The sequence below is a fragment of the Mauremys mutica genome, chromosome 1 (assembly GCF_020497125.1).
Source record: "Mauremys mutica isolate MM-2020 ecotype Southern chromosome 1, ASM2049712v1, whole genome shotgun sequence".
In the NCBI taxonomy this organism is placed as follows: Eukaryota; Metazoa; Chordata; order Testudines; family Geoemydidae; genus Mauremys; species Mauremys mutica.
Window position 1 is genome coordinate 263,265,366 of NC_059072.1, and position 473,885 is coordinate 263,739,250.

General features: G+C 41.7%; 2 protein-coding genes across 6 annotated transcripts; one reads left to right on the forward strand and one right to left on the reverse strand.

The window, feature by feature from the left end:
• The first annotated feature begins 24,873 nt into the window (after positions 1-24,873).
• FGF14 (fibroblast growth factor 14) lies at positions 24,874-264,069 on the forward strand. The gene is made up of 7 exons (XM_045008672.1): positions 24,874-25,066; positions 70,845-70,955; positions 81,585-81,688; positions 227,621-227,819; positions 232,105-232,227; positions 235,182-235,234; positions 264,012-264,069. Exons 1-7 carry the CDS (start codon positions 24,874-24,876, stop codon positions 264,015-264,017), a joined length of 789 nt encoding a protein of 262 aa, XP_044864607.1. The 3' UTR covers positions 264,018-264,069.
• ITGBL1 (integrin subunit beta like 1) lies at positions 239,288-460,125 on the reverse strand. Of its 5 annotated transcripts, XM_045008631.1 has the most exons (13): positions 459,316-459,640; positions 458,349-458,377; positions 456,423-456,736; positions 454,699-454,910; positions 343,259-343,405; positions 338,666-338,788; positions 332,178-332,318; positions 330,495-330,635; positions 325,412-325,558; positions 263,382-263,498; positions 247,995-248,141; positions 241,503-241,616; positions 239,288-239,957 (listed from the first exon to the last, which is right to left on the reverse strand). In XM_045008631.1, the coding sequence occupies exons 3-13, from the start codon at positions 456,518-456,520 to the stop codon at positions 239,866-239,868; spliced, it is 1,479 nt and encodes a 492-aa protein (XP_044864566.1). In that variant the 5' UTR covers positions 456,521-456,736; positions 458,349-458,377; positions 459,316-459,640; the 3' UTR covers positions 239,288-239,865. The 5 variants fall into 5 exon arrangements, with proteins under 5 accessions (XP_044864566.1, XP_044864574.1, XP_044864583.1 ...); XM_045008639.1 differs by lacking the exons at positions 458,349-458,377; positions 459,316-459,640 and adding an exon at positions 459,973-460,125; XM_045008648.1 differs by lacking the exon at positions 458,349-458,377.
• Between the last annotated feature and the right edge of the window lie 13,760 nt (positions 460,126-473,885).

The following is a 473,885-nucleotide window of genomic DNA, read 5'->3' on the forward strand; positions in this document are numbered from 1 at the left end:
TGTACATGTGCAGGATAGAGCCCAGTAGTTCACTTCATCAAATGTAACGAACATTTTTATAAAAGCAATACAAAGTAAGAATTACAGCTTCCCTAGCTACCCATGCTTCTTTAAGGGGGCCTTTCACTTTGTGCCACACAGCAAGTATTGAACTCATATGTGTTATGATTTAAAATGAAAATAATGAAGGAATATTTCTATCAGAACAAGACAGTATATAATAAAAAAACAAGCTCACATTGTCTGATAATGTACAAATTTAAAAAAACATCAGAATCTCTCCAAGGTTTTGTTTAGCACAAGTAATCCAGGCTGGAAGTAAAAGCAGAAATTTGCCAATTTACCTGGCAGACTTTCTCGCAATGTCTTAGTTGATAACTAGTGAAACAGTGTCCACTGCTGGCAAATCAGATAATTGCACTATAAATTATGGAGCAGTGTTACTCATCACAAACAGTTGTGATGAGTAACAATTGATCTTTACGTCCAAACACTTTCTAATTTAGATTTGTTGGATGATGGTAAGAAATCAGGTCACTGAGCTAAAATTATTCATGCTATTATCACTGGTAATAGTAAATATTATAAAGGTTAGTAACCAGTAACCAATGTGTCAGTGTAAAACACATCCCCTGCTCTTAGTACTCTTTACTTTTACAAAACACAGGGCTGATTTTTAACACTTTAAATATGCTTATATTGGTCAGGACTTTTATACTGTTACATCTTCAAGACTGAAGCCTGGTCTACACTACGCGTTTAAACCGGTTTTAGGAGTGTAAAACCGATTTAACGCCACACCCGTCCACACTAAGAGGCCCTTTATATCGGTATAAAGGGCTCTTTAAACCGGTTTCTGTACTCCTCCCTAACGAGAGGAGTAGCGTTAATATCGGTATTAACATATCGGATTGGGGTTAGTGTGGCCGCAGATCGACGGTATTGGCCTCCGGGCGGTATCCCACAGTGCACCACTGACCGCTCTGGACAGCAATCTGAACTCGGATGCAGTGGCCAGGTAGACAGGAAAAGCCCCGCGAACTTTTGAATATTTCCTGTTTGCCCAGCGTGGAGCTCCGATCAGCACGGGTGGTGATGCAGTTAAAAATCAAAATAAAGAAAGATCTCCAGCATGGACGATGTGGATGTGATTGCTGTAAGGGCAGGCAAATCTGTTCTATCAGCGCTCCGTTACAGAAGACGAAATTCAAAATCATTTTTTAAATATCTCCAGACAGATGCCATAGCAGGGACTCAGCGGGCCGGCCCGGTTTGTTTATCCACCGCGTCGGCAACTTCGGCCGATCGCGGCTCCCACTGGCCGCGGTTCGTGGTCCCAGACCAATGCGGGAGGCAGGAAGCGGCGCGAGCCGAGGGATGTTCTGGCCGCGGCTTCCTGCCTCCCGCATTGGCCTGGGACCGCGAACCGCGGCCAGTGGGAGCCGCGATCGGCCGAAGTTGCTGACGCGGTGGATAAACAAACTGGGCCGGCCCGCCAGGGTGCTTACCCTCGCGAGCCGGGAGCCGCAGGTTGCCGACCCCTGTTCTAGAGGAATCCCTAGTTACCCTGTTAAGAGAGTTTCCTGGCCTTTTTGTACCAGCATATTGTCACTTTGGCTGCATAATTCTAATTAATGCCAGGGTAACCCACAATAGCACATCAATTAATGACCATGGGACAGATTCTAATCTGTTCCACCAGTGTAAATCTACTGACTTGGAGATATATTGATTAGAATCTGCCCCAATGCTCCTAAAAGCTTTAAAAATAAGCAAAGCTTTGAAAGTGTCAGCAAATGAAAAGTGCCTGTTGCATCCAACAAACAACTGCCCATTACATGTTGTGATGGACTTTCTGGCTTTCTGAGCTTTCCTTTTACACTGTGCTCAGATTGTAATTACAATTTCACTTCATCACCTTGAAGTTAGCACACATATTTCCAACTCCTTCTCAACCATTCATTTTATTCTTACCTGGGAATTCAGAATCTTGCAGGATCAGTCCATCACTAAAGACCAGCTCTAGTTTTCCTTCAGTGAACAAGACAGAGTATTTGAAAACTTAACCAAATATACAGTCACCGCAGTGTTTAAATATTAGCTGCACTGCTATATGAGAAGATTTTGAAGGGCCAGATTGAGGACTATAAGGAGCCATAAGGCACCCCTTTACTCCCCTGCCCTCTTGCGTTATTGTTCGAAGCATGAGGGGAAGGAAACAAGCTTTGCAGAATAGCTATTTCCCCTTCCATCCAAGTGAATAGAGACTTGGCTTCACCCCCTTTCACCAATGCATATCAATGTAACTGTGCTGGTGTGCAAGAATGTTTGCAGTGTTGTAGCCGTATTAGTCCCAAGATGAGGTAATATCTTGTATTGGATCAACTTCTGGTGAGAGAGACAAGCTTTTGAGCTTATACTGAGCTCCTCTTCTGATCTTGTTGTGCAAAAGGCACATACATTGCCCCAAATATTGAGCTGTGTCCCTGTAGTGGGTGAGGGCAGGGGAGGGTGACTGTGTAACTGAGCCAGATTTGTAAAGGTATTTAGGTTCCTAAAGATGCAGATAATAGGCATTTAGTGGGATTTTTAACAGTGTCTAGGCACCTAGGTGTTTTAGTAAACCCTACTCATTGCCTAGTAGCTGCATATTTAGCCACCTACATAGCCTTAAAAATCTGGCCCCCAGACACAATCTGCCCTCTGGTATGTTTCTGGGATGATGCAGCTATACACTGCACTATACACGGGGCTAGTGGAAAGCGCTTTACTGTTGTTAATTAAAGGCCGGATCCTGCATTACGGCAGTCAAGAGTTTAGACATTGACTTACTGGGAGCACGGCTGTGAAGTAGGTAAATATTCTGTGTTATCATCTATGTGACAGAGATGGCATTTTCCTGCAGTATCTTTGGGAGATCTTACACCGTTATGTTTATGTATCATGTGGGCCAGGGATCGTATGTAATTTCATGGGGAAGGGTAACTACGATTCCTCCAGAAATTAAGAACAGTGGGGGGTGATTTCTGATTCATCAACCTGACAGGACCTTCTGTCTAAGGGGGTCCCAGTCTTTTCTGGGAAGGGTTATTAGGACTTTGGCCTGCTGAGGGCCCACAAGCCTGCTGGGTGACCTCTGGTAAGCTTTTTAGCATGTCGATAGGAATTTTTATTGTTTTTATGTTTTTTTCTGTAATGTTTTCACTTTAGAATAAATGTGCTGGCTTATAAAGAGCTGTGTGGTAACTTGCCTGTTCCTAGCCTTTAGAAAGAAAGCAAAGCACAGACACACGTGCATTTAGGCAGTCTGGCTTGGTGGTATTATTACAGTGTAGGCAGGGAACTATGCAGCCTGGACAAATCCCAATCAGGGGAGAGAGAAATGCTGGATCCAAGAGAGGTGATGGCTGAGGAGCCAGAAGCCTAGAGTAAGAAGCATGGTGGACCATGGAGGGGAAATACAGGTGCAGTTGCCTTGAACTGGGCCAGGCTACGGGGCCACATCTCTTTGTTGTTCCTCCTTCATCTCTCAGCATTTCCCCCATATCTCTCAATGTCACCCTGCCATTGTCATTTGCAACACTGCTGGGAGAGGGTCCCTCATTCCTTGCCCTTGAAGAGCAGATGGCCTAGGTTCTGGAACTATTCCCCTTGCTGGCCGCTCCAAGCAAGGAGTGTAGGTGCTTTCCTCCTTCAGAAAAGGAAGGATATTGTGGATATTCGAAACATAGACCCACATGACTTGTAAAACAAAGTTTATTTGAAAATAGAAAGAGATGGATTTTAACACATATAAATGATTGTCTAAATAAACATATCTAGATTCACTTTTCCAAAGTTAGAACGCAGTCTTACCCAATTGCTTTCTCTTCTATTATTTCCCTGCTTGATTCACAGAAAAGTGTTCTGACCCTTTTGTCAGCTGCACAGCATCCTGCCCTTTTGTCCTGTCAGACAGTGTTTTGTCTGTGTCTGTTCCTTTAAATAAATTGTTCTTCCTGCTCACCCTGTGATGTTCAGGTGAGAATCAATTAACATACCTACAAAGACCCTCAGACTGGAACTTTGTGTGCTTATTTGCTCTTAAAGGCATGATGAGCCACTGTGTTGTAAATGCTCCTAGTGGCCCTATTCTGTGTTCCAGGAGAAGGTATTTGCCACTTTGGGACTATGTGATAACCAAAAAGCCTTGCCTTCTCTTTTCCTGATAGTCTTAAATATAGTGGATAAACTGAGAGCATCAGATAATATCCCACCACCTCTGTAAAATATAATGGATAATTTGTCACTCATCCTACATTCTCATTTTACATATGGGGAAAATAAGATAAATTAGAGCAATTAAGGAGGTGACAATTTACAATACATAAAACTAAAAAGATTTTAAATGTTTAACTCCAGTACTATGTTATATTGATATATTGTATTTCCTGCTGGCTGAAATATTGAGTTACAAATAAGCTAGAAAAATAACAACACATTTATATTACTTTTTACAGTACCCGCTGACACATTCAGCTCTCTATCTTGATCACACTTTTCTCCTCAAGAACAAGGACTACGTTAAGCAGAATGTCTATGTTCTCAAGCAAGCAGGACTGTTAACTTCAGAAATTTGTCTACACACAGAAGTTGTGCCGGTTTAAGTAAAATCAGTTTAAAAATCAATTTAGGTAACCACTGAGAACATCTTTGTGGGGATGTATCAGTTTAAACTTGGTTTACACCAATATAGTATATTGCAGCAAAGCCTCATCTATGTGCAAAAGTTCTTCTTCTTCCTCTTATTCACTCCCAGTGGAGCATAAGGCGTCAACCATTCTCCTCCATTCATTTCGTTCTTGAGCGAGGCAGCAAATTTCATCTCACTTCATTCCCATGCCTTTCATTTCCTCTTCAATGGTCCTTCGCCACATCCCCAATGGTCTACCTCTCCTCCTTCTTCCTTGTGGTGTCCATCGAAGGGCAATATCAGCACCCATTCTCAACACATGCCCCAACCATCTCCATCTTCGTTGTTTGGCTTCATCCACTATGTTGTTAATGCCCGTTAATCGGCTCACTTCAACATTGGTGATACGCTGCGGCCAGTGTATGTTAAGAATTCGCCTAAGACACCTTCCTTCAAAACCCCGAAGCCGACTTTCTATCTTCTTGTTGGTCCTCCATGTTTCCGCTGCATAAAGCAACACAGAGCAGACGTTCGACCTGTAGATCTCTACCTTGGTTTTCATTTGCAAGATGGCCGACCTCCAAATGTTCTGAAGTCTATAGAATGCAGTTGCTGCAAGACCGATTCTGGTAGATATCTCCTTCTGAATAATACCATCAGCCGATATGTAACTACCAAGATATTTAAAATTGTTCACCTCCTCCAATTCTACATTACATACTACTGTCGTCGTCGAGCTGGCTGTTTTTACTTTCATTGTTTTGCTCTTACCGGCGTGGATATTAAGTCCCACGCACCTTGCTGCTCTGCCTACTCTATCAGTCTTCTCTTGGAGGTCCATCTGAGAGCTTGAAATCAGGGCGATGTCATCCGCAAAGTCACAATCTTCAATATGACCAGAGGGTCCCCATGCGATCCCTCTTGGCCTGATTTTGATGGGCGACTTCAACGCTAAAGTCGGTTCCAATAACGACGGGTATGAAGCATGTATGGGGCGGGAAGGAGTTGGAGAGAGAAATGTGCAAAAGTTGCACCCGCATAATTTATAGCTATGTAAATAAACTGATAAAACTAAACAAAGTAAGATTATACACTGTGCTGTGCATGCACTAGTTTCAGCCGCTTCACATTTGAAACCCACTCGTCTACATGGGGAAATTTACTGGCATTACTACGGCTTTGGCTACACTTGCATTTCAAAGCGCTGCCGCGGCAGCGCTGCCGCGGCAGCGCTTTGAAGCGCTAAGTGTAATCAAAGCACCAGCGCTGGGAGAAAACTCTCCCAGCGCTGTCCGTACTCCACTTCCCTGTGGGGAATAACGGACAGCGCTGGGAGCGCGGCTCCCAGCGCTGGGGCTTTGACTACACTGGCGCTTTGTAGCGCCGCAATTTGCAGCGCTGCAGAGGGTGTGTTTTCACACCCTGCTGCAGCGCTGCAAATTTGTAAGTGTAGCCAAGCCCTACATCAATATAATTATAGTGCTATAGCTATACCGGTATAACTTCTCATGTGTACACTCTGAATTGTGATAACAGTGGCCATTTAGAAGTAACATAAGCCAACCCAAAAAGGGCCACTGTTATTTATTATGAATGAGAGTGTTCACATGGGGAGTTATACCAGTATAGCAGCATAATTATACCGGTATGTTAATGCCAGGAAGTTTCCCAGTGTGGACAAACCCCAAGTCTCTACACAGTGCTGTGCTGTGTTGATTAAAATGTGTTTAATTTATTAATGCCCTGATTAATTCCACATGTAGATAAGCTGTAAATCAGTTTTAAAATATGCTTTTAGTTAAACTAGTGCAACTTTGTGTGTAGACAAGACCTTAGGTTAAGACTACCAGATACATTTAGTAAAGGTATCTTCTCTTTTGTTTGCAGCTGACACAGTTACAAAGAGTGCAATTTCCTTGGCCTTATATCTATCTATTTATCTATCTATATATATATATAGATACATATATCTCACATTTGTTTTTATTATAGAAAAATGTAGCCTCCATGGAAAACTCATTTTAAAATGTCCTTTTCAAACACAGGCTTTTGATCTTGTCAGTTATGTACTGAGTGTACTTTCTAAGGTCATGTCTATACGTTCAGCACTGCAGCAGCACAGCTGTACATGCTAAAATAAATTTGTTAGTCTTTAAGGTGCAACAAATACTCCTGTTCTTTTTGCGGATACAGACTAACAGGGCTGCTACTCTGAAAGCTGTACTGATGTAATTGTGCCGCTGCAGCACATCTGGTGAAGATGCTCTGTGCTGATAAGAGAGAGCTCTCCAGTTGGCATAAAAAAGCCACCTTCGCGAACGGCAGAATCTATGTCGGCGAGAGAAGCTCTCCCACTGACATAGCGCTATGCACATGAACACTTACGTCAGTGTAACTTATGTCACTCAAGGGGGTGGTTTATAAATTATGCTGACATAGACTGTAATGTAGACATAGCCTTAGTGATTTGTTTTCTCACCCTGGCTAGGAAATTGGATTTTTCCCACTTTCTTTTGAGCTAAAATGGGTGGCTATGACTCTCTCAGACATAATTAATTAGTATGCATATGTTGGAATGTAGAAGAGTTAACACCTCTGGCTTTGTGTGACCTGGATTCCTTAAGCATCTAAAGTAGGCTGATCTTCCATTCTCAGTGAATTAAGCTAACATTACAGAAAAGAATTACAAATGTAAAACTCTAGCTGGAAATGTATGAATATTATGACATGCAGACAAACTACTTGTTTTTATTCAGTGATATAGTCTGGTTTCTACTTCCGTAGAATCTCCCTGGATTTTATCATTTCTTAGTAACATACATACAATTCATATATTTACACATTAATTGTTTTAAATGGTATGAAGAATTAAAGGAGTCTACATATATGATAAAACAATATGCCTATGAATGTAAAATGGAGACTTTGAGTACATAGTAAGTATTCTCTCCTATTGTCCCAAAAAGAACAATTCCTTACAGATATATTGGCAAATATTTCCCTTATCTCCTTTATTGCAGAGGTTGACATTTTGTGGGCATCTCTTTGTGTAGTTTAGGAATCGATACTTCAGCAAGGCTTGCTACCACTGCTGAGATGAGGCTATCTTTTTTCTCTCACATCAATTATTATTTTGGGAATCTTTATGTCACCATTCCAGTGGTCAGTACAGTGCTGCTTTACTAGTATTTATGAATTATAAAGCAACATGTATCACTCCAAAAGAATCTTCCTTTTATTAGCCCTTCTCTCAGATTTGTGATGAATCTGAGCAAGAGAATGCAAATACATTCATTACAATTTCTCCTATCTTTTTGTCTATTTCATGGTGACTAGAAAAACCTTCCCTTGAGAATACTAGTCAATCTATGTACAAGAGTTTATATATTTTCATGCTCTGCCAATTGTTCTGACTCCCTAGAGGAAGCTCATTGTAGGATTAAGACCAGATTTCTGCTCTGAGGCAAGGCATCCTTATTGTTGCTTGTAAAAATAAATTTGACACTCGAGCAATAGTCCATTTTAGAGTGATTTTCAATCACTTGGAAAAATAACAAAAATTATTGTCACCAGTTGTAAAACTGAGGTGAAATCCAAGAAGGTAGATATGCAGAAGAGATTATGGAGTAAATCCTGCCCCGGCTAGATTAGTAAGCGGGGGAACGAAGACTGACTTCATTGTAGTTTTGGATTTGCTTTCTTTTCTGTTCACTTTCTTTTACAGGTACCTAATCTTTAAGCTTTTCTTTGCATGATATGTATGCATAGGCGCCAACTCTGTGGGTGCTCCATGGCTGGAATACCTACGGGGGAAAAATGGTGGGTGCTGAGCACCCACTGGCAGCCCTTTTATCAGCTTCCCCCAGTGCCTCCCACCCGCCAGCAGCACCGCGGATCAGCACCTCCTCCTCTCTCCCCGCACCTCCCACCCACTGCAAACAGCTGTTTCACAGCATGCAGGATGCTGGGAGGGAGAGGGGAGGAGCAAGGATGCAGCATGCTTGGGAGAGGGGGCAGAACTGAGCAGGAAGAAGTGGAGTGGGGGTGGAGCAGGGATGGGAAGAGGCAGGGCGGGGGTGGAGCAGGGATGGGAAGAGGCAGGGCGAGGGTGGAGTGGGTCAGACCCTGGGGTTGAGCACCCCCTAGCACTTTGGAAAGTCGGTGCCTGTGTGTGGATGAACTAGAAATAGCATGTTTTTTAAATGAAAGTTTAGGTTCTGATTTCATCGTGGGACTTCAGGAGCATGGAACAAAGCACTGGCATGAAGGCCCTGATCTTGTGCCATTAAAATCGAAAGGAAGTTTTGCTTTAACTTTACTGGGAGCATAAGATGATCTATATTGTCTCTGCCTTACCATTGTCCAGCCTTGTCTCCAATAGGACTACTCAAAGTGTGTAAAGTTAAACCTGTGTATAAGGTTTGCAGAAGACAAATCTGGGACTGACCTGGCATTTTCACAGCTTTTTAGTTACTTTTAATTCATTTGTTTTAAAGCTGATCAACATTTTTGAAATCTTAATGAAAAACAACCAAAAACTTTACATATTTTTCCATTTATTAGCCAGCTCTAATTTGTTCTGTGCTGTTTGTTTAATCTTCACTTGAATTACCAGCCTTTACAGTAATTTAACAAATTTTCTGCTAAATTATTTTATGATTCTTTGTTTTTATTAAAATACCAGGCTTCTACTGTGCATCATGAAAGAAAAGCTCTGTGGACTGTTTGGTGTAAGCCTGAGTGATGGTTAAGGTCTGCATTCTCATCCTGGAAGGCACAATCCCCTCAGAAAGGAGATTCAGGGGATTCGTGACCACTCTCCTTTTCTACATGGGAGTGGGGGCTTGAAACTTTTTTCTGTTGTAAAAAGTATGGAACAGGATGAAAGCTAGTGGGTTAGATTTGTCTTTAACAGACATGCAAAGATTTTTCCAGGACCACCTCTGATTGTTTGTTTTACCCACTTCCTGCCCAGGCCGGCTCCCCAGAGTTTCAGGCAGTCTCTAGCTAATAATAGGAGATATACCAATCTCCTAGAACTGGAAGGGACCTTAGAAGGTCATTGAGTCCAGCCCCCTGCCTTCACTAGCAGGACCAATTTTTGCCCCAGATCTCTAAGTGGCCTCCTCAAGGATTGAACTCACAACCCTGGGTTTAGCAGCCCAATGCTCAAACCAGTGAGCTATCCCTCCCTCTGGTTCTTCAGATGTTCTTCACTGCCTGTCTCCATTCTCCAGCGAATCCATGTTTTCTAGCACCATCTCCACTCTGCAGCCAACTCTACTCCTTGGCTGTCTTTGTGTTTCTCCAGTCCACTTGACTTCCTCAAGTGAAGTCTGTCATGAGGGAAGCCCTACTCCATCCAACCATAACAGATATACATTTGCTGAAAGAGCATGTATACCTGAGCTCAATGACTCCCCTTTTCTCTCCCTACTCCTCCAGATTCTTTGGGTTCAGTGCCCCACAACTCACCCAGTTCTGTCAACCCCCTCCAGAATCCTGGCAATTTCAGATAAGTCCTTGACACTTCAGCAAGTCATTGTGGATAGCTGGCGTCCAGGAGCAGAGAACCTGCAAGGGGTCTACACCTCTGCCCACATGAAAGCTGGACAGTGCTAGGGCTAGCCTATTTAACCTTTTTAGGGTGAAGCCTTCCTTGAAGTCTCCCATAGACCTTGGTGGGGTGAATAGGTAACAAAGCAGAGGTGGGGGCAACTGTGGTTTTTTAGAATGGGCAAGTGGGGATCAGGATTGTTTGAAGGAGTGATTGTGGGTGAAACATTTTGTTGGTGGCAAGAAATTGGTGGAGCGTTGCATGAGAGTGGTGTAGAAAGAGCATTGCAGGGGATGTGGAGAGAGCCCAGGGGTGTTAAAAGGCATTTGGTTGGGGGAATATTGTGGGAGGTGGGTGGGATGGAACTTGGATAGCTGGCATTTTCTGGAGACCTCTCCTACAGACTTAGGAGTCTTAGTTGGCTTATTAGCCCCTGACTTGACTACTTAGGCTCATTGAGGAGTAACTAGACCATTTAGGCTTCCTGAAGGAGTAGATCCCAGCAAGGAGCTTCAAAACCAGGCCATTTGTAGAGAGGAGAGGTGAGATATTGTGAATAGATGGCCATGGAAGGGAGAAGGGAGAAGTGAGCAATGAATGAAAGGAGTCAGGGAGAATTTAACTGTGGTGGGGAAAAGGGGATGGAAGTAAGTGATGGAGGAGTTCTGGGGAGTTTGAGGGGACCACTGAGTCATCACACAAGACAGCTTACAAAAATGCTAACTTGAGTGTGTACATTTGCGTAAAGGCTCCCATGAAAGGGATCTATTTAAAACCTATGATTTTATTATTGTTTTCTGTTTTGTTTTGTTTTAAAAACCTCTGTTTTTCCCTGTGTTTGAACAAGCAGATCAAACAACACATGTGCCAATTCGTGAATGTAAAGTGTATCATGTTCTGAAAAAACAAAAAACACTTCAGCAAAAAAATTTTAAGTGCTAATTTGTGATTAAAATTTTAACTATAATTCTGAGGGGAAAAACTATGTGAAGAGTGGATAATGTCAGTTACACTTTAGTTATTATGAGTGTTTTGTTAGGGGGCAGAGCTCAGGTGGTTTGGTGCTGGCTTTTCATTGTGTTCAATGATCTCTCTGTGAATTGGGAGTTAAGGTTGGGTCAGAAAGCCTTTATGGAAATCATTATTTTAGGTAACAATATACCGATGTTCCAATCTGGTCTCATCATCTCAAAAAGTTATAGCAGAAATAGAGAGGGTAAAGTGACAAATGTTGAGGGTGATTACAAGCTTGGAAAAACTCTTATATGAAGAAAGATTGAAAAGATTGGGGCTATTTATTTTAGAGAGAAGTGAATAAAAGGTAACATGATAAAGATATGCAAAATTAATGAATGGCATAGAGAATCTACTTTGGGAGCTTCTTAGTCATTTATCATAATATAAGAACAAGGGGACATTGAATGAACTTGAGAGTGCAATTTAAAACCAATAAAAGGAAATGCTTTTCCAGACAAAACACAATTAGTCTGTGGAACTAATTGCCACAATATATAGTTGAGGCAAATAGTTTAGCAGGATTTTTAAAAGGATTAGATGTTAATATGGGTAACATGATTATCCAGAATTATAGTAAGAAATGAAAAGTAACCAAGAGTTTCAGAAGTGATATAAATTTTCATGCTCCAGGTCATAAGCCAACCTCTAAATAATAGAGGTTTGGAAAACTTTCCTTCTGTAGAGGTTATCTCATAGTTGTGTTTCGTAGACTTTCTTTCACCTTCTCCTGAAGCAGATGATACCGGCCACTTCAGGAGACAGGATACTGGACTAAATGGATCTGTGGTATGATAATTCTTAGGTTTCTGTGTTTTTGTATCTTAGCTTCTGATTTCCATAGTTTCAAGGACAGACACCAAAGAGAAGGACTTGCTTCTAAAGGTGAACTAACATATAACTGCAAAGGCCTGGCTCCTGCAAATACATATGCACTTTGATTAGTTCTGTTGACCTCAGTGGGACTATTCACAGTAAGTAATGTTAAGCATGCCTGTATGCCCATGCAAGACTGGGCTAAAGTATGTGCAATCATTTAAAAGTATATTAGGCCATGTCTACACTCCAGAGTCAAGTTGACTTAAGTTATGTTGACGATCATAAACCACTGTAATTACATCGCTTGTGCATGTTCCTTGTGTTGGCAGGATGCGTCCACAGTTGGTGCTCTGGCACTCACAGATAGAGCAGTGCACCATGGGTAGCTATCCCATTGTGCAGATAACCACATTCCTCTGCTAGGAGTTTTGGGAGTGAATCGTAGTGTATCATAGGGGAGGGATGCACATAATGCAGTTTTCTCCATCCCATAATCCCTAGGGCTTGCGACTACATTTTGTGCCATTTTTCAACTGCTTCTGTAAACTTTGTGCGCGGTTCATCCTGCAGTATTTCATGAGCTGTAAACCTGAACAGGAATCCATGCCTCCTGTCCTGCTGTGTGGCATGGAAAGAAACAATTCTAGATTGATATTGGCATTCATGGAGCAGCTGCACATGGTGGACCGTTGCTATTGGGCTCAGGAAACAAACAGTGAGAGGTGAGATCTGATTGTGATGTAGGTCTGGGATGCTGAGCAGCGGCTGCAGAACTTTCATATGAGCAAAGCTGCTTTTCTTGAACTCTCTGTGGAGCTTGCCCCCACCCTGTGGCACAATGACACCAAAATGAGAGCTGCCGTAACAGTGGATGTGTGGCGATTGCTGTGTGGAAGCTGGCAACTCCAGATTGCTACTGGTCAGTTGCGAATCAGTTTGGAGTTGGAAAGTCCACTATGGGGGTTGAGGTGATGCAAGTGTGCAGGACCATTAATCGCCTCCTACTATGAAGGACTGTGACTATGGTCAATGTGCAGGACATAGTCGATGGCTTTGCAGCAATGGGATTCCCTAACAGTAGTAGATGGCACGCATATTCCAATTTTGGCCCCAGACCATCTTATGGTGGAGTACATCAATAGAAAGGGCTACTTCTCTATGGTACTGCAGGCACTAGTGGATCACCGGGGTCATTTCATTGACATCACCGTGGGGAGGTCAGGGAAGGTGCATGACTCACACATCTTCAGGAACACTGTCTTGTATAGAAAGCTGCATGCAGGGACTTTCTTTCCAGACCAGAAGATTCCAGTAGGAGATGTGGAAATGCACATAGTGATGCTGGGAGACCCACCCTACCCCTTACTCCCATGGCTCATGAAGCCATACACTTGAAACCTTGACAGCAGCAAGGAGCTCTTCAGCAACAGGCTCAGCAGGTGCAGAATGACCATAGAATGTGCGTTTGGCAGATTAAAGGGTCACTGGTGCTGCCTTTTTGGGAGGTTCGACCTCAATGAGGAAAATATTCCCATGGTCATAGCAGCCTGCTATGCTCTGCACAACATTTGTGAAGCCAAGGGCGAACACTTCCCTAAGGGTGGAGCACTGAAGTGGATTACCTGGCAGCTGATTTTCAGCAGCCAGACACCAGCACTATTAGAGGGGCTCATTGGGGGCTATTTGAATCAGGAAGGCTTTGAAGCAGCCTTTCAAGGGGACGTGGGGGATAACTCAGTGGTTTGAGCATTGGCTTGCTAAACCCAGGGTTTTGAGTTCAATCCTTGAGGCGACCATTTAGGGATCTGGGGCAAAAATCTCTCTGGAGATTGGTCCTGCTCTGAGCAGGGGGTTGGACTAGATGACCTCCTGATATCCCTTCTAACCCTTATATTGTATGATTCAACAATGAGCCTCAGTAATGTGTCTGTCCATAATGAAATGAGCCAGACAGTGTTTACTTAGCACATTGAATGACCCTTGTAATGATTCCTGCCTGAGCATTAATTGTAGTCTGCAAATGTGCTGATTGCCACCATGTATAAATTTCTGTTGCAACCACCTTGTGTAGGTCACAAATATAGAATCTTGGTCTTTGTAAGCCAATTTTTTTATTAAACATCAGTACAGACATTAACATTTCTTACAAGATACATGACAGTGAGCAGCACACTCTGAAGTGAGGATCTCACAGCTGTGTGTAAGTCTAGCTGTTTTTATGGAAAATGTCCCTAGGGGTGCAGTTCAAGGGGTACTGCAATGGGCCAGGAACGTGAGAGGAATGTGTCGGAGGAGCTTGGAAAAGGCAAGGAAGGCAGTTCTGTATGGGCTGCAGGGGGAGTTGAGCATGCATGTGTTCTGCCTGCAGTGCAATCAGGGACCTCAGCATCTCTCTTTGGTCCTCCATGAGCTTTATTTTCCACTCCTGACCCAGTATTATCCGCTCCTGGCCCTGTCTCTTCTCCTGGCTATCCATTTCTAGTTTTTTGTTTATTGTCTGTCTCCACACTCTGTGCTCACTATCACCCTCATCTGATGATTGCAATACTTCGCCAAACATGTTGTCCTTACTCCTCCTCGTTCACCTCCTTATCTGATGGAGGTGTTCTGCCAGTGAGTAGGAGCTGGCCCTCAAGGGCACATCTGCATAATCAAAAGAAACAATACAGAGTCAGTATTGTGTGTGCACTCACGGCCTTGAATCATAAAAGTTACATACACCTCTTTCTCACTTTCCCTTGGCAAGCACGGTGAGAGCACTAAACACGGCGTGTTCAGCCTGGGGATACAAGACAGGACAGAGGGTCTGGGTGGTTTCAGAAGGGGATCAGTACAGGTGCCTATGAACACTATTCTAAATACTGGCACCGTTTTCCACAGGCAAAGGCAATTGAAGCTGAAATCACACTACTGAGGGTAACCGAAGATGTAAGGGTGCATCTCCTGCATGCATGCGGCTTCTGACTGGGTCTATATGCTGCTCACCGTGTGCTGCTTTGGTTCCTTCAGAAGTAATTGCTGATTGGCATGGCAAAGTTTCCTACAATGGGGGAAGAAACAAAGCAGCTCTGCCAAGAAATTTTAAGCGGAGGATTGCAGTGTATCTGCAGGAAAATTTCCTAGAGATCTCTATGGAGGAATCCTGGGAGATCTCAGTGTGATTAACAAACTTTTCTGCAGGGCCCCCACTGTGTAGCTACACAGGGGAATGTGAAGCAGATGCAAACAATATCTAGTGTTGTTAATTTCGATCCCTTCTCCCATGTGCACTATATAACAAAATAAAGGACACTCAACCTTATGTAACTTCACTATCAAAGCAAAATGAGTGCTCCCCTCTCCTGCTACAGGCACGCCAGATCTGGATTGCTGGGATTGGCTAGACCCCTATGGAGCCAAAAAGAGGTCCTGGCTCACCACACCACTGATGAGCCTGTCGCCTATCCCACATCCTCCTCCAACTCGACCTCTTTGTCCACCACTTCATCCTCAGGGTTGACTCTGCTGGCTGCTGCCTCCTGTCCCTCCGAAGTATCCACAGGACTCTTGGCAGTGGAGGTAGGGTCACTGCTGAGGATGGCATGCAGCTCCTTGTAGAAGTGGCGTGTTTTTGGCACCACTTCAGAGCGACGGTTGGCCTCCTTCGCCTTCTGATATGCCTGCTTCAACTCCTTGATCTTAGCCCAGCACTGCTGCGTGTCCCTTTCATGCCCCTTCTCATTCATACCATGAGCAATTTGCTTGTAGGTGTCAAAGTTCCTACGGCTGGATCAGAGTTGCAACTGTACAGCCTCCTCTCCCTACAGACCCAGCAGATCCAGCAACTCCAGTGTACTCTAGGTGGGCATGTTATGCTATACAAAGCACAAGGGATCTTTTCAGTGAGAAAAGGCAAATACGCCACATTTATTGAAAATACAACAGTTAGCATATGCTTTTCCATCACACACTCACACACACACACACACACACCTGCCAGTTGATGTTTATACTTACTAGTCTGTTGTAGCTCGAGTCAATCTAATGGCCAGTTAGACTGAGGACAAGTGAGGAGCTGGCTTCAGTCGGTTGCTATCCGATGCTCCGAGGCTTTGCAGGACTGAACCCAGAGTTCCATGGCAAAACACCCCAGCTTTATAGTTGTAAATTCCCATTTGAGTCCATGCATTTTTCAATGTTATCCTGTAATCATTAGTTCTTAAGTGGTGTTAATCTTGGGGTTTTCTGCTGTTATCATTTGATGGTTATTGTTGGAGTTCCCATTGTTATCTCCTATTTGTTGTCTTGCCTTCAGGGGTGTCTGCCTCACCTCTGAGGTCATCGATGCTGCTAACATGTTTAGCATCGGATACAATGGATGTTTTTTGATTGTCTCCTGCTTTTTCCAAGTCTCTTACTTTTTCTTGACCATCTGGACATTTGTGATGGCTTTCATACCTTATCTTTTCCTAATGCATGCATTCCTCATTCACACAAACAATCTCTTACAGAAACCTTCAGAGGTATACAGACAACAGTACTTTATATTCAGCAGAATACATTGTAAATCAAGCCTTGCCTAATCTAACTAAAACAATTCACACTGGGGCTTCAGGCCCTCAACATTCCTCTAACCTTAACATAGATACAATACAAAATCCTGTCTCTTACTTACTAAAACCTTAAAACAAAGAAATGTATATTTAACTAGAGTGCCTAACTTGTAATACATATAGGAAACCATCATAGACATTATAACTTATCTTAAAACAAAAGGGTGACCATAATCAGTCATAAGGATTGTTCTGGTCTGTCATTCCTATCTGCTGTTCAAAAGGGGTGGCTGGCAGGATGAAATCAAATCATACATTAATTCTCATAATACAGTTTTAAAATCCTGCTCCAACAGGAGCGTGTTTATTGTGGAAAGCCGGCATGGTCAGCTGGGAAGATGTGATGTGAGCTGTCCATGCTGAGCAAACAGAAAGTGGAATTTCAAAAATTCCCAGGGCTTCATCGGAGAAAAACTCAGTTCTCACTTTTTGGTTGGGTGAGGCAAAGTCAGATACTTTATTTCTCAAGCAATTGCATAGAGGGAGAGTGTGCTAGGACACAGAGCTTCCCCCTCCTAGGCAGGTCTCTCTCCAGGTAAACAATTACAGCAAGCATTTATACTTTTTGTTACATACAATAATAAGCAACAGCTGCATTTTGTTTATACATAAGTCATCTTGATATCTTATTTTTCTCACTTCTATTTAGACTACAGTCTACATTCCATATCTAACACAAGGTCGCAACAACTTCTCACACAGTTCTTTCCCCTTCGCCTCACACAATCTTGTGTTATTAGGGTAACAGCTAGCCTGACTGTTGCTCACAGAGGTGACTGTTTGCATTGAAATCCCCTTCAAATCTCTGCCAGTTCTTGCTCTACTTCCACAGCTTTAAAGGGGGAGTGGTGCATGCCTGTGTACCTGGCTGCAAGGCAGAAAAGTAGAAACTGCTTACCAGAGCAGTGTGGGACGCCTACCAGAGGCCAGTTCGGGTGACACAAGTAAGTGCAGTGTCTATGCTGATCCTACGTCTCCCTAGCTTTGTCGCAAAAAGCTCTATGATGTTCATCAAGGTAGTTTTATGATGTCAGCATAGCAGGAGAGTTAAATTGGCTGGAGGAGTACTGTTGTGTGTATACATCCACTGTTTTGTCAACCAAACCTGACTTTGTGTAGTGTAGACAAGGCCTTAGAAAACAGCTTGGAGAAATAGAGTAAAGTTGCAGACCTTTGCCACCTCAATATGTGTTCCAAAGCTTCTATGTCTTATTTCAGAGACTCACTTGTCAATTTAAATGTGTATACCTAAACTCTCAAGTAATTGGTTACAATAGACCCATTCCCAAACTTCACTTAGCTAAAACTCTTATTGACTCCAGTTCCTGAATGAGGACTGCAGGGTCAGTCTCACAGTGAAGAACATTTTACAAAATAAGGAACAAATTAACTACTTCTTGACTTTATTTTCAGTAATGCACTTTACAGTTACCCACTCTAATATCCCTGGCTGTAGGTCTGAGTTAAATTTCAGAAATATAGCTAGGATGTTCATGTTCTGCATTCAAAGCCCATTGCAGTCAATGTTTATTAACTTCAGTGGACTTTGCATCAGGCCCTATCACAGTAACAAATATAGAAAATGTAAATGAAGCTCTGAGGAAATGAGAAAAGCCACACTCAATATTCTGTAAGTGGTCTCTGTAAAATAAAGTGTTTGTGCTATTTTACACATTCTTTACTATAGTAACAGTAAAGGACTGATAAAGAATCTGGGCACCCAACTCTTATAGAATTTCAGCCCACCCTAAAGACCTTCTAGAATACCTGTTTTTTATCCTTGAGAATTTTATCTTTAATGAAGTTTATGATTCTTGTACACTAGTGTATGATGGATGAACCTGTTGTAGAATTGTTTTCTTCTTTGGGTATGTTCACACTGCATTATAAATCCGGGTCCGTGGAACCCAGGCTGTGGGCTTGCATTTCCAAACCTTCCCCTTGATCATCCACACTGAATTGTAAACCTGGATTTACAGTTGCTGGACCTGGGTCTCAGAGCTGTGCTTGTGCATACATACTGCACAGCACAGACCTTCTGACTTAGGTTTTCAGCTTGAGCTGCATCCACACTGCAAAATGGCAGGGCTTGGATCTGCATCACAGTGACTTGGGTTCTGACTCGCGTTCTGACTCAACCCCCTAGAAGAGTCCTAGAACCTGGTCCCCAAGTGCTTTTTGACCTGAGTCAGGCTGATTTATGTTTGGATGGAAGGGGGGGCTTGGGCTTACAGCAGGGTCAGAGCCCAGGCTTAGAGTGCAGTGTAGACATGCCCTTCTTTTAAATTTTATCAATTTATTTTTTGGACTTTATTTTAAGGTAGGTGTTTTTAATGTGTAAACTGAATTTACAAACTATCAGTGAGAGAAGTGGGGGAGGGAGAAAGAGAATGTGAAATCAACATTACCTGTCATTCAACAGGGCCGATCCAAAGCCCACTGAAGACTTGAAGACTGTTGTGACTTAGATGGCCTTTGGATCAGGCCCTCTTGACTAATGTGTATTGTTTTCGTGTTCTTCTTCCCCTTCTCTCATTGATAGCAAGTATTAATTTTGAAAAATAATTAATTTTGAAAAAATATAAAGATATAAAACTAAAATGTCTATAAAACTACTTAAAATGTCAATCATTCCTTTTATTAATATTTCCTTTACTGTGTAAACAGTAACGTGTATCACGGTTTGGTGTTCATACTGAACATCCAAACATCTTGGACCAAATTCATCCGTGCGGTAAATGCATTAAAGTCAGTGGAGTTCAAGAAGTATGAATTTGGCTCCTTGATTGTATTGTGGGTCTCTTCAACATACACACAACGTGAGTAATGTATAGTTACACATGCTGAAATGTCTGCGCTTATTATGATTCTAATCCACTGATTTCTGCGTTGGTGAATTTAGGTTTTTAAAATTGTAATATTTCCTAATATTGTCATTTTCACTTTCTGTGTTACACTGGAAATGTCTGAGTGAAGAAAATAATTTGTTTCTTATCTCTGATACTTTCATTCTTCTGTCATAGTACACAAACAAAACATAGAATTAAAATGCTCAGCAGCATAAATCATCATCTTCTGATAAGTAACAGTAATTCATAAGGAGACTGATTTCCAGGTGAGCAGTCATGAATGCCTGCAACACTAGTAATTTCAAATGTATTTAAACCTTATTGCACAACCAGATTTTTATTTTTATTCTCACCGCAGGGTGCACATAGTCTGTCTGCAAAGGGATTTCTAATCTTCAGCTTCATATGTTCATACAGGTATATTCATATGAAATATTACTTTTTTAATGTTGATAAACCTTCTGGGTGGTATGCATAAAACCCTGCAGAGTATAAGCATTGGACCAGATTCTCTTAAGCGTATTCTTTGACATGTGTAAATTATATCTCCCTGCTCCAGCTTGGTTCCTAAAGGGGATAGGCCCTAGGGATCCAAGTTCAGTTGGATTACTACTGCTTACTTCCCCACAGGGTTTTTATCAGCAAAGGGATGATATAATTTCAGTGGGCAGCTATATAGAAACCCATTGGAAGAGATGGTTGAAGCCCATAGCAGAGACACTGTTTGCAGGCAAATTGTCTGCCTCTGGGGTGAGACTAACACATGACAATGCAACCCTGAGTCAAATCTGACCCACTGAGTTCAGTCATATCCATCAGAATTAGGAGATGTCAGGGAGATCATCTGTCATTACAAAGGTATTTTCTCCTAGATGTGCAATAAGTTCTTACTATGGACCAGATTCTGACACATTTACTCACACTGAGTAATAGAACCTTACTCCAGGAGTAGTTCCTTACTATATGGTGGGTATGTAATTACTCAATGCAAGTGACATTGGTAGAATCTGGCTATAAAAGTTAAATTTTTTTTTTTTAAAAAGAATGTTAATTGCATAATGTATTTGTTTACATTGTGATTGAGGCATAAACTAAATCTGAGGACCATGTTGCAAATCTAGGAGAAATTGTCTTTGCAGTGAAATATAAAATGACCTTCAACTCCTAATAGTCTAGGAGAATTTCTATTCATATCTAGATTCAGAATCCTGAAATAGTGATTATTGTAGATTTATAAACAGTTTACAACTTCAGATTCTAGTTTATTTAATAAGACAAGAAACCACCGAGTGTACATTTTTTTGGCAAGTAAACCAAATAAAAAAATGACTAGATCTCATGAAACCAAACCATTTGCTAATATCAATCTGTAATCTGGTGTTTCTCCCTTTGGAAACACTGGTTACTAGCACTCTTTTGTACAGCTAACTTTTCCTCACATGCCTTTATTGAATTGATCCATAAAAGTAATAACTCTGTATTCTCTGTGTGCTTTTACAAAGACGTGAACTGCTGCCTGTAATCCCTTCAGTCTAACATCGATATGAAAGGATACCAACATCTGGTGAAAAGATTATAGCTGTTAAGGCTTTTAAATTGTAATTTTTAAAAATGGCTTTAGGCTTTAGGTAACCTCAAACTAGAGTATAAAGGCAATATGGAATCTACATTGGCAAACAAGAAACCCATGGTATAAAAGTGTTTTGTTAATAGGTGGAGAGAAAATTTTTTTAATTAGCATATGTTTGATACTTTATCCAATAGCAGTTTCGTCACTTAAAGGGGACACTTTAGAATTAGGTTAATCTTTGAAATAATTCACATGGTTAACTGTATGACTTTGTTTAATTACATAGCCAGAGGCATCAAGCCCAAAATGAATTTGATTTGAGACACTATTTATAGGCACTTTAATTCTATTATATAGGAAGCCTTTTACTTAGATTTTAAACAATTTGAGTGTGAATTTACAACACTAATAACAAAACACATAATTTACAGATTTTGAAATTTTTTTACATTTTAGAAATGTTCCTAGAAAAACAGTAGGTTCGTAGTTAGAAATTAATAGATGGGAAAACAGAAAATATTGAAAATCTAGCACTGCCCCATCTCCTGGGTGTGTTTAGATAACTACACTTTTCTTAATCAGAAAGAAAATAGGCTTTTTTAATGCAGCAAAAATTATAGTTTTCTCCCGGACACAAATGTAATTAGGAGACCTTAAAACGACCAATCTGTCTATACTTCCAAAATCCATCTGTTAGCAAAACCTTCTCTCTTGACTAGAACTGCACACATTTTATCACAGGTTAAGACAGCAGAGGGCTCCCTTGAGTTTTCTTTGGTGCACCTAAAGCTGTAAACAACTACCCTGCATTTCTGAGACGCAAACCGGGAGCTTTTTATGTCTGATCTCTGGAGTAGGAAACACACCTTCCCTTTTCGCACGCCACGGCAAAAAATCTCAGATTTAGAGTGACAAGTTGAATTATCTTCACACATTTCGATGAAGCTCTGTTTGAAAGAGAGTCGATAAAGTGAGCTGTAATTGTCGATTACGTAGTGTTTTAGAAAGGTCCTTCCACTGAAGGGAATATGGATCCCATGCATTCAGAATCGCAGTTGTTAAGTCAATTCGTCTGGCTAAATCACGAGGCAACGCTGTGGCAATTAAAGATAGAGGGTAGTGGGGAATCGGGGGTCCTTGCTTTTTTCCCGTCGTCTACAGCATCTGTTTTTTCTGCTTATATAAACAACCACGATCCTTTTCTTGAAGGACTTTTGTGTGTGTGTGTGTGTGTGTGTGTGTGTGTGTCCTGGCACTTCCAAAAGCAAGGGAAACGCCCCACTTTTTAAATGCTGAACTTCAGCATTTAGTCTGGTTTCATTGTCCTGTCGCAGGACGGCGTGGTTCCATTAGAAGAAGACAACGTGGTCTAATCCCTCAGACTTTAAAGACTCTGAGGAAGTGAAGTCGTTTTAGACAACGTACGCTATACAGCGTGAAAACAGAAAGTTGAAGGCAAAATTAACACAATAAAATCAAATTAAAAACTCCTCTGATTGCATTAGTTAGGGTAATTGTAGCAATTGTATGGAAGTTGCTGCACTGTTGAAATCGCCAGACAGAAAATCCAATCTGAATGCTTTAGCTGAATCTGTTTAGAGCCACTCTGAAATAAAATAGAATTAAACCGTATTATCCAGATCTAATTGAGCATGAACTCCTCCGAGTTGCTCTAGCTTTAACATAAACTGTGTGTAAGGGAGATGCTTCCATAAGCTTTTGCCCTCGATATGAAAATAGTCCTTTGTAGATTAAAGGATTTAGGGAAATAATGGTCGAAACTGGAGCAACCGAACTATCTGCTCAAATAACTGATGTTAGGCTTTATATTGCGAAGTGGTATATTTTGCAAGAGAGTGTTTGAGCTTCAAAACGTGGAAAAGAAGGACTAGTAAAATAGCAAGTTTTTAAGTATATATAATGGAGATATAGACACAAGGAGACCTGTGCATAACATGTATTTAAGGATGTACACGGTACAGTAACTGTAAGGTTTAACCATTCTAGGAGTTGGATCGACCAAAATCCATGCTTACAGAAACGAGGAGAATAATGACTGTGAAACCCATTGTGTCGTCTTATTTGTTTAGTTACTTCAGTTTGTAAACTCCTTGTGGGGAAAACTTCTTGGATCTTCTGTACCTGGTACATACTGTCAGTGCCCAATAGAGAACACATCCACAGTTGATAAAAAAAATAATTGCCCATTAGGAGGGCGATCAATACATCTACCGGCCGCCCACATACAGGTGTTTGTAGGCGCAGCACAGAATGCATGCAGTGGTTATAAAGCCCTGTAGACTAGCTGGTTTATCTTCTCGGTTAAAAGTATATTGGTTGTATTATTTCTCTCTGAGACAAAGAGCGTGTGTCGGTTTTAGTCGGAAGGTTCCCTAAAATGCGTAGGCGTGTTTCAGTCTAACCAGCTCTAAATCCTTCACACGCCCAGTGTTTTTTTTACGACGGGAACCGGCTTGCCTAGCAACCTTTTCCTATGAACCTTTTCTAGGTCGTGTCTGATGGGCAGTGTGGAATATTTGGGCTTTCGCTTCCGAACTCCAACTAGCTAGAGAAAAAGGAAATCATGATGGGTCCCACTCGGGTGGGTCTTGGGAGCCATAGATCTGTGCGCACCCACCGGAGCAGAAAGCTCATCTCTCTTTCCATCACTCCCTTCGTGACTGGGGATTCACATTCACCTAAAGCAGCTCTGCGTCCAATACAGAACAAAGGGCTGGAGGAGGGTGAGGTTGAGCGTTTACATTGGACGCTCGCTGACTTCTCCTTCGTTCCCTTTCCTCCCACACCCCCAACTTTCCCGGCTTTAGCCCAGGCTGCTGGAGGCACAAGGGGAAGTTGGGTTTGGTATTTTGTGTGTGTGTGTGTGTGGCCGCTATTCGCTGTCACTGACCCTGCTCGCTAGCTTCCCTCCGGATTGCCGCGTTCACACCGTGTCAGTGCTGCTGCAGCCGGCAGAGAGGCGAAGGGGGTCTTTTTATACCACGTGCTTTCGCCTCCCCCTTCGCTGGCTCCCCCTCCCGCATGGTGTCACCCTTGAAAAATGACGAGCCTGCCTCCAGAAGGGAAGGGAGATCCCTGCAACTTTGAGCTGGCTGGGCGAAGTGGCGGAGCCGGCTCGGGACTGGGCGTGGGGAAAGGGGCTGGCGCGCCAGAGAGCCGCAGATCCAGCCACCCCTGGGGCGGTGGCTGCGCCGGGGATTAGCCGCCTGGGCAGCGCCTCGCCCTCCAACCAGAGCAGAGTTTGCGGAGAGCGGCGAGCGAGCCGCGCGTTGCAACCCGGCAGCTCCAGCTGGGAGCGGAGCCGGCGGCGGCTGCTGCGTTAGAAACTAGCAATTCTCCCCTCCCCGCGCCCCGAACATTGCCCCAGCCCCCTGCTCTGCCGGGGGAAGGGCGGAGGGGTGGCACCGCGGCCGCTCTCCGCCCGGAGCAGGGGCTCGCTCTCTCCAGATGCCGGTTTCTGGAGCGCTTGGCAGGCGCCAGGCAGGAGCCTGGAGGCGGCGGCCGTAGCGGCGGCAGCGATGGGAGCCGGCTGCTGAGGGGCGCCCGGCCGAGCGGAGCCCGGGCAGGTGGCACCCGCGGCGGGGGGCCCATGCGGTGACAGCGCCGGGCCGCGGGTGCCCCCCGGGTGCAGTTGCGGCTGGAGGAGCCGGAGGAGGGTCTCGCTTGTCCGTGGCGCCCGGGGATGGGTCCCCGCCGCGGCTGAGAGCCCCGGCGCCCGCCCAGCCCCCGTCTCCGCTCCGGCCGGCCAGTGAGCCGGGAGCCGCCTGCCGGGAGCAGCCATGGCCGCGGCCATCGCCAGCGGCTTGATCCGCCAGAAGCGGCAAGCGAGGGAGCAGCACTGGGACCGGCCCTCGGCCAGCAGGAGGCGGAGCAGCCCCAGTAAGAACCGGGGGCTCTGCAATGGCAACCTGGTGGATATTTTCTCCAAGGTCCGCATCTTCGGGCTGAAGAAGAGAAGGTTGCGGCGCCAAGGTGTGTGTGTGTGTGTGCGTGTGTGTGTGTGTGTCTGTCTGCCCCCGTCTCTGTCTGTCTGTCTGCCCCCGGGAGTGGGGACAACCTGTAGCGAGCCGCCGCCGGCCAGCAGCTGGGCAACTTACACGCGGCAAACTCTCTGCATTAGCCGCCCGCCCGGCAATCTCCCAGCTAGCGCCTGCCCCTGTCCTGAGCTCCGGGCGTTTATGTTCCCTCGCTAGTGGCGGGATCTGCTACCTAGTGCCTCGGGTGGAAAAGACACACAGACACGTCCACACTAGCTAGAGGAGATCGCAGAGCCAACAGTTCCCGGTGGCACAGTGTGATCTATCCAGCTGTTGGCCCGGGAAGTTTCTTACAGAATACGTCTCCTCAGTAATATAATTCACTATGGCACATAATAACACTTTCCCGAGGTGTTAGCTGTAGTAAATAGAGTATCCCTCAAAGAGGCTTTAGGTGTGGCTTCCTCTTTACTTCCCTGTACTAGTTGCCTTGGATAATGCAAAGTCTTTTGTATTTCGATCCCATTCACAAAGCGCCTTATAGGCAGCATTGAAACAGATGAGCAGTTGTTCAGATGTATGTTAATGCTCTGTACTATTCAGGATGTAATGCATATAGAAAGGTTTCCTCAAACGCTAGTCTAGTCAGAAGAATAAAGGAACGCCTACAATTGATAAGTCCCCTGTTAGGGAAAAAAACCATAAGCGACTTAGTGTTTTAGTTTTTACAAGACAATAAAGGGTGAAAACAATCTTTTAATTGAGGTGGTGATAAGTGCATTAGCTGATGCTGATAACTACTGGCTACATAACAAGGGCTCTAACAGCCACAGCCTATTAACCGTTTTTTTAAAAGGACAAATAGTACAACGATTTGTACAGCTTCTAAATGGTCGGTGTCTGACAAAGCAACCTCAGCAAACTATCGTTAATGATTCGTTTCATTATGCTATGTGCTTCGTTTTACACATAGTATAGGCACTCTGTTCTAGACTCCCATTCTTAATAGTTAAGTAGGAGAGACTCATTTTATTTCCAGTATTCTGAAAGTAGGAAGTGTATCATACCAGCGTGTTTAAGGACCATGAGGGATATTATCACATACTGTGTACACTGAAATTATATACATAGATATTTTAACTGCTTATTAAGTTAGGGCCCCTAATATAAAGGATAAAATCTGTGGATTATTGTAATTTCTTCCTGTAGATTACAGCATACTCAATAAATAGAGGTCTCCAAATTTACATTAGTAGCATGATTGCATTTTTTCAATGCTTTATATTTAAAGCGTGTAAACAAAAGGATAAAACTATATAAAAAGACAAGAACATTTATAACTTTTCTTAATTGTATTGCCCAATTAATGAGTAATACTTCCAGAATTTAGAACGGGTGTTTACTTTATCTCATACTTATGCCCAGATGGCAAATAGCTTTAAAACACAGGGATATTTTATAAAGGATGAAGATTTTAAATAAACATCTTCAAAAGCAAGGAGAATATCAGTAAAGATATTACAGTATCTGCTATTTACTATAGTAAAAAAATTATTTCTGAATAGATTAGAGAATGCTTCTTCCATCCTGTGCTGTAATTTAGTCTATATAGTGTGTGTAAAGAAGTATACTTCCATTTTAATTTGGTCTAGAGAGTTACAATTGTTGGTAAACTATTTTTATAGTTGGTGAATAACTAAGACATAAGAATTTACCTGGTCTGATCCATCTTTCCTTTTCTTTCTGTACATCATATTTGAAATAGCATCTTACGATAGGATCTAACACATTTTATTTTGTATGGCTTTATTATTTTTAGCAGAATTATTTCTTATTCTTCAGTTGTCTCAAATACAGTGAAAAGAAGCAATAAAGATACAATAACCTCAGATTTCTTGTATTATTGTAGAATATAAGCTAAATGTTGCCATTATTTGCAAAGTGGTATACAACTTGTCTTCTTATTTCTGAAATATACTTTAAAAGTTAACATGGAGGTCACATAAAATTACCGTACACTTCTTTGAGCATGTAGTGTGTGTTTATATTAATAAAACCTTTGTAGGCTTAATTTTTAGACTGCATAATTTCTTAAATATAGATCTATAATTGACTTTTACCAGATTGTCTGTTTTATAATAATCAATTATGGAATTTATCTTCTATAGTTGGTTGATGGAAACAAGTTTACTAGGGCTTCCTTTAATACATTCACTTACTGAAAGATCATTTTTGTCTGGCTCTGAGTTTCATATTCTGGCAAAACTCTTATTGAATTCAGTGAGACTTGAGGACGATAACCAGTTCACAGCATTAGATGCCAAGCATTTCCACAGTGAAGAGATGCCTCCAGCAAAGTTCTGTATTCAGCATCATGGATTTTTCATAGTGTATTTTGTAATGCTCCTGAAACTGATCATAATTAAACTAAATTGCAGTATAACCTAAACTCTAACTCATGTTAGCACTATTGGTTTCAATGGGAATATTTATTAGTGAAGGTTGCAGGATCAAGCCCTTTGTTTATGTCAATGTTAAGAACTTTTTAAAGGCATATTTATCCAGTCATGCACATTAATAGCACAAATTAATTATTCATCCATAAAACTTTATACCGAAAAAAAAATCAGTTTTCTGTATGTAAGTGCGGTGGTGGTGATGATGCATAAGGTGCCTGCTGTACCTGTGGATTCAAAGTTACATACAAGAAGTAGATAAAGCAGGGAGAGATAAGGGTGGAAAGTGGAGGGCAAATTTCATCACTTTATATATCTCGTGGCATAGAAAAAATTAGAATGATATGTAATTGTGAAACAAATAGGCAGTTCATTCTGTTCATTAATTAAATGATCATTATACGAAGCAGAAAATCAAGAGTTCCATTGCTATTTGTCTGATTCGTCAGAATATATGGCCATCAGTCATCATATTGTTCATTGAAACTTCTTGTTGAGACATGAAATAAAAGCAAAATGTGATGAATTTCCAAAAATCTGGTGTCAGATGTGTGCAATGAAAATTTTACAAATTAATCTTATCTAAATGATGTACGAAGTGTCATGAGAACAAAGAGTGAAAAATGAGCCAGTAGAGATGTGACAAGTGGACTCCTTGGATTGTTCATGCATGATAATATCAGAATAGAAGTATGCAACAATTGTTTGTTATTTATTGATAGTGAAATCTAGAGTACATCACTCATTCCAAACAAAATCTAACTCTGACTCTTGCAAAGAGATTATATATATGGAAAACAAAAGTCCATATATCTCTGAAGTTAACAGACAACAAACAGTAATAAAAATCAGCTGAGAGAGATGCAGCTTTTTTCCTAAAATGCCTGTTGATACTGCTTCTTGGTTGGCTGGTGCTGATCTGTGAACAAATTATGTGATTCTGAAGACATAATATATTAAAAGCTAGATATTCTCTACTGTATTGGTGCTTCTCTATAGTTGTGTTTAATTTTCTGTCCAGAGTTATCCCGTTATGAACATACTGTAATAGTATATATTGTAAAGATACAGAGTGGGGAAAGGTGAACATTCTTATTTACATTTACTGGTATAAAAGCCATAATGAAAATGTAACTGTGGTTTTGTTTCAAATATTTTTTTCTAATAATTTCGATTAATATGTCTTAGCTCTATAGTTGATATTGATTTCTGTCGGAGAATTACTTAATTAAGCTATTAAGTGGACAAACCACAATAATGTATCAGACAGCTTTGATTCATAATGTTTAGTTTTAATATTATAATATCTTTAATTTATTCTGACTGCCACCTGATGAAGAAATTACTGGCATTAATTTCCTCGTATTCTTGAAGCCAAAATCTGTGCCCTGGCGTTGATGCCAAACACGTATCAATAATAACTCACCATTTTTCATTTTGGATTAGAAAACAAGGTAGCTTAATTCTGTTTATTCTCCAGATTCAGTTAATGCAACACAACAATTACATAGAGGACTGACAGATCAGAATTTTGAAGGCTTCATGTGGCGTGAAACCTGACTTTAACTAGAGACTAAGCAATGAAAAGCAGAAAATAAATTCCTATGCCTTAGCTCATGCAATTACATTACATATGAAGTGTATGATTTCAAACCATCCACTTGTCCCTGTTGCATTCTTAGCTTCTAGTTAACCTATATTTTAACCTATAAATCTATATCCTTTATTGGTCCCCAAACTTGTAGTCTGGTTAATTAGATCTCTTCAGATTATTCCACTGTATAGTATTCATAATGTCAAATGTATAAAAATAAATTTATATTTATATATAATATAATTATATTTATATTGTATATGTGTATTGATACCAACTTTATATTACTCAAATTTGGAATGATTTGGCTTCTAATTTTTTATGCTAATACTAGTGAGATAGAGACAATCTCACTATGTTCAGAGAATATATTGATTTCAGTTATTAAGACAGGACTATTAGACTTCTAGGGTGGTTTTTTTTTTTGTTTGTTTGGGTTTTTTGTGTGTGAATTACTAGAACAATATATCACTGAAAAAAGTGCCCTTTGGGACAATTAATATGTACATCAGATGGGGTTGATGAAGCAGATGGGGAGTGACTTCACAACCTAAGAAGTAAAATAATTCTCAGGAAATGCAATACCTGTAGTCTTTTTTGCTTTTGTAGAGCTGAAAGCAAGACTTATTCATGTGTACACATGTAAATTTATTTAATTCCCTGCAAATCAGAACACTCCATTTGTATCTAGAATTCCTAAGAAATTAAGATCAGTTTGGAAGCTGTTGCTCTTCCTAAATTAGTACAAACTGGCTTGGCTTTCCTAACTGAGGGTCTCACCTTAGGAATTCATTCTTCTTGACTGCCCATTAAGACACACATTTAGCAATTTTTCATATACATTGTAAGGCCCATTTATTTTGCCAAGTGTTTGACTGATTTTGTTTTTAACTGTGTTTAAATCTCTTTAAATGCAGTGCCTAGTTGCCAAGGTGACAGGCACTATAAGCCTGTTTTTGTAATAAAATATGTATAAAATCAGTTTCATTTTTTTCTTTTAAAATGCTGCTAAATATCTCCATTGATATAAGATCACTGCAAACACAAAACATACAAATATGTTGCTGCCAATGTAGGCATGTTCATTTTAATTTTTTAAAATTTATTTTCCTACAATTAGTTTTAGATTGAGTATTAAGGCCTTTCCCAGGCCAAACACTTCCCACAGAGTGGGAAGCTCTTCTTTAAATAGAAGGCTGGTATTGAAAAGGGGTTTTGGTATGTATCAAAACTATATTAAAGCTGATTATATTGAATGTGAATTAATGCAAACAACTTGGTTGAGAGTATGGAGGGATTATAACGTCCCTTGTATTCAACTCTTTCTGGTGGATCTAACAAATGGTGCTGAGTCAAGGATGTAATTTTAAAAGGAGAAGGAAATGAAAAAAGTTAATTCCTCCTTAAAACTGTAATGTAATTTTAGATGATAAAGGATTTACAGCAGTGTTTCATATCAATATGAGCTTTAAATCCTGACTTACGATAGCAGTGTTCTTTGTGACCATTTAACATACAAGTGATCAAGTGTCTTGTATGATTACAAAACATCGCATATTATGAATATAATTCAGGAACAAAAAGAGAACTATAATTATCATACAGTCTTAAAATATTATGTTAAAGTAGAAATAAGATAAAAGCATTTTAGCATTGTGTGTTTGATAAATATTAGTAAATTTTAGACTTCATTGGACTTTCCCAAAGGTTACTTAAGGTTTTAAAAATCTATATTTGGCGGGCATCCCTTTTTCCCTTTGTCTGCAGATTGCCAGCATGTGGTAATGTTTTTTGTCTTTTCCTTCTTTCTGACATATGCTAGAACATGTGTATTTTTACCAGCAATCCTGAATGTCCAGTTGGAGTAAAGGAGATTTCAGAATTACCTGATTCTGAATACTGTCTTCTTCCTTACACTTTTATTCCCTTCACTTCCTTCCTCCCTGCAACTGCTGATTTAACTTTTCATTTATAACAAATACAACATTGTGGGTAATTGACTCTCTCTGAGTTCTCCTGAAGTTTAAAGAATCTGGATCCAGTTGAGTACCAGTTCAGGCTTCCCTCTAGTTAAGAAGACACCGCCATGTGACCATTATGCTCTATCATGACTTGGATGACACTTCAAGTCTGTGCGATGTCCACTTGCCTGGGAAACAAAATCCTTCATAAATCTACTTCTCTTGTTGTGAATTTACACCTTCCTTCACTGGCCTAAATATTGAAATATGAAACGAATAGTCATTTTAAGGACTCTAAATTTCAAGGACTTTAAAAAAAAATGCCAGTCCTGGTAATAATTAAAGTTTATTATAGAATGTAAAAGAATCTGGCTAATGGAGATGCTAAGGGAAATTTTACTATACACTCTTATTGACTTATTATGGAGGCGCTGTAGCAATGACATAGCTAATTTTGGGTTCTGTTTTGCATTTAAACAAAGGATTCAACCTCTTTGTTTTGCATGAAGAATAAAGTATATCTTCCCAAACTTACAGCACATAACCTGTGAGTAGAGATTGAATGTTTGGAATATTTTGAAGTAAACGTGCTAAGCAGTTTGAGTTATAGTGAATTAAAAATGGGGCCTCAAAGAAAGTTCACACTTTTGAGACATGATTTTTCAGGCCTTCTATTTAAAAAACAATGGACTGCAGAATGTTTGGAATTTGTAGATAATTGGTTCTCTCTCACCATATAATATTTTAAAATTAACTAATCCAAAAGACAAAAAAGATTGGCATTTTTTTCATTTAATTTTTGTGCAACTGGTAACTGACATAACACGTTTTACATGGTCTACTTTAGTGGCACACTAAAGCAGCTAGAAGACTTTCTGAACAAACTAAAAGAGCTGTTGGTCTTTTTGTGTTAAGTGTATACCAAGCCTATGTCTTCATAGCTATGTTGGTCACGGGTATGAAACCCCTCACATCCCTGACTGACATATCTATGCCAGCAAGACCTCCAGTGTGGATACAATGATGTTGATGGAAGAGGGCTTCTGTTGATGTAGCTAATGCCACTCAGGCAGTGTTCCTACATCTACAGAAAAACTCCTTCTGTTGGTACAGACTGCATCTACACTAAGGGGCTATGCCGGCATGGGCTCCATAGTGTAGACCAGTGGTTTTCAACCTTTGGTCCCTGGATCCCTGAGGGTCTGCAGACTAATCTAAGATTTCCAAAGGGGTCTGCACCTTCATTCAACATTGTTAGGGGTCTGAAAATGAAAACCACTGGTGTAGATGTATCCTTAGATTCCCTATTAATGCCAGTTCTGTCTGAAGTATCAGAGGGGTAGCCATGTTAGTCTGTAGCCACAAAAATGAGCAGTCCGGTGGCACCTTAAAGACTAACAGATTTATTTTGGCATAAGCTTTTGTGGGTAAAAAACCCACTCCTTCAGATGCATGGAGTGAAAATTATAGAAACAGGCATAAATATATATTGGCACATGAAGAGAAGGGATTTACCTTACAAGTGGAGAACCAATGTTGAAGGCCAATTAGGTCAGTGTGGATGTGGTCCACTCTCAATATAATTGATGAGGAGGTGTCAATACCAAGAGAGGGGGAAATTGCTTTTGTAGTGAGCCAACCACTCCCAGTCCCTGTTCAAGCCCAAATTGATGGTGTTAAGTTTTTACAAATGAATTGTAGCTCAGCAGTTTCTCTTTGAAGTCTGTTTTGAAGTTTTTTTTGTTGAAGAATGGCTACTTTTAAATCTGTTATTGAGTGTCCAGGGAGATTGAAGTGTTCTCCTACTGGCTTTTGTATGTTACCATCCCTTCTGTCTGATTTGTGTTCATTTATTCTTTTACGTAGGGACTGTCCGGTTTGGCCAATGTACATGGCAGAGGGGCATTGCTGACACCTGATGGCATATATAACATTAGTAGATGTGCAGGTGAATGAGCCTCTGATTGTGTGGTTAGTGTGGTTGGGTCCTATGATGGTGTTGCTAGGGTAGATACGGGGACAGAGAAGGCAATGGGGTTTGTTACAGGGATTGGTTCCTGGGTTAGTGTTTCTGTGGTGTGGTGTGTAGTTGCTGGTGAGAATTTGCTTCAGGTTGTGAGACTATCTGTACATGAGGACTGACCTGCCTCCCAATACCTGTGAGAGTGGGGGATCGTTTTCCAAGACAGGTTGTAGATTGTTGATGATGCACTGGAGAGGTTTTAGCTGGGGGCCGTATGTGATGGCCAGTGATGTTCTGTTATTTTCCTTGTTGGGCTTGTCCTGTAGTAGGTGACTTCTGGCTACCCATCTCGCTGATTTTTAGTTCTGTCTGAAGTTGAGCATACCACAGATGACAGGGTGTTCAGCTATTACACCAATAAATTAACTTAAATATAGAAACACTTCAAAAATGGTTGAATGCTCATTAAGACGCACACTACCTCTGTGACATATAGAATCCATTTTTTCATATGAGTAAACTGAGGCATTTATTGTTTGATCTTCCATTACATGTGCACAGGTGGAGAGGAGCAAAAGCCAGCAGAAATAGAGGGCATGTGGTAGGGAACGGCACCTCCATAGCATACTTCCTCCCCCCTACCACAAGCCCTTCTGAGCTTCTCTGCAGGCTTAAGAGAAAGTGGAACTCTGGTGGCTGGTATGGGTGGGGAGAAGTGACACGTGTCTGCATGTCAAAAGTGAGTGAGGTGGAATTGAGCATTTGCTCTTCCCACGTTGTGCTCTTGTTAACAGGTGGATTTCTAAATATAAATCTATACAACGTTCCATGCTGTGATGGAGGAAGCAGATAGGAAAGTCAAGAAGGGTCTGGATCCCTGCACTATAAGTCCAAAATCTATAAATCAGCAACATGATTTTCCTGCAAAGCCATAGGGCTCTGCAAAGTTTTGAAGCCACACTCCCTTCAGAATGCGAGAGTTTAGATTTCCCACCTACTTGGTAAATGAGAGGAAAACCTAATGAGTCAAAACTTAGATTTTCTATTGGAATTTTTCCCCCTCCCGCAGATTTTTTCCATGGAACTGGAGATCCTCCCCTGGGCCAGATGCTCATCTGGTGTGAATTAGCATGGCTGTGCTTGGTCACTTGATATTTAGCCATAAGAAACTTGGCCAAAGCCACTCAGCAAATCAGTAGCAGAGACAAATAGATCACATGAGTCTTGACTTCCAATTCATTGATCTAACGACTAGACCATGCTCTTCTTCATAGCGTGAATAAAATTCTGGCATTTGCTTGAATTATAATGCAAGTTTTCATATTCATTCATTTTTACAGAAAATCAAGACACCCCAAATAATATGCAATTCATCATGTGGTTCAGTATTTAAAGCAAGAACTAACAAAAATAAGGCTGAAATAAGTAGATGCAGAAAGCATGATATAAGATTTAAATGGATGCGGTATATAAAAAGGAAAAACACAAAAACCCAACTGACAAGGCTTTCTGCGTACAGGATCAAGTTTTGGTTAGTTTTGTACAATGGTGACCGTGCAGCCACATAATCACTTTTTGGTAGGTTTTCCATAATCACTCCAACACAATTGGAACAAATCAGTTAGCGTGTGGGGAACATTTCCACCTCCTTTCTATAATAGATGTATTTTAACAATTTCCTTAGTCTCTGTGATTTAATCTTTCACTTGGATGTTGTGATGGGGTGTACAAATCCCACACTGGGTCCATAGGGGGTAAAGGACAGTACTGGGCCCAGGTATCCTTGCCCTTCCAGACCTGCAGAGCATGCTGTAACTGGAGAGGAAGCTTAAAAGGTGATATTGGATGTGCTACCCATTAGCCCTCCAAGGGCTCTATTTACAGGTGTATATTAAGAGTAGGTCCTTTGAAGTTATTGGAATTACACTGGTGTATGTAAAAATAAGGACTGGGCCCCTTACTTGCAATTATTAGATTAGATAAATGATAGAGCATTACATTTCTTTAAAATGTAAAATGTTTTCCTTTGTGAAATAATAGGGTAATGCAGTATTTTGAAACACATACTCTCTCTCTCTCTCTCTCTCTCTGTATATTAGTGTTTCTCAAACTGAGGTCGCCGCTTGTGTAGGGAAAGCCCCTGGCGAGCCAGTTTGTTTACCTGCCCTGTCTGCAGATTTGGCCGATTGTGGCTCCCACTGGCCACAGTTCACTGCTCCAGGCCAATTGGAGCTGCTGGAAGCGGCACAGGCCGAGGGACTTACTGGCCGCCGCTTCCAGCAGCCCCCATTGGCCTGCAGCGGCGGACCTTGGCCAGTGGGAGCTGCGATCAGCCAGACCTGCAGATGGGGCATGTAAACAAACCGTCCTGGCCCATCAGGGGCTTTCCCTACGCAAGCGGCAACCCCAGTTTGAGAAACACTGGTGTGTATATAATATATAACCACATACCAAAAGCCTAACTTTAAAGAAAATTAATTAGATTGCAAAATCTACCACTGCTACAGTTGTTTTATCGATTGCCAGTGCAATGTGTATTGCTGTGAGTGTGGCAGTGGTGGTTTCGGTGCTTTGGGAGTGACATGGGGCTACCTCTTTAAAATATTCATGTTCCGTTATTACTTAGACATGGTGCTATAATTTTCCTGAGGAATGCAAGAAGGAGAAGGAAAATGGTGATTTTTAGCAGTTTATAACTCAGCTAAACCTGAATAGAATTTAACATGGCTGAGAAAAGGGACTTCTCAAGCCTGACTGGGCTTTTCCACTCCTGAATTCCAAATGCCTGCTGCAAACAGTAGACATGTAAGAGCTTCTCAAGAAAATGTCACCAGATTTTTTTACAGTGGAAGTTCTTAGGCAACCTAAATATAGGGGTTGCTACAAGCTTTCCCTATAATACAGCAAAACATCAGAGGTGTTTGGAGTCCGATCTTGCTGTTCCACTTTGTATAAATAATTATTAACTGAGGCAGGGACTGGAACCCAAGTGTCGTCCCTCCAACCATCAGGTTATCTAGTCATTCTTGCTCTCTAGCCCAGTGACTATGTAAGTGTTTATGTGAAGTGGAACAGTTTCAATAGGAGAAATTGAGAGACCCACCCCAGAATACCACATACCCTGGGGGTTAGGACACTGTTCTGGGAGGTAGCAGATGCGTGTTTAAATCCTGGCTATAATTAGACAGACTGTGGTCTTGAACCCAAGTCTTACACATCCTATGTGAGTACCCTAACCCTGGGCCTATAGGAGATAATGGGGTGCTACCACCTGCCTCTCTCCTGGTTTTCTGAATGATGCTTAGGTCCCCATGTGAATTTAACCTAAAAAAAAAGTTTTTGGTCAAAACCATTCAGTGAATGGGTCAAATCTCTGAATAATTTTAGTCAACCCCAAACTGCATTTTTCAGCAAATAAACTATTTTGACCACCTCTAATTGTAAACACACTAGTTCAGATATTTATCTAATTTTCCAAGATATATTGGAATTGGAAAGGTACAGAAAAGAGCAACAACAATGATTAGGGGTATGGAATGGCTTCCATATGAGGAGAGATTAATAAGACTGGGACTTTTCAGCTTGGAAAAGAGATGACTAAGGGGGGATAAGATAGAGCGCTATAAAGTCATAACTAGTGTGGAGAAAGTAAATACGGAAGTGTTATTTACTTCTTCTCATAACACAGGAACTAGGGGTCACCAAATGAAATTAATAGGCAGTAGGTTTAAAACAAACATAAGAAAGTATTTCTTCACACAACACACAGTCAACCTGTGGAATTCCTTGCCAGAGCATGTTCTGAAGGCCAAGACTGTAACAGAGTTAAAAAAAGAAATGGACTTATCCTCCATGAAGGTATCTATCAATGGCTATTAGCCAGGATGGGCAGGGATGGTGTCCCTAGCCTCTGTTTGCCAGAAGCTGGGAACGGGCAACGGGATGGATCACTCAATGATTACCTGTTCTGTTCATTCCGTCTGAAGCACCTGGCATTGACCACTGTCAGAAGACAGGATACTGGGCTAGATGGATCTTTGGTTTGACCCAGTATGACCGTTCTTATGTTCTTATTGACTAATGTCTGTGAGTTACTATATGAACATCTATATGAACTCTTCAGCCTATCTAGTGTATTATCTCTCTATTGTTTATAGAAGTTCAGAAAAGTCTCCATGTTTACAATTGTAAATACATGCCAATGACTAGGAAATATAATATACAATGCAAAAGTTATTTTATTGCTCTATTTTCTTTTTTTACTTTTCCTCTTTTAATTCATCAGAACTAACAATAAATATACTTCCACCACAACTTCAGCAACCACTAGCCATTCATCAAACTCTCTCTAGAATACTCCTGCACCAGAATCAACATCCAGGACACTGGATGATCAGCTTCAACAATAGAACCTATAGACAATTGTATACAAGAAACTCACAGATCACCACACCTACCGTCACCGATCCAGTAACCACCCCAAACATGCCAAAAAATTAATTATCTACTGCCATTCAGATACCACAGAATTTGCTTTGAGGAGAAAGTGAGGGATACATGCCTTAGCATACTTAAAACCACATTCACTGAAGAAGGACACTCTAACAGAGAAGTAGATTGCATCATGGTATGGGCCATCCAAATACCCCGACAGAAGCTGATTCAATATTGGGGGAAAACCCACTGACTGCACACCGCTAGTTGTCACCTCCCACCCCACACTGAAACCCATATGGAGTATCATTAAATAATTACAACCCTTGGGCAATGGGGACTACATCCTGAAATAAATCTTTCCTGAACCCCCTCTTCTGGCCTTCAAACAACCGCCTCCCAACCTTGCCAAGCTCATTATCAGAAGCAAACTCTCCACAGACCAGGATCTATCAATTCAAAGTGGCACTAGACTCTGCTATAACAGATGCAAAATCTGCAGCCATATCCCCACTGCTACCATGATCAATACCCCACCCTCCACAACACACTTACAAGATCTATGGGTGCTACACATGCCTATCACAACATGTGATGTATCTCATCTAGTGCACAGAATGACTGAATAGCAACTGTGTGGGTAAAATGAGACAATCACTATGCTCCCAAATGAACTCACCCAGAAAAATGATAAAAGACAAACACCATATCACCCGTGGACTGATGTTTTTCACAAAAGATCACTCTGTGTCTGACCTCTCAATCCTCATCCTTGAAGGAAACCTGCACAACATATTAAAAAAATGAGCCTGGGAGCTTAAGTCCATAACTTTGCTAGACACTAAAAATCATGGGCTCAGTAAAGACACTGGATTAATGGCTCATTACAACAGTCTTAATCCACTAACCCTCCTTCATCATAGGACTGCAGAGGTGTTAATTGCCTACTACATTTAAATTGGTTTCATGCAACATGTGTTAACTTCCTATGCTTAACAATGTGTTCCATCTTGTATTTAGCTGTGACTCTGGGCTTGGCTACACTTACAAATTTGCAGCGCTGCAGCAGGGTGTGAAAACACACCCTCTCCAGCGCTGCAAATTGCGGCGCTGCAAAGCGCCAGTGTGGTCAAAGCCCCACGTTATTCCCCACAGGAAGGTGGAGTACGGACAGCGCTGGGAGAGCTTTCTCCCAGCGCTGGCGCTTTGACTACACTTAGCGCTTCAAAGCGCTGCCGCGGCAGCGCTTTGAAGTGTAAGTGTAGCCAAAGCCTCTGTGTATGTTTACGCTGCAATAAAACACCTGATGGAACCCAGTCAAACCTCCTGAGTAATCATGGTATATAGGGGACCCAATCTAAGAGGGAGAGAATCACAGGATTCTACCCCAGGACAGGTGAAGGCATCAACCCCTAACATATGTGGGGGCTGCTCTCCAAGACCAAGAAGTGTTAAAGGTGCAGCTAGCCCTGAACTTGACACAGGTTTTGACCAACCTGTTTGTAACTATTTTCTATTTTTTTTATTGTATGTCTAAGCATATACAGTGCAGCTGATTTCTGAATCTTGAGTAATTTATACACATGCACCTTTGGCAATTATGTTGATTATGATTTCCACTTAAATGTATGCAATTGTGCACAGGTATTTGTGCTTTGTCTATATACTCAAATAGTTCACAGATGACCTGCAACTGATGAAGCGAAAACGGGGACAGTTAAAGTACCAGTGGTGGAAGTCTTATGCTGAGTCCAATTCATTGTGACATTCAGGCTTTTAAAAAAAATATTATATGGCAGGACTGTGTGAGAAGTGAAGAAATATTTTTTTTCACTTCCACTGTAATATCTACAATGTCTTGCACAATGGGTCTGATATGTTGACAGCTCAGGGAATCCTGGATGTGTCCATTTGGTATCGACTTGAGGTTTTTCTCCCTGTGAAGAATTTTCATGTTATCTTTTCAGACAAAATTGCTCAGATTTGGACTGCACTGTCTACTGGCATGGAAACAAAGAACTGTGGCTTTAGGGGAGAAACTCTAAATCTTTGCTGTTTGAGTTTTATCCTGTTTCACTTACTGAGCTTTGAGAGGTGCTGGAGTAGCTTCATGCTTCTTATGAATTGGACTCTTGTCCTTTCTAGCTGGTGAAAGAAAGCAGGGAAGTACTGGGTCCATTGCTTTTTCTATTTGTCATTGTTTCCCTGCAGGGGGCAGTGCACCAGTGGTTCTTGAACAGTTGTGAGGCCACTTCTCAATAAACCAACTCTTGATGCTGACAATGTGACTATTGACTGGCACCTTATCTCCCAGTTTTGGGAAAGGCTATTGAGAGATTGCGGTGGTAGGGGGGAACTCTCAGGTTGAGAATATTGTGGCCTGCTTATTAAAGAGAAGTTCTTGTCAGAAGCACATAACAGTGCTGTGAGATTTTCAGTGGCTGCCAATACCATTTCTGGTTGGAAATCCGGGTGCTGGTATTATTGACCTATAAAGCGATAATCGTTTGGGACCTAGTTATCTGAGAAACATGGAAGGAGAGTACTATGTAATGATTCTAAAATGATATGTACTCAAAAAAACCCCATAAATGGTTTTACTGTTTATTTTACTAATTTCTGTAATGCTAGTTACTTAGCTAGATGCTACAGTTTCATACATTGAAACACAACCGAGCAAAAACAAAATTGCAAATGTCAAGAACAAAACAGTCAATCAAATGCTAAGCACAATTAATGGACCTTATGACTACCTGGAAGTCCCTAGACTTGGACTTCGATGGGCTGTCAAAAAGAGTGACATGGAGAGAGCACGTCTGGTGGTTGTGTAGTTAGGAACTCACAGGTAAAAAATGTGTGCCTTTTTAAATGTCTTTTAGTATCTTACTTCTTTTGGCTAATCATTCTGCACTGTTTCCAAGTTGTCAATTAACAAGAACCTTGTTTAACACAATCACTCTAGCATGTAGTCTTTATGTTTAAAGAAAAGGAATGTTGTAGTTTTACAACGAAGCAAAATAGAGGCTGCTAGTCATATCACAGAGACCTTTCGCAGTGTAACTCTCCTGTTACGTTTGAGATATATATCAAGTTCATCAATATGGAATATTGGTGGAAAATTGGGGGCTGGGGGAATGAGAAGCTCAACTAGTGTGAGATGATAAGGAGGAAAAAGAGAACAAAGATACCTAATAAGGGAAAAATCATCCCAGATGATGTAGAGCAACAGAAGTCCTCAAAAGCAGGAGAACTAGCCAGGTCAATGAGAGGATGTGCAGATGATTCTGTGCTTTCAGTGCATCTCTGAGCTGTACTCCACAGATAGTCTCCCCATGTCAATGGATGTAAAGAGTAGTCAATGGAATGGGGAATTACACTGACCTACTGGTCAAACCCCAACCCAAAACAAGGGGAGAACAGGAGCAGCAGCTTCTACTACAATCTGTTGATGAGTAGCTTAAATACTGTATCAGAGCTACTTCTGCACAAGAGTCCTGCACCCTACACAATCTTGCATGGGAGATGATTCTGCATTCTACTCCATCAGACACTGTATAGATGCCATTTACTAATGGGTTTTTTTTCCACAGGGGTCCAAGTTTTGGCCTTAAATGAGTAAATTAGGTCAGGGTTTTTTAAAGATTTGTGTGGTAACCAGTAGCTTCACCGCAGAGCCTATGCATGCACTGTATATGGCATTGCTCAGGAAACAGGCAGAAAAATTGAACTCAAATTAAACCAAATTTAGCTATCATGCGCTGTATGGTTTATCACAATTTCTGATTACTGAGATATTTGTAAGCGCTAGTCCATTCTGCCACCTCCTTGTCCTTCCTGATTCATTCAGCAACTCACATCAAAATTCAGCCCTGTGGAAGAATTTGTATTATTACAAATGCCAGATTGAATGAATCAGAAATTGGGAGGCTTCTTCTATGGGAAGTGGTCTGGTTACACATAAGAATGAGGTGGCGATCCTTCTCTCCCCCACTTCTCACAATGTTATCATATTACTTATGTGTGGAATGCCTAAATGCTAAAGTGGTGGGTGCCTTGGAAATTCATAGTGAAATGAATAAAGAGGCTTTGATAATCAGTCACAATGGGACAGAAAATGCAAAAAAGGAAAGAAGAGAAAAAACATGTCAGTAATTTAATGCATCTTTGATCAAATATAAAACTGTAGAAGTTTGCCAAGTATGACTTTATCTACAAATGTTTTCCCCAAGCTTCTACAATGTATTAGTTCTTTTTCTTTTTTGTATTGTTAAAACATTTTGAGGAGAATCTGGTGATCATGAACATGGGAAACCAACACTAAACAGAGCCCTGTATAGTGTAGGCAAGCAACTTACCACATATCTTTGTCCATTTGATGTAATCCTAAACTATCCTGTGCACTTTCAGGCATAGTCATTTTCTGAGAAGAGACTGACATGTAGCTATTTTTAAATTTGTGTACTAGAATGGATAGATGTTAATTTTGCACTAATTTGAGACCACCCACTTCAAACTTCTTGTGTTCTGAACAGAATTTCATGCTCTAGTAAAAATATAACAGTAGGGATCTATTATCGACCACCTGACCAGGACAGTAATAGTGATGATGAAATGCTAAGGGAAATTAGAGAGGCTATCAAAATTAAGAACCCAATAATAGTGGGGGATTTCAATTATCCCCATATTGACTGGGAACATTTCACTTCAGGAAGAAATGCAGAGATAAAATTTCTCGATACTTTAAATGACTGCTTCATGGAGCAGCTGGTACGGGAACCCACAAGGGGAGAGGCGACTCTAGATTTAATCCTGAGTGGAGCGCAGGAGCTGGTCCAAGGGGTAACTATAGCGGGACCGCTTGGAAATAGTGACCATAATACAATAGCATTCAACATCCCTGTGGTGGGAAGAACATCTCAACTGCCCAACACTGTGGCCTTTAATTTCAAAAGGGGGAACTATACAAAAATGAGGGGGTTAGTTAGACAAAAGTTAAAAGGTACAGTGACTAAAGTGAAATCCCTGCAAGTCGTGTGGGCCCTTTTTAAAGACACCATAATAGAGGCCCAACTTCAATGTATACCCCAAATTAAGAAAAACAGTAAAAGAACTAAAAAAGAGCCACCGTGGCTTAACAACCATGTAAAAGAAGCAGTGAGAGATAAAAAGACTTCATTTAAAAAGTGGAAGTCAAATCCTAGTGAGGCAAATAGAAAGGAGCACAAACACTGCCAACTTAAGTGCAAGAGTGTAATAAGAAAAGCCAAAGAGGAGTTTGAAGAACGGCTAGCCAAAAACTCCAAAGGTGGTAATAAAATGTTTTTTAAGTACATCAGAAGCAGGAAGCCTGCTAAAGAACCAGTGGGGCCCCTTGACGATGAAAATACAAAAGGAGCGCTTAAAGATGATAAAGTCATTGCGGAGAAACTAAATGGATTCTTTGCTTCAGTCTTCACGGCTGAGGATGTTAGGGAGATTCTCAAACCTGAGCTGGCTTTTGTAGGTGACAAATCTGAGGAACTGTCACAGATTGAAGTATCACTAGAGGAGGTTTTGGAATTAATTGATAAACTCAACATTAACAAGTCACCGGGACCAGATGGCATTCACCCAAGAGTTCTGAAAGAACTCAAATGTGAAGTTGCGGAACTACTAACTAAGGTTTGTAACCTGTCCTTTAAATCGGCTTCGGTACCCAATGACTGGAAGTTAGCTAATGTAACGCCAATATTTAAAAAGGGCTCTAGGGGTGATCCCGGCAATTACAGACCGGTAAGTCTAACGTCGGTACCGGGCAAATTAGTTGAAACAATAGTAAAGAATAAAATTGTCAGACACATAGAAAAACATAAACTCTTGAGCAATAGTCAACATGGTTTCTGTAAAGGGAAATCGTGTCTTACTAATCTATTAGAGTTCTTTGAAGGGGTCAACAAACATGTGGACAAGGGGGATCCGGTGGACATAGTGTACTTAGATTTCCAGAAAGCCTTTGACAAGGTCCCTCACCAAAGGCTCTTACGTAAATTAAGTTGTCATGGGATAAAAGGGAAGGTCCTTTCATGGATTGAGAACTGGTTAAAGGACAGGGAACAAAGGGTAGGAATTAATGGTAAATTCTCAGAATGGAGAGGGGTAACTAGTGGTGTTCCCCAAGGGTCAGTCCTAGGACCAATCCTATTCAATTTATTCATAAATGATCTGGAGAAAGGGGTAAACAGTGAGGTGGCAAAGTTTGCAGATGATACTAAACTACTCAAGATAGTTAAGACCAAAGCAGATTGTGAAGAACTTCAAAAAGATCTCACAAAACTAAGTGATTGGGCAACAAAATGGCAAATGAAATTTAATGTGGATAAATGTAAAGTAATGCACGTTGGAAAAAATAACCCCAACTATACATACAACATGATGGGGGCTAATTTAGCTACAACGAGTCAGGAAAAAGATCTTGGAGTTATCGTGGATAGTTCTCTGAAGATGTCCACGCAGTGTGCAGAGGCGGTCAAAAAAGCAAACAGGATGTTAGGAATCATTAAAAAGGGGATAGAGAATAAGACTGAGAATATATTATTGCCCTTATATAAATCCATGGTACGCCCACATCTCGAATACTGTGTACAGATGTGGTCTCCTCACCTCAAAAAAGATATTCTAGCACTAGAAAAGGTTCAGAAAAGAGCAACTAAAATGATTAGGGGTTTAGAGAGGGTCCCATATGAGGAAAGATTAAAGAGGCTAGGACTCTTCAGTTTGGAAAAGAGAAGACTAAGGGGGGACATGATAGAGGTATATAAAATCATGAGTGATGTTGAGAAAGTGGATAAGGAAAAGTTATTTACTTATTCCCATAATACAAGAACTAGGGGTCACCAAATGAAATTAATAGGCAGCAGGTTTAAAACAAATAAAAGGAAGTTCTTCTTCACGCAGCGCACAGTCAACTTGTGGAACTCCTTACCTGAGGAGGTTGTGAAGGCTAGGACTATAACAATGTTTAAAAGGGGACTGGATAAATTCATGGTGGCTAAGTCCATAAATGGCTATTAGCCAGGATGGGTAAGAATGGTGTCCCTAGCCTCTGTTCGTCAGAGGATGGAGATGGATGGCAGGAGAGAGATCACTTGATCATTGCCTGTTAGGTTCACTCCCTCAGGGACACCTGGCATTGGCCACTGTCGGTAGACAGATACTGGGCTAGATGGACCTTTGGTCTGACCCGGTACGGCCTTTCTTATGTTCTTATGTAATTTGAAAGTATGTCTTCAAATGTGAAAGGCTAATGACTTCTTGCCCTTATGCACAAACTTCCATTGAACATAGACATGCATGTCATCTTGATATATCACATTTTTCTTAAGCAGACATTTATTCAATCCAGTGCAGGAAACAATTACTTTCTTCAAATAAAGTGAAGCTCAGCACAGCCCTGTTTACTTTATAAAAATAGATCAGTCAGCTATCAGTCACACATTAGTGGAGTGGTTTTCATAGATCATTTCTGAAGACTAATTTCATTAATGGGAGGAGGTACTATTTTGCAAAAGATCTCCTCCTCTTCCCCATGGAATTGCAGGGAAGTCTAGCAGCTGTGATACTGGTAGCATGTGGATTACTCCCAGAAAAGAGAAACTGTAGTAAGACCAGGAGTCAGCTATTTACATCTTCCCCTATAGCTTGAGTAGGGAGGTTTGTAGGGAGTGATAGTTCCCTTGTAATACAGTACTTGACATAGGTTAGGTGATTATCTTAGTGGAACCTAATTTACAGTAGTCATACTTCACTGTAAGCAGATTGAAATTTCATTATAAACAAAATAAAGGCCTACTGAAAATGAACTAAAACAACTCTGAACTTTCACTTTATTTCTACTTTGAGTAAGTTTCTTTTGTGTGTGTTTATTTTTCTTGATGTGCATATTATGGAATTCCACTGTACAGCTTCAGGATAGAAACATAATTTGAACTGATTTTACTGTCATTAAGAGACAGTAAAATATTGAGTTTGGGGTTAGAAGGCAAGGACCCCTGATTACCAGTGCCAGCTTGTGCATTGATTTCTGTAGAAGCAGCAAAGAATCCTGTGGCACCTTATAGACTAACAGACGTTTTGCAGCATGAGCTTTCGTGGGTGAATACCCACTTCTTCAGATGCAAGACGGCTACCCTTCTGATAGATTTCTGTGTGGCTCTGTGCAAATTAGTTAACTTTGTTTGTTTCCCCAGTTATAAAAACTTTGGGACTGTTCCAATATGGATGTGTACTTCGCGGCATGAGCCCATCTCTTTTGCATACCAGCAGTTATTTCTTTCAGGAGTGAGATATAGTCTCATCTTGGTATGTGAAGTTCCAGAAGGTGCCCCTTGTTCTTCTGAGTGCATCATTGGCACTAATAGCAGAGGCTATAAAACCAACAAGTTTTAGGACAGTAGAAGTGGCACTGTCAGGAGCATAAGTTTGAATTGACTGTGATGAGGCAGATTTTCCACTTCACACTATGGAAACAACATATTCCTATGCATTAAATATTGATTAAGTCTGTCTCTTTGGCCCTGGCTACACAAGCTCTCTTCATAACTATAATACACCAGTGGTGTAGCTTCACTAGTAGAAACTTTAGCATAGTCAAGGCTCAGAAAGTTTTTACTACCATGTCCTTTACACCTATACCTGAACCCTGCCTACTTTACAGCTTCCATTGTTGCTGCCACTGGTGGAACTGCACCAGTCGTGAGTTACAGCTGTGAAGTTAGCAGCTCCCATGTATGGTCAGTAGGGTTTAGTGGAATCCTATGTGAGGTAAAAGTTGGGAACACTGACAAGTCCCTAACCACTTGTAATGGATGTCCTTCATTTTTTTCACATCATTTGATTCTTAGGCTGTTACAGACCCTTTCCACCGCCTTCCCCCTCCCGCACCTCTCCACACACACCCAAATACATATTGTTGATGGAATGGAGAGGTTGTCTCTGTTTCTGTTTTAAGGTATATTCTATCCTTTACACCGCAATGTATTCTGCATATGTCAAAATTGTTAAGGGAAAATTGATTTGAGAGAATGGGGGGAGGGGAAGTATCAGTAGTAATTTTTATATTTTTCTACTATAAAACCAGGCTCCCTTCAGTATCTCATATCCAACACTATAGACTGATAGGAAAATGTATAACTAATTTATATTTTTTTTAAATTATAAATTAGCTAAAATATTTTTTTTCTTTATGATGTTACAAATTTAAGGTCATATCTTGCAATCTGCTCAGGATAAACAAAAACATTGCACCACGAACTGTGGAGAATAATTCTCTCCAAAGGGATAGAGCATCTATTTCTAGACCTGAAAAATCACAAGATATTGGACTTTCAATCTATCATTGGTCCAGAACTGAATATTGTCCATCCTGCATGTTAGGCTCATGTAAGCTTTGTGGAAACTTCTACATATGGGAAGAAACATACTAGCCTGGTATTTAAGAAAATAAATACAAAAGCCCCTTGTTTGTTTGAAAGTTGCACAGAGGTTTAAAACATTAGGCGTAGACTTGGCAGAGAATAAGAAGTGAGCAGAGTGTAACTGAGGCATGACAAATGCTTTATTTCATGGATACCACCGTATATATTAGCATACAGGTTTATATTATATATATATATTCCTAAATTGATAAGCGTAATCCATGATGAAGCATAATCAATCATCATACTGAAAATAGCACTTTGAAGAGCAATTTTTTTCTTTTAATCCATTGCTGAACAAGGACCTGTGTGGTCTGTATCCTTTTTAAGAGGTATTGATTAAGTGGACTAGTAGACTTTGAAAAGAAGAGGTGACTCTTTTTAAATTAACATTGGCTTTGATTTTTGGCGGGGGAGAGGATATGCTAATTCATTAAATTGTTCAAGCATGCTGCAGAAAAATGCTGGAACTGATTGAAAGTTTTGTTGTTTTCTTTTAATCTAATTATGTGTCTCTTCTTCTCATGAGGCACAAGGCTTGATTGAAATATAATTTAAATCGTTCCCCTGTGAAAGATCCATTGGATGTTCTGTGAAACTGAGTCATAGTATGAAAGCATCCAGTCTTTGGCTATTTTGCTGGCAAGGCTACATTTTTCAAATGTCTTCACCCCATAAACTAAGCTTTTGGTGCTGAGACACAATAACTTGTTAAGTTTGACATTAATAATTCTGATGAGCTGGAAAATCCAGTCATGATTCTGTATGGAGGCATAGATTAATATTTTAAGGGATGGTTGCAAAGTGTGAGAAGGAAATGTACACTAGGAGAACTTGGACTGTTTCACCCTAATCTGTGATTTTCTTAGGGACTTGTTTTGTGAGTGAATAACATGAAGGCCAGTACTAGGGTAACTATTTTTTTGTACATTTGTGATAGAATAATGACTGTGTGTGGGGATGAGCATACCCTTCCTTTTTAGATTTTATTTTCTGTTGCTGGTACTGTAGCATCAATCTGGTGCTATCCTAATGAGTGAGATAGCCCTTAGCGAGAAAACCGATATGCAGTGGCAATTTGTTGTAAATTGTTGTTCTTTATGGTGGTAATATCTGAAGTTATAGGTGTACTCGCACTACGTTAAAAATGGAGGTAAATATTTGGCACCTGGAAAGTGAGGACAGTTCTTGGTTAGATATTATATTGGGAATCAGTAGATTGAGCAGAATACAAGGATGATTGTGTACTTATGGCAACCCATGTTGCTGAGGAAGCAAGTTGCTGTGTTCTGTACCAATTACAGTTTTCTCAGGGCAGATGTTATGAAGTGCAGCTAAACTACATTGCTGTAATCCAGACATCAGGTGACAAAGGTACATATTGCTGAGGCCTGGATATCATCCATGAGGTTGGGATGCTCTCTCTTAGCCAGATGGAGATGGTAGAACATTTATAACTTGCTGATGTGTCAGCAAGGAATCCAGAAAAATATCTGTTCTATGGATTGTTTTGGCAACATGTATCGACTACTCGGGACTGCACTGTGGCTTTGAGCTCTTAGAAATTTTGGCCCGAAACTGGTTTACCTGGAATCCTGTGGCGATAGTGGTGATGTAGATTATGAAGGATAGAGTCAGTTTATTGTTTGCAGTGGAGTCCGTCACAGTTCAGGGCAATTACATCTGTATTTCCTCTCTGTGCTTTACCAATGGCACCACCTCTAGGGTCTTGGCTCCTCAGCTATCACCTCTCTTGAGAAAAGACCCACTTCTCTCTCCCTCCAGGCTGCACAGTTCCCTGCCTAGTCTGTGTTATTCCCAGCAACCCGGACTGCCAGTGTCTGCCCTTGGATTTCTCTCCAGAAATGGAGATGGGATGGAGTGGGCAGGGCCTTGAAGAAGAGGCAGGGCCTCAGGGCAGGGAGCGGGGCAAGGGTGTTCAGTTTTCTGCAGTTAGAAGGTTGGCAACCCTAGATTACATACAATCCTTGCCCACATATTACATAACCTTTTCATTTAATACAATGGACTCCAAAGATACTTTAGCTTAATTCAGTAAGGGATTTTTCAAGGGTATCACAGGAAATTGCTGTATCTGTTACAAGAGCCCATGACCTCTCATAGTTTCTCTTAATGGCTGCCTATGAATATGAAATAGGATTAGGGAGAAAATTAGCCTTGTGGAACTCAAAAGGTGAAGGATCCATTGGTAGAGGTGCAGTTTCCTATCACTAGTCTTCAAGGTGTGTTCCAAGGGTCTTTCAGGAAAGACAAACTATTTTCATGCGTTCTTTGGACCTCTGTCATCTCTCTCAGATGATCATATTGAATGGTGTGGAGAGATTCTGGATTCTTGAGAATGTATGTCTGCTCATTATCTATTGATAGCAAAAGATCTGTCAGGGCCAGCAGTGCTTTGTTTTGTCCATATACTAGCCTAAACATAGTTTGTAAGGGATCTAGGATATTGGTTGGCAATACAGGAGTTTAAAGACTGCTTATGGCTGGCTTCTCAATGAACTTGCTCAGGAAAACACTCAAGCTTCCTTGTGATCATTTATTGGATCATCAGAAACCTTTAACAGAATAATTGCTGGATAAAATATGCAGCTGTCACCATGTAGTACAACATACTCATAATTCTGGTATCAGTGCGGTGGGTTATGATTTTTCTGTTTGTAGAATAATCAGAAATGCCATTATCAGTGTATAGTTTTAAGAATTTACTATAAAATGGAGGCTGAGAGTGACTTAAATGTGTTAATTGTTATTCTTACAGTATGTTAATCATTATAATCTTTTCTAAATGTTTCGGATGTTTTAGGTGTTTAGGTATTGTGATGGAGCAAGGCCGGATGGCTACAGGAAAGTACTGAGGAACAGGTATGTTAGTCCCAGGCTAAGCAAATCCCATGTACCATGGGAACCAAAATGGCAGTTGCTCCAGGGTAATCAAGGCACCTGGGGCCAATTAAGAACTTTCTAGAAGGCACCGGAGAGAGCTACATTGATTGGAGCACCTGCAGCCAATCAGGGCAGGTTAATCAGGGCACCTGGTATAAAAAGGGGAGCTCACTCCAATCAAGGGAGGAGGAGCCAGAGGAAGGAAGTGTGTATGAGGAGCTGGGAGTCAGAGACACAAGGAACTAAGAATTGAGAGGGTGTACTACTGGAGGATTGAGGAAACACCATACAATCAAGCAGTATCAGACACCAGGAGGATCCTATGGTGAGGATAAAGAAGGTGTTTGAAGGAGGCTATGGGGAAGTAGCCCAGGGAGCTGTAGCGGTCAAGCATTGGTTACAAGTAGCACTATAGAGACTGCTGCAATTCACAGGGCCCTGGGCTGGAACCCGGAGTAGAGGGCGGGCCCGGGTTCCCCCCAAGCCTCGCTACTCCTAATCAGACATAGGAGGAGTTGATCCAGACTGTGGGTTTCATCCAAGGGGATGACCACTGAGGGGAAGAAATCCGCCAATAAGCGCAGGACCTACTAGAGGAGAGGAGGAACTTTGCCACAGTATTTAAACAGGTTTTTCACATTACAGTTCTGATTCATCACTTTGTTACTCCAGTTTCATGTTGTGTAGCTTGATTAACTTCAGTAAAATTACAGTAGCATAAAACTGAAGTAATATCATGAATAAGGTCTTGGATCTATTTATGGTATAAAATAACAAATAGCATCAAAATATATAAGATGAATACATTTCTCAATGGAATTATCCTTATAATTGCACATAGCACTTAACATACTGTATATAAATCCATTACTTGCCATGTATTATCCAATATATCATCTTAGGATAGGTAATTATTTGGTTTTTAATTGCTCATAGATGGTTTATAATTAAATATTATAAGGTAAATTTGGTCTTACCTCTAAGTACTATAGGTTTCGGTGAATGTTTTTAATTTTATAAGCTGTCATTCAGTTACACAGATAGAAGGCTGTTCTTTGTTGTAAAAGCAGTGCCTAGTTTTTGCTGTCATCCATTTACTTTATTAATAATTGCAGGCTTTCTCTCCCCCCCTCCCCCATTAAATACTCAAAGCTTTTGAGTTGTAAATGACTGCAACTTTTGCACAATTAACAGCCACATTCAAACGCAGATTACATGTCACTGAAGTTGTGCTGTGCACATTGAATACTAGGTACTTGTCCAAGGACAGCCCTGAATTTACCTTCTTTCAGTGGTTGCAGCTTGACTGCCAAGAGGTGGGTTTTTTACAGTAAGATAATTAACTTGCAATGGTTATTTGATGTAAAATCCTAGTGGAGAGAAGGCACCAGTAGTTTTTACTGTGATGTGGTTAGCTAGGTCAAAACTACACCCCTTCCCATGGTTGACCTCACCTAGTTTACCTTGTGGTAAAACTACGGTGCTTTGTCTCCAATGTGTTTTTACATTAGGATAGCTAATACATATTAGTTATCCTGTGGTTAAAACACACACTTTTTTTTAAGCACTGAAGACAAAATAAAATCCTTCCACTTGCTTTAGCACTTGTGAGTAACATCTTCACAAAAAAAAATAATAACCTGTTGGTTTTTGCCATACTCGTAGATGCTGCTGCTTGCTGTTAACTCTCAGACCCAATTCAAATCTGAATCATAAAATGCAGTAAATGATCATATAAGTAAGGTATTAAGTATTTTTTGGTAAAATGATAAACTATTTCTCCAACTGATTATATTCTAAATACAAACAGATGCAAACCAGAAATACAAATACTACCTTGTGCTGTGTTTTTTGTCAGATCTCAAAGGCTAATCAGGGTTATTAGTTTATTCTTGAATTTGGACCCTCCTAGGTGTTTGTTTGCAAACTCAGTAGATGGCAGTGTTCCCTGTGAGTCCATAACTTTTTAATGAAAGTAGGGGTGTAAACTCTGGCGTCCTGGTACTTTGGTATTGGTGATAACATTATGGTCACCTAAAATTCTCATTATATTTCAGATCAGGCAGGGTGTTTGTGACAAATTGTCAGGTTCTAGGATTCTGCACATAGATCCAGGTCTATTCTGCTGCCCAGACTGGCAGCCAAATCAAGAGAGTCCCATTAGCTCGAATCCAGTAGTATAAAAGGCTTTGTGTGTCCATCTGAGTCAGAGGGGCTACGTGGCGAGACAGAGTCTTGCAGGGAAAAACCCTAAAACCAACCTTATCAGTAAAGATTTGTTTTGTTGCTCTTAGGTTTAAAAATTACAGAAAAACCCAGGAACAGCACTTCCTTTGCTGAACTACTGTGTCATGGGTGTGGATGCCCTAGAAAATGGCTGCAATTTAGTGTTGGGTGAAGTGATCCTTGAATATAAAGAGCCAGATTCTGGCTTGTGTACACGCATGCACACAGACACACAGCTTTGAAGGGCAAAGATATTCTTTTAGGAAAATAAAGAACAGCCTACCCTTCAGAGCCTTTGGGAAAAAAATTCACGGAGGAGCAAAAACAGCACGGACAAAGGCCTTTGTCTACATATCTGTTTGCATAGTCACTCCAGCCTAGCCATGGTCTCTATGCTCAGCCCTCCTGCGATTTATTTCTGTTTAGGGAGAGAACACACTGTATAGGGGAGCTTTCTTCAGGTTGTTCACAGTCAAATTGCAGGCCCATGCTTTTGTTGCTTTGCAGATCAGATGTACTCCCTTTTGTTTCTCTCTGCATGTGTGTGTGTGTGTGTGTGCTCCTTTTCCAGCACTAGCTAGAATTTGGCTGATAGTATGTCAAGATTGTTCAGCAAGATTAACTAATCCTATTATAATTCACATGAAGCGCTTGGAAACTCTATAGTCAATGCTATATCAAAACCCCCTGAAACATAAACATGGGCCCTATATGCAACACAAGATTTACTGCCCAGATTTGTTTTGGTTGAGTTTGTGGGTTAAGAAAACCTTATTTTTCAACCAGTTTTAAGCCTGAGAAATTTTGTTTCAGGGTTAGCACTTTTACTGTCTCATACAATGCATTATTCTTATAAACATCTAATTGTATCATTTATTTATGAGGTAGACATAAATATGGTACAGTAAACATATAATGTGAAAGTATATAGTTGGTTTATCTGCAGTATTATAGCTGGAGCATTAGCGACATCTGTAGTTGAGGTTTTATAGAATAACTCTTGCATTGTGCATGAAACAATCCAAATAGGAAAAATCTGAACCATGAAAATAGGCCAGACAGTGATTTTTACACTATGTTGAGTCAGCATAGTGTTTTAAGTATGCCAGTGTGCTCCTGTGCTGATCAGAAGGCAGTCAAAAGGGTGTCTGTCTGAGTTCAGCACTGTTCTTTGGGCTTGCAGCTATATATCCTGAACTGAACTCCAAAGGAGTAATAGTGCTCCTCACTTTACATTTTAAAGTTGAAGGGGAAGGTTGGTAGGCTATAGAAAGCTGATGGGAAAATTCAGTCTGAGATTGGTCATTAAGAAGTCAGCAGTGTGTAAAATTTGCAGCGGTTGCTACAGCTGCTCACTAACACCCACTAATTCCAGTACTGTCATTGGGATGTTGCTGGGTGCTGACAGAAATAGCTAGTGAAAGTCCAGGGGATAATTGGGAAACTATCTCTAATGTTCTAGGTTTGCATAATAGATAATTTGTCTGTTTAAAAATATGCAGGAAAATTGTAGGAATTAATATGTGTTAATTGGAGAATATGAGTTATTTTTTGGAAACACATTCATTCAGAATGTTGAGTACAGTGTCTGCCACAGTGGAGCCCCGATTTCTGACTGTGGCCTCTCAGTACTACTGCAATGCAAGTCGATAATGTTGGTAGTGCAATACAGTACAAATATTAAATATATGTGATAAAATGTTCCAATGTGGGTGCCTAAAATTAGATATTTAAATCCACAGTTAGGCATCTAAATAGTTGACCTGCCTTTCACAGGTGCTGAACCCCTGGACACTTAGAACCTCTGAAAACAAGGCTGCTTGTTTGAGTGCTTAAATATAGGTTTGGGTGCCTAACTTAAATAACCCCAGTTTGTACAGGGATGGAGGACAGGCACAGATATGGTAGACCCACAAGTGGCCGAGGTGTTTTGTAGACTCTTACTTTTCCCCTGACCTTGGAAGCTCTGTATCTACTTGAGAGTGAGTGTGTCTGTGTTAGGTGGCTGGTGTAGGACCCAAGGGGCTGAAAGGCCCAGGGTCGTAGTTACAGAAAAAATAGGGAGGTTCCTTTTTTTAACTGAAGGTAGAAATTGCGGGGAATTTTTGTTTGGTTTATTGGAGTTTTATATTTTCTCAGGATTGTACGTGCACCTTTGATAGCTATTGTAGGGTGATGGTGAGAGTAGAGGACCAGGAGAATGGGTTGGTTGCAAAGACTTCGGACTGTTGATACATCTGGAGGGTGAGCAGGGGCAGAAAAAGCATGAAAAATATCTATCTTGTCTAGCAGAAACCCAAAGTGAAACACTTAATCTCACCTTCTGTATCTTGGGAAGATAGAACCCTGATATAGGTCCATGATGTTTCATGCATAGAGGAAGGTGAATAGAATATCAACCATCTATGATGTGATACAGGAGGCGGCCTCCCAAGACCTGTTTGGGTTATATGACTGTACTAGCTTTGTGGTAGTTGATTTCAGCCAATTAACGAGTGCATTAATAAAACAAAGAGGAGGGGTGTCATTGTGGAGGTATTATGTTCTGCTGTTTACATCTGACTTGAAGTCTAAGAGATCTGGCCAAAACTTAGACCTGATATTATGTGTCAATTTGTTATGTGAATCCTGGGACAAAGTAAAGTTGGAACTGGTATTGATGTTCAGTTCAACCCACTGCTCTGGGAAATCTCTGAATGAGCTGAGAAAGTTCATCACTGCTGTGGCTTTGGAGGCACTGTGCTGATTGTGCTTGGTGACTATAACTAGAGATTGAAGGGTTAGATGTTGTTCTTCTGTTCTGGACCAGTCATTGCCTCTTGAAGTTGATGTCCATCTTTCCTGTCATGGCAATGAGACCTGTTTTTGTGGTCTGTTCTCAGGGACTAACAGAACCTAAATGCTTCCAGAGGTCTCTGAAGTAGACTGCTATTTTTGTCTTTCACTGTGTGTAAAGTGACCCTCAGGTACTGTATCTCCTAGTTTAATCTTCACAAGTCATCCTAGTTTACAGATAACGTTCAAGGGAAGACAGTTATTGCACTTGCAGTGGAAGCCAGGGTCTGAGGCTGGTCATTAGCATTATAAAGATTTTGAGATTTCCCCCTCCCCCTTATGTGGCTGTGCCTCCACTATAAAATTCATAAAATTTCATTGAGAGCATTTGCTCCATGTGGTTTACAGTCTAATTTTCCTGGACTGTTTTCACTCTGTTCCTGATGTGAGTCCTTCCAGTCATGAAGAAAATGTGATGGTGGTGTTTTTGTTAATTTTTTGTGTGTGAGAAGTAGTAGATAGCAGTAAGGGATATAGTTCTCTGCATTGATTTCCCTTACTAGAGCCAGTTCTTGAGACAGAGTTGCACTGATGTTTAGACTAAGATCGCTGAAAGGGGGGGGCTACCTGTGTGCGGTTTGTGACCATCGCTGTTCAAGGACAGGTGTGTCAGTGTTGCCAATGTTCAGAATTTTATCATGAGTCTCTCCCAATATTTTATGGCTTTCTTAAAGCCCCAACTCCTGGAGTCAAGTTATCACATGAAAATCTCTGCTCTTATATGCAAAGAAGTTTCTAGCTATTGTGGTTGCAAAGAAAAACTTGAAAATATGTCCCAAGTGAACCCTTAAAAACCTCAAACTAGAAAGCAATGGAAAAGAACTCAAAATTTATTATATAAAAAAAAGTTTGTGCAGGGAATGAGACTCAAGGTTTTTGAACTGTTGGGGTTGACAATACTGAGTGCAGAATGAACAAGTTTCACTAAGAATAAACCCAGACTCTGCATCACTGATTTCTCTAACTGGAAGCCATCCTGCAAGGCCCCAACATCTGCTATTATATGGTATACAAGAGGAAATCTCCTTTAAGGAAGACAGGGTGTCATTTGCTTTGAAAGTGGTAAGAGCGCAGCCATTGTTCAAAATATATTTCCTGACAAGCACAGGGATTTTGATTGTCACTATCTTCCATTTTTGGTTTAGGTTGTGTAAAAAGTATTAGCAAGGCAACTTTCAAAGTATTTGGGTGTCTCCAACCTCCTTGGTCAATGGCAATTGGGTTAGTCAGCTATCTTTTGATATACCATTGTTTATGAGGTATTTGTAGTCCTTAGTGAGAGTGGATGGGCTTTGTTTATTTCTCACAATACCTAGCTCATAGAGCTGGAAGGGACCCTGAAAGGTCATCAAGTCCAGTCCCCTGCCTTCACTAGGAGGACCAACTACTGATTTTGCCCAGATCACTAAGTGGCCCCCTCAAGGATTGAACTCACAACCTTGGGTTTAGTAGGCTAAGGCTCAAACTACTGAGCTATCCCTCCCCTCCCCACTGAGATCTCAAGAGGGACTTTGCCTTTCAAAAGCAAAACAGCAACACATTCTTCTGATCGTGTTCCTCCATCCATCACATCCCCTCCCTGTGAAAACTTGTCCAGGTACACAAATGTAAATGCACAGTACCAATCACCAGTAAGAAAGCATATTACAAATCAAAGTCTGTTACCTCTCCAATTATGTTCTTGTTTGTCCTCCCCCACCCCACCCCCCAAAAAAGTAATCCCGCCGTCCCATTTGCAAATGTCAAAGAACTAGAGGTACTAAAATACAGTCAGTCTGATTTGATCTCCTAATTCCATTATTAGTAAGTAACCTATTTCTTAGGACTTTAGGATCTGCCATAACTTAGATTTCTTATTCCTCAATAAGTTAGTGGAGGACTTCAAGAGGCCCTTTGCCAGTCTTATATCCCCGATACCATCTCTTTTTTTTCTTTCACTCCTTACAGGAAATCCAGAGATTAACATGAAAATTATAATCCTTTCAGAAAGACCAAAGGAATGCAATGAAAAGCATGAAAGAATGACAAATGTTAACATATATACACTTACTTATAGGACTATGCTATATAATTATTTCTAACCCAAATATTGCCATTCCCTACATATGAATTCATGCCAATGTACTCCTTTATTTCTACTCAAATAGTTTGTTAAATTAAAATGTTAAGTTCATTGTTTATTTTACACTTTAACATTGTTAATATAAATTTAATTATGCTTAGCTAAGTCCTTTGGGCCAGGACCATGTCTTCATGATTTACTCCACACCAAGGAAATTATTGGTTCTTAACAAATAACAAAATAATAAAAATGGCAAGCATGGCTGTGTTTACAGTCCTTGGAGTACTGAATTACCACTATACATTAACTTGGTGTCCCGAGAGCAGAGATTGGTAACCTCTGGCATGTGGCTCGCCAGGGTAAGCACCCGGGCGGGCCGGGCCAGTTTGTTTACCTGCCGCGTCGGCAGGTTCGGCTGATCGCGGTTGCCACTGGCTGTGGTTCGCCGTCCTAGGCCAATGGGGGAAGCGGGAAGCCATGGCCAGCACATCCCTTGCCCATGCCACTTCCTGCAGCCCCCATTGGCCTGGGATGGCGAACCGCGGCCAGTGGGAGCCACGATCGGCTGAACCTGCTGATGTGGCAGGTAAACAAACTGGCCCGGCCCGCCAGGAGCCACGTGCCAGAGGTTGCTGACCCCTGCCCTAAAGTGTATTCTGGAGCCCCCTTCATGATCTCCGGGAATACTACTCCATCATGAATTGGGCTGAAATGCACTTTGTGTTTAATGGTGTGTGGAGTTGCCATCACTGTATGTCTTTGTAAACAGATCTATCTATCTATTTGGAGGGTGTCCATATATTTGTGTATGTGAAGGCAGTGAGGATTTATGCAGAAACATAATGGTTAAATGATGTCACATAAATTACTGTATACTCACACAACATTTATTATGTTCTGAAGTTATTATTCCTATACACGTTTTACATAGTATACATTCTCTATCAGATACATATAAAGAAAAGCTTTGTAGACACCACGTGCTACTGTAACATATGAATATATATTGTAACGTTATAGAGGGCAATGTTTTACACTAAATGAAACAAATGATAAAACTGCTGTTTCATTAAACAAAGCCATAGACTAACAATATGATCAGTAGTTCTGTGGGTAAATATGTCTTTGATTTTTATGTTTTTAAATTCACTCACCCCAACTAATTGTAAATGACAGCTTTGGGGTATAATGTTTTTGTGAGTATTTTGTAAATTCTAATATACTTCTTGAGTGACTGCTTTTTATATGGTGGAGGCAAAAGGAAATGAAGACTATTGTTGGATTTCTGGAATTTGCTGCATGGGAGATCAGTAAAGCCTTTTGACCTGTCACCAAATAAAAATGTATTTTGAGCCTATTTGCTGCATGATGTCTGTGTGTGACATATATTGCAGTTCCTAGTTAATCACTTTGGAAACAGATAAAATTTCCTTTGTGGCGGTTCATTGACAGTGCAATTTTTCTGTTTGTCTATCTTGTTTTTGCTAGTCAATAGAAGTAAATGTAAAATTTCTCAAAAGTAATGAAAATGGTTTCTTTCAATATTTTGTGCAATTGACATTAACAAGAAAAAGGAGTAACTATAATGGACTACATTCTATGAATGTTCCAGCGGCATTTCAGAGTGATACTGCTGCATATCTAAACAGAAAGAACATACTTCATTTCATTTCATATGCTTTTATGTATTCTGGCAAGGAGTAAATGAACTTAATAACAAGTTAAGGACCCCTGCCACTCTGTATTATAGAAGAAGCTTCCTGTATACAACAATAGAAAATTGGCTGTGGTTCAAAACTTAATACTTAGCATTGCAAATTAAGCTGCTGCTGTTTTTTCCATTGAGCCATGCTTTGATAATCTGGAATGCTTTATTTTCTATGGCTTTTTTCAGGTGCTTTCCAAATTAAAATTCTAAGGGAAATTGTGAAAGAAATATGGACTGAATTCAAATATAGCATTACTTTGTGGTGCAATATGCAAGGAGACAAATAATCTAGGTTGTACATACAAAAGATTTCACCATTTTATTCTCAAAATGAAGTTTTCCAGAGAAGAGAGAATCAACTCAATTCATTCTTTAGTCAGTTAGCTATTGTGTGAAATGTATGCAGTTAAAATTTGAAAAGGTCATTTATTTCCATCCTATTGTACTTTCCATTTTCAGTGACAGCTCCAGAGAAAATCTTATTCTTAAAAGCCATTTACTGATTCAAAAGATCGCACATTAGTCAAATTTTATACATATAGGTAGATGGTAATAGTCTGTCACCTTGTGATGTCTCAGTACTTTTTGGATGTGAGTGAAATAAATTTGAATCTACTCTTTCACTGAAAGCAAGCCAAGTGGCAAGTACTGCAAAACAATGAAGATGCTTGGGTCCTGGGAACAATGATACCGCATTATGTCTTAAAGAGAAACACCACATATTTTATGAGTATTATTAGAATTTTTATATAGCTTTATATTAACAGTAATTTAGATGAATGAAAATTCAACAGGTGTTTCAATGGACAAACTCATAAAAACAGATGCAATGTATTCATCCTGAACTTCAAACCAACATATTGGAACATGTTTATGATAACAAGATTCAATCTACAGGACACTTTTTCTGTCTGTGTATAAAAGAGAAAACCAGCAAAAATTAAAAACTGAATGGTAAAGCTGATACAATTTATACAATTATACTGTAAAAGAAGGAGTTAAACCAATGCATGTGCATGCATTTTCAGAAAGGACAAAGTGAATGCAACTTGTAGCAGGGCTGTTGGAGTCAGTAGATGCTGACCTCTGCCAAATAATAGTTGAATCTTTTATATAACCTTGATCAGTGTCAGCTGACTGGAGCCAGGAAATAAAGACCAGACTCTTCCCAGGATCCCTGTGCCTCATACTCTTATTACATGGGGACGTAATAAGTTAGGTACTGAACAAGTGACAATTGAGCAAAGAAAGTTACTTGAATACCACAGTCTGAAAGGGAACATGACACAGAACTGGAGGAGATTGCTAGAGGTTGCAAATTATCCTGGAAGCTAGTACTATTGAAGAGAAATCAGCGAGTACACAATCCACCAGAGTGCTACATGTGGCAAGCTCAGAGCACTGAAGGACTAAAATACAGACCAGTAGGAACAGAAAGAGGCATGCAATCCAGTAGACAAACTAAATAACAAAAATTAAAGAACACTGATACATGCAAGAATTAATGTGAGAATGGCACATTTCTTTAAATAAAAAAACTAGCTGTGAAATTACACCACTGACCATTAGCTTACAGACCTGTCTAATAAAGTAAAATCATGTGAATTTGAACCATTAACAGACAGATTTAATTAGAAACAAAACTATTTGTGGTGTAATTGATAGACAGGTGAAAGCAAGGACGTTGTGGGTGGATGGGGGCAACCTTGATTTTCAAACAATAGTTAGCTAATGAAAATTGTGCTTGCCAAAATGAGTGTTTTACAAGAAGTGGAGTGCACCTAATTAGAAATGCATAACAAGACACAAAGATACAAAACAAATATGGAAGCAATCATCACATAAATGCAAAGATGCTAGCACAAGGGGTTTGATGTCATGCATGCAACAAAAACAGCCATTTTGCAAAAGTGTGGCATTTTCAGTACAAATTGCAAAAGAATACAAAAGCAAAATACATCTCATCAATACAGTTCTTTGTTGGGTCTCTTAATGTTTACAGAGTAAGAGTGTACAAGAGATTAGTCACTGACATTGGAAATAACTGAACAAAAAGTGGATTTCATAATAAATACTGGAGCTGAGTGCAACATAATCAAAGCAAGCATATACAAATGAGTGTCTTATATAATAGGTACAAAAAGAACCTATGTAACACAGGAATACTGTCATGTCTGTATAAAGGCAGATACTACTCATAAGAATATAAAACAGTGGAATGGGAAATCTTTTGTGAGCTTGGCTTGAAGGAACAGTTTGCAAATTCAAATCATCAATGGGTGTATAACTTGTCTTCTCAGTAGGATACAAAAATGTTCTTAGAGAATTTGCTTAGATAGTTAATGGCCTGGGGTACATTAAGTAGATAATATATCATGTCAATATAGAAACCAGTGTCCCACTAAACATGCATACACTATATAAAGTCCCGTTAGCACCGAGACACACACAGTAAAAACTGAACATGAACAGATGGTAAAATTAGATGTTCTTGAGCAAATTCAGACACCAGCTGACTGGGTTAACAGTATTGTTTAAATAATAGACTGAAAAATTTGAGTAAGGCCATAAAATGCAAGTAGTACCCCATCAGAACAGTTGGAGAGATCATGTCTAGACTTCAGAATGCAAGGGTGTATAACACTTACTAACAGAAATCAAAGGATTTGTTGGACCATTCCAAGTACTAACCCCAGGACACACAGGCAGTAGATTTCCTGCTAAACACCCCAGATCAGAAACAACAACATACTAACATACAAGACCACTATTTAAAACTAATATAAATATACAGTATCATTTATTGGTGGAGATTCTGTCTGCACTGATCACTTCTATTTGAATAAGAATTTGAACAGTAACTTCTAGGAAATCTGCCATGAATGCAGATTTCTGTATGAGTCTGCCCACTCAAGTCCTATATTCAGGCATGGAGACATCACTCATATTTGGGTCTGGATTATCAGAGGGTGCATGGTTCACGTCCTCCAGGTCAGGGCTATCTGTAATGGACAGACTGTCTATTGAAAACTGCTGTTGTCTGCAATGGCTGATGATCAGTAGTCACCAATTTAACTCCTGCAGTACAAATTTTCTTCCCTTTTTGGTATTGGGTGTTCTCCATGGATCAGACTTTTTTCATATCCTGAATCCAATAACTGTATTTTTTCAAGCCATCAATGACTCTAGACCAGTGGTTCTCAAAGCCAGTCCGCTGCTTGTTCAGGGTAAGCACACTGGCAGGTCTGGCCAGTTTGTTTACCTGCCGCATCCGCAGGTTCGGCCGATCGCAGCACCCACTGGCTGCGGTTCGCCACTCCAGGCTAATGGGGGCTGTGGGAAGGCCGGCCAGCACCTTTCACATTGGGTGGTCCCCCCAGTAAGTGCAAATCACAGTCTCTGCAAAACCACACCAGGATCTGGGTAGAAGCATCCATGCTCAGGCGCTCTGTCTGGCTACAGGCTCAGGTGGAGGAGACAGAAGCAGTGCTGGCACAGGTGTTGCAGGTCTTCCTAACCATCGTAGGCCTCCCTCTGTCAAACTCCCTCTCAAACTCCCCTGTCTGCAATCCCCTGTCCACTTCACTCCCCTGGTCACTCTGCCTCTGGCTTTTAAAGTCCCAACTGCCACAGCAGCTGTAACTGAAACTGAAGTCTGTTCTTCCCTTCCTGTGGGCTTCCCATCCCCCTGCTAATTTTTGTGTAATGGAGCGTCTATTGTTTCTGGTCACAACTTGCTTCATGTCACTGGAGACAGATAGCTGTGATGTTGCCTCCTGTTTGGGAGAGACCTATTTTCTCCCTTTGTTTAGTCACAGCCTGTAAGCCTAATATCAATGAATACCCACAATTCCTTATATAATGTTAAAAACTTACATTTTATTATATTAATCACCAGTGTGTTATAGGCTTTCATCAAACACCTCACTCAACAAATTTTTATAATACAGTAATATTGTATACAATCAGTTGATTCAGTTGATTATCACTTGAGGTTCAAACCTCTGTCTTTACAGCCCAAATAAAGTTTCTCTTCCCTTCTAAAAGCTCTCTCCTCCCCTGCTTTTTTTTATCTTGATAACTTTGTTTACCTAACTGGATCTTCATGGTTTGCCTGACAACCAGGCTGATCAGAGAAACAAATTCACATTCCTTTGTCTAGGGCAGCTCTGTTTACCACCACCCACCTCCCCCAACATGCCTGATTTAAACACAATTTAGTCACCATCCCAATATATATCTATAACTCTTGATATACACCTTTTAATGATCAGTGAGTTACAACTTTTTCAATGCCATATTGCATTACACCTTTTAGATACAGATTATAACCATAAGGAGTTGGGGTACACTGAAATGGTCAGGCCAGCTGTAACTCATTTCCTTATACTAGTGGGCCCTTTGCCCTTTTGCACTGGGATGGGCTGTTAGGTCACACCGCTCCCATCTTACAAAGATGCAGGATGGCTAGCAACTGGCTTCCCAGAGGTAGCAGGTCAGTCCCCACTTTCCTGGACAAGGCATCTGCCACCATGTTTTCTTTCTCCTTTATGTAGAGGTGTTACAAACATTTCACATTCATCGCCAGTGTGTTATTATATTTGAAACAATGTGTTACATGCCACTTTTTAAATAAATATCGTGACACTAAAATGTGAGGTGTAGTGAGTATGCCTGGCCTGACAAGAGATGCTGACGATGAGTAGAAAATTACAAATGGGACTCTGTGTCACAGATGCACACCAAGGCTACAAAAAGTGCAAAACTCGGCATCTTGAACTTCCCTTTGCATAGATGCATATTTTAAGAGACTTTTGCTTGGGATTGTCTCAGCCCCTGATGCATTCTGAAGCATCAAATCCTGGATTTTTGAGTGTTTGGATGGTATGGGAATAATTGCCGATAATCTGCTGATTTGGGCCAAAAAAGACCAACTTCATAATGACAGACAGCATAATGTTAGTGTGCCATTCACTACAGCACAGAATGGCACTAGCATACTTGACAAGATAAAAGCTTTGGGGAATTTTTTAAAAAAAGAGTTGTCACAGAAGCATCTCTACTGAAATATTTATAGACTAGCAAAGATCCTAGAATTTGTCAATGCAAGGTCACATGGGTTTCAAGCTGTCCCTCTGCAAAAGGAGCACCCAGTGGTAAATGCTTCCAAAGCATTGACTAACACACAATAGAACAATGTTCAGATTGGAAAAAAACAAATACTGTCAAGAGTGTTTTAATGGTGAATGATTTGATTAATGTGTGTGTGCAGAAATCAGTCAAGGCAGAAGCAGACCATAAACAGTTAGAAGCCATAGTACAGAAATCATTTTGCATAGTATCGCCTAGATGTCAGAAAATGATTATGAAATTGCAGAAGTGATAAGTGTGTGAGAGAGGCCCAGTAAAGAGCTTCTTATGTTCTACATGCTTTCAAAAGTGCCTATAAAGAGTGAAAGCAATGAGATGCAGGAAGAAACATTGAAATAAAGGTCAAGTACCGCCCCTTTCTGACCCAGCTTGAAAGAGTAATTCTAGATAGATGCAGGTTTCAGAGTAGCAGCCGTGTTAGTCTGTATCCGTAAAAAGAACAGGAATACTTGTGGCACCTTAGAGACTAACACATTCATTTGAGCATAAGCTTTTGTGGGCTACAGCTCACTTCATCGGATGCATAGAATGGCACATATAAGAAGAGTGTATATATATACACACAGAAGATGCCATACCAGCTCTAAGAGGCTAATTAATTAAGATGACCTGTTATCAGCAGGAAAAAAACTTTTGTAGTTATAATGGAGATGGTCAATTACAGACAGTTGACAAGAGGTGTAAGGATAGTTATCAAAAAAATAGATTCAAGTAGTGTAATGACTCAGCCATTCCCAGTGTCTATTCAAGCCAGAGTTAATGGTATCTAATTTGCACAAAAGCTTATGCTCAAATAAATTTGTTAGTCTCTAAGGTGCCATAAGTGCTCCTGTTCTTTTTTTTAGATAGATGGTGAAGAGAAAAAAAATTCAGGCACATCTGAACATTTAAAAAAATGGAGGGGGGGCTTTTGAGGCGTGATTGTTGCATATGTTTCTCTACGAAGTATCTTATGTCATGATATTTTAGAGCATAAGATAAGAAATGTTACCACAGTGTCCATCTGAGTATTAAGAAGTGTAAGAACAGAACCTGAGATGTTCTGTTGTGGACAGGCATGAATGCTGCCATCAAAGATAAGGTATCCAAGAGGAAAACCTGCAAGAAATGCTAGCAACAAAATGCAAAAGAACCTTGAAAACTTTGAGGTTCTTGATCATCCTTAGCCCAAATTTGGTGCAGATCTGTCTGAATTTTATGGGAAAGGTTACCTCTAATTTGAAAGTTGCTGCTCTGCCTTTAATTTGAGTTGTTGCACAAAACTTTGAAAAGGAATGTAATAGTGTGATATCACAGACTCATCATGAGAAGATGAGCAATTCACCAGCAGCTCACTTCGCTAGTTCAAGCAGACTGACATGCCCTTTCTATGTACAGTTGAATGGTTAATGAATAAATCAGTAAAATGGCAAAGATTTCAATTAAAAAAACAGCTAGTGAATTAAAGGGATCCAGGTTTAACATGGTTAGAATATCACACACACTTTACGTTATTTTATTAGGCTCACCAGTTCAGATACCTATGGTGAGAAAGACAGACAAAAATTTTGGTGCCAACATTTAGCCTGCTTCCTAACCCTATAGCAGTAGATCCTAAAGTTGCTTAAGAACTACATGCCAGGGAACTAGAATAGATTAAAAGAATGCTGAAGTCATCCCCCATTGTAAGTCTTTCAAACAGAAAGTGGCTAGCAACTTGCTGAAGTAACAGCTACACCCTCTCCACCAATGTGATATGTCATAAGCACTCTAACGGTGTCAGGGCCTGTAATGTGGGCTATCTGACTTAGTGTTTGGTGTCAGGAGTAGAGTTGGGGTCGTGGTCACACCAGGGTTCAAAGCCAGGGCAAGAGTCAGAAGTCATGCCAAGGGTCAAAGCCAGAGTCAGTATCTGGGGTTAGGGTGAGGAAGCAGGCAGCAGGAACAAGGAACAGGGCATGGTAAAAGGAACAGGGATGAGGCATGTTATCAGGAACGAGGAGCAGGAACCAGGCGAGAAAGCAGGGACCTGATCTCAGAAATCTGGGCAGCAACATGCCTAGTGACTACTTGCTCAGACAAGAAATGGGACAGGAACAGGAAGCCAATCAGCAGTCTGTTGTTAGTCATCTGACCCTGCTGAGTCAGTGAGTTTAGCGTCTCACCAGCAGTTCTCTCTCTAGCCCTTGCAGCTCAGTGGCACAGAGAATAATGCTCCCACTTGTCAGCCCTGGTGGCCTGGGTTTGACATTTGTGGCACCTGACGGTCAGCCCTGCTGTAAGAAGAGAAGACGTGAAAAAAAACAAACCAAAACAAAGAGGACACTCGTGTTTTCCTTCTTGAGGACCCCAAGAATGCTGCTATCAGTATCACTAACAATGAAGAATATCAAACACAGTCTCCAAGTGGCAGAATCACTCATGGTGTCACACGGGCCATGGTAGAAGTAACCGTTTTGAGATGAAGTGGATCAATAATTAAAAAGCCATTGAGTTTCAGAGAGAGCACTTACTGACAGATGTCCAAGAAGAGTCAGAATAATTCCCTCATTTGTCGGGGGAGTCACAATATTACCTGTTGCAAGTATTGAAAAATCATAAGACAGGCCACCAAAATCATATTTTTAAAAATAGATATTTTAAATGTGTCCTCTGGAGCTTTTTTTTTATAGCTGTTAGGATTCATATTTTCAAGTTTTTCTGCACAGTCATGAAGGCTAGAAACTTTTTTATTTAAATGTAAGCTGATATTCTCACTTACTCATCTGACACTAGGGAATAGGGCTTTAAGAAAAAGAAATAGCACAGGACATGATAAAAATTACAGTAGTTGAGGTATTGAGGTAAGGTCATCTACCCTCACCCTCTTTGTTTGTGTGTTTAATTGACTATATTTCTTTGTGGTTGGTCTCAGTGGATACTCTTTTTCTGTGTGTGTTTAGTTTAGGCAGGAGCAAAGGGCAGGGGAATGAGGGGACAGGAAGTAAATGAATTGTAGCCAGTCCGTGAATGCTGATGCCTATCATATTACTGGGATATAGTATAACCTTCTGCAACCCTGACATATCTCATGTGAGTGTGCACAGGTAATAAACATCAGTCCTTTGGCAGTACTCTGTATCCCATTCTTATTAGGAAACTATTGCTGCTTAAAGAACAAAAAACAGTGAATTGTATATGCTGTTAGGCCCTTACGGACTGGTTCTGAAACTTTCTGAAGCTGAACAGACTTATACTTCCTCTAATATTTTTAAATGACTGTAGTGCTTGTGGAAGGTACCAGATTGAAACTCCTAGAGAATGAAGTCTGCTGTTTAGCCACAGAACAGCTATAATACAGGCAGTAGTAGGTTTCTCTGCCAATGTGTCTCAGTTGTGTTCTGGAAGGCCACCTATATATTTGCAAGGGTAAGATTCGGCGTCCCTGCCCTGTCATCCCTACATCTCTTGCTAAAGATGCTGACCATGAGACTAATTTTCACAGTTTTTGTGAGGAGAACACTTGCTCGTTGTGAACTAGACTGAGATTAACAAATAATTTCACACACCCCTCAAATATCAATAACTTGGTCTGGGCTGATAACACAGAGATGAAAGGCTTCGTTTCTCATTACCAATTCATTGAGCAATTTAATCTTTTGAGCACTCCTTTAACTAATTAATTAATCCATGTTTCTACAGTGCTTTGAAGGTGTAGAGAGTTACAATAAACAAGTACTAAGTATTACTATTTAGGGCTGGTCATTTTCTTATTGGAAAAGAGGTTTGCTGAGATTGAAATTTTCAAGGGGAAAACTGCTTTTTGGCATAATTTTCCAACAGGAAAATTGAAACTAAACTTTTGGTAGGATACCTAGGCTTGTGGAGCATGAAAGGAGTGGGAGAAGGGGGTCGTAAGAATGTAGAGATAAAAGGAAAATTAAAAAGAAAGATTTTTTTGATAGTACAGACAATTGTAACAAGGTTTTATATCCTTTTTCTTCCATTATTTTCTCTGTCTTATAAGAACTACTTACTTTTCATAATGGAAGCATATGTTTTATATTAATCAATTCCAATAATTTTTAAAATGAAACTTGAAATGAAGGAGTCATGCTCACGTAACAATTGGCCAGGTTAGAATACATCTTTGATAGCTGAAAGCATTCCCAACGCATGCAGCTCACGCATTTCTAGCCTACTAATGCACACTACATGCAATGTCTAGACTACTAATAGAATGTGGCCTGCCTTATTGCCATTACTTTGCAGTATTTGAGTCTCGGCAAGAAAATGTTAAATGGAAAAGAACTGCCCATGGCACACAAGCCCCCACCCCAAAATTCTGGCTTAACTTGTGTTCACTCACAAGCTTATTTTCACTCACGTAATTTTGTATAGCTAATAAAAAAGAGCTAGTTTAAAATAAAAGATCAACAATACAATTGTTTTCCTCTTTAAAAACAAGTCGAGTTTATTTTTTTAAATAGCTAAGAAAATTGCTTTTAAAAGGTGATTAAAGTATACTTTTGATGGTCTACTCCAGGGGTAGGCAACCTATGGCACGGGTGCCGAAGGCGACACATGAGCTGATATTCAGTGGCACTCACACTGACTGGGTCCTGGCCACTGGTCCGGGGAGACTCTGCATTTTAATTTAATTTTAAATGAGGCTTCTTAAACATTTAAAAAACCTTATTTACTTTACATACAACAATAGTTTAGTTATATATTATAGACTTATAGAAAGAGACCTTCTAAGAACGTTAAAATGTATTCCTGGCATGCAAAACCTTAAATTAGAGTGAATGAATGAAGACTCGGCATACCACTTCTGAAAGGTTGCCGACCCCTGGTCTATTCTAAATGTCAACTTTGTCAATCAGCGCATTAGATGTAAACAGTTTCTGATAATGATTGACTTTAATTGAGCCTTCTTAGGAGACAGTGATTTTTTTTAATTTAAAATAGTACCTTTTCCATTTAGTTGAAAGCTTATTTGCATTCATTTCAGCTTTGAGCATAGACATAACTACCTATGTCTTTACTAACATTGTATTTTCTCCTTTTTTCCTTCTCTTGAAATGCTTCATGAATTGTCAAACAAGTTAGCTTTAAATATTTTCTTACTGATCTTTGCAATTTTGGCAGTTTTAATATGTATCAGGAATGATTTATTAATTTTAAGCTTATCAGTTTAGAAACACAAAAATAAAATGGTTACATATGTGTAGTGCCAGTCTGATCAGTGTTTTGGGTTTTTTTTTGAGTGATTAAAATGTTTTTCAGTATCCAGATTATGTTGATTAAGATAGTAGTTCAAGGCAGACAGTATACTCCAATTCTTTTAGAAGACTTGTCAAACTAGTCCTATGTAAGGGTTCTACAAGCCTTGCTGACATAAATAATCTTTATACAAGTGGTCCAGTTATGAGTCACTCATGAAAAGCTGGGTTTGCAAGACTGACTGTAATACGGCATATATGTGGAACATTTGCTTATATTTCATAATACTTTGAACATTTTTGATCTATAGTCTTTATGATAAAAGCCTCTGAAATATTTACAGTTTACAGTGTAAAATGGAAAAAGTAAATTTAAATGTTTCTGTTTGTGTAAAGAATGACTTTTTACACATTTTATGAATAGCAAATACATTGCAAAAACCTGACAAATTAATCATTTATGTAGATCCTTCAATACTAGCTGATGCCTTTTGGGAAACTTTGTAAACATTCTATTTAGGAATAATTCTGTTTATATGCTACTGTTTTCCATATTCCAATCTCCTTGTTCATTAAGAGCCAAGCTGTTGAACTCCTTACTCATATTACAAGTAATCCTATTGACGTCAATGGGAATACTCATGAGAGTAATAGTTCATCAGTATGAGTAAGGGGTTCACAATCTGGCCCTAAATAAGAGTATTTGCATGAAAACAGGATCTGTATTCCTTAAGATTTCATCTATTCATCCTACTAATTACTCATCTGAAGTTCTAATAAAATCTTTGTGATATTAGTTAATCGTTATGAAGATGAACATGATGTCAGAAACACAAAATTATTGCTGTATCCCTGTAGGTTGCTAGCCAGTCATATCTAATTTGTTAGGCAGAGTTGGGGCTGGTATGTATTTTGATGAGAGACATTTAAGGCAAACTCAGCTACTGCAGGAAGGTGGCATTCTACCCTGGAAGGACTGAACTAATTTGCCAGCAAGGTTTTATGGATGATGATGAGGCACCATCTCTGAGACAAAGCATAAGGCTGAAGCTCTGTGGTCCTTAATCCAGTGGTAATTCTCATGAAAGTAGAGGTGTTAAGCCTGGTGTCCTAGCCAAATTCCAATTTCGGGATAACACACTTATTCTTTTAAAATTCCCCTTTTACGTTTAACTGGATAAGATGTTTTCCTCCTAAATGCTGTTGCTAGTGAAGAACTCTTATGTCCTGCTGTAGGCATGGCTGTTTTTCAGAGCTGGGGTTTTTAGTGATACTTGTTTATTAGTCTATAAAGCACTTGGGTACCTTCCAGGTTCAATTATTATTAAATATTACACAAAAATGTGTCACTTCAGGTAGGGAATAAAATGAAAAACAAACAAACAAAAGAAAACCTGAACGCTAAGCAACACAGGCAGATTTTTCATGTGAGTGTCCCTAAGAGTGACCAATGAAGTATAGTAATTAAATCTAAATTATGTGAAACATGAACAGGGTTTTTAGAAATGATTTTTTTCCTGAAATATTTTCAATGAGGCTCTTTACATTAAATTATTGTTAATTGCAATCTGAAATGTCCTTGTAGGGGCTAATGTAGTTTAAACTAGAGTTTTTCATACAGTAGTTCAGCATTTTTTATCTCTGTTAATTACCATGAAGAATGTTCACAGGAGAAAAGAGGACATAAAACTGGTGTAGTAAAAGTCTGATGGAAGAAATTTTCTTTCTTCATCTCCAACAGATATTGTTACATACTGAGACAGTCTTCCTTCTACAATGAGAGAAATAGGGATAACTCTTGGAAAAAGTTTTGAGGCTAGTGACAAAATATGTTTGTCTTTCAGATCCCCAGCTCAAGGGTATAGTGACCAGGTTATATTGCAGGCAAGGCTACTACTTGCAAATGCACCCCGATGGAACTCTCGATGGAACCAAGGATGACAGCAGTAATTCTAGTAAGTGACTGCTCTAGGAGAATGTATTAATCTCAAACCCAGATTGCAGATGTAATCATTCAAATATATACATGCAGACACTATTTTAATGGGTTTTGAGGAATTTTGATGTATTTTGGCAAAAAGATTGTCAACTTAAAATATATTAAACACCAGCATGCCTTTTAAAGAATCCTTAGCGCTCCTGCGTGTGTAAAAAAGTATCCAGGAAAGAAGCAACTATGCATTTTGTTAGTGTCTGACATGAAGTTTTGGATTTTCAAAAGTGCTCAGCGTTGGTCTAACTCTACTCCCATTGAAGACAATGATAAAATTCCAGTTGAAATCAGTGAGAGGAAAGTTAGGCCAATACTGAGCACTTTCGAAAATCCACCATAAAACATTTATCAGCAACATTTTCCTTTATCTTTGAAAAATAAATATAGAAAAAAAGGATCAAAGAAAATATCTTTGGAACGCTGACAACCAAGGCCATGTAATTAAGCATATGTTTAATTTTAAGGATGTTATTAGAGCCATGGAAGCATATGCTAAAGTATCTTACTGAATTGGGGCTAAAGAGACTGATTCTACAGTCCTATCCCAGCAAGATTCCAATGACTTCAATAGGATTTCTGCAAGTGAGGGGACTGCAAAACTGGAAACAATTTGAAAAGCTATCCAAACAAAAATGGTGTCACTTTTCAAATCTCTTATGGATCATTTTTAGTGTTATTTCTTTCAGTATAATACTGCTGAACATTTTGATTCAGATAATGAATATATATTTTACAACTTGAGCTGCAAGTGGTGGGTAAGCAGACTTGCCCTCACTCTCGAATGGTTCAATTTGAATAATTTTCATAAAGCACAGAAGACTTTGGAGGTTTATTTTTATTTTTTGTTTATAAGACATTTATTTACTCATTACTCATACATTAATATATGCCTGATTGGAATTAGACTCCAGGAGGTGCAAATTCTGTTTTTGTTTTGTTAGATCTTCTTTTATTGAGACTATACCTGATAACACAATATGTATCCTTAATGTATTTCATACACAGATACTGTTACTATTTTATTAACTGTTATACTTTTCAGATTGTAGCAAACTAATTACTGTGTATATCACTGTTCTCTCTCTCTGCTATTTTTCTGTGTTCCTTTCTCATCTCCCTGTTTTTCATAACTGTCTTTCTGTTTTCTCCCACTTAAGTATGTCCATTTCTAATGTCCCTTCTCTATTAGCCCAGTACTGCAAGGTGCAGAAACAAGATTCCTCTTGCTTTCAATAGGAATGCATTTTGCTTGCATGAGGCCTGCAGGATGTGTGTGTGTTTGTTTTTGTTTGTTTCTCTTCCCCTGCCTTCATTTGGGGAGGCGTCTAGTGGCAGGGTTGCAGGAGTGTTCTTTTTATTGTTACAACACATCTAAATAAATAAATCTTTCTTAGAAACCTACTTGTGGACATTGAAATCTTTGAAAATCTAGGTCACAACCCCTTACTTTCCTCTCTTCTCCATTGTCATCTTTTTAAAGTCTCCCATCTTTTCTCCCTCAGTGTTTTTCTCTTCCCTTTCTCTATTTGTCCGCCTGCTCTCTCATTCTCTCCCATAGTTTCAAAATGCCGAATAATCTTTCTTTTCCAAAAACAGCCTGTGCAAAATAAAGGTATTTCATATTCAAGATAAATAAATAATGGTGGGTCCTGTTATATTTTACATTTGCATGAGTTAGCGATTAGGCTGAAAATTTTCCCAAAAATTTAACATTATTTGCTATGGAAAAAATGGGCATGATTCACCATTCAGCACTGGATTAATCCTGTAGCCACTTTGAAATCAATGGATTTACACCACTGTAAAACGTGAGTAACACAGTGGTGAACCAGGCCCAATGTCTGGATCAGTGGCAAATGCAATATAGTATTTAAAATGTTACCAGCTAAATGCATGTATTGCCACCTTAAACTTTTAAGATAAATAATATATCAATGCCAACACTATCTTGCAAATCCAAAAGATAATGTGCATCACCACATGTGCACTTTCAGGAATATATGAACAGCTATCAGTCTCTGTCTCCTTACTGTTGCTGTTGCCAGTCCCTCATATTAGTTGTTTTCTTTTTTCCTCTTTTTATTTCTCAGTCTTTGTCTGGAGTATGTTATTGTTTCCTTTCATTTTCCTATACTGTAATTCTGGTTTTACTATGCCCCCTTTAAAAAAAATTCACTAATTTTTCTGGTGGATGAACTAGCTTTTACTCTTTTGTTTTGCCCTTCATTTTGCAATCTCCTTATTTTGAGAATTCAAGCCCCAGTCTTACTGGTGGATGTGGTTTGGCTGGCCCTACAGGTGAGAAGTGGAAGAAGTATTCAGCATTCAACCTCACCCTCATCCTTGCCTTATCTTGCTACTGATTGGTTTGGAGTGTGGATGAGATTTCTTCTAACTGTTGAGTTTACACTTTGCCTATTTGATTAACAGTTGCCTCCAACTTGTGAGGGGCATAGGGATATGTTGATAGTCAGGTGGGGAGGGAAAGCACTTTTGTCTCCAACAGGGAGCATGGAGCATCCTGTCCTTTTTGAGAATAGCTTTGGATTGAGGTTGATGAAAGCGCTGTTGGATTAATGTTGCTAGTTGGCATGAACGATTGTGCCTCTGCCGTGCTTTTCAGCATGCTCTGCGCTACAGCTGATTGGCACTGAATGACAGGAAAGAATTTTCCCCAGCCCATGGTTTGGCTCAGCATCTGGCTCCCCTTGACCATCCAGGGGGAACGGCTAGTGAGGGATGGATGAAAGGGGGAGTGCTTTGAGTTCCTGGCAAGGAAACATTGTGAGAGGTTGAGTCACACAGTCTTTTCTTCTGCTTCTTATTTATTATTTATAGAGCATCCAAACTTGTGCCAGGCAGCTAGAGAATAAATTAAAAAAAATATGATCTCTGCCCCCCAAAAGCTGACAGTCTAATTTTAGAAATGTCTCAAGGCATAGGAGTAACAAACAGTAGAGAGTGCTGTAGTGAGGTAGGACAAGGGTAACTGTAAGAAGATCTGGTAGTTATCAGTTTGGGTATGTGCATATCTAATGCTTCCATTACAATCCCACCAAAAGTCATCTTTTAAATTAAAGCTTCTAGCTATTTATAATGGGTGGGATTTTCAGAAATACTTTGTGTTAGTCTAATGCTTCTCTCATTGGAGTCAATGGGAATTTTACCAGTGATTTCAATGGGAGCAGAGTTAGACCAATGCTGAGCGCTTTTGAAATCCCACCCTGCAACTTCACAGGGGCAGTGTTCCTCAACAATAAATAATAGGACATATTGCTGCCACAGCTTATCTTAAACCTGAGCATAGGGCCAGGAGTGAGTGGACCTGGCAATGCAGTAACCAGTAAGTTACATAGGAGGCCTTTTTACATTTAGTATAGATTAGAAGTACCCCTTTTTTGTACCCAGTTCTTTGAACAAGGAAGGGCTGATTGGGGAGAGGAAGTAAGAAAGAAAGGGTCACATGTGATAGATACTAGCTATGTCACTTAAGGCACTTCTGGAAGGTGCTCGATACGGCGGTGATGGGCATACTACAAGAGCCTGAACTGAACAGAATTTGGTGGATTTCAGTTCAGAGCTGTTTTCCATTGGGGTCCTCATCTCTCCTGGGACCTGTTAAAAACACTGGCTGAGGAGGTATGGACTAGTCCATCTGTTGGATAATGGTGGAGAATGAGCTTTCCCATTTTGCATCATAAAATTGGTGCCATTTGTTGAAACCATAATTTGTGCATTGAGTCCTTTATTTGCTGATCTTTCACTGGGAATGCTAAATAGGTTTTTATTACAGTACTTCTAGTTTCTTTAATATTCCTCCTATCTTATCTTGTCCTTCTCTTCTCCCCTCAGTTGGTGTATCACTCTGTTTCTGAGCTGGCTTGAGGCTGGTACTATTTAGCTTAGCTGTCCAACTCCAGCCTCTAACCTATGTGGGCCCCAAAAGTGTTCCCAATATCATTTAGTGTGATGGAAACTTCCTTTTGGGACAGTTTGTGTTTTCACTGTTTTCCACAGGGCAGACCACTGTTAATTTGAAAAGTGGATCTGACACATGATGTGATTAATATAGAGCCCATGAAGAAGAAGTGTAGGAGATTTCTATACTATGGTCCTGGAGACATTTAAAATGTTATGTTTTCCAAACCACAGGCTCCTTTGTGAACCATTGGAGTTGATCAGTGTTCGCTGTCATAATTCCAGCATTGTTATCTCATGAACTAACTGTGGGTTTAGTAGAATCCAGTTTGATTTAGAACATGGGCAAAACTGATTCTTTCATTTTGGAGATTGCAACCCAATCAAACTGCCTTAACTCCCTGTCTCATTTTCTTTCTCCTGCAAGAGAGACCTTAAACAGTAATCACTAACATAGTTCAGTATAATATTTACTTCCAACAGTTACTTATATAGTCAATATATTGATTATATATCATAAGCACGAGAGATCTAGTTTATGTATAATTAAACCAAAACCACTACAAACAATTAATGAGTATTTGGTTTCTTTGTTTCCTAAAGAAAAAAATCATGAATAAAAAGAAGAAAAAGCAAGGATGATGTCTTGATTCCACAATACTGTGTTTTTGTTGATTTAAAATAAACCTGATTTTAACATCTAAATGCTGTTATTCCTTGTATGTAGCTTTCAATTATATATAGTTACATTAAAACATGTTACGAAGTTAAGCACTCAAAACTTGCCCATTTAACCTTAATTTAGCCCCACTTTGGATACGTATTATGATAGTCTTTAAGTACATGATCACATGCAGGTTTTGCTTGCCTCAGTCAGCACAGAGGATGGATGGTGTTCAAGTAATGGTGCAGCTGTTCAATATTTCTCTTATCTTCATTGTCAAACACTAGGTCAAGCTCTCTCTTGCTGGTCGCACACCAGGCAGCTGTGTTTGGACCCACACACAGGAACAGTGTTCTTCTGATTGCCCCTGGGTCTTGGCAGACTTCAGCCACAGTCTCTGGTCTCTCAGACACACTTCAGGCACAGGCTATGTGTCTGGTACCACCTCCAGGGGAATGGGATCCTGCAGTCCAACTGCCCTAGGCCCCTCAGGACATCCCAGTTATTCAAACACACCTTCCTTAGAGCTCCACCCTTTACTCTAATATTCTGGGTACTCTAGTTTACAGTTTAATCCTTCAGGGATATGTGATAGTTGAAGCAAGAACACACAGACTCTGCAAAAGGATTTCTAAACAAATCACACTTTAATTATAGGCAGAACAAGAGAGATACAGATCTATGGAAAACAAGAAAACCTGCACGCCAAACCCTGTCTCACTTTCCTCACCACTTCCAGAGTCTTTTGGAATTTGGTCCTTGACTCTTCAGGGAGTCCAGGATTCTACTGCACCCACTCTCCTCTTTCCTTCCTCCTGCTCAGTCTTGCATTCTAATTTTGCTCAGTGAGAGAGAGAGAGAGAGAGCTAGTCAGCTGACCTGGTCCATTTATAATTTCCAGTCCCCTCTGTCATGTAAACCTCCTGGTCAGCTTCAAACCCAACCCCTCAGGTGTTGAAGGTTCCCTTCAAGTGGTTTGTAGCTTGATTACCACCCACCTGGAATTCAGACTTGAATATCTGGTTTTACCTAGGTTGCAACCATCCCATTGATCTGCTAGGATGAAGCTTATTCAGTTGTTGATAATCCTCAATGACTGTCCCACTTGGAGGTAGATACCTAGGTGCCAGTCCCCCTGTCTCTGCCACAAGGAGTATGATGGAAGAATACAGTAAAAACCACTTCTGTGGCAAAGGCAAGGATAGAACCCAATTATCCAGGGTGGCATTCAGTCACCTTCAAGATGAGACCATCCTTTCTCTCTTTTCCTGCAGCCCCCCTACCTCATTACTACACACCTCCCAACTTCTGCAACAAAGGGAAGGATCTTACAAACAGGCTCCTTCACTACACAACCCTGATTCATCCCCAGAGCAGCTCTGTACTGTGCACTGAATAGGACACAGGTCCCATGTTAAAAATAGTATGTGATCATGTAATTAAAGAGCAGGGGAATGAATTTAGGTTGCACAGTTAGCCTTAATTCAGGCAGCTCCTAATTTTTGAGTGCTTGGTTTTGCAACTTGAGTTATACACTTTTAAGATAGGGTTATGGGTAGGGCTCTACCAAATTCACGGCCATGAAAAACATGTGACAGACTGTGAAATCTGGTCTTTTGCGTGCTTTTACCCTATACTATAAAGATTTCACTGAGAGACCAGAGTTTCTCAAATTGAGGTTCCTGACCCAAAAGCAGTTGCAGGGAGTTACAAGGTTATTTTAGTGGGACTGTGGTATTTCCACCCTTACTTGTGCTCTGCCTTCAGAGCTGGGCAGCTGGAGAGCAGTGGCTGTTGGCTGGGCACCCAGTCCTGAAGGCAGCACTGCCAGCAGCAGTGCAGAAGTAAGGGTGGCACAGCCTTATTTCTGTGCTGGTGCTGGTGGCGGTTCTGCCTTCAGAGCTGGGCTCCCAGCCAGCAGCCCTTCCCCCACCCGTTGCGCCACTAACTGGGAGCCACCCAAAGTAAGCCCATGCCCTAACCCCTTGCCCCAGCCCTGAGCCCCTCCAAACCCATAGCACCCTCCTGCACCCTAAGCCCCGCACCCCTGCCTCAGCCCAGAGCTCCCTCCCACACGCTAAACCCCTCATCCCTAGCTCCACCCCAGAGCCCTCACCCCTCCTGCACCTCAACCCACAGCCCCCTCCCGCAATCCAAATCCCTCTGCCCCACCCCGCAGCCTGGAGCCCCTCCTGCACCCCAAGTCCTTCATCCCCAGCCCCACCCCTCCCGCATCCCAGCTTCCTGCCCCAGCCCGGAGCCCCCTCCCACACCCTAAACCCCTCATTTCTGGACCCACCCTGAAGTCCGCACCCCCAGTTAGAGCCCTCACCCCCTCCAACACCCCAACACCCCGCCCCAGCCCAGTGCAAGTAAGTGAGGACGGGGGAGAGCGAGCCACCAAGGGAAGGGGAATGTAGCGAGCAGGGTGTGGGGCCTTGGGGCAGGGGTGGGGCTTCGGGGAGGGGGCAGGGTGTTCAGTTTTGTGTGACTAGAAAGTTGGCAACCCTAGTTACTATGAGCTGGGCCTAAATAGCTCAATTCAATCTTTAGGGAGAGATTAATAGGGTTACAGCTGAAGTGCTAAAAGATTGAAAGTTGCAAGCTGTCATGGAAATAGTCCGCACTGAGAAGCACTGCAGAACCAGGTTCTGTAGGAAATTGATTTTTATTTGACCAACTTATGAGCATGTGGATATCACATACTGAGCCTGAGCTATCGAGTGGTTTGCTAAAATCAATGAGAAGTGTGCACCAAAGAAAGTTATACTGGGCATATGTGCATCAATAGTTGTATGCAGACTTATCTTTGTCCCAATGAAGTACAAACTGTCCTGTGGAATGAAATCCAGGCACGCTCTCAGCTACTGGACCAATGCTCTTTATTAGCAGAGTTCCAGCATTCTGCTTTCCATTTTAACAGCTCATGCACTAGTCTAATTCCTTCAGTGCTGAGGATCTAAGGTTATAATTTGGTGGCCTTAAAATCTCTCTCTCAGTGCTTGCTAAACCACCAGACGTTAATAAACATAAATCTCTCTCATTTGTTTTCTCATTATTTGCATAAAAACACTGTAATTATTTCAGGTCTGCAATACCTTCTTCACGGGTTGTCATTGTCTGACTCTGGTCCTGTTTCTTTGTTTCCAAATGATGTTACTGAAGTTTGCTTGCCAAAAGTTTTGAAGAGACTTCTGTGATTTGGAGTCGTTATTATTAACAGTTTTCCTGGATCTTTTGTGTCTTTGTGCATCTTTCTTTAGTGAAGTTGTTTGATTTCCTGCCTAGTGCCCCTTAATGACCAGAAATTGAGGACAGGATATATATGCCCTCTTCTCTCTGTTGTTGTTGTTATTTATTATTTGTATTACTGTAGCACCTAGGAGCCCTAGTCATGGACCAGGACCCCTCATTGTGCTAGGCACTGTACAAACATTATGCTTTTAATGCACATCCAGATTTCCTCCTACCGTTTTATTCTCAGTCTTGAATGCTCAATGCCTGCTTCTTCCATGAATAGATCCTTGCTCTTTTCATGCACCCCTTTAGTCATTGAATAATAACCTTATATTCTTTTGTAAGGCTTAGTCCTCCTCCAAATTCTCACCTCCTTCAGATCCCTACCCAAGACCCAATTCTGCTGTGACACCTAACAAGAAGCCATCCAAATAATGGTGTCTTTGCTGTGTGACAGTTGGGGATAACTGACGTTACTTATTATTTTAAAACTTTCAGATGATTTGGAACCTTCAGATGCCATCAAACTGTGCAATAGCTAATTTAGATACTCCTATGATCCTTTTCTTTTTCATTATCTGTTGTACTCCCCATCCCCCTTCCTTCCTTGTCTTTGTCACATTCATGGTCTCTTGTTTCAGATTAGATTAGGTACATGTGTTTACTGTAGGCTTGTACAGTGACTAGACCAATAAGACCTCCCCCAGTCTGAACGAGGTCCTTGGGAGCTACAGCAATACAAATAACACATATTAATGCTAATTTTTGGCTTAGGTATAACTTTCTGTATAGCACCTCTTAACTCTTCTCTTATATAAATCCATCAATTTGTTTTCTGTACCTTCTGGAGTTCTTTTTAATGCACTTTCTTTTCATTCTGAAGCTGCAGGAAGTAGGCTGCTTTGTCACAGCATCTTCCAACTTTTTCACTGTGGCAATACTTCTTAACAGGATCGCATTCCATGTATTTTTCTATTGCAGGGGCATATTTCTGATAATGTTGTTGGTATATGTTGAGAGAATATTTTAGGGTATTACCCTTCTAACAGGCCATATACTCTACTCCGTTTATGTAGATGTGGTTAGCTTCCTCTGAGTCAATATAGTCTCCTTTATATCTCTATAGCTATTGCCTGACTAACCTGGAGTTCTTGCACCTAGGCTACATGTCTGCCTTGTTGATAGTGAATGCATTTCCCCTTTTTCTGATGTGAGTTTGAATTCTGGGATCTTAGGTAGGGATTGTACCATGAAGCATACTTTCTTGCCATATATATGACATTCCTTTTCAAATGCTGGGTAACCCACCACACCTTTTGTGGGTGTTTTGAAATGCAGTTTTACCTCTTGAGACTTAACTGGCTGGTACCATGGGCTTATGTGTCTTTAGTCTACATACAGGTTGTACTTTGCTTTTCATCCAAGGGCCTGGGCCTTTCCCACTTCCTAGCTCATCCAGGGCTTAAAAGTTGTCCAACATGAGCTCTGGCTCAGGGGCTGTTCCCCAGAACCTGAGTGATGCACAGTTTGCATCTTATCTCATAATCCAGGCCAGCAAACTCATGCATTCTTATTGCTGTAATATGGCATAAAAGTTGGTCCATGTCTCACTTGCCTGAAAACTAATAGTTTATATACCTTGTTTATTTCGTTTTTAAATAGGGGGGCGATCAGTCAGAACACTAAAGTCTTTTTCAAGGAGATCTTCTCTGCCAAGTGTTTTGCTGGGCATGAGTCATAAAATGGCATTTGCCATCTTTCCCGTGTAGTGTAGCACAAGTGCAACTTTCCATTTTGGACTTGCAATTTGAACTGCAGCCAACAGATTTCTAAACTTTCTTGTTCATTTATTCCATCATTATACAGCATCTCCATCCTGATGGTTCTTAAATGTTGGCAGTAAAATTAATTCCATGCTGTTTTTCTCTCGATTTTTGTTGATTTTGTTCTGAGATTTTTGAAGTCTTTTTTCCCCTACTTGCACCTTTATATTGTTTTCTTTTCAGCCTTTTATAAAAATGATTGTTGTCTTTTTATCTTAAATCTATGTACTTTTGTTACTACAGCTGTTGTTAGCTGTTTCTCTTTAAAGCCTCAATTTCCGAAAGCATATTTATTCAGGACAGCTCAAGTACATGCACATGCTTAAAATCTGTGCTTGATTACTTTTCTGCATAGAAGCCTAAGTGCTTTCCCATATGCTGAGTCTATGTACCATTGCTTATATCAAAGATGCTCTCAACAAAAATATCCATTGCACTTTCAGTTCTGGGCCCATAGCCTTGCTGAAAGCAGTTTTAATGGGGGTACTTCATAGTACAATAAAGTTTAAGGGGAAAAAATAGGCAAAATGGAAAGATTTTCATTCTGGAGAATAATCTATGATTGTTACTCTCACTTTCTGCATGAAACGAAGAGATGACAAAATGTTATACTTAGAAATTTTCTATCCCCTCCCCGACCTTTCTATGGCTACAGCATTTTCCATTCATTGAAATTGTGATGCTATTGTACTCTTTGCAATCCTATGAGATATTCTTTTTATTTGCTAGCTAGCAATTGTGCCAATACTAAAATGCTACAGGAATAATTGCCAATTACATTTGCAACATAAAGCTTAAATACTAACAGCAATGCTTTCTTAATTAAAATTTTATTGAAATCAGAGCTTTTTGTGACGGCGGTAACAGTTGCTCTTTGTTCTTGATTTTGATTATTCAAATACTTTATTTATCGGTTCTCATCTGTGACAGATCATGTTTATATTTACAGCTCTGTTCAACCTTATACCAGTGGGACTACGAGTTGTCGCTATCCAGGGTGTAAAGACAGGGTTGTATATAGCCCTAAATGGAGAAGGTTTCCTCTACACATCAGTAAGTAACATGCTGTGGATATTTTGAATTCTTTTGACACACATATCCAAAACAGAAATGTGTACCGGAATTAAACATATCTCATTACGATAAGTCCTATAGAAATTAATAGAGATTCAATCAATATGTTTTTAGAGTTTCTAAAAATTGCTCTAAAAACCTATAGAATTTAACAGAAAATGATATCCTTGCTGTAGAATTTTCTGAAAAACATTCTATAGAATTCTATAGCAGGGATATATTTAGCTACTGAAATCTGTGAGATGGTTTAGTAAAACTACAGATGGGCTATAATTTTCAGTTAAAGACTCTAGAACTTTTCTGTAAGTGTCTGCAGTGCCTTCATTACTGGCATGATGTTCAGGATCTAAAACTTGCTACAAAAGTTACTTGAATTATGAATGTTTAGTAAAATAAGGTACTTCTGTAATGAAATTTACATTCTTGTTATATATCAATATCTTTTCATTGTGTGTATCACTAATTTTTTTTGCCAATGGCTAGGAATATTAGAATTTGAAACATCACTTGCATTAATAAAAATATTATCATATGATTTTAAAGGATTTTGAAAAATTTCTAGGTAAGAATTGCATGAAATAATACAGACCTGCAAAATGGCCAAAGCTAAGAAAGTTCCTTCAGGCAAAATAATGCTGCTAAATAAAATATCTTAAGATATTTCAAATCAGTTAATTCTAATCAAAGTGTGGTGGTGTTACAGCTGTGAAAAGCCTCAGTGTTATATAGGGTTAACTTAATGACAGTATTAACCAGGTGTTTAGGGACTTTTTTTTTCCACTGCAGTGGATGCTGTTTTCTTACTGTATCTCATGCTCTTTAAATTTCTTATGTCAGATGATATTCCAGTCCACACTGAGTTAAAATATAATGCTTTGTTTCCATTGTGCCTTGAGAGGAAATTGGGCAGATTTTGCTTCTATGCCCTGAATGAAAGTATTCTATTTCTTTTAAATATGTGACTGTCATTGAAAAGTTAATTAGAAGGAAAAAAGTATATTCTAATGTTGAATGTCAACACCAAGAAAAATGCCTAATCATAGTATGTCTCTGGGATACCCCAACAAATGTGACAAATGTGACAAATGTGAAGACTAGAGCACAAATGTGACAAATGTGACAAATGTGAAGACTAGAGCACTGTTGGCCTCCCATTTTCTGACGGTTTCATGTACACCTCTACCTCGATATAACGCTGTCCTTGGGAGCCAAAAAATCTTACCGCGTTATAGGTGAAATCGTGTTATATTGAACTTGCTTTGATCCACCGGAGTGTGCAGCCCTGCCCCCCCGGAGCGCTGCTTTACGGCGTTATATCCAAATTCATGTTATATTGGGTGGCATTATATCGAGGTAGCAGTGTATATGGAATTCACGTCATGGGGATTATTTCTTCATGTGGTAACAATGCAGTATGAATATGCTTCTGCCCACCAGTAACGCCACAGTGTTCTCATCCCTTCCTAGTGAACGCTAAAGAATGTTTCCAGAAGATGTGCTCATTTCAGAAAATATAGCAGCTTAATGGCTGGGCTGTAATTATGGAGAGCGGGGAAATCTATGTGGCTGGATTGTGTCACCCTTTGTTCATGTATTACTCCAAAAATAGTCCCGCTGAAATCACTGTGACTAATTGCTACGAAAGGTACTAATCAACATGACCAAAGATGGCAGAATCCAACTCTTAGTAACTTTGAACCCAGTCCTGAAAACACTTGGCTAATAAAAGTTGTGTAGGTGTATAACTAGTCCCATTGACTTAAACGAGACTAATCATATGAGTAAAATCATGAGCATGTGTAACGGTTTGTAGGTTGGCCCACTATATGCCCTATATTAGTTGGATTTTCAGAACTTATGATTTATATGTGTATTTCTGTTGTTATTGACAACATTTATTAACCACTTTTTGCATGCCACTCTGTGTGCATTTATTTTATTTTTTATCATTTTCTACTCCACTGATATTCCTTAGGGAGAGTGGCTCAATCTGTCCCTCTTCCTTATGTAAGGCAAGGGAATCAATACATATTGCATTGGGAAAGTACTGTTTACTCTTTTTTCATGTAAATATGAAATCAAATGGAAAACAACATTTGCAAAGATAAATGAAAATAATACAGCATGCAGTAGAAGAGTCTTTAGGTTTAATACATGCCAAAAACTATCTGAAAATGAGTATTCTTTTTTCATAGAGATGAGAACATAAGAGCTGCCATACTGGGTCAGACCATGGTCCATCTTGCCCAGTATCCTGTTTCCAACAGTGCTCTGTACTAGAACTTTAGGGGAAGTATACACTTCAGTGCAATTATGGACCGATCTACCCCTTCTTCAACTCCTGGCTTCTGGTGATCAAAGTTTTAGGGCCTCTCTGAACATGGGGTTTTATCCCTGATCATCTTGGCTAATTACCATTGATGGACCTATCCTCCATGAATTTATCCAGTTCTTTTTTGAACCCGGATATACTTTTACCATTACAACATCCCATGGCAATGAGTTCCACAGGTTAGTTTGTGATATTTGGTAATCTGAAGTAAGATTTAAGAATGGCGATTTAAAAAATATATCATTGGAAAAACTCATGTCCATGCCAAAGTTCATATTAATATTTTGGGGGGTAAGAATTATTATTGTGTTTTCATTAAGAGGAATTGCTTATTTTGAGAGTAGAGACTAATAAATTTGAAAATAAAAAAAATAAAACATGGAAGAGAGCACCTGCTTTAGAAAAAAGAGTTTGTCCTCTTTTCAGTGGATAGGGGATTTATATGTGTATCTCCACTCGGATCAAGATGAAGATGTACTGTGCCCAGAAGCTGTGAAATATCGCCCTCTGGGGGAAAATATTGTCATAATTATGAAGCAAACAATATATATTACAGTCTTCTTGGTGAGTTTTGCATTCCTTTGGCAATATTTTTCACCTACTGATCTCAAAATACAGAAGTCATATTTTATATTATAGCAGCAATACTCGTGCAAGTGACGTTATGGTTGTGTCTGCAGTTCTTGTTTCAGCTTAAAAAAACATCCTAGCTAAAATATATTATGAAGGTGTCGGACTAGAACCTATATTTTAAAACAGTGTGATGGAAATATATTAATTTGAAATAGCAACATATAAAAAATAGAAAACAAGCAAAAATGAACTGGGCCAAATTGCTGATTATGTGATAGTGCTCTATGTTGCCATGAGGGAAGGCTTGGTTTGATTGACTTGGAGAATGTGGTGAGATTATTTCACATCACCTCTCATCAGGTAAGCAGCAGCATTGATTGGAAGGGACTTATGTCCAGTCCTTCTCAACTAGAAGAATTATTGACCTGCCATGAGGCTAGAGGATGAGGAAGCTAAAGTAGGTTTAGAATGACCTTTTTAAAAAACAAAACCAAACCAAAAAAACAGTATTTTTGAGGTTCACTACTGCTTGGATAAGTATTTATTCAATTAAATGATAGACCTGTGATTGGAACCCTCTCCAGCAGTTCAGATATGCTGTCTATCATTTGCATACTTATACAAATCAAACTCCTACTTCACACCAGTTGAAATTTGTTAAGTCAAAAGGGGGAAAATTCTTTAGAGATTTGAGAGAGCTTTGGAGGATTCTTTAGGGGAAAGTGTTTCTTTGAGACTCCACCACCTTATTCCTTCCAGGAGTGAGATATAAACAGCTGGAACAAAGTATTGTTCGCAGCTTGGGGAGAGCAAGGGGAGGCTTATTTCAAAAACTGGGGAAAGCATTTAGAAACTTGTATATATCCCTTAACATAGTAACCACTGAACTTTTCATTTCTAATGTTTTTGTTGATTTGTGGCACAAGTCTAGTGCTGTTAGAATGTAGTGTGTCTGGACTTCATGGCAGTCTCCTGATTGCAGACACAGGTTACTGACCTAGAAAAATTATATTTACATAAGTAACAAAACCAGAGAGAGAGCTCATGTTTCATGGATTCACAGAATGTTGAGATCTTAGTCTGAATTCTTCACTATCATGTAATGCAGTTCTTGCAGGAGAAACAGGATTTTTCCACACAAAAACATCCTGTATTGCCAACCCAAAAATCTTCCTGCTTCCTGGGGATTTAAAGTTCCCTAAATACTTTTATGTTCTAGCTTTTCTTTTTGAAGGCTCATGACACTGTGAAGGGCTAATGAGATACTCAGCAGCATTCTGCTGACTGGTGGCTGTAGTTTGATGCACTGTAATTTCCAGCAGCTCACATTGCTGCTTTTAAGTCTGAGTACACTTTCTTCAAACACTCAAAAATATAAAACTTCTTCTGTGACTAGATCTTACATTATTAAAGTCAAGAGGAGCAGAACTGACCCCTAAATTACTGCTTAGAAGGATAGTGCTGTTGGGTAGCCCACCAGCCCTGCAAGGATACACAAAACCTGCAGTAGGAAGATGGTAATGCAAGGCCTGACAGAGACATTTATTACACTTTCTTTGTATTTTGGCCAAATCCTGCTCGTAGTTCTGCACACACAACTCTCACTGCCTGTATTAGATGTTGCACATTGAAATCTGGGGTTGCATTTTGGACCATAGTTTTACATTGGGTAGTGAATAAACAAGTGAAAAATGTTGCTATTTGTGAAAAGCTGTGTCGCTCAACTCTCTTTCAAAAAAGTTTAGTTAGAGTTGAAGATGGTGGCTCAGTTTTTCTGTTGTGTTTTTTAGGATTTCCTGGTATGTGAATAGGCTCAATTCAGAAATGGACTGTATTGTGTTATTGCACATATGTCCATTTTACGGTTTTTGGTGTCTTGACAAGCCATCTTGGATGTCCTCAGGTGACTTTCTCCACAAAGTAGTCTGCATGTTCGTTGCAGGGTACTGGGTTCTGGAGCTGAGTGATTATTCTAGGTTATTCACTGTTTAGAATAGTTCAGCAGGGCATTATTTAGTGGCTGCTATGGTGGGAGAAAGGTGGGATTTCTTTGTTTCTTCCATGTGTAGGAAAACAAGAATTCATAGATCTGGAGCTTGTCTGTATCTTTTTGTTGTCTGCCACAAGCCCTTGAGTCTTCTTCCCCATTTCCTCTATTGCAAGTGGTTGGAGAAGAAGGGAGGTCTATGAATGAAATGGGAAAGGATGCTTGAGGGACAGTATAATGGCAGTAGTTAGGGTCATAATGACTCTTTCCAGGGACTTTTGGTGGAGTCAGTAACCTGCACACTAGACTTTCACTGGGCCCGTGAGCTGCCAAGGACTGGCCAGTGCCTAAAGATGGAGGTGGTTCTGATCTCAGGCTGCAGGTCAGCCCAAGATAGTGATTAGACCAGACACTGAGGGCTTGTCTACACAGGGAAAAAAATCCCCTAATAGCTAGTGTGCACTTGCTTTTAGGCACTAGCTACTCTGCACTAACTCCCCATATGGACACTCTCCTGCACACTAAGAGTGCTTTTGTGTACTGTAGTTTAATATGTTTGGAGGTGTACTAAGCTAAACCACCTCAGGGCACCCTAAGTGCACAGTAAAAGTGTTCCTGCAGGGAGTTAGTGCAAAGTAGCTAGTGTGCTTGAAATTCACACCCAGGCTTACTGCACACGAACTGCCCTGTATAGACCAGCCCCTTTTCAGGAACCGAGAATGTTATCAGGAAAATTAAAATGAATAAAAGAGAGACATTACCAGAAATATAAAAGCTTTTATAAAACCACCCATATTTCCAAAAGCAAAGATGGTCCATGTTTTGCTCTCTAGAATGATCTTTTTGTAAAGTGTGAATTTGATTTAATCTGTGTTACATTACACAGTTTTAATTTGAGCAAAAGCTGGGTGCATAATACTTTGCTGGTTGTAAGATAATAGTCTGTGCTGGAGCTTTCTGGAATTAGAGAAAATGTCAATGCATGTTATCAGGATGTGAGTTTACAATATCAGTAGTCCCTAGCAACTCTCAGTAGGAAGAATCTTCGGCATGGAGGGTTTCTTCTGACATTTCAGCTGCTTCCCAGTGCTGAAATTGCCACTGTTTCTTTAAGTCCCCATAATTGACTTGTCTGAAAAGAACAATTTGCAGCCTCCAGGACATAGGTTTGTAGACAGCACACAATGGAAGAGAATGAGACAGAAAGTAATCAATATTCTACAGATAATTTTCTATAGTATCTAAATCAAAGTCAAATAAAAAAATATATATTTTTGGTTCCTTAGATCCTTTGTGCTTTGGAATAATAATAATAATAGTGATGAAGAACCTCAAAAATTAGTACCACACTGAGACAAAATATTACAAGTATAATATTTTTCACAGCTATTATTTGTATTATTGTAGTAGCTAAAGGCCCCAACTGAGATCCATGCCCTATTGTGCTAGTCACTGTATAAAGAATCAGGCCTGGAGAGCTTACAATCTATATAGATAATGACAAAGCATGGGAGAAAGGAAGTATTAATTACACTCTGTGAGTTGACATTACTTACATGTTTGGGCTGGTTTGGCACAGTTTAGAGAATGGGAAAGTAGGTAAGCAGGAAATCGAATCTTGATCTAATTAATTTCATGATTTGCATTTCACAAATTATGGAACAATACGAGTCTTTATTTTCAAATTCTATAAAAGCTTATATTAAATTTAGAAAAAAGCAATACTTGGTAACTTACAGGAACTACATCCTGGTAAAACATACATTAAGTCAGAGTCAGATTTCCTCCAGCTCTCTTGCAAACTTGAAAAGGACTTCCAATGGGAAACAGCTGGATACTAGGGTGGTGGACAGCATACATATATATTTCTTTTATGTATACAATTACTTCTTTAAAAATTCCTTTTTCATTTCAGAAACTGTTGTTTATGAAAGTTAGGAGGTGGTTTAGATGGATGTAATCAGGTAAAAACATGTTTAGCAAATTCATAATATACAAAATCACGTTACAAATTCCTGGAAAATAGTTAAATTTGTGGTAACATTTTTGGAAAGAATGTAAATAGGTACATTTTGAACACTTCTCCATCAACTAATTTTTTAAAGAGTTAGCTGCTGAAGGCCTTTATTTTTGTGGATCTCCTCTTCACAATCTTCTTTTATTGTGTGTCCACAGAAAGGTTACTCATCATGCAACCCCATGCTCTGAGTGTCCCTAAGTCTCAGACTGCCAGAAGCTGGGAATGGATGGCAAAGGATGGATCACTCAATAATTGCCCTGTTCTGTTAATTCCCTGTGAATCATCAGGTGCTGAAAGACAGAGCTAGATGGACCATCAGTCTGACTCAGTATGGTGGTTTTCTGCTCTAAAAGCTTTATATGCCTACTCAATGGTGGTCTTCTCAGTAATTTCTCAGTGGATATATAATAGAACAAGAATATGTTACTGGGGATACTAATTAGCACTCTTCTTGGGTATCCCATTGTAGGGTCCATGGACTGAGCAGCTTGAGGGATAAAATACCTGCTCACACCAGAGGTGGTTCCTCCAGTTCATGGTTGAAACATACTGGTAGGGGATAGGGGGGAAGATTACACTGCTTCTCTCTGTTCTGTACCTTTTCTGTGAGTATAAAGGATTTCAGTATCCAAAGCTGTCAGTCTTAGCATCTTTCACTATTATTTAGTGAACAAAGCCCCATTGTACTAGGTGCTATGCAAACGCAGAGTTAGCCCTGATCTACACTGTGGGGAGGGGGGAATCGATCTAAGTTACGCAACTTCAGCTACATGGATAACGTAGCTGAAGTCAACGTACTTAGATTGACTTACTGTGGTGTCTTCACCGTGGTAAGTTGACTGCTGCTGCTCTCCACTGCCTGTGCCTCTTGCGGAGCTGGAGTACAGGAGTCGACAGGAGAGTGCTCAGGGGTCAATTTATCATGTCTACACTAGACATGAAAAATCAATCCCCGCTGGATCGATCACTGCCCACCGATCTGGTGGGTAGTGAAGACATACCCTAAGGCCTGGTCTACACTGGGGGGAGGGGGGTCGAACTAAGGTACGCAAGTTCAGCTACGTGAATAGCATAGCTGAACTCGAACTACCTTAGTTCGAACTACTCACCCGTCCAGACGCCGCGGGATCGAAGTCCGCGGCTCCCCTGTCGACTCCGGCACCGCCATTCGCGGTGGTGGAGTTCCGGAGTCGACGGGAGCGCGTTCGGAGTTCGATATATCGCGTCTAGATGAGACGCGATATATCGAACTCCGAGAAGTCGATTGCTACCCGCCGACCCGGGCGGGTAGTATAGACGTAGCCTAAGAGACAGTCCCCACCGCAAAGGCATGACAGACACAGTGTAGAGAAAAGGGATATAACATATGCACAGTGAACAGAGTGCTGTTCTGCAAATGACATATTAGTACCACAGTTCTTTTTCAGGGGGTTATGTTTTCTGTTTATTACATTTTCTGGGAGTTTTGTTAGAATGGGATTGGCTAACCAAAAAGACAAAGGAAGGAAGAGTGAACAAAGAAGGGAAGGAAATACATATGGGAGCTAGGGTGGAGGATAAGCAGGAAGGAGGGAAAGGGAACATGAAGGGCAGGTGGAGCAGGAGTGAGGTGAGAGAGGGGCAAAAGAGTTTAGAGCACATAGAGTTTCTGCTGAGGATGCTGCTTGTGCTGGCTCCTGCCAGCTTGAGTTTCTCTGGCAGCCAATGGTGGCTCCTCCTTGGACTAAAGTTCATTTACAAAAGAAATTGCAAAGAAATATTCTTTGTATACAGCAGAGGGATAGATTATAATGTAAAGTATAATATATTTCACATCATGCATGACTACAGTGGATCAGATTCTGCCCTCATTTGCAGCTGTTCAACCTCACTGCCATTTATGGGGTTCCACTTGATCAGTGTACAAGAGAGCAGAATTTGATCCTGAAATTCCAGTGAGGTGTTTCTGGACACTCATATCATGTACACACACCTGGTTTGATTTATTCAGGTCCACAGAATCCCTAACTGAAACCAGATTCTTAACATACTCTTTCAGATGTATATAAATTATTAACCATGTTTGTTTGAAAACCCTGGGTTCCATTCCATCATTCAACACCTCTCTCTCTTACATTCATATACACTCTCTCTCTTACATTCATATACAATCTCTGCAGACTTTTCCTTGTATGCACATACCTCTATTTAAGATTATTGGGATTTACACAGATAGATCAAGGGGAAAAATTGCTCCTCTTCTATGCCTTTTGGTCTCCTGTCCTCCACACACAGCACAGAAGTCACTGCCACACAAGGTCATAGAGTCAGCTACTGTAGCTGGATTTTTAAAAGGACAGGATAACTTTATGACAAGAAATAACATTTGTAGTTATGCATGCTAAAATATGGGTAATCTAATCTCATGCTTCAGGGAGTAAGCTGATTGCCACAGGGGTTGAAGGAATGCTTTCCTTGGTGTATAGCATTGCTTATTTGAGTGGGTGCATTATGGGTGTTTTTGCCTTCCTCTGAAGCATTGAGTAATGGCCAATGCCAAAGGCTGGGCACATACTTGATGGACCAATGGTTTAATCTGGTCTGTCAAATTTTATGCACTTCTCTCTCTCATGTTACTCCTCCTGTATTTTTAGCCTTTACTCATATTACATAAATTACATAAATACACCTACACTTTTCTGGACATTTATTTATTCTCCATCTGGTTACTTTTTGGGGGGTTAGGTTATTTATGTTTCTAAATGTTAGATATCTTGCTTTTTATTACATACTCTTCTACTGCCTCTTTCTTACCATGTTTTTGTACTTCAACAATAACAGAAATACAAAAACTGTCTATTTACAAACCTTTTAGGTTTCATTTATTAGAGACTTCCTAATTTTCAGTGTGTGACTTTAAGCTTTCACATATTATATTAACATACTACAATGTAGCTGCCAAAAATATATGGCTTCCTGGATGAACTTTTGGGAGAAGCTGTAAATGTCCCAATTGCACACTTGTGAATTAGCAAGGAATATACTGAAGATAACTGTCTTACAGTGTATAGATAAGTAGATTTACAATATGTTCTTTTTATTATGTAACAATTTTGATCTTTAAAAATGCAGAGAAGGCCAAGAATGCTCTCAAGATTTCCTTGGAGAGGAGGCAAACGTTAACTTTAATGTGGGGTACAGTAATAGAATAAAGAGAGGAAATTGTACCCTCGTCCCATAACTGGTTTAGTTGTTTATCTAATGCAGTTTCAGTTATTCAGACATCTATTTTGTAGATCTACAAAAGCTGTAGGGATAGACTGACACAAATAAACAATGAATCTTGATTTGATTTTAAATTCTGTTTTGTGGAAATGCTTCCATGTTGAAGTAACCATGCAGGCATTCAGAAGAACTGCTTTAGTCAAAGGTATCTCTTAGTGTTCAGTTTTTCTTAGGTAACAATCATGCAGAAATGAATAGTAAAATAAAATTCCTATTAATTTTGAAGCATTACAAAACATTTCAAGTGTAGGTGACCGTATGTGTAGGAGGTAAATCCATGTGGATGTGTGTCTGATTTTGGGCACCCAAGTTTGAAAATTTTGGCTTTTGTCTATGATAATTGCATCTCATGAGAGATTTTATACATTTTGAAAGTTTGCTACAAAAAAAAAGTAGCTACCCATTAATTTATTATTAGATAATTGAGGATAATTGTAATATTCAGGCATAGGGAAATGCATCATGTTTCCTAGGAAAGAAGTGGATACATCTTCGGATATATAGAATTTTATTCTTTTAAGGTCAAATATTTGAATTAGAATTGGGAGGGATGTGCAGTGGACATGGGGACCAGTTTGTAGTAGTAAAAAAATAAGTTGGCAAACTAGCCTGAGCTAAAATCCATATTCCCCAAATGAGAGATGAGTAAGCTCTGTTTACCCTCGACTACACTATTGATGGAGTCTATCTAGGATTAAAATATCCTACCCAGTGTAGTGTGTACAGAATTACACTGGTTCAAGTAGGTGAGGGCTCTCTACAGTTGCAGAGGAGGGAATAGTTTTAGCTCTAAATAAGGCATTACCTTAATGTATTGTGTGAACCACCACAGAAAAGCAATTATTATTATTATGGTGTATTAGTCAGGGCTGGTAGTGCCATTTATTATTAAAGTTGCCAAAGTAACCATTTGGACTGCAATTTTGTATGCTATTTGTCATCCTAAGGCTGTCCATATATATTTGGAAAATTTCAGCCAAAATGGTTCAGCCATTTCCAGGAATGAGGATCAGGAAATTGTTGTTTTTCCTCTCTTGTCAAAAATTCTGGCAGCCTTTTCTTTGAGCAGCTCTAGTGCCCCCATACTTTGCACCAGAGTGTGATCTTTATGTCAGATATGTGCCTTTTACTACCCCTGCGAAAATCCACCAAAATTTGGCCAAGTTATAAGCCGCTGAAAAATCATAGTTCACACATGCTCAGCAGAGACTTCTTAGAGCTTCACAGATAAAATTTCCAGAGATTCTGTGCACAACGAGCATGCGCCAGCTTGGAGCTGCAGGGGTGGAGCAGGACTTTCCCTGCAATTGCAGCCCCGGGTTGCTGTGGGCCAGGCAGGGGCTGGATCCAGGGATCAGATCTGAAAATAGGGAGAGATTTTCTTGTGTGCTGTCTATTCTCCCCTTGCTGGGCCCAAGCAATAGAGAGTAGAAATGGAGAGGGGACAAGAGCTGGACCTGGGACAAAGGGAGTAGATAAGGAAAAGGAGTCTGGGAGGGGGGAACTGTGACTAGAGGAGGAGGGGGGCAGGAGAGGGGGACTAGCACTGGGAGTTGGGGTGGGAGACTGGGACTGGCTGGGTAAAAACTAAGTATTAAATATCAACAGATCATTCAGCACACTTCATGTAAGCAGTGATTCTCTTTCTCTACCACACAACTTTTCGAGGGGAAAAACAAGCAACTAATAATTAATATATGCTTTAGAGGGTGGGTACCTTACAGCACAGGACCCATGTTTGAATTCAGCTCCACTAAAATGGGAACAGGACAAGACTCTTGGTGCCCAAACTGTGGCTTCTCTTCCCCATGATGTGCACTATTTTGTAAACACTGTACAACAAATGATCATGATAAATTTAAGGACTAGTTCTATATGCTGTTTTTAAGATAAAATGTCTAAAAATGATCTTCCTAATCACCAAATTTCAACTGTAATTACTGAAAAGGAGTCCACAAACTTTCCGAAATGAGGAAAGCTTTGTAACTGGCCTCACTCAGAATTCTTCTTGGCAAAAAGGCAACTGTATCTTGAGGTTAGAAGAAAAAAATGTCTTGAACCTTCAGTTCTGAGAACCATATTCCTTCAGAGCTCGAAAGTCTGTAGGGAAGTTCCATTCAGTAAGCAGAAGTCGTTTACTCTATACTTATAGGGCTAGATTCATCCTGGATTTATCACAACTGTACAGCGGTAAACCCTGGTGCAGGTTCCTGGCTACAGAACCTCCCAGATCAGCTGTAAAACAGCATATTTTTAGGGTGGTGTGATGGGGTGGACTAGGCCCAGAAGCCCCCTGCCACACCTGTCCTAGGAAAGGAGAGGAAGAGCTAAGTCCTCTGAACAGCCTAGAGAGTCTGAAAAGGGCTAGCCAATCAAAGAGGCTGCTTGTTGGGGCCCAGGAAGGCAATATATAAAGGAGCTGCAGTGCCAGAGACAGGCAGTTCCTTGCTGGAGCCAGAGAGTACAGCTGGTGCTCCTGGCTGGCCAAAGGGAGCTTCAACACCATGGACAGCTCAGTGCTGGCAGGAACAGGGCAGCAAGAAAGAACTCCTGGCTGGCTGCTGGGCCTGAACACAGAAGAGCCTCGTGAGCTAAGTGTGAAGCATCCTTGAATGCTGGGACTGCAGGGAAGTGGCCCAGGGAACTGAAAGCAGTCTAGCTAAAGGGACATGGCTGCTATTCTTAGGGTCCCAGAGTAGTGGGTGGCCTGGATTTCCCCCAATAGGCCATTGGTGAAGTGGGCTACAGCTGGACAGAGAAACCCCCAGAGGGGGAACTGAACTGTTAAGGGGCCTAGCTGGAGAGCTGGCGCCAGAACAGACCAAGAGAGCAAAACCATTGCCTCCGGGGAGGAAGCCCTAAGGGTACGTCCCAATCCCAGGACTGGGACTGTTTAAAGGCTGCAGACACCCTCGACCAGAAGGGGTGCTTGTGAGAGCTGAGTGCAGCCCATTACAGGCTGTAAGAATAACTGATGGTTTGGTTCACTGGCAGTTTAGAAAAAAAAATATTACTCAACTTATTGAAAAACAAAATCATCAAATGAAACATTTTGTTCAACCTGAAACAAAATGTTTTGGTTTGATTTTGAGCATTTTCTTTTATTTTTAATAAATTGAAGGAAATTTGGAAACAACAATTTTGTTTTGTACCAAAGAATCAGAACATTTTGACTTTTTAAACTTTTGTTTGCAGTTTTCCAACAGAAACAATTTGAAACTTACACAAATTTGCAGAACATTTCAGTGTTGCTGAATCTGCATTTTTGCCGCTCCCCCAAAAGTTTCTGCTGAAAAATTTCATTCAGTTCTGTCTAATTAAATTTCACTGCAGTTGCTTACATTGTGCCCTACGTGACCATTGCTTGTTTTTGGAGGGCGAGGAGTAGTTGAGTTAACCATCCTCCCCAGCAGTAAAACTAAAATACTCCCTGTTAAGACTTCCCATGCCAAAAATCCCAAGTAAGTCTTATATAGCCATTTCATTAATTCCTTATTTTTGAATCAGCATTTTCACTGCTGCCTGACTTCCTTTCCTATCATCAGAATAGGTCCTGATGGTCAGGCAAAACTCAATATATTTTTTTTTGCACACAGAAGCATTGCATTAAATAATTGATTGAAAGGATAATGTAATTCAGTGGTTGTTCTCCTCTCTTCAAATGTGCTCTACATATTCTTGAACATGAGTGTTCTCATTAATTAGGTGAGAGGGCCTATTAAGTGATTGTCTCACTTGATTTTTTGCATGCCTGTATTGTCAAATCATCTCAAAATAGATACACAGCTCAAATCCATTGACACTTTGTGTATGTGTATCTTCCAATAAAGGGCTAGAGACAAAATATGAGTAATCTGGTTTAACAAGTAGTTTACTGCTCCGCTCCCTCTCTCTTCCAGAGCATAACTTTCAAGGTGGCTAAGTTAAAGCTGTCTCTATTCATTTTTTAAATTCTAAACTCTTGAAGTTTGATTTTTCCCTCCTCTTACCTTGATCCCATCAAAATTTAGGCCACTGTCCATTTCTTTTCCCAACTAAAAGTTTTTACTAATAGAGAGCCTGTTGCTATCCTCATTCTCTGTGAAGAGTTCCAATAAAACCAATGCAACAACTCATGGACTAAACTATAAAGGAACACTCTGTGTGTGAAAGGTGACAGAATCATGCCTCTAATAGGAAAAAGAAAAATGAGGGTAAGAGTTGTAAATCCCATCATTGCTGAAATACTTTAGCACCTTCTTCATTAATTAGACAGAAAGAAAGAAAGACAGAAAGAAATGGTCCACGCAGAGCATTTCATCCAGCCGTGTGTAACACCTACAAGCTAAGGAAAAATCCAACTTCCTTTTGACAATACAACCTCTGTCCATCCTAAGAGATGAGATCCCCAATATTATTGCTGTATGTAGATAGCTCCATGGGAGTATGTTCTTTACAGGTGAAAGAGAAAACAAAGGGGCCTGCACCAAGGAATTTACAATGTCAGTAAAATAAGGCACAACAGGGCATGGTAGGGATGAGAGTGAAGGGGAATAATGGTCTTGAGCAGTGTAATTTGCCAGCAAGATACAAAATGTGTATATTGGTAGCTTTTTAAAATTTAATAAATTATGTTGGAACTGTTTTGTAATTTTTTTATGTAGTTGTTGCTTTGGATGTACTCCTGACAGAATTCTGCACCCATATGGGGGCGCAGAATTCATATGCCCCCCATATTTCTGTGCCCCCCACCACAGAAAAATGCAAAATAAATCTGTAGGGGGATACACTTCTCTTCCCCGGCAGGCCAGGCCTGCCCTGGAATGCAAAGGGTATTAGTTACCAAGTATTTGTAATTTAACTTTCATGTGTTTAGGAAATGCTGAATAGTTATTGTGACTTTTTTTTCCCTGTATTGTAGTTTAAATAACTTACCAAAACAATTGAAACTGGTGTGATTATATTGCATTATTTTGACAAATAAAATTTGCAGAATTTTGCAAAAAATTTTTTAAAAATTGTGCAGAGTCCCCCCTAGGAGTAATTTGGATGTCTAAGAATCCCCTCTGACAACAAGCATCCTGATCATGACCTTGCTTGCAGCCAAGCTCTTCTGTACTAATCCGTACCAAGCATCTCCTTCTCAGTTCCTAATGTCAAAAGCATTCTGTCCTCAACCCCCAACCTCCCTGCTGGCAACCTCCCCCATCAGAAATACTTATTCTCCACAGCACGATGTAGTCGTACACGGTAAGTAGTTATCCTAGCCACCATCACCACCAGCTGGTGAATTTTCCCTTTCACAAGCGTTTAGGCTGAATCTTTTCCTCAGCTGCAGAACCCATCCAATCCCAATTTCCATGCCTTTAGAACAGTGGTTCTCAACCAGGGATACGTGTATCCCTGGGGGTACACAGAGGTCTTCTAAGGGGTACACATCAGCTCATCTAGATATTTTCCTAGTTTTACAACAGGCTACTTAAAAAGCACTAGCAAAGTGAGTACAAACTAAAATTTCATACAGACAATGACTTGTTTATACTGTTCTATATATTATACACTGAAATGTAAGTGCGATATTTATATTCCAAGTGATTTATTTTAGAATTATATGGTAAAAATGAAAATATGCAATTTGTCATTAATAGTGTGCTGTGATACACTTGTATTTTTATGTCTGATTTGGTAAGCAAATAGTTTTTAACTGAGGTGAAAATTGGGGGTACAGAAATCATACAAATCAGACTCCTGAAAGGGTTACAGTGGTCTGGAAAGGTTGAGAGCTGCTGCTTTGGAAAAGATTCCATTTTCAGGTGTTATGCCCCTGGAAATTAGATTGTGTTCTGAGAAGGGGATTTTCAGAAGTGCTCTGCATTGGTTTAACTCTGCTCCCATAGAAGTAAGTGGTAACTTCAATGGGAGCAGAGTTGAACTAACACAGAACACACTGGAAAATCTCACCCTATAGGGTTAAACTACTGAGGCTTACAGTGTAACATTTATTCAATATATTCTATTCACTGTCGAACCAGAGGCCCTCTTGATTGATTTCCCTTGACTTTGCAAGGATTCTTGATTTTTTTAGCTGAAAACAAATACAGCCATGGGGAAATAATGTCCCTCCTTGAGGGCATTTTGAATGGTATCAGAAATCTGCAGAGCACATGTAGCCATACTTGAGATCTGATGTAAGGGGGTATGGAATTGGGGAGAAGATGATTCACTCCACTGTCATATAGGGATTCAGTAGTAAATGCATGGGAGAATCTATTCTAAATTCCTTCCTAGTGATATATTTACCACCATGAATTTTGTAATGAAAAATGACATGATACCAATACCTGGCAAATCACAGACCATTGAACCAATATGCAGGGTCTGTGCTAAAACCCTGCAGTTGCAGCAAATAACAGAAAGCTGAGGATTTAGATCTCACTTATGCATTTTTTTTTCTAATTAGCATGCCACATGGTGGATGTTCTTGGTTTATTAATGGGATGGTAGTGAATGTGTCTTTAGGGCTGAATTACTTACTTTGCCACTACATCTTAATGTAACTGAGTCTCAAAAATGAAAACAAAGGGTTTCAAAATAAAAATAAACATTAGGATGGTATTTATTTTTGTTGGCAATACAATATCCGAGGCCTACAGTTTTCTACAAAAAAATCTGTGATTGCCCAATTTGCCACGGAATTGTTTACTTATTGCAGAGTTGCCTACCAGCTGCAGAATTTTAAAAAGACAGGGAAAGGGTTTTATACCACTGATTCTAAACAAAAATATAGTCAACATTTCAAATGCATGATTCATTCTGTTTGTTGTGTCCCTTTTGGCCGGCATCTGACTTCTGTGCTGTGACTGATATCTAGCTAGTTAGACACTGTCACTACTCCATTCAGGCTACAGGCTAAAATCAGAGCACACTGCAGATCTCCAGGAAAGAGAGTGCTAAAAGGGAAGGGCTTGCTTCTTAAAGGATTTTAAAAAATGTTAAATACATGGTAGAAGCATAAAATTAGATCACTTTAATATTTGCTGTTTACACAACTGTTCACCCTACCACTATTGCACATTAGTGTTTGATGATGGATTACTTCTGCTATGGATGGTTCTAATTTTCTAGAATTTGAACAAAAAAAGAGAGGCATCCTATGGAAATCAGAACAAAATACCAGCCTTGTGTAACTTGTCTCCTAGATCTCTTTTGTGCACTTCAGAGAATGTACAATACCAAGTACAGTCCCAAGGGGAAAAGGAGGGACTGAGAGGATATATAACTCAAGAAGATTGGGGACTGACAGGCCAGCCCAAAGAAGTAAAGTATAATTTTATCTTAGAAATTTTAGAAGAATTGTCAGCATAAATTATAGTTGCCTCCAGTAAGGTATAAACTACAGAATTTGTTGTAGAAGGCCCCAGGCTCACTTGCAAGAGGTATTCTACATGTTCACAAGGATTATTGTTTTCTCCCCACTAAGGGCATGAAGCAACTTTTGCTGAAGTCAGTGGGAGTCTTTCCACGGGGATTTGGATTCGGCTGTAATGTAATGGGTACACAGGGGATTTTTTTTTCCAGCACCAGGTGTGAACATCACTTTCCATTCCTTTTTCCCCTTAAACCATTGTGAGGAGAATTGCTCTATCCATTAACCTCTTTCCCACCAGAGTTCTCCTCTGTCAGGCTTACAATATTCCCTGTTACTAGATAAATAGCATGTATGATTTTGTTCCAATTTACAGACTGTGTGATTGTTTTTCTTTTGCTTTTCTGTGAGTTCTTTTCAAGGCTGTAGTGACATAGCAAGTGGAAGTGTTTTAATGCTCTTTTTCAACAGTTAGGTTGCTTAGGAGGGGGCAGGGATTGACTGTTTTCTCCTTGACATTTGAAGATCCGGTGTGTGCCCTTGTCTCTTCTTTCATGGGTGTATATTGGCACCAGTAGCATAGGAGATGAAAGTATCAGGCTTTCAGGCATCAAAAGTGACAGCTGCAAAAGCATCAATTGAGGCATTTCTGCCACTCCTTTTGCATTAATCGAAGCAGTTTCTCTTAGCATTGTTCACTGAGGGTGGCAGCATCTTTGAAACAGAATACTGTATAAAGCTGATCTTGCCTATAAACATTCTCAATTTTTCATTTTGTCTTTTAAAAAGGTATGGTATTTCCATTCCGGTATTGGAAATCCACTCTCCTGTGCATTATCAAGAGTGGACTAGAAAATAGATCTGATTTATTTTTAATTTCCATGGATCAAATCATCCCAGTTGCCTATATGCAGGGGGTGGGGAGGGGTTGGCCCCCGCAGGGCAGATTTCCACCTAGGAAATGCAGAATACCTGCATCTGAGAGATTGTGCCTCTCTCACAAGATTGGTAATCAAAGGGTGGAGGAGGAGGAGGATGAATAGATTCAAGGCAGGGGAGTTGGAGAGAGGGACAGGGTGGATTCATATGATATCTTGCAGGAAGTCCCACACAATTTTTTATTGATAGTGTTAGTTCCATGCAAATCACCGGTTTTGGGGGACTATGAAGGAGAATATTTGACTCTATTGACCTGACCCGAATAGTAATGTGTGGAGTCTTAATCCTTAATCCCATAAATAGATACGTTAGCACATACCCAGGCACCTTCATAAATCCCGTTAACTTAAAATAGGTCTTTTGCATGGACAGGAGCCCGCATTAATAGATGTCCCTATGGCGGAACTTTGCGTAGCCAAAGTACCTGTCCTGTAGGAGCCCTAAAGAAAGAAAACCTATGTGTATGCAGTTTAATCAAAAAGTTCAACACAGAGCCCTTAATCATTCTTCTTCCAATAAGCAAAAAGTTGACTAATGGAGCAAGATTACAGTTACTCAACAGCAACTCCAGTTTCTGATCAGTCTTAATAGGAGAAGAAACAAGTGATTGGTTGGTTGGTTTTGTGCTTGAAACAGCAGCTTTATTAGTTAGCAGAAAACTATACTTTTTAATCCCTTTCTTTCCAGCTGGACTCTGTACTGCGTAAACTGAAAGGTATTATCTAATTTAATAAATAATAACTAACAAATATTGGGGTGAATTTTTCTCACTTTTTGTCATAAGCATTTGAGCAGAGGGTTGCAAATTCCAGTTTGAAATCTATAAAATGGCATCTTTTAAGCAGAGCTCCACAATCACACTAGTGGGGAGCTCTGCTTGAAAATGGAAGGTAAGATATGGCATTAAAATTACCAAAGCTAGTCATTTTTTTATCTTATATGTGCTAATTTGGGGTTGGCGGGGGATGACCCAAAATGGATGTTGGCTTTCTAGTAGCAGTTATAGAAAGCAGCAGTAAAAAAATCACTGAAACACATCACTGCCTTAAATATAAAGAATAATATACATGTGTACAAAGTTATTTCATACTTTTTTTTTAAAAAAAATTAAATTTAAAACCCTCCAGTTATGTGACTGAACTGATACTAATGTTGCCACACTTCCAAAACTATCCACATTATTTAGACTATAGTAAGAATTGAATTGGAAAAGGAATCTGGATTACATTAAAAATAATTACCGTAGTATTATTTCACAAAGATGAAGTGTTTCTGAACATAAGAGCATACAAACATGCTACATAATATACTGCTGGGGGAATTCGGCACCAAAATATTAAAAATTCTGCACACAATATTTTAAAATTCTGCATATTTTTTATCAAAATAATACAATATAATCACACCAGTTTCAATTATATTGGTAATTTATTTCAAAATTCCTGTCAGCAACTATGTCTGTAATAGTACAGACAACAAAAAAGATTTAGGAAGTGTTTTTTGACAATTAGGTTCCTTACTAGGCATATAAATACAGAACTCTGAGTAATAATTCATTTATACTACAATACAGAAAGTTATTTCCCACACCCCTCAGAAGCAGTGCAAAGGCTTGGAGGAGTCAGGGGTAATGCTAGAGGTGAGGGAGAAGGAAGTAATTGCTTGGAAGGAGCCTGGGTGTAAATGTGTAGGATAATTGATATGGGTGGGAGAAATATGGAACAGGTGTTTTTGGAGGTGGGGAGGTTTGATAGGAAGGGATTGTTAGGAAGTTTCCAGCATGCATACCCGGCTGACTCCTAACCTCTCTCATTCAGTCAGGCACATCTGCCCCTGTCCCAATGTGTCCCTGCACCGCCCCATCCATCCCAGCATCCCCTCACCCCATGTGGCCCTGTGCCCGCACTCCCATTTAGCCCCCCCAAGTCTGTCGCCTCAATAGCCCTTCTGAACCACCTCAATAGCCCTTCTGTCGCCTCAATAACCCTTCTGTGACCCTCCCCAGCAGGCCCATGCTCTCAACGCTGTCAGTCTCCCCATATCTTGTGCCTCCTCGCCTGGCCACACAGGCAGGGTGCTGTGAGGAAGGCAGCCTCTTTCTCTTGCTTATCCACAGCTGGGACTGCTCCCACCTGGGAGTGGATGCTCTCTGTTCTGGTGCCACAGCGGCCCCTGCTGGGCAAAAGAAGTAACTGCAGCACCTTTCTGGCAGCATGTATTTTCTGTGAGGGAAAAAAAATTCTGCATGGCATATGAATTCTGCACATGTGCAGTGGCGCAGAATTCCCTCAGGAGTAAAAATAGCTGTATGACGATGTCTTTCTCAAATGTATAAAGAGAACATTAGAAACCTATATTTTTTGCTATATATTACTGTTATTTGATGCAACCCAACTTTCTCTAGTTGAATTGGCTTCAGATGTTTGCTAAAACAGTTTTTTGGGTGTCTCTGATGTGTTTTTAAACTCAAATGAAATAATCTTTTCTTTCTTCACTTTCTTCCATTCAGCAGCTCAACAGCTATTGAAAAATGCCCACTCTGGGTTTCTTTTTATTATTTGTCAAAATCTATTTGTTAAAGTACTCCAGTACTCTTTCCCTTTGTCGCAGTAGAAAAGGAATTTTATTTGGCATTTCATTGCCTGCTGTGTTGTTTTGCTTTTGTTTTTTAAAAAGGTTTCTAACTCAATTCCCTTCATTGGAAGACAGCAGGGGTTTCTCTATCTTATGCCAAAGATGGTTAATACTGTCTTTCTGTTAATGCCAAATTGATATCGCTGTGTTATTGGAAAACAGAATCCACTGGAGGGGCCCCTATGAAGGTGACATTTTCTTGTTTTAATAATGTAAATCTATATACCAAGTCAAAATATAAATAACAAATCAATATATAAGATAAAGGCTTGTTCATTTTAAGGAAGATTAGATAAACATAAGTGAATCTATTTACTTATTTTTCTCTGAAAAGTAATTACTAAATACAGAGGTGAAAGTAAGTCGGGACGATCCAGTACAGCAAGAGCCGGTATGCTGTGCTGGACTGGACCGGCTTCTCCTGCTGTGATTTAAAGGGCCCAGGGCTCCAGCCATTGCAGGGAGCCCCGGGCCCTTTAAATCACCTCCGGAACTCCGGCAGCTGTGCTTGGGTGGGGATTTAAAGGGCCCAGAGCTCCGGCCCCTGCGAGGAGCCCCGGGCCCTTTAAACCGCCGGCCAAGCTCCACTGCTGGAGCTCCAGTGGCACTTTAAAGGGCTTGGGGCTCCCTGCAGAGGCCAGAGCCTCTGGCCCTTCAAATCTCTGCTGGAGCCCTGGGGCTCCTGCAGCCGGGCTCGGGCAGGGATTTAAAGGGCCCGGGGCTCCTGCAACTGCACCTGGCCCTTTAAATCACCACTGGAGCCCTGACACCGCTACCCTGCAGTGGCAGGAGCCCTGGGCCCTTTAAATCCTCACCTGAGCCCGGCTGCTGGAGCCCTGGGGCCTTGGCAGCCAGGCTCCTGCGGGGATTTAAAGGGCCTGGGGCTTCCAGCCACAGCCAGAGCCCCAGGGCCTTTAAATCTTGAAAGGCCCCGGCTCTTCTGGTTGAGACCACGCCCCTGCTCAGGACTCCGGCATACTGGTAGGTCCTTTAAGTTACTTTCACCCCGGCTAAATATCAACATTAAAGTATTTGAGGAGGAACAGAATTTCTAGGACGGGGTAGGCAACCTCTGGCACGCGGCTCGCCAGGGTAAGCACCCTGGCAGTCTGGACCAGTTTGTTTACCTGCCGTGTCGGCAGGTTTGGCCGATCGTGGCTCCCACTGGCTGCAGTTCACTGTCCCAGGCCAATGTGGGTGGTGGAAAGCCACGACCAGCACATCCCTCGCCCACGCCACTTCCTGCAGCCCCCATTGGCCTGGGATGCCGAACCGCAGTGGGAGCCACGACTGGCCAAACCTGCCGATGCGGCAAGTAAACAAACTGGTCCAACCTGCCAGGGTGCTTACCCTGGTGAGCCGCGTGCCAGAGGTTGCCGACCCCTGCTCTAGGGAAAGCTAGGTAAAATGCTTACCTTTGTGTTCTTCTAACGAAGGTGCCAAACCCACAACCATGTGCGTAACTGTACTGTCATGGGTAATCCCATTGGGAGTACTCACATGAATGAGGTTATTCATGCATATAGGTGTTTGGAGGACCAAGCCTAATAATGTCAACTGAGGAGCCATAATTGACTTCAGATTTAAAATGCTGGCACAGACTTAATTTACACTTTCATAGCACTTTCCATATGAGGACCCCAAGGGGCTTTACAAAAATGAATTAAGTTAGCTTCACAACTCATGTGAGGTACCTGAAGGTGTTAGCAAGTATTGCCACCTTCATTTTTCGGATGGGGAGACTGTTAAACAGAGAGGTTAAGTGACTCCTGCTCTCACACACAGTATATGGCAGAGTCAGAAGTAGATCCCAAAGGTGAAATTCTAGCCCACTGAAGTCCTATTTTGCCCAGGCCAGAGGTGAAAGTAAGCTGGTACGGAATACCGGCAAGAGCCAGTACGCCGAGCCAGACCACACCAGCTTCCTCGGCCGGGATTACAAGGGCTCTGGGATCCCCGCAGTGGCGGGAGCAGCCACGGGAGCCCCGAGCCCTTTAAATCCCAGTTGGAGCTGTGGTGGGGATTTAAAGGGCCTGGAGCTCCGCGGCGGCCGGAACCCTGGGCCCTTTAATTTGCCCGTGAACCCCGGGGGCTCCTAGCCACCTCTGCAACTGGGAGCCCTGGGTTGATTTAAAGGCCCTGGGGCTCCCAGCCACAGCCGGTGCCCCAGGGCCTTTAAATCTTGAGAGGCCCCGCCTCTTCCGGTTGAGGCCACGCCTTTTCCAGATGAGGCTACGCCCCCCCTCAGGACTCCGGCAGTACTGGTAAGTCCTGTAAATTACTTTCACCCCTGGCCCAGGCACACATTTTATTATATAAAATTAAAAACACAAAGTGGAAACTGCCATGTACAATCAGTTATATGTGATTGAAAATAAAAATTAATTCAACTTCTCATTTCTGATCCTAATAATGATGGGGTACTCATTTATTTAATAACAAAACAAAAAATCCCTAATTTGTGACACATATAGCATTGATTCACGCGCTTCCCTCCCCCCACCTCAAAATGCTTTAAATCCCTTTCCTTCCTCTTCTAAAATTTGACTACAAGCGGGGAGGGATAGCTCAGTGGTTTGAGCATTGGCCTGCTAAACCCAGGGTTGTGAGTTCAATCCTTGAGGAGGCCACTTAGGGATCTGGGGCAAAAATTGGTCCTGCTAGTGAAGGCAGGGGGCTGGACTCAATGACCTCTCAAGGTCCTTTCCAGTTCTAGGAGATTGGTAAATCTCCAATTATAAAAAAAAAAAAAAATTAAAAGAACTTGTATTCAAAAATTAAACAGTTTAAATCTTTTACTATTTTTATTTTCCAATATTTGGTAAACCAGCATTGAAGCAGCTTGAATCTGGTTTGCAAACTTACACTGAGTTCCTGTGGTAATAAAAAAGGTAATAACTGGAGATATACCAATCTCCTAGAACTGGAAGGGACCTTGAAAGGTCATCAAGTCCAGCCCCCTGCCTTCACTAGCAGGACCAATTTTTGCCCCAGATCCCTAAGTGGCCCCCTCAAGGATTGAACTCACAACCCTAGGTTTAGCAGGCCAATGCTCAAACCACTGAGCTATCCCTCCCCCCACATAGTTTGTGTGGCAAGATAACCTCCCCCTCCCCCCCTTTTTTTTAATATCAGTGCTATATACTCAGAAATGCCATTTGTAATTTAAAATATATTTTCAGAGATATTTCATGTCTAACAACAATGTTCTTCACCTGAGAATCTTAAGGATGACTATTTACCTTTGTACATTGCTTTATCTGACCTAGATTTTACAGAGGGTGACACTGAGGTATAGAGAGGCAAAATGACTTGCCCAAGGCTACAGGGTGAGAAGTTGTCAGAGTGGGAAAAATAATGTAGGAGTCCAATTGTCTATTTCCTATTCTCAACGATGGGAAGGGTTTCTTTCTTTACGTAGAGTTTTGGCTGAGCAGAGTAAAATGGCTAGGGTTTTATTTGAATATGGGACCAAGAAACACTGAAGTTCTTCTATAGATTGTGTAAAACAGTGGAAGCTTGTAATATATTTCTAATTCTCTTATAATTTACTTTTATATTTACACTCATTAAGAATGGTCTTTCTTTTCATTCCATCATTCACTTACATTTTTACCAAACGGGGGTATAGCCTTGGCAATTTTGGGTTTCCTGCCATCTCCACATATGGTGTCAGTGTTTGTGTGATGTAGGACCACATAAGTGCCCTCTAATTTCCTGGACCAGGTAACTTCACACATTGACTTCTTCTGTCATTTCACTCTCTTTGATGGCAGCAAAAACAAAGTTGAAATGACTAATGCAACTCAAACCACTTACACTCTCCTCCAAGAACCCAGAGGGCTTGCTGTTGCTTTGTTACAGGAGTGCAACACCATTGAAGTCACCCCACTATGATGAGTGGGAAGGATGACTTATTTTTTTAAAACTGTGCAGCAGCCTTTACATTTTTCCCCTTTGACAGTTCTGTGTGATATGATTCAACTACCTTCATTTTTCTTCCTGTTTGCAGGGTGGTTGAATTGCAGGGAGAAAGTTCATATCTGTTGCAACATGGGTACAAGCTTTTCTTACCATTCATCAAGAAGTTGGTAGTAATATCTTTTTTAAATGAACGGATTAAGACCAGATCTGCATAAGATCCTTTGGCCAGTATAGTTATGTTGGTTAGGGGGGTAATTTTTATGTGATATTTCCATAACAGTAAAAGCCCTAGTGTGGATGCACTATATCAGCATAAAAGTACTTTTACTGGTGTAGATCTGGCCTGAAGAGAATAAACATGCCCAGGGCCAGATCAATTCTTGAGTACCCATAGGCTCTAAAAGTTTTGGGGCCCCTTCTTTGAATGTCTTTATAAGCCTTGTATATCATTGCAGTGGTACTGTACATTGGGAGTAGATATGGTTATGTCTACAGTGAGCCTCTCTGTCATTCTGGGCTGACTTGAGCTAGGGATATTCATGCTAGCACCCTAAAAATAGCTGTTTAGACAGCACTTTGAAGTTGCAACCCAGACTCTAAATCCCACCCCACTCCTTAGGCTTCAGAGCCTGAGCCCCAGCCACAACTTCAAAACACTGTCTACATTGCTATTTTTAGAGTGCTAGTCTGAGCCCCGCTGGCCCAAGTTTGAGCTGGGAGGTTCACTGCTGCAGGCTGTGTATACATACCCCAGGAGAATGAAACACTTCAATGCTCCTAAGTCCTCTCTTCATAGACCCAGATCCCCTCAGCTGGCCCTTTGGTTCATGCCCCTAGCTCACCTCTTCAGGGATTGCTCACACTTTCTTTTAGCCAATTCCAGTTCACATGCTGTTTCTGTGACCACCAGACGCTGCACCTCAGTGTCCACTTGCCTTCCTCATTCCCTTATTGCTCCTTCCTTTCCCTCCTTGCCTACCCCCACCACTCTGTTCTAATGCAGTACCTTCCTCAGTCAGACTTTCCCAAACCAGGCCTCTCCACAGGCCTTCTTTAGAAAGCTCTCAGATGCACAATTCATTAACATCCCACCCCACCATTTCACCCCTGAATTTAACCCCATTCAAGAGTGAAGGAAGTTATCTTCCTTTTCTTTTTATGTCTTTTGTTGCTCAGAAAACCTGTTCTTCAAAAATCGTTGCATTGTAGACTCAGGCCTTGTGATTAATATGGTACAGAACTAATCTGTGAAACTTTTTGTAAAAAATCTGTGTGTACACTATAACTTAGAGAGCTAAACATGCCACCTTTTGCTGATGATCCATCATCAACCTAGTTGTAAAACTGCATAGATCAAGGATTGGCAACCTTTGGCCCGCGGCCCACCAGGGTAAGCCCCTGGTGGGCCGGGTTTGGTGCTCCAGGCCAGATGGGGCTGCGGAAGCAGCAGCCAGCACATCCCTCAGCCCATGCTACTTCCTGCAGCTCCCATTGGCCTGGAGTGGTGAACCGCAGCCAGTGGGAGCTGCGATTGGCCAAACTTGCGCATGCTGCAGGTAAACAAACTGGCCTGGCCCGCCAGGGGACTTACCCTGGCGGGCCACGTGCCAAAGGTTGCCGATCCCTGGAATAGATGATGCTTATCTTCCCTCTGTTTTTGCCTCAGGTGTAACTTTTCTGAACCCCCCAACTCCTTCCCCTTCTTCCCCAGAATATAAACAGTAACAGAATAATGAGAAAACAAGTGCACCTTACAACTGCTTGCTGTGTGCTAAGACCTCAGGTTCACAATTAAGAAGGACCATTTCTATCCCTCTTTTTTTTTTCTGTCTATTTCTAGTGACAGCTCTTTACCTTGAGCTGGTTCAGTTAACTAATTGGTTCCCCTGAATGCCTGGGCTGAGATAGGATTTTGCCTAGAGGAGTTTTATGCTTGTAGTGATGTAGGGAAGCTATGTGTAAAACCTGACTTTCATGACCCAGTCTCTGTCTCTCTCTCAGTTCTGGTAGTAAAAGTTCCCTAATTTTGCTAGAATAGGATGTCATCTGCATTGCTGCTTTATCATGCAAGGCTGCCATTGGGCCTAATATGTCCCAATATTTCTCAAAAAGACTGTAAAATATTGAGACTATATAAAATATTGCTGTTTTGGGTTTCACTTTTACAGTACAGAAATAGTAGTAAAGAGGTAACAAAACAGACTAAAGAGATCATAATTATTATTTCATGGGTAAGATTAAGCGTACTTGAACCAGAGCCATAAAGATTTAAGAGTCCCTGAACATTGCAACATATTACCTAAGGTTTTATGGGAAACTACGAAATGAAATAATATAAGATGCTAAGGGCTTTTGGCCATGATGCCATTGATTTTACCATTATCTGGGCCTAAGCTCTTCATTGTTATCATAGATTATTTGAAAAGTTGCCCAAAATTTACTAAACACTGTTTTCCTGTATTTTGTCACATGTTTACTTAGCAACATAAATACAAGGTGATTTTTTTAAAATCCTCCTCTTCTTTAGACTTAAGTATCTGTTCCACATGCTTCTCAATTCACAGTGAAGAACAGTCTTTGAAGGCACATAGAGATTAATTTTCATGGTTGAAAGAGTTATATTAATAAAGTTGGACAAAGATTTTTTATTTTGATGAATTAGAATTAATAGTCCCATTTCCTTTTATGTAGGGTGACCACCCAACCCTTATTTTAAGGGATATCTCTTGATCATTTTAAATATTAAATTGCAGTTTATGATAAATGCATTGTATACTCAAGGAGTGTAGAAATGTACACTTGAGAGCAAAATACATGATGTGCTAAGGGAAACGTTTCTCTAAAATGTCCCTTAAAATAAAGCACCATCCCTTATGTTTCATGTGGTTTTCCCTTATTTCCATCCAATAAAGGTCACCTTACTTTTATGTGTTGCCCAAGGCATGACATAATAATGTCACATTGTAGGCTGAATCTAAAGTTAGTGTATTAATGACCTGCATCTTTTTATATTAAAATAATTGCTTTTCTTCTTAAAGGGTGAAACAAAAAGATTATTTGGTTTTTAGATCAATTACCTTATTTGAGGCACTTAGTTGTATATTTCTCTATCAGCAGCACTTAAAGCGGTAGTCTGCATGATTAATCCTTTAGCTTGTCAGGGCTTCTGCCCATGAGGAACTCGGTGTGAATCTTTTGATGCTGCCAAAAAGTTTTGGTTAAGAATGTATTTATTGTGCCAAACACATTTACAAGCTCTGCTCGTGGTTGGCTTAAAGGACAGGAGGAATGTTTGGCCTAAAATAAAAGTCTGCAATTTAAAAAATATACTAGTATTAAGAGACTCAAAGGTAAGTGCTGTCCTTCACTTTGTAAGTAGATGGGATTGAAAAGCAGTGGATGTGACCAGAGAGGGTAGAGAAAAAAATTCACAGCATGTTAACCCTTTCCTCTGCACCAGGCAGAAGTCCTGTTGGGTTTGTCTTGACTCGGATAGAAGTGTGGTGTTAGAACATGTTAGATAACTTGTTCTAATCATCACATTATGAAATGCTAGTCTGGCAAGGCATAGTAGACTTAACATATGCTAGCTGGTTAGTTTGAAACTTCGTCTCCCTGGTGTTGTTTGGAACAAGTTAGCTAACACCCTCTAACAACACACCTAACATTGTAGTCATGACATACCCTGTCTAAGTGCTGCAGATGCAAGTCAGGAGGGCCTGCATCAGGCATGTTGCCGTGGTACTGCTGCTGTGTACAGTCTAGTCTCAATGTGAACTACACACAGATTGCTAATGTAAGTTAATGCTGACCCTTTCCATGAAATTCACAATGTTGTTCCGGTGTTTTATTTAAAATTGCACATTTAATTCTCTCTCCATTGACTGCAATAATATCTCCTATAGAGTGAATTCCTTGAAAAAGGGAGAATCTAATGGCAAAGCCAACTGCGTGCTATCCAGAGGCTCTATCAAATGCATAGTTACTGGAGATTTTCCAGGTGGAACTCTCAAACATTTAGCTAAATAACACAACAGCTGCATCTATTTAACCATTTGATTAATTAATGTGAAACTAAACATATTTGGCTAAAAGTGGAATGCTACCGCTAAAGTAGCTGCTCATCATCACAGTACCTGTCTCCCATAGTTTTAGTCATCTTGCTACTATTCATTTTCAGTTTAACATTCCCTGCAAAAAGGGATGTCTAGATTACTGTCAGCTGATTGCACAAAACCAAACCAAAACAAAAATTTGACCAGAAAAAACGAAGCTTCTCTTGGAAAATAATTGTGGTGATTCCCTACAAGCTGTAGTTCCTTCGTGTTATTTACTATTGTCTCTTCACTGGCCTTCTCTCTCCCTTTATATTGTTATTCATTGTGTAATTTGTCTAATTCAGGGTCAGGACCTGAAATAAAATGGACTGATCCTGATACATGGCAAGCACCCATAGTCTCCTCTGACTTCTGTGGAAGTTGTGGGTGCTTGCCGTGTATCAGGATCAGTCCATTGTATTTACATTACTTGGGATAGAGGCCTTGTTTTCCTAAACCTCTAAAGCTTTGTGTACAGTAAGGAAGCAATATGAATTATAGGTCTGCTTCCAGGTCTCCTTATTGTATCTTAATATAGAGTTATACTAATGAACTTGTGAAGATCTACATTGTTTGATCCCCATCCAAACTGATGGATGAATATTGTTGTCAATGAGAAGAGGCATATGTGTCAGGCCATTGGCTGGCTAATACACACTGAGTCTATACTGCTGGAAGATGCAAGTTGATTCATGGGGGAGTTTTATTACCATGAAAATTGTGCTTTTTATTTGTTTTGAAAGTACTGTGAACAGTAGTAGTAGAACTTATGTGACAAAGTTCCTCCTCTACCTTGTTGGGTCCTGTGCTTATTGGCGGATTTTGCTAGCCTCAGAGATCTTCTTGTGTTGGATCAGGAGTTGGGAGGTTTTGGGGGAAACCCGGGCCTGCCCTCTACTCCGGGTTCCAGCCCAGGGCCCTATGGATTGCAGCTGCCTATAGTGCCTCCTGTAACAGCTGCATGACAGCTACAACTCTCTGGGCTACTTCCCCATAGCCTCCTCCAAACACCTTCTTTATCCTCACCACAGGACCTTCCTCCTGGTGTCTGATAATGCTTGTACTCCTCAGTCCTGCAGCAGCACACCCTCTCACTCTCAGCTCCTTGCACCTCTTGCTCCCAGCTCCTCACACACGTACCACAAACTGAAGTGAGCTCCCTTGTAAACCCAGGTGCCCTGATTAGCCTGCCTTAATTGATTCTAGTAGCTTCTTGATTGGCTGCAGGTGTTCTAATCAGCCTGTCTGCCTTAATTGTTTCCAGAAAGTTCCTGATTGTTCTGGAACCTTCCCTGTTACCTTACCCAGGGAAAGGGGACCTACTTAATCTGGGGCTAATATATCTACCTTCTATCACTCTCCTGTAGCCATCTGGCCTGACCCTGTCACAATTATTAAACTGTAGTACAGTAATCATTTTGATTATCTGGAAGCATCCCCACATAATTCTTATACGTTTTCGCCTATTTGAAAATTTGCGTATAAGATGACTTCAGTAAAACATACATGTTACTTTTAAACATATTTGTGAATTTTTGTATCCTTGACCCATTTCAATTGTCCATTAGACAAAATGGTGTGAGGACAGAGCTACTTATAGTGGCAATATTTCACACTTGCTTTGATTGATTTTATAGCTCAGTAACACAGAGAACTTTTCTGTTAGAGCTATTAGTGTTTTAGCTGACTTCTGTGTCTGTAAGTAGAAAAAAACATGGACTCTTTGCAACGGAATGCTGTGTAGGCCTTCCAAGGAAAAAGACCAACTATATTAATTAAATGAAATTTGTGGTTTTTCTATTTACAGTTATAGACCATGGTTCCATAATTTCATAATGCTTTGCATTTGAAAATCCTGAAATGCCAATCTGACAGATAAAAATACTTTTCTGGTTAGAGCTTTCATTAAACCCATTTTATTTTTCCCTGGCATTAACGTAAGAAGAAAGATGACTAGCAGCACACTTAGCTTGATTCTGATAGAATTATACAGACTTTGCTCCTGTGGTTTCACCTACAGGACACCTTAATCTCCAGAGGATTTATAGAAGGGTGATAATTTCTTCAGACAGGAATATGGGCCTCCCTCCCCCCCTTCTTAATAAATTATACAAATAGAATTAACTGAAGATATAATCACTCTTCAGTGCATCAGATAACTGAGTCATCCAGCAATCCTGCTCTACTGATGCCTAACTACAGCACTGTTAACTATGCTGAAAACACACTGGATCAAATCCATCCCTGGGGTAACTTCATTGGGAGTTACGGGTGCTCAGCACATCCAAGAATCAGGATCAAGGTGTTGCACATTGGGAAATCAAAATCAGTAAACAGTTTTGCAAATCTTGATATAAGCCATTTGCCCAAGTCCATCCTATAAATGAGCTGCAGAACGGGGATTAACATTTAGGAATTCCTAGCATCCAGTTCTCAGTTCAGTTCATTTAGACTACACTGTCTTTCTGTTGACCCATTGAAGGATTACCATGTGTCTTTATAGCATCTATTTTTAAATAGGACACAATTGACTGTGGGTGATAGTATCAAGCAGGGTCTCCACACAGGCAAATGTCAATATCTTCCATTTTAGATGCTTAATGTCGATCAGTCAGTACAAGCCAAATTATAATTCATCTTTAAAGTGAACTTTTACTAAGGCCCTCTGGCTAGAATGGAGCAAGTACAGTCATCTCCTATAGATCCATGTAGGGAAAGTGGCTCATATTGATGACACTGTGTTAACTTAAACTGATCATGTTCAGAGAGAACACTGACATTCATACATGAAGGTGGATGGGTGGATTCCTAGAAGCGAACTGATGTCATCTCTCTACAGTTGTAGAGCAACATTAAATACAGATATATTTTTATTTCCAGTGCTTACTTGCTGTAATGGCTTGTTCCAGGCAAGGACATGACTACTAGAACTTGCAACAAGAGCTTATTTTGGTTAGAAATCACATCATCTACCGTCTGTGCTCTTATCTTTTGTTCTGACCTTCCACTCTGTCCCTCTCAATCAAAGCTGTTTTGGAAATACAACCAGAACATGAAAATTCTATTTCTTAGACTATGTCTAAGAGACATCAGTGGAATGCAGAAAAAGTTAGTGGGCCTGATTCTTCTCTTATACAGGTTATACACTGGTAAAACAAAAAAAATCAGATCCAATAAGTATTGTTCTACTGAATGACAGACTGAAACTAGTCCAAAAATTGCCTCTGCTTCAAATGATATGATCTATTCTGGAAGGAAGTACTTTTCTTTTGGGTTTTGATTTTGTTTTTACTAACATTCACACTCCCAGTTATTTCTCACTGTACTAGGCCACACCCATGATGCTTATATTTATAGCTACTGTCCTTCCATCCAAAACCTCTGAATAAACTGGAGTTCAGAAAATGGAAAGTTAAATTATCCATTCAAGTTTTATTTGAAAAGCCTGTATTCTAGGTCCCCAAATTCCAATCTGTTACTGCTGGCCAGCAGAAGACAAAGAGACTATGCACCGATTTACACTAAGTCTTCAGCATAATAAAATCCAGGGCTGCCTGGGGGGGGGGGGGGGGGGGAATGGGGCAATTTTCCCCAGGCCCCCATGAGAATAGAATATTCTATAGTCTTGAAACTTTTTTTTATAGAAGGGGCCCCCGAAATTGCTTTGCCCCAGGCCCCCTGAATCCTCTGGGTGGCCCTGATAAAATCTGCCAGTTGGTTTTCAAAGGAGGAATTTAGCATGCACCTCATTGATGGCCTCTCAGATAAATTTCTCTGAATGGTTAAAAGCAAACACCCTCAGCCACATCCCCAAATAAACAACACACTCAAGTTGCTGGAAAGATTATTGTGAAATTAGAAGCAGTCCCAAAGTACATGAGTAAAGCATACTGAATGAAATCCATTGTTGGAGGTAAATGGTATGCAAAAGCTATTAATAATTATATCGTACTCTCTACTGCAGAGAGCGTAAGGATATTTTGGTATTTGAAGGATAGAATATAAGTTTACAGTATCAATAGGAAATCTCACTTACAAATTCAGTACCTTATAGAAATTTTCCTCTTTGATTGTTTAGTAAATTAAAGAGCTTTTTCTTCTCAGGAAGCAGAGTTTTTGAAATGGTGCATTTGTATTTTTTGTAATCCCTATGGTGAATCTATGTCTTGTCCTTTATACAGAGAGTGTAATAGAAAATGTGAGACTTGATCCCTATTATTTTCTCTCTAATGTTTAAATAAAACATTGGAACAATGTTTACAATTTTCATGACTCTCACATGATTATATTCTTCTCTGAGCTTATGTTACATTTACCTTAATTCCCACAAGTCTTAATTGGAGATGGGTGTGTAAATCCTGCATACTATATGTCACTGAGGGAATATATCCATAAGATTCTATGCATCCTTTATCTTTTTTTTTTCATCCACTCAATAGTTGATTAAATGTATCATCTACTCTGATTGCATCTTGAACAAAATGAGATATTACTTTTGAGAACCGGTCACTTATGAGGAAAAACTTGGACTCTCTTGTCAGAATAATTTACTTGTGCCCTACTTGCAAGGCATTAGCACTCTAATTACACGCTGCTGGCTTGTTCCAGATATTGCCATAGTGCCGCAGATTTGGAACATTCTACACATTTTTTATTGGCAATATGTGCTTTGTTGGGCTAGGTAAGCTGGTGGGCCGATCCACCGGGAAGGGAAGGTGAACTCCATGTTCTGAATGATGGCACAGTTCTAGTTCTCTTCTCAGGACTGTTTTTATTCCCAAAATTCAAAACAAAAACAACAACCCAAAGCACTCTCAGTACCTCTCAGGATCATGTTTTAGCCCTTGTCTCCAGGGCTTCACAGCCTCCCGAGCAGTGGTTTTCCCCCTTACCCTTTGCAGGTGTTTCCCACTCAGGCTTTCTGCCTGACAGGTGTGGGGAGTAGCCTATGAGATCCTCCCCTAACCCCAAGTCTCTCCTGTCTGCCCCTTTGCCTAAGACCCCCAAAACCATATAGGCTACTTCACCTAGGCCACCTGGCTAGAAGCAAGCATGTGACCCACCACTACAGCTCCCAGTTTTAAAGGAGCCAGGAACTGTAACAGCTTGCAATCTGAGGTCCTATACCATATTACACACCACTTTAGTGTTGCCACAAAATTGGTTACTGTTATGTTTTTGTTTTGCATGTTCTAGCCCTTGAGTAACATAATGTGTACATAAGCAGCTTACCCTGCTGAGCCTGGGACGTTCTCCTCTGGAAAGAAGGTGCATTGACCAGCTGATATGCTGATTAGTGCACTGCTTCTACTCTTAGTGGACTTCTCAGGGGATATAGAATGTCCCCAAAGCAGGTTAACCAAAATCTCCCTTGCTGAATGTTACGATGATTACTTCCTGTCCTATTTTCAATGGAAATGGAGAACAATTGAGCACCATCCTCTTTATAAGAGCCCTCAACATATTTGAAAACTGTTATCAGGTCCCCCTCAGTCTTCTTTTCTTAAAACTAAACATGCCCAATTTTTATAACATTTCTCCATAGGTCAGGTTCTCTAAACATTGTATCATTTTTGTTGCTCTCCTCTGGACTCTATTTGTACACATTTTTCTCAAAGTATAGCATGACACCCAAAACCTCCAGCTAAGGTTTCACCAATTCTGAGTAGAGCAGAAAAATTATCTCCCGTGTCTTACGTACGACACTCCTGTTAATACACCCCAGAATGACATTAGTCTTTTTTTGCAATTGCATGACATTATTGGCTCATATTGAATTTGTGATCCACTATAAACCCCAGATGCTTTTCAACAGTATTATCACCTAGCCAGTTATTCCCCATTTTGTATTTATGCATTTGATTTTTCCTTGGTAAGAGTAGTGCTTTGCACTTATCTTTATTGAATTTAATTTTGTTAATTTCAAACCCATTCTCCAATTTGTCAAGTTTGTTTTGAATTCTAATCCTATCCTCAGAAGTGATTGGAGCTCCTCCCAGCTTGGTGTTATCCCTGCACTTCATTATTCAAGTAATTCATGAAATTATTGACTAGTACTAGGACAGACCTCTCTGGGACCCCGCAAGATACGTCTTTCCAGTTTGACAGCGAACCATTTGACAGTGGTTTTAAAACCAGTTATGCACCCAGTTGATAGTAATTTCATCTAGACCACATTTCCCTAGTTATACGGTATTAAAATCATTGGTCCTTTCTGTGAACTCTGAAGGGTTTTTTAATTGAAATCTGCTTTACACAGTTTAAAATGTATAAGGGTCTAATAAGGAATACTGTGCATGTATGAACATATAACAAGCTGAATTTACTCAAAGGAAATAGTGTGGAGTACTTTATTGTAAAATATTATCAAAATAAAATCAGTCACTGTAATTGGTACCTGTCATCATTTTACAAGGTATAGATTTCATGTATGTGATTCAAAGCCAATATTTATACACTACTTTCTTTAAAAGGATGCACATTTGTCACAAGAGGGAGGTTGCTGAATTCATCACCAATTAATCAACAGAACATAGTAAGCTGGTGAGCTGTAACTACACATTCACACCATTAATACCAATCCCCAAACATTTCAATTCTAATCCAGTCTTACAAAATATAGTGGCAGTTTTAGTGACTATGTTAATCTTATTCAGCATTTAAATTATAGCATAGAAAAAAAGAGGTTTAGATTAGGGTTCTATGAATTGTTCAGGTCGAAATCTACCACAGTTCTGGGTCTATCTAAACCTGCAAATATTGGATGCCTAGAGATGGCTGAGATGTCTCCCTCCTCCAAGGATTTTAGTGTATATCAGAGATGTATTCCTCTTACCTCTGCTAATCTCTGTGAGTGGGAATGGGGCTGCCAGGAAGGGACCCCTCTCTGCCAATGATGCAAAGTTTGCATGGAAAGAGAAGTTTGACTCTTTCCCTTTCCCTCCAGAGAGCAGCAGGATCTGTGAAAGGCCCTCAACAATACATCAAGGCAGGTAGTGCCCCATAAACCCTAATGCTAAATCACTAAGGAACCCCTGGGTGCAGTAGCTAGGGCTCTCCTGAAGTGTCTGTGGGTAGGGGGTTATCTCTGGAGTGATGGGGGGGAGGGGGGCTTTTTGAGTTCCAGACAAAAATGGGTCTCCATATGAACCTGGAGAGCTGGTTCAGTGCCAGCCCATAAGAACCCAACCTGGAATGGTTTTCACAGAGTCTGTAGATGTGCTAATATTGTTGTTCAAATCTTAAGAGGAAAAATTCCAAATGAAATATTTATTAATATATTTTGTGGATTTAGTATAATGTTTCGTTTTTTTAAATAGATTTTCCATCTCTGATCACTTCTTACGTTATGTTCTCTTGGGAAACCATAAGTTATGTCCAACTTTTTACTCACCAAAAAGTGAGCCAAGTGTACTGGAATTGGCAATTGGTTTGTTCCCTAACAATAAAGCATATTGGTCTATGGCCCTTGAGAAATATCCTGTTTACCATAAAAGTGCATGGCAGCGTGAACTTCCAAAGATTTGTTCCAAACTTTATTTTCAAACATCTAGTGTTCTTTAAATTACTTTCTGTAACAATAAAGATTGTTATGAATTTAAAAAAAAACATCTTTAGAGACTTAGTAGGAGTGTAAGCACGTGGAGTACATAGGGGTGTTAACACAAGTTTGCACTTTCTGTGTTCAAAATCCAAACAGATCTTGATCTGAATTCTGCATAGCGTGGTGGTGTGTGTGTGTGTGTGTGTGTGAGAGAGAGAGAGAAATAATAATTGGCCCCCATTTTTCTAATGAGCCCAGTATCCTGTCTTCTGACAGTGGCCAATGCCAGGTGCCCCAGAGGGAATGAACAGAACAGGTAATCATCAAGTGATCCATCCCGTTGCCCATTCCCAGCTTCTGGCAAACAGAGGCTAGGGACACCATCCCTGCCCATCCTGGCTAATAGCCATTGATGGACCTATCCTCCATGAATTTATCTAGGTCCTTTTTGAACCCTGTTTTATAGTCTTGGCCAATCTCTAGTTGCCAAGGTAGTTCCCTCTTCAAAGGCCACTGGGACAATAAAGGAGTCAACAAGAGAACTGGATATTGGACCGAGACCAGAAGAAGCAGGACATCTAAGAGGGTATAAGTCATTCTTTAAAGGTAACTGTCCAGAGGAGTTCACGTGTCTTTAACAATTTAGCTACCATAAATTCACTGAATGGTGGGTGTGTAGTAAACACACAGCATACTGCTTTGAAAATATAACTTGAAATTTTGTTGTTAATTCCTTGGTAAACTGTGATATATTTATCAATTTCACATATTTTAGCCTTAACAAAAATAAATACTATTATGCTGTCTGCCAAATACTTTGATAATTTTATCCTGACACTTATATAAAGAAAAATTGACTCGAGCATGTTGTCAGGGTTTAGGACTCTGGACGAGGTGGCGGGACTATTCTACTGGCAGCCAAATCAGGTGGTCCAACCCAAGTTATAAAAGTATTTGAGTGTTTTTTCTGAGACAGAGAACTGAGAAGAGAGACAGAGGAGCCCTGCAGGGAGCAACTGTAGAAACAATCAAGCTCATGAGCAAATTCTGAATGGAAGTTCATGGTTTTCTGTTTGTTTGTTTGTTTTAAGTTATTTAATAAAAGAAACCTTAAAAAGGTGTGAGCTTGGACCCTATCAGCTGCATGCTAGTGTATATGAGTATAGGAGTAAATCCGTATACTGATATTTGAGACACATTTTACCACCTACTAACTTCCTTATTTTTTAGTCCTTTGTCCAGTTCAGTGTCAATATTTTCAACTCAAAGGTGTTTTTTTTTAATATAAATATATGAAAAACTAAATATGGCTGTGAAAAATCTTCATTCTCAAATATATTGAAATAAACTTGTGCCTGAAGGGCAATATCCTGAGTAAGAAGAACAGGAGTACTTATGGCACAAGTACTCCTGTTCTTTTTGCGGATACAGTCTAACACGGCTGCTACTCTGAAATATCCTGAACGTTAGGCTTTTTTATATGCAAAGAGAAACAATTTTATTTTTTGTCTTAGATTAAGGGAAACAACAGGAAAGAACAAATCTCGATTTTCCATCAGAGAGTGCAGTGTGCGTGTCTATTCTGTTACAGGCTGGCACAACCTTAAGAATAAAACGCCTGTGACTTCTGCCCCTGGGCTGAATTCTTAGAACTGTAAAGGCATGGCACATAAAACGAAAGCAATACACACCACGCTGAGCATCTACTGCAGTTCCCATAGCCCAGACTGAAGAATGTTCACCTGAAGCATAACACTGACTTCAATGGAGCAGAATTTGGACCATACCAAGAGCTTTCGAAGCACACACCCCCATTGCCCCCTTTTTTTTCTTTTCAAAATAAATCAATACCATGGCTTTATTTATCCTAGTATAATTATATATTTGCAGAGGATGGGACAAGGATACTGTGTAGAAGTATTGGCAAGAAGTTGAACTGTAATCGCTTTTTAAAAATATATATCGATGGTTTGTGTTGCTAGCAGATTGGTTTCCATGATAATTTCATTCAGCATTATGTGCTGAACAAGTACAGACATATTCTTGTCAGGTAGTATTTTGGTGATGTGAAGAGGCTGTTTTATTTAAGACCACCATTTTTAAACATTAATGTAATGATTTAATTGACCCCTGCATGCTTAGGGATAATTTGTCTTTTCTTCTAGGCTCTGGAATAGTTTTGTACTCTCTGCTTTAGCCATTTGTGTTACGAGTTATTTCTTATTTTAAGAGGAAAACAAACAGAATTCACTGAGGAAAGACCATTAAAACCAGCTGACAGTCCAAAAGTAGAATAATAACTCTGAGTGCTACTCATGTGGTATTTCAGAGCTCTTGGACAGAAAAGAAGTTGGGAAAATTCAGTAAAGCAATCTTACTAAACTAATTTGGGAGAAGAGAAGTATTTTCCTTTGTAAAGGGAAGATCATGGAATGCTGCAAATCCCATTAACTTCTGTCCCTTCTTATGAACACAAAAAGCTACTGAGTATGTAAATTAATGTGTAATTGCTAGTGATAAAGATGTTACTTTCCAGAAGATCCTGTTAGATCACCATTTAATAGCACTAACCAAAGCTTAGATTGTTGGGGGGTGCGCGGCCCGTCAGGGAAATGCGCTGATGGGCCGGGACAGTTTGTTTACCTGCGGTGTCCACAGGTGTGGCGGATCGCAGCTCCCACTGACCGCGGTTCAGCGTTCCAGGCCAATGGGGGCTGCAGGAAGTGGCGGCCAGCATATTCCTCAGACCACGCCACTTCTTGCAGCCCCCATTGGCTGGAACGGCAAACCTCTGTCATATTCTCAGCTGTATATTTTTATTGGTTTTTATTAATTTTTTTTTATTTGTAACATATGCCTTTGCTACATTCTGCAATTTTAGCATGTTTTCCCCCCATCTACTTCCCCAAGAAAGTGTATAACTCGTTTGGTGTCTTGAGTTTTCCTCTGAATCCAATTAGAAAATAGTTTTTGATCCCTTCAGCATTGTCTATAGCAGTTTATTGTCTAGTCTACAAAACACTTTTTATACCCTGCTTAACAGTTCCTGCCTCCATGATGCAAGGCAGTTGCCAATGAGCCACAGGGAGCTGGCAGGAAATAGATTAAACTAAAAACTAGGGCTGTCAAGCGATTAAAAAAATTAATCATGATTAATCACACAATTAAAAAATTAATTGCATTATTAATTGTGCTGTTAAACAATGATAGAATATCATTTATCTTAAATATTTTTGTATGTTTACTACATTTTCAAATATATTAATTTCAATTACAACACGGAATACAAAGTGTACAGTGCTCACTTTATATTTAATTTTGATTACAAATATTTTCACTGTAAAAAACAAAAAATAATTATTTTTCAATTCACCTCATACAAGTACTGTAGTGCAATCTCTTTATCATGAAAATTGAACTTAGAAATGTAGAATTACGTAAAAAAACCCACCCTGCATTCAAAAAACAAAACAATGGAAAACTTTAGAGCCTACAAGTCCACTCACTCCTACTTCTTGGTCAGCCAATCACTCAGACAAAGAAGGTTGGTTACAATTTGCAGGAGATAATACTGCCTGCTTCTTGTTTACAATGACACCTGAAAGTGAGAACAGGCATTTGCATGGCTCTGTTGTAGCTGGCATTGCAAGATATTTATGTGCCAGATGCGCTAAAGATTCATATGTCCCTTCATGCTTCAACCACCATTCCAGAGGACATGTTTTCATGCTGATGATGGGTTCTGCTTGGTAATGATCCAAAGCAGTGTGGACTGATGTATGCTCATTTTCATTATCTGAGTCAGATGCCACCAGCAGAAGGTTGATTTTCTTCTTTTGGTGGTTTGGATTCTGTAGTTTCTGCATCAGAGTGTTGCTCTTTTAAGACTTCTAAAAGCATGCTCCACACTTCATCCCTCTCAGATTTTGGACGGCACTTCTGATTCTTAAACCTTGGGTCGAGTGCTGTAGCTATTTTTAGAAATCTCACATCGGTACCTACTTTGTGTTGTGTCAAATCTGCTGTGAAAGTGTTCTTAAAACGAACATGTACTGGGTTATCATTTTTTTTTCATGAGCATCATCAGTATGGAAGCATGTCCTCTGAAATGGTGTTTAGCATATCTGGCATGTAAATACCTTGCAACAGAGGCTACAGAAGTGCCATGCGAATGCCTATTCTCACTTTCAGGTGACATTGTAAATAAGAAGCAGGCAGCATTATCTCCCATCAATGTAAACAAACTTGTTTGTCTTAGCAATTGGCAGAATAAGAAGTAGGACTGAGTGGACTTGTAGGCTCTAATGATTTACACTGTTTTGTTTTTGAGTGCAGTTATGAAACCAAAAAAATCTGCATTTGTAAGTTACACTTGCACGATAAAGTGACTGCACTTCAGTACTTGTATGAGGTAAATTGAAAAATACTATTTCTTTTGTTTATCATTTTTACTGTGCATATATTTGTAATAAAAAAATATAAAGTGAGCACCGTACATTTTGTATTCTGTGTAGTAATTGAAATAATATTGAAAATATAGAAAAACACCCAAAAATATTTAATAAATGTCAATTTGTATTCTATTGTTATAAGTGCGATTAATCATGATTAATTTTTTTAATCACAATTTTTTTGAGTTAGTCGAATGAGTTAACTGTGATTAATTGACAGCCCTACTAAAAACCTGTTTGCCTGAGTTGGCTCCTTTGGCAAAATAAATATGAAAGAATGACCAGTTTAGTGGAAAAATTGCTTTCTTAATCCTTCATGTGCCAACTCTTTTAATTTTTAACACAGCTCAGGTTGGTTTAGGCAATTGTTGAGGCACACATTTTCCGTTGTCAAAAATGCAAAATTGCTTTCAGGTGACTGATGAGAAACAGAGATTTTGGAGCAGAGTTCAAGTGGTCCCCGTCCAATACTTAAAGCTTCTCTAGTCACCATATTTAGGGACAAGAAAGAAATTTACTTCTAGAAAGGCCTAGCAACATAGTGTAGATCCCTCCTCCCACCATTTTTCTTCTGCTGATGCCTTTTGAGGAAATCACTGAGCTCTCAGAAGTGTTTGTTTCAGAGACCTTTGTTGCTTTAGATAGATAATGTTGTAGAATGTTATCACAGCTTTAGTTAGGAGTCCATGACATATAGTTTGGTTGTTTTAGACCTTTTTCTCAAAACTTGAGGATGGATGTGGGACTGGTGGGTTGCACACAGGGCAGGGAAGCTGGGTGTGGAGGCGGGTCTTGAGATGCACAGGAATGAGGTATCTTCATGGATGAATATGACTCAGGGAGAAGGCTGGTCAGAGATTTTCTGCAACAAAGTGGTTACAGAAATATTGGATGAAAATGGGTTTTGTGCACATGGGGCCATTAGGATCTGCAAAGATGTTTTGAACCATAGATATTACAAGGTAGTGAGTAACTGTTCCATATTAAATCAATACATTTCCAGCCATAAACCTTTAAAAATCTGTATTACTTGTCTGTGTATTTATTTGAAGCCATGGCACTAGTGATGTATTTGACAGATCTGCAACTCATTACATTGCTCATGGTCTTTTCAGCTTGTTAGGATATGTTTCACTAGTACATAGCTTTGAGATCCATTTAGTACAGGTATTGTGAGCAACATCATTGAATGTAGGAGAGTATGTAATGTAATCTAAACAGGCAATGTGGAAGCTTATGATAGTGTCATTGTGAGTTTAATGTGCAAAAAAAAAGTGCGGAGTATGCAAGCAGAGATAAGCAATCTAGATAATCCATAGTACAGATCAAAGACAGAAATTGGATCCAGGATTCTTTGTTCTTCATACAACATGGTAAGGCAGCTCTTTAGCTGGTGTAATTTCACTAGAGTCAATGGAACCATGCAAATTTATACCAACTCAAGATCTGGGGCATCATTTTTAGCTGAAGCTGGAGGTCTCCTGCTTCAGGATCATTTCCTCTCTTCCCATTACATTCTGATTACTTAGGGAGGTAGTATTTCTATTCCCTCTTTCTTGCTCACTCTCTTCATCTTCCCCAAATTAATAGATTTTTGAGTACAGAAGGGAACAGTCTAGCCTGACTTTCTGCAAAATGTAGGCCATAGACTTTCACAGAGTAAGCCCAGTAATTTGTGGTTGAACTAGATTATATTATTTATCTTTTAAATGAGTGTGGGAGTTTCCTAGCAACTTAATTTTTGACCAGTGTGGGTATCTGAATCAGCTCATACTGCTGGTCCATTTATTCAATAATCCAGCATGCTTTCTTAACGCAGATAAGACACAGTCAGCACCCCAATGAGCATACAAAGACAGAAGAAGGTTGGTGCAAGGGGACGTGATACAAAAGCAAAGGGATAGGTTGTATTATTTTCACTCTGTGGAGTAAGGTGCTACTCAATAAATCAGTCCCATTGAAGCGCTCAGAGTGGTGATAGGCACAGGTCTTACTAATTATGAATTTATTTGCTTGGGGTTTTTTAAAATGTTAAACACAGTAAAGTCCTCTCCCCATCCCTCCATAATTCAGCCCCCCTCCTTTCTTCCACACAAATTCCCATCTTCAGTTTTACTGTCATTATGTCCCTTTCTCCCAGTGTCCGACCTCATAGACATGAGCAGTTCATAAGTAACTGAAATCGCTGAAGTAGATGACTTAGTGATTAATTTGTTGACGGTGCCATAGATGAAATGTTTCTTTTGTATGTCTCTAGATGCGGAAGTGTCTAAATAATCTGTTCGAGAATTGGGCTTGGGGTATTAGCTGAACTCCACTGAAAGACTTTCAGCCTTGACTCTTTTATTTAACAAAGATTTGTGTGTGCATGTGCATATAAACACACATATTTACCTATTCATATGTACCTATTTATTTATTTATTTATTTCTATTAAAAACCACAGATAATAAGAGGTGTTGGGCAGTCCTTACAAGACTTAAAATTCATAATAATTAGAAAAAGATCACCTTGCACTGCTTAAACCCTCTTGAACTGCTACTTCAGTCACAATTAGATCTGTCCCCACACCATAGCTAACTAATGCCAATAAGGATCTCTGCGCACTCATCATGTCCCCCACCATATGCTTAAGAAAAAAAGATGAACTTTTCAGTTTCTAAGTGAAGGTTACTAACTCTATTTCTGGTGAACCGAAGAGAGCAAGGAAGTGTACTCCAGAAGCAAAACGCCCACATGGAGAATACCTTGCTGGCATATCCCCCTGTTCCGTACTGAGGGACTTGAACTTCAAACACCTGTGCTTACCACAGAAGTTCTAGTATGGCACAGGGGGAGCAGGGATCTCTCAGGTAACTGGAACCCAAGCCATTTAGGGCTTTAAAGGTCAATACAACACTTTAAATTTCTCCTGGAACCCCAAAGTTAACCAGACCAGTATTCTGTGCTCCCAATGTAAAGCTGTTTCATTTTTTTTCTCCCAAATGTATTATTGCCTCTTACATTCTTCTCTCCCCCCCCCAAAAAACTGTACGTTGGCCTGATGTGTAAAATGGGCAGTATTCAGGTGCCAATTCTTCTCTTATACAGGTATGAAGCAGGAGTAACTCCATTAAAGTGTAAAACTGGTGTTAGCGAGAGGCGAATTAGGCCCACAGTCCTGAAAATCAAGCTGTAATGGTTACTCCCACTGGACAACTGTGGATATGAATTCAGTCTTCTTGCATATAGCTTTAAATATGCTGTAATTTAACATTCCACTGCCAGATGCCTTTGTGATAGTGTTTACTGCTATTTAGGTTATTGATTCTACTAAATGCCAAGAAGTTTAGTCAGAACATACTAAATAAAGTACATTTATCAGCATGGGGCATTGTTTGCAGGATATAGTTATACACTCTGTGTATGGCCATACCTTCAGTGTGTTAACTGATTAACATAAGCCTCCTATTAAGCAGTATAACACAATCTGCCAAATGTTTTGATGGTTTTTGGCAGAAGTCTGTATTGTAATTAGAGTGTCAAATTACAAAGAGATTTAAGCTGTTTATGAGCAGTTCAGCACACTGGTCCCTTTCTCCATTCATATTTGACAAATTATATTTGAAAACTTTTGTAACGCAACAGTTGCATGTCCAAAACATAAGTTAGCTCATCAGATTGTTAATAGAATGCTGTTCCATAGTGAATCTTTCAGGCTGGATAATTACCATGGAAATATGATGCCCAGTAAGTATCCAAGACATCTGTAAGGAACAGGTACTGTGCTGTTAAAACTACTCATGTGTTGAGGACACTTACTCCAGCAGTAACTGAAATACATGCACACTGTATTTTTGTGCCTTTTATGGAGCACAAGATAGGAGAAGCTATTTAAAGATATGCCACACACACATACAGCTTCCAGTTAATATTGGCTACCAACATGCCAGTTAAATGCACAGACATGGAATTATTTTCTACAGTGGTCTTATGAGGAGTTCCAATACAATGTACTTACTGTACCATGATGCTGCACAGTGTGAAGCAACAGTTAAATTTGATTTCTGCACACAATAGACTGCTTACAACCTCTTCTAAGGGAATGGCTCATTCTTCTTCAAGTAGTATCCCTCTGGGTGCTCCACTGTAGGTGCGCTCGCATCCCTGAACTTCTGATTGGAGAACTTTGGTAGCAGTGTCCGTTTGGCCGGCACATGCACTGTCCTCCCCTTGTGCTCTGCCACAATGCTAACCAGTATGCTTGGGTGAACCCCCCTCAGTTCCTTCTTAACCCCCCAAGCTAAAGATGGAGCTATTAGCAGTCCATTCTTCAGATTATTATCTTTTTCTTAGCACTTCAATAGTTAATCCTTTTTCTCTTAATTGTAGAGCTTACTTTATTTTCTCTTTTTTCAAAAACTTTTCATTTTCCCCTTTGTCTGGGGTTGCCCCAGCAAGGGGTATGCCCGGTTCACGGGGCTTTAAGAGGTGCCTCTCAGACAAGGAGGCCATCCCTGTAGTGAATGAGCATTCCCACTGTATCTGCTGCCTTGGGGAATGCCACATTTCCCAAAAGTGTGGTCTCTGCCAAGAACTCAAGCCAGATCTCAAAAGGACAGAGCACTGAGACAAAAACGCCTCCTCCTGGAGGCAACTCTTCAGCCATCCCTGGACCCGTGCCAGGAGTCACCCAGCCGGCTCAACGTACAAGAACTATGTGTTCAAGAAAACAGCTGTGGACCCCTCCTGTAAGGCTTCCAGAAAGAGAGCTGGGAGTCCCTAGATTGAGCCCTGAGTTAGCCAAAAAAGATCACCAGCATGTTCGGTATCGTTGGTACTGTCAGTACTGAGACAATCCAAACACGAGGGTCTGAGGTGGCAGGTACCATTGATGCACCTAAAGACCCGATGGGCATAGGCACCGAAGCATTAGCACTGACAGTTAAAGGCAAAGACAGAGATTGCACCACCGCTAAGAAGACACTGCCGGCACAAGCAGCACCATCAACAGCGAGCCATCCTGCTTCGGCGCGCTCAGTATATCCAAGATCCCGTCTATGCTGCCGACCCAGCAACAACCAACATCTGCACCAGTTAGGCTGGCACCGCAGGAATTCAGACACTCTAGAGAACTCACATATCTAACATAAGAGTCTCCCTTGCTCGAGTTTACTTCAGGCACAGGAATCTTCACTTGCACCGTGTCATGCACCTCCATTCTTCAATGGTGAATCAGCAAACAGGAGGAGGTTATCAGACCACTCCTCCCACATTCTTTATAGTGCCCGCTTTCAATCTGGGCCCCCTCAGTCATACCCTGTGCCTTTTCCTCAAACACCATGTTATGGCCAACTATGAACATCAACACTCTGACTTCTTCCACTGTCCCAGTGGCCCTATGGGGATCCCTGAGCAGCATACAGACTTGATGCCTCCGGAGCATCCAGCATGAGCCCTTGAGGCACTCTCCCTCAGCCCGGCATCCAGATCCTCCAAACATCCAGAGGAGATCAAGGAGGAACAGGAGGATGGATTTGAGGAGGAAGTTACACCACCGATCAACATTTCTTCCTCCTCCACAGACGAGGCAGTGATACCCCCCTCCTGCCATTCCTAGCCAACTTCAGGCTATTTCAAGATCTAGCTAAAAGAGTGGCAGAAAGACACCCATCATAAACTCTTAGATGTCTTGCACTCCTCCTCTTCCTCCAGAATAGCTCTCCCCATCAACAAGGCCCTTCTGAACCCAACCAACTTATATGGCAAACCCCGGCATTGGTCATGCTTACCTGCAAACGGGCTGATAATAAATATTACATCGTGGCTAAGGATACTGAATTTCCTTTTTCCCATCCCCCACAATTCCATTGCTGTGGACACAGCAAACTCCCGGGGTTGCCAATATTAAATGAGGTCCAGCCTCTATGATGGGGATTGGAAGCACCTCGACCTGTTTGGGAGAAAGGCCTATTTCTCTGCCACACTGTAATTCAGAATTGCAAATTATCAAGCTCTGACAGCAAAAAATGTCTACATCAATTACACCAAGCTTAACACGTTTATTGATCAGCTCCCAGAGTCACACCAAGAACAGTTTCGGACCATTATTAATGAGTGACAACTGGTGGCCAAGACAGACTCCAATCAGCAGCTGATGCAGCCGACACAACAGCCTGGTCCATCCCTACAGCAGTGGTTATGCGGCGAGCATTCTGGTTGCACCTATCTGGGTTTCCTAAGGAGGTGCAAACTACAGTAGAGGACCTTCCCTTCGAAGGCACCAAATTGTTTGCTGAGAAGACTGACGTAGCCCTTCATACACTTAAAGACTCCAGGGCCACTGTCTGGTCATTAGGAATTTATGCACCTGAACAAAAATGAAAATTTAGTCTGCAACCTCAGTATAAATCCCACGCTCCACATTTTCAAACTCCAAGCTATTATGAGCCTCAAAGGAAAGAATACAGATTTTCCAGACGTAAACCATCAGCCCCCAGTCTTCCTTGTCACAACCATCCACTTCAAAACATTAGTGTTGACATTTTGGTGTGGATGCTGACAGACCACTCCCCTCAACATCAATGACAGCTGACCAACCCATTGCACCCATTTGGGTATCACCTTGCTTCATTCCACAACAGCTGGGAATGAATAACATTTGACCGATGGGTTCTGGAAATCATCAACGATGGGTACTCCATCCACTTCACCTCCCTCCCCTCACCAACGGCCTTCCCCGTCCCTCTTCAAGGGACCCTTCTCGTGAGAGTTTATTATGACAAGAAATAGATCACCTTCTCTATCTAGGAACCATAGAGCCTGTACCTCGACATCTATGAGGCAAAGGGTTTACTCTTGCTATTTCCTAATACCCGAGAGGAAGGGAAGTTGGAGACCCATACTAAACCTCCGAGCGCTCAACAAGTTTTGTTAAAGCTCAAAATTTCAAGATGGTCATTCTAGTAATGACTATTCCAGCATTGGAACAGGGATACTGGTTTTTGGGCCTCGCCTGCAGGATGCCTATTCCCATATATCAATCCTACCTTCCCACAGTTGATTTCTCAGATTTACCAGGGGCCAGGACCATTACCAATATAGAACCTTTGGCTTCTCATCAGCTCTGAGAGTATTCTTCTAGGTCCTCTTCATAGTGGCAGCTCACCTAAGCTGCCAGGGGATTACGATCTATCCCTATCCGGACAATTGTCTCCTCAGAGCACACTCCTTCAGTGAGGTCTGCTAGGGTACCCAAACTGCTATAGCCTTGTTCACGGAACTGGATCTACAGATTCAGATCCAAAAATCAACATTCACCCCTGTGCAGTGCTTAGAGTTCATAGGAGCCAATCTCGACTCATTACAGGCGAGGGCACTCCTGCCACAGCACAGGTTGCACACCTTGGCCACACTCAGAGGGGCAGTACAATTAGCCCTCAAATATCAGCCAGACATTTGGGGCATATGGTGGCAGGCACATGAGTGATATCCCATGCCAAATTTCATGCGAGGTGCCTCCAGATGTGATTCAGCTCGCACTACAGGCCAAATAAAGACAGACTAGACAAACCTCTATCATTGCCCACCAAAGGTAAATGCTCCCTGGACTGGTGGAAAGACCCAGCAAATGTCTTCACAGGGATCCCTTTCTCACAAACTTCCCCATCATTACTCCTCACCACCGATGCATCCCTCATAGGGTGAGGTGCACCTCTCAACAATCTTTCGACACAGAGACAATCGGTCATCCACGGAGATGTCTCTTTATATCAACCTCCTTGAACTGAGAGCGGTCAGGAATGCATGCGCCCACTTCCTTCCACTAATCCAAGGTACACATATAAGAGTCTTGGCAGACAACATAGCATGTATGTACTACATAAATTGGCAGGGAGGCACCAGATCACCCTCCATTTCTGCGGAAGCACTAAAGCTATGGAACTGGTACATTTTCCACAGTATCACACTATCAGCGTCCTACCTTCCAGGAGCACAAAACTTGATATCAGACAGTCTGTCTCAAGTTCCCACAGGACCATGAATGGGAGACAAACTCAGCAGTACTATATGGCCTATTCAGGTGGTGGGGGACACCAACTATAGACCTGTTTTCCACTTACCTGAACAAGAAATGTCCATGCTACTGCTCCAGGGCATAGGACAACACTCCTTGAGGGATGCACTCCTTCTGTGGGACCAAGGACCTTTTCTATGCCTTTCCCTGTCGCCCCTCCTGAAAGTCCTGATAAAAATAAAAAGAGAGACTGCAAACGTCATACTGATTGCTCCTACCTGGCCAAGACAGATCTGGTATCCTTACCTGTTACAACTGGCAACGTGCTGCCAATCTCTTTCCAATCCATTCCATACCTCCTGTCACAGAACGAAGGATGCACTCTCCATCCCAATCTGTGGATACTCTGACTCAAAGTCTATCTCCTTCATGGTTCCAATGCATAGAAAGACCCTGCTCTGAGAAGGTACAGGAAGTGTTACTACACAGTAGAAAATCAGCTACCCATCATACCTGCAAAAGTGAACCAGGTTTCAGCTCTGGTGTAATTCCAGACAAATTTCTCTGACATCTGCTACTCTCCAAATGGGCTTAGATTATATACTGACTCAAGAAATCAGGACTATCTCTCAGTTCACTCAAAACTTACACAGCAGTCATAGCAGCCTTCCAACAACAAGTAAACAGATACTCATTGTTCTCACACCCAACCACAAAACGATTCTTCAGGGGTATAGTAAACCTTTTCCCCCAACCCAGACATTCTACCCCAAAATGGGACCTAAACATATTACTGTACTAAAGAGCCTGACTAGGCCATCCTTTGAACCCATGGCTACTTGTTCACTCACATACCTGACTATGAAGACAGCCTTCCTGGTGGCGATCACATCGGCAAGATGAATAGAGGAAATAGTGGCACTGATAGTACATTCTTCTTAAACAATATTTTTCAGGGACAAGGTTACTCTTAGATGGCACCTGAAGTTCATCCCCAAGGTGAACTCGTTTTTTCACATAAACCAACTGATTCACCTCCCAACCTTTTACCTTAAACCTCACCATGCTAACTGGGAGGTTATACTTCACAAGTTAGATGTTAAGAGAGCCCTGACCTTTAACCTGGACAGAACAAAGGCCTTTAGGAAGTCTCCTAAGCTTTTCCTTTCCACTGAAGAGAGGTCTAAAGGCACAGCGATATCAGCCCAGAGACTCTCCATATAAGTCTCAAACTGTATTAAACACTGCTCTCCGGTTTGCAACATAATACCAGCATCTGGAATCCGCACGTACTCCACAAGGTTAGTTTCCTCCTCTGTTGCTTTCCTCAGGAATGTCCCTATCTTGGAAATCTGTAGAGCAGCAGCCTTGCTGTCTGTGCATACCTTTGCAGAACACTATGCAATTACTGGGGATTCTGCTTCCGACTCTATCTTTAGCTCCGCAGTATTGTCATCCATAACAGACTCAACTCTGAAGCCCCAGCCTCCCATTGGGAGTACCACTTGGGAGTCACCTACAGTGGAGCATCCATAGGGAAACTATTCAAAGAAGAGAAAGTTATTCACCTTGTGCGGTAACAATGGTTCTTAGAGATGTGTGTCCCAATGGGGGCTTCATGATCCTCTCCCAAGGACTTTGGGGTAAAGAAAGAACTGAGGGGGATTAGCCTGTGTGCGCTGGTTAGCCTCGTGGCAGAGTATGAGATGGGTACAGCGCATGTGCATGTTGAATGGACACTGCTAACAAAGTTCTCCAGTCAGCAGCAGCAGCGCAGGGACACAAGCGCACCTACAGTGGCGCACCCATCAGGAGCCGCATCTCGAAGAACCATTGTTACTGCATAAGGTGAGTAACTTCCTCTTCTATAGCCATAATGTCCTGGACAGACCTGTAAGTAGAGGAAATTTGTAAGCTCATGGCAAGATGATTTTTCTCACAGAGAATTTTCTTTGCTGGCAGTGTTTTAATTTCATAGTAATACTTGGCTCTATTAGGTAAAGGTAAATTAAAATATTACAAGGGTATTTATTAATGTTGTGCCAATATATATTTATATATATTCACGTGCCAATATATATTTATGCTTGTTTCTATAATTTTCACTCCATGCATCTGGAGAAGTGGGTGTTTTACCCACAAAAGCTTATGCCCAAATAAATCTGTTAGTCTTTAAGGTGCCACCGGACTCCTCGTTGTTTCTGTGGATACAGACTAACACGGCTACCCCTCTGATATTTGAAAAAACAAAATATGCTCCTGTGCTCCGATCCTGTTGTTTCCCAGCATTGTTGTCATTGTTAGTAATTTTTCATATTGTCATCATGTCCAAAAGCTGCAACCAAGATAAGGGACCCATATGTGCATGCTATACAAACACATAAGGAGACATTGGTTCTGGACCCCAGAGCTTACAATATAAGATTCCAATTTTGCAATCTGTTTTGCAAGGATGGATTCTGTGAGCCCATGCAGAGCCCTAAATTCAGTGGGGGTCCAAGGAGGTTCTATATTTATGCTGTGTATTGTGAGATTGGAACCTAAATTCGGATGAGAGACAAGTGAGTGTGATAACGATATGAGAGGAGAGTGAGGAAAGATAATGGGAAGAGGGTTTGCTGTTTTTTTGGTACATGCTACCCAATTCTGCCATCACTTCAGCTGTCCCTATACCTGTTCCCTTAATCTGTGCTCTTCATTAGAGAGCTTATTTATTTCCTCCTGCTATGGCCAAGAATTTTCTGTGCCCTTTAAGCTCAGCAGGAGCAGCACTTCACTGGAGACATGGTGCTAAATCTATAATCATATCTAATAGACTGGATCTTAAATTGTACCGATTCTATTAAAAGCTTCCCTTGATCTTTACAAAAACACCGAGTGTTCCATAAATGTGGAATGCTGTACAGAGCAATTAATTAAATGACAGCCTTTTAAAACTTACTTCTCTCCTCCACATATTTAACAAATAGAAATCTCCCCCTCTCCCCTCACAGATTGTAATATTGCTACTATTGTTTATTTACATTACAACAGTGAAATTAGAGCTAGACTAGTTTATAAATTGCGTGTGTCTGCGAGAAGATGATACTGGGGACAAGCCAAGCTGGAGTGCTTTGCACTTAGATCTGAAAGTGGCTAATTCTCTTGCAGAGTGACTTCCATAGTTCAGGTACAGTGCCTCCCACGCTGAAAGATCGCTCCTTATTGATCAAGAGTTTCAATAGTCTGGTGGAATGAAGCTGTTGTGTGAAGTCACAGTTGTGGAGGAATAGGTGGTCTTTCAGGTAGCTAAGGCCACTATCCTGGAGGGTTTTGATTATTAAGACAAAGACCTTGAACAGGACTGTCTAATCAAAGGAGAACCAGGACAGAGCAGGGCCGCCTAGAGGATTCAGTGGGCCTGGGGCAAAGCAATTTCAGGGGCCCCTTCCATAAAAATAGTTGCAATACTATAGAATACTATATTCTCATGGGGGCCCCTGTGCAGCCCAGGTCCTGGGGCAAATTGCCCCACTTCTCCCCCCCCCCCGGCCCCCTCCCCTTCCGCCTCCCAGGCGGCCCTGGGACAGAGAGCAAAGCAGCACGGTGATATACTCATGGCAACCTGTGATGCTAGGTAGACAGGCTGCTGTATTTTGTACTGGATTTTTCAGGATGTGTTGCTTCATTCCTAGAAGTGAATTGCAAAGTCAAACCTAATAGTCACAAATGTATGGGTCTCTATGGCCAGATCTGCACCTGAAAGTACAGATTGACAAGACAGATAAGACACAATTTTCTGACCAATAACAGCTGGATGGAAGAGGTGTTTTCGCTCATTCTGCCTCCTTCAGCACAGAGGAACTACACATGCATAGCCAGTGGTCACTGTTTTACAATAAATAAATATAAAGCATATTAGACACATAGATATTGTTCACTGATTTACTATAGGAAATACTTTTAATTTTGATGTAACATTGCTTAGTTATTTAAGATAGTTGGCAAATTTTTAAGAGTGACCTGTGTGTGTGTGTAGTGCAAATGATTTATATATATGAGCATGTGTCCTTACAGGCATGTATATCAACTGAAGCTCAGTAATTATGACTCTGTTTCCACATAAGCTGTATTAATATTTGTAAAACCTGGCAATTGGTAACGCTACTAGTTTTTTATTGCGTGATATCTGAGTGCAGTGAACTGTTAGTCAAATCTTTGACCCTGAAGGATGTGAGCCACAAATAAAATGAGTTTTGATGACCTTGATTTAGTTTTCAGTGAGTAGTTCATATCACTCATTCTGACACAATGAAGAGTTTCTGCTGAAAACATAAAATGAAAGGAATAAAAGAACTCAGGTGGAACTTTGATTAGCATATTTGTCATCTATTTTTTTCCTCCACAGACACAGAAGCAAATGCAGCAAAGTAAAACAAGTTAAATTATCCTAAAAAATTATCCCCCTCCATATAGTCTGAAATGTTTTATCTTAAACTGGCTGACATTTGAAATAAAAACGGGATGTGTAAGAAATCCACTTAATCCACAAAAGTCAAATCACCAGCTCACAGAACAAGTAGAAGTTATTTTTAAACTAATCTAAAAATCGATGTTCGTTCTGTGTATATATGGAAATCAATGTACTGCAGGGAGCCCTTTGGGTAGAGAAAAGTCCTTTTGAGTCTCAATTTGAGATCTTCATGATAATGTTCCTAACCAGATCAGCCACACCATCACCGGTTCATTCACCTGCACGTCCACCAATGTAATATACGCCATCATATGCCAGCAATGCCCCTCTGCTATGTACATCGGCCAAACTGGACAGTCTCTAAGGAAAAGGATAAATGGACACAAATCAGATATTAGGAATGGCAATATACAAAAACCTGTAGGAGAACACTTCAACCTCCCTGGCCACACAATAGCAGATCTTAAGGTGGCCATCCTGCAGCAAAAAAACTTCAGGACCAGACTTCAAAGAGAAACTGCTGAGCTCCAGTTCATCTGCAAATTTGACACCATCAGCTCAGGATTAAACAAAGACTGTGAATGGCTTGCCAACTACAGAACCAGTTTCTCCTCTCTTGGTTTTCACTCAACTGCTAGAACAGGGCCTCATCCTCCCTGATTGAATTAACCTCGTTATCTCTAGCTTGCTTCTTGCTTGCATATATAAACCTGCCCCTGGAAATTTCCACCACTTGCATCTGAAGAAGTGGGTATTCACCCACGAAAGCTCATGCTGCAAAACATCTGTTAGTCTATAAGGTGCCACAGGACTCCTTGCTGCTTCTACAGAACCAGACTAACACGGCTACCCCTCTGATACATGATAATGTTGATTTACTAAGCAGACTTAGCAAACATTGATTGTGCTGAAGAACTCTTTTTCTCCTCATTTTTCCAATGAAGGAGACAGGTTTATCTTAAAGTATTTGAAATGGCTCTTGGAGTTGCTCAGTGGTTAATGAGAGTGTTGTGTTGTGGAAAGAAACCATTATTACTAGTAGTGATCACATTCATTTCAAATGGCTAAAGGCTGAATCCAGCACACAAGTTAGTGAGCAAAATTTGCAAATCAATGTTATAAAAATGATTTGTTGTGTTTGACTTGAACCACTGAAGTGCTTGTAAAGCTGAGGTGTAGACCACAATGCAGTGAGATGTGTAAATGGACATATAAGAACAGTTATTTGCTATTTGCTCCTTCTCTTTGGCACCTGGCAAAAATATGTCCTGGATTTATATTATGAAGACATTTCCCTCCCATAGATATTTGGTTCAGTGATTAAAAATTTTAATCATGATAGATTTGTATTAGTCTAATCTGATATATTAAAGTGTTATTAAAACACTAACTACATGGGTAATGAAGGTAAATCTAGGTCTAAAAGCAGTGGAGTGAGTTATTTTGTAACATACTATATCTGAGAATAATACTTTCAGATATTTCACGTGATGTACATATGTCACCCCAGATTTGGTCCAAAATATGCTGCTTTCACATGCAACTTAGGCAGACCTCCTCTTCCATAAAGCCATATTTCTTTTGATTTTTGTTTTCCACTTGAGGTTGGCCCAGCAGCCTGTATTTGGATTTGTGTTTAGCAAAACCTCATTTACTGGGTTCTGATTTTGCAAAAGCTGGGATGGTTCAGATTCATGTTATCTACATCACAAACTGGGTTTTGTTCCATTTTTCTAAGGGACAAACTTTTGATGTGTTTAGTTTTGGTTTTGTAGAACATTGTCAGTCAGGTTTTGATTTTTGGCAAAAGTGAAACTGGGTGTGGTTTTAGATCCGCTTTACACAAACCATCAAAGTTCAAGGAGAAGAGGGCTGGGTAAATATTGAGATTTGGAGCCCATCTCTACTTTTAGTACCGTATTGTTCCGAGTATAGGCCGCTCCTGATTATAAGCCGCACCCTTAAAGTTTGGTGCTATTTTAAAAAAATTAAATTTTTAACTTTTTTTAACTTAAAGAAAATCTCAGCCGCGGCCGGGACTCAGAGGGCTCTAGGCTGCCCGCTGCGGCGGGGAGCCCAGAGCTCTTTAAATCCCAGCCGCAGCGGGGAATCAGAGCGCTCTGGGCTGCCCGCCGCGGCGGGGAGCCCAGAGCCCTTTAAATCCCAGCCGCGGCCGGGACTCAGAGGGCTCTAGGCTGCCCGCTGCGGTGGGGAGCCCAGAGCCCTTTAAATCACAGCCGCGGCGGGGAATCAGAGGGCTCGTGGCTGCCCGCCGCGGCGGGGAGCCCAGAGCCCTCTGAGTCCCCGCCGCGGCTGGGATTTAAAGGGCTCTGGGCTCCCCGCCGCGCCGGGCAGCCCAGAACCCTCTGAGTCCCCGCCGCGGCTGGGATTTAAAAGGCTCTGGGCTCCCTGCCGCGGCGGGCAGCCCAGAGCCCTCTGAGTCCCCGCCGCGGCTGGGATTTAAAGCGCTCTGGGCTCCCCGCCGCCACGGGCAGCCCAGAGCGCTCTGATTCCCGGCCGCGGCTGGGATTTTAAGTATTTTTATTGTTTTTTTTTTTAAGTTCCTGATTATAGGCCGCACCCCTAATTTAAAGACTTAAATTAGGGGAAAAAAGTGCGGCCTATACTCGGGACAATACGGTATATATATTTAATGGTTCCATTTGATAATTTGCACTTATTTTTCTGTTTAAACAAACATTCAAAGCTGTTTGTGTCCCAGTTCCTTTTTTCTCAATAGCTTGTCATTCAGGTAGTTTATAAATCAATAGGTTGACAAATATTCAGATAATCTGCTTTGGTATGAATTGGGACAGTAGATATCACCTTGTGCCTTCAGTGATCTGGATATTTTCCAAGATTCAAAAGTAAAATAATGATTTTTGTCTCCTAAGCTCTTTGCAAAAACAAAAATTTAGACTTCACAACCCTTCACCATGGTAGGTATTGCAAATATTTCCACTTTACAAGAGGACTAACTGAGGCATAGAAGTTAAAGCCATATTGTGGAGCCCTTTCTTGAACTGTCGGAGTCAGTTACTGGGGAGAAAAGTTACGTGTGCAAACAGTTCCACTTAAGTCAAAGTCCCACTACTCATGTAAGTATTCACCAGCATAGAAAGATACATAACCTGGTCCCAAGTTACTTGCCAGATTGTCATTGTCAACATCAACATGATCTCCATTGCCTTCTCCATTGCCTTCTTCCAATGCCAAGATTGGGTAGAGCCAAGGATAGTGTCAGTATCTTGGTGTAAGTGAATAACTAGACCGCCAGCCACCTCAAGTGTAGGCAGCCCCCTCCTATTCATTACCCACTGGGGTTACCAGGGTTGCATCATGAGACGGTTGGAGTGGGATACTAGGTTTGTGGCCTCGTCATTTCTCTGCTTCCACTTAAGGTACCACAGAGTTTGACCCACTAGCGAGTTCTGCCATCAGGAAATCTATTCATCTTTTGTAACTCAAAACTTGAAGATGGCAGAAATAACTATAGTAGAAGATAACAGACACAAATGATATCGTGTTATGTGTGCTAACTATTCTTTAACCATAAGAAATAGAGACAATCATGTTTCAGCTAAACAGGATAGATAATTGCCACTATTACAGGTTGATGGAACACTGAACTATTTCTTCGCTTATATGGATGGCTGTTCATCAGTTTTGAATATTCAGTAAACATATTTGCTATAGCTCGTAGCATTTCTCTATATAGTAATTTATGTTAAAATTTATAACTGTAGAATTTCACAGATGACATGACCCCATTACAGCTGTGCGGAGAAGAATAAGAGATAATAACTTGCTCATATCTCTGGCTGCAGGCTACCTTTTTTATTCAAGATGCCATGGTCTGATTCTTCACGTGTTCTGCTATAATGTGACTTGACATATTCACAAATTTTAATAATTGGAGGTGGCCGCCACCCAGACCTTCTGTATATTCAGCCAACATTTTAAATAATATACTGGAATAATGTGCTACTTTACTAGCTAAACATCTGAAGGAACAAAAGTGCAATAAGTCAAAACAGACAGAAACATTGTGTTCCAGCCAATCTGCACAAATACTGAATCAACAAAGCAGGAGAGGAAAGACAGACCCAAATTCAGTTTAAATAATCAGATATTTTGATAAGGTACAGACAACTGCCTATGAGAAGCAAGGAGTAAAGTATAGTTGTCAAACCCAATTTGAAATATCTCTTATTAGTCTATATATTGTATAGTGCCAACCATAGGAGGGAGATTTCCCCATGGGAGCCTCAGCTACAGATATGAGCATCATGTATTTAAGATAGCTTTGGTTTGCTACAAAATCCCTCAATGTGTACAAGGCAACGTTTCTCAGCTGTAACAGTATGTAACATCGATCTTGTAAATACAGTCTTTTTTCATTATTCCATTGGAAAAGTATAAATGTTGCAATCTTCCAAACTGAAAATAAGACTACTCTTAAATTCTGGGTAGAAATTACTAAGGTGGTTCTTCGAGTGGTCCCTATGTTTATACCATACATGGTGTATCCCATGCACAGTATGCGTCTGAGATTGGAGGTTTCTAGCAAATAGTGTCCATTGGAGCATGAGGAGGGCAACTGCTCAGGCATGGACCAAACTGACGGTATAAGGGCGGCACAAACCAGTGTCTCTCCAGCTCCTTCTGCTCCTCCTACTGCTGCATGGGCTGAGTCAGAATCCTCCACTTCGGCAAATACCTTTGTTTTGCCTTCTTCAGAATGAAATCTTCACATAGTGGGGAACATCATCCTGTTCACATCCCAAACAAACAAGAAGTTCATCCTGCTCCAGGGAACCTCTTGGCCCTGGCTCCAGAGGTGATGCCTTTCTGTTTCCCTGGATGGACCATCTAAGGTATGCCTTTTTTCTCATCCCTCTGCCATCCTCCTATCACCATTCGACCCTTCCTGGAGCTGTTAACTCAGGAGAATGGCAAGGCAAGACAAGACACCGCAACTCAGGACTCCTTCACTTCACAGCCTAGTATGTGGATTGGCATCGGATCTAGAAGGTTCATTCACAGAGGCTGTTCAGTCTGTATTCAATTAAAGTAGAAAAGACTCCATCAGAAAATGTTATCTGGCTAAATGGAGGTGTTTCTCTACCGGGGCACAACATAATCAGTTATCTTCAGAATCTGCAGCTATCCCTGCTATTTTACACTATCTCCTGTCCCTGAAGACTTCAGCACATTCCACTAGTTCCCTGAGGGTCCATTTGGCAACAATCTGTGCCTTCCATCTCCGGGTAGAAGGCTACTCAATTTTTACTCACCTAATAACAATTAGATTCCTTAAGGGCCTAGTTACGACCTTCCAACCAATGGTCAAACCCGCACTACAATGGGACTTCAGCCTTGTACTATCAGTATTTATCAGATCACCATTTAAACCACTGGCCACATGTTCTGTTTACCATCTTTCCCTGAAGGTTGCCTATTTAGTCACTATCACATTGGCCAGAAGGGTGAGTGAATTAGGAGCACTCATGGCTGACCTGCCATACACCATTTTTCATAAGGAGAAGGTTTCCTTTGTCTTCACCTGAAATTTGTCCCTAAGTTAATTTCTGAGTTTCACATAAATCAACTTATCCACTTACTGGTGATATTCTCAAAATCTCATGCTTCCAATGGAGCATGACATTTTCTGGATGTCAGATGAGCTTTGGCATTCTATCTGCAAAGGACAAAATCAATTAGGAAGTCACCAAGGCTATTTGTCACTATAGCGGAGCTGTCACGAGGACAAGCATTACCTACTCAGAGACTCTCTAAGTGGAGCTCTGGTTGCATCATTCTTTATTAGCAATTGGCACATATGTCTCCCCCAGGTGAGAGCCCATTACAAGCACAAGCAACCTCAACAGCATCTCTTCAAGAGGTACCTGTACTGAATATCTGTAGGGCAGCTACCTGGAGCTCCAGCCATCCATTCATAAAAACACGTATTAGTTCAAGCCTTTTCTGCATATGCTGCTCTTTGGACAACAGTATTACGGGTATCTATACCAACCGCATCCTCATGCTCCCCTCCTGTCTGTATATTGCTTATCAGTCACCCACCTGTGGAATACACATAGGGAGCAGCACTCAAAGAAGAAATGGAGCTTACTTATCTGTAAATGGAAGTTCTTTGAGATGCATGGTCCCTATTTGATTCTCTTCTGCTTTGGATCCTTCTAATCTGCAGTAAGAGTGGAGCTGGAGAGGCGTTCATTATACTTTATACCCTTGGTTCAGAGCACAAGAAGGGCAACTGCACAGGCATGAACCAATGGATGCTATTTTCTCGAAATCTCAAATCTCAAGAGCATGGTGTGCATGTGTACCCATGCATGGAATACAGATAGGAACCACACATCTTGAAGAACTTCCAATTACTCTTACTGTTATGGGGTTAAAACTCTCATGCAGGTGTGGTAAGGGTGAGCCACAAGTGGAGAAAATAACCTTTCAGGATCATGTTAGCTACAGACCTCAGTTATAATACAATTGTTGTCATATGAATTGGTGGTTCTTGTTTATTTGGCACAGCCTGTTCCCATCAGTAGCAGAGAATTTTGTACTAGGAGACACATTTTTATTAATAACCTGGAGGAAAACATAAAATTATCACTGATAAAGTTTGCAGATGACATGACAATTGGGAGAGTGGTAAATAACGAAGAGGACAGGTCACTGATAGTGGATTGCTTGGTAAACTGGGCACAGATAAATAATTTGTGTTTTAATATAGCTAAATGTAAATGTATAGATCTAGGAACAAAGAATATCAGCCATGGGGGACTCTATCCTGAGAAGCAGTGACACTAGAAAAGATCTGGAAGACATGGTGGACAATCACCTGAACAAGAGCTCACAGTGCGATGCTGCGGCCAAAAGGATGCATGAGCAGGAGAATCTTTAGGAGTAGAGAAGTAATTCTGTATTTGGCACTGGTGCAACCGCTGCTGGAATACTGTGTTCAGTCCTCGTGTCCACAATTCAAGAAGGATATTGATAAATTGGAGAGGGTTCAGAGATGAGCCACAAGAATGACTAAAAGATTAGAATACATGCCTTATAGTGACAGGCCCAAGGAGCTCAATCTATTTAGCTTAACAAACAGAAGGTTAAAGGGATGACTTGATTACTGTCTGTAAGTACCTACATGGGGAACGAAGATTTAATAATGGACTCCTCAGTCTAAGAGAGAAAGGTATAACATGATTCAATGGCTCAACGTTGAAGCTAGACAAATTCAGACTGGAAATAAGGTGCACATTTGTAACAATGTGACTCATTAACCATTGGAGCAACTTACTAAGGGCTGTGATGGATTCTCCATCAGTGACCATTTTTAAATAAAGAGGAGATGTTTTTTCTAAAACATATGCTCTAAGAATATCTCTGGGGAAGTTCTATGGCCTGTATTATACAGGGGGTCAGATGAGATGATCACAATGGTCTCTTCTGGCCTTGGAATCTATGAACCTATTAATTACTCAAAATACAACAAACAATGGCACAGATTTAGCTATTGAGTTACACTTTTAAAATCAAATCCAATAGGAAGGAGCATAGTAGTTACTAGACCAGAGCAAGTGACTGAGCTGTTTAGTCTGATATCCTCTCTTGACTAGTAATAGCCTGTTTCTGGTAGAAAAGTTCCTTACCCCAATGCATGTTTACTAAAACATTCCCTCACAAAATCCTCTAATTACATTTCATTTTCAGGAGCTCCTAAGCTAACTCAGATAAAAGGTCACTGGAAAACCCAGGTTTTAAAATCCATTTTAAGCATTCTATTCCGATTCTATTCTATGTCCTGTGACTTTCCTATTAGAACAAAAGGTGAAAATGTGTAATGACACAGCCATTTACTATCGGTATGTCCTATTGACACTGTTCTCCTTCTTTTTGGTTTCTAATGTGAAATAATTGATCTTGACACCCTTACATATCCTTGCCTTGAACTCAGGATACATCTCTCATGTTAGAGTGAATTATTTTGTAGTATAGCTTAATTTGGTGGGGATCACTACCTAAAATTAGTTTGAACTGTGTACAACTGTATATTAGGAGAATTTCTCTCTATTATTAGCTATTCCATTGTCTCACCAGCAAAATTTTCTATTTCAGATTTGAGAAATATCAGAGATATTGACCCTCTCTATAGCACTACAGTGAGGTGCAAGGCTTGATTTAGAACTAGGTTTAGGTCCCTAGATGTGTGTAATCTGAATGCACTTTAAGAGCTGAGTAGCCCCCATAGTTGTTACTGTGATAGAGACCATGGGTCATATATTAAACATTACATTCCTCGGCCACCACCCCATCACTTCAAACACCATTAGCCAGGGGATTTTGGTTCAAGCCCATTTGTAGTTTTGACTCCCTTATGCAAACAAACAACCCCCCCAATATAAGATCTTATAAAATACAAAAACAAAGTGTAATTTAGTGCTTTCATACACTTCTACTACATGATATTTTTAAACAGCAGTTTTGTAGACCTTTAGATAATGATGTGGGTTAGTGGATATTTTAGAAACAATGTAGAATGATTGTTGATTCAGAAAAAGTAGCTGCTGAACAATATTTTGTTGAACAATTCACGAGGATTTTTAAAGATGTAAATGTGCATATACAGGGAAGCCACACTGACAGTTGGCTGTAATGGTTCAAAATATTATAGCTTGTCAGTTCAGGAGTCCTTGAACTAGGAAGGAGCCACTGAAGACTATTAGGGCAACAATCTGTGTTACTTAGACTCCTTATGTGTATAGTTGCATATTCTGCAGTTTGAAAATTCCTTCATATTTATAATGATCTCCCCAGTCAATTTTCCACACATTTGGGATGGAAAGAGGTAAGATGTTGTGAAATTACCATTAGAAAGCAAAAGAAATGAACACAAAACAAGAATCTATTAAGATTGACAAACAGGTAAAATCTTGAAGTATCAAAACTGAAACTAAAATAATCCCTTTTTTCACATGTTCCCTAGGTACTGAAGGAGTTCATGTCAATTGATTGAAATGTCAGTATTTAGGACCAAAGGAATAATTAAAGATCAGCATTCACTTTAACCTCCAATTTACTTGCTTTGCATAGGTTGTCACAACTTTCAGTGCCATTTAAGCATATTTTTTTTCTTCTGCATTGATTTTAAATTGTCTACTATTTAACGGAACGCAGTGCAAAACTACAATAGTAGTCTATTCATTGTCAGTTATTAAGGCTGCCAACCCTCCAAGACTGTCCTGGAGTCTCCAGGAATTAAAGCTTAATCTTTAATTAAAGATTGTCATGTGATGAAACCTCCAGGAATAGGTCCAATCAAAATTGGCAACCCTATCAGTTATCCGCAAATACAGCTCTGTTTTACTTGTAAATCTGATTTAAAAACAATGCTGTGCTGTGACTGAACTACAGGGTTCTGTATCCTTTACTGGTATAATGTGTCAAGCTTCAGAAACATTAGGTTCATTGATCTGCTGCTGCTGTTTTTCTGGCATATTATCCCCTGGGGCAAATGAGCAACCCACACAGCCATGTCTCTTGGTAGCTTTGTATGAGTGCAATTAATTCTCATCTTAAATCCTTTCACATACTGTCAGCATAGAAAAAGCAGGTATGCCAAAGGGCTTAAGCGGAGCTTAGATGGCAAAATGATGAGTGGAAAGGTTAAAGTACAAGCAGTATCTTTATTTATAATTGTAATAAACCATAAACATCACTATCCGGAACCAGATGTGCCCTGTAACAACAGTCAGTCAAATAAATCAGAGACGACCTTAAACCACAGAGCAGTGTGTCTCTGTACCAAACTGAGAAAATCCTGATTGCCCTTCTGTGAAGGTCAGCTGCACCGAAGACCTAATGTCAGTGAAGACAAGGTAATCATCCTCAAATAATGATACAGTAACGCTCCAAAGAGTCAGAGAAGAGATTCTTTGGGAAAGTACTTGGGTATTCTATCTCAGCTTAGAATTCCCTCTCAACACTTCTGATGCATTGAAGCCCACTCTCCATGCTGTATTTTATATATATATATAAAAAATTTAATGGCTATTAACTTTACCAATAAAACAATTGCAGTGACTGGGGCACGGGCAGTCAGATCTAATGCTTAGAGTCAGGAGCCAGGAACTGGAATCAGGGTGAGAGTCAGGAGTTCAGCCAAGGGTCTGAACTGGAGTCAGATTCAGGTGCCAAGCCACAGGTCAGAGCTGGAAATAGAGTAAGGAGTCAAGCCAAGAGGTAGGGTGTAGCTGGAGCCAGTGTCAAGGATAGGAGCAAGGACCTGGAGCATGGCAAGAAAGCAGAAACAGTTGGGTCTGGGAGAAGGAGAGCAAGAACAGGTGGGAAGACAGGGATCATGCAAGTAGGTAAGGTCCATAGTATCAGCCAGCTAAGGATTCCTCTAGTTGCTCAGACAACTTCCTGCACCTTTGTCTAGTGTAAGTAGAGTTTCCCAGCCAATTGGGTGGGGCTGGATGTCTCCCTCCAGCCAGGGGCTTTGTGGGCAGGGCCCTTTGCAAACTAGAGCTTCACTGGTCCTCTTCTCCAGTCATTCACATATGCTGCTGGGTAGCATCTGTGATCCGCGCACTACCTAGGGACCCATGGGCCCATGATCCCTCACAAAAATGCAGTATTAGTTTATGATTCAAGGCATGTGCAGTACTTGAAATACCAGAAACTGACTTTCACTTTTTAGCCTTATCTTGCTGCCTGAATTCCTGTACCATTTCTACTGCTATTGCTGTTGAAATAGCTTCTGTGGAAGCTGGGATAATAGTGAAGTTCCTCATAATTCTAGTCTCACTATCACTTTATGCTAAGTTACACACAGACTTTCTCTGCCATCCAGGAAACCTGCAAAAGCATATCCAAGTTTTCATTTATAGTGGTGGTAGTTTTACTCAAACCAATTTAACGGTCCCAGGTGTCTGCCTCTTAGCATGTTAAACCACCGTACTCAGGAAAACAGCCTCTCTTCTTTCTCACATACTACCCGAACCCAGGACACACCTAATCACATCTCTTAGGAAATCACCTCAGATTCATGAGACAGTGGTTGTAGTTTTAAGACCTGTTTTTAGGAAGATGCATTTTAAGAAACATAAACATGGCTGGATTTCTCCAAAGATCATTTTGATTTGGGTGTGGTAGACCCAACATAAACAAACGCTGTTTACATAACTGTTCCTATCCAGCGATTCGCTTGATTTTTCCTGGTGAGGAATCTCAACATGAGCATTGTAAGTAACCAGTAAAGCTGCTGGGATAGTGAGAGTACCACAGAACACCAGCATATAGGATCCATTGGTGAACCATTGGAAATGATGTAACGTTTCTGTACACAACATTTTTTCTCAGTAGAGTCTCCTTTCTCTTTCCTCCCTCCATCTGCCTGGAACAAAATGGTGGCAGAGAAGCGAAATATCTAGCACACACTTCATTCTGTCGTTGTCCTCTCCCTGGGATTTATTCAAACATACCAACTCCCTGAGAGGCTTCAGATCAACCACTCTTTGATTTTTCTTTTTAAATCTGTGTGCCAAAGAAATGTTTCCTCCTGCTGTCCCCAAAACATGCCTCAGCTCTAGGACAGCCAGGAGTCACTTCTGGACCAGTAACTTTTCTGAATATTAAAATACCATGCCTTTGAAGCCCTGTATTTTGCAACCCTGCAGGACTACTGACTGCTGGAAAGAAGGGAGTTCCAAATTTTTACTGAGTCACAGCACTCACTGTTAGCCTGTAAGGGCTTTAATATTGTGACATTTTTAAATATGGAAAAGCTATTTTAAATCATGTTTAAAGAACACTGTGCAGTTTGAGGGTAACTAAGGTACCTGGCTTTGCAGAGAAATACAAAACATAGTCCCAATAAAATACAATTTTAAACTTTCTAAAACATTTCTAAAAATGTTTTTCTGTAACTCATGTGCCACATATCAAACATTTTAGCAGTGTTTGTTTTAAGGTGATATAAATAACTCATCCATGGGTTGGTCAGTTGTGTAAGACAGTCATGCATATTAAACCCTTTGTACCACACCACTCATATATTCTTTGTATAATATATTCATGTTTTTTAAATATATCTATCTGTATTAGACTTCCCTGAATCTTTAGCCATGAGTTTTCTATCCCTTAATATACGATGGAGTAAAGTTCACTTATGCCTGAGGGGATAAGAAGGTTAATGAAACATAAAAATTGCATATCTTTCCATTATTAAACTCTCCAGGAATCATGCAGAGATGAGCTGAATATTTGTAATGTAGCTTAATCGGATGCTGTTTATTTTGTACATGTTTTTACCAGAAAACTTTCAGCTTCAGGGAGTTCTACATAGCACATTATAAAATGACTGGAATGAGAGCTATGACCCAGATAATTATCTCCTGGTGAACATAAACTTTGGGACTATGTAGCCTCTTCGCTGGGTAAATGCACGTATACAAGAGATGCTATTACAAATCCAGCATTTACCTGTATAGGTATTGTACGGTATCTTAATATACTTAAAATGGCAGATGACTCATCAAAATTACTATGGAGTACTAAAGGCTTAATCCAGCTGTAGAAGTCAATAGCGTCTTGCCTTTGGTGTCAGTGAGAGTTGGATTGGGCCTAAATGCTGAGTTGTATATTGTCTTTTACAATTAACTATTTTCTTTTGGCTACCTCATGCCATGTTTGTTTGTTGTCCTGGTTTTTTTTAACAACTTTATGTAGCACAGGGAGGTCCTTCAGAAATTTTAAGGCCAGGAAGGAACACAGTGATCACTAGTCTGACCTCCTGCATAACACAGGCCATAGAACTTCCCCAAAATAATTCCTGTTTGAACTAGAGTGTCTCCTTTGGTTGTTTTTCTAATCTTGATTTTTGAAATTGTCAGTGATGAAAAATCTGCCACGGAAGTTGGTAAATTATTCCAATGATTAATTTCCCTCGCTATGAAATAATTTGCACCTTATTTCCTGTTTGAATTTGTCCAGCTTCAACTTCCAACCTTTGATCTCATACTTTTGTTTGCTAGATTGAAGAGCCCATTATCAAATATTTGTTCCGTATTTAGGTGCTTACAGACTGTCATCAAGTCACCCCTTGTCTTTCTCTTTGTTAGGCTAAATACATTGAGCTCCTTGAGTCTGTCACTATCAGGCATATTTTCCCATCCTTTTATCATTGTCATGGCTCTTCTCTGAACCCTCTGCAATTTTCATCATCATCTTGAATTGTCAGAACTGGACACACTATTCCAGCAGTGGTTGCACCTGTGCCAAACACAGAACTAAAATAACGCTGGGTTTTTTTTTTACAGAATTTCTAAATGTTAGTGCTGATGTCAGTCTAAGCCTTCCCTTTTAATTATCCTCTGATATTCCCTGTTTGAGCTCAGTGCCATGTGAACTCCAACCACTGTCACTCAGTCTGATAGCTTCCTGGGAGGGAAATTGCTCTCAATTTAATTCGTCAGGTAGTTGTCAGCCTAGATTTTCCTCTTTTAGATGTCCTCTGTTTCTCCATCGTCCTTCTGGGATTGTCTGAGCGTGGCCCCCAAGCTGCCTATCTTCCTGTCCCGTTGGTGGCAGTTCTTCTTCAAAGGGCATTCTGGTGGCTGTTTAGTCCTGTGTGGGGAACAGAAGCCTTTGAAACTGATGTGATTCTACTGCACAGTCAGTAATGAGCATTGAAAAACAGCTTTCATTTGTTTAAAATGTTGTTTGCATCTACATAATTTAAACAGTTGAAAAGTCATGCTTTTGTTGTTTCAATGCTTACTACTGTGACGCATCTTGCAGCAAAGCTGTGAAGGGAGCGGACGTCTTTCAAATTAATCCAACTTGCCTTGGCAATACAAGAGTCCTTTGAAGAGGAGAAGACTCTAGAGGACTGGGCTCAGCTCATGCATCACTGAAAGTGCTAGAGAACAGCAGAGAGCCTCTAACAGCCTGAAGAATTAATTTAAGAATGTCCTTTTTTCTCCCTGTCATTTCTGGTAGGCCTGTCTCCCTAACAGAGCAGTATCAGATGGAAGCAGTGCCCTTGACTGATCCCTTGGTATACAGCTAAGGAAGTTTTTGAAAGCTGGAGAGAGAGGGGGAGAGAGAGAGAGACAGACAGACAGACAGAAATTGAGATGTTGGGGAGGATTTTCCCTAATAAATAAATATGCTTAATCTGAAAAGGACTAGAACAGGGAGTCCATTTGTCAGTCAGTATTCAGAGTCTGATGTGTTCAGGCCCTCAGCTATTTCTTGTGACTCAGCACACTAAAGTCTGTGCTTATGGGCTGATGAGAAAACACCTGTTGTGTTATTTCTCATATATGCCAATAGTCAAAAACAATTCTTTGCTGAAATACCTAAAAATGGCTACCTTCTAGTTTCTGTCCATGCCAGTCCTGCAGATAAAATCAGGGAATTCATTCCTTCAGCTTTCAGGTGGGTCTAGTTTCTCCAGGGCTTTTGAAATGTGTGTGCACGCATGCTATAGCAAGTAAAAATCACTTGTTGTGTTGTAAGATTGATATTTTCTATACTTTTCTAATCATAGATTAATGAAAGTTTATTTACTTCCACATGGAAACTGGAATAATAAATAAGAAACAGGAAAAAAATGTGGGGAATCTACTAGGTAGTTTAAGGCCCAAATGACTTAGCTGTATATCTGCAGCCAGTGGTATAAAAGCAATAGAGGCCTGATGCAGATGTCCTGCACTCTGCAGTTGTTCTGTGCAGATGATGGCTATGTTTACAAAGTTTTTAAAACTGAGACATCTGTCACAGCAGGTCTGAGTTATGCAGGGGAAATTTAGGTAGCTAGCAGGAAGGTGCTGTATAAATTTAGATGGAGTATATGGGCCAAGGGTGTTACCATAAACCACTCACTCTCCAACATTAAAGAATGCTAAACAAGGTCTGGGGCTTGGTATAGAGAGACCAGATATAGAGCCTACTTAGCACCATGGCAAGCACACCATTTAAAATCCATTTAACCTTTTATCAAGGATACAGGGAAGAAGAAAAACCAGTTAAAGCATTTGAAATGTAAAACATTAAGTAACATTTTCATTTTACCCACATCCCTTGTTTCCTTTCCCTTTAGCTGGAGAGAGCTCTAGAAGGAAAACGTCCTTGTTTGACAGTCTTAGATGATATTAAAGATGGTAATAACTGTCCTCTAGGGGAAAGGAGAATAAGAGAAGCTATGTCTACACTGTGCCGCTAAAGCCTTGCTCCTGTAAGGCACGCAGTGTAGCCACTCTTTGCCGACAAATTAAAACCACCCCCCGTGAGGTTTTAACAAAAGTTTTAACGCCAAAAGTGCTGTGTAGACATAGCCTTAGTTGAGATGGGCTGGAGCTGTTGCTGCTGCTGTTAAAGCCTGATCCCTTTTCATCTCAGGAGGTGTTCAGGATTCGGCTGGAGCAGGTAGGGGTGGCCACGTCATCTGGATCCTTCTCTGGTCCAATCTGGTCCGGATCTCTCATGACCAGCGTGACGAAGGCCCAGGGCCTCAGGAAACGGTGGCAGTGGCATCCGTGATGGTGAAGCTCACTCCGATAGCTCTGTCTGTTCTTCTCTATTTTCCCCCAAAGTCTTTCTTTAAGGACCCGAAAAGGGAGTGATGGGTGGAATTGCCCATCCCCTCATTATTTTGTCCGCCAATTAGGCCTAATATGAACAGGCCAATTTTGGGTCATTAATTTCTGATTCCACGTCTCCTGGTTTTCACAAGCATGATTTCAACACAGTCCTTGAGCCATATCAGTAGGCCCTTTCTATCTCCTTTTCATACCTTTGTCCATCAATATTTGTAATGATAGGTAAGGCCCTACTTGAATTGCGGGATGATTGTCCAAAAAACAGCAGCTGAGTTGTGGACAAGCCATGGAAAATTACAGAAAAGTAGTAATGGATTTTATTATTTGTGGTAATAAAGTCCATTTTGACTTTTCTGCAATTTTCTGCTATTGGCCTTCCTGGGCTGAGAGCGGGGACTCCTGCTGTCACCAGTCTGGACCTGAGAGCAGGGGTCCGGGACTGACAACGGGAACATAGGGCTGAGAGCAGGGCCTCCCGCTGTGGGCCACCCGGGTCTCAGAGCAGGGGCTCCTGCTGTCGGCAGCCCAGGGCTCCCACTCTCAACCCTGTGTGTGGCAGGGCTCCTGCAGTCAAAATTTGGTAGAAGCCTAATCTTGAGGAATCCATAATACTGCAAGTTTAAGTAGGGCCTTACATAGAGGTTATTGTGACCTTTTATGAATTTTCACATGCTTTTTACAGTTTAGCTCACAACTGAAGTAAATTTATGTGCCCAGTTATCACAACACTCTTCATGGGAGAGTTAGAGAGAAAAGGACCTCACTCTCCCCAGGCAAGTAATCACATATCCCTCTCTTTCACCACTCTGTGGATTTGACTCTGTCCCATTTAGCTCATCCCCTGGCCACCATGGGATTGACTCAAGTACATATACAGGGGGAGATGGGAGGGAAGGGGGCACAGGGAAGCCCTGGGGGAGGGCAGAGTGTTGGTATGTAATGGGCTTGGTGGATGTGATCCTTGAGGTGTACATGCATGCAGCCAGCTTGTCATTTTTACCTATTCATCTGGCTAGTAGAGAGAGCTGCTTGAATTTTTTTCATTAACATATTTTTATAGAAAATTATATTTTCTATTGACCAAAGTTATATTGACCAACATGAAAATATTCATGTTGATCAAAATTTTCCTTTCTTGGGGGTAGGGGTTGGGGTGGGAGTAGGAGAGAGAGAGAGAGAACAGTTTTCAAAAATTGTGCTCTTTTCAATTTTTTATATGATTATTTTGTTCAAAAAATGAAAAAAAATCACCAGAAATAATAATAAATTTCCACAAAAAATTGACATTTTTCAAACAGCTCTGTGGAGCTTTTTGGTGGCCAGTCTTGAAACCAAAACAAAGCATTAGTCTGTGGAAACACTACAGGGACAAGGTGCTCAAAACAACACCATTCCTGGTTTTCAGTGCCCTATGACTGCACCCTATGCCTGCAGCTCATTGCCTGGTGGTGTAAGTGGCCAAGGGTGTGGCCAGTGTGTCTTCCACAGCATCCAAAACATCTTGTGAGGGAGAAGCACAGGGATGCTTCATCTGCTTCTTCCCCCTGCTTCCCAGTCCAGATAGTCTGGAGTAGCACCTGCCTGCAGGTTGCATAGATACTGTGGTATTCAGTGAGATCATGCATGAAATAACATTCCATATGAGCAAGGGGGTCAGAATCTGGTCTCAAATACATCAGCTAATACATAAATAAAACCTTTTTGCTGATGGTTTTCGCCTCTAAGAAGTGAGCCTTTTAGTATTAAGGGACAAAACATTGCATCTCCATTTGCTGTGCACAGCCCAAAGTTACAGTGGTAAGGATAGCTGCTTGTTAAATACTAGAATAAGCCAGCAGATGGAGCCTAAATGTGAGCAGCCAAGTCCTGGAGGATCAATGGCCTAGAGGGGCAAGAAGCCAGAGGATTCCAGGACAGCTGGGAGAAGCAGAGGGTGAGTGCCATTTTGGCATGAGTAGTGTGCAGGTGGGAGAGCCTCTTTGGAAGGAGGAAGGACTGTGTTGCTCTGGGTGCGCGTAGGGTGACCAGATAGCAAGTGTGAAAAATCAGGACGGGGGTGTGGGGTAATAGGTGCCTATGTAAGAAAAAGCTCCAAAAATCGGGACTGTCCCTATAAAATCGGGACATCTGGTCACCCTAGGTGTGCGTGTGTGTGAGCCTGGGAGTGGGACTGTGATGCACACTGCTGGACTGGGGCTGGTGGTGAGAACTCTGGACGTAGGCTCGTGTGTATCTCAGGGGCAGGTGAAGGCCAAGTAGCTGGGGAGCAGCAACCCTACCAGGCTGGAGTCCCAGACAGAGCAGCACCAATCAGCATGTCACCAGGCTAGTGCATCTCAGCTCTGTGTGTGCCAATGCTGGGATTGGAGACCTTGGGTTGGGGGTAAAGGTTTGGGGCAACTCTGGAGGTGGGGGAAGGGATTGTTGCCAAGCCACCAGGATTGTTGTGGAGTCTCTAGGAATGAAAGACTAATCTTTAATTAAAGATTAGGTCATCTGAGGAAACCTCCAGGAATATGTCTAACCAAAGTTGGCAACCCTATGTACTATTGTTTCACCATTGCAGTTGAGTTCCCTTCAGTCCCCCATCCTCTTTCAGCCCATTGGTCTGTCCCCATTCCTTGTGTAATGGGGCTTGCAGAGCCCAGATGAGCACAGGCAGAAGGGAGAGGAGAGTCTTCCCTGCTTATAGCCACACCCCCACACCACCGCCAGAACTACCAGTCATGGAGACAGGCACCCAGAGCTGTGACCAATAGAGAAAAAAAGCCCTGCTATAAAAGGGAGAGGGGGCAGAAAGGCCTGGGATAGCAGAAGGACAACTGCCCCACACCAGGCTGCCTCTGAGAAAGCAACAAGGAGACAGAAAGAGACTCCAATTCCTGGAATTGAAGGGCCGATAGACCCAATTTAAGATGAGAGTTCATGAACTGATCTTGAAAACAAACTGAAGAGCTCTCCATTCAATACGTTTTAGGAAATCTACAGATGATCAGTGCTTCCACTGCTGCTCACTGGTGTCACTCCTGTTGATTGACTCCCTCCACTGCTTCTACTCCCAGTCACTATGCAGCAGCAGGCACGGAAGTGAATGTCCACAGGTATTCATGCTGATTGAAACTCATCTTAACACCTGACCAACACTCTGTGAGCTCAGCAGAGGAGTATGCTACTCACAAGAGCTTCCTCCCCTTAAAAAACACAAAATCTGACCCCATTGATTTCTAATGGAGGAGCTTCCCCAGGAAGGGAGAAGTGTTTTGTGGGGTGGCACTGTTTCCTTCAGAAGAAGTTCCAATGGCTCCTCTATCCTGGCTGTGGCAGAGGGGAGCATATTGCACTAAGTGCAGCTTCTGAAACTAAACATCTTCTGTGGTCCACCCAAGCATAGGAAGTAGGCTCATCAACTCAGTGAACCAGAAAAACTAAAAACAGTTCAAGTTTCTGGTAGTCGCACATTCTCTCTTCTTCATGAAAATAATTCAAGTACTCTGCCACAGAATGTTTGGCTGAATTTTTTAATTTTTTTTTTAATATCAATCCACTATCACATCACTATGTTCCTGGCAAAGCTTTGAGCTGCTCTGGTTTCCAGGATGGCCAGATAGTGCATGCCTGCTCGAAGGGAGTTTTATTCAAAGTGCATTTGTCAGTGTGTATGGTGTCAATTGTTGAAAGGTTTCCTGATTCCATGGTACAATATGTGATGATAAGTCTTGTTGATGTGCTTTGTAAAATAGCTTCCAGAAACAGATTTCTCCGTGTCAAAAAGCTTCAGTATCTCATGGTGGGAGCCAAAGAGTAGCATTCAGAACATTGTATCTGTGCAGTAACACTACAATGGAAAATGTTTATTTTTCTTATTTATAATTTTTGCAATAGAACAATAATAGAAATTAGGCATTGCATTATTGTTGGTAAAAAATACAGGCACTAATACATCTTCCTAATCGTTCCTGAAAGCTGTTTCTTAGGGTAAGCGTGTCCATCAGATGACCAAGGACACACACACACACACAAATTGCCATAACATACCTTCCTTCTATGAAAAGTGAATAATAAAAGATTTCTAAGATGTGCTAATCAAAAGATCAGCATAAATTAATCACAAACTCCTAAATGGTCTTGTCAGTAGGGCCCTGGAGTGAGAATCAGAAGAGCTGAGCTCTATTCTTGGCTCCACCACAGGCATTATATGTGACTTTGAGCAAGTCACTTAATCTCTCCTTGCCTCAGTTCCCCATCTTTATAATGAGGATAATACTCCCCATCTCTCGGAGGTGTGATGAGGATGAATTCAGTAGTTTCTGAGACACTTAGGGTATGTCTCCATAACAGCGGCATAGCTATGACACTACAGCTGTGCCACTGTAGTGCCATGTGTAGATGCTTCCTACATTCCCTCAACACCTCTCTGAGAGGCAGTAGCTAGGTTGATGGAAGAATCCTTTTCTCAACCAAGCTGCAGCTACACTGGGATGTAGGTTGGTCTAACTATGGCGCTTGGCATGAAATTATTCACAGCCTTGAGCAACATAGCTAGGTTAATCTGACTTTTTTAAGTGTAGATCAGGCCTCAGATACAATTGTGATTGAAGCCATAAAAGTATATTGATGACTATAAGTCTACAGCTTTCATAATGTAAAGAAAATACTTTATCATATTCTTGTCTTAACTAGACATTGAACTGGTATGTTATCCACATTAACAAAATTTGAATTTGCCAAATTCTGATCTCAGTTCCACCTGGGGATGAAAGTAACTTAAGGGACTTCCCAGTACGCAGGGTGGCCGGGGTCCTGAGCAAGGTGGGTGGGGGGTGGCTCTGGGCACCCAGAAGGGGTGGGACCTTGGGTGGAAGGGGCGGGCTGGGGCCAGACTCCCCCAGCCAGCCCTTCAGCGCTGCCTGGCCCACGCCGCCTCGAGCTCAGGTGGTGATTTAAAGGGCCCGGGGCTCCAGCCACTGATGCAGTAGTGGTAGTGGTGGCTGAGAGCCCCAGGCCCTTTAAATCACTGCTGGAGCCCCATGGTACTGGTGGCAGCGGCAGCCAGGAGCCCTAGGGCTCTGGCGGCAATTTAAAGGACCAGGGGCTCCGGCCACTGCCGGGAGCCCTGGGCCCTTTTAAATTGCTGGGCCCGGGGGAAACTGCCCAACAGCCCTGTCAGAATGGTTGGCTGTGTACCGGCTTGTGATAGGTCTCACCCCACTTAGAGCTGTTGGGTTTCAAAATGGGGACCTGCATGGACTCCTCTAAACTAAAATTCTAGTTTAGATCTGGTAAAAGCTGCCACCACCCAATAATGTACGTGTATTGGGACACAGTCCTTCCCCAAAATCCTTGGGGATCCCAAGAGCCCCAAATCCATGGAGTTCTTACACCTAGAAGAAGTAAACCATTGCCCCTGGCTTCATCCCCCCTCCCTTTTCCTAGGAGAGATACCGGGATTCAACTACAGAGGGATGCCTTCCTCCTCCCTCCTCACCTTTCCCTGAGAATTCACCCAAGGAAAGATCAACCACGTCCTTAACAGAAAAGATTTATTAAAGAATAAAAAAAGTAAACTATCTCTGTAATACCAAGATGGAACAATACACAGGGTCTAAACTTATCAATCTCTGGAGAGAATTCCCCCTCCCTTCTTTCTCAGTAAAAGCAATAACAGTACAGAATTAAAGAAATTCTATAGCAAAACACAGAATTGCAAATACAGAAATAAAAGTATAAGAATACTAGTTCCTTGCTAATACTCACTAGCTTGAATAGAAGAATTTATTGCAGAAACCTGGGAGACTTGATTAAGATGTCTGGACTCCCTTAACTCCCAAGAGAGACTCTCTAAAAAAAAGAACAGAAAAAAACTTCCCTCTACAGGGATTTGAAAATATCTTGTCCCTGATTGGTCCTCTGGTCAGGTGTTCACAGGTACTGCTTGTTAACCCTTTACAGGTAGAAAAAAAACCTTAACCCTTAACTAACTGTTTATGACACGGCTCTTACCAGTACACAGGACCGAACCGGACCGTCTTACTTTCACTTCTGGTTCTACCAGAAAACCTGCAATTCTTCAGTGCATTTGCACCTATGTAAATGAGAGGAGACTGACCCAAGTGTGTCCAGAGAAGACACTGTTAATAACAAATACATGACATAACTGCTTTGCAATTCAGTTTAAGCTATAATAGGAGCTATCAAATTTAAAATTGCAAATCCCATCAATACAAAGAGATCGGGGCACTTTGAAAAAATTACATTTTTCAATGGAAGTGGGGAGGGATAGCTCAGTGGTTTGAGCATTGGCCTGCTAAGTCCAGAGTTGTGAGTTCAATCCTTGAGGAGGCCGCTTAGGGATCTGGGGCAAAAATTGGTCTTGCTAGTGAAGGAATTGGTCCTGAAGGGGCCTGGACTAGATGACCTTTCAAGGTCCCTTCTAGTTCTAGAAGATTGGTATATCTCCAATTATTACCTTACCTTTTTTAGGTTTACTGATGACAGTGAAGAACTTTGGCTGCAGAACTTAATTAGCTGGAAGACCTCTCATTTTCAAACTATAGAGATTTCAACAGGCACTCATATATCTGGGTGACAAGCTTGTGAAAGGTAATTGGATCAGAGGATGGGCATTGTTTCCATCTGGATCCAGATTACGTTTAAAATAGGATTTGGAATTTTGGTGTGAGGATGAACCAAGTCTATGTTTTGGGTTCATGTTCAACAGTTCCACAAACTTGTGGGCTGTTAACTCGAGCTTGGCCCCAAATTATGGTGATGGTTATTTATAACTAAGGCTACATTTTAGTCAGAGGTATTTTTAGTAAAAGTCATGAACAGGTCACGGGCCGTGAATTTTTGTTTACTGCCTGTGACTTGTCCATGACTTTTAGTAAAAATACCCGTGACTAAAACTTGTTTGGGGGGAGGGCAGCCCGGGTGCTGGAGGGGGGTGGGGGGTGCCCAGGACCCCCATTGGTACTGAGAGGGACTGGGAGTGGGGGGCTAGCAGGCTCCCTACCTAGCTCTGTGCCTCCCCCACCCCCAGCAGCAGAGTTTGTGTGTGGGAAGGGACAGGGGGTTGGGGCACTGGATGGAGTGAGGCGGGCTCTGGGCAGCGCTTACCTGGGGGGGTCCCCAGAAGCAGCGACACCCCCTTCGCTCAGCTGCTAGGCGGAGGCATGGCCAGGTAGTTCCGCGTGCTGCCTCTGACTGCAGGCACTGCCCCCACAGCTCCCATTGGCTGCGGTTCCTGGTCAATGGGAGCTATGAAGCAAGTGCTCTGGGCAGAGGCAGCATGCAGAGCTGCCTGGCCACACCTCCACCTAGCAGCTGAGCAAGGGGAATGTTACTGCTTCCAGGGAGCCCCCCAAGTAAGCGCTGCCCAGAGCCTGCCTCACCCTGTCCCATTCCCCAACTACATTCTCCTTTCCACACCCAAATTCTGCTGCTGCGGGGGCGGGTACGGTGGCCCGTTACTGCCCCAACAGCGGCCGGTGTGACTGGTGCAGAGGCTGCCTGCACCTGGCGCACCAGCCGCTGCAGAAGTCACTGAGGTCACAGAAAGACACGTAATCCATGACCTCCGTGACAAACCCGCAGCCTTAATTATGACTTGTCGAACAGTGATATTGAGCTCTGCACAACCATGCAAAGCATGGATGACAGTGTTCCTGACTAATTATTTTATAATCTAAATCAGATACAGGCAACCAGTCCACAAATAGTCACATATGTATACTGCATGTCAAATCTACAAGTTACAAGATATTTTTGTTGACAGGGAACCCGTGTGCGGGTGGTGGATCCTGTTTTCTCTCTCTCTCCCCTGAGCAGGGACTATAGAACTGCAGCAGCCCCTGCAGAACAACCTACGGGCGGATATAAATGGCCCATCAATTGGGGAGCTCAGTCAGAAACACCCCCACAATATAAGTGAGGTGACTATGCATGATTTCAGGAAGGCTTATTCCCTTGAGAATGGGGTGTCTTTGGCTCAGTGAGCACTACTGTCATGCCTGCCTGGCAGCTTGGTTTCAGAGCTGTCATCTGACTTCTGAACCTTTGGGCCTGGGACCCACATGAGCATTTATTGTCTCCTTAGCTGTCAAACAGCCAGCAAGACCCCACATGAGTTTGTATATTTTAAATGTCTAGAATTTGAAAGCAGGTTTTTTTTCCTGTGAATTTATTATGAGCTTAATTTGGTGACAAGTTGCAGTCATTTGTATGGTTTGACTTCTGTGAAAGTTGGGTCTGTGGTGGGCTTTACATTTACACTACCTAAGTGAGATCCCTGCATTTGTTCCAAACAGGAACTTATCTGGCATTCCTCACACACCCAAATCCTCTGTTGACTTTAGGACAGATTTGGATGCACAGTGAATGCAAGATCAGCCTCAAAGTGACACTGGTTTATGACTTAGCATCAGAAAAGAATTAAAGGGTGAAACCTTATTTAGCAATAAGGCATGATAATTAGTATGCCAAATGATGAGCAAGATGCCAGATCTAATCTGGAATAATATTTTTAAATAATTGTCTTTAAATTCTGTCATTTGCAAAATGAAAAATTCTCAGAATAAATGTGCACCATATAGTTTTATGCAAAAATGTTGGTCACAACATTTGCTGTTGGTACTAACTAGAGGACTATAACATGGTTCAGGTTTTAGAGCTACTTTAACTGTGGAATTGATTGTCTATTTCAGCGGTTCTCAAACTGTGGGTCACGACTCCATTTTAATGGGGTCGCCATGGCCAGTATTAGACTTGCTGGGACCCAAGCTGAAGCCCGAGCTCCCCACCCCTCTGCCCCAACCTCTGGTCAGGTAGTAATTTTGTTGTCAGAAGGAGCAATGAAATTTGAGAACCACTGGTCTAGTTCTTACATGTGAGGAGCAGATTAGCACAAATTTTGTCTGAGGTCACTTTTGCCTGCATTCCTTTTGCAGATATTAACTATAAAAACAGTGAGATCAGATCTAGCACTTAAGTATGCCTCTCATGCTGCATATTACTTGCCTTCTCTAAAACTCCTGCAAGGCACCCCATTCTCTGCTGAATGAGCTTCATGGAAATCCTGCAGGGGGAGAAAGCAGGCTTAGGAAACATCACATCATTGCTCACATGGAGACAGTGATATGAATTTTCTGTCCTTTAGTCTTTCAGGCTCTGTGTAAACTGGAATTTGAGAGTCTAAAAGACAGATTAGAGTGAACAATAAAAATTCTGAATGAGCAACCATACGCAGACATCAAATAAAAGGCAGAAATACCCTTTTCAAAAGATTCACTCTGCAATCAGTTAAAACAATAATTAAATGATGTCTATAAACTGGAGATGTGTGGGGTTTTTTATAATAATGATATAAAATGTTATTTCTATATACAGAAAAATCTTTTTGAAAATGGATTGTATCAAATCTTTGTCAAATTTAATCCACCAAAGTTATTTTTGTTATTCTATTATTTTAGTATTATATTTGTCAGGTTTGCTGTATTTGTTTAAACAGCAAACAAATCAGTACTCTGGCCAATATCATAATCATTTTGTATAGCAACACATGAACTGGCCTTGATCTAGCAAAAAGATCTGCATGGGTGGACACTAACACCAATTCCGTGTGGGTGTAATGATCTCCTTGTGCAAGCCTCTGGACCTCAATCTTAGAAACAGTTAGACATGAAGATCTTTATTCATTTGAGTAGTTCCATTGACTTCAATGAGAATACTCATTGTAACTATGCTCAATAGTGTTTGCAGAATCAGGCCTTATATGTAATAGTTAAATGATTTTGTAAGCCTGCCACTTTCATAACTGGAACTGTTTCCGTGTATGTGTGCGTGTGTGTAAACGTAAGATATAGTTGCAAATACACCATCTAAACAATGGTCATCATTAAAAAGTCAATATTTGTCAACAAGTACCACACCACGGGTACGATATGACTCTGCAATTTTTGGCTCTGTTGAGAATAAGAAATAACTGGTAACTCTCTGTTAACTATTGACAACTGTTGACTTTTAAAAGGTAACCACTGTAATGCAAAGTAATAATAATAATAACAATCCTGATTCTGATAACCTTGTCTTGTCATTTGATTTTACTGGTGAACAACATCTGTCCTCTATTAAATTGAATGATTGGATGAAAAGTGTCAATGTTGATATGTTTACCTTCTGTTTAATGAACAATCCCATTATAAATGCTGAAGACAATGCAGCCTGATTTTCCGGTTTTGTTTTGTTGCTGTTCGTCAGAGAAAATACTGTTTCAATGTCAGAATTCCTGTGTGGCAGGCAGCACAAGGAGTTGCTTAACAACGGCCCATCAAAGAGGGAATCCTTTAGAGCCAGAGAGAGTAGATTAAAGGCAAGAAATTTCAGACTAGGATGGGGAATTGCCTTGAGCTGCCATCCCTAGAATTTCAATATCTTTCATTGCCTGGTAATCTATAATATGAAGTCTGCTAGTAACCAGTTATTTTTTTCTGTTCCTATCATTGAAGAATAAGCTGAATTGTCATAACAGTCTAAAGACAATAGAAAGACATTTTCAGAGGTTTCTGGTTTTTTAAACTTCCAGTATCTGGTCTGCTTCTTTTAGTCAAAGTTAAAAATGGCATTTATGGCAGCATCATTATTGCTGACTACTATTTCACACGATGGGTGAAAAAATCAAGTAGAACTACAGCTTGTCTTCACAGACATTATTGTTGCTATTGAGGCATAATATAAAAGGTTCAAGGCCCAACTTTGAATTCCAAACCTGTATGGTGTCACATGTTCCTGACTATATTTCAAAATCTATTACTGTACCTACATGAGTTGAATTGAGCCAAATGTTTTATCAAATTCACTAATAACTGCAGTGCAGTACATCATTAATCACAGTTATAATCTTATGTAGTTTGTGACCATGCTGAATACCATTGTTAGTCGCTGTGAATGCTTTGCAAAGTATTGGGTCTGCTGATTTCAAAGACAAGTTAAGTTCAATGGACTACTCAGTAAATCAGAGAGACAAAGTAGGAGAGATAATATCTTTTATTGGACCAGATTTTGTTGGTGGAAAAGACCCAAGCTTTTGAGCTTCATAAAGCTCTTCTTCTCAGCACATCCCTCGGCCAACACCGCTTCCTGCAGCCGCCATTGGCCTGGAACGGCGAACTGCGGCTAGTGGGAGCTGTGATCGGCGAAACCTGTGGACGCGGCAGGTAAACAAACTGGCCCGGCCCACCAGGGGCTTTCCCTGAACATGCGGCAGACCAGCTTTGAGAACCACTGCTCTAACTACTTTTTCCAGACCTAAAGAAGAGGTCTTTGAAGCTGGAAAGCTTGTCTCTCCCTTCAACAGAAGTTGGTCCTATAAATTAAAGTTCTTATCTCACCCATCTTTGCTCTCTTTTATCCTGGGACCAACATGACTACAACACTAGTCAGTACTGTCTGTTTTTCTTTCCTGACTCCTCTCATCTGATGACGGCAGCAAATTCAGTTAAAAGACTTTGTTTGGTGAAAAGGCTACTTTTTACTATAGCTAGTTATTGTTTATGTCCACTGCTTTCAAAGTGTTTTGACAACTTGTCAGTCTAGTGTACCTTCACACTATACCTCGGCTTTTTTTTTTAGTAGCATGGTATTTTTTCCTAACTAGATATCCATTGAATAAAAATCAATGAAAACACTGTTGTTGTTGTTTTTTATGTGATGCAGTGTGAAATATTTTCTTCTACATTTGAGAAATTCCCTAAGTCACAAAAAAAAATCCGATTGAGTTTTAACACAGCGTTTTTTAAAATAAGGGGATTGGATCTAAATCTGCCCTACAGTCCTCTTTAGTTTGTTACTTAGGGTTTGTCTACATTTTAAATGCTACAGCAGTGTAGTGGATTGGGTCTCATTCCATTCAAAATCTGGCCGGAGGAGATGGGTGATTGGAATGGGGGGCTGGACCCTGGGTCTCCCGACCTCCGGGTGGGTGTCCTAACCATAAGTCGTTCTCTCTCTCTCTGGCTCAATGACTCTTTCAGTATTTTTTCACAGTACAACATCTTCAACAGGAAAGACTGAGGCAGCCACAAATCAGAATATCCCATAGTTCAGTGATTGGGGCACTCTCCTGAGACGTAGGAGACCCCAGTTCAGATCCTGTCTCCCCATCACCAGGAATGAACCTGGCAAGAGCTCTAACCACCAAACTAAAACTTTTATAAAGTGGGTGCCACCTCCTCCTCCTTTTGTGTTGAGTTAGGCGCTTGCGTCAATCATTCTTGCAAGAAATGACTTAGGCACATAAGCCTCCTGACTCCAGGAGAGGGGCTCCTGGCTGTAGATTGCAGGTAGAGATGACTGCCTGCCTAGTATGCTGGCTTTTGTAGGTCGCTTGGTAAGATTCCTGTCTCTCCCCATTCATTCTACAGGGAACCTAGGTAGGTGCTAACTCAGGCTTTGTAGATCATATTGTTGTTTCTGTGATTTTTCCAAGCCCGTAAAATTTAAGCATTGCAATGCTCAGCATCACATCTGTTTGAGAATCCTGGCTTAAATTCATTATACATGTAAATTATACATTATACATGTTTGCCAAGGCAGTTAGAACTGGACAGTTAGTCACCACATGGCTAGTGGTTATCTCAGAGTTGTATTTGCTTTATTGGTGTGGAGTAACAGTGACATCCAGTGGTTGGTTATTTCAGTGGTCTAGTTACTGTATCAAATAACATTTCAGGAAATGCATTCCAGGCAGCGTTTTCTGTTATAAAGCCCTGGTTCTGCCAGGTAAAAGATGGCACTTCCTTTCAGCTCCAAGAGTTATCTAATGAACTCTAGAATAGCTGCCGTATATTCCTCCCATATCAATGCTTTTTTTTGGCCAGTGGGCGTCCAGAGGAAAAAGCCTGAAGTGTGGGTCCTCTGCTGACTCCCTGATGGAGGATGAAGAATGATATATATCTCTTGACCTGCAGATTCCATCATGGAAGTCATGTGGTCACTGAATGGAGGTGCATTTGGGGAAGGGATGTAATGTTTCAAGTGTGCAGTGCTGAGTTAGGGGACCAGTTATTTTAAAAAAATACCATTCAAAACATTTGAAACTAGGTGGATTACAATACCTAATAGAGTTCTAAAGAAATGTTGTTTCATGTGTTAGGATGATTTCATCTTCATCACATACCATGTGAACCAAACATATTTTGAACCAAAACATGGAGTGGTTCCCAGCAGATCACAGATATTTTGAATGGGACTCAAGGAATGCCAAATGATTTTTTCATTAAGGAAATAAGAAACATTAACCCTGTGAGAGTACAGTAGATGCCTATTCCCTCACCTGTTGCCTATTCTTCCTACTTATTAGTTGCCATTCCTCATTTTATCCCAAGTGCTAGTAGCCTAGGGAAGGGTACCCATTATGGGTCAGACCTAGAGAGAAGCTTTAGCACATGTAACTCTCATTGACCTTTCAGAAATTAGTGCTGTGTGACCACCCTGACTGAGGGTTGATGTGAACAATATATTTCAGTAAAAGGCTAAGAATTCTAAGATTTACTCTGAACCCCCTGTCCCCGCCCAGGTTGAAAATGGTGGTTACAGCAGTTTCAGTTGCATGTGTAGTGAAGCATTTACTGCATAACATCAAAAGTGTCTGAGATAACATGTCAAAATAGTTTGGGGGCAAATCCCATGCTTAGAATAGCCTTTGTGAGATTATGCAAGTGTGCACATAGAGAAAAATGTTTTATTTTAAACCCCAGATGTCTAGTTGTTAAACCATGTGCGATTTTGGAGCTACCTCCTGCTCTCCGTTTGATGAGTAAAAACAAAAGTGTACATTGTGAATAGCTGTATTCCACAAGCAGGACACAGGTAATTAAAAGTCAGTGATGTAGATACACTTCTGTGGTGGCCCACTTCAAAGCTTATTTCTGGTTTATTGTCAGAACAAAAGTAGAAAATACAGGTTGGCTAACTTGCTCCAGTACTTCAGCTGTAGATGGAGACATCTGTCTAATGAAAATGTTCTAACATAAAGTCTGCATGAAGGTTTCTTAAAAAGTACTTCACAGCATATGGTGTTTAGGATATGTATGCTGGGGAGAACTGCTAAATCCACTGAAAGATTTGCTGTTGCTGAAGTGTTGTGAATAACTACTACTTGCTAAACACAGTTGATATATTACTGCCTTATTATTGTATTTTATTTTTTTAAAATTTGTTGTCTCCTTGGATCTTGAAATCAGCTGCATTAATTCAGTATAATTCTGTTTCTTGAACCAATCATAACTGAGATAATATAGTATCAGAGGGGTAGCCGTGTTAGTCTGGATCTGTAAAAGCAGCAAAGAATCCTGTGGCACCTTATAGACTAACAGACATTTTGCAGCATGAGCTTTCGTGGGTGAATACCCACTTCGTCGGATGCAAGTAGTGGAAATTTCCAGGGGCAGGTATATATATGCAAGCAAGAAGCAAGCTAGAGATAACGAGGTTAGTTCAATCAGGGAGGATGAGGCCCTGTTCTAGAACATCTTGGTTTGGTGCTCCCCCAAACAACTCCCCATCTTGAGAAAGAGTTCTTTTTTAAACTGTTGTAGTCTTTTTGATCTTCTGGCTTCCAGGCCTTTGGTCCTTCTGGACAAAACTAATTTTGTAGATTGGCAGGGGAGGAGTTAAAAACTTCAAAGGTAACAGTTCTGGTCTTGCCTCTTGCCTGTTCTAGAACAGGGCCTCATCCTCCCTGATTGAACTAACCTCGTTATCTCTAGCTTGCTTCTTGCTTGCATATATATACCTGCCCCTGGAAATTTCCACTACTTGCATCCGAAGAAGTGGGTATTCACCCACGAAAGCTCATGCTGCAAAACGTCTGTTAGTCTATAAGGTGCTACAGGATTCTTTGCTGAGATAATATAGATTTTTTTTCTTTCTTCAAACTTTAAGATCAAATTTTGAATTAATTTTAAAAAATCTTTTGTAAAGGGTGAAAATTGACAGTTTGTCTAATATCTTGTCATTTCTGATGATTCTATTTTAATAACTGCGTAACCAAGGTTATCCTAAGAGATGTCTGTTAACCAAAGAGGCTAGAACAGGGGTCGGCAACCTCTGGCACACGGCTTGCCAGGGTAAGCACATCCCTCGACCTGCGCTGCTTCCTGCAGCCCCCATTGGCCTGGAGCAGCGAACTGCGGCCAGTGGGAGCTGCGATCAGCCGAACCTGCGGACGTGGCAAGTAAACAAACTGGCCCAGCCCGCCAGGGTGCTTACCCTGGTGAGCTGCATGCCAGAGGTTGATGACCCCTGGGCTAGAACAACGAAGACACTGTGGTATGACTGTAGCCAGGGCCGTCTCCAGCTTTTTTGCCACCCCAAGCGGCGAAAGGGGAAAAAAAAAAAGATGAAGCTGAGATTGGCGGCATTTCGGCGGCAGCTCTACTGCGCCGCTTCATTCTTTGGCGGCAATTCAGTGGTCGGTCCTTCCCTCCAAGAGAGACCGGGGGACCCGCCGCCAAATTGCCACCGAAGACCCGGACGTGCTGCCGCAAGCACCTGCTTCCTGCACTGGTGCCTGGAGCTGACCCTGACTGTAGCCTAGGTGAACACAGGCCAATTTTCCATGCAGGCAGGCTCCTGCATCCATGCAAGATGACTTGCAGGATCAGGGCTTTAGAAAACCATTACAAGGGTGCTGATTGCATGAAATAGTTTATTGCATTGCTTGCCTTTGCAAGACTGCAGCATATGCTGTTTTTGACAAAACCTTTTAGAATTATCTATTGCTGTTGTACCAACTGACTGTCATAGTTACAAGGCTAGCTGCACCTCTGCCCCCTTCATGGTTTCACTGAGTGCACCAGGCTTCATGTTTTTACCTTCCCTGGGATGGAATCATGTGCTTCTCCTGCTTTTGAAGTGGGCCTTTGGCTACATTACCCTGTGAATAAACCTTAGTTTCCCAGCAAGTCCAACTGGGTTTGGAGTCTGTGGTTCTGCCCTTCAGGAGTCTGTGACCATTGGTGAATACAGAGACCAGGCAGCCTCCTCAGACAAAAATATTGTTTATTTTAACAGTAGGAACAAAACATTTAAAGAAAAAGTATTTTTTTAAAAAATCCTATGCACATCTCTCTTCCCATCCCTTGATGGTAACTCAGGCAGGCCTAAATTCTTCAAACACTTCAATAGGTGCCTACATCTTGGTTTGGTGCTCCCCCAAACAACTCCCCATCTTGAGAAAGAGTTCTTTTTTAAACTGTTGTAGTCTTTTTGATCTTCTGGCTTCCAGGCCTTTGGTCCTTCTGGACAAAACTAGTTTTGTAGATTGGCAGGGGAGGAGTTAAAAACTTCAAAGGTAACAGTTCTGGTCTTGCCTCTTAACCCCCTCAAATGTTTCTGGGGAAGTGGCTTATCTTGAGCTATTCTGTTTTCTTTCTGCTTGTTTTTCCTAACAGCTCCCTATTAAATTAAACTAATATATTCACATGGTAAACATCCCAGTGACCAGAAAGATATACAGTATTCATAAATTATTACAGGGCATCTCTAATTTTGTGTCACAGGTGCTTTCTGGGATGATTGAGGCACTTGAGACATAATAGATAGGAATCATAAGCATCCAGCATGTCTTCCTAATTCTGTCCCAAAATACAGTGCTTCCTATGGCATGAGGGCAGGGGACTGGACTAGATGATTTCTCAAGGTCCCTTCCAGTCCTACGATTCTATTTGCAAATTACCCAAAGCCCCTGAACTCATTGTTCCTGCTGCCAGTAGGGGCTTATGGGTAGTTTCTGAGTAGAAGGCACTGAATTTTGGGGCAGAGCAAGGAGGACAAGCTCAGTGCAGGTAAGTTCCTGTTTACAGTGGAAAGAAAACATTGTATATTGAACCACTTCAGCTGGAGCTGAAGTAAAGACTTTTTACCAGCTCATGCACCCAAACATTACAACCAGTATTTCACCTTTGGTTTAATAAAAAATGAAGGTAATTAAATGCAAAAAGCTGTGTTAACACACTGTTAAGCCCTTTTGTGAATGAGCGGCCCATGTCAGGATGAAGAACTCTCTTGTTTGAATCTACACTTCTTTAGTATGAGTAGGATTCAATGAACCCTCTTCAGCACAGGTCTTTAGTCCATCAATGTTGGTGGTGTTGGGTTTTTTATATGTTTGGTTAGTTGTCTTGTGGGTTTTTTGTGTCTTGTGTTTTGCCACCTGAGGAAAGCAATCTGTTTAGTCACCAGTTGGGTTTACATGCCACCTTTATACCTCTTCAGGATAAATGCCATCACCAGCATTGCTTACTCATTCTGCAAATTGGCTCAGATATAACTAAATTAATATTCTGCATGCACTTTTTTTTTGTCATGGGAAAAACATCAAATATCCATTTCTCTCTTATTTTTAACCTTGAGATTTGATCTTTAGTGGCAGTTTAGATTCAAAGTCACTATCTGCTATACCACATAATCAGAGTGACTGAAGGGGATTGGAATCCAAGCTGTTTACTCACTTCTGTCAAAAAATTTCCCTTTGAGGGAATCGTTTCAATTAACTTTGTTCAAACCAGAATACACCAGCGTCAAGCCATATATATATGTGTGTCAGTTAAATTCAGATATCAAACATGGCTTTTAATTACAACCTTAGAGCTATAGATCAGTTTGTTGAAAATATGTTTGAAACATGCTCTAGCTCACAAATCTGTTTCTAAATGATACTTACTAAAGCCTTAGAAATATTTGCCACATGTAATTGATACTTTTATGTATATAACATATATATATATATATATATACACAGTATGTGTTTCTATATATATAATATGAATGCAAAAATATACATTAATGTGTAAAGAGGGGCAAGATCTAGAATGTACATTTGCCCCTTGCCAATGATCTTCAAGTCACTTTAACTTATTGTCCAAAAAGCCAAAATATGTACCACGTTCTCCAGTGTTAAGCAGTGGAACAGCAGCAGATTGCAGAATCTTCATCCCTTACATGAAATATAACTCATAGCTAAAGACTGACACAATAGCCACATTTTACTTTTTAAAACTCTTAAATTCCAAGATTTTCCAGGGATCTAACCAATCCCTTGGGAGGAGCACACCCTCACTCCAGTAGAGAGGAGGGTAACAAGCTCTTCTGGGCTCAGCCAGCGCTAACCAAACTCACCTATAAGGCTTCCTCTGCCTGGAGAGAGGAAGCTTAAAAAGTGAAAGCCTGCCACAGGAAGGGATGGTGACTAGGGAAAGACTGCTTTACCTCTGAGACTCCTGGCTACAGGGAAATACTAGCAAAGAAGAAGACAACCACGATAACAGTCACAGACCTTGCCACACCTGAGACTGCATAGCGCAGGTATAAAGCCTGGATGATGAAAAGGAGGGGCTGCAGACAGACCCTAACCCTGATCAGGGACACTATAATCAGCAGACAAGCCGAACTCCAAAGGGGTGACCAAAGACCACCTAAGAGACTGCCCTCCTTGTCTTTTTTCTTTTACTCTGATTCTCCCTACTTCAAGGGAAGGAGAGGGAAAAGAGCATTTCTGTCTTTGTTTAGTTTGGAGAATCCTTTCTGTGCCACAAACAGGTGAATGACTCGCTAAGCAGCTCAAATCGTGGTCTAATGGGGACTCGGGGGTGGAGACACCCACCACAAGTAATGGAGTCTGTGGGCATAACTATGCCTGATACAAGTGGGTGTGTGTAAGGCCACAGAAAAGGATAGAGCTCAGAAACTCTGAGCTGGAACCGGAGCAGTGGTGTAAATGGCTAGCAGAGACGGAACAGCAACAGCAGTTCCGGCAGCAGTTGGTGCAGCATTGGACCACCCAACACCAAGTTCAAACCATGCAACAGCTGCTGATGGAACTGATGACCCAGCAGCAGCAATTTCACAAGGAAATGATTCAACAGATAATGCTGTCCCTATGTCCCCAGGAAGTCTCAGTGGGTCACATTTACACAGAAGGGGAGGCCCAAAGTGCCTGTGAAGATAACCAAGATGGAGCCAGATGATGATGATCCTGAGGTCTTTTTAGTTACAGTAGAGAGGGTGGCACTAGCATCTCAGTGGCCCTTAGAACAGTGGGGTTTGATTTTGGCCCCATATTTGACAGGTCTGGTATGGGCAACCTACCATAACATGGACTTATAGGCTAAGGACTATAAACAAGTAAAGTTTGCCATTTTGGACTATTTGGACATTTCCGAGGAAATCCACCACCAGCAGTTTAGATCCAAGACCTACCCCAACGGGACCAGAGCCCGGACAGTGGTGCAACATGAGAGGGGATGCTGCTGTTGGAATTGGCTCCACCCGTAAGAACAGTCAGGGGTCTAAGTGGCTGAGGCAATTGTGACAAAACAATTTATAAAAATATTACCAATACAAGGCAGAGAAGGGGTATTACGGTACTGCCCTGGGATATTGTCAGATGCGGTGCAGCTAATGGAGGACTTTGTAGGAGCCGAAGGGTCACTAGAGATGCAATCCACCAAAGTCTTGGCAGTGTGTGGGACAGACTGGAGGGAGACCCAGGAGGGTGACCTCAAACCAGTAACATCCACTCTGGGGGGGTCCAACCCCAAAGATGTCCTCCCAGATGGTCAAACTGCCCCTTAGACCATGGGTAGTCCAGGGAAGCAAGAGGGTAGGGCTGGGACATAACACAACAAGTGGGAACACCAAGCACCTCAAACAACTGAAGGAGATGTAAGTCTAGCCACTGCTTCATGACCAAGTTCACCCCCACATAGGAAAGGTACAGGCGGTGCCAACCCGATAACTTGCTGCTCCTGTGGGCAGACAGGGCACATAAAGAAAGAATGCCTTTTTATGGAATGTGAATATGCCCAGGGCTGGAAAGCAGAAACCCACACATAGGAAAGGACTCCCTCAAGTTAACGGTGCTGGTGATGGTTCAAGGAAAGAGTTCAAGGACTCTTGAATCCGGCTGTAGTTGGATGGTGGTCCTGGCCTCCCTAGTAGAAGATGATGACAACCCTAAAAATTCAATCCACCTGCAGTGTATAAGCAGTGATGTGCAAATGTATCCCAGCCAACATTTATAACTGACAGTGGGATGATGATAGTAGCTCTGGACAAAATTGGCCTACTCAATAATCATAGGCCAGGACTGGCAGTTTCTTTGGCAAGTCATTAACAAACAGGTCCATCCAGTAAACAGGGATCCAGGTTGATCATTGCTGGATCTGGCAGGTAGCAGCACTGCAGCCCTTTTCTGTGGGAGGAAGGAAATTCTGTGTGCACGTTAATTTCTGCAAAATTCTGCATTGGACAGTGGTGCAGAATTCCCCCAGGAATAATGTGCTGGACACTTGGGAAGAGACAAGACAATGTCACAGGTACTAACCCAGTTCTACTGGCCAGGCACACATCAGGAGGTGAGAGAATACTCTTACTTCTGCCCAAAGTGACAGCTGTCCAGCAACAAAGGGACTCCTAAGGCACCTTGGTCCCTATTCCCTCTGCATCTGGGCACCAGTATATATCAGGAATCATCAACTATGCAACCAGGTATCTGGAGTCTGTTCCCCTTCACTCTGCAAAAGCTGTGGCGATAGCCCCAGAGCTCCTGAAGCTCTTCTCATGAGAGTATTTCATGGGGAAATCCCAAACAGAGCAAGGGGCCAGCTGATTTGCAAATTATACTCCCTTCTGAAGCTCAAGTCTCTGAAAACCTTGGTGTACCACCCAGAGACAGATGGCCTGGTGGTGCGATTAAATAAGACTCTGAAGGGAATGCTGAGACACTTTGTTAGAGATGACCCCAAGCACTACTCCTGCTGCTTCTACTTACCATAAGGGAGATCCTGCAGGCCTCTACGGGGTTCTCTCCCTTCTAGTTACTTGTGGCTGCTAACCACAGGGAATTCTGGACTGGCTACAAGAGGACTGGAAGGAACAGGACCTAAGCACCTTGAGTATGTCTTACAATTAAGGGAACAACTCAGGGACCTACCTGTGTTCATCAGTGAGACGTTAAGAAAGGTCCAACATGCACAGAAACAAAATTATGATGTAGGGGTGAGACTATGGGACTTCTACCTAGGTGACTGTGTTCTTTTATTGCTTCCCTGAGTCGAGTCAAAATTCCCGGCCTTGGGGCAGGGTCCATATGAAGTTGTTAAGCAGGTAGGACTATGAGATAAAACTACCAGATTTTGATTCTCCCTCTCTGCTTGTTTGGTTTTTTTGTTCTGCCACAAACAGAGGAAGGACTCCGTAAGCAGCTCGATTCATGGTCTGGTGGGGACCTAGAGAGGGGCCTCACCTACTACACCCTGGGACTCCTGGAAAGTTGTTTTCTTTTTTTAAATAGTGACTTTGAGGCGGCCCCAAAATTCCCACTTGTTCCTCCAGTAATGGGACCTAGAACTGGCTCTTATACACACAAATCACAATCTTATTAACATCATTCACCTGACTACCTCCAAAATACATGCTATTCACCAACAGTATATAAAGAAATGTCCACAAACCACTTCATGCACTCAGACAGTACCATCGCCGGCTCCCGCTCTCTGCACATACACTTATTCAGTCTGCAGCTGTCTATCATTGTACTATTCTCCTATTCCAGAGCTCCAAGTTAACGTGTGGACTTAAACAGTGTGAGAAGGCAGAGTGTTCTATGTTTTGTGTTTGCTTTAGTTGGAGGTGCTTAGGCAAACAAACAAAGTTTTTGGTTGTAGGGATGTTATGTGCCAAATCCATAGCTGCTTTAAATCACTGCATATACCGATTTTATATCATCTGAGCACAGGCACTGTTTGGTTCTACATAGTATATATATTACATTATATAAGAGAAAACATACATGCGTGCACGCATAATATTCTATATCTGTGTATATATCCCGGTTATATGTAATTTATATGGTGTCTATCTAATTTTTCTCCTAGAGCTAGAACCTGATCCTGTGAGATTTTGAGCACCCTCAGCTCCCATGTTAATCAGTGGGAATTGATGGACTGTGGCTTCATTGCTCTTATTTTCAGATTAGAGGATATTTTTTCTGCTTTTCAACTAAGTCCAGTTAAAATTAAGCATGTGGAATTTAGTTGGTGGATTTATTTAAAACTAGTAATAATGTAAGTAGACAGCAGTTAAATAGCATTTGAACCGTTTTGGACTATAATATGTGAAGTTAGCCTAGAAGTCAATTACTTTCTTTAGGCTCCTGTTCCAGAACATCTGACCCCTCATCCCTCCCGAAGGGAGGACTGACTGAGATGATTATTTTGTTAGGATATTAAATTATTACTGAACATCTGAACTAGGCTTCTTGGCTACAACTGAGCTTTACAGTTATGTTTGTTCTGTATTATTATTGACGGCTTTTGTTGACTTTTTTGTCTTGTAATGTTCTCTGATTTATAAATAACAATGTTTTATAAAGGAAGATGTAGTGGTGATAATAGTAAAAGAGTCAAAACACTAATGGCAATAACATGAGGCCAGGAGACAGTAGAGCAACAGGTGAGCAAATTAACTGAAAGCTGGGAAAGATTCAAATGATAAACGAAGACCAAGTAAGGGATTAGCAGTGGCAAAACTGTGTGATGTTCTGAGTGGAGGTAACAGGAGGCAAGGAGTGGGAAATAACGTTGATAATGATAACCAGAGGTAATTTGAGTTCCTGGCTGTGATAAATGTAAGGTAGGAGGGAAAGAAAAGTACCAGTGATGAAAGGCTTGAAAAGAGATTAGAAATGATAACCGAGGCCAAGTGAAATAACAATCCTTACAGAAGGCCAGGCATTAGATTAAACATCATAAAAGAAAGTTAGAAGAAACAATGGTGGGAAGTTGAAGACAGCGTAATTGATAACAAAAGGCCCACGCCATTTAGTGCCTGGGGAGATACCCTGGAGTTCTGATGAAGCAGGAAGATAGACACTTCCACCATACCTGTGGAATATTGTGCATTGTGGGATTGTTTTTCAGAAATATGCAAACAATGTATGTGTAAATATTTATTTTGGTGCTCAATCACAGTAACTATGCACGCAAACCTAAATGTAAGATTCTGTATGCATTTATGTGGGCATAATTGTTCACTGAGTTACACTACCATAAGCATGGATTAACATGGGGGGTGAAAACATCCAAATTTCTAAGGTGCATTCCTTGAACATGTAATGAGTGGCATAGAAAGGGTTAACAGAGGAACAGAGACCAGATGAGCAAAAACCAAACATAAATATTTACATAACATTTTTGTGAGGAATACAAATCTGTTAACAGTTCTCAATCACTGGAAGCCATTTACTATATTTTAAATTTTAATGTATCCATTATCAATGGTGTTAGGTGCTTTATAGACAAGAAGACAAATTCTATGCCCCAAAGAACTTAGGTTATGATAAAGTCACAGAATTTTATGGATCTCTGAAAAAGTAGTCATTCGTCAATGTTAATTCCTGCAATATTGTATAATGTAGTGTTTAATTATTCATCCAGGTTGTTGTTTCTTTAATGAGGCTTTCTACAGTGATCATGTTAGTTATTATTGTTTCTAATGCGGATGAAAGGTTAGAATGTTGTTCAGTTTCAAGAATAAAAATACTAACATTTGATATCTCAACCAGAGAGATTCTCTTTGGTTTCCAGTAGTGTTAGAAATCAGGTAAAAACATTACTAAAATGCAGAGAAATATGATCAGAACATCCTGAAATTTTGTAAATAAATTGTCTGTTCTTTCTGCTAATGTGCTATTTGAGTTATTGACTTGCTGCACCTAACATGGCAGGATCAGAAGCAATGGGACTTTGAGAAGATACCTGTTAGCTTCAGGTCATTTCACTGAATGTACTGTCAGGTTTCTACTGGTGCCTCGTGGGAGTAGATGCCATATGGCTCTCTTCTTACCCACAGCCAGTAACCAGACTGTCATTTACCTGCCTAATGGCTGATGAGTTCTATTCTCTCTGAAATGTCAAATACATTTCTCCCCTCCTCCCCATCCCGCCAAAAATTAACTATTGCAGACACTTTTTGGTTTCTTAAATAAAACATAACTGATTTTCTGTGTTACAACAGAAAATCAGTTATGTTAATAATTACACACCATGTTTGGGATCCTGGGGAGTTCTGCTATGTTCTTCTGTGAAGTTGGTTACCTAGGGGACAATGTTAAAAACAGTGGTATTACTTTACATTTCCTTGAAACTTAATTGCTCTTAGCCGCTCATAACTATCTCCCATTACTATGGCGATGAATACAGTATAACAACATAGATTGTCTGAGCTAGCTGAAAAACATTACGTCTGTCTTCTAAAACATTAACCAATCCTCTTTTGGACTTCACCTGTCACAATCCAAAGGATACTATTTCCTTTTTCTGATTTTACAATGCATATTGGCCTTGATCCTGCAATTTTCATCAGCATGGGCAGACCTGTGCATCCATGCAGAGTCCCATTGAAGTTAATGGAGTGCCACCTGAGCAAAGAGGTCCACCCCTGAGGATCTAGTGCAGAATCAGGGCCAATGACTTTTCATTAAAATATAACTTCTTGATAATCAATTTTCTCAAATTTATAAGACAATGTCCCAGGTTACACACACACAGACACAGTTTTGGTAACTTGAGGCAATTGCAAACAGGTCTTTGATCTAGACTTATGCTAAATTAATAATAGTTTGATATATTTATTTACACATTATCTGGAACTGGTAAACTGGAGCAAGCAGGAACTTGCATATTTTGTTTAGTTAATTCACCCTGTTTGACTGAAGACTGCATCACTACCTTTCCTCTCAGGTTAACTAACATTTGAGTGATTAACCTGGAAAGATGATTGTTAGTTTTTTCAGAGCTTCTGAGAGGTCAGGACAGATTTGAATTCTAGGAATGGGAAATTTCTTTCTGAGGTGAGAAATGAGTGGACACAAACAGAGTATTCTTTTCTATACTATAATTACAACTCTTGTGGTGGGGATGGATATTAAGCATCAGCAATGCTTATAACTCACAGGACTTTTGACACCAATTGTGTCATACCTTCATGTCAATCTATGTAAGGTATTTGTGGGATACCAGTTGCTGTAATATTTGGGTGCCAAACATAAATTAAGAAAAGTGGATCACTGTTTTAAATACATTCTGAAAGGACTTTGTTCTTGCCATTTTAAGACTCATCACTTATTCAACTTGTACCTTTATAGTTATTGAGCCAAATCTTGAGATCCTTTTTCATTCATAGTAATACCATTTGAAGCAGAAACTCAGATGTACAGCACAAAAAAGTAATCATCTTAAACCATATTTTTATAGACAAAAATAGTTTAAAAATACTGTTAAATATTAAATATCAGTGCACTCTCTGCTCTTACCCTGGAAATATAATTTTCCAAAGGCTATATGGAGACAGGGTTTATAGGCATTATATCCTGGCTTATTGGGAATACCACAGTCACATTTCAGCAGGCAAATGCAAGTTGTCACAGCAGTTACTGCTGTTTTCTGTACACAATGTGACTGGATATAAGCCATGTGTATATACTGTAGATACAGAAGATAATAGCAATGTGTGGTTCATTGTGGAGTCTGCTTTTATATCCTTTCAAAAAACTCATGAAGATGATTGGCATCCTCAAGTAGTTTAGAAGATGTCCAGAGAACCCTCATCTACAATGTAGCAGTGTTAACAATCTTTATTTTGCAGTACTCTGTCAGACAGAAATTGTCAGACTTTGTAAACAGCAGACAGCAACATATAATGAGGTGAAGGTCTGAAGGTCTGTATCTTTAGAAATACAGAAATATTCCTTGCCTGGATGGTAAAACCTTTTGGGCCTGATTCTCCACTGTATTAATCCATCTTACACCAGTGTGAATCCATTGAAATCAGTGGAGTTCCAGCAGTGTAAATCTGGAATACCATTGTGGAGAATCAGGCCCTTTCTATTTTTGGACTTATGAGTAGACTCTTAATCTTGATGTTCTAGCACAGTGTTTCCCGAACTTGGGACACTGCTTGCGTAGGGAAAGCCCCTGGCGGGCCGGGCTTGTTTGTTTACCTGCCCCGTCTGCAGGTCTGGCCGATCACGACTCCCAGTGGCCGCGGTTTGCTGCTCCAGGCCAATGGGAGCTGCTGGAAGCAGCACGGGCCGAGGGACATACTGGCCACCGCTTCCAGCAGCTCCCATTGGACTGGAGCAGCGAACCGCGGCCAGTGGGAGCCGCAATCGGCCGGACCTGCGGATGGGGCAGGTAAACAAACTGGCCCGGACCGCTAGGGGCTTTCCCTAAACAAGCGGCGTCCCAAGTTTGGGAAACACTGTTCTAGCACATTCTGAATCATTCAAGCCCAAATGCTTTATATGTAGAAGGTTCTGAACACAGTGAAATAGTCATTGTTCTGCTGCAGGGTAGAAAGGCTGCAGAGAGGTCATAAAGGGAGATGCCCTCTCACTTTGGATGTAGTTAAAAGGTGCATGTCTCCATGGCAACATGAAGTAGGGTGTCTGTGGGCATTCTCTGGGAGAAACGGGATTCCCAGTGGCCCCTACATTGATCCACAGGCCTGTTCACTACATTACAGTAGTGGCAGTAGAATGCCTGCCTCTCTGCTGTAAGTCCCTGGATTGGAAGAAAAAAAAATACCTCATGCGCATGCACACACATGTGTGAGTGAGCCATCTTTCAGATGAAACTGATAATATTTAACTGAATTATTTTCTTAATGAAGAAGAGCAATTGTCCCTGGCAATAAGAATCTTAGACTTGGATTCTTTCATGAGAGACTGGAGGGTTCCAAGAAACTTCACTTGAGAAATAACAGCCAGAGACTAGAGCTCAGTATGAGGAGGGTTGACACTACATTAAAAGGTATTCTTTGCAGCTGTGGCAGCAAGCCTGCCATAATATAGGTCACTGACTGAGAGGAAACTAGTCCTTGGGGCATGTGAGGAAAAAATGACAAGAAGGAAAAATTGGCTGTTGCAGATCTGGTTTGAGGAAATGTGACATTTGCAATTATATTGTTGAATGAAACTGGCACTGTTCAGGGCCTCCCAACAGGTGTCTAATATTAACATGTAAGTAAAAATATTAAATTTAATGAACATTCCCTAAGTGTTGTGGTTAGCAGTACATGAAGGCCAGAATATCATTTTGAGCAAGGTCCCACAGCCAAAGCATTTTATTTGTGGCATGTTCTTTACACCTTTGCTGCTGAAAACTTCTGTCAGCTAGAGAATGATTCATCAGACAGCAGGTCAGCAAGAGTGAATCCACACTTCTGGGAACCCCAAGATTTTAATTTTTTTTATAAGAACTATCAGTCTTTCAGCTTTGCATTCGTCATCTAAGTGGCATAGATGAGCATAAGAAAAGAAGTCCAACAATGGCATATTTTGTTTTTATTTTTTCAGCATACTTAAGTATCGAGCATCTCATAAAATGCGTCAGCATATAAATGTTTTGCTCCAGTAATTCAGTGAAAGTATTGTACAGTATGGAGATTCACTGAGCAATCAGTTAATCATGTTTACATCCTAGCTAAAACTGTCTGTATAGGAGGGAAAGTATCTAAAGGCTTTCAAAATAGATTATTTTAACCTATTATATGTTTGGTAAATTTTATTTCCAAAGTTGCATAATAGGAAGAGCTGTATTACAGTCAGTTTTAACCACTGTGTTGATCCTGCTAATTTTCACATTTTGAATTTGGGAAATACTTTTATGAAAACCAGTGGAGACCTGCTAATAGTGCTATGGTTCATCGCAAGTCTGAGAAACTGGATAACATTTTTTGACTAATATTCATTTTAAGTTGGTCTATCTACAGTTAGATTTCTGAACGATCTCTAAATGCATCAGCCAGAGGTAAGATCTTTATACTTGCACAATGCAGCTGTCTAATAACAAAGCATTCCAGTGAGGAATCAAATTTACATGACACACTATGTTAGTAATGTAGAATTAATATGTTTTATAGGAATGGTTTCAGCTAGCCAGAATATAGTGTTTTACAGTTACTGATATTGATACATGTGGTAAATCTTATGGAACTCATTCCCACAGGATGCTGAGCAATCTGGACCCAATAAAGCAAAACACTTAAGCACATGTGTGATCCCACGTGTTTGAAGTTAAGTATGTGGGTAAGGGCTTTGCAGGAACAGAATGAGAATGCTCAGTGATGCACTGCATATGGTGTGTTTTCTCTTTTATACAAATCCCTGTACTCTGATTGGCTGAGAGTGTCTAATTTGCACAATTACAGTTATTTTATTTATTCAAATATACACTCTAAACATCCCTTCTCTCAGACTATTGACCTCATAACTCTTCATCCATGTGCCCACATCAGTGATGTTCATGTCAGCCTCTGCCTCCCTTCCAACCCTTCAAAAAACTGCTTCTCTTAATACCCTCCCAACACACACATACTTCCTTTTCTCTTGAGAAAAGCTAAGCTGGCTTCCTTGCCCCTCTGTGGAGTAAATTCCCTATGAACAAGACCATTTTGTCACTTTAGAAAATTATTATAAAGGTCCACAATGGACCAGATCTCCTACTGTAATTAAATATTGAGGTTATTTCTTTGTATAGTGAAAATGTTACTGATAGTGGTAAGTCCTGATCATGCTCCCCATCCCATACCTGCAAATCAGCAAGATCTGCATTTACTTATTTGACTGTGGGAAGGATTAGGAAGACTGAAGAATTCTTTGTGCTCAGTAATCCTGTATGTGGTGCCTTTTCCGCTACTCATTGGCCTCCAGCTTGTTCCCACTTAGCCCCATGTCCAAGACTGGCATGAAGTGATTGACACCTAAAGAGAGGGTTTTTTTAATTTTATATCCATTATTAGCTGTGTAATCTTTTAATTCAGGGTGTGGGTTTTCTGTTGGTAAATATCATTACATGCTAGAAAGTAAACCGGACAGATAACAGTGCAAAACAAAACCCTTAAAAACTTTAATCGTGTTTTTAGAAAGCATCTCTGCCATAGTGTTGATAGGGCTGGTTTCCAAGTTTACAGTCCCAGGGCATGTCTGTGGCTAATGAAACGTCATCCTCTACTTGGGGCAAACGTTCCCTTCAACTCCCGCAATGGGGTTCCCTACAGCTACAGCCCTAGCTACTTGTCTCATCCAGGCCTGGAGGACTGTGGGAGCTGCGATACCTTCAAACACTGTGCAGAGCATTAAACATGATGTTAAAGAGTTTGACCAGAATGAGAAGGAAAGTAGGGGAGAGTCCTGAGAAAGGAAGATGTGATGTAAACCGAAGAGCGGGCAAGAAAAGTAAGTTTAGCTGCATCATGTTGAGTGAACTTGTGTAGTATTTGCTTAGCAGATATTTCATAATCTGAAGAGGGGTGCTTACCATTTCACTTCCACACCGGGTTCTTATGCTTAAATTTTCCCTTGCCTGTGTTCTGTTTCCCCCAGCAGTAAAATGGGGATAATAATGCTTACCAATTAGTGATATAAGAATGACAAATACGTAATTAGTACTAAATATTATTTATTATTGAAATGGAGCAGAGTGCTGCATTGTAATAAATGTATATGTAACCCATACAGAATTTAAAAGAAAAAGAACTACATTGTTTTAACATTTTGCTCAGCAGATATAATTCTTGGAGTTTCTCCTGTTTTGTCCATATGTTGTTGTTGGTTTTAAAATTGGAAACTGATTAGAAAATGGAACAGTAGATTATTTTCTCTTTAGTTGTATTTCTCATTATATTGAAAAGGGAAGTAACAATATGGCAAGTAGGAGTTATAAAACTTGAATACGAGTCTGATGCAAACCAAAAAAAAAAGCACGATGTGCAGAAAATTACTTATTTACTATTGTCACTACTTATTTAAATACTAAAAATTTCACTCTGATGCTATAAAATGAATTCTGGCAACAAGTTGCATGAAAAAGAAGGTGTGATGTGCTGTTTGTTGACCAAGAATTAGATTTATGCTGATTCTCCTAAGAAGCATTAGCAGAAATGTTGATAATATGTGTTGCCACAAAAAGGCTTATAACATTCTGTATTTTTTTGGTTAATTTTAGCATCATGATTTGCATTAATGAGTTCACTTAGTATCAACTAGAATTTTTTTTTATTGAATTTCGGTTATTGTTAGATCTTGCCTAAATCTCTTGCTAGCTGCTGCATTGTTTCTTGATGAATCACTAGCCCGTCAATTAGAGATTAAATTTACTAATCATTTTCTTGAGAATTTTACATAGATTGAAGTGCGGGTTTCCTTCTCTAGAGAGTTTGGTAATAGGCTCCAGTGATTTTCAGCTATAAATTACTAATCCAAATCTGACCTGAATTGGAGGTGACTGAAGGTTGTGGCCATTTGATGATGATGTATACAGTATTGTCAAGGTCAAGCATTCAAAAAGCATGAGTTATTACACAAAATTCATAAGTTTTTTTTTTAAATCTTGGGTCCTTTTTGTCTTGTGGTTTCTGAGCATTTAGGTTGCATTTTCAGGCATTTTCTCCATGAAGGCCAGAAGCTTATTATTTAATTAAAACTCAAATTTTCCAGTAACCACTTGCCTCCAGGAGCTGGAGCTTGAAGACCAACTTCTAATATTATGAAACTTGTAGTAAAATTGCTAGAGTTGGCAATTCAGTGTATGCAAAAACAAGTTGCTTGTCTCTAGTTCCTAGTAAACAGATACCTTTGTAGGTACCAGAAATTTGATAATGTGCTCTTCAATCTAGCAGGAAAACTATAACAAGATCCAATGGCTGAAAGCTGAATCTAGACAAATTCAGACTAGAAATAAAAGGCAAATTTGTAACAGTGAGGGCAATTAACCATTGGAAAAGCTTAGCAAGGGTTGCTGTGGATTCTCTATCACCGGCACTCTTTACATCAAGATTGGATGTTTTTTCCAAAAGATAGGAATTAATTCAGCAAAGGCCTATGACCTACACAGGAGGTCAGACTAGATGATTACAATGGTTCTTTCTGTCCTTATAATCTATGAACCTGTGTGCAAATGAAGGGGCAAATTCAGCTTGCCTTACTCATGCAAATATTCCTATTGCCTTCAGTAGTGCCACCCACTACTATAAAACAAGCACATTTGGTTTGTGAAAGAAAAACTCTGTCACACAATAGGCACTGACTTGCACCCTTGCTTTCAGTCATGACACTCAGGCATAGGCGGTGCATGAACCCCCACTTCAGGGAGGCTAGCCCCTTCCACCTGAGGACCCACCGCTACCCTACCTCTTCTGCCTCTCCCCCCTCCCCCGCCCCTGGCCCCCGAGCGCTGAGCTGTTCCCCGCACTATGGCCAGAAGAGCCCCAGCCCACCCACCCCAGCTGCCCCCACCCCTGGGCTGCTGGCTGGCCCAAGCACCAGCCTGACTCCAGAACCACCCCCAAGTGCCAGCTGGCCAAGCCCTGAACTTCAGGGGAGAGGATGAGTGAGAGCGGGGCCTCGGGGTGAAGTGTGGACAGGGCCACGGCTTGGGTTAAGGAAGGCTTAGCCTTCTGTGACCTATTATACTATTATATTCAGGTCTAAGGACTGAGTGAACATGGAGACTGAAATATCCTTCCCTCCCTTGAAATGATCCCACTATCTCAAGTTTTAAGCAAGCTGATAGCCTAACATGTGGAAGCTTTCACTCAAGGTCAAACTAATGCACTCTGTGGCCCTAGATATACCATGACATAGAGCTCCCTATGGTGCCATACCTACATCATGGCCGTGCTCCTGTGCTGTGGTCCTACTGTCCCCTTGGAGGGAGAGTGGCATGGGATTCTTTCCCTGCCCACCAAGAGTGCCTGTAGAGCCTTCTCTTCCCTCAGAGCAGCAGTGGGGAGCTCCCAGTATTGACTCTTACCCTTATAGCTGGGATGTACTTGCATGGTTGAGTGGGAGTGGTGTGCCTGCTTCACAATTTTCATCTCTCTGTACCTAGATGCCTCTTCTGGGGTGCTGTTCACAGGTTGCCCTCTGCAGGTGGCTCTTGGAGTTAACAACACATTGAAATGCATGGTTCAGTTTATACTTACACCTCCCAGATATTTTGTCTCAGGGTGTCTGCAGGGTCAGGAATCATTCACTGCATCAGTTACACTCAGGGTTTATTTTAAAGTTTCCCCTTGCTACGATGATGGCTAGAAATTACTTTTGTAAGGTGCCAAATAGTGCCTTGGCCTTAATCCAGCACTGCTTGTGCTGCCACTGTTTGTGCTGCATTTCTGTGGTTAAATAGAGGACTACAGCTGTGAACTCCCAATCTGACAACATTTAGGGACACTAAATCCATTATTTTGATTTTGTTTTCATTTTGTGGCGCTGGTAATTTTCATTTTTTATGAGTCAGTAATGCATGGGTGTACTGCATAGGTGCACATGATCTCCAATGAGTTATGCATGCTGTGTGTTCCACCAGACACACCCTGGTGTTACCTTATAGAAAATTGAGTGAGTGCCCTTTGTCCACGGAACCTTTCAATCTGTTAGAGAAATTATACAGACTTTTTTTTTTACACGAATAAAGTAGATCTGCAGAGCTACTAACTCTCATGATTTCTCATGAGAGTCTTGCAATATTTGCTCCCCCCCTCCTCACTCCAAGCCTTGGAATCCTCTGATAATGGGGAAAATCTCACCTTTTAAAACTTAGTTTGAAAGTGCCTGGTTTTCTCCATATGACTGTAGAGGAGAGCTTGAAAATGTGACTAGAGTGCACGCTGAAAGCTCAAAAACCAACAGGCAAATAAAAAGAACCCCCAGTCTATATACTTTTTTTTTTAAAAAAATCTCATGGTTTCAAGTCAATCTCGGGATTTTCTGGGGCCTGAATCATCATGATTTTTGAACGTTTATGGTTGGCAGTGCTGGGGCTGTATACAGTAACAATTTGACATCACGCTATTTCATTAAAATGACCTTCGTGACTGAATTCTATGTTAAAAGCTCTTGGCAGTAAGAACTGTCTACCTGCACTGAGAATCACATCGCCCAGCTGCGGTGTAGATATTCCCTAAGATGCCAACAGGAAATGGGGGCGGCAGCAGCAAAGATAATAGAGCAGTGGGCTGTATTATCTTCTCTGGGGGATCTTTGCTGAGAAGCAAAGGATCCCTTGGTGGAGGGTCCTTTCTCTACATAGTGACCAGGGGAACAAAACAGATTCTAGTTTGAGTTTTTAAAACTCAGTTTTCAAAATTAACACTGAGCTATTGAGTTCTAACGCAAATTGATTTGACCTCTGTTAAAATTTTATTAATGAAAAAGCCATGTTAGTTGGTTTTGAATGCTTTTTTGCAGGTCTCAAAAAATTTTACTTAAAAAAAATAAGGCAAGTAATTACTCGGTGAAAATGTCATTTAATTAAAATACAGTAAATCAATCGAGTTGTTGGAGGTAAAGGGGGAATATATAGGAATATTTAGTGCACAATTTATTCTTTGAGCGCTTGCTTATGTTGATTCCAAGTAGATGTGTGCTCACCATATGCACGGTCATTGGAAGGTTTTCCCCTAGTGGTACCTGTTGGGTCAACTGTGGAGCCCCCTGGAGTTGTGCCTTCATGGCGGTGTATATGGGTTCTTGCCAACCCGCCGCCTCTTCAGTTCCTTCTTACAGCTTGTGATGGTTGTTGGAACTGCTTCTTCCCTCTCTTGCTACAGCAAGCAATCCCTTAGTGGACTTTCCTATTTGTACCTGAAGATAGTTTAATTAGAGTTAGTTAGTGTTCTTAGTATAAGATAGTTAGATAGTTTCTATGGGGATTTTTCCTCCCACATTTTCCTCCCCTCCCAGGGACTGGGGCATGCCTCGGTCTCAAGGCTTCAAACTGTGCGGGTCCTGCAAGAAGCCTATGCCCAGTGGAGACCCTCACAACTCCTGCTTAAAGTGCTTGGAGGAAGCCCACCAGACTGACAAGTGTAAATTCTGTAGAGGCTTCCACCCAAGAACCAAGAAGGAGAGGACTTTAGGTTGAAACTTCTCCTTATGGAGTCGGCTCTTCATCCCCAGTCGGCACAGCCCATGTCAGGTCCAAAGCCCAACACTTCTGTGCAGAGCACACAAGCCTCAGTGAGGGAGGCTGAGGCGCCAACAAAGGACTCTGGGTCTAGAGACCCCACGGCACTGCCATTCCCCAAAGATGAGCTCTGCGACTTCCTCACACTCGCTAGTGCCGCACAAAAAGCAGAAGAGAGCTGAGAGAGGGCATTCACCCACAGTGAGAGCAGTGGAGCATGAAGGTACCCACAGAGTACATCCCATGCCAGGACACTCAGTCCCTGCTCTGGCAAAACCGGCACTGTTGAGTCCAGTCCTGTTGGACTCCTGTGGGAGAGCCAAATGTGGGAGTTGGATCTTCCATCCACCACGGACGTGTTTGAGGCCACCAGAGACCTCATAGCAATGATGGCCCCACAGTCCCCGGAACCGGCAGCATTGGCACCACACAGAGGAGCCATGCTTTCTAAGGGCAAACTGGCCATGATGCAGTACCAGTCGGCCTCCCCTTGACGCTGCACTACAGCACCGTCCTGCTCAGCACCGCCATGGTCACCAAGATTGGACTCATCTTCAGGGTCAGAGGTGGAATCGTACATCTCCAAATGGAGCTGGCACCACTCTCGTCACCATTCGAGGCAAGAGGACAGGCAGCAAGTTTTCCATGATTCCCTGGCCACCACAATGGCAGTTGCCCACGCTGTGGCCTTTCTGGATCCCGGTCATCCTCCATGGTGTGAGAACCTCCGCGAGGATCAGAGCCCAGCATCCAAGCCAGCACAGAGGCCATAAGTGAGGCCAACATTGAGCTCGGCACTGAGATGGGGGCTGGTACCATACCTGCCTCCACACAGGAGGTATCAGTGCAGGAAGACCTCCATGATTTGGAGGGTTAGGAGAACCCAGTGCCACTAAAGGCATCATCCACTTCCTCCCCAGATGAGGCAGTAGTGGACTCATCTGCCACTTTGCCAACCATGGACAAGAGAGCCCACCAAGAGCTACTCAGAAGGGTAGCACAAAATCTAGGCCTCCAGGTGTACGAGGCATCAGAAGAAACGGATCCCATTCTGATACCCGGGGGTCCTTCAAGGGTGGCCTTACCTTTGATCAAGACCATCCAGAATACCACCAAGACCCCATGGCAAACTTCTGCCTCCCTTCCCCTCATGGCCAAGGGGGTGGAAAGAAAGTACTTTGTACCCTCCAAGAGGTACAAATACCTTTTCACCCACCCTAATCCGGGAACACTGGTTGTGGCAGTAACAAAAACAAAAGAAAGACCAGGGCATCAGGGACCTGCATCCAAATCTAAGGAGGCAAAAAGGCTGGACCTCTTCGGCCGTAAGGTCTATTCCACTGGGCGGCTCCAACTTCAGAGCAACTTTAAAATCCCAGGAGTTCCATACGCCAGCCCCACAGAGGAAGCGTTTTAATCTTCAGTCCCTGCCACACTTTTAGCCCTCTCAGCCAAGACAAGATTACAGTAGGAAGTAGGATAGGAATAACAGGCGAAGGCCTCCACAGCCCTCTTCCAACCAGGGCCACAGCTTGATGAGGCAGTATTCAGCTCCCAAGCAAAACTTTTAAAGATGCACCTGGGGGTGACGCACCAATCGGAATCATAGAATCATAGGACTGGAAAGGACCTCGAGAGGGCATCTAATTCAGTCCCCAGCACTCATGGCAGGACTAAGTATTACCTAGACTATTCCAGACAGGTGTTTGTCTAACCTGCTCTTAAAAATCTCCAGTGATGGAGATTCCACAACATCCCTAAGCAATTTATTCCAGCACTTAACCACCCTGACAGTTAGGAAGTTTTTCCTAATGTTCAGCGTAAGTCTCCCTTGCTGCAATTTAAGCCCCTTGCTTCTTGTCCTATCCTCAAAGGTTAAGAACAATTCTTCTCCCTCCTTGTAACAACCTTTTATGTGCTTGAAAACTGTTATGTCCCCTCTCAGTCTTCTCTTTTCCAGACTAAATAAACCCAATTTTTTCAATCTTCCCTCATAGGTCATGTTTCAAGACCTTTAATAATTTTTGTTGCTCTCCTCTGGACTTTCTCCAATTTATCCACATCCTTCCTGAAATGTGGCACCCAGAACTGGACACAATGCTTTAGCTGAGGCCTAATCAGAGCGGAGTAGAGCAGAAGAATTACTTCTCGTGTCTTGCTTACAAAACTTGCTAATACATCCCAGAATGATGTTCGCTTTTTTTTGCAACAGGGTTACACCGTTAACTCATAATTAACTTGTGGTCCACTATGACCCCCAGATTCCTTTCTGCAGTACTCCTTCCTAGGCAGTCATTTTCCATTTTGTTTGTGTTTGTTTGATTGTTCCTTCCTAAATGGAGTACTTTGCATTTGTCCTTATTGAATTTAATCCTGTTTACTTCAGACCATTTCTCCAGTTTGTCCAGATCATTTTGAATTTTAATTCTATCCTCCAAAGCACTTGCAACCTCTCCCAGCTTGGTATCGTCTGAAAACTTTTAAGTGTACTCTGTATGCCATTATCTAAATCATTAATGAAGATATTGAACAGAACTGGACCCAGAATTGATCCCTGCGGGACCCCACTTGTTATGCCTTTCCAGCATGACTCTGAACCACTGATAACTACTCTCTTGGAATGGTTTTCCAACCAGTTTTGCACCCACATTATAGTGCTCCATCTAAGTTGCATTTCCGTAGTTTGTTTATGAGAAGGTCATGCGAGACAATATCAAAAGCTTTACTAAAGTCAAGATATACCACGTCTACTGCTTCTCCCCATCCACAAGGCTTGTTACCCTGTCAGAGAAAGCTATCAAGTTGGTTTAACATGATTTGTTCTTGACAAATCCATGCTGACTGTTTCTAACACCTTAATATCTTCTAGATGTTTGCAAATTGATTGCTTAATTATTTGCTCCATTATCTTTCCAGGTACAGAAGTTAAGCTGACTGGTCTGTAATTCCCTGGGTTGTCTTTATTTCCCTTTCTGTAGATTGGCACTATATTTGCCCTTTTCCAGTCTTCTGGAATCTCTCTAGTCTTCTATGACTTTTCAGAGATAATCGCTAATGGCTCAGATATATCCTCAGTCAGCTCCTTCAGTATTCTAGGGTGCATTTCATCAGGCCCTGGTGACTTGAAGACATCTAATTTGTCTAAGTAATTCTTAACTTATTCTTTTCCTATTTTAGCCTCTGATCCTACCTAATTTTCACTGGCATTCACTATGTTAGACGTCCAATCACCACCAACCATCTTGGTGAAACCGAAACAAAGAAGTTATTAAGCACCTCTGCCATTTCCACATTTTCTGTTGTTATTTTTCCTCCCTTATTGATTAATAGTCCTACCCTGTCCTTGGTCTTCCTCTTGCTTCTAATGTATTTGAAGAATGTTTTCTTGTTACCCTTTATGTCTCTCGCTAGTTTGATCTCATTTTTTGCCTTGGCCTTTCTAATTTTGTCCCTACCTACTTGTGTTATTTGTTTATCTTTATTCTTTGTAATTTGACCTAGTTTCCACTTTTTGTAGGACTCTTTTTTGATTTTTAGATCATTGAAGGTGATCTCAGGGTGGTCTCTTGCCATACTTTCTATCTTTCCTACGCAGTGGGATAGTTTGTTCTTGTGCCCTTAATAATGTGTCTCTGGAAAAACTGCCAACTGTCTTCAGTTGTTTTTCCCCTTAGACTTTCTTCCCATGGGAACTTACCTAACAACTCCCTGAGTTTGCTGAAGTCTGCCTTCTTGAAATCCATTGTCTTTATTTTGCTGTTCTCCCTCCTACTATTCCTTAGAATCATAAATGATCATTTCATGATCACTTTCACCCAAGCTGTCTTCCACTTTCAAATTCTCAACCAGTTCCGCCCTATTTGTCAAAATCAAATCTAGAACAGCCTCTCCCCTAGTAGCTTTCTCCACCTTCTGAAATAAAAAAAAATGTCTCCAATACATTTCAAGAACTTGTTGGATAATCTGTGCCCTGCTGTGTTATTTTCCCCAACAGATGTCTGATTAGTCGAAGTCCCCCATCATCACCAAGTCATGTGCTTTAGATGATTTTGTTAGTTGTTTAAAAAAAGCCTAATCACATCTTCTTCCTGGGTAGGTGGTCTGTAGTAGACCCCTACCATGACAGCACCCTTGTTTTTTACCACTTTTATGTCAGAGTATCTGGCAAGAAGAAACTGAAGAGGCGACGGGTCAGCAGGGACCTATATACACCACCATGAAGGCGTGACTCCAGGGGGTTCTACAGCCAGCATGACTGGTACCGTTAGGGGGAAAAAACCTTCCAACAACTCTGCACAAAGCTCAAACACAGCTACTTGGAATGGACATGAGCAACACATCTCTAAGAACAACAGTTATGGGAGGTAGGTAACTGCTTTTTTACATATCCAAATATACCCTAACAGAGCAAAATGACTCTTAAAAGCACATACTGTGGAGTGGTATGCATCTATACAAACCTCACCGCTATTTTGGTCAATGAGGTAAATGTAACAACCTTGGGGTTCATTAAATAACAAACCAAACCAGTGAATGAGAGAGGAATAAAACAAACTGGAGAGTGTCTCTGGTAAACTGCCACACACAGCCATGTGGTATTCTCAAACCCCACCTCCAAGGCACATCTCCCAATTTGCACACTCACAACACTGTCCCTTCTGAGGCAGCATCTCTAAATTATAATCTTCTGCAAACATCTCTCTACAGTAAATATATCTTATTTACCTGAAAGTTTAGAACATCTTGAAGTCAGTCTTACAATATAAGGTCTGCATTTTTTTTTTCTAAAAGAGAAAAAAATGGAAAATAATTCACTTCTTTCCATGTTTATGTTTTTAAGAATGCTGGGCCAAATTCTGCCCACACCACTTGAGGTGAAGTCAGCAGAAACAGTATATGTATATTTGAGGGCAGAATCTGAGCTAATTTTTCGGTAATTTAGATCCATAAGCCTAGTTTTGTTTTAAATCTCTCATCCTTTCCTTCCTCCCTGCCTTCCAAAGTAAACAGATGTTTGCTTGGACTAAGACATTGTTCTGTGTGACTGGCAACCCAGAACATCACAGTATTTTGTTTATGGATGTGAACTGACCAGAAATAGATTATAAGCAAAAGGGAAACTATTAGTCTATTTTCATTGTCCAAGTGCAAAAAATAAACAGTATAAGTGGTGAGAAATAAATATAGGCTTAAAACAGAGAAATTCGGGTTAAAAATATGTGAAAAACAGCAATCAGTTTCAATAATTTGAGGTTGTGTTAGTAATACAGGTAAGAAACTGTACTGATATTATTGTTAATGTAATAGTGTCCTTTTAAAGTTTTTATATCAGCAATGTAGCATTTAGACACGACGAAAAAAATTGAAGGTGTATTAATTGTGTCTATATACAATAAAATTATGTATATTAGAAGCCTGTGATTTTTTTTTCCCCTCGACTAAATGAAGGAATGGAAAAGCCCCTTGTTGCCAATTCAAGAAGGAAGTCTAGAACTTAATTAACTTTTGATGATGGCACTCAGAGTTTGTTCAAATTATAAACTCATTTTATGACTAATTTTATATCGTCTGATTAGACACAGTGATTCATTTGTCTAATGGTACCTACTAATCAATCAGAGTAGGCTTCAAATCCAAATATGTATGTGAACAATTTATTTAAGATTTAAAGGAACTACACTGCTGTAGTGTATCAGGATTCCTTGAAAGTTTAAAGAATCTCTATTTTTGCTTGTCCTCTTTTCCCCTAACTGTACCTGCACAATCCCTGATCAAGCAAAGCACTTAAGCATGTGCATAGAGTTATGCATGAAAGTAGCCCCATTTATTTCAGTGGGGCTATTCACATGCTTAAATTCATGCACTTGCTGGATGAGCTAATGCCCAGTTCTAGAACTATTGAAGTCTGTTGAATTTTTGCCATTAACTGCAGTGAGAATGGGATAAATCCCTTACTTAGGAACAAAATTGTATTGCCTGATGAAATAAAGAAAGCCAGAACAGAGCAAAAATATGAATACCATAAGAATGGGCTTGATAGAATGGGACTTTTAAGATTAAAAACCTGAAGCTTTAGGATTTTACTATGCTATTTTGATTCTAGTCTTAGAGCAACTACTGTAATAGCTCTGGTTTATTAAGGAACAGTTGAGTTCCTTAATAAACATTATGTATAGAATCAAAGAAATGTAGGGCTGTGTAACTGTGTGGGACTCACCAGGCAGCGCCTCCTGCTGGTTGTCTCAGGGAATTAGCTTCCAGCCTCCAGAGTGCCCCCTGTCGGCCATTGTCCCGCTGCCGCTTGTCCCCTGTGTTTCTCCCTGGACTCCAGTGCCCCTTTATCTGGGGTGCTGCCCCCTGCCATACACCCCTCAGTCTCAAGGTCTCCCCTCCCCGAGGGAACTCCCACCCCCTATCCCCACCTCATCTCAGTCATAGGCTACTGCCAGTCACCAACTAGCCCCCGCTCCCTAAGGCAGACTGCAGTATAAGCCACTCATCACAGGCAAGGGGGTTTTGGACCTGCTGCCTTCCTCTGCAACCCAATATCTCTATGGGGCCTTGGACAAGTCCCTGCAGCCTGGGGAGTTGCCAGCCTGGAGCTCCCCAGCCCCTCTGGCCTTTCCCCAGCCCTGCCTCACTCTAGGCACCCTGAGCTTCCCAGCAGCCAGGCCCCTCTCTCTCTCTGAAGGCAGAGAGAGATTGTCTCTGCTCCTGGCTTCCCTGGCCTTTATAGGGCCAGCTGGGTCTGTTTGGGGCATGGCCACAGCTGAGGCTGTTTTCTCAATCGGCCCAGCTATTCCCCCTGCCCCAGCCCTCTCCAGGGCTGTCTTAAGCCCTTCCAGGCAGGAGTGGGTGACCACCCCGCTACACGCACGCCCCCTCAAAATCCCCACCCTTGGGGAGTAGGGGGGGCCTCATGGCCGGGAGTTGCTGTCCAGGGTCGCCCCTCCAGGCTCGCATACTTCCACTCTGCAGCCTCCCAGACGCGGGCCATCTCCCAGGTATGTGCTTCTGCCTGCCGGCAGGCCTGCTCTGCCGCCTCGAGCTGTGCCTGGAGATCCTGGTCCCCCAGCCCTTCTTCCCTTAGGGTCTGGGCCCATTTAGTTTCTTGGACGTAGCCCACCTGGGCCCCAGCCTCTTGCTGGGCCCACTCAGCCTGGGTCTCTCTGTCGCCACTCCAGTTATGGAGAGGCGACAATCTGGGTCCCAGCCTCTCGCAGGGTCCCTTCCATCCCAGCCACCGCCTCGGCCACATTTGGTCCCACCGGGCCTACAGGCACCTCCTCCTGTCGCCCCTCAGTCCCTCTGAGGGGGCAGTGCCTCTTTAGATGGCCCAGTTCCCAGCAGCCCCAGCAGGCTTCCCGCCTCTGGGCTGCCCGGGACTTCCTATTGTCCCTTTGGGGTCCCGTCCCCTTAGCAGGACCAACGTGGACCTCTTGTGTTGAGCCTGGGCATCTCCTCCACATGTGGCCCGATCACCCACAGGCCCAACAAGTCAGCCACTGTCTGGGTTTCTTGACCCAGCGAGCTGCTCTCGAGACCTCTCCTTGTCCCTGCTGTGGCTGCGGTGCCCTGCCCCCACCCTGATAAGGACAGTCCTGTAGTAAATGCCCCACCCGCTCGCAAGCTTAGCAAGTCCTGCACCCATTCACAGGCCTCCTGGCCCTTGGTGCTCCACTTTCCCCAATCAGCCCAGCTTTTCTCCCTGCCCCAGCCCTCTCCAGGGCTGTCTTAAGCCCTTCCAGGCAGGAGTGGGTGACCACCCCACTACAGGCTGGAAGGGACCTCAAGAAGTGATCAAGTGTATCCCTCTGTGTTGAGGCAGGACTAAGTAAACCTAGACCAGGGATTGGCAACCTTAGGCCCGTGGCCCACCAGGATAAGTACCCTGGCGGGCCGGGAGGTTTGTTTACCTGCCGCGTCTGCAGGTTCAGCCAATCGCAGCTCCCACTGGCCGCGGTTCGCTGCTCCAGGCCAATGGGAGCGGTGGGAAGCTGTGGCCAGCACATCCTTCGGCCTGCGCCACTTCCCGCAGCCCCCATTGGCCTGGAGTGGTGAACTGTAGCCAGTGGGAGCCGCAATTGGCCAAACCTGCAGATGTGGCAGGTAAACAAACCACCTGGCCCGCCAAGGTGCTTACCATGGCGAGCCTCACGCGAAAGGCTGCCGATCCCTGACCTAGACCATCCCTGATAGGCGTTTTGTCCAACCCATTGTTAAAAACCTCCCTTGACGGGGATTCCACAATCTCCCTTCCAAGTCTATGCCAAAGCTTAACTACCCTTATAGTTTAAAAAGTTTTTCCCAATATCTAACCAAATCTTCCTTGCTGCAGATTAAACCAATTACTGCTTGTCCTACCTTCAGTGAATATGGAGAACAATTGATCACCATTGTCTTTATAACCGCCCTTAACACATTTGAAAACTGTTATCAGGTTCTCCCTCCGTCTTCTTTTCTAAGACTAAACATACCCAGTTTGTGTAACCTTTCCTCATATGTCTGACTTTTTAAAAAAAAAACCTTTTATCTTTTTGTCGCCCTCCTTTGGAGCCTTTCCAATTTGTCCAAATCTTTCCTAAAGTGTGGAATCCAGAATTGAACATGGTACTCCTGCTGAGACCTCACCAGTGCTACGTAGAGTGGGACAGATACCTCTGGTGTCTTACGTAGAAAACTTCTATTAATATATTTTCAGGTATCTAAAAAGGGTGTCATCGGGAGGAGGGAGAAAACTTGTTCACCTTAGCCTCTAATGATAGAACAAGAAGCAATGGGCTTAAACTGCAGCAAGGGAGATTTAGGTTGGACATTAGGAAAAAGTTCCTAACTGTCAGGGTAGTTAAACACTGAAATAAATTGCCTGGGGAGGTTGTGGAATCTCCATCTCTGGAGATATTTAAGAGTAGGTTAGATAAATGTCTATCAGGGATGGTCTAGACAGTATTTGGTCCTGCCATGAGGGCAGGGGACTGGACTCGATGACCTCTCGAGGTCCCTTCCAGTCCTAAAGTCTATGAATCTATGAATCCCAGAATAATATTAGTCTTTCACAACTGCATCACATTTTGGCTCATATTCAATTTGCAATCCACTATAACCCCCAGGTCATTTTCAGCAGCACTACCACCTAGCCAGTTATTCCCCATTTTGTAGTTATGCATTTGATTTTTTTTTCCCTCTTAAGTGTGGTACTTTGCATTTTTCCCTATTGAATTTCATCTTGTTGATTTCAGACCAATTCTCTAATTTGTCAAGGTCATCCTGAATTCTAATCCTGTCCTCCAAAGTGTGTGCAATTCCTCCTTTCTTAGTGTTATCAGCAAATTTTAAAAGTATACTCTCCACTCCATTAATTAAAATATTGAGTAGTATTGGACCCAGCACTGATCCCTGCAGGGCTGCACTAGATACATCCTCCCAGTTTGATAGGGAACCACTGATTAGTACTCTTAGAATACGGTCTCAAACAAAGTTGTGCAACCACCTTCTAGTAATTTCATCTAGACCACATTTCCCTAGTTTGCTTATAAGCATGTCATGTGGGACTGTGTCAAAAGCCTTAATAAAATCAAGATATATCATGTCTCCTGTTTTCCCTATCCACTAGGCCAGTAATCCTTTCAAAGAAGGAAATTAGGTTGATTTGTGTATAGGTAACTTATTCATGCAGAGCAAGGCTTATACGAATGAGGTTATCATTGTGTGTAGCATTTCAATGTGAAGGAGCATTTGACAGATTCCTTTTACAAGTAGGGAAAAAAATGTACCCCAAGTCTATTTTGTTCTCCTTTTGGTATTTGGATTTCAGACATTTTTTATAAAATTTGTATTTCAAAGAGAAATAAAATTGTAAGATGAGAAAATATGCTGTAGATGCTCTCTGATCTTCACTAAAAAAATACTTCTTCAATACTTGTAGCTTCGTCACTTCAGAAAGAATTAATGTCCAGTAGCAGTGATTGAATTCAAATTAGCCTATCCATAAAAGTAACTGAATGTTCTAGACTTTCATTTTAATAAAATAAATTATTGTTCACAACATTTTATGTTTCATTAAGTACTTTTGTAAATGAGAGTACTAAATATTCTATTTAAACAAATAAAACATTCATGATTATAAATTATGCAAGCATACTTTTAGCCAGCTTTGAAATATACACCATCAATTTGCCATCCTGCTCATAGGAACTGAGAATAGACTCATGGTAGAGATTCTAATCAGGTAAGAAAATATTAATACTATTATAATATAGAAGACTTTATTCTAAATACTAGAATATAATTCTTTCATTATACTTGCATAGTTTTTAGCACCACATAAAAAAACATGTATTAGAACTAAATAGTAAAATAGAATATTGCTTCCCTGTTTTTGTCCTCTCTTCACCCCCAGCAATTTCTGTAGTCTTGTTCAAGCATAAAAATATGTGAAAAATAAAGTCTGTTTTATGAAATATTCATTATTATTATTTATTATGCATTTTGTATTGTGGTAGCACCTAGAAACCTCATGATGTTCTAGGCTCTGTATAAACACACAAAGTTCTTATAATCTGAAGTAATCTTCCTGTGAGAGATTAAAGAAACTCCATCTGTTTAGAGTATCCAAGAAATATTTAAAAGATGACTAGATCACTATCCATAGGTACTTGTGTGGCGAGAAGATTTCTGACAGTAGAGGGCTCCTTAATCTAACAGATAAAGTTAGATAAAGATTGAATGTCTGGCAGGGGATGCTGGTTAAATTCAGACTAAAAACAATTCGAATGGCAGGGCAATTAACCATTTGTGGTGGATTCTGATTTCAAGTTTTTAAATCAATGATGGGTGTAGCTCAACCAGAAGCTATGGGCTTGATGCAGGAATTACTGGGTGAAACTCTATGGTCTGTGTTATGCAGGAGGTCAGAATAGATTATTATAATGGTCTCTTCTGGCCTTAAAATCTATTAATCTAAGTATAAGACAAGAGATGACAGATGGACACAACAAACGGACAGGTCATGGTAACAGTGAGACAATTTTGATGACCCTGATAAGCAGTGGTCACAGCACACCAACTAACCAACCACTAACAAGATTTTTGTAGGCATCATGGCATAAGCAAGTTGTAAGAGAGGCTATGAAGGAGGGCAATGTGGAAGTCAGAATGTACTACAGCAGGGGTAGGCAACCTATGATATGCGTGCTGAAGGCGGCACGCCAGCTGATTTTCAGTGGCACTCACACTGCCCGGGTCCTGGCCACCGGTCCTGGGAGCTCTGCATTTTAATTTAGTTTTAAATGAAGCTTCTTAAACATTTAAAAAACTGTATTTACTTTGCATACAACAATAGTTTAGTTATATATTAGAGACTTATAGAAAGAGACCTTCTAAAAATGTTAAAATGTATTACTGGCACGTGAAACCTTAAATTAGAGTGAAGACTCGGCACACCACTGCTGGAAGGTTGCCGACTCCTGTACTACAGTAAGTTTAAACTAAGGATTTAACTACAACTGAACATTGTGCTCTCATTTAACATTTGCAGTATCATTTCTTCAATAAATCTAATGTATATGAACAGTTATCCATTTTTAGCAATTTCATCAAAGGACTGCAATGCTGATCATGAAGGTGATCCACATTTTACAAATGCAGAAACTGAGGCAGAGAGAAGTTATGCAACCTAAGCATGCTATGACAGAGTTGAGGTAGTCCACAGGCCTGCTGATTCCAATCTTAACATTTTAGGGTATGTCTAAGGTAATCTTAGGGTAATTTCCCACTCTGATAGACATACCCCGTTCATGCCCCCATGGCCACATTGCTATTTTTAGCACACTAGCTCAATCAGGGCTAACACTGATTGAGCTAGTGTGCTAAAAATAGCAATGTGGCCATGAACGGTGAGACAGGCTAGCTGCCTGAGTATATACATAATCCAGTGGTTTAGGCACCTACTTGGGAGGTGCAGAACCAGGGTCCAATCCCCTGCTCCAATCACTGTCTAATTATTTATCTACAGTGGAACAGCATCAACAGGAGTGACTGAGGATGCTCCCCATCAGAATATCCCACAGCTCAGTGGTTGGAGCATGCTTTTGAGAGCTGGGAGACCCCTATTCAAATCCTACCTCTCCTCCTGTCCCATGCAGAAGGGGAATTGAACCTGGCTCTGCCATATCCCAGGTGAATGATGTAGCCACAGGGCTACAAGTTATAAGGTGGGCAGCAGCAGCCAGATTCCGAATGGGGCCCACTCCCATAGGTGGCCTCTGAGCACACAAACCTAATTGGGCTCCACATGCAATTTTGGCAGAGAAATGCGTATCTTCCACTGGTTTGTGAATTGTTCTAGGGCTTGGGGTGGGGGGAAGGATAGCTCAGTGGTTTGAGCATTGGCCTGCTAAACCCAGGGTTGTGAGTTCAATCCTTGAGGAGGCCATTTAGGGATCTGGGGCAAAAATTGGTCCTGCTAGTGAAGGCAGGGGGCTGGACTCAATGACCTTTCAAGGTCCCTTCCAGTTCTAGGAGATTGGTATATCTCCAGTTATTTAGGTGAGAGATAGGCATCTGGATGCCTAGCATGAGGCAGCTATGTGCATGTCCAGAGGCAGAAATGTGGGCACCAAAGGAACTTTTACTCTGAAAACTTAGGCACTGAGTGAGTTTAAGTACCTGCAGGGTTCCAATGGGAGTTGTGTGGATCACAATGGCACCTTGTTACCTGTCAGCTCTGTGTTCTTGGGGAGCCATGGGACAGTATCCAGCCTGTCTGACTCATGAAGGACCCATCGCGCCAGCCTCTGCTTGAACCAAAACCGATCAGAAGAAAGACTTACAAAAAGCAATGAAAAGGCAGTGGAAGACACACACAAACCCCTCCAGACAAGGGTGACAGGATTAAGGTAACTCCTCTAGCCTGATTTGCATCAGATATTGGACAGGGAGGCATCCCATTAGCATACAGAATGGAGAACAGAGATTCCAAGGCAAGAACCACAGTGAACTCTGGGACCAGAAAACCAGGGAAGCACTGCATGATGGGAGAATCTCTGCTCCAGATGTTAATGAACTCACACCTGCACACACCCAGCTCAGTAGTTATCAGACCAATTCTAGTGATAAATCCTTTATTGGTATCCAAAATACTGAAGCTGCCTAACTGCATTGTGGGATCCCTGGAAGGAACACTGCTTATAGTCAGGAATGAGCAATTTCTATTGTCTAGACTGAAGAAAATAACTTTGGTATAATCCCTTGAGCCATCAGTTTACTCATAAACAAATCTAGTGTTCTCCCTTGAACCATTGTTGTTTCCCTACAAAAACCCCTACCCATGCTCAAGTAAGTGCTCTGATGCCTGGATCCAAAATCTGCATCAGTTCCATTGGGTGGTCGTCTTCTCCTGACTGTTCATGCTGGGGGCTCTGCCTGTCTCCAGCACTCTGGACCCTCAGCTGCCACCACCACCTGGGAACCCTGATCGATTCAAGCTTCACGGAGTGGTGAGAACCCAGCTCTCTCTCTCTCACTCTCTCTCTCTCTCTCTCTGATTTTTTTTCTCTACACTAGGTATAGTTTTCTAATCCTGACTTTTGTAATCAAAGTTAAGCTATATTTAATATTCTAACTGTTTTGTTTGTTTGGCTCTTCTTGTATGGTTATTACCTGGCAATAAATAACTTTTATGGTTAAGCTGGTTGCTTCCCTCCCTCCCTCCCTCTCTCTCTCTCTCTCTCTCTTTCTCTCGTGTTTTTGGCTTCCCCGTTTGCTCTGCAGCAACACTCCTCTTACCTAAGCTAAAGATCCCTGTAGCACCCAAAAATCCTGTGGGGTTTGCTCATCAAGTGGGTTACTACGAGAACAATTGTAACTTGAAAGTGGGGATAGGGACATACTGAACTTGTGGCATAGAAGGGTGACAGCTTGGAAGTGCTGCTCGACCCAGCCTGCTGAGTCCAGGGACATATAAGGGGTCAGCTTGGGAATGCTGATTGACCTGGTCTGCTCAGATGCACTCTGTTAATATGTGTGTGTGTTCATCTGATTCTGGGGCTGGAGGAATCTAGGTCCTTCCGGATAGCTCCATTGGGAGGGAACTTGCAGAAGGGAGAAGTAGGCCTCTGTATGAAAACATAAGTGACACAAGCAGTACATTGATAGAATCACAGAACTACCCCCCGCCCAGAAGAGTAACCCTAATAAATGAGCGTACCCCAAAGTAATGGGCAAATCTGGTAACAACCTAAAACTGGGAATTAGGCATCTAAATCTGGGGTTTAGGTGCCTAAGTGCTTTTGTGGATCAGGCCCTAGATATCAGTATATGTAGTCATCTCTTCCTCTTTCTAGGCCATGGCTATCAAACTCATGTGGAGAAGAGGACAGAATTCCACATTTAACTATGATCCGTGGGCTGTGGTATAAATTCAGGATGATAATGCACTGTGGATCTCCCACTGACATCAGCAGGTTTGCACAGAATGTTGTCCATAGATTTGAATAGGCAGACACTCTTAGGCTACATCTGCCCTTGCATGTTTCCCTGGGTACTTGCCTATGTATTGCTAGCACATGTACGCTGTACTCATGCCAAGTGCCCAGATATGCTGAGGTAGGTATGGGTATATGCTGTACACAGGCATAAACCCGCATCCACACTACCTCGTATTCCAGAGGCCTGTGCCTCACAAGAGACACTCTGGGAATCACCTTGCTATGTGATGCTGGTACTGCACATTGCCTTCACACAATTGGCAATGGCAGCTTCCGGTCATTTCTCCCTTCTGCCCAGTTGCGTTGGAGACATGGAACAAGTGTCTGATGCTGATGTGGTTCTGCTCCTGCTCTTTGGGCAAATGTTCCTGCTGACACGGGTAAAGTCATGTGTATTCTGACCACACGCTGATCAGCACCTGTGTGTGCTCCAGAGACCAGACGGCTGCTCTTGGACCATGACCGCCTGTACTGAACAATAGATTTTGGCACAAAACTGTTCTGCAGTGCTCAGCAGAGGTGGCTAATATCACTGGCAATGTGTGGATCAGGGACCTTTATATCTTTGGATAAGGATCAGGCAGCAAAGTGATTAATGCATTTGAGGAATGGTGCTGGAGGACTGTTGAGATCCCCCCCTGGTATATGCCCTGACCCCCCCCCCACTGCATTGTAGAATGGGTATGGGGCCATGCCACAGCAGGGGTGAGTCCATATCCACACCCTCACGCGTGCTAGCTTTTGTGCACTACGCCGTCCTTTAGGAACATGCTTCAGGTTTTCGGGTACAAACAATTTGCAGTTTATGGGACAACAACGCACATGTAACCATGTATAGTTGCTACTATAGATGGACCCTTAGTAGAAGGTCTGTGACTCTTTAACTTACTTCCCTTGTTTTTTCACCAGTGACTTTGTGGCTCTTTGGGGCTTGGTTGAAGCCCATCTGTTTACTTAGGCTCTTGGCTGAGGTAGCCCTGCTGTGAAGCAGTGCTTGGCTGAGAAGAACTAAGTCAGGCAGTTAGGTTGTTGTCCTTATTATATTGTGGTGGCATTATAGCAGCTTTGTTCTGTTGGGGGAAGTGTTTGGTCAGTTGTTGGATTTTAAATTGATTTATTTTAACTGATCTGTGGTACATACACTCAGAAGCCTATGCAATGGATATAGGTTCTTATGGATACAAATATAAATGAATTGTGAGGGATGTATATTTCCAATAAGTGTAAGCAGTGGCACTGCTTGGTTTTTTTTAATTCTCTTTCTTCCATCAGATTAAATTAAGAAACTTGTTTGCGCCTTTGTGCTTCCCTTTTCTACCCCCTCTTTTGGTGTTATTGACTCCCCTTAAAGGGTGCTGAAAGTTGATGAAGCAGTACTTGACCCAAACCCAGGCAATCACTTTTGGGTGATTAGTGCCTTGTAGCTGCACTGATTTGAATATCAAGAGGAACATATTATGTATTCACTGATGGGTTTATGGTGAGATTTTAACCACATACCTGAGTAATTATTCACCTGAATTGCACTGGTCCATCTCAATGCAACATTTGCAGTCTAATTAAGGACTCCATTTCCAGTAAAATTCTGGTAAAACTTTGAAATACAGGACAGAGTAGTCAGATTGTTAATTATAATCCCTCAATAAGCATCCTAAGTGTTTTTTATTTTTATTTTGATATTCTAAGTGGAATAATAGTTCCAAATTATATCTCTATCCTTTTTTGTAATGCAGTGTACATTAAATTTGAGTCAAGCTTATGTTTCTCAGAGATATAAACTGAGACAGTAGAGAACTCTTCAGTAATAGGTATGCAGACTGTGGGTGTTGTAAAAGTGACGAGCCTTTAAAGTGTCAGGCGAGAGAGAGACACTATGTGGGTAGAGGAAGGATATTTTTTTCTAAAATATTGCACCTCTTTGTGATTGTTGATAGGAGTAGAAAATGAAATACCTGCTAGTGGATTCTTGATGCTAGATTCATCCTTACAATACCAGGAGGCAGTGATTGGTGGAAAAATCAAATAAGTCCCGTCCCCCCCCGCACCTCCCAGTAAGCCTGAGCGCTTTTTAAAACTTATTTCTAATTTTAAAATAGCTGTAGTAGCATGAGTTGATCAAATGAAGGGTAGGAGTGGATGCTGCTTCACTGAATATCATCAAAGGCAAATGTGCTGCACACTTTAAAGGTTAGGGAAAGTGATTTATACAGACTTCTCCCTGAAAGATAAAGTCATAAGTCGCAAAACTCCCGTGGTAGCTTAGCCATTGGCTAAGCATGCAGACTACTTTGTGACGGTATTTTCACTTTTTCCCAGGAGTTTCCCTGGGCCCAGAGTTCTACAAGGTGGGAGGAGGGCTGGGAAATGAGAAGACTTGCATTGTTTGCCCATCTCTTCCACCCAATGGAATCAGAGGCTGTATTAACTTCCCTGTGGAGTCCCCTTCTGCATCAAGGAATTGTATTAAAGGGGAAGGAAGGGCAGGACCAATCGGCAGCTGGAGAAACCCATGTTGCCCAGGAGATGGGGCAGAGCCATGGGGTGACCAAAGCTGATGAAGAGGAGCAGGACATCCTCATCAATGGCCCTGTATGCTGGTGTAGCCCCGAGATCAAAGGGTTTGTGGCACAAGCACGCTGTTCCCTTCAAGGGGGCAGGGGCGGCTCTATGTATTTTGCCGCCCCAAGCACGGCAGTCAGGTGGCTTTCAGTGGCATGCCTGTGGGAGGTCCGCTGGTAACATGGATTCGGCAACGTGCCTGTGGGAGGTCCTCCGGGTCCTGCACCTTCGGCGTACCCGCCGCCGAATTGCCGCTGAAACCACGGGACCGGCAAACATCCCACAGGCATGCCACTGAAGGCAGCCTTACTGCCGCCTTCACAGCGACCGGCAGGCTGCCCCCTGTGGCTTGCCGCCCCAGGCACGCACTTGGTGTGCTGGTGCCTGGAGCCGCCCCTACAAGGGTGAAAACCCCACCCTGATAGAAAAACTTACAAGAAACTGCAATGAGAATCCAAGAGTTTGCTGGCATCTACACAGGTATTTCCACATAGGGACATGATCTGGACCATTGCCTTTCTTCCCCATTTCTTGTGTACCACATTGCCTTTCCCTTTTGAATCCTTTAAATTCTCTTGCCTCTGTGCATCACACTGAAATTTTGTCCCGCAACCATTGCTCCACCCCTGCCTACCTTGTTTCTTCCTGCTTCTCCAGCCTGCTCCCTGACCACTCATTCTGTCTTCCCCTTTCTACTCCTGCATCCGTTAGTGTGCCTGCAGACTCTCTGCTCTTTTCACCCACCCAGCAATCTCTCTGCCATAGACAAATCCCTCTTCAAAACTTGCTTCTAGTGACAGCCTTTCAATGTGAACTTTTTTTACTTTAAAACAAACCACCACCATTGCAACAGAAAATCCCCCCAAAATTTAGCAATTTGAAGGTTTGATTCTTCACCAGTGTATCTTCCTGTTTGATCTGTGTGTGGGATTAAATTTAGACTCTCTGTATAGTTTAGATTGCAGTAGGGTTCTTTCAGCAAGCACACCTGTCCCAGACCTCTCTCTAGGCTTCTCCAGGTTGCTTATAGGCTGCTAATTGGATTTCTTGCTTTGGCCCTGAGTCTCTCTCATTCTTTTGTTGTAGGTGTAGTCTTATGATTAACTTATCCTGACAGTTATGTTAACAGAAGGGTGTGTTCATATCCAGTCTCAAAGAGGCGTGAGATTGATGCAGTCACCAGTAACCTTCAGCATAACAATATGGTCCCAGGCATCTCAGAAAACTGTGACAAAAAACCCAAGGGGCACTTTTGAAAATATTGGCCTTAACCTCTTTGTCCCAGGTCTTCCCATCTCTAAATTCCAGATAAAATGTATTTACCTGCTTCAGAGAGGTTTCGGGAGGAGTCATTAATTAATCTGTGTACAGGGCTTTGAAGACATAAAGCACTATATAAAATGTTAATAAGATTTTTTTTTTGAGTATCAGTTTCCCTGTTGATGTGAATCACACACAATATCTAAGAGACTAAAAATTTGTTCCCTGAAATTTGTGACCAGCTGAAGCAAAAACATCACTCTGAAGCCTCTGATTTTTATCTTTGTTGGTGGCATCATTTTAATTGCTACATTCTCCCAAAACAGAGTTTTGACTGATTTATTGATTAAATTCCAAAAGAGCAACATTTATTTTCTGAACACTGGCAAAACAGCATGGAAATGTAAAACCTGAGGTTCTCCTCCATCTCTGAGCATGTGGATTATTACATATATTTCCCTAAAATGACCATTTGTTATTGACAGTCTACCAGAGCTCCCAAATATCATGATCTGCTCTGTCCTCTTGATACTTTGCAAAATACTGGATCTGAAAGTTTACAAGTCAGTTTAACATTATGACATGAATCTCTTGTTTTAGTCATCTTGTATATATGCACTCCTATAACTTTATTATTCATGTTTATTTTTGGAGGAATCTTTCTGTTTAAAGATTTGATGGCCCAGATTTCACACTTGGCATCCTTAAGTTAGATGCGCATACAAATTTGATAATTGCTCTTTCAATGTATTTTATTATTAACATATCAATCAATGACCCTTTAAATGCCCTCCCTCTCCCCCCCGCCGGAGCTGCAGGTGGGATTTAAAGGGCTTGGGGTTTTGACTATACACGGTTTTCGCTTTACGCGATAACTGCGGAACGGAACCCCCGCCTAAGATGCGACAGACCTGTAATGGGAATAGCCAGTTTTACATGTTCGCCCTCTAGTGTAGAGGATGTGTCGGTATGGGAGAGGGCATGGCTGGAGCATGCTAAACTCTCACAATCCCGTTTGGGGTAATTACAAATCAACATAAATTTGAGCACCAATAAGGCTGGGAGCCCAATGAAAAGCCATATTTGTCTCCCTGTCAGGTCTGCTGAATGGAGCTCGGGTGTATCTAATGTTCTGGGCATAAGTGGCCTGGCAAATCTATGATCTGGGTCTATATGACTTGTACAACCCCTCATGTCCACAGGGGTTCAATCACTTCTGCCAAAACACAACTTGAAATCTCTGGGAAGAAAATTTTTGATCAGGTGTAACCAAGGACTGTGCCCTCTCCTATTCTGTTGACTGTTTGGGGAAATACTTTCCTTTCACTGAGGCTTTGTTTGAAAATAGTTATTTGTAATGAATTATTTAAATAATGAAAATTGATAAATAAATTCAATTGGTTTTAATACCCCTTGTAAAAGATGGTTAGGTATCACCTTAAGGGTGTCTGATTTATCTTTTGTGAAGGAAAGATTCCATGTATTCATCTGTAGAGACGTGTTAGTCATACATGAGCAGTTTCTTATACATTATTACGGTGCCATTTAAAACAAGCAAACAATGTTGTCCATTAATTTGCTTCTTGTGAAAGATATAGTATTGACCAGCTTGGAGTGAATTCTGCTATACACAGAACCAGTACTCTACAGGTAGAGGCAGTAGAAGCTTTCTGCAGTGTTTCAGACCCAATACCCATTCAGTCCTTTGTCTCTAGGCTGACACTGCAAAAAAGAATTTATTTTAGCATGATCTTTCGTGAGCTACAGCTCACTTCTTTGGATGCATAGAATGGAACACACAGACAGGAGATATTTATACATACAGAGAACATGAAAAGGTGGAAGTATGCATAACAACAGGAATAGTCTAATCAATTGAGATGAGCTATCATCAGCAGGAGGAAAAAAAACTTTTTGAAGTGATAATTAAGATGGCCCATAGAAGGTGTGAGGAGAACTTAACATAGGGAAATAGATTCAATTAGTGTAATGACCCAACCATTCCCAATCTCTGTTTAGGCCAGAGTTAATTGTATCTAATTTGCATATTAATTCGAGTTCAGCAGTTTCTCTTTGGCGTCTGTTTTTGAAGTTTTTTTGTTGCAAAATTGCCACCTTCAAGTCTGTCACTGAGTGGTTAGAGAGGTTGAAGTGTTCTCCCACTGGTTTTTGAATGTTATGATTCCTGATGTCAGATTTGTGTCCATTTATTCTTTTGCGTAGAGACTGTCCGGTTTGGCCAATGTACATGACAGAGGGGCATTGCTGGCACATAATGGCATATATATATATATATGGCCATGTACATTGGCCAAACCGGACAGTCTCTATGCAAAAGAATAAATGGACACAAATCTGACATCAGGAATCATAACATTCAAAAACCAGTGGGAGAACACTTCAGCCTCTCTAACCACTCAGTGACAGACTTGAAGGTGGCAATTTTGCAACAAAAAAACTTCAGAAACAGACTCCAAAGAGAAACTGCTGAACTCGATTTAATATGCAAATTAGATACAATTAACTCTGGCCTAAACAGAGACTGGGAATGGTTGGGTCATTACACTAATTGAATCTATTTCCCTATGTTAAGTTCTCCTCACATCTTCTATGGGCCATCTTAATTATCACTTTTTTTTTCCTCCTGCTGATGATAGCTCATCTCAATTGCTTAGACTATTCCTGTTGTTATGCATACTTCCACCTTTTCATGTTCTCTGTATGTATAAATATCTCCTGTCTGTGTGTTCCATTCTATGCATCCAAAGAAGTGAGCTGTAGCTCACGAAAGATCATGCTAAAATAAATGTGTTAGTCTTTAAGGTGCCACAAGTACTCCTGTTCTTTTTGCGGATACAGACTAACATGGCTGCTACTCTGAAACCTGTCAAAAAAGAATTGTCACTTAGGGTATGGCTACACTGGCGAGTTGCAGCGCTGGTAGTTTGCAGCGCTGGTCGTCCAGCTGTGCAGGGCCAGCGCTGCAGTGTGGTCACATTTGCAGCATTTGCTGCATTTGAGAGGTGCATTGTGGGCAGCTATCCCACAGAGCACCTCGTCCCGTTTTGGCGCTGAGTATTGTGGGAAGGGGAAGGAAGTGTGTGGGTCATTCCGCTTCCTGTTCCAACGCCCCGTGGTGCATCGCTTCACTTCCCAGCAGTCACAGTTTCCCCGTCCACGTTTCTTGCCATTGTGAGTGCAGCACGCTTTCTGTGTGAAATGGAGCCTGAGCTGCTGAGGACTTTGCTGATGACTGTCGCCAGCACATCACGTTTGGCAGTTGAGCTATTCCTTCAGTTCCAAAGTGACTGTGAGGAGTCCGACGATGATCTGGATTTGCCTAATGCGGGTGACATGAAATTGCTTGTGGCGGTAACGGAAATGCTCAGCACCGTGGAATGCCGCTTTTGGGCTCGTGAAACAAGCAGTGAGTGGTGGGATCACATTGTCATGGAAGTCTGGGATGACGAGCAATGGCTGCAGAACTTTCATATGAGAAAAGCCACTTTCATGGGACTGTGTGCTGAGCTCGCACCCACCCTGCGGCGCAAGGACACGAGATTGAGAGCTGCCCTGACGGTGGAGAAGCGTGTGGCTATTGCAATCTGGAAGCTGGCAACTCCAGACAGCTACCGATCGGTCGGGAACCAGTTTGGAGTGGGAAAGTCGACCGTGGGAATCGTTTTGATGCAAGTTTGCAGGGCCATTAATCGCATCCTGCTAAGGAGAACCATGACTGTGGGGAACATGCAGGACATTGTGGATGGCTTTGCAGAAATGGGTTTCCCTAACTGTGGAGGGGCAATAGATGGGACGCATATTCCTATTCTGGCACCACCCCACCTAGCCTACGAGTACATTAATCGCAAGGGGTATTTCTCTATAAGAACATAAGAACATAAGATAGGCCGTACCGGGTCAGACCAAAGGTCCATCTAGCCCAGTATCTGTCTACCGACAGTGGCCAATGCCAGGTGCCCCTGAGGGAGTGAACCTAAAAGGCAATGATCAAGTGATCTCTCTCCTGCCATCCATCTCCATCCTCTGACGAACAGAGGCTAGGGACACCATTCTTACCCATCCTGGCTAATAGCCATTTATGGACTTAGCCACCATGAATTTATCCAGTCCCCTTTTAAACATTGTTATAGTCCTAGCCTTCACAACCTCCTCAGGTAAGGAGTTCCACAAGTTGACTGTGCGCTGCGTGAAGAAGAACTTCCTTTTATTTGTTTTAAACCTGCTGCCTATTAATTTCATTTGGTGACCCCTAGTTCTTGTATTATGGGAATAAGTAAATAACTTTTCCTTATCCACTTTCTCAACATCACTCATGATTTTATATACCTCTATCATGTCCCCCCTTAGTCTTCTCTTTTCCAAACTGAAGAGTCCTAGCCTCTTTAATCTTTCCTCAGATGGGACCCTCTCTAAACCCCTAATCATTTTAGTTGCTCTTTTCTGAACCTTTTCTAGTGCTAGAATATCTTTTTTGAGGTGAGGAGACCACATCTGTACACAGTATTCGAGATGTGGACGTACCATGGATTTATATAAGGGCAATAATATATTCTCAGTCTTATTCTCTATCCCCTTTTTAATGATTCCTAACATCCTGTTTGCTTTTTTGACCGCCTCTGCACACTGCGTGGACATCTTCAGAGAACTATCCACGATAACTCCAAGATCTTTTTCCTGACTCGTTGTAGCTAAATTAGCCCCCATCATGTTGTATGTATAGTTGGGGTTATTTTTTCCAATGTGCATTACTTTACATTTATCCACATTAAATTTCATTTGCCATTTTGTTGCCCAATCACTTAGTTTTGTGAGATCTTTTTGAAGTTCTTCACAATCTGCTTTGGTCTTAACTATCTTGAGTAGTTTAGTATCATCTGCAAACTTTGCCACCTCACTGTTTACCCCTTTCTCCAGATCATTTATGAATAAATTGAATAGGATTGGTCCTAGGACTGACCCTTGGGGAACACCACTAGTTACCCCTCTCCATTCTGAGAATTTACCATTAATTCCTACCCTTTGTTCCCTGTCCTTTAACCAGTTCTCAATCCATGAAAGGACCTTTCCTTTTATCCCATGACAGCTTAATTTACGTAAGAGCCTTTGGTGAGGGACCTTGTCAAAGGCTTTCTGGAAATCTAAGTACACTATGTCCACCGGATCCCCCTTGTCCACATGTTTGTTGACCCTTCAAAGAACTCTAATAGATTAGTAAGACACGATTTCCCTTTACAGAAACCATGTTGACTATTGCTCAAGAGTTTATGTTTTTCTATGTGTCTGACAATTTTATTCTTTACTATTGTTTCAACTAATTTGCCCGGTACCGACGTTAGACTTACTGGTCTGTAATTGCCGGGATCACCCCTAGAGCCCTTTTTAAATATTGGCGTTACATTAGCTAACTTCCAGTCATTGGGTACCGAAGCCGATTTAAAGGACAGGTTACAAACCTTAGTTAATAGTTCCGCAACTTCACATTTGAGTTCTTTCAGAACTCTTGGGTGAATGCCATCTGGTCCCGGTGACTTGTTAATGTTGAGTTTATCAATTAATTCCAAAACCTCCTCTAGTGATACTTCAATCTGTGACAGTTCCTCAGATTTGTCACCTACAAAAGCCAGCTCAGGTTTGGGAATCTCCCTAACATCCTCAGCCGTGAAGACTGAAGCAAAGAATCCATTTAGTTTCTCCGCAATGACTTTATCATCTTTAAGCGCTCCTTTTGTATTTTCATTGTCAAGGGGCCCCACTGGTTGTTTAGCAGGCTTCCTGCTTCTGATGTACTTAAAAAACATTTTGTTATTACCTTTGGAGTTTTTGGCTAGCCGTTCTTCAAACTCCTCTTTAGCTTTTCTTATTACACTCTTGCACTTAAGTTGGCAGTGTTTGTGCTCCTTTCTATTTGCCTCACTAGGATTTGACTTCCACTTTTTAAAGGAAGTCTTTTTATCTCTCACTGCTTCTTTTACATGGTTGTTAAGCCACGGTGGCTCTTTTTTAGTTCTTTTACTGTTTTTCTTAATTTGGGGTATACATTGAAGTTGGGCTTCTATTATGGTGTCTTTAAAAAGGGCCCATGCAACTTGCAGGGATTTCACTTTAGTCACTGTACCTTTTAACTTTTGTCTAACTAACCCCCTCATTTTTGTATAGTTCCCCCTTTTGAAATTAAAGGCCACAGTGTTGGGCAGTTGAGATGTTCTTCCCACCACAGGGATGTTGAATGCTATTGTATTATGGTCACTATTTCCAAGCGGTCCTGCTATAGTTACCTCTTGGACCAGCTCCTGCGCTCCATTCAGGATTAAATCTAGAGTCGCCTCTCCCCTTGTGGGTTCCCGTACCAGCTGCTCCATGAAGCAGTCATTTAAAGTATCGAGAAATTTTATCTCTGCATTTCGTCCTGAAGTGAAATGTTCCCAGTCAATATGGGGATAATTGAAATCCCCCACTATTATTGGGTTCTTAATTTTGATAGCCTCTCTAATTTCCCTTAGCATTTCATCATCACTATTACTGTCCTGGTCAGGTGGTCGATAATAGATCCCTACTGTTATATTTTTACTAGAGCATGAAATTTGTATCCATAGAGACTCTATGGAACCTGTGGATTCGCTTAAGATTTTTACTTCATTTGAATCTACACTTTCTTTAACATATAGTGCCACTCCTCCCCCTGCACGGCCTGTTCTGTCCTTCCGATATATTTTGTACCCCGGAATGATTGTGTCCCATTGATTGCTCTCAGTCCACCAGGTTTCTGTGATGCCTATTATATCTATATCCTCCTTTATCACAAGGCACTCTAGTTCACCCATCTTATTATTTAGACTTCTGGCATTTGTGTACAAGCACTTTAAAAACTTGTCCCTGTTTATTAGCCTGCCTTTTTCTGATGTGCCAGATTCTTTTTTATGTGACTGTATATCATCTGATCCGGCCCTTACATTATACTTCTCATTCCTCTGCTCCTGACTATAACCTGGAGATTCTCTATCATCAGACTCTCCCCTAAGAGAAGTCTGTGTCCGATCCACACGCTCCTCTGCAGCAGTCGGTTTTCCCCCATCTCCTAGTTTAAAAACTGCTCTACAACCTTTTTAATGTTTAGTGCCAGCAGTCTGGTTCCACTTTGGTTCTCCAGGCGCTTGTGGATCACCGTGGGCGTTTCATTGACATTTACACAGGCTGGCCTGGAAAGGTGCATGATGCACACATCTTTCGGAACAGTGGCCTGTTCAGGAAGATGCAGGAAGGGACATTTTTCCCAGACAGAAAGATCACAGTAGGGGATGTTGAAATGCCCATTGTGATCCTTGGGGACCCCGCTTACCCATTAATGCCTTGGCTCATGAAACCCTATACAGGGAAGCTGGACAGGAGCCAGGACCATTTCAACTACAGGCTGAGCCGGTGCTGAATGACTGTGGAGTGTGCTTTCGGGCGTTTAAAAGGACGCTGGCGGGCGCTTTATGGGAAGCTAGACTTGGGGGAAAGCAACATCCCTGCGGTTATATCTGCGTGCTGCACCCTCCATAATATTTGTGAAGGGAAGGGTGAAACATTCTGCCAGGCATGGACCAACGAGGTACAAGTCCTGGAGGCTGAATTTGCACAGCCAGACAGCAGGGCTACTAGAGACGCCCACCACAGGGCAACAAGGATTAGGGATGCCTTGAGGGAGGAATTTGAGGCTGAAAGCCAACAGTAATGTTTTTTGCCTTGACCAGGAGTGACGTGCACTGGTTACAGTGCTTTTAAGTGCCTGTGTTTTCCTTGCTGCTTGTTACCAGTGTTTTCCTTGGGGTTTGTTATCTTTCACTTTATGCAATAATAAAAACTGTTTCATAATCAAAGAAATCATTTATTTAAAAAAAAAGGAAGTAAACGGGCAGGGGGGTTGGTTGTTGAACTGTACAGGAGTGCTGTGCACCTCAGGATTGTACTGTTGCATGATGATGGGGGTTGAGTGCAGAGGGTAAGGATCGTAGTTCTCTGGGCTCATAGGTGACCATACAGGTGTCGGGGGCAGCTGGTGATGGTGTAGGTAAGAACCTGGATGCTGGGGAACGGGACTTAGAGCTGACATTGGTGCACAGGGGAAAGAGGTTTGGGAGGGTGGGGGTTTGGCACGTTAGTGCTCTGCTTGCATGGCTACCAGTGACTGCATATAGTCTGTTTGGCGCGCCATGAGGTTTATAAGCTGCCTCGTGGTTTTCTTCAGCGTCAACTCCTTTCTCCTGCTTTCTGTTTCCTTCCAGTGCTGCATTTTTTCTCTCCATTCCTGCGCAGTTTTATTCTCTGTTGCACACTGGTTCATAACTGCCTTCACCAAGTCTTCCTTGCTTTTCTTAGGCTTCCTTCTAAGGTTCTGAAGTTTTCTTTCAATCACTGATAAGGCTGGTCCAGGACTAGTCAAGGACACTATAAAAATACAGCAAATGATACATTTTAAGAGAGCCTGCATTGTGTATAATCTGAAGTTAGTTTCAAGTCTCACACTGTAGCATTCCTCAGACATTTCAAACACAGCTAGAGAATTCACAGCTTCCCAGAAATGGTAAGTGAGGGTAAGGCAGTAGAGTAGAAGTCAATAAAACCTGGGAGACATGTTCCTGCCGCGGTTTGCCTGGGTAGGGGGCTTATTGCTTCATGGGTGCACTGCTGTTTGTGGGCTTTGGGAAAGGCAGGAAGCTGCTGTTGGGACCTGCATTGAAACACTGTGCCTCCCTCCATGTCACACAGGAGTTAATACTTGAAGATATCTCCCGGCTGCGGGTTACCTAGGAAGCAAGGGAGGGTCTCCTACAACAATGCGGATTCCGCCCTGGCCCCTATGCAGCTTGGCTGTGTGCAGCCATGGTCCCCCCACCCCTCCTGGAACAGTGGCGCGGACGCGTTAGCCTGACTGGGACAGGGACCACACTGGCTCTCCCTTTAAACTTGCTCAAGCGAATTGCCTATGCTCTTGCAGAAACTTTTGAAGAGATTACAGAGGCAGATTACCGTGATGTGATAGACCACATCAATGGGATATTCCACGTCTAGGCATGCAAGCATGCAGCCATACCACCCCCTCCTCTCCCAAAACATTTGCATTGCAATAAAAGCTGCTTACCTGGGACCTGCTCCTGTGATTCTTCTGCACCAAGTTCCAGGTGCTGCGACTGGCTAGCTTCCTCCTGGCTTGAGAAGAGCTCCTGACTGCATGCCTCCTGGGACTCCGGGGTGTCTCCCCCCACCACAGTAGCCTCACTGTCTGTTTGGATCTCCCCCTCCACCTCCCTCTCCTCTACCGGCTCTGAACTGTTCATCGTGGTCCTTGGATTTACAGAGGGGTCACCCCCATAAATCGCATCCAGCTCCTTGTAAAAACAGCAGGTCGTGGGGGCAGCACCGGAGTGGCGGTTTCCCTCGCGTGTTTTGCAATAGGCACTCCGCAGCTCCTTTACTTTAACCCTGCACTGTAGTGCGTCCCAATCATGGACCCTTTCCAGCATGTCTCTTGATACCTGGGCAAAGATATCATAATTCTTACGGCTAGAGCGCAGCTGTGCCTGCACAGATTCCTCCCCCCAAACACTGATGAGGTCCATCAGCTCGCCATTGCTCCATGCTGGGGCTCGTTTGCTGCGTGGAAGCATGGTCACCTGTAAAGATTCAATGATTGCACTCCACACCTTGCTGAGCAAACAGGAAGTGGATTTTTAAAATTCCCGGGGCATTTAAAGGGCGGGTCACCTGAGGCCAGGGCAGTAGAGTCTGACCTGATGAGCAGAGTGGCTGAACAGGCATTCTGGGATACATCCTTATACCCTGGAGGCCAATAACAGCGCTGGTGTGTAGCCACACTTGATGACCAGCGCTGCAGCACCAGCGCTGCAATCCTTATTCCCCATGCTGAGCAAGGTGTACGGCCAGCGCTGCAGCCAGGGAGTTGCAGCGCTGGAAGTGCCCTGCAGGTGTGGCCACTTACTAATTGCAGCGCTGGAAAGCCTCCACCAGCGCTGCAACTCCCAAGTGTAGCCATACCCTTAGTCCCAACTATGGGGCTGGCTTTTGTGATGTATCTGTTCTTTGAAGAGGCGACTGAGACCACCAAAGTAATTTCACAGACCATAAACAGAGATCGGAAGGTGCCAACTTTCAGTCACTGACTTGAGTTAAATATATATCAATGTTCTACGTGTGAAAAACTCTAAATCTTATTACCTACCTCCTGAACTGTCCAGTCTTCCTTCCATTTCTTTGTCTGTGGGCAGCATGCTTGGTGCATACATTTCTCATGGCAGTGCAAAATGGTTCTCAACTTTGGCTAATCTGGTTAAGATTTGTATTTTCAATGGATTTTGAAATCCAAATATTTGCAATTTTGGCCTCATTTTTATATTTTATATAGCATCATCAGGCAATTTTTCATAGGCAAAAACTGTCTCCCTGCAGCCAAGTGTTTGCACAGCTTTCCTTGACTACATGTCAATATGGGGTACATATTGATTTGTACTTGTGTTTCCTCTGCCACTGAATAAGAGGGGGCTGGATTTACCCCTCTGTGCAGAACTAGAAATGATGGCTTCTCTTTAACCCTCATTCTATACCTACAAGAATTTTACACATACAGTTCTATAGTGATATATTTTCTGGCTCAGTTAATCTTTGAAATCAACCACTCAAGTCCACAGTTAATGTACTGTTTTAATGTCAGGTTGACATACATGAAACTTGTTTTCTCGTCCATTTCTCAGGGATATAGGTGATGTAAATTCATTGCCAGGCAACACTAGAACTAATCTCATACAAAACTTCATTGCTTTCTTTGAAATGCACTCACCACAGCTAAGCCTGTTTGCAAAAATGTATTGCATGCAGTGTTGTATATTGAATTCTGCTGAAAAGCAATAGGATTTATTTAGAGACTCCTGGTATTAAGATGATATAGATTTTTTAAAAAAAGAGAGAGAGAGAACAGAAATCACCATCTTTCCTTATATAGTCACCATTCCTCAGACGTAGATTAAAAGAATTAAAGTCACCTGATTGTACATTTCTTATCATTAGGTTTAGGTTGCTAGCAAATAGAATTAAACTTCTCCAAGATCAATATGCTGCTATCTAGGACAGTTAATGAGTATCTTTGATGAATGGGGTATATGTCTGTACAATTTATTGATTTCTGTGTGAGATCATGAACACTATGTGTCTGTGTCAGGCTGAAAACTCCATTTTGAATGTGTAGCCTTCTGCCTCCTCTATGCTCTTTTTACCTCCATACTGGATTGAAAATTCCAAAGCTGGTGGCAAAAGAATAACAGTATAAGGCAGTTGATTCTTAAGTACCCAGTTAGTGGACATCTAGTCAAAAATGGTCCCTGCCCAGAAGAACTGGTTTAGTGGGGACATCTTGACAATGAAGTCACCTGACAGGGGTCTGAGCTCAGGTGAGGAAGCTGGCAAAGGAAGAGTCACCTCACATGGTGCTAAAGGTTTTAAAGGGCAAAAGCTGGTCTTCTCAAGGGTACATGTTTTCTCCAGTTCAGGAGGAGCGAACGGTCATCCAGCATACAGCTGCCTCATGGGGAAAGGGTGCATTGCTTGCTTTCCTGAGCTCAGCTGGCCCCAAGCATGGTGGACAATCTAGGGACTTGGCCTCTGGCCCAAAGAATGCCCTGGAGATGCCAATGGACAGTGTGTCACAGGAAGTGGGGGAGATGTGTCCAATATCCATAAGATCTCTTCACTATCAGCAGCCAAAGATTAGGCAGAGAGACCCAAGGAATGCCTGGATTTCTTCTGAAATGTGAATTCCCTTACCTCAGAGTCAGTCATCTCAGTCACCTACTTGTCCTGGAAATAAAGAAAAATCAATTAATTAGTTACAATAACTATTTGCCATCAGCCGCTTGTCTGATTAGGTACACTGTGTCAAACTAAAATGAGTCACAAGGGATCCTACACTAATATAATGTACACCTTTTCCCAGCCAACCAAATAAGTACATTACACCAATCTTTGGGCTTGCCATAGAGATTCTTTGCCAGCATAGCTATGACAGTATAGGTATGATAGCAAATCTCTAGTAGCGATGCAGCTTATACCAACAAAAGGAGTTATTTTGCCAGCACATCCCTGAATGACATAAGCTATATTGGCAGAAGGATTCTTTTGCCAGTGACTGAGGCCTGGTCTACACTGGGGGATGGGTGTCGATGTAGGAATACCGTAGCTGAAGTTGAAGTATCTTATTCCGACTTACCTCCTGTCCTCACAGCGCGGGATCGACGTCTGCAGCTCCCCTGTTGACTCCACTACCGCTGCGTGCTCCGGTGGAGTTCTGGAGTCGACGGGGAGCGCGTGCAGGGATCAATATATCGCGTCTAGATGAGACACGATATATCAATCCTGATAAATCGATCACTACCCGCCGATACGGCAGGTAGTCTGGATGTACCCTTAGACACATCTTGATTCATATCTACTGAGTGACTGTTAACTCTTAAGCTAGCGTAATTTAGGCACTGATGAGCCAGAATGAGGGATGTAGCAAGAAAAATAACTAACAAAGGTAAGAATATGTAAATTAAAATAGGCCACTCCTTAAATGAACTTGCATATTCTTACACCTTCTTCTAGCTCCTCATCTTGTAAATGATATGAACGTAGACTCTTACATAAATTTACATTTCACTTAGTGAGTATAAGTAGGGCTATGAGTGTCTAATTTACACCACCTTGCAAAATGCCTCTGAAGTTGGCCTACTGTTTATGGTTAAGGCTTGCTAGATTAGCAAAACTCCTTACTGTAGCCTGCAAATAAATATTATTAGTTAATCATGTTTATTGTGATTGTGCCTGCAGGCTAACCAGGAGTGGGGGCCCCACTGCACCAGACACTGGAGAAACACAGAGAAATAATGATTTCTGCCCCCCAAAAGTTTACAGTCTAAACCAGGGGTGGGCAAACTTTTCTGAAACTGTATGGAGGGCCAGGTAGGTAAGCCTGTGCCTCCCCAAACAGCCTGGCCTCCACCCCCTATCTGTCCCCTCCCACTTCCCACCCCCTGACTACCCCCCTCAGAACCTCTGACCCATCCAACCCCTCCTTCTCCTTGTCCCCTGACTGCCCCCTTCCAGGACCTCCCACCCCTAACTGCCCCCCCAGGGCTCCACCCCCTATCCAACCCCCCTGCTCCCTGTCCCTGGAATATCCCAACCTCTATCCACAATCCTGCCCCCTGACAGGCCCACCAGGACTCCCACGCCTATCCAACCACCCTCTGTTCCCTGACAGGCCCCCCCTGGGACTTCCTGCCCCTTACTCAACCCCCCCGCTCCTCGCCCTTTTCTCATGCCGCTCAGAGCATGAGGACTGGAAGCCATGCTGCCCGGATGGAGCCAGCCACGCCACTGCGCTGCCCGGCAGGAGCTCGCAGCCCTGTCACCCAGAGCACTGGAGGCACAGCGAGCTGAGGCTGTGGGGGAGTGGGGACAACAGGGGAGGGACTGGGGGCTGGCCTCCCGGCTGGGAGATCAAGGGCCGGGCAGGACGATCCCATAGGCTGTAGTTTACCCACCTCTGGTCTAAACAGACAAGACAGACACAGGATGGAGAAAGGGATAGAACACAAGCAGAGTGAGCAATGTAATGGCAGCAAATAGCATGGTAGGCTGTCTATGCTACAGCAGCTACAGCGACACAGCTGCACAGATGCAGCTGTGCTGCTGCAGCATCTCTGGTGAAGATGCTCTAAGCCGACAGAAGTGAGCTCTCCAGTCAGCTTAATAACTCCCACCTCTGCAAGAGGCAGTAGCTATGTCAGCAGGAGAAGCTGCTTGCTGATAATAGTGCTGTCCACACCGGCACGCAGGTCAGTGTAATTTATGTCGCTCAGAGATGTGGATTATTCACAGCCCGAGCGACGTAAGTTATCCCAAAGTAATTTGTAGTATAGACATAGTCTTAGTTCCATATTTTTTAAGGGTGTGTTTGTGGGGGGGAGGGATTGTATTGCTTAGAAGGGAATTGGCTAAGCATGAAGGAAGGTGACATGGGGAAAGATGTAGAATGAAGCTGAGATGGAGTAATTTGGGAAAGTGGGAGGGCTGGAGCCAGGCCCACTGACGGAAATTCCAGGCCCCAGGGCCAAGGCTGTTCCTGGAGGGGTGGGGCCCAGGGCGGAAGTGACAAATCTGTCACTTCCAGGACCGCCTGCTCTGGCCAATCGCGCTGGCCCTCGGGGCCCCCCAAAGCACAGGGCCCGGAGTGGTCTCATGCGCCTAGGAGCCTTGCGGCCCGCCCAGGCAATTTAAAAGGGCCCGGGGCTCCCCACCACCACTTCTGAGGCAGCGGCGGCGGCCGGGGCCCCCTGGACTGTTTTAAATTGCCCGGACCCCTGGGCAATTGCCCCCTTTGCACCCCAGTTGGCGGGTCTGGCTGGAGCAAACAGCACGGGGCAGAGAAAGTCCAGTCAGAACTGTAGAGCATGCCGTGAATGTGCAAAAGTCCCTGCTTTGCCTGCTGCTTCTCCTCCTACAGGTTGGAGGGGAGGCAGGACATGGGCCAGCCCCATGTGCGAGGGGCGGAAAAGAGGGGCAGGGATTTGGCCAGACCCACACACAGGGGAGGGTGGAGGGATTGGGTGAGCGGCTTGGACCAGCACCATATAGTGTCCCATTTTCCCTTTGGGAAATATGGTCACCCTAGGAGTGTGCTGGTGGTGAGGGTTGCTCCAGCTGGGCCATATTTTTCAACACCTCCTGTCCCCCGGTGCCATAGTCCCTGCTCTATATGCATACTTTGGCTCCATGTGCATACTTTCACGTAATCCACTACACTATGCCATGTCGTCCAGCAGTGGCTAATAGTAATTTAAAGGTAATTCCGTTGCAAAATTGAGGTGCAATTTTCCTCAGCCCACAGAAATTATAATGTGACACAGATGAGTAGGCTCCGAAATCCCATTAATGGTGCAGAGTAAGAACGGCTGAGAAATGGCTCCCTTTAATGTTTGGTAATTCCTATAGTCATTGGGAGCTGCTGGAAGTGGTGTGGGCCGAGAGACTTACTGGCCGCTGCTTCCAGCAGCTCCCATTGGCCTGGAGCGGCGAACCGCAGCCAGTGGGAGCCTTGACCGGCCGGACCTGCGAACACGGCAGGCACGAACAAACCAGCCCGGCCCACCAGAGGCTTTCCCTACACAAGCGGCCTCTCATGTTTGGGAAACACTGGTGTAACAGATTCTGCTGTTGCTTGGAAGAGCTAACTCCACACCTGAGTTTAATTTAAATTTGTACAACTTGGCTTAACTGTAGTTAGAACTGTTAAACAGCTGGGTAATGGTAAGTCTACAGAAAAACAAAACCTGTGGGAGCGAGTCTCAGAGCCTGCGTCAACGGACTTGGGCTTGCCAGGCTTCCACTATGGAGCAAAAACTATTAGGGTAGACATTCCCACTCGGGCTGGAGCCCAGGCTCTGACATCCAGCGAGGAGGGTGATCTCGGCGCCTGGGCTCCAGCCTAGGCCTGAATGTCTACACTGATATTTTTAGCCCTGTTGTGTGAGCCGTCTCACCTTAAAGTCTATGAGTCTGACACCAGGACTCTGAGACTCCCTGCTGCATGTTTTTTTGTTTTGGATTTGCAGGGTAGATGTACCCTGAATAAGATTTCCTTCTCCTCCTCTTAGTGGCTTTTTCCTGAAGATATTTTCTTTGTCTTTCCTTTTGGCCTGTGAACTTAGTGCTGCTGACCTATTTTTCCTTGACACTGACCTTTGCAAACATAGAACATGGTGTTATCTACAAGCTGATGAAGCGTGGTTGCCTGAGTAGAAGTGATCGAGTGAGACAGACCAGTTTGCTTACAGTTTTCTGAGAAAAATCTCTTCCCTATAGCACAAGGAAACATTGCCTATAATGCACACAAGCCCTGTTATTGTTGTCTTATGGTATGTCTGCACTGCAATGTAAGCCCAGGGTTACTGTGACTTGAGTCAGATGACCCATGTTAGGAATCCTAGGCTTGAACATCTACACTGCATTCTAACCCTATGTTAAGAATTTTCTGAACTGTGCTCAAACCTAGGACTCTGGCATCCACACTGCAGTGCGGAGATCTGAGTCAAAGTAACCACATCCCAGAGTCCCACTCTAGCCCTAGGACAGTGGTGCCCTGTGGGAAACTTTACTGCTCACCCTGTATGTTACCAGGAAGCAGCTTACTTTGCAAAAGGCTTGGTTGGTTCACTTGCCACTGCAAACACAAGGAGGCTCTCTGGCAGTGTGCTTGCAGATCAGTGATCAGACCAGAATGGGTAATTGGGAAGACTATAAGGGCAGGAAACAGGAAGCAAGGGACAGCAAAGGAGAGACTCAGAAGGAGACTCAGAGGGTAAGCCTGGGCTGGGAAGTGATGGCTGCAGGGAAGCCTACCCTTGCTGTAAGCCAGCATTGCAGGGTATTACTATGTAAGAGAGGAATAAATACACACTTTGGTGTGAGAGAGAGAGAGAAACAGCCCAGTGTGTGTTTGTGACTGTGAATCTATCTGAACTAGTTGGGCAGTGAGGTTTGTTCGGGGAGATTTTGGCAAACCAGTAAAGTGCCTAAACCACTATTGTGTGTTACTAACAGTAGTCAAGTTAGCAGGCCAATACTGAACCATTCTTGCTTACTGCTAAAAGTAGCTAAGTCAACAGGTTGTAAATTGGTCATGCAGCGGCCTCAGTGTAACCACACAGGAGGGGGGGGGGTTTCGGGTGCCACAGACAGGGCAGCTTGACCCCGCGCCCTTCCTGCTAAGAGGGTTAAAATTGCTGATGAATATATTTTAGAAAAACAAGAAGTCTGTTTATATGTGCCCCCGGGAATTTTTTTCAGGGCCCAAAGGCATGGACACTCTGAAAAAAAATATCTCTGGTTAATTGGCAATCATAAGGTGTCTGACCTTTTAACCCTGCTTGCTTAGCAAGTTTTCTTTAAGGGATATGTCATTGTATTACTAATGTATAAATAAGGGGGAAAAGTTTGAGGTATTTGGACTTATCAGGAGGGGCTCTTCAGGGACGCTCCCTCTGGATGCATCTTCGGATCCCCACCGGCAGACAGAAGCCTGGCCAGCTGAAGCCTGTCACGGTGCCACTCAAAAGCCACACTCAGCTTCGGTAATTATCGAGGGTTGAGGGTGTTTTACTAACCTGTTGTGGACGTGTGTAAGTGCTTGAGACTAAGTAAAGTTTAGCTTTAAGTTAAGTGAAAGCACTCTCATGTTGTCCTGTTTGTGCCATCGGTCGGACAGCCGTGTCTCCCTTGATTTATTTCCTGATACCACCTCGCACAGAGTAAGAGTTACTGAGAGCTTTGGGTTAAAAGAACCTTGGGTAACAAGGTTCACCGTGTGGCAACAGAGGCACCTTGTGAAACATTTACACTGCAGTGTAGACATACCCATAGGCTATGTGTCAGTCTCACTCAGACCAGAAATCCTTAGTCAGATCATATAAATGAGTCAAGAGATGTTCTGGTTGGTGTTTACACTGCAACTTTAAAATGATTTCTCTCTGCAACAGTTAAAGTCCTGGAAAAAACTAGGTGATGACCTTTTTTTTTTGTGTGGTCTCAGAAGGAGACAGGATACCTCAGGTGAATGATGAAGATTCTGACTGCATTTTTTTTTTTTAGTTAGACATGCGTGCAAGCCAAAAACCTGTGACAGTTCAGATCGACATTCAAACTTTGCAAATCTGATCCATCTCTAATATTTTTAAACTTTATTTTTCTTCCATTCCTCAAGACAGTCACCACTTTTCCCGCAATTCTTATGAAATTTTGTTGCTGTAGATACGGCATATGAATGCCAGGCAGGCAGAATTGTGAGTTCTACCCTCAAATATTACTTGTCCTTCAAAGCTGCTTCCCCAAGCCTTTCATGTTCTCTCACATCATAGAATCATAGCCATGCATAATAGTGGATTCTGTCTTAGGAACTGAAGGTATCATTTATCTAATCAGGGCTAATTTATTTGGAAGTCAAACTGGATAGCCTATGAATATATCAGAGTCCTACACCAGAGTCTTATAGAGTTTTACAATGAGGGTCATGTGTAATGGTAATTGATTTCATGACACACAATCACTCATTGATGATTTTGAGTGCTTGGTGTTGATCAGAAAAATGGAAGAACAAAATAAACATTGCCCTGTGTATATATCACTTGTGATGTGATGATACAGTTTATATATGGATGGTGTGAAAATTTTTGTGTGTATGTATGAAGTTTTCCCCACTTGTTCCACTTTTTTCAAATAGGTTCGCAGTTGGCATCCTTGTTTGGTCTTGCAAACAGTAAGTTTGTGGAAGTGGTGAATACATGCATTGCCTTTCCCATAAAACACCATTCAATCTAATCTAGCTATCATATTTTAATGTGATCATCAGCATGACTGCTGGCTGTTGCAAACAAAGTAGCCCTTTTTTATTATGAAACAGGATAGTTTTTGTAAGCTAAGTGGCTATATATTCTGTTTCAATCTGGAGACAGGGTGAAGGCAAATTCAGGTTGCAGTCAATACCATCTTTAATACAGGGGAATCTTTCCAATAATCTTTGCCAGTTTCTGTCATATGTAGGTTGTGTCTTTGTTATACATGACCTTATTTCAGAAACAGATAAATGTACATGAACAAAAGAATCACATTCACATCACTGATAGTTATAATCCTAGCCTAATTAGAGAATTGATTTACAATACATTTATTTTGTCTAAATTTAGTTGATAGTTATATTTCCTTAGACGACAAATTTCTGATATGAAATTCAAGAGCTAGTAACTGTAGTATGTAACCTATCACTGAAATCAGCCTCTGTGCCAGATGACTGGAAGGTAGCTAATGTAATGCTGATTTTTAAAATGGGCTCCAGATGACATCCTGGCCATTACAGGTTGGTAAACCTAACTTCAGTGCCTGATAAATTGGTAGAAACTGTGTGTCTGATCATTCTGTTCTTTGTTGGGGAAGAGTCATGATTTGTTGGGGGAGAATCAATCATGGCTTTTTTAAAGGAAAAATCATGCCTCACCAATCTAGTAGAATTCTTTGAGGAAATTAACAAGGATGTAGCTATCTAAGGGTCAGCCAGTTAATATAGTGTATTTGGATTTTAAAAAAGCCTTTGATGAAGTCTTTCATTAAAGTCTCTTAAGAAAAGTGAGTAGCTACGAGATAAGAGGGAAGGTCCTCTCATGGATCAGTAACTAATTGAAAGATAAGAAACAAAGGGTAGTAAGTGTTCAGTTGTCATAATAGAGATGGAATTAATGGTGGGATCCCCAAAGAGTCTGTAATGGGACCTGTGCTGTTCAACATATTCATTAATGAGCTGGAAAATGGGGTGAACAATGAAGTGGAAAAAATTGCAGATAATACAAAATTATTCAAGGTAGTTAAGTCCAAAGCAGACTCCAAGGAGTTATGGGGGGATCTCACAGAACTGAGTGACTAGGCAACAAAATGATAGATGAAATTCAATGCTGATAAGTGCAAAGCAATACACATTGGAAAGAATAATCCCAACTATACATATACAGTAATGGGTTCCAAATTAGCTGGTCCCTCCCAAGAAAGAGATCTTGGAGTCACTGTGGATAGTTCTCTGAAAATATCCACTCAATGCGTAGCAGCAGTCAAAAAGGCTAACAGTATGTTAGGAACTATTAGGAAAGGGATAGAAAATAACACAGAAAATTTCATAATGCCCCTATGTAAATCCGTGGTGTGCCCACACCTTGAATACTGTGTGCACTTCTGTTCTCCCCATGTCAAAAAGGATATAGTGGCACTGGAAAAGGTTCAGAGAAGGGCACCAAAGATTACCTAGGGTATGGAATGGCTTCTATATGAGGAGAGACTAAAAAGATTAGGACTGTTCATCTTAGAAAAGAGATGACTAAGTGGGGGCTATCACAGAGGTCTATAAAATCATGAATGGTGTGGAAAAAGTGAATACCAATATAAAAAAAAACCCAACAGTCACCCAATGAAATTAATAGGCAGCTGGTTTAATACAAACAAGAGGATGTACTTTTTGCACACAACACAGAACTAACCAGTGGAACTCATTGCCTTGACCAATGTACAACTGGGTCAAAAAAGAACTGGATAAATTCATGGAGGACAGGTCCGTCAATGGCTATTAGCCAGGATGATCAGAGATGCAACCCCATGCTTGGGGCACCCCTACACCTCTGACTACCAGAAGCCGGATGGATCAGTCCATAATTGCCCTGTTATGTACACTTCCCCTGAAGCTCTGGTATGCGCCACTGTTGGAGACTGGGCAACATGGACTATGGTCTAACCCAGTATGGCAGCTCTTATGTACTTTAAATAGTGATATTTATGTCATCAGGTCTTTTTAAAAGAATGAAAATTAACAGAAGACAGTGGTTTAAATGTATATCCTGACACCCCTTCTAGACCTGGCACTTCCTGTCTTAGTTTCCTGGGCTTTTGTCCCAAGGGAGGGGAAGATTGTCCATTGGCTAAGGCACTGATCTAGGACATAAGAGGCCTGGTTTCAATTCCCTGCTCTGCCATGGACTTCCTGTGTGTGACTTTGGGCAGGTCATTTAGCCAGTCTGTGCTTCAGTTGCCCATCTGTACAATGAGGATAGTAATGCTTCCCTACCTCACAGGGCTGTTGTGAGGATAAATGCGTTAATGATTGTGAAGCTTTTTGAAATCTACTGATGAAAAACATTATATAAGAAATAAGTTTTATTATTATTTGTCCAAATAGACACCAGTGCTTGTTATCTTAAGCAATTTCAATATCCATGTGGCAGATTACTTGTGTAGTTTAACTCAGAATCTCCTGACCAATAGAACAACCATTGGATTATCTGTAATTTTCTCTGACTAATAAAATCCAGTAGGGAAGTACTGGGTCCATTGCTGATGACTGATCAATTCCCTATTGGAGTCCAGGGTGCCAGCTTCTCTCAAAGGAGTGGTAGTTAGGCTCTTGCTTGAAGACGTAAGCTCTGAATGTTGGCAGTTTCACCAGTTATTGCTTTGTCTCTAACCTTCTCTTTTTGGGTGAAGTCATTAAGTCATTAAGAAGCAGCAAGGCAATTCTGAACCTATGGGAATCTTCCTATTGCTTCAATATCTTACAGTCCAGCTGACAGCTTTGGGCACAGAATGAAAGTTCTGCCTATCTCACTTGTTCATGATTCCTTGTTCAGAAGTTGTGTCTTCATGCTGTTAGGCATCAGCTCAGGAAAGTACATAAGTGCTTTCCTGATTAGGGATGGACTACTGAATTAGGCCTATGACCCTTCCAGCAGTTGAGGTGTCAGTGAACCTCACTGAGATAGATGAGAATCCTATTGAATGATTTGTCCCTTTTCTTTTACAGATGTACTGCAATATTTCACTGTACCAAGCATTCTCTTCTGTGGAGTCCTATGTATTCTCTCACCTCTGGTTTAATGTTCAGGATACCACCAGGGGAGATAGGGAGACAATTTGAGCAATGATGCCCTTAGCATGTAGCTTTAGATTTCTCTTTCATTTGAGCCCAGATGGTTTTTACTTTCCCCCTGAATAACCAAGCTCTGAACTTGGATGAGAGCAAAAAAAAACTTGGATTGAAGCTTTGTCCAGACTGGATGTTGGTGATGCTGGTGAGGGTGGCGTTTTTCAGGAGGTTCACCAATTCTTTATAATAAAGACTATTGCAACTTCCTCGTCTCTGGCCTTACTAAATCCTATCCTGGTCCACTTATATCTGCTCAAATGCTAGTGGAAAGATCTTTTCCTGGCTCACCACTTTGACCATGTCACCCCCACCCCCCTTTGTGTCTCTCCACTGAATCCACTTTATTCACTGCATCAGATACAAGCTACTTGTCTTCATTGTTAAGGGCCTTCTCAGTCTATTTCCCATTATACTTATAATCTCTTATACGGTATCAAGATGTCAAACCCATCTTCACTCCACAAAAGATGCCTGTCTTGATTGCCCATAGTAAAAAAAAGTCAATAAAGACATTAACATTTTCTCCTGTGCCAGACCTTATGCCTGGGAGGGGCTGCAAAATTGCCTCATTGCCCTCCTTCATATCCCTCCAAAAACTCGTCTCTACCATGATGCCTACAAAAAACTCAGCAGTGGTTGGGCAGGTGATTTTTCTCTGACTGCTACTTTTCATGCTGACCAGCATCTTCTCATTGTTTCTTTGTGCTCCTCCCCCACCCCTGCAATTTCTTTAAACTGTCTGTTGGCTATAGCCTTACATGTAGAGTACAAGCAAGCTCTTCAGGGCAGAGCCTGTATCTTTGTTATGCGTGAGCATACAGTGCCTACCACCGTGGGGCCAGGGCATCTATGTGCCGCTATAATACAAATTAATAACAATTTGTACTTTGCACTTGCATTCCTCTGAAGATCTCAAAGAGCTTTAACAAGGCACTGATTTGCCTAAGGCCACACAGCAAGTCGCGTCAGTGTCGAGAATAGAATGCAGGTCTCCTGAATCCAAGCAGTTTGCAGTTTCTATTTAGTTTCAGAGTAGCAGCCGTGTTAGTCTGTATCCGCAAAAAGAACAGGAATACTTGTGGCACCTTAGAGACTAACAAATTTATTGAATCTATTTCCCCATGTTAAGTATCCTCACACCTTCTTGTCAAGCTGTCTGTAATGGGCCATCTTGATTATCACTACAAAAGTTTTTTCTCTTAATTAATTAGCCTCTTAGAGTTGGTAGGGCAACTCCCACCTTTTCATGTTCTCTGTATGTGTATATATATTTCCTTACTATATGTTCCATTCTATGCATCTGATGAAGTGGGCTGTAGCCCACGAGAGCTTATGCTCTAATAAATTTGTTAGTCTCTAAGGTGCCACAAGTATTCCTGTTCTTTCTATTTAGTTACAAAGTTGTCAATCACCATAATACCTAAAAGCCTAGTTAGGAATGTGTGACACTCCCTAGGGGTGCCCAGCGTTGTGAGGCACCTCAATACTACTGGTCCTTAGCATGCCTGAAACCACCAGCCTCTGGCAGCACAAGTACTGCCTTCCAGCCCCCCACAGGCCTCTCTCTGTCTGTACAGGTATCAACAGGCACACACCAACCCCCGAATACTCAGGGAATTCCCTGCAGTGTCCAGCCCCTTATCCACTGACCACTCACAGAATTACCAGGCTGCTATTCACAAAGGAAGGGTATACACCAGTGTGCAAAATTCAACTCGAGACCAGCACTTTGCTTAACACTACACTAACATACTGAGATATATTGATAGTGAGAACAAGACTACATTTATTATTAAAGAATAGCTATTCAAGAAATAATGAGTAATAATATTGGAAACAAGTGGTTACATGTAGAACAAAATCATAACATGCTTTCTAAAGCCTAAGCTTAAAAGATTAACCTCATGCCTAAAAACAAAACAACAACAAAAAAGGAAAGAAAAAAAAAAGACCCCTCACTCAAAGGTCTCTTCAGCATTTTTCAGCCAAGCCTGGTTCAGATCCCTTTTTCATGAAGCAAAAGCATTGTCCTTTTTCTTCCTAGGTGAAGGGGAGCAACAGGTGGCAAAGATACATGTACTGGTTTGTAATACAGAAAACAAATGGTAGTGTTTTCTGGTGGTTTAGGTTTATAGGGACGCAGGATATTGGGGAGGGAGGCAGTGTGTGGGGTCGTGTTATTTATTTAAACAAAGGAAACAGCATGCATATTCAAGAAAGTGATTGGTAGGGTTATGTAGGCACTTCAGCCCAGATCCTCAAAGGTATTTTGGCTCCTAACTTCCATTGGGCCTTCCTGACTATCTTCCTTTGTTGTTCCAGCAGCCTAGAAAAATTACTAAGTTGATACAAATAGTATGTTGAATGTGTTTAATAGTGTTTAATAGTCATTTCCTCTTGCACTTCAACCTGTCTTTTGTTTTGCCTTTGCTTCTCCTTGTCTGTGACTTGGAATCACTGGAAGAAGAAGGGAGGGCATCACAAACAGCTACCTTGTAAATTCTTGGAATGGCTTGATTGAAGCCTGGACTCCTGCGTTTATCGTTTCTACATGCTGGTACAAATGTACCACTCTGTAAATGGCTGGGAAAGAAATGTTAGTGATAGAAGGATGTTAGTCGTCTGCCTAACAGATAAGACTTTTCATAGCCTGTAAACCATTATTTATTGACTATGGACACCACAACTATTAGAATTAAAGGGCTCAGTTGCACAACCATCTCCCATACTAACCCCAGTGTGTTATTGGAGGGAAAAATAAGGAAAAACTCTCACCACCAGCCATGGCTCTTTTGGGATATGCTCTAATTTTTACCCTTTCTCCCACAGGAACTTTTTACACCGGAGTGCAAGTTTAAGGAGTCCGTTTATGAAAATTATTATGTAATCTACTCATCCATGCTCTACAGACAACAAGAGTCGGGTAGGGCCTGGTTCCTGGGGCTTAATAAGGAAGGGCAGGTCATGAAAGGAAACAGAGTGAAGAAAACAAAACCAGCAGCTCATTTTCTACCCAAGCCATTGGAAGGTGAGCTTTGGGCCATCACAGCCAGATATGCTGAAATTTTAAAACATCTCTTCCTTTAAGATGGTGATACCACAAAAGAAGGGGGAATGGGTCCTATCGTATCACTTCAGAATGCACTTGGCACACACCCACTGGCCATTCCATATGGCAATTGCTAGGATTCATGAGTGTTTTGTGCTTCACTAGAGCAGGGCTGGCTCTAGGCACCAGCACTCCAAGCATGTGCTTGGGTTGGCACTTTCCAAGGGACAGCACTCCGGCCTCCTTTTTTTTTTTTTTGCTTGGGACTGGAAAAAGCCAGGAGCCAGCCTTGGCCAGAGCCCTGCCACTGGAGAGCCAGAGCATCATCCCCTGGAGCTGAGCCTGGGCTGCGGCGGCGAGAGGGGCTCCCAGAGTGTGTGAGGAGCCGGGGAGGGAGGGAAGCGGGGCCCGGGATGCAGGGAGGGAGGCAGGGTCCTGCTGCTGCCACCGCTGCTGCTCTGAGTCTCTCCAGGGTGGCACGGCGTTTCCCCACCCAAGTGGGCTGTGCAGGGCACTGCCGGGCTGGGCAGGGGGCCAGATCCCGGCTCGTGTGCTGATGGGGTGAGTGGCTGGGCAGCCTGAGCTGCCCCCTTCTGCCCCCGGACCCAGCCCGCCACTCACCTCCCCTGCCTCAGCCTCACACTGCTTGCAGCTCCTCTGCCTCAGCCCCACAGCACCAGGGGCGGGGAGAGGCAGAGGCTGGCTCTGAGCGTGGCAACCGGGGATACTGCCCTGCAGGGGGATCCCCGCAGCTCGGGCACCTGGGGGGTCAGTGTCCATCCTCTTGGCTCTGCCTACACGGGGCTGGGGAAGCAACTATCAGCGCCTGCCCCTCTCAGCCCTTGCACCTCCCATCCCGCTCGCAGCCTCTTCACTTGTACCTCCCCCCATCGCTCCTTCGCTGCACCCCTTCCCCTTGTACTCTCCCTTCACCCGCTCCTCTCCCCTTGTACCCTCCCCCAGCCCTCTCCTCCCGCACCTCCCCCTTCCCCTGCATCTCTTCTACTGCAACCCTCCTGATACCCCCTCTCCTCCTCTGCGAGTACATCACACCCCGCTGCTCTGCCAGTGTAGAGCCCCCAAGCACCCCCACACCCGCTCCGCTGCCTGAACCCTCTTTACTAGATCCCCATCCCTTTCCAGGTGTGAGGGTTAGTCCCTATGCCTTCCATGTGCATTTGGAGCACTAAAGATGGGGTTGCGGGGGATGGGGGGGGCGAGATTTATACTAAAGTGAAATAGGAGAAATGGTTTGATCCCCACTGCAAGTGTAAACGGGGATTGCTGTGGTGAATGAGGAGATCATGTTAGGGGGCGGGGGAGCCCAGGGCTGGGGCGGCAGGGGATACGGGTGGGGGAGGGCACCTGTGGGGGGGGGGAGCCCAAGGCTGGGGTGAGGGTCAGCCAAAAACTTTTTGCTTGGGGCGGAAAAAACCTAGAGCTGGCCCTGCACCACAGTGTGTCCGAGAAAGGGCATATGTAAAATGCTCTTTCATGGAATTAAGAGGTTATTTTATTAGAAGAAAACCTATCTTTAAAAAGTATTGTGCTGCTTTTTAAAATATTCTTCTGATAGAAGCAAAAAGTTGGTGTCAGTATTGCAGTGAGAAAATATTTCTTTCATGAACCAGCATGAGTGGCTCTGAACAATAATGTATACTTAAGGAAATTGGAGTTATGAATGGCATGGAGGAAATGTCAGCGTTCCAATTTAAGAGCATCTTAACACAAAACTCAAAGGTCTTATTATAGACTAAATCAAACTGCGCTATTGAGTCAGCTGATGTATTGTGCACCTTTATGTATGTCAGCTATTCTGCTAGGTTAGGAAAGGGGAACAACAAATAATATCTTTAGTCATGCTAACCTTGTATATTAAAATGATGTTGCATAATCTGGCAAAATGTGTTAATTTTTTGTCTTGAATATAGAATTGTCTATTTGTCCTATTCATTCTACAAGACTTTTTCACCTGGGCTTTTTTTGTCGGTTTTGTCCTATTTGCACTCCAGATCTCATTCACTTTGATCCAGATTGTTGCTCATCGCCTCAGTAATGCTGAAAAGTGTCTCATTAGTTAACATCTTAAAAGAAGCCCCACACTTTTCTGAGTAATGATTTTGTCAGCAGTGTCATGTTTTTTAACATTACAATTATCTGAGAATTACAAGGTGTGGAAGGTTTTGAGGAATTTCAAATCTAAATCATGTGTTAAATGGGTTAGGACTCTCTTTATGTAATGAAAATCTAACAGGCCTAGGTGACTGGCTTTAATATCACATCTTAGTTTACGCTGATTTGTTGTTTTTTTTCCCTATACTTCACAGTTCAAGTGGTCTTTAAAACTTTCCCAGTGTTTCAACAAGACTTGCACTATATGTGTTAGCCCCTATATATGAACTTAAAGTTATGTAGTTTTGGACTTTTATTGGGAAAAATGCCAGAATATTTTTAAAAAGCAATCACAGCACATACAGCTTAGGGAAGATGTGTTTTTTTCCCACTAGCGTAATTAATATTTGTATGGTCAGACTCTTTATTAAAAGAGTTTAGGTAAGGCTTAGAAACAACTTATTTTATGTTGTCCAAAAGAGTCATCAAAGACAACAGCTATACTATGTAATTCTTTTACTTTATATTGTTATCACATGGTGCTTAACTTCATATTTTTGTAGGTCACATTGGTATTTCATCCTGTTCCTAATTAATCAGCAAACAGAAGTGTCCTAAAAACAATTATGGGTGTGCACTCTAAAGACATAGATCATCCCCATCTCTAGAGAAGAAATTTAATTTCAAACTTTCAAAAGCCATAAAAAGATTTAGATTATGTCATTGCAAATGTTAGAACAAGTTAAGTACTTGATTAGTTAATGATGTTATGGGCCTTTCATATCTATTATGAAACTTCTGTACATTGAAGATCAAGGTCAGTGCTTTGATGCTATTGCCTCCTATTTTAATTAGTCCAGGGAAGAAGGGATTGTTCTCTCACATGGTTTCTTCAAGATCTTTTGTGTGATTAATTCTTTTGACTGCTTGACATCTCTTTTTTAACATTGCTGTGATATAAATAAATGCTGCTCCGAAGTTATGTGTAAGTAAAATATTACCTGATTCAGTGATGTGGAAAATGAAATTGAATTATCTAACAGTGTTCATCATGAAGGCAGCTCAGTGCAGGTACTTTGTAACTGAACGTGTTTATTTTCCTCAAGCGATTTAAAATTGTTAGGACCCTAGTGAATCCCAGTGTGCTATTCTTAATTCTTCCATAAATTCAGTTAATAATTTAGTTTTAGAGTTTTCTGCATTTCAAAATTCCAGCAAAGATCAGTGACTATGGAATGTTTCTTGGCCATGTATTACAAGACATCTTAGGAAAAAAGAAAGAAACAAATACTAGCTGAACAGTGGCTGTTTTGTGTGCTGTCTGGAGCCATCCTAAACACTTCACCAGTAGAGATGAATAAACCCCAAGTTTTGTCTAATCTCATCATGTTTTAATTTTATATGAACACTCTATAAGATGTATTTTTGTGACTACATCAGTGAACCATTTATGGGGGGAAATAAATGCCACCTATTAACCAGGCTGTGAGAGGAATTTGAAAAATTAAATAATGATTGATTAGATGATTTTCCTTTATGAAAGTTAAAGTTCTTGATTCTAATATCATCATTCTAGTTTTTGACGCTTAAAATAAGATCCTTATGGCATTTGATAAAGAAATAACTTAATGATGTACACCAGTAAATATCAAGAATCCTTAAAATGTAAGCAGAAAACTCAGTTTTGACTATTGAACTATTTTGTAATAAGACTGTGCAAAGCCTAAGGGGTTTTGCTGCACAGCTCATTCTTCCATATTGTACAAATTGAGATAGAACAATTGCTTTTCATTTCTGAAGCTTCTATAAACAAGTCACATTATCCATTTAAAAACAAAGGGACAATTTCCTATTGTGCATGTAAGTCAGAGGTGATGGAGAAAGAGAGATACTTGGACTGCGTGCAAAAAAATATTAGTGGCTTAAAATAGACAGACAGTCCCTTTCAAAGTAGCTAATCTCCTTCACACAAAGAGGAAGAGATAGACTATTAAAACTCTTGTTCTCATAAGGGTGATATAAAAATATGCTCAAAAAATTATTTGGGGTAAGTTCTATGGCCTGTATTATACAGTAGGTCACAGAGGGCCCTTCTGGCCTTGGAATCTATGAACATGAATCCTACTGATGTTTTTTTCCCTTCTTCCTTTAGTTGCCATGTATCGAGAACCATCCTTGCATGATGTTGGAGAAACAGTGCCAAAGGCTGGGGTAACTCCAAGCAAAAGCACAAGTGCATCTGCAATAATGAATGGAGGCAAACCAGTTAACAAGAGTAAGACGACATAGCCAGATCCTCACAGGTGTTGTGACTTATTGAGCCCTGAGTACAGTTGAGCAATTTATCCTTGCCGGACTCTGCTACTTCGGTGTCTGTGGATCAGCTTGAGGCAAGTGAATACTTGCTCTTTGCTGTTTCTGAACTAAATTGTTGCAAGTGGATAAATCTCAACATGTAGCTCCTCCCACAACAAGAAGACACCTGGATAACCAGCTAAACTCAGACCATGGAATGCCCTACCAGATATGGAATGCCTTTTTAATATCTTTTCTGTGACTGTGACACTTCATGTGAATGACATACTTCACAAGTACACTTGATACCTTGCCTGCTGACAGTTACCCATAATCCCTTTTTGAGTCCAGATTCAGCGAAATCCATGTGTTTAAGTTCTATTTTGTAGCACACAGATAATATCAAGTAATTTCTAGTTAGATGCTGTAAACCTGTGCTATTATGGATTTCTCTTCTCCCCTTTTTTTTACAAGGCTGCTTGCTCCACTGTCTGTGACCTTTTGCAGGGATTGTGTTTCTCTACAATTTAAATGTTGCAGGTGGCTTAGTTCTGAAAGCAATCAGGGAATCAGGAAGCCTTCAAAAACCTACTATTATGAATTATATCTATGAAGACTAGGGTCATTGTCTCTGACTTAGAATATGGATAAATGTGAATACACTTTAGTAACAGATACCATGCTCCTGAGGCTGGCATTACTGTGGTGGGAAAAGTGTCAAACACGACCAGTAGGAAGTTTTTTGAGACTAGTGTTTGACATCCCCCTATAGTTTCTTTTTGTGTGTGTGTTTTATACATATCACAGGCTTACTGGTAATGGTAACATTTGCCTTGCCCAGCGAGCCAGACCCACTCATTTTTGGGAAAGTGGGTCCAAAGAACTATGTAGGCCTTGTAGGCCTGAATTAAGGCTCATTTTTCACCTCCTAATCCTCATTCTTTGAAAAACAGTAATTAAGACTAACAAGAATTGTGCTACCTAAATCCAGTTCAGATCTAACCTTTTCCTGTTTTTAATTAACTGAATTGAATGCCATCATTATTTTGGTTGTTCTCCACCCAGGAAAGCACGGGCAAGGATGATGTGTTAAGGGTAGTTATAAATTATACTTTAATATTTTTGGTATTCATTTTTTTTAAACTGGGTCTATTAGAAAACATTTAATTTTTTTTTAACTCAGCATGCAGAGTCCAGGCCTATGTATTTCACCCCATAACCCAGTACATACCTCTAACCCACCTTTTTAGGCTATTCCCACCAAACTGCTAGATAAACGGTGCCTTGCCTTGCTTTCTGTATGCTATACATTCTACTACATGAAACTAGAGGAAAGCAAACCCATTATGAGATTGAGTCCTTGGATCATGTTCAATTGCTTCATGAGAAATACTGGTGATGCTTCACTGGTGTCAGTTAACTGTCATGAAACCAATTGAGAAAAAAATAAAATGGGTAATAAGCTTTAGACAATACAACAAAGATGCCATTATAGTGTTAATACTGTAGGTAATGAGTTTCAAATATTTAGTTGCATACTTTCAAAAGACTGAAATAAGGCTATTCTGTGTGTGCTTAATAGGCATTTGCTTCTCAGAAAGGGTGACAAGGACCAAACTGTACCTGAGTTTTGGCAAACTGTGTGTGACAACCCTCTATTGGCCTCTTGCTGTTATCGTCATGTTTAAGGGGGACAAACTTCATCCTTCCCTTTTGAGCAATTGTATTTACTGAAAAAAATAATTTTCTCATGGCACTACACAGAGCTCTGTGACAGGCCAGCAGTTGTTTCAAATTCCTGGCCTGTTTAGCTGCATACCGATTAACTCTTTATGCTTATACAGTTTTCATATGGGGGTTCCGTTTTAATAAGTAACAGCATATTGTTCAAGTAGGTTATTGTAATGCTGCTGTGGGTCTTGACAGTTTAGGGTTCCTTGTTTATATACCGTGTAAAACAGACAAAGTTTGGGTCTTTTTAAAGAGCCGAGTGAAGCATATCAAGTGAAGTTTGGTTTGTAAGTATTTATGCATTTAAACAAAGACAAAGCTACTTCAATGCTGTGACAAAATGTGCATAAAGTAACTTTTGGCCCAGACCATCCCCTCACCTAGTGGCTTTAAAAGAGAAAATCTCCATGAGATACCCCTTGTGGTGAGCCTCCCATCTCATCCCACTAGGACGGGTGGGACTTGTGTGCCCCCTGCCTCCCAAACAAAAAAAGCTATGAAGCCTCCCCCTGGTGCATCAGTAGGAGGCCAGGACTACCAACGTAGAGCTCTGCCCTGTCTCTCTGGTAGTGTCCTGGCATTGGAGCCTCACTGACCTCCCCGTCCCCCTCACTTCTGCTGTAGCGCCTCTTGGGATTGGGAAGGGAGTTGTGCAGAGAAGCTGCGTTATCTTTTGTGTCTAATGTTCACAGGGCTGGTGAGGGAGCCGATGTGCATTCTTGCCCTGTCCCACTCAGGCTCCAGCCTGCCCAACTTGGACCCTGGGCTGCACAGAGGTGGCTCTGCAGGGTCTGGAGGGTGAGACAGTGCCATAGAACTGCCTGAGGTATGCACTGAGGATGTAGAGAGCACAAGCTGGTCCTTTAAATTTCAGTTCTCTGGGACTGGTGTCCCAAGGCCATATACATTACCATTTTCAACATTAAACCCTACATCTCAGGCAGCTATTTCTCTGCCAACCAGCTGACTAGTTACAATTAAGGCTGAATTTATTTTTGTAAATGACTAGTATGTACCGTAAATGTATCACCAGTTTTATTTTTGTTTACATGGGTTGTCTGTAAGGGTGTTTAATCCTGTGAATGGATGTCTTAAAACAATTTCTTCTAAAGTCTGTTTAAACGTAGAGCACAGGGGTCTTTGTTATTTGTGCTTTGGTTACGCCTTTAATTTTGTCTCTTGTCTCATCTGTTGCATGGGAAGAGGATGGCAATGATGAACTGCATGTAGTAGGCTATGCGTATCAAGAACTGTTGGTATGTATTACTAAATTTACATACATATATGCAAAGAGTTTGTTTGCATTGTACAGTTTGTGTTTATTATCATTTGTTGTATACACAGAGGCAACATATTGAATAAAATATTTATATGAAGGCATATTGAAAAACAAAACAACTTTATCTAACAAACAGAATGTGCAAAATACCATTGCACTGGCCACAATATAGTGAAACCATGTAGATAGGTTGGCAAACTCAATTCTCCCCCTTTACCATGCCAAAGAGAATTTTAGCTCCTTGATATATTACCTCTCCTGCTGTTTTCCAGGATAAGACTTCACCATTTTGTTCCCTCTAAAATTAATTTTGCTCTTAAGTGAAAACTATTTTCAACTGTCTGTTACTACTAAAGTACTGTATAGTAAACCTGATGAATTAATTTATATTTACAGATTTTGTGTTTTGTATTTCCATGTACAGCAATGTATGCGACTCTACAGTATGCCAGAATTTTTGCATGCTGTGTTTTGTATTGCTCCTTCCTTTCTTTTTATTTAATCCCAGTGAGCCTGGTTTGCACAGTGATCCAAAAAAGAAATCCCAATCTCTTCACTATCTCACTAATGCACAGGTATGTTAATAATGCAGATGAGCATTATCTTTTCATTTTCCCTCTAAAACAAAAAGTTCATTTTTATTTCAGCAACAATTTTATCAAAATATCAGTCACGCATACATACACACAAAATCCAGTTCTCGGTAGTTATTTACAAATTGAACAAAGCACTATTAAAAAGTGTTATCTAGATGCACATGAACCCTTACCAGCTTGATCGTGTTTATGAAAAACTATAGTAGCTTCTACAGAAAGATCACAAGTGCTTTCTAGCTCACTTAACACCTCTTTTGCTTCTTCAAGCAATGCTCAAATCAACATGTTTATGTATTGTCATTTTTTCATCCATATGATTTGTATAACAAAAATAACCCACAAAAGAATAAAAGGACCTTCTTTCGCAATGTATTTACCTGAAATAATCTTGTAAAGCTCATAACTGTTTACACACAGAGGGACAAATTCTCTGCTGCTGTAATGTTATAGCAGTCAATCGAGTAGACAGAGAGTTTGGCCCATGCATTAAAGGTGTGTCTTGCTGAGCCATCTCTTCTATGGTACAAAGTAGAAATATTCAACTCCATTCAGGTTAGAAAAAGTAGGAAAATTAGACACAGTAAAGCTATTATAGTTTTGTTTAAATGCCTCTTTGGATAAATTCGTGATCTGTGCAATACATTTCAAGATTTTTTTCAGGATGTCTAATGCAAATGGTATGATTTATTTTTTTAAATGTAATAAAATCTTTGTTCTAGAGCCTAGTCATAGAAATATTCAACTTAGCTTTATTCATCCCCAGACTATAGTATGAAATATAATTTAGATGTAAAGTGAGTCGCCATTCCAGGAAGGAGGAGGGCAGATCATCAAAAAGACCAAGCCAGAGACATGATTAAATCTCCAGCTCCAAGCCTCTGAAAGAGAGCTTGACCCTTTCTCCTTCCAGTAATCCTTTCCCTTTGCTAAATCATTGATACAAGCAAGACAGTGAATAGCAAGTTGATGTCTGAAACCCGAGAAGATGTTATATAGAGTGGCCACAATCCTGCAAAGTGCCGAGAGTGCTCAGAAGTAGTACTCAGCACTTTTCAGATGGTGCCCTTTTTATCACAAGAATGGAGAACTGTGTATGTGTCAGTATCAAACTCCCCACTTATCTAACCAGCTTTCTCTTTCTGTAATTACTGTTTGCCCAAGACCTGGAAGCAGTAACATAATTAATATATGTGAATTAGATGGGAAATATTTTTCACTCCCTCACACCTCTTTTTACTTTTACAATTTAGGCAGACAGTATTTTCACATACATGGAACAATAATATTTATCTTCAAGTCTTATTTTTATAGCAAGGGAATAAGCTGCATAGAAGATGTACTGAGACTCATCACTGGTTTCATCAGTATGGGAAAAAAGATGTTCAAGCCACACACACACACACACACAAAAAGAACAAAAAATGGAAAAGAAAATAGATATCCATTACATTTGGAGCAGTCTTAGTAAATACTATATGGCTTATAGCACAGTTTTGCTTTGATAATTTATATTTTACTTAATCCCAGGCCCTAACTTTGTCAGAGAATTTTAAAACTTTTTTTTTAAAGGCTATATTAATCCAGTAGCTGAAAATTAAAAAACAAACCTGTTGTGGAAATGTTTAAAAGTTTGTCTTACTAGAAATTGGAATCACTTCTATGCTTTTAGTTTACAAACTTAAAAGGCAAACAAACAAAATCACAAAGTAAAATAAAATACATAAAATATTACACGACAGGCAGATATCCGGCAATTTATGGCCTTACAGAGAATCATTTTCCAGTCTAGGAATGTGGCTGCCTGAAATATCATAGGTAAGATACGGTATTTATATCTTTGTTTGCTAGTTTGTTCAAATGATACCAAGTATCTATTCAATCTAAACAACATTGATTTTCTACTTTGTTAGCTGTACAAAGTACTGTACATAAATGCGAGACATAATGAAGCTTGATTTCCTTTTATCTTTCATTGACTCTGAAGTACCCACATCTGTAAGACATTTATTACTATAAGAGACTTCAGGTCTGTGTTAATTTATATATAAATAACACCAACAAGCTTGTGTTCACCAGTCAAAGACTAGCGTTGGCAAATGTTCAAATGACACATTAGGTATTTCAATCTCTGCACAACTTTAACGGTTACAACCATAAAATATAAGATGTGATTTCAAAACTTGTTTTACTTCAAAGTTGGTTTATGCTGTATCAATATATTTTAGAACTCTGCCTGATATTTTGGTTATCTAAAGAGAGGCAGTAGCAGCTTTTGGGTATAGTTGTCTCTGTGAATGTGCAGAACTCCCATTGATAAATTATGCACAGACATTTAGAGGTGACTGGATTATGTCTCCCTGAGAACATGGGCTTTGAAAAGCTACATATTTATGTTTAAAGCTACACATTTAAAGAAAATGAGGTCAGAGCAAGAGCAAGCTAAATGGAGGGGAAATGATTGTTCAAAACCTTTCAATAAGCGCACTTGAAGTTTTCACACTATAACTGTTACATGTTCTGTACTGTTGTATTTTCCAATTTAAATAATCAATGTCCTATCTATAAGAAAACAAATTTCTAGTGTAATAATGGAAATACCTTTTTTCAGTTGATACACAGGTTCCTTATTTCTTAGTCTTGTATCAAACTAAAAGCCTGAAACTTGACACCTAAATCACAACATAACAATATCAAAATTTGATATTTTTTTGTGATTTAATGAAATTTCACAATATGTAATCACTTTTGAAAAGAAAATGTACATTTTTTTTTCTCTGAAGAATTTAAGGGCTGCCAAACCTACATGTTCGGGGTTGGGGGGAAGATTCAAATGTAAATAACTTAGGGAAGTCCCAATATAGTTGTGCATTTTTCATAATTCAATGTGAATTTCACACTGAGCAGCATTTCACCATTGATAAGAAATGAAAATTTTGTTCATACCACTGCACTGTTTGTATTTACTGTTTGTTTGAAATCTGCAATTAAATTATTTTGTTTCCATCATCTGAACATCTTTCATTGACAGCAGTGTGCGCTATACAATGTACCTGATTTTCTAATTCAGTTGACGGTCAGACTCCCAGCTTCTATAAAAGTAGTAAGATTCAATGAATATCTGTTCCAAAACAGTGAGTCCTAATAGCATACAGAATTGGCATCCTAAAAGTTATCTAATACATTTTCATGTGCTTTTCTTTTTAAGATGACTAGGTAAGTGTACATACATAACACTATGATAAAAGTACATACAAGTTATAAGATATTTATTAAATATAGCAACTCATTTATCTGGATTTTTAAAAAAAATTCTTACCCTACAGGTTATGTATCTGAGAGTGTAGTATGAAGACTAGATAACCAGCTTAATGACATCGTAACCACAGAAATTAAGATTTTTTTTTTAATTGCTCTGTTCTAGAAATGGGGTCTGGTTTTATAATTTGGGTCATTGACCTACTCTCTGGGGTTGTTTAGGTATTTGGATCTCAGTTATACAACTGCAGATCTCTGACAAAAATTAAAATAATTAATTTACAGCTTCACTTGTTATTGGAGCTGGAAAATAATCAGAATTGGAAGGGAAAAACACAGCCAAACAATAATATATTTGACAGACACCAGAAATGGCATCAGATACATTTTTTGACAAATATCCAGCCAGCTCCACTCTTTTATATGAACACCATTTCATTATGTAATGGTGTCAAGATTTGACAACAAGTTAACCTATGCAATAAAGCTTTCTTGTGTCACTTCAGTGAAGCCAGGAATTCAACCTTAAGACTTTTAAGGCCAATCCCAGTCCCACTGAAGTCAATGTGAGTGTTGGAAATGAATTGAATAGGAGCAGGAGTAGACCTGCAGTTGGTTGTTATGGAAAACAAAAACTTACATTGGTCTATTTGAATATTTCTGGTGGTTATTCTATGTGGTTTGCTTTGCATTTAATTGTTCTAGCAGCCTAAAAAACCAAACCAAACCCCACAGTCCTTGATGCTCCATGTTCTGATTAAGGGTATTCTGTCCCAAGCCAGATTTCACAAGCATTCCCATTCCATCCTTCCCAGCATTCACAGTTTCCACAGCTACATACACCATTGCCTAGAACAAAATAAACAGGGGATAATTACCATAATTGAAATGTACTGCATTAAACTGTGTTGTTATGGGAAGAAACAAGACATAATAAAACATTGTTATTGTCCCTTTACATATTTTTTTGTTAAGAGAGCACTTTATATTTGATTAAACAGCCACCAAAACCCTACATTTTCAAACAATTAGTGGCATCTTTACAGCAATGCCATCAGCAGAATAATAAATATGGTAATTATGCCATCGTGGTTTGGACCCAAGCTGTTTCTATGCTGTCTTAGTGTTCCCACTATACTTCAAGATGTAAGGAGAAATTAGAACTATTTTAGCTAAAGTTAAACTGTTGCAAAGAGAATAGTATTATGAATAAACCTTTGAAATTGAAAAGCACCTTTTTCAGCTGAGGAGCTCAAAGTGTTTGACAAAAAATATTCTCATGAAATCTGTGTGTGACAGGGTATTATCCCCATTTTGCAGCTGGAGAAACTGAGGTACAAAGACATTAAGACCGATATTTTCAAACCCCTCCATCACATGCGGGTAACAAACTTAAGTGGAGTGGTGGAAAATCAGGCCCCAGGCATCTCAAGTTGGGCACTCAAACACAGTGAACGCTTTTGGAAATTTAGTCAGCCAAGTAATCAGTTGCAGATTTGTGAATAGAACCCGAAACTCCTGACTCCATCTTTCATGCTCTGATACCCTTCCTCCTATTCTTTGTTTCAGCAGACACATAGTTCTGCCTTCTGCCACCTCTGTATCCATCAGCTAATAGAAGAACATTGCTAAGCAAAGATTTTTCTAGATGGAAAGATGCAGAGATTGTCCTCTACAATTTTCATCATAGAACACATAGCAAGTTAATCAAACAGATCACATGTTCCTGCTTGTCACTAGATTTTTCTCCCGTCGCTGTTAAAAGCAAGTGTTGGCAGTCTACACATTTCCCTTTGCATCTGCCATCTAAACCCTGAGCTAGGTGCAAAAGACTTTAGTCAGCATCCAACATGTCATAAAAAAGACTGTCAGGCATCTCAGCATCCCAGTGAGAGTTGTCTTGATGCCAGGGAAGTCTATGAAAAAAACATGAGTATTCCCCTCATCATAATATAAGCACCTGCTCCTGTTGCATTACTAAGGATTATTAAACTAAATGGTTTCTAAATTCATTACATACATTCATCATAGAAAATGAAGTAGAGATGGTGATAGCAACAGAAACCACTGAATCGCTACCTTCTCATACATGTTCATTTCCGTACAGGAACAGGTGGTAGACAAAAGCATTTTATTTTTTGGATGAATTTCACAAGTGATGTAATTATTGGTATTCATGCTTTGGATTTCAATTTTCCTTGCAAAGTGTTAAATTGATTATTCATCACAACATAAAGCATCACTCTCTTAACAGCTAAAGTGCTTTTAATAATAGGAAAGTGCTCCTCCTTTCCATCAGTGGACAAAGAGAACTTGCTGGGTTTTGTCTAACTTCAATTTGCATTTATGCACAGTCTGCTTCTCAGAGCAATTAAGGATTAGTCAGTACTGCACCTGTGCAAATGAGCCCATCATGTTTGTCGCAGTCTCTGTCATCACATTCACAAAATTCCCCTGAAATGTACCATTCCTGGGGGGAACAGATGCACTTTCCACAGTGACAGGAACCTGAAATCATAAAGATGATTACTTGCAATCACAGAGCACCCGCACTTTTCAGTCTGGCCTATAACATCTCAGACACATGCACAATTGCCATCTAACAAGCCACTGTCTAAAAGAAGATCATCAAGCTAAAAGCTTATTGAATAGAATGATCCTTTAGAGGTCAGCCTGAGTATGAAGGGGTGTTCTATGTAATGCCTTGATTTTGCTTCTTTTATTTATTCAGGACTCAAATTTAGAGGTTTCGCTTTTGTCCCAGAGCACCACAATCAAGGCTACTCTTCCCAGGAGCTGTTCTGCTTTGTGGCTAAATGAGCCAAAATCATGCCTGGTTGAACCTTATTGAAGTCACTAAAATTGCATCGGGATGAAAAATGGCCCTAGTGTTTAAGGCACACACACATAGCAACTTTCTGCTCTCTGGCCTTTTCTTTCCATTTGTTTTGGATCACTATGGGTTGGATTTTTAAAAAGCCTAAGTGCTTTAGGAGTACAGGGTACATTGACTTTCAATAGGATATGCTCCTAAGTCATTCGGACACTTGTAAAATCCCACTCTATCCCACTTTTCAAGAGGCTTTCCTTTATTACAGTAGGGAGCCATCAATGTGTTCAGTGCTCTACAAACCAGAGAAACACTTGATGATCCAGCCCCAGAGAATGTACAATATAACTTAGACAAAGATATTTAATTCAGAGAAATCTATGCTGGGCCTGATCTAAAGCCCACAACATTTTGCATCTTTCCATTAAGTTCAAAGGGCTTTCGCTTAGGCCCACAGTCAAAACTCAAAGTGAAAACTTTCCTTTAATTTTTGAGCTGTGTCAATCAATTGAACATTCCCCAGAAAAATCTCCACAACAAACCCTGTACTATTTATCAATTGAATCCATTTCTATTCATTAAAAACATCAAAGTAGCACAGGTACTGACCTGCTTTAAAAATGTAACATTCATTTATTTACTGTAGGTTGAGCAGAGTTAATTTACTGCATTATTGTAGGGATAAGTTGTCTTAAACTATAACATATTGTAATATACAAATAAAGGACTTATACTTGGGAACAGAGACTTTAGCACCGAGGTGGGCAAACTATGGCCAGCAGGCCACATCCAGCCTGCGGGACCCTCCTGGGGCAGGGCAGGGCAGCTGTAGTGCCACCAGCCACCGGTGCTCCAAGCAGCGCAGTAAGGGGGCAGGGAGCGGGGGGCGGGGTGGATAGAGAGCAGGGGAGTTCAGGGGGGTGGTCGGGGGCGGGGGTGTGGATAGGGGTCAGGACGGTCAGAGGGCGGGGAACAGAGGGGGTTGAATGGGGGCAGAGGTCCCGGGGAGGCAGTCAGGAAGGAGAGAGGGGGTTGTATGGAGTGGTGAGGAGTAGTCAGGGGGAGGGGTAATGGGGGCTGTCAGGAGACAGGGAACAGGGGCAGGGCTGGATGGGGCAGGAGTTCCGGGGGGGGGGCATCAGGGGGCAAGAAGCAAGGGGGGGGTCAGATAGGGGGCAGGGGCCGGGCCACACCTGGCTGTTTGGGGAGGCACAGCCTCCCCTAACCGGCCCTCCATACAATTTTGGAAACCGCATGCAGCCCTCCGGCCAAAAAGTTTGCCTGCCCCTGGTTTAGCATGCATTTCTCTGTTGTTTATTAACATGCTGCCCATTAAGTTATGCAAATAGGGAAATATTAACTTTCCTTTCAAGGGGAAAATATTCAGTGCATGAAGAGGCAATGGAGGAAAGCACATACAGTAAGAGAATTTCAAGATCACTGTTCTGGCCAATCTTATATTTCATTATATATTTGAGATTGATTTAAGCCAGGTGTTTCTATTTCCAAATCAGCTACAAAGCACCAACAGCTACACATGCTGATACCAAGAAGAGCCAAATAGGATGTGAATTTTAGCAAGAAACATTAAGATGAAATCAGAGTATTGTAATGCACAGCTACCCAAGGCTTATTAAAGGTATTTTGTAGATGATTCAATAAATGTAACGTAAAAGGAACTTAAAAAAAATCAGGTTCCATAATGTATCAGTATGTTACAAAATCTCTTTCCTGCCTTGGGAGCCTCCTCACTTTAATTAAAAATAGTCTAATTAGTTAGGGAAGTTTTCTTGTAATTCTAGCCAGATCCTTTTTGTCTCACTGACTAACCTGAGTCCAGCATAGTCACAGCAACCATCTGCTGCCCTCCAGCTATTTCTGAAGAAGCAGCAGCATGGTGGGTGTTTCTGTTTTCACTGGTGAGAATATTTACTACAAGCAGTACGCCAAGATTTAGAAAAGTGACTAGTAACGCTCGGTGTCAATCATACACTTGATTTATGTTAAAGGAGGCCTCATTTTCAAAAAGTACTGAGCAGTTACTCTATGAAAACTAGAATCGCAAGCTGACATCCAAACATTGAGGCACCCGCAAATCAGTTGTCACTTTTGAAAAATCTTGGCCATAATTCCTGCAAAGATGTAATAGCCGTGGAGCTAGGTACTCACTGGTGCACGGACTATTGACAAGCCAGTTATTTCACAAACAACAGCACTGGGGTATGTAGGGAACTGGCTTAAGGTTTGGCCTTATGTTAGGCCTTCTGAAGCCTGCCATTCACTCTAGCTACAGACAGTTTTTACAAGCCTGTGTGCCTAAGGTTAAGGTCTCAAATCCATGTTTAGGCATCCAGGGGGAGATTTTCAGAAGTGCCTATGCCCTGTTCTATACTCAAAAGCTTTACCTACGAGTAGAATTATTTCCATTGGGGGTGGTGGGTGACTTTATTTTGATTGTATTTCTACTGATATAGTTATACCACCAGAAGCCCTAATGTGGACACAGTTTTACTGGCAATACCAGTTTAGTTATTCCCCATCCCGTAAAGGAATAAACTACACCAGTATAAGCACCCTTATAAAAATATGACTACATCCACACTAGCAGGATTGTCCTGTTTTAACTAGACTAGTATAGCTAAAGTGGTATAAATTTTATGTGTAGACATAGTTCAATCTAACTGTCAATGGGAGTTGTACTCTTAAATCAAAACTGCTTTTGAAAAAAAATTTCACCCGTGTTGCCTAAATAGCAATTCAAAAGCCCTAGTTTAGGCAATCGGATTTGAAAATTTTGGCCATAGCCAGTTGGGTATAACTTACCTTCAGGCTGCTCCAACTTACGTGGGAGACCAGACAGATACCTGGCCAGCCCCAGCATCAGAGTGGTCAAAGGTGGCTTTACACCATCTGGTCTTGCCATCCCCTGGTTCTGTGCCAAATGCAGCTTGGCAAGATGTGGCCCCAAACTAACAAGTTCAAGCTGCAAGGTCAGACTGTGTGGTCTGGCTAAAGTGGTCCCAGAGCAGGAGATGGGGCTTGGGAATCACAGCTTTACAGTGAGGAATAGCTGTTCAACTATTTTGCATCCGATGAAGTGGGTATTCACCCACGAAAGCTCATGCTCTAAAACGTCTGTTAGTCTATAAGTTGCCACAGGAGTCTTTGCTGCTTTTACAGATCCAGACTAACACGGCTACCCCTCTGATATTTTGCCTTTAAAATTACAAAAATATTTTTGTTTACGCTTATTTAGGATTGTAAATCACTTGCTGGCTTGTTTTAATCAGTTCAGTTCACCTCTAACTATTTACAATAACAATCACCCTGAGACCACATCTGTGTGGAGAAGAATTTTAGTCTTTGGTTAAAATGGAGTAAATCCCAAAGATCATTGCTCTTCTATACACATTTCAAGGTAAAGACAGCTATGTTTGATCAAAACAATGGTGAAATTGTGCCATTTCCTCCTTCAGCATTTTGCCTATGGGTGGAATTTCCTCATTTTCTGCAGTATTGGGCCTGTTGAGGGGGAAATAAACAGTATAACTATGATGGGGTGTTCATCCCACACTAGCTTAGGAATGGGCCAATTACATGAATAGGCCTCAACTGAGGGGAATTAGGTGGCCTAAGTAACCCCAGAGTGATGATGGAGCCCCACTGAGAAGGAACAGGCACAGCTAGTATAAAGCCGAGAAGTTGGCAGCAGAGCAGGACTGCAGTGAGGGACTCTGCAGCCACGCTCTGGGTGCTACAGTGGAAAGGAAGGAAACCCAGGGGAGAGTAAATACCTCCATGGATCCAGCCCTGAAGGCAGGGTTTACCCAGAAGGTGATGGAGCGAAAGCCTGAGAGAAGTGGAGTAGGAAATGGCTGTGAGAAACAGCAGCAAATTGGGATGTTGCAGACATTGGCTGCTAATTGGACAGTTCCTGAGCTAAAACCCAGAGTAGAAGGTGGGCCCAGGTTCCCCTACCAGCCACTGGGGAAGTGGCACCATCAGGGCGGGTGCAAGGATGTTTCGCGCCCTAGGCGAAAATTCCACCTTGCGCCACCCCCCACCCCCAGCCCTGTGGCAGCTCTCTGCACTAAGGTGCCCCCCGAAGGGCAGCTCCCAACCCCCCCTCCACCCTGAGCTCCCCTCTCCCCCCGCAGCGGCTCCCCTCAGCCCGGGGAGCTGTGCGGCAGCTCCCAGCCCCAGCTCACCTCTGCTCCGCCTCCTCCCCAAGCACGCCGTCGCCGCTCCACTTCTCCTGCCTCCCAGGCTTGTGGTGCCAATCAGGTGTTTGGCACCACAAGCCTGGGAGGGAGAGAAGCAGAGCAGGGTGGTGTGTTCAGGGGAGGAGGCGGAGCAGAGGTGCGCTGGGGTGGGGAGTGGTTCCCCTCCGAACCGTGCCCCCCCTTACTTGCTGCAGGCGGCCCTCCCCGCGCCCCCCTGCCCTAGGTCCCTCCACCTAAATGCCAGCAACGACTGGGGCAGTCAAAGGTCCGGCCACGGCAGTCGCCGTCAAAGGACCCGAAATGCCGCCCCCAAAATACTAGCACCCTAGGCGACCACCTAGGTCGCCTAATGGGTTGCACCGGCCCTGGGCACCATTAGGACAGTGAGGGAGAAGACTGCCATTTTGGACGGAGAGATTTTGATAACCCGTGGAAGGGGAAAAATGCACAGTGAGCTGGCCAGAGGACCAAGCCACAAAGAGAGAGCTCCCTGAGTCATAGAGAGAGAGGGGGCAGCAGGGGGCACGAACACGCAACAGAAAGGGGAGGAGCTAGTCCTCAGAGCAGCCAGGAGGAGGCACCCTAGCAGTGAGGGGAGCCCGGTACAATAACCAAGAACAGAATTCTGACCCGTTGTTACATAAAAAGAGAGGGCCAGCTCTTTAGCTCTGGTTACATTCCTTTTGCACTAACTAAAAATTCCCAAGAAGAGGCAACTAGAGAGTTGCCTGATGCAAAGGAACCCTGCAGCCAGCTTTACACCAGCTGCTCCTGCTCCCTGTCCACACTGGGGAGGCTACAGGAGAAGTAGGCGTGACAGGAGCAGGTGAGGTCAGAAAGTACTGCACTCCAGCAATCCGGGGCCAGCAGCATTGTCCCCAGGAGCCCATTCCAGCTGGCATAAATTGGTGGTGGCTGCTGTAGCTTGTGCCAGAGGTTGGTTCAGCCCCCTACCTCCGCCCCCCCTTGCTACCCCAGCATCAAAGAAGACAGGACGTAGGCTTGGAACCATGTTTCGTCTCCCCCATTGGTCTGCTGGGGGTGGGTGTGGGTGTGGGTGATATTTTTAAGTAGAAGGTTTACACCGTGGCAAGCCAGAAATCCTCTTTCCAGTTAAATTAATTGTTTGTTTCTAGCCTGAAAATACCATGAAAGAGCTTAGTTTAGTTATATTTCAGAAGCATCTAATAATTATTTCTCTCTCTATGCCAAACCTGTACAGCTGGAGTCATATGAAGGCAGCCAGGACTTCCAGCTGGAGACATAAAAAAAACACAACTGAGCAGATAATATGTTTAAAAAAGTTTTTAAAGAGGGGAATGTCTTAGGGATATTGTGGGTATTGCTGAGGCCTTGCTTCCCCCTTGCATGGGCTGGGGAGACAGCCCTGGGGGTGGCTTTTGGACAGGAATAGCAAGTGCTGCTGCTCAACATGAACCCCAAGTGCTACCTGATGGGCTCTGCTTTCCTTTATCATCACCGCAGTGCTACAGGCAGCCCCTGTCACTCAGCAGTACTCAATAAAATAGCATAATTGAGTTCATAGAATACAACTACCCAAGACAGACGCAGACAAATAAACAGCCCTGTGAAATCCCATGCTGTTAGCAAATGGCACTGGAGATCAAAGCAGCTAAATGCATGTGCATGTAGTGGGTGTTTGATACAGTGGGTGTGATAACAAGGTTAGATGCATTATGAAGCCAGTTATAACAGCCCTCTAACAATGGGTGACTTTGGAAGAAAGTGTTACTAAACAACAACCCACGTCCATACATTTTAATCTTCCAGAACAGTGATGTAGGGTAGCTCAGCTACCCGTGTATTGCTTACCCTTTCCCGAGCACAATACGCCATTGGCTGATTCACAAAAGCTTTTGCTCTCATCTTCTGTCATGTTGCACTTTCTTGGATGTTGACACAACTGTCCAAACCATCCATCCTCGCAAACACATCGACCGCAAGAACAGAGGCCGTGGCCTGTAATAACAGCAGGGGAGCAACATGTTACATAGACAGGAGAAATTACCTACATTTCTAGCTGAGGAAAATACTGATCCTTTCAGGCAGCTCAGCATGGAATTGCCTAATTGAACCCCCAGGCAGGGCTCATTCTGGGTCAGAATGTACTGGTACAGCATGCCTACGAGACAGGAAGTACTATCGTTTTCAGCTATCCTGGCCTTGTGCTAAGCAAGGTGGGCCGGTAATGTAAAGAATGGCTGGGCTGTGGCCGCTTAACACCCCATCCCCATCTCTTCTCCCTTGCAAGGGCCTTTGCCCTCCTCCGCTTCCTGTGGCTCCCTTCCCATCACACCAGCTAGCACATTGAACATACCACAAAGCTCTCTCCCTCTCTGTGGGCTAGGATGATCCATATGCCACAGCACAGTACAGCATCAATAAAAAAAGGGGTGGACATTTGGCAAAATCATCTGGATTGACTGGTAAGGGAGGGAGCCATCACAGCAGGGAGCCATCACAGGGGGAAAGGTGAGAACCGAGAAGGTGGTGAGGCAGATAACTATGTGATTGCCTGCTTAGGAGAGAGTTAGTAGGATGGTAGCTGGCCAGGAAGAGGAGGTAGGTGAGGGAGGCTAGAAATCTGGAGTTTGGGGACAGACCTTGGGAATATTTTTTGTCTCTTCCCAAACTTTTGAAAAACAATGGGCACAGTCTTGTCCTCAGTCCTATCCCCAGCTGTTAACTCACACTAGCCCCATCACTACCACCACTACCAGTGACAGGCATCCCAGTGCAAAGTCTGACAGCTGCTACTTGTGCTATTGCAAGACACCTCATGCTGTCTTGTTATAGCAAAGCTGAGGAGCAAATGGCAAGAGATCACCAGGGCTTCCTTTCACAGGCTTGGCTGGGGCCTGAATGTGGGAGTTAAGGCAAGGCATCCTAAGGGCAGATGGCATGCAGAAGAGGGTGCAAGGGAGAACAAGAATCCACTAGCGATCCCTCAGGATATGTATCTCGGAGGTGGCTGATTAAATGGCAGTACAAAGGATACAGGGGAAAAGAAGGAGAGGGACAGAAGAAAGGATTAGGGTAGGAATTAATGGTAAATTCTCAGAATGGAGAGGGGTAACTAGTGGTGTTCCCCAAGGGTCAGTCCTCGGACCAATCCTATTCAACTCATTCATAAATGATCTGGAGAAAGTGGTAAACAGTGAGGTGGCAAAGTTTGCAGACGATACTAAAGTGCTCAAGATAGTTAAGACCAAAGCAGACTGTGAAGAACTTCAAAAAGATATCACAAAACTAAGTGATTGGGCAACAAAATGGCAAATGAAATTTAATGTAGATAAATGTAAAGTAATGCACATTGGAAAAAATAACCCCAACTACACATACAATATGATGGGGGCTAATTTAGCTACAACGAGTCAGGAAAAAGATCTTGGAGTCATTGTGGATAGTTCTCTCAAGACGTCCACGCAGAGTGCAGAGGCAGTCAAAAAAGAAAACAGTATGTTAGGAATAATTAAAAATGGGATAGAGAATAAGACTGAGAATATATTATTGCCCTTATATAAATCCATGGTACGCCCACATCTCGAATATGGCATACAGATGTGGTCTCCTCATCTCAAAAAAGATATACTGGCACTAGAAAAGGTTTAGAAAAGGGCAACTAAAATGATTAGGGGTTTGGAGAGGGTCCCATATGAGGAAAGATTAAAGAGGCTAGGACTCTTCAGCTTGGAAAAGAGGAGACTAAGGGGGGATATGATAGAGGTATATAAAATCATGAGTGATGTGGAAAAAGTGGATAAGGAAAAGTGATATACTTATTCTCATAATACAAGAACTAGGGGTCATCAAATGAAATTAATAGGCAGCAGGTTTAAAACAAATAAAAGGAAGCTCTTCATGCAGCGCACAGTCAACTTGTGGAACTCCTTACCTGAGGAGGTTGTGAAGGCTAGGACTATAACAGCGTTTAAAAGGCAACTGGATAAATTCATAGTGGTTAAGTCCATAAATGGCTATTAGCCAGGATGAGTAAGGAACGGTGTCCCTAGCCTCTGTTTGTCAGAGGATGGAGATGGATGGCAGGAGAGAGATCACTTGATCATTGCCTGTTAGGTTCATTCCCTCTGGGGCACCTGGCATTGGCCACTGTTGGTAGACAAGATACTGGGCTAGATGGATCTTTGGTCTGACCCGGTACGGCCGTTCTTATGTTCTTAGGATAAAAGGCAGGAGAAGAGGGACCAGGGAAACAAAATAGGGAGGAAACGGGGACAGACAATGAACAGATGGAAAATGAGGGCTGGTCAATAAAAGTAGGACAAGTGAGTGCGGGACTGGAACATGTGTGAAAGCAAGAGCCTAGATTGCAAGAAGAGTGAAAGAAAGGGAGAAGCAAAACTGGGAAGCATGATTTGTTCAGGGCGGAGGAGGAACAGAGAGAGACAGACAGTTGAATAGAAAACTGAGAGCACACGGCAGAAAGGGAAAGAGAGCAACAAATGGGAAAACTTGAAAGCAAACAGATGATGACAAAGGACAAAAGAAATGGAAAATATGTGAAGGAAGAAATGCCACGAAGTTGAACGTTTAGTACATTATACTGAATTTATTCACATTTCTAGCCTTCACTGCCTTGCCATAGTAGAAAAGGGAATTCCTTAGCTTATACATTTGCATTTCTTTGAAGATGGACTCTGTACATTATAAGCAATTATTATAACAACTATTATAAGGGCAGAGGTGATGAAAAGGAAGGGGTTAGGGCTGATGGCGTTGGTGGGCCTGGCAGAGGGCAACTAGCTTGAGGACCATTCTGGCACAATGTGGGTCTGTGGGAAAAGGAGGAACATACCAATACGTTTATCCTGCTAATTTGGGCACAGCTCCCAAGGCAAACAATACAGCTTAACATAATAAATCTTGAAGAAGCATGGGAGGCAGACCCAAAGGAGATACAAACCTGGTAAAATGGAATTCCTCAGCACTTTAGTGATAACCAGCTACTTTATTAATTGATGTTTTTGAGCTGTTCTTATTCACAGACATGAAGAGACTCAGATCTATTTTTGAAGTCTAGTGATGTAACAACTGCCAGACCATTCATTGATTATTTCTTCATTTTAGATCCTAATAAGTGTTCAACATTAAATGGTCAATACCTACATGCTTCATGGGATGGTGGGTACGCATGTCTGTCTCTGCACACGCCTTCACAAATATCAATTTGTCTATATACATTTAACATGTATATAAAGCATTACATATTGGTAAACCATACATAATAAAATGGAAGCTAAAATGTCACAGGACTGTTTAAGTTGAGTAACAATGAGATTTGTGTTACATACCATAGAAGGATAAGGGTGGCAGCCAGCTGTACTTTCCCATATATGGCTAGTGTTTAGATTGCATAAGGATATGGGTATAAACATATGATTTTCTCCATTTTCTGATCATGGCCAAGTTTCTCCCAGGGTATTTGGCCTCTTTTACTTTGGTTTTCTTTAGCAAGACATGGATTAAATTTTTAAAATATTTCAAATATTGAAGAACTAACTATTCAATACATTGAATAGGACTTGCATACTGGAAAATTATTTTTGGAGGTGCAAATACTTGTACTCCTGCAAGCACAAGTGGGCGAATGTGTAATTCACACTGAGCCCCATGCCCTCTCTGTGGTTTAAAGAAGGCAGAGAATGACCACATCTGCAAAATTACTGCACAAATCCAATTAAAAGTATTCTAACTTTTGGTTTAGTTAGAAAGATTTTTTTGTTGTTTTTTTTAATAGGACTTGTGCAATAATTTTGCTGCTGTGACCATTCTCTGCCTTCTACATACTGGACAGGATCCTGAAGTGGAAAGGTCTCTTTAAGAAGTTTACTTCACCATTTATAGCTGCTTCCAGATTGCCACATGCTAATCATTAGAGGTGGAGAAAGCACAATGCTATCTTGGTGCAGCAGTGAGAACACAGGAGGTGCTACTCAACACATTGGCTTTCATGACACTAGCCTCTGTCTTTTTCCCCAAAAAGGTATCCTTTGGCATACAGCAGCTCCTTAAACTTCTACATTAACTCGATTCATGCAGCCACACAAGCCTTCAAACATCAGTGAAGGAGACAGCTGTCTTCACTGCTGCAGTTCTGACATCACAGGATAGTTACACGAGTTCTGGAGGTCTCCATACACCTACTGTTAAGTTGTTGGGGTTTTTTTTAAATCTCTTGTTACTATGTGGGGAGAGGATCCACAGTTTAAACTCATATTTATTCATGAAATACAAGAAGTTCCCAATGGGATTTATTAGCACTGCAGAGTGGTAAACCCTTGTGCCCAAGAGCCTCCTAGACTTTCAAAGGACAGTCTGCATTGCTGGACCACATCTTGACACTGGCTGCATTGCCTCCTCCAGTGCAGGCTACACCAAAAGCATAAGTGCTGAGACCAGTTCTAGCTGCATCAGAGAAACCAACTGGCGTATGAGATAAGGATAAAGGATATGACATGCTGGAACATCCGTTTCACTACTGGTGCTTACCACCTTCCATGTCAAAACACTACTTTGATGTCCCATGATCACTGCAAACAACTGAGACTCCATCAAAGGAATTTGGGTGGTTGAAAAGACCAGGCCTATCAATGTATTCTGCTGTTTTAGATAGTCCAAGAGTTGGTCCATTGTTGTTAATGCTACCAGTGTTGGGGTAACCAGAGAACTAGGTTGCTCCTAGGAGTTAAGGGCAAGGGCAGCTCCAAAATGGGAGGCCAATGGTCCCTCTTGACTCAAAACTAAATACGATATTACCATAGGCAATGCCCTATTTGAAGTACAGACTACTGAGCATCACTCAAATAGCTTTATGGGGGTACATAGCCTTGGTGAGGGCTGGCGATACAGTGCCGATATATTGCATCCAGCTCGATTCTCAGGTGTAGAGGCACTGCTTTGAGTTGTCTATTCCATCTGACCCATGCCATCACCAATGGCACAGATGAAGTGGGAGCTCAACCATGTTTTTCACCAGGTTGTGAGGATGTCCAAGACAGCTCATGTTGTACCAGTTGGCAGTATAAAGAGAATCCAGGAGGGCTTTTAGATGCTTCCTCCAGAAGTTGATTTGCTGAGACATCTGTAAGAAAAGCTCAGAGTGGAGCCAGTCATGGTCCCTTATGAAGAACAATGAGGCAATGACTGGAGTTAGGAATACTGTTTCATCATATACTGCCTTATTGTTGTTGTTATTAATAAACACTGCGTGCCCCCAACCCTAAAGACAACATAAAGTACAGGATAATAATCAAGCTACCCATGTGGGCCAGCCAATGCTGATCATGCTGCAGCTGCGAGCGGAAAAAAATATCATAAGTAATAGGGGCAGAAGAGCACCAGAGTTCTGCTGCAACTAGCGAGCCAGTCATGATCCAGGATACCTCCATCCTCAGACAGGACCCGAACATTAGAGAACTGGTCCTAGAATGCAGCTTACATATCTCAGGAAAGTTGTCATTAGTCATCCTCTTCTGGGACCAGCATGCTGCACCTTTGTGCCAGGACATAGACCCTAGAATGAGAGTCTGTATCTAATAAAAGAGCGCTGCAGAATCCATGACAGGTCCTATTACAACTTCTGTCTGAATGAAGGCATCATGGCTCTATTCCTGGTACTGTGATGGACAGCTGAATTTTAAGTGAGTGTCTCATTTTAATCATGCAGAAACATAGTAATAGGGTCTCAATCACTTATACCCTCATTTATCACATCCTTCTCCTTATGTCTACCTACCGGCACATGGGCAGCTGGTCTGGAAAACAAGCTATTAATCAATCTCTGCTGGTCAGAGAACACTAGTGACAATTTGTATTCAAATCACTTAGATTGTCATTCACATTGCTCATTTCAGCAAGTATCTAATCTTGAAATACCAGAGTCTCCCTTCCTCATGCTCAGAAGCACTCAGCTCTCACTTTAACAGATTCTGTTCAGTCACAGGGTCTAGCTTTTCATTCTCTGCAGCTGGAGCTCTATGGTTATTCTTTCCACAATATCACATGTCTCCTGACAGTGATTGCCAAGCTTATGGTATTGCCTAGGTCAACAGAGCAATGGAGAGAAGAGGAAGAGGAAGGGGCTAAGGAGCTCAGCAAGACATCCCAACAACAACTGTCTGTGAAACTGATGGAGATGCAAGATTAGACAGAGGAGGAACAAGCCAAGAGAGAAGAGAACAGTTTGTGAGTTGTCAACACAAAGATGATGGCTGACATTTTGTGAGTGCATAAGGTTACTTAGGGACATAGTGCAGAGGGTGAAGAGCATGAGATTGAGGGTACAGCCCTAAATGAGCCTCCAGAGTTGGACTGTTGGGGACTAGAATTCATCAAAAGAGATCAGTGAAATAGTAAAAGAACCAAGGGAAAAAAACAGTCCAACAAAGTGTCAATGGAGGATATGATGTCAAGGAGGGTGAAGTGATAAGTGGCAGTGGAGAGGGCAAGATGGATGCAAATGGAGTAAGTTCTCTGAGATATGGCCTAGAAGAAGTTACTTGAATCTTTGGGGGGAAGCAGTTTCAGTGGAGTGGAGGAGGTGGAAGCCAGTCTGGAGGATGAATGAGGAGGAGGGGCATCCGTTGTAAATGGTTCATTACATGAGTTTAAAGGGGGGGAGGAAGGAGCTGGTGGAGAGACAGCTGGGGTCAAGAGTTGGCTTTTTGAGGATGAGGAAAACAAAGGCATTCTTGTACTTAGAGTAGGGGAGGTTAAAAAGGAGGGGGAGTGAGAGACAAAGGGACCAGAGAGGTTGGCAGCTTGGAGGAGATGGGGACAAGGGCACAGGTAGGGAGATTAGACAGAGAGAAAATGAAATCTCAGAGTAAGAGACAGCTGAATAAATAAAAAGGTGCTGAGAATGGGGAGGAGGGAGGCCACAGTGGCCTGGGATGATCTTGAAGAATTTGGAAAGATCCTGGAAGGTGAGGGAAGAGGCCACAGGAAGGGGAAAGCCTTGAAGAAGGGAATTAAAAGTGACAAATAAGCAATTTTCTTTTCCTGGTCTCAATATACTTCATATAGGAGACAGTGGAGCTGTGAATGTAAAGAAACATTTGTAGTGAACGAAATCTGTTGAGTCCGCAGAGGCGATCAGTGGGATGGGAACAGAATGGAGGAAGTCAATGTTGGGATTTTGTGGAGAGAAGGGAGTGGGAGTGAATCCATGGCTTTAAATGAAGACAAACATCTGCAACATGTATTGCCTAATGAACAAATATAGCATAATATGACAATATTAACATATGCCTGCAGCTGATAAATTACGGTATTAAGTTGAGTTTGTTCTGTCCAGCAACACCTTTGGGATTCAGGGTGTCAGCACCCTATCACTCCTAATGGTATAAATTATGTTTGGGAGTTGGTGTGAGACTTCCAAGTATTTTCCTCAGAGAGCTCTGTAGTCTTCTCCATAGATTGGCTACACAAATCTAAACACCTCCTTCAGAATGCACCCATATTGCCATGACTGATGGTCGGGACAGGTGATATTGTGACTGGCAGAGATATGGGTTGGCACAGACACAAGATAGACTAAGTTCCACTATTTTATTTACAAGGATGTAAATTACAGAACAGTGATATTAGAGGTCAAGAGCAGAACAACTGCAGTACAGAACTCCAGCAGAACAGCCAGATCCAAATTCTTAGCCAAATGCTCTGTTTCAAAACTGTCCCAACTGATCTGTAACTCCTCTGCAAACACACTGCATTCTTTACCATGACTATGGGCTTGTCTTCACTGCAAAGTTAACTTGAGTCATAATTTAAGTGTTGCCCCTAACTCGAGTCCAGTTCATACACAAAACCCCTCAACTAGAGCATTATGGTGCTTTAAAATCGAGTTGACTAAAATGTGTTTGCTGATAACATGCTGCTGCCAGAGTGTTGCCACAATACTGCTAGTCCTCCAGTCCTGTACCACAGTTCCCCTACGTGCCCAGAAAAGACAGACAAGTTCTCCCATAATTCATAGAGCAGCTTGGTTTACTGCAGCACAAGGAACCATGGGATGTGCCCCGCCCCCAAAATCTTAGCACAATGTCTTCACTGCAAAGATAGTATAGGTTCTTCGTAGGGTGTTGCCCCTAATGCCCATCCCATCCTCACACAAAACCCTCTCCCCTGAGTTTAGTGGTACTTTCAGCTAAAGCTATCTGGCCCAGCTGGGAGCCTGGTTTCTATTTTCACTCAAGCTGGCAACCTGAACACACTGCAATGAGAATTACTCCTCCTGGAATTCTGTATCATTGCACAATGCTGAATTTGCACAGAATTAATGCTTCCCACCGAATTCCTGATTTGCCCCCAGTACTCCCATCCACTGTCAGCCCTGGGTAGCCGGAGCTCCCACTGGGGCTGTCAGTGGGAACATGATTATATTGTGTTATTTTGACAAGTAAAATATGCAGAATTTTAAAATATTATGCACAGAATTTTCAATTTTTTGGTGCAGAATTCTCCCAGGAATAGAGAATTCTGCTAGTCCTCCAGTGCCTTCCCACAATTCCTCCCATATGCCAAGAAGGACTGACAAGTTTTCCCACAATTCACTGGAAAGGAATCAGAGTGTCTCTGCTTACTGCAGCACAGAAATCCCTGGGATATTCCCCCAGAAGCCATAGTGACCCCAATGAGAGAGTGCAGCAGCAATGAGGATGCAGTAATTTGGCTAGTGAATTTCAGTGTGGCTGTTCTCATCCAGCTTAGGCTCACTGGGTATTTAGACCAGGATACCAATCATCCAGGTTAACTTTGCAGGGAAGACATACCCATACACAAGTGAGTACAGTGCCAGTGTGGACACAGCAGATTGAATAGTATTATTTCACTGTGTGGTTGAGATGTAACTCAAGTGTAGATAATGCCAGTTAACTCTGCAGTGAAGACATATGGTTGTCACTCAAAATCATCTGCAACACAAGAGAGTTTCTAGTATAAGTTATTGTATTGCTAAAGAATCTCTGCCTTTGAGGCAATGGGTGACTACAGCCAGGGGCGGCTCTAGGAATTGCGCTGCCCCAAGCAGGGCGGCATGCCGCAGGGGGTGCTCTGGCGGTCGCCGGTCCAGCAGCTCCGGTGGACCTCCTGCAGATGTGCCTGCGGAGGGTTCGCTGGTCCCGCGGCTCCGGTGGACCTCCCGCAGGCACGCCTGCGGATGCTCCACTGAAGCCGTGGGACCAGCGGACCCTCCGCAGGCATGCCTGCGGGAGGTCCACCAGAGTCACCTGCCGCCCTCCCGCGGCACGCCGCCCCAAGCACGCGCTTGGCGCTGGGGTCTGGAGCCGGCCCTGACTACAGCCTCTGAGGAGAGAAACAGCATGGTCCTCTAAATTCCCCATTTAAATATTCTATTAACTCAGCTCACAGAGAGATAGGTGGACCTGCAATGGTCGCCTCTCTGCCACATCTCATAAAGGAGACAGTAATAAATCAATTAATTTTGTAGTTTTGCAATTCTTATCACAATCATATTTTAGCTGCTGTTTATTTTTTTTGAAACCACACAGCCAGCCTGTCCAAGAGTTCACTTTCATTCACAGTTTTCCAAACAAGTTATCCTATGGCTTCATTAGCGCCAGAATCAAAAGAGTTCAAACCTTTTCTAGCACTTTTGAAGGCGGAGGGCAATAATAGAGCTCATCAGCTAATGGGCTGTGGGCTGTGCATAGAGTTTCTGCGGAGAATTTCTTCTATAAAATCAAGCCAGAGTAGGTGAACGCAAACTGTGCCCATTATGGTAAAGACACATTTGTATGTCTTATTAAAATATTCCATGAATATGTATTATTCTAATATTAATATAAATTAACAATACCCAATTAATATAATTTATATTATTTAAAAATTAATATAAATGCTTCAGTCAAAGTTTGACTATAATTAGGATATAAATAATATGGCAATAATAGTATATTTTATTGGTTCATTAACACTTCGGCTGAGGGCCTGTAAAGAAAATAAAGGGGAACAAGGAAAAGACTAATGAATCCAAGAATTCAGTTGTTACCATACAAACTTAGGTCTGGTCTACATACAGTTGTTGTGCCAGTATAATTATTTCGGACAGGGTATTTTGTTTGTTATTTAATCACAACCGGTACAGCTGTACAGCCCTAGTGTGGATGTAGCTATATCAGTATATCGGTGCCTTATGCTAGCATAGTTTAGTCCCGTCCCACACAGGACTAAGCTATACTGATATAAACTCATACCAGTATAACTGCATCCTGCCTAGGGGTGTTGCTCTGCTCTAAATGTTCCAGTATAGTTAAAGTGTTTTATGTTTAGACAAGCCCTTAAAGCAGGAAGTAGTGACAGAGCTCTCATCTGTCTGCTCCAAAAATACAGCCCCCGACCATTTGAACTCCTGATAGCAGACACTTGAGCATGTCTGATGATCGATCCAGCAGAAGAAACTGCATGTAAACCATTAGCCAGCGCATTGCAAGATAGAAGGACAAAACAAAGGGAAATGTTGAATTTCAATAGTAACTCCCCACATATCCTCACACACAACTATTTCAAATTTGATGACAATATATATCTCCAGATCAGTGGCACCGCTATGGGCACCCGCATGGCCCCACAATATGCCAACATTTTTATGGCTGACCTGGAACAACGCTTCCTCAGCTCTCGTCCACTCACACCCCTTCTCTACCTGCGCTACATTGATGACATCTTCATCATCTGGACCCACGGGAAGGAGACTCTGGAAAAATTCCACCATGATTTCAACAGCTTCCATCCCACCATCAACCTCAGCCTGGACCAATCTACACAGGAGGTCCACTTCCTAGACACCACGGTGCAAATAAGTGATGGTCACATTAACACCACCCTTTACCGAAAACCTACCAACCGCTATACCTACCTTCATGCCTCCAGCTTCCATCCCAGGCACACCACATGATCCATTGTCTACAGCCAAGCACTGAGGTACAACCGTATCTGCTCTAACCCCTCAGACAGAGACCAACACCTACAAAATCTCTATCAAGCATTCTCAAGACTACAGTACCCACACGAGGAAATAAGGAAACAGATCAACAGAGCCAGACGTGTACCCAGAAGCCTCCTACTGCAAGACAAACCCAAGAAAGAAACCAACAGGACTCCACTGGCCATCACATACAGTCCCCAGCTAAAACCCCTCCAACGCATCATCAGGGATCTACAACCCATCCTGGACAATGATCCCACACTTTCACAGACCTTGGGTGGCAGGCCAGTCCTCGCCCACAGACAACCTGCCAACCTGAAGCATATTCTCACCAGTAACTGCACACTGCACCATAGTAACTCTAACTCAGGAACCAATCTGTGCAACAAACCTCGATGCCAACTCTGCCCACATATCTACACCAGTGACACCATCACAGGACATAACCAGATCAGCCACACCATCACCGGTTCATTCACCTGAACGTCCACCAATGTAATATACGCCATCATATGCCAGCAATGCCCCTCTGCTATGTACATCGGCCAAACTGGACAGTCTCTACGGAAAAGGATAAATGGACACAAATCAGATATTAGGACTGGCAATATACAAAAACCTGTAGGAGAACACTTCAACCTCCCTGGCCACACCATAGCAGATCTTAAAGTGGCCATCCTGCAGCAAAAAAATTTCAGGACCAGACTTCAGAGAGAAACTGCTGAGCTTCAGTTCATCTGCAAATTTGACACTATCAGCTCAGGATTAAACAAAGACTGTGAATGGCTTGCCAACTACAAAACCAGTTTCTCCTTCCTTGGTTTTCACACCTCAGCTGCTAGAAGAGGGCCTCATCCTCCCTGATTGAACTAACCTCGTTATCTCTAGCCTGCCTCTTGTTTGTTTATATATACCTGCCCCTGGAGATTTCCACTATATGCATCCGACGAAGTGGATATTCACCCACGAAAGCTCATGCTCCAAAATGTCTGTTAGTCTATAAGGTGCCACAAGACTCTTTGCTGCTTTCCCACATAATGTCAGGATCAGGTGTTTTTTTTCCCCTTCCTTCTTTAAACCTACTCATACTTTTAAAATATTAGGAGTATGGCTATAGGAAACCCCATTGCTGGCTTAAAAATGTTTTAGATAGAATTTGGATAGTCCAAAAAACACCGAATGTAAATATTAACTCAAAATAATAAACTGAATAATTCTCTTTTAGCTCAATCAACTCCTTTCCCCAACATCATACAGTTCAGAAATGATTAGGCTACATCCTCACAAGAAATTTGCGATGCTCTAACTAACTAGTCAGTACTCTTGGGTTTCAAATCCAGTGAATTGCCGAAAAAATCCTAGGAGTTTGAATAGCCAGAAAAGTCCCATAATTCCTCTGTTAGAAAAGATATACCCTTCATTTATACTTGAGAAAAACTTGTTTGTTTCAAGAGAGTAGAAGAGCTCTGACAGTGCATCCAGCTATGTTTGACTTGCAATTTCTACTCCTACTACTAAGTCAGGGCCAAGAAGACAGCTGTGGCAGATCCCCACTTTGCCATCTCCTTCCAGCCTTTCACTGGTGTATTGCTGGTTCCCAGGACCCTACAGATCCCTCTGCTGAAATTAAGTGCTACCCTGCCCTTTCTAGGTCTTGTCAGGTCTCTGATTCCAGAAATGATCAGAAGTGAGCCAGAGACTCTTCATTCTCAGACAAGGAATAAGATCAAAGAAAATTAATAAGTACAAGCAGATTGAGCTAAATGTGGCTGGTGAAGTCTAAAAAAGAAACTTGAAACTCACATAGTGGCTAATGAGGAAAACAGAACAAGTGCAGACTAGGAAACCAGGCTCAAGGAGAGTACAATGCATTACACTTGATTTTGTTGGTAAGGTTCAAACCAAGTACTTTCAGATAAACTTATAGGACAATCCTCTATGCACTGAATGCTGCTAGAGAATCCTAGCTAAGGGCATTCAGAGAAAGATTCAGAGAAGGCTTTTGGCACTTGGATTGTTTCAATGATATAAAAATTATATTAAGAGCAGCAGAAACTAAAAAAAAGAGTTTATTTTAGACAGAAAATAACATTTTCTTATTCTTTAGAGCTTGGTCTGGCCACCCATGTCAGGAGAAGAGAAATGTCTGTAATTACAAAACAATGTATTGGAGGGTGCAAATGTAGTTGTATCATTTCTCAGTATACTCCCAGTGATCCATAACAGTAAATCTTATTCATTTGGGGACAAAACATTAATGATTAAGTTACCAGTTCAAATAAAAACAGAAAAGTTGAGCTAAAGTTTGGATTCAGCTTTACACTGGGTTTGTACTTTTATAAGCTTTTGTATTCTTACCTGTTTTTCTTTAAGTCAAAATAAGTCAAAACATAGGTTATTTAATGAATGGATTCATCTCTGGTGCTCCCATTACATAGAACTGTTTAGACCGAAGGGAAAATTAGGATTTGTTCAGATAATAGTACAGATTTAATGTAATCCCTTGCACAACAAGAATGGTCAGGTGACTCTGTCCGATTACTATTCTTCTTTCATCATATGAGTATTCATGAGAGAGATATAACCTTCGCCAGTCAAAGATAAAAGTTAATATGGTAGCTGTGTCAGCTCTAAGGAGAGGTATTGATAATGTTTTTCTATGAATTCTGAGGGCATTCAATTTACTTAGTATCATCACCAAGACACTGGCTGATTATGAAGAATAGACTGGGTATTTTAGTCATAAGAAGATGCTTAGTTTTGTTTTCGATATATGTATCGCATCCAATAAGATTGACCTTTTCCGTTCTCTTAACTTCTGCTTTCTCCCTTCTTTCACAAACAAATGACATTCAAATTACTTCTTCTTGATGCATATTTTATTGAGTGGATACTTAATTTAATTAACTCCTGTTTGGGCTATTTTTAACTGATAACCAGATTTTAACTACAATTTTCTCAAATAACTACTTTCTGTAGATCAACACCTTCACGCCAATATTTTCTCTCCCCACCCCCAGTCAAATAGAATAGCAACCTTTAGAGCAATATTATCACAATTGCTTTCAAAATAGTGTCTCTCTATAAAACTAATTTGAAGTACTGCGTAATACTATTCTCCACTACAGAAAAATCAATCAATGACAGAGTTTCCATATAGCTGACAGAAGAATAAAGAATTTATTTATAGCTGTGATACAGTACAAAATCTGCAGTGTGCTTAGATTCTGTAAGATTTAGGAAATAAATTCCGATTCCTTGCTTTTGCTGATAATTTGAGCCTTCTATATTAATGATAATGATCTATAGTACCTTTCATCCCAAAAAATCCCGAAGTCCTTTCTAATACACCAACGGTCACTTTATACACCACTGAAGGAACTTCAGTGGGCATATGTGTGAACTGTTAATGATGCACAACAGCATGACACATTACAAAACTATTTAGGGGCACACATGATGAGTTCAGCTTATGCAGGGAAAGTGAAGTAGGCAGGTGGTAGAATGTAGTGGACATCAACTGTATTTAACACTTCCACTCTTATGAAGAATGCTATTGGATCTTAAATTTATTTATGAAATGACCACAGGTGATCAGTAAAGAGACACTGTTTTTCATGTCTAATTTAAAAGATACCTTCTTCAGCAAAATGGCTCTTAATGCTGTGCTGGACCATTAGGTGAATACTGATTGGGAGAAAAGCACTGCCAAATATCAACCCAATCTAATGATGCTTTGTTTGTGAGCGCTCGTGGGGCCATTGAACATGGTGGGATTGCTGTAGGTGTACCAGATGATACTTTACACAACTGTCACTGAATATCAGCTGCTAAAGCCACTTAATACATTGCTGAACATTGCTAACTTAAAAAAGAAAAAAGGAAAACGTGATACCATTGGTAAGTCTTCAATCATAAAGTGAAAAAGTGAAAATATGATCATTTGTTCCATAGTTTTTCTTTAAATATCTGTACAGATTTCTGATACATTTTGATGATATCTATGTAAGAACATCAGCACAGTGTAAAATGTTACTGGGCTTTACTGACAGACATTTTGAATATTAAAATATTCAGTCATGGAATTGTTATTTCTTCTTTTTAAGATATAAATGTACTACAATGTACTGCTGCGGTTAGTTTCCATTAATGCTCTTTTGTAACAAAATCAGGGGAAATAGGAAAAGCCACAAATTCATTCCGAATTATTGCTTATTGAAAGGAATACATACCCCCACAGACATTGCCATCCATATCTTCACACTGTCGATCATCACATTCACAGGTTTTACCATGAACTCTGTTATCTCCTGGAGGGAAACAAGTGCACTGGCCACATTCACATTTCCCTGTAAGAAAAAACAATTGTTAGGGTCACAACATCATCAAGATTTAATGAATAAAAACTGGGGGGGGGGGAGAAATGTTCTGCTTCTACAAAGACATAAAGCACAAGTCAGTCGGTGTCAGCTGAAGTGTAAATACTTCTAAGAAAGAAAAACGGTTGAAAACAAAATAATGTCATGTGGCTGGTGGGAATGGCATTAATCTTCTTTACAGTTTTATTCTTGTCAGTATTAATGGGAATTTTATCACATGATAGCCCCTACCTTTGCATAGCTGAACTATTGGTATATGTTTCCCTACGTAATTAACTCTCCAAACTAATTCAAACATTTGGTATGTGTGGTATGAACACCAGATGTGGATGCAATCATCTAGAAAAGTAATTTACAGAGTGGCCCAGGAAAGCTTTCTAGTATGGGATACTAGTAGCATAACTCGCCTAACACTTTGGTACAAATGCCAAACAGGAAGGTAAAGAATTAATGCTCCTATGACCTGTCCTCTTTCTTAAACAGAGGTGAGAGTGTGCCTGCGGATCTGGGTTTGAAGGACGCAGCAGGTGAAATGCAACCTCTGAAATATTCTTCCAGCCTCACCAGTCCTCTCTATACTGGGACTCCATAAAGTTGGAAGGGATAATGGAGCCAGCCACGCTCCAAGAGATGCTCTTCCCCAATAATCTCATGAACACTGACTGAGGCAGGGGCCGCTGGAAATATAGTATGTGACAATGTAAGAAAAGACTATCATAATGGATGGGATCTCCTAATGGATTTGATTTGGAAATTTCTACTTGACCAGTTTTTCCGCTCTTCAAAAAAACAAACTCATTAAACATAATTGCAAGGGCAACCTTAATCCTGGCATTTCCTAATTTTTCAGTACTTGACTTTGCAACCTTAATGTCAGTCTAATGTAGTATTTTGTATGCAACAACACTGTAGGGTGCTACAAATGTATATATCTAGGAATAATGTGATGCAATTGAGAATTTACATTGAATGTCTGGAAGAGTGTGCTAATGGCGAAAATTATTAGGATGTGCAAGACATGTAGAATTCAATCAGAGAAAGCACTAGTCTGAATCAAAGCTAATCCCATTTTCAACAGTGCCTTAGGCACTTAGACTAAGTCTCCTTGAAAAATCATTGTTGAATTTGGGACACAGCCTCCTAAGTCACTTAGGGTATGTCTGTATAGCATTATGGAGCCAGGGGGAATGAGTAACCCGGCTCAAGTCAACAGACTTGGGCTAGCAGGGCTCACACTAGTGCTCTACAAATAGCTGTACAGACAGCACTTTGAAGTTGCAGCTCAAGTTCTGAAGCCCATCTGGACCCCTAGGCTTCAGAGCTCGAGCCCCAGCCCAAGCCACAACTTCCAAGCGCTATCTATAGAGCTGTTTTTAGAGTACTTGCACGAGCCCTGCTAGCCCACATCTCTCAGCCTGGGCTGGGAGGTTCACACCTGCTGGCTCCAAAATGCTGTGTAGACAAATTAAAAGTACCTTAGGGAAATTGTACCAAAAGCTATTTTGAACTCTTAAAGGTTAAGAGTTGTATCAAATATGTATTGCTGTGATTTTGAAATATTTTAAAAGGTACATTTAAAAATATTTTTATTGTGGTGACAAATAAGAATCTTACACAAATTAACTCATGCATTTTTTCCCCTCTTTTACAAATAGTTCCAGAATCTTGTGTCATATAATGTAATTCTTTTCTACCTTTTTGACTACATTAGTAAAGGTGGCGCTGTGTTGCTAGAGAAGTGACTTGATTTTAATTTTTAGTTTACATCTCAAAGAACCAGAATGATCATTGGATCTGAGGTTTTGAATGCTTTCTTCCCCTGCTCAACTGGGGTGTACTCAAGTAACCTCAAGCAAATTTCACATTTATAAACAAATAAATAAATAAATAAATAATCATCAAAACAGCCAATTCCTGAGAGAGACAGACAGAAGGAAAGACAGATTAGCATGCTGAGGAGGACTAAATTTCAGGTCACCACATAAAAGATTCCTCCCCAGAAAAATCAGCAGAGAGCATTTTCCAAACCCAGAGTGAGATAATCTAAGGGAGAGTACTATTTTATCAAATGCATCTGCACAGAAATAACAGCAGGCACACTCTCTATGACTTTATTCTCTTCCTTCTTATTGTGATAACCATACATGCAGTACAAACTCAATCCGTTCGAGAGTAATTAGAGGCTCACATGAAACCAAAGAGATCAGCACTTTACTTACATACTCTTTCTTTGACTAGAATAATAGGTTTACCATAGCAACCTGATTATAGAAGAAAAGCTACTACCAAATACATCCAAAACTCTCTTTAAAATGCCAGGGCATATAGAAACAATTAAACACTTGAGGACTATAATAGTCTGCACCTTTTCACCCAGGAAAGCAAGCACTACACCTTGTGAGACTGAAGAGGAACAACTTGACTCCAGATGTTTAATATCAAGTGACTTCCATTGCCTCTTGTTACACAAGGGTGGCTAATGTTTTTGAGCTGTACAGTAACTGCAGATCAAGGAGGCTTTGTGATGCTATTAAAAAGCCTAACATATCCAATATATATGTCTGAGGGACAAGGGTCCAAATCCAAGAATACCAGGATAATTACACAGGCATATTTACCAGCCTAGGAGCCTAATATTTCCAAGCACTGACAGTCAGTCATTCTTTATGTAATTTCTATAAAATCCTGCTTTCCTCACTCAGACAAAACTCCCACTGTAGACAATAGGAGTTTTACCTGAGGAAGTACTGACTGAAAACCGAATAGCTTCAAATATTCAGCCCTTTTAATTTTACCCACCACTTACTATACACACTTTTTCATTTCCTATTGTCCAGCCAGTGCTTGTAAAAAGAATAACTAAAGCGAGTAGTGCCTAGTGTGATATTAAATCTGCCCCCTCATGCAATTTGCTGTGACCATTAGCATCATGAATTTGAAGCAATTTTTAGCTGCCTACAGAGGGTGACTGAACCTTCCTTTCGTACAGGCAATTTTGATTTCAAAACAGTGTGCTAGAACTACATAATTTGTAGAAAAACAGATTTCTGCCCTTTTAATGCCTGAAAAAACACCAGAAAGGTTCAGAACACAGAACCACCAATGTAAAAGTGAACAGTAAATACAAAACTTTTCTTCCTTCAGAAATATCGCCTTTCCCTTTCCATAGCAGCACACATTTTCTGTGTGCATTTTATTGGGAATTCAGGCATTTTATACAAGAACAAGAAACAAAATGATTAATTTGGCTTTATGTAAAGCATTTGAAGCCAAATGGCAAAATTAGTTTCTGACCCAAGCTGGACTTGTGGTGGACCCATACCATGCTATGGGGAGGAATAGTACCTTACAAATGGTGTAAAATAGGAGATGGTCCCTTGAAGAGGGTGTGACAGGTTGGATCACAGAAACCCCCCTGGGAGCTGCCAACTGATGTGCCCAGACTACCTATGCTCCTGTTTTCCCTGCCAGCTTGGGACTCCAGCACCCTGTCTTGCTGAGCCAGACACTCCCATCTGCTCCAACAAAGACCCAGGGTCTGAATTACTTGTCCCAAAGTTTACCTGAAAAGAGTTCACAGAAGTGTGCTTGTCTTTAGCACTCAGATGCCCAACCCCCAATGGGGTCTAAACCCAAATAAATCCATTTTAACCTGTATAAAGCTTTTGCAGGGTAAACTCATAAATTGTTCACCCTCTATAACACTGATAGAGAGATATGCACAGTTGTTTGCTCCCCCAGGTATTAATACATACTCTGAGTCAATTAATAAGTAAAAAGTGATTTTATTAAATACAGAAAGTAGGATTTAAGTGGTTCCAAGACAGAACAAAGTAAGTCACCAAGCAAAATAAAATAAAATGCGCAAATCTATGTCTAATCAAACTGAATACAGATAAGATCCTCACCAGTTCCAGAATGCTCTCTTTTATTGACTAATCTCCTTTTAGGCTGGGTCCAGCAACTACTCACACCCCCTGTAGTTACTGTCCTTTGTTCCAGTTTCCTTCAAGTATCTTGGGGGGTGGAGGGGCTCCCTCTTTAGCTAGCTGAAGACAAAATGGAGGGGTCCCAAATAGACTCTCTTGTAGGTGGAGACCCCCTCCTTACTCCTATGCAAAGTCCAGCTCCAAGATGGAGTTCTGGAGTCACCTGGGCAAGTCACATGTCCATGCATGACTCACAGTCTTTACAGGCAGAAGCCATTGTCCACATGGTATCTTGTATGTCTCCAGGAAGACTTCTTATGTGGATTGGAGCTTTCCAAGATGCATTGTTCCCCAAGTGCTTCCTGATCGGGTACTTAACCTTGCAAATTCCTTCCTAAAGAAGCAGACCAAATGCCTCATAAAGCTTGCTTAATTTCTAAGTAAGTATACAGCCAATATTCTTAATCTCAAGTAAAAAATGATATATGTGTACAAATAGGATGAATAGATATAGTAGATCATAACCTTTACAGAGATGTTACATGGCACAGGCAGCACAAGACATATTCCAGTTATGTCATATTCCCATAAAGCATTATGGGGTACAGCATCACAGAGGGGTCATGCCTTTAAGATAAAGCAGCATTCTGCCTCTTGGTATGGCCAGCTCACTCTACCAGTTAATGTGTGAGTAGGACCACAACCCCACCTCCTTGCCCCACTGTTCACCAAAGGCATAGTGGAGCCAGCAAAATACAAGGAAGAAACTATTGAAAAGATGCAAGAATAGAATGGTCTCCTGTGTGTCGCCCATTAAAAGAACTGCTAAAATGAAAAAAAAAAAAAAAGTGCTGGGGCGGCAATTATGACAGGACGTGAGGCTTTGCCAGCAGGTAGGCTCCTTGCATACCCCACCCCTGAACAGACCTGCAAGATAAAGCCTGTCTCAATCTAGCCCCTAGCATTTGCTCTCAGCAGGGCTAAAGATTGCTTCCACATAGACAAGTCCTGAGGTTCCTTATCAGCTTTTACTCTGCTGTTTTGCCCACTTTCATGATTTTAAAGCCATTGTAATGCTAGCAGGTGGTCCTAACTCCCAGATAAAAAGTAAATTTCTAGCTCTCATGGTTTTAGAGAAAAGCTTTAAGTGATGTGAGTCCACCCTGAAATCTTGAAAGCAAAGAAATGGGGAGGAAAAAGCACCTTTTTTAAAGCTCATGATCTTGGCGGGGCCTGATTCTGACATGATTTTTGAACATTTAGAGTTGGCAATACTGCTGATGTACACAAATGGGAGCAGAGTATGCAGAAGGGTAGAACACTGAAGAACTACTTCAGAATTTGGCCCACAGAAAAGAGAAAAAATGCAATGTCTACTTCTGGAATATTGCACGGAAACTTTGTTAGTTTTGATATGAGCACGTTACTGTTTATGCTTCCTGGCTGGATGGCCATAACGCTTAGAATCAAATTTCTGGTTGGAAGCACTCATATTTATAACTTCATTATTTGCTTTACAGAAATACTTTCTAATATTCATTCAAATTTGCTATTTCCATGTACCAGTCAGCTGAGCTGCTAGAAGGCTACATTCTTCAGTTTAAAGGAAGACAACAAATCTGTAGTTAGTGATGCAACTCTAGCTAGGGAGCATTGTAACTGCTGTGCTGTAGCAGTTTATCTTTGGAGCATTATTCAGTAAGAGGAATTGGAAACTGCTAATTGTGGGTGCATGTAACTGGCTTATGGTAAAGCCTGGTACTGGATTCCTAAGAAGAAAAGAAAGTAAATCCTGTTATAATTTTCACTTTAGTATTTGGAGGATTCCTATAGAAAATCCAGCTGCAGTCTCCCAAGAAGGATATGAATTAGTGGTCTGTGCAAATACTTTAAGTCAGATAGAGCAGTTCTGTAGTACAGAACTGGTAAGTAAAGTAACACAGCTTACCTCCCCTCTGTGTAGGTTATACTTGAAAACAAAGGGAAAGAACTAAATTGTTATCCCTTTACCTGGGAGGTCACAACCCCCTTAGGTCCAGGCAGAAGTTACGGCTCCCTCCTACCATTCTTCCATGTACTAGGTAGAAATCTTGCCCTGCTGCTTTTACTTATTCAGCATAAATCACAATATGGACGTGAACTGTTATTTTTCTTTGTGAAAGATAACAAGTTTAGCTGTTGAACTCTAGGAAAAGAAGTGCAAAACATGCTAAATGTGTTTACTGAATCCTGCTTTTCAATTCTATCCCTTCAGGATGCTTAGAACATAGCAACATTTCCCCTACACTGAGAAAAAAAGATTCTTTAAACAGCTGAATGTCTGGCTCGTCTCATCTGAGAGATGAAAAACTGGGACATATTTCTTTATGCAGATTCTGGACAACTGGGAGGTAGCTTTCCACTGGCAACTTGTAAACAATGTCATCTGTACTCTCTCCTGACATGTTGGAACAAGGAATAGTTTTCCCATTTTGCAAGTATTTCATGAACATGCTTCAGCAGAGTTCAGTTTGTTTCAAAGGCTTTGCTGTGCTTGAAGATTTGTGACACTAAGGGATTTTCACCCTGTAGTTTGAGATTCAGAGAGTTGCGTTATGTCAGTAAGGAAAAAAGGATCGCACAACCAGTGCCGGCTGCTCAGTCTGGGGAGTTCAACTGCTGCATGCAAAATGTGATTCAACTCTTGGGTGTAAATCATCCCTCCTGTAGTAAAGAACATCAGATCTTGCTTGTGTGGGTCCTTGCTTGTACGTCCAGTGTGAATGAGGCACATAGTATTAATCACAACACATCAGATTGTCACTGATATCTATGCTATGCTCGATGCTGCAATGATAGGCACATATGCTTATATGAGACCACATAAGTGGCCTGGTATCCTAATTCTGGCAGTGGCCCACACAGCATGCCTCAGAGGAAAGTGAGATCTCCCTATAATGCAGCTAATCAACTGTGCAATGCTTCACATGTGAAGAAGGTCCTTCCTATCCCCTATAGCAAGCACCTTTCATCTGGAAACATGAGATGCTTTAGGACTCAGACCAATAGCTACAAGGGTCAAGAAGGATTCTCTCAGCACTGCAAAGTGGCTTGGTTAATTTTTTAAGAGGTGGTGGAAAGAAGATTGCCTTCCTTTTAAAATTCATTCACTGATCACACTTTTTTTCTGTAGCACACTTGGAAACACCAAAGTCTACACCCAGCTCCTCTTATATGAGTGTGCAAAATTAGAAAGTAAAGATGTGAGCTTCAAATCCTGCATTAAAGTTTTATCATAATAAACAGAAAGTGAAAATTATGTTCTGAAAAAGAAATACCGAAGGGCTACGTAAGAAATAGACTTGGGGTATCAAACTTATTCTGTGAGGAGGGCCAAATTACCCTATGAGTCAGAGTCTGGGGACCAGAAATAAAAAATTCACAACAGGAATCTAATTTTGCAGTTTTTGTCCAACTGTGGAATGTGCCTCTTTACTCAGTTTAAATGAATGTGATATTTAGAAGACTTTAAAAAAGTAAAAGATTTACTCTTTTCTACTGTCCTTTAACTTACCCCGCTGTGCACCCTCTCCTTTTGTGAGTTTTCCCTATTCTCTTCCAACACTTTTGGAATTTCTCACCACCCCCCCGAAACCAGGGAAGTCATTTGAGAACCCTCCTCGGCCAAGCACTACCCAAAGGCTGACGTATCAAAGCAGCAGATGATGTAGAGTTCCAATGAGTGAGTAAATCGAGTCAGTACATTTCAACAAGATGCCCTTTGGATGGAAGAGAGACACACCCTCTCGCACAGTTCAGTGGATGCAGATCCCCTAATAAAGGCCCCTGGAGTAGTAGGGAAGCAGGTATAACTATATGCTATAGTTTTGATTAAGAAGTCACTTGTTTTTCAAATCAATCAGAAAAATGAAAACATGCCTGAGAACAACTCATAAAAAGTTATTGGCAGCATGACTGCCTCAAGAATATCAAGGCTGAAGTGCCCAGCTAGGGATATAAATGCTCCTGATAAGAGCTTCTTTGGATCACACAGACCTCAGATAAAATGAAAATTGCTTTAATAAATCTAAAGCAGTCTTTCCAGACTCCATACCATTCTGAGTAACTTTCTGGCTACAGATTTTTAATACAGCACTTATTCTTCCTGCTTTGCATTTTAAGAGTACAAAACATTTGTTACTCACTCTAATGCAAGCACTTTCTGTTATCATCCCAGCCGAGCTTTCAATGACAAGCCTAGAGAAAGGGTGTTATTTCTATAGCACCAAGTCAAACCCAGCAACCACCTCCACCAGCACTGGTTCAGTTTCTGCAGCTTTCCTGGTATAGACACATTATTAGAATGGAACACCAGCAGATTCTGAAGCATGTGTACCACGAATGCCACTACGCAGCTGGTGATCACGTGGGTGCCAAAGATCGTCAGTGATGGACAGCCCTTAAGCTGACCACCTTAACGATCTAGATAGAGATTGATCTGGGAAGTACTCAGAGACCTGCCATCATGACAATGATAAATAGTGGAGTAGATGCTTCTATATTTAGGAAAGTAGCCACATTTATATGAGTGTCTCTTAAGGTATGTCTTCACTCCAAAGAAAAACTTGCAGCACTAAGTCTCAGACCCTGGGTCAAGTGACTTGGGCTGCAGCACTACAAATAGAAGTATAGACATTTCTGCTCAGGCAGGAGTTCAAGCTCCAAGACCCTCCCCCCTTACTGGATTCCAGAGTCCATGAGGCTGAAGGGGGTTGTTTGAAGGCCATAGGTGGGTGGTGGGGGGCGGGGTTCAGGAAAGATTTGTGTATAATTTATAGTTCTGCTCAAGTGAGCACCTCCCTGAAATGCTTTAAAGGTCAGTTGGAGCCCTTACTTTGCAATCTCCACTTATTTCAAAAAGGTATGCGGAAGCCTTTGCCAAAGGCCCTGCACCCTTACCGGTTGCCCGTCATCCTTGCCTTAGCCACAGTACAGCTTGTAAACTATGCTGGGGATGAGGCAATTGTTCCCATGAATGTTCTGAAGTGCTGTGGAATCCTTGTCACAGCTCCTGTGCACTTCAGAAGCCCACAGAAACTGTTGCTTCAGCCCCGTCTTTAAGAGACTAGCTAATCCACCAAGGCCAGGTCTACACTACAAACTTACATTGGTATAACTAGGCCGCTCAGGGCTGTGAAAAATCCCCACCCCTGAGCAATGCAGTTAATCCAACCCAGCCCCCATGTAGACAGCACTATGTTGATGGGAGAGCTTCGCCCATCAACATAGCTGCCAACTCTGGCGAAGGTGGATTAACTACAACAATGGGAGACACTCTCCCATTGGCGCAGTAGCATCTTCACTGAAGTGCTACAGCAGGGCAGGTGCACTGGTGCAGCTGCACCACTGCAGCGTTTTGAGTGTAGACTTGCCCTGAGAAGCTAACTAGCCATGCACACCTATCTGTGCAGCATATCCTTCCTTGAGTACTCAATAACGTTACTAAAAATATCAATTGTACATGCTCAGCACCTGATTTTCAGACTTGTGTGAGTCAGTCAGATCAAAAGCACTGTCCTGTGAAATACAGCCATGCAGGGCCAGATTAAGGCAGGGGCTGTAGGGGCTGCAGCCCCGGCTCAAGGGGGCGGGGCCCCACAATAAATAAATCACAGGTAGCGATCTCCAGCTCCGAGCCGCTAAAAGTCCCGTGTCGCAGCGGGGCACTCAGGCAGGCTGCCTGCATGCCATGGCCCCATGCCGCTTCCGGAAGCGGCTGGCTGCTAGCACATCTCTGCGGCCCTTGGTGGGCGGGGAGGGTGGGAAGATGGCTCTGCGCTGTGCTCCCGCCCCTAGCAGTGGCCAATGTGAGCTACAGGGGTGGCGCTTGTGGGCACGGGCAGCGCACGGAGACACGGTGTCCCTCTCCAGGGGCACGCAGAGACATGCCAGCAGCCGGCCACTTCCGGGAGTGGGCATGGGGCCACAGCACGCAGGCAACCTGCCTGAGCCCTGCTGTGCCGCTGGCCGGGAGCTACCTGTGGTAAGCGCCTCTCGGCCAGAGCCTGCACCTCGCACCCCCTCCTCCACCCCAACCTCCTGCCCCAGATCAGAATCCCCCTTCTGCACCAAACTCCCTCCCAGGAAAAAGACTTGTATACAGGGGCACCACAAAATCTAATAGTCCCAGGCCCACAGGCAAGTTAATTCGGCCCAGCAGCCAGGCACTGCTCAATTCAGCAAGGACTATTTTCCATGCTAAACGTAAACTTTTAAACCTAGGTGGCTTTGACTCAGACTTTTTTTCTGAACAGAATTTGTCTCTTTTTTTTATCTGCTTTATTTCATAACAAGAAGAATGGATTTTCTTTTTTTTAAAATCTCCTTCTCTCAACAAATGTCTAACACTTTTACTCAGAATTCTAAACAATTACCATTGGTAAGAGACCTAACAAGGAATGTTTGAGCCTAACTGGTCAGAGTTTCAAAAAGTTATAAGCTAGTGAAAATTAAGAGTTATAATAGAAAGTGTTATGCAACCTTAACAGTAGTGGTTTGAGACTAGCACCCTGCAATACTTTATAGAGGGACTGTGTCTGGAAGCTTAATTGCACAGTTGACATATGGCATCTGAGATAAACTCTTTTCCTTTTTGACAGACTAATAGCGAAGTACAACTTTTTCTTCTCTCCACAAATCCACTCAGTGCTACTCAACAGATTCAGTGTCAGATAGTCTTTTGCAGCTCTTGCTGATTAGTGGTGCTGATTTGTATCTTTCCCATTTTTTAAAAAAGTTGGGGGAAGAACCACTGCTGTGCTGTTACTTTGCTTTTCAGATTGTTAACTTGTTGACATCTGCTATCACCATCAAGACTGCACGCCTCCTCCATCTGTCTGCTCTCAGTAGCAGGGCTTTGAGGCGAGACTTCTTGAAGGCTGTAATTGTGTTGTTATATAGCAAGTAGAGCAAATTTCTACTGAGCTACACTGAAGAATTAATCAAGTTATAGTTCTTAGAAAAAACAGACTTTTAGTCACGCATTTTACTTTTCCGAGTTAAACCCTTCTACAGTTTCTGCTCTGGGACATACCCTTGCAAAATACAATGACTATAGTTATGGGCACAAGTACTTGAAAGAGAGAAGGTGTTAGTGGAAGCCACCCCACAAAGGAGACATATGTGAAGAAAAAGAGGCTGACAGAAGGCACTGTTATAGAGAAAAGAGCTGCGGAGACAGAGAAGAAGGGAGGTATTAGGAGAGTGGGCTGAGAAGCAGAAAAAGGGAGGACAGATACTGAGCCAAATCCCCAGGGTGTAATAGAGTAAAATTTCTTCCATTAAGGCTTCCTTCTCTTTCTCTCTCCCCCACAGAAAGCTGTCTTCTCTATCAGGGAAGCCCTTCTCTTATCCAGGAACATCTCCTCAAATGGGTACTTTCTGTGTTTCCTCTCCCCGTCCTCCCCCCACCCCTGCTTTCCCCCACTAGGGCAGTGTTTTTCAAAGTAGGGGTCAGGACCCAGTACTGGGTCACGGAATGTCAGGCACTGGGTCCCCTTGCTGATTCAAATTATAATGATCGTTGCCACGCAGTAGCTCTAAAGGGCCACGTGGCAGGGACCAGAAGAGGAGAGAGGTAGGGGGTGGGCAGGAACTGGGGAGGGGAGCAAGTTGGGGCTTGCAGGGCTGCTGTGGGCTTCTCCCCCAGAGCCCAGGAGCTCGCTGCTGCCAGCGAGGAGAGAGGGACCCTTCGCCTGGAGCTCCTGTGCTGCCTCCCAGCAGCGGAGAGAGGGGCCCTCCCCCTGAGCTAGCTGCTGCCGGTGGGAAGAGGGGAGTCCTCTGGCCCTGGCCCCAGCCCCGGGGCAGCCTGCCTGCACCCCAAACCCCTCATCCCTGGCCCCATCCCCGAGCCCAGACCCCCAGCATCCCAATCCTCTGCCCCAGCTCTGAGCCCCATCCTGCATCCTGAACCCCTCATCTCCAGGCCCACCTTAAAGCCCTAACCCCCAGAGCCAGTAATTTCCCTACACCCCCCCTGAATTTTCCCAACACCCCCCCTAGTTTTGTGAGCTAGTTACATACCAATTTAGTGACTGTTTGGAAATCTGAATTTAAACTGAAACATTAATACACTCTTTAAAAGCTTATATAGTGTATGATAAAATATGTGTATCTGAAAAAGTATAATAGATTTGAAAAGTATGAACATAGACTAGCTTCCTTGCTTCCTTATACAGCTGTTTTTTTATGATGTCAGTGCATTCATTTCGGTGATGTTGGCCAACCTAATAATTTCAAATGCTGATTTGTAAGCAAAGTCTAAGGCTATGGCTACACTTGCACTTCAAAGCGCTGCCGTGGCAGCGCTGCCACGGCAGCGCTTTGAAGCGCTAAGTTTAGTCAAAGCGCCAGCTCTGGGAGAGAGCTCTCCCAGCGCTGTCCGTACTCCACCTCCCTGTGGGGAATAACGTACAGCGCTGGGAGCCGCGCTCCCAGCGCTGGGGCTTTGACCACACTGGCGCTTTGCAGCGCCGCAATTTGCAGCGCTGGAGAGGGTGTGTTTTCACACCCTGCTGCAGCGCTGCAAATTTGTAAGTGTAGCCATGGCCTAAATGAGCTCTCCCTGACAGCTAGTGATGAGCTGGGGGCTAAGGCTTCAGGGCCAGATTATATTTACATTCACACCTAATCTACCTAGGTATCCAGCAAACAGCTGTGTTGTCCAAGTGATAGATTTTGGCTGGGGTTGGATTACAAACCACTTGAATGTGGGGGGAAAAGGGATGAAATGTTGTTCTTATTGTATGAGTAAAGGGCAGTAGAACTGTGCTTAGCCTGTGATGATTTGAAGGCATCAAGAGAGAGGGTGGGTACCTGTCCCTCTCCACTGTTTAAAGACAGAGCTGATTAGGCTCCAATAGATAGTCTTTTGTTCTGTTAAGTGACCACTGCAGTTGAAATCACTGACAATCAGGTCTAAGTGCTTAGTCCTGTTGTGGGGACAGTGTTCCTGTGGGTACAGTGTTTTTGTGTAAGAGACAGCCCAGACTGTACTAGCAGTGAGGTTCCCGCACTGAGAGCTCAGCTGAAATCACTGAGAGCTGGTGGAACCTCAAGAGACCAACTCGCAGTGGTCACAGTGGTAGGTGACAGCAGAAGGTGACTGTGCAGGGCCATTGGCAACAGAGCGGTGGAGTGAACGGTGGCACAACGAACAGCCGTGGCCAGAGCGAACTGTGCCTTTTTGTCCCCCTCCTGGAAGGTGTACTCACGTGAAAGCACCTCTGAACTCTGAGTCTCCACTGACCAAGGACAACACCGGTGAGTGGAGTGCGGTGGAGGGAAAAGTGAGGGGCATGTTAAATAAACATTTGTTTGTTGGACTATATTTTAGTCACTTTGCTCCAGAATGCTGGATTTGTGACTGGGAAAATATGTTTCCCAGTAGGCCAAGATTTTTAAAATGCAGTATTTTCCAAGGTTGTTATCTCACATTGTTGCTATCTTGGGAGGTCATTATGTTGGGGAGTTTCTGTACTAAACATTTTTATTATAATTAATTTTTACATAAGAATGGTCATACTGGGTCAGACCCATGGTCCATCTAGCCCAGTACCCTGTTTTACAACAGTGGTCAAGGCCAGGTGCTTCAGAGGGAATGAATAGAACAGGGAATCATCAAGTGATCCATCCCCTGTTGCCCATTCCCAGCCTCTGGCAAACAGGCTAGGGACCCTCTCATCCTGGCTAATAGCCACAGATGGACCTGTTCTCCAGGAATTTATCTAGTTCTTTTTAAAATCCTGTTATAGTTTTGGTCTTCACAGCATCCCCTGGCAAAGAGTTCCCTGGGTTGACTTTATATTGTGTGAAGAAATACTTTCTTTTGTTTTTTTAAAATCTGCTGCCTATTAATTTCATTGGGTGACTGCTAGTTCTTGTGTTATGTGAAGAATTAAATAAAATTTCCTTATTCACTTTCTTCGCACCAGTCAAGATTGTGTAGACCTTTATCATATCCCCATTAGTCATCTCTTTTCTAAGCTGAAAATTCCCAGTCACTTTAATCTCTCCTCCTGTTTCATACCCCTCATCATTTTAGTTGCCCATCTCTGTACCTTTTCCAATTCCAATATATATTTTTAGGATGAGTGACCAGATCTACACACACTATTCAAGGTGTGCACATACCATGGATTTATATAGAGGCAATATGATATTTTCTGTCTTATTATCTATCCCTTTCTTAATGATTCCCAACATTGTTTGCTTTTGTGACTGTTGCTGCACATGGAGTGGATGTTTTCAGAGAACTATCCACAATGACTCCAAGATCTCTTCCTTGAGTGTTAACAGCTAATTCAGATGCCATCATTTTGTATGTATAGTTGAGATTGCTTTCCAATGTGCATTACTTTGCATTTATCAACACTGAATTTAATTTGCCATTTTGTTGCCCAGTCACCCAGTTGTGTGAGATCCCTTTGTAGCTCTTCACAGTCTGCCTGGGACTTAATTATCTTGAATAGTTTTGTATCATCTGCAAATTTTGCCACCTCACTGTTTACCCATTTTTCCAGATGAATATGTTGAATAGGACTGGTCCCAGTACTGACCCCTCAAGGATACCACTATTTATCTCTCTCCATTCTGAAAACTGATAATTTATTCCTACCCTTTGTTTCCCATCTTTTAACCAGTTACTGATCCATGAGAGGATCTTCCCTCTTACCCCATGATGGCTTACTTTTCAAAAGTCAATTTAAATTAAATACATTTTTTTTAAATTATATATTTTTTTAGAAATCTAGATCTGTTATGGTGTAACTTGCATTTTCCTTATGTTAAATTTGCATTATCCTAACAAAACATTTACTTTGTTCACTTTCTTCACATCAGTCAAGATTTTATAGACCTTTAGCATATCCCCCCTTAGTCATCTCTTTTCTAAGCTGAATATTCCCAGTCATTTTAATTTCTTCTCCTATTTCATACCCCTAATCATTTTAGTTGCCCATCTCTGTACTTTGTGCATTTCCAGTATGTCTTTTTTGGGATGAGGTAACCAGATCTGCACACAGTATTCAAGGTGTACATGTGCCATGGATTTATATAGAGGCAATATGATATTTTCTGTCTTATTATCTATCACTTTCTTTAAAAAGCAAAGGTTTCAGAGTAGCAGCCATGTTAGTCTGTACTGCAAAAAGAACATAAGCTTTCGTGGGCTACATCCGATGAAGTGGACTGTAGCCCACGAAAGCTTATGCTCAAATAAATTTGTTAGTCTCTAAGGTGCCACAAGTGCTCCTGTTCTTTTTAAAAAAGCAAACAATGTTGGGAATCACTGACTGCCACTGCACGCTGAGTGGATGTTTTCAGAGAACTATCCACAATGACTCCAAGATCTCTTTCTTGAGTGTTAACAGCTAATTCAGACTCCTTCATTTTGTATGTATAGTTGAGATTGTTTTCCAATGTACATTACTTTGCATTTATCAACATTAAATTTCATCTGCCATTTTTGTTGCCCAGCCACCCAGTTTCATGAGATCCCTTTGTAACTCTTCACAGTCTGCCTGGGACTTACCTATCTTGAACAGTTTTGTATCATCTGCAAATTTTGCCACCTCACTGTTTACCCATTTTTCCAGATCATTTATGAATATGTTGAACAGCACTGGTCCCAGTACAGACCCCTCAGGGATACCACTATTTATCTCTCTCCATTCTGAAAACTGATAATTTATTCCTACCCTTTGTTTCCCATCTTTTAACCAGTTACTGATCCATGAGAGGACTTTCCTCTTACCCCATGATGGCTTACTTTTCAAAAGTCAATTTAAATTAAATACTTTTTTTTAAATGTATGGTTTTTTAGAAATCTAGACCTGTTATGTGTTTTGGTGTAACTTGCATTATTCTTATGTTAAATTTGCATAATCCTAACAAAACATTTACTTTATTCGTATCTTTTTTATATATCTCATTGGTCCTGACACCCCCCCTGTAAATTCGAACACCCCCGCTAATTTCAATTCCTGGGGAAACCACTGCCCAGAGCCCTCACCCTCACACCCCACTCTCTGCCCTATCCTGGGCCACCTCCCACACTCCTTACCATAGGTTTACCAAGGCTAGTGTCAAGTGCTAGTTATGTAAAGTGGGTTAAGCTGGAATGTATTGCAATATTATGATTTTATGAAAACACTAGTCAAAAGATATAATTGTGTTGCGTCACAGAGATCAACAATTTTCTTTAACTGGATCATGGCGAAAAAAGTTTGAAAACCATTGCCCTAGAGTACCTGCACCATCTCTTGCTGAGCGTCTCCTTTCTATCACCATTTCCTCTGAGACGCTTTCAAAAACAGAAAGTAACAAGAAAAAGCCACCATGAGGTAACACCAATAAATCAAGTAAAGAGCACACTGCCATCCACTAAAATTAATGTCTGTTCAGTAGAAATATGAAAAATGAAATATTATATTTGATTTAAAGGACATGACTTGAAACACTGTTGCTTCACCCTGACAACTATCAAGACAAATACGTCTCATTGCCTTTCAGTCATTCCAAATGTCTGATATTTAACACAAGCTTCTGTAAAAATATTTTCAAGGAAAGGAGAAAACAAAACGGCACAACAGAGGGGAAGCGATTAGATGTTTAAAACAAGAATAAGATATATGACACACAAGGACATTGTTGGAGAAACTGTGATTGCTCGTGAGTCATCCTAAAGTTTAATTCATTTGATTACCTTATCACCCAGAGGACTGACTGCTTACCCATTTTTTTTACACGCGCTGCCATGTAATGAGTCATAGCACTAATTCCACAGAGATATTTAATTTGCAGATTAATTTACTAGAAAATGTCAACTGCTTTGTGGAAGTTTAATCACCAATATGTTAACCTTGTTCATTTCCTGCTGAAGCTTGTTGTTCATTAGGCAGTAGATTTTAAAGATTTTTTTAGGCTTGTAATACAAGGATTTCTATTAAAATGTTTAAACCGCTAGACAGTTTGCTCTTTGAAGTAATAGCCAAGATTAAAACAGCTGCGAAACACTAATATGCAATGATTTTACTGCATAGCAACCATCAATATTAGTTGCAGATAACAGACTGCTGAGTTCAGAAACCATGGCAACAGATGATGTCACCCTGTGTATCTACCTTATTGATTAACTTTCACCCCAACAAGGTTTTTTTTCCAGAAATGAAAGACATTACTTAGCAACTACATCATTTCTATTGATTTGCTCCAAGTTAAAATGCCTTTAACCACCACTTCTAAGCAATTTTTTTTGAGCTAACCCACCAGATTAGGTACTAACCTCTCATTATCAGGCTTTTTGTAACACCACTGTCTAATACAAGGGGACTGCCAGCCACAAATCCCAATTGCTTTACACCAACTACAATTATTCTTGAGATAACACTTCTTTTTGATGGCTGAGAAGTTTGACTCTGAAAGGTAGTGTTCTCAAGAGAACAGCATGTGTAATGAAGGAATTAAAGGGCACGATCAGCCTGCTTTTGGAAGGCAAACATCATCTGAAAAATGACATATTCCTTTGTTTTGTTTTTTTCCTCTTTTGATTTCAAATCTCATTACTCAAATCTTTGTTACAGGTCTCCTTGGATGTACAGAACACAAGAGGACTGGATAGCAATAATTTTAATCAGACTGTCAGTTGAGAGTTATTAAAGAAAGCCTGCTAAGTACTCTATTGATCATTCTATAGGGCCAAGCTTCTCTTCAAAAAACACCTGAACAAGGTCTCTAATAACCCAGAAGGAAATGGAAATCTTTGTTACAGATATGACAAAACATCATCTGAAATACCAGTGTCCGTGGAGCTTTGTGCTTTGTTTTTTTAAAAGCAGAGCCAGTGTTATGAGAAGGATCTTGAACTCCTTGGACTAGCTCTGAACTGGTTGCTGGCAGTATGAAAGTTGACAGCAGCATTGAAAACAGCAGTCTGACATCCTGCAGAGGCCCAACTGCTCTGTGAGAAGGAACGCCACCAGACACAAATCACACATTGCTGCCAAAAGTTCTGCCTCGGTTGGGACTGCCATGAATTTTGCAAATCAGTCCCCTGGGGAACTTGCTTCTCTATCTGTGTCCCAGGAATAGGTCCACAAAAAGCAGCAGCAGCACACAAGTACCTCGCCCAGCTGCCTCCATCTAAAATGCAGTTCAGGCTCCATGCCTCTGACAGTCGCACCTGACTGTTTCCTGGGAGAGAATCCCATTCAAAAAAACAGATGAGAGTCAGTAACTATGGCTGGGGAAGCTACAGCCTATGTGGATCAAAAGGAAGTCAGTCCCAACCAAAGGGCATGAGAAGGGGAAAGGGCCAGAGGGAAATCTATGGGTGGGGAGAGAAAGAGATGCCTACAAATGATGGCCAGAAGCGAAGGATTGACAAAGCTGATTTACATTTTTTTCTCATTAATCTGGGGGCTGCTAAAACCTTATATGCTGCAGGTGTGGTATAAGCATTCTAGAAAGATCTAGGGATATGTGATGGGTTGGATCACAGAAACCCCTTTGTGGTTGCTGACTAATGTGCCAAGACTACTTCTGCCCCCGCTTTCCCTGCCAGCTTGGGACTCCAGCATCCAGGGTCTGAACCACATGGCCCAAAGCTGCAGACTTAACTGAAAGCAACTTAAGAAGTGTTCCTGTCTTTAACACTCAGATACCCAATGGGATCCAAACCCCAAATAAATCCGTTTTACCCTGTATAAAGCGTATACAGGGTAAATTCATAAACTGTTCGCCCTCTATAACACTGATAGAGAGATATGCATAAGGCGGGAATCCTTTGTCCCTCTCTGGGTTCTCACCCCTCTTTCTAAATGGAAAAACACCTGGTTAAAGATGGATTCCAGTGCAGGTGACATGATCACATGCTACTGTAAGACTTCATTACTCACTTGCCAGCAAACAGGTATACAGGAAGACTTATAAGTAAAACAGAGCCATCTACAGTCAATTGTCCTGGTTAATGGGAGCCATCAAGATTTCAAACCACCATTAATGGCCCACACTTTGCATAATTACCATAGGCCCTCAGAGTTATATTTCTAGTTTCAGATACAAGAATGAAACATTCATACAAATAGGATGACCACATTCAGTAGATTATGAGCTTTGTAATGATACCTTACAAGAGACCTTCTGCATGAAGCATACCCCAGTTACATCATATTCACACTCATTAGCATAGTTTCATAAATTCATATAAAGTGCAACGTCACAGGATATATAATGGTTTTCTCTTTCAATCTTTCCAGGAACATACCCTAAAATTCATCAGAATGCACACAAAATCCTCCAGCAGATGGAGAATTCAGGCACTCAAAAGTCTTCAGCCACTTGAAAATCCACTTGGGACATTATGCCTTTGAGAAGGAATGATCAAAATTAAGTACACCTCTACCCCGATATAATGCTGTCCTTGGGAGTCAAAAAAATCTTACCACATTATAGGTGAAACCGCGTTATATCAAACTTGCTTTGATCCACCGGAGAGCTGCTTTACTGCGTTATATCTGAATTTGTGTTATATTGGGTCGCATTATATAGGGGTAGAGGTGTATAAATAAAATGTATTATAAATCCAATCCATTTGAATTGAATTGCAGTTCTGTTCTTTTAAGGTAGTGGCTCTCAGCCTTTCCAGATTACTGTCCCCTTTGCAGGAGTCTGATTTGTCTTGCGTACCCCCAAGTTTCACCTCACTTATACTTGCTTACAAAAATCAGACATAAAAATACAAAAATATCACAGCACACTATTACTTTCCCATTTTTACCATATAAATCAATTGTAATATAAATATTGTACTTCTATTTCAGTGTACAATATTCAGTATCCAGACCCCTGTTGAGAACCACTGTTTAAAGGACACACAAACACTTTTTAAAATGCACAATCACAAAGAAATTTTGGAAGCCAGGGCTATGTTTTACCAAACCTTATACAAAGAAGTGGAAGAGTCAGGTAAGAGTAATATAATTTCAAAATCTGTGAATAGATCAGAAACATTCCAAAGTCAAATGAAGCAGAAACAGAAAAGTTTAAATCCTCTATAGAAATTTCAGAAGTAAAGGATACTATAGAATTTATGAAAAAATTGACAGAATATACAGTAGAGGATATTGTAGAATTGTTAAAAATACCTGATGGGTATAGTGGAGAATTTTATAAAAAGTTTAAAAAATATCTATGCCCCTCTTATTTTGGAAGCAAGTACATATGAAGTTATTACCTTGCCTGATACATTGGAGGATGGCCACAATCTCAATGGAGGACAAAGACAGTACGAACTGTACTATCTATAGAACAAACTGCTAATTCCATATTGATTTACATTTTATTATGAAAAAAATGGAACTGCAGGCCAAAAAAAAAAAATCCCTGCAAGGAAAAAGCAAACTCTACTTCCCCAAAGGCAGTCAGCTACAGTACAACACTTTTAACCAGTAAGGCAAGAGAAAGACTAAGGAGAGGTGTGGAAAGGGACAAAGGCTGGCCAAGTGGAGCACACCAAAGTGAAACCCTCTCATTAGCTCTGAATTTGTCTAATCTGTTTATGAGGAACTACCCATCTGTTCTTCACCAATGGAGCGGGGACTCAAGGAATAAAACTAAACATCTTAAATCCTGTCAGTGCCCACAATCATAACCAGAGCTATCCCTTACAGATAAATAACCTTGACCAACTCTTTTGTCCCATCCCTCCCCTCCTCAAATGGCTGACAGAGTGATTAGCTCTGAAATATATCTGGAACTTTAACAAACCCAGGCTCTGGTGGACCAGGAAAAGCCAAGCATGATCCATACCCCAGGTGTCCTACTGGAATGGGTCCTGAAGGCATCTCCATCCTCTTTTCTAGAAAGGCAGCTCTACAGCACAAGTATCACCACTGACCACAAATGTGGCAATGTGGAACAAGGAGAGAGGCAGCCTCTTAGATAACCCAGGCTCAAACCATTGAACACTTTAAAGGTCAATAATAATACTTTGAATTCCAACCAGAAGCCACTGGCAAAAAGGAATGCAGCTATTGAAGCAATATATTTTGTGCTCCTGATGTAAAGCTCAGCCTAATATATGAGCTGCTGAATTGTAGCTCAAAATAGACTGCATTAAAGTAGACTAATCTCAAGATGACACAGGGTTGGATAAGCACAATGAAGTCTGCATCAAAAACTCAGCTTACCAAGCGCAGATGGATAAGCATGCTGTCTGACATGACTGCTACCCAAGCATCAGCTAGCACTCATGGCTCTTATAAGCCTCCTAAATTGCAGACCCCATTCACAAATAATCCCTCCACATCACCAATTAGTGGTGCTGTTGTTCTAACCAATTTTACTGGCTACTTGCCCAAACCAAACAACATTATCTCTTGTCTTTTTCAGACTGAGCCTCAGCTGTTCTAGCCCTTATCCAGAACATAATTATCTCTGGACACTAGCGGCTGATTCTCATTTACACTGATGTCACATTACACTGCCAGATCCATGTAAAGTGGCATCAGTGGAAATGAGAATCAGGCCCTACGCTGTCCATTCCACTTCAGCAGCCAGGTTGGTGGTAATGGACATCTGCATCTGAATATCATCCATCTACTGCACACACTTTGTCCCTATTAGCCCTCCTCGAACCATCATATTCTCATTGAACAAAGGGGAGAGAGACAGAGCAGAACCCTGTGGTGCCCAGCACATGAGAGCACTCAAGATGGATAAATAATTGCCCATTATCATACCCTGGGTTTTCCATTTCAAAATGAATTCCATCTCCTGCTAAGATGTCCTTTCTGATGATAGAAAATGAGCAGGTGGGAATAGACTGTGTCCACGCTGAGAATACTCTGGCATAATTGAGTCGCCTAGCTGGAATGCTGTACTTTCCCAGAGGTTGATCTTTTCTCCCCAGCTATTGATACTGTGGCCTCCCAAGTTTGCTGTATCTCAGTTCCACCCTCACAGGCCACTGTGGCTCATAAATAACTTCATGCAGATGAAGTGGGAGGAAATATGGCCAGGGCACCGTTAGGAGCAGAATCTTCATGCAACATAAATACTTTTAAAAGATTTGAACTATGGCTATGCAGAAGACAAAAAGTTTCTTTACTTCTACTCTAATGCGTGTAAAGTCACACACTACTTTATAGTGCCCTGTGAACCGCAGCTAGAGGAGTGCTGCGGCTGTCATACAAGGACTGTGGGTTACTCAGGCTTGTTGCTGAGAGAGTAGGAAGGATGAAGATAATTCAACAAACTAATCAGCAAGAATTCATTTTTTTTCCTATGTAAAATGGTGGGGGGTGGGCATAAGTGATGGGGGAGCTAACTGTAGAACACAGCAAAAGGCAGGAAATTATATTCAGATGTTAGGAGAAAGGAATAATGGGGCATTAGCTACGAAATAATCAGCAAACATATTTATCATCTCATCAGTAACGTGAAAATGCATGGCTCAAAATACACACAAGGGCACACATTAGAAAATGTATTTACACTTATTTAAGAAAGAAAGCAATCATCAGCTCCTTCCCCAGCAAATGACACATCTGCTCTAGCAATTACAGTATATCCATCACACTGGGTAAGCCAGGCAGGTCAGTTCTATTCACCTGGCACAGGAACAGTTTGGATTTCAGAAGCTATGAGGAGGAAAGGGATCAGCAACCGCAACAGCTGCAGGTGACTGACAGAGCAGAGTGCTTTACAGCAAAAAGAGATAGATTGAGACTTCCCCCCTCAGGGATGAGAAGCCTGAGGGCAGGCAGATCACAGTGACAGAGTTAAATTTTTTTTGAAACCTTTATTAGCAGCTCTGGTACTGAAATAAATGATTCATTCATCTGTTCTGCCTCACAAGATCCCAACAATAAAGACATCACCAATTTCCAACTGCTATTCTCAATACCTTATTTATAGTTGCAATTAACAAAAAGAAACAAATGTATTTTCCTAAGGGCAGATGCATGCACACACACACACACACTCTCTCTCTCAATACACACACACTCACACACAGGAATTTCCTTACCCCTTTGTAACTGGAGTTCTTCAAGATGTGTGTGTGTCTCTGTGTATTCCATTGTGGATATGCATGCGCTCCAAGTACCTGAGACCAGAGAGTTCTTGTAAGTAGTGTCTGTTAGTCTATGCCTGAGCCCTTGCTCGCCTCATGCTCCACACTAAGGATATAAGGAACAGCACATACTGACCACCTCTCCAGTTCCTTCTCTCTGTAATTCAAAGCAGAGAAGGAGGATAGGCTGTGGAATACAGGTAGGGACCACACATCTCAAAGAACTCCAGTTACAAAGGGATAAGTATCTTCTCTTTCTTTGAGCGTATTCCACTATGGGTGGCTGACAAGCAACACTCAGAAAGGAGGAGACTGAGGATGCAGACAATATGGATGCTTGCAGAACTGCTGTCCCAAAGGAGGAATCAGCAGAGGAGGCTTGGACCAAGGCATAATGTCTTGAGGACTGATATTGGAACTCCATGTTTCAGCCTTGCAACTATCAAGCAGGAATACCTCCTGAAGTGATGCCACTGAGGCTGCTTGTGATTTTCATAGAGTGACCCCTTACCCATGTTGGGGAAGAAGTCGTGCATAGTGATAAGGTAGGATACAACCAGAGACCCATTTGGAGATTCCCTGGGAGGAAATGGCTTGTCCTCTCAGTCGTTCAGCCATGGCAATGAACAACCTAGGTGACTTTTTGATCTGTTTTGTTCTCTTCAGGCAAAAAGCCAATGCTGTTTTTTTATTGAGGGAATGAAGTCTCTTCTCTAGGCTGAGAGCATGGGGCTTTGGGAAGAATGCAGGTAAGTGAATAGTCTAATTTGCATGAAACTATGAAACTACCTGAGCCATGAATTTCAGGTAGTCGTAGCAAGACTTGGCCTTTATAGACTACTGGGAATGGTGGATCTGCCATTAGGGCCCCAAGTTCACCTATCCTTCTGGCTGAGGTGATGATGAGGAAGACAACCTTCACTGACAGGTGAAGCATCAAACATATAACTGACCCTGCCATTCTCTTCAGTCAAGAGATCTGGGAAGGGTTGAATGCTGGCCACAAAGGTTGACACACATAGGACATCTGGGAACCAGAACATTTGGGTGCTTTGTCCAATCAAATTTTCCAAAGAACTGGGGGTAGCATCAGGATAGAAGAAAAGCATAGTTCAAATTCAAGGGAGTAGAAGAGCATCACCTCTAGAGTACCAGCCTTGAGTTCCCCTGGAACAGTAAATGGTGCACTGGGAGGTAGACAGGTTGCAGGTAGGGGTTCTGCACTTAGTGAAGATGCTGTTCACCACTAACTCATGCAACTCCTCACAAATTCTGGCCTCAGATCCATATACTCCACAAATATGGATGGGGAAAAAAGTAGTACGTGTTGTGTTTGACAGACAAATATTCTATTCTAATCTATAGATGTTTTTATAATAGGCTCATCACTGTAGCAACTGAGCACTTGCAACCTGCTAACCATACATCAAAATGCATGAATCTGTAGCCATTCATTATGGCAGATTGTCCCCAACCAAACAAGTGTGCTTTTAGACCAAGATAAAAGTTATTCATGTAGTATTACTTTTAAAAGGTAGCCAAATTAGTAAGTAGGTTACTATTGACAACTGGAATTACCTGTCTACGTGAGTTTGTGTACACCTAGCCAGTGGAAAGCCGAGTGACTGCTTGACTTATAGATATCACTCAGATAAATCAAATATCCAGATGGTAAGCCTAGCATGCAGGGACATCATATGGATTTGAGACTGTACCATTCATTATGAACACTGTGACAAAATGGCCAATGTTGGTGCAGTGGGTCCTGAGCTTTTCTTAGCTGGGGGCTAACACACCACCCCCACTAGTGGCCCAAGAAGGTGGTAGAGGAGGGAAGCGGGGGAGGGGTCTAGGTTTCCTCCTCACTCAGAGCCCCAGCCCCTCTCAACCCTGTGGGTTTCTTACCCTCTTCCCCCTCAGGTAGGGTTACCCTCAGTCCTTGATGCTGGGGAAGCATCTCCCTTCCTTCAGTTCTCTGGTCTTTCAAGTCTCAGCAACACACCTCCACACTCCAGTCTTCTCTCCTTCCTCACACCCCCTGACTGCCTGAAGCAGGAGGTTTTATTAGGTTCCTGACAGGGCCTTAATTGACTACAGGTGCTCCAATTAACCTGTAGCAACCTTAATTAGCCTAGGGCTTATATATTTCCCCTCTACCACTCCACCACTGCTCCTTGGCCCTCCTGTATCACAACACCCACAATCAAAGAAAATCATTTAAACGATCAAATGCTGGAAATGATTCGATTTGCTCAGTGTAATATACATCATTGTAATGTGTTATTTAGATGGAGGTGTGAGAGAAGGGTATTGTTTTGCCATCGCTACTATAGTTAAGGCTGTAAGAAAGCTGCAATATTTTTTGTTCAAAAGGTACAGCCACAGTTTATTAAAAGTTGTGGCTTGGGTATGCTCACACCAAAAGCACACCTCTGTCCTACATCCAGCCCTGCTCCCCTGACCCTGGGAGGGAGTTGCCATCACAGCTTGGAGCACACAGACTGGGCACCTTTACCCCAGTAGTGTCACAGGCTGCCCCTCTCCACTCCCCTTCCTTGCAGTGGAGCTCCGTGCCATGCCGGGCTGCTGGGGGGCTCATTTCAGCATCACCCGCCCTTGGATGCTGCTGTCAGTGGCAGGGACTGACCTTTCTGCAGCTGGCTCCATGTGCCTCTGCTTCCCACCAACAATGAGAACAGCCTGGCTTGAAGAGGTGCCCCTGCATTGTGACCCTATGTGCCAGTTGGGCAGTCAGGCAACTGAGTGAGCGGGGTTGTGACCTGGTGTACGGGTGTCAGGACCCCAATAAGGGCAGTCAGGGCCCAGGCTTAGAATAGGGGCAAACCTAAGGCTGGGAGTAGCAGAGGAATGCAAAGTCAGGTTCTAGGCCAGGGTCAATACCAAGGGTAGGAGTCCAAGGCAGGAGAAAAAATCCAAATCAAGCCAAGGCCAAAGCCAGGAATTCAAACATAGGAACGGTAGTGGCAGCTACAGGAGCTCTGCACTGTTGCCTGGACACTTCCTGGATGGCTCTTTGGGTTTATATAGGGTGGGGAGCCAATCAGGAGCCAAGAAGCTGCTGCCTGTCCAATCCTTGAGGAGAGACTTCCCATGGTTTGTGTCCACAGTGGGTCAAGGGAAGTGGAGTGCAAGCTAGTTAGTGATTATGGTGTTAAGGACTGTAGTGGAGTTTTGTTTAAGTTTGGACTGAGAAAGTAATTTAGGATTTGGCTCATGGTTAATTATTCTTCCTAAAATGCCATGTGACTACCTGGCAGTTCTGCAGGCCTGGGTTCTAGACACATACTATACTATACTATACACATAAAAAATACACATACTATAGGGTTGCAACACAGCAGTATCATGTTCTCCTTGTTGGCAGGGAGCAGCAGTTCATGGAGCCTGCTGTGGAAAGCCCAGTACCTGCCACTGGCAGCATTCAAGCAATAGAAGTGCTGAACTTTGTGGCAACTATAATTAAAAGTTTTGGTTACATAAGAAAATCACCGCTTGTGTTTTTCCTACCCCCTTAACAATAATAGATTACTGTCCTCATTTTCCCTTCAAATAAATTATGGCATTTAGCAAACACTGTATTTTCATTGCCCAGAAAATCATAGAATTTGGACTGATTAGAGCATCCTTATTCTACCAGAAAAAAATGTGCTTTTTCAGAAAATTTCTGATAGAGAAATGTACTATAACATGCAATTATATCTTTTACTTTCTGACCCTTGAAGAAATTATGACAGAAGTTCAATGATTTTGCTTTCGGAACTTGAGTGTTTTATAGAACTGGAAACTTCTCCTTCCTGCACTCTTTTATATATGCAGTCAGAGCACCTTATGTGCGCATTCTGCAAACACAATACAACTTTGGCTAATAGAATATGAAGTTTCCCAATATATAAAATAATAGGGCACAAAATATATTTTGTTTTATTGATTCTGAGTAACACTTTAAAAATTTTAATTCTGGTAAGTGTATTTTGACAACCCCCATATCTAAAAGAATGTACTTAACAATCTTAACTAATTTTTGTTCTTTTGTGAAGGTGTCAGTAGAAACTTTATAGTTAAGTTTGAATTGAGATTTAGTCATTAAAGTAAGACTAAATTCCTTGTTTTTCAGTCTTAAATTATTGAAATTAGTCTCCATATTTAACATAACAGCTTCTCCTAGACCAACTGAATTTTCAGAATAATTTTCCTTCAAAAATGTATTCAATTTTTCAGAGAAAACATTTAATTTTTTTTTATTTAGTCATAAGAGCCTCAAATTCCGTTGGCTCCTTTTCCTAAAGGCTCACGGTAACAATGACGTAAAAGTCAAGGTCTTTATCTTCACAGCAGTCAAGGGCTTGGGCCCAGGATACCTAAGAGAACCTAAAGCTCTGCAGCTCAGGAACAATGGAACTTTCTACCACAAGGACAAAGCTGATCTATGCAGGAGACAGAGAGCTTTCTCAGTCAGTCCAAGACTGTGGAATGAACCTCCATGGGAACTAAGGGCCATCAGAAAGCTCCCCACCTTTGGCTCCACTTGCAAGGCATATTCTTTGATCCATCTTCTCTAATAGAAACACAGAACAGCATTAAAACATTAAAAAACAAGCAAAGAAAAAAACACCACAACAAAACACCCCGCTGTATACACAATTCTTTCCCTGCCGAGAAGTTGAGAGAAAGAACAAACCACTTGTAACTGATGGTAGTCATGTTGCTAAATGCTCTACAGGGAGGCTCTCAGAGTCTACGGTAATGAGGGTGGCATAAGAACGTACACAGAATAAAGTCCAGATTTCTCCCACATACAAGCACTGATAACATCTCACCAAGAGATCACTTTTCAAATTTTTATATAGCACCAACTAAAAGTTACCCCCATGCTTTGTCATAATCTAGGTAAGCTCTGCAATGAGAGCCGATGGGAATTGTCATACTTCTGTTTTTTGACGTTACCCAGCCTACCACCCTGAATCTCTGGTTCTGCTCCTTATACATTCCTTCCCACTCTTGACCTTTGAGAACCAGGTAAGGTGGCTAGATAGCAGGGGACATGGACAGTGAGTGGGGATGGTGTCATGGTGCTGCTGTGATGAGTGACATTGTAGGGGGATAGGGGAAAAGGGTGTATGTGGAACAATGGTGTGGGAGGGGGAGTAGGATGATAGAAAGACAGAACAAGGAACAATGGTCTCAAGTTGCAGTGGGAGAGGACTAGGTTAGATATTAGGAAACACTATTTCACTAGGAGGGTGGTGAAGCACTGCAATGGGTTACCTAGGGAGGTGGTGGAATCTCCATCCTTAGAGGTTTTTAAGGCCTAACTTGACAAAGCCCTGGCTGGGATGATTTAGTTGGGGTTGGTCCTGCTTTGAGCAAGGGGTTGGACTAGATGACCTCCTGAGGTCTCTTCCAATCCTAATCTTCTATGATTCTAAGAAAGACAAGTATGCTCAAGGGTGGAATGGGCAGGAAGAGAATGAGGAGGGGAGCAGGTATGTGTTGAGAGTACGAAGGAGTGATGGGAGATGAGTCTCTGTGCTTCTACAGTGCACCAGGTGCAGGCAGCAGTGCCATGAAGAGCCCTGGATGTCCCAGGTTGTGTCCAGATGGAGCTTCACAAGACCTTGCTGGATTGTGTGTCGGAGAGCTGGGGTACCCAGCCTGAGAGTACACTGAAACCCGTAAGGTTAAGGATCACTTAACCTTAAAAATAAGTATGAGCTCAGAGTTAACCACCAAAAGATGGACTTTTCTGCTATGTGTATAGACCAGGGATCGGCAACCTTTGGCACACGGCCCATCAGGGAAAGCTGCTTGTGGGCTAGGACGGTTTGTTTACCTGCAGCGTCCGGAGGTTTGGCCGATCCCAGCTCCCCCTGGCTGTGGTTCCCCGTCTCAGGCCAATGGGGGCTGCGGGAAGCGGTGGCCAGCACATCCCTTGGCCTGTGCTGCTTCCCCCAGCCCCCATTGGCCTGGGACAGCAAACCGCAGCCAGTAGGAGTTGCAATCAGCCAAACCTATGGATGCTGCAGGTAAACAAACCCTCCCGGCCTACCAGCGGTTTTTCCTGACAGGTCGTGTGCCAAAGGTTGCCAATCTCTGGTATAGACTTTACCTACAAACAGACATGTTGTGGTAATTTAGCTTCCTCGATCTGAGGTCAGAGGTCAGGTTGCGAGGAATTGGAGGTGTGCTTTGTGGCTTGTTATATGTTGAAAGTACAGGAGGATTTGTTGTGGAGCTCAGGAATCAGCAAGTGTATTATGATGTTTGGGTCAGGCGTGCAAGTTGAGGTTGTTGTGGATACAAAATGTGGCTTAGCTGGTGGTTTTCTGTTGCTCTTCATGATTATAGAGTTAAGGAATGCAGTGGAGTTTTGTTTAATTTTGGACTAAGAAAGTAACTTAGGATTTGGCTCATTGTTTAAATGCCATGGAGGTATGTCCTGTTTTACAAAAAATACCAGAAGACAGGTGGCCTGATTCTGATCTCTACCACAGCAAAGCAGAAGGCTTGAAAAGCACAGATTAAAGACTAGAAATCAATGCTAAATGAGAGAGGAAGCCAGGAGTGGAACTCTAGTAGAAGTGTTACATGTACACAGCAGCTGGCAAAGCCAGACTGCATGGATGCATGGATGGATGAATAAAATTGATATACAAGCCAACTAATATATTTGGAGTTTATTTAATGTTAAGAACCCTCTATACATCTTTTTAAAAAGTATACTCTTCTGTGCTTACTTGACAGGGACTTCACTGTGTAACAAAGTTCTCAAGATGATGTAATTTCAAGTCTATAGATTATGTTATGATGAAACAAACCAGCATCAATGCAACTCTTCAGGGATAAGTCATTACACCAAGACAATGTTAAAATGATGCCAATGTATATCTAGTCTGCAGAGATAGATGTCAAAAAAGAAATGAAGCAATATTGGAAGGCTATTGTGAATAAACTGCACTGACAAAATAAAAACAAAAAAGTCTGTTACTAGAAAAAATAAAATAATCTCAAAAATGTGTCAAAATATTTATTATAATACCATTGGGAAATAAATCCACAGAAGCAAGAGAATTCTTAGTTAAAGCTTCCACAGCACTCTCAATATAGTCCCCTATGCATAGGCCCTTATCTGGCCATACATCATGTTTGTGCCAAGGCATACTCTGGTCCCAACATCACTGGGCATCATTCCACACCATTGAAAAAATATTTGATTGCTATTGTGTTTCAGTATGTGTGTATGAACAAGTATCATCATACTGTGTATGAAGAAGTATAACTTTAATTCATCAAATGTAAAAGGAGTTACGTCTCAAAGGCCTCGGCATGGAATATTTATGCTTTTGTGGGGTTATGTTTAAGCCTTTACATTTTTATTCTGGAGATTTTGCTATGAGACTCCCCATGTTTAAGACTCCCAGTTATGGCCATCATCATTCGGGACTAAATTCACTTCAAAGTCAGTCTAAATTTTCAGCCACAGGGTTAATGGGGAGGCATATACCCTAAGTTTATATTAATACAGAGGTTTGTGTTTAAGATGACTCTATCCTACGTTTAAGAAAGATTACTCAAGATCATAAGCTAAATCCTGCATGGTATTGCTTTGGTGCACTAGTATATAGATGAAGGGATATTAGAAAGCTTCTTCCCCCTCCTTCTCCAAGCATATCCACTCAGCAGCAGGGCATAATTTCTGTTCAACACTAGGAAGGGGCCACCAGAGCACCATGATCTGCAGTAAGGGGAGAGGAGGAAGGTATGATTTCCCAAGTAGGGGATATGGCCAGGGGCCAAAGATAGCCATCACACTTGTTGCAGTCAGCAGCACGAGCCATCAGAGGGCATACATTGTATGTGTTCCCCTAGCCAGCCCTGAACACATCCTATCATGCATGAGGATGGGAGTATTGCATGAGTAAAGCAGGCAAGATGGACATACAGGAGAGAGGAAAAAGTGCAAGAACACCACCGTCCACCATGTGTGGCCTGTGAAAAAGCCAGTGAAAATGGCAGTCTGCTGTCTCCTTGCCCCATCTGGTAAAAAGATAGTCCTGGAAGGGGTAGAGAAATGGCCAGGCCAAGGCTGATGCACTGCGAGAAGCGAGCTGTGCCACCCTCATGGATGTAAAGCATACATCACCCATGTACACTGATAGCCCAACAAGAAATTATGCCTTTGACACACACTTCCTCTGTGGTCCCTTAAGGGAGCTGCAGCCGTGCACCAACCCTGCCAGTCATCAGGAGTTTATGCAAAATGCCTAATCTAGACTCCAAAATGCCTAATCTAGCATTAAGGGGAAACTATCCTCAATGACATAATCCATTGTTACTTAAACCTTCTGTTTTTTGCCCTGGAGCTCTCTCTCTCTTTTCTTCTTCTCCAAAGTATTTCTGTGAACTGTCTTTCATGGAGCTGTAGTCTTCCTGATATCTGACTCAATAATTAATGTGTAAAGTTATTGCTTGCATGCATGCATAATCTTTCCCTCTCATGAATATGTGAAGGAGGAAAAATTATAAGTTGTCAAGTGTTTCCAGAGCCTCTGTCCATGACAGAATGATAGATCCCAATGCTGTATTTAAAACACAGCTGAATAGATAAAAATAGTGTTTAACTTTTATAGTCATTACGAACCACAGTAATTTATTGAACCCTTCAATCAGCAAAAGAAACAAAGGACTGGGAATGGGTGAATGACTCATTTCTTTTCATGTTGTGTACACTGACTTTCCAATAACTGGATGATCTAACAGCTAAATAAAACTGTACTAATGTATTATAGAAAAGAAAGAAACAAAATACTTCACAAGCAAACAAAAATTACTGGAGAGAAATAAGGGAATTCAATTGATGTCTGGCTCCTAATTACTAATATATATGTGACGGGATCCCTGGGGTGCATCGTGGGACTGTGGGACTGCTGGTCCAGTCTCTTCTGTTGGAGTCTTCAGTCTTCTGCGTGTCCTTGTTGCTAGTTGCAGTGTAGGTGAGGGGAGAGAAAAGGCCAAGCGTGAGGCCACTGTGTTCTGTTTTATACCCTCAGTCCATGTGCTTGGAGAACACAAGTCCAGGCATGTCTGGAGGCATTGCTGAGTCTCCAGGCAAGGTTGAGCAATTCCCCTGGTGTGGTCTTGTGCAAATGGGTCATTGCACTGTAGCTCCCTTGCTGGACAATGGCTGGTGATGTCTGTTCAGTACCCACCCAGGCATTGGTTACCTCCCTTGTCATTGTCTCTGGAGAGCTAGTATCTGGGCGCTTCCCAAACCACAGCATATTTTAGTGAAAGCCATACAACACAATTCTAATAATTTTATATGCATTAATGATACACATATTTGGATGGAACATTGGGTTTCAGCAGATCATAGCCTTTCCACTGATACCTCACATGTCGTGCTTTATATGCAATATCACAATTATATATAGATGAGGAATATGAGGGTTACAGGGTGGTCCCCTGAGGTGTAGAGTGTCACAATATATGAAGGGTGCATGTGAAATAGCTGGGAGGGTAACCATGGACTTTTCAAAAAAGAAAATTGTACTTTCAATGTGAACACTAAGGGTACATCAATTAAAAACCCATGGCTGGCCCATGCCAGCTGATTTGGGCTTGTGGAGCTTGGGGTAACAGACTGTTTAATTGTGGTGTAGACATTTGGGCTCAGGCTGCAGCTTAGGCTCTAGGACCCTGCAAGGTGGGAGGACCCAGAGCTTGGGCTGCACACCGAGCACCGCAATTAAAAAGCCCCACAGCCCTTGCCCCGCAAGCCTAAGTCAGCTGGCATGGGCCAGCTGGGGGTCTCTAACTGAAATGTAGACATACCCTAAGTCACAATAGAAAAGCTGAAGTTATTTACTTTGCCCATCAGCCTGACTAGTGAATGTATGTGCATCTTTTGCTTCCTGTTTATCTTGTTATTTTAAAAATTGAAGACAGATACCTAGAAGGAAGTTGGATGCTATGTGAACAGTAGCATATTAGACAGTTTGAGTACATTCTCATGACACAGAACAGTGCAAGGTGTCATTTTTCTACAGATGACAATGAAAACAGTTTGCTGCTACACTGTATATGACTTGGAAATCGAGAAATCAAGATGTACAATCTGTCATGTAATATTCATATTACAGATTTTCATTCAAATAAATCCATCACAGATTCTAACAAACCACATTGCATTCTCCACAACACACAGAGAGAACAGAACAATATAGAATTGCCATAGTGGTCAAAGTAGTAGTGCATCTAGGCCAATATATCATCTCTGACAGTGGTCAGCATCAGAAGCTTCAGAGGAAAGTGTCCAAAACTCTATCTTACAAAACCAGGTCCACCTCCATATGTATTTTCACTCATGGGAGGGCAGGGCTCCCTACTAGTTTTCCTAAGTTATACACACATGCACAAAACCAGTAAAATGTCAGAATGTTAAGTAAGTGACCACATTTAAAAATTCAGTACCCATGCATACAATCCTTTTAGAAAATGTTTATCGCTTTCGGTTACAACCCCTTTTCACCAGACCACAGAAATGCACCTCTGTGATAGAGGGAATCTCTGCAAAATTTCAAATTTCTACCACCAAAGGGTTAAAGATGTGGGGGAAGACACCATATCTTTCTATAATGGAAAAAGTATATTTTCTTGTCCACCCGTTTCATTGCCAAAGTGTTTGAAACATTTTTGCTGTAACAAAGAAAAAAAATCTTGGGTTGAAAATCAATTTTCCAATTTTTAGACCTAAGGTAAGTTGAAAAAAAGTTGTAAGCAGCTTTCAGTGACTCCTTAGAATGGAAATGCTAATGCAACCACAATGACAGATGTTGCTATGAACTTGAGCAAGAATATTCACTCTTCCGTTAAGGTTTTGAATTAACTGATGCTGTATAATTTCTTTACTGAAATTTATTAACTAAATCTCAGCACTCCATTTTGATCTTGTAAAACTGGTCTGGTCTGAAATTCAGTTGTGATAAAATAATCAATATTTGACAAACATATTTTAGATTAAAGAAATACACATAACATCTTTTGAGAATTCTCTTCTTCTTCACCCCCCATCATCATCCCCAATGCCCCTCCTTGAAGTAGCCAACAGAAACTTTCAAATTGTGAATAAAAATCATCCACATGAGCATGATGGAATCTCAAGTCAACATAGGTGCTTGGTTGCCCAGTTCTTACCCTCTCGGATATTTCCACGACACCAATTAAGGATTAAATTATGTTGTCTTAAAAGCAGTCAAAAAAACATCCTGATAGGTTGATAAAATTCTGACTGTGTTGGCATTTCTTTCTCCTAGCTCCCTTGATAGCTCATATTAGCAGCTTTAAAAACTCAGATAATATACAAATAAAAATATACAAAGCAAACTAGTGCACCTTTGCGGTTTTAAAACATTTTATAATTTTGTCAACACTCATCTTTGATCCAGTGAGGTGTTAAGCACATCAGAGAGAAGTGAGCCCTTTTCTAACCCAGATGGTGTTCAACATCTCCTGGATCAGGCTCTGACTGCTTTGAATAATTCCTCAAGTACATTCTTTTTTTTCAAGCACCCATCTTGGATATGCTTATTACCTAATTATTTATACCCCACTGGGGTATGTCAGGCTTTAATTGTAAAATGTACAGCTTGTTAAACCCAATGTAGAGGGAACAAAGCACAACTGAGATTATGGAAGATGAGACCGATTAAAAGAGCAGAATACACATTCTGGGTATCAAGGAAATACATTGGTTCTCCTCTTCTAATATTCATTGTCAATAGACATGTCTCTCATTACTTAGAATATAAGCCTTTTGTGGGGCAAGAACCATTTTTTGTTATATATGTGCACAGTGCCTAGCAAAACACAGTCTTGATCCTTGATTTGGGCCTCTATGCACTCCTGCAATAGAATAATATTAGTAATTGGAAAAAAAGCCTATAATCGATTGTTAAATATATTAAATAAAAACAGCCTTCTTTCCTGGTATATTACACATTTAGACTGTTAAAAACATTATCATCCCACTCCACGCCTCCCTTCTTACACATTAAGAGAATTTAAAATGGTTCACCATGCTATGGTCATAAATTTTCAGCTAACCTACCCCTACTACCTGATGTCTCTGAAGACAGGCACTAGAATGATCTGATTAAACTCTAAACATAATCATTTGTTACAGACCAAGGAAAGTGGAGGTAAATATGATTTTAAAGCTATTATTTGCAAAATTATTCTGTGATACATTTCTCTACCAAATTCACTACCTTGCTTGCTAATAACAAATGTAGCATTTGACTGATATACCTGGTTTTATATTGAGTTTAAAAAAATCTTCAGCCTTTTGGAAAGGAGAACAGGTGCTACTCCTTGTATCACTACCAGTCTGAATATCTGCTCACCATTTTATTTTTAATAACAAAGATATTGCTGCCAAAAAGAGTAAGAATAGTTTTTATAAGTCTCAGTTGTTCCATTATACTTCTGCTATTAATCGTTACTTGCGTCATGAGAGTTTTCCCAATATTTTCAACCAGAGTAGAATTGGCCCCTCCATCTCTTTTTCATGCTGCCTGACTCAACACCAGGAGACATTGTTTTAGGGAATGCTGAGCAAATATAGCAGAATAGAAGACCTGGAACACAGGAGGCTTTCCAAAAGAATAAGTAATATTTTTAAAGGGCTATGAAATAGAAAAGGACAAAAAGGAAATAAAATTCAACTTACTTCCCTCAGAGACTATATAGGCCCGGAGAAGTTAACACATTTATACTTAGGGCTTGTCTACATTTACCAGAGGATTGACGCTGCGGCGATCGATGCATCGGCAGTCAGTTTAGCGGGTCTAGTGAAGACCCGCTAAATTGACCGCTGATCACTCTCCCGTCGACTCCTGTACTCCACCGGATCCAGAGGAGTAAGGGGCGTCATCAAGTAGTGTAGACCCCGGGGTAAGTAGATCTAAGCTACGTCAATTTGAGTTACGTTATTCATGTAACTTAAATTTCATAGCTTAGATCAACTTTTCCCTTTAGTGTAGACAAGACATAAGTTTAATGTAACATCTTTATAGATTTTATTAGCTCTAAGCACCTACATCTAGGGTGAGTATAAAAAAAGCTGCCCCCTCAGAATTGCTTGAAATCTGAGCTTTATTTGAAAAGAGGCATTGGTTAAAAAAAAATCAAAGCTTACGCTATGTCTATAGTACACACTTTGGCCAATGTAAGCTCTGGTTGCACGAAGCTGCTATAGTTAGCATATGATTCGTGTGTGTGCATACTTGGCTCTTTGCATCAGTGCTGCGTGTACTCACCACGAGTGCCTGTGTTGATGCACAGGGAGTGAACCATGGGTAGATATCTCAGTGTGCAACTTCCCACCACGCCACTCGCCAGTGCACTGTCTTGTCAGAAATTTTGGGAAAGCATGAGTGGGGCAGAAATGACTCACACGGCGTGACTGGGAGCCAGAGGTCAAGTTCTCATCATGCAACTTTCTCTATCACATGATGCCATCCATAACCCATAATATTTGTACCTTTTAAAAAAGATCCCACACAACTGCCTGGCACTTCTTACTGTCTGCCATCTCTGAAGCATGGAGCCTACACAGCCCTACAGTACTGTCATGAGCATTGTAAACAGAGGACAAACAATCCTCGGGTATTTGCAGAGCTGCAAGAAGAACTGCAGGAGAGAGGGACATGACTATTTAGTGGAGGAAAGATGGCTGTGGGAGATAGTGAAAACCAATTGATGGTTGCTGGTGGTGTTCATGAAGCAGCTGCAGGACAGTCACTTCTGGGTCTGAGAAATGAGAAATGAGAAATGGGATTGCAGCATTATGCAGATTTGGGATGAAGCAGCTGTCTGCTGAGTTCAAACACCCAGGCACACAGGCTATTCGAAGAGCTCCAAACAGAGTTATGCGGCTGAGAGAGGCATTAGAAGAGCACTTTATGGCCATCCACAGGAATGTAATGTGGTGCAGTGGACTGTGCTCCACCTAGGCTTCAAGTTTTGAAAGCTGTGAGGAACTGTGTGCCACTGGGTGTACAGTTATGAATATAACCCCGTCTGTTAATGCACCTATTTATTTGGCATTGCTTGCTGAACCTTTATAATTATTATGTTGCGTTTGCCATGGCTCCTATGAGTTCCAGTACCCTGTACAATCATAAGTTATGGGTGCTTTCAGTAACATTAGGCATTCTGCAGCATATGCTGTGAAGTAATACAGATGCATTAGTTTCAAAAGGATAGAATTTTATTGATTACCAAAACTGGTGCCAAAAAACAAATGTGCAATTAAAAAACAAATACAATAAAAAGTTCTGAAATAAAAGAATGGAACAGAACTTAACAAGGGGAAAGAACATTCATGTCCATTTCAGTCCATTTTTCGTACACATACAGGAACTGTAGCTCTCACAGGTCAGTGTGTGTGAAGCTGTGGTTATCCTCACTGGTTTGGAGTGGTATGGATGCAGCTTCCAATGCCATGTGAAATGTTGGGAGGTGCTAAAATGGAGATCTCCATTGACTGCAAAGAGAGGTGAGCCTGTAAGTCTACAAGAGGCTGCAGCATCTTTGCTGCCGAATGAGCCCCATTTATGTGCTGGGCCTTTCTCCTGTATTCTCTTTCTTTCGCATCCAGTCTGCAATGTTCACCCTCCAGGCCCTCTGTTCATATCTGATGCAGCACAACAGCAGACAAATTTGAGTGTTGACACATGCAAAACTAAGATGATGCAAGGCAATATATCAGAGGTCGGCAACCTTTCAGAAGCGGTGTGCCGAGTCTTCATTTATTCACTCTAATTTAAGGTTTCACGTGCCGGTAATACATTTTAATGTTTTTTAGAAGGTCTCTTTCTATAAGTCTATATATTATATAACTAAACTAGTGTTGTATTGTAAAATAAACAAGGTTTTCAAAATGTTTAAGAAGCTTCATTTAAAATGAAATTAAAATGTTGATCTTACGCTGCCGGCCTGCTCAGCCCGCTGCTGGTCTGGGGTTCTGTTCACCTAGGCCGGCAGCGGGCTGAGCGAGGCCTGCGGCCGGGACCCCGGCTGGCAAGGGTCCGTCAGCCAGATCCCCAGACCAGCAGTGGGCTGTGCGGGGCCGGTGCCAGGACCCCGAGGGCTGGGGGCAGAGGGCTGGAGTCAGGGCTGGGAGCTGGGTATGTGGAGGGGTGTAGGTGTCATGGCGGGGGGTGGGTGGGTATGGGTGGGGGTGCGAGAGTCAGGGCTAGGGTTGTGGCGGGGGGGAGATGAAGGAGTCAAGCAGAGGGCTGGGTGTGTATGAGGGAGGTACAGGGCTCAGGGCAGGGGCCTGGGGGGTGTGCAGGGCTCAGGGCAGAGGGTGTGGTGTGTGTGTGGTGGGGGTCAGGGCTCAGGGGAGAGGGCTGGGTGACTGCTCCCCTAAGAACTCCCAACCCCGCTTCTCCTTGTCCCCTGACTACCCCCTCCTGGGACCCCTGCCCCCAACTGCCTCCCAGGACCCTACCCCCTATCTAAGCCTCCCTGTTCCTTGTCCCCAGACTGGACCCTACCCACTACCTGTCCCCTGACTGCCCCGACCCTTATCCACACCCCCGCCCCCAGCCAGACCCCCAGGACTCCCATGCCTATCCAACCACTCTCTGCCCCCTGACAGGACCCCCAGAACTCCTGACCCATCCAACCCCGCCCCACTCCCTTCCTGCCCCAACCCCTCTCCACACCCCTGCCTCCTGACAGGACCCCCAGAACTCCCAACTCATACAACCCCTCCAGCTCCTTGTCCCCTGACCACCCCTTCCAGAGACCCCCCACCCTAACTGCCCCCCCCCAGGACCTCCTTGCTCCAGGTCCCCTGACTGCCCTGACCCCTATCCACCCCCTGCCCCCTCACAAACCCCGGGACTCCCATGCCCCAGCCAACCCCCCCCCTGCTCCCTGACTGCCCCCTCCAGAGACCCCCACCCCTAACCACCACCCCCAGGATCCAACCCCCCCATCCAACCCACCCTGCTCCCTGTCCCAACTGCCCCCACCCCTATACAACCCCCCCAGCCCTGGGCCCCTTACCATGAGGCTCCACACAGAGCTAGATACGCTGCTCCATGGGAGCACACAGCCCTGCCCCTCCAGTTGAGCGGGGAGCATGTCTGCCTCCCCGCAGAGCCAAACGCTGCCCCACGACAGGGCTCCAGGGGAGGGGAGAAGGCGGGGGAGGGGCCGGCAGCTTGCTGCGCTCGGCCCGGCGCTCCGGCCCGGTAGCGCGGACCCCGCGGCTTGCCGTGCCAGGAGAGTGGGGCCATTTGCCCACCCTGTGCGCACGGCTATGCTTCTGCTCCCTGCCCCTGCGGGGGGAGTGGAGGGCAGAGGAGAGCGGGCTGGGCTGGGCAGGATTTTTAATGGCATGCTGGAGTCCCGGCAGGCTCCAGCGTGCCATTAATAATTGGCTCACGTGCCGTCTTTGGCACACGTGCCATAGGTTGCCGACCCCTGGTATAGAGACTTACTATGGTAACAGAAGGGGTTCTTCCATCACTGCAGTAAATCCACCTCCTCAAGAGGTGGCAGCTAAGTCGATGGAAGAACTCTTCATTGACCTAGCATTGTCTAGACTGGGGCTTAGGTCGGCTTAACTATGTCTCTCAGAGGTGTGAATTTTTCACAACCACTGAGTAACATACCTGGGGTCTATTATCTTTCTAGTGTAGGCCAGCCCTAACTTTGTTTGGGGAGGTGGAGTTCCTACATTGACAGAAAAAACCCTTGTTTAGGTATTGGCTGCATCTCTACTGTGTGGATATGCCAGCATAGTCTCGGTAGTGCAGACATACTCTAATTTTAACAACAGCTAATGAAGGAAAAAGAAAAAAAAGGCAGATGGACAAAAGTGGACAAAACCTGCCAGGAAAGTGTATGGCAACTGAGCAGCCAATCACAACTTCTCCTTTGTAATCAGATATCTTTTGAATAAACACTCATTTAGAGCATGCCTAGTGAATATATTGAATATATATTAAAATATATTTACTCTGCAAGAATAGTATTAACTAGTCAAAAGGAAACACCCTGGCAGCGTATTCAAAGTACCAATACCCATAACCATCAGATTGAGGGTTAAGAACTTGCCAAATCAATTTGTAAAATGGAAGTGTTTGAATTTTCTAAAAACAAAAAGCAACTTTAATAAAGGTATTGAATTTATTTGAAAATAGGTTAAACAAGTAAATGCATTTATTTATTGCTTAATAGTTCAGTTTAAGGCCAGAGTGAGAGTTTATAACCTAGTAATATATTTGTGAAACAAACAGGGAAATAAATAGAAACTCTGACAAAACCTTTCAAGGATACTATTTTTGGGAGGGTATTTTTGGGGAGGGCCCAGGAAAAGATTATATAAAGGTTAGTCAAATTTCAAAACTAAAACAACAGCGTCCTTCCAAGGTCAATCAGCTGGAAGTATAATACATACCGAACACCAATACAATAGATATTTGTTGAGATAAGTAACTAATACACCAAGAGGATAATTCTAACTGAGGTGAAACTTAAAGGCCAAGACTAATATTGGATTTTGAGGATAATGAAAATGTAATTGCTAGCTGAGTACAGATTCATAGATTTTAAGGACAGAAGGGATCATTATTATGATCATTTAATCTAACCTGCTGCATGACATTTGTCATATAATTCACCTATTAATTCCTGCATCAAGCCCCTATCTCCTGGTTGAACCAAAGCATATCTTTAACACTGAGATCCAGTGTTGACATAAGACTTCAAGTGACAGATGACATCATAAAAATTACAAATCATAAGTAGTGGTGTTCAAACAGTACCAAGAGTTAGATTTAACACTACTAAAGCGAGGCAAGTCACAGTTCCTTATATATAGGGACATTAACAAGTTCTTAGGCATAGTTGTGATTTTATCTGGCTGTCGCTTGCAATACTGTCTTGAGCAACTTGAGCAATATATGATAAATTCCTAACAATTTTGCCCTTTCAGTTGGACAAATATTGTTTTCTAACACTGCTCAACTAAAAAGGTCTGTGTTATTCTTTTCCTGGGTTGTACATCAACATCAATAGTTACATAGCAATTTACAAACATAAAGGACTAGAATAGATAAACAATATAATGCAAGTGCCTAGACAGTACCTCCATAGTTAGGTTTGCATTCTACAATGGGCTTAAAAATGGGGCACAAAATCCCTGTTTTTCTCTTAAAGCCTTTTGGTGTGAAATTTCTCAGAACATTATTTCTAGGGCTGTGATAAATGAAGGGGGAGGTGGTAGCTGTCTTTTATGGACACCCAGCAAGTCAGTAGCTATAAAATCCCTCTTAGTAGCTGTTCTCCACTTGCTTTACCTGTAAAGGGTTAAAAGTCTCACTGTGATGCATAGGTAAAAGGAAGTACGTGGGCACCTGGCCAAAAGAGCCAGTGGGAAGGCTGGAACTTTTTAAAATTGAAACAAGACTCCCCTTGTGTCTGTCAGTTGCTGTTCTCCAGAGAAAGGCAGACAGGGCTGCAACTATGCTGTAAGAAGCTTGGGGCCAGCTATGAAAAACCATCGGTATCATACGTAGAAACTACTCATTTGAAACCCCAGATATGTACGTAGATCAGGAAATGTCTAGGAAGAGTCGAACAGGTTTATCTCCTTTTATTTCTTTATGGCTTGTGGACTCCTCTGTGCTAACCTCAAATGCTTTTGTTTTACTTGTAACGTTTAAGCTGGACCTCAAGAAAGTTATTCTTGATGCTTAATCCTTGTAGTTGCTCTTTTTAAATCTAGCAATAGCCTGAGTTCCCAGATGTATTTTCTTCCTTTTGCTTTTTAAATAAAATTTACCTTTTTTAAAGAACGAATTGGATTTCTGTGTTCTAAGAGGTTTGTGCACATGTTGTTTAATTAGCAGGTGGCAACAGCTGATTTCCTTTCTTTTTCTTCCCTGGAGGAGGGGTGTGTGTGTGAAAGGGCTTGAGCGTACCCAACAGGAAGAAATTCCCAAGTGCACCTTCCTGGATTCTCAACGGGGTTTTGCACTTGGGTGGTAGCAGCATCTACTCATCCAAAGTCAGAGAAAAGCTGTAACCTTGGGAGTTTAATACAAGCCTGGAGTGGCCAGTATTAATTTTTAGAGTGCTTCCAGGCTCCCACCTTCTGCACTCGGAGTGCCAGAGTGGGGATTCAGCCTTGACATGGGCCTTGGGATTTCTTATGCAGTTTTGGTTTGGCTTCAATTCATAATTTGTTTCTGGCTGAATTTTTTCCTGGGCAATCTAGCCATTCATTGTTGATCAATATCTCTATAAAATCTGGAAAAGAAGTGTATACTGAGTAAATCTTTTTGGTGAAAAAATGGATTTCAGGTGGGATCTGGCAGTTATTTGTCATAGGAGAAAATTTATCAGAAAATGATTGTCAGAGAAAGTTAATGGGAGCCGCCTATAAATCTTGTGCACAGAACCTGTCATATGAGGGTTCATGTGCAATATATTGTCCTGAAATTTAAGTCAAGGATTCATGTTCAGCCGCTGCTGATATATAAAATCTTCTCCGTTGGCAACTGAATTTACCCCCACTTCGACACAATCCCTTTTCTATACTTATGCATTAAAAAAAATAGAAAATTTACATACAAAGATTAGCTGAGCGTTACCAGACTCAAATGCACAAAAGCAAAGAAATAAAATGTTATACAGTTTAGATAGATAGATAGATAGATAGATAGATAGATTAGATAGATAGATATAATACGCTGATTGGCTATACTTCGCAATTTCTGCTTTTGGATTGAGCCTCACGATGGGTCAAACCTTGGGTTTTATATTATTTGAGGTTTATAAAATTATTTATACTGTGGTAGCATCTGGAGGCCATGATCAGGGCATGGACACTGTGCTAGGCAGTGTACCAAAGAAAATAGTCACTGCCTCAAAGAATTCATAATCAAAACATATAAGAGACAATGAGGGAGAAAAACAGACAGACAGAAGGGAAGGACAAAGTCATAATGAAACACTTCTATTTTCAACAGTAATCAAGAGTCACAGCATGCCCACAGTCTAGCCACTATCACGTGTTTTTCAGGCATTATGGCAGAGGTGAATATTAAGAGATTTGAAGGAGAACAATTTATAGTTTATTATTTTTTTTAAAAATCACATACATTAGGGTTTGTGTGGGATAGAACTGGAGAAAAGGAGTAAATCCAAGAAAATCCAAGCCATTTTAAAAATAGCAAATTCAGATTTTCTGATATAGGGAAGGAAAAAATGTTAGTTTAGATTAGGAATACCAACAGTTACAATTTAATCTTGGGGAAAATGTTCCAAAAATATTTGCAAAAATTGCAGCTAACTCACAGACACTACGCAGACACAGACAAGGTAAAAGAATGAATCTCTGTGGGAATTAGTAATAGGTTATGGATCATTTCAGCTCTAGCAGGGCTGAGCAAGTAGTTCAGAAGAAATAGTTTATCCAATTAATTTAGCCATGTTTCCAGCTCACCAAAAGTTCATGAGTAGCTCCTGATTTCGTAATTTCCTCTAATTTATTTTTTATGCTATTTTACCTGACCCTTTTTCAGAGGAGTTCTTTTCTCTACAGACTGAGTGCAAACACTTTGCTACACTCTGATACTTGTAATTAAAACACCGTTGCTTAGTTGTGACCAGTTGTGTACTGTCAGAATTTGTGTTCTCTGTTCCCTGACTAGATGAGCATAGCTCATAGGAAACTACAGAGGACTTTTACTCTCCTAAGAACTGGAAGCAGTTTACAGAGAGAGGAGCAATACTAAGGAACTTTACAAAACATATCTTTACTGGTTCACACATTTCTAGAAAAATTAGAGTGCTGTAAGATTTATTAGACAGGTGAAGAGTTAAAAAGTTGTATTCATAAATTTTAACATTAACAGGTTTAATTTTCACTTATGATAGTCACACAGAGCAACTATGCATGCACGGTCTTTGCTATGAAGTGTGTGCTCAGATCCGTGGCTGGCTCATTAAATTGCCTCTGGGTTTTGGGAACACTATTCCCAAAGCCGTGTCCCTATCAAATAAATTAAGTGTATTGCATTTAGTGGCATGTGTTATTGACAGCGTAATTTCATGTACAGGGTGCATTCAGGTCCTTGTCTGGCTTATTTAATTGCTAGGACTCTGGGGAGGACTTTGAGGAACTCTGCCACCCCAATACATCAAGCCAGGGCCTAGCTTATACTTGTGCCTGCAAGCTTAAAATTCACTTTGTCCATCTTTGTGAAAGTAAAACTCAATCACTCAGAGGTTCAGAGACAGTGAGCTCCAAAAGGGCAAGAGCAAGACCCAAGTACATTCAGTTTTGAATTCGAGTGAAAATGGCAGTCACCATTCAGGTCTATACTAGTGAGCATTGTTTTCATGAAGTCACTTACTGTGAGATCTCATTTGGAACAATTTGGGCTTTAGTTTGAGTGGTTATTATTATTTATTACTTGTATTGCACAAGCATCTAGATGCTCCTCTGATTCCAGAGCCTAACCCCATTGTCCCAGATGCTGTACACATATGCAATAAAGAAGAGCCAAATAATTCCCCCCTCCACACACACACACACACACACACACACATTTGCAGACAGTTCAGGGGAGGGGGGTATTGACAGGGCAGGAGGGGATGTGACCAGCACCTGAGCGGGAGAGGGGAGATGTGCGAGCACATGGTTGGAAGGACAGCAGCTGGTACCTCCTCACTTCCCTATTAGCTGGGGGGACAAGGCTAGCAGATTGGTTCTCATAGTGCATTTCTCCTCACCTCCCCCCCCACCTATTTAAACTCTCTCAGGCTTTACAAAAGCCTTGTCCCATCTATCTGATGGTATCTCAACTCAAAGTAGTATGGCTGAAGGCTAGTACAACACAATCTCCCTACCTCAAAGACTAATGGCAATTATCTCCATGACAGCCCCAAATACCATTACTCGAAAGAACAAGAGTCACAAATTTGCTCTCAAACCTGGTATTTGCTACCCATGGAGTCACTGAGCTAACCTAAGTAAAAAATTATTAATGTTTAAATAATCTTTCCCTATGCTAAGTAGGTCCGCAAGACACCAACTCTTGAAAATTTGCTTTGATGCAACAGCTCATAGTTAAGCATCTAAGTTAAGAACTCAGAAAAATGATTAATTTTAATCAATCCATTTATATGTGTAATATACTGTAGTCTTTCTTTGGCTCCATTATTTTCTTTTGTTTGGTTGCCATCACCACCTCTCATTCTTCAAAGAGTTATTAAAACTTACAATACAAAAAGAAACCCCTCATTTGTACTTTTTATTATTCATCTCCTCATCATCACCTCCTTTTTTCTGTTTGGTTTAGCAGATTACTTGAAATGCTGTAGAACTGTCACTAGAGGTTCACAGTCCAATCACTGTTCATCTGTATCTTCAGAAAGAGGTAAGCAGATACAGTGATATTGTGGTCCAAAATGTGAGCTCTTCAAAATTAGTTACATGTCACTGATGAGTGTAGGCCAATGATGGGAGTCAATCCATCATATATATGAGAACAACATGACCCACAGTTGAAATATTTATTATCATGATGTAAGTGTTTGAAATCAATGGCACCTAATATTAAAGTTGCTAGTGAATCAGCAGCAGAGGTCACAGAAAGGTATGAACCAATATCTCCCCATCTGTGATATGAAATAATAAATGAAGCTAGTGCTAAATTTAGTAAATATTTTCCAATAAAAGTGTAATGTCCACTGAGGTGAATGTTGCCTTCAGAGTAACAGCCTCACTTTGATCACACATATTGATGCAAGAAAAAAGAAAGGTTATTTCCTGTTTACTGTGACAAGTTTTAAGTATCAGACCAAAACAAGTTGAACTGAATAAAAATAGATCATAACACTTCAGCAATAAACTGAAATAATATGAAGTCAGAGATAAAATTTTGAATGGAAGGATCCATGATTTAAAAAAAAATATGACCAGAAGCACATTATGTTTCATTTCACTAATGATAAGCCACAAGCAGTTTTCCTATATTCTTGATAGAGACATGAACTGAGGAAAATCAAGCCAGTCAAATCTTGTTTGCTAACCACAATAAATAATTCAGCTAAAGTACAGTTTGATTTGAATGTTAAGAGGAATTAAATCAAAACCAGACATAATGCAGGCAAGCATTAATATATAGTCAAAAGGTCCAAGTGCTAGTATTCTTCTTATATTTGCAACATCCCAAATCCATATTAATTCCTTTTACTGTCAGAGTTCATTTGAAAGTTAATAAGAAGCAATGAAAAACTGGTGATCATGTGAAAATGTTTCGGTCCAGCTATTGCAAGTTATGCAGCAGAGCCTGGGCCTCTGTGCAATGCCGTATGGCAATGTTCTGCTACCCCTACTCACACTGAGTAATATCTTACTTCTCAAATAGCACATTAAAATCAATTCAACTACTTGTGGAGCAAGGTACTACCCAGCATGAGAAAGGACATCAAGACCTTGGCCTAAGTAAATATCCTGCACAGATGCTATCTCCATGATGGTTGGAGCAAATGGAATTATTTCTCTAGTTAGTGGAGTACCATCTATTGCCTATACTCCCCCACCTAGGCATTTTGGCCAGTAGAACCACATAGCCATAGACATATTGGAAACACCTGTTTCCCCTGGCTCTTACACTGAATTTCTCTCTGCAGTGCCATGTAGAAGACCACCGCTGAGCATTAGTTCCACAGCACACAGTGGTACAGACCACTAGGACTGTGCTGCATTTAAGGCCTTTAATGCCCCCTAGGTGATAAAGGATTTTGCCTTGCAAGAGGAAAGACCCAGCAGGGTAAATTTTATATTAGTTAATTTCTTGTCCTTTCTTCAGTGGACATGGAGAACAATTGATCACCATCCTCTTTATATGAGCCCTTAACGTATTTCAAGACTGTTATCAGGTCTCTTTTCTTGGAACTAAGAGTTCTCAGTTTTTTCAATCTTTCCTCACAGGTCAGGTTTTCTAAACTTTTCACCATTTTTGTTGCTGTTCTCTGGACTCTCCACAACTTCTCTGCATATTTTTGAATGTATAGCACCCTGAACTGGACAGTGTACTCCAGCTGAGGTCTCATCTGTGCCAAGTAGAGTGGCTTACATTCAACACTCCTGTTGATACACTCTAGAATGGTACTAGCTTTTTTAGCAGTTTAATCACATGGTTGATTCATTCAACTTGTGATCCATCATAACTTCCACATGCTTTTCAGTAGTACTACCGCTTTGCCAGTTATTCCATATTTTTTAGTTGTCCATTTGATTTTTCTGTCTTAAATGTCATACTTTGCCTTGTCTTTATTGAATTTCATCTTGTTGATTTCAGACCGATTCTCCAATTTGTTAAGGTTGTTTTGAATTCTAATCCTGTCCTCCAAAGTGCTTTGCAACCCCTCCCAGCTTGATGTCATCACAAATTTTGCAAACATATGCACCACTGCTGGCCTGAGCTGACTGGTGTTGCTGATTACTCGGTGTCCCGTTTTCAGTTTAGGGAAAATATGGTCACCCAGATATTACTGTGACATTCTATACCTTGAGGGAGCGTTCTGGAACCCCCATATTCCTCATTTTTATATAATTGTGATCTTGCATATAAAGCATGCCTTGTACGGTATCAGGGGAAAGGTTATGATCTGCTGAAAGTCATTTATCTATCCATATAAGTATGTCATTAATGCATATGAAATTATGAGAATTGTGTTGCATGGCGGTCACTAAAACATGCTGTAAGTTGGGGAATCAGCCAGATATTAGCTCTCCAAAGGCAACGGCAAAGAAAGTAGCCAACACTCAGGTGGTGTGTTAAACAACCGATCAACAACCATTGTCCAGCAAGGGAGCTACAATTCAGTGACTCACCTGCATGAGGCCACACCAGGGGAATTGCTCAACCTTGCCTGGAGACTCAGCAATGCCCCCAGACATGCCCGGACTTGTGCTTCCCAAGCACATGGGCCTGAGGTTATAAAACAGAACACAGTGGCTACATGCTGAGCCTTTCTCCTGCTCCCACCTATGCGGCAAGCAGCAAGGACACTTTGAAACTCCAACTGAGGAGACTGGCCCAGATTTCAAGGGTGAAATCTGTGTAATATGAACTGCGATATCCTGTGGGGTGAGGAAAACTGCTTAATCTAGATGTTGAGAATTTAGACTGCATGCTTATATTTTATTTCTTTTGGTAATTAACTCTGACTTTTTGCCTATCACTTAAAATCTTTTATAGTCAATAAATTTGTTTAACTATTTATCTTCACCAGTGAGTTTGTATAAAGTGTGTGGCAAATCTGCTCAGGTTTTGCAAAGGCTGCTGTATATTCACTTTCCATTAATAATATGGTGAACCATCTTGAGCAATGCAAGACAGTATATTCCTGAGGTATAGTGCTGGGAGCTGGGGGGATTTGGTTCTGATGCCTTTCTCTGTGTGATTCATGAGTGGCTCTGGGAGCATTCATGCAATCATTGCTGGCTATGGGGCTCCACATGTGGTTGTGCTGAGTGATAACAGCATCTGGAGGGGTTTGCTACTTGTCTCTAGCAAGGCATTGTGAACGACAGCCCAGGCTGGAGAGAGTTAAGGGGGCACAGCGGTCCACAGTCCCAGGCTGTACCCCCGGGATCCGGTCACAATTACCTCACCCACCTGTCTCTCTAATATCTTGAGACTGACATGCCCAAAGCTACACAGTCTATTCTGTAATCTAGCCCTGATTAACTATTCTCAACTCATATCAGGCAGTTAAAATCAGTAGGAGACTCCACAATTGTTGTTTCCTAAATGTTGATTGTTCCATGATTATCAGCAGGTCTTGTGCCATGATTGGCTTTCTCATTTGCGCACACTGCTCAAGTGTTAGCTGGACCATGGCATCCTGTCAAATCCAGGCAGAGAGCTGCAGAGCACAATACAAAACATATGACAAAAACCAATATGTATTAAATCTGACACCCCTTTGATGTAAAAGAGAGTGTCAAAACTTATTTGACATATGGCACAGATGTACATGGCATGGTATTGTGTACTTGTGCACTATGGGTACATTTTCAAAAGTGCCTAAACACAATTTGACTTAGGGGCTTTTGAAAAATCAATACTGTATTAATACAGTATAATAGCCCACAGTCTTATGCTGGCATTATAGCCTCTGTAATCTGTGCTGTTTACATTTGGAAGAACATAGTTGGCACTCAAAAATTCAAGGCAAAGCTTCGCACAAGTGGAAGCAGACTTTCAATTTTGGAACATTTCCCTGTAGTGAATTGCTATAAATATCATAATTGCCATTACCTAATCAAAGAGTGGACTGACACTAATTTGTGTTAGACTTCCTTCTCAATCCTTGACTAGTCTGTCTCTTCCATTTGATTTGATAGTGAGCTGAATATAGCTGTGGAGTACTTCAACATCTTTGATGGATGGTGGGTGCTTGCCGTGTGGCAGAGGAGTATATTGTTGAGAATGCTTAATGAAAAACTGTATTTCATTGCAAGCCTCCCACTAGCTAAAACCATTGTTACACCAATGTTTTTAGCTAGTGGGAAGCTTGCAATGGAGTATCTTTCCTTTCGCATAGAATGTGCTATAATGATTTGTGAATGAGACACTTAGCAAGTAGGACACTGAGTGCTTAAAAAATAATAGTGCATTAGGTTTGTGTAAATGCTTGATCCTGCTTCAGCTCACTTAAGAAGCTCTACCTGGCTTGACGTCAGGATTTATAAACATCCTGAATAGTTTCAAAGATACAAGAGTGAAATAACCTAAAGACTGAAATATCCCTTAGGATAACAGGAAGAATAGCTCAAAGGTAGATTGATGTGTACTCCTTGTGCCATTACAGGTATTCAAAATAAAAGAGGCTTTACAGTAGTTTTAAGTGCTGTCCACCTGGTGGGTGGCTCACTTGAAGAAATGTCTGCAGTATTTTTGGTTGGCTCACATAGTACAAGGCATTCCAAAAGGAATGAAAAACAAAAAACAACAAAAAAAAAAAAGAGTGAGTGTTTGCACAAACACATTGGCTAGATTCCAATTAATTACTGCAGCTCATGGAAAATAATAAATGTATTCAACATGATATAAAACGGTATGGTTCTATTTTACATCTAAAATAGGGAAATAAAGGACTGTTTTTTCAAAATGTATTAACCAAATTGATTCCATGAAATAGACAAGTGTATGTGGAAACAATTATATGAGGAAACTTGCATGTGCAGAAGCAAAGTTGGCAATTGTATGTGCACAGCTTAGTATTTTTAAGTGCAAGTATGATTTTGTACAAGAAATTACCAGCACTGGAAAAATTAAGTCAGTTCAGTCTGTCAAATCTACATGCAAGGATGTAATGGATGTACTACTTATTATAACATTTTACCACATTATGAATAAAATGAATAGAGAATATTTGTGACCTGGAATGCCTGCTGGTGTTGTCCAAATATAAGTCCTTGTACTGCACATCATCTTTCTTTGTAGAACTAACCGCCAAGTTTTCTAGAGCTATGTTGGCCATAGCCTGCCCTGTAGTGTGTTGATGTGGCATTAAGAGAAGAAGTTATAGAAAGAACCTCTTCACTCCTTCCTCTTGTACAGCAGCAAGCAGGATACCTAACTTGCCCTGAAGAGGAGAGGAGTGGCCACACAAACCTCAGTGTCTCCCAGCCAGTTAGCACATATGCTATGGCCTTTTCAGTGGGGCAGCCATGTGTGAACCACACTATGCATTCTTTATGAATGGTGTGTTCACTCCATCTTCCTTCCTTTTGTTTATCATGTGCACGAACATGTATCTTCTTCTTGCCAAGCTGAGGGCAGTTGTTCAACTCCTTATTCAGATCATCTAAAGCTAGGTTTATCACCTTTCCATCTGCTTGCTTGGTGCCTCTGTAGGTGGCAACTGCTTCTTCCAAAGGGTTATTTTCCATCACCTTTCTGGCTTCTCTCTGATTTCATACTGCTTTTTGCATTTCCTTGTTCCCCCACTATTCTTCTTGAGACAATGATCTACCCAGCTTAGCGCATCCACATAGCATCTCAGCTTCTTGGATCAATGCATTCTTAAAGATACACAGATTGGAATCGCAGAAGAGGCGTGTTGTATCTCTTGGTGCAAACCTTGCGACTGTCTCATAGTCATGCTGTGCAGAATCAATATCCTGATGCGGGTATCACTGGTTAAAAGCTCATGCTCTGTCCATTTGCCAGTCGTGACCATTACCACCAAGAGCTTGTGTTGGGATACAACCATTTCACTTATAGTAACCTTACAATCCTTAACCATTTTCCTTTGGTTCATCCTGGTTAGCTACAAATCTATTTGTGTGCTTACTCCATCACTTTGGAATGTGTAAAAATTACTTTCTCTTGTCTTAAATCAAGTGTTGTCAGTCACCCACTGATTGTCTCAACACATATCAAGAAGTGCAGCCTTCTCTGGATTCTGTGGGCACAGTATCCACTCATAGCCCGATCGACTTGATCCCGTATCAGTGTTAAAATCTCCCCAAGTGAGCAGTAATTCATCTGGTACAGCCATATCTGCTATTTTTTTCAGATTCTGCTTAACCTCTTAATTCTCTTCCTCAGGTGTAGCTGATAGGTGGAGTATTTGATAGGTATAAGTAATGTAGTGAGTCTAAAAGCCTCAAGGCCTATAAGACAAGAAGAGCCAAACTAATTAAGGCTAACCAAGAGTAACTCTAGAAGATCATAAGATATCACAAGATAAAATGCTGTAATGGTTTAACTGCCAGCAGGTAATCACAAAATGCTAGTTTACACAAGCTTGGGATATTTTTAGTTAAGGACATCAGCAGATATCTGACCACAAGGATGCCATGGTACCTAATTGACCTAAGGATGCCATGAACTAATTGACTTAAGATTGAGGTAAAAAGATTAATAACTTATCGGAGAAGTAAGATGAGGAACTACAAATAAGGAAAAAGGACGAAACCTGTACTGAATATCCATTAGGCATAGTGGCATCAGTGTAACACATTATAGAAGTTGTATCCAAGCCTGTATGCTGTGAGAGAGGGAAAGGTAGCTTTTGAGAGATTCAAGGGTGACAACCATTGGTGATGGTGGCGATGGTGAGGGAGAAGATGATAACGCTTCAGATTGTTTTGCAAGGGATGGTGTAAATAGATGAGTGCTCAGCTCATTCTGTATTATCTCTACCTGCCTTGCTAGGTTAGAGAGTTTGTGAATTTGCAAACTGTATTAATACAATTATTATAAATATTGTGTGATTTCCTAAATGAGAATGTTACAACCATACACACTGGGGCTCCCAACTGAACAGTAATTTTGATAATACTGGGCCTGATCTTGGGACAAGACCATACCAAATTTCAGAGTGCTAATTGGGGAAACTAAATCAGTAATATCAATATACTATCAATAGATCAGGCAACACAGGACCACCTTGTTACGGGATATATATTGATACCATCAATAATGTATACTCCTTTTGTTGGTATTTGGACAGTCATTCTCCCTGCGGATTTCCTGAATAGTTTTACAAAGTTTGTTGAAAACAATCATTCTACATCATTTCTCCTTCCACTACTGCCTGCATGGTGTACACCCAGCCCAGATTCAGTTCTGTGGCTGAATTTCCTAACCATTTCCCTAAACATCTTAAATATATTTCTTTTAAAGAAACTGTCCTATTTTTCTATCCTAATAGGGGTCTGAGTTCACCCATGCTGCGCTTGTACTATAAGTCTCCATTTGTTCAGCACCCAGAATATTATCAGCCAGTCTGTTTTTGCCATTTCTATTTAGAAAATTATTTTGTGTGTGTTTAAGTTTAAGCTCTTCTTTATTGTCTGTCTGCATCCTCTTCTGTCTGTCACCTAAATCAAACAATAGAATACCAATAAAACAGGACATGATTAGCAAAGCTAATTATCTCTTATTAAATCATAAACCCTGTGAAATTTACCAGATTCCCACTTCTCTAGTTTTATTATAAGCTTAATGTGAAAAACCTTTCACAATTCCAGAAGCAGTCTGAAAAAAGTAAATACTACATCAAAGAATGTGCTGTATTAAAAATATTAATAGTGCTTAATCTAGCAGCTGAGATGCAAGGGGCAAGAAGGACAAACAGCAGCACTTATCCTCGTTTGTCTTAAATATTGTTATTGAATTTTTAAAGGTACAATAACAGACAATTTATTGCCCACATTAATAAAGACAGAAAACATCTAGCTTCAGATAAATGGCTTTGTATACAAACCTTCCCCTGTCATGTTGCATTAAGTTAAAGGAATTCCTTGTCATTTTAATCACTCTTCATAAATCTGCCTCCGCTTAATTTTCATAGATGGTTTCAGAATATCATTTTACACCAACTTTATACAGGAGAAAATGCAAAGAGCAAAGTAGTGGAGATTGAAGCCCTTAGATGTCAGCTTCTACATTTAATTGTTTTCTACACATGCAGCTAATGTAATCAGTTTTCTTTCCTGGTCTACTCATATGTCCCACTGAACTGCATCTTTTGCCTCCTTTATGCACTCCAGCTTTTGTACCAACCAATCTGCATGGAACATCCTTTCAATTAATGAGCTCTGCTGTTTGCTTGGTGCATATTACACAATTCAGTATGCTGGTAGGGTTATAATAATGCAAGAAGGACTATGTATTTACCGGTATATGGCCATGAGGTATATCCAGATACCAACCAGGTATGTTTCGCTATAAGCAGACCTGGATCAAATTGTCTGAGTTCACAAATAATAACAATTAATAAATAGAAAAACTGGAGAGGGGCCCAAAATAAATCCCTTGATATAAACAGCATTGAACATTGAGGATGTCTCTGTTGACAGCTAGACTTTGAAAGCCATTTGCAGTGCATAAAGTGGTAACTTCATTGACCTACTCACTTATGAACATTGCTACATATTCTTATGTGCCAGCAGATTTTCTCTTTTTATATTAACTAAATGTCTAAGAGGGCAGAAGTATTTTCATGGAAATATTTATATAATTTGATATTTAAGAAGAAATTTTGTTCCAGTTCAACACAAACACAATTATTTCAGTTCCAAGCCATTCAAATTGAAATGACAAATATATTTTGAGGGGCGGAGACTGACACTTTCCTCATGACATTTTCATAAGCAAACTAGGAAAATGTGGTCTAAATGAAATTGCCAAAAGGTGGATGCAAAACTGGTTGAACGAAAGTACTCAAGGAGTAGTTATCAATAGTTTGCTGTCAGACTGGGAGGACACTTCTAGTGAGATCCTACAGAAGGTCTGTCCTGGGTCTGGTATTAATCAATATTTTCATTAATGACCTGGATAATGGAGCCCCACATAGGGCTGGCCCAAGCTGCTTGGCGTCACTTTTCGCTCAAGCCCTGCTGCCTGGGGCTGACCTCCCGAGTCCCACCTTGCGGGGCTGACAGCCTGAGACTTTATGCATCTGGGATTTTTGTTTGTTTATTTTATCTGGTAATTCCCAAGCAAAGGGGACAAAAGTGCAAACGTTACCTTTATTTATTCTTTAATAAGGATCTGAATGCAGAAGTAGGTTTAGAATAGAATAGCTCCCATGGTTCAGGCACAGAACAGGAGTTCAAAGTGATTGAGGTTCAATTCTCTGGTCTTACCACAGTTATTCTTTGTGAACTTTTGCAAGACATTTATTCTTTCTATGCGTCTCTGTAAAATCTGGATAATGGTACTTTCCTACCTCACAGAGGCATGGTTTGATTTAATTCATGTTCAGATACTACAAGAATGAGTGCCATAGAAATGCCCATAGTTTAACTATATTATGCATAGCCCCACAGTTTCACCAAATGTATAAACTTGTTTTTTAATGTTAAACACATTAAGATGTTATAAAAATATTTGTATCCCATCAAGCTGAATATATTAAATTGATTGTGTTAGATTACTGTGATAAGTTTCTATTTCTGTATCACAATCGGCATGGATAAAATTGTGGAAAAAAATTGTAAATACATTGAGCCAGATCCTCAACTGATGTAAATCAGCATAATTCCACTGACTTCAATGGAGTTACAACTCTCGACTTACACCAGCTGAGGATCTAGCCTATATTTTAATGTAGCAGTCACTTTGCCTCATTTGCAACAATACTTGCAAGCATCAGCGAAGATCACCTATTCAAAGCTCAAAAGAGTCAATTCCATAACTGCATCTGCTTCCAGTGTAGTATAAATCTGTTCATATCAGTGTGTGTATGGAGATGATTCAGAAAATGCTGTGCACTGTAAAACTCATTGGAAGTTGCAGAACATCTTAAATGAATTGAGCCTTTGGTGATACATGTTTCAGAAGTGTGAAAGGCTGTTATTGTTATTAGTGGTACTAGTATTTAATATTTATGCAATGTTACTACTGAGAAGCCCCAGTCTGCATTGTGGTAGATGTTGTTCCTACCCTGGAAAGTTGCTATATCATCATAGCTTTAAACGATATAACTCACTGACCTTAAACCCTAAACTTTGCTTTCAGATTATGCGGGTTTGTATTCTGCTAATGCCATGAATTATGGAAGCTGAGTGCTACACTCATGATTGATTCATTGCCTCAATTCACTATGAGTAGTCTTTAATATTGCACTGAGCACTGTTGTTCTTCCACTGAATCAGTCAACTGGTAGTTTTTAAATAAGAGATAAAATGCATTTGTACTTTTTTCTGTACAATATCCACAGTAGATACAATTTCCAAGAGCTCCTAAGTGACCTGAGTGCCTGAGCCCCATTGATTTTCAACTTTTGAAAATGGGTTTTGAAAATGTAACTGGTATGATTATTTTTTATTTTATTTTGTACTACTGGATAAGAAAACTAATTTTTCAGACACCCAGTTCAGAATAAAGGCAAAACGGAGACTTTTGCCGTTTTAAAGACAACCAGTCTCTTTCACCACACATGTAAAGTAAATAAACATAATTATGGAACAGGGATTGAAATGGTAAAAGGTAATATCAAGAGGAAGCTTTGGTGTTTGTCTTTGGGTCACTGCCAGGATGGTTGCCCTCATGCACGATGACTAACTAGAGAAAACAGATTATAAACTAGCTCTCCTCTGCTTTCCTCAGAAATAAGCTAATTCCCTTATTGCTTTCAGTTCTCTTCTGTGAGGTTTTTTATTATTTTTGACACTTGTTTTTAACCTTAGAGAGTAGCTCAACAGAGTGCTCCCCGTTATAAAGTTATGAAAGTCATTAGTCTTGTTCTAGAAAGCTGATAGTGATAATCTGCCTCCTTTAGAGCTGACATTCCTTATGATGTGGAGTTTCATTTTTTAATGTGTTCTCCTTTAACACAGACACCCCTTGTACAATAATGTTCTTTAAAAGTGAAACCTCTTATTATGAAAAGCATTACCCTGGCACTGAGAAACTTTGCCGCAAATAAAAAAATGCTACTGTGAATAAAACATTAAAGGTGTTACTGAATCTGTGCGCATAAGGTCAGCTAGAGATAGATCCTCTGTGATATAATTCTGCAAGGCAGGTATTTGAGAGACTGAGTTTAGAAGTTAGTGCTCGTGAGTCTAAATTCCAATACTAGCATTTGCTCTTTTTCTTCTTTTATATATGAGAGGAACTATTGGAGGTGAAAACAATCAGGTTGATTAAATGAGAGGATATCTAATTCCCAGGGCAAAATTTTGACCTGTCCTTACAGTAGCATGCAAGGATGTAGAGCAGGGGCAGGCAAACTTTTTTAAATTGTATGGAGGGCCAGTTAGGGGAGGGGGTCGTGGCCTGGCCCCCACCTCCATCTGTCCCTGACGGGACTCCGGCTCCATCCAACCTCCCCTGTTCCCTGATGGCCCCTCTCAGACCCCTGCCCCATTCACAAACCCCTGCTCCCTGTCCCCTGACAGCCCCTTGATCCCTGCCGCCCCATCCAACCCCTCCTCTCATTCCTGATGCCCCGCCCCGGGACCTCTGCCCCCATTCAACCCTGTTTCCCCCCTGACCACCATTCACACCCCCACCCCCTGATCATCACCCCGAACTCCCCTGCCCTCTATCCAACCCCCCCTGCTCCCTTACCATGCTTCCTGGAGCTCCGGTGGCTGGCAGCACTACAGCCACGCCGCCTGGATGGAGCCAGACCATGCCACCGCTGCTGCCGCCACCACCATGCAGCGCAGAACATGGGGTCAGGCCAGGCTCTGCAGCTGCGCTGCCCCAGGAGCTCACAGCCCCGCCACCCAGAGCATTGCGCCAGCGGCGGAGTAAGTGAGCTGAGGCCGCGGGGGAGGGGGGACAGCAGGGGAGGGACTGGGGGTGAGACTCCCTGGCCAGGAGCTCGGGGGCCTGGCAGGACGGTCCCACGGGCCAGATGTGGCCTGTGGGCCATAGTTTGCCCACCCCTGATGTAGAGGGTGTGAAATGCTGCTTTACTCCTCAGCACAAGTTATCTGTATCACGGGTCAGAGCACAGATGGGAGAGAATCCTCCATGGAGTTGCTGCTCCCCCACATCTACACAAGCAGGCAAGAAGTGGGCTGACACCAGTGAGGAATAATTGTGGTGTTTGGTCTGCTCTCCCAACATGCCAGCCAGTTCTCCAGTAGCAGTTTGCTTCCCCCTAGAGTGAGTGGGAAGCCAGGAAGGGAGCTGTGACTCAGAGTCACAGTTCTTTCCCTGGTCTGTTTCTGGGACAGAGCAGGGCAGATTGAAATGTTACAATCTAATCGTACATCAGTGTTACTGAGTCTAATCAAACTGTGGTTTATTAATTTTCCTTCTTAATTCCTTTTTTGTTCCTTGGTATCTTTAGGAAAAAAGAGGGAGATCCTGATTTATTTACTCCTGATGCTTAAAAGTTTTTCTTTTATTGTGCTTCTTTTTCTCTTTCTTTCATTCTCTTATTGTGATGATAGGAATCCGTATAATTAAATAAAAGCTTAAATTCTGCACATTCTGAATGTGTGATGCATATGACATGCCTCAACACTGCTGAATTCTCTTATCTTGTAAGGCTGATGCCCTCTCTGTTATTGCTCACTCAACAAAATATTTTGCACTTTATTTTGAATAATAAAAATAACAGTTTGCTATAACTAAGTTTTGTGAGTGCGTGCGCACTTAGCCCAAAACTTAGACCTGTTGAAATTTAAAAAAACAAAATCAAAGCTCATTTGATAAAGCAGCCTACACTGTATGTAAACATGTTTTTTTAATATACATACTAAATATATAGGCCTACTGAATCATCCAACTAGCAATGAGTTATAAAAGTAATCTTGGATGAGTTTTATGATCTATATTTAATTGATTACAGATAAATCCACGAGCCCAAGATCACCACCCCTCATTGCAAGGTACCACTTCCCAGGGAAAAATCTCCCTGAAATCAATGAGTGTTGCAATATAAGCTATAGCAATGCCAGCTGTTCCCAAGACAAACAGATAATCATCCTTCCCCAGCTCAGAAGCCTTCTCACTTAACTGAAAAACTGATAGCTGAGGCACAAACAACAGGAATCACATTCAGGTCTACTACACGGCAGCCCGGATAATCACCCCTAGGCTACCAGTCTGGTCTGAAGCAGGTTGTAATAGGCATGGTCATATCACAATAGTCTATAATAAATAAAACATAAGACTTTGGATTTGCCTTTCATTCAAAGATTGCAAAACACTTCAACAAACATTATTGGTTTAATTTCTGTGCGCTAAATATCCCGATTTTATAGGAGGGGAAACTGAGAAAGAGAAAACAAGCATCTTCCCTCAATGAAAAGAGACTGTGGCTCACTACCTCTAAGGAATATTTAAATTCCCTTACATAGGTAATTCTTGTGGAAGGGATGATTTTGCCCATTTTTCCCCAGCTACTATAAATAAAATGATAGGATACACAATACATCTATTTTTTAAAATACCTGCAGAATATTAGTCTAGGACAAAGTAATGTACTTTCTCTTTATATGGGGTTATGAGAGGCTTATTTCCTTCCCTTTCTCCTTCCTTCCCCCTTTTTCTTTTTCTTGGGCTGGAAGATTTATGATTTTAATTTTCAAATCAGAAAGTTTTGCAAAATAAGCTAAAACCTCAAGGTGGCCAGCCAAAGCTTCTATGGAATGTTTCTTCAATGCCTCCTCAGCCAGTAACTGAGTTTACTTTGGCAATTATTGAAGTGAAGAATTATAAAACATTTCTAACTTACATTTCACATTTTAACATGAAAATACCACTTAGACAGTAGTTGAACAATCTTAGGAATCCAACATCATGACAAAACGTCTCATGTTTAAACATTCTCCACCTGAAACTCTCAGTACACATCAGTATTTAATATAAAAGTTGAAAGGGGTATGAATTACAATTTTCTGCTTACATGTTATGGCTAAGGAGTAAATTATCTGTGTGATGCAAGTGGTATTAAGAATAACCATAATATTTTGTCCTCATTTAGCACCTCTCATCCAAAAATATTAAAGTGTTTTAGTATCATGATCCCCACTGACTAACAGAGAAACTGGGGCACAGAGAGTGGATTCCCCAAGGACACACAGCGAGTGGCACTGTAACAAACTGCAGCTGCATCTCCTGACTCCTGGTCCCCTCTTCTAACTCAGAGTGAAACTGTCTTCCTAAACAAAATTCCCACTAAATTAAGATATTGTATGCATAATTTCCTACATACAGCAGTGCACATTTACTCTTATTTTCCTTGTATCCTAGCTAAGAGAGAAACATTACAAGAAAGTGACCAAAATAGTAATGTACAGACACCACGAACAAAGGCAAGAATTTTTAAAGGTGCCTAAGGGATTTTGGTGCCCAAATCCAATTGAAATTCAATAGGATATGAGTGCCTAACTCTCTTTGATTCCATTGAAAATCCCAGTCAAGACATCTCTGATATCAGAAACAAGAGAAAAAATCCAGTTTGAAAAGGGACAGATTGAAAAACCAACAAAAAATTAAAATGTAATACTCTGAAAACTCAACCCAGTCTCAAGAAGAAATTTATTCCCAGAACTAAATTGTTTGTAAGGTATTCCATTCCAGGAAACACATTTCCTTTAAATCATATACTGATACTAATAACGGGTTGGGAAAGCAGCCTCGCTATATTAAAGGTGTTTAAGCAGGTCCTCCAGCACAATGACCTTTAAATTTCAGGAGCAGTTTACTACACGATGGAGGCAATCCCATGGTTACATCCATAAAACCTCCTTACAGGCCCCATATTCCCTTGCACCTTCTAGCATCTAGTTCTTTCTTGCTATTCTATTCTATCTATATGCTTATATGCCCCCCTTCACTGCGGTATCTGAGCACCTCAAAATCAATCATTAACGGATTTTTATGCTCACAACACCCCTGTGAAGTAGAGAAGTATTATTATGCCCAGTTTACAGATTGGAAACTGAGGTAACAATAGGCCCAAACTCTGGGACCCTCCCATTGCATAGGGCCCTAAAGCCTGAGCTTCAGCCCGAGCCCAAACGTCAACATGACAGTTACACAGCCCCTTAGCCTGAGCCCTATGACCTTAAGTCAGCTGACATGGGTTTTTAATTGCAATGTAGACATTCCTTCTGTTAACTGACTGCACATGTGTAATATATTAGTAATATTCAAAACCTCCTAACCCAGCCAAATGAAAACATTTTTTTCCAGCACAACCAAAGGCACTTCCTCTTGTGACAGCTATTTCTCTTCTAAAAGGTCAACATTCTTCCATCATAGTCTGATGAAAAGCAGCTGATGACTCCTAGTTCTTGTAGAAGATAACTAGTTCTGCACAAGAACTGTTATTAACAGCTATACATTTGTGAATTTGGCACTGCTAACTTGGGTGAATAGCTTATGACCTTTGTTTGACCCCAGTTATTGCAGACAGTATTAGTGAAAGAAGCAATCATAAATTAAATGACATTTAAGGTTTGAGCAATAATTCAAAAGCAGCTTTAGTCCTTTTCCAGCAAATGCTATAGAGGGCAGACTTCATAACAACTTCATTTACCGATTCTAAAAAAAGTCTATATCATATTTACCGTTCTAGTCTTTTGAGAGCAGAATCATATTTCATATTCCGATAAGTCAAAATGAATGGAATCCATGCTCTTTTAGATGATTTTTCCCTCTTGCATGTTATTTATGTTTATATTGTCTCAACTACACACCTGAAACTGCATACTTAATTTTATAAAAGTCTGTTAATAAATAATTGTTTTAGTCAAAGCTTTTGAAAAGGCAACTGAAAAGTGAGCAGGCAGTTAGAAAATGGCTGTCAAGACCAATTATTGTATAGGGCTCAATCCTGCAGTCCGTGGGACAGATCCTCTGTCAGTGCATATCTGCATATGTCTATCAAAGTCAATAGGAGTTATACCAATTTACACAAGCTGAGGACATGACACTTTCAAGTCTGTGGGAGTTTTGTCCAAGCAGAGGGTGCAAGAATAGGCCTATACTCCAAATATATCCTCACCAAAGAACTAATAGCAGCGATCTTGAAATCTCCTCTACAAAAACATACTGAACATACTGAAGTAAGTGAAATATAATAGAATGCAGCAGATGCCAGGAAAAAACAGGTACAGTACTCTTTCTCCTGTTCTCCCTTCACCCTACCATATAAATCATGCAGACATGACTCATGCACAAGAAGGAAAGTTCAAGCTCTTTAAAACAAGAAATATATGAATAGAAAAATTGTAATCAGAAGTATATTATGAGAGCATGACAAAGATCCTAATAATCTTCACCTACCTCTTCCAGAACAAGGTAAATTAGAGCTTCCTTGGCATTTCTTAGAGCTGTCCTCAGCTGACAATGGACAAGAACGTGGATGTTCACACTTCTTTCCAGTCCATCCTTTTTTACAATCGCATCTTCCACAATTACACTGTCCATGACCTTTACAATGAATAGAATTAAAGTGTTCTAAGTCAGTCTCAATCAGGGCAATAGATTAATTAAAGCCTAATGACAATAAACATAGTCTCTAATTTCTAAAACTCCATTTTTATTAAATAATTACCATGGGAAGAGGTTCAATATAATCAAATCATTGCACCTAAAATCAATATTTCCTGTATGGTAATAATAATGGATGCCACACTGTTTGTGTTATCATATAGTTTCTAGACCACTGAATCATTTTTCTTTTCTTAGAAAATACTGTAGCATCTGATGTATAGTATAAATCTTCATACACAAGACATTCAAATTTATTTTCTCACAACAATGAAAACCCTTAGTAGCAAGGCAATCATAAGACAACTTTCACACTCACCACAAGGCCACTCTCCATGCTTTATCTCACTACCATCACAATATTCAGTCTTACCTGGACACAAATACCCTCTGTTCTGCACACACTTTCAGTTCAACACTACTATGACCCACAATGCACATATAAACACATTGTAAATCACACTGCAGTACAAGACCCTTACTCCATCTACTGACAATTGCAATATTATATGCCATGTCACATAGAAAAAGAATATGAAGTTCACAGCATACTCAACATTTCATCCCTTATCAAAATCACACATTTCTACAATATATTTAAATAATTATTTTAAAAAAGTAGATCTACTTTTCGGTATATTCTGCTTTAAAAAATGGATATGCAAATTATGTGATGCTGAATACAATTTGCCTTGGCCTACATCAACCACTCATTTGTGGTCAGCATCATGGGCTATCTGAAGGACTGGAGGCAAGAGAGCAAGACTGAAGATCCAATTAAATCTCCTCTGCACATCCAGCAGAGAAAGTTCTAACTTGCTCTCTAGATTCTTCCATCAATCACTTAAAGGAGCAGAAGCCTGGCAGAACAAAATATTCTAAGCATTGGGCAAAGAAAGCTTGAGCATCAGAGTGACAGGGTGTATAAACCCCATACTGGTCAGGTGGGGGTAACCAATCACTTTTGGCAGAAGAGGCCACACCCTCTCGCCCTGCTGCACATGCTCTCGATGAAAGGAACAGATAAAAGGCAACTGGTCAATTCAGTCAGGGCTGGATGAAGAACAGGATGGACGGGAGCAGCCGGCTCCTGCTGAAGAACCGTCAGCTCTCCAGACTGCAGAAGACAGTAGTACAGGGAACCTCGGCCCCCAGTTTCGGAGGCCAACAGAGACACCAAGCTGCTTCCTGTGGAGGACAAGCCCGCAGGAGACTCAAGGGTAGGAAGTGACACAGGAATGTGTTGGGAGCTGACACTTGAATCTTCAATAAGGAGATCACTGGCTTCATAGGGCCCTGGGCCAGAACCTGGTAGAGTGGGGTGGGCCCAGGTTCCTTTACCCCCACCCTGCACTTGCCAATAAGTGTTACCACTGGGGATCATTGATAAAGACTGTTGGTTTGCTCTGCCTTGCCCTGAGGGCCAAAGCCCCAGACTATTATTTTCAGCCCCAGCCAGGAGGCTAAGAACCCCAGACTGTTTGTTTGTTCTGCTGTCCTCCCACCCCACCCCTGAGGGATTGGGCCAGAAGTAGTACTGCCCTGCGAGCCAGGGCAGCACAGAGGATTATTTGCCATGAGACCCCATGTCCCGGCAAGAAGAGGTGACTCAATGGGCCATGTCTGATATGATGTCATGATTTGAAAAGGGGGCAACCCCCCCATTACACACTGCACCCCCATGACAATCAGCAAAATCTTTCTTCATCAGCAGAGTAAAGTTTGAAACGGGGCATAAATGCTTGTTTCATTAGACCAGCTCCCTGGCCAGCTCTGCTCCCAAGAACCTCAGCCAGTCACAACCCACTGCTTTAAGTCCAACCTACTCTTCTTTTGTCCACTGTCCCATCTGGTTTTCTTCTTGCAAACTATAAGCACATATGTTTTATAGATCTAGTCTGACTAGTTTGAAATGTTTACACTTGCAAATACTATATGTCTAAAATGTATGCACTTACCAGTTTACATGCAGAAAATTGGAGGAGGCAGGGGGCAAGGAGCTCCCTAGGCTGACAGAAAGGCCAGCAGACCATCTGCCATCCTGCAGGTGCACAGGAGGTGATTTTTCTTTATGTTTGTTAATTGTTTTTCATTTAAAAATGCCAAAGGCCTCTCTTCTTTCCCTTGTTGTTTTTGTGCACCTGCTGGCAGGCTGAGCATTGGCCATATGCCCCTGTGGCCCAGATGTGCATCTCTGAAAGGCTAATTCACTTTATTGACTCTCTCCTGCTAACACAGCTGTGTATGCACTAACAAGACAGTGGCACATAGTCTATATGTGAATATGGATGTTTTCATATGGGAAGGCTCATTTTGTTGTTGGTTTTTGCTTTCTATATCAGATGTTAACATGATTATCTTTAAAGGAGGACAGTCCTTTGACAATGAACACCTCTAAGTGAAGATCACGCAGTTAGATACCAAACAGCATTAAACTCTTTAAAAGAGGACATTCAGTTGGCAACATGAAATACTGTAAATTGCCAATCACCCCCAGGCAATGTGAAATCTCTGAAGGGAGCTACCTTTCTGTGATGTTAAGCCTTAGCAGCAGGGCTCCCAATTCCCATGATATAAAGTCTTTGAAATGACTGTTGGCATTTCATTCAGTCACAGTAAAATTCGTATCTGCAACAGGGTTTCTATGATTCCAGTCCACTAATCTGGACAGGAAAGGTTTCCTGCCTCTATCAATTAGGCAGGCAGAACAACATGAGAAATTTTTGAACCAGCTCAGCTCCCTTTATTGTCTATCAGGTTTGCCATTTTGCCTGGATTTTCCTCAACCTAAGTAAACCCCCATGGATTTTTTACTAAAACACTGAAAAAAACTTGTTAAAACCTAAAAAAGTAACAGTTTTGAAATGAAACATAGCACATATGCTTTGTGAGTCACTTTGTAAGCACTGTTTTACTGCAGACATAAAACAGTAAATATATTGTCAAAAATTAACAGCTTGAATTTTTTAAGTGCTTTCCCACATTATGGGTTTTGGCAATGACTTACACAGATGCAAAGTACCCTAGTTTGAACTGGGGTAAGTCAGACTACTGAAAGTCAGTTTACATTGGTGCACTGTGTCTAAGCTAGGGGTTTGCACAGTTTGTATAAACAAGGCCTTGAATATACACAAATGCAAAGCCTGTAACCTAGTTAGCCTCTTTTGTATTTATCCTTAGCTGCTGATACACTTTTACCAAATTATTTGCTTTTTCTACAAGTGGAATATGACTATGTTTCAATCAAATCAATCCCAATGTGGTAAAACTCAATTGATGCTGATAGTAGTAAAGTCCTAAAGATAGACAATATCCTGAATTCAATTGTTCTGTTTTCTGTTTGTGTTAAACACTTAGAGCTGATCAAAATTTCAACCAAAAAAGTGGAAAGAAAAAAAGTCATAAAACATTTTCACAGATACAGATCTTTTTTTCTCCTTTTCTGACCAGTTCTAGTCCCAACATTCTTTTTCAGACATAGTTGTGGTTAAGAAATCTGGATCTTCATATTTATCATTAGTAGAGAAAAAAGGACCTGAGGGTTAAATTTCACCATCTCAGTTTCAGCCTCCTCTTACTGTTCTAGGCTCCTTTTGTGATCTTTTGATTTGGGATCAATCATGCTTGGGGGAGCGGGGCAGGGGGAACGGGACTCTAAACTTTTCAGAAGCTATTTTTAAAAATGATTTTGTTCTTGTGCGGTTCCAAATTTTTTTCTTAATTAGGTCAAGTCAGATTCCCACAGAATACTGCAGTATTAGTGTCAGACTGTAATCTGTCAAGTCCCTTTGAAGCTGCCTTTAGTTGCTTTTGCAAGATGTGTGCTTCTGTAGAGTCCCTTGGTGCACAAAACACATGCAATGTTTTAGTCAAAGTCCTTCTCATGCTTAGTGCTAATTTCATCGTATTTATGGTATTTGGATAAAAATGAAGAGGCATCATCTTCCCCAAAGTTCCACCAAGTGTCACTGGGATGCTGGGGCATCAATCCTTTTTCAGTCAACAAACCATGAGGATGTTGGTAGCTGAGGAAGAATTTTTGAACCTCCAGAAATGGGGTAGGACTGTGTTAGTTGTTCTTTCTCAACAAGGATTAAAATAATGTGCTGAGCACCTATACAGCTGAAGTTCTAGATGACTGGTCCTGAGAAATGCTCTCATCTTTTCCCATTTTATTTTCTTATCTGAGCAAATAGCAAAGACCTTCTTGTTATACCCGGCATTCTTGAATGGCAACTTGAGTATCTTGGACCCAATATTCTGAGGGGCAGCAAGGTACAGTTCAGAAGTAGACTCAACAGCATTTAATAGGAACACATATTTCTTGAACTGATACTAAAGTCACTACCATACCGCTTTTTATGCTCTACCAACCACCTTGTATTAATAACAAATTGGATTCTTTTAGTTTTTCCCTTTATTTTTCCCCTCTGTCTCATTTGCAGCATCTAGAAGTGACCCTGCATGTTTCAGTCTGTGTGGTAGAGTATATCCACATTTAACGGCTTCAGTCATTCTTCAAATTGTTCAGTTTGTGCTCTGTTGAACACGATGTACTTAGCATAAAACAAATGGGTGCTTACAGTTGGGCTCCTTCGTTCATATTTAGACAAGTTGGTCAAAAAATATGTTTTGTGGAAAAAAATAAAGATGAAAGATTTTTCATTACATTTAAATGTTTCACAAAATAGCACGTTTTTTTAATTTTAAAAAATCTACTTACTTCCAATAAAGTAATTAGAGTATGAGCCCTAATGTCTGCTGAGCAAAAATTACACTAAAGAAATAGAATGAGGAGTGAGAGCAAGCCAATTGGACATTCCTTCTTCCAAAATTAAATTCAGACATCTTGTTTACATTTACATATACCCCTTACCTGAACAGAAGTCATCAGAATATCTGTCATACACTGCCTTGCAATTTCTTTCATCACACTCACAGGTATCTCCATGAATATCTCCCCAGTCACCAGTTGGATCCACATCATGGCATGTGCATTCACCACATACACATGTGCCTAAGGAAAAAAACAGAGCAGAAATGGGCCTACCATCGTCTTTTACGTAGAGACTGTCTGGTTTGGCCAATGTACATGGCAGAGGGACATTGCTGGCAATGTACATTGGCCAAACCGGACAGTCTCTACGTAAAAGAATAAATGGACACAAATCAGACATCAAGAATTATAACATTCAAAAACCAGTTGGAGAACACTTCAGTCTTCCTGGTCACTCGATTACAGACCTAAAAGTCGCAACATTACAACAAAAAAACTTCAAAAACAGACTCCAACGAGAGACTGCTGAATTGAATTAATTTGCAAAATGGACACCATTAAATTAGCCTTGAATAAAGACTGGGAGTGGATGGGTCATTACACAAAGTAAAACTATTTCCCCATGTTTATTTCCCCCCGTACTGTTCCTCACACCTTCTTGTCAACTGCTGCAAATGGACCATTTTGATTATCACTGCAAAAAGTTTTTTTCTCTCCTGCTGGTAATAGCTTACCTTAACTGATCACTCTTGTTAGTGTATGGTAACACCCATTGTTTCATGTTCTCTGTGTATATATATATATATATCTTCCTACTGTATTTTCCACTGCATGCATCCAATGAAGTGGGCTGTAGCCCACGAAAGCTTATGCTCAAATAAATTTGTTAGTCTCTAAGGTGCCACAAGTACTCCTGTTCTTTTTAAGGATACAGACTAAGACGGCTGCTACTCTGAAACCTACATTCTTTCTGTATTTGAGCCAAGCTTTCAATTTCCCCATAATTAAGATGAGAGAGTTTTCTAAATGCTCTCAGGATAATTAGGTGCTCATACTATAGCAGGTTTTGTCCTTAGAGATATATTTAAGAAAGGTTTCTATGAGACTTGCCCTTTTGCTCTTCTGTAATAGTTCTGGACTGCAGCCAAAGGAATAACATTCTCACTTTGAACTATTTGTTCACTGAAGCCAACTATAGCAGCTGGTGAATACAAATCTCATTTTTTTAATTATTTCTTCCCAAACTGGCAAAATTAAATGGACGTTATGGATGAAATTTAAGTGATTGGACTTTCTGCAAAGAACTACATATAGTTAAAAAAATCTGTCTTCTAAGGCCATGAGCAGGCCCTCTTTGGTTGCTGTTCCAGGTTCAGAGATGAAATAATGACCACCGTTCTTTCATAGCCCATATCCAGGGCTTTGGGAACCCAGGATGAGTTATCTGCCCATTACCCAGCCAGTGCAGCCTCATTGTAGGAGCAAGAGGTGAAAAGGGCTTCCCATTCTTGGGACAATTTCATCTTATAAATATATATTTTACATATACATATTCACACACATTTGTATATAATAGGAAAAATGTGCATGCATATACGCAAACATATTCATACATGCACACATAAGTGTATGTTTATATGTACACACATACACACAGATGCCAAATTTTAAAGATTCATGTCCAGAAGTGAAAAGAGAGCAAAACCAAAAACTATTTCTAAAAATTATGACCTTTGTCCTACTGCAGAATAAATGCACATATAAAATATGCGAATGACACACCTCTGTTGCTGCAGATTTTGCCATCTGGAGATGTGCATCTTTTCTTGATCTCCCATGGGGTGATGTCACACTGGAATTCACATTTATCTCCATGCCAACCAGCCTCACAGTAACAGTTTCCACAGTAACACTTTCCATGGCCTTAACCCAAAGCAAATTTTATACAGTGAGAAATAGACAAGTTTTTAAAAGAGCATTAACAATCTAACCATTTTTACTAATTTTCCTCTTCATCCTTGCAGTGTTATGATCACAACTAAAGCAGCTGACAGATTTTATTTCTGAATAAAATAAGATTTCTACAGAAGCAATTAATTATGTTGTATTGATATACCTCCATAAACCTATTTTACAAATGTTCTTAATTTGTAATACATAAATAAATAATAATAAAATTAAATGTAAACTTATTCTTTTTAAAGTCATTAAACTTAATTCTTGAGTATGGATGGGTACATTTAGTAGATCGTGAATTTAACAGAAAAAGTAAAGAGCAACTTTAAATACACTACTGTGGCTCAATCTCTCAATCATGAACTATAGCAGGGGTTGGCAACCTTTGGCACCCAGCTCGCGAGGCTAAGCACTCTGGCAGGCCGGGCCAGTTTGTTTACCTGTCGCGTCTGCAGGTTCGGCCGATTGTGGCTCCCATTGGCCGCGGTTTGCTATCCCAGGCCAATGGGGGTGGCGGGAAGTGATGCGGGCCAAAGGATGTGCCGGCCACCACTTCCCGCCGCCCCCATTGGCCTGGAGCGGCGAACCGCGGCCAGTGGGAGCCTCGATCGGCTGAACCTGTGGACATGGCAGGTAAACAAACCAGCCCAGCCGGCCAGGGGGCTTACCCTGGCAAGCCGCATGCCAAAGGTTGCCGACCCCTGAGATACAGGGTACTGTGCACTTGTAACTTTTAAACAACAGGAGTTGAGGGAGCTCAGCCCCTTGAAAGATTCACTCCATGGAGTTCTGTGCCAGTGGAGGGCTCCACCCATGCTGAGCAGCTTGCAGGACTCTGGCTTTTGTTTGTAACTATTTTAAACAGGGAAATTATGGACATAGACAAATCAGCTCTTAAAAATTAAGAAGTAGCTGGAAGATCAATCCCTTCCATGAATCAAAACAAACCTTTAACAAATTCACCTAATATCCCTCCCCCACCTTCAAAATCCTGAACAGGTTCTACCTCTGGTCATTTGGGGCTTAATCCTACAAGCTTGTAAGCCCTCTGACCCAATCCACCAAAGCACCTAACTTTCAGCAGGTGAATAGTTCAGTGACTTCAGTGGGACTACCCAAGGATTTAAAGTTAAGCATGTGGGACTCTTCATGTGCTTAAAGTTAAGCACATAGTTAAGTGCTTTGATGAGCAGAACCAGGACCTTGCAGGATCAAGTCTTTTCTCACTGTACTATGAGTGTCAGACTCAACAGCCCCAGCAATCTCTGCAAGAACTGGATCACCTGCTGTCCTCAAATATCTCATGTTCATTTACTATCAACAGTGCAAATTTTTAATTGTGACATGTACATTTTACAGTGAAACATGACATTTCCACAGCTGTCAACCAATTAAGGAAAAGAAACAGTTCTGTGTGACTTATGTAACTAACCAACCCAGAGAAAATTTTGCATATTCACAAAGAATTGTTCATGAAAGCAGATCAAGAATTATTTCCGAACAAATTTGTGAATAATTTCTAAAACTAATTACATTTGAGAACTTGGCAATTTTTTGCAGACACTTCACACTGGTAGAAAGGAAGCTAAATTTGTGAACTAAGTTGTTATAAATTTTTTGACCATCTCTATCTTTGACTACAGAGGGCTCATGGAATGATTCCACATCATCAGCTACAGTCTGCACCCCCTGCCAATCATCTTGCGACTGCATTCCACTAGAGCACAGGTGAATAGGCGAGCGAGTGTGGATGGCGCAATGCAAACCATCACCATTGAAAACAAGTCACGCGTGTGTTCTGATGACAGGGTAAAGTTTTATTTACTGTCTTATGGCTGTTGAGGCACAGAGTCTGAGTTGTAAACAGCAGCAGACTTGGCAGGCATAATTTGTGATCCCTTTCTCAGCATCAAACTACCTACATACTTTATTTGGAAAGGGCTGCCATTTGCGCAGCGGTCTTTTTAGCCACAGCTATGCTCACAAGACGTAAAACCATTGTCAGCATCATCTTTGGTCACGAAGGATAACAACCACCTCTGACCTCTTCTTTTCTACCCTCACACTCATATATACCCAGAACTAGTATGAACTACATAATTTAATCTACAATTATCTTGGAGTGGATCTATGGTTCCTGACTGAAGACAATGCTGTTCTATGAGGACAAAACAACAAATTGCAGGATTGGAGTTTAGTTAGCTATAATATGGTCCATGTTAAAAATCAAGCAGTATCTTTGCTGAAACTGAATATGAAATCCCTATGGCTAATCCCCCTGTGACGGGGCATCTGCCCCACACTAGTCCATAAAGGGCTAATAGAACCCTAAGGAGGCTGCACAACAGACAGCCAATGAGAGAGGACTCTAGGGAGGCTATGCAGGAGACAGCCAATTGGAGAGGGCTACGAGGAGCAGCCAATCAGGGCCAAGCAGGCCCACATAAGAAGAGCTGCAGGGCAGAGAAAGTCAGTATCTCCCTGGAGATCGGGAAGGGAGGAGGACTGGCTGCCTCGCAGGCAGAGGGCAGCTAGCACCTTGGACAGAGCAGTGCTGGGCAAGATCAGGGGAGCGAGAGTGAGCTCCTGGCTGACTGCTGACATGCTAGGGCCCTGAAACAAGGGCGGAGAAGGTGCTGGGGCTGCGGGGAAGTGGCCCAGGGAAGTAGATTGTGGGGCTGGAGGTGATGCAGCATGTGGCTGCCATCTACAGGGTCCCTGGGCCGGGACCCGGAGTAGTGGGTGGGCCCAGGTACCCCCCACCCCCACTCACCATCGAGCAAAACCTAGAAGCAAGCCCAAAATCAATGCTATTAACACTAAAAACCAGAGGAAATGCCAGGAGTTTGTGCAGGCTTTTCAACTTAGCATGCATGGGAAGTAATTACCAGAGAAGGCAGAGGAATTTTGGGAGAATTTAAGAACAACAATCCATGAAACAGCTTTAGCTACATTTGGGGGAAAGAGACCATCAAAAAAGGACTGTTTTGAAGAAAATGAAGTGGAACTATTAGCTCTCATCAATATTAAGAACACAGCCTATCTGGAACACAACAAGAAGCTAACAGAAAGCACCAAAGTGAGACTTTGACATGCAAAAATTGAGATGCAGTGAGCAAGCAGATGCTGCGCAAATCATTACTGGATCAAGCTCTAAGAAGAGATACAGACAGCCTCAGACACAGGAAACCTCAAAGTCATGTATGACGGCCTGAAGAAAGCTCTAGATCCACTGTCAACAAGGTTGCCCCTCTCAAATCACACAGCAGTAAAATCATTACAGATAAAAGCAAGCAGTTGTCTCATTGGGTTGAATACTATTCAGAGCTATACGCACAAGAAAGAAACATCACCAGTGAATCACTGGACCAAATGCCAACTCTACAGGTCATGCCAGAGCTAGATGTGGAGCCCACTGTAGAAGAGCTAAGCAAGGTCATTGATTTGCTATCAAATGACAAGGCTCCTGGAAAAGATGGCATCCCAGTGGAAATCAACAAGTACAGGGTTATCTCACTACTAAGTGTAGCAGGAAAAGCTTTTGCAAAAGTCATCTTAGTGCACCTACAACAGCTGGGAAATCGTGTCTACCCTGAATCACAGTGCGGATTCAAGGTTGGAAGATCAACTATAGACATGATATTTTCTCTGCATCAACTCCAAGAAAAGTGCAGGGAGCAAAACTGACTATTGTACATCACCTTTGTGGTGCTAACCAAAGCATTTGACAGTCAGCAGAGCAGGTCTACTAGCAATACTAGAAAAGATAGGATGTCCACCAACCCTGTTCAGTCTTATACGTTCATTCCTCAACAATATGAGAGCAACTGTCCAGTTTGACGGGTCCACTTTAGACAGCTTTGAGATGAAAAGTGAAGTGAAGCAAGGATGTGTTCTTGCCCCTACACTCTTTGGAATCTTCTCAATACTCTTGAACTGTGAGTTTAAGGACATGAAAGATGGAGTGTATCTCCACACAAGATCAGATGGGAAACTCTTCAACCTGTCCTGACTTAAGTCAAAAACCAAAGTAAAAAAGATGCTAATCAGGGAACTTCTATTCATTGATGACACTACCTCATAGCCCACAATGAAGATCTATTACAAGAACTCATGGACTGCCTTTCAAGTACCTGTCAGGCATTTGCTCTCACCATTAGCATTAAGAAAATGGTTGTATTAGGACAGGGGGTTCCACAATGTCCTTCAATCACCTTAAATGCAAATCAGCTAGAAGTAGTCCAAAAGTTTGGCTGCTTAGGTTCTACAGTGACCACCAACCTCTCACTGGATGAAGAACTAAATGTTTGCACTGGAAAGACTGCCACTACCTGTAGCAGACTAACTAAAAGAGCGTGGAGCAACTCAAAGCTTACCATCAAGACCAAACTGCTAGTGTACCAAGCTTGCATCCTCAGCACTCATGTATGGTGGGGAAACATGGACAATCTATGCTCATCAGGAGAAAAGGTTTAACAGTTTCCATCTATGTTGTTTACACCACATACTAAACACCAATTGGCAAGATAAAGTCACCAATGCAGAGGTTCTTCAAAGTTCTTCGACTGTGCTGGCTGGGCCATCTGAGTAGGTTGGAAGACGGACACATAGCCAAGGACACGCTACCTGGGGAGCTATCAGAGGGAACAAGAACAATAGTCCAAGCTTCTCTATAAAAATACATGCAAGCGAGATTTGAAGGAATTTGGAATTGATCCTGACCAATGGGAACTTGGCAAGTGATCATAACAAGAGACACCATTGTCTCCATGAGGGTATCAAAGTCCATGACAGGAGCTAGCTCCTACAGCTTGAGGAGAAAAGAGCCCATAGGAAGCAAGCAGCTCCCAACAAAGATACATACATTTGCACTAACTGCCAAAGATCATGCAAATCTCGGCTTGACCTATTCAGTCACATGAGACATTGCAAACCATCTACATCATGGGCTGCAATTCCCACCGTCTCTCGCAGATGAAAGGATGCCAACACGTGCCTGGTTTCTCTATTTGGGGTCCATCCTTGCAACTGCATATGCATATGCTTAGCTTTTAGCACATGAGGAATAGCTCTATCGATACCCCCAGCACAACTATTCATGTGCTTAAAGTTAAGCATAAGCACATGTGCATAAGTTTGAAGGATAAGATCCTTAGTTTGCAAGGTCTCCAAGAGAGTATTCCTGTCTTACTGTTTGCAATATCAACTTTAATTGGGTCCTGATCCTGACTGAGGTGTCTGGGTCCTGGCATAATATAACCAATTTCCATAGTGATGAATTAGGAAGTCACAAACACGAAGGATGTGGTTCACTAGCACCTTTCTCTGGTAACTCTTGAATTCAACAGGCACATCAACATAAAATCGGAGTTTTACAGAGGTAAATCTAGTCCCTGGTTGGATTATGGCATCACTGAATGAAACAAGGGTAGGGAATAGGAAAAAGTTTTATAATGAGACACCGCACTGATGAGAAAGGATACACAGAAAAATGCAACGGGAGAGTTTAATGGGGTTTTGTAAAATGTCAAATGTTATCAAATGTAATAAAGTGTGGCATTTTCTCTTCACACTTGGTATGCAAATTAAAGTATATATTGAATCATTGACATATATCCCTCCCCAGCTTTTACTTTGGTCAATTATTTGATAAATTTGGCCTGCATTCCCAGGATATGGCTTCTTTAGAGGGTCATATTACTATCATCATTTTAAAAAACAACTTATTCTGTATAACCAAAGTTCTTTTCTCTCCGAAGAGCAGAATGGAGAGTTAAACAAATAGAAATTATTTTGGTGTCTATACACACATGGGTAAATACAGATAGTAATACATACTTGCAGTATTATGGGGGTGAATTGGGTCGTCTTGTGTATGTGGGTGTGTGTTACTCCTTTCTAATCCCACTTGTCCCAATACTGTACTTCTCTGTTTTTAATGTATCCCCTCAGTCTCTCTCTCTTTCTTCCACCCTTGCACATATCCACTTCCATGTACCCTCACTTGTTAGAAAATTAGCAGCTTTGTGGTACTATGCACCCTGGCTCCTGTTTCTCTTAATAAAAGGAGACAGTGGCTCAGGGCTACTATGTTCCTCAGATTATTGTTCAGCCCACTTGCTCATCTGAAATTTCTACTCATTATTCACAGTAGATATTCATGCTATTTATCTCTTTGTCTCTCAATGTATGCGTGCAATAAAGTCATTTTATAATTCCAATAAGTAAAAATCTGAAATACTGTATTACTCTATTGCATGTCTCAACCAACTTTGACTGATCTTCTTATTGTACTTATTTACTAATGCACTTACCTGTACAGATGTCGCCTGTTTCATCATCTATGCATTCTCGGTCATCACACTCACAAAATTTACCATAGATGAGTCCATTCCCTTCTGAATTCTCACACTTGCATCTGCCACATTGGCATACGCCTGTAAACATTTAAAAAAACCACTCTTGTGATTATAGTTAATAGAAAAAATAGTTGTTGCTGTTTTAATTAAGCCAACAGCGGTTTTATATGCCTTATTGCTGAGCTCACTGAAAACTTAAGATAAACCAGGGGGTCAGGGGAGTCCATCTGAAGTGTAAATAGATTTTTTAAGTGCCCCACTCTACAAAGAATAAAGAACCATAACAAAAAGTATCATACTTCTCTAGAGCCAAGTAAAATTCACCTTCAGGGCTGTCTGTCAACAGCTACCCCAAAGGCATCATAAAATCCACAAACATGAATGCAACAGTAGAAGACATTCTCTTTCTCTCATGAAGGAAGAAAGTTGAATTCTACACTGCCAATTTCTCAAGGATGGAATCTGACTTTGTCCAGCTCAATGGCCATATGGCAACAGATGAGCATGACAGGACAATTGAGATCCTAGAAATAATATTGGAAGCATCCCCTCAGTGTATTTAGAGAGTCCCACAACATCCTAATATCCCCTACACAATCATAATTTTGAGAATGTGGTCCCAATGTAGTGAGATGGGGAAAACCCCAAGAAATCAGTCTGAACTAATTTTGGGGGAGGACCACCTGCAGTAAGAACTCATGCTCAGATGTCAGGGAAGAGGACTCAACTTTATATAGTAATTATCACTGCAATACCTTTAATTTGCCAACTGACTAGCTAATTGCAGTGTAAATGTGAAACAATCAGTAAGTACTTTACCAATATATAATCAGAAATGGCTAATAGAACTGTAAGCTTTTTCTGCAAGGATGTACATTACAGGGATATTTGACATAATATTGGAGGATCAATCCTTCAGTCACTGATCTTAAACTTTTCTGCAACATTCCTTGGTTATGAGAGAAGATTCCTTGGCCTATTAATGTAGTTTTCACTAGGCTCGGCAAACCGGTCAATTAACTGTTCAAATAATGTCAAATTATCAGTCAATTGATTGTCTATTATTTGGCCATGGTCAAATATTGTAAAATATTGCAGCAAGAATACCCTGATGTAGGTGGCGGACTATCTTTTGATGGCATCATGGTGCCATTCTTTCATTTTTTAGATCTTAAGTTCATTGTTTTGCATTTTTCTGAGTTAAAATAACTCACTTAAGCAACTTAGGGCTTAAATAACAAAACAAAACAAAAACATGTGGAACTAGCATAACATCTGCTGATCATCATGCTGATGACTCTGCTCATATGTTAAATCCCTTCCCTTCCCCCTGCTGGTGCATTGAGACCACAGCTCATCATGCTGGACAATACAGTCTTATTCTCTCCTTGTACTCCCCCATCTGCCTGTCTACATCCATCTGTTGTCTCTTGTCTTAAACTGTAAGCTCGCTGGGGCAGACACTGTCTTTTTGTTCTGTGTTTGTACAATTCCTAGCATAATGGGGCCCTAGGCACTACCAGAATAAACATTAAAAAATCAGCAATTTGCATTCCAAAGTTATCTAGGAGTTTGCTTCAGCTGTGTTCATGCCTCTTGTGTATTTGCTTTCCACCAAAATTCAGTAGATGAGATTACTGGAATAAAAACTGGTATCCAAAGCAGCACATGTAAGATAATAATAGATGATACTATTGTAGATATCAATTTTTAAATTCAGATATGTATTTACAATAGAAACTAGACTGTCTGAATGAGTGTCACACTCATTCAGACAGGGAATAGAAAAATGCCATGTGATCTACATGCCCAAGCTAAACAACTTGAATTTAAAAACAATGACAAGAACTTGATTACAAAGAAGCAACAGATCTAGAATTATTTGTTGAAGTTCATTAACGAACAATGTTGGATAATGAATAACTTCAAGAAAACTCCAGTTTCTCAGCAGATGATTCACAAATAGAAAAGGAGATAAAATGTATTCATTACAAGTTATTCAATCAGCTTTATGCACAACTGTGTGCATGCATGTATAGAAAATAGATTGGGCAGTTGGGCTCCTATCATCATGGTAGGCTTGTGTTTTTGAAAAGACAGTATATATATATTTCTTTCTGCTTCAGATATGAACCCTAGAGTCTAAGAATAAAGCAATGAAGGTCAACTCCCTGAGTGAAAGACCTGGTGCCTAACTGGGCAAGTACTTGCAATAAATACACGATGATATACTTGTTACTTCAGTGTCACACATATATCAGATACTTGTTCCAGGTTCTAGGCAATCAGACAAATATTTAAAAAAACATAGTCCAAACTCGCACAACACCAATCATAGCCGATAAACAAAAGACATTACAAAACTAAAACATTCCTTCCTCAAGTCCCACAGCCTACTCCAAATCGTTCCAATCTCAGCCACTTCAAATGGCTGCTCAGCTAGTTGGGCTTCTCAGTGAATCTCAGAAATTAACAGACTCAGGCCATCTCCAGCCAAGAGATGGGGGAGAGTGAATTCAAAAGGGAAGAGGTGCTCAGAGAGAAAGCTCTCCTAGCAGCATCCTCTCTTTTACCGTGAGGGGGCTCATGCATTTTAGCTGATCACAACTGATGATGTCTCATGTTGAGAGCCAAACCCTCATTTAGGTCTTTATCAAAAACAGTATTTTAAACTCCACCCAGAAAGAAACAGGTAGGCAGTGTAGATCCCAGAACACCTCACAGAAGAATGCTCTGCTTAACATTTACACATATTTGTGTGTCTAATTTAAACATGTGTGTATGTTATTTGTTTCCACAATTGCTTGAGCTGCCTTTGATAATCTGGGTCTATATGACGTTTAGCAAAGAGGGAGCTGTGTGGATGTAGCTTTATAGCCAAGTCATGGTCCTTCTCTTGTTCAAAGTGGTAAGTCAGTTACTTTGTTTATGTAGTTTCTCTCATCTCTCTCTCTCTCTCTCTTTGACACATTGGATCATGGCTCATTTCTGGTGTAAGACTCGATAATGACTCTCTATTGTTCAATACTTCTCTTTGCCCATCAATATCTCAATATCTGACAAGCTGTAAGAGAGTGTTTCACTACTGCATTGAAGAAAATACCAAAACATGACAATATAAACTGATTATGTAGAACAAACCTAGGTCCAGTAACCAGATATCTTTCACAAAGAGAATTTCCACAACTCTGGGTTTTACTGTCATGTTTTAAGGTGCACCACTTGAAGAAAGAGGCAGAAACTAAAGGTTTTTGTATAAACAGAAAAGCAAAAGGAGAGAGAGAGCAGCTCTGATTACAAGAAAACCTAGTCTTTAGCTCTCAGTCTTACCCTTAAGCAGCTGATTGAGTCTTCACCAACCAGTCCTGCCTTAATTCCTCTCCTGCCTATAGTCAAGTAACAAGTATCATATCAAACATGGATTAGACTCAGCTAAGATAATTCCTAGTACTTTTGCAGTCTATGTTATCTCCGGCAAAGGAATGACAATGCTTAGTCATTAGTTTAATGCCAAAATGCCAAAATGAGAAAGAGAACTATCCCATAAGTATAAAATTACATATGTGTATGGGCTTAAATGTAAATTAAAATACTGGCAATGTTGGGCAAAAGTATGAACTTGGCAACTCCTCCCACCACCAGATTCACATAGAGATTTGTGAATGTTAATCAGCAGAATCTGATTTCAGTTCAGATTGCCTGCAAATGTCCACCAAAATTTTAAGGCTGTGCAGCTGGATCTTCAAGACAGTTCTATCTTCCCGTTTGTCTACTTGGTAATTCCCACTGAGGTCAGCACGAATCATAAAACTTAAACAAAGGATAAAAAGAGTTACAACAGCTCAGAATGTAATAGGGTTTTGGCTGGAGGTTCCCTAACCAAAATTACATGGCAAATGTTTTGTGATAGTACGTTTTAATAATCAGTGTTAAAGCTTCTGTTTAAATTTCCAGAAGGGAAGTTTGCAAATGCCTCCTTTGCATCTGACCAAAACAAAAATATCTAAGCCCCTCTCAGTGTAAATGTTGTTACCACATCCTTTTGATGAGTAAAACATCTGGCCCAGCTGGAGTCTTCATCAATTTAAATAGTTATGGATGAGCCAGAATACTAAAGAAAGCATTTTGAGTACACTTTAGAGGTAATCTAAAAGTCATAAAAATATTTTCACATAAATCCTTATAAAAAGTTTAAACTAGCATTGCATATCATGTCTAGCAATCTGCATACTACAGTTTAGGTTACATTTTTTCCCACTGATTTTTCTGGATGAAGAAGTCATTCAGAACAGCTGGAGTCTATGTCAATTTCAAAGGAAAGACTCAGCCTGCTGACTTATTTTCATTGTATTGTCTGAATTCCATTACACACACACACACACACATGCTGACAAATATAATTTCACAGAAGTTTAGTATGTCTCTATAAGTATACTAAGCCATCTTTAAAACCATATTCTGTGAAGTTTTAATTAAACCATGTCAAATGTCATCATGATATACAAGGTAACACAGGAAGAACTATAACCATTAACAAAAATATCTTACCTGCATTAGAACAGATAATATCTTGAGAATTCTTACACATTTCATTGCTCTTCTTCCGTGTAAGGTTGCAAGTAGTTGGGTACTGACAAGCGTCACCATACCAGCCTTCATCACATTTGCATTTCCCACAGTCACACTTTCCATGGCCTAGGAATTTAAGGAAACAGTGTCAAAATCAGTTATCATTCTAACTCATCTTTTCCAATATACTTTTTAAAAAAGCTACTGTTGCATCAAAAATGTTTAAAGTTGACATCCTTAAAAGATTCTCTTTAAGTCACATTTGCACAATTATAAACATGACTGCTTTTCTAAAAGCTAGAAAAAATTTAAATTAACTTTGAAGAGAGATTTTAAATGTATGTAACTTTCGTTTCAGAGTACATTATTTTGATAGTCCTGAATGGCTCTTTTAAAAAAGGGATTACAGAATTAGACTACTACTACATAAACATTATTTATAGCCTGAAAACCTTTTTTTTTTTTTTTTAGTATTTTAATTGCTAACCTTTATTATCTCAATAAAATGATAGCAAGACAATGGGATATATATTTCATGAGTAGCATGAATATCATTGCTTGGTAGGTTAACACTGCAAGAGCTTCAAGGACCAATCCTTGGGGGGGAGGGATAGCTCAGTGGTTTGAGCATTGGCCTGCTAAACCCAGGGTTATGAGTTCAATCCTTGAGGAGGCCACTTAGGGATCTGGGGAAAAAATTGGTCCTGCTAGTGAAGGCAGGGGCTGGACTAGATGACCTTTCAAGGTCCCTTCCAGTTCTAGGAGATTGGTATATCTCCAGTTATTACCTTTTAACTGCTTCTTCCATCAATAGATGGTATGGCGTATATCAGCGGAGATCTCTACACTACAGGTCTTTTGCAATATCTCGCAGGGCAAAGATATTCGTGTGAACCATGAGCAAAATGTGTAATTTCAACTACTTTTTCTTTATACAAGGTCCAATAGGTTTTTACAAATCCTTTAAATGTCTTAAAAGATTTCTGACTAGATCACTGACTGCACTGTTCATTTATGCTGCAGTTGAACCATTGTATTCCAAATTAATCATTAAGCGTAAATTACAGTCAGTTAATTTCCAGTTTCCTCTTTACACTTTTAAACTATGTATGATCTTGCATAAACCAATCTATCAAGAACAACATATGGCTTCAAACAGTTGCACACAAAGGGCATCTATCTAATTGGCAGGTCAGCATTCTAAATGGGTCACTTAATTTCTCAGCAATAATATCTTACCACAGTTGATTTTAAATATGTCAATTTGTCTGCAGTTAGAAACAACAACATTAAAGTACAACACACCTTCTGCTAATATAGTGGAATTTAAATAAGCTATTGTAAATAAATTGTTTTCATGATGTAAAGCCAGTTTATTTGCTAATTAAATACATTTTGTATTTGCTGTCTCCGGTGGTCCAGAGACACAGTTCATCAATTAAAGGACATGTTAAAGAATATCATTATTCAGTTCTTTTTAAATAAATAAATAAAATAAAAAAGAGTTGTTAAAGACTTGTCTGATGACTGGTTCATATGATCTCTGTTTGCACATGAAAAAGGTGAATGACAGCAGAACGAGAGGGGGGGGCACAATATTTATATAAAATTTTCCTGCTTCATTGGTGGTTAATGGCATAACCCTCACTGGAAAAGGAAGATAAACCCTAGTGCAGCCAAACCAAACCAAAATAAAGCAAACAACTAAAAGCCATTTCCTTCTCTGTTTTAAAGAATACTCCAGACAGCGGCTAAGGCTTCTTACATCCCGGCTTCCCTGCTGATTTACTGGCCCAATCTCGGCTGGTAAAGAAAAGAAGCTCCAATAAAAAGGAGAAATACTTTTTTCGCTGGTGTTCCTTTAACTAAACAATTCTGCAACTCAGTGGCAACTGCTGCATACTTTCCCTTACTTGGTCTGGCAGCACTAATCTCTCTCAGTCATCGGAGATAGGCACAAATCAAAATATATTAGTGCACAAAGGAGAAAAAGAGTGTGACTGTACATGTATTTGCGTGTCTCTTTTAGAAAAACAAACATTTGAAAATATTTTGATAATCACTCTTAAAAGAGAAAAAAATCTGAGTGTGAAGTCCTTAAGTTAGCCTCTCTCTTTTTCTGTTTATTATGGGCCAGTTTGTGATCTAGACCAGAGTAAGAGGGGTAAGACTCTAAGAGTGTATTTGTAGATGCATGTTTCATTTATTGTACTTATTGTATTTGTTGAGCACTAACAGGACACAAAAATATAGTCCTCATTCCCAAGAGTTTACAGGCTAAAAGAAAAATACAGAATAGATTTGGTCTTTTGGTTAAGGCACCAAATTGGAATTCAGTAGATTGGGTTCATTTCCTGGTTCTGCACAGAGACCGTCTGCATGACTTTGGGCAAGTCACTTAGATCCTCCTGTTGTAAAAGTGGGGATTAATAATACTCCCATTTCTCATAAAGGTGTTGGGAGGACAAATTCATTAATGTCTGTGAGATTCTCAGATACTACAGATGATCAGAGCCATGTAGACAAGAAAATAAAATAATAAGGAGCCATTAGGAAAGAGAGATAACAAGAACAAAAATATCACATAATGCCACTATATTAAACCCTGGGATGCATTCACCTTGAATACTGCATGTAGTTCTGCTCTTTACAGCTAAAAAAAATATATTAGAATTGGAAAAAGTACATAGAAGGGCAACAAAAATGACTAGGGGTATGGTACAGCTTCCATATGGGGAGAGTATGGGAAAAACGGAGACAGTTCAGCTTAGAAAAGAGATGACTCAGGGGGATATGATAGAGGTCTATAAAATAATAAATGGTATGGAAAAAGTGAATAAGGAAGTGTTATTTACCCTTCACATAACATAAGAACTAGGGGTCACCCAATGAAATTAATAAGCAGCGGGTTTAAAACAAACATAAGGAAGTACTTCTTTACACAACACACAGTCAACCTGTGCAACTCATTGCCATGGGTTCGGGTAAAAGTATACTTGGGTTAAAAAAAGAATTAAGTTCAGGGAGGATAGGTCTATCAATGGCTATTAGCCAAGATGGTCAGGGAGGCAACCTGAGGATCTATGTGCCCCTAAACCTCTGACTGCCAGCAGCTGGGACTGGACAATAGCGGACGGATCACTCGATAATTGCCCTGTTCTGTTCATTCTCTTGGAAGCATCAGGCACCGACCACTGTCAGAAGACAGGATACTGGGCTAGATAGATGATTGGTCTGACCCAGTTTGGCCATTCTTATGTAAGGAATTGTGCTGTCTTTTAAATCATTTTTTCATATATTTTTTCTGAGGCACTCTCCATCAGGCGCTGAGTTTAAAGCTGTGCTTGAGAAGTTGACCTTGCAGTGCACCAAGTTCTTAAATAAAGCCCTTGGTTCACTAAGCAACTACATTAGATATATTGCCTCTGGTGGAATTTCAATTTACATTTCTAGGAATAACCTGCAGTGACAGGGAGAAAAAACGTTATAGGCATATTCTCCTGTTGGACATTTGAGATCCAGCTTATTCCAAGGCAAATCATCTTCAAAACAAACAAACAAACAAAAAACAATTCCCCAAAAATCTCCCAGCCTTTCAGATGCCTTCTCCTGCAGTATTTCCAGAGCTGAGATAGGGACCACCATGCGATGTCCTGCAAGCAGCCCTGCTGCAAGCCATTGAAAAGAACAATTCACAGTTGCTGCTGGCTGTCTCAGAGCACGTGCACATAGTTGAGTACCATTTCTGGTCACGTGAAACAAGCTCTGACTGATGGGACCACATCATTTTGCAGGTATGGGATGATGAGCAGTGGCTGTAGAACTTTCGAATGTGGAAGGAAACTTTCCAGGAACTTTGTGCAGAGCTTTCCCCTGCCCTGCAGTTCAGCAACACAAAAATGACACCCGCTCTGACAGTGGAGAAGCAAGTGGCGATCGTTGTATGGACGCTTGCAATGCCAGATAGTTACTGGTCAGTGAGAATCAATTCAGAGAAGGCAAATCAGTGGTGTGTAACCTGCAGCCCGCAGGCTGTACACGGCCCATCAGGGTAATCTGCCGGTGGGCCGCGAGACAGTGTTTACATTGACCGTCCACAGACGTGGCCGCCTGCAGCTCCCAGTGGCCGCAGTTCACTGTTCCCGGCTAATGGGAGCCGCGGGAAGTGGCGCAGGCCACAGGGACATGCTGGAGAGAGGCTGTGAGCCAAGCGATGCTGACTGGCTGTTCAGCAGAGGCTGCAGAGGGACTCTACCCTCCTGCATCTGTTCCTGCAGCTCAACCAGACACCTCAACATGACTGATTGGTCCCTCATAATCTGAAGCATCTCATCCCGCATGCCTCGCTTTTGCTCCTGAGGTGATTTCCTGCTCTTCATGTCCACATCGAATTTCTCAGACAGTGAAATCCTCCAGGCTCTGAGCTGTGTGTCAGCTATCCCTGAGGCATTCATTATCTTGGTGAACATGTCCTCCTGCATCCTCTTTCTCCTCCTTTTAATCAGTGAACGTCTCCATACAGGTGATGACACGGCAAAGGACACATTTCCCAGCTTTCAGGCATGGAAAAGAACAAAGCAACCATTGTAAATGCATACAATGTTTCCAGAGCAAGGCTGTTTTTATTAAAAAAAAATAAAAATCCAAACACCTTATTACGCTAGGTGCAAGCCATAACATAATCAGAATCCCTACCCACTCAATGAGCCGTTTTGCTGTTCCAGCCATGGTGAATAGGCCCCCTGAGTCGAGGTGCCTGCACTTTTCCTGAAGTTTGTGACAGACTCACATTGGGAGCATAGGTAGCTAGCTGAACAACCGCCCTTCCCCCTAGCAACATGGGATGTTGTTTAAGAACAGGGGGCAGGGAGCGTTTTCACTCCCAAATTGCGAAATTTCACATGGGGGACCTCCAAAAGGGTGGGAGAAAAACACAAGAAGCCCACCCCCAGTCCAGAATCAGCCAGTTGAACTACATGCCGATCCACACCGAGCACATTAAAGGCAGCATGGTTTGGCAATCTGGAATTTGGGGGGGGGGTGTCGCTACGTGCTCTATTGTTTGTTGTATAAGCACTTTTAATGAAAACTTCCCCTGTTTCCTCTAGGCAACCCTATGTGATATCAGTCTCCTGAGGGTAACAGAGGTGGAAAGGGAGGAGATGCTGCAAGATCTGGGTATAGACTTGGTCCTTATACTGCTATGCTGTGCATTGCAATGATGCCAGCAGAATTAATTCAGGAGTTGCATGGGAAAGTGTCCTACCATGGTGGAAGAAACAAGACTGCCCTCCCCAGAAACCTTCTGCAAAGGATTGCAGAGTACCTCCATTAAAGTTTCCTAGAGATCTCCACGGAGGATTCCCGGGCTATCCCAGTCCACATAAACAATCTTTTCCGGGGCAACCCTCTGCGTAGCTGAAGCAGCCTCTTGGAAGTCGAGACCCACAGCACCTCTTTTTTTCTTCACAGTAAACTTGCAATAAAACCAAATGTGTGTGCCCGCTAAAGTTTAACTGGAATTTGATTGGAACTTTATGCTCACCAGAGGTGCCTTCTCTGGCATCACAGTCAGCCAGAGGGTTCCAAGGTTAAAAATATTTCCTGGCTCTCGGGGAGAATGGATCCACCACTCGCCTGCCTCCCATTCTCCTCCTCCTCTTCCTCGTCCACCATATTGTCCTCCTTGTTGTCCCTAGACTCACACATCTGAGAGGTGTCCACGTTGCTTTTGGGGGTACTGATAGGGTCACTCCTGAGAACCACATGCAGCTCATTGTAGAACCGGCATGTGTGAGGATCAGAACCAGAACGACTGTTTGCCTCCCTTGCCTTCTGGTACGCTTTGCGAAGTTCTTTTATTTTCATATAGCTCTGCTCTGTGTCCCTCATGTAGCCCTTCTCCCCCATGACCCCACGTCATCTTGGCATATATGTCAGCATTTCTTCTGCTGGATAGGAGCTCTGCCTGCATAGACTCTTCTCCCCATACAACAATAAGATCCACCACCTCCTGTGCAGACTAGGCTGGAGCACGTTTGGGGCATGGAGTCTCCATGATCAGCTGTGCTGGTGTGCTCCCAATGCTAATCACACAGGAAATGGGAAATCAAATGTTCCCGGGGCGTTAGCAGGGGAGGTGCTGTTTGCTATGTACTTGGCTGCAGTGCAGCGAAGTTGAGAACTATCTCCAGAGTGGTCACCGATGAACATTGTGGGACACCACCGGGAGGCCAATTAAATCAAATTACACAAAGCTGCGTCTGCACTGCCTCACTGTTGACCCATGAAAATCGAATTAAGCGCTACACCTCTCGCAGAGGTGGAGTACAGAAATCGACATTAGAGGCAACTTAGGTCAGCGTAAAGGACCCGGTAGTGTAGACGAATACATTAACAGATCAGTTTAAGGTGGCTTCCATCGACCTTATTCTGTAATGTAGTCCAGGCCTGAGAGTCACAATCTCTCGCTGCTCTAGGGTGGTCCTATGCTGTGCCAGGTGAAATGCAGCTTTTGCCTTTTCTTTTCAGCCATGTTTTAGTGACTTAATTTTCTCCACTAAAGCTATACAAAATGTATTTTAACAGGCTAAAACACTAACGAAAGTGACATTATTAAATGAATCAGTTAAAAATGATTGAGAAGGTTGCCTTTTTATTACAGTAAATAATTAATATTATTAATTATTATTATTATTATTAAACCAGGATGGTTTGTTCCTGAAATATGGAGTCCTTTAACTTTAAGACACCTAAAATTAGGGGAATTCAGACACTTGAAGCCAGCACAGAGTGATAGGGACTAGAAATTCATAACTTCAAACAGCTCAGTGGCATTCATCAAGTGACACAGCAGTCCCAGTGTCTAACAGATGGGCAATAACAACAACAATAAATAACCACCATTATAAATAGCATTAATTGTTAACTCTATTAGCAGTATTAACAGAGGCACTGAGTATTAAACAGGGATGGAAGCTGAATTACCTTCTTTCTGCTATACCGGGGTGGGGAAGCCTACAACCTGCTTCATTTCATCTGGCCCACGGCAAGTCTCCATGCCATCGGCCAGAAGCCCTGGGCCTCTATGCCCCCACACGGGGCTTGAGCTGCAAGCGCCGGCTCGCCCTGCTGCAGAGGGAAGCTGAGGTTTGAGCTGGGGGGGAGAAGCTGGGGTTGCCAGGCTATTAAAAGTCCAGTTGGCTCCGTGCAGCTCCCAGAAGTGACTGGCATGTCCCTGCAGCCCCTAGGAGCAGGGGCAATCAGGGAAGCTCCGTGCGCTGCCTCTGCCCCCAGCGCTGGCTCCATAGCTCCCATTGGCTGGGAATCGTGGCCAATGGGAGCTGTGGGGGCAGTGCCTGCAGGCACAGGCAGCACACACCTTGCAGAGCTCCCTGGCCCCTCCACTTCAGGGCCAAACATGGCGGCCACTTCTGGGAGCAGCAGGGAGCCAAGACAGGCAGGGATCCTGCCTTAGCCCCACTGTGCTGCCGACTGGGAGTCTCCTGAGTTAAGTGCCACCCTGACGGAGCCCATACCCCGAACTCCCACTCCAAGATTGGAACCCCCCCGCACCCTAACTCCTTCCCAGACCCCACACCACCACCCGCATTTCAACCCCCTGCCCCTGGTCAGAACCACCTCCCACACCCAAACTCCCTCCCGGAGCCCGCACTCCTAACCTCCTCCTGCACCCCAACCCCTTGCCCCAACCCTGACCCCACTCCTGCATTCCAAACCCCTTGGCCCTAGGCCAGAGCCCCCTCCTGCACCCCAAACCCCTCATCCCCAGCCCCACCCCAGGGCCCAGACCCCCAGCCGGAGCCTTCACCCCCTCCCACACCCCAACCCTCTTCCCCAGCCTGGAGCCCCCTCCCACACCCTGAACCCCTCATTTCTGGCCCCACCCCAGAGCCTAGGGGAAGCCCTGCACCTCCGCGCCCCCCCATGGGGCTGTGTGTGGCCCATGACTGATTTTTTCTGTGGGTCAGTAGCCCCTGATGGAAAAAAGGTTCCTCACCCCTATGCTATACCATTCACTAAAGCTCAAATGGAGAATCAGTCAGAACAAATTTAAAAATCTGAAGATATGCCCTCAGAAAATAAATTAAAAAATCAGTACTGCCAATGTTATTTTGTTATCAGATTTTAAACAGTTATGACAGTTAGATGACAGAAAAGTTAAATGATGATTGTTTTTATATATAATATACTTCTATACACACATTCATATGTACACACACACATATATAATACACACATATAACTATATCATCTAAATATTTCTTACAACTGATATCCCTTTTATTCATCATATTGCTGTAAGGAGTAAGTACTTTGCTAGTTTCTATATAAACTAGGGTCACTGTGATTGATAGCAGCAATTTCAAAATCACCTAATCACATACCGCTATACACAATTATTTCACTTGAAAAGATCATTGTTCTAGAAGAGGCAGCCCTTGTTATATATTAGCTGTTATCAAATAATATTATTTTAAGAAACTGCTTAAGGCTAACATCAACGCTGCACATTGTACGTAATGTATAATGCTCTTTTTAGGGGAAAACATCCAGTATTTGTTGTTTTATTATAGTAATAGCAGAAGGAAGACCTGGATCTCATAATATATTATAAATCAGTAGCTTTAGAAACAGTAACACACTAAAAAGTCAAATTACTGATTTAAAAAAAGTCAAAATGTTGCCCTCTGGAGGATATTTCTGACATTAAAAATATTGTACTTGGTTTGGTAGAAACAAAACTTCATCATTGTAGGATAAAACTATCCGAATTTCCATAATATATTGTCTTACTTAGTTTCCTTAAATGAGTGCAAATAAAGGAGGAATGGTTTTCACAATTGAGATTTTAATTATCCTCTTTTATCCCAAAAGACTCAGATACATCTTTATGTAGAGATAGAATAGCACATAATGCATAATTTTACATTTAGCTTGGGAATATTAAAAATATAGTTACCATGAACTGAAGGTTTTATTTCAGCTGCACAGACTGGATATTTTAAATTACAGCAAGGGAGTTTTAGTTTATGGATTTCCCAGGTTTTTTGGAGAAAAAAAGTTACGGAGAAAATTATGTTATGACTACAGCCGGTTGAATGTTTTCTGACACAACATTTGTCCATCACAAAATTCAAATTTGTCAAAACTGAAACATTCATGGGAACGTGTTGATTTCGATGACATTTCTTTTTGAAAGAAATCAAGATGGAATGTAACATTTTGATTTTGAAACAATGTTTTGTTTTATAATTTACTTTATTTTGTATTTTATGAAATATGATATAAAAAATGAAAAACAAATAATACAAATTCAAATTGAATATAATTTAAAATAAAGAAATTAAAATACATTCAAAATCTAAACACATTTTTTGATTGATCAGAAACAAAATACTAAATCAAAAAAATCATTTAACAAGAAATTTATTTTTTTCCCTTTTCATTCAGATTCTGAATAAAAACAAATTTTGAAATTTTCTGAATTTCCCATGGAACATAAATTCCAAATTTTGACCAGTTCTAGTTATGACAGATGGAAGACACATATATATGTGGATTAGACACAGCCCTGTAAATGATCTGAGGATTAGTGGCCTTTTAGAACTTTGAGCCCATTTCCACACAGTATTGCCCTTTCTCCTGCTGCAGCTGCAGAAACAATACAACTGCAGCATACAATGACTGGTTGAGGAATGCCAATGACTGGTTGAATTACTTCTGATGTCACGATAACACTACTTCAGAATACCCTGGCCCTAAGTATAATCAAAATAATTAGAGACAATATTGTTAATAAATTTGCTTAATTACATCTTAGTTTCTTCAAATGTAGCCTATTCAGAGAGAATGAGAATTTTTGGTTCTCTGGGAACTGTAGTTCTTCAGATAGACAGTCTGCAAAGGAAACAGTAATCTCAAAAATCTTATTAAAGTACTTTTAAATTTTATCCCACAAATTATTTAAGCAGATTTACTTGTAAATCCTCGGAAAATCTTTACTCACCAATTATTATGTTCTGTAAATTTGGGGAAGATACTTTGAATTCTTCATTAAAAAAAAACCCAAAGAGGTTTAATTACAAATCTCACTAACTATGCAGCCACTCTGGCATCCCCATAATAAGAAATAACAAATATAGGATTTGAAAACTAACTGGAAGAGAAGGAAAAATCTCTCTCTCACAAACACACTTATTTTTTTTCCTCCAGTACTTATACCTCAAAAGATATAAAATGTAATCAAATTGGAAAATACTGTCAATAAGTTACATTTCTGTTTTTTGTCTTTGGGACTTGAATTCAAATCTTCTCCAAAGTGAAGTTACTAACCTGTAATAAAAATCAATTGGATATTCTGAATGACTAGGAATCCAGAAAGCTACACTAAATTGATTCAACTCCAGTTTCTTACACTGGAGGTGACACAAGTTGATACAATTTTAAATGTGATTCATGCTGTTTAGACAGATGACAAATATCTCAGGAAGACAGAGGTAAATTAGCTTTATCCATCATAACAGTTTAAAGTCAAGGCTTGAGTTAATAATTCAATGGTTCATTAATAAGGTAAAAGATCTTTTACCTTATTAATGAATGATTTCTAATTTTTAAAGGTTATTTTTAAACAGCTTAAAGTAGGAAGTTCTTTTAGCAGACAAGGCTACTTTTAAAATGTTTTTTTGGCAGGGGAGTATACTTTTTCTTGCTGCACAATGTACACATATTCTCACACAGTAAAAATAAATTACACCCTTAGGCTCAAATAATCCTTTTTCGTCAAGCAATCTGTAGAAGGGGGAAAGGAAGGGGGCAACTTTACATTTGTCACTGTGTAGAGAACCTAATACTGCTCCCTTATGAGGCAAAGAGATGAATAGCCTCAGAGGGCACAGACATGGGTAGTGGGTATCAAAGGCCAGGGCAGGCTAAGCCCCCATTGACACAGATTCGCCCATGTTCCACCCCAAAGCCCCACCCTTTTTCCCCCTCTACCCTGAAGCTGGCGGGGGCTCACTCAGCTTCAGCTGACCTGGGTCCACTGGCTAGGGTGACCAGACAGCAAATATGAAAAATCGAGACGAGGGTGGGGGGTAATAGGAGCCTATATAAGAAAAAGACCCCAACATCGGGACTGTCCCTATAAAATCAGTACATCTGGTCACCCTACCACCGGCAGCCAGGGGTGGCCAGATGAGGCTCTGGTGCCAGCCTGATACTTGGCCTGGTGCTGGTGCCAGTGCTGGGGGTATGAGCCAGCGTGGCTGGAATGGGCAGACCAGCACTGCGGGGAGGCCGGTACATCCCAAGAAAGCGGGATGGGATTCCTCCAGCTGCGGGGGGACTCAGGGCTCCAGCAGGTGGGAGGGCACTCTTTCTTCATGAGTGCAGGGTAAAAGCTGCAGATCAAAAAACTATACAACTCAGAGTAGTATTAATTTCCAAGCAGTGTTGCTCAATATTCTGCATGTCTGTAACGCTGCCTAAATTACTCCCTGACTCCATCCCACCATCTAGCCAGCCACAACACACATTCTTTACACTCCAATATCACTTGGAGCTCTGAGGTACCTATTTACACAGATGTGTTGTTGAAGACTTACAAGTAGGGTGACCAGATGTCCCAATTTTATAGGGACAGTCCCGATTTTTGGGTCTTTTTCTTATATAGGCTCCTATTACCTCCCAACCCCCGTCCTGATTTTTCACACTTGCTGTCTGGCCACCCTACTTACAAGGCTTAGGGAAGAATTCTGTAGCTGCTCTGCTTTCCTACTTCTGTGATTTTTTTACCCCCTTTGATATTCTTACTGCACCTTGATCCTCTTGATGCCAGGAGTTAAAGGGGAGATTAGTACCCTAAGCATTAAAAAGGCATCCATTTTTAAAAATATCTGTTTTTCCTAAAATACATAACAGTAATTTATATTCCCAAATCATAAGATGATCCTTAGGTTCATTTATACCATAGGAATATTTGGGGATACATAGTGATTTGGATAATACATCCACTCAGGGGATTAAAAGGTGTAACATCCCCTTTGTGTCCCTATGTGGGCTACTCAGACTGTGAGTCCAGATATCCTGAAGTAAGCAGTTGCTGGGTGCCTTCTATTCTCCCCCATACCACTGCATTCCTTGGAACAGTTGGGTAAGGTGCATGGGGGAGAAAAAGACCACCCAATGTGCTGTCCAGAAAATAAATTCCTGATTTGTACACTGCTCATTATCATAGATTCCAAGGCCAGAAAGGACCATTGTCACCATCTCATCTAATCTGTATACCACAGGCCATAAAACTTCCCCAAAATAATTCCTAGAGTATATCTTTTAGAAAAACATCCACTCTTGATTTTAAAATTGTCAGTGACAGAGAATCCAGCACAACCTTTAGTAAGTTGTTCCAATGGTTCATTATTCTCATTGTTAAAAATGAACACCTTATTTCCAGTCTGAATTTGTCTTCATCTTCCAGCCATTGGATTGTGTCATACCTTTCTCTGATAGATTGAAGAGCCCATTATTAAATATTGGTTCCCCATGTAGGTACTTACAGACTGTAAGCAAGTCACTCCTTAAACTTCTCTTTGATAAGTTAAACAGATTGAGCTCCTTCAGTCTATCACGATACGGCATGTTTTCTAATCATTAATCATTCTCCAGGCTCTTCTCTGAACCCTCTCTGATTTATCAACATCTTCTTTGAATTGTGTGTATATGCCTCCAAGAATTGCATTCGCTTTTTTGGCACAGAGAGCTCATGTTTAGCTGAATACCCACCACAACCAAATATTTTTCAGAGTCACTGCTTCCCAGGATAGAGCCCCTCATCCTGTAAGTATTGCCTATCTTATTTGTTCCTAGCTGTATACATTTACATTTAGCCACATTAAAATGCATATTGTTTGCTTGCGCTCAGCTTACCAAGCAGCCCAATTCCAATGTATCAGTGACTTTTTATTATTTACCACTCCCTCAATTTTTGTGTCATCTGCAAATTTTATTAGTGGTGGTTTTATGTTTTCTTCCAGATCATTGATAAACATGTTAATTAGTGTAGGGCCAAGAACTAATCCCTGCGGGATCACACTAGAAACGCATTCGTTTGACGATGATTCCCTGTCTACAATTAAATTTTAAGACATCAGTTAGCCAGCTCTTAATCTATTTAAAGTGTGTCAAATTTTATATCTTTCTAGTGTTTATCAACTTTATCAACCAAACTAGTAATCTCATAAAAAATATCAAGTTAGTTTGAAAGGATCTATTTTCCATAACCCCATGCTAATTGGAATTAATTATATTACCCTCCTTTAATTCTTTATTAATCAAGTCCCAAATCAGCCACTCAGCCAGCTCTTAAAACTCTTGGATGCAAGTTATCTAGACCTACTGATTTTAAAATGTCTACCTTTAGTAGCTGCTATTTAACATCCTCATGAGATATTAGGGGAAGGGGAAGATTGTTATCATATGATATGACTACATCATCTATTGTTTCCCAAATATTTCCCAAATATTTCCCAGAACAGAAATATTTATTAAACACTTCTACCTTTTCTACATTATCATTGAAAATTCCACCATTTCCATCTAATAACTGACCAATACCATTCTTAGGATTCTTTTTGGTCCTAATATACTTTAAAAACTCCTTCTTATTGTCTTTAACTCAGCTGGTCATGGATTTCTCCTTGTGTCCCTAGCTCTCATTTTACCAGTATAAAATTGAATTGAAAACAGCAAGGCATTCAAGTACTGACGGACTCTTCTGAGCACCTCTAAATAGTGGACTATTAACTCACAGAGTAGACTTGTGGATTTATGTAATATTACATACAAAAAACCTGTGTTAGAAAAATGTTATTTAGGTGGCAAAACAAAGCACTCAAAAGTTTTCAAATGCCAGATTTAGAATTGTCCACACAACCTTAATGCTACCCTACTCCGCATTCAATCTGTGCAGTGAATGAGGCAGGGAAGGTCCTGGAAAAATATTATGTGATCATACGATTTAAGGCTTATTATAATGCATATGTACAAAGGTGGCTGAATTCAGGTTGCCAAGGAAACCATAAATCTGTCATTTCCTAACTTGTGAGTTTTTGCCTTTGCAACCCAAAGTACTTTGTTTTAACATAGATTTTTATAAGTAATTTCTTAGAGGTTTTTTAAGTTAGTAGATTTTTTTTCAAGTGCAACTGTAACAGCCCTCCCCCCCTTAATCAGCAATGTTTGAACCCTGGATCTTCAGCACCTGAGCACATGGAGCTACAGGGCTAGCAATATTAGCAATTAGCAGGATGTTAGCCCCTGGGGGGTGGGGAAGGGAGATGGATCACTGGGGTCAGTTGATGGCATTGATTGGTATGGGGGTAGCCCAACCTGATTCTCAATCTGTCTTTCCTCTCCCGAGGAGCCAAGAGCAGCTCCTGACCCATGTGGTGCCCACTGAGTGGGGTGAACAGACTCTGGGGCCATATGAACGGTTCAGTAGGGGAGAGCAGTTTGACTCCCTCTCTCTCCTCCACGTTTAGTAGTTAGCAGGTGTTCCCAGTACAGTGTCTGCTGCTGCTTTGGCAGTGGCATGAAACCAGCACTTTGTATGTTCATGTTCTTAGTTATTATTCTGGCAGGCTGCCAAGAAAATATCCTGAGAAATGTAAGTGAGAGAAAGGAAATGACAATTTTAACTGTTTATATCTCAGCAAAGCTGGACAGAATTTCATGGGATGAAGAAAAAATATTTCTGTTAGCTTGAAGGCATTTCCCTTGCTGAATATTAAAGGCTTGCTGCAAACAATGAAGGTGTAAGAACTTCTCAGAGAGAAGGTCCTCAAGTGGACTTTATAACAGAAAGTGTTAGGCAGCCTAAATATAGTGGACTTTTCCCACTCCCTCTGTAACCAGTAAACTGTGTGATGTGGAAAAGGGCAACTAGGAATCGTTTTCTTGTAGCACAGGCATATGGAATGGAAGGGGAGCACAAGTATAGAGAATGGGAATAGTCAGAGCAATACGTTAGCTATTCATGATGGTTGCCTGGTTGTGGCACATTTAAGTAGTCATGACTGGGATGCTAAAACCAACAATGCAGAAAGACAGCACTTAGGACATCTATAGGTGGCTAAAATGAAAGCTTTGTCAAAAAAAAAAAAAAAGCCAAGTTTGGAAGCCAAGCATTGATAGCCAAATTGGATGGTTAGCCAAAGAATGTAGTGTATCACGTTTTGCAGAATACACCAGACAAGGTACCATACTACCCTTAGGAGTGCCCAAATATACCATGGCCGTGCATAATACAGAATTAATTTCATGGAACCTTTCCAGGTCCAAAATTACCTTATAATCAATGTCTATTCAAAATGGCTGGAGGTATTTTGTATGTCTTCTGTCATACAAGTAACAGCACATAACCCTGAATTACTCTGCATTATATTTGCAAGAACTGGTATCCGAAAGCAGATCAGCAGTAACAGTCTACATATTACAGAATCAGATTTTCAGGAATTCATTAAGTGAAATGGAATCGTGCATGTAACCACAGCTTTCCACAACCATCTTCAATGACTTGGCTGAACAGTTTGTTCAAATGTGAAAAACAGGATTACAATCTATAAAAAACTGAAAAGGACAATTTGAAAAGAAATTGGCCTACTTATTATTTTCATTCAGAAATGCTCCACACAACATCTGTTTAATTTATGTTTTGGGGGTGAATAAAACCTTCATTTTTGACATGTTTTCCAAAACCAAACCTTCTAGAATCTGTTTATAAGAAGCAAGTAAAACAAGCTGCCAGTAGACCACATTCCTGCTGCATACATTTAGGGATGATGGTACTACAGAGAACAAAACTGAGTCCAAGGTACCATTTATATCACACTTTTGTCCAGAGTTGCATGCAGCAAAGGTCAAAGATGACAAAATCTAGCACACACATTTATATCAGTTGGATGTGGCAGAGTCAATATCTAGCCAACTTGTTGCACAGAGAATCCTTTATTATAAAATCACCACCATCAACTGATTTGCAACACAAACCTAGTGATTTATACTAATTCTCCATTCGATTGGGAAATGGAGAAAAAATAAACTACTGATATTCCAGAATGGCTACGGACTCCACAGTTCATCGGGGTCAAGAATTACATCTGAAGAATCAAAAAGAGACCATCCAGGGACTTCTTCAAAGAAATGCTATCCAATTAAGTATACCTACCTACCTACCTACCTATCTTAAAGTGGGAAAATTGGTACCTGATTTTCAGCAAGAGAACTGCTGCACTCTTGCAACCAATGATATATGTGTAGTGCAGGTAATACTCAGGTTGTGGTAACTAAAGCCCCAATGTTATTAGTTATTACTATTTAAGAATTGGCCAGGAAAGAAGGCCTTTTGGAAAAAAAAATAACAGAGGATTAAGAGAATAAAAACCCAAGGCCTAATTACTAGATTTCTTCAATAGTGCGAATAAGTGTGTGACTCTGTCTCTGTCTGCCATGCTGTCTTCCCTCTCCCTCCATTCATGCTGCCTTGTAAAGTGTGAGGTTACATTAACAACAATGAGTTAACCCTTGAGGGCTCAGCCAATTGCTAGTTCATCATTTAGCAGTAAGGCATTCCCTGGGAAATATCCCACCCTCTGACTTCACCACCTCAACCAAGCTTTACACTCATCATCTCTGTGTACCAGTATTAAACTGTTTGTTTAAAACTTATACTGCGTGTGTGTGTGTGTATATATACATATATACATACATAATACTATATATATATATATATATATATATATATATAGTCTTTTGTCTGGTGAAAAACATTTCCCTGGAACCTAACCCCCACCCCTTTACATTAATTCTTTTGGGGAAACTGGATTCGCTTAACATCGTTTCACTTAAAGTCGCATTTTTCAGGAACATAACTACAACAAGGAGTTACTGTTAAGCGAGGAGTTACTGTACAGCGACTTTGCACTGTATAATAGATGGTTAAAGCAAGTTTAAAGAGTGTCAAAGCATATGGAGAGACTTTGTATAAATTATATGAACTTTAAACTGGACATTGCCGCAGCTATCACAGCCTTGATTGGAAAACTTCTGCTTGAGCAAGCATATCTGCAAAGTGGGCTAAAGAATGCACTGTAAAGGAGCCCATGGAAAGCGACTTGCAGAGATAAGTTGCTGACCACAGCAAACCAGCCGCTGTGCCAGGAATATCAAAGATGGTTGTACCAAAATTTATAGCCTAACTTGTCTTACAGAAGATGTGCTGCACAAAGACACTGGAAAAATTCCAGTCCCAGTTGCAATATCTCAAAATGTGATGCCTCATTCGCTTATTGCATGGTGAGAAAGGACGACTCTCATTTTGGCTGGACATTTTGTACCTTCAGCAGAAGTATGGGTCACCATCTGATTGGTCTTCCCTAGCACTTACAAGAATAGGAACCAAGTTGGACCACCCAGAAGAAATAGGTAAAACACCCTATTCCCTTCAGCACATCACTTCCCGAAACCCAAAGACTCCTGAAAGGGAGAAAACTGAGGTCCTGGGTCAGCCACCTGGGAGTCCTTCTGGTGACACCAAGTACCTGTCTCAGATAGGCACCTTTAACTGTCTCTTTCTATGTTCCAGCAATTCAGGTTACCTGCTAGCACACTGAGAAAAGACTATAGTCATGTCTGTCCTTGGGTCCACCTGTGGTGCAGTGTCAACGCCTGCTGTGAATGACAACTGAGCTGAAAGCTGACACCTGAGCGAAGATCTGGTGATAAGTAACACACAGACTTTCTCTTGGATGACAACCCAAAACAATCAATTGACCACTTCCTGAAACTGGAACCTAATTAGAAAGGAAGCGTACATGCTGATGTATGTGTTCCAAAGATTGTCACAGAGTTACTGTGTGTGTTTGTTTTGTAATAGGTTTTAAAGTAGCTTTAAAACTGAACAAGTCACGATTGTTAAACAAGACTGTAGAAAATAGTACAAGTGTCTACCATAGTTAATGATTTCAGAGTGCCTTTCAAGTTCTAGGTATATACAGATATAATAATGAGACCAAGTGTGCAAGCTTTTTGAACTTCACTCAGGCTATACTGTCTGTCATAAAGGTACGAGTTTATTTTAGGTAATTCGGAGTGTTAGGTCCTGGGGCTAGTATCATTCATTGGGAAATAGGTTACAAGGGTTGACTACTGTAGCTCCATTGAGAAGGGGAACTTGATGAATCGGCATGTAATTACTGTGATCCAGTTTTGGAGTGTTTTTCCTCTGTTGTGTTAGCAACAGCAGAGTTGATAACCAATTGGCACAAGTGAGGCCCTATTCTGAGGGACTCAGTCAAAACTAAACAAAGTAACCTCCATGAGATAGTAATTGAGCATAAGTGTTATTTCCTAGTATGGTTGTGTGATTTGATTTTGAAAACGTGAATGATTACATCGGCCACATTTCTAGTTTGTGTTAGCCAAATCATAGTCCAATACCATTTTTGCCTTCTTATTAGTTGCTGTTGTTAAAGATACAAGAGTCAATAAAACTTTACAAAACTAAACTCAAATCTTGAGTCCTCGCCTTTAGTTAAGCAATCAAAATTAAAAGAACCCCAAGAAAGGTAGTATGGGTAATCAACTAAGCAGTTGCTCAGTTCAGTTTTGTTTTATAGATTATCTTTCCTACAAAGTGCTCAGGTGTTTTTAGTACCCGCAGTTTTTTGTGACACTTTAGGTCTGTATAAAGACACCTGAGGTCTGTATACAGTAGCAATTGGCTTACTGCTGAAAAATGGGTACAAAGGTTGTTAAATAAGGCCTTAGTGTGAAAAATCAGACCAGGTCACATCAATAGTGGTGTACCCAAACATTTCAAGGGAGATCTTGGATTGGAGATCAATTCCAAAGGAGATAAGCCAATAGCATGTCCAAAACTACCCACTCTGTTTGGCAGTGCCTAGCAGTTTAGAAAAATATGTTTCCCAACATTTATTTTGGCTATTCTTTTTACCCAACTGTGTGGCTACATATTATGTTCAGTCTGTCCTTATAAGCCACTTTGAATGTTTAGATTTACCCTCCTGTTTGCTTTCAGTCTAATATTTTCTCTGCTTTTTCAGAAAATATAAACCTTTGTGAACTTTTAAACCACTCTAAGATTCTTTTAAATGCTGTCATAAGGGTTTTTTGTTTGTTTTGTTTTAGTTTCTGGACAATTTTAGAGTTCAGCAACAGAAGACTGCTATTTCTGTCTAGAAGCAAATAGTGTGTAAGAATGGCACTGGATGTACATTTCTTCATACATAGAGTGCTGCCAAGCCATCTGCAATACTCCTCTTATTCTGGAAATCTTCTCAACAGAGGCTGCCAGTTTTTTCAAATGGGGTGATAGCTTTGAGATGTGGCTAAAATGACGTGAACTCCAAAAGTCTATTGTTTTAAATTTTTGGATGGTTTTAGCCACAAATGGCAAATACAGAAAGTGAAAATTTATTTCAAGTAAAGATGGTCTCAAGCTGCAAAATTCAGATCTAGATTTTGAACATAACTGAAGACTGGGGATGTTAAAAATCCAGTGATTTGGATCAGCTCCTCTTTAATTTCAAAAGCAAGAGATGTACCTGGAATAACTAGAAAATCACCAGTGTGACCCTATCTCAGGATAACTTAGGATGTATTATTTAAAAAATAAATGGTGGAACTGAAAGGGTTATGGAGACAATACGAAATAGGGCATATTCTTTTTCAGAAGGACACATTTCAGAGACATCCAAACATTGGCACTTCATGATACAGACCTCCAATTTAGCCTGTTCTAAGGAAGGGTCCAATTTTTCCATTAATTAAATTATTAACTTTGCACATTGGGACATATTTTAATTGTTGATACTGACTGTTTAATTGCATGTGTTTACCTACAGTGTAATCCATGTCTTTGTGACCTTTAGCCTGGACAACTGCAACTCACTATATTTAAAAATGTGTACACCATCCTTAAAAAGGCTGCCACGGGGCCAGAACACAGCAGCCCATACTCCCACAAGGGATGCTCATCAATTCACAGAATCCCAATATTCTGCTCACTACCCTGGCACCTCACAGAATCCAGAGTCAAATTCAAGGTCTCAGTTCTCATCTTTAAGTCCTTTCAATGTCATTAGACCAGACAAACTATTTCTTTCCCTGGACAGCTTCTTTCCCAGGATCTATGGAACTGTCAAACTAATGAAAGTGGCAAACAAAGCTTTATTATCAGCTCAGCTAAGACTGTGTAACTCTTACAGAGGAGGTGAGAATGGCCACTAAATCTGACTGCTTTCAGAAAAAACTTAAAATACTTCTTTCCCAGAATAAAAATAAAAAATATGAACAAAGGAAGGAAAAGAAACTAGATGAAAAAAGAAGAAGCGGGGACAAAGAAGGCAAAAAAGAAACAACTCTCCAGATGTTTACTGAGAAAGAAGAAAGAAACCAAATTAGATCTCAGGAGAGTCTTTACACTGTACATTGATAATTTATGGAAGGCATTTACATGCCACTCTGAGGAGCATGGTATAAAAATATTAGATTAGAGGACATATAGATAGAAACAGATAGACAAATCTGTAGTCCTTACAGAGTATGTACTGATGTCAGAGACACAAAATAAATAATACAGCTTACAGAAGAGCAACGAAAAAAACCCAACTCCGCTAGAGAGATGAGGAGAAAATAGCTAGCAGGTGGGAGCAAGTCTCAAACTGTGATGGTATGCATAGATTACCAGGCTTTAAAACAAAGAGTAATCAGCACATGCATTATATACTTTTAAGATACCAGAGGTTGCAGTGCATGACAAACCAACATTAACTCTATTTTTATTCCTTGGATTGAAAAAAAAAGAAAAAAGCACAAAAACCTCTTAAACTAGGAGAACATAATAGATGAAAGGGGACAGATTGTTTTATTTTCTCCTAAAACATCATGTTTCAGAAGTGCAGTCTAAAAAGACGCTATCTAGATGTGGGCGGTATAATTGAGCTAATCAGTCCCTTCATGTTGTTATTCTCCTTGAGGTACATTTAAGTGCAGAGCTAATAAGTAATGAATTATAGCAAAAATTTAATTCAAAAGGTTGAGCAACTGAACATTTTCAATTACTGGCAATATACAAAGTACATCAAAGTTTTGAACTGACTGGTGTCTCTAGGTCTTTCTATTTTAGCTATATATATGGCCCACATTACCACAGTATCTGAGCACTTCACAGTATATTTAGCCTCATAATACCCACGAGGTAGGTTAATACTATCATCCCCATTTTACAGATGGAAAACAGAGACAGAGAGGCTAAATGACTTGCCCAAAGTCACATAGGAAATCTATGGAGGAACAAGGACTTAAACCCAGCTCTCTCGTCTCTGAAGCTAATGCTCTAACCACTGGACAAGCCTTTCTCTCAGCTTGCTGCATGGACTTCAAAAGGGTCAAGGACCTGACGTCAGCCTGTATACGTTGCGAGGTAGCTACGATCTCTCTGCTAGCCAGTGTATGGAAGCACAATAGTAAGGCCACTTATCCACCTCTCTCTGGCATTTATTATCTAGAAGAATATATAATGTTGGTGGTAGGCAGAGGCTTTTTGTGTATTATGAAAGTATCATTAGGAGTCCAACTTGACTAACTTTAGATCAAGTCTAGTCAGAGTAAAGAAGAAACTCAAGTGATTGTGGATACACAGGCCATCCTGCATTTCATTCCTTGGTACTAAATTCCTTTTCTTCAGTGAGGGAAACTGAGGCACCAAAGTTTTGTCCAAGGTTATACAATAAACATGTGTCAGAGGTCTGAAAACAGAACTTAGGGCTGAGATCCCAGTCCCACTGAAGTTAATGGCAAAACTTCTGTTGACTTCAATAGGAAGGATTTCACCCGAAATGTGATAGTTCCCAAGCCTATGAAATTGAAGTCTCTCCACTACTCCTCAAATGGAGAAGTCAAGGGGAATAGAAGGCAAACCTCAACCAGAAAAATAGGAGGGAAGGCTGCTTTAGCCTAGTTTTGTGGGGATGAAGAGCCATTACCAACAGATATTTCTTTTAGAATGGGGAGGTGCTTTCTCAGGTTTGCCAAGAGAAGAGAAGAGAAGAGAAGAGAAGAGAATGGATTCTGCAGTTCACTATCACAAAAGCTTCAGCTATCAGAGACAGTCAGTGAGAAAGGAAGAGCAAGAGACATCTCCCAGGGTTAATCATTTATGTAGTGTCTCTGAGTCTCACTTAAATCTGAGGCTCTTTGGTTGCTGGAGATTGCTCCTACTCACTTGAATTTGAGCTGAGGATGTTGACTATTTCAGAGACCACCACAGGGCTGCCCAGAGGATTCAGGGGGCCTGGGGCAAAGCAATTTTGGGGGCCCCTTCCATAAAAAAATGTTGCAATACTATAGAATACTATATTCTCGTGGGGAGCCCTGTGGGGCCTGGGGCAAATTGCCCCACTTGACCCCCCACCCCTACCCCGGGCAGCCTTGGACCATCATGCAAAATAGTTGAGAATGGATGAATAAGAAGTATGACATAAAAAGGCAGAGAGATTTAATCAGATTGTGTTACCTGGACTTGGCACAACAGAAGCCCTTTTTTCAGTTTCCCCTCTTAGCCTTCTCTTAATTGTCAGACATTTGAAACATTTCTTTAAGTCAAAGCTCTAGCTAGACAATGATAGGGAAAGTTCTGGAAGCAAGAAAAAGAGCAAGGCACTATTACTATTCAGTTTCTGTGAGTCACTTAACAGGAACTTTGACACAACCTGTTTTGTACTCATATTTTATCAGGTCAACTGGCCACTCATGCCTTTTCAAGCACGCCATAAGAACAAGCTCATCTAGTTAAAGAGAGTATGGCAAGTTAGAGAATTATGTTTATCAGTAAAGCTTTAAAGAAAAGACAAAAATGTAACTAAAATTTAATTCTGTACATTTAGTCAAGGATGAGAAGCATAGAATTGTTCACTGTTAAAACTGTACTTAGAGTCAAATGCAAGATGCAACTAAAAATTCTATTTGCTGGTGGAAAAGACCTATTTCACAAAGCTTTTGAATCGACAATACAACACTGCTTACCACTCTGTGAAAAATCAATTACCATAGAAATTAATAATGGCTGCTTATTATGGATATGTTACTTGTTCTAGGAAGTAAATCAATTTGAGAGATATATTAGAAAAGGTCAACAAATCTCTGTCAACATTGTGAAACTTATAAATATGGATAAGGATAACTCTGTCTTTGAAGACTTAGACCTGAAAATAAAAGTGAATGACAGTACAACACTTTAATTATTGTACAAATGTTCCTTTGATATAAAACATAAAATAAAATTAAAGTAACATAATTTTTCCTTAAGGATTTACAATCTATGATCAGCTTGTTCTGGCTGGGACCAGGGAGCAGGATAGGAAAGGAAATAACCCAAATAATTCAAGGTTGCTTTTTGGGGCAAAGTGGCAACACCAACTGAACCAGGCAAAAGAAGTGAGAGGATACAGAATTCGTGAGAAACCTAGAAGCAAAGGGGAAAGGAAGTTGAAGTATACAGACCAAGAGATAAAACTGGGCAAGGTAGGAAGAGAAGAAAGGTAGGAGTGGATGGATTGAAGGTACAAGGTGAACAGCAAAGGGAGCAGAAACAGGGCCACAGGAAGAGATTCAGAGCAAATAAATGAAAGGAGAAACAAAGGGACAAAGCAAGAGAGAGAGAGAGAGAGAGAATCAATAGTATTAAAAAAAATAACTCCACCCTAACATGAAAGGAGATGAGAAAAAAATCTGTGGAAGAAAACTGAAAGAAATGGAGAAAATCCAGCGTGCCAAAAGGAGTTGCATCTGTCAGTCATGGAAAGGAGGGGCTGCCACAGGAAGAGCTGAGGTAGGCTCTGCAGAGGAGATTCCCAAATGCAATGCCAAAGAATATAATTTCCCTGAGGAAAAGGGCTTTATGATGATAAGAATTAACAGATCAGTAGAAGAACTGTTTAATTTTCTTGACATTATTTCAAATACATGTTCCCTGCAAAGTGGATGCCTGCATGAGCAATTAGTGAACAAGCATTATCTAATTTATATTACAGTTGCCAATCAAAGCTACAAAATGTACATATCTTGAATCTTTGGAAAATAACTACCATATAAAAACCCAAGAGGGAAAACTGACTTAGCCCATGGTGAAATACAGCAACCTTTATTCTTTAATTGACTATGATTAATTAAATGTGCTGTCTGTTATAGGTATTATTCAAATTGTCTGTGTGAGGTGTGTTTAATAAAAAAAAAGTTCATTTTAATGAGCTAATAGGGACACTGGCTTATTCCAGATTAGAGAGTTGATTTTTATACTATAGCTTATGAAGACTTAAAAAGCCAACATGCAGAGACAATATAAATTGTAATGCCTGCCTTTAACTATTTGTTGATTGCCCATCACCATGATATATTATTTCTCCATGATACATGTCAATTCACATATTTCAATCTATCAAATAATAGTGAATAGTACTTTAAATATCTTTCTTTTAAAAAAATACTATATTAGCATTATTAAATGCTAACCTGTTGGCTTGCATTTTAAGGAGCATTTCTAAAGGAAATTACCTTCTCCAATACTCTTTCCAATCCACACAAAATCTAGAGCCAGATCCCATTCCGTTTTGACACCTCAACATACTGTAGAACAAAAGTGAACACCGGATCTTTTCTCTAGAGAAAAGCCAAGTCCCACGTCCATGAACCTCATCCCCAGTATTGTACATTTGTAATCAAGGTTTTATTTTAGAAATGTCAGATTGCATGGATTGTTCAGCAATGCCTGCGAGCTTCTTCAACTCCCACTTAAATAAAGGGGCATTAAGGGAGCTCAGTATCTCCCAGGATAAAGCCCTAATATTTTACTTTCTATGCACTAGCAAGCTGGCAGTCACATGGAAGCAGTGGGGTTTGGGGCTTTGCAGGCCTCTAAAAGAAGGTGGTGGGGAGGTGGTAGATGGAGGATATTAGCCTACATTAATTATAGAAATATGTTTGGGACAACCTGTGTTCAAAGCATTTTAGCATTAATACTAGCTATATTGCCAGACGTTTGTAGATTACCTTCAAGTGTTATGTCGGTGGGCACACTTTGCCTAGCAACAGTCTCTTGCACACACAGTAGCAGTCCATAAATCCCTTCAAGCATGCAGAAAGAGCTGCACAGAATGTGTTTTGCCATAAGATTTCCAAGAACATAAACACTCTAAATGAAAGTAATGTTAGGTGTACATTATATATAATAGCTCTTGTTTTCTGTATCTACATAGACGGAATGATGCCTTAATTTTTTTAATGGTTGTGGATTTGGGAGGAGTGCATCACTCAAAGAAAAAAGCAGGTAGATTAAATATCAGCAAATCACCACATTTTAGGGAAAAGACCATTTCTGACATGAAAACTTAAGCCTCAAAAGCTGAAAATAAATTAGTTATCAACATATTCAGATGATCAGGTGGGGAAAAAAGTAGGACTCCCCTCAGATATGGAATGTCAACATAGAAGAGATTAGTCTGGTAGCCAAGACAGAAAGGGAAGAAAAGTTGGAGGGATGGCACTGCTTATCAAAAGTGTTCACAATGCTACAGATCTAAAAATTTGAGAGAGTGGCTGAGAAATTCTTTGAATGAGTGCAAGGAATGAAATGCAAAACAGTAAGTTATCATACAGATTGTCTGGCCCAAGAGAAGAGGAGTAAAAAATTAATGCACCAGCTCTCATAGTATTCAAAGCTCTAGGGTTTTATACGGTTGATTTTTATCTATCCTAGCATTTTTTGTTTAAAAAGTACACATCAACACAGGTTTCATCACACGAGGTTCCTCGGTTGTGTAGAAGACAACTTCATTTTTCATCCCTAACCAGAGAATTCATCCTGGATCTACTTCTGATAAGGAAAGAAAATAACTGAGAATCTTAGGACAATAGGGAAATGTGGAACCACAAGATACCTGAATTTGATATATAGGGAATGGGACTGGAGAATTAAGAAGTACAAGGAAATTAGATTCTAGAATATTAGATTTTATGGCTGTGAGGATAGTTTTGCTTGGAGGGCTTTGGCTTTCTTCACCACAGAATGCTGCTCCTGGAAGACGAATTGCTAAGAAGAGATGGGGTTCACCTATCAAGAAAGGGGAAGAGCATGTTTGAATACAGAATGGCTAACCTACTGAGCAGGAAAAACTTGAAATGCTAATTACTAAACACAATATGACACAGCTGGCAACACAGAGACTTGGTGGGATAATACGCATGACTGGAATATTGGTATGGAAGAGTCCAGCTTACTCAGGAAGGACAGGCAGGGAAAAAAAGGAGGAGGTGTTGCCTTATATATTAAAAATGTATACACATGGACTGAGGTTGAGATGGAAATATGAGCTAAACTTGTTGAAAGTCTCTGGGTAAGGATAAAAGGGGAAAAAACATGGTGGGGGGGGGGGTCTACAACAGACCACATAACCAGGAGGAAGAGGTGGACGAGGCTTTTTAAAATAACTAACAAAATCATCCAAACCACAGGACTCGGTGGTAATAAGGGACTTCAACTACCCAAACATCTGTTGGGGAAAATAACACAGCAGGGCACAGATTATATAACAAGTTCTTGGAAGGTATTGGAGACTTTTTTTTTTATTTCAGAAGGTGAAGAATGCTATTAGGGGAGAGGCTGTTCTAGATTTGATTTTGACAAATAGGGAGGAACTGGTTAAGAATTTGAAACTGGAAGGCAGCTTGGGTGAAAGTGATCATGAAATGACAGAGTTCATGATTCTAAGGAATGGTAGGAGGAAAAACAGCACAAAAAAGATAATGGATTTCAAGAAGGCAGACCTCAGCAAACTCAAGGAGTTGGTAGGTAAGATCTTAGAGGAAGCAAGTCTAAGGGAAAAAAACAGTTAAGGAGAGTTGGCAGTTTTTCAAAGAGACATTATTAAAGGCACAATAGCAAATTATCCCACTGTGTAGGAAAGATAGGAAGCATGGCAAGAGACAACCTTGGCTTAACCAGGAAATCTTCAATGATCTGAACCTCAAAAAAGAGTCCTACAAAAAGTGGAAACTAGGTAAATTATAAAGGATGAATATAAACAAATAACACAAGTATGTAGGGACAAAATTAGAAAGGCCAAAGCACAAAATGAGATTAAACTAGCTAGAGACAGAAAGGGTAATAAGAAAACATTCTACTAATACATTAGAAGCAAGAGGAAGACCCAGGAAAGGATAGGCCTTTTACTCAATGAGGGGTGGGGGGTGGGGGGTGGGGTGAGGAAACAATAACAGAAAAATGTGGAAATGGCAGAAGTGCCAAATGACTTTTTCATTTCAGTTTTCAGCAAAAAGGTTAGTAGTGATTGGATGGCTAACATAGTAAATTTGAGTGAAAATGAGGTAGCATCAGAGGCTAAAATAGAGAAAGAACAAGATAAAAATTACTTAGATGAGATAAATGTCTTCAGGTCACCAGGGCCTGATGAAATACATCCTACTATACCCAAGGAGTTGACTGAGGAGATATCTGAGCCATTAGTAATTATCTTTGAAAAGTCATGGGAGACAGGAGAGATTCCAGAAGACTGGGAAAGAGCATATATAGTGCCCATCTATAAAAAGGGAAATAAGGACAACCTTGGGAATTATAGACCAGTCCGCTTAACTTCAGTACCCAAAAAAATAATGGAGAAAATAATTAAGCAATCAATTTGCAAACATCTCTAGAAGATAATAAGGTGATAAGTAACAGCATGGATTTGTCAAGAACAAATAGTGGCAAATCAACTTAATAGCTTTCTCTGAAAGAGTAACAAGCCTTCTGGGGTGGGGGGGAAGCAGTAGATGTGGTATATCTTGACTTTATTAGGTTTTTGATACTGTCTCACAAGACCTTCTCATAAACAAAGTAGGAAAATACAGTCTAGATCAGGGATCAGCAACCTTTGGCACGTGGTTCACCAAGGTAAGCACCCTGGCGGGCCAGGCCGGTTTGTTTACCTGCCGTGTCCGCAGGTTCGGCCGATTGCAGCTTCTACAAGCCGTGGTTTGGGGGGGGTGGGAAGCCGTAGCCAGCACATCCCTCAGCCCGCACCACTTCCCGTAGCCCCCATTGGCCTGGAGCGGCAAACCGTAGCCAGTGGGAGCCACAATTGGCCAAACCCGCGGACGCAGTAGGTAAACAAACCAGCCCGGCCCACCAGGGTGCTTACCCTGGCGGGCCACGTGTCAAAGGTTGCTGACCCTGGGATAGGACAAGAAGCAATGGGCTTAAATTGAAGCAAGGGCGGTTTAGGCTGGACATTAGGAAAAACTTCCTAACTGTCAGGGTTGTCATACAATGGAATAAATTGCCTAGAGAGGCTTGTGGAATCTCCATCATTAGAGATTTTTAAGAGCAGGTTAGACATACAGTTAGGAATTGTCTAAGTTTTCTATAGAACTTCTGCAGCTGGACATTTACATTAAAATAAACAAAAGCATGATGTACACAGTTGGAAAAATCTCCCACATTGAACTTTAATTAATATAATTATCTGCTTCTCATCCTCTCCATGGGTGTCTGGTGGAAAAGAATGTATAATATTTACTTTTAAAAAAAGCTGAATGTTACACCTCACTCTGAACAACTCAAGAAAGCTACATGCTTTTCATTTTTGTTTTTCAGATGCTTCTTTTCAGACAATTCCTCTTTTGTACTGTTAAAATATCATTTTAAATTAAAATATTTAATTTAGCACAAAGTGTACTTGCTGGAATGTAGAGAAATGTAGTTTGGAAAGGGTGCTGCAGAAGGGGCAGACTTAAGGCCATCACTAAAGCTAGAGTATGGAGAAGGGATTTTATTGATTGCTTCAACTTTCAAGGAAAGGTTACTTAAAAAAAATCATTGTCTAAGTATAGATACATTGCAAAAAGCAGCAACAATAATACAATATAATAATAAATTTAAGAAACAGATGAATATAGTTGTCATCACTTGAAAAAGTCTTGCATTTGGGGAAATTGGTATTCCCCACCACATGTATCCAAAAGTAATGAGTCAGGCCTGAAAAACATAATGAGATTGCCTGAAAAATCATTACCACATTTGGGGTCCTTTTTATTTGCCTTCTGGTTTTTGAGCCTTTGGAGTCCACATTTTTCAGCTTTTCTTGACAAACTTCCTTTTTTTAAAATGAAAGTTGCTATTCTCACATAGTCACATGACTACAGGAGCTGGGGCATTAAGAAAGACATCAAATATTGTGAGAGTCTCAAAAAAGTGCAAGAGTTAGCAACATTGAAATATTACTGGTTCCATAAGTATTCTCCATGTGAAGACGTGGGGGACATGGATCAGCGTTCACAGCATACTCCCCGTCAGTACCTGGGCTATGCTGGGGAAGCTAATGATCCAACCAGCGGACCAAATTCGGTGATGAATCGTGGTCACGTGCCACCTAAGATACGTTGCACATATGCTAAGAAATATAGCAGTTATCATGTAACCTGGAAGACACTTTGAAAGTGCAATCATTGTACAAGCAAATAATAAAATACAGATGCTCCCGTGAGCGTTTTTTTTTCTTTTGCGCATAATTGTCAGGTATACATCCCTGACTTACACAAAATTCGACTTACATAAGGCAATCCGGAACGGAATGCTTGTGTAAGTTGGGAAGCATCTGTATAAAGTTTAAGATATATCTACACAGTACTGTCCATCCATGGACTTACATGCAGAGTAACTATGATTTTTCTCAGCATATGAAGCAGTTCATTGATCAGTCCTGAATAAGGCATCTATCTTGCAATGAGATCTGCATGGACAGACCCCTGTATCCACCCAGAATCTGAATTCAATATGGGAGGTGTGCATACCATGTGAGCCATGTAGGATCAGGAATTAAGTTATGATTTCAACATGATTTCAACATAAGTTGTGCTATATAAGAGCTCATTATTATTATTATCCTCTTTCACCTGGACCCATGATTGTTATCCAGTGAGGTCCATACACAGCAAGGCATAGAAGAAGAGTTCTGCAAGCTGGCCACTTTTCTCCTTTCTCTTGTCCTGCTGCCTACATTCTCTACAAAGCAGGAATCAACCAGGATCTCACTTGTTCTAGGTCTTGCAATTGGGCGTACTGAATTCTAGAAGTCACCTGCATACTCACTGGTCTTACTGGAGATACAAACACCCTCAGTCTATTAGAAACATTCAGCACCTAAGAACAGTTTAAGCAAATGTATGTGGAATCATCCCCAGATAACCCTCTTACATTCCCCTTCGCTGTGAAGTATTTGTGAATCCTTCATCATAAAGCTCTTGCCCTGGAGAAAAGTTGTCCAGATATAGATTCCCAGGAATATTACACAACAGATTTACACCAGAACTGAACACATCATTTCACACAGTCCTCCATGGATGTTCATGAATCACATAATTTCCTCTCATTTCATGCACCTGTGGTGTTTTAGCCATCCTCTCAAACATAATTTTGATGCCCCCATCATTCACCAGATTAATCACTTTCACATTCAGGTGTGCAGGTGCTAGCAAACTGAATTACAACCATGTGTTAATTGCTCTCAACTTCAAAAATCAGGGGCTACCAAACAGTTCTATTAGAAAATACAGGTGTCTCCAGGAAAATATAAAATATAGGGTTCCAGTATTATACAAAGTTACAACCTCTATTTTCTGTTATGAAACTGCAATGTCTTGTGCAGTGACTTCTCTGAGTTCTCCTTGTGACTTCCTTTGGACCACTGCTCCCTTCCTCCCTCCCTAGGAATTTCAAATGGATAATTCTGGTATGGAAGCAGCAACACCAATGGACGTGCTTTTAATCAGTGCTTCAGAAGAGGACGCCAGACATCTGAGTTTATGAGCCATATCTGGAGTGCAAAAAACAACAAATAAAAATGTGTCTAGTCCTGGGTATAGTTATGATCTAGGAGCAGTTCTTGGAAATATCTTTTTTTACTGGTACAGGCCTTTATTGGGAAAAAATCCTCAAAGTGTAACTAATTTTAGAACAATTTTGACACACTTTGAAAGACTTATATGATGCAATACTATTCCAAGTAATGAAATATGATGCAAATTCTGAAAAATATATCCTATTGCAGTTAAAATAGCAGCATGTCCAGGACAGGAGAGCTGTCAAAAGCACATGTACTTTTAACAGGTCTGCAGTGCTATATTTATAATATAAAATACATTATGAACTTCATCCTTGTGTAAAATGTCCTTATTTATATTGTGATTACCAAATACCCAAATGAGACACAATTATTTCAATACAGATGTCTTTCCAGCTACTTCATTGAGAGTTGACTTAAGTCCTGAGTGATTGTTAGATTGGGATGTACTTTGTCTCCACTTGGAATTACTCTGCCTCTATTTTAGTTTTTATAGCACAGCAGCTCTGGATTCTTTAAGTGAGGTGCACGTTGGAATAGGTGTGGGGGGAGAGGGAAAGGGAACATATACTACTTATTTTAATTTACAATCAACTTCTCTAATATTTTATATCTAAAGATCATTTGAAATAAAAATGAAAGCTCATTTTTTTAATGAAATATAAGTTGTTGTTTTAAATTGTATAGTAAGGCAAATTAAGGAAACTAATAAGTAAGGGAAACATAGAGCTGTGGTCACCAACCGGTCGATTATGATCAACTGGTTGACCCTAGAGACTCTCCCAGTCGATCGCGATCTCCGGCAGTATAGCGGGGCTGCCGCTAAGGCAGGCTTGCTCCCTGCCTGCCCCGGCCCCATGCTGTTCCCGGAAGTGGCCATTGTGACCCTGTGGGGTGGGGGGCAGGGGTCTCAGCGCACTGCTTCTGCCTGCAGGCACCACTCCTACAGCTCCCATTGGCTGGGAACAGTGGGAGCCGAGGGGGCAGTGCCAGCAGAAAGAGGCAGCATGTAGAGGTACATGCCCTCTCCCCCTGCCCAGGGGCTACAGGGGTGTGTTGGCCCCTTCTGGGAGCAGCGTGGGGCCGGGTCAGGCAGGAAGCCTGCCTTAGCCTTGCTGCACTGCCAACCAGGAGCTGCCCATGGTAATTGCTGCTCAGCAGGAGGCCTCACCCCAACCATCAGCCCCGAGCCCCCTCCCAGAGCCAGCACCCCGAACCCCCTCCTGCACCCCAACCCCCTGCCTCAGCCCTCACCCCCCTCTCAGAGCCAGTTCCCCATACCCCCTTCTGCCCCTCTGCCCCAGCCCTGACTCAATTCACAGGGCCAGCACCCTGCATCCCCTCCTGCACCCCAACACTTTGACACAGCCCAGAGCCCCCTCATGCACCCAAACTCACTCCCAGAGCTAGCACCCCTCACCCCCTCTTGAACCCCAATCCCCTGCCCCAGGCTCAGCTCTGAGTCCCCTCCCATACTGCAAACCCCTCAGCCTCAGCCTACAGCCCGCACCCCCTCCTGAACCCACTGAAGCCCCAGCCCAGTGAAAGTGAGTGAGGGTGGGGGAGAACAAGCAATGGAGAGAGGGGGGATGGAGTGAGCAGGGCAGGGCTTCAGGGAAGGGGCAGAGCCTCGGGGAAGGGGCGAGGTAGATCCTGGGTTGCCCTTACATTCAAAAAGTGATCTTGGGTGTAAAAAGGTTGGAGACCACTGACATAGAGTTAGTAATTTTTAATTGTTAATGGTTGCAGAAAAGGTCTTATTTTCAAAGTGTTTCATAGTGAGTTGCATATATAAATCCCACAATTTAACAGAAATTAATTCTGTGCTCAAAGCCCTAAAATTACTTTTAAAACTTTAAGCCACTACTGTTCTTCACTAGAATTCTTAAATAGCAGCCACATCAAAGCCTGGATCCAAATGTTTTGATCTATATGAAATCAGAACTCAAATCTAGAGCTCCAGTAAGAAAATCCTGTAGTCAATATCTTGATAATAGGCCAAGTCAAAACCTTACAGTTGAACACCCACAAACTGTGAAGTGCTAGATGTACAAATCTGGATCCACAGTTTGTGTTGGAACCGATTTTGAATCAAATTCAACCTCCAATAATTAATCACTTCCTGAAACTGATCGTTTGAACTGTACCATCTGCCTTTGTGTTAGCCTCTGAGTTTCTGTTGAAACATTATTCATAATTATGTAGGCGCTGTTTTCCTCACTGTACTATAAGTAGGAATATAATGGCTGCCTCACCCCCTCTCTCCATCTATTTTCTTAGCCAGAATCTTCAATCTTCCTCTCTCGCTACTTCTGGCAAAGAGGGTCAGGACAGGACATTTCTGGTACACTGTACAACTCACTTAGGGAGTTCTGAACAAGAACTACACACAGTAACCTTTCTAGAGGCAAAACATCCAGGCAAAGTTGGAAAGAACCTGATGTCTGCATCATCTTGAACTGAACTGAAGATAATGGACTTCCCACATAATCACTGAAGTGCAGCATTTAGCCACTAAACAACAAGAAACTCAGGTTATTAAAAGACTTGACCGAGGCAGTCCTAAAAAAACTAGGTTTTCCTTCCCTGAAGCATGATAAAAGTCACTGCCCTCACAGTTTCATACACAATGTCAATCTTCTCCCATAATCCAGAAAGATTTAGAAAAATGTACAATGCAACTGATAATATATCTTCATCATACACTTATATTACATGAGTAGCTTGCCTTGGGTGAAATCCTGATCCCAGTTAAATCAACGGCAAAACTCCCAAGACTGCCCTTTAATTCTACTTTGAACTTAACATTGCAAGGTTACAACAAACCAAAGAAACTGAAAAATAGTTAACCATTAAAAATCTAGAATAAAATTGTAGTTACCATAAAAGTATGTTTCGGTGCAGTTGCAGTATCTGATGATAATCATAGGATACATAGTGAAATTAAAATAAGTCAAATAACTTTAGAAATATATTTCAACATACTTTTTTTTTCATTTTCATGGTTTTTGGTCTCATATGCAATACATAAAGAGAATGTACAGCTGACAAACTAAGATCAATTAATGTAAAACTGTACCTATTGGGTTTGGGCTTTTTATGTGAATTTAACCATTCATTTGTTTTCCTGAAGTATCATTTGGTCATATGGCCCTAGAGACTTCCTTCTTTATTGTGACACCTCTGAGCACAGGCGCTGACTTTTGTTTTTGCGGGTGGATGCTTCTGAAGAGGTGTGTGTGTTTGTGGGGGAGGGCACTCTGCCAATTTTGGGGGGAGGCTATTTTCAGCATATTTATACACTTATTTCATATTCTGGTGTCTATCATTGCATGTGTCTATCATTGCAATCACATACAAGCTGTCTTCACTAACGTCCCAGTTTAAAGACATTATGTCTCACTGTAGCTTTCTGTATGAAACTGTCAGAAATCTTCTTTACATCTAGGTTCCCTGGTATTGTCTGGATGCACATTAAGGACAGCTATATTATTCAGTTGCGTCTATCCCATTGATGACTGCAGATAATTTGTAAGTCTTCTGAAGCTGGAGAATGAGTTCAGGTGATACAGGCACAGTGAGAAAGATCTCTTTCTTGAAGGGTAACAGTTAATTTAGTCACCATCATTTTGTATGTATAGTTGGGATTATATTCTACCATGTGCATTACTTTGCATTTAACATTGAATTTCATCTGCCATTTTGTTGTCAAATCACACCGTTCTGTGAGAATCTTTTGTAATATTTTGCAGTCAGCTATGGACTTAATCTTGAATAATTTTATATCATCTGCAAACTTTGCCACTTCACTGTTTACCCCTTCTCTTCATTCTGAAAATGGACCATTTATTCCTACCCTTTGTTTCCTATCTTTTAACTGGAGGGCTTGGCAATGCTTTCAGGATCATCTAAGGATGCTTAATTTCATTTAATGACAAGCCTTTTGTTATCTTAATCACCCTGCCTCTGTCTATAAACAAACTTCCTGCCCCAGGGCAGAAGTTGTTAGCAGCACAGAATTTATCACATTCCACACTCAAGCTCTGCCTCCTGGGTGCTGAACACCAACTAATTTTTTTTCGGTGGGTTCTTCAGCCCTGGAGCACCCACAGAGTCAGTGCCTATGCCTCTGAGAATGGTAAGGCACTCAGAGTTTCCACAGCTTGAAACTCAGCAAATGATACAGTTTCCGCTATGTGAGGAGATGCGTATGGTAATACTGAGAGGCCACAAGAGCCATGGCCAATCTTAAGGATCCCTGGGGAAGTCACTCTTCCAAAACCATAGGTTAAATCCTAGCACCACAGAAGTCAATTGGAATTTTGTCACCGACTTCATTGTGGCCAGGATTTCACCCTATAGATCAGGGGTCGGCAACCTTTCAGAAGTGGTGTGCCGAGTCTTCATTTATTCACTCTAACTTAAGGTTTCACGTGCCAGTAATACATTTTAACGTTTTTAGAAGGTCTCTTTCTAGAAGTCTATAATATATAACTAAACTATTGTTGTATGTAAAGTAAATAAGGTTTCAAAATGTTTAAGAGGTTTTATTTAAAATTAAATTTAAAATGCAGAGCCCCCCAGACCGGTGGCCAGGACCGAAGCAGTGTGAGTGCCACTGAAAATCAGCTCACGTGCCAAATTTGGCACCTGTGCCATAGGTTGCCTATCCCTGCTATAGATCTTGGCTCATCCATAAGAAGCCCATCCTGCAGCTCTCTGGCCTCCATCCTCTTCCAGTCAAGAGTCACTAACTTTCTTTCCTGTGTCTGCATAACTTACTCTGTTCTCTCTGAAGTGCATGGACTGAAGGAAGTGGCCATGGGAAATTAATGCAGCAGTAATAATGGCATAGACTTCCACCCACAAACCCACCAGAATTAGAGGAGAGTATGCTGTACAGTAGTGTCTCCCTAGCTCTGCCTCAGCATATCATGCTATAATTGCAGAATCCCAACTAGTTGGCATTAATGTGGAGAAGCTTTTACCAGCGATTGAGTAGAGCCCTCTGCATACTTGCCTCTCCCTGTGGCCTTCTTCTCCTGCTAATTTCAGGGAATTTCTATCTCTAATGAAAACACATGAGGTCACTGTGAGTTATACATCATTAGGAAAAGTTAGAAGCCTGTTCACATTTGCTCGATCTACAAGCTGAATTTGGGGTTCTCTTTCTAAGAAAAATGTATTTATATAAATATTTATTAAACCGATCAGACATGGATATGGTCTGTTTGTTGTAGCTATAAATCATTTCATGCCCTTGATATGGGAGTTGCATGCATGTGTCTAGGCCACTCTGAGTGATTTTCTTGCATCATAACAACACTTTGCAATTCTAGAGAATGTTTAATCTTCAAAGTGTTTAATAAGATAATTCAGTTATTTCCCACAACATCCCTGTGCAAAACAGCAGGTATATATTATCATCCACATTTTATGGCTGGGAAATTGCTGTAGAGAAGGAAAGTAACTTTGAATGCTTTATATTATTCTGTGTTATATTTAAAAAAAAACAAAAACACCTTGTTCCTATTTGGTTGTATTGCATTTTGTCCCAGTTGCTCGCCTGTTCTTTTGTCCAGTGCTTTTTAGCACAAAGCTTTAATTTAAAAGAAATTAACAACATTTTGAAAATGTTTTTTTAGATCTAGCCTGCCTTTATTCTTATAATAATTATTTTTATTGCAGTAGCAGCCAAAGGCCCAAGTCAGGAAACAGGTCCTCCGTGAAACAGGCATTGTACAAACACACCAGACTAGCATATAATCCTCACTCCTTTAGAGTCAACACCTTCTCTCCCATTAGCTTCAATGGTGCCAGGATTTCACCCATAGCCCCTGCTTTGTAGACTTTATAATAATTTCACTTGTAATAAGTGCAAAACAAAGCACCACACGGTGCTTTCAAATAAGCCATCATTACTTACATGTGTAAGTACTTTGATTAAATGTGGGTAGCCCAATTATGTTGAAAATGTATTTCTATGCTTAAACAGATGGTAAGTGTCTGGGTCCACCCACTTGCTACTGTGCTCTTACGAGCAACCTGCTAGAAATATTAAAGTGTATGCACATGCAATTACAAACCCGTTTAGGTGGACAATTGCCAGCAGATTGCAACACAGGTGCATCTTTTTGAATATGTAATGCAGTCAAATTCACTCATTTGCAATTGAGGTTGTCATTTATTCTAAAAAAGAATGTTGTAGGTGGTGGTGGAGAATTGGGCAGTTATACTAAAAAAGAACACACTTGCCATATTCTTATTTCAAACTCTCCTAACAAGCAAGGAATGGAATTCAATGCTAACAGGCAATATTTTCATCTACAAGCATCAAATCTGGCAGTTTCTCATACAGGGGCGGCTCCAGACCCCAGCACACCAAGTGTGTGCTTGGGGCGGCATGCCGCGGGGGGCGCTCTGCCGGTCGCCAGGAGGGCGGCAAGCGGCTTCGGTGGACCTCCTGCAGGCATGCCTGCATAGGGTCCGCTGGTCCCGCGGCTTCGGTGGAGCATCCGCAGGCACGCCTGCGGGAAGTCCACTGGAGCCGCGGGACCGGCGACTGGCAGAGCACCCCCCATGGCGTGCTGCCGTGCTTGGGGTGGCGAAATGGCTAGAGCCGCCCCTGTTCTCATACTGTGACTTTTTTTATGAGCAATCAGGTATTATTTGAACATTAGACAAATGATAACAAAAGTGGTTGTTGTAGTCCAGAATACAAGTCCCAGCTGACAGCATCCAGTCTTCTGTCCATATTAACCTTTTGTTCATGTAGTTAATGAAATATGACCTTGCTAACTATGCTATTTAATAAAGGGTCACAAAACCCAACTTTGTCTTGTGCTTCTAGTCTGCAGCTAATATTTTGCTCCTGTAAAAAGGTTACGGCAGTGTAGAAAGGAAGAGAAAACAGAGAACAATTACATTTATTTTCACAGCCTCTTTGGCCAGTCTCTACAAGACCCTCCTCTACAAGACCCCCAGTCGCCCACTGTCACAATCATAAATAACAGTAACTCTTTGTGGACAAAAAACTATGTTGATCTGATATGAGAGGCAGTCATAGGATAAATGTTAAGAGAAATTGTCTGATGGGGTAGCTTGGGGGATGAAAAAAATTTAAAAAACTTAAAACTGTCTCTCATATATATATATATATGATGCTGGGTGCACAGAGATACAGAGGCTTGGATTTCCAGATGAAAACTCCACTCAGACTGCTCATTTGGGACTTTGGAGTATTGACTTTGAAGGTCGTTGGCTGGTTCCTGGGGAGACAGAGGGGATGAGGGAGCCAGAGTGTGATCATGAGTGGAAGCACTGGCAGGCTCTTACAAGATTAGGCTGTCCCCAGAGGAGTAAGAGGTATGAAGGTCATGGGATGCTATTGTTATATTTGTTATGTTTAGTTCAGTGGGTTTTCAAATCTAGAAATTGTAGGTATCTTCAATCTACTCTCATACACACAGAGTCTGCCCTTGCACAGTTAGCTAACCTATGTTCTGGAACAGATTAGGTACTGGTGCAGGTAGTTTATAGGGCCGTACATGGCTACTCTAGAGCCCAATATCAAAGTGAATACAGAAAAATCAATGTCCAAGTACATTTTTTACTTTACATGTATTCTCATTTAAAAGTTTACTATTGTACAAAAGTTCCCCTGTAAATGTTTATAATAAATACTCAGCCTATGACATGAGAACAATTTACATCAAGACATTGCCACGCAGGAGGCTTAAAAAATGTAGTACTGCTCTGAAAATTAACTGTAAAATTAGTGCCTTCTTACTCAGCAGCTTCATACTCCCTGTGTGCATTCAGAGTTCTATTGTCTGACTTGAGTGAACAAAAATAAAGAGTGAACTGGAAGGTTTCATTTCCTTCTTGTACGTTGTCAAAAGTTTTTACTAGTGTGCAATCTTTAAACCTATGCAAAACCACTGATGGCGCTGGAGTGTCACTGAGGTGAGAATTAGAAGACAATGAGGTGAGATGGCTGTAGGACGCAGATGGTAAGCATCCATAAAAGCATTCCAAACTACACATAGTAGAGCTAGCCAACATTTTCTAATTTTTGAAAAAATATTAATTTTTTGAAATTTCAAAAACAGTAAAATGTTTGAACTTTCATTTTTAAACCAGCTCTACTTAATAGTTCTCCTAAATAGATTCCCAAGTTATAAAATACAATATTCAGTTTTATATATGCCTTTATGGTCTCAGTAACATTCCTGATGGAAAACAAATTTCTATGCCTACTAGAAATCCAGAGTGTATTACTACATCATTATACTGAATTGAAACATATAGAAAAGCATTTCCCCCAACTATCTTTATAATCATACTAATACAATAATATCATATCACAGTATGTTCCCATCTCTGAGAAATATCACCTGATATTAGACTGTTATTAAGCTAGAAATTAGCACGTAGACAAAAATGTTAATTGCTTCTTGACTAATGGAGAAAATGAGACGTTAAAATAGACTCTAGGAATTATTTATGAAGTGCAATGCTGCTTTATTTTACCAAGTGTTCTCAAATCCTGCACTACCAACTGTATTTTACAAATATAATGGGGGGAAACAGAGACTGAGTGAGAGTGTGCATGTGTGCTCTCCTTGTTTTAATGGTTTGTGCCTCTGGGACTTTTCAGTAGATGGGGAGAGGGTAACACTTTTACAAGGATGTGTAGCTTGCTCTGTGTTTGTCTTGTTTTATTTAGACTGTAAACAACTTCGTGGCTGGGGGTGTATTTTATCTATGGGTTGAATCCTGCTCCCATTCAAGTCAATGAGAGCAGGAGCAGGTCCTATGTTAGTAAACAATGGTACTGTTAATTTTTTAAATAATAATAATTATTATTACTATTGATAGGACAGAAGCCTTAAACAATGGTCAGTGCTCAACAAAGGAAAGAAATCCACTAGCAGTTTCTCCTTAAGCTTGGACTGGCAAGCAACCAGATCACCAAAGGAGTTATTTCCTCTAGATTCCACTCTTGGTATGTTTTAAACTTTCTTACCAATCGCAGCACTTCTGCATACATTTGGAGGGGAGAATTGTGAGTCGCAGCACTGAAAAGTTCATTTACAGGAATTCTCTTAATCAGCTCTGCAACTTTCCAGAGTTCAGTTGAGTTTCTTTTCCTGACTCTTCTACTGTGGGGCTGACCTTTCCCCATTGTGGAGCCAACATCTGTGGTTTTCTCAGCTTTGCACATCATAAAAGGTTAGATGTGACACATCATTTTGAAAATGATGTGTACCATGAAGGATAGGTACCAAAAATAAATAAGCACGAGTATATTTTTACTGCAGAAACATGTAGAAAGAAAACTGGACTTGAGAGAGTGATCCTGTACATATACACAAATATATTAAATGGACTCTCTCCACCGACCAGCCGTGAGAAAGGAAGATTCAGCTGAACAGACCTTTAGAGCCAGCCCATAACAAGCGAGGCAAGCGAAGGCCAGCACAGAGGAAAACAAAGAGGACAACAAAGTCTAGCCGGTGTGTTTTGGGAAAGTTGAGGAGACCACAGAGAGCCGGTTTTGACTGATACAAAGAGCATCAGGAACAAAACACCCCCAAAGGAACCCAGGACTAAAATCCCTCCCGGGAGCCAAAGCAAGGCGGCGATCGCAGCGGACCCTGGATGACCCGTGCACAGGGCAAGAACTCCCATCCACCCCTCCCCCTCTTCTTCTTACATTACACCCAGCCTTGGCCAGCCTGTGTGAGTATGAAAGTGGGTTAGGGCTTAGGGCACTAACAAGTTCTTCCTTCCTCTGAGTGACATGAGGACCCCCCCCCCAGCACTCTCCGCTGTTATTTTATTATTTTATTAATAAAGCTTTAAAATTTAGACACTTGGTGTGTTTTGTCATCTCCTCCCCAAACGATCCTGTGGCCTCAGTCTGATCAGCTGACGCTTCAGGCAGATTGGTAACAGAAATCTGTCACACTTTCCCCAGCAAAAGAAAAGCTGCCTAAGCTGGCTTCTTTTGCCTTCTCTTCAGAGATGGTTAACAGGGTAATTATCACAGTTAATGTACCATACGGCTCTTTTTAAGCAAGCACATATTATTCTTATGGTCAAAGATCCCAAACTGGATAATCACCCAGACAATGGATACCCTCTGTGGGGTGAAGCTTCAAACAGCTAAGGTTCTTGCCTAACTGAAGGAGTTGCATTAGCATATTCCCCTCTTCCCAGAGGTTCCCTGGGAAACTCACTTAAATTTAAAAGTTCATGCTGTTTCAATAAGTCCTTTGAAGTTCTTAACATTTCTCAACATTACATTAGTCACATCTCCTAGAGGGGTTACATACAATTCCACAATAATGAATAAACAACTGTATTTTTAATACAATGGACCCCAAAGGTATTAAACCTAATTCAATAAGATTTAACTTCGTTAAATAAAGGTTATCCAGGAGATTGCCCTATTTCCTCACAGACAGTGGTACAAAAATTAGCAGACAAATACAGAAGCCCAAAATCACATTTTATAGTCATTTCCCAGAACTGAACTGCACTTGAAGTGTCAAGCTCTTCATGTGAAGGAGACATGCTGAACGCAATCTGCTTTTACCTACTTCTGCTAACCTAAAATTATCATTCGATTTGAGCAAAAAACTGGAGCTATACAGTTCTGTCCTTTTCAATGTACTCAGCTTTGGTATAGACTGTGTTAATTCATCAGGAGTATTCATTCATATTGAAGTGCCTATGCCCAAAATGGCGGAGACACATTAGGAAAAAAAGACAAGTTAGCCTAAATCAAAATGAACGTATTTGTCTACAATTTTTGAAAAGTGAGAGAAGTAAATTAAAGCTGCACTCAGTTGTTTGGCAGGCACTTTTTGAAGCAGTTAAGCTAAGGTCTCAGTGATTTTGACAGCACCACAGGGGACGTATTTTCACATAGTTAAAATGTTCTTGAATAATTGCTCCAATGTATTAGGAATAAATGGGCTTTCGTTCAAAAGCAGCTATGTAGGATTACTTTGATCTTTCACAGATCTGAAAATGTCAGTCCCGGTTCTAACATCGCCTTTCTTTCTATTGATATTTCAATAATACAGCCGTATAGTTCATGTATATACATAAAGAGATGGGAGTGTTGCCAACACTGAGAAATAATCAGACAAGTCATCTTTTAATTATTAATTTGGATTTGTCTTACTGGCTGATCAGCTTCAAAAAGCTAAATTAGGAGTCATTTAAAGAACCATGCTCTTTCTCTGGACAAGTATAGGAATTATCCCACCTTCATCACCTGCAGTTAGAGGGAAATTCTACCCCTCCCTCCACAGCCCTAACGATGGTGAAATCATCATCTTGGGCCCTCACATAAAGGGGCAGGGACTTTGTGCATCATGTAGCCCAAGCGCACATAGGACCACTATACCCAATGCAAGTGGAGGTTGGACACAGGTGGGATGGAATGTGGAAAACAGCACTGGATCTATAAATGAATGCAGTGGCTATTGCAGAGAGTGGGGGATAGGCAGGGGAAACAAGTGCTGCAGAAGCCATTGCAACCCTAAGTGGGGCAGTTTCTACCCCAACCCCATAGGATCCCACTAACACCAAGCCTAGCCATATGAGTTTGACACAGGTAAAAGGGCTTTCCAATAAAATTAATCTCTCTCAGCTGGACTAGTTTAATCCTTGCAAACTAATTTGGACCAAATAACATTCTTTAATAGCATTTATGGAGAATACGAAGGATATTTAAATGTTGATACCAATGGGAAGGTTTTAGATTATGTTACTCAGGTTTTTATTATTTTTGTTCTGTATGAAGGAAAAAATATAAACCACAATAATATAAGAAAAATGTGAATGTAAGTACAAATATAAAATCAGGCCTATATCACGTTAATCCAGGGGTGTGATTTTCAAAAATGAGTGAGGGCACCCAACTCCCACTGACTTTCAGTAGGTGTTTGTAAAACATTTTCAAAAGTGCCTATCTCACTAAAAGTACACTGGGCACCTACCTCCCTTAAAAAAGAACAGGAGTACTTGTGGCACCTTAGAGACTAACAAATTTATTTGCGCATAAGCTTTCGTGGGCTACAGCCCACTTCTTCAGATGCATAGAATGGAACATATATTGAGGAGATATAGATACACATAGAGAGAGCATGGAAAGGTGGGAGTTGCCCTACCAACTCTAAGAGGCCAATTAAGTAAGGGGGAAAAAAAACAAAAAACTTTTGAAGTGATAATCAAGATAGCCCAGTACAGACAGTTTGATAAGAAGTGTGACACTACTTACAAGGGGAGATAGATTCAATGTTTGTAATGGCTCAGCCATTCCCAGTCCCTATTTAAACCATATGTTCCATTCCATGCATCCGAAGAAATGGGCTGTAGTCCACGAAAGCTTATGCTCAAATAAATTTGTTAGTCTCTAAGGTGCCACAAGTACTCCTGTTCTTTTTGCGGATACAGATTAACACGGCTGCTTCTCTGATACCTTCCTTAGCCCCTTTTCAAAATCCCACTCAATAACATTTTACATGTATTCAGTGCTCTGTGTTGTAAGACACCTCAGAGAAAAAGGCCCCAAGCAAAGAAAAAAAGAAACAACGCAGAGAAAACATGATACTCCAAACACATGATGTCAAACCAGGGGCGACTCCAGGCACCCGCACGCCAAGCTCGTGCCTGTGGCAGCAAGCCACAGGGGGTGCTCTGCTGGTCACTGAGAGGGTGGCAGGCAGGTTGACTTCGGCGGCATGCCTACGGAGGGTCCGCTGGTCCTGCGGCTTCGGCGGACCTCCCACAGGCGTGCCGCCGAATCTGTGGGACCAGGAACCTCCCGCAGGCAAGCTGCAGAAGGCAGCCTGCCTGCCATGCTTGGGGCAGCAAAATACCTAGAGCCGCCCCTGTGTCAAACCGAAGAAATATCACAGTGGGCCAGAAGACTGATATTATACTGTAATGACATCAGTCTGTCACTGTCTCCAGCACTTGAGGATTATGGCATTTATATGAGAGTCAATGCACCAGGGCAAAGTCTGACATTACCGGGTATTTTAAAACAGATACAGGGTAGTGAGTCATCCAGACTGAAATCACAGGGTGGACAGAGAAGGCACAGAAGTTAAAAATTGCCCTAGATGCAGAGAGACTTTCTAGCTCTATAAAAGATAATTATACACATTTTCTCATAGGCAGCCCAGCAAATTAAAGGTTTTAAAAGGTAAGAATTTCCACACCAGGAATACAGATACAACTGACATTTTTGAGCTGCCTGTTAATGGCAGTCATCTTGCTATAAAAAGCAAGATCTTTTTTGATAATGGCAAAAGAACTTTTCTATGGATGCTAATGGAAAGTATCATGAATTCCCAAGATGTGCGAGTTTTTTGAGAAGTGTGTGTGTATACTAATGTTTCCTTTTGCCAGTTGTTGTAGCCAATGATACAGGCAACAACACATTTTTTAATTTCATTTACAGTAAATTGCTTTCCTTTTAGTTAAGATATTTTGTTTCCAAAAGGAAAAATTTTACCATTGCATGGCAAAAACCTTAATAATACGTAGTGCTACCACCTTCACCTATAATACATAAAAGCACAGTCATAAGGTCAACAGAGAAGTTGAGGTATATGCAACGCACAAGTGAAAACAGTGTACTGAAAATGCACAGTCTATTAATTTTTTCTCATTATTTAAGAATACACCTGGAGGGTGATGTCCATTGAGTTCTGCCATTGACTTCAATAGGGTGAGGATTTTACCCAGGGTGCCTATTCCTGGACAGCCTCATACACAACTTCATTTTCAGGTCTTGCCCCACACAGTCATTTATTGTCCTGCAAAGCCATTTTAGTTCTGACACATAGTACTTTAAAGATGCTGTTAGAAGAGGCACTTTTAGATCTGGCAGCCTTTTTGAGTGGGGCCTGGTGCTTGCAATTTCAAAATTTACACACTATATTCTGTGCAAACACTGCCACTGTGTAAAACCCTCCAGGGCAGGGACTGTCTCATTATCAGTGTTTATACAGCACCCAGCACAAAGGAAACCCAATTCTGATTGGGACCTTTGGCCACTACTAGAATATAAATATTTAATAACTGACTCAAAACCATCTAATTATATGCATAATTAGTCTATGTAAACACATGTAGTTATTACATCGACCCTTCTCCCATTCCTTTGTGAAGGAGAAGGGCTATACCATGCTTTTGTACAGCACCTGCAGACTGTGGCCTTAATCCTGACTGGAGCCTCTAATCACTGATGTAGTATAAAGAATAAATTATTAAGTATTATTATTATTATTATACAAATGTTATGGGCTGGGAAGCAGAGATATAGAGAGGTTAAGAATCAAATGTTCATACTTGGGTGCCTAAAGTTAGGGACTTAAATTCATATTTACCCAGCTGACAGAGGTATTGCAATTTATTCATGACAGTGTTTTGACATCTTGAGGTTGAAGTCAGGTTGTATAGAGGTGGAAACTATTATTTATTAATCATAGGAAGAGGTGGGCTTACATATTCAGGCACTGCTTTCAAAATGTAGTATGCACTCTGTTTAAAACACAAGTACAGAACAAATTCCATCCAGAATAATACTGGAAAAAACAGGATGAACAATTAAAGTGAAATAGAGGACACTTCTTACAATACATGATACTCAAAGACAGCTGATTTGCCCTAACGCCTCTTTAGAATACTAAGTACACTATCTCTGAGCGATTAAATCTTCTTGTAATTGCCAATGCATAAGACAATAGTTTAATGAGCCCATAGTTTATCTAGTCAGACACTGTTTCTTGCTTAAGAAACTGCAGTATAAAGGATATTGTTTTGAATGCAACTTCACAATCAGCTTCCTGCACAAAAATTAATGGTTTACTTGAATTTACAAAGTAAACATTGTCACTCGTGTATAGTATGCGAAGGTTACACATCCGCAAATGGTTGACTCTAAGATCAGCACTTAGAATTACCCAGTAATTGAATGTGGATGTGGAAGAAAGAGCCTGTTTTTGACTATAATAAGGCATTGTACAGAACTCAGTAAAAGTTTTATTCAGAACACAATTTAAAATGAACAAAAATAAGTCAGTTTTTTAAAGTCAAAGTAAAATTGCAAGAAATGGCTTTAAGGAAGACAAAGCTGCCTGCCAGGAGAAACCAAATTATGTGACAGACCAAGAGGCCATTCCAAAGTTGGCAACACATTTGTCTGCAGAGTCTGCCAAAGAGCCAGATGCTCCTGCTACACAAATGCACCCAGAGCTTGGCATGTGAATTCTGCCAATACTATTTACAGTAGAAAATTAATGGTTCAAAACTAATTTAGGAAAAGTTGTCTTAGGCCCACATTCTTGTCAATTTTTGGCAAGGATATTTGTAAAATGCTACAATTTTTTTTTAAGTTTAGAAAAATACTAGAAAAAAAGAGTTGATAATGTTTAATAAATACATAAACTTCTTATTTGTTGCATACATTGGTACTGTTTCAGTATCAAACACTTACAACACAAATCCATTTTCAAAAGTAAGAGGCCTGTTGGCTCCTTAATGAAACTATTTTTTTTAGGGAGGTTGGCCCTTCTCCAATACCAGGAGAAAGTGGAAGGGCCAAAGAGGAGTCAGGATCCTGTGACTGACAAGTCCCCTGAGTCAACAGGGAGAGGTCAGTTAGATTAACAGGGACCAATAGGCAGGACAATAAGAGGGTTGAGAGCCCAAGGTCTGTCCTTCAGATGAGCTAAGGCTACCAGGGCAGAATAAGGCAGAGCCAGAGAGACTGCAGCAGCCCAGAGCTGGGGAACTAGACCCTAGAACAGAACCAGGGAGACTGCAGAAGCCAGAGCAGCAGCCTGGAGCTGGCGCAGCGGAGACCAGTGGTAAGCCAGGACTGAGCTACAGTGGGAAGCCACAGGACCAGAGCCAGGATAACGAATGATCCACAGTGCAACAAGTAAACTGGAAACAAGTGTGGTGAGCAGCTAGGGAGAACAAGGTGGGGATCCTGGGCAGAGAGGGCCCAATGGAGGGAGACATCATAAAGGCTGGACTTGTGGGAGAGGGGCACGAACCTGACAGGAGGGTCGATACTGGGGAGAAGGCTCCTGCCACCTAGAGCCTGAGGGTGTGTAACTACCACCAAAGCAGATGTCTTACCTGCAGTATCACTGCAGAACATCCAGAACATGTAAGGAATAGGCTGTGAAATTTCTTCAGTGCCCGAGATTATTACTTACAGTGTTCCCCGTGCCTATGGTGTGGGGTTTCTTCATCCTTTAACCCTCTCTGTTTTTCCCTTATTTGTTTACAGTGGCTGTTTAATAAATTGCATGTGGTTTATTACTCAGTGTAGTGATCACTGGGTCAGGGAAATGGCCAGTGAGGAGAGTGGGAACATCCTAACCCCTGTCCTGAATGATCCACAACAAAACTGGGTGTTAAGTTCCACAGGATCTTGGACTCAGCCTTACTGAGGTTATGAGGACTTCACCCATGCGGGAGAGAAAGATGAGTGCTCGAGATCAGGCAGGCATCCAAGTAAAGGGAATTGGGGCAGGGACTCAGTTCCTTTCACCATCCAATTCCACCAGGGTAATACAGAAACCAGGAAAATTCCCCATGATAGCAGGACCATTTTCCCCACTTACACCAAGATTCTCCCAGCTAGAGACACATTTCCTGATCCAGAGGCATTAAAGTCAATGGAACAGAGCCCATTCAGTTGGCTTTGGATTAGACCCAAGATGGCGACTTTTACTCAGAATGGAAGACATTTTAAAAGAAATATAAACTCTGAAAGCACGGTAGGAAAATGAATTCACTCAACGTCAACTGCTGTTCAAGGGAATTATATGACTAGCTTCTATATATTTCTTGAAATTTAGGAAAGATCTGCATTAAAAGGTAAACAACAAAACTAAATTTAAACTAAAGGTCTGATCCTGCAAAATGTTGCACTGAAGCCCCTGGCACTATTCATATGAAAGTACTATTTGTGTCAGTATAAGCTGTGGGATCAGGCCCTGAGTTCCAGACTGATGTGCTGAATGTCCTGAGTAGGCAAGCAGTAGGAAGTATTCAGCACACCAATATGTATTAATTCTCTTTATTTTAAATTCTTATTCCCCGTTGTAAAAGCACTTACATTCTCTGGTTCACTGAAGATAACCCAGCCTGGTAAATAAGTGCATAAAGAACATAAATCTGGAATTAATTTTCAAATGACTGCACTTTTTCCTCACTCTGCCTCTGGCGTGTATTCCCAGATCCCATGCACTACTCAACCTCATTTCCCTCCTTCAAACTCACTTCCAGAGGTTTAGCTTGCCTTTGCTGACCAACACTGCAGCCTTCAGTCTAAACAATGTCTACAAATTTTAACAAATGCAGATTAAAAGAGGAACTATCTAGACCTGTGTGTAAAACCAAACACCTCAGTCCTTCACAGTTCTAATGCTCATTCCTCTACATTCCCTCCTCCCACACGTACTTTATTGTCATTCTTTGCTGTGTTACAGGCTCAAATAAATTAAGATCTTCACGAAAGGAACCTGTCATTTTTATTTGTCTGTCTACTTCCATGCACACCAATAGAGCTGTATAAATAATGAGTAACAATTTTCATTTTAGCTTTGCAGCTTACTTTTAAACCCACAAAATGAAAATTTAAAGAGAAGATGTTCAAAAGCACCTAAGGGATTTAGGAGTGCTTTGGCTTTTGAGGCAATCTTCAAAATCTCCCCCAAGAGTACATTCCAACCACCTAATGTGATTTTTCCAATTTATACAGAATACATATATATTCATTTTCAATCAATACATATGAGAAACAAATAAGTGCTTGAGATGGATCTTTCCTTAATATTATGTTAATGCAAATACGTAGGCCTTTGATCCTACAAACACTTACATATAGGCTTAACTTTACACATGAGTATCCGATTGAGCTTAATGCAGGATCAGGACCTAACATACTCCCACTGGAAGAAATGAAAACAGATCCATAAGCATCAGAATGAACCCTTTAGCAAATCCTTTACTAGAGCTTACTGTTTGGGAGCCAACTGTAATTAGTAAACGAGGATAGCCCACTACTAACTTTGGTCTGAAAGTTATATAGAATATTTTTTGTTAAAACCAATTATGTGAATATAGTGCTCATGAAACATTCTGAACAAACAACCATGGCAGCTGAAATCCTCTGTTCATCTACTGAATGGCCCAATAAACAATAGAGTTTGCACATATACACACTGTCCTGCTATTGTGCCTCAGCTTGATATAAGAGCCGATGAGGGAGGAGAGGAGAGATGTAGTACCTGTTTCACCCTTGGCCAAGGAATTGTTGGTCACTACCAACCTGTATGTAACTCAGAAGTGAAAGTGTCATGATCAATTATCAAACTCCTGAACTGTTACATCTCTCTCCACTTTTCTGTCTCTTGCTTCCCTATTCATCCGAATCCATCTCTGTCCTTTCCTCCCCACCAACCACCATTTATCATGGTCTCCGAGGCCCAGATTTTTAAAAAGATATTTAGGTGTTGCTATGCTCAGCGCTGCAATGCCTAACTAAGTTAGGAGACTAAAACTCATTTTCAAAAGTGATTTAGGCACTTAGGAGCCTAAATCCCATTGACAGCAACATCTAAATAATTTTAAAAATGAAAAGGTTCACACCAATAGTAGCTTGGGGTCTCATGTGCTGACAGCAGAATGAAATAGACTCTGTTCAATATTGTAATTAGGCTTCAAGGGACTAGCTTTTTATTGCTCAGAAAATATTGATGTCATTGTACATACACAAACTGATGAACAAAAATATTTCCATGGATCGTCATCAAAATATACAGATAGGCAAAGAAAAATGCTGCTTGAGAATGTATTAGAGTTTCATTTAAGGAGATTTACTTTGTATATTTTGATGTGTGATGTTGTCAATTTGTGTTTTAACAGTTTTTTTGCATCTCAATATTTACTGTTATTAAATAATTATTGTCTAACCTCCCCAACCCCATTGTCTGACACACACCCCATAATTTCCTGTCACGATGAAAATGTAAAAGATAAAAATAAAAAATGCTTAAAAATAAATATCCATTGATGTTATAAGAAAATATCAAATCTGCCAAGCCAAATTATAATGAGCTAGTTTTATTCTGCAGTCAGTGTTGTGGGAAACACTACTGTGCAGGCACTGAGCCCTGATACATCTTATTCAAGCAATTGGCATCTTGCAGAAAGCCTTCTGAACAGTTCTTTCCAAAGCAAATCAGTGTTGTAATAACAGTTGAAAATGGGTGATGCATTGGCCTCGTTAGCACTACAAAAGTAATTTTCCCTCTCTTGACATTAACCCCTTCTTGTCAACTGTTGAGAATAGGCCATTTCCACCTTAACTGAATTGGCCTCATTAGCACTGACCCCCCACTTGGTAAGGCAACTCCCATCTTTTCATGTTTTGTAATATATATACACCTGCCTACTCTACTTTTCACTCCATGCATCTGATGAAGTGGGTTTTAGCCCACAAAAGCTTGTGCCCAAATAAATGTGTTAGTCTCCAAGGTGCCACAAGGACTCCTCGTTGTTTTTGCTGATACAGATTAACACAGCTACCCCTCTGAAACCTGTCTTTTTTTAAATGATCATATATTATCAGTGACACTCAGACTGTGGCTTGTGAGCAGCAAGTAGCTCTTTAATGTGTGTCCTGTGGCTCTTTGCAGCATATGGTATGAAAACACTGTGTGATTTAATTATTAATGAATCTAAGTTATTAATCACTCAGAATGCTTTTCCTGTGTTATTAACTAATTATAGTTTATTTTATATATATTAAATATTTAGTTTTCATATACAGATATGAAAACTAAATGTTTCCCCATCATATTTTTTAAATATGACTATATAGTACTATAGTAAATGAAACAATGGACTCACATTGCTTTGGCTCTTTGGGTAATGTTAATCACTAATTTGGCTCCTGGACCACTGAGGTCTGAGTATCACTGATATCTATATATCTATATATATAGAGAGAGAGAGCGAGAGAGAAAGAGAGATCCTCATTGTTGAGGAGAATATCCATGACAACTCAGCTAAGGCAGAGCTTAAATATGAGAAAGTGAAAAGGTCGATGTGTTGTCCTGAATTTGAGAGGTGTGTATATCACAGAATGTGATCAGGCTGATTGCAACCATAGCCACCATGAATTAATGAACCAGAACACCACATAGTTAAGGGTTAATTTAGAGACAGGTTTTCAGAAGCAAGGTCAAAACTAGCTACAGTTTCTGTGAATCAGAATAGGAGGAGGGGACAAACATGTAAACAATTGAGACTAAAAACTTTGGTGGTTGGAAAACCTTGAGTCTAGGTGCCTCTGATATTAAAAGTTTATTAAAAGTTAGAAAAGTGATGACCTATATGTTTTGTAGAAAATAGTTATAAAAGATTAGCTAATAGAGAGTACTTTGGAGCAGTCCTCTGAAGCCATCTTGAAAGACATTTTTCCTAACACCTTTTCTCCCCAATGGGTGAGCAACTGGTCACAGCAAACCTGCTGTTAATTACTCAATACCATTCCAGATGTTAGGTAAATATCTGGGATGTTCTAAACCTATTGCTTATGTTTGTGTGTGTTTAAATCTAATAAACTGCAATTTTAGATAGAGCATGCTTACTTGTGTGAATCTTATCAGATGGAATTGCTGTGTTCCTGTTGATTTATTCCTTATACCACCCGGAGTGAAATAGTTAAGTTGCCCCTGTTGGGGGTTCTGAAAACCCCGGGTAACAGATGATGCAGTTGGTATGGAATGCTGAAAATGTAGTTATCTCCCTCTGGCTGACCTGTACTTGGGAGCAACTGGGCCATAGAAAGCGATTATTTTAAATTATAGTAGCAAAAGCATCTCAGGATTCTGTTTCCTGTTTTTGCTGCTGCTGCTGAATATATAGCTTAATGTTTTATTTCTGTAATACATCACTATATTTCTATCTTGGTCAGTATTCTGAAGCACACTTCCAGTTAACAGATATTCCTTGGTTTTGTTCTTTACTCCTATACATATTTCACATTTATCTGGAATCAATAGCATTTACCATCTATTAAGCCATCCATTTAATTTATCTAAATCCTTCTATAATCTGTCAGATGGCATTGTTCTTTATTACTAATTTAAACACATCGCCAAAATCAGAAAGTTTACTCACTGCCCTTGTCAAACTATTTAACATATATAACTAAAAAGCAAATTACCAGGTAATGATATTTATGGTACTCTACCACGTAATCATTTTCTGCTTTGAAATCTAATTTTTCTTTTCTACAGTTTCAGAGAAATGTTCAATCTCCCAACTTTTTTCTTCTATTCTGTGCTTCAGCATCTTCATAACTGATTTCCAATACAAAAACTTTACCAACTACATATTGATAATCTACAGCTAAAAGTAAATGCAAATTCCATGTAGTTGCATCCTCTTTGCCTGTAATGCCAATAACATTTTTGAAGAATTCAGAGAAAGCATAGCAGTAAGGCACAATAATCCATTTGCTACTATGTTGGTTATTTATGAATGTTACTTTTTTAAAGAGTTCCTTTTCTGAGGTACTCACAGTAGTCCCTAAGACTTTGCTAAATCAGAAGGCCACTCCATGGAAATGTTGATTTCTTATGGTTGGGGCCCAACCAATTTCACAACCATGAAAAACGTGTCATGGACCATGAAATAAGCCATTCTCTGTGAAATCTGATCTCCCCCTGCTGCTGGGAGCCCCACAGCCAGGGGCTCCCAGCTGCTACTCCAGGCCAGGATGGGGAGGGAGAGGAGTTGTCCTTCCCCTGAATGGTCGCTCTTAGTGGGGAGATCAGACCCACCTCCAGAGGCAGCGCAGAAGTGAGGCTGGTACACCCTCACTTCTGTGCTGCATCAGCCCTGGAACTGCACTCAGGGCTTCTGCCCCCGCGTCTCAGGGCACTCATTTTCCAGGGGGCACTGGGGCCACTGGACAGAGGCCCTGTGGGCCCCTTCATTAATCACCACTGTCCAGTACTAGCAGGTAGGAGCCCCTGACTGAGGCATTCCCAGCAGCACAGGAGAACTTCCTGAAGCTGGCGGAGGCACTCAACAGTGGATCTGATCTCCCCGTGAGAGGGGCCATGCAGGGGAAGAGCAAGTCCTGTCCCTCCCCTGCCAGCCAGGACTAGCAGCTAGGAGCCCACGGCTGGGGTGCTCCTAGAAGCACGAGGAGATCAGACTCACCTCCATTTCCAGGAGCCTCCTCCCGCTGCAGGAAGTTCAGTGGCCAGCTCTGAAGGCAGCATAGAAGTGAGGGTGGCAATCCTGCAGCTGTCTCTCTCATGATCCCCTTTTGGATCGCGCCCCCGTCCCCCAAATGCACACCATGAAATTTCAGATGTAGACATCTGAAATCATGAAATTGACACATTAAAAAACCCTCTGGCCATGAAATTGACCAAAATGGACCATGAATTTGGTAGGGCCTTACCTATGATGGTTGACACATTGGCTGTCTCTCTCATGGTTTAAAGCACAGCCTTACTCTGAAAAGGGAAGCACAGTAAAACTAGCACCTTCTTTCTCAACTGGGCTTCTGGAGATATGCAGAATCAGATACTTTTTGTCACTAAATTTGGAGTAATTTTTTTCTGGTTTTTTTTTTTTACTCTTTTTAATACTTCAAAGACAGTAGAGCTCAGACTGAGCTTGAATCTATTTCCTCTTGTCTATCAACAGAATTCTTTACAAGGTTCTCATTAGATGCACCTGTGCAAACCAATCAGGGCATTTTGGCTCTATAGATATCACTGATGTCACAGTTAGAAGACAATGGTGTTGTACAAATGCCATTAAGATCCTAATTTTAGCCAGTATAACTTAAATTTCCCAGGATGGCATATGAAAATGAAATAACCACGTTTTACCCTCAGTTTCCAGGTTGACTTTGCAGGATGCACAGTAAAAAAACAAACTCACACTTATTACTTGTAAACTGAATATATTTAATAGAGTCACAGATATTAAGAGCAGAAGGGACCATCTAATCTGACCTCCAGTATAACACAATCTATAGAATTTCACCCAGTTACCCTTGTATTGCGTTCAATCACTTGTGTTTGACTAAACTATACCTTCCAGAAAGGCATCCACAATTGATGTGAAGACATCAAGAGATGGAGAACCCACCACTTCCTTTGATATTTTGTTTCAATGGTTAATCACCCTCACTGTTAAAAACTTCTGTCTTATTTCTAATTTGTCTATCTTTAACTTTCGGCAGTTGAAAATTATGCCTTTGATGGAGTCTAAATTAGCTGTTATAATTCAAGAAAGAGATCTTGGAGTCATCGTGGACAGTTCTCTAAAAACATCTGCTCAGTTTGCAATGGCAGTCAAAAAAAACCCAGCAGAATGTTAGGAACCATTAGGAAAAGCATAGATAATAAACCAGAAAGTATCACATTGCTACTATGTAAGTTCATGATACACCCACACCTGGAATTCTGTGTGCAGTTTGATTGCCCCACCTCAAAAAAATATATTAGAATTGGAAAAGGTACAGAAAAGGGCAACAAAAATGATTAGGGGTATGGAACAGCTTCCATTTGAGGATAGATTAAAAAGACTGGGACTCTTCATTTTAAAAAAACAGACAACTAAGGAGGGATATGATAGAGGTCTTTAAAATCATAAATGGTGTGGAGAACATGATTAGGGAAGTCCTATTTAGCTCTTCACATAACAAGAACTAGGAGTCATCCATTTAAATTAATAGGCATCAGGTTTAAAACAAACACAAAGAAGTACTTCTTCACACAATGCAACTATCAATCTGTGGAACTGGTTGCCATAGAATGTTGTAAAGACCAAAAGTATAACTGGGTTAAAAAAAAAGAATTAGATACATTCTTGAAGGATAGGTCCATTAGTGGCTATTAACCAGGATGGTCAGCGATGCAACCCCACTTCTGAAACTCCAAACCATATTCAGGTTTTGGCAGACTAATTTCAGCTTTTCAATTAAAAAAAAACACAACAAATTTTGAAGGAAAGCAGACATTGTCCATGATTTTTTTCTGCTTTTTAAAAACCCCTAGTTTTCGATCCAGAAAAAGTTTTGACGGAAAATATTTGTCCAACCCTTTTAATGAGCTTTAGTGTCTTTTAGCACTAGCTGATGCTGAGAACCAGTGATACCTTGTAAAGAAGTTTTCTCAAAACTGGGTTTGTACCGAGATGCAGAAGGTTTATTTTCCCAGGGCCGCCTGTGGGTGCAGAGCAAGTGGGGCAACTTGCGCCAGGCCCCGCAGGGGCCCCCACGAGAATATAGTATTGTATAGTATTGCAATTTTTTTATGGAAGGGGCCCCCAAAGTTGCTTTGCCCCAGGCCCCCTGAATCCTCTGTGCGGCCCTGTACCTGCTCCTAGCTTAACGGCCTCCAGTAGTCACAGAACCACCTGCAGCTTCTCTGGCTACAGCCATGCGGCCAATTGCCAGAATCCAGCCTTAGATAGCTATAGCTACTAGTCAAGGGAGGGGTGGCAATTCCAAGGCTAAGCATGCTTGAACCCTGTAACAGCAGCACTATGGACTCTAAATCCTCAGTGCTGGCCCTAGACAGCTGCAGACTCTGCAGTTAGGCACTTCCCTCCTCTAGGCCATGGTGTTGGTGTCCGTAGGCCTAAGTAAACCAAAGTTGTGACTTTGGGCCTGAGTGAGCCAAAGCAACTCCATCTTGTGAACTTCAACCAACCTAAATGTTAACAGCCTAAAAGCAAAATGTGTAACTGTCAGCTGTCTCAGCTTACAGCTGCAGGACAGTTTGAAACAGCAAATCTGCATGCGTTTGTGCTGTAAAGGCCATAGATAAATATGCGAATGGGAACTTTTCTGACACGCTGAAATGTAATGTTTAAAGTAACTGCTGTTGGGAAGGGAGGGTGAGGGGGAAAACCAAACAAAAGGCTTACACAAACAAGGGGGGTATAAATGCTGGGACCCCGCCTGCGCGCGGGTGTGCAGGATTTGAGAATGCTTTTTCTCCCTGGCACCTTTTTGAGCTCAAATAAACTTGGTTTGCTTCTCCACCCTGGTGTGTTAATTAGTGCGACGCACACCGGGCAACGAACCCCCGCTGTTGCTCCTCCTCGGGCCCTTTGAGCCGGCAACAGTTTTGGCGTCCCTGGGTGGGCTCGAGGCAAAATTGTGCCTTGCCCGGACTCCTCCAATGGCCGGTGGACGATGGTCACAGCCGACGCCCAGCACGCACCAGTGCCTTTACCGGGGGCCTCGGCAGAGACGCGTCAGGCTGACCTTGGAGGACACAACGGTGCAACGCACTCAGATAGTGGAGAAGCTGTTGTGGGCGACGGTGAGGAACCGGTCCTGTGGATAAGGTAGGAACGACCCTGTAGCTGATGTGGCTTGGTGACACTGGAAAAGCCACAGGCAGCTGACCTGAACTGGAATCTCTGAAAGAGACACCGCAGGAGATTCCAGGGTGTAAAAGAACAGCCATCCCAAGAGCAGAAGTATGTTGGAAATTCTGAACAAGCTGTATACATACAGGATATTCTCCCGTCCACCTATTCCCCCTTCTCTGACCGTTATACACAGACGTGGCCAGTCTGGATATGTGTGAGTATTAAAGTGGCTTAAGGCTTGGGGCATTCATATTTTTCCTGAGTGATGTGGGAGCATTCCCAACACTCTCCATTGTTGTTTTATTATTTTTAATGAAGCTTTAAAATTTGGTTATATGGTGTGTTTTCTCTATCCTCCCCCACCGTCCTGCAGTGTCAGTTTGATCACCTGACATGAGGGATAAATTGGTAACAGAAATTTGTCACAGTTTGGTGAGCAATTAAGAATGGGGGAGCCCTGCAGAATTTACACCATCTATCTGTTTTACCCTTGTTATTTTATGTTTGCTTTGTTTGGTACTGTTGGTGTTATATGTTAAGAATTGCATGATTAAAGGTGAGCCCTAATAGAATAAGGAAACCCTATCTGGTTTTGGTGCACTATCTGGTTCTGGTTCTGTTCTGTTTAACCGGTTACTGTTGTTTTTCTGCTCTGTTCATTTCGGCGTTAGGTGTGTGGGCGGAACTGAACTTCTCGTTTGTAATTCCTCAGGGTGGAAGCCATGTGTGCGATGAAGCTCTGAGGTTGTATTGAGATCCTTCTGTCCCGCCCCCTGTAACGGACAATGTAATAGAAGTAGGAAAAATCTGGCTTAGACTGTAATTTTCTCTGCTCTCTGTGTAATTTTCTTTTCTGTTTAAGTGTCAGCAGACAAATGGGTGGGTCTCTGGGTAGACACCCTAAAGGGGTTTGGATTATGTGTAAAGTAAATGGCCTTTACGCAATTGGCCAGGTATTTTTGCCCAGGTGGCAAGCCTCACAAGGGAGGACTCGGGTAGTCTTGTGAGTAGAAATGTTTTAGGGAAAAGACCAGAAGGGTGGGGGCTAGTTAAGAAGCCCACCCTCCTAGCTAAACTGGTAGTGGAGCAAGTTGGTGCCCATGGAAGGGACAATTCAGCGAGAAAAGCAGGATCGGGCCCAGGCGGGCAGGCAACAGACAGAGAGACTGGAAAACAGGTTGGAAACTTTTGAGGGTGTAGTGAATGGAAGGAGTAAGTAAGTATAAGCATGAGGATTTCAAATACTCAGGAGGATATTTGGAATGGTGATTTGAATTGGTAAGTGGCTGTTGGAAGACAAGCAAGTGATTTAAGGAAAAAGCAAGTGATTTTTAAGAGAAGGTGAAGAGTTAACTCTGTAGTTGCTGGAGGGAACAGCAGTTGAACTTTGTAAAAATGCTAAAGAGAAAAGTTCTTGGTGTCTTTAAAATGTATGTAAATAAATTCAGGCAAAGAAATTATTAGATTGTAATCATTTGGCTATGAACAATTTTGTTGAATTAGCTGAAGAATGTATACAGTGCTATGTAATTAAAATTGTATTAGGCTCTAAGGGCACTGTAAGTGGTGATGTTTTCTTTCAGTGTTTAAAAGCAGAAGTTAAAAGTAAAAAGGAAGCCAGAAAGCATCTGTATTAATGCAAATTATCTAACTGATAAGGTAGAAGCAACTGAAACCTGGGCTGCCTATAAAACACATACAAGAAAATATGGGGTAATTCCCCTGTTTTGCCTAAAATCAACAAGAGTATGTGTATATTTTAAGTAATGATTGACTGCCCAGAAGGGGTAGACCTCTGTTTTTGTCTTTCAGATAATCAAAGAAAACTAATGCCAGCTGAACAGCATTCAACATACCATGCATTTACTGACAGAGTAAAAATTATGTTTTGTGTTCTATGTTCTGTCTTGTGGTGTTTGTCTTGTGGCCAGAATTGATGTGTTTAATATTTTTATGGGATGGTCTGATTTAAAATCAAGCGGAAGGGCTGAAATGCAGATACTGGTTCTGTTCAACTTAGAATACAAAGTGTTTGGATACATCAGAAAAATGTGATATACTAAAGTCTAATACATTTCCTTAAGTAGGAAAAAGAAACTTCATTGGCCAAATCTTTTGATTGAAAATTGTTATTAAAATTTGCATACCAACAGTCTTTAAAAGCAAGGACATGAAAAGTTAACCCACTCCCCATATTGTACATGGGATTCTTCTGACTACCTCAGACTTCTAGCCAGGGGGCTGGGAATGGTGGAAAGCTATTGGACTAGAGGTTGTATTGAATGAACTCATCAAAGTGGGTGTACTTATCCTGGCTTGTTGTTCCAAAGTTCTGTAATAAGGTTATTTTAGTGAAAGGGTATATGTGGCATACATTAAATAATAAGACTAATGTACTGTATAACAGCAATGTGTATGTGTTCATTGTTAACAAAAGGTGTATAAGTAAAAGTTTCCTTTATAGGTTAAAGAAGCCAAAAATGGGAAAAGAAAAAAAAAACGAGTTAACTAAGAAAAAAATAGTTAACATGCTAAATCTAAGGATAAGGCGCCAGCCCCATTCAAGGACACTGCTCACAGTTAAAACTTGGCTAACAACCAAGAAAAGGGGGGCTTGAATGTGTCCAAACAGCTGTAAAGTCTGCAAATCACTGACAGGCACTAATAAAATGTGTTAGGTTTCTTTTCTCACAGGTAAAGAAGAAACAACCCAAAGACCCTAGCAGCCCTGCCACTCATTGGAACCAGGAGACTGGGTCTACATAAAGATCCATCAACGGAAGACTGCCTTGGCTCCACGCTGGAAAGGCCCTTTCCAAGTCCTGTTGACTACCAACACCGCTGTGAAGTGCCAAAGACTGACTGCTTGGACCCAGGATTCTCACTGCAAAAAGATCCCTCCACATCAGGAGAATTCTCCTACTGATGATTAGCCTATTTCTCCTTCTAGTTCTACTGTGCTTCTGGACAGCAGGGAAAAAGGACAAGGTGACGTGCTAGCAACCTCTCCCTTGTCCACTGACAAATCTACTGTGCCTTTAAACTTTTCTAGAAGAAGCAAAATCATTATAGGGTGATGTCCTGGTAATCTCCCCTGTAGGATGCTGAACCACGACTGCTTCGGGAAAGAAGAAGAAACACTCACTCCACTGACATTGCCAAAGTCCAGGAATTCCTGACTAAAAAGGACATTGAGAACTGACCCTGGTGAAGAAACAAAGAATTACACACTGGCAGGAAAAAAATTGTGGGACCCATGCTTGGGAATGTGGTATTGATTGGATTTTGGGGTTTATTCTACAGGCTGCGCCCTGTGTTTTGGATAAATCCTTCAATATGTATTACCCTCCCTAATTGGATTTTAAATGACATTGCCCTTATCAGGTTTTTAAATCACTTCTACATACCCAGATTGCTCACAAGGGGCTGCCATTAGATTAGCACAACAGAGGGCCTGGGTTATTTCCTCTGGAAAGAAAGAGAATTGACCAAATCCCTGTGGGCTGGGGGCCACTAGTGCAGCAGCCATTTGGAATATTCTTAAAAGCCAAGAACATGATAAGAAATTGGGCCAACTAGAAAAGGCTACTAGCCTTATTTTTGAAGCTCAGCTATCTTAAGTACAGGCTGGAGTTGGTGAGTTACATGTCATTTCCACCCTTAGTTCTATGACCCAGAAGTTACTGACAGAGATGGTATTGAATATCACTGAGGCTGGGAAGGCATTGCAGTGGGATCTAGTATGTTTAGAAATCCAGGATTTCCTGAATGACCAGCTGATGGCCATTCCGAGTGATCTTGAGCACCAGACTTGGCCCACTGCCCTTACAGACACATCAGGAGTACCATCTGATCTGTGGTCATGAAGACATACTTGGACACTTTCTGAATGAAAGTGTGGACATTCACAGTGCTCCTTCAAGCATATGGACCGGTTAGGGTGGGTGTGGGCTCCCACACACCGAATCCTGCTGGGTCCATGGGGAGGATGCATATGGGACTGAATTATTCACTGAGATATCTGGGAAATTAAACCACTTGGTATACCTACCTGATTTATAGTCAGTGCCCCAATCCCTTAGTTGTTAAATGAAGATTCCACTCTTTTGTCCATGTATTCATTCCTGGGTTGGGGGTGACTAAGCTCAAAAAAGCAGTTGTAAATATTTCTGCAGAGCTTCATTGTTTTTTTTCTTTAAAGTTTGAGAAAACTCGCCAAAAGTTTGTTGAGTATTCTCAAAGGGGGGAATTGTTGGTGTCCGTAGGCCTAAGTAAACCAAAGTTGTGACTTTGGGCCTGAGTGAGCCAAAGCAACTCCATCTTGTGAACTTCAACCAACCTAAATGTTAACAGCCTAAAAGCAAAATGTGTAACTGTCAGCTGTCTCAGCTTGCAGCTGCAGGACAGTTTGAAACAGCAAAAAGTGGCGGGGAGGAGGGGGAGAAGGGGGAGGAAAATCTGCATGCGTTTGTGCTGTGAAGGCCATAGATAAATATGCGAATGGGAACTTTTCTGACACGCTGAAATGTAATGTTTAAAGTAACTGCTGTTGGGAAGGGAGGGGTGAGGGGGAAAACCAAACAAAAGGCTTACACAAACAAGGGGGGTATAAATGCTGGGACCCCGCCTGTGCGCGGGTGTGCAGGATTTGAGAATGCTTTTTCTCCCTGGCACCTTTTTGAGCTCAAATAAACTTGGTTTGCCTCTCCACCCTGGTGTGTTAATTAGTGCGACGCACACTGGGCAACGAACCCCCGCTGTTTCTCCTCCACGGGCCCTTTGAGCCGGCAACAATGGCTTTAAGTACCTGAGATGCCCATCACCTGCAGCAGAGGCCAATTCCCCACACACCCCTCAGCTAGCACATAGTAGATCAGAAAGTGCAGCCTGAATGATTTTGGAGGCTGGAGTTCCAGGGGGTTCCCATCTCTAAGCAGCAGCTCCGCAACAAGCTCACATGGCGCCCCTCCGCTGTGGGACCAGGACCCTATGAAGACTGTGGAGTTACCCTGTGTATAACCAGTTCTGTCCAAAGCCTGTTGAAGTAAGTGGGACTCTTTTCATTGTCTTTAATGGGCTGTGTATAGAAGCAAAGAACCCTATTCTAGACTCTATGATCAAAGTGCATTCTATGCTCCACTGGTTTACTATTGTAACAGGAAGGTCTCACATTACCTACTGAATAAGCAACACCTCCTACAGCACCGAATGTTTTCTGAGAGGCTTCCTACCCAATTACTAAATGTAAACCTGTTTAGCTTACAAGGGCTGAAAATATCAGGTAGTATGATTACAAAAGCAAGGCACTTCTGAGTTCAGCAGGAATTTTGGATGTGCACAGACAGGATTGGTTCCCATATGGTTACAAAAGTGCAGTAAAGTGGAACAATTTTCAGCTTGAGTGATTGGAGGATATCTGGATCCATATTATAAGACTGTTCTACATAAATGAGGAAAAATTGAGGTGTCCTTGTTATTCTTTTGTTCCACTCTTTGTTTCTGTGGGGAATTTGCCAATGCAATATTACTGGCTTCTTTTTAAACAAACAAAACTAAAAAAAATGGTAATGGCTGTTGAAAATAGAAATTCCCGCCCTAGTTAGCACTGGGAAGATGCCAGTATTTGTTGCTCAATTTTATCCTACTTTTTCTACACAAATTACAGGACTGCCAGGCAAGGTCACACCAGCATCCCTAATCCAGTCTGGGGAAGTCTTCTGAGGGTGATATCTGGGCCAAAGGTTCTACTCCTTGGGCATACTTGTTCCCCATTCAGTGCCACTCCCTTCTAGCAGCCAGCTCTCCATTCACAGCAAGCTACGGTGCATGGGGTTTCACAGCTTCCCCACTGCCTCCCCCTCCCTTTCCTATTGATAGCTACCAACAGAATGCTGGGAAATGTAGTTCCTTCCCTGCTCCAGGGCTGGGTCTATAGGCAGGAAGCTGGCTAAGGAACTACAGTTCCCAGGGCCCCGTGGGTTCTCAGCTCCCATGCTGGATCCCTGCTGCTCCGAGGCTCACTCTCAAAGCCTCCGCTTCTGCAGCGCTGCGAGAGGGGAGGAAGTGAGTGTTATGGGCCCCCTTCTGAGCTTGGGCCTGGCACTATGGAGCCATTGGTGCCATGGTAAATCCGGTACTGGGTCCAGTAAAAGATATTACCTCACCCACCTTATCTCTCTAGACTATTGTAAGGTGTTTAACTTGGTACTGCATGACATTCTGGTTTTAAAAATTGCACTACACTATATCAGTAAAGCACATGTTGAATGGATTAAGAATTGGAAAAGTGGTATATCTCAAAGAATAGTTGTCAATGGGGAATCATTACTGAATGTGGGTATTTCTAGTAAGATTTGTACTAAGCCTAGAGCTCATCAATGTTTTAATCAATGATCTGGAAGTAAATATAAAATCTCTGCTGACTAAAATTTGCAGATGACACAAAGATTGGCAGAGTGGAAAATAATGATGAGGACAGGGCAGTCATGCAAAGCTGTCTGGATTGCTTGGCAAGCTAGGTCTTGTTTTTTAAAAAATATTTTGATATAGCCAAATGCAAAGTTATACATGTAGGAACAGGGAATGCAGGCCAGACCTACAGAATGAGGTACTGTCTCCTGGAAAGCAGTGATTCTGAAGAGGACTTAGGGTTATAGAGGAGAAGCAAGTCACCATGAGCTTCCAAAGTGATGTGAGGCAAAAAGGGATAATGCAATTCTTAGATGTATAAAAAGGGGAGTTTCAGAAGTGTGTGGCCAAATATTTGCTGCTTGCTGTGTTTGATTGTTTAAAGAAACAATAAAAAAATTCTGCTTAAAAAAAATCCAAAACTTTTGAACCACCTCAGCTTGTGACCAAACGCCTGAGCCCATCCAGTCAGAGATTTTTCCAGGTTTCTGATACTCTGCTGGCTTCCTTGACTCTCATCTGTCTCCATAACTTTGAGTTCATTTAGATTAGAACATAAGAACAGCCATACTGAGTCAAACCAAAGGTCCATCCAGCCCAGTATCCTGTCTACCGACAATGGCCAATGCCAAGTGCCCCAGAGGGAATAAACCTAACAGGTAATGATCAAATGTGGGTTTGTCTTTAGTATAGCTTATGTACATACTCCACAAACTGAGCATTTGAGCTTGTTCCAGAATCTGGGATGAGCCTATGTTGTGAAAACTGAAATGCTCAAAATAGTCCATGTGAATGGACACAGGGTGCTAAAATTAAATTAACCCAGGGGTTCTCAAACTGGGGGTCGGGACCCCTCAGGGGGTAACGAGGTTATTACTGGGAGTCGCGAGCTGTCAGCCTCCACCTCAAACCCCACTTTGCCTCCAGAATTTATAATAGTGTTAAATATATAAAAAAGTGTTTTTAATTTATAAGGGGGTGGGGTTTGCACTCAGAGGTTTGCTATGTGAAAGGGGTCACCAGTATAAAAGTCTGAAAACCACTGAATTAACCCCTTTGAAGCCTCAGGGAATGCAGGGGAGGGGGGGGTCTCCCTTGGTAGGGTTGGGAAGGTTATTGCTCTTCTCATGTGATCCGTCCCCCAGTGGCTAATTTTAAATGAAGCTACCCTCCCCTGACATGAATCTCCCTATGGCACTGAAATTAAATATAGACTATAATTTGGCATTTGAGAAGTGAAAGGGATGGTAGCCCTAATGGAAAAGCTAACAGCTTGGCTCTTCTGCAAGCCTCAAACTGCTGAATGAGCTTTAGGGTAGGGAAGGCTGTGCCTCCCCAAACAGCCTGGCCCTGCCCCCTATCCGACCCCCACCCACTTCCTGCCCCCCTGACTGCCCGCCCCCCCCAGAATTCCTACCCCATCCTGCTCCTTATCCCCTCACCGTCCCCCAGAGACCTCCCCAACCACCACCCTGGGACCCCACCCCTGCTCCCTGTCCCCTGACTGCTCCAACCCCTATCCACCCCCCCGCTGAGTCCTGACAGACCCCCGGAACGCTCATGATCCAACCCCCCCGTTCCGTGTCCCCTGACCGCCCCCCCCAACCTCTGCACCCTCCCTAGCCCCAGGACTCCCTGCCCCTTAGCCAACCTCCCTGGTCCTGGCCCCTTACCCCCGCTCCCCCCTCACCCGGAGCCTCAGTGCATCCAGGAACTTCCCTCGACAGTGGCAGCGTGTCTCCGGCAGGGCCTGAGCTCCGCCCCGCTCAGAGCCGCGTGGTAAGGGGGCGGGGCTGCAAGCTCCAGGCCGAGTGGAGGAAGCTCAGGCCCCGCTGGAGCTCGCAGCCCCGCCCCCTTACCACACGGCTCTGAGTGGGGCGGAACTCAGGCCCTGCCAGAGCCATGCTGCAGTGCTATCTAGGGATGCTCCTGGATGCGCTGAGGCTCCGGGAGAGGGGCGGAGACGGGAGCCTCGGCCGTTCTTGTGGGGGCCCCTGCAGAGCCCGGGGCCTGGGGCAAATTGCCCCACTTGCCCTCCCCTCTGGGCGGCCCTAAGCAGGTAAAGAAACTGGAGTTAACTTCAAGGAACAGAGGTCACCCATAGGAAAGGAATGTCAAGGGAAGCAGGGAAAGAGGTAGCAGGTCAGGCTTGCAGGGGAGAATAGCGTCCAAGGTAGAAGAAAAACAGGCATGGGGAAAGGTGGCGATGACTAGGTAGTAGACTAGCATGTAGATTGGAGCAGAGTGAGAAAGGCTGGTGACTTCAGGTTCCCACAGGCTAAGTCTTCACTTTGGGGAAATGGTGTTTGCAAGTGGCTTGCTCAAATGGCAGGATGAGTGCTGAGGGAGGCATTTGTCAGAATTGCTCAGATTATCTGCTGGCTGCGGAACTTTATTGAGCTGAGACCAGACCCTCATATAGTGATTGGTGACATAGGGTGGTACTGGAGACATGGCTATAGAAGGTTTGAATGAGGAAGGAGATAAATCTGTGAGGAGTTTCCCTGATCACTATGAAAGTTCTGCTCACTGTGGACACTCGTAATCCCACATGGGTGTACAGCTCAATGAGAAAAACTGGGGGCTGAGGCAACTGTGAATGGTAATGCATATAGTCATGCAGATGTATGCAATCAAAATGAAAATGTCTGAGATTCAGTACCGGGTATACTGTGGCACCAATGGCTCTGCCACACCAGGCCCACACTCGGAGCCCACAATGACTACATGGGGGCCCACAAATATGTTTGGCACCAGGGCCCACAAAAGGTTAATCTGGCCCTGACCCATATTCTGTTGGTGAAAGAGATAAGCTTTTGAGCTACAGGGAGCTCTTTCACAGTATCTCTCTAATATCCTGTATCCTGGCTACAACAACATTACAATAGTCTAAGCAGATTACATATATGTGGTTACCTTTAATCACTCAAACTTTATCAAAAGATGAAATCAAGTTTGTTTGACAGGGCCTTTTTTCCTTAATACCATGTTGACAGGCCTTAATTGTCTTCTCATCCTTTAATTTTTTATAGATTAAGTCCTGTAACAACTTTTCCATTATTTGGCCCAGGATTGATGTCAGGCTAACTGGCCTGTAGTTATCCAAGTCATCCCACATTTCCTTTTTTAATACTCCATGACATTAACACTTTTTTCTAATCTTCTGGGATTATTATTTAACATCAGCAGGTCAGAGACCCCATTAGCTAACTCTTTCAGGACTCTTGGATACAAGTTATCTGAGCCTGTTGATTTAAAAATGTTTATCCCTAGTAGATGCTATTTATCATCCTCCTTAATTACCAATGGAGTGGCAAGTACTTTCTCATCTTCATGTAATATGAGTACATTATCCCACTTCTTTCCAAATACTAAATAGAAATATTTATTGAAAACTTCTGCTTTTTCTGCATTGTTATTAACAATTTTACCATCTCCATCTAGTACTGGGCTTATATTATTAGGATTTCTTTTGTTTCTTATATACTAGAAAACCTCTTATTGTCCTCAGCCCTGACACCTGTGGATTTTTCTGTGAATTTATAAATGTTCTATACTCCATAACTTATCATTTATATTGATTGCTCTCTGTTTCCCCTTTCATGTATTTGTCATTTGTTGATCTAGAAATAATTGAAACATAATTAACGTAGAACCCCCGCTGCCATTTTTAGAGTTACTTTTCAGAGCACAACTACACTTCAAGTGAGATTATAAAATGAATCATAAAATTTCCTTCCTTCTATCCTGTTATCTGTTTATAATAAATATTAAATGTTTCTAACTTCTTATTAGCAACTTGTAAAAGAATTAGACTTGTTACTTAGTAACAGGTTTCTAAAAAAATGTACATAGTTTTTCATTTTTACATATAAAATGGTCTTTGTTTGAATGAGTTCATGCACGGAGGCATAAGGTACTACTCCTTGCATTAGCCCAGACCCTAGCACCACAGAGAAGATTCACAATGAAGGAGTCCGTTGTCTGATGAAGACACCAAGCTCTGTGAACGCAAGGAGAAAGTGTCTCCCAAAGGAAACTAATGAGGCAGAAGTCAACAATGGTGGGAATTTCAATTCATATATACTTCAGGAGAAGAGACTGAAAATGATGACGACAATAGAATATACATCGTGTCAATGCCTATTATTATAAGGCAGTAAGCCAAGAAATATATATAATTAAAAGGAAAGCAAAGCAATGTTTCCCTAGTAACTCTAAATGCTGTTTCAGTCCTGTAAAAATTCATTGTTGTTTACTCATGCTTTCCAGCCATGATACATATTTTCCAGAAACACTATAAAAAGCCTGTATTAGCTCTACCATTCATTCAACGTTTGCAAAAGAATGAATTTATAAAGCAGATATACAGGAGTACATTAAAAGGTTCATTTTTATTTATACACTAATAAATGTTCTCTTATTTTGAACGAGGCAGGTTCTGGGAACATTAGGGAACTGTGTGTTTCCCTAGGGATGGTGCAGAAAATGTATTATTCAGTCTGTCTCACTCTGCTGACTCAAAATGTTGCATTCAAACAGCATTCTTATCTAGTTAGGAAAATATTATACGGTAGGTACGAAAGACAGTTCTACGTCATCTCACAGCTAAGCAAAAGCAATGACTTTGGTTAGGGTTTTGCTCTAGTTTTTCCCCTAACCTTTTAGTATGTTATTTTTAGACCAAACTCCTGTACACATAAATCCCAAAGAGCAGCCTGTCAGTTCTAGTAGTAAATTACAGCATAATTTCAAAAACGCTAAAGTGAGGCTAGTACTAGCACCAAAATATTAGAGAGAGGAAATACAGCAAAAACCTATAAGCAGCTCCCAAAGGAACTGAAATGCTGAGAGTGGAAATGGTCTCTGAAGCTTTTGATGTTTACATCTCTGGTTGAAATCTGTTGCAGAGAGCGACCTGAAATGATTGTTCAGCGGCCTAGATAACAGGAGTTTCTGGACTCAGTCCAGTTCTTGGTGTACAGATATCCACAGCACAACTGTTTGTCAGCTGCCATACAGAGACAAAGAACTCTGTATGGGGAGGAGGTGACCAGCTCTCTGTGGAGAAAGAAGTAGTTCGGGGCTATTTAGGAAAGCTGGACGAGCACAAGTCCATGGGGCCGGATGCACTGCATCCGAGGGTGCTAAAGGAGTTGGCCGATGAGATTGCAGAGCCATTGGCCATTATCTTTGAAAAATCATGGCGATCGGGGGAGGTCCCGGATGACTGGAAAAAAGCTAATGTAGTGCCCATCTTTAAAAAAGGGAAGAAGGAAGATCCAGGGAACTACAGGCCAGTCAGTCTCACCTCAGTCCCTGGAAAAATCATGGAACAGGTCCTCAAGGAATCAATCCTGAACCACTTAAAGGAGGGGAAAGTGATCAGGAACAGTCAGCATGGATTCACCAAGGGCAAGTCATGCCTGACTAACCTAATTGCCTTCTATGACGAGATAACCGGCTCTGTGGATGAGGGGAAAGCAGTGGATGTACTATTTCTGGATTTTAGCAAAGCTTTTGATACAGTCTCCCACAGTATTCTTGCCAGCAAGTTAAAGAAGTCTGGGCTGGATGAATGGACGGTAAGGTGGATAGAAAACTGGCTAGATGGTCGGGCTCAACGGGTAGTGATCAATGGTTCCATGTCTAGATGGCAGCCGGTATCAAGTGGAGTGCCCCAAGGGTCGGTGCTGGGGCCGGTTTTGTTCAATATCTTCATTAACGATCTGGAGGATGGTGTGGACTGCACCCTTAGCAAGTTTGCAGATGACACTAAACTGGGAGTGGTTGATATGCTGGAGGGTAGGGATAGGATACAGAGGGACCTAGACAAATTAGAGGATTGGGCCAAAAGAAATATGATGAGGTTCAACAAGGACAAGTGCAGAGTCCTGCACTTAGGACGGAAGAATCCCATGCACTGCTACAGACTAGGGACCGAATGGCTGGGTAGCAGTTCTGCAGAAAAGGACCTAGGGGTTACGGTGGACGAAAAGCTGAATATGAGTCAACAGTGTGCCCTTGTTGCCAAGAAGGCTAATGGCATTTTGGGTTGTATAAGTAGGGGCATTTCCAGCAGATCAAGGGATGTGATCATCCCCCTCTACTCAGCACTGGTGAGGCCTCATTTGGAGTACTGTGTCCAGTTTTGGGCCCCACACTACAAGAAGGATGTGGATAAATTGGAGAGAGTCCAGCGGAGGGCAACAAAAATGATTAGGGGGCTGGAGCACATGACTTATGAGGAGAGGCTGAGGGAACTGGGATTGTTTAGTCTGCAGAAGAGAAGAATGAGGGGGGATTTGATAGCTGCTTTCAACTACCTGAAAGGGGGTTCCAAAGAGGATGGATCTAGACTGTTCTCAGTGGTAGAAGATGACAGAACAAGGAGTAATGGTCTCAAGTTGCAGAGGGGGAGGTTTAGGTTGGATATTAGGAAAAACTTTTTCACTAGTAGGGTGGTGAAGAACTGGAATGGGTTACCTAGGGAGGTAGTGGAATCTCCTTCCTTAGAGGCTTTTAAGGTCAGGCTTGACAAAGCCCTGGCTGGGATGATTTAGTTGGGTTTGGTCCTGCTTTGAGCAGGGGGTTGGGCTAGATGACCTCCTGAGGTCCCTTCCAACCCTGAGATTCTATGATTCTATGATTCTATGAACTGAATGGGTGTTACAACCCTACATAAGCTCTTACTGGTGGACACTTACAAGGCTGCTGTACCAGACCCAATCTTTGGCTCCCACATGCTCTTGGCTCCTTGGACCTGGGCAGAATTTAGGTGGCACTGTCTCTGGGCCTCTAGGCACACAGTCCAGGTGCGGACACTGTGTCTGACATCCCTCTTGGCAGTGGGGACCTGAAACGGGGTCAGGACTCACCACCGCTGGCACCTCCTGCTGGTTGCTCCAGGAACTAGCTCTTGCCAGCTGTGGAGTGCGCACTGCGCGTGGTGTCTCATCCATTGTCTGCTCTGCTGATTTGGGAACCGCATTGCTCCCCGTTCGGCAGTGTCCACTTCAGGACACTGCCCTCTGGCAGTGCCCACTACTCCATTCTCACCCCCTTCCAGGGGCAGGGGCGTAACGACAGTCCTTTGGCTTGCACCTGCCTCCGTGGCCAACCACAATCCCAAAGTCTAGCCCCTCATCTCAGGGCAAATTGCAGTCTGTCTCAGCCACACTCCTCTGTGGCCAGGTGCAATGCAAGGGGGGGACGGGAGGGGACCCAGGCCCACCCGCTACTCTGGGTCCTGACCCAGGGACCCTCTAGCCGCAGTCTCTGTCTGCCCTCCTTCGCTCCCCTCTTGTCCGCCTATCTTCCCTGGGCCACTTCCCCTTTGGCCTCGTGCACCTTCTCGACCAGTTTTAGCAGGTGCCGCAGCCTGGCAGGTTACTGGACCGGAGCTCTCCTCTGCTCCCCAGAGGCTGTCCAGCACTGCTCTATCCAAGGTGCTACCTCCTTACTTCAGGAGCCAGTCCTCCTCCCTTGCTAGTCAGGGAGAGACTGTCTTCTTCTTTGCTAGGCAGCCTTTATATAGGGCCCAGCCCGGCCCTGATTGTCTGCCTCTTTTCTTGCCCTGATTGGCTCTCCTCAGGCCTTTGCTGAGATTTGCTGCTGGTCTGCGCAGACTCTCTGGCCTGTTCCAGCCCTTTTTCTCATGGAGTGGGGCAGCCACCCCACTACAGGACTCTATGGTCCAAGTGCCTAGGCCCTGAAAATAGTGCCAGCTTGCCGCATCTTCCAGAGTTCCACTGAGCTGTGGTTTACTTTTTCCCCTCTTTGGGAGCTATGTGCCCATGCAAGTAACACAGCCTTTGAAAAGGAATTTCTGAACACACACACTTTGCTTTTAGAGAAAGCACAAGAGATATACAGATCAATGGAAAAACAACAAACACCTGCCTGCAATACCCTGCCTCAGTTTCCTCACCCTTCCTGAGAGGCCTTTATGTCTTCATATCTTTCAGGGAGCCCAGGATTCTTCTTTACCCCCTTTCCTTCTGCCTACTCTTGTCTTCTGGTTTTGGTCTCTCTGCTCGAGCACAGCCACGCACAAGTTCTCCTGGGGTTTGGACATGAGTCCCAGCATCATACCTCATTCTTCAGACATGCTGCATTCACATGCACAACCGCCTTTATCTCACAGACTTGCCGGGCAGGGTTGGAGCTGATAAAATTCATTAGCAAATCAATATTCCATCCAGGGAATCTCCATTGTCCTTCTAAGGCAAGTTTATTCAATTGTTGATGGCCCTTATTATAAGTCCCATTCAGGGGTAGACATCCAGCTGTCAGTTCCCCTTCCTTAAACAAAGAGGTATGATATAAGGATAGAGTAAACAAAAACCATAAGAGTATAATTATATAGAGAGTTCAAAAAATCAGGCTGGAATTCATAAGTTCACATAGATTCCCAAACTGTCACAATGGACAAGGATATCAAATTACCCCCTCACCCCCTGAATATGATGCTTTTGGGCCAGGGGTGGAGCAAATTGGTGGGGCAGTATGAGGAAGCTTCCACTGATGCTGCCTATGCCACTAGTGTCCTATCTCTCCAGAAAGTCAGTCTCCCAGGCTGTCAGACTGAAACCTCTCACAGATTTAAACTTTTTAAAACAAAACTCTCAGTGTTATTGAAAAGTACACTATACAGTGAGCCATGAGCCTCACTTCACAAACTTTACAATAAAATATCAAGGAAGAATTAAATTGTGCTTTTGCAAATAGTTAGAATGTGAATCAGAGGATGATTTCAGCAGATCCAGTGTAGTAATTACAGGGTAGCAAGAACAAATAGACTATAATAGAAAAGTGAGACAGGCAATCACAGACAAACTGTTTACTCCCCCACTACCGAATGAACAGAGTGAAAGGTCATTTATGAGGGAATTTCTGACTGCTTGCTAGTAGATTATTATTGATGTCTGTCTTTTAAGTTTACTCTGACATTCTGCAATGACATATTAAGTGCCTATGATACTGAGCACTTCTATAGTTCTTTTCAATCAAACATCTCACAGAACTTTACAAAAGGTTAATAAGTATTATCTCCATTGTACAGAGGGGATGCTGAGGCACAGAGAGGATAAGACAAGTGATTTGTCCAGAGTCACACAGTGAGCCAGTGGCAGTGTGGACTAGAAACCTGGAAACCAGTGTGGACTAGTGCCATGTTCTAACCACTAGGAAACACCATGAATCTCCAGTGAAGCAGTTGGGTTTTTACAGGGTGTAAGTCAGCACACAGTTTGACCAAGAGCCTGATTTTCAGAAGTGCTGAAAACTCAACTCCAGCTGAAGTCAGTGGGAGCCAAGGTTTTTCAGCCTCTCTGAAAAACAGGCCTTCAATGCCTAATGATAACCCAACCTGAGATAAGACACAACATGGACTACTGGCACAGTCCTTCATTTGCTGATCACATCCTGTTAGGTGCTAAGTATCCTGTACCTATATTAATTTCAGCACTTTGTAGGATTGGGCCCAATAGTAGTAAAAAATAATAATCAAAAAATCTATGAACCTAAACAATAAAGCAAGATGGAAATCTCTTTTGAAATCTGAGTGAGAGAAGTTTTCTTGTTCATTCCTTCCTCTGTATCCCTTTTGTAAGCTTCGACTCACAAACCATGTCTTTCAGGCTATTCTATTTTCCACAAAATGTCATTGCAGGACTGAGCAAATCTCCATCTTCCTGCTGCCCTAGGGCCAGCCAATCATTCCATACTGCACACCTATCTAGGGCTTTCACATCAGATGTGCCTCACGGTTCATTCCATATCTCATGGGGGAAACACAGGAAGAGTTGAATTGACTAGCTGGCATATACCCAGAAGAAAGAGGGAGATCGGCTGGAACCTGCAATGAAGTCTTAAGAGTCTGAGTGAGAGTCACGGAGGAAAGAAAGGTGGCTGGGGAAGATCTATTGCTTTTGCATGGTGGAAACTAGGTAAAAGAAGCCTAATAATCAGCCCTTCCTTAAAAGACAACTTGAAATAAGATTTTTCTTTACTGCTCTCGTGTCTATACCACATTTTATAAAAGAACTAAAAATAGTGAAATAATAACAAATTACTATACTTCTTAATAAAGTGAACTTGCAAAACAGCTGAAGAAATTTTTGATTTTATAACCAAGATTTCAGTCTTGTCCAATCCAATGTTTAAAGCTTTCTATCTTTTTTTCCAGTGAGTCAGATGAACTGAATGCTGTTTTAGTATCATACTTCTGTATTTGAGTATCCTTTGAAACTATTGACCTAATCATACAGACGGCATTTGGCTTACTGCCTGTAATACATTGAGGGGGTAGAATCTGCACTTGCCAGCTTTCTATATGTTTTCACAAGTCATTCAACGTTGATTAAATTATTGTTGGGAATCTCAGTTAAGTATCTCAATTTTCACATTGAACTTGCTTGCCTATGCACAATATTGTGAATGCTATTCTTTATTTTTATGGTGAATACACATATAGAAAAATAGATTAATGTGTATATAGAAAACGGTCTCTGATTCAGCCTTTTTTAAAATTTATGTGTACATATTCTTTTGGTCTCTAGTGGATCTTCCGCTTGACAGGAGAGGTGCCCTAGCAATATGCTACTCTGCCAAAACACAAAGAAAAAGAACTGATCTCTGCTGGCTTTTGGCAGATTATGTATGTGAATGGAGATTTCAAAGATGAGCATGGGGATTCCCTTTTTTGACCATGTAAGGGAAGCGTGCAAGCCTTAATGTGCAGTGTACATGACATTATGACACAGATGGACAGCTGCCACCAGCATATGAGGTGCTTGAAAGAGCTGCCCATCACAGCCTGTGCTAATATTCCTGATATTAATGTTCTTAATGCTGCCACTTCTGCTGCCTCAAATGGCTTTGTATCCTCTGTGCTAATACCAATGAACACTTCTAAGCCCTTTTCATATATGCTAATTTCACTACAATCAATGCATTTTCTCCACTTATATGCTTTTTAAACAGATTGTTTTGCAGGAAATCAAAGTAATGATGCAATACAAATGTTGATTCCAATGGCTATTACTAGCTTCATCTATGCCTATTTACTATATTTCTTCATCTCATCCCCTCTTCCCTTCATGCTAAAATCTGCCCTAAGTCACCTTTGTACTATTTCATAGAATCACAGAAATGTAGGACTGGAAGTGACTGTAGTGGGGCAGTCTGCCCCACTCCCTGAGAGTGTGGGCTGCGGCAGACTAAGGCGCCTGCGCAGACAGGAAGCCAATTAGGGAAGGGCTTATTGTGAGCCAGTCAGGGCCCAGAGTGGAGACAGTCAATCAGGGCCAGGCTCAGCCCTATAAGAAGGCTGCCCAGGAAGGGGAGAAGTCAGTCTGTCCCAGGCCTTTGAGAGGGGAAGGTCAGTCTCCAAGGGTGGGAGACTAGCACTGTGGACAGCGCAGTGCTGGCCAGGCTCGGGGAGCAAAAGGGAGCTCTAGCCCGGAGCCTGCCAGGCTGCAGGCCCTGAAGGGAAGGGCCTAGCGGATGCAAGGGGCCGTAGGGGAAGCGGCTCAGGGAAGCAGACAGATGAGGGGAGAGAAGGAGGACAGCGAGGCTGCTGCCAGAGGGTCTCTGGGCTGGGACCCAAAGTAGAGGGCGGGCCTGGGTCCCTCCCTTCCCCCCTTGCAGTACAACCGGCCATTGGCCGTAGGGAGCGGCCATTATAGACTATGCCAGATCCCTGACAAGAGGGATTAGACTCAGAGGGTGTGGTTGGACATGGTGGCTGGGGGGTAGGACTGCTGATCAACCCCCCCCCAGAAGGGGGTGTGGATGGACTAAGGGGCACTGCCAGAGGGCAGTGGTCCAGAAGAGGATGCTGTGAATTGGGAGCAACGCAGGTCCACACGCCAACCGACAGTGAGATGACAGATGGGACACCACCAGGAGGGGGCGCTCCACTGGACAGAGCTAATTCCCGGAGACAACCAGCAGGAGGTGCCAGGTGGTGAGTCCCAAAACCGTTACAGTGATCTTCATAAGTCATCTAGTCCAGTCCCCTACACTGAAGCAGGACTAAGTATTATCTAGACCATTCCTGACAAGTGTTTGTCTAACCTGCTCTTAAAAACCTCCAGTGATGGAGATTCCACAGCCTCCCTAGGTAATTTGTTCCACTGCTTAACTACCCTTACATTTAGGAAGTTCTTACTAATGTCTAACCTAAATTTCCTTTGCTGCAGTTTAAGACCATTGCTTCTTGTCCTGTCCTCAGTGGATAAGGAGAACAATTTATCACCCTTCTCTTTATAACCTTTTATATACTTGAAGACTGTTATCGTGTCCCCCCTCAGTCTTCTCTTCTCCAGACTAAATAAACACAATTTGTTCCATCATTCCTCATAGGTCATGTTTTCTAGACCTTTAATCATTCTTGTTGCTCTCCTCTGGACTTTCTCTAATTTCTTCACATCTTTCCCAAAGTGTGGTGCCCAGAACCAGACACATTACTCCAGTTGAGTCCTCATCTGTGCTGAATAGACTGGAAGAATTACATCTTGTATCTTGCTTACAACACAACTGCTAATACATCCCAGTGTAATACACTGTCTTCAGAATGCTCTCTGCAGCATGCTTTACTGTAAGGTATTTGGAAACTAATAGAACATACCTGCTGAAAATCTGAGATTATTCTATGGAGTTAAATATTTATATATAAATATATTTAAATCCCCATTTCGTGAGGCAGGGTGGATAAGAAAACATGGTGAATATGTTTCTATTTACTAGGGTAGTCTCCAACAAAGAGAAAAAATAATCTCATGCTATATGCACTTGTATAAACCACACCTAAACAAATCATCAACAGGACTTTGTTAGTACTTGTTTCACCAAATACATTTCTCTTAGGTCTTAGCAAAATGCAGACACTATTGGATGGGAGTTAGCAATCAGCACACTGTACAGCAGGTGAAGGAGGGGAAATTGTATCCAAAAGACACTAGGACAAACCCCTATTCTACCTAAAAAGATTGTGGGATTTTTAAAGTCTGCACAGAGCCAAAGAAACTATTGTTTTTAAAAATTATAATCATACAAACCCCTCAAACACAGGGAACCCAGTTTGTCTACTTCAGAAGCACTGAGTCATCCTTGTAATAATTTGATTCCTATGAGGTTAGCTGCTTCAAACATGATGCTTTGGCCTCTAAGCCACCCCTTTGCCTTTGAAGGTCCTCTAAGTAACCAGGTATCTGGAAACTAAGGGGAACCTGATTCCCTCAGAAGTAAAAGTTGGAAAACCGATCAGACCCTCCCCAGCTGTGAAAATGATTAAGTGCTCCCAGGCTAGAATACTTGTGTTCATTTTGTGTGTCCTAGTTTCTGCTTCTCTTTTTTGCCGAATATAAGCTTTTCATTAAAAGTTACATTTCTAGTTCATTCTATGTCATCACAAAGTGAACCAAAGTGCTATTCCACTGTAACACTACTGGAAGAAGGTGTTGACAGACAAGCAGCAAAGCTGTTGAACTACTGTGCCTGCCTCTGCTCATTACAATAAAATGTTAAAGCCTATCTAGAAATGCTAACACTGAGTTATTTATTAGATCATCTGTTTTCCAGAGCAGAACTTTCCCCTCATTGCATTGCTAGAAAGACATTGGTATTTCCCCACAAAGCTGTGACACTTGTCTTTTGAATTTCACAATCCCCTTTCCATAGAGCAAGTGCTCACCTTGAGTGTAGTCAAGAGCAGCAGTTCCCAAACTTTATTGTTTCATGTACCACTTTCTTCATAAGTTGTCATGAAGTGAATCGATGGAACATCAAGTTTGAGCACCATCAGTGGTATGTCTTCGACAGTATAGGAACCCCTGGTCTTGAGAACTGGTAAGGGTCTTACCTCCTTGGCTTAAATACTGCACAAATCATCAGACAAGAAGAGTCATGAAATGGATTATCTTTTATTTTATTTTTTGCATATGCAGCTATAACATTTCTACATTTTCATTTAATCGAGAACATTTTTTGCAGCACTACACATTCTCATACATTTCAGCTGTAATTTCATATATTCACTTCTCGGATTTCCCTCCCTTCCTCTCACTCCCACAACCACATTAAGCTCCCTATACACATTTATATTCTGTTTCTAATTAAGCAATAAGCCACAACAGGGTATGAAATTCTTGGCTATCGGTGCATGCTTTGGGTGTGTTCTGAGGCATGAGGCCATGCATACTCCGATGTGTCACACAGAGGACTTAAAAATTGAAACAGTTGAGAACATTAATGAAAGATTAGGGTTTTTAATCATTTAAACACAGTATTTATGCCAGAAAAAACAGTGCCTACAGAAAGAAACCTAGAACTTTTAGAAGGAGGGTTCCCACTATTGATTATAAAGGCTTTGACTAAATAACAAGTGAATTGTTGGCTCTTAAGTAGCTTGTCTTCTGTGGACCAAAGCAATCCTATACAGAGTGACTCTAGGATACTGGGATGGTTAAGCTATTCCTCCACAGAATATACATAAAAGGTATGCCATAAAGTTGTACTGATAGTCTAGTACAGGGGTCGGCAACCTCCGGCACGCAGCTCACCAGGGTAAGGACCCTGGCGGGCCGGGCCAGTTTGTTTACCTGCTGTGTCCGCAGGTTTGGCCAATCACAGCTCCCACTGGCCGCGGTTCGCTGCTCCAGGCCAATGGGGGATGCGGGAAGCCACGGCCGGCACATTCCTCGGCCCGCGCCACTTTCCGCAGCCCCCATTGGCCTGGAGGGGTGAACCATGTCCAGTGGGAGCTGCGATCGGCTGAACTTGCGGACGTGGCAGATAAACTGGCCCGGCCCGCCAGGGTGCTTACCCTGGCGAGCCGCGTGCCAGAGATTGCCGACCCCTGGTCTAGTGTATAAATAAGTAGTCAATTTTTTCAAAGTGTACACTTCAGAAAAGTGCATTTATAGGCAATGCTTTGCAAAACTGCATATGCAAAGAAACAGAATTATTTTCAGAAGAGCCACTGAAGCATGTAGTGCAGCTGAGAATAATTCCACCTCAGTGGGCATAATTTTGTGCAGCTAGATTAGCACACATCTCCCCAAACTGCTTGTACAAAACTCCAATCTGTGCTCTGAAGTGCACTCCATAAATATGTTCTAACTGCTACTTTTTTCTTGATCAAAAAGGCTGTCCACTGTAGCACTAGGTGAAAGTTTAATTTTAATGATGCCATGGCCTAATTGTTGTTTAATAAAATAAGAAACATTTTTTCCTCTCAACTGTTTTTTATGGCCTACAGATCTTAGTTACAGTTTATAACACTTACAGCCCTCTGTCTATATGTTTTACAAGCTAAGTAACACCATGTTCTCTCTCTTTTTTTTTTTCCAGTTTATCAAATGTATGATGAAACACAAGATTATTGGGGTTTGGCAATTCATTTTATATTCATTTGGACTGAAAAAGACAGAACAAATTAGTGTCTTACTCCAGAAATAAGTTATTTGCTATTTGAATAAATAGGTGTTAGTGAAGCTAACATGGATAAAGATTTTTCTATCATTCTTGAATTCGTTAGTCATGATTTCCATTGCCCTGTATTAGTTTTTACTTTTGATTTGTATTTTGCTGTTTCATGCATTTTTCCATAGGTGTTGGTTAGGTTTGTGATTGACTGAGTGTGCAAAGCCAAATTTTAAAATATAATAGTGAAAATGTTGCCTAAATATGTTCACAATCAACTATATTCCCCAGTAGTTGGAGTTGTAGGAAATGGAGTGCAAAGCATTGCACACAGAGCAATTTAAAATACTTTTTAATTCTTTCTACATGTAAATCCATCACCTAAATCTATGAGCATGAGCTATGTTCCTCTAACTATGAGGAAAATGTACTTATACATTTAAATAGATAACTAAGCCCCGAGAACCTCTCACTTATTGTTCATCTTTTGCTTAAGAAACTGGGTCGAGGCCCTTTGGAAAATGTGGCCCACATGGTAAAAATGAATTCTTGAGTAGCTAACTATGCTTCTCAGATTTCATAAATAATTTCAAGAGTTGAATGTACATAATTTTAATATGTAAAACCAGTGACTTTCAAGCAGTGACTATGGGCAATCCTAGTAGCACTATAATTCATGGAATTACAATGGATCTTCCTTATGTGATAAACTCAGGACAGACAGCTGCAAGGGAGGGGTAGGAATCAGTCCCAGAGGGTTAAAAGGCCCTCCTCCTTATCAACTGGGAGGCAACTACAGGTCAATCAGGTTCAGCTGAGAAAGGGTTACCAAGGTAGCACTTAGAATCAGCTGAGGGGGAGCTACCTGAGGTTAATTAGGATCAGCTGATTCCAATTTAGAGCTGCCTGAGACCTTTTTAAACCCTTCCCTGGGAGGAAGGAGAGGGGAGAGCAGAGAGAGAAGGAGCCCTGCTGCCAGGAGTGTTGGAGCAGCAAGACAGCGAGCCTCACCAGGAGGAGAGGCAAGACTCTCCCACAAGGGAGTAAAAAGACTCTAAACAGGACTGGTGGAGATACAGGGAGCAGACTTTCCCAGTGTCCCAAGGGGGACCATATTACCCAAGCCTGTCTCACCAGGGCTAAAAGCAGCAGAGGTTGGGGAGACTGAGAAGGTGCCTTGCCACACTTACTAAACCAGAATACCAGTCCAGAGAGCTGGTTGCACAGTTGTTAGGATTTCTTACTCCTGTCCATTTCTGGATACCAGTCTACAGTAAAAGAGCTACATAGAAAAATCAAAGAGCATAAAAGTAACTCAGTATGAAATTTCACTGATTAGCCACCTAACTTTTAGGGGGAAAAACAGGAATTTATGCCCCATTTCAAGTGAATTTTAGGTTGCAACCCTAACCATGGAATCACTACCAAGACCTCCATAATTAATATCATTTACACACAAGACATATTGTGTTTGCGTCTTGTAATAAGGCGGTCTGTCCCCTTTAAGGGTAGTGGGACCTGGAGCCATCCAACCCCATTTGAAGGCCTCTTGTAGTAACTGGGGCCTAGAAGGCTTGCTTTAAGATTAATGAATTGTCACAATGCTCTGTTAAATAAAATTGTTTAAGAAATATGTAAGGAGGATACAGAGACTGAACTAATTTAAACAGAGAGGTCTACTGATACCACCCAAGCCTGGGTTAAGATTATGACTGTTAAACAAGAGGAGTACAAGACCAGAAATCAATGGACCAAAATTTGTGCTTCAAAAATTAGACTTAATTGGTGAACACGATAATGAAAGGCTGGGTTATTCTGCCCATTGCCCCTCTTTGGGGGACCCTCAAAAAGGAACTTGGAGGAGAAAATGAACTGTTACCACCACTACTGTTGCCATGGCAGAAGAATTTTTATTGTGACATCCAAACACTGACACACCAGTGGGAATGCTTGACCATTTTTGCTGCACCAGCGAGGACCCCCAGCCTTATACATGTGAGATTTTGTTCTTTTCCCCTCCCTTATGTGTCCCATTCCATCCTCCACTATCTTTCTCCTGTCCTCTCTCTCTTTCTTGGCTTTTCACCTGATCCTGAAATCAACTGCACAGCATGGCACCAGCACAGCGAGATGAGATGGCTCATCCAGCTCTGCTCAGCCTGAGAAGGACCAGTGAAGGAGAGGGTCCTGATCAGACCAACCAGATGACAGCCCAGACTGGAGAGGAAAGCTGGGCTCCAGAGCAACAGTGGTTGTGGCCGACCTGCAAGCCCAAAGCGTCCGTCCATGACTGACCAGCCACCTTATATCCTCAGAACACCAACAAAATGTGTATTTCCCTCATAATTTACTATCCTATCTCTTCTCTCCCTTCTGTGCCTGTCTGTTTTTTCAAAAAGCAGGAAAGTGATTCAAAACTGAACTACAGAGCTAACCCCTTTCTTCCCCAAACAACAAGGACTGCTTGAAAGAATAAGAGACTCTAACCAATATTCCCTCTCTTTAAAAAGAGACTCTGATAGGTCTTGGTTAAGTTTGTTGTATATAATCACTCAATTTCACTTTCTATGCCTTTTGCCTTGTTTTGATTCTTCTCCTTTTGTGTGTTTCAATCAATAAACTTCTAACCTTTGGCATAAATTTCCTAATGTGTTTGCCAGGGTACTAAGCATGCTGAGCAGTAACAAGTGTCTGTACTCAGAATCCTGAACCTCATTTAAAACAGTTAATATTGTACAGTGACCATCATGTTAACATGTTAGGAGCCTAGAGTTAAGAGAGACCTCCAGGGAAACTCTTCTGTAGTAGAATCAGGATGAAGGTGGGCTGAGGAAGCCTTCCAGGATTCCAGCATAGTCCCAGGAAGGAGGGATGTAGAGACCCTACCCAAAGGGCAGAAGTTTGAGCCCCAAGACCATGGCTATGAAAAGGCCAAAGTGGTCAGGAGTCCAGAGTGAGACAGACAGTTCCCCTACTTAGAGGGGGGAATCAAGAGAGAGCTGCAGACTGTAGCTCTTAAACAAGGGTAAATGGAAAGTCCTGAGGGAAGAAGGGCAGGTTTGAGTCTGGAAGGGTCAAATGAACTGAGTGTTTATTTTATAAGGGCTTAATAAATCAGATGCCAGGAGGAAGCATGTCACTTTAAAACTCTTGACTGTGTGGAAGTTGATTAGAGAATCAAGAGGGGAACTGAGGTGGGGTGACTGCAGTATCACATCACAGGGAGGCATGATCTGGGACTGCACCCTGCAATACTTCCATTAAAAAATTCCTGTAATTTGACAAAGTATCAAAGAATTAACTGAAGACTGATTGCACTGTACTCTGAGCATTTACTGAAGATGAAATGTCTTATGGCACACATATGAGTGTAGCAGATATATGGTTGTTACATAATTCTTTAATGGATATGTAAGATGGATAGTTCTGATTTATGACAAGTTCTCCAGATAACTCAAGTGAAAGGGAAAAAATGCTGTGAACAATCTCTTGCACATCCAATTATGATGTCTCAATCTCATCCTGACTTCCCATAGAACAGATCACTTAATAAAACTTTGGATTTTTCTGCCAGCACATTCAATTCCTTTATTGGTTTAACACTGCACCTACAACTTGCTTTGAAAGAACTGTATTTTTGAGTTGTTGGAATGCTTTCACACAAATCTCTCATTTTTTGTTCACTTTAACTCTGTTTGAAGAAAAATTATTTTGGTAAGTGTCCTGTCAAACTACTGCTGAGTAATTCATAGCTGTTTAAAGTAGAACGAAAAAAGAGGGGTCAATCAAGTAGAATTTAGCCAAGAGTAAAAGCATTTCTAAACTGTGAAACTTTGATTATTATTTACAAGCAACTGATGTGGTCTGTGTGATGTCTTAATTCTGAGAGGTGTAAAGGTGTAGATTTAATTCAAATAATGGAAGGAAAGATTGAGTGCCCAATGCTTTGCTGGCATAACTCCACTGGCTTCATTGGAGTTACAACAACAGAGAATTTAATCCTATGTTTAGGAAAGAAAGCCAGCCTAACATTTCCATTTTACTAAGGGTTCTTTCAACACATTACAGTAATAGAGTGTTTAAAGTTGTCACATTTCCAGTGAACATTTGTGCCCATTTAAAATAAGGGATGTTAGTTCAATGCACAACAATGTAGGAGACCAAGAAACGAGAGTTGCACTTGGATCTTGGTCTTATGAGGTCTAAATATGTCAAGAAGAGTTGATTACCCTATCCTAGCAGCCTCTCTGAGAGTGCATGAGCATCATGTATAGCATTTGAAAGGAGACAAGCCAAAAACTGAGGTCTATAAATATCTTGGACTTAATAATACCATCCTAGTCTATATAGGTTCTTATATCACATTCCCAAAGCAGCCCATGTTCTCTTCCATTATACAGCAAAGAAAGGAGCAAAACGGCAGTGATCATTTTTGAAAATCAGGCTCCGGTACACCACACTGAGAAGAAATACAACTATGCAGTATGATCCCCATCACTATGTAGCTGCACCAACTACCCTGTTAACATAGATCAGGGGTGGGGAACCTACACCCCGCAGGCCAAATCCGGCCAGCTGCTTCATTTAATCTGGCCCGCGGCAAGTCTCCATGCCACGGGCCGGAAGCCCTGAGCCTTGCCTCACCCCCGTGGTGTACCAGGCTCTTGTGGTCTTACCACACCCTGCCCAGAAAAGGAGCAGTGAAGGTGGGTCCTCCAGGCCTTCCTAGAGAGGCTGCAGGGAAGTAACCAATCAGAGCACAGCTGCACCAGTTAAAAGGAGTTGAGCACCTTTGCTGGTGGGGACCAGAGGAGCAAGGAAGGTGCTTCCTGCTGGAGTTCAAGGGAGAACCAGAAGATGGGTTCTGGTGATATGGCATTCTGTGAGGAAGAACTTCAGCGCTGAGGTAAGTGTGAAGTGGAAGAGGCTATGTGAGAAGTGGCCCATGGAAGAGCAGTAATAATTATGAAAGGAAGTGGCATGTGGCTGTTATTTGCAGAGTCCCTGGGTTGGGACCTGGAGTAGTGGGTGGGCCTGGGTCCCCCCTGCCCTGACACTGGCTGTGTGGCCAAAGCCCTGAGAAGAGGACAAGTGTTGTTTAGAAGCCTAAAAAAAAAAGGGGTAGGATTTAAAGGACTCAAGGATGGGGCTGAAGACCCTAGGGAAGGCCAAGCATTTGTTGAACTTTGTTCCCCCCCCCTGGAAGGGGACTAATGTGAGAAGTGACCAGATTGGAGAGCTGGGTCAATGAGACCCACTCAGGACAAGGAGTCTCCCAGGAGGAAGCCCTGGGGACACTGCTATATAACTGGACAGGGGTGGACTTGAAGCTAGCCCAGAAGAGGCTGAGAATTGAGCCCAGGGACAGAGCTGCAGACACCAACAAGGACAGAGTGATAGTCATCCATTTTAGATTTCATGTGATTTAGCCAGATGGCTGAGCCACTGAAGAGCTACCTGACGAAAGCAAAAGCCAACAGGGGGCATCACAAGCAGAAAGAGAGAGTGCAGGTTTATACCAGACTGGCAGAGGTGTTCATGATGATGTCCCCTATCACAAATACCAACAATGTCCCCTATCACAAATGATGTCCCCTATCACAAATACCAACAATGTTCTCAATATTGTACAATACCTAAAAATAAAGACAGCCCTTGCCCAGTAAGTATATGTTTAAGCTTAGTTACAGTTATCCTATATCTAAAGTGTCAAATATTCTTCCTTAATATTTATTTGTCTCTGATTTGTGCTGTATTTAGCAGGAAAGGACATTAATAATTTTGTGCAACACTGAAGTGTTTTCTCAACACTGATTCTGGAATCATTCACATTTCCCTCCTCCTGAAAATCACCTGTCAAATGTATCTGGTGTTACACAGAACTAAAGAAGGGCATGCATAGACTCCATAGGATTGTGCATACGCCTCTCTCATTAGCATCTGTACTCCATGGTAGTTTCTGCTCCTGTTCCCTCATTTACATAGTAGTTTCAGAATGCTGCTACCATGTTCTACCATGTTCCTCCTGAGAGTTTGACTTTATGAATATGATTCCCTATGGACTGTTATATCTTCCTATTATTAGGGATCTCTGGAGTACAATACAAGTCACATCTACTTCAGTGTTTAATTTCTTTTTGTTTGAGGGGTAATGTTTTACATCTAATGCATGTTTCAATCTTTCTTTACTCTGGCAGTAGGTATAGCAAATGCAATGCTAATAAAATTAGTAAACAATCCTCGCAACCCCACAACATCCAGTGTATTATGAGAGATCAATCACCAACGGAAATATCTCTGAAAATTATGTTAGGTTTTTATAAAGAAGAGACTCCATAGTGTGTTGATGAAGCCAAACGCTGTCATGAGACTACACAGTTTTGCCTTACCACCTCCTGTGCTACAATCTGGTCTGAGCTAGGGAATTTCTTCACTGTGGCTGTAAAACAAGCATATTTCACGAACAGTCAAAAGGTTTTAAAATACAGCAAGTATGAACATAAGAATTGCACTTGGCACTGAATGGGAAAGAGACAGAGACAAAGTCACTGCTAACAAATTGAATGGTTTACGGTTTATGCCAGCAGTGAAACTACTCCTAAGTCTTAGTGCCTCATACATGGTACAACAGCAGGGAAACAGATTTCTCTGAGTAGAAGAGATGCAAAAATACACTATTTCCCATGAATAATATAATTCATAGTACAATAGCCCCACGTGTTACATATTTTTATTTTAAATTTCAATTCTGACTGGTCCTCACCCTTTCAGTTTTCAGTATCTTACAGATTTACTATTGACAATGCATAGCTGCACTGTACAACTTGACAAGAGTTAGAGGGAAGAAAGCTGCAGATTTTGGCAGCTGGGTAGAGATGCTTGAGCCTTCGAGCACCTGAGATGGTTTAGGATAAGTATATTAGTTGACTGTTTCTGCTTATATCTTCAAAACAGTAAAAGAGCCAAGGATGTTGGCATTTAAATTGTCATCCTTAAGTTACAGAGTCAACAACCCAGTGAGATGTTCATGCCACCATGAGGGGTATTTAGAAGCAGGAAGACAACACTGCAACCATTAACATTTTAAAAGCTTTCTTTACAATCAGAAGCCTTTAATTAACATTAATGCTGTCATAAACAAAAGCTTAGATTCTGGAACACAATTCTGCAACACGAGATGAACACTGCAGCAAATTCCACAGATTGCCAGAATACCTGGGCCTACATCCCTCCCTCTCGGCAGACATCTGACTGTGACATAGTTGAACATTACTCCTGGGGAAATTCTGCACCAAAGCATTAAAATTTCTGTGCACAATATTTAAAATTCTGCATTTTATATGTCAAAATAATGCAATATAATTACTCTGGTTTCAATTATTTTGGTAATTTATTTAAACTACAATACAATGGATGGAGAATGGGAGTAGGGAGCATTGAGGAAATCCTCAAATGCTCTTGCCTAATAATAATGTAGCTAGGTTTGGCCCTATATTTCTAGTTATTAGTCAAAAAACATATGCAGCCATATGCTCAGTGTTACATCATAAGCAACTGAAGAGCAAGTGAGGGCTGGGGAATCAAACTCACAATTTATATTGGCTACTGACCATCTCCAGAAAGGTCAGTAGGAAACAGTTCATTGAGCACATTTTCACAGGAAATTTTTTCAGTCCAAAAATTTAGATCAGTTCTAATCACTAAAGCACCTTAAGCATTTATAAGGCCATACTGTCCTTTATGCCAGTGTTTCCCAAACTTGGAACGCCACTTCTTTAGGGAAAGCCCCTGGCAGACTGAGCTGGTTTGTTTACCTGCCACGTCCGCAGGTCCGGCCGATCGCGGCTCCCACTGGCCGCGGTTCACCACTCCAGGTCAGGGAGCTGCTGGAAGCGGCGCGGGCCGAGGGACATACTTGCCGCCACTTCCAGCAGCTCCCATTGGCCTGGAGTGGCGAACCACAGCCAGTGGGAGCCACGATCAGCCAGACCTGCGGATGTGGCAGGTAAACAAACCAACCCGGCCTGCCAGGGGCGTTCCCTAAACAAGCGTTGTCCCAAGTTTGGGAACACTGCTTTACACCATTCTGTCAATGTAAAGGAGCCTTAAACTTTTACACCTGTTTTATACTCCTGGGGAAATTCACAAATACAATAGGAACAATTCACTAAGTAGGCAGGCTGCTACATTCTGCTCTGAGGGGAACAGAGCTTGCCCCATGCTTATCACCTCAGAAACACCCTGAAGCCCTTCCCCTCCATACAAATTGTACTGCAATAGGGAGTGAGAGGGACAGTCTCTCTCTATCTCTCTCTTACACACACACACACACACACACGACTGCACACTCTCCCCTGGCGGTGATTTATGTCTCTACCAGCTGCTCCGGGTGCCCAAACAAACCTGCCTGTGCTGCCAGGGATCAGCGCATGACTGCTCTTGTGCCTTTTCCTTTGCTTCTTTGTCAGAAGTCATTTTTCTGCAGGGAAGCAAAGAAATCTGCAAGGGTCATGAATTCTGCACACACACAGTGATGCAGAATTCCCTCTGGCGTAGAACATGCTCACTGATGACATCAATGGGGCAAGCCCTCAGAGACAGACTTTGCCCTCAATTTTTCCTGACCCTCACTAAAGTCCATTTTAGCCTGATATATTAAATTTTTAATGCATTTCTGGGAGAAGGACAGAATTAGGGGTTCAAAGACCAAGTCCTACCCCAACTATGACATATGAGAGGGAGCTCCCCTGAGTTCTCTATCAAAAGTAGCAGCAAGAGGCAGCTGCCCAGATGCTAAAGATTGAAGCTTGAGGTTCCTTTACAGCTCGTAGGGAGTTTGAGAGTAATGGGGGATGAGAGTAATGGGGAGACAGGATCATTCCCCCACAACTCCTGCATAATGATGGAGGCAAAGAGTCTACCTCCCCTGGACTAGATACCCAGGAGCATTTGCCCTCCCTTCCCCAGGGCAGGCACACATGGCACCCTCCCCCATGCCCAAGAAATAAACAGGGAAGGGGAGTAGACTCTCACCCTAATGCACAAAAGGGATTTGATTCTTTGATGGGCAGGAGAAGGTTAGGGATGAGACAGACACACACATACCCCCAAAAAGAAATAAAAACAGGTTAAAGTTAGTGTCAGGGATTTAGCAATGCTGTGAGGTGGACTCAGGGACACTTTTGACTAGTAGAACTGACAAATTCAGCACAAAACAGCCCTAAAGCCCTCCTGCCTGTCATCCTGCCCTTGAAAATAACTCTAGTGGAAAGGCTGTCTGGCACGTGTAGAAGTGGTTTTGTTCCCCCTGAACCCCACAGGATGCATTGCTGGGCCAGGGTGGGTCGGGCAGGGCAGGAAATAGTCATGGCTAGGACATTCTTATGCCCTTAGCTATATTCCCCTGCAATCACAAGGCCCATAAAGTCTATCATACCCAAGGCACAATAATTGTTAGGGAATCTCTGAGGGTTTCCCATATGCATTCTGGGGGCTAAATCAGCCCAAGATAAGAGATGCATTTTCCCCCCTCTAAGTAGCGGTTTCAGCACCAGTGCAGGCATGAAATCAAGACTATAAATTCAGTGATGATATCAAAGGGCAAAACTTCAGAAACAAACTGGCAGATCACTGGTAAAACAAAATTCTAATAAGATATTGACATTTTTTAAAAATCAGACTGCTGGTAGTCAGCATCTGTTAGGAAGGCTAGTGAGAGACTACCACTGAGCTTCTGGAGAACTTGGATATAGCAATATTCCATTTAATTTCACAATGAAATTGAATGTAAATTCTGAGATGGTTTATATGCACTGCATTGTGCAAATTGCAATTCCCACGCATAAAAACACCTACCTTACCTACTTCACTTTAAGCAGGAGTTATGTGTTACAGCCAAGTATATTTTATTTTCATTGTAACGGAAAGCCTGGTTTTGTCACACATTATGACTTTTCTTTTTCTGGTTGTTATGAAGTTGTATGACAGTCTATCCAGTTTGATATTGGATTAATTTGTTTTTTAAATTCTTTTTAAGGAAACTGGACTCTATAGCAACTTGGCAGCCTATGGAAACAGGCAAAGCTTCACTGAGATGTATATATGTCTGCCTAATAATTGTAATGTAGTCACTTACTTATATCATATAGCCTGAAGACATGTACAGTAGAAAAAAGGGATGCTTTTGTGATTAATATACTTCATTGTGGGCAGAATCCGAATCCATGATTCCAACAACATAGAATACAACATGTCATTTGTAATTAATAGCAATGTAGCCTGCGATTGATGGTTGTGTTTGAAAGGTCATGCTCTTGAGTTATGGATTGTATTTGCAGCATCAACCTTTCTCAGAAAATGTGATGGTTTTGTGTTGTTATGAGCAATGGAAAACAACTGACTAGGATAATGTGAGAATTTCTCCAAATGCTGACTTCAGGATGAACCTGCCTATTTGGAGAATTGTTAAGTTTAAATGGAATTGCTCCTACATCCTCAATTCATACCTAGAGGAACTGCCCTCTCTGGGGGTGACAATCAATTTTAGTTCAATGATAGCTCTCACCTGGACCTCTCCCTGAGCACAAACTAGAAACAGTGCTTCATTATGCTTACTGTGTTTGTGATGTGGGTTATCTGTGACTTGAAACTGAAATGAGAATGAAATGCAATTCTCTCAAGAGGAAGTGCCAGAGGTCCCGGTTTTTAAATGCACAATGCAGTATCCTAATCTCACGTCTCAAGTCAGTTTTATGTTTTTATTCATTCTCCTTACCAGCACTCGCATTATAATTGACTTTATTTGACTAACAAGAAATGTTCATAAGGGATTTTCTTCTATAATGTGTTTGCACAAAAGCTTCAAGCTTATTATTGAAGAAAAGGCTCTAATTGCACTGTTGCATGATGGCCAGTCTTTTCTTCACTTTAAAAATTACCTGAACACAGATGTCTTCTATATCAGTGCCTCTCAAAGCTGGTCCGCCGCTTGTGCAGGGAAAGCCCCTGGCAGTCTGGACCAGTTTGTTTACCTGCCGCTTCCACAAGTTCGGCCGATTGCAGCTCCCACTGGCCGCAGTTCGCTGCTCCAGGCCAATGGGGGCTGCAGGAAGGGCGGCCAGCACATCCCTCAGCCTGCGCCACTTCCCACAGCCCCCATTGGCCTGGAGCGGCGAACCGCAGCCAGTGGGAGCCGTGATCATCCGAACCTGCAGATGTGGCAGGTAAACAAACTGGACCGGAATGCCAAGGGCTTTCCCTGCGCAAACTGCGGACCGGCTTTGAGAAGCATTGTTCTAAATGGATTCTTAGGGTGAAAGCCTCAGGAGCCATGAAAGCCAGGGTAGGTGGGCTTTGTACATGCTGATGTGCACAGGGGTTGAAAGGCACAAGCTGCTATTTCAAATGTTGGGTTGCTGTAATGGATGAACACTGTTACACACTCCCAGCCCAGAGTGCTTGGCCAGAAAATCCCAGTAGTTCATAGAATTACTAGCCATGCCTCTGCCCCACGCCCTCCCTAAGCACACTCACTACCACAGTTATGCCCCTGCTTTTCAAGCCTTGCGGGCGGGGGGCGGGGGCAGGATTTCCCCATTAATCCTGAGCTAAATTATGTGGCATAATTCTGACAACCATTTTCAGGAGTGTTTTCTGGATCATTGTTTACAAGATATTATAATAGCACCTGCTAGACTTCTTCTTTTTATGAGTTTTAAAAACAGTCCTAAAAACTCCATTCCCGGCTGAAATTTGGCACTTAAGCTACCAACCTGAAGGAACATTTTAAAAATTATATTAGAATGACTTTGGCCATTTTTAAGTTAACAAGTATAACAAAAAAAGAATGGGCAAAATTTACAGCTTATACTGTTAACATGTACTTACTGCTATTGTGTCTTATTGTACAGTGACATATCCTGGCCCCACATTATGCTAGGTTTGCCAACTTTCTATTTGCAGAAAAACAAACAACCTTGCCCCGACCCCTGGCCCATCCCTTCTCTGAGGCCCCACCCCTGCTCACTCCTTCCCCCCTTCTTCCGTCTCTTGCTCTCCCCCACCCTCACTCACTCACTCATTTTCATCAGGCTGGGGCAGGGGATTGGGGTGCAGGAGGGGGTGACAGCTCCAACTGAGGGTGCAGGCTCTGGGGTGGGGCTGGGGATGAGATGCAGGAGGGGACTCCGGGCTGGGGCACGTGAGGGGGTGAGGAGTGCAGGCTCCGGGGAGCGCTTACCTCAGGCAGCTCCTGGGATCACCCTCTGGCTCCTAGGCACAGGGGTGGCCAGGTGGTTCCATGCACTGCCCCTGCCTGCAAGTGCCACCCCCGCAGCTCTCACTGACCGCGATTTCTGGCCAATAGGAACTGCAGAGCCAGCGATTAGGACAGGGGTCGCCCCTGTGCCTAGGAGTCAGAGGGAGATGCCGGCAGCTTCCTGGGAGCCACGCGGAGCTAGGTAGGGAGCCTGCCTGCCTTGCTGAGGGTTGCCAACTGGACTATTAATGGCCCAGTCAGCTGTGCTGACTGGAGCCGCCAGGGTCCCTTTTTGATCAGGTGTAAAACAGTAATAGATTGTGTGTGGTAGAAACTATTTATATATGTAGAGTATTTTGTTTGATTTGGGCTTTGGTATTAACTTAAAAGTCACAGAGCGATGAGTCAAGCAGCTGATAGGAGCACAACTGGAAAAGGTGAAAACTAAGTAATTTTTTTCTGTTCATATAATCACCATGGCATAATGCTTTAAAACTTAGTGGATATTGTGACAAAGTTCCTCCTCTACCTTGGTGGGTCCTGCACTTATTGGCAGATTTGCTCACCTCAGTGATCTTCCCCACAGTCTGGGTCAACTCCTCCTCTGTCTGATCAGGAGTTGGGAGGTTTGGGGGGAACCCGGGCCCGCCCTCTACTCTGGGTTCCAGCCCAGGGCCCTGTGGATTGCAGCTGTCTATAGTACCTCCTGTAACAGCTGCATGACAGCTACAATTCCCTGGGCTACCTCCCCATGGCCTCCTCCAAACACCTTCTTTCTCTTCACCACAGGACCTTCCTCCTGGTGTCTGATAACGCTTGTACTCCTTAGTCCTCCAGCAGCACACCCTCTCACTCTCAGCTCCTTGCGCCTGTTGCTCCCAGCTCCTCACATGCACTTCCTCTCCTCTGGCTCCCCCTCGCCTGACTGGAGTGAGCTCCTTTTTAAACCCAGGTGCCCTGATTAGCCTGGCCTTGATTGGCTGCAGGTGTTCTAATTAGCCTGTCTGCCTTAATTGGTTCTAGCAGGTTCCTGATTACTCTAGTGCAGCCCCTGCTCTGGTCACTCAGGGAACAGAAAACTACTCATCCAGTGACCAGTATATTTGCCCTCTACCAGACTCCTGTACCCCACTGGTCTGGGTCTGTCACATATCCCTCCCCCCTGCTCAACACCAAGGGGTTGGGCAGCTTGGGATGTCAGACAGTGCACACATGACAAGCCATCAGCATTGCCGTGACGGCTCCCTGCTCTGTGTTGCACACGGAACTGGAAAGGTTGGAGGGATAAGAACCACCTGGTCACCCTTGTGTTCTTCTCCTTGTTCTGCTGCATCCATTGAAGAGGGGCATGGTCGGTCACGAGGACAAATCTGCGCCCGAGCAAGTAGTAGCGCAATGCTTCCATGGCCCATTTTACGGTGAGGCACTCTCTCTCCACCACTGCATATTTTTGTTCCCTCAGAAGGAGTTTCCTACTGAGATAGAGAATTGGGTGTTCCTCCTCCCTGACCATCTGTGATAGAACGGCCCCCACTACTTCCGATGCATCTGTCTGCAGGATAAATTCCTTGGTGAAATCAGGGGCTATCAGTACAGGGTTACTGCAGAGGACAGTCCTTAGGTCTGTGAATGCTTCCTCTGCTGCGTCAGACCATCTTACCAGATCAGGTCCATGGGCTTTTACTAGGTCTGTCAGGGGGCTTGCCCTTGTCGCAAAGTGGGGGATAAATCGTCGGTAATACCCCACTACACCTAGGAATGCCCAGACTTGTTTCTTGCGACGTGGTCGGGGCCAATTTTGGATGGCCTCCAACTTGTTCACTTGGAGTTTTACCAGACCTTTTCCCACAATGTAGCTAAGATATTTGGCATCCGTAAACCCTACAGCGCACTTGGCAGGGTTTGCTGTAAGGCCAGCTCGCCTGAAGGTATCAAGGACTGCCTCCACCTTCTCTAGGTGAGTTTCCCAGTCTGGGGTATGAATGACCACATCGTCCAAGTAGGCAGCAGCATAACTGTTATGAGGGCGTAATAGCTTGTCCATGAGGCACTGGAAAGTAGCTGGGGCCCCATGTAGTCCAAAAGGGAGAACAGTATATTGAAAAAGACCCTCTGGTGTAGAGAACGCAGTCTTTTCCTTTGCGTCTTCCGCAAGGGGAATCTGCCAGTACCCCTTTGTCTAGTCTAGAGTAGTCAAGTACCGGGCATTCCCCAGACGGTCCACTAGCTCATCTATGCGAGGTATGGGGTACATGTCAAACTGGAATACTTCGTTAAGTCGCCAGAAGTCATTGCAAAACCTTGTGGTGTCATCAGGTTTGGGCACCAGCACGATTGGGCTGGACCACTGACTGTGGGATTCTTCGATGATCTCCAACTCCAGCATTTTTTTTACTTCTGCTTTTATTTCCTCCCTTTTGGCCGCTGGCACCCGATAGGGCCTCATTGTTATTCTGGCCCCAGGGTTCGTGACAATGTGGTGATATGTCTCGGTTGTTCAACCCGGTTTTGTCGAGAACACATCTTGGTTCCGGAGGATCATCTCAGACACCTCATTCTTCTGGTCTGGTGTTAAATCAGGAGACACTCTCACCTGTTTGGTAGGCTTGTTTTCCTGGGTTAGGTCTTTTTGGACAGTTATGCATGCCTCTTGTGCATGCCAGGGTTTCAGAAGGTTGATGTGATAAATCTGTTCTTGTTTTCGGCATCCTGGCTGACGCACCTTGTGGGTTACTTCCCCCACAGGTTCAGCCACCTCATAGGGCCCCTGCCATTGGGCCAGAAGTTGCTTTCTGCCATGGGTACCAACACCATCATCCGATCCCCTGGTTGGAACTGTCGGACTTTTGCCTGGCGATTATAATGGGTTCTCTGGGCCTCTTGTGCCTTTTCCAAATGCTCCCGTACAATAGCGGTGACCCGGGCTATCCGGTCTCGCATCTGTATTACATGTTCTATTATATTTCTCCCCTCATTGGGTTCCTCTTCCCAGATCTCTTTGGCGATATCTAGTATGCCACGGGGGTGATGCCCATATAATAACTTGAAGGGGAAAAACCCAGTTGAGGCCTGAGGTACCTCCCGGATAGCGAACATAAGGTAGGGTAGTAGGGTGTCCCAATACTTCCCGTCCCGACTTACCACCTTCCTTATCATAGCCTTGAGGGTTCGGTTAAACCTTTTTACCAACCCATCAGTCTGCGGATGGTAGACTGAAGTTCTCAGGGTATGTATATGGAGCAGCGTACAGAGGTCCTTCATTAGCTTTGACATAAATGGGGTTCCTTGGTCTGTTAATATCTCCTTTGGTAGCCCCACTCGGGCAAAGATCCCCATCAGCTCTTTGGCTATCGTTTTAGAGGCTGTGTTCCACAGGGGGACGGCTTCTGGGTAGCGAGTAGCATAGTCCAAAACAACAAGTATATTTTGGTGGCCCCGAGCTGTCTTCTCCAGGGGTCCCACTAGGTCCATGGCTATTTGCTCAAAGGGGACCTCTATGATGGGAAGGGGTACTAAAGGTGCCCTCAGGTGGGGACGGGAACTGTGCAGCTGACACTCCAGGCAGGACACACAGTACCTCCGCACTTCTTCATGTACTCCAGGCCAGAAGAACCGTCGTAGGACTCGTGCCAGGGTCTTCTCTACCCCCAAATGCCCCCCAAAAAGATGACTATGAGCAAGACTTAATACAGCATTCTGGTGTTTTTGAGGTAGTAGGATCTGCTGTACCTTCTGCCCCTGTACTGGTGCAACCCGGTATAAGAGATTCTTCTTCATTATGAAGTAGGGTCCTGGTCCCTGGGTTTTCCCTTCCACAGGGACCCCATCTATTTCAGTCACGTCCTTCCTAATGTTGTCGTACCTTGGGTCTTCGGCCTGGTCATGTCCAAAATTTCCTCTCCCGAGGCTAATCTGCCCAAAATCTAGGGGCCCAGTCTCTGTTGCCTCTACTGGTTCAGAAGCATTAGGGTGGGGGTCAGACTCGTGTGCTTCTCCCTCCTGGGTGGCCTCCTTTTCAGCTGCTCGGGCCCACCTACCTACGAGAGCAACTCTCTGGCTTTGAGTCAGTATTCAGGTTCCCAAGGCTTTAGCTGCCCTCCTTTCCCTTTTTGACTTTCTACCCTGTCGGGGAATGGAAAATAAATCTGGGGATATTTCAGAGAAGACTGGGGGTTGACAGTCTACTGTGGAGGCCTCACTAACTTCAGGGTTCCCCTTTTCCTCCAATCCTCCTACTGGGAGTAAGTTTCCAAACCCTGGGAAGTCCCTCCCTATGAGCACCGGGTATGGGAGTTTAGGGACTACACCTGCTGCTACCTCAGTGTTCCCCTGAATCTCGAGTTTTACTGGGATGGTGGGGTAATAACCAACTGTCCCATGGACGCATGTTATCCCTGTACGCTTAGCCCACAGCAGCTGACTACACTTCACAAGCTTCCCTGAGACAAGCGTGATAGCACTCCCCGAATCAACCAGTGCCATGGTCTCTACCCCATTTAGTTTCACTGGTCTGGTGTACATATGTGGGGTTAGTGAGACCCCCACAAGGTGGATTAGGGAGCATGGGTCTGCCCAGTTCCCCAAGTTACACTGCATTGGCTCCTCAGTATTGGGACACTGTGCAGCTATATGTCCCCACTCCCCGCAGGCATAACATCTGTATGGAGCCCTAGGCACTCCCCGGTCTCTTGGTTGGGCAGTCTAACATCATGATCCTCTTCTCCCTCCGTGCTCTGACTCTTTGTGGCTTCTGGTGAGCCTTCAGCCCCTCTCTTTGTCCACCTGGGCCCTCCTGGTGGCCTAGTCACCCGAGCTCTAGAGTAACCTCAGCCCCAACCACAGCACGCCAGCTGGAGTGACCCCAGCCGCCTGGGCCAGCGTGACCGCAGCCCCAGCTCACCCGCGCTGGCCAGCCAGAGTGACCTCAGTTAACAGTTAATCGGTTAAACGATATAATTTTAATCATTTAACTGGTTAACTTTTTCAACCAATATTTACATCCCTAACCCAAATCCTTTAGGTCAAAATCAATTCCTTGAATTTCGTCCCTAATCAACTAACAGCCAGTAAAGTCATAGAGCAGCAGTGTAGCGTGCTCCTTGTAGGAAACAGTGCTCAATATACAGCCTGTTGCATTCGGCACTAGCTGCAGTTTCCAAATGTGTTCCCATGGAGAATACACTGCAACAATCCAAAGTCAGGGTGACAGTGGCACAGATAACAGTGGCAAAGGCTGTATCTAAAAGGTAAGAATGACATTATCTTGTCAAATGCAGATAAGAAACACATGTAGCCCCCAAAGAGATTACCTAGATTCCTGGGGCTCTGTGTGCTGGCAGCTCACTCTCCCTGGTAGGGAGGGGGAGCCAAGGGCAGACTCAGTATGATAGGAAACCAAAAGGGAGAGAGGAAAGACACTATTTAAAAGGACAGGGGCCCCTGTCTGCCTGGGGAAGAATAGTATTTCCTCTATTTGCTTCCTCCACCTTATTACTCCCCACCTTAGCCCATTTTGTACTGAGTCTCAGCTAGCTATTCCCATCCACCCCACAGTCTCTATTACAGTTTTTCTCAAACTAGGGTCGCTGCTTGTGTAGGGAAAGCCCCTGGCGGGCCGGGCCGGTTTGTTTACCTGCCCCATCTGCAAATCCAGCCAATCGCGGTTCCCACTGGCCGCGGTTCGCCGCTGCAGGCCAATGGGGGCTGCTGGAAGCGGCGGCCAGTAAGTCCCTCAGCCCGCGACGCTTCCAGCAGCTCCCATTGGCCCAGAGCAGCGAACCGCAGCCACTGGGAGCTGCAATCAGCCGGACCTGCAGACGCGGCAGGTAAACAAACCGGCCCAACCCGCCAGAGGCTTTCCCTACACAAGCAGCGACCCCAGTTTGAGAAACATTGCTCTATTATATTCCAAGTAAGTCATTTCACTGACACAGTAGTTAAAGATATGGAATATAAATAGGGTGTTGTGGACATGCTGAAGACATTGCAACTCATACTAGCCCTCCTCACAGCATTGCAGACACATAGAACAAAAGGGGAGATGAGACAGGATAGTATTACTATCCTTCACTTACTAAGTGTTGCTTGGTAAGAGTTAGTACTTGTATCATTCACAACATTGTTTTCTCATATTGAGAGCCCAATCCTATAGCTATGACACACCTAAAATTCCCATAGAATTCAATGAGAGTTTTGGATAAGCAAACGCTGCAGTGTCAGGTCCAAAATTTTATAGCAGAGAAAGCTGTATATGTAACATATACTTCTCAGGACCACATTTTTAAAGGAGGTGTCTTGAGGTCCATGTGCAATTACTGTGATTGTGCATGCGTAAGTGCCCATTTAGATGCCTAGTTATCCATTTGCACATGAGTAGCTGATGTCCACATTCGATCAGTGATTTTATCAACAACCAGCAAAAAATAGTGTCTCCATCTTTTCATGAAAAGCCTCCTCCTTTGAGCATGCTATCCTTAAACTTATGCCTGGGGCCTGACCCATGACACTTACACTAACATTTATGGGTGCTGCTTGGCTTGTATGCAAGCCGACAATGTGCTCTAATTGAGTATACAAGTGATGCAATGCTATACTGTGTTTTTCTCCGTCGTATCCATTTCAGTGATATAGTGATACAGTATATTCTCCTTTCAATGCATGTGCATGGCTTCCATTTGAGGATATTTGTGTTCATTCAGGAATAATGTGGATTATAACAATGCTATCTAGACAAGTTGTTATGTGGACTTTGTTGTCAGCATATGGGCAGCTACCAGTTTGGGAGGACAAATATAGTGGCACGGGAGCACCACTACAATTAATGTTGCATCACAACATCTGTTTAAAGGTTGACCATTCTAGGCCCTCTAAAATCTACATGCTTAATTGGATTTCTTTGAAATTTGGTGTAACTCAGAAAGGTGCAGGGTAACATTAATAGTTGGAGTCATTTGAGCCAGGGATTCTGGAGATATAAGATCCTAAAAATTGCCATTTTAAAAATAATTCTGTGTTTGGGGCTTTTTTTGTCCAGAGCTAGAAATCAAATTATTGCTGTCAAGTTTTATCCAAGCTAGTGCATGCCGCCCACTAAATCTTTGGTGGACCCAAGGCAAGAACAGTATTTAAGAAAATGTACATTTTTAAATAATGAACTTGCACTAATACAGGAAAATGGCTAGAGGGTTTCCATTCCTGCCATTTTATATGCTTTAAACTTGACTTTTGTAAGTGCTCTAAAATCTGAAGTTACTCAAGGCTTGTCTACACTTAAAATGCTGCATCAGTACAGCTGTATAGCTGTAGCACTTCATTGGAGATGCTCCCTACGCCAATGAGAGGGCTTCTCCCATCAGCGTAGGAAATCCACCTCAACAAGAAGCTGCAGCTAGGTTGAAGGGAGAAGCCCGCCTGTCTACACTGGGGGTTAGGTCGGTATACTTCATCACTCAGGGGTATAGATTTTCCACACCCTCTCAGCAACATAGTTTTACTGACATAAGTTGCTAGTGTAGACCAAGCCTCAGATTGCTTTGAGTGCCTCATTCAGGTGTGGGGTAGCAGTAGAAGATGGGGTCATTTAACCAAGGGGTTCTTGAGGTACAGGCCCCGCCAAAAAGTGTTTCCTTCTGCTGCCTTCTACTGATAAGCTGAGAGGGGCACAGACGACTGGCTGAATCACAGACCTCTTGGCTGCTGTGAACTCACCCTTCCATTAATGTAACTAAAGGATAAATTAATTTCAAGCCCCACCTAAGACAAAAGGAGTTTTGAATTGAGTGGCTGGAAATTGCTACAATTTGCGCATCATGGGCAGCAATTTTATTGAAGGGGAAAAATAAGATATGTGAATGCTTCCTGGGAGGGGAGAGCTATTAGGGGTGCAGGGAATAGGGAGTGGGGTTGAGGCTGAAGTGAGGAATGAGGGGCTATAGGAATGTATAGTAGGAGAGGTGAGAGAGGTTAGAAGTTCAGGTGAGGGATACATATCACCCCCCAGTTCTGTCATTGCACCCTAATCACCTCCCCCCCCATCCCTTCTGCAACCCATAGCTCTGCCAGTGCACCCCAACTCCCCTGTATGTGGGAGAGGAGAGAGGTGATTGGCTTGGTATGCTAACTGTGGCTGTGGGACATGATAGACAACTACCTAAATGACTCCTAACTGCTATCAACAACATATATTTTGCTGTTTTAAAGAAATAGGAAATTTTATGGCAAAAAACTGCAGTAATGCAGAGTTGCGGTTGCTTGGTGTTACGTAGTCCCCTTGCAAAATGCTGAGTTGAGCAAAACTCAAACTTCTGAAAACCAGGAAATGCAGAGTTAAGGTTCCGCATGCTATCTTAACTCGGCCCTCTTGAACAATGCCCTAATATACCCCAATAATACACATACTTTTATTCTGCCACTCCACCATTGCTGAAATGTACAAGGTCTTTGCCTCCTTTTATAATCCATGCTCTCTCACCACCTAGATTCTATCGAACACTATTAACAAAAAATTAGGATAAAAATGGAAAGGGGCAAAAAGTTGCCCATTTGGGAGCAGTGCGTCAATATGGACATATTCACACTGGCCCTTGGCACTATGAAATTCAGGAGGTTCCAGATGCTTGTGTATACTGACTCACTTAGGCCATATCTATACTACAAAATTTGGCCAATGTAAGTTACATTGGAGTAAAGCTGCCACAGTTAATATATTGCTCATATGTGTGCATACTTGGCTGCTTCTGTCAGTGCTATATGTACTCACCAGGATTGCTTATGTCAATGCAGTGTGTTGAACCATGGGTAGGTATCTCAATGTGCCATTTGCCACTGCCCAGCACACAGGGCCATCCCTAGCGGGGTGCAGGGCCTGGGACAACCTCCCACCTTTGGCCCAGGCCCTGCTCCCCTCCACCCCTCCACCCCTTCCCCCAAGCCCCCACCCTGCCTCTTCCTGCCCATATCCTGCCCCCACCCCTCCTCTTCCTGCCCCTGCTCCACCCGCTCCCTGCCACCATTCCACCCCTTCCCCCAAGCCCCCACTCTGCCTCTTTCCGGCTTCAACCCCCTCCCCCTGAGCAACTCTGGGAGCCAGCGGGGCAGCTCTGCCAGCACACTCTCTTTTGGGAAAAAATTCCTGTGCTTTGGTGCAGGCTAGAGGGGTTCTGCCCCAGCCACAGCTGTGAAGTTCTCCACAGCTGTGAAGTTGTGTGCAGCACAGTAACACATGGCAGTTCCAACAGGCTGTGGAACTGTCACAACAGAGCAGTACCTCCCTGAGTTACTCCTGCACCATCCCAGGGCCCAGTGAGCTGTTCAGTGAAGTGAAACGGTTGTTAGAGAATAGAATGGGGTCAAATAAAAGCTGCCTCTGTAATCTGAAATCCATGGGTTTAGTGACAGGGCCATCATTTCATCAGCAGCTGTGAAAAATGACAGACCCCTCAGCTGGAATTCCAGCCTGAGACTTCCCACTTCCATGGATCTGAGCACACATGAGTGCCAGGGGGTGCTTGCTGTCATGGGGGGCTCTAGGAGGCTTTTCCTCCTTGCCACTGCCAGGCACTTGTGTCAGGGTCAAAGGTTTGTCAACAGCCAAGGGCCAGAGGTCAGGCCTATATGCGGCAAAGGCCTCAGGATGGCATCGACCATGTGAGTGGCCTGAGTAATGCCCTGTGTCAGTGCCATGTCAGCCAGGCCTCCCAAGAGCCAGGGCTCTGCAGCTCAGCATGCTGAGTCATTCACAGAGAAACCCTGACCAGGGATGAGTCTGTTTAAATTCCAAACACCCTCTAGTGGATACAACTGGTGATTAGCAACTTTAATGAGAGCCTTAACCCCAGGTGCCCTCTCTCCCCCAGCGCTGGGAGGGGCCAGGCCCCAGGTTGGCAACACGGCTCTGCCAGGGCTCAGCACTGCACACAGGTTAGGAGCATGAGCAGAGAGTCTCTGGATTAAGTTTAGAAGTGTGAGCAACAAGGGTGATGTCGTGGTGGGAGTCTGCTATAGACCACCAGACCAGGGGGATGAGGAGGATGAGGCTTTCTTCCGGCAACTAGCAGAAGTTACTAGATTGCAGGCCCTGGTTCTCATGGGAGACTTTAATCACCCTGATAACTGCTGGGAGAGCAATACAGTGGTGCACAGACAGTCCAGGAAGTTTTTGGAAAGTGTAGGGGACAATTTCCTGGTCCAAGTGCTGGAGGAACCAACTAGGGGCAGAGCTCTTCTTGACCTGCTGCTCACAAACAGAGAAGAGTTAGTAGGGGAAGCAAAAGTGGATGGGAACCTGGGAGGCAGTGACCATGAGATCAGGGCCGGCTCCAGACCCCAGCGCGTCAAGCGCGTGCTTGGGGCGGCGTGCCGCGGGAGGGCAGCAGGGAGCTTTGGTGGACCTCCCGCAGGCATGCCTGCGGAGGGTCTGCTGATCCCGCGGCTCCAGTGGAGCATCCGCAGGCATGCCTGTGGGAGGTCCACCAGAGCCGCGGGACCAGCGGACCCTCCGCAGGCATGTCTGCAGGAGGTCCAGTGGAGCCGTGGGACTGGCGACCGCCAGAGCGCCCCCCCGCAGCGTGCTGCCCTGCTTGGGGCGGCGCAATTCCTAGAGCCACCCCTGCATGAGATGGTCGAGTTCAGGATCCTGACACAAGGAAGAAAGGAGAGCAGCAGAATACGGACCCTGGACTTTAGAAAAGCAGACTTTGACTCCCTCAGGGAGCTGAGGGGAAGGATCCCCTGGGAAAATAACATGAGGGGAAAAGGAGTCCAGGAGAGCTGGCTGTTTTTTAAAGAATCCTTATTAAGGTTGCAGGAAAAAAACATCCCGATGTGTAGAAAGAATAGTAAATATGGCAGGCGACCAGCTTGGCTTAACAGTGAAATCCTTGCTGATCTTAAACGCAAAAAAGAAGCTTACAAGAAGTGGAAAATTGGACAAATGACCAGGGAGGAGTATAAAAATATTGCTCAGGCATGCAGGAGTGAAATCAGGAAGGCCAAATTACACTTGGAGTTGCAGCTTGCAAGAGATGTTTAGAGTAACAAGAAGGGTTTCTTCAGGTATGTTAGCAACAAGAAGAAAGTCAAGGAAAGTGTGGGCCCCTTACTGAATGAGGGAGGCAACCCAGTGACAGAGGATGTGGATAAAGCTAATGTACTCAATGATTTTTTGCCTCTGTCTTCACAAACAAGGTCAGCTCCCAGACTGCTGCATTAAGCAGCACAGTATGGGGACAGGGTGACCAGCCCTCTGTGGAGAAAGATGTGGTTCGGGACTATTTAGAAAAACTGGATGAGCACAAGTCCATGGGCTGGATGTGCTGCATCCAAGGGTGCTAAAGGAGTTGGCAGATGTGATTGCAGAGCCATTGACCATTATCTTTGAAAACTCATGGCGAACGGGGGAAGTCCCAGATGACTGGATAAAGGCTACTGTAGTGCCCATCTTTAAAAAAGGGAAGAAGGAGGATCCGGGGAACTACAGGCCAGTCAGCCTCACCTCAGCAGGGGCGGCTCTATAAATTACGGCGCCCCAAGCAGGGTGGCACGCTGCGCCGCCCTTCCCCGGTCCCGCGGCCGGGGCAGAAGTGTCTGCGGCGGGTGCGCTGGTTCGCGGCTCCGGTGGAGCATCCGCAGGCATGCCTGTGGGAGCTCCATCCGAGCCGCGGGACCAGCGTGCCCGCCGCAGTCATGCCTGCGGGAGCTCAAGCGGAGCCGTGGGAAGAGGGGACCCTCCGCAGTTATGCCTGCGGCAGGTCCGCTCATCCCGGGCTCCGGTGGACCTCCCGCAGGCATGACTGAGGAAGGTCTGCCGGAGCCAAATGCCGCCCTGCCCCGACAATGCCGCCCCACGTGCCTGCTTGGCGCGCTGGGATCTAGAGCCAGCCCTGCACCTCAGTTCCTGGAAAAATTATGCAGCAGGTCCTCAAGGAATCAATTCTGAAGCACTTAGAGGAGAGGAAAGTGATCAGGAACAGTCAGCATGGATTCATCAAGGGCAAGTCATGCCTGACTAACTTAATTGCCTTCTATGAGGAGATAGCTGGCTCTGTGGATGAGGAGAAAGCAGTGGATGTGTTATTCCTTGACTTTAGCAAAGCTTTTGATACAGTCTCCCACAGTATTCTTGCCAGCAAGTTAAAGAAGTATGGGCTGGATGATGGACTATAAGGTGGATAGAAAGCTGGCTAGATTGTCTGGCTCAACGGGTAGTGATCAATGGCTCCATGTCTAGTTGGCAGCCGGTTTCAAGTGGAGTGCCCCAAGGGTTGGTCCTGGGGCTGGTTTTGTTCAATATCTTCATTAATGATCTGGAGGATGGCGTGGACTGCACTCTCAGCAAGTTTGCAGATGACACTAAACTTGGAGGAGTGGTAGATACGCTGGAGGGTAGGGATAGGATACAGAGGGACCTAGACAAATTAGAGGACTGGGCCAAAAGAAACCTGATGAGGTTCAACAAGGACAAGTGCAGAGTCCTGCACTTAGGACGGAAGAATCTCATTCACTGTTACAGACTAGGGACTGAATGGCTAGGAAGCAGTTCCGCAGAAAAGGACCTAGGGAAGAAATGCTGGATATGAGTCAACAGTGTGCCCTTGTTGCCAAGAAGGCTAACGGCATTTTGGGCTGTATAAGTAGGGGCATTTCCAGCAGATCGAGGGATGTGATCATTCCCCTCTATTCAACATTGGTAAGGCCTCATCTGGAGTAGTGTGTCCAGTTTTGGGCCCCACACTACAAGAAGGATGTGGAAAAATTGGAAAGAGTCCAGCGGAGGGCAACAAAAATAATTAGGGGGCTGGAGCACATGACTTATGAGGAGAGGCTGAGGGAACTGGGATTGTTTAGTCTGCAGAAGAGAAGAATGAGGGGGGATTTGATAGCTGCTTTCAACTACCTGAAAGGGGGTTCCCAAGAGGATGGATCTAGACTGTTCTCAGTGGTACCTGATGACAGAACAAGGAGTAATGGTCTCAAGTTGAAGTGGGGGAGGTTTAGGTTGGATATTAGGAAAAACTTTTTCACTCAGTGAGTGGTGAAGCACTAGAATGGGTTACCTAGGGAGGTGGTGGAATCTCCTTCCTTAGAGGTTTTTAAGTCCTGGCTGGGATGATTTAGTTTGGGATTGGTCCTGCTTTGAGCAGGGGGTGGACTAGATGACCTCCTGAGGTCCCTTCCAACCCTGATATTCTATGATTCAGAGCCAATGTCACATGGCCAGACAGGGGGTCTGGGGAAGGCAACAGCTTCATCCTGAGCTAACCGCCCACACAGTCCCTTATGGCACAGATCCATACAGCATCTAGCACACCTAGCACATTTCCTGTATGCGCTGTCACATGGCCCCACTTGAGCACCCATTACCGTCCTAGCAGCTATGCTGATGCTCATGTATCCCCTTCTCCCCTAACCGCTGCACTCCCCTCCTGCACCCCCTTGTCCCCTAACCACTGCACTCCCCTCCTACACCCTTGCACGCCCCTAACCCATCCTGTGCCCCTTCTCCCCTAAGCCCTGCACTCCCTCATGGCCCTAGCCCCCTGCACCTCCTCCTTGTGTCCCCCCCCAGGCACTCAGAGCAGCTGGTATCCTACTTCCAGCAGCTGCACAAAGCTCACTGGGAACCAGCCATGCAGCCATTTTCCTTCTGCCCTTCCCACCAGCCACTGTCCAGCATCTGCAGCACCGTGATCAGCTCCCATTCTGCAGAGCACAGCCCCTGCTGGTGCCACTCCCTGGAGAATAGGTACAAGGTCTGGCAGCACGAGCCTGACATGCTGTGCCATGGAGCTGGCCCATAGGGATGCCATTTAAGGAGGGTGTGTGTGTGTGTGTGTTACACTTACCAAAATCTGAAATGGCGCCCCTGCTCTGCTGTGGTACGAAACTCAGGGGGCCAGGTGCCCGCCCCCCCGTCCTCCTTAAATGGCGCCCCTGTAGCACTCATGATAATTTGATTTACACCTACTGAACAGCACTCCACTATAGAAAAAGAGAAGTTATTACATTTATTTTTCTGTTTACACATGATTAAATTTGGTTCTTATTTACACTAATGTGAATTCAGACAATAGATTTTAAGTAACGGTAGTGTGATATTCCATGCAATAAGAAATTTTGCTGCCTCATGCTTCACTGGACACAACTTCTGTGATCTATTTTATTGCACTATCTACAGTGTTTCCACTGTAGTTGGCCATAAGAATCCACACTTATTTAAACTTTGTGATCTTCATTAATCACAGACATTATGCATATTAACTAAAATGTCTTCACTCATAATGAACAAAATCTCATTCAATTTGAGATTCCTATGTGCTATAATATTACTGAAAAAATAGGAATCTAATGGATCCTCAGCAGAAATTAGGGCTATGCCATCTGATCTTTTCATATAACACAGATTTAATGTGTTCTTGTAAGAAAGCACTGAGCTCATATGATAACATGAAGCCAACACTGTTGCCATTTATTTGCATGTATCACCAAAACTACAAACATTTTGCCTAATATACCTTGACAGCCTGTGCTGTACATGTGACAATGGCTTGTGCTAATCAGAAACTTCCTTTCAGTATAGAAAAGTTGGATTACTTTACATAGACTAGTAAAAAGACTGATCACAAAGAGACAGGTGACTTTGATGTGCTTAGTTCACTACAAGTGGATAAAGGAAGAATCTAGGTGAGCCTCTGAAGCAGCAATAAGAGAGTCAGTGCCACTTTAGATCTGTATATGTGTCTGCCTAGTTCCATGAATCCTTTTGTGTTTAACTGCAATGTAGGATGCAAGATATGTACGAAGAGATTTTGCTTTAGCTGTTTTGAAATACCTTGCAGCACCTTGCAGAAAAACCTCAGAAGGGGGTTAAAATTGCTATAAAATTCACTTCCCCCAAATTGAAATAATTAGAGTGGTAACAGTATCAGGACCCTTTGGGCTGCATAAAATAGTAATTAGTTTTAAGTTTTAAGATAAAGGCTTTAATTAAAGTAGAAAATCCAACATGGCCAACCAAAATGGCGGATATAGAGAGAGGATAGTGGAAGATTCCGTCTCGGAGAGATACAGTGTGACATAGTAGGAAATTCCACTTCCTGGAGGGAATGACTCAGCCAACGGAGAAGACTGCAGCCTTTGGACAGCACGGGCTTCCGACTCTGTCACCAGAGGCTTCTTCCGCCTTAGCGGCAGTCATTGCTCTCAAACACCAAACAAGCAGCAGTAGACCATGACAGAACAGAACGACCATACCAATGATACAGGGGGATTTAAGAATGGTAGAAGTAAGTGTTGTCTTTGATTTACTATTGAGGAATGTATGGGTTTTTGCTTGTAAATAAAGCCAGACGCCTCTGGTTTGAATGAGATCTCCCCTACCCATTTTGTGATGGCCCGAGCTCTGCCCTCACAGGATGTTAGTGTAAATATTAATGTGGGTAATTGATGTTAGGTATTAATGTATTAAATGTTAAGTGTTAAGTATTAATGTTAATGTTAAGTAATTGTTTTAAATTGTGAATGTGCTCATATGTGTATATAGAGACCACACATTACATCATGTTAAGTATTGTATCACTAGAACTAAAAGCCTTTGTTATATGCGGGATCTCTAGATGCATATTACATTGAAACTATAGTATTTTTTTACATGTGATAAGTTATTCTATATAGTCTGTACCTTTTATTTTGCTGCACTGTTTTACTGCATGTAGTGCTATTGTATTTTCTTATGTTTCATGCATTTTTAATTCCTTTACTAAATCTCCTGTAACTTTTTCTCTCTTTTAAATAAATATTATTTCTTTTTTTGAAGAATTTTTGCTTATGTGTCTATCCTTGATTAGAAGGCTGTATCCGTGTCCTTTCAAGGGTTAGCAGGACTAGCTTGCTCTGGGGAGCTGTGTGCAGGTCAGAGACAAGCACCCTGGTAATACTCTGGCAATTCCTTTAGAGCGAGCCACAACCTTGATTACCCTTTTTTGTTACATTACCTACAAATCTGTCTAATTTAATTGGCACCTAAATCTTAGGGTAACAGAGAGTCGTAAACACAGTTAGTGTTTTAGCAGCACGTGGAAATAATCTAAACCTGTAAAATTCTTGCTAGGAAACAGAGAATCCTTTCAGTATTGATGTTTCTAATGTAAAAATTCCTACTTCCATGAAATCCCTTCCCTCTACACTGAACAGTAGTTCTCCTTTGAAAGGTACACACACAATTCTTCTACATATTGTAGGTCAGGTCCCCTCACTCATTGGTAGCTGGCAACTGCCATGACAGAAGTTTCTGCCTTTGCTGAGGAGACAGGCAGGCAGCTAAGAAGGCCTCAACCTCGCATCTCCAAAAATCCTTATTTTCTAGCAGTCAAACCCTTTGCTTTTTAATTCAGCTTTTTGCTATCTTAATTCTCTTATCCCATCCCTTCCCACAATGCAGAGCGCACTCCCTCAGCCAAGGAGCCTCTCAGGCCAGGTGCACAAGACAGAACACACAGGAATGTCACTAAAGTTGCAAGCGCAGTTGCAACTTCAATGCTGCAACACAACTCCTACCTTTTCTGTCCCACCTTGGTGTAGCTGGTGTGAGAGGAGCCAACTGAAGAGGCCAGGCTCTCCAAGTAGTCCAGATCAGACTAGCATCTCTAAAACTGCAGCTGGTCTGCCACAGAGTCAAATACAAGACCAATGAAAGAGGCAGGCCTCAGTGGCAGCAAGAAGTATAGGGAACAAGAGCAACTATGGCATCACAATACTCTCCCTAAGAAGCATGAAAAGGCCATAAAAGAGAGAATAATGGGACAGAGCCCTTCCCTGCTTCTCCTCTGCACTACATCTCATGCTCAGTTCCTCAGGCAATTCCCTTTTCTGTTTACACTGCTTACCCAAGGTGATGGTACAGATGTGGAGAGTCCTAGGCAAGCAAATTGGAATCTCCTCCGCCCTCAGTCTCTCCTTCCCTTAGGAGAGCAGCTTGGATCTGGTTAGAGTCACACCTAAGGCTCCTTCCACCAATAATTTTGTGAAAAAAGCAAAGGAACCCTGCAAAAGACATGCAAACGGGGTACTAAAAGGGTTTATTTCCTCTGTATATCACCTCAGAGAATTCCTCTGAAAGGGATATTAGGCCCTCCTGAAGGCTCAAGGGGAAAAAAATCCAACAGGTGCAGTAAGTACACAGTTTATTCCAGTTCCATCTCCTCCTTGTACATCATTCATGAGAGTCCTTTCATCTACTACCCTTCAAGGACCCGCTAACACAATGTCCACTCAAGTGAGGAAATTGAACACCTAAACTTAGCAGCATGGATACTGAACAAAGCTAATTGAGAAGAACTGGCTATTTCTTCAGTCTTCTCATATTTAGGAAGCAACTCATATCCTAAACATTTCATTTACATGGAGTCATTTAATAGGCTGGGCACAAATAGAAGCACTAACCACAAGGCAATCTACACCTCTTCCATTCTGCAGTTCCTTTAGGAAAGCCTGACTGTGGCCTTCATGGACAGCATCCTGAAGGCACGTGTGGTAAATTGGGTAATAAATTGAGTGATAAATGGCAGAAACATGTAACACTTATATTTTGTTGTGTGTTACCCTGTAATTTATAGATTATATTTTTAATTTAATCGTCTGCTCTCAGCTAGGAGCAGAACTGTTGTCAGGTCACCCTCATATAGCCAGATTTCTCAAAGTAGCTGAGGAAAAAAAACAAACTTTCCAAAAGTATTCAAGTGTCTAACCTGAAGCCTCAGTCTATCACTTCAAGATTCATATTCCATCCCTTTGAACCACTGAGGAGTTCAGTGCACCTCTTCTTTCTACTATGGTACTTTTTCAAAAATCCATCACTTTCTCAAAGAAAGCTTCCTCAAAGCTGTGGCAGTCAATCTTCAATCATTTTTAAAGACAAAATTATCCTGAGAACCAGATCCTGAGAAACAAATGAGTGTCTGTCAGAGTCACAACACTGTGTTTCCATCATTTGGCCCAAATCCAGAAACTATGACATATCCAGAGAGACTTTAAACTTTATAGTAAGAGGACAGAACAGAAGTAGTACACTTGAGAGTATTTATCATCTTTGGTTCAAGGTTGGTGCAGATCTATTTGAATTAAACAGGAAAGAGTACCTCTATTAGTAAGCGTTATTTTCTGGTTATTGGTTTTGATTCATACTATGTTTTATTTACATTTGATTATTTTTAAAGAAGATGTAACAGTAGCTTTTGGAGTGAGTATATACTGACTCCTGCCAACTGACAGGGCTATAAACTTATACAACCCTGCCCCATGTCATGTGACTAGGACTGGAAATAAATACCATGTGTGCATCACATCTTTATTAAAACCACCACAAAAAGTTAACTAGGTAAAAATGTAGTGTAGCCTAGTAGACTGAGAACATGACTGGAAGCCCAGAGATCCAGAATTATAATCAAGGCTCTGCCACTGACTTGCTGTTTGGCATTGAGCAAATCTTTCAGGCCTGCTTTTCAGAAGTTCTGAGCACCCTAAACTCCAGATGAAGTCAGCGGGAGCTGTAGGTGCTCAGCAGCTCTGAAGATGAGACCTTTCACCTTTCTTGCCCTATCTATACTGCAATTAAGGCAGAGGGCTGTGATTAAATAGTTTCATATCTCAGTTCTCACAGCTCAGAGTAGAAAAGGCCACTGTCAGGTCTTCTGATGATTAATGAATTAAAGTTTGAAAATGTAAAGTGCTACATAAGTGCTAAGTATTATTTTTATTATTAGAAAAATCTCAGTCTCAGTTCTCCCCTTCTAACTAAACTACTGATGAAGCTCTCAGCTACTGATGGTGGCATTAGCAGGTGCGGGGGCAGGGGGAAAGCCAACAGTAATAAAACTTTAGCGCAGTTGGATTTGGAATGAAATCTTAAAATATGAGTAGCTTTCACTTTCATTCCAAACGACCACCCCACTTCTACACTTAGTGAAGTTGCAATACCAAGCTGCAGATTTTTAAAAATAAAGATGCATCAGAAGATCTAGATTGGAGAGAACAAACCACATAATAAATGTACCCGTGCTCCCCTAAATTACTTGCATAACTAATCTTGCACTGTTGAGCAGGGTGCATATTAAGCACATTCTCCATGAAACTCGTGTCTCAGGTGCCAAGTACAAATATTTTTCTTATAACACGACTCTTGATCTTTTCATGTTATTATTGGACTTCTTATTCTTAGCTACGCTGTTGCTAAAATAAGTGTGGGTTTTTTTCCTATAAAATTTGCCAAACCCACTGCTGGAATGCATTTGTATTATCATGTTACTAACGGAATTCCTGTAACATTCCCACTGACCTAATTGTGGGTTTTGGCCTGAAAAGATGACACGTTTATGCAAAGCTGCTAAAGATGTTTAGGCAGGGACATTTGAAATGAATTTCCCTTGTGGCCCCTCTTTCATCAAGGTGCATCATCAGGGTGCATCCCCTTAGGAATGTGAGGAGACAACATTCATTCCTCCTCTTCTTTTCTCCCATCCTATTCTGCAGCTGCTAAAAAATTCCCAGATCTGATGAAAACAGTTCAGAAACTTAAACTAAGACAGCTGGAAAGATGCAAAAGTGACAAGGTTAGATGCAAACCTGTTGGGCATGTTCCTATGATCACGAGCCCAAATTATGTGTCAGAAATGTACATTCATGTGTCTCCCATTGAAGTCAATGGGATTAATGTGCATGTATCTAAAAACAGAATTTGGCTATTCTGCCTTAGTCCATATTTTGTAAAGTGACATGTATACTTAGAGAGACATACAGATGGTTAATAATAAAAGCCGGTGCATTTTTAGGATACCCAGCCATGGTGTAACTCTTATAGTGGTCTTTCCCCAACTACAAAGTTGCTGTTCTATATCCACTGGAGGGTGAAAGCAAACAAAACTGACAAGTGAAGCAGTGTTCAGAACTAATTTACAGCCCTGGGTAAAGGCAGGGCTGCCCAGGGAGGGCAACAAAAGGGGCAGTTTGCCCGGGGCCCCTGTTTGAGAGGGCCCCCAAACCGAATGTGGTTGTGACAGGATCACAGAGCCACTCAGGTTTGGCTTGGCTGCCTCTTGGTCATGAGGGGCAGCCGGGCCAAACCTAAGTGGTGCTACGATCCTATGCACCAGATAGAAACACCCACAGTAGTGAGTCAGGCCTCGCCCGTCAGGACAGGAGCCGCTGCTATAGGGTAAGTGCAGGGTATGCGCTCACTCTCCAACCACCCTGCCCCTTCCTGTTTTTGTACACTTGTTTTTTTGGTACAGTGCAGGGAGGGCACAATTTCAGATTTTGCATCGGGCTGCCAACAACTTCTGTGTGGCCCTGGGAAAGTTTACATGGAGGGTCAAATTGTGTTCTCCTTCCTCACATAAGTAGTCCCAATGAAATTAACAGAGCTACTCACATGGATAACACAAGCAGCATCTGCTCATTTATCTGACTCAAAATGGATTTGCAATGCCTCCAACATGAGGAACCTCCTATGGGCTTGTCTAGGCTACAGGTACAACCAGTCAAGGGGATCCAATTATAACATACATCATTTTGTGGGAGAGACGATCCCTTAACTGTGTTCCCAAGCCCCACTAAAGGCTTTGATGTGTCAGCAAACAGACAAAAGCCATGGCCAGGGACACATTTACAGTCCTGTCTACACTCTAAAAATGGAACTGTGCTACGTCCCCTAACATATCAGTAATTGTAGTGTACGGAGTTGCCACTGGTGTGAGAAGCTATCAGCCTGCTAATGGGCAGGGAAGATGTGCATAGAGATGCCAGGAGCCTGCCAGCTAATGGGCAGCAGCCTCACCACACTGGGAAAGCCTCCCCGAATACTGTGGCTTCCTTACCTGCACAAGTCTCGCCATCATAAGTCTCACACACCCACTCGTGGCACTCACACAGCGGACCGTAGTATTTGCCCGGCTCAGTCACTTGGCAGATGCAGACACCGCAGTCACATTGGCCTCTGCCGCTGCACAACTTTCCCCCTGGGACACGACACCTGCGTTCCGACTCAGCACGGGACAGTCTACATGAGGAGGCGCTGCGGGAGCCACTCCTGCAGAGGACAACAAAGACAACCAGCTGCAGACAAAGTCAGGTGCTCATAAATAGAGTGGATGAGATCAGAGTTGGGACAGAGATCCTTACTGTTGCAGTGGATTTACCCATTACTTTAAAATTCTTTTATTTTTGTATTACCTGCAGTTTTACAGCCATTTATTTAGCATGTAATAGCAGCACAGAAGCTAATAATTCAAAGCACCATGATTTTTGCCCTTTGAGAGCTTGGAGGTCAACAGCTGGGTTATTATTAATCCAGTGTGTCACCCACTGGGACACATTGCACTGAATTGTAATTATCTTGCAAGGGGCTGGGAACCCATTTGCAAACTTACATTGGGATCACACGTTTGTGATAGATTAGGTAGATATAGCTGGTTAAATGATGGATTACATTTGGATTTGGATTATTCTAGTGGATTTGAGACATTAAAACTGGAGGGCACAAAGCCAAAAAATAGCAGGATACAGATGCCAAATTAAAGTTTTTGCAGCTTCCTTGTACCAGGATATGTTGGGTCCAGATTTGTTTAATTTATTTATTTAAATAACAGAAGTAAAAGTTGTTCTTTAATTGAATGGCACAATTTATGGGTTAATGGCTCAAATTTGGCAAGATCCAGCAGGAGCCAGATGTCAAATCTGAATTTTTGCTGCTCTGTCATACTGGAGTACAGCAGGGTCTAGATTTTTAAGATGCATCAGGGGCATCTAAACATCTTGCCTGTGGTGGCATTAGGATTTTGGGGGGGAAGGTTGGGATAAAAACCTGGCCAGACCCCATTGTGAGATCTAGGCATGGGCAGCACCATTTCACCAGGATGATCTGAAGGTCCAGATTTATTGGTGCAGTAACAGCATCTGCACTTGTCCTCAGGCATTAGAATTTATGTACATTGAGGCCAAAAATGTGTTGAATCCAGCAGGAGCTAGGTGCCAGATCTGGTGGGTAGGTTGTGTGTACTGTTTGTGGGGTTTGGTTGATTAGTTTGGGGTGGGTTTTTGGGGGTTTTTTTTTGTGCCATTGCACCAGGATGTAACCAGATCCAGAATGTTTGGTGCACTAGGAGTGACTGGACTTACTGTCTATTTAGCCAGTTAAATTTGGAGAGTTGGGCACAAAAATCATCAGGATCCAGCAGAAGCTGTCTTTTATCTTTTCCCCATAGATACCTGCATATTTAAGTTTTGCATGTATAATCAAAGATACATTTCTACATAAATTATGTGATCCAATGTTGTGTATATTATACACATTTGTGATCCTAACTACAATATAGTGCACACATAACTTTGTATTATATATATACACAATGTGTGTGGGTATTATACATTATGTGACTAATTTTCAACAGATAATAGCAACAGGTTGAAAATACTCCATCCTTTCCTGTACGATATATACAAAATTTTAGATTTTTGTTGCTTGTGGCAACTTGTTACCAGTTCAAGTCCAGCCTATAAGGCAATTGCTAAATAAACCCATTAATTTAAAAGACAAACTTACCGCAGGGATAGGGAGAAAGTTTGAGGAATGGCAGGCAGCAGAGTTAGAAGTGAAGCAGTCAGCAGCAGCACCAACTTGAGGAATCCCTGTGCACACATGTTTAGATCGCAGGCAGTGACTGAAGAAGTTTGAAGTTCTCTAAGAGAGTTCCACGGACAGACAGACCCACTGGGCTTGCAAAGCCCTGAGCTGGCCAAAACCGGCTTCAACACTGCTTCCCCTGGTGCTGCAAGTGCCTTTGATTAGCTGCCTGGAAGCTGGATTTGGGCAGCACTCTGGGAGGAAGATTGGTGCCAAACCCCAATGCTCACAGTCTAGGCAGGAAAGTAATTAGAAACAGTTGTACGGCCAGATGGTTTATTTTGACATAAAAAAGTGTCCTATTCACAGATTGAGCGAACTGTCTCTGTCTTGAAATACAAGCACTATAAATATTTGAGGAAAGTGTACTTGAGTTAACTTTGATTAATAGATGTTTGAGATAATTTTAGTAATGTGATTGGGGAAATGTACATTTGTCAATTTTGGCAGATGACATTAACAATACTTTCCAACTGTATTTGAGTGTATTGCCAGCAGTCAGGTAAATGCTTTACACTTTTAGCATGAGCTAAAATTATGTGGGTACATTTTTCCCCCTTAGTTCTCAAACATTACGTGTTATAAGCTTTACAGTGTGACATTCAGGGCTGTCGAGCTATGACAGTTTGAGTGACTGCGATTTCAAAAATATCAGTTAGCTTTTAAAATGCCTCATTAAAACACCCAGCTCAGGCTTTCATCCCAAGAGTTAGATATTTGGAAATACCGTAAAATTAATCCAAAATGAGGGAGTCTGCCTCCAAATGAGTGTGACTTGGCAGGACTGGCCATAACATTTCTTTATACTTCATAGAAGTTTTAACAGTTTTTGATCCCTCTGATTGTCCTGGAGAGTCACAAATTGCCCAACATGTCCCTGAGCCTGAATGGTATTGGAAAAACTTAAAACTTACACCACAGAAGAAAATTCATTAGTAGAATATGGGTGTTCTAGAAGATGTACTTTCTTCCCCCAATAATACAATTCCATTTTTTGAACCAAGTCATGCTATTGACATTAGAAGCGTTTGTTGGTTCAAGTTCCTGTTCTGTGGACCAAGGTTTTCAACAGCTCCGTCTAACTGAAGAATCTTTTATTTATTTATTTATTAGAAAACTGCAACAGTACAGTACAGACAATATATAATGTGCTAGAAAACATTTGACATTTTAATTAAATAACTTTAATTCCATGACTCAGATGTAGCATTTGCAATACGTTAAAATAGCTGTATTATAGAGAATTAGTATAGCAAACTCAATGGAATGTACTCTATTCCTAGGCCTCCTGTTAAAATATCTGTGCCTGCCAGCGGTCTACTTAGACCCTTCTGCTAATAGTAAACAGAATTTTTTACTTATCTTTACTAGTCTCTTAGGTGGTGAAGGAGTTCCCAATACCAGTTTTTGGTAGAGATCCCGGTTTTTATTTAAAAAAAAAAAAAGGTTTTCTGTGGAGAACAGATTTGCTGGAAGTTGGCCAGAATTCCAGGTAAGTATAAATTCTGGATGTCTTACTCTTTGAAAATAAAAGACTATGGTTATCAATCCATGACAACTCAAATAAAAACATATTAGATTAACTATCAAGGTAAAACCCAACAGGCTCTTATTTTATTATAATGAAGAATGCAGTCTGTTCGTTGCAAAGTGCAGTATTCCTTCACTTTCTATTTCTATGTTAAAATTTTCTACAATTATGGGAAAGATAGTTTACTACACATAGCATTGTATTATAAAGTTTTGTTAAAACATTAACAAGGACAGTGAGGGAATGCTCTTCTTATAGCTTTGTACCAGCCTAACTGATTTCAGGTGTGTCAATAATCTTGGTTGGCAACTCACCTGAGCTTAGTTTGTAAGATCTACTTGACCTAATTGGAGAGAAGAAAGTGTGATTATTCCTAAAAGAAGAACAATCCAAACTTTTGCCATTCATGCAGATGAATACTTTCATGAGTCTATGCAATGTGTTGAAAACCTCTCCTGCATAATAGTCAACAATCATCCTCTGATCTCATTATATCTATAAAAATGATATAGAATCAGCACCTATTGGAAACAAAACTTGTTTCCCCTACTTCCTCAAAATAATTTTTCTACCAGGGAACCCCAAACTGGCTGCTCAAATTTATTTTGTGTGTTTGCTATTGTAATTTATGTTACCTTTTTCTTTTTTTTATAAAAAAAAAGAGAGTTTAAAACCAAAGGACACTTATCTACATAAAACAATATAGATATGACACTCACTTATAGAAATGTGTTACATAATTGTACATGTTTAGCTCATGTTAAGGAATAAGTTTTAACACATTATTACTTCATTTTATAGCATTATATGTTGAAATTGACAGTCTACTGATTACTGATGATAATATGGATCCTGATCCTGCAATGAGATCCCAGGTATGTGCAAATCTCACTGAAAGACTGAGAACATATTCTTTATGACCAAATCCTGCAAGCAGTTATGCTTGTGCTAACCTTGCTCCATGGATGAGTCTGCTCACAGGTACAAAGTTAAGTACTGATTGCAGGATCATGGCCTTTAAAAATAGACGGAACCCTGTATTTTGAGTTCTTCATTAAGGATGGGATTAACTGCTATATTTCTTCAATACTTATTAAAAGTTTATTTGTAGTTTTGGGGAAAAACAAAGGCAACAAGTTTGAAAGGGAAAAAAATTACAAGAACATTGTAGTTGTCAAAAAACAACTGTTAGAAATCCAGGAAATTCAGAGTTCAGGTAAAATGAATAAGAAATGTTACATTTGAAATGATGGAAATTCAATCATTTGGCACTTAACTTACCTTGAACTCTCCCACTAAATTGTGTGTGTGTGTGTCCGTCCGTCCATGAGCTGTCTGCAACCTATGGCTTATATATGGGAAAAAATACTGTCCAGATACAGTGACCATGCCACTCCCACTTTTTTTTTTAATCTTCCCCCATTCCCCTCACATAAACTAGTGTGCAGTCTTTGACTCTGGACATTTTAAATTTGGAGAAGACACTGTAGTTATACAGCCTGAGGGTGGAGTATCAAGAATGTGCATGCACCCCAGAGCACTGGCTTTATAATTGTTTTCAGATGTACGTGTCTCTGATTCCAAATGTGATGCTTCATTGCTGCCCTTTAACCTTTGCTCTTTTCATATAAATGCTATGATTTGAGCCTGAGAGGTTTGTGTTGTGTATTTGGTTGTCATAGTTTTTGTTGCTATGGCAACTGAGTTAGATTATTATGGGTTAGCTCAGCCAGCTTCAGCCCGCTGAGTGAGCTCTCTGTGTCTGTAAATAAAATGGTGGTTTTGTTAGCTGTCTGCTCTCTGGCCTCAAGTGATTTCTTCCTAAACCGGCTGCCCCCAAGGATATAACAGTTTGTGTACAGAGATACACTAGATCAGTGTTAAATGGCACATGGTATCTTAAAGAACATAGAACAACTGGGCCAGATTCTCATGTACCTTAAAGCCTGCTCTGCATTTCAAGTGCAGACAACTCCTAAATCCTCGGTTTAGGTGCTGAAGTCCCAGCTTTAGGCTCCACTGTGAGCTACAAAGCTCCCACTGAATGCTGTAAGCACCTGAACTCAAGTTTTCAAGGTAAAACCTCCCACAGTATCTAAGTTTCTGTCTCTGGGCACACCCGCTGCTGCCTCACTTTGAGTCCATCTGCCAATCTCCCACTTAAGCCCCAGAGTGATTCACAGACAAGGAGAAGACAGACATTTGTCCATATAGGTAAGTAGTGTGAGGAGCCTGATCCAGCAGGTGTGCTCAGAGGTCACCAACATCATCTGGTCCCATCAAAATCTGGAGTAGGGAGGCAGCAGTGGTGGTGCTCACATTAAAACTTTTAGCCCGGTGATTAGAGCACTCACCTGGGATGTGGGAGACCCAGGTTCAATTCCCCTCTCTTTCAGAGGTTGGGAGAGGATTTGAATAGAAGTCACCTACTTCACAAGAGCAAGCTCTAATTACTGAGCCATAAGCTATTCTGATGCGGGACTCCCCCAGTCTCTCCTGTTGAAGCTGTCCACTTTGGATAAATAATGAAAGTGTGATTAGAGCAGAGGAAACAGGACCAGGGTCTCCCAGTTCAGTGCCCTAACCACCAGGCTATAGAGTCACTTCTTTTTTCTAGCCCAATGATTGTGCCACTGTGGATAAATACTTAACTTGTCAGCAAGAGAGAATGGCTCTGTAGCTTACTGGTTAGGGCACTGATATAGGAGACCCATCATCCAGTCCCCATGCTCCAGTTGCTCTTTATGTATTCTGAGTCCTGAGAATATCCCATGATTCAGTGGTTAGAACATACTCCTGAGAGGAGGGAGCCCCCTCTTTAAATCCTTCTCCCCATCAGGCAGAGAAGGGGGAACTGAAGTTGGGTCTCCCACATGAGAGTTCTAACCAGCGGGCTAAGAGTTATAAGGTTGGCCAGTGCCTCCTGTTTTGTGTGGAGTGAGGCAGGCACCTAACTCATTATTGCAAGAATCTATGTAGGCATTTAAACCACCTGACTTCAGGAGAGGGGTTCCTGTTCATGGATAGCTAAGCAGAGATAGGTGCCTATCTCTGAGAGAGGGCAGGGCTTAGGACACACCCTTCACATTGGCATTTCCTTCTGGTTATCTTAGGTGGCTCCCTACTTCCTGTGCTGGTTTTTGTGGATCACATTGTAAGGGGCCTATATCTCCACATTCATTATGTGGGGAGCCTAGGCACCTAATTCAGGCTTTGTGGATAGCAGTGGTATACCTGGGATTTTCTAAGCGATTAAGTCCCTTTGTGGTTCAGGGCCTAGGCCCCAATCCTATTAATACTTACACACATACTTAATTTTATTCAGTGAGAGTAATACCATTGAAGTCAACAATATTATTTGCAGTGTGGAAAATTAAGCACATGAGTAAAGTGCAAATTAAGCACAGGAGCAGGGCTTAAGGACTAGATTCACTAAGGTACTCAGGATTGCAACACCTAACTCCTAGATGCCTTGCCTCCCTATGAAATTTTCAGTTAGGTGCTCAGGAATCCCATGTATTGCATAGTCAGAGGTGACTAAGAAAGGGATCCTCATAAGCCAGCAAGTAGCTGTCTAAGCTACTCAGGAATGAAATGCAGAGGAAAGGACAGGGCTTATGGGTCACATACACAAAAGACTTAGGGACCAGGGCATTCACCTGGGAGCTGAGACACCTGTTTTCAGATCCCTGCTCTATCTGATTCGGAGCAGGGACTTTAATGCTGGTCTCCTATCTCACAGGTGAATGATCTCATCACCAAGCTATTGGGTATTCTGGAGTGGGGAAAATCTCTCAGTCTCACTCTGTTGAAGCTCTTTCACTGAGTATAAATAATAATATAGTCATTGTGCCAGAGAGAGTGAGCAAGCAAGAAGCAGTGAGAGATTGATTCTATAGCTCAATGATTATAGCACTCACCTGGGCTATGGGAAAATAAGGTTGAAGTCCCTGCTCCCAGAAATATTTAAAAAGGTAGTTAGACACTTCAGACCCTGTGTGAATCTAGCTTTATGGTCCAGCTCTTCAAAGATAAATGAAAGTTAGGAGCCTAAATACCTTGGAGGATCTGGGCCTAAGTTACTATGCCAGCTGCAAAGCAGAGGAGAATTAGGACATAATCTTGTAAACTTTTTGGGGGCAAGGAGTGTCTGTTACTATTTGTCCATATCGCACCAACTACAATATCACCCCAAAACTGGTTGGAATCTCTGGGTAATATAAAAAATAATACTAATAACTAGGGCTGTTGATTAATTGCAGTTAACTCAAGCGATTAACTTGAAAACATTAATCGCGATAAAAAATTAATTGTGATTAATTGCAGTTTTACTCACACTGTTAAACAATAGAATACCAATTGAAATTTATTAAATAGTTTTGGATGCTTTTCTACATTTTCAAATATATTGATTTCAATTACAACACGGAATACAAAGTGTACAGTGCTCACTTTATATAATTTTTTTTATTACAAATATTTGTACTGTAAAAATGATAAACAAAAGAAATAGTATGTTTCAAATCATCTCGCACAAATAATGTAGTGCAATCTCTTTATCATGAAAGCACAGCTTACAAATGTAGATTTTTTGTTGTTACATAACTGCACTCAAAAACAAAACAATGTAAAACTTTAGAGCCTACAAGTCCACTCAGTCCTACTTCTTGTTCAGCCAATTGCCCAGAAAAACTAGTGTGTTTACATTTACAGGAGTTAATGCTGCTCACTTATTATTTTCAATGTCACTTGAAAGTGAGAACAGGCGTTCACATGGCACTTTTGTAGCTGGCATTGCAAGGTATTTACATGCCAGATATGCTAAACATTCGTATGCTCCTTCATGCTTCGACCACCATTCCAGAGCACATGCTTCCATGCTGATGATGCTTATTAAAAAGAATGTGTTAATTCAATTTGTGATTGAACTCCTTGGGGGAGAATTGCATGTCTCCTGCTGTTTTAACCACGTTCTGCCATATACTGTATTTCATGTTATAGCAGTCTTGGATGATGACCCCAGCACATGTTGTATGTTTTAACAACATTTTCACTGTAGATTTGACAAAACACAAAGAAAGTACCAATGTGAGATTGCTAAAGATAGCTGCAGCACTCGACTCAAAATTTAAGAATCTGAAGTATTATCCAAAATCTGAAAGGGAGGAATTGTGGAATCAGAGGTGAAAGTAAGCCAGTATGGTCCGGTACGGTGTACCGGACCGGCTTCCGCAGGCCAGCGATTTAAAGAGCCTGGGGCTCCCGGCAGCAGCTGGAGTGGAACCCCAGGCCTTTTAAATTGCCGACGGAGCCCCGGAGGCTCCCAGCTGCCACTGCTACCCCAGAGCTTGAGGCTCTGGTGGAGATTTAAAGGGCCTCGGGCTCCACTGCGGTAGTGGTGCCTGGAGCCCCTGGCCCTTTAAATCACCGCTGGAGCCCTGCCGCCGCTATCCCAGGGCTCCAGCAGCGGGGCTTGGGCAGCCATTTAAAGGGCTCAGGGATCCCAGCCACCACTACTGCAGCCAGAGCCCCGTGCCCTTTAAATCTTGATTTAAAGGGCCTGGGGATTTAAAGGACCGCCTCTTCTGGTTGAGGCCCTGCCCCTTCTGGTTGACGCCCCGCCCTCCTGCTCAGGACTCCGGCATACTGGTAAGTCTTTTAAGTTACTTTCACCCCTGTGTGGAACGTGCTTTCAGAAGAGTTAAAAGAGCAACACTCTAATGTGGAAACAACAGAACCCAAACCACCAAAAAAAAAAAAATCAACCTTCTACTGGTGGCATTTGACAGATGATGAAAATGAATGTGCATTGGTCCGAACTGCTTTGGATTGTTATTGAGCAGAACCCATCAGCAGCATGGATGCATGTCCTCTGGAATGGTGGTTGAAGCATAAAGGGACATATGAATCTTTAGTGCACCTGGCATGGAAATATCTTGGGACACTGGCTACAACAGTGCCATGCAAACGCCTGTTCTTACTTTCGGGTGACATTGTAAACAAGAAGCAGGCAGCATTATCTCCTGCAAATGTAAACAAATTTGTTTGAGCGATTTGCTGAATCAGAAGTAGGACTGAGTAGACTTGTAGGCTCTAAAGTTTTACATTGTTTTATTTTTGAATGCAGTTATTTTTTATACATAATGCTACATTTGTAAGTTCAACTTTCATGATAAAGAGATTGCACTACAGTACTTGTATTAGGTGAATTGAAAAATACTATTTCTTTTGTTTTTTTACAGTGCAAATATTTGTAATAAAAAATAATATAATGTGAGCACTGTACATTTTGTATTCTGTGTTGTAACTGAAATCCATACATTTGAAAATGTAGAAAATATCCAAAAATATTTACATAAATGGTATTCTATTGTTGTTAACAGTGCAATTAATTGCGTGATTAATCGCGATTAATATTTTTAATCGTACGATTAAATAAGAAAAGTATGTATTTTCTGTGGATTCTTTATGGCTATAAAGAAAGCTTAATCAGCACAGTTACTGAATAATTAAGAGTGAAGCATTTTAATTTTTGTGGTCACTGCTGAGGTTAAGGGCTTGTCTACACAGGAACATCCAGGAAAATAAATCCAAATTAACTAAATGTGTGAATTTGATGTGGCTTAATTAAACCACATTAAACCCCTGTGTGAATGCTGTTATTTAGAGTTAAAGTGGCCTTAATTCAGTTTATTTTAGTTCACTCTGGAATGCTACTTTGATTCTGAATTAGTGTGTTCACATAGGGGTTTAATGTGGTTTAATTAAGCTACCTCAAATTCACACCTTTAGTTAATTTGGATTTATTTTCCTGGACATCCCCATGTAGATAACCCTTAAATTGTTTATTACAGATGGATAAAATTGTTCCTAAATTTTTGTTTATACCTCAGCGGAGGATTACCAGAGGAACTGAGTGGAGCAGAGAACTCATAACTGAGCTGCTTGAGGAGAAGGGGTGAGCAAAGCAGTTGGACTGACCTGTCAGAGGGACGAGAGAAAAGGAGGCAATAGAACTCAGTTGCCAGTCACAGGGGAGGAGGTGGAACAAACTATTATAGCTGATACCCATTTGAAAGGGAGGTCAATGGGTCTACCAATGTCAGCCACACAAGAATTGCTTTGGGATAAGGATATGGGACCAGAAAGAAGCATGCTGCTGAACATGAGGATAAGCCTTAGCTTGAATGTATTGTCTATTAGTTCTCTGATTAGAGGTCTGTGGTGATAGGGATGGTGGGAGATTGGGGGCTTGTCTACACTGGCAAGTTTCTGCGCAGTAAAGCAGCTTTTTGCACTCAAACTGCAGACGTGTACACACTGCCAAGCCACTTAGTGCACAGAATCTCCTCAGTTGCAGCCCTGCAAAAAACCCACCTCAACGAGAGTCGTAAGGCTAGTTGTGCAGAGGCTCTTGCGCTCTATTGCCAGTGTTGACACTTGATTGCTTTCTGCACTGTAATTGTCCTCCAGAGCTGTCCCATACTGCCTCAAGTGGCTGCTCTGCTCATTGTTTTGAACTCGGCTGCCCCGGAGAAATTAGCACCTCCTCTTTCAAAGCACTGTTTCTGACAGCCCTTGCATGCTGCGCTGATCTGCTCTGGGACACAAAGCAAACCATTGATGTGGAATGCTCATGCTATTGAACACAGAGGCAGCTGTCTGTGTGTGTGTGTGTGTGTGTGTGTGTGTGTGTGTGTGTGTGTGTGTGTGTGTGTGTGTGTGAGAGAGAGAGAGAGAGAGAGAGAGAGAGCAAATCGCCCAGAGAGGGAGGCGGGGGCTGATGTTGGGGTTTCCCCCTTCCCCTGCCTAAGGACTGGTTGCTTCCTGCCGCTATCTCAACTTACAAGACAGCATGCTGACACACTCTCTGTCCCCCATAACATACTCTCTCCCCACTCCATACACACACACACTCCCTGTCACACCCTCTCCCCCACCCACGTCAGTTGAAAATCAGCTGACAATGTAGTAGGATGCCTACGGAACAATGGGATTGGGAAACCTGCATCATGTGACTCTGTGCCTGCCCCATGAGGCATTGCAAACCCTTCCCAAAGCACCCTCTGGCCAGTTGCACAGTGGGGCAGTTACCACAATGCACTGATGTCTTTGCCGTTGGAAGAGCTGCTAATGTGGATGTCACAAGTAGCACAGTGTGGACATGCAACAGTGGTTTAATTCCAGCATTTTAATAAAAGTGGTATAATTTATGTTGCAGGAACTTGCCAGTGTAGACATACCCTGGGTCTGGGCTTTGCAGCTACAATCAGATAGTTCAAAAGCTTTATCATTCCTAGCAAAGCAAGTAGCAGTTTAACTTCCTAACCAAACTAGTGAAAGCTCTATAGCAACTTTTAGAGGTTAGCGAACTTAGCAATAGCGGTAAGGCAGTTTGATTTAATTTTAAGAGGGAGAATAAGATTTGCAAACAATGGGGCAAGGTTAGGTAGTTTAAAGGCTGTTATTTTTGACAAAAAGGCAAGTAAGGTTTTAACTTGCCAACCAAGCCAGAAAAGGTTATGTGCAGCAAACCAGAACTTGATTTGAACTTAGGAGGCAGATGGCCTCTTTAATATTTTGTTACGGCCTGGCAACTGCCAGCTTAGCTTTACTGCCCCCAGGACCAGGTAGCTTAATTTGCAAACTCATATTTGACTCACAAACTATTTGTAAAAATGTCATACACACAGAGAAGTGGTTAACTTAAAAAATAGCTGGAAAATATCAGAACTCTTCAAAAATCCTATTGGGTTCTTTTTGGTAACCCTCCTACCAGCACCATCAGCCTAAATCAGTGTTGGGCAACCTGCGGCCTGCATGCGGCCTGTCAGGGTAATCTGCTGGCGGGCTGCCAGTTTGTTTACAGAGTATTAATACTGAATGTCCTGAGCCAAGTAAGGGTAACTCACCATATGGTAGACCATATGGTAAAGAAGTGTATACTAAGAAATATTACAAACTGAGATATGAACTCACTTTCCAGAATTCATGGAAAGCTGAGTACCCATGGATTTCATGTCAGAAAGATAAAATGTCTTGTGTAATTGGCAAAAAGCATCTGAGAAGATTTATAATAAGGCCAGGCCTACTGTCAGTGGACGTAAGACCTTTAGAACTCATTCCCTACATGTACATGGCTGCTCTGCTCTTCCCCTGAAATGCATGGAAGCAGAGAGTGTGTCAGTCTACAAATATCGTTTCTTACTACATTGCTCCATAAAATACAAAATGAGCGATCCAATAATTTGCCAACATATTTATCGCCACCTATGCAGTTGCTAAACATGATTTCGGTTTTCGAAATTACAAAATAGTCTCCCAATTACATGGTCATAAATTATTTTAACTAGTATAAACTATATTAGCACCCATGGAGTGAAAACTTTATAGAAACAATTAAAAAGCTTCTTGATGAAGTGGCTCAAAAATGTATACAGAACGCTAGATTTATTACTGTGCTTGCTGACAGATCTGCTGGCAGATTTATAGTTGAGCAGGATTTGATGTATGTCAGATGTGTGCAGAATAGGACACCTTATACTCTCTTTGCTGACATGACATGACATGATCTGGAACAGCTGATGGTTTCACATAGGGAATAGAAATACCTTTAGGGGTTATGGAGATCAAGGCAGAACAGCTCAAATCAAAACTGGTTGGCCTGAATTTCGATAATATAGCAGTGAATATGGGATATTCAAATAGTTTGCAGGCCAAATTTAGTCAAGATGTTGTGCTTTTGTAGTGCACTGTATCAGCCATAGTCATTAAATTGTCATTCTGGGCCAAAGAAAAGACTACCCCTATGTTTAAGAGTTTGATAGTGGGAGTGAGCAGAGGGAAGATAGTTTACTATTTAATACAATGGTAATGATGTACCACTCTTGCTGTTGAGGCAAGTCGGAGGGTGCTTTCTCCCATTTGGTACCTATTTCAGAAAGTGAGTCAGGGTCTGGTGTACCCTAAGTTAGGTATATTCTTAAAGACAACAAGTAAGGTAAATTTGGGGGCACATGTTTTTCAGGATGGCCTCAATCAGTATTGTGACTGAATTCTCTTACTTTTCAAAGGGATAATCTAATTTTTCTTGAGGCCATGCAAAAGCTAGCCAAAACCAAGGAAAAATCATGAAAATTTCATTTAAATTTTTTTTACTAGAAATGCCATGCTGGAGCTCATAGCAATGGAAGATTGTTCCAGCCCTTGATTCTGAAAAGTCATCCGAAGGAATGGCAAATTTAAAGAAATAAACATTCCTGGGTCTCAAGAGACAAAATAATAATAAATTAGATCTAATGCTTGAAACTACTATTGAACATATGGATGCCAGATTCACCAAGCTAGAGCAATCACCATTCATATAGTTTCAATACTTTGATGTCACCTACTGGCCTGCCTACTGATTTAAAAAAACAAACAAACCCAACAACCACCACCACAATCCATTACTACATTGCTTCTGGGTACTCAGCATTTTTTAAATCAGCCCACATATGTAATTTTTTGTAGAATTAGAACCCTGACTTAAGGTATCCAATTTGGAAAATCATAGATTGGGTCTTTTATTTAGGTACTTATATATGGATTTAGGAGCTTGATTCTAGGCACCCAAGTTTGAAAATTGTATATTAATCCAAATTACTTGTGAAGGTGAATTGATCTTATTTGTGATTTACTAAACAGCAGTAGACCTCTGACCTATACTGTTGTTCTACAATAGTATCATCCTGGCCACTTAGTACTAAATTTCTTAATGACATGTTATAAGATCTATTTTTAGAGCTGAGCAAGCATTTAATAACAAATACTTTATTAAATGAACATTCATATTATTAAAACTGCATCATACAGATATTAATGAAGAATTAAAACAAGTGAGGTACAAACACAGGTAAAGGGAATTAAATAAACAATCTAATCAAACACACACTGTTTATTAAGGTGATGGTATTGAACCAGGCACCATGTAATGAAGTTCCCAGATCTGGCTCATTCATGCAAATCCACAAATCTCTGGGGCAGCCCCAGGGATGGTGCAAGGTAGGGTCAGGGGATGAACTCCTTTGCGTGTCGATAGACAGAGAGAGCACAGTGTGCTGGGGTATTTTTGTCCATCCATGGTCTGCAGCCATCTTGCCATGCTACTTTTTAATATAATGAGTGACTGAAGGAAGGCCAAATATTAGAGAGATTGTGACATTTCATACAATGTCAAACCACTTTATGCTCAGGATTTGGCACTAAAAAATATTCACACACACAGTATTTTGCAGTATTTACCCAGCTTTACCTATTTTCAACCAGAATGAGAAAATTAAGATATATATTCTGCTCTGGAAACATGCATATTTATACTGATGTCATTGAAAGGAACAGTGACAATGGATTTTTATGAAACTGGATGGGTTTTGGTCCAAAACATGAGTGAACTCCCTATACAGCTATTGTTATCTTTGGTTGGGAAGGGACAGAGCAGGAGGTGTTCGTCATCTGCTTACCCTGAAGATCCCTGGTGTGGCTAAGCCTAGAGGCACCTGCCACTTTAAGTGTGTCATTCACCACCAGGAATCATATTCCTCTTTGATAATGTCATCATTTAGGGCAGAACTGTGCCTTGGACCATGCCTTAAAGGAGCATAAGGGAGACTAAGAACTCCTCCACCTCTTTAAGCCCCTTTAAGGGCTATCCAGATCTTGCAACTAGGCATGCCCCAAAGTGGGTGCTTTGACCCCACTACTTTTCCAGGTGTAGGTGGATAGACAGAGCTAGGGCATGGTTTAACCTTGGAAACACTGAATTATTAAGTACCTTTCATCCAGAAAGGTCCCAGTGTGACTTGCAGATTATGTTACAGCATCCCTGGCTCCAAAGCTACGGCTAAGGTTGAGAAGAGAAGCCCACTGTAAGCTCTTATTTTCAGTTTCTTGTAGCTTTCACAAACTTTCTTTCAGAGCAGAAGCTTCAACGTGGTTAGGTTCAGCCCAGTGCTGAAATTCTTTTGGAAAGACCGAGCAAGCTCATGTATCTGTTCTAGAGTTGGGTAAGCATAAAGCAACCTTCTAACCTTTTCTGCATTCCAGTAAGAAAAATAGTTTAAGGCCCAAATTCTGCCCTTACCCACATGTCGGTGGGAGTTGTATGCATGAATCAGAGGCCAGACTTTGGCCCTAAATATTCCAAATAGACATATAGCTAGTTTTCATTGATAACCTCTTCAAATTACAAAACTGACTTAGCTATGTTATTCGTATTTAACAAGATATGCTTGACCACATGCCTACATGATTTTCTTGATGTTTTAAAATTCCTATAACTGCTTCCTGAGCCACAAACATAACTATACAGAAAAGAGGAACTGTGGCAAAATGAATAATGGAAAGAATGATATTTTCTTTACAAGTTTAACTGCATATTTCCACTGCCCGCACAACTCTCTTTGGGTCATATTCTTACCATCTTACTTGACGAATAGCCCCACTGAGGAAAGGTTAAAGGTATGTTTGAATATGAGTAAGCATGGCAGAATCTGGCTATTTGTTAGCAGATGTGGTGATGTACAGATGTAGAACTGTTAAATCAATAAGGAAAATACAATTTTTCCAATGGCAATATAATTGCAGCAGTTCTGTTGCACAAGATCACATCTGCTGACACAGACTAAGATTTCATCTGCTAGCACAAACTAAGATTAAGCTGTAAAGCTTCAATGTTTGCACCTGTCTCTTCTCATCTGAGAGATCGTACCACCAGCAGCATAATGCTGCTTAGCAACAAAGTACTAAAATATAATGGGGGAGGAGAAATACAAAATAGAAGCTATTTTATATCTAAGCATACTTACCTCTACAGGAATATTTTTTCAGTATTTGCCATGGGGCACTGGTGGGCTGTTTAATATCAAGGGCCCCAATCCTACAAACAGTTATGCCACGTGCTTTCTTTGGACTACTCAGGGTACTAATGTTAAACACATATGTTAGTGTTTGCAGGATCAGGACTATGTTCTTAAGGCCAACTACCTTAATGGCTAATTGTTTTTTGCTTTAATATCTAGTAGCTAAAATATAAAAGACTGTAATTCAATTATAAGCATACATTTTCCTTCCATTTTCTGTTTCTTTATTAGGGCATAATTTTGTAAATACTTATGCATGTGTGTAATTTCAGCTGCATAAGCAATCCTCCTTAAGGATCAGGTCCTCTTCAGATTTCACAAGCTCCACAGAGCTATTATTCTATATTATTTCACACCAGCTATTATCAATTAAAGGCAAAGTATAAATTTAAAGAACCTTACTTTTTTTGACCAAGAAACTAAAAATACATAATATTGTTAGTAATGGGGTGGACTCTGGTAGAATGGGGGACGTTACCCAGACATCTATTGGAAAAATAATACAGCAAAACAGAAAATTTCCAGTATGTTCTTTAAATGTTTTGGAAACAACTTTTTGTTTCAGAAAATGGAGGAAGTAAACAAAGAGACAACCATTTTAGACTTGATTCTGACCAGCAGGGAGGAATTGGTGGCAAATTTGAAGGTGACAGGTAACTTGGGTGAAAGTGATCATGACATGATAGATTTCATGATCCTAACAAGAGGAAGCAGTGAGAGCAGCAGAACAAGGGCAATGGACTTTAAAAAAAAAAAAAAAAGCAGACTTTACAAATTTAGAGAATTGGTAGGGGTAAGGTCCTATAGGAAGGAATATAAGGAAAAAGGGAATTCAGGAGAGCTGACTGTTTCTCAAGGAGACAATATTAAAGGCACAACTGCAAACTATCCTGATGAGAAGGAAAGATAGGAAGACTTATAAAAGAGGCCAATATGGCTCCATCAGGAGCTCTTTAATGACCTGAGAAATCAGAAAGGAATCCTACAAAAAGTGGAAACATGGATGAATTGCTAAGGAGTAGTACAAAAGAATAGCAAAAGCATGTAAGGATAAAATCAGAAAGGCTAAAGCACAGAATGATTTTTACCTAGAAGGGGCACAAAGGAAAATAATAAGAGGTTCTTTAAATACATTAGGAGCTAGAGAAAGACAAAGGAAAGTATAGGCCCTCTAGTTAGGGAAGGAGAACTAATATCTGATGACACTAAAAAGGCTTCAGTTTTCACTCACAAGGTAATGATGACCAGTTAATCAATATGATTAATATGAACAGCACATCCCTCACCCGCGCCGCTTCCCGCCACCCCCATTGGCCTGGGACAGCGAACGGTGGCCAGTGGGAGCCGCGATCGGCCGAACCTGCCGACGCAGCAGGTAAACAAACTGACTGGCCCCCCAGCGTGCTTACTATGGTGAGCCATGTGCCAGAGGTTGCCGACCCCTGATCTAGATCAAATTACTATAAGGTGTGTTTACAACTGATTGAAAGACTGTACTGAAAGAGTGGTTCACTGTGGTCCCACATGGGTCAGTTCTGAGTCTGGTATTATTCAATATTTTCATTAATGACTTGAATAATGGAGTAGAGAGTTTGTTAAGAAAATCTGCAGATGACACCAAACTGGGAGGGATTGCAAACATTTGGGAAGACAGGATGAGAATTCAAAACTATCTTGAAAAATTGGAGAATTGGTCTGAATCTAACAAATTCAATAATGAGAAGTGTAAAGTAAAACACTTAAGAATCCATGACTACAAAATGGAGAATAACAGACAGGTAATAGTTGCTGAAAAGGATCTGCGGTTAGAGTGGATCGCAAACTGAATGAGTCAACAATGTGATGCAGATGCAAAAAAGGTTAATATTCTGGGCTATATTAACAGAAGTGTCATATGTAAGACATGGGAGATAATTGTTCCATTCTACTTGGCACTGGGGAAGCTTCTGCTGGAGTACTGGGTCCAGTTCTGGGAGCTGCACTTTAAGAAAGATGTGAATAAATTGGAGCGGGTCTGGAGGACAACATCACAAATGATAAAAGATTTAGAAAACTTGACCTATGAGGAAAGGTTAAAAAAATGGACAGGTTTAGTTTTGTGAAAAGAAGACTGACAGAGGACCTAATACACCTCTACCCCGATATAACGCAACCTGATATAACATGAATTCGGATATAACACCATAAAGCAGCGCTCCGGGGGGGCGGGGCTGCGTGCTCCGGCGGACCAAAGCAAGTTCGATATAACGGGGTTTCACCTATAATATGGTAAGATTTTTTGGCTCCCAAGGACAGCGTTATATCGGGGTAGAGGTATATTAGTCTTCTAATGTGTTAAGGGCAGTTATATAGCGGACTGTGATCAATTATTCTCCATGTCCACTGAAAGTAGGACATGAAATAATAAACTTAACCTGCAGCAAGAGAGATTTAGGTTAGATATTAGGAAAAACTTTCCAGCTGGAAGGACAGTTAAGCACTGGAATAGGCTTCCAAGGGAGGTTGTAGAATCCCCATTATTGAGGGTTCTTAAGAACAAGTTGGACAAATATTGATCAGGGATGGTCTAGGTTTACTTGGCCCTGCCTCAGCACAGGGAGCTGAACTTGATGACTTCTTGTGGTCCCTTCTTGCCTTATGTTCCTATGATTCTATACATGCAGGTGATGCCATGATTTATGTGAACATTTTCCCTTTATTTTTGCATTTCTAGAATCTATTTACAATAATATTTTATCAAATATTTCTATGCATTTATCCATTTATTTTAATACTGAACTTTAGATCAGAGACGTTTTCCCCCTTTTTAGTGATATGAAATAATTACACACAGCTGATGATGTCATTAAAAAAATCCATTTCAAAATGGAGCTTCATGGGTACAGAGAAAGAGCATAGAGATGATAATGGCTTTGAAGCACCCAAACAAGGTTTTTTTTTTAAAATCAAAAT

Bases quoted from the DNA above. Each gene is read 5' to 3' on its own strand.
- FGF14 (XM_045008672.1), top strand. From the start codon at position 24,874: ATGGCCGCGGCCATCGCCAGCGGCTTGATCCGCCAGAAGCGGCAAGCG. The intron at 81,689-227,620 runs GTAAGTAACATG...TTTCTCCCACAG, and splicing joins AAGGTTTCCTCTACACATCA to GAACTTTTTACACCGGAGTG. The intron at 232,228-235,181 runs GTAAGACGACAT...TTGCATGGGAAG, and splicing joins AGGCAAACCAGTTAACAAGA to AGGATGGCAATGATGAACTG.
- ITGBL1 (XM_045008639.1), bottom strand. From the start codon at position 456,520: ATGTGTGCACAGGGATTCCTCAAGTTGGTGCTGCTGCTGACTGCTTCA. The intron at 343,406-454,698 runs GTAAGGAAGCCA...TTAAATTCCTAG, and splicing joins TGATGGCGAGACTTGTGCAG to GCCATGGAAAGTGTGACTGT. The intron at 263,499-325,411 runs GTAGGTGAAGAT...TTTTTCTTACAG, and splicing joins TTTACCTTGTTCTGGAAGAG to GGAAATGTGAATGTGGCCAG.